Source organism: Balaenoptera ricei, chromosome 11 (assembly GCF_028023285.1).
Source record: "Balaenoptera ricei isolate mBalRic1 chromosome 11, mBalRic1.hap2, whole genome shotgun sequence".
NCBI lineage: Eukaryota > Metazoa > Chordata > Mammalia > Artiodactyla > Balaenopteridae > Balaenoptera > Balaenoptera ricei.
In genome coordinates, this window is record NC_082649.1 from 11,089,129 (window position 1) to 11,665,844 (window position 576,716).

General features: G+C 43.9%; 2 protein-coding genes, 4 long non-coding RNA genes and 1 pseudogene across 13 annotated transcripts; 3 read left to right on the forward strand and 4 right to left on the reverse strand.

Moving 5' to 3' along the window:
* The first annotated feature begins 92,381 nt into the window (after positions 1 to 92,381).
* LOC132375407 (uncharacterized) lies at positions 92,382 to 98,686 on the forward strand. Its single transcript, XR_009506000.1, has 3 exons — positions 92,382 to 92,470; positions 92,708 to 92,767; positions 98,553 to 98,686. It is a non-coding gene; the product is annotated as an uncharacterized LOC132375407 (long non-coding RNA).
* A 347-nt stretch (positions 98,687 to 99,033) lies between these two features.
* Positions 99,034 to 116,958, forward strand: CD83 (CD83 molecule). 2 transcript variants are annotated; one of them, XM_059940673.1, is made up of 5 exons: positions 99,034 to 99,204; positions 99,297 to 99,412; positions 111,583 to 111,793; positions 113,905 to 114,011; positions 115,381 to 116,958. In XM_059940673.1, the coding sequence occupies exons 1-5, from the start codon at positions 99,168 to 99,170 to the stop codon at positions 115,507 to 115,509; spliced, it is 600 nt and encodes a 199-aa protein (XP_059796656.1). In that variant the 5' UTR covers positions 99,034 to 99,167; the 3' UTR covers positions 115,510 to 116,958. The 2 variants fall into 2 exon arrangements, with proteins under 2 accessions (XP_059796656.1, XP_059796657.1); XM_059940674.1 differs by having other exon boundaries at positions 115,384 to 116,958.
* A 4,394-nt stretch (positions 116,959 to 121,352) lies between these two features.
* On the reverse strand, positions 121,353 to 122,077 carry LOC132374269 (RNA-binding protein 7-like; annotated as a pseudogene).
* Positions 122,078 to 183,904: 61,827 nt separating this feature from the next.
* LOC132374357 (uncharacterized) lies at positions 183,905 to 407,262 on the forward strand. 7 transcript variants are annotated; one of them, XR_009505656.1, is made up of 4 exons: positions 183,905 to 184,090; positions 185,145 to 185,335; positions 291,450 to 291,551; positions 405,027 to 407,262. It is a non-coding gene; the product is annotated as an uncharacterized LOC132374357 (long non-coding RNA). The 7 variants fall into 7 exon arrangements; XR_009505654.1 differs by lacking the exon at positions 405,027 to 407,262 and adding an exon at positions 371,541 to 372,126; XR_009505652.1 differs by lacking the exon at positions 405,027 to 407,262 and adding an exon at positions 306,538 to 308,040.
* On the reverse strand, positions 288,436 to 301,847 carry LOC132374360 (uncharacterized). Its single transcript, XR_009505659.1, has 3 exons — positions 301,777 to 301,847; positions 289,077 to 289,172; positions 288,436 to 288,511 (listed from the first exon to the last, which is right to left on the reverse strand). It is a non-coding gene; the product is annotated as an uncharacterized LOC132374360 (long non-coding RNA).
* LOC132375408 (F-actin-capping protein subunit alpha-1-like) lies at positions 358,522 to 359,506 on the reverse strand. The gene has a single exon (XM_059940676.1). The coding sequence runs from the start codon at positions 359,503 to 359,505 to the stop codon at positions 358,621 to 358,623; it is 885 nt and encodes a 294-aa protein (XP_059796659.1). The 5' UTR covers position 359,506; the 3' UTR covers positions 358,522 to 358,620.
* On the reverse strand, positions 392,950 to 419,194 carry LOC132374359 (uncharacterized). Its single transcript, XR_009505658.1, has 3 exons — positions 418,973 to 419,194; positions 393,500 to 393,741; positions 392,950 to 393,120 (listed from the first exon to the last, which is right to left on the reverse strand). It is a non-coding gene; the product is annotated as an uncharacterized LOC132374359 (long non-coding RNA).
* Positions 419,195 to 576,716: the final 157,522 nt, after the last annotated feature.

The window sequence follows — 576,716 nt, forward strand, 5'->3', positions numbered from 1 at the left end:
TCTTTTAAGTTGATGAGTTTCTCCACAGAGGAAATGCTGGCTGCCAGTGTTTTGGAAGCTGAGTGTGGGGAGGAAGGTGTCAGATTCCCTTTTCAATACGTAGCCTGTCATTTAATACCTCTGTTCTCAGTAGGACTCCGGACCTCCACCCCCAGGTGCTCCCTGTGCCTCTGGAGAAAGACTTTCTCTGATGCAACCCCTTTAGAAAGAAAGCCTTCGTCTTCAGCAAGACGGGGAGGAGACAAGAGGACCTGGGAGGCTAATTTCCTCTGTGCCAACTCTCAACAGCTCTGTGACCCCATCTTCAGAGATGGTGCCTCTTTTCTTGAGCTTTTCCAAGGTTCTGGTTCACGCATCAACTTGCTTCTTTTTGACATCCTTCTTCTCCTTTGCTGCCACTCCTGCAGGCTTAGGGGCAGCTTCCAGTAAAATGTATGCTTGCTGTATTTATTAGCTGCAGTGATTCCAAATGAGCTTCCATGGGTTCCAGAAATTTGAGAACTTTTTCTTATAATGTGGTCGAGGTATATATACAACACAATGAAGGTTAAACATTTTCAAAAAGCCCATGCACTGTCGTATACTGATTCCCCCTGAAACATGGATGGAGTCCCCTGGAGTTCAGAATTGCAGGAGACACCCATCCTCGGTAGCAATCTCACCAAAGAGAAAGATTTTTTATCAGTGGGTGTTACTATCATCTCACTATATTAGGGGGTGAAAAATTGGGCAGGGCAGCCTGGTAGATTTTTTAAAAGCTTACTCTTTCCTATATTTAATGGAGAAATGGGAAAAATCATTGCTGGTTTAGAAATTATTTTTAATAGAATTTGAATAGCCATGAGCAGAAACCATTTTCTTTTTTAACTTACGTCTAATAAACATTCCATGGCCCTAAGGGTAGAAAATAACTCTGTAGCAGTAACGAGACATAACACTTGCCATGATTAATGACCGCATAAACTGAAAATCTCAGATCATCAAAGTCAGTATTTTTCTTTTAAAAGGTTTACTACGGCCAAGCTCTTCATCAAAATCTAGTTTGCAAGATGCTGATATTGTTCTAATATGAAATTCAGAAATAATTAAGCATTTGTCAGACATCATTTGTTTTCAGTTACACAGGTAAATGTGAGGCTGGGATCTGTTGCCTGTAAAAGTATTTGACACATTGGTACATCAGCTAATTACTGCTTAGCGCTGGGTTGCAAAATGATAACATGCTATACATTAAGCAGTACTAAAGCGGAAGTGATATCTTCTGTTGAGCAATTAAGTCGTTTCCTGCACTTGTTAAGTTACCTTGTGCTTATGAATCAAGACCCTGAGGAATCTGAGGCCCTGTTCCCTCTTCCTGTAGCATGTGTTTATGGAGGCCTGCAATGACAGTCCTGTCTGGGATTTACTGGACACTTACCATGTGCTACACTTTGGGTGAACCATGTGCCTTAGGTTCCTTATCTCAGTCAATCGTCACAGCAGTTATCTTAATATCTCCATCCAGCAGCTAAATTCAGGATGCTACCAGGTGAAAAGTGAAAGTTTTCTTCTCCCAAATCCACCTGCACTTCCCAGAAGTATTCCTTTTAACCATCAAAATTTTTTTTAAAAACATATCTCCTTTACATAGTACTTCTTGATTCCCCTAAGAGGGCAAATATTTAGCTCACATTAACTGCTACTTTCTCTTCTCTCCAGTTTTGTTAGTTATGCTATTTGTAGTCTTTTTGTTGATTATATTTATAACTTAATATATATACTTCAACTCCCAGGCTTATTTCTCCATGACTGGCTGCATTTCCCTGTTCCCTAAACTCTTAGATCCAAGCTTTTTGTTGATTTGGGATGGAGACTCTGAGGACGGCTTAATGCCAAGCTTCTGAGCAGCATTAAGTAAATATTCCTTAAATAAACTTTTTCTTTTAGAAAAATTTAGACAACTATATAGAGAGTCCCCATATACTCCACTCCTAATTTCCTCTCTTATTAATATCTAATATTATATGGTATGCTTGTTACAATTAATGACCAATATTGATATATTATTATTAACTACAGTCTATACTTTATTTGGATTTCCTTGGTTTTGCCTTAATGTCCTTTTTCTGTTCCAGGCTCCCATCCAGGACACCACATTACATTTAGTTGTAATGTTTGCTTAGGTCCCTGTTGGCTGTGGCAGTTTCTCAGACTCTCCTTGTTTTTGATGACCTTGAAAGCTTTAAGGAGACTGACAAGTAGTTCTAAGGAGTCCTTGTTAGTTTTAAGAGTTTTGGGTGTTGTGTACAATGTCCCTCAAGTAAAATTTGTCTGAAGTTTTTCTTGTGATTAGACTGGGGTTTTGGGTTTGGGGGAGGAAGATTGCAAAGATAAAGTGCTGTTTTCATCACATCATATCATGGTCCATACTGTCAACATGACTTTTTATGGTGGGTATGGGCCTTGATCACATGGCTGAGGTAACATTTGTTAGATTTCTCTGCTTTAAATTTACTCTTTTTTTTTTCACGGATGCTGATTTTGGGGTTGTATCTAAAAATTCCTCACCAAATCCAAGATCACCTAGATTTTCTCCTTTGTTTTATTCAAAAAATTTTATGGGGACTTCCCTGTGGTCCAGTGGTTAAGAATCCGCCTTCCAGTGCAGGGGATACGGGTTTGATCCCTAGTCAGGGAACTAAGATCCCACATGCCGCAGGGCAACTAAGCCCGAGGGCTGCAACTACTGAGCCCTCATGCCACAACGAAAGACCCCGCATGACACAACTAAGACCTGATGCAACCAAAAATAAAAATAAATATTTTTTTAAAAGTTTCATGGTTTTATGTTTTACATTTAGGTCTATGATTCGTTTTCAGTTAATTTTTGTGAAAAGTTTAAGGTCTGTATATAGGTTTTTTTGTGTTTTTTTTTTTTGTATATGGATATCCAATTATTCCAGAATCATTTGTTAAAGACAATCCTTTCTCCACTGAATTGCCTTTGCTCTTTTATCAAAGATCTGTTGACTATATTTGTAGTTCTTCATTTCTGGAGAAAACATGAAAGAATGTTGAAATGTCTTTCAACATTAGGTATGCTGCTATGTAGAGTTTTGTAGATGCTCCATCAAGTTGAAATAATTCCCCTCTCCCAGTTTGCTGAGAGTTTTTATCATGAATGTATGCTGGATTCTGTCAAATGCAATTTCTGAATCAATTGATATAATTGTATGATTTTTCTTCTTTAGCCTGTTGATGTGGTGGATTACATTGATTGATTTTTCAAATGTTGAACCAGCCTTGTATACTTGGAATAAATCCCACTCGGTCATGGTATATAATTTTTAAACATTGTTGGATTTGATTTACTATTTTGTAGAGAGGTTTTGCGTCTATGTTCATGAGAGATATTGGTCTGTAGTTTTTCTTTCTTATAATGTCTTTATCTGGTTTTGGTTTTGGAGTAATGCTGGCCTCGTAAAATAAGTTACAAAGTAGTCCCTCTGCTTCTACTTTCTGGAAGGGATTGTGGAGAATTGGCATAATTTCTTTTTTAAATGTTTGGTAGGCTAACCAGAAAACCATTTGAAGTTGGTGCTTTTTCTTTTTGGAAGGTTATTCATTATTGTTTTGATTTCTTTAATAGATATAGGGTTATTCAAGTTATCTACTTCTTGTCATGTGATTTTTGGTAGTTCTGTTGAAAGCTAGACATTTTGTATTACGTACTAGGAACTGAGGTAAATAGGCAAAACTTCAAGGACTTTATATTATCAATATAACTGTGTTTGAATTTGTTAGCCTGGCAGTGAAACACCTCCGTATTTTGGCTTCAACCTAGCATTTCAGCCTTCTCTTCAAACAATAATGTCATTTGTTGAACACATACTATTTATAAGTGTTTAACACAAAAACACTGGTAGCCATATATAAGTACCTCAATTTTACAGATGTGAACTCTAGATGCAGCCAAGTGGAATAACTTACCATGGTTACGTAGATAGTAAATGACTAAGCCAGGACTGGATGTCCTGTCTCTCTGGTCTCTGAATCTCATACTTTTTCTCACTAGACCTTAATGTTTATTCCCTTGATCAAGTCCTCAAGTCTAACCCAGGAAAATTTGCCTGTTCCTCATCCCCCAAACATGCTGATAGCTCTTGCTGTCCTCCTTGGAATGCCTTGCCCATCTGTATCAGTGATGGAATAGCCAACAAAATAATTAAATAATAAATGCATAGTTATTTCATATTACAGAAAATTTGGAGGTGAGCAGCCCCAGAGTGGAAAGAATGGCTCTGCAATGTCACCAGTGACCCAGACCTGTTCATCCTTGTGTTCTGCTATCTTCATCATCTTGGTGATGCCACCCGTACTGTTCACTAAAAGGATGATTCAGCTTTCAGAATCGTATCTGTAAAGGACAGGAATCCAAGCAGAAAGAAAGGGAATGGGGCAGAAGGGAAGAAAATATTTCCCAGAATATTAGCAAAACAGGACCCTAAACCCATCCCTAGATCCACCAACTGCACAGAGAGCAGGATTGTTGTAAGACATGGTTTATTTTCCAGAATATGCACATGGTTGTCCCAACAAAATCAGGGATCTAGAAGCAATGAGGAAGGGGAGAATGACCTTGGAGCCCAACCTCCGGGTCTGCCAGCCCATCCATCCTTTAAGGTCCAGATCAAGCATCATTCTCTGCCCCATGATCTCCTCCCCACACCACACGGCATGGTCTCTTTTTGCACAGAATGTCTCTAGAGCTTTAAATTATTTACTGTCTTGTATGTTGAGTTATCTTTTCAAGACTATATCTATTCTTCAAAAGTATCTTAACATGTGCCTTGTAAAAAGAAACTATGTCTTATGCATCACTCACACACTAAACATTTGCTTGAGCACCAAATGTGGTCTGCTTAGCAAAATCACCTGATAGGCTACATAAAGTTCTTTTTTTAAAAAAAATTTATTCAAGTATAGTTGATTTACAATGTTGTGTTAATTTCTGCTGTATAGCAAAGTGATTCAGATATATATATATATATATATATATATATATATATATATATACACTCTTTTCATATTCTTTTCCCTTATGGTGTATCACAGGATATTGAATATAGTTCCCTGTGCTATACAGTAGGACCTTATTGTTTATCCATTCTATATATAGTAGTTTGTTACGTATAGTTCCTTATGGCTTGGATATCTAACTCCTTATCTTGTCTCTTCTCACATATGTAAAAGAAAGATTTGAGAAAATACATAGTTTTGAAAATGATGAACATATAAAATTGTTTTTGTAGTACGTGATATACAGAAAGGGTAAGTAGACCTTGAAAATAGAGTCCAATCTTCTGAAGTCAAGAGAAGTCTCATTCAGGAGCAAAGTGGTTTAAAAGGCTGTGGCTTTGTAATAAAGCATCTTTCCCTCTATTGTAAACAACTAAAAAAAAAAGGAAAAAACATTTTTCATTTGACGGTATTATTTGACACATTGAGATAATGATATCAGTTAAGAGGGAACCTTGAGAAATCAACAGACCAAGTTGTTGGCTGAAGGGCTGTGTTTTGGGTGTAAACATGCAATTGTGGCTTTTCAAAATTCCAAGCACTCATTAAAATAAGATAGGCTGAGAGTGCAGCAGGATTATAGGCTGTTGCACAGAGTAGTCAGTGGTTTGGAGGAGAGGAAAGAAGACTGGGGCTGGGGCCGGAGGATGGTGTTAAGATGCCCCTTCCACTCCCAGGATCTGAGCAATCTGCTTGGTGTTCATTTCTTGTAAGATCCTCTGGGGTGGTTATAATTTTTACTTCCATAAAATAGATCAGAATTTTGTTTCTCAATCCTAAGGAGAAAAATCACTTACTACTGCTATAAATCAGTTACTGAATAGGGTAATTTGTACACATCATTCTTATTTAATTCTTCTAGCAATCCAACAGAATAGGTGATATTATCCCCTTTGTACTGATGGAGAAATGGATAGTGCAGTTGCCCAAGGTTACAGAGCAATGGTAGACCTGAGGTTCTTCCCCCCAGATTCTAAAATCTGAGTTTTTTCCCCCATTTTTTTTGAAAGTAGTTATTCTCCACCTTGGCTGCACATTAAAAATCACCTGGAAGCCTTAAAATCCCTTACCTCCCAGGCCACATTCCAGATGAATTTAATCAGACTCTCTGGAGTTGGGACCCAGGGACCTCACCAATTCCAACGTGGAGCCAAGTTTGAGAACCAGTGTCTTCCGAAGCTGGCTTATGCAAAAGAGGTATGGAAATGCTAGAATTAGGATTTACTGATTTTAAATTTATTAACATAAGTGTGGGGAGGTGAATAAAACACTGATCTGGGGTTCATCTTACCATTTGCTCATTATGAGGCCTTGGGAAGTCATAAATGAAAAAAATTTCAGAGAATAGCATAATGAACGTGTGTGAACCCACTTCCCAGCTCTGTCCAATTTCAATTCAATCTAAAGTTCAGCTGTATTCATTTCATTTTTTTTCTTAATAATTAAAATGATACATATGCATTAGAAACCCCCTATGTTCCTGACCCCAATACCCTCTCTCTCCAATTGTGTTTATCATTTCCATGCACCCTTTAGTACTCTTACTGTATACGTACAATGTATGTATGTATGAATTAAAGTGTATGTGTTTTCAAATTGTGTATAAATGGCACATATACCACACAACTTTGTGCAACTTCATTGTTTTTGTTGTTGTTTAGTGTTGTGTTTTTGAGATTTATCCATGTTGACACAAGCGGCTGTGTAGTATTCCATTGCATGTATGGTAAATTACTTACCTACCCTGCTGATGATGGATATTTGAATTGTTTCTAATTATTTGCCATTAAACACAAGCCTGCAAAGATTTTTTTTTTCTTTTTGGCCATACTGCGTGGCTTGTGGGATCTTAGTTCCCTGACCAGAGATTGAACCCAGACCCTCAGCAGTGAGAGCATGGAGTCCTAACAACTGGACCATCAGGGAATTCCCTGAACATTCCTGATTAAACATCTCATTGTGCAAATGTGCAGGAGTTCCTAGGAAATACACTAAAAAGAAGAATTATTATTGGGTTGAAAGGTATGCCTGTTCTCAACCTCACTAGACTTGGCCAAGTTGCTCTTCAAGTGTAGTTTTTCTTTACATCCTTGTCAATCATAGGTATTATCAAATTTTACATTTTTACCAAATTGACCAGTGTGAAATGGCTTAAATTGCTTTAATGGACATTTCTCCAATTACTAAAGGATTTCAACTGTTTTTCTGTATGTTTATTGTCTTTTCACATCTTTTGCCTATTTTTCTTTTGGCTTGTTTGTCTTTTCTCTATTGATCTTTAGGGTTGATACATACATTTTTATGTATGTTCTACACTAATCTTTTGTCGGTTATACACACTGCAAGTATCTTTTCCAGTTTGTGGCTTATCTCTTCAATTTATGGTGTGTATTGGAGAACAGATGACTTTAAGCTGGATGCAGTCAAATACATTGATCTTTTCCGTTATGGTTTATAATTTTTAAAAACCTTCAAAAGAAGTCTCTCCGTACTCTGATGTCAGAGAAATATTTGCCTTTTCAAAACTTTTATAGTTTTCACATCTAGATCTTTAATCACCTGGAGTTTAATTTGGGGTTTATTTTTGTATTAGTTAGGAGGAGGCTAGGTTATACGGAAGAAACCAACAACTCCAAATCTCAGAGGTTTAACCTCCAATTTATGTCTCATGACGCTGGTGTCCACTGTGGGTGTGCTGGGTCTCTGCTCATCACTGCCCCTCAGGGACCCAGGCTGATGGAAGCTTGTCTAGACAGGGGCATCCAGGATCCTGGAAGCAGGGAGCAGAATGTGGCAGGTCACACACTGTGCTTGAAGGTGACACACAGGTCTTCTGGTCACATTTCAGTGGCCACAGCAAGTCACGTGACCACGTATGTCTAACTTCAGAAGGGACGGGAAGTGCAACCCCATCCTGGGTCCAGAAGGAGAGAATTGGAGTATTTGATAAATAAAATTAATTTTTTTATTGGAATAATCAATTCTCTGAACACCATCTGGGAAGAGTCCATGCTTTCCTGATTGATCCGTAAGACCACCTCTGTCACACATCACGTTTTCACATTGGCGTGTTTGTTTCTGGCTTTCTCTTGGACAGCACTGTTCCATGATACCACATCATTTTAATCACAACAGCTCCACACAGCTATTGATCTCATATCTTACAGTGAAAGATCCCTAACCTTGGTCATCGCCTTTAAAATTGGCTCAGCTACTCCCGATCCTTTGCTTTTCCTATGAATTTCTAAATCAGTTTGTCAAATTTTATGAAATTCCTCCAGGATTTTGCCTAGTGTTCCCCAGCAAGCAAATACTGGTGCCAGAGTATGAACTTAGATCTCTCCGATCCCCATGTGAAAAAGACATTGACCTGTCAGCCTAGGAACTGACGCCAGCAGGTGAGGACAGTGTACTTGGCTTGCTTGGGTCTTACAGCACCCAGCATGGGGCTGGCCTGGAGTAAACACCACTCGGTAAATGTTTATGTCTGTGCATTTCACTGAATGTGAATATATGAGTCGAGAGGTCTTGGTGCACCCAGTGGAAAGGGGCTTGGAACATTCTTAATAGGCTTGGAGGGTGAAAATATAGAATTTGCTCCTACAAGAGATGGCTTGATCTCATCACTGGATGTGTTGGAGGAAGGCCACATTTGCAGAGTAGGGACAGAATTTCTCATCAGCATCCAGAGCCAGGCATCTGGAAGTGAAATCTCTTTGCCACCTCTTCCGAAGGCATTGATCTCTGATCATGAGTCACTCAGCCCCCAGGCGCCCCCTTGCAGCTGGCTCAGAAGGATTCGTCAGCTCCATCACTCGGTTGTTTCTCCCTGGGGCAAATGGTCAGTGTATGTAAAACAAATGCTTATTGAATCAGACTGAAGGGAGATGGCAGCAATTGAGCCCTCAATTCGTCCTGAAATATGGCTGGTTGGAAAAAAAAAGAATGCAATGGAACATATCAAAGAAAATGTTTCTTCCATGCCCTTGACTACTCCAGTGGGATTTCTCTATTACCAATGGTCCTCTATGACTCACAGCTCTTTTCCCTTCCCTGCCCTTTTGTAGCAGGAAAGGAAAATTCTGTGCTCTGGCTCACGAATTGTGCTTCTCATGACTCAGTCGGTCAGCCGGTTAACATTGATTTGTTCTTTGGGGCTCTGTAAGTCACAGAGGAGAGAGTGAAGTGTGCTCTTGCTTTTTACTTTGTATTGGCAAGGCCAGAGCTCAGAGGCTGTTTATTTCCATCCGCATACCTAGTACTTTTGCTGCCTCGGAGTGAATGCTGGTGCCTTGGTTATGGGCTAAGCTGTAGATGCCCACATATTTTTCTATGCAGCACCCTTTTATTGAATGTCAAATAGAGCTTTATGTAAAAACAATAGCAAAGCTTAACATTAGCTAGTATTGCTAACAATTATATCGCAAAAGTATGACACCCATACAATGAAATAATTGGAGTTACTCAATAATTGCATGCATTGCCCCAAGAACAGCGGCCCCATCCCTGGAAGTGTTCCATGGAGGCTGGCTGAAGTGAACATCCATCCATATCGGGAAGGAGATGTGCACTAAATAGGAGGTTGGATGAAATTGCTTGTAGGCTTCCTTCTGTTATTAGTTTTCTGGGGCTGCTGAAACAAGGTACCACAAACTGAGTGGCTTAAGCAACAGAAAACTGTTGTCTCACAGTCCTGGAAGCTGGAAGTCCAAGCTCAAGGTGTCAGCAGGGCCCCCCTTTCTCTAAAGCCAGTAGGGAAAGATCTGTTCCAGACCCCTCTCCAAGCTTATAGTAGTTCCTTGGCTTGTGGCAGCCTAAGTGCAGCCTACACATGGAGTTCTCCCTGGATTTCGATCTCGGTGTCCAAATTTCCCTTTTTTCAAGGTCACTGGTCATATTGGTTAGGGGCCCACCCTACTGCAGTATAACCTCAACTTAATAATTACATATGCAACAACACTATTTCCAAATAAAGTGCCATTGTAGTGTGGGAGCTAGGATGTCAATATACGAATTTGGGGGGGGAGCACAGTTCAACTCTGCAATTCAGTCAGATTCAAGAAATATAAAAGTCTAATTAAAATTAATAGCCATTGACACTATTTCTAAACATTTTTTGGTTATTGCTCATCTAACCCTGGTGTCCCCCACGTCTGGGCTTAAAGAGAACATGTCTTTCTTTAAACCCTGAAGTTCTTTTACTTCCCCATATTTCTTTAGCTCCGTGGAAGACTGACTACTGCCTTTGCTTACCTCTAACAAGAGATTCTCGGACCTGATCTAATAAAGCTATTGATAATAGAAGTATAATCTGGGCTTTAGGTCAGCAGTTAATTTGACTTTCCCAATAATCCCTCTGCTGTCTTTTTGTCTCTGCATTTGCCAGCCTGAAATCCTGGCACTGGCTTTTCCAATCTGAAGGGTGGATTCTTCCCCATCAATGTCAGCTCTTCGCCCTTTGAACCTTGGGTATGCAGATGTGGATGGTCACACTCAAGATTTAGAACAAACTCGCACAAAACTCAGTTACATTGGAACATTACTTTACAATCCCTACTTAATCAGAACCTAATGAAACCTTGAAGCAAAAGCATTTAAAATGTGATGAATGATTCTATCACAGGAGGGCAAGAGCAAAACAGCTAATTAGGAAAAAATCTTGTCCGCGGGGTTTCTCTGGTAATGTGGGAATTTTCTTCTTATAATGTTGAAAGAAAAATAATCAGGAAATAAATTTATATTTTCAGTACAATTTCAACTATGGGGAAAAGAAAACAGAAAAAGAGCTGGGGTGGATTGAAGCAACGTGTTAATAGTCATTATTGACAGTTCATAGAGTGCAAGTGATAAAACTTTTTTCTTTATAGTTGCCATTATTTTCAAATGTCTTTAAAATAGCCCATGTTTTATCCTTTATCTTTCTTTTTTTCATCCCACCTTCAACATTCAATAGGCACAAGGATGTAAATTCCTGAACCTCAAAGGCTGTGCTGTGTGTCATACGACCTATTGGACTTAGTTCTTGGCCATGAGATGTTCACTCAATGTTGGCTGAATAACTATAGGAGAGGGATGGTTTGGGCTGTGGAGCTTTGTGTGAGAAATAGTGCAGAGTAGCCATTTTTCTCCTTTTCTTATCCCATTACACTTCCAGTGCATATCACACGCTACAGACATAATGAAGTTACGCTCAGGAGGCCAAGTTTAGATGAAAGTGAGAGTTTAGGTTGAAGGTCAGAAATGATCCCATAAGCTGCTAGTGATAGAGACCAGTTATGCAGGCTGCTATCTTTCAATTATCTTGATAAAGAAACTTATTTTGTTACTGGAAATTGATGAGCTGGAGGAAGATGAATGGAGAGAGATTTAAGATGTAAATGTCTGACTTAGTAGATCTCTTAATTTATATAGAGATGTGTGATAGCTGAGGCCTAGATCAGCATACATATTCTTTTTTTTTTTTTTTAAGTGAGAGCATCTTTATTTATTTATTTATTTATTTTTTTATTTTTGGCTGTGTTGGGTCTTCGTTTTTCTGTGCGAGGGCTTTCTCTAGTTGTGGCAAGCGAGGGCCACTCTTCATCGCGGTGCGCGGACCTCTCACTATCGCGGCCTCTCTTGTTGCGGAGCACAGGCTCCAGACGCGCAGGCTCAGTAGCTGTGGCTCACGGGCCCTGTTGCTCCGCGGCATGTGGGATCTTCCCAGACCAGGGCTCGAACCCGTGTCCTCTGCATTAGCAGGCAGATTCTCGACCACTGCGCCACCAGGGAAGCCCAGCATACATATTCTTATCCAAGTTGCAGGGTGAAAGGAAAAGTCAGCACTTCCTCAACCCACTGCAAATCTCCATAGCAACAGAAATAGATGGGCCTCCCAGGTATGAACGATGAGGAGCCATTGGCAGCTGTACAAAAGATGCTACCCAGCTGCCATGACTTTCCTCAGCATAACCTGATCTTCTTGCTCCCCATGACTAACTCCACGGCAAGCCATTCTGAACACGTAAAATGGAGGAAAATGGAAAATCCTCTTTCTTTTTTTTTTTACAATGTTTGTAGTTTGTTTTTGTTTTGTTTTGTTTTGTTGTTTGGGTGTTTCTGGCCATGCCGCACAGCTTGTGGGAATCTTAGCTCCCCAGCCAGGGATCAAACCCATGCCCCCTGCAGTGGAAGCGCAGAGTCTTAACCACTGGACTGTCAGGGAAGCCCCTGAAAATCCTCTTATTAGGATTCTTATTTTATGACCTAAACAGAGGACTCCATTGGGCTACTTACCAAATGAGTGTAGGTGAGCAGCTCAGAATCCTCTAGTGGTAAATTCTCAGGGCAGTCCTAAGACAATCACTCAGGTGTTTCCATTCACGGCCGTGGGCACACAGCCGTGCTCCCTGCTCTACCTGATGCTTCCTTTTATGCAGCATAAAAATCAGGACCACAGACATCTATGTCCCTAAATTTGAGGGAGGCATTTCCGGTAGAAAGTGCGGTTCTCCTTTTCCATTGCTCCAAGAAGGACTCTTCCTTGGCATCTCAGTGTTCCTTTAACACCGCATCACAGGAGGCGCTCCCTGTTCCAAATCAGAGGTGAATCCCACCACGACTCCACGGGTGGCAAATGAAAGTCCAGAGCAGAGGAAGAAATTTTTGCCTTAGAGTTGGGACTCTTTGTACCTGATGTTCTGTGCTTAGGTTTTAGATTTTACTCTGAAATTCCATTTACTTTTTCAGAAAGAAAAATATCCCTTTTTATCTTCAAACTGACCTGAATTGTAAGACAAGTGGAAGTCACCACCAGCCCTGCACGTGGTTTTAGAAGAGGCCCCCCACCCCGTGCCTGTCCTGTCCCTTGGTAGCCCACCCCTATTTGTCACCTATTGGACTTGTCCTGCCCTCAGCTTGCTGTCAGCAGTTCCACACCCAGATCTGCCTTTTGTGGTCTTTTCAAAGTGAGAAAGTCACATTTTCTAGAGAAAGAGAGCTTAAGACCCACTCCCCGATGATACTTTGTCAGACTTTGTTCTGCTGGTCTTTTGTTTTTCTTATCATATAAAAAGATTTACTGATTTGCTCTTTGGGATTCTTGCATCACATTTTCTCTGTGTTTAAGCCATATAGCAGGCAAAACAGGTGAAGCAGGTGCCTTGGCAGGTGCTTCTAGCTCAGTGTTGGGGGCGTGTCTTTGCAGGTTAGGGTGATTCATTCCCTCCTCTCCCCTCTTTATTCCTCTCTTCCCAGATATAAATGATGAGGATTCCGATGCCCGCCTCCTCCCCGCCCTCCCTAATTCATGCTCTCTCTTCCTTTTTTCCAAGGAATACATGCTTCTTAGATTCATGGCTCCCTTAGGGTGGAGGGAATGAGTTTCTATAAGTACAGTTATTCTTATCTTGTCCTACACCCTCATTTCAAGTTTCCCAGTATATAAATTTCATTTCAAGGACTCTCCCCGTCTCAGCATCCTCTACAAACCCTTGCCGGTCCTGTCACTGCTGAATTTCTCCACTGAATGCTTTGGAGGGAGCAGGAAAGCCAGCGGAGGCCTCTGCAGGGTGGCTGCTTTGATCTTGTCATTGAAGCCAGTGCATTGCTGACTGCCAGCGCCTGCTGTCGTGTGACAGAGACTAAGTGGAGGTTTTTTTTTTTTTCTCTCTTTCTTTCTTTCTGTCTTCTTTTTTCAAGCCCGACAATTTTCTCCAACTCACCTGAGATTTAATTTTAACTTCATGATCCTTTACATGTTTTGACATTTTAGAAATCAAAATGTCAGTGAGATGAACTCTCAGTAGAGTTTGATCAGATATAACACAGACTTTACCAAAACAGCGATTAGTCTCTCCTGGCTCTTTGCTGTTGAAGGGGGACTTAAAAGAGGGGTTCAACTTTGAGTCTCTCCACCTGGGGAGAGGATGGGGGAGGGATCTGAAGGTCTGAGTTCTTGCCCGGCTCTGCCGCTTACTCACTGCTGTTTGCCTTCTCTGCCTCAGTCTCCGTATCTGTAAAACAATCAGAAAGGTCCCTTTCTAAGTGAATGTTTGCTCCGTGCCCATCTTTTACTTAACAGCAAGTCCCTTCTTGCACTTTCAAGCATCTTTCTGAGATAAAGTCTAGGGAGTCAGTAAAGAAAGTGAGGGGCATCGACAAGTTTCTAATCCTTGGGTCAGAGGCCTTAATGTCCTATCATCACCAGGAAACATTTGTTGGGGGCTTCTCTGCAGTGGGCCCTGTGTGACGTGTCTCCCCATTTCCCTGTGCAATGTGCCATATGGCTTTGGGAAAGTCATTTCTGGGTTTCTCTGTTTCCATTTATAAAATGGACACGCTGATTTCCATTTCACCTATCTCATAAAGCTGTTCTTAGGTTACCTGGGAATGAGTTAAAATGCTCTGAGTTCATTAGTAAAGAAGACTTTTTTTTTCTGTTTTCCTGTTGTACAAGCTTTTGTGGGCTTAGTGAAAACCAAATGCGTCCCCTTAAACATCTGTACTCAATAGTAATCTTATAAGCACTGGCATTATCAACATCTTTGAAGCAACTGTCAGCCTCAAATAGCAGAAGATACTCCCGGCTGTGTGGAATATACCACATTGCAAGCTAGAGAGAGAAATGCTGAAATGAAGGTTTTTTTTAAAAAAGTTGTGGGTTTTTTTGGGGAAAAATATCTATCAGTAGTGTGCTGGAAATGAACATGTCATTACAAGTAAGTTTCTTCCATGAAATTACTGTGAAGACCATTACCTTTCTATAATAAGGCACCTGAATTTAAGTAACATGGGAGATAACATAGGCTACTTTTGAGGCTAACAGCCTCAGATCTTTCTCTGTGTCTGCTATCAGAGCTATTTTCATTCCTCCTGGCTGCCTCTGAGAGACACAGCCCCAAGCCAGCAGCACATCCATCCCCCCCCACCCCCCGCCACAAAGGCCACAGCCCCCAGATGGCTCCACCACCGCCGTCCTTGCTGTAATCCCCAGCCCTCCCTCCCACCCCAGTGCTCATGTGAGAGTTTGCTGCGTCCGCTGCGCAGGTGTCATCAGCTGTATTTCCAAAGCCCTCACTGTGCCTGTCTCTGTTAAGCTCATGCTTATGTTTGGAACATGCAGGGAGTCTTCTATTCCAATATAAGCATCGTTGTTGCTCCCTGACAAATGTCATCTGTCTGTCTGTCTATGAATGTCCTCAGAAAATGGGGCTCTCTGGGGTGAGGGGTAAAGCCTCTCTCTAATTTAGGATAGAAAAAGTATCTCATGAGAGTGGGTCCTGTCCAGTATAATCTTCTTCCCTTTTTATCCTGAAGCCTTTTTATTTCTTGTTACAATTCATTTTCGATAGTTAAAATCTCTCCACCTGCTCTTGCAGGGCATTTCACTGTTTGCAGCGTCCAACAGCTACAGCTGTTGTCAGGACTTAGCACATCCTGTATTACAGAACAATCTGACTCTCAACAAGGTGACACATTTCCCAATAAGATCACACTTCGCTACAGCAGTAACCCGTATGCAGAATCAGGATCGTGCTCTTAGGGCTGATGCCTAGCATGTGAAACACTTAAAGGAGCAGAATTAAATGTCCATAAAGACGGTAATAAGTAGGCAGAACATACTAGGGGTGTGTGTCTGTGTTGCATTTATTTTCTTCAGTCTTCCCAGGGAAGAGTGAATTCACTAATAAACCTATTATGCAATCGGTTTGAATTAATACATACTTGTTGATGAAAATCGGCAGTCACATTTTTTTACCTGTGTAGAGCTTTACAGATTGCAAAACACCCCAGTGTGCCTATAAACCAAGCAAGCAGGCAACAGCTGATTATGCACTAATTTTTTAACGAGACCCGCTGTTACTCACTCAGCCTCAGATACTCAAAAAATGCTCTAGGTCTTTATCTCTCTTGACCAACCCTTGCTTCAACCCTTCCAGAAGCAAATTGGGCTGGCTTTCAAAGTTTCCAGTTGTCTTATGGTTGTAGAGCCTGAATTTCTAACAATACTGTGGTGAGTTCAGAACTAACCCCCAGTGGAGGTATTAAACCCATACCCATGTATCTCTCTTCTGATACAGGATGTAGAAAGTCATCTAACCACAGGTAGGAGCCGCCCAACCGTCAGATTTTCCATGGGCTCATTTGATTGGGCCCTGAGTATGCAACGTGTTTTCCAGTTGGGGATGAGGTGCCCATCCCTGGAGGTGCTCAAAGACAGGTGCGCCGTACTCGTATAGGTGATGAAGGGGAGGTATGAAAGATGGTCCTAGGGAACTGTGGTGAAGCTTGGCTGGTTGCCCATCAACGTCCTTTCTCTTCCTCCTGAGCATCTACTAGACGACACTTTCTAAATTTCTTTGCAATTTTAAACTTTTATTTTAAGTCACTAAGATTTCTGTGTTTGTTTTAGCAGCTAGCAGTCACCTTACCTAATATCAATACAACAAACTTCAAATTTCCATCCAATCCTGAGGTGCTAGGATTCTACATCACGAGAGACAAGATTCAGTTGTGATTACTTGTGACTTTCTCACCGCTTATAGTCAATTCTTCTTATGTTTTCTCTCCGTCTGGTTCTCCACAGAATTTCCATTATCCGCCTTTTGATTTTTTTATAGGGCTGCCAGTTTACTCACGGACAAGGAAGTGGCTAATGTGGGTTTAGCCTGTGCAATCACCCAGCTTAAAAGCATGCTTCCTGGGCATGTGTTCAGCCTGCTGTGGTTGAACCCAGGTCAGGGCGGTAGGCTGAGTGCGTGGGACAGCAAGGGTGACACAGCCCCGGGATGTGGTGATGACAGATGGCATCTGACAGAGACTGAAGTGGGGATGGGACTTCAGGGGTGGTGGAATCAGTGGCATCGTGGTTGCTGCTAAGAGTTACCTGCAGGAGACGGCCAGGCTCTGATGTCCCCATGATACCATTAAAGTTCGATTTCCCTGCACATCGACGCACTGCAGAAGCCAAGTAAGCAAGTGCTAAATGACTCTGACATTTCTTCTGGTGTTTCCGCGTGGGTCCCCAACACACACTGCACAATCGTTAGGTAATCAATAGAAGCAGAGGGTTCAGAACTTTGGAGAAGGACTTAATGAAATTTGTTTTTAATGGTAACTACTTACTGATAAACCAAGGGAATCGGCTCTAATTAGCGTAAACCTCTTTCCTGAGAGATAGTGTGTTAGTGTTAGGATAAGTTTGAATCGGGCTGTCCCTCAAAGGGAAAAATCACTTTAAAGCACATCTTTCTGAAAAATCCTGGGTTTTGTTCTGGAAACTTTAAAAAAATCATCATCAAGATCGTCATCATCAGATTTAGAATTTCAGTTAAGTTAGAATTCTGGCTCAAGAGATTGAAACTCTTGACCAATATCCTGATTCTTCCCTTTAATTTTATAATAGAGGGTGTTGAATGAGTCTGCTCAACCTCTTGTCTGGAGTGGGAGTGATAGTGTGTGTGTGTGTGTGTGTGTGTGTGTGTGTGTGTGTGTGTATGTGTGTGTGTGTGTACTGAGGGGTGTGCTTTACCAAAGACTTTAACATGTAATCATTTTTATCACATTATACTTGTCAATTACTCTTGACTCAATTGTGGTGCGATCATATTCTGATAAACAAATGTGAACACTGGAGTGCTTTATTTAATTTAAAAGTGTGCCTTGTTTGAATATGTTTATTTACCTGAAGCCTTTTAATAAAGTGCTTCTTGTGTACACTTACAGGATTGTAATAAGCGCTGAAGGTGAGGCAGTTATTCAGCTGAGGCATGTGGTATTTGGGGTTTTTTTCCCTCTTCTTTTACTCAACACTTTGATGTTGCTAAGATCTTCACTAGTATCTGTTGCTGTTGACATCCAAACCAACAAATATATTTAGCACAACACACCAGAGGCTGGAAAGTAAAGCTTTTAATTAACCTGCAGGGAATTTTCTAAGATCATAGGTTTAAAAAAAAAAAAAATAGAGGCAGGAAGTGCCCTGACAAAGGTAACACAGGCATTTTTTGCTGACTTCTGGATGAGCAGGAGTTACCTCTGACCCACCAGTGTAAAGCAGTAGGTTACCATTAAAAAGTGTACTTACACACTCTGAATGACCCTATACAATGACCCTGCCCTGCAGAAAAGGACAAGGAACATCCAACAAATGTGTTGTTGTGATTAGTTTGAAATTTCAAAAGCCCACCAGCCCCAGGCAAAGTCATGGGAGGGTCTTACCACTCCCTCCTTGCTGATGTCTGCCCATCACTAGGGGCCCCTCATCCCTGCCCAGGGCCTGTGCCCTCCTGCTTCTCCCTCTTTTTCCAGGAGCCAGGAGCCCTGTCTTGAAGCCACCTCCATCCATCTCCCTCCCCTCCCCAACGAGGCCCAAGCCTACCCACGGGGCGCCCATCCATGCTCTCTGCTTTCCCACATAATAAGCATTTCCAAGTTCCAAACACCGTATAAGTGTGTTGCATTGAATCCTTAAGACCATACTCTACGGTAGGTGTTGGTATGTCTACCCTATAAGCAAGGAAGCTGCGGGGAGAGAGCCCAATTCTTTCCTTCCCTCCCCTCGCGTCCTCTTTCTTAAGGGATGTTTCCTGGAAATAACTACTGCTTCCCTCCTCTCTCCTCCCCCAGAATCCTTTCTTGTTTGGACCCAGTCTGCCTGCAGACCCCGTCCATTCTTCATTGGACTCTCCAGTCCCACAGCCAGTCAGCTCAGTTTTGCATTTTTCATTTTCCCCAAGTGGTCACTCTGAGTGAACAAGGGGCTGGGGCTGGGTGACGGGGGTGATGAGTCTGGGTGTACCGCTGAGGCCAGCTGCTGGGAGCCATGCAGGCCAAGGTGGGGAGAAGACAGCATCACCCCAGAGCCAGGAAGAGAAGCCCCTTCCTCCTGCACGCCCCCTACAGAGCTCTTTGCTGACAAAGCTTAATATTGCATTTGCTGCAAAGGAGAAATGCCTAAAGCTCTCTTGTCACAGAGCAGGTGAAGAAGCGTGGGTTTGAGACTGATGGGCAACAGGTGTATAGCTGGACCCTGGCCTGTGACTGCTCCCCCTGTCTGGCTCAAGCTTCTCCTCTGATTCTACTCTGGCCTCTGATCTTCCTGGCCTTAGGAAAAGTGTTCTTCCTTCTCTCTTCTTGGTCAGATTCTACCCATTCTGCCCAAGGCCCTGGCAGGCATCCGTGGATTGCCTCCTTACTATCCTCCCGCTGTGGTTCAGCCAGCTCTGTGACATCCATTCTTGTCATTTCCTGATTGTCTCCCTAATAAGATTGTTAAGTTTTTTGAGAACAAGGTCAGACACTCTTTCTCCATGTTTTACTCTGTTGCCTGGAATGACCCCCAGTCAATATTATGATGTGATTGATGGGAGGCCTCAAAAGTTCTGGGTTGGGGAGCTACTTGGGGAATGTTTAGAAGTCTCTAGAAAAAAAATCCAGCGGCTACTTCTTTTCTCCCCTTATACCCAAGACTCCAGCCTGGGTGTTTGCAAGAGATTGAGAGCCTCCTTAACATGCAGCTCTACGTTCTTCCCTTCCCTAGGAAGTAGAGTTATTGCAATGCACCAATGAATAGCATGTGACTCCCTCCCATAATTCTGTGGACTGGGTGAACGAGATGCAAAAATGTCAGGAATGATAAAAACGATTTTGCCCACTCTGACCTGAGTCTGGTTGGGAAAGAATATCTTCTTCTTTTTATCACTTTTAAAAAACAAGAGTTGCTTTAATAATAGAGACTTATTTCTCAACATGAAATACTAGCGATCATAAGGAAATAGAGAAAGAGAATGACCCGGGTGCTTTATAAGGGACAGTTTATTGGATCAGGGCTGCTTTGACTTATTACTCTGTGTTTTCCCAAATGACCCCTAAGTGATTCTTGAATCACTGTGGTCTCGGCCTCTATGGCCAGGACTAGATTATATTAAAAGCTTTGGACTGTGCCATGAGTCACTTGTTGTTTGTCAAGTAAGGCTCCTCTACCCCCTCCCTGGCATTTCTAGACAGTCCTTTATAAGTTATCAATTTCCTCTTATATTTGACTGAGGTCTTCCCAGGCTACCTTCTCCTACCATTGGACTGAGCTGATGTTCGTCTTTTGTATTTCCTCAGCATTAAAAAATGTGTGTGTGTGTGTGTGTGTGTGTGTGTGTAAATATCTCATATCACTCTGTATTATAATTAGTAGTTAACTTGTAGTCCTTCTGGGATATGCCATCTTTAACTATAGATTCCCCAGGATCTAAATCTGTGACTTGCACGTAGCAAAGGCTTAATAAGTATTATTGGAATGAATGGATGGTTGAATGAAGAAGCAGCCATAGTTCTTTTGGTAACCAACACCAAAAACCCAATTTAATCTCTTTCAAGCATGAGAGAAAATTTATTGGCTCACGTAGTTGGGAAGATCAGTGGGTACCACTTCTGGCTTCAGGCTTGACTGGACCCAAGGATTCAAACTCCATCATCGGGATTCTATCCTTCTCTCTTTCAATACACTATATTTCAGTTCTGCTGTCATCTAGATTTGCTCCATTTTCATAAAAGGTCTCTCTATGTGGCTTAAATAAACAAACAAACAAATAAATAAAGCCACTGAAAGTTCCAGCCCAGGGTTTCTCAATGCAGGCGCCATTGACAATTTGGAATGGATAATTCTTTGTTGTGTGGGGCAACCCCACACGTTGCAAGATGGTTTGCATCCCTGGATTCCAGGCATCAAACGCCAATAGTGCTGCCATCCATCGTGCCTGCTAACTATGCCCCCTACATCTCCAAATGCCCGTTAGGGAGGCAGTGTGGCTTCTGGTCGAGATCCCAGAGAAAATGGCCTAACTCTCTGTCGCTTGGTCTCCATCTCAGTCCTTGTAAGGATACCTACTGGCTCTGCTTAGATTGTGTTTCCACCCCTGGACCAATCATGGTGTTCCATGTGTTCAGGAGTTTGTCTGATTGGCCCACGTATTAGTTATCTATTGCTGTCTAATTGCTCCCAAATTTAGCAGCTTAAAACCTTTATTATCTCAGTTTCTATGGGGCAGGAATCTGCCAACAGCTTTGTGGGGTGGTAGTAACTCAGGGTGTCTCACAAGGTTGCAGTCAGGCTGTTGGCCAGGGCTGCCATCTTGTCAAGGCTCACCTGGGGCTGGACGGTCCACTTCCAAGCTTGCTCACCCATGTGGTCGCTTGTAGGTCTCACCAAATGGCCTCTCCATTGCCCACCTGAGTGTCCTTCCCATGTGGCAGCTGGCTTCCCCCAGAGTGACTGATCCAGGAGGGAAAGAGGAGAGGGGAAAAGGGGGGAGAGAAAAACCCAGTATAGAAGCCATAGTCTTTTACAACCTAATCTCGGAAGTGACATACCGTCATTTCCTCTGTATTCTATCGGTTATACAGACCAACTCTGGTCCCCTGATGGTGGGGCTACACCTTTGTGTGAGCACAAGAAGGCAGGATTGTGGGGGGCCATCTTGGCACCCGTCCCCCTCAGACAACAAGGGCACAGACCATGTTCATTCCTGTGCATGGAAGGCACGATTACAGGAATGACAGCTCCGGGAAATCACAGGGGGTGAGGAGGAACATTTCCCAAGAGGAAGTCATGCAATGGAAACAAAAAGTAGATGTCTGCCACAAATGAATATTTAAATTCGCTTGTTACCAACTCAAAGCAGGGCAGGGGAAGGTCTAGTTGAAAACAGTGCTATGAATTACTTCTTTCTATCTGCAGATCATCATTTGTCCCTTAAGAATCTTTTTCTACTGCGGACTAATGTTCCTGGTCAGCATTTATTTGTGCAAAGGTGTTCCCCAGCAATTCAACGGCTGATTTATAAATAGGTTTTGTAGATCTTGGGAGTAGACCAATATTTGAGTGGATGTCACCTATAAGTTGCTCTGACAGTAGCTTACTTTCTCTCCAGAGCTCTCCTTTCTTTGGTGCTCTTGTCATTTTTTTTGATTTATAGCAGAGAGAAAGCATCAGCTATATCCTAGTATGTTTCCATTAGAAAGAGGTAGGGTGCAGGGCTGGAGCAGCCCCGGGAATAGGGTGCAGCTGAACGCACTACAAGATTAGAGGTAACTGTTCCAAAGTAGGTATTTTGATTCTGTGCAGCAGGATAGATTTTTCTGTGGTTGTGTTCCCCAGAGACTACGTGGGATAAGTAAATGCTGTTTTCTCATTAGGGATTACTGGCATACAGAGGCAAGGTGATTTTTGAGACTTCCGTCTTTTGTTGAAGTACTGCCAGCCACTGAGCCATCCTGACACCCCACTGCTCTCAGAAATGAGAAACCACTATTGGTCTTCCCACTGCCCTGCCAGTGAGAAGGCTGCCAGGTGTCACATAACCAACACCCCAGAGAGCTGATTGAAGATTTGGCATCCTGGGAGTCTTCCTCCAAAGCCTTTAGAAAGTAATCATAACAACGTAGAAAATGAATGACTCAGGACTGAAAAGAAGTCTTGCTAGGGTTTAATCACACAAATGGAGACACTGCATCCCCTCACTCTCTCAGCTAATGAAGACAAAGATGCTACGTGTGGGACCTTGTGTTATTTAAGCTGCATCTTACACAAATCCTGCGTGTCACATTGGGCACCCATCAACAGTGACAGATTTGTGCAAAGTGGGAGAAGTCGTCCGTCTTGGGGCAGCTCAATGGATCGCCAAGCGGAGACCAGGATCTGTCAGGTCTTTGGTAGAATTTCCGGCAACACAGCGACCATGCTTCATGGCAGTGGTGTGCAGATTTATGCACTGGCCTTTGCAGCGGATCTTCAAAAATGATTAAACATTTGAAAATGACATTCCCCCATATTTGTTTTGTCCCTGACAATTCCCACCCCTTTAACTTTCGAGGTAGCTGACAGAGGAGAGTCGAGGTGAAGAAAGGTGAAGAAAGACACCATCATTTGTAAGTATACTCCCTGTTACCCGGCACATCCCAGCGCAGACTGAAAGGGAGGGAAAGGAGGAGGTCACATATAGTAAATTCGTCGTCTTATGCTGCATCTCACGAGGCTTGAAGTTTCTGTTTTACATGGGTAAGACCCAGAATATCTGGGCAAGAAATTATCTATGACTAGTTGGGGTCACAGCATGGGGGTCACGCCCAGGGGCACTGGAGGAAGTGTGGGTTCGGGTTGGCCTCATTGCTGGAGGAATGGATGGGGTATCGTTCGCCCATATCTGTGTCCCTGTTTTTCCCCCTGTACTTAGGCTCTGGCTGTTCTGCTCAACCATGTTCCTCTCCCTGTTCCCTAACCCTGAGAGGCCACTTGACAGGGCTAGATGGGAAGGAGCTGATGACAGCACTCAGGCCAGCCCGTTTGGCAGAGAATTCAAAAAAGGTCAGGGTCTCAGGCTATGGGCTCAGACAGTCCTGAGTTTGAATTCTACTAACTGTGTGAGCTTGGGCAAATTATTTAACCTCTCTGGGCTTCTGTTTTCTATGTGAACAATGGAGATAATCATAGTACCTCCTTAACCCATGGAGCTGGAGTGAGGACTAAGTCAGATAATGCAGTGGGTGGCAGAACTCGGGAAGGATCTACTCTTCTTTGTTTGTTTTTGTGTGTGTATGTGTTTAATATCAGGCTTTATTGTGGGTGGATTGGTGGGTAGCAACCTTACGAATCCTTTGTTACTATAATCTGCACTTAAGCTAGATGTGATATGTTTCTGCTTCTAAGGGCCAGATTATTATTCACATTAAACTTGTGTTCTTCCAGTCTTGTCCATCTCATTGAATGAATACACCCAAAGCATCTCCTCTTCTTGTTTCGGTGCCCAGTGTGGGCCGCCATCCCAGTATCGCTGCCCTTCATGACCCCAGGAGCAACGGGACACAGGGTGGCAGAGCTGGAGGGACCTTACTGCTTACAGGATGCCCTTCCCTCCTTGGTGCTTAAGGGTCGAAATCCAATCTTGTTGTTGTTGAATCAGGCTTCGTGGTTTTTCTCTTGGGGAGAAGGAGTCTGTAATGCTCCACCTGCTTTATCTTAGGGAGTCAGGGGACCCCTGACACAGCCCTTGGAATTACCTGCCACTTGCCGTTGTACTGGAAGAAACAGAACTCCGAGGACCTGCCACATGATCTTTCTTGAGAAGGTTTGCCTCAGTAAAGCTTTATGAGGCTGCAGGTAGACAATTTATCCTATCATTTAACCGGGTTTTTTTGTTAGAGGAAGAAAGGTAATAATTGTGAAATGCAGCCTGTAGGGAATAAACAAAATACTTCTGTGCTTAATAAGCCTTTCATTCATTTTCTTTATCTCCTGCTAAGGACTTTTTTTCTTTTCTTAAATGGAAAAATCATTTTGTCTATTTTTTCCTCACTGAAAGACCTTAGTAGAAGAAATATTCTGGGATATTTGGTCCTCTGCCCTTCTTTCTCTTTCCTAAAGCTCTGATTTAATCACTCCAAAGCATTGCAGCCAAAACCCAGTTAGGAATAAAATAGGATGGGAGTGGTGCCGCCAGCTTGCCCAAGGGGAGCATCTCACCGCCTGGGGGTGCACACAGTGGGGCAGGCCCTGCCCTGCATCTCAGAACATTGGCGTTGAGTGTTTTATGCGCAGAACTTTCCGCCAGCGGACAACACGCTTGAGTGCACGTCCAGCCCTGGCCCAGGAAACTGGACCCCCGCTACCCGGAGTTACTGGGGGCGCACCGGCCGACCAGGCTCATCCCATGGGAGGGACCCAAGAGAATAGGCACGAGCATCTTTCAGCCCCACAGGGGAGGTGCAGGCGTGAAACAGAGGGCCCCAGGCAACGAATTTCCGACAGCCTTCGGGAGTGAGGCATCCGAGGGGCGTGGTGGGGACTCGCTCTTTCCTGGATGCTCATGGTCCAGGGAAATCATTTGAAAAAGATGTTCTGGGGAGGTCTTCCTTCCCAATCATGTTTAAGACTGAACTAAGTGGAAAACAACAGACGGTGGAGGAAGTGGAGGGATTGCAACTGCCAAGCAGCGCCCAGCCTATCTGCACCTATCCAGCCTCCCTGGGTGGGTGCTTCAGGAAGTGAGCCGGGTTCTGCCTCTCCTGGGCAGACCACGGTCATCCTGAGGCTGCGGAAGAGAGGTCATGAAGCCCAGCCCCCCTACCCCAGGCCTCGCTGAGGTGTGGACACCAGCCCCCATCCCCTGAGCCCCACCTTTCCACCCATGTTAGGGATGATCTTGATGACATCGTGCCACGCATCCTTTTGTTTGCTTGCATTTGCAGCCAGGACTAAAGCCCAGCCATTGTTTTCGTCTTTCAGCATCTGGAACATTTTCCTTCACTGCTTTCAGATAGTGTCTAAATGACACCACTAAATGAAATGGAAGCAGTCAGATATCTGGCCCCGGCTAGGGTTTGCAAATGAATGACAGTGAAGGTGGCTTCCCTTGCCCACTGCTGGCACTTAATTCACTCAAGCATCAGTGAGCTCACCTCTCAGGACTGGCACATCAGTGACTTCACTCAAATAACTTTCCAGGCAGAGGCAGAAGTGACAGCCTGTCCTGAACCATTATGTCACTCCCCCAACCCCTGCCCGGTGTAGGCAGTCTCTGATGGTTTACCACCGCATGTGAATACATCCAGCGTGCTGAGCCTGGCATCGCAGGCTGCGAGCATCTGGCCCCTGCCGCCTTTCCAGCCTCCTTCCCCACCTCCATGTGACCTAAGCTCTAAAAGAACTCTATCCACCCTTCCCTGAACATCCTCTGCATCTTCCCACTTCTGGGCTTTTACTGACGACATTGCCTTCACTGAAATGCCCTTCCTCCATCTCTACCTGTTGAAATCCCGTCATCCTGCGGGGCACAATGCAAATGCTATATCCTTGATGAAGGCTTCTGTGATTTCCAGAGCCCGAAGTGATTCTGGGCTCCATTGTGACTTTTTGAATTCCCATCTCCTTGTCCCTCGCAGTCCCTGGTTCTCCTCTCAGCCCTCATCTTTGGTGTGGGCCTTCAGCTTTCTGGACCAATTTCTGTTCCACAAACATCACTGAAGTTCTTCAAGTTCCAACTACTGTGTTAGATACTGGCAATATGAGGATGAATAAGAGACCGAGGGGCTTCCCTGGTGGCGCAGTGGTTAAGAATCCGCCTGCCAATGCAGGGGACACAGGTTCAAGCCCTGGTCCGGGAAGATCCCACATGCCGCGGAGCAACGAAGCCCGTGCACCACAACTACTGAAGCCCACACGCCTAGAGCCCGTGTTCCACAACAAGAGAAGCCACCGCAATGAGAAGCCCATGCACCACAACGAAGAGTAACTCCTGCTCTCCACAACTAGAGAAAGCCTGTGCACAGCAATGAGGACTCAATGCAGCCAAAAATAAATAAATAAATAAGTAAATAAAAGATAAGAGACTGAAGGTGTCTTTGAGGATGTCAAAGCCCAGTGAGCAGACAGGCAGGTAAACACCTAACTGTGATGAAATATATTGAGACACAGGAACAGAATTCTGGGACTGCACGGGGATGGACAAGGGCCCAGAGCTACTGAAGTTCCCTGTGTGCCCAGGGAACTGTCACTGGTCTCTGAGTGGGCCAGAAAAAGGGCTCGTGTAGGAGCATGATGGGAAGAGAAGCTGGAACACCATGTCTGTGATGGTTAATTTTATGTGTCAACTTGGCTCAGCCAAAGTACCCAGATATTTGATCAAACATGATTCTAGATGTTTTTGTGAAGGTTTGTTTTAGAAGAGATTGACATTTAAATTAGTGGACTTTGAGTAAAGCAGATTACCCTCCATAATGTGGGTGGGCCCCATCTAATTAGTTGAAGGTGTTAATAAAAAAGAGACTGACCTTCCCCAAAGAAGAGGGAGCTCTGCTGGCAGATTGCCTTTGGACTTGAGCTACAACATCAGTTCTTCTCTGGATCTCCAGCCTGCTGGCCTCCTCTGCAGATCTTGAACTTGCCAGCCTTCACAATCAATGAGCTAATTCCTTAGAATAAATCTCTCTCTCTGCCCCTCCCTGGCAGCAGTGGCGTCCTGTCATGCAGCCATCAGTAAGGAGTTTTTGTCCCATTACCTGCAATGTTTGGAAAGCCGTCACTTCCTTTCCATTCCCACAGACTCAGATTGGACTTTTGTTCTCAAGAACTGCTGAGACTGTCCTTCCTCATCTCTCTGGCTCTCTCCCATCCAGCAGAAGGCTCTGCTCTGCCCTGCCTGCCTGCCAAGGGAGCTAGCCCCTGCATTGTGGAAGCTAAGTGAAGGAAGTGAGTGTATGGGTTAGGAAAGCACCCAGGTGGAGATGCTGGCCTGGGCAGGTATAATCACAGCCGGGGCTACATAGACAGAGCCTGTTGAGTCCTGTCTACTTGCTGATAGGCATCGAGAAATGAGTGGCCCTCTGCAGGGTGAGGTGGGGAGAGCTAGGATATGGCTTATGAACTGCAGACTTTAGGACTGCCCTGCCCAAGGTGAGTGAGGCATCGGCACACGAGGGAGTAGCCCAGCTCCACGGACCGGACCCAGACTGCAAGGGCAGGGATGCTCAGACTTGAGGCGGCTGGATTGGAGGAGCCCAGAAGCTCAGGGTCACTGGTTCCGCATCTGGGGGTGTCACTTAATCCCATGCCGCCCTGGCTAAGGAGGCTGATTTTTTCCCGTTGCTGTCAGATCATGCTCGGGTTCTGGAGGGGACCAGCAGGGGCTGGGGCTGGGGCTGGCTGGAGGCGGCACAGGCTGGGGAAGTGAGGCAGGGCTGACAGTTGCCCTGGTACCATGTAGCCTTTCTTAAATTAGTGATGGGGAGAGGAGATAGGAAAGGAGAGCCAGAAAGTCAGCAGTCAGACTTTTCCATGCCATCTGTGATGGGAAGCAGAAGGCTGCCGAGAGAAACCACGTGCTGGGGCTAATTGGTAGAACTTGAAAGCAGAAGTGACATGCCATCCTGCTAAATCAAGAGGCTTTCCTTTTCTTTTTTTTTCTTTTCCCCTCCCCTCCCCTCCTCTCCCCTCCCCGCCCCTCCCCTCCCCTCCCCTCCCCTCCCCCCTCCTCTCCCCTCCCCTCCCCTCCCCTCCTCTCCCCTCCTCTCCCCTCCCCTCCTCTCCTCTCCCCTCCCCTCCCCTCCCCTCCTCTCCCCCCTCCTTTTCCTTTTTTTTCTTTCTTTCTTTTTTAAACACAGAGCTCTGCGGAGTCTCGAAGTCATGGTACTACTAAGAAAATACAGATCTAACATTTGGGGAAATAGGAAAGGAAGCATGTAAGCTAACGAGCCAAGATTAAACTGAGCCACAGTGGGTGCTTCAGTGCAAAGCAAGGCTAGCTTTGAGTGTAGGAGTTCGATTTTTTAAAATCTTGCTACAAATGGGATTCCTAATCTGTAACACCATTTAAGGGATGTTATTTTTCAGAGAAGATAATCACCATCGGGTCATTACATGCCTTAATTTCTTACCTTTTTTTTTATTACTCGTGATGAGGAGTAGTTGAACTGGGGGGCCTGTGCTGCCATGTCTGGCCCAACCAGCCTCTGGTTAGTGAGCACTCCACGTCTTGGAGGAATTAAGGAGTCTTTAGATGAGTACTTGACACTTTTAGCCTTATTCAGATACGTTAAGGGCCTCATAAAGTGTGTGCACTTCTCGGGGGTGGAGTACTTCCATCTTTGCTCAAGCAGATGAGGGAACCGGGGCTCTGAGGAGCTGTAGAACCTGAACCCAGTTGACAGCCAATAGTTTGCTGAGCCAGCAGCTAACAAGGCTTGTGTGATTCAGAAACCTGTTCCCTTTCTGCCATATCGTCTTCTTCCTGCTGCCTCCTCACCAGTCCTAAGGGGAGGAGGGGGTGGCCTGGAGGTGGAGAATATCCACCCTGATTTGCCTTTAGCCCATGTTCATTCCTCTAGCCTCCTGCTTCTACACACAGGAATCGCCGCCCTGAGCCGATGCCCCGGTGATGTTACGCACAGGCCCAGCGTCACCTGAACACGGCTGTGTACCTTTAAGCACAGCTCAGCCACGTGTGCCCTTTCTCTCCTGGTGCCTGTGATCTTATCCCACCGTAGCCTGGCAGCCCTGCTGACGCATCCCCACACCACCTTCAGGGATTGCCCTTCACCTTGCTCTTCCAGTGGTGCATGCTTAACCGAGGGACCCGCCCAAGGACACATGAGCCTGTCACTGTGCACTGGCGGAGACACAAGTGTGGTCCCAGCTACCTGGTCCAGGCGTCTTTCCTTCCACCAGCCTGATGCTCAGCGGGGCATCCTCAAAGGGCCTCTCCAGTGTTGGCAGTACACTTTGCTTTTTCCCTCTGGTTGAATTGATCACTTTTCAGCTCTCTGTTGGGTGTTATTAACTATGGCTTACGCGGAATTATTGCCCTGGGAGCAGGTGACAGCTTGTTCTCTCACTCCTGATGCATCACATCAGTAACCGATTGTCCGTTTTGGCAATGTAGACTCTTGAGACTTTGAACATTAACAAGGATCTTTGTTTCCTATGAAACGAAGACACCAACCAATACTGTGTTTTTACTTGTGGTGAAATAGAATAAGTCCTGGACTGAGAGTCAGAAAACCTAGATTTAAGCTCCAGCTGCTTGACCTTGGTTGCTTCGCATCACTTGGTTACCCTTAACATCTTCAAGTGTGAGATGGAGACGCCCAGTGTAAATTCCTTACCGGGAGTCAAAAGGCGGTCAGGACGTGAGAGACCACTACCTTCTACAAAAGTTTAAGCAGCTGCCAGACATGGAAGGTTAAAACCACATTCCTCATTGTTTCTCCTCCGGGGTCCACAGGCTCGCAGCTCTCACTGGGCGGAGAGAACATGTGGGTTATAGACCACACAAGGCCCCAAGGGCAACCTGGAGAGTTTTATACTCTCACTACCCCTCATCTCCATGAGAATCACGAACGAGAGCATAAAGACTGATAGAATTGTGTTTCACTTCAAATGGTATAAAGGAAGGGGAAAGATGATTGCATATCTTAACATTATTTTATCCATGCTCTTCCATCCTCCCTTCCTTCCTCCCTCCCTCCCTGCCTCCCTCCCTCCCTCCCTCCCTTCCTTCCTTCCTTCTTCCTATGCACTCATCCATCCATCCATGCGTCCACGCATCAAACTTTCACCGACCACCTGTTAGACCCTATTATGTGGGGATATACAATTGATTAGGTCACAGCTTTTGCTCTTCAGTTGCTTACTGTAGTGAGAGAGACAAATGAGTAAACAGAGAATTAAAATATTATATGACCAAGTTCTGTAAACTTGATCAAGCAGCCTCCCCTCCCTCCCTTCCTCCCTCCCTGCCTTCCTGCCCTCTTTCCTTCCTCCCTGCTTCCTTCTTTCCATTCCTTCATTCTTGCATACAACAGGGTGCTTAAGGGATGCCTAGACTCTGTTTTCCTTTTTCCTAAGAAACACCAATATAGGAAGAAACTGCTCTTTTTGAAGCTGCCTATAACGTTTCTTTTCCTCTAGAGATAGAGGACAGATTTTTCATTAATTGCATATTAACACTTTAATGGACCTTCTGGTTATGAAACTCATAAATCCCAGATCATCTTCTGCAATGGAGACGTTTAAGACAACAAGAATCTAAATGTTTTACATAATTAAAATGTCTTCACTGAGGGCAGAATTGTAAGTCTCTGATGATTTTTCTTTAGAAACAACATTTTTTTTCTTCTGTGGAAGCCTCAGAAAAGACCTGCCTGCCCTCCAATTTGAAAGACATGGTCCTTTGGAAACCGAGGGCAAAACAGTGAGAGAATAAATTTCTGTTGTTTTAAGCCACCAAATTTGTGGTAATTTGTTACAGCAGTTCTAAGAAACTAATACATCAACACACACACACACACACACACACACACACACACACACAATTCTACACCAAAAAATGCAGAAACAAAACTGTAAATAGGGAGGAATACTGAGGTGTAGCTCTTCACCAGTTCTTGAAATTTAGAATGTGAAAAACTCACATGCACAGAAAGGTAATGTCTCCACTACGTGAGGGAGAGATTGCTGGAAGGGATTTACCTTCTCTCTTTTCTCGCTCACTCTAAAGGGTCAAGGAGAGGCTGGTGGACTCATGCGGCTGCTTTAAGCAGTTGTCCCATCTGTATTCCCTCCAAGCCCGTCGGTCCCTCTCAGCCACAGAAGGGACTTGCTGAGCAAAGCCTGACATTTTCTAGTTCTTCTTGGGTCTGCACCTGCGACTACCCTCACCAGGCAGGCTGACAAATCCCTAAGATGTCAGCGCAGAATTCCTTTGGTGGCCTGGATGTGGCATGTCCTCCCGTCCCCTGAAGAGAGTGTCTCAAGGCTCTGTGTTAACAGATGACTATTCTCCGAGCAGAATCATGAATACCCTAGTGGCTACAGGAGAGTTGAGACCAGGGTGGCCCCCTTAGCTCGGGATGGCCAAACTTAAAGAAAAGTTCGTTAAGGTTATGGAGCAGTTTTGTTTACTGGCCCCAATTTAAGCTTACCTGGAGCCCAAGTGAGTGTCCATCCAACACGTCAGAAAGCTCCCTTATCCACAAAAGGTCCATGGTTTGCATGACTGGGAACATTGCCCCCATGGAACTGGTGTAACCAGTTTACTGAATGGACTAGACTTGATGCAGCGTCAGCAGAAGAAACTTGATGCTTCTTCTCCATCCTTGCCTTTCCTTCCCCAACTTTTTGACCTATCTGTCTGATCCCACAGCTTTCCTGGTCAGTTTCAGATCTTAATGAGCAGTCTCACTTTTAGGTTTTAAAAAAATCAAGTCTAATATCAAAGCTTGAGTGTCTCCAATTTAAGGCTTTTCACCTGGAAGCCTGGAGCGGGTAGAAGAGCCTTGGGGGCTGCTGCTTGCTTCGGATCCTGACTGACCCTCAGCTGGGCAGAGTTGCCCTAGTATGTGGGTCATCTTTGCTCTCTTGCTTTCTTTCACTTTCCTTTTTAGGCAGTGACTCTGCCGCTTGACTACTTGTGATCATGAGGTTGCCATTGTCAGGATGCTCCAGGGGGGGAAATTTAAGGCTGAGTGTGATAAGCTTTGGTGAAAGGTTTGGGGAAGGAAGTGAAATGCCGTTTACATTTAGATGATTTAGGGATTCAAGCCCTGTCTTTATTAGATTATTTGTGGATTTAAATCCTAAAGTTAATTCAGTCTCATGTCTGGTAAAAATATTTTAAAATCAGTTACATTGGTTTGACATCATAGGAATTAAACTATATGAACGTAATTTGAATTTATTTTCTCCTAACAGGTAATCATGCTGCCATTATAGAAATTTTTGCCTTATACAAGTTGGGCAGCTGGAAACATATGCCCTCCAACATATCAAGGACATTTAAACCAGAATCTCTTAAAACCAGCTTCAGTTTTAATATAAAGAAAGTATTATGCATTACATGGAAATAATATACACTTGGTATATTTATACCTCTAAAATATTTGAATAAACAAGTGTCCTTGCAAATAGGAAGTTGACTTTTTGAGATGGTTTTACTATGAAAATGCTTATTACGAAGACATTGCCTTTTTTTTAATTAATTTTTTTTTATTGGAGTTTAGTAGATTTACGATGTTGTGTTAGTTTCTGCTGTACAGCAAAGTGAGTCAGTTACACATATACATATATCCACTCTTTTTTAGATTCTATTCCAATATAGGTCATTACAGAGTATTGAGTTCCCTGTGCTACACAGTAGGTTCTTATTAGTTATCTATTTTATATATAGCAGTGTGTATATGTCAATCCCAACACATTGCCTTTTTTACTACTACTTGAGAAAACTAATATTTGTAATTTTCCGGCTTCATACCCCATGAATTGTATGGCAACAAGAGCACAGGGTCAGGACAAAATAAGAAGCCAAAAAAAGTTGCATTCTGTAGCTGGACCATGAGTATTCGGGGGGTATTTATCCTCTCAAAGAATGATACTCCTGCATGTTCTGTGTGCAACAGTAAATCATATTTCAAATTCTGCACTGAATGAACTTATCAGCAGCCTCTGCCCACGTCATTCATTGCCTCTGACAGATCTATCCCCCAGCTGGTGTTGATTTCTCCCTGCAGTGTGGGGAGACCATTAATCTTGCATGTTTTCTCACTCGGTGGGTTCTTTTTCTTTACTGAGATTTTAAAACAGATTGTGGCTGCTTCCACTGACTTTTGAGAGATTTTTCATGTGTCCTCTTTTAAACAGGTTGTGTAAAAACTAATTCCTTGAGTAGAACTGGGGTCACGGGCAGAAATTCTGTCGCCAGCGGGGAGCTTTGATTTTGTCATCCTTCCCCGTGTCAAAATTGGTGGTGGGGGGACTGCCCATGGAAGCATTTATTATGAAGCATCTGAAGAGATGCTCTGGCACCATCCTGATAAGTGATTCTTCTCCAGGCCTGATGAAGCCACCTCCTGCTGCCTCCTGAGCTGCACTGATAAGGCCGTGGAGACTCACAAAATCAAATGCCAACAGCAAGTGAGGAGGGAATTCCTGAAGGGGCAGCTGTCCTGTGGACCTATGTAGTTGAACTTTGCAGTGGGCAGTTCTCTGGCTACAGAGAGAGAAAGGGTTGTCTCTGCCCAAGCAGCAAGGAGCAGAGTGATATAATTATCTAGTGAAGACAGGTGTTTGGAGACATCAGTTCTTGCTGAACAAAAGAATGGGTGTGCAAAACTGGACAATCCACTTTAGGCTTAGTAAGCCCTTCCTTCTCCTTGGCTGGTTATTTCTTTTTTTCTTTCTGAATGATTTACGACATTATCTGAACTGCCCACTTCCTATAAAGTTTCCATTTTCTCTCATAGAAAGGCTTTTGATTTAGTATAATTATTTAAAAGTGGCAAGGGCACCCCAGTTATTGAATGCTTACATGGCTTCTCACCCCACATTAAAGCTCTTTGTAGGATTCAAAGCAAGTGAGACAAACCTACAGAGAAAAAGGCTGCCTGCTTCTATCAGACTTAATCCCCTATCAAAATGCATCTCTTTCACGTTCCATTGACTGCAGAGCCTGTGAGGTGACCTGCTGGCAGCCTATCTGAAAGCTCCTTTAAAACCCCCATTCTGCCTGCGTTTGGTACAGGCACCAAATGAAGAGATTGCTTTTCCACCTTTACAGGTTCACGCTGAACCCTGCTCCTGTTCTCAGTCATGACACCTTATGGAGACCCTCCCGATCAAGACGCTGCTGCCCATTCTCTGATTTCCATCCTTCCCTCCTCTCCTTCTCCTTCTCCTCCTCCTCCTCCTCCTTCTTCCCCTTCTTCTTCTCCTTCTCCTTCTCCTTTTCCTTCTTCTTCTTCCTGGATTTGATGTGAAGCACTGTGTGATCTCTGGTTACGAACTTGGGTTCTCTTGGTAACAATCTGGGTCTATCCTGGCTGTATCTTCAGGTCGCCTGAGCGTACATCGTTCTGGTTATATTTGACCCCAAGACCTTCCCAATCCAGTTCCATCCCCAGCAACTTTTACCAGGTTCAGCCTAACCCTGGAAAGAGACAAAAGGCCCAATGAATAAGGTGATTAATGATAGAATGTTCATGATTAAAAAAGAGTTGCTAATACATTGGAAAGAATCCAATAATGTATATGGAAGCACTTGTTTACTCTTGATTTCTGTACACTTTCAAAAATATTGTTGTTCCTGACAAAGGCAATACTAAGTAGCTGCAGTGTTTCACTGTATTTGTGTTATTAACTGTAGCGTGGAGTTCTACCTGAATAAGAGACACCAAGGCTAAGAGACAGAGATGGGGTTTTCATCACGACCTCTGAGCTCTGAAGGAGCATTTGGCCTGTGGAGGTGGTGAGCCCTCCTTCAGCATTTACTGAGCTCCTGCTCAGTGCCTGGAGAGGTTTAGGGGCTACGGCTATGACCAGATACACAAAGAGCCTGAGCTCATAGAACATCTATTTTAGTGGGAGAAGAAAAGAATAAAGAAATAGGCAAGTGCGTAAATAAGAAACTCTCAGGTGGTCTACCCAAGGAATCTCCCTGAGCTTTTGAAGGTGAGCGGATCGGACCCCTTTGTCTCTAGCTCTCCCCCTTCTAGAAGCTGTCCGCCTACGGGAGCCCTCTTCCTGGAAGCTCTCCTCACCACTCTTTTTTTTTTTTTTTTAAATTGGGGGTAGGATGCTCAAATTCATAGAAAGGAGATTGTGAGATGTGTTTTGTTTTTTTAATTAATTAATTTATTTTTGGCTGTGTTGGGTCTTCGTTTCTGTGCGAGGGCTTTCTCTAGTTGCGGTGAGCGGGGGCCACTCTTCATCGCGGTGCGCGGGCCTCTCGCTATCGTGGCCTCTCTTGTTGCGGAGCACAGGCTCCAGACGCGCCGGCTCAGTAGTTGTGGCTCACGGGCTTAGTTGCCCCGCGGCATGTGGGATCTTCCCAGACCAGGGCTCGAGCCCGTGTCCCCTGCATTGGCAGGCAGACTCTCAACCACTGCGCCACCAGGGAAGCCCTCTCCTCACCACTCTTATGCCCAACAGAAACAGTCAGGCCCCAGCCCATCAAGTCTTCCTAGTTCTGCTAGCACTTGGGTCTCCTCTTCCTCATCTATAAAATGGATTTTTAGACTCCATCCTGAAGGTCTCTCCTACCTCTACAATTTGAGGCTGAGAAACCGAGGTGGCTGGGACAGGAACAAAGGTGAAAAAAAATTGTTTTCTTCTTCCTATGCCTAGAAAGATGTGTTACAAATGTTCTTCTGGGGCAGATATTTTTAAGTTTTTTCAAGTCAGAGACCATATAACCCCCTCCCCATTAAAAAAGAAAACATTGCCTAATATGGGGCTGAAAGCCCACAATATGCCTACCTGGGACCTGCTTATTATAGTGTTTTCCATCATCCTCACCACCGCCATCACCATGGCTACCATGTCGCAGATCCTACTGTGCACCTGGAACTGCTCTATAGTTGCCTACATCGTCTCACTTAACCCTTACTGTAACCCTGCAAAGGAGACCAAGTTCTTATTTCAGGATAAGAAAGTGGAAACTGAAAGAGTTAAGTAACTCTGCCAAAAAAGTGGCAGAGCTGGAATCATACCCAAGTGCAGATATCCAAGGCACTCTTTTGGTACAGCCTATTGTATTTGTGCAAATCTTTAACAAAAAAGTGTACATAAATCAAACACCAATCAAAATTGAAATTACGGAAGCATCAGGAATACAAATGTGATTTACAGTCCTTAGCTGCTGCCTTGTAAGGAGGGGCCTTTCTTGCTGAGGATGGTGATGGACAATCAACGTCTCTGCTTAGACCTCACCTTGGGGCCCTTGAACTTCTTCCTGCTGTCTCTGGACGTCTGCACAGCTTCCTTCCTCCCTCCCTCCATCGAGACCTTTGTGCAAATATTGAAATACAGTCATCCCTCAGTGTCATGGGGGATTGGTTCTCGCCCCGCAGCCCCATGGCTACCGAATTCCAAGGATGTGCGAGTCCTTATGGCATAGCATTTATATATAACCTATGCACATCTTCCAGTATAATTTCAGTCATCTCTAGATTACTTGTAATACCTAATACAATGTAAATGCTATGTAAATAGTTGCTAAACACATGGCAAATTCAAGTTTTGCTTTTTGGAAATTTCTGGAATATTTTTTCAAATATTTTCTATCCATGGTTGGTTAACTCTGCAGATGCAGAACCCATGGATACAGAGGGCCGACTGTACTGTCTTCTCAGAGTGGACTTCTGGACGCCTGTGACAGTTACCAATTTACTACCTCTCGGCTCCAAATTTACGCTTCAGTACCTGCTCTGCAGTGACAGCGTGGAGTCTGAAAGCGTTTCTCCTTACAGTGGTCTGATGTTAAGCTCTGTCAGTAGAGGGCGCTGGAGGGCTTCTTTTCCCGGTTCCAGGGCCGCTGTGGTTTTGTTTTCTCTTGCTCCTGTCGCACAGTGTATCCAGCAATGCACGTGCAGGGCGTGCAGATCCTTGCGGTGCTCGCAGCCCTGGCCCCGGCCGGACAGCCGCCTCGCACCCACACGCAGACCCTGCACACTCCAGGCCGGGCACCGCCCAGCCGGCCGGCACTGCAATCCTATCTCCTGACCTCCTCTGCACCCACCTGCTGGCCTCACGTCTGGTGGGCTTTCTTCAGCTCCGGGCTCCTGCTGAGCACACGTTCTCCAGTGCTTGACAGGCGCAGTGGCGCCCTGTGCTCTAGCGTGAGGCTCCTGCAGAGTCACTTTCTGTACCATTTGTCTCCTGCAGCACTGCCGCTTTCTCCAGCTCTTTGTTTCCTCAGAGACTCCTTCCCCAGCTCCCTTTCCAGCAGGGCTGGGCCCCCAGCAGCTTCCCTCGGCACCCCAGGGGTCAGATTTCCACATGGTCCAGCCATGACTTCCCTACCAGTCAGTGAACTGAAGCGCCCCGGCCTCTCCAAGGCCGTCGGGATCTCAGCTCCGGGGATGGGCTCATCCTCGGGTGGTCTATCTCAGCCCTGGAGGGAGTGTCTGATCCTTACAGCTGATGCTCCTGTATTCTTCAGAATTCTCTTTAATTCTCCCCAGCCTCCCTGTCAATCCCCTGTTAATAATTCTTTATATTTACCTTTCCCTGTTCAGGATACTGTGTGGCTTTTGTCCGCTTACTGGGAAATGCCCTATCTCAGGGTTTCTCAAATTCAACACTAGTGACGTTGGAGGCTGCATCGTCCTTAGTCGTGTGGGGCTTTCCTGTGAGTTGTGGGATGTTGAACATCATCCGTGGCCTCTCCCCACCAGATGCCAGTAGCACTCTCACAGTTGTAACAATAAAAAGTGTTTCCAGACATTGGGAAATTCCCATGGGAGGCAAAATCTCCCCTGACTGAGACCCACTGCCCTATCTCACACCTCCCCTTCCCACCTTGTCTTATCCTATTTCTGTTTTTTTTTTTTTCTCTTCACAGCACCGTTCACCACTTAGCAGTATATTTATTACATGCAGATTCTTTGCTGCATGTCTTTCTGAGTAGAACGTAAACGACATAAGGGTGCAGGCTTTGTTTTGTTTCCTGCTGTCACTCCAGCACCTAGAACTCTGATACATTGCAGCTACTCAATAGATAGGAATGAATGAATGAATGAGTGAATGGGTGTGAGGAGACAAGTTTGGAGAAGGCAGGAGAAAGTGCAAGGCCCTGAAAAGAAAGGATAAGATGCAAAGAGAGCTGGAGGGAAGGACCCAAGAGTCCAGAGGCCGGGAGACCCTACATGAGGAGGGGTGGTGGGCGTAGAAGCAGCTGGTGGCCCGCAGGGCACATGGGTCAGAAGGTGCCCATTGGGATTTGGGTGAGTTTTGCTGCATGCAGACATCGGAACCCTCTCTTTATCAAATCTTCTGAACTATGTCTCTCCATATACTGTGTAATGAGGTTTTTCTTTCAAGGAATGAAGGCAAATTCCATGTTCTGCCCCACGGCTGGCACTTACTGAAGACAGACCCTCCCAGGAGCGCTCAGTCAAGTCTGAGTGACCCAGATAAACACATTCACCCACCAGGACTTTGAGTCACCCCAATGCCAGTGACACTAATGCCTGTTCTCCAGGTTGGTTTTCTTTAAGGTTCACTTTCTCCCTGAGGAAGCCTGAGGACCCCAAGAGGCTGGTAGCAGAGATGTCGCTAATTACATGGGTGTGATGAACAGTGCAAAGCGCTAATGAACAGAGACTAAACTGGCTTATTTAACAGTTATTTTGAGAAGAGAATTTTTTTGCTTTTGCTGAACTGGTCCGTTTGTTTAAATTAAATGAGATGGTAATGGGCGTGACAGTGTTGGTTAAAGTGCAGGGTTTCATAAGACTGAGAGGCGTGATACTATTACTGTTAAGTGGACACGTCTGCTTTCTGTTAACAAGGCTTTGAACGGGGGGGCACATCAAAAGGTTCGCTGGGGAAGAGATTCTGCGCCACCTGCTAAGGATGCCTTTTAAGGAAGCCAGGGCGGTCAGCCGGTCCTTCTCCTATCCTCCACAGGGGGCGCCACTGAGCCAGATGCGGGTGTACCAGTGTCTCCTGGATACACCCTCCAGTTGAACTGGAGATTTCCCTGGGGGCTGAAGAAGCTTCTGTCTACTGTGACTCTCCCAAAATAGCCTTCTCAAGTGTGTATAGGCAACCGAACAGGGATGCAGGACGTTGGGAAGATAAGATGGGATACCGCTGATGCTGTTTCAGTGCTCTGTGATGTGAATACATACGTCCTAGCTCACTAACTGTGCACATTTTCCAGGGGCTTTTGATGACATTTTTCTGCTCCATCGGAGAAACAGAAGGTCTTGTGAACAAACACAGATCAAAAACAGATGTTTTACGTTCAGAAAGGAAAAGACTGAAATGAAATCCACCACCATGACATGAATTACCAGTTTCTTTTATGAAGTTTGATTTTACTAATGGGTGCCCTACGTAGATGAAATAAAAAGCATGAAAAAGAAAATAAAAGTTTACTTATTTTTTCTCATCTTGTGCAGATTTCTGGGTCAGCCCATTGCTCTGAACCACGAGTCTCTCCAGGTTATAATGTCCCTCATTTTCTACAGAAGCTATGCATCTCAAAAAAATTTTGCCCCCAAAATTCCATTAAACAAGAATTAGATAGTGATTTCAGTTTAGGTTTTAGAGCTGTTTATGGATAGCCTGAAATCCCACCCTTTTCCTGGAGCTTTCTGAGCCTCCATCATAGTAAAATGCGTACCATGTCCACGTCATTACATGGTTGAAGGAGGTGGTAAATAGTGTAATATGTGAACAATAGAGCGTAGTACATAGAAAGTGCTCAATAAATGATAGGGATTATTAAAGTTATTATTGTGCTTCAACGTTTGGATGCATGGTTTTTCTACCTTGCACCTGCAGTCAGGTAAAGCCAGCAGGCAACATAAATGACTCTCTGGGAGGTGACTGTAGAGGCCAAGTCATTGAGCCGTTAATTCAGTCTCCAGGAAAAGGGCATATCAGTTAAGAGAATGTTTATCAGATGCCCACCCCCTGCCTTGCAGTAAAAATATGTTTTGAGTTTTTCCTGTGTGTGCTGCACATCATGGGGGCAGATGGAGGTGTGACACACTTTCACAGGTGGTGATTTTGTGGGTCCTGAATTTTATCGAAATCTTGTTAATGCTTACTGAGTCAGATGAGATTAGGTACCCACTCTGAATTCCAGGATATTTCATCAGCGGGGTCACGCTGTAGGTTGGGGGTACTAAGGAACATAATTTATTGTTTTTCTCTGATTCTTTCCTCTAAAGATCCAGCCATTTTTCCTAGTCCCCTTTCTTTCAATGACTACTATGTTGGGACCTACATTGTGTCAAAACAACTGACTACTTCATGAATCAAATCCTGGTTAATTGAGTGAGGGGGTAGTCAAGCAAACATTGCAGATAAAAGTCTCTTTAGGATGTGAGAAGTAACTGAACTCATTTCTGTGTGTGTAGCTCCTGAACTCAACCTCAGAAAAATCCTGGAAAAAAAATAATTTTTTCTTCCTATTAGGAAGACTACTATTAGGGTGGACTACTGGTTCTGTACAAGTAAGGAAAGAAAATTCTCAATACAGTAGAAGTATTTTTATGGCCTGGAGACAATTTAATAATAAAAAACTATTGAGAAGTTTTTCCTATTGAGCTCAGCTCACAGAAATATGTCTTGCACTCAGCTGCCCTCTATTGGCTGAAACATGGATTATTCTCTCTACCAGTGGCTTCCCTGAGGATAGAAGAGTAATGATAACGTGTTCACAAATACTCATCTGATGCATTTTGTACATGTGGACCAGGATAAAGGTCTATTTGGATTTCAAATTAACACATTTTTATGAAACGTACCCTCCACTCCTTATCTCATCTTCTTGACTTGCCTAATTTCTCTTCTTAGCGCTTATCCCATTTTATGGATATCCACTTATGTATTTGCCCTTTGTCTGTTTCCTTGACTAGAAGGTAAGCTTCATGAGATCAAAGACTTCATTTGGTTTACAGCTGTATCCTTGAGCCTAGAAGAATGCCTGGCACTTAGTAGCTGTTCTATAAACAGTAGTTGAATAAATGAATGAGTATCAAGTATATCTTAGGACTGGGTACTGTGATCAAAGATTAATAACACATGATTCTGGCCTTTTAGGGCCTACAATATAGAAGAATTGTACCAAAAAAATGATGGTTATAGGAAGAGCTGTCAGCACAACTATTGCATTGTAATCTGGGGGAGATAGTCTCCAGGAAGTCACTTGTACTTAGCTTTAGTATTTGAGGAGCTGCCCTGTGGAAGAAAGATTGGACTATTTCAATTTATTTCCAAAGGACATATCAATTGGTAGAAGGTATAGGGAAATAATTTTGACTCAGCAAAAATTTCAGAATTGTCTGAAGTCGTCTTGGATGACTTTTCACCATCATCTGAGGCACTTAATCACGGCCAGGAGGAACTTCTGTCAGGAGATGTCATCAATTGTAATGATTCTCAAACTGGGATGTTTTTAAAGACTCGTTTTCCTGAGACCTTTCCCAGACATACTGAATCAGAATATCCGGGAGGGGGTCCCAGGAACCTCTTTTTTTAGAATAAGCTCCCTGGCGAGTCAGATGCAGCTTCTGCAGACTCTTCGGGCGTCATTAGACTGGCAGACTGAGGCATCAGAGGGGTAATTGGACTGAATGATCTCACATATCTAACCATAAGGTTTCATGGCTCCAGAAGATCAGAGAAGTTACTGCCCTTTTACTAATGGTAATAGTGGTAGGTGTAGTCTATGGAAGGACTATCAACAAGATCAAACACCAAATCGAGAATGCCAGGGTGGGATTCTGGCAGGTATCTTAAGCAAATATGTAGTAAAACTCCATAGATTCTGTCATCCTCAGAGGGTAGAAATGGCTAACCTTTAAAGCCCAGGCTCAAATATCCCACCTTCCAAATTCTGTATTGTGGTCAAGCTTGCGATGAATAATTTCTATATGTCTCATTCCCAATCTTTAGGGTTTGGAGAGGAAACTCAGATCATGGGTGGGCTGATTTTAGGGAGATTTATCACATGAAAGATGTATTTTGAATCCAGTCAAGGAAGAAGAAAGGTTCCTTGCTCACTACACTCTACCCAGAGAAGTTACTGTCTTTGTGTCATGCCCCGGACCTTTGAGTACACTGTCTTGGTCTTGTGGGAGGTTTGGTAATTAACGGGGGGAGTAGAGAAAGGAGTTAAAGGTTAATCACTCATCTTTCTCAGATTTTACTGCAAACAACTTTTATTTAGGAACTTGGACACATTGGACAAGTCCTAGCCTGCACTGGTCCATCCGCTGTAAGTGCCCAATAAATGCCAGTTGTCGTGATGGTTATTTACTGAGTGCCAGGATTCGGGTGTGAACACAAAGATGAACAGTCTGTGGTCACTGCCCTCAAGGAGCTTGGAGGCTGGCTGTGGCGATGGAATCACAACAAATGTGACAAATGTTTTGTACTGGAGTCCTTACCACTTGTGCAAAAGTGTGTGTCTCTGGTGTCCCCAGTTCAGTCTGAGCAGACATCGTGTGAATGAGGCCAGTTACTTGCCCTGCCCACGTTATTAACTTGCACGGGTTCATAAGCCTGGTTACCTTCCTGTTTTGTTTTGTTTTCTTTTCTTTTCTTAAAGGAGGAGGAGGAAAGGTTTATGCTTGGGTCCCAGGATAATCAGGAAAAAGACAGGAACCCGGAAGGGCAGCATGGAGCCCTTCTCCGGCCTGGTCTGAGAGGCTGGATCAACAGAAAGGGGAGAACAACAGAAGGTGAAGGGGGGCTCTTCAGAGTCGGGGTACACACAGAGTGTTTCAAGGCCCAGGTGACGAAATAAGGCACGGAGCTGAAGGAGAGCCATTTCCCCGTGCTGCTCCACAGACCAGAGAAGCCCAGAGAGGCAGAGGGACCAGGAAGGAAAGACCTTCCACCAGGGCGTCTGCTGGGCAGATGGGGGTGTCTTCCTTGAGGGGACTTGGGGTATCGTATCTCTAGGTGAAGACCAAGGCCCAAGTTTACCCATGGAGGGCTTGCTGAGTGCCTTTACTGCAGTCCTTGGAGGCCCACAGGAATAACTGGGGGATACTTTGAGGATGAACTTAAGGCTTGGGTCAGCAGGTTAACAAGCTAGTAAAACTCAGGTATTTTGGGTAATTATTTTGTATCACAGGCCGGGGAAGCCATGACCATTTCTGTTTAGGAACACAGAATGGAGCCAGGAACCTGTGAGAGAGGCCAGGTGGATGGGGGCAGGGAAATCTGTGATAAGGAGGACGTTGTGAACTGAGCTTTGCAGGATGAGTAGGAGTTGGTTAGGCTGACATGGGTCAGCGAGTTTTCTCTTTTGAGCGTCTCCCTTGCACCTTCCCACCCTTTCCCCAACCTCCAGTATCAGCCTAATGCTGTGTGTGCCTTCTGGATAGACAGAGGGGAACAGAGCAGACTTTGGGGTCTCTCTCCAACAAAGTCTTCTCCAAGGCATGCCCAGTGTAGATTGCTGAACCCTGATTCCCCACCTGGCCCTGGTGGGGCTTGGGATTGGCCCCAGTGCTAGACCAGGGAGCAGGAAGCTGTCTCCATCCTTGTCTCTGTTCAGATTACGTATTTACATATGCACATGCAAGGGAGAGTGATTCTTATTAAACTGCAGGACAGGTTCTACTGGAAGACCCCTTGTTCTCCCTCTCTTGCCTGCCGGCATCGTGGCTAGACTGCTGGGCATGGAGAAGGGTGGAGAGACAGCTGGATTCCCAAACAGAAGCAGGCAGGGCGGGTGAATGAGGGGAGCTCAAATGAACCAATCAGAGAAACACTTTAAGGACCTGTTGAGGCCAGGCTGGAGATGGCTTTCCTGGGGAGCCTTCAGATTCAAGGGAGGTCACATTGATCTGTCTGCTGCTAACAGAAGGCAGGTGATTATTTTTGACCAAAGGTGTCAGGAAGCACATGAATCTGATAGACTGTCCAGTGTGAAGCATCAGGCTTGGGAACTTGAGTCCCACCCCCCCCCCAATCCCCTTTATTTTTATTATTATTTTTTAAAAAATATTTATTTATTTGGCTGTGTTGGGTCTTAGTTGTGGCACGCGGAGTATTTGTTGTAGCATGTGGGCTTCTCTCTAGTTGTGGCGTGCGGGCTCCAGAACGCGTGGGCTCAGTGTGGAGTGGGGGCTCAGTAGTTGTGGGGTGTGGGCTCAGTAGTTGCAGCACGCGGGCTTAGTTGCCCTGTGGCATGTGGGATCTTAGTTCCCTGACCAGGGATCAAACCCGAGTCCTCTGCATTGGAAGGCAGAGTCTTAACCACTGGACCACCAGGGAAGTCCCCCAATCCCCTTTAATTCACCCCTACTCCCTTTAAATCACCCTTGCAGGTGGGAACCAATCCATTCCCTATAGCAGGAATGTGGGCACGTCCGCACTTTTGGGGCGGGGAGGGAGGCATCTTTCCTTTTCTACCACAGAATGCAGCCTTCTTTACCTGTATTCCTGGGGGTTTGGCGACCGTCTGAGAAGATATTCTCTTTCCTGTCACCTCTCTGGTCTCCAGAGTTTGGGAGGAAAACAGAGTTCAGGAAGCGAATGTAGACTGTAGCGATCGGGGTGATCTCTCACACAGGCCTACACACAAAGAAACAAATGGCAGGAAGCAAAAAGAGTCCATTTTGCTAAAGCAAAACTACTGTCTCTAGGCAGCTGCACTGCTGGTCCGGCTGGGAAGGGCTCCGCCACACAATTAAAAAGATAGAACCGTTTCCTGTTCAGTTAGCGTCCTTCCTGCTGTCGCCGCACCTGTTCAGGGGACCCCGGGGCTTTCTGTCCTCGTGCTCAGGATCTCACAGACCTGAGCTGTGGACCCTGTGCTTGTTTACCCCACCGCGGCTTCACATACATTTACTTGATGTGTGGAGGGATTGGAGAGGACCATGATGACGTGTAGGGCGAGCGCCAGCTCACCAAGCTTGCCAAGAATCTGATGCTCTGCGAAGATTAATTATGGGCTCAGCCTTTTACGTGCTCTGTCGTTCGGCAGACATCTCTGTTGCTTTCAGAAATTAATACCAATAATTAAAGCCAACCTGTCCTCTGCTTGAGAGCCACTCCAGCAGGGGTCCTGCTCCCCGCCACCTGGACACGCTTCACTGAATGAGCCCGGAAAGCAGCAGAGGACCAAAGGAGAAAGTGAGGTATGGGGACAGGGACTCCACGTGGGGAGAAGGTGCCACTCCCCATGCCAGCTGGGGCACGTGTGACTCTCCTGTACTGCTCCTGCCCCAAACACCAGCAGAGCCCTGAATGTGTTTTTATTAACTGGTGTGGTGAATTCAGTGGGAGAAATAATTCCCACAAATCATGCTGCATTGAATGCAAATTGATATTTTTTTGCTGTGCTGCTATTTAATTAAGTCAATGCAGACTCTACCACATAGAGAAGTGGAAGGTATACATTTTGGGGTAATAGGATTCAAACCACTCAAAGTCAGGTAATAGCAATGATGGCATATTTGGGGCTGGCTCATTGGATGGGGTAGCATGTGTTTTTTTGTTTGTTTTTCTCTTTGTTCATTTTTGTTTTTGTTTTTGTTTTGGTAGAACAGGCAATCTTGCCCACATGGTTTACTTTTTAAATGCCCCAAAAAACTGTTAAAAATGGTAGTTAGATTCCTAGGCTAGCCCACAAAAGCTTGTTTAACCCACACAATGCCGGACTGCAGGGCTGGTTCATTGGTCCATTGGAAACACATCCTATATCCCTTGTTTGGTAGGGACAGCAGCCTCTGAGAAGAACTCTGAGAAGGACGGCACAGCTCATTTGTTTGGTTCTAGGTAGTTTTACTATAAGAATCTTTGCTCCAAGCAGTTTCGCTGCACAATGAATTGTGCGCTGTAAGACTATTTTGCTGTAAAAGATAGAATAACAATAATAAAATAAAAGGACATTTAAAAAGACATAATGAAATATGAAAAATTAATAACAAATTTTTAAAAGATTTTATTGTGAAAAATGAAAATACAAAACATAGTTGCATACATATAATATGTGTGTAGATTCATGGTTGTAGTTTTATTCCTGTATATCTTAGAGAAAACGATGATACCAGCTTTCTCAAAGTCGATCATGAAGGATTCAGGGTCTAATGTCGGATCTAAGTCTTTTATGATATGAAAAAATCTGCAGTGACTCTCTTCAGACTTCCTTGGAAGTAAAACAAACAGACAAGGGATGCTGCTATTTCTTATCAATATATGTAATGTATATAACTGGTAGCTCAGGTCTGGACTACATTTAAATGTTATGTTGCATACCTAGACCTTGTATTTCACCCAATCATCTAAGGCAGATTCTGTGCCAAATACCACAATTCTGTCTACATCCTGTTCTCCACCTTCAAATAGCAAAAAAAAAAAAGTCACCATTTTCAAGAAACTTATACTCATCAGGAATCACATAACCATTTTTGGAGGTGTATAGGAAAAGCTCGATTCTTCTTTTGCCTTCAACCTCTAATATTGCATGATAAATTTGGTAAAGACGTCACGACAGAACCAACTGTTTTATCTAGAACTAGCAAAAGAATCGATCATTGAGGACTGTTGTCAATTACTAGCTTCCCCTTCTATATTTGCCATATAAACTTTTGGTTTTGATGGGTGGGAGGGATGACGGTGCTCACCGAAGGATTTATAAATGCTATGCTGTCATTTTCTAGTGGAGAATGCAATCTGGCTTTACACTCTCTTATCTCACATTTCTGGTAAGTTTTCTTATCACTAAATTTTCTATCGAGTTGATATTCATAGTTGTTCTCATGGTGTTAGCACACAATTCACAAATAATTATAAAATACACAGTACTCTTTATTGTAAATTCCGTACAGCCATTTGATAACTTGCAGAGTGCTTTTGTTGATTTCCGCTGGACTCTTGCATCCATTGTCAGTCTATGGTTGGGATCAGACCATGAATTGACAAAATCAGACTATGAATAAATGTTTGATTACCATCCAGTTCAGCAAAGTCACTCAAAGCATTGACAAATGAGAGTGGCTTAAACATGAATGTTGGTGGATGCTGTTATTTCCTTTGAATAAGACAAGAGAAAAAAATGAAGACATGTAGGCACCCCATTCATTCATCAGTATGTGACATCTTCCCTGAATCAGACCACAGTTTTTGAACACTAGAAGAGCATTTCCTCATTTTTTGGTGTTATTCACAATCGAGCAGCCATAGATATGACATATTGTTATGTTTAATCTGCATCATTAACATTTTCTCTATCATCTTCTTAAGTCTGGACAAGCAACAAAAAAAAGAAACCAAGCCCTGGTTTGTAGTGTTTGCCAATTTCTGTGGTGTAAATACTCCTTCCATTATTTCACGCTACCAACTTGAGATGTGTAGTAGCATACCGTCATGTAGTATTTCCATGATATAAGCACAATAGTAGAAAATAACCTTGAGACCATAGATAATAGCAAAATGTAGTAAAATAATTAGGAAGAGATATAAAATTTGAGTATTTATTACCTTTATTTTAAATATAATTTAAGTGTAAATTTATACAATTTACATTTTTAAAATAATATATTTATTTATTTATTTTTGGCTGCGTTGGGTCTTCGTTGCTGTGCGCAGGCTTTCTCTAGTTGCGGCGAGCAGGGGCTACTCTTCATTGCGGTGCGCGGGCTTCTCATTGCAGTGGCTTCTCTTGTTGCGGAGCACGGGCTCTAGGCGCTCGGGCTTCAGTAGTTGTGGCTCGCGGGCTCTAGAGTGCAGGCTCAGTAGTTGTGGCGCACGGACTTAGTCGCTCTGTGGGATGTGGGATCTTCGCAGACCAGGGCTCGAACCTGTGTCCCCTGCATTGGCAGGCGGATTCTTAACCACTGCACCACCAGGGAAGCCCACAATTTACTTCTAAATCATGGTTGTATTTAACAACTGGCTCGCAAAAATCCTAAAAATTTAACAATGGGCTCTCAAGAGCTGGTACAAACCAGCTTGAGCACACCACCGCCCGTATCACTCCCATGTAGGTGGGAAAGATTAGTTCTTATCGTAAATGCTGTGACACTTGGCTGCTAAAGTGGAACATATAAACAGGTGCTCAGTGCATGTATATTGAATGAATGAAGACTTTCAGTAGATTATCTATTTGCTCTAATCAAAGCACGTTCATACAACCAAAGGCAGAGTAACTACATTCGAACTATACAGTATTAGCAAATACCATACTGACTGCAATCAGTCTGTTTTCTCAGCTGCAGTGTGATTTTCTACCCTTCCTCTGAAGGCACAGCTTGCATTTTAAAACTAGGCCCCTACAATCTGATCCTCTCTTGTTCAGTGTGGAATAATAACCCCTAACAAAGCTAACTGAAAAATACCAGCAGGTTCCTTAGGCCCCGGAATCTAATGTCTTCTCAGACGAGCAGCTGCTAATTGGCTAGCTGGGGTCTGGTCTTCTGGGATTTGTCTCAACGGCTGCTGACAGGCTGTTTACCTGGGAGACACTCACCTTTATCCCTGCAATTAACTAGAGGTGGGGCCCCCGAGTTGTGCTTTTGATTCACAAAAGCCGAACAACTTCCCCTGTGGCGCACCCCTCTGTGACGTTATTCTTTTGTGAGTGATCTGTCGGTGGGTTCAGGGAGCTGCAGCCACAGAATGGGAGCCTAGAGCTGTATTGGCTTCACTTCTTTGCAAGCACAGAAGGCGGCAGCCATCCGTCAGAAGGTCAGGAGATGAGCAGGGACACCCTGCATGGGACTGTGCCTCTGGCCTTCATTCATCTTCATTTCTTCTCACTCCCTCACCCAGCTAATGAGTTAATAAGTACCAAGTGCCTACCTGCAATCTGAGCAGTGTGGATTTTCAAACATTTAAGAACCTTCATGGACTTTTTCTTACAAAGCATATTTATTGTAGAAGACAATTACAAAATATTATACAAATAAGTGAGAACAAAAGGAAAGCAATCATAATCACTCTAAGATATTTATTGTTGTCTTCCAGACTTTCTAGTGCATATATAACACGTGGTTGCAAAATTGGGATCATACTTAATATAATGCTTTTTGACTTAAAATTATACAGTGAAGAAGTTTTAATATTAATAAGGTTTTTGCACTAGTCTTGGGAGGGACAAAATGTCCCTTTAGCCTCATCGTATTGGAGGGAAATAAAGTGATGTTTCTTGTGGAAATGGAGTATTAGAATGGAGGAAACCAAGTGATTCGTAAAGCCCTTCTGTCTAGAATATGCTATTCCTGGGGTCAGGGAATCTGAGGTCTTGGAATCCTGTCATGGTTTTTTGCGATGTCTTCTGAATTAGAATCTTTGATTTTGGAAATTAGACTATTGCTACTAAATGCATGTTTCTTTCTTTTTTTTTTTTAAAGTTCAACCAACCTTTTTGCATTTTTTTTTTAATTTTATTTATTTTATTTTATTTATGGCTGTGTTGGGTCTTGGTTTCTGTGCGAGGGCTCCCTCTAGTTGCAGCAAGCGGGGGGCCACTCTTCATCGCAGTGCGCGGGCCTCTCACCATCGCGGCCTCTCGTTGCGGAGCACAGGCTCCAGACGCGCAGGCTCAGCAACTGTGGCTCACGGGCCTAGTTGCTCCACGGCATGTGGGATCCCCCCAGACCAGGGCTCGAACCCGTGTCCCCTGCATTGGCAGGCAGATTCTCAACCACTGCGCCACCAGGGAAGCCCCCCCTAAATGCATATTTCTGTAATGATTTCCTTTAGCTTACTCAATGCTAAAAATATTAATGCTGCCTGTGCTAAGAGCAAATGCAGAAAAGAGCTTTCGGGTGTACGTTGCCTCTAAAATAGAGGAAGCAGTGGTCTCCTGGGACTCAGACAGGGGTCGCCAAGATCAGACGCTTCCACCTTGTTTCCACCTCCGGTTTCTTGGCAATGGTGTCCCCACCCCTCAAGCCGGTTGGGCCATCTTTTTGCTGTCTCTCTTCTATTATCTCCACTGTCACTGGCTTGGCTCGGGCCCTCACTGTTGCTCTCCCGCATTGCTGGGGTACCCTCCTTCGCGGCCCTCAGCCCTACCCCTTCCAAGCGTCACTGTCACAGTGACCTGTCTATGGCCTTGCTCATGCAAGCATGATTCCTGGGCCAGTAGCAGCAACATCACCTGGGAGCTTGTTAGAAATGCAAGACCCATATTCTCTGTCAGTGAGGATCCAGTATGAAGACAGCTTCATTCATTTGAATAGAGAAATTTTAATATAACAATCGGATGAGTGGATAAATAAATTGCATGCACGTATGCAATGGAAACCTACTCAGGAAACAACATGAGTGAATCTCAGAGGCCTTGTGCTGAGCGAAAGACTCAAGTCTCAAAATATTATGCACAGTGTGATTCCATTTATACAACATTCTGGAAAAGACAAAACTGTAGGGGCAGAGTTCAGTGGTTGATGGGGAGACTTGACTACAAAGGGACAGCATCAGAAAATTCTGGGGGTGCTGGAAGTGCTCTGTGTTCTCATTGTGATGGGAGGTACACTTGTTTAGACATGTGTTAATACTCGTAGAAGGAAAGCCAAGTGGACTGTATGTAAACTTAAACGTGGCAATAACTAAATAAATTAACAATGATAGTGATGAGTTACAAACCATTGAATAAAATCCGAAACCTTGAGTTCATATTGATACAAGTTCTTCCAGACAAACACTTACCAACTACAAGGGGAGGAAGATTAACGTTATGGTGGAGAAGCCTGGCTGACCCCCACTTAATGGACGATCAAACTTAATATCACCAGCAACGGATGAAGCTGAATCGTTTACCACCTGATAATGGTGCAACGTTAAGAACACAGATAAGGTTAGCTTCACAGGCATGAGATGTTTGTAGTTGCGCAGGATCCCATGCTTGGTTTAATGCTCTGCTGTCGCTGTCTTGAAATTCCTAAGAACTTTTAAGTAAGAGGTACAGGATTGTGTAGAGGGTCCTTTGGCTGTAAAGGATGTCGTTGGGACAGTTAGTGACACTTGAATGAGGTCTGAGGACTGGATAGCAATAATGGACCAGTGTTAACTTCCCCATCTGGTTGGCTGGATTATGGTTGTGTGGGAGAATATTCTTGTAGGACTTCCAAACTTAAACATTTGAGGCTGATGGGGCATCTTGTTGGCAACTTACTCGCAAATAGTTCAGGAAAAAAGGCCCTTGTTTTCCTTTTGCAACTTGTCATTAAGTTTGAGATTGTTTCAGACAAGAAAGAGTGATAGGGAGGGGAGAGAGTTGTGGGGCAGGGAGGGCCTCTCTAACAAGGTGACATTTGACCTGGGACCTGAATAAAGTGAGGGAGAAAGTGGGTATCTGGAGGAAGAGCATTCCAGGCAGAGGGAACCGAATGTGCAAAGGTGTTTAAGAACTAGCTAGGGGGCTAGTAAGTTTGCTGCAGAGTGATGGAGCAGGAAAGTGGCAGATGAGGAGGTCAGGGAGGTAATGGGGACCAAATCAAAGCCCCGGTCAGGGTTTTGGGTTGTGTTCTCTGTGCTGGGGACACATTGGACGGCTTGCTCTGCAGAGGGGTGCATGACCCCACTTAGGTGCCACAAGGATTGCCCTTGCTGCCACGTGGAAAGGACACTATGGAGTAGCAAGACTGGAAACAAGGAGGCCAGTTGGGAGACAATGGGGATCATTCACTCTGTGATGGACACTTGAGCTGCAGAAACTTCCGGGGAGGCTTTAAAGAGTTTCTGACCAGCCCCCAAGTGCAGAGCATTGGGATGGCTCAGCCTCAACATCAGTGAAGCCATCTGACTGCTCCCACCCCCTCCTGCCCATCTTCCCCTGGAGACCTGCCAAGATGTGTCCCGCACAGAAGCTGCTCGCCAAGGGGCAGCTCTGATCATGACTTGCCAGGAAGGTTGAGAAGCCAGCTGATTACATTCTTAATCCAATTTTTCTATTATTTGGCACAAGTGCTAAAGTGTCCTTTTAAATTAATTACCATAGAACCAAAGACAGGCTCAGGGAGAAATATTGTAACCGTCAGATCTTGCCTCCTTTCCTGGGGCTGTCTGACAACCACAGCACTTCTGTCCTGTGCAGAAGCCCCCAGATGAAAGGATCTTGGGGTTTTATCTGGTCCCAAATGACAAAGAAATCTGTGCATTGACCCATGAATTTTGGATTCAAAAGGACCTTGGTGAGGAACAATTCCAGTCTCCTCTTTTTCTGGACTCACCAGGTGACTGACAATTTATAGCTTGATTAGTTTTGTTTTGCCCCAAACTTGCTCTCAGTGGTCATACAGTCCCAGTGAGAGAAGGACCTGAACTTAGGTCCAAGGAGTTGTATTCAGCTCTTGGAACACCCAGTGATCTCAAGGACATACCTAAAATTTCATGTCTTTTTTATGTTTGCACAATGATGTTTGAATCTATTGTGTGATTCTTTTCAAACATAAATATACACCTGTTGTGTTATACTTAAAACACACTTTTTAATATCCAGGAACAGGCTCCCACTTGAAGATCAACATGTAAAAACGTTTCTCCCCCACCTTTAATAACTGCATATCTGTCGTAAAGTGCATTTCAAATGTGATCTTAAGCCTCTAAGATAGTTAATCCCCAGTGTACAAAGCAGCGACCCGCACAATTAGATGATGATTTGCTCTAGGAAGGAGACAAAGCCAGTGACCTTGGTAATGAGGCAGCTAGTTAGAGTTGAGTGATTTCCAGGTCAGGACTCAGGATGATGTACGGCCAGACAGAGCTCTTCCCATTAATTTTGTTGGCTTGATCATGACCGAACTGGTTGTTATTCAACCCATGGTGCCTGCTCTTAAATTCAGAGTACAGTGATTTAGTTTCAAATTTTGTTTGAAGAGATTTATACCATTCAAAGGGTAAGATAAAAATATGATCTCCTTCCTTAATAACTTTTAGGATTATAATTCTGAGGCAGATAAAACATTTAATTCTAAAACTGCAATAAAAATAGTTAAGCCTTAAAGTAAAAACACTGTCATGAATTTAACCTTTCAAGCAATTTACAAAACACATCAAGCATGCTGCAATGCTTTGATCTGTCAAATTCGCAGTAGCCCTTTCAAAATCATCTGTGTTTCCCGTGACCACAACTTATCTTTTTGTCTTACTTCCTGACAACCATTCATAGGTCTACTTACTTGGGACATATACTTCCAATACATTTTTTACCACCTTCATAGACTGAACAAGCAAATTCAGAAGATCTAGGTCTTGAATATACTAGCCATGTGATTTTAAGTTCCTATGCACGTTAATGTTCTCACCTGTGGGTTTAATTTTCATCTGTGTTCTACTGCATGCTATGGGCTGTACTGAATTCATATGTTGACGTTCTAACCCCTCTGTCTCTCCGAATGTAAGTGTATATGGAGATACGGTCTTTAAAGAAATAATTAAATTAAAATGAAGTCATTAGGGTTGGCTCTAATCCAATGTAACTGATGTCCTTATAAGAAGAGGAAATTTGAACACAGACACGCACAGAGGGAAGACCATGTGAGGACACAGGGAGAAGGTGGCCGTCTGCAAGCCAAGGAGAGAGGCCTCAGAATGACACCAATCCTGACGACACCTTGATCTCGGAGCTCTGGCCTTCAGAACTCTGAGGAAATAAACGTCTGTTGGTCAAGCCCCCAGTCTGTGGTACTCTGGAGTGGCGGACCCAGCAAACTCATACAGATTTTGGTGTTGGGATCTGGGTGCTGCCATGACAAACGCCCCAAAGAATGTGGAAGTGGCTTTGGAACCGGTAGTGGGCAGAGGCTGGAAGAGTTTCGAGGCACATGTGAGAAAAACCTAGATTGCTTTTGAAGAGACCGTTGATAGAAATGTGGATCTTAACGGCAATCATGGGGGGAGCTCAGATGGGAATGCGGACGTGTTATTGGGCACTGGAAAGTGATCCTCGCTACAAAGTGGCAAAGATCTTGGCTGAATTGTGTCCTAGAGTTTCATGGAAGGTAGAACTCGGATGTAATAAACTTGGATGTTTAGCTGAGGAGATTTCTAAGCAAAGTGTTCAAGGTGGAGCCTCGTTTCTCCTGACTGTTTATATTGTAGTAAAATGTGAGAGGAGAGAAGAACTGAAGAAAGAATTGTTCAGCAGAAAAGAACCCAAACTTGAAGTTTTGGAAACCCCTCAGCCTCTTCATACTGCAACACACGAATGCACTGCCTTTTTTAAAAAAAATTTATTTTATGGAAGTACAGTTGATTTACAATGTTGTGTTAATTTCTACTGTATATCAAAGTGAGTTAGTTATACATATATATATTCTTTTTCATATTCTTTTCCTTATGGTTTATCACAGGATATTGACTATATTTCCCTGTACTATACAGTAGGACCTTATTGTTTATCCATCCTATATGTAATATTTTGATGAATGTGCTGCCTTTTGCCTTATAGGGTGGCTGTGAGGACCACATGCAAGAAGTACTTATAAATCATAAACTGCTGTATAAAGATGAGATGCTATAATGTTATTATTGCCTTATATATTTTTATACCTTCCTCATGGGCTTGAGGGAGAGGAAAACATCAGCATTGTTATTTTTTTCATTTGGAATATTTGAAGTCTGGAGAGATGAAGAGATTTATACGATAACGTCATAGTGTTGCAGACCCTGGATTAGGCTTGGACCTTTAATGTCTCAATCCAGTGTTCTTTCTGATATAACGTTCTCTCCTACGAAAGACTTCTAGACCTTCAGCAAATTAGATCAACAAGCATTTAATTACACACCCTGACCAGCGCCGCACTGGAACCAGTGAGGAATACAAAATAAGCAGAAGGTGTAGTCTTGTCGCCACGTTATCCAGAAAGCAAAAAGTAAACATATGTCTCGGCTAACAAACTACATAGCAATCTTGGGATAATACATTTCTAGCTTTCCACATTAATTAATTAGTTAACTTCTAAAGGCAGGTTAGTGAGCCCCATAACAGTTTTTGGAAAAATAATAAATGCAAATTAGATTTAGAGTTTTAAAACTTTTATTGCTTTGGTGAGATGCCATTTTTTTCTTATAACTTCTGTGATTGTCTTGAAAGGAAAAGGTTTCCCAATCGGAGGTTCACGTCACAGTATGCAGCTCCTGCCAAGCATAAAAAGTTATGATGGGGACTATTTGTGAATTTGGTCACTGATTTAATTAGAAATGGTCCCGACCATTAAAATGTTCCCAGGAAGAGAAAAAGTACCATTTTGCATATCTTGTTTTTTCAGCTGTAAACAATCTGGATGCTCGAGTTGTGATGTCTACCATTATTTGGTACAAACCTCCGGGAAGCTCAGTGTGGGAGTTTCCTGTGAGTGAGAGGCCTTTCCCTTTCAATTCCACATTCAACCTCACAGCCGCTTTTGTAGCATGTCTGCTGGAACATAGGTGTTAAAATTCTGTCTTCTCTTTTTACAACGAGGTAAAAAAAAAAAAAAGCCTTTGCAAAATAATGATAATGAGAGTGACATAATTATTGTATAATATATAAAGCTTTTTGCTTTCTAATGAATCTACTTTAAAGAAGATCTTCAGATTTGATGACCCCATAATACGGTTCTGGGAAGTAGTATGGAAATGTAAGCATAATCCCATCAGTGATTTAAGGGAGTCCAATGGTGAATTATTTTGTAAACTGTAGAGTTTTTCTTCCTATTTGAAGACTTTCCCACTCATTTTTGATCTGTACGTTTGTATTTCCATGTATTTGATTGTCTCAAAGCAGGATACATAAATCAACATAGGGCCAAAAAGCTATGAACTTTCCAAACAAGGCTCTCACAAAGAGCAAATCCATTCTGATCCCACACAACTGGGCTCCACTCATGACGCCCCGCGGCCTGAGACAGGGCTGTGCCTCAGGTCCTAGAAAGACAGGCCATGGTGAGGGCTTTGGACTCTGCCGTCATACAATCCTGCACACATATCCCAGGGGGCTCAGACATTGGAGAAAGAAAAGCTACTTCCTAAAAACAAGGTTTGTTCACATAATCAGCCCATGAACCCTCTCTTCTTTTCCTTCCTTCACTCTGAAAAAAAAGGTTCACTACCTACCCATTCCTAAGGCAAATCAACCAAGACCTTACCACACCTCCTTCAGGTTTTCATTTTTCCCTTTTAAACTCCTTTTGACATTCTTACTTACCTGGTTCCATGTGTGTCTCTATTCTGCAGAGGTTATGTGTGTGTGTGTGTGTGTCTCTGTACTCCGGTGTGTTAGGCAACTCATTGTCTTTATATAGTTAACTGATTTACTCCTCATAACCCTATGAAGTTGAAACTATTAGCCCCATTTTACATATGAGGACACTGACACATAATCTCTTGTACATAAATCCAGGGGAATGATTTAATAAACTGTCCCTCCAATGCACTCTCTCCTTAGGCTCACATGCTTCAGTATGTGTGTATGTGTGTGTATGTATGTGTGTATGTGTGTGTCTCTGTATGTGTGTGTCTGTGTATGTGTGCATATACGTGTCTATGTGTGTGTGTCTGTGTGTATGTGTGTGTCTCTGTATGTGTGCATATACGTGTGTATGTATGTGTCTGTGTGTGTCTCTGTATGTGTGCATATACGTGTGTATGTGTGGGTATATCTGTGTGTGTCTGTGTATGTATGTGTGTGTGTATGTGTATGTATGTGTTTATGTGTGTGTGTGTGTGTGTGTGTGTAGAGAGACTAAATATAGAAGACAATTTGCACAAACACCCATCAAATCATCTTATTCCATTGCATCCTTCATATGAGCCTGTGGCTTTCTTTCCCTCCTTCCTCCACCCCAGTCGACAAGAAGAGACAACGGTGGTGACTGACCGTCAGGTAGGTAGCCTTGGCATCTGGTAATCACGTAAAAATTTCCTTGAGGTTCTCCTCAGCCTTGACTTGAAAGTTTGCAGGCTGTTTCTAAGCGAGTGAACCACAAATCTCCGTGGTCCATTACTGCCACCTAGAGGTGACATGTTGAAACACATTTTCTAGACACGGGAACAGAGCAAAGCAAAACAAAAAGTAACCCCCCGTCCTGTCCTAAAGCAAGTTGTTTTAGTCTGAGCTAAAGGGCTTCACGTAGATGCTTCCCCTCCCTCCAAGTTAAGAGCTTTACTGGTACTTGTTCAGCATAGAGGAGTGTAGGCTTACGTAAAGCTTCCAGTCTAGGGAGGCTTGAGGTTCATTGCAATCCAGTGTACACACTGTGACTTTTCTGGCCTCCCCCTGCCTACTCCACCATCAGGAGGAGGAAGGCAGCCTCCTAGCTGCATCCCAACCCCTGGGCAGCTCTCCCAAGCCAGGCCTGGTTGTGATGGGTGGGGCAGGAGTGAAATCGGGACTGTGGGGGTGCAGGGCAAGCAGCCGGTGGAAGGAAGAAGGAAGGGAAGGGCAGCTCGTGGAATTCATTTGGAGCTTTAAAGAAGTTAGTTATCCCAATGATTCCTTGTGAAAAGGGAAATTCTCAGTATGACTCAGACACACCTACTCATTTCCCTAGTTCCATCTCTGTTACCACAAAAAGCCAAAGGGATTTTTTTAAAGCACATGGGCCACATCCAATGAACAAAGTGGACGTGAGCTCACCTCTTTCCAGCATTCGACTCATGTCAATAGATAAATCACAGAATTCTCCAAAAGAATTAGGAGGACAGCCTGATGGAAAGATCTCTTGGGTTTTTTTTGTTTTTGTTTTTTTAATAAATTTATTTATTTACTTATTTATTTTTGGCTGTGTTGGGTCTTCGTTTCTGTGCGAGGGCTTTCTCCAGTTGCGGCGAGCGGGGGCCACTCTTCGTCGCGGTGCGCGGGCCTCTCACTATCGCGGCCTCTCTTGTTGGGAGCACAGGCTCCAGACGCGCAGGCTCAGTAGTTGTGGCTCACGGGCCTAGTTGCTCCGCAGCATGTGGGATCTTCCCAGACCAGGGCTCGAACCCGTGTCCCCTGCATTGGCAGGCAGATTCTCAACCACTACGCCACCAGGGAAGCCTGATCTCTTGGTTTTTAAGGGTCTTTGTTTTTTGAGATGACAGACACTAAAATGATTTGGACTGAATAAAGGAAGACTAGATCAGAGGATGTAAAATTTTTAATAATTTAAACAGTTTATTTTGGTAAATATCCTTTTAGTTTTTTACTTACATCAACATTTTAATGCAAATCTAAACATAACACACTTTTTATATAATTTGTGTTGTTTAAATATTACATTATGTATATTTTCCCATCATAATGTGTAGCCTTTGTAATTAGCAGCTAGCTGGATATATGGAGATAATGTATTGTAATTTATTAATCATGCTGCTATTATTGGTCATGTATTTCTTTTCCGGTGATGTGTTATTTTGAAATATTTCCTTTAAAGAGCATTTTCTTCATTTGAATTAAGCATACATTTTTAGGACAAATTCTCAAGAATTGTATACCTGGATCATACAATATAAATATTTTATCTAAATCAGTATTATCATTTTGCTTTGCAAAAGAGTTGTGCACATTGACAATATCACCAGCAATGAAGGATGTTCTCATGTCATCAGAAATTCAGCAGCACAAAGTCCTGTCTTAAAAATTTTTTTTGCTAATTTAGAGGGTATGAAATAGTTCTTTTCATTTACATCTGCTTACTGATGAGACTGGACATTCCCTCAAACAACTGTTTTCTACTTGTATTTTCTCTTTGGTGGAATTATCTGTCCGTATCTTTTACAATTTATCTAGTGGGTTCATCATGCTTTCTTACTACATTGGAAGGACTTCTTTATACATATTAACATTTTGCTGTTCATATTGGTGGCAAATAATTTTATTTTTTATTATAAAGAAATATATTTGACATGGTCAAGTGTGTCAATCTTTTTATTTATTGGTGATTTCTCCTAATGTTTCAAATTTTAGAAAAGTATCATCTTCAATGATTTATTTAGTATTTTATTCTCATTCCTCATTTTTAAAAGTAATTTTGAATATTTAAAAATTTTAATCCTTTAATCCTCCTGCAGTTTGTTTTGGTGACTAATAATATTTCTCAAATATTGACCGTTTGCATCAGAACCAGTTGGGGCACATGTTAAAAGTCCAGATTTCCGGAAACCCTAGATTTACTGAGTCAAACCATCGCGGTGGCACCAGTCCAATCACGAGAGAAAACACTGGACAAACCTAAACTGAGGGACATTGTATGACATACCTGACCAGTACTCCTCGAGACATTCAAAGTCATGAAAATGAAGGAAAAGACTGAGAAACTGCCATAGACTAGAGAAGCCTAAGGAGATGTGACCACTAAACAATGTGGGGTCCCGGATTCGATCCAGGAACAGAATAAGGACAATAATGGAAAAAATAATGGTGAGGTTTCAATGAAGTCTGAGTTCACTTAATAGTAACGCACCCATGTTAATTTCTCTGTGTTGACAAAGTCTCGCGGTAATAACCTTAGGTGAATCTGGGTGAGGGGTATACAGGAACTCTCTTGTGCTGTCTTTGCAACTTTTCTGTAAATCTAACATTATTCTCACATGAGTTTATTTTTTAAAAATATATTGAGGGTCTTTATTTTAATAAGCCCATCAAGTGACCCATACTGGCGGAAGGCATGGGTGCACATCTGAGTTACTCACTGATGCTGGGATGGGCAAGTGTCCAGGTGGTTGGTGGTCAGCGCGGGGAAAATCTACCACTTCTCTTTTATTCTGAAAAGCTTACTGTAGTAGGGTTTGTTTCTGAATTCTCTAGTCTGTTGCTCAGGTCTATCATTTGGCTTTTGGAGCATTAAAACTGTCCTAACCCAGAGCTCAGTCATCAAGAGCTGCAGTGTACCAGCTGAGTGAAGGTTAAAAATCAGCCAGGGGCAAGCTGGGGCAAAGGCAATCCCAGTTACCACCTCCAGCCTCCCACCTCCTGGTTAGTGGCCTCTTGTTTTCCACCTCAACCCTCAGAGTCCAGTCTGTGGGCTCAGCGTCTATTGTTCTGATTCCTTGATATTTTTCTTAGCTCAGCTTCAGCCTCGAGCCCTGAGCTCAGATGCAAACGTCCAGGGTGGGAGGAACAGAAAAAAAGGGGAATCGTTGGTCTCTCTGCGCACATTTTAAGAGAAATTTTAAGGTAGTAAATTGTCACAATGTTTGTTTAAACTATGGCAAAACATCCTGAGAAGAAACAAGGAGAAAATAAGGTTGTGAGGCATTTAGAGAAGGTGGGCAAGGAGAGCTGTCTTTGACCCCAGGTTGCGTGATTCCATTACGTGAAAAGTCCAGACAGGACCAACCCCATAGAGGCAGAAAGCAGATTGGTTGCTAGGGGCTGTGAGGAAGGAGGGGTGGCGAGTGACGGTTACCGGGTATAGGTTTCTTTTTAAGGTGAAAAAAGTGGTCTGGAATGAAACAGCAGTGATGATTGCACAACTCTGTGAATATACTAAAAACCCCTGAATTTTACAGGGTGGATTTTATGGCATGTGAATTACCACTAAAAAAGATGGGTGCTGTCTTTTAAAATGGTGTTTACTAATACTGCCCCAACCGAAGGCACAGGCCCTTCCCCTGTCCAGAGGCTGTCTAGCCCATGTTAGCACGAAGCCCTGTCTTGCTCCGTCTCTAGCCTTGTTTAGCCAGGAGCCTGACACCCTAAATGCCTGGCAGGGAAAAACACAGGGAATCTTGGCTCCATCAGTTTCCAGATGAATAATCTTGGGCCAGTTACTTAACCTTTCTGAGCCTCAATGCCCTCATCTGTCAAATAAGGATGAGGATAATATTTATCTCGTAGGTTACTGAGAGGATTAATACGCTCGGAACAGTGCCTGGCATGGCATAGATGCTGTATAGGTGTTAGTGACTGTTCTCATTCATTCATTCAACAACCAGAAAATGCCGTGTCTCTTCCTCTGCACCCTAGTCTGTAGGGATGCAGAAGTGGAGAGGATGTGGCCCTGCCCTCAAGATACGTGCCGTGGGACTGGAGTCAAATGTATCTTCCTGCCTCCGGAGGCTGCTGGGAGGAGGATGTGAGACTCGCTCTCCTCTGAGGAGCTGGGATGGGCCAAAGGGGACCATCGGGGCTTTCTGTGGTATGTCGTGTGCCCAGGAGATTAACCTTCCCCTTGGTACCAGGAAAGGGTTTCAGTAGGATTCTTTGGTTTCTACCCTGCAAATTTCACAAAGAACTATTTTGTATGAGATTATGAGGAGGAGCAACTAAGGCAGACATTTATTTCTTGGAGAGACCGACAGACCTGAAGGCTTGCAGAGACAGCCCCCCAGTATCCAGGATGCCAGCACAGCCGGGAGTCTCTGCGGCCCAGAAGCCGGGTGTCCTGGGACAGCTCCCCTAGGTCTGTGTGGCACTCTGGGGTCTGCTGCCCTGGCCTCCCTGCACGCGATCGTTCTCCCCAGCACTGGCCTCCAGCACCGACGTAAAGTTTGCTGGAGTTTATTTCCCTGTGTAGACAAAGCCTGCAGGCAGGACCACCAGGTAGAGAGTCTGGAGATGTCGCCTCTGGTCCCAGCGCTGCCCTTCCCTTGCTGTCTGGTCCTCACGCAGCCTCGGGACTTCAGGATGGCCACGTGTGCTAGGACTTTAGTCTCCGAGAGCCTAACCTTCCTCCTTTAAAAAACAAGTTGGCATTGGCTGAGGGATCTTCAAACTGGCCTTTCTAAAACCCCTTAGGGGCCCAGGGTGAAAGGCCAGGGGGGACCTCGGCAGGCTGCTGGGCGCCCCACCATCCTAACCTGAGCAACTTCACTTTACCAGGGCTTGTGGGGAAGCTTCCTTTGGAAGAAAGAATCCCAAGCTTTGAAGCTCGATGAGCCACCAGGAGGGACCTCTCTGAGGTCCCTCCTGGTTCTACCTTTCTGTGGCTGTGAGAAGATGGAAGATGACACGTGCTTTCCGTAATAAAGGATGTGTAGAGACATGCGCCTTGTCACCCTTTGTCGCCATCAAACCACCCCGACAGTTCCACGTGCTCCAGTTACCCCCATGGATTCCCTTACGCAGTGGCCTCTCGGGGACCCTGGGCCTGACCCCAAGCCGTGCAAGCCTGCCCAGGTCCCCCCCCCCCCCCGAGGCCGCAGGGGGGACGTTTCCCCGCCAGCCACACAAGGTGGTTTCTGAGGTGGAGCTCCTTTCGGTTCTTTGACATTTTAAAGCCAGGAAGGCCTTATTTAAGCTCGTGGGAGTCTCTCTCTCAGCACAATTTCCTGCAAAGTCCTCCTTCAAGGCCGGAAATCTTCAAACTCCGTCAGCCTGGCTTTGCCGGATTGGTACCACTGTCTCAAGGCCCTGAGTTTGTGGGGTTACAGCAAAGTAGTATTGTGATTTTTATCATGTCCATCTCCCCCTGCAGTTTTAAATAAGATAATTAACTAAATCAGTTCTTAACTCTGCTTAAACATTTAAATCACCTGGGGCAGGGGCCAGAGAAATTCTCATGCTGGGTGCCTCCCCAGGAAGGCTGATTTGGTTTGATTTTCACCGCATCTTGGGGTGCGCCTGAGGATCAGTTTTTAAACTCCCTCTCCCTTGGGACCCTGTGCAGACGAGTGGGGAACCACTGGGCTGATGGAAGTGTCCTGAGGAGACCAGTGAGAAACACACACAGAGACACACACGGACACACACAGACATACACACACACACATACACATATAGACACACATGCCCTTACAGATACAGACACATGCACACGTACATATACATATACATACACACACAGACACAGACACAGACATACACACACATACACATATAGACACACATGCCCTTACAGATACAGACACATACACACGTACATATACATATACATACACACACACATACATACACACACAGACACAGACGCAGACATACACATATAGACACACATGCCCTTACAGATACAGATACATACACACGTACATATACATATACATACACACACACACACATACATACACAGACTCACACAGAGACGCATACATATCTACATGCACATACACACATAGAGACACACACAGACACATACACACACATACATCCACACACAGACACAGACACAGACATACACACACATACACATATAGACACACATACCCTTACAGATACAGACACATATACACATACATATACATACACAGACACACATACATACAGACACACATATACACACATACACACATACACACAGAGACACACATACATATACACACATACACACACATACATGCATACACACACACTGGATATAATATCTTGAAATGTGTCTGTTCAAAAATACCATTGGATAATTTCATCTCTCATTGTATAAAAGGTCACAGGGAGAATATTTGCTTCAAAGGAAAATGACTTCTGAATCGTGAGCATGATCAATTTAAAGGGAGTGGTCAGAAAGAGAAAAGCAAATATCGTATATTAATGCATATATGTGGAATCTAGAAAAATGGTATAGATGCTCTTATTTGCAAAGCAGAAATAGAGACACAGAAGTAGAGAACAAAGGTATGGATACCAAGGCGGAGAGGGGAGGGGTGGGAGGAATCAGAGACTGGGATTGACACACATACATTATTGCTACTGTGTATAAACTAGACAACTGATGGGAACATGCTGTATAGCACCGGGAACTCTACCTAACACACTGTGGTAACCTAAATGTGAGGGAAGTCCAAAAGGGAGGGGCTATCTGTATGCGTATGGCTGATTCATTTTGTTGTGCAGTGGAGGCTAACACAACATTGTAAAGCAACCGTACTCCAATAAAAATTAATAAAAGAAACAAATAAAGGGAATGGCTAAAGTAAAATTCCAGGTCTAATTTATAAGTGAGGTTTCTACTCCTACTTTTCCCCACAGTTCATCTTGCATTTTAAATCACACAATAGACTGTCACAAATGGGATCACATTTTCCTCCAGGGACCCTGCTCTAATTGTTGGCTGACTCTTGATTAAGGACCATGCATCCCATAAATTAATCAGAGTAGCGGTCTATCAGAAAAGCAGCTATTCATTGGTTAAAACATCCTCATTTTATAGACTACAACCACCATTCAAATCCAGTACATGGGCATCATGTGTTGTACACACAGAGTATATCTGAGGTGGCTAAACTTCTACTAAATGAAGATGTGATACATAAAAATACACCCCCACTGTGTTATAAATTGAATCTGAAGCTAAATAATGCCAGCTATGACAATTACCTCAAAAGATTGTTCTGGAAATTAAGCTAGGATGAAGTGTGTGAAAGAGCTTATTGAAAATAACAGTTATAACCACTCCAGTTTAAGTGTCAACTGTCTGCTGGTCTCTGGGCCTGGACACTGAACAGACCTCATCGCATTTCCTTCTCCCATTAATCCTTTGACGAGGAATTAACTCACCCCTCATTCAGGCCACACTGCTAGGAGGAGGTGACATCAGGGCTGAACCCAGCATGGCCTCACCCAGATTTCCTGCCCATAAACCTTGCTATGCTCAAGAGCCATACAGCCGGATGATATTGTTATCAGATAAGGTCCTCTGAGAATTTAGAAAGTTACTCACAGGATTATTTGGGAGACCCAAATAGCTTTAACAAATTGCTTAAGGAAGTATGAGCTGACAGTTTCTTTTTCACTTATGAAAACTTCCGACACCACTAGGGACATTTCATCTTTCTGTTGGCCCTGTAGTTGTCATGATAGGAAAACATTTTTGTGTTGGATGATGAAAAGGTCATTATTTAAAGTAAGATTTCTAATTTCAACTCTTTCTATCTTTATATCTCTAGGATATATTAAGTGAAAAAAAAAAAAAAAAACAAGCTCCTAGAGCAGATAAAATGCTAAACTATATATAATGCTGGGGCCCAGAGCAGGCTGCGCTCAAATATGCCAGAGTGGCATATTGATTATTTTGAGTTAAAGTTACTTAAGAAACATCCAGTGCAAGAAAAAACACTCTGACCACACCCCGCCCCCCTTTCTTCCTGAAATTGGGAAATAAATCTCCGATGTGGAGGTGTCCTCCCTTTTCCAGGAGGATAGAAAGTATCCTTATCACCAGAGTTCCGGAATTCAAGGATAAGAGAGCTTATAAACAAATTTTGTTACTTCTTGGCTAATTTGCTACCCCAAGCACAAGCCCCTTTGTTTTGTTAAATCTTCACAAATAATTGTTTTGTTTTGTTTTGTTTAAAAATGATACATAAACAGCCTGCTTTACTCATTTCAGAGGTCCTATTTCTATGAGATCTCTCTACACACAAATTAAATTTGTTTTTTTTTTTCCTGTAACTTACCTTGTATCAGTTTAATTATTAAGCCAGTAAAAGAACCAAGTGGGCTGGAGGGAAATTGTACCGCTCCCCAACGATAAGAAAGAGGGGAAACACACAAACACAGAGTCCTATTTGCTTAATTTTTTATGTAGTAAGATAAAGCAAAAACTAACAAAAATGGTTACTTATGGGGAGAAGGGATAGGTTGGAGGAGGAATGGAAGCCGGATACTCTGAACTCACCTTGGTTTGTTGATTTGACTATGGACTTATATAAACGTTTTATATAATTACCAAATAAAATTAGGGTGGGTCCTAATCCAGTAGGACTGGTGTCCTTATAAAAAGGGAACATTTGAAGTCAGACATGCACACGGGATGGATGCAGTGTGAAGACGAAAGCAGAGATTGGGGGGATGGTGGTGCTTCCATAACCAAGGAAGGCCAAAGATTGCCACAGACCACGGGAAGCTGGAACAGCTTCTCCCTCCCAGCCCTCAGAACAGACCAACCCTGCCACACCTTGATCTTGGACTTGCAGCCTCCAGAACTGTGAGACATTAACTTTCCGTTGTTTAAACCACCCACTTTGTGGTACTTTTTGTTATGGCAGCCCTAGCGAATTAAAGTAGAAACCTATTGACTAAAAGACACTCCAGAGGCAGGCTGACAAAAAGTTCTGCGTGACTCTTGTTTGGATCCTGATTCAGACCAACCAACTCTATAAAAATACTCAGTTGGATATTCGATGATATTAAGAAATCATAGGGTCTTGGGCTTCCCTGGTGGCACAGTGGTTAAGAATCCGCCTACCAATGCAGGGGACACGAGTTTGATCCCTGGTCCTGGAAGATCCCACATGCTGCAGAGCACCTAAGCCCGTGCGCCACAACTACTGAGCCTCCGCTCTAGAGCCCGAGAGCCACAACTACTGAAGCCCGCGCACCTAGAGCCCGTGCTCCGCAACAAGAGAAGCCACCGCAATGAGAAGCCCAAGCACCGCAACGAAGAGTAGCCCCTGCTCGCCGCAACTAGAGAAAGCCTGCGCGTAGCAACGAAGACCCAACACAGCCAAAAATATGTAAATAAATTAATTTTTTAAAAAAAGAAATCATAGGGTCTCTTAGGGATAACGTATTTTGGATATGTTTGAAAAGATTCATAATTTAAAGACATGTATTGGAGTATCTTTGGATAAATTGATAAAATGCCTGGGATTTGCATCCAAGTAAGCCCTCAGGGACAAGAAAAATCAGTGAGTTTAGGTGTAGATAGAACAAGATAGCCAGCAGGTGATCATTCTGGAAGGTGGATTATAGGGTCAGGCGGTAATATGCTGGTAAACTGGCTGGGGAAACGGGAAGCCCTAATTTGAAGCATTTGCCAATGTCTATGGTGTTCCTACCATGGCCTATTTCAAGCTACCAAGGGTTTAACAGGCAGCTTGCAAAATTCCTAAATAGTTAATATTCAGGTCTTGGGAGCTGGTAGTAGGAACTGGCTCCAGCATGCCACTGTTCCATTTTCTCTATTTTTATAAATAAAATAGTCCATAATTTTTTTAAAAAATAGGAGCACAACCTGGATAACATTTCTACTCTTCATTTTATCCTGGAGTTTGGTGTTGGAAAAGAGAACTTGGCCTTGGAAGTCCCAGCTGAGTCTCAGTTCTACAATTTACTAGCCGTGTGACCTTAGATAGGTCACTTAATTTTCCTGAGCCTGGTTCCTCGGTGAAGAATACTATCTCATAAAGTTGTTGTGAGGATTACTTGAAGTAACATAAATGGCTTTAAAAATGTCAAATATTGTTATCATGGTAATTATCGTTGTTGACCGTCAGGTCGAAGACTCAAAGGAAGTAAATGAGATTAAGACCTGACAGTAGACAGCTATTAGCATTTTCTATAATCCTTTGAAAACCATTAAACCATTCCTGAGTCATCAGCAAGAACTTTTTAAGGGGATGTTTTGTGAAATCGCTAATAGAAGCATTGGCAGCATGGCAAGGACATTCAAGGGACCATGAGGCCCGTGACAGTGGCAGCAGGAATCCTGTCCACTAGGAAGTCTTGATAAATGGAGTGTGAAAGACCTAAAGGCAGAGGCAACCTGGATTGAAAAGTACTCTCCAGGACTGTGGAGTTGGGTGGGAAAAGAGAGGAGTTTGAAGGGTGAATCCTTCATACAGTGCAGAGGACCACACACATTCCAGTGCACGTGGGGGAAGGAGTCACACAGGGGTTGAGTGGAGGCTGGAGGGACAGCAAGGGACATGGAGGTGGGGACAGCAAGCCACCCCTTTGCCTGCGTGCTGGTTGTCTTCATATGAAAGTCCCTTTCCCTCTTTTTCTCGGCTTGGAAATCCGTCTCCTTCTCTGATAAGACTCCCACTCCCCGGCCCTCCAGATGGCTCTGACTAACCCTCCTCATAAGCAAGGGTCTGCTCACTCGATGGTGAGGGCAGAGGACGTGCACACTGAGTGACAAAACTGGGAAAGGTTTGGAAGTGACATTCTTCCCATAAGGGCCCCTAACCCTAGGAAATGCCATTTTCCTCTATGAATAAAAACACGAGTCCCAGATCTCCACAGTGGATGCTGGATGGAGAACTTTCTAGGGTGGAGGGGTCACGAGACCCCCGAGGCCCGGCTTCTACATATTAACCATCTCTGCAGAGAACAATGGGCTGGAAGGGACCTCTGCAGATGGCCCCAGCTGCCACCGTCATGCTGACCTCAGGAGGCGCCGCTCGCCCTCTAACCCTGTGGGGCATGCGGGGCGGGATGTGGGTGAGTAACTCAGCCCTCAGCCTTCCATGGCACTGCAACCCTCCCCTCATTTTCATAAGTGGTTCCTCAAAGCCCCCAGGACAAACATAAACAAAAACAAAACCCCGTAGATAGAACAACACAGTGATAGGAGATGGGCGCTGATGTTCTGGGGCCAGGGCCCCGTTGCCACCCTCTTAAATTGCGATTTTGTGTAAGGCTGGCTAAGGGCCACCCAGAGGCTGCGGATCCCTTAGCAAATGAGGTTCTGTTCATCCATTCCTTCGTTCAAATGAAAACTTGGTACATACCTCCGTGTGTGCACTCCGACACAGATACTGGGGATGCTGAGATAAAAAGAACATGGGTCCAAGTTCTGGGAGGCAACGTGGCACAGTGTTTAAACTTGGGGGCTCTAGAACCAGGCTGCTGTGTGACCTTGGCCATGTAACTTGACATTTCTGTGTGTCGGTTTCCTTATTGATGAAATGAGAGATTTAACAGAATCTCTCTCCCAGAGATGTTGTGAGAAACAAATGAAGAAATAAAATGAAAAAACATTTAGAACAGTTTCAGTCATCTAACAAGCACTCAGTAAATGCTTATGCTATGATGATGATGAAGATGATAATGATTGATAATGATGATTCTTCCAGATTTCTGGGTATCAGAGTAAATTAAAACAAAAAAACAAAAAAACAAAAAACAGAAAAAACCTCCATGCAAGTGGTTCTTTCAAAAATCCACATACTGAGCTTCCTTGGTGGCACAGTGGTTAAGAATCTGCCTGCCAATGCAGAGAACACGGGTTCAAGCCCTGGCCCAGGAAGATCCCACATTCCATGGAGCAACTAAGCCCGTGTGCCACAACTACTGAAGCCTGGGTGCTCAGAGCCTGTGCTCTGCAATAAGAGAAGCCACCGCAATGAGAAGCCCGAGCACCTCAACCAAGAGTAGGCCCCTCTCACTGCAACTAGAGGAAGCCCGCGTGCAGCAACAAAGACCCAACGCAGCCAAAAATAAATAGATAAAATAAATAAATTAAAAAAAAAATCCACATACAGCCCCATTGCAGGTCCTGGCATATGACCCCAGAAGTGACACGAGGAGCTACCTTCTCTGCAGCTGAGAGATAACCTGGTTTCAGGTTGGGCACTTTCCATTCAAGTAGCTCAGTTTCCCAACCAGCACTCACCCCCTCCCCCATTACACTTCCACCGACACACAGAGCGGCCGCCGTGAGGCACCGCTGACCATGCTACTCGATCAATTTCTCTCCAGGCTCAGCACGTCCAGGGGACCCCAGCTTATCTCTCAGCTCAGCACAGAACACACGTGTGTCCTCACTCATCCAGCGGCTGTGCCCTTGTCCTGCTTTCCTGACAATGACACAGAGCAACTCAGCCTGTCTTATTTTCTGTTTCATTAACACGAACAAATTTCTGTGCATCTTAGTTCCGAAAATCCCTAAAGCTCCTACCCGTGAGGATTTCAGCGGACAAGGGGAGAAATCACACGCTGTAATCGTGCACCAGTGCAGTCTCTGGAACCGACGTGTGTACCAAGTTTCCACAAAGAGAACCCCACTGACTGGCGGAGGTGAAGAAGTGCCTCCGAGTTGGGAGTCTTTGGATTTTACCAGATGAATGGGTCCAGGGCCGTGTGAAGGACTGAGCCTGTTCAATATGGAAATTAGACATATTGTCCCTTTAACATCTACTCCTCCCTTTGTGTCCCCTGATTTAATAGAGGATTTTACCTGTTTAAATCACCTCCCACCCTAGGGTTTCGGGGATGGCTGGACATACGACCCCCAGTGCTGGATAGATGAGACGGACAGCACTTTATCAGTCACATGTACTCACAGCCTGGGTGAGGCCACTGAACAGCAGGCAGGGCCACATGGGGGCTGCACTTGGGAACGGAGTGAATAACCAGGGACTGTGGGGACAGACCTTGTAGTAGCAAGAGCGCGGGGTGCCCCCTGCTTCCCTGGGAGAATGTGATTGGCTTTTCTGAATAATTCCACAGGCTGGCAGGGAACTGCAGCCCACTACTCAAAGAAATGCATATATTCCCCTTGAAAAGGAGGGTTGTGGGCTCAGGGAACTGAGCTGCAGGACCAGAGTGTGGAGGGGAACTTACACTGAGACTATTTTAGATCCTCCTAATTTTACCAGATGTCCAGGCAGCACATAATAGTTTTAGGCCTTACATCTGCTAAAAACAAGACAACAGACCCCAAGTGGAGTCACTTATGCTAAGTTCCCTGTCCTCAAACTGAAACTTAATTACTGTTTCATCTCTTCCAGAAATCGAATCTTTTTTCTTTTAACTTTAAAAATTAATTAATTAATTAATTAATTAATTAATTTTGGTGGGGCTGCATTGGGTCTTCGTTGCTGCGTGCGGGCTTTCTCCGGTTGCAGTGAGCGGGGGCTACTCTTCGTTGTGGTGCACAGGCTTCTCATTGCGGTGGCTTCTCTTGTTGTGGAGCATGGGCTCTAGGCGCGCAGGCTTCAGTAGTTGTGGCGCACGGGCTTAGTTGCTCTGCAGCATGTGGGATCTTCCCAGACCAGGGCTCGAACTCGTGTCCCCTGTATTGGCAGGCGGATTCTTAACCACTGCACCACCAGGGAAGTCCCCAGAAATCAAATCTTAAACCAGGCAATCAGGAATCCCCCCGGCTCAGCACTAGTTAGGTCATCTGCATGACAGACCCCTGCCATCCTCTAAAGGAAAGCACCTTGCAGTGACCAACCCACTTTGTTGCCTGGTATAACTTCCTTTTTCCTGCCCCTTTCTGCCTATAAAAATCTTTCATTTTTCTTTTTTTTTTTTTTTTTTTTTAGTTTTTTAGTTATTTATTTTATTTATGGCTGTGTTGGGTCCTCGCCCCTGTGCGAGGGCTTTCCCCAGCCGCGGCAAGCGGGAGCCACTCTTCATCGCGGTGCGCGGGCCTCTCACCATCGCGGCCCCTCCCGTTGCGGAGCACAGGCTCCAGACGCGCAGGCTCAGCAATTGTGGCTCACGGGCCCAGTTGCTCCGCGGCATGTGGGATCCTCCCAGACCCGGGCTCGAACCCGTGTCCCCTGCATTGGCAGGCAGACTCTCAACCACTGCGCCACCAGGGAAGCCCCAAAAATCTTTCATTTTGTACAGCTCTTTGGAGCTCCTTTCCATCTGCTAGATTGGATGCTGCCCGATTCATGAGTCATTGACAAAAGCCAATGTGATCTTTCAAATTTACTCAGTTGAATATTGTTTTTTAACACAACACACTTGTTTGCACAAACCAGAGAGTGGGTCTCCTACTTGACCCTTCCCATTCTCACCCCCCACATCCAACCAGCCATTAAATCCTGTTGCTTCTATCTTTTTTGTACATGAAATGCAGTCACTTCTCACTGTCCCCACAAACACCACCCTAGTTCCAGTCACTTCATCTCTCACATGATTTTGCATAATTATCTTTATATTTTCTTCTAGGACTTCTGCAATCTCATCTTGCATCTAGATCTCATATTCCTGTGGCAATGATTCTTATATAGAGTGCAAGAAATAGATCTAATTTGATTTGGGGTCTCTCCACTACAGCTGCTGGCCCCTGTGGACTTCTTCCTCATTGGAGGACCCAGGGTGGTGAGCACGGCCGTGCTGGGGTCCCCCCCCCACTCACCATCTTGGTCTGGCGCTGTCCTGCAGGGCACAAGCTGTACAGCTGTCTGCAGCTTCTAGTCTTATCTCTAATCCCGTTTCCCCTCTCTAGAGAGCTTTGGAAGAAGAAAATACGACAATATCACTGCCTATTTGCTTCAGGAAAATCCCATCTCATTGCCTCTGGCTTGAGGTTCTTCATAAGCCAGCCCCTTTCTTCCTACTCTGCCTGCCCTTCTCTCTCCTCTTGCACCTTTTACCTGACTCAACCACCATAAACTAGTTCCTAGACATGCACCTCCCACCTTCGGCCTTTGCGCGTGCCGGCCCCTCCTTGCTGAGCTGCACTTCTCATGCAGACTCACCCTCCAAGTCTCTGGGGAGACCTCACTTCTTCCACAAGCTTTCCTGGCCTTGGCCAAGCTTGGTTGAGCACCTCCAAAGCACGCTTCGGTGAATCCTGCAGTAGCGCTTCCATGCTTTAGCATTTGCTCCTCTCCCTACCAGCCTGTGAGATCTTCCAGGACGGACTGGGTCTGCGCAACACGGGGGCAGCACCCAGTAAATTTCTGTCAACTAAGCGGCATCACCCTCAGAGCAAGAGTGTTAGCGCCGTCAGCAACCGAGGGTTTATCATGTGCCAGCTTTTGTCTTTCCTTCAAACAACTCTGTGACGTGACTGCTATTACCATCCTCATTTTACAGAGGGTGGTAAAATGATGGGTCCAAGGTCTCACTGCCAGTAAATAGAGCCAGCTTTTTTTTTTTTTAATTATTAGTACCTTTAATTATTATTTATTTATTTATTTGGCTGTGTTGGGTCTTCGTTTCTGTGCGAGGGCTTTCTCTAGTTGCAGCAAGCGGGGGCCACTCTTCATTGCGGTGCGCGGGGCTCTCACCATCGCGGCCTCTCTTGTTGCGGAGCACAGGCTCCAGACGCGCAGGCTCAGCAGTTGTGGCTCACGGGCCTAGCTGCTCCGTGGCATGTGGGATCCTCCCAGACCAGGGCGCGAACCCGTGTCCCCTGCATTGGCAGGCAGATTCTCAACCACTGCGCCACCAGGGAAGCCCTAGAGGCAGCTTTTAAATCCAGGGCATCCTGATCGCAGACACTTGCTCTGAACCACCACTCCATGTTGACTCTATGCAAACACAGGGCTTAATTTTAAAAGGGTGGGGGGGTAAAACTGACAAGCCATTCGGTGTCTTTCCTGCTTAGGGTGTGTGCCGGAAGGGAGGGGCTGGGCCAGGAAAGGTGGCCCGAAATGTGATTGGCTAGATGGAAACAATGGATGTTGGGGGGGGGGGGAGCTAACAAGCGGTCACATGTGTGCCTTGGAAAGATCAGCGCAGAGAGCGGGGCAGTCCAGGGCTGCCTCCGGAGGGAGGGCAGGATGAAGCTGTTATGGAGAAAGTTCCCCTTGAGGTGGATCTGGTGTCAGAAGGGTCTGAAGCACAGATTCTGGAAGTTTCTAGGGCAGACTTTAGGGTTTACACCTTGGCTAGCTTCAGGCTTTAATTGTAAGTTTTGAAGCACAGCCCCAAGAGAGAAGCTGTTCCTTGAAGCCCATGTGTTAAGAAACACAGATGTAATACTGATGCCCAAAACCACTTAGGGGGTGATTCGGTGCAGGTTTCCCCAGCGATTTATTGGACAGGTCTGGAGATTTGCAAAATGGTTTTCATTCAATTCATATTTTGGTTCTTAATCCCCCTTCCTGCCAAATTCTTCACGTTTCAATTTGGTATTTCAGAACATATTTAAATAAATCATGAGAGCTTAATGGAAAAATCAAAATCAAATTAAATAAATGGGTTAACTGTTCAGCTGCTAGGTTTTACTTCAGCCATTACAGGGTCAGGAAAAACCACAGAGCAATTTAGAACTAACCCGTCTGCTTAGGGAGAGACCTCCATTATCAACCATTCCCTCCAGGGCATACTTAACCGGTCTCAAATGACACATGGAGAAAACATCTGCTCTTTGACAAATACCTACAAAGAACAATTCAAATTGCAAACCCAAATCAATAGCAGACATACATCCTGCTGCATTTTAAATAGATATAGGAACTCTAGTAGAATTCATTGCAAATCATTAAAGTTTATTTACCAAGCTTAATGCTTAGAGGGAGTTAAATTCCTTAAAATGGAGAGAATTAAAGGGGAAGAGAATCTGAGGGTGAAGAAATGTGTTTCCCTGAACTCATCCTTCTCTTTGGGGTCTCAAAGGTTCTCAAAGATTTTTAGGACTCTTTATTTCTCTCCCACCCCACCCGCTGCTTTACTAGCTATGTTGCTATTCCATCTCATATTACTGCTGCTGGACAAGGTTCTCGAAAAGGTAATTTCCGCTCATTTTGTGAGGCTGTTTTCTTGCCCTTGTTTCACCTCCCATCTTCCCTCCCTTTACTTTGATATGCTGAAGAGTTGTCTTAATTGCTGGTGTATTAGATTTTTCTGCAGTAACAACCCCAAATTTTAATGGCTTATGAAAGCAAATATTGATTTCTCCGTCATGGGACTTTAGGTCAGCTGAGGCTCAGCTGTGTCTTGCCTGAACTTGCTGGACTCCACTGAACTTGGCGAGGCTTGGTTTCAAGCTTCGGGTCAGGTTCAAGTCTGCTCCCTGTGTCTTTCATTGGGAGACCCAAGCTGGAGGAGCAATGGCCACCTGGGGCATCATTTTCTCATGGAAGATGGCAGGAATGCAAGACAGGACGCAAGAAGACACAGTGCCTCTTAGAGCCTCTTCTTAGTACTGGCGTGCTACCATGTACGCCGCATCCCGCTGGTCAAAGCGCACCATGCAGCCAAGCCCAAAGTCAAGGAGACGGGAAGGCATATCCCACTGTGGGGTGTGGGCAAGGAGCATGAATACTGACTGAAGAATAATATAATCTACTCTAGGTGGGAGGGTGTGCAGTGCAGGATTCCCTCAATTGTTTTTTCTTGGGAAAAATCAAATAGCTCTTCAACTTTTATCATGCTGTTATGCTCTGCCCTTACCTTCAGTGCTCAAGGTTAGTGCACCCACTTCTCCGGGGAAAGAAGGCAGACTGAAATATAACTAGTCAATAGTAATCATGGAGGCACTTAGAATTTATTGTGTGACTACACATGCACAGGCCCTTTATGTGTAATTCATATAGTGAATGCTCTTTTCAGGCTTTGCAAACAATACAGCTTTTTATGACTGTACTTAATTTCTACTTCAGTTTCTGTTTAGTGCTCCCATTCCAAAGAGCTGCAGAAACTTAGTCATTTTGGGGTTGGGGCTGGTGGAGTGAGGTGCCTTCATTCACACCTGGTCTCTGGACAGGGATGTGTGTGGCACTGTCTCTCCCACCTCATTTTGATGAGGCCCCTTGGGTCTGGCTCCCCCCCTCAGCCACTCCTTCGCCTTTCTCCAGAGATCAGAAAATATCAAGCTGTAGTTTCTTCCTTGATATGCCCCCCTACTAATTTCTGCTCTACTGCTTCCCATCATGCTGGGCTCAAGGGACTTTGAGGTCTTCTGGACTTCGAAGGTTTTACATGTGTTCTCGGATCTTTAAAGCTAGCTGGCTCTCTAGCCATCATCTCCCTTCTCTGGGGTTAGCTCAAGATGGGCTGGGGAGGGGCAAGAAGCAGGGCTCTTTCTGGAACCACACGGTTCAACGACCAACCCTCTTGACGTCTATCAGTTTCTCTCTTCTCTCAACCGATGGGATTTTATCTCAGTTCAGCTGGGCTGACCTGGCTGCAGAGGGTCTTCCCAAATGCACTGTTTAGGGCATAATTTTACACTCTGAGACCTTCACCTTCATCACAGGTAGAGAATTTGATGTTGAGGCAGCTGAAGTCGCCACTGCCCAAGGTTGACTAAGTTTGGAAGCGGGGGAAGGGCAACTTGTTGAATTTTAAAGCTGGCCCCCGCCTCCCCCAGGCTAACCTGGCTCTACAGACAAAGAAATGTTTTCGAGCAAAAAAAGGGCAAAGTGGGGATCTTTTGGCATCTCAACTCTAGTATGAAGATCGCAAGGACTTGTGTAGGACCAAGTCAAAGAGCATTTCTATCTCAGGACTTTCCGTCGGGTGCTGGGAGAAGGTCTCGGATGTTGGGGCAGAGTGGAGATGGAGCATTTTCAGATCTTATCTCTAAGACTACAGAACACAATCCAGATGGAGGGAGTCTGAGGCAAAGTTTCAGCCTTCCTAGAACTGGATCCACAAGGGTCCAAGGGATTGGTGGCTCACACTGGACTCAATGATTGGGTTTGGGGTTTGGAAAACAGGCTTTAGTTTGTGTGCCAGGAAAGCTGCGCTTACATGTGGCAAGGTTCCTCTTTTGGGAAGGACCTGGTAAATGGAGGCTGTTGTTCTGTCTTCTCTGATTTCTGCTGCAAGTAGTATTTCTTCCATTTTAAGAGATTTTACTCCATTGCTAAGCACTAGGAAATAAACTTCTGTGATTTAATTAAAGCCACGTTCTCGCTCCCCCCCGCCCCGCAATACTGTCTACACAAATGGTTGACTTGGGCAGACATCACGTTCTCTTTATTCTCTGTTAAAACCACATCCTTTTCTTCTCTCTCACTCTTGGTTTCTCTCTCACTTGACATGCATCGTGGTGGTGTGCCCAAATATTATTCTTGCAAGATAGTATCACCAAGGAACAGGGAATAGGAAATCAGACATTCTTTTTTGTGTAACTGTTCACCTTTTTTCAGCCTCTACACATTTGGAAAGAAGTTGGAAGTTACAACACTCTCTGAAGTATGACTGTTCACCTATTACTTAGCTTCCCTAAACCTCATGAAATAATGATAGGAATATTGACTGGGGAATAAAAAGTGAGGGGAGGTCCAAGCTGCATATATGGCATATCCCATTTGTGTGAAAATATATACATAAAAAACTTGCTGGAAGAAAACATACCAGCGTGTTGATGGTGGTTGTCCCTGGGTTGTGAGATTATGGGCAAATTTGAATTTCTTCTTTATATTACTCAGCTTGACTGCTCTTCTTTTTCACTAAACTTGCTTCCAAATGACTTTTTCTGTTTCCAGAATTACATTCATTCTCAAAGACAGAGATTTGCTTTTAACAATATTTTTAAAATGTACAGCAGGCCTTGAAGGAAATTACAAAAAAAGATTTTCAGCACAGTTTTGAGCACTGGCAATTCTTGGCATAATTGGATGAGGAGACTGATCTGAAGGAACAGCATTCGTTTTGTTATATAATTTCTGGCAGCATCAGACATGATGCTTTGATAATTATGTCCATAAATTGAAAGAAAAGATAGCTTTTTCTACTGTTCAATTTTTTTTTTAAACTCCAGATCAATGTACCATGTGAATGTAGTAATTTAACCAGTCATCTGGAAAATTCCCGTATATGAAAAGTAAATATGTACCTTAAAAACCCCAGTTCATTGAGTTCTTTAATATAAAGCAAGTCTTTCTGCTAAATAAATAAAAAGAGGAACTACACTGTGTTTGAAACTAAATTGTGAAAAAAAATGTGATTCTGAAGAATTGTCTCTGCTCTCAAAGATAGAATACGAAAATCAAAGATTATTGGCTCTCATACATAAAAGTATGTTTTATTAAGAAAAATGAGACATTTAGAACTGTAACATTGGAGTAAATATGAACTTTTCACAGGTTTTACTTCGTAGATATTTTAACTAGGTAACTTGTCTGGCTCACTTGTATTTTTATTAACATATTTTGGATGGGAAAGGGAAATTCTTACTTTCAATATCTTGTGGAATTGATAATTGAATATTATCTTTATCAGAAGAAGACAAAACATATGAAATTGAATGTTAATAACTCAAAAATATTTATCTGATTGACAAAAACTCAATCACATTTGCCTTCCCAATGAACATTTCATAAATATTTGAAGGCGTCTTGTGGCCACTGTGTGCAAAGCCTTTTGCTGGCCCCTGTATATGCAATAACAGTGTGCTCCTAAGTAAATATGAAGCCCTGTTCTGATAAGAATGGGGGATAGTGGTACAGAATATATGTAATTAAGAGTTTTATTGCCTATACTATATTCATATGGTCCCTGTTCTCAATGACTTCATGGTCTTATTGATAAGGTTTCAAATATGCAATTTTTAAATAATACATCAGGCTGAGTTCTAGAAAGTGTTATACTGAATATAAACAGGTGCCAAAATATAGGACACAAAGAAGAAGGGTTCTGAGTAGTCAAGTTGTAGAGGGTCTGAGATAGCCAGGGAAGTTTTCATGAAAGAGGTGGTCTTGAAAGTTATAGCGTGCAAGGGTCAGGTAGTAATCTGGCTATAGTTTGGATTAGACCTTACAATTTAGATACGGTTGTATAACAAATAACCCCCCAAATCTCAGTGACTTGCATCACAGACATTTATTTTTCTTGCTAACAAATAACCCCCCAAATCTCGGTGACTTGCACCACAGACATTTGTTTTTCTTGCTCACAGATCTACAGGGCAGCTGAGATTCAGCTGATCTTGGTTGGACTCAGCTGGGCATGACTCCACTTTGGGCCTCCTTCCTCTGTCTCTTCCTGGGACTGGCACTTCCTGGGGCATGGTCCTCTCATAATTATGGCAGAAACGCAAGAGGCCAACTCAAATCAGGCAAGCACATTTAAAGCCTCTGCTGCATTATTTTCCTTAACATTCTGTTGTCCAAAGCAAGTCATGTGACCAAGCCAAATATCAATGGGGTGAGGAAATACTCTGCATTGATTCTTATGAGAGATACTCCAAGTCACATGGCAAAGGTCATGGATATATAATCCTATATAACAGGGAAAGAGCGAAGAATGGGAAACCATAATTCAATCTGCCACAGTCACATATTTGAAAAAACAGTGGAAAAATTGCAAACAGCACAGATAAGAACCCCCAGTGAAGAACACAGGTATAGATCATTGTGCTTAGTTGACTTGAAATGAAATGACTGATAGACACATTATCTTTAAGGTTTTGGAGGTTTGTAATAAGACTAATGCTGACTAGTTCGTCTTCCTGGATAAAAAAAATAATAGACCAAAGGTAAATAAGAACTTGAGTTGGAAGAAAATTTTCTCTATTTGATAGCTAAAATGCTGGCAGAAATTATTGGAAGAGGTGGAGTATCCATTTCTGGCTCTTCAGGGAGAGAGCTGTGTCTCGTCTCACAGAGGTGCCTGAACAAGGTGAACCCTTCAAGCCTTTTTCGGTTCTATGTTCCTGTGATGTCAGTGTTACTTCCCCTCCCAAAACCCCCAGCAGTGGCCGAGTGTCGAATGCCGCGTGACAAGACCCATGACGGTCTTTGCGAGTTCTTCTTTTGGTTTCTCTGGCAGGAAGTGATGGAGGAGGAGTGAAAGCCTGGAGATCTGCTTTGGGGTCATGGTCCTGGGATGGCTAATTGAGGCCAAGATACCACCCCAGGAAGCCTGGCGGCCAGCCCCTGGCAGCATCCCTGAGCTGAAGAGCGCTGTGTGGGCAACAACAGATGCCTGATTTGTGTGGCCAGGGCTTCAAACAAACACCAGGGTCTACTTTCAAAGTTTCCATAGAGATCTTAGGCTCCTCAGAAGTCATCTAGGTGGAACTAAATGTTATTGAACCTCAGTGCACAGCGGGAATGGTACCAGCGACCTCCCAGGGCTGCAGTGCAGATTAAATGAAAAATACATGTAAAGATCCCAGCACCGTGTCCAGCACATACTAAGTATTAAGTAATCGGCAGCTTTTTAAAACTACCACACCAAAAGCATCCCATTATTTGGAAACAATCAGATGATATTTTTTTCTTAGTAAAATTCAGTTTGGTGCTACTTAGGCACTGCTAATCTCAGGCAGAATCTCAGACCCGTGGCAGGTCTGAGGCACTGGTAAAAAATTTCTGAGAGGCTCCCAGCAAGGGGAGTCTGGTTAAGAAACTCTTACAAAGGAATGTTTATTGAAAGGCAACATTATCTGGCCTTAGGCCCCCGCTGCAGAGGTGTAGAGGTAATTTGCACAGACCTCCCTGACCCCCATTGGTTTCCAGCTGCCAGACATGCACTTGACCGACTGGCCTGTAATTTGCTCCATGTCTTACCCACCATTGTGGGCTCCCTCGTGTTAAGCATAATGGACCGTGAACTCTAGGTACTCAGTACATGGATGTCTACTGAATGATTGAATATATCCAGAATCACCCTATATCCTCAGTACATCCACGTCAGCTCAGGGCTTCACTGATTTTCAAATCACGGGCTAAAAATGAACATAAAGTTTATCATCATACCTTAGGGTATAGGAGGCATTCTATCTTCTAAGACCTTCACATTAGCTGAGTTTGAGAACCAGGACCCTGTGTTGAATTAGCTCCATAATGAACCACACTGGCTGCCCCTCTGCCAGGGACCTCTGGTTGACATTTGATTAAGCTTTGACAGACCCCTCCCCAGATGTACTGAGAACTTTTATTTCCTCTGCCAAAGCATAAAACTAGATTCAGGGGAACTTCCCCAGAAGAGGCCAAACCTGCCTCTCATGGGTTCCACATGAGAACCCACCAGAATGTCACCAGCCTTTGTAAAGTTCGCCTGGTTTTCTGTTCCCCAGCCAGCTGTACCTGTTCACACCACCAGGAGACCAGGCCCTGCTCTGGACTTAGGCCTTCAGCGTCACTGCTTCCTCTGCGGCTACCCAGAGGCTGGACTTCTTGCCTCTGAACTTGCTTCCCTCTGTCCTTGACCCTGTTCCTACACCGGCACCCCCCAGGCTCACCACTAATCCACATGCCAATCCCCTTATCTGGGAGGATATCCTAGATTTTGTATCTCAACCAACAGAACTTGAACTCGAGTCCTAACTCCCCTTCCCTCTCTTTCATCTATGAACTTTATGTAGCCATTTGCATTTATAGTTGTGCCTGTGGACGCAGACCCCTGCCAGCACCGAGCAGATCGCGTCAGAAGTGGAGCTGGTGGGCGGCATGGGAAGTGGGTGAGGGCGACATGGGCCTCTCTGCTAATCCTCTTCTTCCTGGCTTTGGAGGACACACGGTGCAGAGCAGTAGATCTCGGCCACGAGACAAACAGCAGTGTGAGATGTTGGATGGCCACTGGCACCCACCCCCAGTTCGGCTTCAGTGGGAGGCGGAGTGGGTGATGGGGAACCGTAGGGCAGATTAGCCTCTTATGACTGGACAGAGGGGCACGAACGTCACAGTTCTGGTCAGCGTTCCCAAGAGAACACTGGCTCCTTTATTTTCAAGAGAAAGCAAAAATCTGGATTTTTTTATGTGAAATATCCCAATTTTCAACACCGGCTGGCTTATTTTAAAAACTCTGGCTGATGAAAACCGCCCGTGGGTTGCTGGTGGGAGGACTGGCCCCCCCAGGCCCCTCACGAGAGGCAGCTCCTTGATTCCTTGGGGCGTCGTTCTTATCCGCCCTTGCCGTGCAGAAGGCCCGCGGGTGAGTGGAAGAGCCAGGGTCTGAACCCGTATCTTTCAACTGCAAGTCCACGGTGAGTGGTTTCCCAGCTGTGGAGTGTCCCCCACACGCATCCCGACGTGCTTGTGCCTGGGACACAGAGCCTTCAACCAGCGCTCATCGACACTGCGTCCGCCAGACCCCAAAGGTCTGTCTGGGCTGACGGGTCTTAGCGCTCTGCCACGAAGCTCATCCCAGCACAGCGGGAGCCTTGGGGCCTCCACGGTGGCCCTGGAGCATCTCCTGTGTCCCCGCAGGGGTGGGGTGGGCCTGCCTGGGCGGTCAGAGGCAGCTTGGGGCAACTTAGGCCATGGGAGCGGTATGCCCGGCTCTCCTCCTCCAGCGTCCCTGCTACCTGGGACGCACTCTTCTCTCCTCTTTCTCCCTCACGTGAGCCTGGGGTGAAGGCCACCTACCACACTGATTCTAGCCTGAACTTGGACCCAGACGGTCTGAGTGTTAGTGCCGCCTCTGCTCTCATCTCCCAGCGTGACCCTGGACTCCCTCTTCACCTCATCAGGCCTTAGCGTCCACATCTGCAAAATGAGAGGCTTCTACGAGTGTATCTGTAGAGACCCCGAACGCATGTGACAGAAAACCCACCTCAAGCCGGCAAAGGCAAAGACTTGAAATGATTGTTGATGTCCTTAAGTAAAAATAGTAGGGTTTTGAACACCATTTCTGTTGGTCTCTTAGGCCTCTCAGCTCTGCTCTCCTCCGTTTTGGCTTCCTTTCAAGGTGACTGCTGGTCACTCCAGATCTTCAACTTCCTGGACTCAAGTGCAGTGAAAAAGAGGAAGGTGACCTCTCTCTGAACAGCAGCAGCTGAAGGCTTATGGCGGGTCACTGGCTCAGTTTGCGTTGGGTGCCCGACCCTGGGCCTGTCCCTATGGCCAGAGAAACACAATGCAGAACTGTGGCGCATACCCACCCCCCTGAAACACCCATGGGCTGGGCAATCTGGGAGGAAGTCAGGGTATGGCCAGAGAGGCAGAGGGGTCCTGGGTATTCAACTTCATTATTCATTTCATTTTTTGATATGTAGGACACCGAAATGCTACCAAAAGTCAAAACTATACAGAAAGGAAGGCTCAGAAAAGCATCCCTCCGTGCTATAGTTCACCCCATCCCCCCATGCACCGTGTAGGAAACCAACTACATTACTTTTTGGATTGTTCCTCCTGTGCTTCATTTTGTAAAGAGAAGCAGATATATGCAAATCTTATTATTTCCCTTATGTCTTATATAAAAGATAGCAGATGATATATGCTCTTTTGTACTTGGTATTTTCACTTCACGGTATCTCCTGGAAATCATTCTATTTCCACTCACAGAGCTCTTCCTCATATTTTTTAATACCTCATTACCTCGTTGTTTGTGTGTACCATATTTTATTCAACCAATCTCCTGTGCTTGGGCTTTTAGGGAGTTTCCAATATTTTGAAATTATAAGTAATGCTACAATAAATAATCTTGGGTATCTGTATTTTCTTTTTATTGAAGTATAGTTGATTTACAATATATACATATAAATATATGTATATATATATTCTTTTTCAGATTCTTTTCCATTATAAGTTATTATAAGACATTGAATATAGTTCCCTGTTTTATACAGTAGGTTCTGGGTATCCGTATTTTTATATTGCTAGAGGTATATATTTGGAGTAAATTTCCAGAAGAGGAATCGCTGGGTGGAAGGATAAATGCATGCATAGGTTTGTTAGGTATTGCCAAGTTCCCCTCCATAGAGGTGGTCCCATATCACATTCCCACCAGCAGTGTTCCTGAGTGCCTGTTTCTTTAGTCTCACCAACAGAGGGTATTGTTAAACTTTTGATTTTTTTTTTTTTTTTTTTTGCCAACATCATGGGTAAGAAATGTTATTCAATGTGGGTTTAATTTGCATATTTTATTATGAGTGAAGTTGATCATATTTTCATATGTTTGAATTTTATATTTCTTTTTTTTAAAAATTTATTTATTTATTTATTTTTGGCTGTGTTGGGTCTTCGTTTCGTGCGACGGCTTTCTCTAGTTGCGGCAAGCGGGGGCTTCATCGCAGTGCGGGAGGTCACTCTTCATCGCGCTGTGTGGGCCTTTCACTATCGCGGCCTCTCCCGTTGCAGGGCACAGGCTCCAGACGTGCAGGCTCAGTAGTTGTGGCTCAAAGGCCCAGTTGTCCCGCGGCATGTGGGATCCTCCCAGACCAGGGCTTGAACCCGTGTCCCCTGCATTTAGCAGGCAGATTCTCAACCACTGCGCCACCAGGGAAGCCCTATATTTCTTTTAATGGATTGTCTGTTCATGTCTTTTGCTCACTTTTCTATTGGATTTTTGGTCTTTCTTAATTTTTAAAATATTAGATATTGGTTCTTCATGATCTATGCTACAAATATTTTTGTCAGATTTCATTTGCGTTTTGACTATGCTAAAGCTGTTTTTTGTAGTCAAATTTATCAGTTTCTCCTTTGTAGCATGTAGATTTTTAGTCATATTAAAAAATATATTTTCCTACCCCGGTTATATAAAAGTTCATCCATGTTTTCTTTTAGTACTTGTGCAATTTAATTTTGCATCTAGATCTTTGATTCATTTGGCAATTATTCTTATATATCATGCAAGAAATAGAGCTAAATTTATTTTTTAAATGACTATCCAGTTAGCCCAAAACGAGTCAGCCCCAGTGATTTTGGGATATGTCCTTATCATAACCTAGATTTCTTCAAGTACTTGGGCCTATTTCTTGACTTCTCATTTTATTCCATTGATCTGTCTGTCTTTTTAGGTGTTGATAGCACACTGTTTGGATTATAGAGGCTTCGTAGTGTGTATTAATACCTTACAGGACCATTCCTCTTTCACAGAAGATTGTTTTCAAAAAACAGGAGTTATTATAGAATATTTGTAGGCTGAGGGAAATGACCAAGTAGAGAGATGAGTCAGGAGAGAGAGGGGAAAATTGTGATGTCCTTGAATAAGCACAAGTGGAGAATTCTGGAAGGAGCCAGTGAATACAGATTCAGAAGTCGGTAGACTTGTTGGTGAGAAGAATTCTCTTCTGACTTTGTTTTCCAGTGAAATAAGAACCAAGGTCATCAGCTGAGAGCGGGGAAAGGGGAGAAGAAGGGGAATCACTCAGACGGTGCTGAGGGCCCACTTGAGGTCTGTGGTCATAAATAGAAAGCAAGATCCATCTGCATAGTTATGTGTTTTCCTCTAGCCTCACACAATGGCTGGAGCTTGGGAGCTGAGTAGGCAAGGAGTTGAGTTTAAACAGAGTTGGGATTTAGCCAAACAAGCATGACAAATGGAAACAGGGATTAAATAGTGAAGGCAGCACGGGTGCAAGTGAGCAGAATGATGGGCCAGGGATCCAAGTTGAGTAAGGAGGGAAATAAGGACAGTGGGCGAGGGGGGTGGATGTGAAGAAGATAGTAGTGACGATGGGTTAAAGATCCTGAAAGGGTTTAAGAAATGTTGGAGTCTTTGGAAAGGGAGATGTTGCTCCTGGGGGTGGGTGGATAAAATGGGATAGAAGAAAGATGCCAACAAAGATATAAAAAGACTGAAGGGCCAGAATGTGGGCAGGTTGTCTTTGTGGTTGAGATGGTAGTGACAGAGAAACAGTGAGCCTCATCCTAAAATCTTCATGAGTAAAGGGCAGTGGCTGGGAGGTAGGAGGTGCCTGCAAATGAGAGTGGGGAGAGGGTGGGTTCTCAGTTAATCATTCCTCAAGGACTCACAGAATTTCAGCACAGGAAGTTCAGGTCCCCACCACCCCTAGGAGTCTCCTAATGCTCCTTTTCAGTCTGTTCCCCTGGCAACCTTCCGGGGTTGGATTAAGCTGTGAAGGCTGAATCTAAGAGGCTTTACTAAGAGATTTCTCTTTAAGTTTGTAGAGCTTGGCATTCCTTAAAACTCAAAGACAATTTGAGAGCCTTGAGAGAGATCGTAGAGAGCCAAGAGAGATGGTAGGGACACTTTTTGCAGGGCTGGCTCGAGTGGCACCATAAGAACGATCCTGGGATTCCTCTGCAGTGCAGGCCAGGTGAATGGAGAGGCTACTTGTTGTCATGCAGGAACACAAGGGGGTGAGCTTAAACCCTCCAAGGGTCAGTTACTCTGGACAGCCCACCCTGGCTACAAAACCAAAGCCATAGCTCTTACTAAAAGATCTCCTAAATGTTGAAAACTATCCTCCTACTTCAAGCATCCTGTTCCATCCAGACTTTCTGAGAAGCCCCAAACATCTGAAGTTAGATCCTGGAAAATGATGTGTCCCACCCAGGTGAACTGGACCTGGGTCACCTTCAGAAGACCAAAGCTGTAATGAGCCCTGGTTGACTCAGTGACCCCAGTGTGGCTTTGGCCACACACTTGAGGCTGACTGTGCCTGAGGCCTGTTGACAGGAAGGGCCCTAGGTCTTCATGAGGGAAAAATAGATAATGTGAGACAGTTAAACTTTAGGGGACCAGGAATAATTAATGGACTTAGGATGGGGTCCATGTGTGAGGTGACAAATGGGACATGTGGAATGTCAGACCTGGGTCTTTGTTGAGAATGAAAGATTATGGTCCAGGACCAGTGAAGATGTTAGAAATAAGATTCAGATGTAGGTTATTTTCAGTCATGTATAGTAATTTGTAAGCTGGCGTAAAGGTAGAAGAAAAGTGCATACTGGACTTGGAGCCCACTGGCTTGTGCTCACGAGGACTGGAGAGAACAGGTGAGAAAAACCCCATCTCTGTTTCCTAGCTGTGTCTCAGGAGGTCCTGTGTGGAGGAGGGGCCAGGTCCTATCAGCTCTTACCCTCAGGCTGTAATTTGCCAATGGGATTGGGTTCCAAGATTGACAGGTGGGGCCTGAATTGGGATAGGAGAGGGGGAGGGGGTAGGGTGGGGAGATTGCAGACACCTCCACCCTCACCCATTCCTGCGGCTTCCTTTGCTCAGAAAGAAGTGGTGCTTGGGGGTTCCCAGCCCTGAACTCCCATCCAAAAGAGGCACCTCAATCCTGTAGAAACACACAGACATGCACACATATACCCACTCCCACTTAGGCATATCCTCAAATCCACAAAGCCTAAGTTGTAATTTTTCTCACTCAGTTGCCAGCAGCAGCTGTGGATCCTCTACTCGCTCAGTGACCTGAAGTGAGAGAGAAGAGCCTCATCACCCAGAGAACATGAACCCCAAATGCCAAAGTTTGTTAAGACACGCAGATCAGTGGAGATGCTCTTTGACAAATAAAGGCTCTCCAAATCCCACAACTCGCACAGCTTTTAGAGGGTTATGTTTCTGTCTACAACACCCAGCTCCAGGCTCATGACTCAGGAAGCTCAGGGAACAAGTCTGAAGGCCCCAGATGGGAATCTGTGCTCAGCTGGGGGGTGGGGGGGTCTTGGTCTTGCCTGACTCCCGCCCAGCTGCCCAGAGTCCTCAGGTCAAGAGTCTGGCCTTGTTTCCCAGCCCGACTTTCCTGTCCAAAACCCGGGCAAACATTGTCACATCCCCTGATGCCGATCATCTACCTTCCTGACCCACCAACCCTGAACACACACACACACACACACACACACACACACACACACACACACACTGTCTGCTTCTTCCAACTTGGACCAACTTACTATACTTCAGATGCCATTGAGATGTTGGCTTCTGATCCCCAAACATCTCACCTCTCTTTTTCCTGGTTGGCAAACTCCCTTTTACAGGTATACTTTTTGGACTCAAGTCCCCACACAAGCCTGCCTTTGGAATAGTAGACAGTTGACTGTGCTCTCATGTTTAACCCTTTCGGTAAGGTCTATTCTGTTAGCTGGGAGACATATGAAAGTTAGCCTTTAACTCAGTGACGTCACGGTATTTTGCTCTCGTGTAAGCTACTGTGTATGCGTTTTTAAGGAACTTTCTTCAGCTTGTTTGCCTCTCTGTTATGTAAGTGACCACAAGCAAATTTGAATCCTCTCTTCCCTTTCAGCTTGATGCTCACTTGTGTGGCCTAGAGGGTATTTATGGAATAAGTTTGGTAGGGTACCAAAGTGCGGGGTCACTGGGCTCTTCCTGGTGGAACAACAGAGTGGGCACAGATTCTGAAGCCCCAGCCAGGGACTGTGGAACAGAGCATTCAAAATCTGCAAAGTCCAAGACACATGATTAATTAACACTGGTCTCTTGGGTCAGGCCTATCTGGGCATCAATTCCCTGAGGTAGAGCAATAGAAATCTGAATATCACCCATCGGAATTATCATAAGGATTAAGCAGTGTGATGTACATGTGTGGTGAGTACCGCTCAGTAAATGTTACTTTCTTTTCTCTTTCTGGTCCTAGTGGAATGTGCTTTCCATGGCACTGTTGATATCGGTTCTAGAAAATGAAACCCTTCAAGAAGCTCAGATGTGTTTGTGCATGAAGCACCGTTGCTGCATTTACCATTAGAGACGGACGCTCTGCCATCTCGGCTCTTCCTGCGGCAGCTGCTCACAGATCCGTTCGGGTGGGGGAGACTTTTCCTGGCCTTCCTCAAAACCATCACTAGTGCAGCATCCCCAGGGCTACGAACAGCAAGGAAATGAGGGAAAGCAAGCAACATCTGGTGTTAAACAAACACCGTCATCTTACAAGTGACTCATCTCTGGGATAATGATTCTTGCGTATGTATAGCAGAGGGATGTCAACCCCAGGACCCGATACTAGAGAATAAGCACCTGAAAGGCAGTCCTAGGACTTCCTGACAGCTCTACTGTGTCTCCAGCTGAATTCCATTTTGGAAAAAAGAGAAGGTGCTCATGTTCATAGCTTTTAGTCACACCAGACAGAAAGCTCACCTCCTGTTCTCTGTTCTGAAGAGCAGAATCCTGCAGACATACAGCATGATAGTAGGTCAGTGTTCGGGGTGGTGCCTGGCGTAGGGTGAGCTTGTGAGCATCTCCTGTCTTGCTCCCTCGCCCAAGGCCAAGACCATGTCTGTTTGTGCTGCTGCTGGTGCATTTGGGAGTTCCTGAGATGTTCTCAAGCATCACCCAGAGAGTTATATGTGTAAATGGCTAAGACAGACGTTTTACACCTTGCTTGGTTATTATGGGTGTTATACCCCAAAGAAGAAAAATGTTAATGAATCATTTTGTGACATTTATATGACTCCTTATTAAGCTGTGATGGGAATGGCCTGCAGCCAAGTGGCGATGGAGAACTTTGTCCTTGGCATCCATTTGTTCAATCTTCTCTCCTCTTAGCATGATTTTTTTCTGTCTCAACTGAAATCCATCATCTAGCTTCATGTGAGGCAATCAGTCACCTGGCGCTGACCCAGGCCATCAAGGATCCTGTCTGTAAGGTCCCAGACAAGGCTGCTACCACCAAATGTTGTATCCTATGACATAAATGACACCATGGATGTGTTTGTTTTGTCCTGCATAGTGTTTTGAACAAAAATCAATGGTTTGCAACATTTAAGAGATTTCATATAAATATCTAAATTCTCAGCTTCTCTGGAAAAAAAATCCCAGAAAGATTTGACAATGCTGGGTTAACATTTTCACATTAGCAACTGTTGGCTGGAGCTGAGTAGTGGCTGCTCCTTTTAGGTGGGCTGTTGCTGTTCAGTTTGCCATGGGCCCCACTACTCCCTACTGCCTCCATTCTCACATAGGTCAAATTTAGTGTCAGGCAACTGGCTCTTTTTATGCATTCATGTTACCTTCATGGCCCTGTAAGTACCTGTTTGCAGTCTCTGCTTTAGACCTTCCAAGCCTCCAGTGATGCCAACCATGTAATCAGAAGATTGGAACTTTCAGTCCCATCTACCTTCCCCACTCCCCGAATCTCCAGGAAGGGGAGAGGGGCTGGAAATCGAGTTCAATCACCAATGGCCAATGATTTAATTAATCATGCTTATGTGATGAAGCCTCCATAAAAAAACAAATGGAACCCTGAATAGCCAAAGCAATTCTGAGAAAGAAGAACAAAGCTAGAGGCATCACCCTCCATGGTTTCAAACTGTATTAAAAGCTATGGTAATCAAAACAGTAAGGGGTTGGCATAAAAACAGATACATAATTAGCAGAACTGAGAGCTCAGAAATACACCATCAATTATGACAAAGGAGTCAAAAATATGGTGAAGAAAGGACAGCCTCCTTAATAAATGGTGTTGGGAAAACTGGATAGCCATATGCAAAAGAATGAAAATGCACCCCTATCTTACACCTTACACAAAAATCAATTCAAAATGGATTAAAGACTTGAATGTAAGAACTGAGACCATAAAAATCCTGGAAGAAAGCATACATGCTAAGCTCTTTGGCATTGGTCTCTCTGATGATTTTTTTGTATTTGACACCAAAAGCAGAGGTGACAAAAGCAAAAATAAACAAGTGGGACTACATAAAACTAAAAAGCATCTGCACAGAGAAGGAAACTGTCAAAAAAATGAAAAGGCAACCTACTGAATGGGAGAAAATATTTGCAAATCATATATCTGGTAAGGGGTAAATACCCCAAATATATAAAGAACTCTTACAACTCAATAGCAAAATAAAAATTCAATTAAAAAATGGGCAGAGGATCTGAATAAATATTTTTCCAAAGAAGACATACAGATGGCCAACTGGTACATGAAAAGGTGCTCAACATCACTAATCATCAGGAAAATGTGAATCAAAACCACAATGAGATATCACCTCACACCTGTTAAAATGGCTATTATCAAAAAGACAAGAAATAACAAAAGTTGGCTAGGATGTTGAGAAAAGGGAGCCCTTGTGCACTGTTGGTGGGAATGTAAATTGGTGCAGCCACTATGGAAAACAGTATGGAGGTTCCTCAAAAAATACAAAACCAAAAAAACCTAGAACTACCATATGAGTCAACAATTTCACTTCTGGGTATTTATCCAGAGAAAAGGAAAACACTAACTTGAAAATATATGGGCACCCCCATATTTATTGTGACATTATTTACAATAGCCAAGACATGGAATCAACCTAAGTGACCATCAATGTATGAGTGGATTTTAAAAAGTGATTATATATATATATATATATATATATATATATATATATATATATATACTGGAATGTTATTCAGCCATAAAAAAGAAGGCAATCTTGTTAATTATGACAACATGGATGGACCTTGTTGGTATTATGCTAAGTGAAATAAGTCAAGCAGGGAAAGACAAACACCGTATGAGCTCACTCATATGTGGCGTCTAAAAAACAAACAAAAAACTCATGGATACGGAGGACAGGTTAGTGGTTGCCAGAGGCAGGGAGTGAGGGGTAAACAAAATGGGTAGAGCTGGTCAAAAGGTACCTATTTCCAATTATAATGTAAATAAGTCATGGGGCTGTAATGTACAGCATGGGGACTATAGTTAATTACACCATATTGCATATTTGAAAGTTACTAAGAGATTAGATATCATAAGGACTCATCACAAGAAAAAAATTTTTGAAACTATATATGGTGATAGATGTTAACTAGACTTACTATGGTGATCATTTTGCAACATATACATTATATAACATTTATACTGCAATTTTTAAAAAAGATACAACCTTAAATTCTAGTGGAGGAAACAAAATATAAAAAGCAAACCAATATGTGAGATAATGTCATATCATGAGAAGTACTATGGAGAAAAATAAAACGGGGTAAAGGAGGTGGCAGAGGTTGACTCTTTTATATAAAGTAGTTAAAAGAGACTGTTCTGGAAAGGTGATGTCTGAACAGACTTGAATGAAATGAGGGAGGAAGCCGGGCCGTGATTCAGGGCAAGAAGGTTCTAGAAGGACGGAGAGCAAGTCCAAAGACACAGGAAGGCGCATGTGAACAGGTCACTCCAGCGTAGATGTTACTGTAACACGAGGAATTCATCGGATGGCAGGTCTTCTTCACATGGCCTTGGAGGAGTCTGGTGCCTGGAGGAACCCGGTGTGGGAGGAGGCTTTCCTCCAAAGCACCTCAAATCAAGTCTGAGGCCAATTTCTCTGTGTTTTGTTTTTCTGCAACTTGTACCTGTTGTGAACGACGTCTCTAAATGCTTCTAGTTTCTCAGAGGAGAAAAGCAAGCCAGCCAGAAAAGCACGGAAGCAAGAGGTCTTTCTATTTATTTTGTTCATTAAGTGAACAAATGAGCACATCACTGGAAAGTACAGGGTGACTAAGAAGTAGTCCAAAGGGAAAAACCTAATGGGGGAATTTTAGTAAAAAACATAATTTACATATCCACACTTTGGGTTTCCCTCTCAGCCTCTCTTTGGTTCTCAAAGCCCCTGGGAGAAGCTGGAGTGGTGGAGGGGGTGCCTGAAGTTCCCATCAGCTCCAAGGCAGGGCTGTGGGAGTGAGGCCTCATGACCCCGTGGCCAGTTGATAAGAGCTCTCCACACAGGGCTGTTTGTGGACCAAGAGGCGCTTGGCCACAAACCTTGACTCTTGACGGGGCTCAGCTGTGGTAGATTTGTTGGAAGGATTAGTTCAAGAGCATTCTTTTCGTTCAAAAACCCTTCTCTTGAAAGGAGGTTCAGAAGGCACCCTTGGGGCAAAGGGGAAACCCACCCTTTTCTTTTTATAGGACTTCCTCATCCATCAGGTCAGTCAACACAAGAGGCGAGAGTCTGGGTAGAGAGAAGGGTGCCCAGAGCAGTAACCATGGATTTTGCCCCCTGTCAACTAGCAGCAGTCACCAGGTGAGCTATTCCTAGTCAATCACAAACATCTTTTGTGTATTTGTGATGTGCTCAGCATTTGATAAGTGTCTGACGACTTCAAACACCAAAAATGTGTTCACTGGCCCCTCCTGTAGGACTTTCCCTCAAAGGGCATGCTTTACTCTCATTTCCTTTCTCTCCTGATCCAATCTCCACCTTCCCTGATTCCTATCCTCACTGTCCGTTCCCTCTTTGTAGAACTGCCCTCGAGCTCTGTACTCCACACCCCTCCCCCCCCAGCCTCAGACCTTCAGAGAGAAATTGTGTAGAATTGAGAGACAAAGCAAGTTCCACTTGAAAAAAGAGTGTCCGCCCATGTAAACTTCTTCAGAACAATCTTTGCACAACGTACCTGCTGCTTAGTAAATGTTTAATAATAGTGAACTAAAACGTCCTCCTTTCGATGCCCATCCCCCAGAGCCCCTGCCCTGGGGCGGGGGAGGCGAGGAGAACTAAGATAACGTCGTTCTTCAGCTTTCTCCTCTCCTGGCTTCCAAACTGTGCCCAGGTTCTCCAATGTCCGAATTCCAAATGTGACGACCTGCTCTACTGGCAAGACCTCTGAGAGAAAATAGAATAACAAGCCACAGTCCTGGTGTAAGTAGTCGTGCAAAGGGAGGGTTTGAGGGTCAGCAGAAGAAGTGGCGAGGGCACTGGCTATTTTTGTTTTATTGCCCAAGGTGAATGCATGCCTGCCATTGGCAGTGAGAATGTTTTCTAATGATTTAGGGTTTTTCTTAAAATAACGGAGCAGAAACACGAGAAGGTGACAGCTACTGGTTTCAGAAAGATCATATGCACTTCTTCATGTTCATTTTACTTTTCTCTCTCCAGTGAAAGTGAAGATCAAGCCATCTGTAAACTCCGTTCTCCCGTTCAAGGAAGACCCCCAAGGTAGGACTTGGAGCTGTTCCTTCCCACAATTGCTGCCACTTCCAGTACACTCTGAGATCCTCTAATTTTTTATTGTAATGTGGCCTGTATAACCCGATAATGCTTCATAAGGAGTGGACTTCTCAGAAATATGTTCATACCTCAGTATGAGGGACTCTTTAGAAAGTGAGGAGGAATACATTAAGGATGAAAAATACATGTGGGAATTCTGGAGGTTAAGCGGGAGTTGCTGTGAAGTCACAGTTTTAGGCTGTTAAATAACAGATTGGGGAGTTCTATTTTCAGCAACATGGTTTTCTGTGTAATACAAAAAAAAAAAAACCCACCTTTTGCAAATTTCTAGAAATAATGAATAAATTCTAACCAATATCTAGCTGTACCTGCAAGACAGTAAGGGCAATCTGGAGGGTAATAAATGAAGAAAGAGCTATGAGCCTGCACGAGCTGACGCTGGGCTTCTTGGTAGGGGCAGGGGTGGGGTGGGAGAGCAGAGGGGTGCAGGTGGGGAAAAGCAGTTGTTTGGGCTTCAGAATTGGCTGGGGAATCAAGGGGCTTAGGTTTTAATAACCAGCAGGCATAGAAGAGGAAGCCTGGGCCCCAGGAGAGGAGAAAATGGGAACTGAAGCCCACCCCCACCCCAATGTAAGGATGAACTACAAACAATTGCCTACTCACCCAGCGAGATGACAAAGAAGCTTTTTTTTAAAAAAAAAACAAAAGCCTACCCTTAATTTATTAATTTATAATCATAGAGGTGCCCTCACAAAGATATGGTATTTAAATTTAAATTACCAGAGTGGTCTAGGATACATACCACTAAGAGATTAATATAAAATGCTGTCCCAGGCTGCTAATACCTTTGGGGCACCTGGTTGAAACAAACATAAAATCTCTCTAGGAGGCTACACCCTCCTCCCAGACCCTCTAGGATCCCCCTGTGTGAAGCCCCGATTAAAGATTAACTTACAATGAAAAGTTACAAAATACATGAAAAAAATCCATAAAAAACAAGAGTTAACAAACAAAGCAAAAATCAATAGTAAAACTCCAAGAACTTCAGATAATATAATCATTGGGTAGATTATAAAAGAAACACGTTTAAAATGATAAAAAGTCATCAAAGGATTAATGAAGAACACAATACAAGAACAGGACACTTTTGGTGCAGCCACTCTGGAGAACAGTATGGAGGTTCCTTCAAAAACTAAAAATAGAACTACCATATGACCTAGCAATCCCAATTCTGGGCATATACCCAGAAAAGATGAAAACTCGAATTTGAAAAGATACATGCACCCCAGTGTTCACTGCAGCACTATTTACAATAGCCAAGCCATGGAAGCAACCTATGTGTCCATCAACAGATGAATGGATAAAGAAGATGTGGTGTATATATATATATGTGTGTGTGTATATATATATATATATATATATATATATATATATACACAATGGAATATTACTCAGCTGTAAAAAAGAATGAAAAAATGCCATTTGCAGCATCATGGAGGGACCTAGAGATTATCATACTAAGTGAAGTAAGTCAGAGAAAGACAAGTATCATATGATATTGCTTATATGTGGAATCTAAAAAAATGATACAAATGAACTTATCTACAAAACAGAAAGAGACTCACAGACATAGAAAACAAACTTATGGTTACCAAAGGGGAAAGGGGTGGGGGGAGGGATAAATTAGGAGTTTGGGATTAACAGATACACACTACTATATATAAAATAGATAAAAGACAAGGACCTACAAAAAAAAAAAAAGTATAAGACACCTTCAAAGAAAACCAGACTGAGTTAAATAAGAAATCCAATATAACTTCAGAAATCTTTAAAAAATTATAATTTAAAACTTGATATGTTAAACTGAAGATACATATCAGTGAATAAATAATAGTGACTGGAAAGACAGGTCTGAGGACTACTTGGAAGCCTGCAGAGAGAAATGAAGGGAGACAACCCTTGGAAGAGGGGCTTACTGACATGGAGTGTGGATGGGAGGGTCCAACACACATCTATTAGGTGTTCCAGAAGGAAACAGCAGAGAGAATGGAGGTCAGGCAATATTCCAAGACAATAAAGGAGATTTTCCAGAACTAATGAAAGCTACGAACCTCAGCAGGTTAAATAATACGAAATTCTCTACTAGACACAGCACAGTATAACTGAAACAACACCAAGTAGAAATGCAAGATCTTAGAAGCACTTATAGATAAAAGACAGGTTGCCTACAAAAGAACGATTATCAGTTTGTCCAGAACTTTGCAACAGCAAAAACAGAACAGAACAGAATAATATAGTCAAAGGGCTAAGATAAAACAGCCATCTATTTATAACTAAATTATTATTTAAGAATATGGGCAAAATAAACATTTTCAGGCAAATAAAAATGAAGAGCATTTACTACTAACAGATCTTTGCTGAAAGAATTACTCAGGAATATACTTCAGAAGAAACTGACCCTATAAAGAAGCAGTGAGATGTCTGATATTAGATAGATTTGAACAGATACTTAATACATAAAAAAGACTAATTGGGGAGTAGAAACGCAAGGTGGGGTGAAGGTATAGGTCGCCATAGTATGTAAGATGGGCAGGGGATGTGCAGAGGTCAGGCATTCAGGCATTTTGGGGAGAAGGTTGGCAACATTGATTAACTTTAGACTTTATTAGATCGACTATGCTTATTAAAAGTTATGTAGAGGTAATCACTTAAGATGAGAAATTCTATGTATAACTTTTCAACCGGTAGAGAACACTATTGAATATAAAAGTGTGGTCAATATAAGACAGAAGTAAGAGAGAAAATAAAGAAGCAGAGAAAAGTCCAATTAAGTATGAAGCATGAAACAAGATGACTGAAATAAATTCAAATATAGCAGAATTCAGGAAAAAAGTAAAATTAAACTCTCAAAAGTCAGTTGTATTGGATTAGAAAAATCTAACTGCATGCTTTAAAAAGACATAGAACTTAAGGACAAAGAAATGTTGAATGTAAAAGTATAGAAAGTTACTAGCAAAATATTAACCCAAAGAAAGTGACGTGGTTATAATAAGAGTAGACAAGACTGTCTTTGAAGCAAAAAAGAAATATTCGGGGAAAAATGGTCACTAAATAAAGATAAAAAGGAACAATTCACTGGGAAGAGATAATTATGACTTGCAGGCACCTAAAACATAGCATCAAGTTATATGAGGCAACAAATTGATAAAATTTCAGATACATGAGCAATTTCATAGTCACAGGGGAATTTTGGGACACATCTCTTTCAGTAATTGACAGTTTAAGGTGACAAAAAGTTAGTAGGGCTATAGACTTAAGTAACACAATGAGCAAGGTTGATCAGACACCCCTGTGGCAAACGGACATTCTTTCCAAGAACACATGACACATTTACTAAAAAACCACATATTAGGTCACAAAGCATTTCTTGATAAGCAGCAAAGAATCACACAGACCACATTCTTGACCATACTCAACTGCTAGACCGATTCAAACCAAGCCACATATTTGGAATTTTGGAGGAAAAAACCAATTCAAACCAAACCACATATTTGGAATTTTGGAGGGAAAAAAACCCTTTAAATAATTCACGACTATAAAAGTGTCTTAATGGAGAGTCTAAGAACAAATTGTTAACATTATAAGAAAGTTCGGCAAGATTGCTGGCTATACAAAAGTAAATTTTTATTCACTGGCAACAAGCAACTAGAAAAACTTAGTTTGGAAAACTATACATGTGAAAATAGCAACCCCAGATAGAAAGGTACCTAGGAATACATCTACCATAAAGGTGTAGAAAACTTTTATGTATGAAATTTAAAAAATTCCTTAAGACCTAAGTAAATGGAAAGATACTCAATATCGATGGATTTGTAGAATCGATTTCTAAAGATGTTAATTTTCTGCAATTTATGAATTGAATGTCCTCCTATTAAAATTCAAGCTAGGTGTTTTTGAGGTTCACAAGTTGATTCTAATGTGTATAAGGCAGAGCAAAGAACCAAGAACGCCAGGCCAATTTAGAAGAGGTAGATCAACATATGAGGGTTCACTCACTTCATCACCATAGTAAGACTTAACTCTAGTGTAACTAAGCAATAAGAAAGCGATATTAGCACAGGAAGAGACAGAATAGAGTCCAGAAACAGGCCCACACACATATGGAAGTTTGTATATAACAGAGATGCTATTTCAAATCAGTGGGGAAATAAGGACTTTAAGCAAGCAGCATTGGAACAACTGCTTATCCACATGGAAAAAATAAGTTAGATCCCTATATCAAACCATATTTAAATGGATTAAAGACCTACATATGAGAAAGCACGACTTTAAAAGTTTTGGAAGAAAATGAAAGAGAATGTTTTTATGATCTCAGGGTAGGAAAAGACTTCTTAACCACAACACAAGAAGCAACAAACCATGAATGAAAAAAATCAATAAATTTAGCTACATTAAAATATTTTTAAAAATCCTTTTGTACATTAAAGGGATCATAAAGTGAAAAATACAAAACTGAGACTTGGAGAAGCTCTTTGGCACGCACTTTACCAAGAAAGGCTTTGGCCCAGAATTTATAAACAGCTCCAGTGGAAAAGGCCAAATGATATGAGGACACCCAATGGCCCCAAAACAGAAGAAATGATTTTCCTCCCTCCTAGTGATCAATGTCATGTAAATTAAACAAAAGGGAACTAACATTTCGTATTCATTACATTGGCAAACATGAAAAAGAATCTGATGATGCCAAGCCCTGCCGAGGAGAGTATAAATGGGCACACACATTTTGGAGAACAAGATGTCAATGTTTAATAAAGCGGTGGGATTGCTGGGTCAGAAGATCTGAGCATCCCCAGCTCCGTGCAACATTGTTTATAACACTGAAAAACTGGAAGAAAGCTTAAATGCAGGTATGGGATCTAGCAAGGGACAGATGTTTAATTAAGAATCTATCGCATACAGATATGTTTATTTTCTGTACCTATTTTTGTATCTTTAAAAATTTCTTAATTAAAACATCAGTTTTAGTGGGGGTTATGGGGAAAACGCACTGGCACAGAGCTAGTGTGCCTGTCAATTGGTACAGCCATCTCCCAGGGCAAATGAAAATGTCATGTGATGCAATTCTTTTTAACCCCTTGAATGGACAAAGGTGGAAAAGTTCCGTAACAGCTTGCGTTGCCAAGAGTGTTGGGAGAGAGGCGTGTTCATGCACTGCATGAACTGCATGTGGGAATGTAGTTTGAGGACACCTCTGTGGAGGTAATTTTGCCAACAGTTAATAAAATCGTAAATTCCCTTTGACCTGGTACAATGTCCTCTAGGTATTTATTCTAAGCAAATACGCCATATTAGAGCAAAGCTTTATCTGCACAGAAGTTCATCATAACAATCACAGCGTTGTTTGTAATTTAATAATAGTAAAAGCAATAACTAATACTAACACCATCTGGATTAGTAACCCTAGACTAAACATGTCCAACACTAATAGGTTCTAATTTATGGTACAACTGTAGGATGTAATATTATGTAGCCATCAAAATGGTGCTCTTGAAGCTTTTTAATGATGTGGAAGCTCTTGCAAAATATTAAGCTACTATGAAGTAGATTATAAAACAGCACGTACAGTATCTATGCACTGAAGCAAAGACACCAGAATGTTACCAGAGGTTACTTCGGGATGGTTAGAGGCAATTTTTATTTTCTTCTGGATTTAAAAAAATCTTTCTCATACATTTTGTGTGTGTGTGTGTGTGTGTTACCTTCGTTTTAATAGGAGAGGTTCTTCTTTGTTGAAATAATTTAAACAGGCTGGATGATATGGACGGACAACGCCAGAAGGCCGGGGGCCAAGTATGACGGATTTGACGGGTTCCTTGGGAAACCTAGTCTGATGATCACAGAACCTGGAGAAGGGCGAGTACTTGGGTTCACTGTGATGTCACCACTGGCAGCTGGGCGATCGGGAGAGCTGCTCCTCCTCTCGGAACCTTGTTTCGCTTCCGTGCAAAAGATCTAACAGCCTCGGCTGGCCTGGCTCCCGGCTCTGTTCGGAGGGTCAGCGGGAAGGTGTCCGGCGTGCGCGCGCGGTTTGCCAAGCCGCGGGCGCGGTGCTTTCCTCGGGGATTGCTGTCGCCGCGGCCGGGCGGCGGCAGCAGCTACAGCTGCAGCTGCAGCGACGCGGGCTTGGGGCGCGGGGGCGGGGCCGAGCGCGGGGGCGGGGCCGGGGCAGCGGGGGCGGGGCCGGGGGCGCCCCGGGTGGTGGAGGCGGGGGAGGCGCGCCGCAGCTTCCGCCGCCCGCGGGGATCCCCCGGGACTGGCGCCCGGGCAAGTCCCGGTGCGCGCGGGTACAAGAGGCAGCGCCAGGGCCCCCAGCCGGCAGTCCTCAGCGATGTCGCGCGGCCTCCGGCTCCTGCTCCTGAGCTGCGGTAGGGCCCGCGGACGCCCGGCGCCCCCCGCCCGCCTCCCCGGGACACCCCCTTTTCTCGCTTGCTCACGCCGCTCTCTCTCCCTCTTGCAGCCTGCAGCCTGGTGCCCGCGGCGCGGGAGGTGAAGGTGGCCTGTTCGGAGGATGTGGACTTGCCCTGCACTGCCCCCTGGGATCCGCAGGTCCCCTACGCGGTCTTCTGGGCCAAGGTAAGCGCGGCGAGGCCGGCGAGTTAGGGTTGGGTGGGTTAATTGCAGACCGGGCAGCCACCTTCCTTGGGCTGGGGACCCTCTGTGGCTCGGGTTCGGGGGCATCTCCCATAGCTGAACTCGGTACCCGGTCTTCCCACACGCCTCTCCCATCCCGGCTCCAAGCTCAGCCGCATCCAGGTACAGGCCGACTTAGATTTAGTTCCGCCGGGGACCTCAATCTTCTTGCCTCTGAAGGTGGCCCTGAGATGAATGATCCAAATAAGACGTTGTGGAGGGCAGAGAACCTCTTATTTGGATTAATTCCAGAGGCCACCTGTGGTTATGGACAGCAGGCCAGGGAGAAAGCAGCTAGTGCAGATTTGGCCTTGGACGGGAGGAAGGTCTCCGGATTTCTGACTTCTGGTGTTTTGTGACTGCGGTGCTCATACATTTGGGGAGGCGGGGAGGCGGGGAGGGGGCACCTTGAGAGGAAGGACTGCCAGAGAGAAGTGATAGGCTTGTTTCTTAGGTGGTAGTTAGCTGTCAGTCATCCCCTTTCTGGGGTACCCCTGGCTGCTCTTCCCTCTGGCCGTCCTGAGAGGTCCAGCAAGGAGGGCGTCTGTGATGGTGCACGGAGGCGTCCGCGCGTGTAAGAACAGTGTCACTGTTCCTACTGTAAGAGAATTGAGTCAAACTGAGGCTTTTTTAAGGTTTCCTCTGAACTGGAACCTTTTCAGATTCTAAGATTGTGGTTCTGGTGGCATTGGAAACCCAAGCAGCCACTGTCTGCTGTCACTGGTTTTTTTTTTTTTTTTTTTTTTCTCCCCGTGCTCCCCGCCTTTAATGAGGTCACTGCCACAATGGCACCTCTGGCTGAAGCACATGACTATGATATCCCAGCCTTACTCTGCGGAGCTCGCTGATTTGTCATCTTACCTTGCAGGAAATCTCTGTGCGTTTGTAGCTTTCCACAAAATGCTGGGTTTTCTTCTGCCCATCATAAAAGATGCTGTAAGAACCTGCACAAGTATCTAGCCATTTAACAAGGCAGCATAGGACCGTTAACCTCTTTGTATGTGTGTGTGTGTGTGTGTGTGTGTGTGTGTGTGTGTGTCTCCTAACCAGATTGTCAGTTCCCTGGGGACAGTGCTGCGCCACTGCTTTTGTGTATCCTGCATGGCACCCAGTGTTTGCCCTGCTAATTTTGAAGGTGCTCAGTGAATTCAGGCTGACCTTTTATGATTATGCACAGTGGAAACGGTGCTGGGGCCTCGGGGCGCTGTATTGTGTATGAAAGTAGGTTTGTTATTATTCCTACTTCATTTCCACCTTATTCACTGTGGGAGCAGAGAACACAGCAATTCCAAAATTGTTCCCTTGTAAAAACAATAGTATGTAAATAAAAATATTGTAAAACCAATATTATTTGAGTACTCACCATCTGCCAAGCTCTGAGGTAAATATCTATGTACATCAGCTGTTCCGATCCTTCCAGTGGACTTAAGAGATCAATACTGTTACTGTTCCTGCTTTACAGATGAGGAAACTGAGCCTTAGGAAGTGAAATAATCTGCTCACTGTTACACAGCGGGGCCAATCGCTGGAGGTGGGATTTGAACCAAGCAGTCTGGCTCCACAGCCTAGGTTCTTAGAGGTCTATCTTGTTATTTCTGTTTTCTCCCTTAATTACTTAAAGAAAATGAAAGTGTCTTTGGGCTAGCCAGGCAGGGACTTGGTTATCTAAAAGGAGGGGAAAAACATGAAACCACTATCCCTTTCAGAGAGCAATTAAAAAGGGAAAACAATATTAATATCCCCAGGGGAGTAATTACAAAGTACTCAGGAAAAAAGTAGATGAAATTTCAGACTGTAAAGTTCAAACAGTTGTCAAGTTAAATCTTGCGCGAGGTCATTTGGAATGATGCAGTAAACCAGAGTGATTAACCTTTGACTTTTCCTTGGATGTCAGCTGATGATGTAACTCTATAATGTATGTGCTTGTTTGTTGAACACAGTTCTTGCAAGCTTTAAAGACCCTGAAGGTCTCTCAAACCTCTGTTAAGAAAAAAAGACAATAGTCTCGTGGCATTCTCTTTTTTCTGTTGGTCCAGTGGAATAGGGTCATTGAAAACTCATACCCTAGTTATTTTTTTTTTAAGGAGGAAACTGTGATTGAGTAATGGTGGATAGGAGAGCTATGCTATGCCAGTAAACTAATCAGATACCTTGAAAGTGATATGCTTTATTTTTCAAGTACTTTTGAACAGATCTCAGCGTATTCCGTAGATGTTTGTTATTTTCCAGCCCAGTAATTATACTTTTGCATCGATTGTGCTTGTACAACAAAAATGGTTAGAGTGTTCTGGAAATAAGGCCAGTGGTGAAATGCTGAAATTCTGCATTTTACAGAAGATTATCTTGTCATTTCCTCCCACAACTTTCTTGTAAAGTGTTTCAGTGATGCGGAGAGGTAGCTATGAAGTGAGGAATTTCAGCCTGGTGACCACAGCCAGCCCAGCTGGATCATCGGTAGGGTGGTTTGTAAAACCACTTTGCACACTTGTAGGCTGCATGCTGATCAAGTAAGCAGAGAGTCCCTTGGAGTGTGGGGTTTCACCGTCCGCCAGATTGAATCGCATTCTTGCAGGCCTTCTGCATATCACAATTACGGTTATAACGACTCACAATTTAAAAATCCATTTACCACTCAGTTCTCCGGCACCGCAGAGCATCCTGCCGCTGTCCAGTTGGCACTGATTACTTATGATTAACAAAAGGACCCATGTAAACCATGTGTTTCTTATCATGTGCCTTTTACCAAAAGACTCAGAGCAGACGGAGTCCATTTAGTGTTTGCAACATTAGGGTGAGTTGGGAGGGAACAGTGTCCATTTTATTCTCTCTGTTTCAAAGGTACAATGACAGGGGACTGGGCTGGGGGTGTAAAATAGGCATGCCCAGGGGGTCAAAGGTAGAGCCAAGAATGGGCAGAGATAGCCCAATTCCTGTTAGCCCAACTCTTCTTTCCTGCGGACTGATGTCTTCCCAACTGGGATCCAAGAATGGGGCCTCCTCTCATCCCTTCCCGTATTGTACCTTTTAAGGCAGAGTGAATGATTGGGAAGAAATAGAAAAGTTAATGCGGTATATCCATTCAGTTTAGCTCTTAGGATTGTGAATAGACTGTGGTTGTTGAGGGAGGTAGTTTGAGCTATTCTGAGGCAAAGAGACGTTGGTCCGTCACTCTTCTACCAAAGTAGAAGAACGTGGCTGTGACCTTGGGTTAGATTCTAGCACAAGAGGGTCATAGCCCAGCCCCATGTCTGCCAGGAGTAAGGACATCCGTTAAAGAGCTGCGTCTGTGCTGCTTGCGGAGCGGGTTCACGCTCCCTTTAATGAGGCTGCACTAGGTCTGGAAGGGGAGGATGACACTGGATGAATGGAGCGTTCTGGCGCTGCTCGTAATGAGTGGTTACTTACGAGGGCGACGTAGCACCGTCTCGAATTGTGCTGGGAGCCCCAGCACCCTAGGTTGAGGCATAATGAAAGAGGATATATAGTGTCATCTCTGAGTGACACCACGGGGGTGAGGACAGAGATGCGTCACAAGACAAGTGCCCTTTTTAGATGATTTCCAAAGGAAGGGAGAAAGGGGAAGTGAGACCATGATTTCAGAGAATAGATCAGACTTGAACTTTACAATATTTAGGAGAGATGCAGCTGTGGCAGGTCATGGGCTCTCCTGGGGACTAAAGGAGAGCAGATTCATGGGCTCGCATGAAGCTGCTTGGAAAGTTCCAGGACAGTCGCTACACGGATATTGCTTGTCCTTGATTTGTTATGAGCTGTTATGATGTATGTTACTCGTCTCCTATTCAGTGGAGTCCTGTTTTCTGTCTGTAGCATCTTGTGTGATAATGAGCCCCAAAGCGAGGAAGTCCTATAGGAGCCTTCGGGGGGGCCTAGGGTTGACGAATGGCCCGGGCAGATGGCATCTGTACAGACACCAACCCTGATGGACCCACGAAGGAGACAATGCGTGCCACTCACTGCACTGACCTGATTCTAGAATGACGTCTGTTTTAAGATAGATTTGAGATGTTTTAGGAGAAAAAGGAAACATTTCTACATTAAATACAGAAGCGCCGAAACATTGAAATGTGAAAACAATGCCTGTGTGAGCATCAAAGGAAAATCATACCATCCCCATTGGCACCTGTACTACTTGACCTGATTGAATAACCTTTAGGTCAGACTATGAAAGGCAAAAAGTGAATTTTCAGATGTCTCCCATATTTACATTTTCCTCAGTTCGTAAATATTTCTATGTCCCAAATGTGTGCCAAGCCCTGCGCCTGGCAATAGCCATCCTAAGACCAATATGGACCTTTTGCCAGAGGACTGTCAAAGGCATGGACACAGGAATCCACACGCATCTTTGGGGACTGAGGGGAAACGAATGATGTGGAAGGGAGAATCATACCACAGAGGACTGAGAGGTAATGCCAGCAAGCAGGCTGTGAACACCCCCGAATGCTGAATTATAAGGGCTTGAACTTGGTCCTTTTGGCAGCAAGGAGCCTTTGAAAATTTTTAAGCAAAGGGGATAACATCGTGAAAACTACGTCAGAGGAAAAGCGTATTTCTTGTGGTGAAAGACAGACTATAATTCATCCCAGAAAATGAATCTCAGAGGGAAGCTTTAGTCTTTCACTGCTATGGAACTGCCATCGGGTTAACTCAGTGAGGCTGCAGCACATTCCTGGGGGTTACCTCCCCTTCTCTCTTGGTCACCAGTTCTGTTGTCCACATGGTTCTAGGGAGGAGTGGGCCAGGCTCTAGAAGAAGTCCCAACCAGAGGAGAATGATGGAGCGCTGAGATTTTTGGACAATGATGAGACACAGCAAAGCTGCTAAAAATCTTTCGGCTTGGAAGAGGGTAGGGAGGAGAAAGGCAGCTGAGAGTTAAAGAGAAAAAACTGCAAACACTTGTTTTCCATAAATAAAAGGGGGAACCCGAGTCACATGAGGACTGATTATGTTAGTTCTGTACTTGGTTATGTCACTACACAAAGAAGAGGAAGTTAGAAGAAGGTCTTAGTGACATCAGGGAAGGTTTTATATTGGGCAGGACTAAAAAGAGATACATTACCTAAAAAGAGGGTTCCTCCATCTGAAACTGTTTCCATAAGTCCTTCCTGGCTACTCTTGGGATAACCTCAAATTTTCTACCAACAGTGCTAGCTCAAACCAGAGCTGAACTAAAGTACTTCCCTAAGACTCTTTACACCTGAAGCATATTCTTAATTTTTGTTTTTGCACTGGGGTATACTTGGGTAAAATTTCTGTGTGTGTCATGTAGTTCTGGTATAGGACTAAGAGCCCAAGGCTTGTGAATATCACTTGATATTTTTGTGGAGCACCAGCTAGTCTACTGCACGTTCTTTTCCCAATTGTCCGAGAGACGATAGATTCCAGAAGAACTGGTATTTGTCTAGGATTATTGGTCCAGATGGGGAAAACCTATGGGAAAAGATAGATGCTCATTGCCATAGACAATTCATGTTCACCTAGGACCAGACTCACTGGGTCAGTTCCGGAGAACAAAGGTCCTGAGTCCAGTCAGACCCTGGTGTCTCTTTTCACCGAGCAATGGGAGGCATGTGAGCCTGAGTGACAAAGCAGGACTGGCCTTGAGGTTGGAGCCACGTGGGGATAGCCCCGCATGTGCCACGTTTATTTCTGGAGTGGGTCAAGGTGCTCCTATCAATTAGGAATCTTTCCGTTGTGAAGGCTTGTAATCCAATCAAAACTAGCTTAAAGAAAAGGGAATATATTGGCTTATGTGGTTGAAATAAATAATTTTTAAAAATCAAAATATAGTTCCTACTTCAGTTATGGCTGATGTTGTGGGTTAAATAGTGTCCCACAAAAAAGTTATGTCTCGGTCCTAATCCCTGGTATTTGTGAGTGCGACCTTATTTGGAAATAGGATCTTTGCAGATGTAACCAAGTTAAAGTGAGGTCATACTTGATTAGGGTGGCCCTGAATCCAATGACGGGTGTCCTTATAAGAAAACAGAAACACAGAGACAGATGCACAGGGAGAACACCACGTGAAGGTGAAGGCAGAGACTGTAGTGATGTGTCTACAGGCCAAGGAATGCCAGTTTCCAGCAACACCAGAAGCCAGGAGCGAGGCATGAAACAGATTCTCCCCTAGAGAGAGCACGGCCCTGCCAGCACCTTGATATCGGACCTTTGGCCTCCAGAACTGTAAGAGAATAAATTTCTGTTGTCTTAAGCCACTCAGTTTGTGGTAAGGCTAAATTTGGAGATTCGTGAATATCCTCAGGGCTCGGTGACTTTCTTTCTCTCAACTTTTCCTTCCTTCGTGTTGGTTTTATTAACAGCCTCCACGTGGCAGTGAGATAGTAGCCGGTAACTGCAGACTTGTCTGTCCTCCCGAGATCGAGTGCAAAGCAAAAGACTGTGTCTCTTCTATCTCAACAAATGTCAGATTACACTTAAGTGGCTTTGATTGGGTCATGGATCCATCAGAACCATTCCCTCTGGTCACGGAGGTCAGGCCAGAGTCAAACGTGCCTTTTCTAGAACCAGATGTAGTGCCCTCCGAAGGACATGAACTCAGAGCCCATAAGGATGCCCCTCCCGGTCCAGCAGGACCCACAAGAAACTAATGGAAGAAGGACGATTGGCATGAACAGTGAGGGGCCTAACGTTGCCTTCAAAGCCCCGTTCCAAAGGGTATTTTCCACATTATGATGGTGCCTTAGAAATTCAGAATGCAGTGGCTATTTTGGAGACCTTGTGGGCAGAAAAAATTTCTCCCTAGAGCAGAGATTGGGACTTCTAGAACAGCTTTGCCAGAGGAGACTGAAGTATCAGCTGGAAGAAATGACTGAATGGGTGGGCAGAGTAGAAAGCTATTGGATACAACAACAATTCCTGTTACCAACATTACCGATTATAAAGCACTATTATGTGTTTTCTCATTTGATTCTTAAAATAACCCCATGAGGGAAGTAAGGTAGTTACAGACGAGGAAATCCAAGTCAGAGGTAAAGTGACCCAGCTACCTGATGCTTGACTTCAGGTTTTCTGATTCCAGAGCTAGTGCCCTTGTGTCTTCCTCATTGTTTCTAAGATTCACTCATTCATTAAATAAATACTTTTTGAATATTTCCTATGTGCAGGGAACTGTTTAGAACTTAGCTGTGAAAAAAAAAGAGTGGTAACATTTTTAGCGCTTTCTGTGTGATTGACAATATGCTACAATACCCACCTACCTCATCATAGGTATATTTACACCAACTTTGGGAGGTGTACTTACCCTCCCCCATCTCAGGGGAGCAAACGAAGCCCAAGAGCTTCAGGCCCTTCGCCAAGAGCAGAGCTAGCCATGGCGGGGCTGGGGTTTTGTTTCCACGTCTGTCCAACACCAAAGCCTGTGCTCTTAATTACGTTGCCTCTGCCATACTCATAACTCTGTTAACAGCCATAAATCCAACTCTGTCTGTTAGACCCAGTAAATTTCAAAGTGGAAAATCATTTTTCCAATAAAACTACACTTAGAAAAAGACGATGTTAATGCTTATACATTCTACCCCCATTATGACATCAACCTCTGAGCCAAACTATTTTGCATGTTATAAAGAGCTGTTTTTATGATGAATGGGGATTATATTGGCACTTTAATTGAGTTGGAAACCAAGGTACATGAATGTTAGTGCATGGGAAATGCAATAAAAAAAAAGCTGTTCGATGTGATTGGAATATATCAGATTAATTTAATACCACCTTTAAATACTAACATCCATTCCTTTAAATATGTTTAATTGTTGGATTAAATATTTATATGCATATATATGTGCACACATTTTTCTCCTCAAAAAAATCTCTTCCCTTTTCTTTTACTTTCCTATCACATTCTTAACAGATCTCATGCATGATAAATTTGGATTTCAAGGCTGTGGAATCAAAATTCTTTGCAATAGGAATGGAGCTGTTGTCCTCTTATATCCAAAGATGGTAATCTAGGAAGTTAGCATATATTTGGATAAAATTATGTAAACTTCTAAAAAAATCCCTTTTCACAATAGGGATTTGACTGAAATATTGGTTCAATTTCAGCCATATTTAGATATTTATTGGATTTCTTTCTAGTTCAAATTTATCCACCATTAAAAAAAACAATTCACATGCGTTTAAAATTACTACTTGTATTTGCTTGGTTTAGTATTAGGCAAATTAAAGAGAATTTATTTTAATTTAGGGCTTGTGGTTTCCTTAAGGTCAGATCTCCATCCTAGAGAGGGAATATGGTATTTAAATTATTTAGTCAAATTGGAGGCCTTGAGACAAAAGTTCTTAGGCTTTCTGAAAATGAGATGTCTTATATTTTGCCTTTTCTAATTCAATCAGAAAGATAAAATTTGTCAGCATAAGAGTTAATGCATGGAATGTGGATTTTAAAAACATAATTTGGATGAGTGTTTTGAGGAATTAATTTGCCCACAGCCTGCTGTGTCGTAGCCCTCTGCAATATGAGCGTCGCAAAGTGTGCGTTAAATAGTTCCTGTCAGTTACACTCAGCTGTGAATGAATCTGAGGGTTCCTTTTGTTATAAATGACTATTTCCTAAAATGCTTTTGCAGAGAGGCAATGAAACACTTTTAGATTTGGAATGTTGAGAGTCATTCTTGCCAGTGGTTGATTTTGAGCCAGCTCAAATGTTTATAAGAACTCATAAAACCCAGCGAAGTTGAGGATGGCCCATTTGCTGTTATTCCATGTTCCTCCCCCTGAAATTCCTTTGGTTCTTGAACAGTGCTGCTCGGGCCACGGCTCACTCACCCGATACTGCAGGGTGATGGCTGCTTGGCCACGGTGCTGAAGATGATGATTTGAACTTTTGCATAAAGTCTCTTGGTACTGCTAGCGCTCCACTCGCATCTTGAGCATGTTAACATGAAAACTACAACGATTTTTGCAGCTGTAGGCAGGAGGAAGGGGGAATAGGCTATGTACATACCTGCAGCTTGAAGCTAGAAGGAAGGTTCTGAACTATTTCCACGTGCACTGTGTGAAGTTACAGAAGGTTCCTTTTGTTACGGGTAGTTATCAGGCACAGAGAGCTGTTCATCACTTTGGCCAGAGGTCCCAGGTTAAGCCAGTACTTCTCTCAGTTCTCTGGGTCTTTCAGGAAGACCCAGGGAGGGGCCATTGGAAGATGACCCCGTGAGAGTTGAGGTATCTTGCCACGATCCCACTGATGGCTGTGGTGGTTCAGTAAAGCAGAATTCCGCAAGCTGCTTTGGGGTTCTTCGTTTTGACTTTCCCCTACCTCTTACTTTCATTCTTATGATTTCACCCTGCCTTGGCTTTGCCATTGTAAAATAACCTCTCTGGAGGTTTTGTCAGAGACCCGTGGAAATCTGGCCATCACATAAACTACTTTTTGTTGTTACTGCTGATTTTTAAAATGAATTCTCTTCTGCAAATAGGCAGAAGGCCACTGCCAATCCGTTCTGATCACCACCACGTACTAGCTTCAGCAGTTCCCAGCAGCCAGCGTGATAAAGGGGCCATCTTTATGTAAATAAAGCACAATAGTTTATATTTCCACCAGCTCCAGAGGGGTTCTCAGTTTTTTTTGTATTTTTTTGTTTTTTTTGATCTTGACTTTCAGATAGGTCTTTTTGAGTTGAGGGAGGGGTCACTGGATAGGAGAGAAGACCACCCTAAGGAGAAAATCTGAGGTAGAAAATCTCAAAATGATTGTTGCAGCCAAGTTTCCATCTTTTCGGATGCAGGGATTTCTACAAAACTGAATTCCAGTGAAATCTATTGGAAAGAAATCTGAGTTGAACACATTTGGAGGTTAATTTAGAAAAGAAAAGCAGATTGAGACAGCATCGTGGGGACTGCAGAGATTAAGCTGAGTTAATTAGTTCAAACTGGCCTTGGGGGGTGGGGTGGAGGAGGGAGTCTTGGAAGCGGTTGGCCCCGGGATGGTCCTGGGCACCTGACCCATCAAAAGCTCTGGTGGGAGGGAGCACTTCTGCCAGGCAGCAGAGGAAGGGAGAGGTGCAGGCACATGATAAGGCTGCAGTTTTTGGTTTAATCAGACTTGAAAAGGGGAAAACTGGTCTAACTTAGACGTGTTCCAAAATCAGTTGGATGCCTAAGGTTCCTTGACCACACCTCCTTTTTTTGTTTGCTTGTTTTCTTGCTCTGTTTTTGAACACCTAAATGCCCCAGTCTTGATTATTTTGGAAGGAACCTTTCAGCACAAGGACTGTCAGGAAATGGGATTTCCGTTCGTAGACCTCGCCTGAGAAAAGCTATTAGTCTCAGCCCAGTGCTAGGAGTGAATGAAGCAGGGTTTCTTGCAGGAGTGATAAATCAGCCACCAGATGTCTCTGCAGGCCACTCCACAGGAACGCCAATAGGACCCCGAGCCGTGGAAGCTGGAATCTGAGCTTCCCGTGGACCTCAAGGTGCATTTCCCGACTTAATAAATGAAGCAGAAACCAAGGAGGGTGTGTGTGTGTGTATGTGCATGTGTGTATGTCTTCTGTCCTGGGCTGCCTCTGCCCCACTGGGTGTTCCCCCCATTCCTTGGTTATTTATTTCCCTGTGCTGATTGCCTTTTGAAAAGTAGGAGAGGAGTTGTAGGGTCTTCCCAGTACAGGAGATTAAACAGCGGCAGGTGCAGGCGAAGACAGCAGCAGTGTCTGACTGCGGTGTCTTTTCCTAAGGGAGCCCTTTGGTGCAGCCACTACGCTGGGGACAGGAAAGGAATGCCACTGAATCCCAGGCTCCCTGCTGTTCCCCAGCCGCCCAGCAAAGGGCTCGGGGCTGCCCTTGCACATTGAAAATGGTGCTTGGCTTTACTGTTTATGTAAATGAGTTTTAGAAGCTTTAAAACATTTCAGTGGAGGATCAACGAGCAAGTTAACTAGACAAATTAAAAATGTATCTGGGGAAAAAGGGAATTGATGGTGAACGTGATGTGTGCTTAATCGTGGAAGTAGGAGATGACGGAAAGACCCCGCCAGTTTAATCTTGTTCAGGGAAAGAAAACCAGCCAGGTTAGTTTGGCTAAATTTGACATCTACCCCAGTTGGGCTGGTCCATCCTAGGTACAGTGATTTAAGCCGTAATTGCCCTTCCATGTATATCTTGATATTACCACCAAGTGACCTGACACATAAAATCTCCACGTGGCGCTGTTGTCGGCTGTCTTCCTGCCTTAGCAGAGGCGTGAGCGTGGTACATCCTGCAGCGTCACAGATGACCCCACAGGTACGCAGTCTCTGAAGAACAGGGTGACTTCATGAGAGGCATTGCTCATCTGCATCTCTGTGTTTTTTTGTTGAGTTGTCTGGCAATGACCTTAACAGATTTAGAAACGTTTCCAAATAAAAGGCTGGGCTACAAAAATAAGAATCAGTTAGTGGGTGAGTCGGTATCTGAAGAAAACAAGAGAACATTGAATAGAGAACAACCAGCGAGAGAATGTGATTCAGTGTGATTCATGCGCTTCATCACATAGTCATCAGTGACACATGATTATCATCAGTAGGAACACTCTCTCCTTCATGTAGGGATACAGAGAATCGTCAAATGCAGTCCTGATCTTATTCTAAAAAAGATGGAGCCTTAAAGAATTCTCCTAGATTCTCTCCTCCTCCCCCAGACATCACACACACACACACACACAGTATCTTGTTTTAAAACAATTAGCTGAGGATGGATTTTATGAAAACAAGAGGTAGCACCTTGATGTGGAGGCCCAGTGCTTGTAGGTTCTGGCAGTAGAGCATGATGTGGTTTGATTCTTGTTTTTTAAATTTATTTGATTGAAGTATAGTTGATTTACAATGTTGTGTTAATTTCTACTGTACAGCAAAAGTGATTCAGTTATACATATATATATATTCTTTTTCATATTTTTTCCATTATGGTTTATCACAGGATATTAAATATAGTTCCCTGCTCTATATAGTAGGACCTTGTTGTTTATCCATCCTATATATACTAGTTTGCATCTGCTAATCACAAACTCCCAATCCATCCCTCACCCACCCACCTCCCCCTTGGGAACCACAAGTCTGTTATCTATGTTTCTGAGTCTGTGTATGATTCTTTCTTAACAACAGCTCACAAATGGCAGTGCCGAGAGGATGGAGGTGCCCCAGGAAGACCTGCAGTACTATCAGCAGAGGGCATCTTCAGAGGCCCCCAGGGAAAGGCTGTATTCCCTGAGGATCCAGAACACTACCAGCTGCAACTCGGGGACCTACAGGTGCACTCTGGTGGATCCAGAAGGGCAGAGAAACCTAAGTGGCACCATGATCTTGAAAGTGACAGGTGAGCTGATCTGTGGCACCTGTTTTCTTCTTACGGTATGCGGGGCACTTTCTGTAGGTCCTAAACTTGATCCCCTCAATCCAAGTTTACCTTGTAATTCAGAAGCTTTGGATAATATCTGTGGCTGAAAGCTAAATTCTACTGCAAGGATGTCATAACTTTCTCTACTTTCTTTTTAATAAGGACAGATCTACCCCAGTCTGACTGGGCTGGATGCCAAATGTAGTCAAACAACTAAATCAAACAACTCTTACTCATGTAAGAGTCCTTTGGAGCCAATAGGAAGTTTCCAAGTCTAATTTTTGGAAGACAGAGAAACTGGGTAGTCTGCCGAATATATCAGATAACTGTGTAATATTCTGCTCATTGGGGGCTTTCTAACCTGGCCTAAGGGAGCTGCTTCATGTTTCCACCTTTTTCACATGAGAACAGCATTTCTCTCCCACTTTACAGCAATTGAATGTCCCAATACCTCAACTCAAGCCAAAGAAAAAGGGTACAGCAAGAAAATAGCGTTCCCGTGACAGAAGGCACATTTTTGCTCTATGCAGTAAGACCAGGAATCAAGTGTAAAGACAAGGATTATCTCCTTGGACTTTTTTCCATAACTTTTCTTTATGTAACTTAAAATACGCCTTGCATTTGACTTTGGCCCAACTCTTGTTAGTGGCTGAGGCTTGAAATGACAAACATGTTGTTACAGAGGCCCTGACTTTGTACAATGGCTACTTTCTCCTTCCACGGAGAAGCGGAAAGGAATCTGACTCAAGATAATATTCCCACACTCACAAGAACGCAATCACTGGTTAGGGGTCAGCGTTTGGATTTGGTTCACTGTCTTACACACACACACACACACACACACACACACACAAACACCCTATACCCTTCTCAATCTCTAGCCCTTTACGCTGCTTCGTTTGTCTTCATGGCATTTACCGTACCTGCCGTGATACGCTCCCTCAGTGAGTATTATTCACATGAATGAGAAACGCGAGCTGCCTGGCAGGAAGGGCAGAGAGGGCAGGCGTGTCCTGCGGGGAGCAGAGAGGAAAGGAGTAGAGAAAAGCTGGCTTGCTTTCCTGCCCTCTGCGAAGGCAGCGCTGCCTACAAGTTGAGCGGTCAGACTAGAGCCACTTGGATCTGGTTCAAATATCAGCTCAGCTGCTCATTAGCATCTTACCTTGGGGAAACCCCTGAGCCTTGGTTTTTCTCATCTTTAAAATGGGGATAATATAATATTGCTATTATCTACAAAACAGGCTTGTGGTGAAGGTTGAATGAGATATGGCACTGAAATGCTCGGTCTGGCGCCTGGGGTGGGGGGACTGAATGCTCGATAAATGTTAGAACCATCAGTGGCTCTCAGCCCTTCTCTTCTGGGGTGACAGACCTCTGTGAGAATCCATCCCCAGACCATTGCACAAAATTTTGAATCCAGTTTCAGGGGTCGACAGCTGTCTGGAGGCCCATCCATGGCCCTGAGGGCAGAAACCCCTCCTGTCACCCGCACTCGATCTGCTCCTGCCCCAGTCCTCAAGCCAGCTCCCTGAGCAACCTTGCTGCACATTGGATGTCGTGCTTGAGTGGGGAGAAGCTGTCCCCACCTTGTCCCCTCCTGGGCTGAAGGCCTCCCTCCTCCTGCACTTGCCCCCCTCCCGGGGCTGAGGCCACAGCCTTTAGCAGCCCCCAGGGAGCTGTTCTGTAGCCCCCCTTGGCTGTCAGCCTTGGTGGAGGGGCTTTAACAGGTCTACGAAGACGCATCGACTTGTTCTGTAACAGCAGGGCAGCTCTGCCACCTGCCTTAATCCCTCAGCCTCTCTGAGCCTTGGCTCCTTCTTCTGTAAACTGGGGTACTCAGACCTGCCCCTGAAGGTTCAGTGAGATGCTGGATGTCAGCCCCTTTGCACAGAGCCAGGCACAGGGTGAGTGTGAGCGCCGGCTGCGGCCACCGCCGTCATTACCGATGTCCTTCCCACGGTACAGACGTGAGGGTGAGAAGGGGAGACCAGTAGGACTTTAGAAAGCCAGAACAAAACATTCTTAGCTTTTTCATCCTGGTAGAAGAGTCCTGTTCAACGGCTTCATATTTTACTTATTTCTTTTTGAAGGATGCTCTAAGGGACGCAAAGAAGAGACTTTTAAGAAATACAGAGCTGAGATTGTCCTGCTGTTGGCTCTGGTCATTTTCTACGTAACACTCATCATTTTCACTTGCGTAAGTATCTTTCTTAAACATCTCTCATTATTAAAGGATCACCTGGGTTACCAATCTAATGCGTTTTGTAGACAGTGTGAGTCATTTCATAATGGCAAGAGACCTGTTCTCAGAACCCTGGCCTTACTGAGGCCCCCAGACTGTGAGAATCTCTCTGGGAAGCTCCCAGCTTGTTTTCCATCTGGTGGCTCCACACAGAGCCTTGTGAAGAGAAAATGAAGTAAGACAGTGATGGAAGTTTGTGAAATGCCAAAGGATCCTCCTAAAGCACCAGCAGACCTTGTAGATACGGTGGAAGAAAATTGGACCCTGCCCATCCACCATCCGGGCGAGGTGCTGTTCTTCCTGTAGGCAGGTGAGCAAGCCCGGCCACCCCGGTGATGGATCCATCTCCTTGGTCGGCCCCTGAACTCTTTTAGAGATTCCCTCTTATAATTTTGGTCCTTCCACCACTTTTTTTTTTTTTGGTACTTTTGGTTGCTATTTTAGACATCACTTTTTAAGAATTAATCCTGAGAAGCCAGAGGTACACAGGGTGTGGCCTGGGGTAGAGGACGGCTGGCCAGTACTTGGGCGTCCTTGACATGCCCTTGACCTATTGGTTGCAGACTCCAGCCTAGACTCCTCCCTGCCCCCCAAGCCTCTTTGTGTGTGGCTGGTCACCTGGGTTGACCGTGGTCATAGGGGAGCAGGGCCAGCTCTGGGCCTGACCCACTAGGAAGTGATCTGTCCCATATGTCTCAGCAGGATCAGGAAGTGCTGGCTATTTGGGGACCAGGACATCGGTCACCCAGGAGCTATTCCAACGCTGGTTCTTGTTACTCACTGGCCCCTTCTGTTCACTTGCTTGACTCTGGCCAAACACTCATCTCTCTGGTTGCTATTTTGGACGTCAGGCCATCAGAAGACTCCAGTGATCGCCTACTGTGTATAAGGCATCATGCTAGGCACTGGAGGGCATGTAAAAAGGCATAAGAACTATGTCCTTCCCCCAGGGAACTTACAGCTTGGTCTTTAGAGTTATTTGCATATAAGCAGATAATTAGCATTACCTGGCGGTAAATTTTAAAAATGAGTGACTCTAGTTTTTTGTTGGCAAATGCCTGTTTCTTTGGGCACTGATTTTCCATGCAGGAAATCCTAATGTTAGGGTCTGGAAACGGCCCCAGTCTGTAACTCCTGGTTGAGGTTTGGAGATACCAGCGAAATAGCGCAAGCCCACTGTAGAGTGAGTGACGTAGCCCGCATCACGAGGGCTCCCACATGAGCTGTCCAGTCTCCTAATGAACGGAGTTTAAATCCAGGTGACAGCTGAAGCATTTTTCCAATTATTCACTTCTCAACGTATCTCTTTGATTTTATTTTTCAGAAGTTTGCACAACAGCAGAGTATATTTCCCGACTTTCTTAAACCTGCCATGGAACATGCTTTTCTCCCAGTTACCTCCCCAAATAAGGATTTGGAGCCAGTGACTCTTCACAAGACAGAACTGGTGTGAGCAGGATTTCTGCAGATTGGTTTTCTAAGGTTGAAGGCTCCGTGGTGTGCGTCCACGTCTCACTGGACAGGAGAAGCCTGAGCCCCACACTGAAGACACCATCCTTCCTGTGAAGCCCTTCACTTGACTGAAACATCCAAAAGTGGATCCCACCCCACTGTTTGTGAGCAGGGCCCTGAAAATTGTGACCTGACCACAAAGCATGGGGCCGCCTACAGGGTGCTTTCCAGTGCTGCTTCTTTATGACCTTCTTAGCGTTTCATTCAGCTATCTGGTCAACCTCTCGGACAGGTTTTTTTTCAGTCTTAGAAAAGCTATGGTGAGATGCAGTTGGAAAAGGACCTTGGGAAATATGAATGCCTGGAGTTGGCCCTGTGTAGACTCTTGAGGACAGCTGTCCTCTTCCACATCTGGAAAACATCTCTGAATTTGCTGTGTTTTCTTGTCTAAGCCCAGATGTTTTATGTCTGGGAGAAAGTGACAGGCTAAGCTGAGAGACAGAGGGAAATATTTAGCAAATAGTTTCCCGGCATGAAGGCCCTGCTATTACCAAGGAGTACGATGTGTACGCAGAAACAACAGGTCGATGAACTGTCCCCAACAGGGCCTTTTTATCTGGGAAAGGCATCCATAAAGAAGCAATAGAGAAGAATGTCACAATTATTTTTATATCTGTGTATACTTGTCAAAGAAGGATTTGTGCTTCTTCTCCTTTTGAAATCTGTATCTTCTGTTAGATATCGTTGTTAACTGACAAGCAACCTGCATACGGAGGGTGAGAAGAAGTCGGAAACTGTGACAATAGGAGGGAGAGCTATTTAGGGACCTGATGAAAATGCTGGACCAATTGTGCAAACTGGATGCTGGCCCCAGTTGTCCCACTACTTAGCTGTCTGATCTTGGACAAGATCCTTATGGTTTCTACTTTCTCAGTTGTAAACCAAAAGGTTGATGTATGAGTTGATTGAAAAAAACGTATGTGAAAATTCTTTGAAAGAGTATAAAGCACTATCCAAATTCCAGACTCCTTTGGGTCATTATCCTTATTATTGCAGTGGTGTTCTGGGCATGAGAAAATGCTTTTCATTTTTTATGTTTTCCATCGTTCCAAACAAAGAAGGCTACAAAGGACACTTTCCCATAGTCTTCTGTATGAATTCCTTTGGGGAATTGAGGCCAGTTCAGTGGTCTGTTCTTGAAGCACCGGCCAAAAGTACTCCAAGATACGGACACTCAGGAGCCACCAGGCCTTGGGGAGAAGGGAGTTCTCAAATGTTCCATTGACGTTCTGGCAATTGTTGGGTTTCTCTTATCAAACTTGGCCCTTTCCCTACTTATTTTCCGAAGAGAATATTGCCCATGCTAATATTAGGGAGTAAAAGGGACGCCAAGTTTAGTGTTTTTGCCTCTTTATCATAGCTTTCATGTTATTAAATGTATGCATGTGAAGAGGGAGTGTTTTTCTCTTTTATATTTAAAACTACTCGTAAGACTTTGAGATGAGTGCTGGTATGTCTGTAAACTAGTTTGAGAACCAGACCCAAGATGAAATTCTAGAATTGAAAGCTTGGCTGAGTCCTTCCTCTGAGTGTGTGTGTGTGTGTGGGGGGGGCATTTATGGCAGGTAGACGTCTGTGAACCGGCATCCCCTTCTTCCCAAAGATGCTCCTGAATCCATCCTCGAGTTGTCTTGCCACCAGGCAGTACATGATCAGCTTGACCACGTGCATGACCATAGGTGAGAGGGATGGAAAGGAGGAGGGTTTCTACTTCAGAAGGATGTGTAAAGTCAGGGGCTCTGTACCTGGGATTCACGGGGTTTCACTCAAAATTCTCAAATAGTTCCATTACCCCCCCTCCCCCAATGGTAAGAACAATCTAGTGCAAGTGGTTGGTGGTTGTAATAGTTATAAAAGCATTATAGGTGAATCCACTTTGGAAAATGACTCTTTGTGAAGATGAATGCCCATAATATGTCTGTAAAAGCTATAGATTCCCTTTCAGTGGAATCAACTCCATCCTCAAATACTTTACCAAAAATGCTGGTGAGACCATTGACATGGTAACGAAGAACTCAAGAGTTTTTAGCTGGTTTGACGCCCAGCTTCACCACTTAGAAGTTTTACCACCTTGGGCAGGGGATTCACCTCTCTAAGCCTCAGCTGGCGGTACTTTAGAATAAGAATAAAAATAGTATCTGCTAATTAGGCTTGTGTGAGGATTAAATGAGATAATATATCTAAGAGCCTAGCCCAGTATCTGGCAAATAGTAACATTAGAACAAGATTAACCTGAGAACAAAAAGAGAAAAAGGCAGCAGAGAAAGTGGCAAGGACAGTGAATATTTGACAAAGTGCTTTTGTTAAAAAGAACAGAATTGACTTGGTGGGAGAGTCATGTTGCTTTCAGAGGATTAATACAAGATGAAACTAAATGCTTCATGGTCGTTAGAATTATAGTACCTCAGAGGCCAGGGAAGGGGGTGCCCTTCATCAGTTTGGATTGATTTAAGCTAAAAATAAATGATGGAAATTTGAAATCAGGTATACTCAACATTCATACTTAGTCTTTGGTATAAGAAAAGGTGTGTGTGTGTGTGTGTGTGTGTAAGAGAAACATGAGAGAGAGATGGGTCAGGGTGGGAAGGGCAGAATTTATCAAGGACAGTGGCTGCTTTTCCACTGCCATCATTGAAGCCTCTCAAGGTATTTGAGAGGAGGTAGATGATCATCGACCATATCTATTCTTTGTCTCTGTTGCCAGGGAGAGCTTTGTTTTCAGAGCCCTGCTTTGTCTATGGAATTAGATCTACGGTTATAATAATTTCACCTTGGGATGTCCCAAGACACAAACACAGACATGAATATTAGCTCCACGTTCTCCCAAAAGAAGGCCTGTGGGTTTTGTTTTCATAGTAATTCTTAGCAGATTTCATCACAGAAAATACTGAGCCGCACTCACAGAACCCAACAGAGCCTGATAATTTGCTGGGGTTGCAGGAGGAGAGATCGCACAGCAGCCTGTGGACTCAGAGAGTCCTTGAGACTCGTGTTCAGCCCCACAGCACACTAAGATTGGGAGTCTCAGAATAATTCAGTCTGGTTCCCAGACTCTTTCCTCACTGGCAACTTTATTTGGCTGCATTACCTGGTAAATCGTTTAATACTCCATCTTTCCTATGTAAAATAGCCAAAGGCCTAAAAATCTTAGGATAGGAGCTATTTGCTTAATTCAACAACAATTGTCTCTCATAGTTTTTCAACTGATGTTTGAGACCCAGATTTGATCTAACTGGTGGGGAAGGTACAATTAATCAGTTCTTTGATCAGAGACTATTGTTGCTATTTATTATCGTCTCAAGACCAGATGGGTTTCTTCTCTAATTTTCAACTTTAAATTGCATAAGAAATTAAAATTCTACCACCTGCCTTTTTGTAATATCTCTGTGTGTGGGTTGAATGGATGAAATTAAGCATAAGGTTATCTGCTGAGCATTCACTCTGGCACTCTGTGTAATACTCAAAAAAAGCAAGGTACGGTCCTTCCTTTCAAGGAGCTTATAATCTAGTGGAAGGAGAAATGAGTTCAGAGCCATATGCACAGCTACGTGTTTTACTTAACATTAGGGAATTATTCAAAGATAGTGGGAACACAGAAAAAGGACTGGTAGTGTTCCCATTCATCTAGGAGCACCTTAGAAGGACTTACAGAACTAATTCCATTTGAACTTGGACTTGAGAGATAAGCAGGATTTTGAGTGCTAATAATGGTCAGGGGTGGTGGGAACGGCAGAGGCACAATCTCTAAGGTAAAAAGGTAGAGAGCACACTTGAACGGAGGATTGTATGAGAGTTTCTGTAGGCATAGGGCACCCACAGCCCAGACCAAGCAGGAAGGAGGCGATGATGGAAGACGGACAAGGTACTGTAGAGAATTTGCACAGCGGGGCAGTATGGAAAGATTCTGAGTTGCGGAGCCATAGAATTAGATCCATTTCTAGGACAATAACCAGGGAAATAAAGTGAAGGATGAAATGAAAGAGCTGGAGGAGACAGGAAGCAGGAAGGCCATCCAGGAGGCTGATGGAAACCCAAAGAAGCAGAGCATCAATGGAAGAGAGAAGGAGGGATGGAAACAAGCTGGTTCTTACATGTTGTCTTCTCAGTTTTCAGTCTTGGGTTTTCTTATGATCCTAGCTGATATCTCTCTCCCCTTATCTCCATATCTATCTCTCTATCTACCTATCTATGTATCATCTATGTATCTGATTTTTTTTTTTTTTTTTACTTAGTTCTCCTTTCCTCTCTTTAAATAATGGAATGGAAAGAAAGAAACAACCCCTTCCATCTTGACCTCTACATAACTTACAGAACTTAATCATCTTAGACCACAGAAAAGGTTCCCATGTGTGACAGATGTCCCAATAGCTAAGAGGGCTCTGAATAATTATAAGAGGACAGTCATAGACGTTACATGATTAAACCTGGTTTTATACATCCTTACTCCCAGTCCTGCCTCAACTTCCCTGTCCCAGCAGAATATTCCTTGTTTTCGCTGTAGATAACTTGATATCACATTTGATCAGCGATTGGCTGACTGAGGAAACATCTGTGCTCTTTTGGTTTAGTTTTTCTGTGTTTACAGTGATATAGCAAACGTTTGCATCTTTTTTGTTTGGTTTTGTTTCGTTTTGTTTTGTTTTCAATATATTGAAAAGCAACATAGTACAAATGTTGTAGTTAATATTAAAAAGGATCCAAATTGTTCAAGGAATGAATTTTTATAAACAAGTTCTACAATGAAAGGGAAATGGCATATTGATACATAAAAGTTTTGTTAAACAAGATTTTAAAATTTTTAAATCAAAGTGTTTTAGACTAAATTCTTTCAAATGTTCAAACAAAAACAAAAAAATACCTGTACAATCTCCATAATAAAATGTGTCCTTGCACTTTGAAAATGTTAAAATTTTAGAAATTTGAGTGATAGAGGCAGCACTTAAGGGTTTTGTGAACACTTTTTTCCAAAAAAAGAATACTTTCAGTAAAACATTTTACTATTTTATCTGACTATGCATTTACATTTTTGTTCTTCCAGAAAAAGATTTACATTAACACTGTATTTTTACTGTAAAAAAATACATTTAGAGATATTCAACTTCCTGAGTGACTTCAGTCATACATCGAACATGATTTAATGAGCAAATTCTAAAATTTTATAATGAAATAGCATGTGCAGATGTATACTTGTATGCTCACTTACAGTAAAACTCAAGATCATGTCACAGAACTTACACTTAAGTTCTCTAAGAAGTTAAATAATATGATTAATCCCCAAACTTGACCAAAAGGTTTTCTCAAATGTTAGTAAATTGAATTAGTGAATTTACATTTTCTCATTTATTAACAAAATACTGAGTCATTTCAGACTATCAACTTGAATGTTTTCCATTATATACACCAAAAATCTGATTCCCTAACAAGAAATTTCTTGCAATACAAAAAGATAACAGATAATTAAAATATTTGCTTTATAATACAACTAATCCATAAAATACATCCCTTCCTCAATTGTCTAAAATGATTAGGAATTGGGGCACTTTCTTTATCATAAAACCCTTTCCTCTTCTTAAAACCCTGAGGTGAAAGGTTATTTATGTAATAAAACTAGAACCACAATTCTTCTCATTTCTGTATTGGACTGCAATTACGTTTTAAAAATTTTATAAAGAAATGTGGCAACTTGTAAAGCTGCTCTATAGAGGTTTTTAAAGAAAACATTCCCAGAAACAACTTAACAAAAGAGCCTAGAATGACCCTATGAAAACATCCCTTTAACACTTGTTAGTGTCGAGATGAGTGCCATTTTCCATTGCTACCACTGTCTCTTCTGTTATCATAGTCATGGCTCCAGCCATCGTGATTTCTCTCTTCATAGAAGAAATCATCTCTGCTTCCTCTGTAATGATGGTTGGACCCGTGATCAGTGTAATGCTGTTCATGGCTATAATGTCTATCCACTATGTAGGGATGAGAATTCTGACTTTTCGCTGTGATAATGGTGTATCTTGGCGCCACTGGGAGGTTGAAGACTGGTTAAAAGCATGATTATGTGACTGAACTGATGGGGAAAATCCTGATTGATCCAGATGTGGAGAACCAAATTTCCCTCCATATGACATCTGTCTCAAAGCACTGTTCATCACTGCTCGTCTCGGAAAATTTTCTGAAGAAGAAAAAGATCTTTGAATTATCGGCGTTGATGAAGTCATGTTATCCCCTGTCCTTTCGTACCTGCTAGGAGATGTGGAAGTAGGGCTTGAACTTCCAACATGATGCTGGGGGTATGACAAACTGACCTCCTGTGAGGCATGGCTACTTCCTGATCTAAACTGAATTTTGATGGGCCTTCCAAAAAGTCTGATTCCGTTAAGCAGATTCATGGCATAAGGAACAGATACTTCGCGTTTGAAATTCACAAACGCAAACTGCTTTGGTTTACCATCCTTATCTTTTGGAATTTTCACTTTTATTACTGGCCCAGCCTGTCGAGTGCCGGGACGGACCATCCCGCTTGCACCAGGAAAATGGGGATGGCCACAGGGCTGGGCCGGAAAACGAAAGGGAAAGCACGTTTGCATCTTTCATTGGTCCCGTGCCTTTATACTTTTGTCCAACTGATTACATGTTACCTAATTGCTCCTTAGTGATTTTTAAAAATAAAATCTTCCAGCAGTTGACTAACAGACCCTGCTAACCAAGCGTTAAGATAAAACAAAAGATACCTTGAAGGGATCCTAATGGATTGTGTGTGGGTATCATGGGATGAGTATGAATACGTTTTAGAGAAAAGGAAAATGGTGCCTTATGACATTGTTTGTTGCCCCAGAGCTTGATGAATTACACTCGAGCCCCATTCTCTCCTTCAGAGACAAGGCATTTCACTTGCAGACACATCTTTTTTTCGATTCCACTTCTTTATTTCATTCTCCCCAAGGGATCTCAGGCAAGTGCACAGTTAGGCAACAAAGACTAGCAGGAAAACATCATCTAGGTGGGGTGTATTCGTTTCCATGGTTCCTGAGAAGTTAGAGTGAAGGAAGGAAGTGAAACTTGGGCACTGAAAGCAAATCTTCTATTCTTTCCTCCTTTCAATGCATAAACACGTACAGAATCCCTCTGGGCAAGGGAGACAGAGCTCACTTAGTGATTCATTTAGATTCTGCATGAGAAGGAGATATTGTTTTAGTTTTCATTATAAGAGGGGCCATTTCTTCAAATTGACCATTTTTCCCCCTCACTCTTTTCCAAAGTAGCCTGTTTACAATCTACTCTTGTAGATTACAGTACTCAGTAGAGACAAGTAGGGAGACATTCAGACCTTGAAAAGCTTCAAGACATCCCACAGAGTTGGAATGCTTTTCTCAAAGGGAAAAAAATTCTGCAAATGTGTATGTACTTGCCTATGTGCCCGAAAGAGCCAGCTGGACAGACCATAAACGGCTCCCATTCAGGAACAACAAAAGCCCATGTCAGAAGTCAAGGGACAGGGGGCTGAGAACTAATAATAATTTTGCACTTACACAGCAGTTTTCATCTGAAGACCTCAGAGTGCTTTATAAACATTAATTAAATTGCCCCACAGCCCTGCGAGGTGGCTGTGTATCACTGTTTCCAATTTGCAGGGGGTGGAGGGAGGAGAAATGTGTGCCTGGAGTGAAGTTGGAACCAGGCCATGCTACAGTGCACGAGGATTGTGGACTCAGAAAAAGCAGTGGGACCTTTTCCTCTGTGAATTTAAGGCTATGGTCACGTCTCACGGTACCTGCTGGACCAAGAAGGAGATGGTCCGGCAACAGGGCTGTCCAGGGCGACCCCTCTGCAGGACCCACCTGCTGCATAAGGCAGCCACTTGCACTGGGCTTGAGGGGCTCTGGCACCATCTCCCCAGCATACTCATTGCCGTTATTACAGACGCATCCCTTCAGTGGGACTCATGAGGGCAAGTCAGGCTCACCTGAGGTGCTGGCTCTGATTGCTTGGAGGTGTAGTCAGGACAGCTGCTTGGAGAAGGATCGTGATGGGTACTCAGCAGAAAATCCTGTGATTGATTATTATCTGCCTTGCATTTGGGAAAAAGTAGGTGTGGGTTGAATTGTGTCCCCTGAAAAGATATCTTTTTTTTAACAAAACTGATTTTATTGAAGTATAGTTGATTTACAATGTTGTGTTAATTTCTACTGTACAGCAAAAGTGATTCAGTTATATATATATATGTTCTTTTTCATATTCTTTTCCATTATGGTTTATCACAGGATATTGAATATAGTTCCATGTGCTATACAGTAGGACCTTGTTGTTTATCCATCCTATATATACTAGTTTGCATCTGCTAATCCCAAACTCTCAGTCCTTCCCTCCCCCACCCCACCCCCCTTGGCAACCACAAGTCTGTTCTCTATGTCTGTGAGTCTGTTTCTGTTTCATAGATATGTTCATTTGTGTCATATTTTAGATTCCACGTATAAGTGATATCATACGCTGTTTGTCTTTCTCTTTCTGACTCACTTCACTTAGTATGATCATCTCTAGGTCCATCCCTGTTGCTGCAAATGGCACTTTCATTCTCCCTGAAAAGATGTCTTGAAGTCCTAACCCCGGTACCCATGCATGTGACTTCACTTGGAAATCGGGTCTTTGTAGATGTAACAAGTTAAGATGAGGTCATACTGGATTAGAGTGGGCCCTGACTCTGAAGGCTGTGTCCCTGAGACAAGGGCAATCTGGACTCTGCCATAGAAAAGTGTGGCACATGAGGATGGAGGCGGTGATTGGCATGATGTGCCTACAAGCCAAATGACCAGGATTGCTGGTGACCACCAAAGCTAGAAGAGGCAAGGAAGGAGTCCTTCCTAGAGCCTTGGCAGGGAGCGCAGCCCTGCTGACACCTTGTTTTCGAACTTTGGGCCTCTAGAATTATGAGAGAATAAATTTCTGTTGTTTTAAGCCACCCAGTTTGAGGTGCTTCGTTACAATAGCCTTAGGAAATTAATACAATAGTCTAAATATTGGAAGTTGCAAATGCAGGATCATTAAAATGGTCGTTTATTTAAAGACACATCCCACCATTGTAATAAGCAAAGGAAAGTTTTCTGGAGAGATTGGGCTGTGACGCTGGAGACGAGGAGAGGGTGAGCACATCATAATGATGGTGACAGTGACATCACTGTGGTCCTCTGAACTGGCACGCGCCACTTAGATGTTTTGGCGTGTCAGTCCTGTTGGAACATGTTGAATTATAATTGTGGAAATTCATTTAACGCATCCCATTTCTTCATCCCTATAATGACATAGAAAGAAAAACAAGGAAGGCATCCAGAAGCCAGATCAAGGATAGCAAAAGGCAAAAATAACCTACAAATAAGAAAAAGGAAAAATAAGATCCAAACACCGGGAACATTAACCTGACGTGGGTGAAGTTGCAGACATTTGGGGCAAGAGATCATCCGTTGTCTTCATCTTTAGTCTTGCCCTTTGCAGGTTCCCTTTAAAAATTACAAACAGGGCTTCCCTGGTGGTGCAGTGGTTGGGAGTCTGCCTGCCAATGCAGGGGACACGGGTTCGAGCCCTGGTCTGGGAGGATCCCGCGTGCCGCGGAGCGGCTGGGCCTGTGAGCCACAGTTACTGAGCCTGCGCGTGTGGAGCCTGTGCTCCGCAACGGGAGAGGCCGCGATGGTGAGAGGCCCACGCACAGCGATGAAGAGTGGCCCCCGCTTGCCACAGCTGGAGAAAGCCCTCGCACAGAAACGAAGACCCAACACAGCCATAAATAAATAAATAAACAAATACTTAAAAAAAAAAAAAGTAAAAGTCTATAAAAAAAAAATTAATAAAAAATACAAACAGTCCTGGGATGGGCAACACATATAAAACAATACAATCATGTCAGACTTTGGAGTCAGACAGATGTGAATGGAAATCCAGGCTCTGTCATTTACTATCTCTATGGTATTAGGGAAGTCACTTGACCTCTCAGTGCCTTAATTTACTCATCTGCTAAGTGGGTATAATGATATTCTCATAGGTTTGTTGTCAGAATTAAATGAGTTAATATCTGTTTCAAAGCCTGCTCTATAGTATGTACGGTATTATCAGTAGCATTTGCTTCTGCTCAATAAATAGCTTTCCTTCCCGTGGAGAGTGGATAAGGTGGGAAAGGCAAGCTGGAGAGGGGGCAGAGGGAGAGGCTGGGGGAGATGACCCAGTTGAAAGATCCTGCAAAACGGAGTCTGCCATTGGACTGCGGTTTGAGGAGAAGTTGCTTCCTTCTCCCTGTGGCCTCAGGGTGGCCCTGACCCCAAGATTCTCCTCTCCTCCTTGGCTAGGGTCCCCCAGAGCTGGGGGAGTGACAGAGTGCCCACAGTACACTGCCGTGGGCAATGGGGCTGCTTCCTTGTCTGCCTTTGCTCTCTGAGCAGGGCCCACATCCAGGGAACTGGAGCTGGGGAACCCCTGGAGGCGGCTCCAGCTGTCAGCGGAGTCCTTTCCTCAGGCTGGGAGCCAAGCAGTGCCAAGAAAGGAAGCAGAAGTTGTTCCTATCAGACTGGGCTGAGAAGTCAATAACCTCACCTTCTTTGATAGTGATCTTTGAGCCCCAGTTAAATGGGTCAACTCCTATTTACCCAAAAAGAAACAACCTTGCCAAACGGTTCATCATCATCTTTTTTTTTTTTTTTTAACAATTGTGAACAAGTTTTGAGTGTAACTTCTTATTTCCCCAGGCTCCACGCAACCAAAGGCATGAGTGACAGTCTTAATCAAAATATAAATATTTTAACGTTGAGTTCCCCCACCAAATATGGCTGGTAATAAACACAGACCCAGACCCTGTGGGTCCTGAGAGGCCCACCATTGTGCTTGGCCACCATCATGTTTTCCTCTTGGGATGGCCATGCCGCTCTCACCCTGCCACCTGGTGGACTGGTTCTGCAACTGCATTTCCCATACCTGTGGCTTAGGTCTCAGGAGACTGTTGCTTTGCTGCTGTTCCTGCGGCCATTGGGCCCATGAACATGGGAAAGGCCTCTCTCGTCAATAAAATCTCCCTAAATAAGAAGTTAGCTAATTGCAGTTTCTTTCAGTTCCTAGAACTGGGGCACTTTCTACCTCCCAATGCTGCATTCAGAAATATCTTGCCCCCTTACCATTAGCCAAAACCCCTAGCCGGGCCCAGGCACTTGTCAAAGACTCTCTCCTTTGACCAAACTTTCATCAGCCTCCTGGGAGCCCTCGACTGGATTAGGCATGACCTTGGGCTTCCTTCTCTGTCCTTGTAGAAACCAGTTTGAGCAAGAATCCTATAAAATCAATTTAGTGAAAACTCCCCACCTTTGGTGTCTGACTACCCTTGATCGCATGCTGATATCAGCAAGAATTCTGCCGAGTCAGCCTCACAAGAATTCCCCTACCCACGATGTCTCTCCTTAGAGTTTTCCACGCACTGACCCTCACCTGCTCCTTCACTACAAATCCCCACTGTCCTTGTGAGAGTCAGCGGTAAACCTGGTCTCTACCCCCTACCACAACCCCCTGCTGTAGTAGCCTTACCCGTCGCTAGCAAGTGTCAGAAATCTTTTTTTTTTTAATCTAAAATGTGATAATAAATGTTCTATTACACTAAAAAGCATCAATCACTCTAGCCAACATGAAAAATATGGCAAAGTTCATTGGAAGAAATCATTTTTTCTTTAACACATTTCAGCTGTCACTGCAGGAGGCACCCCTGTTCACCTGGGCATCCCAGGCTGGGGCAGACTTTTTTTTCCTCTTTGAGACTCTTAATCCCAGAAAGGCCCTGACCCATCAGATTTAAAGTCTCCCAATAATCTCTCCCAGGAGGACTACTGAGGTTGGCAGTCATATATCTTAGATTTGGGAGGGCATTCATAATTTCAAATCACCTTTCTCACAGCCAACAAATAAGTCCTGAATTTTTGGTTTAAATAAAATTATTCTGTGTTTTCTGCTTTGGCTCTAGGTCTCCCTCCTGATCACCCCAGCTGGTGTCAGCGTTACATGCCTCGGGCTCATACCGTCCCTTTCAAAGGTCCAGCCGTCTCCTTCAGCCTCAGAGCCTGCATCTCTGTCACAACCTTCCCCGCGACTTAGGATCACAGCCGACTGACTGGCTGTGGCCCTCTAGGCTTGCTTTCTCAGCTCCTCGGGACTAGACAGGAGCCCCGGAGAAGAGGAGAGGAAGAGATGTGCCTTTGTTCTCTCTCTCCTCCCTGCCTCCCTGCCTATAACAACAGGCCGCTGGGCAGGTGATGCGCTGATTTGGCTATTGTTTCCTCCTGAAAATCCAACCCCATTATCCCTGATACCAAATCCTTGGTAAAGAGAGGGCCAGGCTGAGCCTCGAACATGGAGACAGGAAGTGAAGGTAGCCCTGAGATTCTGGGCATAAGAAAGCACCAGTTAAGAGACAGAGAAAAAAGAGATCGTATGTGGCGCATCTCTGCTGGGAACGGGGACCGGACATGCGTGAGGAGCATGAGATCTGCGCCAGGCACTTTCCGTCCATTAGCTTTTCCCACGTTATAGATTAGATAACTGAACCTCACAGAGGTTAAATAATGTCCCCAGATGCCGTAGCTCAGGAGTGGAGCCAGGATTCGGACTTGGGTCTGCAGATTTATTTGACTTCTACACTCCAGCTCTTTCCACCAAACCCTATTCCTCCCATGGGGGGAAATGTGTACGCTCCTGGGGACAGGGATGCAGTCCCCCCACATCTTCTATAGGAGAAGCCTGGCTGCCTTCGGTCAACCACCCCTCTGTGCCTTGGATCTTGTTACCATTCATGCCGTTTCTAATAACATATTCGTAATAATCTCTGAGGTGACAGAAATGGCCCCAGTCCGCCGACATCTGGAAGGGCTCAGGGCTGCCATGACCACTGGCACAAGCTCCAGGCTCAGCCGGTACCTGCTGTGGACCTCGGATGCCTGGAATCAGATCCCCAGGCTGGGCAAGATACGAGCAAAATGGCAACCAGGCCTGGGAGGGCTCCCTGAGATGCAGCCATGAGCTATGGCCCTTTGGTAAGGCCGATCTGTGCAGCAAGCCCCTGGGGAGTAGATAACCCAGCCTGACAAGTGACCTTGACAGAATTACAGCAGAAATATTTTCAGTTGGTTGAGCTAGTCTTGGCCAATTTCTCTAGAGCATTAGGTGCAAACCTACGTCTGCTGCTCTACATTGCACATGCTTGCATCGGCCTCTCCCCCTCTGCCGTTTAAAGTATTTATCCTGTGGCTTGTACAAGCCACGTCTTTCTCTTCCCCAGTGAGAGTGAGAGTCTCCAGGCTTCCTTGCCCGCCGCTGGATGTGCAGCGAAGCAGTGAGGACAAGAATCTAGTTCCAAGCCCATCAAGCCGGGCTAGCATTGGGTGACCTCCTGCACCAGCCAGCCTGTCTTTCGGGGTTTGAAATGGATTTTCCTCCTTTCTGTGTGTGAGCACAACCCGAGGTACAGCTCTGTTACCAACGCCCATCTCAGGTGTGCATTTACAGGTGAGCAGTGATACTCTTAAAAAGATAAATGGGAAAAGTTATTTAAGAATGCCCTCTGTCACCTCTGCAGATGAACAGGATGTCTGCTTACATTTCCAAAGAGTAGCTTTTAATTCCTCCATGCCTTTGTGTGTGTGTGTGTGTGTACAGGGCTGGGGGTGAGAGGTTTCTGAAGCTGTGAGGGAAAGTGTGTAAAACTCCAAATTCTTGTCCACATGGCCAGCCTGAGATCAAGGCATGCAAGATGCTTGCCTCTGGTGCAAGATTTAAGGAGGTGACCAAAAAGTCAGTACTCAAAATGTGTTAATGTCGTACATTTTTAAAAATCAAAATTAATGCAAAAAATCCACTGTGAGCAACATATCAAAATTTTAAATAAACAAATAGTTGACATTACTGGTTTTTCCCTTTGTTTCAGATTCCAATATGACTTGATGTGGCACTTCTTTAAAAACTTTTGATGTAGTGTTCATCATGGATTTTTTAACATTAATTTTAATTTTTTAACTATTGCATGAAGATATTATTTATCTTGATTACTGAGTTTTTCCTGGTGTCCCTTTAAGTTTTGCAAGCCAGGGGAATTGCCTCTCCCTGGTCTCAGCCCCCTTCAGACATGGCCTGAATCAGAGGCAGGGCTGTTTTTGAGAATAGCTGAAGATACTGGCTGGCATTTATATTCAGCCTCCAAATTGAAAATGAGTTGTTGAACTCTTCCTCTAGACGGTAACTGTTTGAGCCCAGAATGGCATTTGGATTTTGTCATTGCCTTGGTCACAGCTAAAGTCATCCTGAGTGCCAAGCAGGAGTAAAGGAGGATTGGCTCTCTTGGGGGTAGTATCAATTCTGTATATACCATGGATGCTCCAAGAACTGTCCAGGCCACAGGAGGATACAACGAGGCTCTTGGTGGAGGCTCAAGTTTAATTTTTATGCCCAGTCCTTGCTGATGATATTTGTAGAGGAACCTCAACCTACTTTCCCAAGCTGCCCAGTTCATTGCTCAGCTGGGCACTCAGAGCCCTTCTCCCCGGCCCCCCGCCCCCGACATCATCATCCCTGGCGTCCCCAGTAGCCACAGGCTGTGTGGGTATCACTTCAGTAGCTGCCTTTTAAAGATACGGCCCGGTGCTTCTGGAAAAGCTCGCTATTTCATAATTGTAAAATTGACCTCTATTCCACAGCTCTACTACACACTGGTGTATTTCCTGGCAAATCCATCTAACCCAAAATTAAATAACATTTCCTGGCAAGAGATGGGCCAGTGGTTGAAAATATCATAGCAACAGCTCTGCTCAACTTGCAATATTCCTTTACATTCAATATCTCAGGTCTTTCCTGGGTCTATTAACTGGCAAGTTTAAGGGGCAACATTGTGGGCTTGGAGTCTTGCCATTTGGAATAAGAGGCCAGCGAGAGGCTGCCTGACTCTGGTTTTCAGTTTTACTTTTTCCAGTGTATTCTTTCCCATCTCAAACCTGCCCCTCCTCCTCCTGTATGCTTTCTTTCAGGAGTCGACGTCAGAGCCTATTCCCAAGCACACAGGCCCAATTTTACCTCCTTAACCATTTAGATCCCATCCTGCTGCCAGAAGGATCCTGTTAGAATGTTGATGTGATCATGTCATTTTACTGTTTAGAACCCTCTGCAACAACTCCTCCTAGTCTGGAAGGTAAGGTTCAAGGTTCCTATTTTGGCTCCGCCCACCTCACTGGGCTCATGGCTCACTGTTCTTCCCACCCGAACACTTGCAACCCGGGCTCAACCCCTGGGCCTTTGCACATATCCTTCCCTCTTGTCACACTCCAGCTTCCTGTCTTAGGGTAACTGTAAGGCTGCCAACCTTCTTGGAATGAGAGGCCAGGTGGTGGTGGGGTCTTAGGGTCCTACATATGGACCTTCACTTATTGCCCTGATGTCAGTAGGGTACCACCCCCCTGTCCTCCGACATACCTGATGGTCTTGATTCTAGAGCCTCTCATGTACATTTCACTCCCACATAAGACCCCTGTACCTCCTAGTGGTTGGGGATGGGGACCAATTGCCTGGCTTGACTAGCTAATGAAATAGCCTGGGACATCTTGCCTCTTTCACTACTGGAAACAATCAGTCCTCTTGTTTTCACTTTCCTGCCTTCCTCCCATCTTCAATGACACTCAGAGCCTCCACTGCCTGAATCTTTCTAGAGTTGTAGAGAGCAGATCATTATTTATCGTTGATATCCCTTTTCGGAGGCACCTAAGATATGGCTTTCTCAGACTGGCTAACATCCTTGGTCTGACTTCATTTTACTTATCTGTAAAATGATAAAAATGTTATCTCACTTTCAATTCCATTAAAGGAGTTGAATGAGCTAATCTCTCAGGTGACTTCTAAGACAGGACTATCTTATGATTAGTCAAGGAATTTAGATTTGTGGGCATGTTGGATTTCTCTTTCTTTCCTAGTTGACTGAGGTTGGAGGGAAATCAGACACATCGGCTCCAGGAGAATCTGGCAAATTAACGTACATTTGTTTTTAAGTTAAAGCTTGTGCAGTATCTTTTTTTTTTTTTTTTTAATGATTCCCCATCTTAGTAGAGTTTTTGATTAACTGACAGACAATGATACTTTGGATAGTACGTTGGATAAGAGAGCTTGTGAAAAGAAACAACCAGGGTTTCATGCTGAGGAGGAGCTGAAGGACCTAGAGAGGCGTGAGTGACATCACCCCAGGCGGAGGGAGTAACCTGTGTCCCCTCTGTGACTTGGCGGGTGACGGTGTAAGGTTCAGGAATAGATGTTACTGGACCAATTAAACAGAGCCCTTAAAAAAGACCCAGTTTTCATTATGCTTTCCAAGAGCGGGCCGTGATTTTGATTTAAGTGCCCACAAGCCGCAGAAGTCTGAGATGCATTGCGACTCAGCGTAGGTAACGGTTGCAGGGTGTACAGGGGGCGGCCCTGGACTGCTGCCCTGGGAGTCACGTGCGGTCACTGCTGGCAACAGCCTGTCACCCGGGCACTGCTTTCCTGGCAAGCGCGGACCAGGGTGGAGGGCCGCGATGACTTTGGAAGGGAGAAGGAGCAGAGGTGCCCCTCCGCTGACTCCTCGGCCTGCCCTGGGACTCCTCTGCACGTTGCATGGGGGCTCTGATACCCCGAGGCGTATGGTTGCCTTTGGTTAATTGTTATGACCACGTGTAGGAAGAATTCTGGGTGCAATTGCCAAGTCTTTCATTAGGGCCAGAAATGGAAAAATCTTTCACACAGAAAATGAAGTTTGGTTTGGCATTCTGATAGATCGTTAGCTAGCCTGAAAATGTACACTTGGCTTTGCTGGTAGGCTGGAGGAAAGGAATAGTAACTTTGCAGGGTTTAGACATGCTGCCCGTGGAGACAAGCCTCCTGTCCCATGGGCCCCACAGAGCCCTGGGTCTGGCTCTGCTTCAGACCAGACGCTCATGCCCTATCTCCTTACCGTTGGGGGGAGGGTGGGTACTCCCCAGAGTCTCATTTACCTGGCGTGGGCCTTTGGCTGTTACACTTGGTCTTTTCCATCTTGGTGCTCCCTGCGGCTGCGCTGGCTCTGTCTAAGTGCTCCCCCCAACATGACTTGGCCTCACTTCTGCCTCCTGCCCCCCCTGCACGGTCTACACCGGGAAGTTCAGAGTGGACACTGCTTTCATTTCTTCTTATGTCTAAGTCCCTTCTTGACAAGCTGGTGACCCTGGAGGATTTTGTCTGGTTTTGTTTTGTTTTTTTGGTTACATGGCTCCCACATGCATAGTTTACCCAACTTCTGACGTGACTAGATTTCATCCCATGTGGAAAGAAATGTAGCAATCTTTGGACTTTCACAGCTGGGTTTGGAAGCAAGTTGATATCACTGATGACGTGTGGTTTACACAGATTTATGTGACAAGCTTGTCTGGCCAGCCATACCATGGAGGCCACAAACCCCGGTCCTTTCCAAACTGTAACCAAAACTTATCTGTATCTCAAAGTGTCATAGACTCGAATGAGGGCTGATGCCAGAATGAGTTACGAGTTGACTCTATGTGAGGGGAGAAGAGGGGCGGAGCAGGGAAGGGCAGAGGGTGAGATATGGGGGCCTGGTGGATAGAGGAGGTGCGGGCTGACAGCTTGAGTGATGAAAAGGGGGGATTCTAAGGAAACAAAATAGGCTATTCAAAAATTGATCTCTGGGACTTCATGTTGGCATAGCTCATAGGGGAAGTGGAAAAGGACAGGGGCTGGATGTGCCTTTAGGGTCCTTCTCTGGAGGCTGAACGCTGACGGTGCTCGTCACCTACTTTAAGACTTGACTCTGAGCCTCAGTTCCTGCTGTTGTTGACACCATGAAGACTAAATGGTCAACCGCCGTGGATGCGCACTGGAACTTTTAAGAGTCTGTTTCAAAGTATGGAGTAGAGCGGAACTGTCCAGGGGTCACTGAGTTCCCCGCAGTAACTGGAGGCCAGATGTTAGAACTGGGCCAGTGCAGGAGGAAGGGGGTCATTTGCCTGTGGACCAGTGTGAATAGAGCCTGGGTGAGTAATATAAGAGAAAATACTTTAGGAAGAAATCCAAATCAAAGCCAAGCAGGCCATCCTCAGGGGGAGGGTATGTTGTATTTACTGTACCTTTCAAACTGTGGCCTCAGAAACCCATGGAAAGTACACCACCAAGAGTAAGCCTTAATTAAACTGCGGACTTTGGGTACTTATGATGTGTCGATGGAGGTTCGTGGGTTGTAACCAATGGACCACTCTGGTGGGCGATGTTGGTAATAGGGGCTGTGTACATGCAGGTTTATGGGAAATATCTGTACCTTCCCTCAATTTTGCTGAGAGCCTTGAAGTGTTCTAAAGAGGTAAAGTCTTAATACAAATTTAAAGTAAAAATGTGTCCTAGGAAGCAGACCCTAGATGTTGATCCCATCTGACCAATAAAGAACAGACCGCCACACTTGGACCTGGGCATTTAAACCTTTATTAATACAAAGCATTTCTTTCTTTCTTTTTTTTCTTTCTTTTAAAAGAATCAATTTATACGGTGGCTCAGATTGGTTTGAGATTATTTGAAGCTGTATGTGAACATGTAGTAAGGCCCCTTCTTCCAGATGTTGTAGCTGTGTGTTTGATTTTAATAATTCTAAATACAATATTTTATGTTCAGTCCTACCATATCGAATTGTCTTTGATTCGGCCTATTTTTCCAGCTTGCCAAGATCTTTTTGAGACTGAGGTCTGTTTTCCAATATGTTATATGTTATCCTCAGCTTTCTGGAATTTGATATTAATGTTTGCTATGCTTTTATTGACAAAAAGTGTTGAAAGATAAGGTGAGGAACAATTTCTGTAGAATTCTGTTAGTGATCTCTTTCCAGCTTAATATATCAATCCATTAATCCAATCTTTCTGGGTAATTTTAATCAGTTGGCTATTGATCATCTAAGTCAATATGCCAGATACAGAGTCTATTCCCCTTTAACGGCTAGTGGTCATGCTGCCCGGACCATGCCCTTAACATCCTTCCCGTCTAGACCACATCCCTTCTGAGGAAAACTCCTTTACTTAACCTCCTACCTAGGCAGCCTTGCTTTCTATCCTGTGGTCATTGCCCCTTGCTGGCTCATCCTGACTCAAGAGCAGCAATCCCGTCACCTTTGGCCTCATGCAAAAAGCTGGACCAATCATATTCTCTAATTGTAAAATCTGAACTAAGGAAAATGAAAGGAATTTTATACTTTCTATAAATCTAGCAGTGAAAAAAAATAGCCTGAGGTTGCGTTGGGGCTGAGGAAAGCCAAAACTTGCCTCTCTCTGGAGAGAGAGGTGATGACAAGCTTTGGAAGCTTCTTTTGTATCTTAGATCATTCTGAGAACTTTAGGAAAGCTATGGACTCTCTCCTCTAAGAAATATATAAATTAACGTATATACAGCATTTTGCTTACAGTTTCAAGATGTTTATAGACCTTTTCAATCTTGGGCTAGTTAATCCTAGAAAAAAAGGTAATAAATCTGGTAGGTATTGAGGCATTGAAGAGGATGTGCAGAAAAAAATCGGGGTGGAGAGAGACAGAGAACCCCAGACCTGCCTCATTTCCTGAGGTCTCCAGGTCTGATTTCCAGTCGACCTGACCTTTCCAATAAACTCCAATTTTCTTGCGATTCATTGAGTGAGTCTCTGTTTCTGCAACTAAAAGTGCTTTACTTAAACAGTCAGGTCATCATCCTCCCAGTCATGCAAGCTATAAACCCTAGAGTCGCATCTCTAACTCCAGACATCCCTTCCCAAGGGCTTCATGCCTCACCTTTCTTACTGTGCTGATACCCCAGCCCCAATCCAGCCCTCCTCTCTCACTTGTTTCCTAATGTTTTCTATGCCTCCAGCCCAGATTGCTCCCCAAACTGTATACTCAGGTATCCGATCACCTACTGGACATCATTACTTGGTTGTCCCATAGATATTGCAAATGCAATAGGTTCAAAACCCAACTCATAGTTTTCCTACCACTGGAAAGACACAGAAAACAAAAATAAAAACAAGGCATACAAAGTTCCTCTTTTTTCTATTTTTGGTCAACAACATCCATTCGAAGAAGCCTGAGAAACATCTCTGATACCCTTCTCTCTCCTGGCCTCAATCGCGTCAACCACTGTATCTTGCTGATTCTGTCCTCTGAAGAGTTCTCACACCTGTGTGTTTCTGTCACCCTACCACCATGATCCTTATCCTGCCATCCTCATCCATCACCTGGAGGGGGTTTGTTGTAAAATAAAACTCTAATCTGTCTCCCAGTTTCTAATCTTTATTATTTATTTATTTATTTATTTATTTATTTTTATTTATTTATGGCTGTGTTGGGTCTTCGTTTCTGTGCGAGGGCTTTCTCTAGTTGCGTCAAGCGGGAGCCACTCCTCACCGCGGTGCGCGGGCCTCTCACCGTCGCGGCCTCTCTTATTGCGGAGCACAGGCTCCAGACGCGCAGGCTCAGTAGTTGTGGCTCATGGGCCCAGTTGCTCCGCGGCATGTGGGATCTTCCCAGACCAGGACTTGAACCTGTTTCCCCTGCATTGGCAGGCAGATTCTCAACCACTGCGCCACCAGGGAAGCCCCCTGTTTCTAATCTTGACCACTCCAACCTGTCTTCCAGCTGCAGCCACGAGATCTAAGATACGATTCTAAGACACTCCCACCTAAAGCTCTTCAATGGTTCTGCATGATCTCCGAGATAAATTTCACATGCCCTACTGGACCGAGGAGCCTCCACGTTGTCTCCTGCTTCTTGTCCTTCTAGCCTCATCTCTTACGCCTCCCTGCACCTCACTTCGTGCTCCAGCCAACTGACCTCCATACACTTCCAGCCCAGACCATCACATTTCCTGTCCCCAGACTCTGCTGGGGATGCCCTTCTCTAGCTAAAGATTTTTCATAGGCTCCTCTTTGGCTAAATTCCTTCTGGAGGTCTGAAAAAATATATATACAAATTACACCAAATTATGAACACTTTCATAAGGAAATTGAAAAGAATTGTACATCATACACTCCATGGCCAAACATCATTAAATTCCACTTAAAGATCTCTAACACACTGAACACAGCCAGTGCTTACTATCTAAGGCCCCCAGTGTTCCTGCTTTGATGGTCTTTTCGCGGCTCCTTTCTGCCACCTGCAGCCTCTCCAGCCACGCTCACTTCAGCTTTCTCTCCTCTTATATTTGTACTCATTCACCCTAGTTCCCTTTTTTCAAAATGGAGACCAACATGGTTCTCATTTAGATTTTCCAAGGAGTGCCCTTCAGCTTAGCACTCCGTCAGCAGATGCGGTATTGTTCTAGGAACTGGCCTTCATTGGAAAGCAGGGTGTCTGAAATATGTGAATTTTAACTAATATGTGAATTTTAAAAGACATATAAGTTTTTGAATAACATTTTTTTTCTGGTTACAAAAGTAATTTCTGCTCATTGAGGAAATATTAGAAATAACAAAGGAATATAAAGAGGCCCATAACAACTATCACACAGCTAACTGCACAGATGTAACATACTTTTTTCTCTCTCTTTCTCCCTGGTTTGGCTAGGACCCCCACCAGAAACCAGAAAGAATCTCTCCTAGGACCTCTTGCAAGGCTGAAATCAAGCCTATGTTGCAAAAAGAAATTCTGAAGAAAGTTGACTTTTTCTTTTCTTTTAATGGAAACAAGCTGCTGTAACCTGGAAACCCATAGGTATTCACTGTCTTTAAAAAAAATGATTGATTGAGTTAATATTTGAATAAGCAGTTCATTCACATGATTCAGAATTCTAGGACTATAAAGACTTAGTGTGGTTTTTAAATATGTCTGCAAATTCTTTGCCATTTCTCCCGTCAAAAGATAGAGTCAAATTCCTCTCCCTTTGAATATAAACTGGCCTTAGTGACCCAACTCCTTGGATATCCATCCAGAGATTTTTGTGTACTTGAAAAAATATATAAATATATATTCTTTCCCCTCATTTTTATACATTGTCTCATACTTTGACTTTTTTCACCTATCAGTACATTTTGGAGATCTTTTATTCTTTTTTACTGTTGAATAATATTGCCTTGTCTGGGTCCCTTTTTAATGGACATTTCAGTAGTTTCCTATCTTTTGCTCTTAACAATGTTGCAACAAATAATCTTGTACGTGTATTACTTTGCATATATGTGGGTATAACTGTAGGATAAAGGCCTGGAAATGGGTCAAAATGTAGGCACAGTTGTAATTTTAATAGATATTGCCATGTTGACCTTCAGAGCCTTCCAATTTATTCCCACTCCAGTGATAAATTTTTTCCCTTTATTTCAAACTTCACCAACCCAGTATGTTATTGGACTTTTGGATCTTTGCCAATCTGAGTGGCAAAAAAAATAGTATCTCAGTGCAGTTTTAATTTATATTTTTAAAATGAGTGATGTTGAACATATTTTGTATTTTTAAGAGCCTTTTTATATTTACTCTTCTATTCTTTATCTACTTTTCTATCCTTTGTCCATTTAAAAACATTTTTTTTCATTTGCCCATTTTTGAATGAATTGATGATCTTTTAAGACATTAATTTGAACATACATATTAGGGAAACTAAGCCTTTGTCCGTAATGGATGAAGTCAATTTTTTCCTGATTTATTGTTTGTCTTATTGACTTTGTTTGTACTATTTATTGCATGGAGAACTTGTATTTTATTTTTCCATGGTAGAATTTATTGTCTTTTTTTTATGGCTTCTGAATCTTATTTCACAGTTGGAAAAGTCTTTCCCATTCTAAAGTTACTAAATAATTTCCTTATGCTTTCTTCTACTACTTTAGGGTTTTAATCTTTTACATTTGAAATTTATCCAGGTGTAGGGCGTAAAGTATGGATCCAACTTTATTTTTTTTTCAAGATGGATCCTGTGTTGATCCAACACCACTGATCAAATGACCCACTTTCTCCTCACGCATTTGAGATGTCATCCTTAGGCGTGTTTCTGTTTATTTCTAGACTCCCTATTTTGTTCCATTGATTTGTCTGTCTATTCTGAGGCAGTATCATATTTTTCAGTTGCTGATGTTTTAGAATATGTTCTAATATCTACTATACATATTCCTTATTCATTGCTCTTTTTATTTATAGGTTTCCAGATAAATCTTGTTTATTTGCCCATATGACATTTTGAATCACTGTGTCTGCATTTTTAGGAGTGTATATCTAAAGTGAATGGCTACCAATACCCTTAAAACTTTGATGATATGGCCACTTTTTCTTAAGGCTCTTATCTCTTTCACACTCAATCTTGACTTGTTCTCTTTTGGTCAGGGACACAATTCTAAGGGACACAACTTCCACTACCTTCTGAAAAATGAAATTATTAGCAAGGTAAGTCAAAGAAGCCATGCATCTGGTGTACTCAGTCTTTAGCACATGTCTGGAGAGGTTAAATCCGTCACTCATAGGGGCATCTTAGGAAATCATCAGTAATATCCTCCATCAGGCAAGGCAGCCTGTAGCATACGCCCAGAGTCTCCACTCACACACTTAATCTTTTCCCTCCATATGCGTGGATTTCTGTACCCATTTATTCATCAGCTATTTTGGGAGAACACACTATGTGCCAGGCACCATTTTAGATAATGGTAACGCGATAGTGTACAAAACATATGAAATGTTTATCGTGCCTCCTTTTGAAGCTCCAGATTTGCCTTCTATGGAAAGAGGCTATACCTGATATATTCAGTGGATTAAACTTTTTCCATTCATTCATTTCAATTTTTGCTTCTTCAGTAATACACCTGGAGTAAGTATTTTGTACTAGACACTGTGCTAGGAGCTGGGGGCATTTCTTCCTCGTGTCATGTGTTTTCCATTCACGAGCTTCTTAACATTCTTTTTGATTCTATCTTCTTAGAGTTATTTTTCCTCCTGATGCTTTCTGCTGTCATTCTGGTCAGTACAGGAACTCTTCAGCCTTTCTAGTTGGAAAGAATTTAGGAGGCTGTTCCCCAAACCCTTTTCTCCCTAGCAAAAAAAAAAGTTTATGTTTATATCATACCCAATCCACAGGAAGACAGCCGTGAGTGAACCTTGCAAGTCCCTAAAAGAGCTCAGTCCTCAAGATATCCTACTCCCTGGGTGGGGGGCTGGGCTGAACCATAACTTCTAGTGGATTCCTTCTGGCCCCTTGCTCTGTGATCCGCTCTAGTATTGGGATTGTTTGCCATATTTGTTCATCAGGTCACGTCTGGTCTTGAGGAATTATTGGAAACCTCTGTTTAGAAGCCGCTATGCATCTGCCTCACACCAAACCCAGTTCCACGGCTAGGTTATTATGTATTTTCTTGATATGCAAATTGTACAAAGTCATTCTTATTTACTTAAAAAAAAAAAATCCCTCACTCTGTTGATGGCAATATGGCCAAGTATTCCACTCGGTTCACAGTGCTGCTTTCTGAGGACGATGACTCTAGGATTGCTGAATTTCTTTAACTGTCAGAATTGATTAAAAGCCTTGTCAGACTAGACTAACAACCATTGTTGGAGAAACTTTAATTTGTCTGATCACGTAGCTCTTGTCTACCTAGTCCCGACTCTTGTTGCACAGGTTCACATCTTAGGTCCTGCAGAAGTTTTGGGGTTGGAGGATGAGTTGGGCTGTTGGCTTTTATGGACAGCAGAGTTAATTTAATTCTACAGTGGGACTCCAGGAATTCTGCCCCTGTGGTTAGGAAGTGTCTCAGCATCCAGGCCCACAGAGACCCAACATCAACAAAAACCAATCTCGTGGTTCAGAAACATAAAACTGAGCAGCGTAGGATACCAGCGTGCACCTTGTCTACTTTCTGGTTTTTTAAAAAAATCTGATCCATCCCAAAAGTGCAGCCCTTGTGAGGGAAGACACAGTTATGAAAGGCACTGGCCAAGGTTTGAACTGCTTCAGTCAAACCTTTGGTGTGCTCATAAAATTGGACGCTGCTCTGAGATAGAAGAATTCCGCTTTCTTCAAAGAGAATGCCCAGTGTTCCTGCTCTATTTGCAGGAGCAGCTTTCTGACTGAGACCCCAGATCTAGACCGGAAATGGTGCTGTTGCTTCTTGCCTGAAGTGTCTACACGTGGAAAGAAGTGACTTCTCAAAGGCAAGTTTAAAACATCAAGCCAGGGTCTCTGGAAGGAATCTGTCTCTCAAGGCCTCCATGGGGAAGGGTGGGTGAATTCATGAAGGAGAGGAAGGAGGTTTCTGGCTGGAGGCGAGAACTAGATGCAAAGACCGCTGTGAGAGGGAGGGAAGGAGAGAGGCCTGAAGCTTGGAAAAAGAAAGATGGAAAATTCTAGAGAGAAGAGGAGAGAGAACTGTTAGGAGCTGTGATCAATCAAGGAAATAGGGAGGCAAAAAACCAAAACCAAAACCAGAACAAAAACACGAAACAGTAAAAAGGAGCAGAAGATGCCTTTTCTGGGGTCCCTTGCAGTGTCAGTCTTTGCTATGAGTAATTATACCGTTGGCAGGGACAAGCTGATTCTAAGGAGTGCCACTATTGATTGATTGACTGATTACTTATATTTTCTTGAACATCTGAATTTTCAAAATTCTCTTCCACTGTGGGCCTAAGTGCCCTGAGATGCAGAAAACAAGGTGGAGGCCTTCTAGTTTCTGATTCATTTTAACGAACTTAAAAGCTTCTAACTCAAGGCCTTGAAAATGCCAGGTGCCTCTTCATTAACTGTATTCCAGATAAATTAACTAAGAACGTGATGTCATTTCTGGTGATGATGAAAATGGAAACAACCTTGCACTTCCTGCAATAATATAGCCTGGTTTAATGTTCTCTGTTGGTGTTTCTCACAGATATTAATTGACTTGGGTAAAATAGACTGTAGTATCTTAAAACAGTTTGTGGACTTGAAAATAATTGTCTTTGGATCTATGCACATAAATGAACATAATTTCAATGGTTGCTATTGGACCTGGGCCCCTGTTGAGCCCCTGAATGAACAGTGGACACTCCCTTCCGGGACAACCTAACAGGAGAGTTGAGTTTGAGTTGAGTTTCTACAGCTTGCAGGGAAAAGCATTTTTACTTGTGTTATGGACTGAGTTGGGTCCCTCCTCAAATTCATGTGTTGAAGCCCTAACCCCCAGTATGGCTATGTTTGGAGATAGGGCCTTTAAGAGGGTAATTAAAGGTAATTAAATGAGGTCATAAGAGTGGCTCCCTGATCCAATACGACTGGTGCCCTTATAAAAAGAGGAAAAAACCCCAGGGATGCTGTGCACAGAAAAAAGACCATGTGAGGACACAGCAAGAAAGTTGTTGTCTATAAGCCAAGGAGACAGGCCTCAGGAGAAACCAACCCTGTCAGCACTTTGGACTTGGACTTCGAGGCTCCAGAACTGTGGGAAAATAAATTCCTATTGTTTAAGGCACCTAGTCTGTGGTATTTTGTTATGGCAGCCCTAGCAAATTAATAAACTGGTAACCTCACCTTCATGGTTTTTCTGCTTTCATTGGAGCCACAAGGGCTTGAGCTCCATTTAGGTTATGGTATTGGAGCTTTAACATATTAATAAACTGAAAAAAATGATGCAGGGAAGAAACCAGAGCTTGATCCCTGGCTAAAGTCCTGACACACAGTAGGTGCTTAATAAATGCTTCTAGAATAAATGGAGAATACGCCAGTAGGAATGGCTTTTCATAAAGTGTGACTCTGAAGTGTCTAAAGGAGTGACCACATGCCTTGACCCAAAGAATAATGACAAGACTCAGAGGGTCCAGCTGAAAAAACATCCATCGAGGGCAAGACTAAGAGGCCACAGCAAGGAAGGATCTGGAGTAGGGAGTGGACCCTAAGGAAGGAGCAGAGTTGTCTCAGAGGTAATGACAAAAATTGGCAGAAAACTTCAGAGGTTCTTTGCCATGAGTGGATGAGCTGGTTAGGGCACAGAAAAAAAAAAAAGAAAGAAAGAAAGGAGCCTGAGGCCAAAGAATCCCAGCGGCTGATCTACACAGGACTCCAGAGTTAAAAATCATTGTCATTGTGAAACTACAGACTTGATGCGAGGGGAGTTGGGTGTGACCTGGGGAAGCAAGAGTTACACCCACCTCAGTCACAGAGACGCTTCAACTTTGTCTGTACAAGACTCTACGAAAAATTGCCACTCTGTGTCCCTTCCCCACGGCCTCCTATTTTCCACGCTCATCTCTGGCAGTGATGTTAATAGACAGCGAGAGGGTCAGCCAAAGGCTGCAAGGGAAACCTGGAGCCTGGATAATCTAGGGTGGGCAAAACACTGGCGAAGACACTGTTTTCTATGGCATCATAGCCATTCCACTCCTGGATCCCAGAGCAGAAAAAAAACCCTTAGCCTCATAAGTAGGGGAAGTCTTTAGTTACCAGTGCTGTCTCTTTTCCTCATGCTTTCTCTGGCCTACCTTAATTTCATGTAAGATGCCAGCCCAGGATACACACTTCATCTTTATATAAAACACAACTTATCTTTATACTTTAAAGAGTTCTCCACCATGCATTCCTACGCCTCCACCTTCTCTTCTCGCTCTTCTCGCTCAAATGCCCCCTTTTCGTCATTAGGTCTGGACCGCCACACACAACCTTCAGGGACAGCCAGTCTCTGCTGCTCAGCTCCTTGGAGAAGTTCCTGAGTAGAAGGCCATCCAGCTGCCTTCCCCACGCCAGGAGATAGGCCAGCTCCCAAGGCATTTTCCTCCCACCAACCAACTCTCTTGGCTGACTTTGCATGGAGATGTCGTGAGCTTCACCTCATACACTTCGAGGTTGGCTTTTGACGTTCTTTCCATTTGACCCATTTTCTGTAGAAACTTTGCACGCCCGTGGCACTGCTGTTTCATGGCTGATGGCAATGTTTTGGCATTCCGGAACATCTCAACACAGAGGAGAATGTCTAACTCCAACATCAGGAGGAAGGACAAAAAAACATAATTTCCTAAAAAGTGGATTTGTAAGAAATAAAAGCCTGTTAGCACAAGACCTACAGTCTCAAAATGGAGAAAGCAGAGAGCCTGAGAAAGCTTGCCAGAACCACAGAATTCACTGTCGTTTTGTAAGATCTGAAAGAACTTTAAAGAGAAAAATTGCCACGCTAGGGGGAAAACTCTATGTAGATAGCAGCTTTAAAATATGCATTCAGGACTTCCCTGGTGGCGCAGTGGTTAAGAATCCGCCTGCCAGTGCAGGAGACACGGGTTCGAACCTGGTCCAGGAAGATCCCACATGCCGTGGAGCAACTAAGCCCGTGCGCCACAACTACTGAGCCCGCGTGCCTAGAGCCCATGCTTTGCAAAAAGAGAAGCCACCACAATGAGAAGCCCGTGCACTGCAACGAAGAGTAGTCCCCACTCGCCACAACTAGAGAAAGCCCGCATGCAAAGACAAAGACCCAATGCAGCCAAAAATAAATAAATAAATAAATAAATTTATATTAAAAAAATATATATGCATTCATTCACACATGCAAGTGCAAAACCTCTTGTGTTCTTCTTCCCACAGTTGCTTTCTATTTCACTGTAACTCAACAGCTGTAAATGGCTTTGGTAAATCATGCTAGTACATTTCCACTAACACAAGCAAATTTATGTCAACTGCATTGACAACAACTGTCAGCCTCGAAAGACCCCACTCTTCTCTTACACAGAGAACACATATCTGTGTCACACCTACAGTTTCTTACACGTCCTGGTACCATTTGTCTATCTTGTTTCCATTTCGTTCTCCTCTGGACCCAGAAGTCTCCCTGCTTGTCAATCAGCTTTAGTGTCAATGAGGTATATTCTGACTCGGTACAAGCTGCCCCTATTACTACTCCCTTCTCTGGCACAGCTGCCTTTTTATACCAGTGAATGAGGTTTTCCTTGCAAAGCAGCTACATTTGTGTGCTGCAAAGATGGGAGATAAATTGGTTTTGAAACTGCACCATTCTGCATCACTTCAGGGTGATGTCCATTATTCCATAAACAGATACTTTTTCTATTGTAACATATATGAGGGCTTATGATTCCCACCCATCAGGAATCATCACCTTAGGCTTATAGAGTTTCTAGAAAGACACGTGATGTGGACAATCCTCAAGTTCACAGTCTGTTCTGCAGACAGACTGAGCCACTCTACGTTTGATCCAGCTAAGAACTCAACTGGGGTTTCTCTCACTATTTGTGGTGAAGGGCCAATGCTTTTTATTTCCAATATATCATGGACTGATACTTTTATAAAATACAAAATCAGGTACTTGGATGCTGTGGCAATGTCAAATTGCAGATAAAAGTTTCTAAGTGCTTGATCTCACCTTCCATACTTATTGCAGATGGGTGACAGTTAGCTCATGGACCAGCCCAGACCTATGGACCACACTGTGGATAGACACTGAGTCTTGGCCTATTGGCCACACCATTCTAAGACTCATCTTGCAAAAACTACCATGTGATGCAGGATGTGCTCTCCTCTGTTTCCTAGGGCAGACAGTTTCAGACCTACGAAGAGAGAAATTTTAAACTGCTTTTAAAAGAACAGGTGCTGAAAACGTCTGTCTCTGTTGGAACCCTGAGTCACTGTGATCAAAGCATGATGATGTGTGACATTCAGATGGGAAAGAGAAAACAAACTAACCTACAAAAGAGCAGACACATTCATTAAATGGCTACTCAAAATTGGAAGAGGGAATCATAACTAAAAATACAACTGAGTTAGTAAAAATGGAAAAATTCATTTTAAAAAAGTTTGTTCATTCACTCAATTCACTCTTCAGCAAACATCTGAGTACCTGCTATATGCCAGTCTGAGTGCTGTACATACAACAAATAAAACAGACAAAGGTGCTGCTCTCATGACACTTGCAGAGAAAGCCCAAAGAAGGTAGACTAGAAGGTCAAAAAAAATGGGAGATGAGGATTTTAAAAGCTGGATTTTTCTCCAGCAAAGCCTCCTATATGGCTCTCCAGCAGAATGAAACCCATGAAAAAATAAAAATATTGCTTAATGAAGGAGATCAAGAAGGTACATAAAACTAAGGTTGTCAGTTACAACTTGGTATTAATTAGTAAAAAAGAATTTAAGGAGACATCACTACAGTGGACTCAAAAGCCAACAGTAGAAGTTTCTACACAAAAAGGAGGAAATCAATGACAGAACTAGGGGGGCCACTTAATAACCATGTAACAAAAGATGACGTGGGACCAGAGAGAAGCATAGAAGCTTGACAAGGTCTTGCTTAGGTTTCCATACTGGAGAAATTCACAATTCCAAATATTCTTTTGAAGAATTGGTCAAACATATTTGAAAAAAAAATAGTTGTAAGATCACAGGCTGTTCTAGAACTAAAAAACTGGGTTTAAAAAGAAATCCTGAGGCCCCCAAGTTATCTATTCAAGAAAGGCAACTGAAGGACAAAATTTTGAAAGTTTTGGCCATCATGTATAATGTGCAGGAATAAATAGCCTGTGGGTGCTGACTGATTAGCAGAGAAGTAGTAGATTGTCAAAGGGACTCCCATCCATAAGAAAATCTCCAAACTATGCCCAGGAACTGCAATGAGACAGTCTTCCTTCCATAACTGGCAAGACAGTGGGGAAAATAACAAAGGGAGAAGCAGAACATTCAAGGAAGCATGCCTTTTAGGGGGAAGGACGTGCCTGACCTGTTTGTTAGAATTCATTAGAGTAGAAGGTTTTAACTCTCCTCTTCAAGATTCAAAGAAGATCTTCCAGCACCTGATGAACACAGTCTTATCCTGGCCAATCTCCTTTTGAGATTGGGTAGTGAGCTCTTTGTTATGCCTGGATCTTAGACATAAACTAGAATATAAGCTCTATGAGAGCAGAGATTTTTTTTCTGACTTGTTGCTCAAGGATATTTCCAGCATCTAGAACAGAGCCTTGTACCTACTAGGTGCTCAACAAGTATTTGTTGAATGAATGAAACAGGCCTAGGGAGAGTCAAGATTCATACTTTAGCCAAGAAAGAGAGAGCCAGCAGAGTCAGGAAGAACAAGAGACAGAGCTTGCACAGGGAAGGGAGGGAGGCAGTAGGCAGGTGCCATGGATGTCTGTTGTCAGGACTCAGAATTCAAGAGGGTAGAGAGTCAGCAAAGATTTCAGCCTTCTGACATTAGCACACACATCTTAAGCCTTATATCACTAGATCCTGTCTGTAGGTGTGAGCAGGTTTGGGCTTGCAGTGATAAACCTTCATGGAGGTGATTGTATGTCTGCCAATGAGGTCTGTCTCTGCAGGAGGCAAGGTCAGAAATGTTTGCCTTGTCTTACACCTATCTCATACCACATATGAAAATTCACTCAGAGTAGATCAAAGACCTAAATATCAGAGTTAAATGTATACATTCCTTAGAAAGAAATGTAGGTGTAAATTTTTGTGACCTGGGATTAAGCAATAGTTTCTTTTCTCTTTTTTTTTTTTGATTATTTATTTATTTATTATTTTTTTGGCTGTGTTGGGTTTTCATTGCTGCATGCGGGCTTTCTCTAGTTGCAGCGAGCAAGGGCTACTTTTTGTTGCAGTGCGTGGGCTTCTCATTGCAGTGGCTTCTCTTGTTGCAGAGCATGGGCTCTAAAACGCAGGCTCAGTAGTTGTGGCTCATGGGCTTAGTTGCTGAGCGGCATGTGGGATCTTCCTGGACCAGGGATCGAACCCGTGTCCCCTGCATTGGCAGGTGGATTCTTAACCACTGCACCACCAGGGAAGTCCCTAGGCAATAGTTTCTTAAAGATGGTATAAAAAACACAAGCAATGAAAGAAGAAAATAAATTGGACTTCATAAAAATTAAAACTTTTGTATATCAAAGACACTATCAAGAGAGTGAAAAGACAACCCAGAGAATGGGAGAAAATATGTCTGATCATATGTCTGATCAGGGTCTAGCATCCAGAATATATAAGAAATTCAAAAACAAAAAGACAAACAACCCAATTCAAAGACTGTCAAAGGACTTGAATAGATATCTTTCTGAAGTGGAAACACCTCACCTGTCCTCCAGTGATGACTGGATCAACCCAATGTGGTATATAGTGAATATTATTCAGCCATCAGCCATAAAAAGGAACGAAGTGCTTATAAATGAACATTGAAAGCATGCTCAATGAACGAAGGCAGAACAAAAGGCCAAGTATTGTATGACTCCATTTATGTCTAGAACAGGTAAATCTATAGAAACAGAAAGTAGCTTAGTGGTCTCTAGGGGGATGAGGAAAGGGAAGAACTCAGAGATACAAAGCTTCTTTTGGGGGTGATGGCAATGTTCTAGAATGGATGGTGGAGATATTTTCACCAGATTGTAATTTCAGTTGACCCTTGAACAATGTGGATTTGAACTGCACTGGTCCACTCATATGTGGCTGTTTTTCAACAGTAAATACTACAGTACTACATGGTCCACGGTTGGTTGAATCGTCAGATGTGGAGGACTGCCCATGAACTTTACATGGATTAACCCCTATGCTGTTCAAGGGTCAACTGCATACTAAAAACCACTAAACTGTATATTTAAAAATGGTAAAATGGTGAATTTTGTTATGCAAATTTCAACTCAATACAATTTTTTGTTTTAAAGTAATGCAAAGCCTTGAAGGGGTGTAAGCAAATTTGAATATTTAGATTGCAGCTGGAGAATGAATTGCCAAGAGTAGCTCTGCAGAGACCAGGTAACCGGCAGTCTGAGTAGCTCAGGTGAAGGGCCAGGGCCATGAGCAGGTCCAACTTAGCCACTGACACAGCAGGCACAGTGCCCAGGGCCCAGAACACGTCTTACTGGTCTGTGAAAATGTTTAATTTCAGTTTATCTTATAATCAGAATTTAAAAATGAATATAATAATGATGAACATATAATAATGAATCCAGCTCGGTTTATATTTGTCTTTGTACCAACGAAGTCATAAAACATAATTTTTAATATTTTTTTAGGCCAAAGGGGCCCATGAAGGTAAAAGTGCCCAGGGCCCACTGAAGTCGTAACGTGGCTCTGGCCATAAGGGCAGAGATAAAGTGACCTGGATGAATTCAAGAGATATTTAGAAGATAAAAACTGAGGGGTTGGTGATTGGCTCTGGGGATCACACAGTGAGGAAGACGGTGGTGTCACCTGCTGAGACGGGAAGCGGTGGGAGAAGAATCAAATTTGGGGGAATGATGAGGAGTTCAGTTTTGGACATGTTTACTCTGAAACGAATGAAATTTCATTTCATTTCGGGGGACCCGGACAGTCTGTGGGTAAATCGTGGTGTGGTCAGATTAGCAAAGTTTCATTTCTTTGGTCCCTGTAACTGGGATAGGGAAATTGCTTTACCAAATAGCTTCTTTTGAAATGTACTCATTATACTTACTTTTGAAATGTACTCATATATATCTTACTTTTTTTGTAGTAATTTGAGGTCTGGGAACTGTTTGGAGAGATTCAAAGAAGTATCGTTCTTTTGCTGAAATGTGTAAATTCTATCAGCACTGATTACATTTTGTAAGGAGCAGAGAACCCACGTTGACTTAAAAGTTTAAAAAAAAAACCACAGTTATCCACCCAGCCCCTCTTTACACATTTAGGCAGATAATACCATGAATGTTGGCTCATAAGCAACACATTGTATTAAACAAGCCATGCCATGTACATCTCCACTGGAAACATTAGGAAATGAAACTCAGCAGCTACCAAATGTACTAAATGATCAAATCAGAAGGAAGTGAATGTCTTTTTGAAGCTCGCCAAGAGAATTTACAACTGAAGTGTTAAAAAAATAGGAAGATAATATGTATTTGATGGTGACCTCAGAAACATCTTAAATATCTTTTGACAACATCTTCCTTTTAGCTTTCACAAAAACCTTTGTTTCTTCAATTACATCCGATAATATGAAGCATTTTGTACATTAGAAACTGATGCATTCTGCTCATATAAAAATGCTCATAATAAAAAAAAGATATGGCATCCAATTTAGTCTTTTCGTAATAAAATAAAAGCTGATCCAACACAATGTAATAAAAGAGAAGTTGAACCAGATCAGATGATCTACCTCTGAGAAATGCACAAGTCATCATTCTGATAATCTCTTCTTCCTGAAACATCAGCAGAAGTGGGTCTTTTGTAAAATTAGCTCTATGCTAAGAATCCTTTATCTTTAAATTTCTTCCTGACAATTATTAATTTTCAAGATCAACCAGAGCCATAAAAGCTATATACACAGAGATCTAACCATCTCTTTTCTTCCTTTTGACTCTGATGCCTGGGGTAATGGTCAGGCCAAAAACAATTAAGCAGAATGTAGGTCATTTTACCAAGTGATAAATTTACCCTTTCCTTTGGGTCCTCACTCTGAAGTTTCTGAGGCTAACCCTACGGCAGGTGCTATTTTGAGCCGAGATGAAAGAAAAGGATCTTCAAAGAATGTGACTGCACAGTCCACGTTATAGAGCACGTGGCAGAAAGGCCTGCAGGAAGGGGCTCTTGGCTTCAAGAGAAGCCTGCTGCCCTAGAAGCAGCCAGAAAACTTAGAGGCTACATCTGGCAACACATGTCTTTTAAAAAGAGGGAGGAGAAAATGTGGAATGGAAGAAACTGGCTAGAAGGGCTCAACTCTTTTGTGGAGTGCACTGAACTGGGAGTCAAATACTGGATTCCAGGCCCCATCAGACCATGAAACAGCTGTGTGTATGTGGTAAGCATTTCCCTTCTCTGGGCCTCTGTTTCCTCTTCTGCAAATGAGGGCATAAGTTGATTTTTCAAGTCCATGAAAAGTCTTGATGGCCCAAGACTCTGCTGTTAATTAATCTATCCCTTTCTGCTAGGTGTTTATTTTTTGTTTCATCATCTTGTCTTCTTTCCTAGTGCAGCAGACAGAATAATGCCGTCCTCCCCCGCCAAAAAATGTCCACATCCTTATCCCTGGAACCTGTGAATATGTCTCCTTCCATGCCAAAAGGACTTCGCAGATGTAATTAAGGATCATACCTTGGGGAGATTACCCTGGGTTATCCTGGTGGGTCCAATGTAATCACAGTGTCCTTATAAGAGGGAGGCATGAGTGTCAGGGTGAGAGAGAGAGAGAAAGAGATATTTGAAGATGCTGTCCTACTTGCTTTGAGGGTGGAGGAAAGCGGCCATGAGCCAAGGAATGCAGGTGGCTTTTGGAAGCTAGAAAAGGCAAAACAGATTTGCCCCTAGAGCCTCCAGAAGGGAGCTCTGCCAACCGCTTTTAGAATTGAGACATATAGAAATATAAAATAATAAATTTATGTTGTTTCAAGCCACTGAGTTTGTGGTAATTTTTTGTCGCAGCCACATGGGAAACTGTCACCCTAGACTGTAAGAACCTTGGGGTCTGGATCCTGCCTCTGGGGGCGTGGTTAAGTAGCACGGTAGCAGCTGGCCAGTTAGGGTCCATCCATCCCTAAAGAAAGATGTTTTATCTACAGGAGAGGTAGGAAACCATCACAGAGGACGAACACTGGGCAATGGAGGAGAGTGAAGCTTACAGGCAGCACTTAGCCAAAGAGGACACGTTTTTGTTCACCTGAAGCCATGGAGGTCTACACACGTCCCTTCTCTACAGAAGCAGTCGATCTTCAGTGGGGGATTAGCATTTGGACACTGACCAAGTGCAGGTAGCACCATCTTCGAATTGAACCTTGCTTGGACGTGCACAGTATCAATCAGAACAGAGACAGCAAGACCAACAGAAATGCGACTGCAAAGGTGCTGTGGCTGAAGCAGGAAATTTACTTTAAGGGATGAATTTCAGAAACCGTAGACAGAGACAGACTCAGTCTGCCAGACAGACAAAGTCTCTATTAATTGCCTGTCGGTTGATAACACTCCTGGGCCACAGAAGGGAAGGGTGGGGTGTGTCTGTATTCATCTGAGTTGGTCTGAGACACCGAGGCAGAGGTCCAAGGAGAGCTCTGGCCAAGATGCCCTTGAGGCCCACGTGACATAATGCGTTCAGTGATTAAATAGTCAGTGCGTCAGCTGTGGCTGTCAAAGGGACATTCAGCGGTGCTACCCAGGAAGTGCCATGGCAATGGCATTCACAGACCTTCCCAACAGAGGATCCCTACAGCTCCAGCTCTAACAGAGAAGCTTCCACACCCACTGTGCCCTGCGTTGCCACAATATCCTAAGGAACATACCCCAGAGAAAGAAGGGCCAACCCAGAGAACTCGGGATGCCCAGAGAGGGAGCTGTCAGATGTTGACGGTGACCCTTGGAAAAGCGTGTTGGAGAGAAGTAAAGATTCCTGGAGAAATCAGTTGCTATTGAGTCAGTGTTTGGAAGCACTTAGTAAAAGGATTTAAACAAAGACTTGGACTTGTTAGTAAAAGACGTGATTAAGGAGACATTCCAGAGCAGAACACCTTACATGAGGCAAGGATTGTGTGTGATGCTTTGGATTATTCACGTGGCCACTCTGGTCATCTACTCCAAATTGTTTACATTCCATCGGATGTAAATTCACACAGTGGATTTCATTGTTCTTTTTAATTGAGCCCTTCTGTTGGCTTCAGGAAATGCTAAGTAAAAGTACTCTTTCTGTACTTTTATTTGAAAAGGACGTTTTACTTATATTAATAAACAGCTGAACGGTGGGTGTTGCTGGCCCTCAGGCGCAGCATCTTACGCTCCAGTGGGTGATGGTATGTGTACAGCGTCCTCGGGGGAGGCGGTACCCGTGGCGATGAAGCACAAAAGCTTGGGACTCTGAGAACTTGGATGCGTACTTGGTTTCTGTCACTTCACAGCTCTGTAATGAGAGCCAGTTACTTTGCCTCTCCAGACTTCAGTTTTCTCATTCTTAAAATGGAGGTTAAAATAGTACCTCCCTCTAGGATGCTGATGAAGAAAAACAAGTACTTAATGCGTACAAAATGTGAAGCAAAGTAAGTGCCCGGCACAGAATCAGCATTGAATATATCCTCGTTATTATTAATAATCAGTTTCTCGACATGGATTATTTCTGCCAATGGGTGCTACACGTGATGATCAGGTAGCCAGAAGTTGTGAGTTCAAAACCATACCCAGGGGACTTCCCTGGTGGTGCAGTGGTTGAGAATCCGCCTGCCAGTGCAGGGGACACGGGTTCAAACCCTGGTCTGGGAAGATCCCACATGCCGCGGAGCAACTAACCCCGTGAGCAACAACTGCTGAGCCGCGTGCCACAACTACTGAAGCCCGCATGCCTAGAGCCTGTGCTCCGCAACAAGAGAAGCCACCGCAATGAGAAGCCCGCACACTGCAACAAAGTGTAGCCCCCGCTCGCCGCAACTAGAGAAAACCCACACGCAGCAATGAAGACCCAATGCAGCCAAAAATAAATAAATAAATAAATAAATTTATTAAAAGAAAAAACCCATACCCAAGAGCAGCTGCCTTGTGGAAGAGTTGGGCATGGGAACGAAGCCCTAACTCCCATGCATTCCGGAAGTCTGGAGCACCTGCTCTTCTGCTTTCATGGTGTGGCAGCTTCCAGCAAGTTCTCTGGCAAGAGCTGCCCCATTTTGCAGTAGGGGATTAAATTACCTTTCCATCCACTGCAGGGCCAGAGCACTCCCTGGAACCTAGGAGGTGATTAAATATCGAAGATCTAAGACTGGAGAGAAATATTTCTCTTTTTCTTTCTCACCCGTGAGAAGGCACAGCAGGTGTCTTCCAAAGGCAAAAGGAAACTCATGGCCACCTTCGTCCCTGCTGACAGTATCAGCGGCCCTCAGGGGCCCTGAGGTACAGTGATCACCTCCCAAGGCAAATGCTGCCCTTTCACAGACCAAAGGAGCCCACAGGATGCTAGCATAGAATGTTCCCTCGGCTTGGAGACAGGGTCCAGCTCCCCAGGGGACAGAACACTCAGCTTTCCATCTCCTGCCACCAGTCTTGGATGGCGCAGACTCGTCCTGGGCTCACTGAAGTGAATGCCAGTGTCCTCGTCAGTGGCATTCCAGGAGTGCTCTCTGGAGGAGGATGCCTGCCCTTTGCTTCCTAGTCCCTCCTGGCAGTGGAACCCCAGTGACCTCACGCCAGACAGAAAAGAGCAACAAGTCTGCAGGGCAAGATGGCTGGCTTCACTTCCTGGAGAAAACGTTGTTTCTTCCTCGCTGACTTCTCTGAAAGATGATGTTCTCCATCTACTAGAAAGCTGTAGAGTTTGGGCAAGGCATGGGAACTTTTAAGTGTATTCTATTTCTGCAGGGCTAATGCGCTTGATGGGGGGATGAGGCAGGTACAGTAGAACTCAGCGGGGTCCTGGCTGCCCCCAGTGTCTGCTCCCTGAATCTCCCCTTGCTCTGCCAGAGTCAGAAGAACTTCTTTTATTTCAGGAACTCCTTAGAACTCACCAAGCAGACTCATAATTCCTACCTTGTTTAGTCCACAAGAAAATGGTCATATGAAGCAGTTTGGGACCATAGACAAGCCCAAGTCCATCTACTGGGGGGGTTTCTAGGAAAGCTTTACAAGAGAAACTGATGCCCTGGCACCACCACTTCCTTACTCTTTCTCTCTTAAACCCAAATGTGATGCCTGGAGTCTCAGCAGCCGTATTGTGACTGTGAGGCTGTAAGTTGGAAATGGCAAAAGGGAACGATAGAAAGAGCATGACTGAGCTGCTACACCAGCTTTGGACTGCCTGTCTCCAGACTTCCTGTGTGAGAAAAACAAGCTCCCCTTGCCCCTTCTTTTTTTAAAAGCAAATACTTGGAGTTTCTGTTACTTTGTGAATGATAGAAGATCTAAACACATAGACTAATTCCAGAAACCCCTCATCCTTATGTCTGTTGGGATAAGCTTAGTTACACACTGTCTCCTGACTTCCTTTTCCCCCTTTCTTCTGCCCAACACAGCTTCATGTTCAGATTAACTCGCCTCTCCTTCATCCCTCAAGGTGTCCAGTGAAAGGAGGATACTTTGTCTCCTGCTGACAATATGGGAAGCATGCTGGAGGGCAGCCTCAACTCTATTTTAGTCTCTGAGCAGGAAAACTCAGGGGTTTTTTTTCTAATTGACGATTTTAACTGAGCATCCTGCTTTAACGCAGCAATATCAAGAAAGTTTATAATTCCATATCTGGGGTTGCGTAGATTCCCCTGGAATTAGCGGGGATTTTCCGCAAGCAAGTCATACATTTATCTGTTCAACATATACCCAGCCAGCTGCTGAGATCGACATATGTTCTATTGTTCATTCCCCCGGCCAAGGCCAAGGATGACCAAGGCCCCCCCGCTCTTTCTTAATGTGGTGGAGCGATTACTTTGATTAGTTAAAAAAATTAGTGGTGTTTTCATGAATTGTATTCTTATTCTACTTGAAACAAATGACTGCAAATTATTCTATTTGAACCACATTTAGTTTATCATTTTTGGCTAGGACTCCTGGACCGCAATATGTAGTAGTTAATTCAAAGAGTTAACTACTTTATGTGAAGTAGTGTAATTCAAAGAGTTTTTGTAACAAATACGCATGCACTCACACATGTGTGTGTGTGAACATACACACACACACTCAGTGCAGGGACGCAGACTGGTTTAAGAAGTGTGCCTGGATTCATGGAGCACATTCCAGCAATATTTGATGCAAGTCTTTAGAAGAGGCCTGTGGGGCAGGAGAGAGGCTGAGCTGGAAGGCAGGCAGCCTGGGTCTGATCCTGGTTCCGCTGCTACCCAACTGGGGGGCCTTACATGCATCACTGAGTCTTTCTCAATTGCAAGTCCCGTCCCCGAAACACTGGCAGTTGAATGAAATATTCTTTCAATTCCGTTTAGCTCTGACATTCTGTGAGTCCAAGCGCCCTCCAAGAATTACGCTTTTCCTTTGATTTTTAAAGACATGGCATCAAGAACACTGGTTTTCCATTTAATGAAAAGTAATCTCCTTACCTCATACCCATTACAAAAATACATTAGGCATAATTTTTAAAATTATAATTTGAAGAAATATAAAAGGCTTTCTTATAACTTTGTGGGTAGGGGAGGCCCCCAGAAAGAGGCATAGAAAACCTAACTACAAAAGTCAACTACAAAAGTCTACAAAAGTCTAACTACAAAAGTCAACATCCACAAAATTAAAACGTCTGTGTTATGGGACATAACATGTACTATATTTGCATATATGGAATAGACAGAAGATTGTATCTGGAGTAAGTGTGTGTGTTATTATCTACAAATCAATTTATATTGTAGGACTTGCCTCACTGATCTGTTCTTTCAGGGATCACAGTTTGGCCTGCCTATTTCTCCGTGTCTGAAAGCGGCTCTAACTCTGTCAAAGCTAGAAGTTGAAGTCTTCTCAAGTTAATAAAACCTGTTTCCTCAACTGTAGAAAAGTGGGTAAAATGTATGTCAGTTCACAAAAGAGGAAATCAACATGGCTAGTAAAGCATATGAAATATGCTCCAGTCATTCCTAATCAGGGACCTTGAGATCAAAACTAAGATCACACGTTTCATAATGTGGTGGTGAATTTAAAGAGAAATGGGAATAAACATCATGCAGGTTGTATGGTTGTAGTGCCATTTTGGAGGGTCATTTGTTAGCATCTAGAAATTAAAATCTTCCCATGTAATTCTTCTGCTTTAGCGCTTTGCTTTTTCTATGGTCTTAATTGCGCTGATTTGGATTAATGATAATCTATGGCTCACTTTCAATATTTGTTCCATGTATGTTCTCATTCATTCCTTCAAGTTTATTTAATAAGCACCTTGAACTCATCACCCAGTGTAAAACTAGGACCTTGACGATGACTTTTATTGTGTCATCATCCCTAGGACAGCCCATCTCCTTCTTCAACCCAAGGAAAGAACATCCATAATCCTGTCTTCCCAATTTTGTTCTTTTAATGTTTATATAGTTTCATCTCATCTATATGAATTTCTAAAAGGTATGTTTTAAAATTTTAGTGTTTTAAAACTTTATGTAAAAAGGCACAAAACATTTTAAAAAGTATAAAAAGAAAAGAAAAGACCTTTTCCTAGAAGCATAAACTCACAACCAAGACCAGGTCAAGCCCAAAGAGAATCTGGTTTCATGGCTACATATTTAAAGACTTGTTTTAATTTAAAAATTGTTTTCCAAATATTTTAGGAGGCCACTGTGGGAGACTTTTAAATTAGTGGAAAGGAAAGGAACTCATGCCTCAGTGAGATTTTTATTAATTGAGAATTACTGTCGAGAATTTGGAAGAGCTTATGTGATACTTCGAATGGAAGGAAATTTTGAAACATTCACAGGAGGGCTCCATTAGAAAGTTTGAAAAAGCTTGAAAAGACGTGTTAAAAATATTCCAAAAAAAAGTGAGGGAAAGAGAGAGAGAATAATTACCAGATAAGGAGGCTTTTTATATGGCATAGTGATAAAACAGGCTGGTGATTAACCTGGCAGGTGGAGAGGAGACCCACGATGGTAACTGGGGAGATGAGTACTCAGGATGGTAATTCTTCCCCTTCCATTCTTCTGAGGAAATAAATGCTTTATTGAAGCGGTTCCATGAGGATCTTTACAATTTCTTGGAAGAACTGGTGATTCAAGAGGCTTTTGTGACTACAAAACGGTGATTTAAATCATTTCCTGAGGAAAGAAGTTTGGAAGAAGATTTAAAAAATTAATGCCAGTTTAGCTCTTCGTGGGGAAAGCGATCAGGACTGAAATAGGTGTTTACCACCCGCACAGTGTTTTCTCCAGCTTTAAAGGCAGTGTCACACCTTGGAGACGTGAGAGCTGAGTTGCACCATCGCAAACAAAGAACCACCTCCCTTCCAGATTGAATATCATGATGCAGCTCTAGGAAGCCTGCAAAAGATATAATATTGTGTGTCAGGGTTTAACGGTAGGGGAATAAACCAAGGAAAGTCGAGCTCAGGGACCTATATTTCCCATACTCGAGGATTTGTATTTGAAGAGAGATAGACTTGTTTTACTAGTGGTTCACTGGAAAATGGTTTAAGTCGAACAACTTTGTCCTTCAGCAACCTACATCAGGAGATAATCGGAACTCGTGTTAATGAGGAACATCAAGTCTTTTTCATACAGGACCTATACAATATGTATAGAATGGACCAAACGGTCCTGGGAAAGAGTAACATAAACCATTGCTGAACTGGATTTATGTGATTCCTTAGATATGTTAAATAAATAATTGTACTTTCACAAGCTCATTGGGTTAAGTCACAGTGTTTTCACTTGGAATACAGAAAGTGGATTATAATGAATTTTTTACAAATGCTACCTGAATCATGGGCATTTGTAATTTGGCTTAGCTTTTAAAGAGCCTATTCCTAATATCCTTTTATAAATAAAACAACTGTATGCATATTCAGCTTTTCTTTTAATATTAAGTGCACATTGCTAGATTCTCTTAGCATTAAGTGCATGTGTAGATGCCGTTCCTTTTTATATCAGCCTTCCCTTGCCTGATTCTTTCAGGGGCCTAATATTCTCATGTGAGCGTATGACATCGTGCCCACTTGGAGAGTGATGAATTGGGTGTCACTTTGAAGCAGTCACAATGTATCATGTTAGTAGTTTGCATTTAGTTGCCAGTTAATTAAATAACCTCTGTCTTTTACTGCAAAAAATCTTGAGCTTTATTAAGTTAGAAAATTTACAACCAATACCATAATCAATAAAACATTAACAAACATGTCACCCTGACAAACCTTTCCTATTGATTTTCACATTCTTATAAAGCCTGTAGTCTGAAATAAAAACACCACCACTATAATGGGTGTAACATTAGCCAGATCTACCACTCCACAGGGCAATTGTGAAGCTTTTCGAATTGCCGTTGGTTCTAATTATTTGGAAGTCTCTACTTACGGATGTATTCGGAATGGCTTCACCGTTGAATGAGTTTAACTCCAGGGTCTACCGTGAAAGATAGAACTTGTAGCAGAGATGACATCTGCATCTTCATTCAAGGTGACTGCAGATTGAAGGAAGAACTCAAGAGATTTTCTTGCTAATACAAATGGTAACTTCAGATTTGGTTTAGTTGCCTGAATTTTTCAGGAGCCTATAATTATTTTCAGCCTGAAATATCCAAAGGACAACTTTCCCTCCCTGTGTGTGCATGTGGAGAGGGCCATTTTATGGGCTAAGTGTCTGGGAGCTGGATCTGAAGAGATATTGGGTGTGGTGCCTGAGCAAGGTGCTTCTCCTGCATGGCCTCCTTGCCAGCCAGCAAGAGCGACAGATGTATTCCCAGATATGAGCAAAGGACAGTCTACATCACACTGTGAAAAGGGAACCTGTAGCCTGGGTTTGCAATTCTGAAAGTTGCCTGAGATGGCTTAGGAAAGGATTCTGTCTTGTGGCTCCCCTCCCCTGTACGGTATTTCAGGTAAACAGGGGGCCACATGGAGGTGATGCAGGCTTCCCTGGAAGGAAGAGGACCCACAGGTGGGGGAAGCGGAGAGTGGGTAGTTAAGTACCCCCCACGTATGCACAAGAAGCTGTAAGATCCTCTCCTTAGTCCTGATTATATAAATGCATCCCACCCTGGCAAGTAGCAGAAATGATGTACCCACCCAGCTGTTTAGTTTCCGATTTGGAGAAAACCCCCTTGGGAGGAAGGGGAAGGACTCATATAGCTGAAGAATGTACACATCTTGTCTGATGAATTTTTTAAAATTAATTAATTAATTTATTTATTTATTTTTGGCTGCGTTGGGTCTTCGTTGCTGCGTGCGGGCTTTCTCTAGTTGCCGTGAGTGGGGCTACTCTTCATTGCGGTGTGAGGGCTTCTCATTGCAGTGGCTTCTCCTGTTGTGGAGCACGGGCTCTAGGGAGCGCGGGCTTCAGTAGTTGTGGTGCGTGGCCTCAGTAGTTGTGGCTCTTGGGCTCTAGAGGGCAGGCTCAGTAGTTGCGGCACACAGGCTTAGTTGCTCCATGGCATGTGGGATCTTCCCAGACCAGGGCTCGAACCCGTGTCCCCTGCACTGGCAGGCCGATTCTTAACCGCCACCAGGGAAGCCCGGTCGCCTCTTTTTAAAGCTCACTACTTGTGGCCCTTAGAGGACTGGTCTGAGAAACCAACTGTCCTGTGCCTCAGGTCAGCAGTCCTTCCTACTCCCTGTGGGGAATAGTTATTTGTTCAATGAATGTAAGGTGACTGTCAGAAGAAAGAAAAAAACAAACAGAACTTTGTAGAGTAAGATGACGCAGGGGGCTCACATTTACATAATCTTTAACACAGAGAGGATTCCTGTTAGAACTTGATGCTGCTTTCCTCAACCTCTCTTCCCATTTTCAGAGGTAACCATGGTGAACAGAAGTGCTGAGCCCCTTAACAGCAATGGTTTTTGAGATAGAGATCTTTAGTAATATTAATAATTCACCTGGGTTGGAAATGAGAAAGCATGGGGTTTCTATCCAAGCAAGAATCTTTAGAGAAAATTCTGGAAAAAAGCTTCCCAGAGAACAGAAATGAGACAAAAACTACATTTGTTATGTGTCGCTTATTATTTTAAGTTGGATTATATTTTCAATTTAAATAGTCTTGGGATGAATGGTGCCCCCCCCCCCCAAAAAGATATCGCTAAGATATTCCATTATCTGTAAATATGACCTTATTTGAAAAAAGAAGCTTTGCAGATGTAACTAAATTAAGGATCTGGACATGGTATCATCCTGGATTACCCAGGCATGCCCTAAATCCAATTACAGGTGTCTTTATAAGAGACAGAAGCGGGGAGAAGACCATGTGAACGCAGAGGCAGCGATTGGAGTGATGCAGCCACAAGCCAAGGAACACGTGGAGTCACCAGAGGCTGGAAGAGGCAAGGATGAAATCTCCCCTAGAGACTTCAGAAGGAGCAGGGGCAGGGCTCCGCTGACACAATGATTTTGGACTTCTGGCCTCCAGAAGTGTGAAAGAATAAATTTCTGTTGTTTTCAACCACCCAGTTTGTGGTAATTTGTTTCAGTAGCCCTGGTAACATAATACATGTGCTAATTCACTTAAGCCTCTGAACCACCCCAGAATTAGGGACTATTATTATCATAACCCATATTATAAATAAGGAGCCTGAGACTCAAGGACATGAAGCCCTTGGCCTTGGACCTGACTGGTTCCATAGTTCATCTACATCATTGCATCAGGGGTCCCCAAACAGACACAGCTTCCTGAGCCTTTGAGACCAAACACCTGCCTTTTGTAGGCTCCTCCAGTTTCGACTTAAATTCATTTTTTTAGAGCTAAATGCAGAACACTTGGACAATTCAGAAAAGAAGAAGAAGAAGAAGAAAAAAAACACTGAAAATGTCCACCGTTTTACCTCCCAAAGGGAACCAGTGTTTACATGTAATTTACACACACACCCAGACCACACACCCACACATAATATTTCTCTTGAAAGCGATGTGTGTTAGCATTCATCATGATTCCCAGATTTCCTAGTAAAATTTCAAAACAACACATAGGATTACCATACCAACTGTTTATTTTGCTAACTAAGGCCACTGAAACCACAGCAAAACAACAAACAAAACCTACCATCCAAAAATCACCACCATAGTACAAAAGAAAGGAAGTTTAACCCCATAAAAGCAAGATTATAATCTCAGAATAAAGACTATTGCTACAAATTAAATATATTTAACTTTGTGAAAAACTCAACACATTGCCCTTATTTTTCTCCCAATGTCACCGACCAGTGGAAACTTTACTGTACACGAACAGCAGTCTGCCATCTAGACCAGTGCTTCTCAAATTTTAACGTGCATTCAGAGCATTTAAGGCTCTCGTCAAAATGCAGATTTTGACTGAATAGGCCTGGATGGGACCTGAGATTCGGCATTTTTACAAACTCCCAGGCGACGCTCATACTGCTGGTCCGGGGACCATCTTTTGATCCAGGGACTGTCAGCTCCTGGATAGTGGTACATCTTTTTGTAGTCTGATTTTTTTCTCAGAAACCTACTGTGAACATTTTCACATATCAAGCAACATGGTTCTACAAGATGATTTTTAATGGTCCTATTTATACCTAGACACTTGAATGTATCTCAGTTTAATCACCTAGTCTCTTACTGTTGATTATCTATGTTGCTTTTTTGCTTTCTTCTCCCTCTCTCTCCCTCCCTCTCTCTCTCTCCTACCGTAAATGGTCTATGATGAACATTCTTGTACCTACGTATCTGTGAACTTGTCTGATTAGTTCTTTAGGAAATATTCTAGAAACGGAGCTGCTAGTTCAAAGGAAAAGCACATTTGACACATACATTTTTAAGGTATTTAGCATGTTTTCCTTTCATCTTAACCCAGCCCTGAAGACCAGAAATTGTTTTTCAAGTCCTGATGTCATGTTGCATTCTCCAAGAAGACTTTTCCTGACACCCCATTCAGGGTGAAGTGCCTCCCTTTTGCCTGCTCAGCCCCTGGTCCTCTCCCATCCTGGCAATTACCCCAAGGTCCTGGGATTGCCCTGGACTATCCAGGAGCACTGAATTTCCTGAGGCCAATGCCTGAGTCTGTTCAGTCCTCAAAAATGCACGTTAAATGAAAGAATAAAAAAGAATTCCTAATAAACTCTATAGCTAAATGGTTGTTGCATGCCTAACTAGCACCAACTTGAATGACCAAGTTACACAAAACAAAACAAGCAAAATAAGAGAATTTCTAATAATTTGTTAGGCCTCTTCATATCTATAGAACTTTAACACTGGCCTAGAAAAAAGCAGAAGAAATTATAGTAGCTGTAGCAATTAATAGCTCAGGTTTTGAGACCATCAAGTTTAGTTCATATTTTCCCTTCCTTAAAGCAAGCATTGGCCTGCTTTACTTACACTAACCTCTAGAAGGTTTGGGAGAAGGATGGAATATTCTAATGTGCATGGTCTTAACTCTCTCTCTCAGCCCAGCTTCAACCTCTGAAGGAACTTCCCTCAAATACTGTAGAGAAGATAGAGGCCTGGAGCCCAAGGGCTCTTCAACTGAAATTCTTTCAGGGATAAACAGACCCTTGTTCTCTCTGGTATGTGACCCTGCCAAAGGCAGCAGAATGACCCACAAAAACCCCTAGAGGTTCCTTCCACTCTAGTATTCAATGAGTGTCAATGGATGCTCCTGTAAGAAGAGCCAAAGGATATCCAAGTGAATAGGTCCTTGGAAGAGGAAGGAAAAAAATGAAATTCAGAAGACAGGGAATTTCAATATGGCCTGGTCTTTGATAAAAATGATGGCAAAACATTCAGGTGCACCAAAATGACTCTCTTCTCTTTCCACTGTATTCAAGGAGTACAGTTCTTTTGTTTTGTCATTACCTTTTGCATTGCTCTGTCCCAACTGTAAACACTTCCATGACACAACACTGGGTTGTTCAGATGAATAAAGCATGTCAGTTGGTAGTATGGAAAGGTGAGTATATTTCTGACGGTTCTTCACCAGGGATGACAAATATTGCAACACACCCCCGCCCTCTCCCCACTGCCGCCCCCCCACGCTGGCCCATTCCCTTTGCGGACATTGCTAACTGGTCACTACGCTCTTTCTAAACCTACCCCAAATCCTCGTCTCGCACTCGGGGCAGCTGGCTTGTACCACTCCAGGGTGCACCTGGTAACGTGCTCTGTGGGAAGTCTCTCCACCCCCTCCTTGCCCCACCCAAGTTTTAAAATGTAGCAGCCCCACATTGAGCATGGGCCATATTAGGCAAAAAATTGTTGACTGAACGTAGATGTAGCAATGTAGATATAACCTCTGAATCCTTCTCAACATAGCACTTCAAACAGCCACTGCATATCGATTGGATTTGGCATGCAAGACGAACCCATTTGCTATTCCTGCTTCAAGGAAACACAGTAAGAGGCTGCCAACACAGAACATATTTAATCATCTTTGCACAAGTGTGTGTTGGGTACATGCATAATGTGTATGCAAATACAGTTTGCTTAGAACATGTAATTCTCTCCCCTCACTCCCTCCCACTCCCTCCCTAAGTATACAAGTTCATGAAAACCACACCTGCGACTGCTTATTGGGATGGGAAGGGGTCCAACTTATGTTCTCAAATTTATAACACTTGCATGTGAATTTCTAAAACGTGGTTCCTGTAATAAACGACAGTGTCTGGCAGAAAGGTACAAAATATTTATATCTGGGCCTCACAACGTTTTCGTTGGCTTCCACAACCTGAGTTGATTATAGCCATGTTTGTGGACATTGGTCTTTTCTTTCTCTGCCCCCAGGTTAGTTTCTTACCTGTCCCCCCATCACAGGGCCCCATCTCATTAGACTGAGAAGAATGAGACGCAACCCATACTAAAGTAGACGCTGGCAAATTCCATGTTCTGTTAACATTTCCAGGAAAATCAGTAGAAAAAGTAGCACAGGAAAGGAAGGCAGAATTTGCACATTTTGTTTTTGTCTTCCAGGGTCCATCACTGTTGCTCAGCTTCATGGCAGGATAGGAGATGTACTATTTACTTGTCATGAAACATTTGGAAAGGATGTTGAAATCCTGGTATAAAGACCATTTCAGGAACTTCTCTGGCAGTCCAGCGCTTAAGACTCCGCGCTTCCACTGCAGGGGGCACGGGTTCAATCCCTGGTCGGGGAACTAAGATCCTGCCTGCCACGTGGTGTGGGCAAAAAATTTTTTAAAAAAAGACCATTTCACAGGAGATCTCCTTTCAATCGTATTTCCCTTTTCTGAAAAATAGTATTAACTTACAAGTGTTCAGTGCCTAATCAATCACGTGGAAAACTATCTTACTTCCACTTTATCCTTTCCTTTACACACAGCTCAGAAACCCTGGGCTCAGTGGAAGAGGTCCTAAAATAAATTCATGCCATTATTTTCAGAAGCTTATATTGAGTTTACAATTTTGACAGTGTAATTGTCTATCCCTGAGCCTGTGGCCTCTTTTGCTAAAGAACAGAAGGTAAACTTCTTCTCTTGGCCAAAAAGTAAACATGGCAGGCAATAGTAGAGGGGAAGAAAATATTTGGGATAGATGAACTATGGTTTGATTCAGTTAGAACCATGACATTGGGCTATCAAAAGAGCCCTGACTGGATAAAATTTGGCCCTAAATTTTGTGGTGAGGTTAAGATTACCCTATGGGAAATGCAAAACACTCTTCATTTATTACAGCTTTGGAAAATATCATAGGAAACAAAATTAAAGTCCTTTAAGCACTAAAGTTTAAAGGAGTTGATAGGATTTCTTCTGGTAAAAGACTGGGTAAGAACAGGAACTTGTAGTTTCCCATCAGTTCAACCTTTGGTAGCAGTTGATAATATGAGTTAAATTAATCAAAATGGGGAAAAAGCTAATGACACACTTGGGAACAAAAATAGCTCCTTAATGAAAGAAATGGAGTTAAGAAATTATAATAGAATATCGGCTGATGTGCCCTTTGGAAATTATAAATTTGCAAAATCCCCTGATGTAGTTATTAGTTGGAGTCAGATTATCGCCCAGTCTGACCCTGGAGATGTGTGATTGCGAAGCGTGTGTTAGAAGAGCCAAGGTCCTGCTCACTCCTCGAAGGGTAGATTTTGTTGCCCCGTGAACAGCACGAGCTGGTGGCTGGATTGCGTCTGAGTCAACTTTGGGGTGGTTTCCTCACAGTTTTCGTCAATGCTTGTTGAGAGTTGACTTCCTTTCTCTCCAGTTTTCAGACATGGGGCTCCTGGGACCAGTCACCCTCAGGTCAGGCTTTTGGAGAAGGTTCACATCCAAGGAAAGCATGAATTTTCTGAGCCAATTTAATAAATGATTGGTCTGGGCAGAGCTCATGTATTACCAATGGCTAGAGATGAAGCTGAGAGGCTCATGGTGCCCAGAGCAGGGAGAGGATTCAAGCCGTCACCAGGAGACTTAGAGGCAGGTTGAATTCGCACAAGCCGAGGACCAGGAGACTGTCTTCAAGGTGGGTGACGGGCAGCTGAGCGTGGTTCTCTCACTGCATCCCTCCAACGACATAGTCACCAGCCATGGAAGGGTTCTGGAGCTATGGCAAGTGGCACGTACAGTCTGCAGGTATCCAGGCCTTATCTGGTCTCGCCTGAATCCCCAGCATCCAGAAAGCACAGTAGGTTCTCCACACTGGGTTTTGTTGTTTGCCAGAAAGAACACAGACTTTGGTGAGCACAGCCCCTGTTTCACCATTTATAAGCGGGCAGTCCCTGGGTCCGTTACTTACATTTGCAAAGCCTCAATGTTTTCCTTCCATAAAATAGAATGAGAATACCTCCCTCCTAGGATTGTTCTGAGGACAAAACGACACCAAGTAAGGAAAATGCCTATCAATAAACGTTCATTATTTTCATTATGCATTGAGTGAATGATTCACAGTAATAAAAATGAATCTGTACTATGTCCTAGGCATTGTCCTAAGTGAGGTAGATATGATGACTCCTCATTTAATAAATAGAGAAATGGAGGCTCAGAGATATAGAGGAATTTAGAGGGGCCATAACAGGGACTGTGGTTGAGAAGAGAAACTACATATTCTGCAGCTGCCTGAGGAGATCAAGTAGAAGACACTGGCCAGGGGCTTTCTTCTTGATGAGACCCAGGTCCTCTTCTCCCCTCAGCCGGCCAGCCAGCTTTCACCTCGGGACTGGGCAGAGGATCTAATGAGCTGCCTGAAGCTGGTGCTAACCAAGGATTTATGGAAGATTTTATTGCTATTTCCAACTGAGAACTTCTCTTCAATCATTTATGGAAAACATAAAAGCCAGTGGGAATCAAATAGGATAAAACAAGGTCGGAAGCACTCTTCCAGATGTTGTGCACAGCTGTTTTCTGCTTAAGCAGTGGGAGGAACAAAGAAGGATCTTCGTTTGCTATTTGGGTAAGAAATGGTACCGTAAAATCTCTCCTCCATAATTCATCTTGTCCCAAATAGAAGGTCAAATATCAGACCCTCAACCCTTTTTGTCAGTCTTCTTCTGTTCTTTTTATCTCGTGGGACTAGTCTGGAAAAATAGTAAGGATTCTATTCCGTAAAGGAAAAAAAAAAAAAAAATCTCTCTGGGGTGGTGGATATCGAAATTCCAGAAACACAATGGAATGCATGGAGGGCTTCTTTACGTGCCAAAATGCAGACGGTTCTTTCTTCCAACTTCATTTCATAGAGCTAGTGAGTCTTAGCCCTGGGAACAAAGAGGAAAGGGGGACCTATCCTGATCTTAATATTCATAACTCATGTGTGGGCTGAAAGGGTTTTCTGAAAAAAATAAGTCGATGGCCCTTTCACCCAAGGGGCTTTGGAGGGGTTGAGAAGATTCAGCCAGCCAGCTTGGTCTTCCCTCCTCATGGCCTATAGATGGAAACCCTCCCGAGGTCTCAGCTCAGAGAAAACATCTGTCCATCCACGTTGGTGTCTCTGAGAGTTCAGAAGAACCTGACTCCCTCTGCCAGCATCAGAACTTTCTTAGGCTGTCTGCAGTCTGTGTGTAAATGCAGAAAGGACCACACGCAGGGGCTGATATCAGATTGGCCCAGCCACAGGTTTTGGTGTTCTTATACGCTGGTCCTAACACGAATCCCATCCCTCCCTTTGGGGATACACACTGGAACGGGACAGGGAGCTGAGGCCAGCTGCCTGAAGCATGGGATGGGGGCGGCAGGGTGAACTGGGGAGGAGTGGCGGGCATTGCCTCCTGGTAGACGGCTCTGCTGGCTGAACCCAGGGACCCAGCCTCCTGAAAGCAGAGGGAGAGCCTGGGTTTGTACTCTGATTGGCATCCTGCTGAAAGGTCTGAAAGAGAGGCCCGTGAGACAGAGGAATGATTATTTAAAGGATGCAAGCATTTCCTCTTAAAGTGAGAAAGGGAGGAACTTAAAATGTCCTCAATTCTGCTCATGGGAAAGCATTTAGGGAGGGAGTGACACTGAGCAGAAAGGAGGCTTTAGGGGAGGACCAAGGGCTATTAGAGGCTTCATCTTGATTGTTTTGGGAATGCTTGTGAGCTATCAAAAAAGAGATGCTCAAGAAGAAAAAGCAAGAGTGGGAGACATAGACAGGTAAATGAGTCCTTTGATTAGTCTAGTGGCTCTCAAACTCCAACAGCATTAGAATCAGGTGGAGGCAGGAAGGTGACTATTCAGTGCATTTTCCCAGGACCTAGTAAGACTGCAATGCAATCGGTCCAGGGCAGGCTCTGGGAATCTTCATTTTAAACATTCACCCTTGTGCTCATGATGTGAATCCTGGGCAGCTCACACCTTGAGAAACACTAGATTAGAGGTGAGGGTAGTTTAGGAGGAAAGGGCGGAGAATCAAGAATCTCTGGAAAATGGCTAGTAGGCGCTCAGAATGCCTGGGGTGGGCTGGGGTTGAAAGAACAGCAGCTGCTGAGAAAGCAGCCCTGTGTCTCGCGAGGCCAGGTTGCAGCGCTCACGAGGGTCTGCAGAGCCCAGGGTGGACGTGAGGACAGTGTGGGACGCGTGGGAGGGCCGGGAGCGGAATGCGTGAGAAGGTTGCTCCGGACGGGCGCGCGCCCTGTGATGTGCTGGATCATTTAATGGTTTGCAAATAATTTAACATCGCACCAGTCAGGGTTCCCAGGGTAACCCGTCTCCATTCCCACCACAGAGGGGCTGTGCTGTCCAATTGCTTACGGGCGGGGAGCCCACTGTACTTGGATACTCTGGCCAGAGCTTTGCTGGAAGTGACACCGAAGCAATTACGGCTTAAGAACTAACTGTAATTATTAATTATAATCCTAACAACAATTAAGACCGTGCATAATTCTTTCTGTGGACTGCCTTTTGCCTGCGGAGCTCATTTCTCAAACATCTCATTAGTCTTATAATCGTCTTTTTTGCTATATATTTTTCTTCCGAAGTCACTTTTCTGTTAAAAAAACAAAAACAAAAACAAAAACTATATAGTAAGAAATATATTTCTTTTTAGCCAAGAGGTGGCAATGCTCAAGTTTTCTTTCTGGATCCAGTGCTTATTTCCCTTTTTCTACTTAAATATTCCAAGCTTTTATTGTGTTGAACTGAGATTTGGCTTCTTTTTTTTTTTTTTTTTTTCAGGTAAAAGTAGCAAAATAAAAACACACTTGGAAACTCATAACATCATATGTTTAAGTGCCAGAATATAAGTTAAAATGGAATTCTTGATTTTTACCACGGATAAAGTTCAGGAATACTATCAAAGTTAAAAAAAAAAAAAAAAAGCCCAACATATTACCTCTGGGAAAAAATGAAACCCTGTGATACAGTAGGTTATGCTTATGATTTTATTTAACAGTTTAATCTTTATACACAAACCCAAGACTACCTGAATGGAAGCTGGTTTCTTAAAAACAAAAGACGTGAATATTATAATAAGTGCCCTTAACACATCCCGGCTCATGGCACGGCATCTTTTCCGATGTTTAATTTAGCCTTCCCTAACATCAAGTAGGGGGCTTGAAGTCACTTTGCAGCTCCCAGCTGCTGTGCTTCAATTGCTTCTGGAAGCACCGAGCCCCTCCGTTGCTGCTGCAGATTTAGCTCTGGGCTGGGGAGAAAGCGGGGAGAAGTCATTTGCATCAAAAAACACTAGCTGTCTCTTCCCATTAGAAGAAACACTTGGTGTTTTAGTGCAAATTATTTTAAAAGGGCGGATAACTTATGGATGCAGAAAGGGTAATCCACAAAGATGTATGCAATTTTGTTCAGTTGGATGTCCTCAGGGCGAAAACATCAAGGATAACAAGTGTTCTAAATACAAACAGACACAATCATGAAATATGACACCTATGATGAAAATACCCTTTTCAAGGGTCTCCTGCACTTAGGAGAGAAGCTGCCTTGTTAATATCAAGGCCCATCATTTCCTAGACTGCGGCAGGTTAAAGCAATGATATCTTTTCTTTCTTGACTGTATTCTGGGAAGGTTGTGAAATTCTGTGGCTTTAATCAGACTAGCCTAGAATCACCAAGCTGTTTAGTGAGGGTTACAGCTCAGGCTTTGTTTGGAGCAGGACAGATCAGGTTTTGAATCCCAGGTCTGATGCTTACACACTATCTTCTTTGAAGTCTAGGAAGCTTCATCTGCAAATGGGAAATTGAGTCATTGTGAGATTTAAACACAACAAAACCAGAAACCCAGAGGTAAAGTGCTTAGTGTAGTGCCTGGCACAGGAAAAAAAAAGTGTATTATGTGTGTTTTCCTTCCCTTAGTGCCTGCTTACAGAAGAGATATAAGAATGGAAAATCACTCGTATATGATGGGAAGAGATTTTTATGGTTTCAAAGAAACTGCACCAAAATATGGGTAGTTTTAGATAGTAAGGAGGAAATGGAATCTCACAACTGTCTAAGTTTGTGGATGGCACTGATATAATAATTGTTCATTGCCAAGGCTTAGGCACACCTCCATTTATGTGAGTATAAGAATTAATAGCTATTGAGCACTTACTTGGTGTCAGGTGTCATGCTAAGTGTTTTACAGGCATTGTTTCATTTAATTCTCACAACATCTTCATGAATATGTACTAATATTACCCCATGCCACAGGTCAGAAAACACAGGAACAGAGAAGTTAAGTAACTTGTCCAAAGTCACACAGTTAGCAAGTAGTAGACCCAGAATTTCAGTTCAGGTACGTATTACAGAGTCTACCCTCTTGGCCACTGTGCTGTGGGTTTTGTTTATTTATTTTTAAATCCCTCACAGCGTCATACACAGTGCTTTGCACCTAGTAGGCACTGAATATTTAAATAAATATATTTATAGAAATAAGGTATAAATATTTATATAAATAATATATAGTATTTATATTTAAATATTTAAATAAGATATTTGCTTTTAAAGTGGGGAGGGGGAATGAAAGGGTTGACTTGTTTTTATTGGCTTTTAGAAAAATAAAGTCCAGGAAACTGCCTAGCCAGATGACAGATGGCATCTTACCAAAGACCAATAGGATAACAATATTTATGCAGCCCTATGGGCAGTGAGCAAGTGACTGCACACTAGGTTTAATTCTTCAATTCAGATGCAGAAAAATATCAGCAGCAAATGCATGCTGATAAAGAATCTCTCTCAACACTACCAGCAGAATGAGCTAGAAGGTTAAGATCAAGGTAATCACTAAAATCTTGTGAAATTATCAAGTTTTTGTGGAAAGATCACAAGGTCTGGTTCTGACTACACCTTAATCAGATACCTAACTCCATCTCCTAACAGCTTCATGACCTTGGCTACATTATATGGCCTCTCTGAGCCTTAGTTTGTCCAATTTGAAAAGGCGGGGGAGGTAACAAAAATGATACTTGCTCCACGCTTTCTCAGTTGAGATAAAATATATGAAGCTGTTGTGTTAATAATAAAACACTGGAGAAATATGCACTATCAAAGTAACACCAGCTACAGAAAAGCCCCACATATCTGTGGTGTAATGCAATGAAAAAAAATTTCCTAATCCTTAGGTAACTCCACTCCATGTGGAAATTTAGAGACCCAAGCTCCATCTTGTGGCTCCTCCATCTCCAGAAGTTTGCTGTGGAAAAAAAAGAGTGTGGGAAACTCCTATAGGAAATTTTTATGGACTAGTCCATGACCACACCCATGTGCAAGGGACCCTGGGAAATGTAGTCTAGCAGTGTGTCCAGGGACCAATGGAAATGGTTCTGGTAATCAGCTAGCAACTCCAGCCCCCAGCTTTTTACAAGGCTGCTGTAAGACTGAATGAGTTAAAGTATAGGACAGGGCTTTGTCAACCATAAAACACCATAGAAATCGTGCTAGAGCTGATGTCTGTACTACAGATGTCTGAACACAGGAAAATTCCAAAGCAAGAAAATTTAGAGCTCTCATCCATTTTTCTTCTGAATACCAAGAACAGTTTGTTTAGGCACATGGTGTGTGGTGATGGTCCCACAAGGTGAGCAACTTCATGGCGATTCAGTGCGGGCAGGTAGCGTGGGTAGTAACGGGCAGATCAAAAATGATTCTACTAGAGGCCATTTAATCTTGTGAGAAGCTCACAGATCTCAGAGAACAATGGTCATTGACTGCTGTGCAGCAGACTCATAGGATAAAGAGGTTGAGAGAGAAATTTGGAAAGAAAAGCATAGCAAGAGTCAACCGATGATACAGATAGTTCTTCGCAAGAGAGCTGTTGCCTCTTCTTTCCCTTCATCTATGATACCATAGTACTGTCTGAAGGAATTTGCCATTCCACCATGTGCAACCAACAAGGATTTCTCACTGCAGAAAAATTTCATATATTTTTCATTGTAACATGATTCTTTTTTATTTGTTTAGGACATTTTTAAGGTAGTGAGTATTCATTAAATATCCTAATTTTCCAGGAAAGGATTAGAAAATGACATATATTCATTTTGTTTCCATCCCTAAATATTTTGGGTTTTTTTAAACATAGTATTTTTGTTTCAAGGTAAACCCAGATATAGTCAATGGAAGCAGAATGATGACAGAGTTTTAATATATTCTTTGGTGGATTCAATTGATATGTGTATATTATATAAAGTGTTTTCTAGGGCATATTCTTTTTAGCCCCTTTTTTTCCTTGCCATGGTTTATGTCTCATATTGTGTGCCATTCTTTACCTAGTAAAACATCTTTTCTCAATTATCGTACTCTTTGGAGCTAATGGGTCTAAATTCTGGAAATAATGGAGAAATGGGTTATCAGAAGGACCTTCTGTGACTACTTGATCTAATATGGTACACCATCCTCACTCTGATTCATTGCTTTATTTGTCTTCTTAGCCTAGTATATATTTATATGTTTATTGCTAGTCTATACAGTAAGTATCCTACATATGAATGAGTTCTGTTCCGAGTGTGCGGTTCGCAAGTCCAATTTGTTCGTAAGTCCAACAAAGTTAGCCTAGGTACCCAACTAACACAATCGGCTATATAGTACTGTCCTGTAATAAGTTGATAATAGTTTTCACATAAATAATACATGAAAAACAAACAAACGCAAAAAATTAAGAAAACATTTTTAATCTTGTAGTACAGTACCTTGAAAAGTACAGTAGTACAGTACAACAGCTGGTACACAGGGGCTGGCACTGAGTGAACAGACAAGAAGAGTTACTGACTGGAGGAGGGAGAAGAGGTGGGAGATTGTAGAGCTGAAGGATCATCAGCAATAGGAGACGGAGGGCAAGCTGCAATTTCACTCACGCCTGACGTTGATGGCACAGGTTCTGGCTCCTTGCTGGAACCACATGCATGTTCGCATCTTTGATAGTTCGCAACTTGAAGGTTTGTACGTAGGGGACTTACTGTGTGTATGTGTATGTGTGTGTGTATATATATATATATATATATATATATATATAAAATCTTCATGAGGGCAGCTTTGGATGTCTTTGTTCCCTGTATCCCTGGACCCTGGTCCCTGGTCCCTGGAATACTGCCTGGTACCTAGTAAATACTCAATAATATTGGCTAAATATGTACACACATGAAAATTAGGTCTTGGGCATTCTGGATCAATGATCTTCTGCTATATACTTTTTTCCTCTTAACACAGGCATTTTTGTGGTTTAAATAAACAAAGGTATTCCTCAGAAAGTCTACACCAAAATATTGGTAATGTTAGGTAGTGAGAGGAAAATGGAATTGTACAACTATCTACGTTTGTGGATGGCACTGATATAATAATTGTTCACAACCAAAGCTTCTGTATACCTGGTTCATTTGTCTAATTGAGCTAATTGAGTTAACAGCTATTGAGCACCAGCTTGGTGACAGGTGCCATTCTAAGTGCTTTATGTGTTGTTTCGTTTAATCCTCACAACATCTTCATGAGAAAGTGTCTGAGAAAAATGACTTGACCCTGCCCAGCCACCTCCGTTTATGTTAGCACTGTTAAAACACAAAATTCAGCTGAGTAAATTTGAAGGTCCAATTGTCTTCATGAGGAGATTCATGACAATGTACTGATCGCCTCCCATGTGCCTGACACTATGCTTTCACGTGGTAAGTCATTCACTTTTCACAATAGTCCTTTGAAGTATTGTTCCCACTTCTCAGATGAAGAAACTGGACCTCAGAATGTGTGATGTTTTCAAGGGAAACTGGCAGAGACTGGAGGAGCTCTGTCTGAAGGCCGTTGAGTGGAACCCTCTCTGTGACCCCCTGCAGCCTCTTCCTGGGGGAGCACTGACCATGGGGTGTGGCTTTTTGGGCGTGGGTGAGGTGGTAGGAGCAACATTCAGGTTGGAATTTTCAAGCATTTGGAAATATTTCAAAGCTATCCCTCAGCCCAGAGCATTTCTCAGTCTTGTTCCTTTGCCCTGTAAGCCCTTACCATCCCGCTCCCCTACGTGCACACACAGACACACAGACTCAGACACACAGACCCAGACACACACACACACAGACATACACACACATAGACACACAGACCTAGACACACACAGAGACACATAGACACAGACACATAGACATAGACACACACACACACACACACACACACACAGACACAGACCCAGACACACACACACATAGACACAGACACAGACACACACAGAGACACATAGACACAGACACATAGACATAGACACACACACACACAGACACACACACACAGACACAGACACACACACACAGACATAGACACACACACATATAGACACACACACATAGACACACAGACACACACAGAGACACAAAGACACAGACACACAGGCACACACAGACACAGACACACAGAGACAGACACACACACACAGACACATAGACAGACACACACACACAGACACAGACACACACACAGACACAGACACACACACACACAGACACATAGACACAGACACACACAGAGACAAGACAGACACACACACAGACCCAGTCACACACACAGATACAGACACACACACACAGACACACACACATAGACACAGACACACACACAGACCCAGTCACACACACAGATACACACATACAAACATACAAACACACGCACACACGTGGCTCTTCCTTGCAAGCTCAGGCACTAGCCTCCTGATTCCTTGCTCGCTCCCACCTCCGGTTTCTTCCCTGTTTTCTCCTTTGCCACTTGGAGAGAACACCTTTTGCAGCTTGTGCCCTGCTCTCCTGTCCCAGAAACAAGCACTTGTCTTTCTGAACGTTTTCCAAGCACTTGGCTGTTAGTGATCCTGAGACACGTTCTGCAAAGTTCCTGTTTCACAGAGATGTCACAGAGAAAGCCAGCGCTTCAAAAGGCCCTCCTGGCTTCGTCCGCATCCCCATTTCTTCCCTGCAGGGGAAAGCTGGCCTCTGAAGTGACCGGGCTCTCAGAGGGAACGCTTTGTACGCAAGGGGCAAGAATCCCCTGGGAATGGGGCTGGTGTAGCCTTCTCTCTCTTCCTTTTTATAGGGTGTCACTCTGAGGATCTTTCCAGGCTCCCACCGGCTCCAGGAGTAAGTGAGGCAGCTCTGACTGATGGAAAGACACCGTGGGTAGAGACACAGTCACGAGAGGCGACAGAGAGAACGTCTGCAGCTGGGCCCGAAGGGGATTCCTCAGGAACCAGTTCTATCCCCCCTCATTTATATTTAAATATAAAGTCTGCTCAGACAGAAAGAACAGTCTCATTTGAGCCTATTTGTCCGTATAGAAAAGCCTGACACACCAATGTGTAACATTTCGGTGCTGGTATAAACCACACCTGGGCTTGCTTCCTGTGTCTCTGGCCCCAGTTTCATGAGACATGGCCTGTCATGGACTGTAGTATAAGAGGAGACCACAGACCCTGGAATCAGAAAAACATGCCGTAGTTTTTAGTTCCCCAGCCTAAGTAAGTCACTTTATCTCCAAAAGCCCCGATTTCCACATTCATAAAATAAGATATCGGTATCTCTCCAGGTTGTTGAAGATTAAAGAGGGTGATATGCATAAAAGTACAAAGAGTGTAAATTCTTGACCCCTTTGCAGTGTCATTATTACAAACACACAGGGTAATATTAAAGTAACCAGCAGTCACAGGCAGAGAGAGGCGGCTAGGAACAATCCTGAAATTCCACATGAACACAAAATTGCTAGTGAACTTTGGGCAATTCCTCTTTTCCACTGAGGACATGGATTTGTGGCATAGACCACAAATGTAGGAAGACCACAAATCCTGGTACTTTTTACGGAGCAGAGACAAAATTGACTCTAACCTTCCTGACTCTGGTACTCAAGTGGGGAGAAAAAGTTCTCTCTCTCTTCCTCCTCTTCATGTTCGAATCAGAGGCAAGTCCTAGAAGGCGAAAGAGAGTCACGGCCAGGCTGGAATAGCAACACGGGGGGGACGACAGAGCCCTGCTGGAGGGCGGCTGGAGGGCACTCTGGCTGTAATGTGAAAATCCCTTCTCTTCCAGGCTAGGAACCCAAGGGAGGGGAGTCATGAACACTAACTGTAGGGAAGGTGAGAACAAGCATTGCCTGTGAATCATCCACTGCAGACTCCCGGGAGCACCCCTTCCCTCCTCCCGAAGGCTCCCCTTTCCCTGTGCCTGGAATCTGGGGCCTCTGATGTTTCCTTTGAAATAATGAATATTTTCTCGGGTCAGCCCTTTTGGTTGTGGTTGCTTCCACTGGTACTGTTCTCTTATATCTCAACATGGGCGTTTCCTAGGGGTTTGGCTTTCTTGTGGGTGCGCATCTTGACCCAGAGCTCCTATCACACCAAAGGGAGGCGTAAGAGCCCTGTGAGTAGCCTCTATTGCCACTGGAATGGAAGATGGGTCTCTTCTCACCGAGGTATCAGTCCTTATTAAACTCCTCACTCTTGCTGCATTTTTTTTTTTTTAACTGTCCCTTCTCTTCACGAAAATATTCCTGATTCAGAGGACAATAAATAGGTCTACTCAATGTCACATCTCATAGCATCCCACTGCGCCGATCTTCAGTGTGTGCTCCAGGAATCCGCCCAGGGAATTTCCCGAGAATTAGGCAGCAGCCTTTGCTGCGGGCTCTTTTTTATGTGCTTGCTTCCAGGGTCCCTGGCTCAGCCTCCAGTTCCCAGAGCCCCCTTTAGCTTTCCTCCCCGTCTATCCAATGTTCTCACGCAGAAGAAACTCCCTGCTTTTGTTCGTGAGGATTGAGCAAAGACATAATTTTAGAGCTGGAAGGAATCTTAGAAAGATATCATCTAATTTTACTTCCTCACTGTACACGGAACTAGAGAGGTGAAGTAATTTGTCTGTAAGTTCACATCTAGTTAGGGGCAGAGCTAGAATCAATTCTCGGTCTCCTAACATGGAAATCAGAGTTCTTTCCGCTGGAATATTCCCTCATTCCTCAAGGGGGATTCCCCAAATGGAAATTATCACCTCAGGGAGCTGGTAGGGGGTTCATATAATTCATATGTGGTCAGCAAAATGTGGGGCAGTTTTCAAGCAACTAAAAATAGATTGGAAAAGAAGTACATCTTTGTCTGCAAAATTGAATTTATTGGAGGAAGTGTAATTTTCATCCTCAATACAGATCAAGATTAATCTAATATAAACAAATAAAGGAGAATTAGCTCTTCCACTGTTATTCTTGAGAATATGCATAGCTGCTTCCTCTTTCTTGATAATGAATGAGATTATTTTTTATTGTTTCTGACAGCCCTAGTATTTCAAGACAAAATGTGCAGTTTCTTGAGGTTGACATTTCTCAACTGATTATTTTCTACTTAATCCATTAAATACATGTTAATAATTTGTGTACTTAAAAAATTATGCTTATCTTTTACGCATGATTTTTTTCTGGTCTTAGGATAACTGGATTAACCCAAGAGGCCCTAAGGGGAAGGGAGCCCTGGTGGACCCCACTAGACAGTGAGTTTTTAAGAGCAGGGACTGTGTCTCATCCATCTCTGGATCATGACGGCCCCTCCTTGTATACATTGCTATTTTTCATTTTCAACATCATGGAGACCCAAACATTCCCCAAGGTCTGTGGAGACTCAATAGGATTGTTTTATTCCAGGGAATCTAAGTCTTTGGTCACGAGGCAGGTGGGGCCCTATTTGTCGTCTGATGGAGCACGTAGATGTTTTGCAGGGTGTCCATGCAGGAGCAGTGACCCCAGGGGTGGGGGAACCAGACACCTAATTGGGCAGCCCCGTCCCCCATTCTGGACACCCCAGCTTCCTGAGAAGGAGGGTTCTGCTGCTATTTCTTAGCTGTTCTATGCTACATACATGGCATCATGTTGGTTGCACAACCACCAGGAGATTTAGATGCCAGGCTTTGCCTAAGGGGGTGTGTGAGGGGAAGTGACAGGAAGGTCTTGGTCAGGCATCACTGAGCTCCCCTTGTCACTCCTGCCTTGGTATTTCTGGGCAGTTGTGGCCTCATGGATTCTGAATGCTGGGGCACGCTCACTAGACAAAAGTTTACTCTCCTCTTCAATCCTCGGAGGGCTGGGTGTGCTGTCCCCCCAGCACCCCCGGCTCCCCAGGTGATGTTTCCACCCTCTTCTGCCCCAGCAACCAATTATGGGTGCTTCTCTAAAGATGAGAGAGTGGTAACCAACGTAGAGGTGATCTCTCTTGGCAGCCCTGAGGAAGTCGAGGTGAAATTCCGACATAAATTAAACATTAGGTGCCCTCTTTCCTGGGTGAACTCTAAGGCAGTTCAGTAATGTGAAACAGTGGATGCAACTTGGCATCTGGGAGAAAAGTAGGTTCAAATGCCGGATTTGTCACTTACTCATAGTGTGACCTTGGACAAGTTTCAAAACCTCTCTCAGCCCAGTTTCCTTATCTGAAAAATGGGGAAAATAATAATACATACATCATAGCGTTGTTACAAGGAATATCTGATAAAGAAGGCAAAGTGCTTGTCTCAGGAAACATTAACAATGATGATAGCTGAGCTCTGTGATATGGAATATGACCCAGTTCAGCCTCCCTCATCTTTTGGATAAACAAACCGGGGCTCAGAGATATGGGCTTATGTTCTGATTGCCACACAGCTAGAGATAGTGAGAGTTAAGATGAGCTCCTTGGCCTTGTGAAACTCAGTTCAGCGCTTTCCTACATTGTACTTTGAGTCAAATTTGTAATACGCCTCCCACAAACATTGAAAAAAAGATCAAGTGAAAAAAATGATGTGTGTTTTTTGAAATATTTCCGGCAGAATCTTGTTTTATTTGTTGCTTACAACTGTGGATGGTCTGCTCTCTGACACCAGATGACTTGAAAGTCTGTGCTTAATAAATAATTGTTGACCAGCTGGAGGAGGCTAAAGTTGGGTGGTTGGAGATAAGGTAACATGAAATGCAACGCACTGTTTCCTCCAGAACAGACAGTTAAGTATAGCAAGTCTCCGAGGCTGATGTTTTTATTTATTTTTACCTTAAATGTTTTGCCATTCCAAGACCAACAAGGAGTTTTTATTTTGTTTGTTTTGTTTTTTTTAAAGCCATTACAGTGAGAGTCAAACTGTACCAATCTGTGTGGACCGTGAGATTAACCTAAAAGAGCTGCCTGTAGACAGGATCATGGGATTAGAGGTCACAAAGAAGGCAGATCATGTGCATCAGTTGGGTACCATATTGTTTACCGCTTGGGACAAAAATCCCCTCTGCTCCCACTTTTAGGCACAGCTTCATACCTATTACTCAGGTCCAAAGTTTACTTCTGATTCCAGCCTTAACAGACCAGTGCTGAGCCCATCAAGTTTTATTGCAGTCAATACACCTCCCTTCTAGAAGCAACTGGTCACAGCCATTTCCGACACAAAGCTGCTTGGGCCGCCCTTTCTTCTTTTTATAGTCTGTTTCCAGACACTCGGTGACCCATAAAGTTAACTTATAACCAAGTCACAGCCCTGACCAGAGCTGTTGTTCTTGTGTCCACCCCTGAGGTTCCCTGGCTTCCCAAGGCAGGGCCTGTTGCCTTTTCCCGGGACATGCATGCTTGGAGGCAATGAATCAGACTGCTTGCCTCTTGTGGGGTCCTTCCTCTTGGTGCAAGCCCAGGTCCTGGATACTTAACCCAGACTGTTTCCTTGAAACATTCCCCAAACCCTGGGATTTTCTGGTTTGCCCTCATGAACGCCCATACTGCATCCAGTGCCTAGCAGGACCCTTATTAACGGAGACGTGGATCCCGCTTGGTGAGTTGAGGTCGAGGCACGTTGTGAGCTCCAACCACCTGGGCGAACACAGCAGTGGTTCAGTGGATATTTCTAGCTCGATGTCCTGATGGTGTCATTTACAACCTAATTTGTCTTCTTTCCCACCCGCCTCCCCTTCCTCTCCAAATAGGGTGAGTATATATACCAAGGAGCGTGTGATGGAGAGACTTGGCCTGTAGGCAGGGTGGAATGTGAACGTTATTGAATTTAGAGAAACTCATTAGGGCATGGAGTCCAGAAATGATCAGGAGCAATCCTATGATTACTAAGTCACCCAGCTTCTTAATTTTATTGATTTGGCTGGGTTAGTAAGTTTCCTTGACTTGACCAAGGGTGGGGAGCTAGTTAAAGGCAAGGCCAGGGTTAGCACACACATCTTGTCACTCCCAGTCTGGGGTTCTTCTCATTACAGGATACGATGTTTCATCAAAATCTAATTTCGTTTTGTGACAGAAAGATTGACTTCACAGATAGGAAGAGAGTAATGAAATGTATTTTGGTTTTAGTAAAGTTGGTGCCTATCTCCCACAACATATTAATTAATGAAGGAAGAAAATGGGGGTTAAATCTTATCATAGAAACGCACGATATTGGAACATTCTGATTTGTAGAATTTTAGGACTGGAAGGTACTTTAAACATAATCATCTAACACAGCAGGTTTCACACTGTGCTCAGTGGAACCCTAGGGTCCCACACAGGTGCCTCAAGGGCCTTCTAAGGATGGGGGAAGAGAGTATGCAGGACTCTGCGCCTTCTCCCTTAGGGCCACGAGAGCAAGCCTGTCTTCATCAGTTTTATATGTTGGGGTTTTAGGTTAGATTTTATCTCAAAAGGGGAATCCACTTCTAAAGAAAGTATGCAAGCTTTAAATCTACGTCAAACCCCTCAATTTACAGATGAGAAAACCGACGCCTCGAATCTTGACCCTGTGGAGTTGGAAAGCAAGAATCATCCCATTCTAGGGATGTGGGAACCAAGATTCAAAGCTTAAGAGATTTGTAGAGACGTATGGATTTCATCAAGTGACAGAACCAGGGCTGGAACCAGGTAGAGTTGTTTTTTATTCCCAGCCCATGACTTTTCCTATTGTGTCACATTGTTTAATAATATTGAACATGTGGGTGACCTAATTACTCCATGATTCAAGAAGTCCCCCCAAAGAATGTGGGGCTGAAACAGAGGAGTTTGAGGGAGCAGAATAAAAGGCAGCAACAGTCAGCTAGCGTGGGGCAGGGGACTGACTCCTGGACCATGGAAACGGGTGCATCCATCCTTACTTCCTTTCCTCATGAGTCTATTTCTTTATGCAAGTTCCTTGCTGCAATGCTGTATCCCCAGTACCTAAACGAAGGCCTGGCACTTAGTTAGAGCTCAATGAATATTCGTTGAATCTTCTTGACATCTTCAAAACCCTTTCCTGGCCAAGGACTTGAGAGTATGATACATTAAAAAACCAAATACTGTATCAAATTTGCATAAATATAACCATCAAGTACAGTAGATTTATTTCCACACACAGTAATGCACAAGGGCTGTTCACTGAGTGAATCAATGAACTCAGCTGGCAGCGTTGGACTGAAAGAAGAAAATATGACTCAGAGTGGATCTCCTTCTCAGAGCTGCCCTGGCAAATCCCCACAGGGCCTGGGCACCAGGCAAGGTTCCCGGTGGCAGCTGGCACCACTGATCTCTGTTCCTGACAGAGGGAAGTGCACACCCTGCCCATAAACTGCTGGGCAGATGTCCGACTGCCCTCTGGGGTAGCCTGACCCTGAATGAGCTTAAATAGAAACAAATAAAACCTGGGATCAGAAAGTTCTTATTATATCTTACCCAAAGTGGTTAGCATTTGTAGTAGGTTATTGAAGAGTACCCTACAACATCTTTCCTTAAGTTACTTTAAGAATAGGAATGGCTAGATCCTGCGGGTTTTGAGATATTTTTGTCTCTACAATAACACTTTACAACAGTATCACAGTTTATAGTCTTTCAAAGTGCCTTGAGGCAGGGCAATGGATTAGATGCCCTTCTGAGGCCATCTACGCCCTGTATTCATTTCAGAGGAAGAAAACACGAGGTGAACTCCCAAACAACAAAAATGAAGTAAAAGAGCTTCCAGGAGAACATTATAAGGCAATAAGAGAGAGACACACACACACAGAGAAAGAGAAATGCCCTGTTACCGAGATCAAGTGTGTGCTTGACCATGAAACCAGAAGAGCGAGAATCTGATGGAAAACATGCTTGTCTCTGTTGGTCCTGGGTTCGCCCATGCTCTGGAATACACCTCTGACATTTTGTGTTATGGTCTTCTCTGCGTTTAGGGGTGGGCTGGTTTATGTCGACATGGTGGGATTACGGTAAAAGTCATTAGATGTACTTTTGGATGTGGCTTTTACATTTATAATAATTAAAACCAACTACTAAGCTGACATTTTCTTTTGACCCCATTCCTGACTTTCTTCTGCTTCGGCCTCTTGGGGCTAAGTCTTCGGTTCCGTGAGGGCTTCAAGACCGTGCGTGTCTTCCCTACCTGTTACAGGCAGGGCGAAGTTGCCAACAGGGGCAGGGCACTGCCAGGAACCTCATTATTCTTTTTGTTTTAATCCCCTTATGTGGATCCAAGTGGCAATTCCAGCCCCAAGGCTTTGGCAAGACAAGTGGCTGATGCAGGGGGTGCACCCGGACCCAGGCTCGGGGCGGGGTTTCTGCTGCTCTTCCTCTGCTTCCCACCCCGCCGCCGCCCACCGCCCTCCAGGGTCACTGCTTTGGGTCCTACGAGTGGGAAAGTCCTATTTTAAAGCTCTCTGCTATTTTCAGTCTCTCGCCCGCCCCTCCACCGCCAGGGGCTCCCCGCCCGAGAGGCGCACCCTTTTAGGAAGCCTTTTCCCGGCCCAACTCAGCCCCGGGCGCACAGAAGCCTCCACTCCCGCCTGGCCTCTCCGGCGGCGGCGAACGCACGCACCACCTGACTCGTGCTCCCATTGGCTGCTGCCTGTTGCTAACCCACGTGACCGACGCCGGCGCGCCCCGCCCCCGGCCCCGCCCCCGCGGGCTCCCGCGGCTCCGGCTCCGCGGCGCGTTCCTGCGGGCGCCGGACGCGCGGGACTCCCAGCCGTCGCCCGCCCGCCCCGCCAACTGCAGCCTGCGCTCGGCGCCCGGCGCCCGGGCGGCCGGCGCCCACAAGGTGGCAGTGCCGCGCTGCTGGTGCCCTGGCCGGGATCCGCGCGGGGCGCGCGGGGAGGCCGGAGCCCGCGCATCCCTCCTGCAAAAGTTTTAATGAACATAGACACACCCGGGCCTGGGGCGCTCCCAGGCCGGCTGGCCGCGCCGCTCCGATTTCGGGATTCCTCTGGGAGAGTTGCACGCCTCGATGGCGTCTCTCTTTGTCCCCCACTCGGAGAATCAGGATTCGGGGCCTGTAACTGAAGCAGGTATATTGATGTTTTCAGCTGTGTTTTGTTGTTGTTGTTTTTTGTTTTGTTTCAGAGCCCTTCTACTGGGAATTGATTCTGAAAGAGGCATATTAACACAAACACATCGACAATTATTCTCTGTCTCTCTTCTTGAGAGCCTCCCCTCTCCAGAGAAGCAATCTGGAAATTACCCCTTTTGGGGGGTAAAAGACCTATACCACCACCGTTTCGGAGGATTCTTCCCTGCACCCGAGTCCTGGGATCCTAACCCGCTTATGTGGAGGAGGACCCGGGGAACCTCCCGGCCCGCAGCTGTCCTGGGATGCCCTTAATTCCAGGCGCGCACAGAGAGCAAAGCTCCTCTGACCTCGTTTGACCCCGCTGCACGCCCGGCGTCCTCATTTAGTGTGTGAGGGTTGGAGGGCCGACTTTTCTCTCTGCTCACTGGAATTTTTTTCTCTGCCTTCACTTCTCTCCTTGGCTCGTGGCTGGTCTCACGTCCCCCACCGCAGTCCAACCCCCCACTACACTCACACACACACAAACACACAAACACGTGCTTGCCACTCCTTTTCGATTTTAAACAAAATGTTCTGAGGGTTCTCTGGGGCCACCTGACTCCGGGAAAGAGAAAGATCAGAGGATGTGAGGGCAAGATGGTGACTTGGGGCACTTTCCTACAAAGGAGAAGGAGAGAGAAACACCCCTAGGCTTCCCATTGTCTACACCACCAAGCCCAAATTCCATTCCCTGGTAGTCAAGCCCTTCCCTTGGGCCCCCTAAGCTGCCCTCCGGGGAATTTCCCACAGTGCTTCTAGGCTGCTCCAACCTAGCATTCATCCACCTGTGACAGGACGGTAGAGGGGGGACTCCTACGCACACGTGCTGGAGTTTCTGCTCAGACTCAAACACGGAACAATCTATGTGCCCGCTAACTGCCGCCCACGTTCTCCAGTGAGGTGCAGGCCAGCTCTGTGGGACTGCTGGAGGGACAGTGCCACCCCTCAACTCCAGGCTGTGCGATGGGAGGCTAAGGACCCAGGTAAGGCCAGCAGGGAACATTTTATTAGAAAAATGTCGACCTGTTGTGCTTCCGCACCTATCTTCAGATAGGTGAGGAGGGCTCCAGAGAACCATCTGGAGACCTTGCAGGTGCCTCCTGGAGTCTGGGGGACACGGGGACCGAGGTGACTTCAGAGTAGACAGAACCATTTGCAGCGGCTAGAGAAGGAGGTATTTGGACCAGACTCTCTTCCAAGAGCTGGCAAGGCACACATCACCAGCTAGTCTTCCTGTTGGCAAAGTGGACCTATTTCCCCAGGCAGGGCCGGGGCCACAGTGAGAAGTAGGAACAAGGACCCGTGCGGGCAGGGTGGCCTGCCAGCCGAGGCTGCCCATGGGAGGGAACCTCCAACTGTGGGAAAAACCCCACAGAATGACCCCACAAGAGAAAGAGCCAACATCTGAATGTCTGCCACCAACCCCTAATTACAACTGAGCCTTCCCTGAAGAACTTTGTTCTTTGGGCCCTGAGAGACCTGAACCACCAGCCAGTGATTGGAGGATCCGAGAGGAAGAAACAAACACTGACTACGTTCCCCGACCCCCAACCACAAGCCCCCAAACCTAAGCCAGCTTCCAGCTGTTGGCAGAAGGAGAGAAGGGCTGATTTAAATGAAAGGGTCAGGTTTTTTATGTTGATTGGACTAAACTTTTTAATATCGGGGACTAATAATACTGACAACAGCACACATTTACGTCATATTTAGTGTTTTACCTGTATTAACTCATTTAATCCTCAACAACAGCCTTGAGAGGTAGTCTTATTATTCCCATTTCATAGATGAGGAGGTTGAGGTCCGGAGAGGTTAAGTAAATAGTGCACAGTCCACAGCTAGTAAATGGCAAAACCAGGATTTGAATGGAGATTTCAGAGTCTAGGTGTAGAATTAAAGTGCTTCTCCATCTCTGAATCTTTATTCCTGTTCTTAATCAAACCTCACCCGAATTCAAGGCCCACCTCTACCCGTTACAGTCTGAGACCCCTCCTTGGTTGGGCCAGCTGAAGAGGCTTCCCTGCTCTGTCATGTTTTCAGGAGTCCGGCCATGGCTGCGGAGATGCCATCACCCTAAGGAAAGAGGGAGGCATCTTCTGAGGAATCGCCTTCAGAACCCGAGGCACGTCTGTTCATACCTTCAATCCTGACAAGCTGTTTTTGAAGGCGAATATGATGTTTGGAACCATCCAGAAGTCATTTGGAGTCCAGTGAAAAAGCCAGCGATCAAGGTAAGAGAAACTGCTTTTGGTAAAAGGAAATAGGATACACTCTAACTGAAAGAGTCTGGTTTTCTTCTGTGGCTTGAAAACTGGATCTAAATGTAATTCCAAAAGAGAAAATTCCCCCAGGAGATGAGTCCTGGCCGCCTTGTTGGAGAGCATGTACTCCCAGGGATGCAGGCAGGGTAAAACTCATTTGGAAGTACACATTGTTTTTCTAAATATATATATTCTAACCATGCTCATCACCTTATCCTCAACTTTCATTTATATTCTTTCTGTACAACCAGATTATGAAATGTGAGGAAAGAGACTGTGTCTTTTACTTCTATATTCCCTTTCACACCAAGTGTGTTACATGCAAAATGATTGTGTTAGGCTGACAAGGAGCCTTGTATGTTGGGGAAACTTTCTGTGTGAGGAGAATTCAGAGGGGAGTCCTGGTCTGCACATGAGCTGGGGGGCAAAGTTGAAGGAAAGGGAAAAGGGTGGAATAACTTGAGAAATACTTGCCTCCATCTCCTGGGGGCAGAGTTTATTTAATAAAATCATGGGAGATATAATTAGAAAGGGATGTTTTATGGGTCGATAGGTCTTTATCTTTTAGGCTTTTATCTTTTTTTATTAGAGATTTTCTCCTGCTCCCTCCTATAAAGGCCCCACAAACAGAAATGCAATACAGGCATAACTCTTTTTTTCCCCCCGCTCTACATTTTATTACCCTTCTCAGGTGTTGTGTTTTTTACAAATTGAAGGTATGTGGCAATCCTACCAGCAAGGCTATCAGTGCCATTTATCCAACAGCATTTGTTCACTCCATGTCTCTGTGTCGTATTTTGGTAATTTTTGCAGTATTTCAAACGTTTTCATAATTATTATATTGGTCATGGCGATCTGTGATCAGTGATCTTTGACACTACTCTTGCAAAGATTACAACTCGCTGAAGGCTCAGATGATGGTTAGTATGTTTTAGCAATAAGGTATTTTAAAATTAAGGTACATATGCTGCGTTTTTAGGCATAATGCTTTTGCACACTTAATAGACTACAGTAGTATAAACATAACTTTTATATGCACTGGAAAACCAAAAAGTTCCTGTGACTTGTTTTATTGCAAGGTTCGCTTTATTGCAGCGGTTTGGAGCTGAACCCGCAATATCTCTGAGGTGTGCCTGTATGTAGAACAGATAAAAGTAAGAGGTCTCTGGCCAGAGTTGTGGAGGCAGGGGCCTGCGGCTGGCTGCCTCACTGTGGTCCCTTGTGTACATGCCCCAGGCACCTCTGAGGAATCCTAGGGCTCTTCCAAAGCAGTTTGAACCACTGGTGTAGACAACGGGGGCGGGGGGGCCTTGAAAGTGTGCACCTGCCCATCTCTGCATCAGTGTAACCTCTAGCTTCCTGACAGTTCCATCCTGCTCCTCACGTCTTCAGATTTGTCCTGTTCCCCAGAGTCTTAGAGGACCACTATCCCTGAGGCATAACTTGCCTAACACCCATTCTCCTTTTTTCCTTGCTAATGGAAGCCAACTTTCATCTGGGTGACCATGTACTCAAGTGACACCCACCAATGAATCATGATTGGTCCAAGGGAGGACTTGTCCAAATCCAGCTGCTGACTCTTTTGATAAAATTTTATTGGAACACAGACACTCATTTGTCTACCTCCTGTCTACAGATGCTTTCATGCTTCAACAGCAGAATTGACTACTTGTGGCAGAGACCATATAGTTTGCAAAGACTAAATTATTTACTATCTGACCCTTTATAGAAAAAGTTTGTATGCAGCCATGGCAATCCCATTCTCCTTTGCCAGACATATGATCACCTTTGACCAAGGATATATAATGTAAAGTCTGCAGGAAGCAACTGAAAAAGGTTTTCCTTCCTGATAAGAGAGAGGAATATGAGGAGAACGTTGTTTTTGTCCTTTTCCTTTCCATTCTATCACATGAAGATGTGATGTCTGGAGCTGTGGCAGCCATAATGAGCCTGATTCCCCGATGGTATCATTAAATCACCAAACCTACCTTAGGACCATCTACTTTCAAACTTCTTGTTGAGCAAAGAATAAAAATCCCTATGGTTTATGTAACTCTTCATTGGGTTTTTGTTACTTGCTACTACATATAGACTAACTAAGGTATTTTGTTTAAAGCCTAACAGCAAAAGGCCAAGTGTTCTTGTGGAAGTTGTGCACTGGAGTGGTATATAGCAAATCTAGTGGATACTAATAATGATAGCTTATAATTATTGAAAACTTCCAGCACGCCAGTCACTCTACCAAGTACTTTACCTTCATTTTCTCATTATCAAAAAACCCTGTGGAGACACTTTTATCATTACCTCCATTTTACAGATAAGGAAAGTGAGGCTTAGAGAAATTTAATGATTTGCCAAAAGTGACACAGTTAAGTGGCAAAGTTCAAATTTGCACCCAGCTCTGCTGACTTCAAAAGCCAAGCTCTTAACCATGAATTTACATGGCCACTTCTATCCACAGACCTGAATTCAAATTCCAGCTCAGCTACTTGGCAGGCAAGTTACTTAATCTTGTTGAGCCTCAGTTTCTCCACAATTAGGGGATAATATGTTCCTTAAAGAGAATGTTCCTGCCACAGTGCCCGAGACACGGTGTTTCACTGTATTTTCTCGCGTGCTCGTTTCTTTAGGGGTAAGTGGATGGCAGTCAGTGAGCTGGGTGAGTAACCAGGAGGCAGAAAAGAGAACAGCCAGGGAAGGGAAAAGACACACCCGTTCCTGGAAAATTAAAGGAGGCTGGCCTCGGGCCTGGAGCGGGTTCTATGAGGAGGGGGGGAGGGGAGGGAGAGAAAGAAAACCTGGAGACTCCCACCTCATGGCCACACCTTGTGTTTGACCAAGGACTTGGCGACCTTATGGTCAGCTGTGACCTGAGAGCAAGTTCTAGCCCATTGTCCTGTCTCAAGGTGCTTTGAAAAATTGTAAGGAACTAAACAAAAAAGAAATTCCTTGAGGTGTAGGTATCATTCCCCTTTGTGTAAAACTGAGCCACTGGGCAGAAGCAAGTGTTCCTCAGAGTGGAGGTCATTGGCGGCTACGGCCATTGGCATGTTTTTAATCTTCCTTACTGTTCTGAGCTGCTTGCCCGTGAGGAACGGACCTCTGAAGACGCTGCGGAAGGATCAGAGGTTCCCTTCTTGGTTCTCAGCTTTATTTTAGAGGTTTCCGCTCGGAGCATTACTGTACGGGTTTTTAATGGAAAAGAATAATCAAGACCAGTCCACTCAAAGAGCTTATGGAAAATATATGAAATTTTGAGTTTAAAAACCAGATTTAATTGTTAGGCCTATTTTTAAAAAGCGAGTAAAGGAAAGCAAGAAAAACGACCCCAGTGGCTTATTATGTAACACCAGATGTTTGGCAAAGAACAGAGCAGATGAGGGGTGATTGTTTTCGCTGTTCATCTGGTTGCTTTGGCCTCACTGTAGAGGCAGTGAGAGAGGCTTATATAAGAAGCTCGCTGGAGCGGCCTCGGCCATGCTCTCCGCTTGCCCTTCAAGAGACCCGTGAGCCTTCAGCTGCACTTTTAAGCTCCAATGGGGCGGATTCTTAATGAACACATTCCTTTGACCCAGCACGGGCTTGAGAAGCTTCTGGAAATCATCTAATGATGACTCCAGGTAGACAAAGCAGTGGGGGGAAGGTATTTTCCCTTCTCATTCAGGTCTCGTAGGCTCGGGGAGACCTAAAGTCGTTTCATCTTAAATGTGCGTATCTAACATAATATTAAAACATGCCCGTGGGCTTTGAAAAAGTGACAGCTGCTCTTCAGTGTGATAGAGAGATGTCCACACTTCGGCTTGCTTTGTTTGTCAGCGTGGATGTTTGTTCTTGCCAGAAATGCCAGCGAAGGGCAGCAAGCACCGTTCTGCTAGAATGCGAAAACCAGGACCTGATTAGTAGACGCATTTGTTGCAAAAGCATTTTCGCTGCACACTAATCTCTACATATCCTGTGGGGAAATCCTCTCAATCCCATACCTGATAAATGAATCTGGGAAGTGAATAAACACTCTGGAAGTCTCTTACTGATACATAATTCCACGTGTTATGTGGGTTCTGCCAGCCTCTGAGCTGGGGCAGCCTGGTGTACCTTTCAGACGGACCTGGAACAAAGCTTGTCGAGGAGAAGATGTCTGTGCTTCCGCCCTGCCCAGCACTGAGCACTTGGCTTCAGCCTTTCACAGGAACCAAGGGGGTGTTCAGGGCTGATGCTGACATCCTGGATTACAGTTTTTATTGTCTGGTGCTTTTGTTGAACTTGAATACTCCACCAGGCGTTGTGTAATACTGCAGATCAGAAACACCACGCTCTGTGTTCTTCTGGTTTTCCACTCAGGGCCAGGGTAAGGGGATCCTGAAGCTGCTACAAAAATCCTTTTCAAAAGTTAGAATTGAGTCTGTGCAAACATTCTCTCTTCTTGAAAGCCCACGCGGTCTCCCTACCCTCCTCCAGGGGTCTTGGAATGCTACTCCAAAATGGTCGTACATGACTATGTAATAGTGATTTTCCTGAAGGTTCTTGAGGGCACAGGCCATGCCTTTTCATCTTTGTAAAGATTGGTGCCTGGTGCGTCCATTAGTAATTAACTAGTTATCAGTAATTAATTAATGCTGAGTGAATGAACTGCAGCCCTTGGTTAAGTTTGTGGGCCCATGTATGTGAGACATTGCCAGAGAATGACAGTTAGGTCTTGTTAAATTAGGGATTTATTTAAAAGTGAATGAGGGAGATTTTCTGAAGTCCTTGATAGGACCTTCAAAGATGAAAAAGTGTCTGCTGGCGAAATGTAGTAACAGGGCTACTACACCAGCACCATCCCAAGGCATGTCTGCGTATCAGAAGGAAGACTGTACAAAGAGAACGTCCTAGATGTACCCCCAGGTCTCTGGGCAGTACACATGCACATGTCGAAAATACCTTTATAAACCCCAAAGGATGCAGGTTCACTGCCTGCTATGTATAATCAGTCATATATGCATGACGTTGAAACATGTTTCAAGATGCTACTGGTGAAAGAATCAGAGTGTTTGTTTGATGTCTTATCAACAAAAGAGCTTTACTGCTTTTTACTGCTGCATAACAAACTACCTCTAAACTTAGGGATTTAAGACAACAAACATTACTCTTAGTTTCTGAGGGTCAGGATTCTGGGCATGGCTTAGCTGAGTGGTCTGGCTCAGAGTCTCTCTTGAGGCTGCAGTCAGGATGCTACAGGGGCTGTATTCATCTGAAGGTTTGCTGGGGCTGGAAGATCTGCGTTCAGGATGGTGCTCTCACACGGCTGTGGGCAGGAGGCCTCAGTTCCTCCCTCTGTGGGTCTCTCCATAGGCTGCTTGAGTGTCCTCACGATGTGGCCATTTATTTCCCCCAGAGTGAGTGACCCAAGAGAAGGAACAGGGAGGACCTTGCACTGCCTTTTATGATGTAGCCTCCAAAGTTACACACCATCACTTCTGCTTTATTCTATTCATTAGAAAATCCCTAAATCCAGCCAGTACCCCAGGGGAAGAGAATTAGCCTTCACTTCTTGAAGGGAGGTGCATCAAAGACTTTCTGAACACATTTAAAATCCATCACAGAGCTGTTGCTTTCATTCGACAGGTATATTTTGAGCACTAGCTTGCCTTTCCATACGTGCGTGTTAAATATGTAAATCCTGCTTGGTCTGGAGGAAGTCCTCATCGAGTTGCCCACTGTGAAAAACAGGTTGTCTGAAAATCAGGACCTGTGGTTCTGAGTGCTTGACCTTGTAACTTCCCTTTGAAACCATTTTTGTTTTCCCTGTCTGCAGCATGGAGAGGCTTTTCACTGAAATCCACTTGCAACCTCTTAAACAAGAATAACAATAGCACTCACTATTAGCCATGCTAAGAGTTCCACAAATACAATTTCATTAAATTCTCTGTGAGCTAGATGTTCTTATCATCATGCCTGTTTTACCGATGGGGCCACAGAGGGCTGGCGTGATTTGTCTGAAGTCACCTAGCCAGTAAATGGTAACACTGGGATTTGAACCCAGGCAATCTGGCTCCAGAGTCTGGGCTCTTACTTTCTCCACTGTGTTAGAGTGTCACCTCCTTCAGCTGGCCTCTCTCTTTCTCCACCCAAGACCCCTAAAGTTAAGTTTATTTGTATGTTGTGTAGCTTCTACTTTAAATGAGCCCATCTCAAAAACACTCTGCAAAGTAGGAAGGGATTGGGTCTGGTATTTATTACCATCACCGGGTCCCCGTTTAGACCTCCCCACCACCATAACTCATTCTGGGTTTGGGAAACCATTCCCTTTTCTTCCCCTTCGGGTCTGGGAGTAATAATAGCTCCTACATTGCAGCAGGCAGAAAAATGAGTCCCTCACCCCACCCCAAGATGTGTGTCCTAATGCCTGGGACCTGTGCATGTGGCAGAAGGAATTATGTGGTTGTAATTAAGTTGAGGATCTTGAGATGGGGAGATGATCCTAGATTATCCAGATGTGACCCATATACCAGGTTCCGTATGCGTGAGAGTCAGAATTGGATGTGGATTTGAGGAAGCTATGCTGCTGGCTTTGAAGATGGAAAAAGGGGCCATGAGCCAAGGAAAGTGGGCAGCGTCCAGCAACTGGAAAGGGCCAGGAAACAGATTCTCCCCTAGAGATTCCAGGAGTGCCAACACCTTGATTTTAGCCCAGTAAGAACCATTTCAGACCTCTGACTTCCAGAACTCTACGGTAATAAATTCATGTTGTTTTACACTCTCCACTGCCCAGAAAAAAAATTCCATGGAGTGGCTGAAAATCCACCCTGCTGTTTTTACATAATACAATAACAGAGGAAGAAATTACAAAACGACATCTTATTAGAGATTATATAATTATATAAACTGAGCACATACTTAAGTTCCAGGCTGTGGGATACAAGAAATTCACTGTGGGAACTTAGAAATTCATTCAGAAGAAAAGGCATACACACATCAAGCAAGCAGCAAATCTTTATTTAAGGGAAAATGTGTGCAGGACCAGTAGTGAGCCCTGGAAAAGTACGGAACCAGGTGGGGTCAAGGACGCTGCTGCAGATAAGCATGTTCTGGAACTCTACCGTTATCTTACCATGTCTAAAAGACCACGTAGGGAGCAAGAAAATAATCTTACTGATAGGCAATCTCAGACACGCAGCGTTCTAGAAGGTGTGAAACAGTTCTCTGCTTTTCCCACTGGTCACCCTCTAATTGACTTAGAGCAGCCTCCGATGAGCCCCCACTTTCTCTGCTCTCCCCACCTCTCTTTTTTATGCCCCCAGTCTCTCCTCAGGGTCTGTGCCATCCTGCCAGTACCTAGAATGGTCCAGAGGTGGAGATGCGCCAAGCTCTATGTGGATGGGCAGCGGGGGTTCTGACACCCACTGGTCCCCCACTGAGCATCTTTGCATTTGACGTAGGTTCACCAGTCTTCAGAGACGAGCATCCACGAGACAACAAAGCTCTCTCTTTTTAATCACAGTCACCTCCCACAACCCAGGGGTGAGAGGGGGTGAGTGGGATGAGGACAGTCAGGCAAGCAGATTCCAGGGTCCGATGGGCTCTGAAGAAGGGCTGGGGTGTGAGTATAGGGGGAGGGGTTAAGAGCATTCCAGGCCTGGAGAAAGCATTTGCAGAGGCCAGGAGGGAGGAAAACACGGGTGGACGTGTGCTATAGAAGTAGGTGCAGATATATGTTCTTGGGGCAGAGTGTCCCTCTAGGGTAGATGGAAGAAAACTGCATGGGGCGAGAGTGACGAGATTGTGGTGTGCTGGGACAACTGTAGAGATGGGTGTATGTTTGGGGAGCCCTTCAAGGGAGTGAGTGAATCATTCCATTTTCAGCCCTGTTTTGGACGTTATTTACCTGTGGCTAAAGAAATGAGGGGTGGCTGCTGGGGGGAACCCTGGGGCCACACGTGGGAAAATTCCCACAGCTCCCCATGCCTCGTCCTGCAGAGCTCAGAGCGCTGCCCTGGATAGTCTGCTACGGAAACCCTAAGAGTTATTGCCAGGCCTTGGAAATAATTAATACACGCACTAGTCAGAGTCACACCTCCGTGTACACAGGTATGTGTACATTTTCCGGGAGGCTGCCAGGAGCCCCGTGCGGGCTGTGATTCTCGCGGCCGATCGCGCAGGTGTCTGACCACGTTAGCGTCGATCCCGGGCCTGGCTGTCGCATCGCACTCCCCCCAAGCAACATGTTTCTGTCTCTCTAGTGTTTAGAGCTGAGTTCTGTGCTCTCCGCTATGTGGATATCAAATATAAATGATTTCAAGCCTGGGCTTTGGGTGTGTGGAGACTGCCTTTTTCTAGGCGAGTATTTCATCAGGTCTTTTCTGACGTGCTGTTTCCACGCTGTTCCCCTCCAATATATCACGGCATTTCTTTGGTTCCCGATACTGATAGGGAGAAGATTCTCTGCCTTGGTGGCAATATCTCATCCAGAATTTCTATCACTTTTGTAAGTGGGAAGAGGGATATTCACACCTACTATAAATATTCTAGGTCCTTACTAAAATGTTTTTTTCATTTAGAGTAGAATTTGGTATTCGAAGTTTCCTTCTTGGATTCCAGCCAGTGAGTTTTAGGGGATTACCCAAAGGATTTCATTATGAGGCTGAGCCACTTACAGATTGCTCCTATGGATAGGGGCTCATGTGACGTAATGTGGCTGCAGAGTAACTAAGAAATGAGAAAAGAACTTTGGGAGCTTGTCCCAGTTTATATTGCAGTGAGAGGGGGAGAGCCTGCTAGGTAGGATTGGGTTTATTAGGTAAAATGGTTTACTGCTTAAATGGTGAATTTTCTGCTCTTTTGCTTTCTGTTCTGCCACGTGGTTTCCATAGCGAGACAACACCGGTGTCTATCTAAGAGCTTGGGCCCTGGAGTCAGGTGACTGGGATTTGAAACTCAAGCACAAGTTATTTAAATCACAAAGCCTTGATTTCATAATCTGGAAAATGATAATAATAATAATAATAACAGCAACAATGACAGCAATCATATCTAACTCAAAGGCCTATTTTAAAAATTATATCATAAAATTCACATGAATCGTTTAGTATCTGGCACATAGCATAACAAGCAGTCAGAATGCTGTCTTTTGTTGTTAGTGATAGTAATATTTTTCTATTGTTTGTAATGAATTGGAAGGTTCAGAGTACATAAAATTGAGATAATGCCGAGGATGGCAAAATTTTAGAAAAGAGTACAAGACATCTCAAGTTTTGGGTAATAATCAGGAATGAAGTATTTGCTTAGTCCCTTACAGGCATTATCACTGTATTTCTCTGTATAGAGGTTTATTGCCAGCTCACAGAAGAAGCCCTTCCATTCTTTGGCTTGCATACACATGGGAGTGTGTGTGTATGTGTGTATGTGTGTGTATGTGTGTATGTGTGAGTACATATGCATATTGCTTCATGGGATACCCCCTTGCAAAATGTAGACAGAAGCATTGTGGGCTGTAAAGGAGACCATCACAGAAAAAAAGAGATTTCTCTTCTGTCCTTTCAAATGGACCACTGCCCACTGAAGCACTTTTTCTTTTCTCTAAAGCCAAGTAAAGGCATTGGGGCCGATCGTCTTTCAACAGCACTCTTTTTTCTTCTTCTGTTTGGATTTCTCTAAGCACAGTTCCCCAGGCGTCTGGAAAATTAAATGAAAGAAATAAAATAGTTCATCTTTTTTTCCCCCTTGGAGTGAGGACCTGCAGAAATAAAGGAAACCAAGATACTTATAATAGGATCCATGTAGGTGTTAGGGAACAAAGAGTGACAACAATCATATGGATGGCTTAAAATAGCTACACTTCAGGGTAGACCTATTATGCAAGAGAAACTATGCTGGTGGTAATTCCAGCCACTTAAAGGAAGATACGATCATCTTACAAAGGAAGATACTCACCACCGTAAAAAGATTTGCTTTTTGGTTACAGATCTCTCATTTTGGTGATATAGACAGTACTAGACAGCAATATGGGGGAAAACTGAATTGGGAAGGGCCAGAAAAGGTGGAAAACAAAGAGGGGTATTAGTGATATTAATCGGAGCTGGCACCTCTGATTCATGAGGTGGTTTGCATCGGCATTGGTCAGGCCTTTTCAGAGCAGGCGTGGTGGTAACCTACAGGCAAGGGTTTGAGAAAACCTGAGCGAGGGTGGAGAGGGCTTCCCCGACCCTCTTCTCTGCTTTACTGTCTATCCCGAGAGCTGATAAGCATGTGAGCTGCTGAGAGCCTGATGTTCAGAATGCCCTTCCTCAGGAGAGCCCCAGCTATTCAGGCAGGGTCTTCTATGCTTTGGAAAATCAAACAAGAGAAGGATCAGGAAAGTTCTAAGAGGAAGAAACAGCAATTGCATAGTCTGTAACATAGGAAAGATTTCCATGTGTTTGGGAAACTGAAAGGAAACCAGTAGGGATGGAGAAGAGAGAACAAAGGAGGAGAAAGGCTGGCCGTGGGGGAGAGAGCCAGGCAGGGGCCAGTTTATGCCGAACCTTGCAGGTTGTGGGAAGGAATTTAGATTGTTATTATCAGTGCATTGGTAAACCACTGGGGACCTTTAAGCTGGGGAATTACAAAGTATGTGATGTGTATTCACCTTTAGGAAGATCTCTAAGTAACTCCAGGACACTCTCTGAAATGATAAGCTATTGAAAGTCCTCATCAGTGTTCAGCCCAGGATCTGGGAGGCAAGCTGGGATACTTGAGATCAGCCCATCTCCCCTAGCGTCACTCAGTCTGCTGGCAGGCACAGCGTTCCAGAAATCTCTCTTCACCACCTTCTTGTGTCAACAGGTTGTTATTCAAAACTGAGCTTACTATTTTCAAGAGGATGGAGAAATAGTCTGTATTCCTGCCCCAGGTTAAGATTTTGAAGAGGAAGGTCACAAATGAGATTTCACCTCGGAGATTTTCTGGATTAGAAAAATCCCCAAAGTGTCACTAAACTGGAGAGAACATAGTGATCGCCTGAGATCTTAAGAAATCTTCAAAATGCCAATAAAGTTTTCTTCAGGTCCTTTATGCAAGTCCAAGTCAGGCTATAGTGATTTGTGAGAAAGAAACGACCCTACTCTAAGGCTCCACCTATTTGAAGTGGGTAAAATACAGGTACATACTTGTAGCAGTCAGCTGAGGTTTAGTTATGCTGCAGTAACAAAGAACTCCAACTCAGCGTCTTCACAAAAACAAGGTCTTTTTCTCCCTAAGTTACAGTTTGCAGGCCACCTGGGCTCTGCTCTGTGCTGTTTTTATTCCAGAACGTAGGCTAAAGGAGCAGCCCCCTCTGGGACACGTCAACCTCACGGCAGAGGGAAAGAGCAGTGGTGAGACCCTGTATTAGCTTTGAAAGCTCCTGGCAGAGATGACACTGGCCACATTCATTCACATTTCATTGGCTAAAGGAAATCAAATGGTCAAGCCCAGCGTTAGCAGGAGGAGAAGAATTATTGTTCTGCAGGAACTGGTCTGCGGAGAGGGGCACTGAATATTATAAACAAATAATACAATGTGTAACAATGCCATATTTTGCTCTCTCCATTTTTTAAAAACCGATTTCAAGGTGAAAATTCAGTAGCAGTCTTTTGTTAATCGAGATGAAAACTTTCAGATACTGTAATTCAGGATATGATCCAATCCCTGAAAATTAGCATCACAAGCATTCTTTTGAAGGCTAACTTGTGAAAGTCTGAAGTATGCAGTTTGGAAGTGATTAAGCCCAATTCTACTAGAAGAAAAGAACATTTAATAAAACAGAGTTCTCAATTCCTCATCTCATCTTGTACCAATTCCCCAAACATTTGAGACCAACTGCTAGGAGGACTTGTATGCAGAGAAAAGAAAAAAAGAATCTTGTATTTCTTCCGTCAAGTTAGGGTGAAAGGGATGAAAAGAATATATTGGTAACATAATTTTAGTTAATGTTAGGTTCCATTTAAGAAAGTCTGTATCATGTGGTTAGCTATGGAGTAAGAAACTTTATTTTCACCAAGGAGGACAAAAATCCCAGTTTATGTAAGCCAAGGAGAATATAAGCCAAACATCAAATATGTTACTTCTGGTAGAGGATCCACCCATTCTCGCCTGGACCATTGCAATGGCCCCAACTGACCTCTGGTTTCTGCCCTGGCCCACACTGACATCTGTTCTCCACGCAGCAGTCAGAGTGGGTCTTCTAGAACTTAGAGTATATCATGTTCTGCTCAGAACCTGCACAGAACCCTCTAAGGAGACTCCCAGCTCACTCTGAACCGTATCCAAAGTTCTATCCATGGTCTGTGGGATCCTGCAGGATGCAGCCTCCGACGGCCTTTCTGACCTCATTTCCCACCACTCACCTCCCCCCTCACTCCACTGCAACCACACTGACCTCCTCGCTCTTCCTCTTCCTCTAACCTGCCAAGCCTCTGCTGTCTTAGAACCTTTGCACTGACTGTTCCTCTACCTGGGACACTCTTGACTTCAAAAATCCACATTCCAAATATGTTTGCTTTATTAGGAGGCCTTCCCTGACCACTTTACCTAAAATAGCACCCAGGCCTTCTCTGCCTACTTCTCCTGCTTTATTTTTCCTTCTTCACATGTGTCACCCCCTGACATCATATCCATGCTCATTCTCCACCTCCTTTTACTAGATTATAATCGCCAAGAGAGTGGGGTCTTCATTTCACTCACTGTTTTATCCCTGGTACTAAGAACAGTGACTGGCACTTAGTAGGTGCTTAATAAAATTTGTTGGATAAATGAAAGAAACTATTGCTATTATTCCTGATTTCATCAGATTAGTGTAAATACTAATGTGCCATTAATACAGAAACTAATAGAAATGTGTTTCCATGCATAGAAGATTCATTCCATAAAACTCTGATGAAAAACCCTACACATTAAATGTTTTAAAACAGAAGACCACAATCCCATAATTTTCTCTGCTTTTTGTCAATTTTCTTCTGCAAAGTCTCAGAGTTTATAGTACCGGGAAGCACAGCAGGCGATCACGGAATCCTGCATAATGGACTAGGTGAAAAAGTCATCAGATACATTTCCACATGAATGATGAACTGTCCTTTGTAAACTGAACATGGTGGATTATAGTTACAGCAGCAGTGATGAGAGTAAAATGAGAGCACATATCGGGGTGATGGGAAAACAAAAGCAAACACGGAGCCTAAATGGGCTGATAAGACAACTATCAGGATGACTAAACAGAAGTATTGGGTTGGCCAAAAAGTTCGTTCGGGTTTTTCCGTAAGATGTTATGGAAAACTCCGAACGGACCGAACTTTTTGGCTAACCCAATAATAAACAAACCACCTGGCTCAGAACAGCCTGGTTTCTAGTCAGCCCACACGCTAGTGATCAGGACTTCTGTAATCTTGGAAAACCATGTCCCAAGTTCCCTTATTCTTTTATTTATTTATTTATTTATTTATTTATTTTTGGCTGGGTTGGGTCTTCGTTTCTGCGTGAGGGCTTTCTCTAGTTGTGGCGAGCGGGGGCCACTCTTCATCGCGGTGCGCGGGCCTCTCACTACCGCGGCCTCTCTTGTTGCGGAGCACAGGCTCCAGACGCGCAGGCTCAGTAGTTGTGGCTCACGGGCCTAGTTGCTCCGCGGCATGTGGGATCTTCCCAGACCAGGGCTCGAACCCGTGTCCCCTGCATTGGCAGGTAGATTCTCAACCACTGTGCCACCAGGGAAGCCCCTCCCTTATTCTTCTGTTTCCATGAAGACAGCTGGGACCACCGTGATGACACACAGTAAGTCCTTATGTACTCTCTGAAAGAATGCATGATGGAAAGAGTGAGTTGGATTTTCTTTGGAGACTGAATGAACCCTCTGTAATGATGATGAGTGATTAAGATGCTTTAATGGTTGAGAGTGGAGATGGCTGATTATGACCCCAGAGCCCGAAGCTTAGTGAAGTACCACCCCAAAAGGGAGGCCTTGCCCAGCAGGATGAGTGTGGATTCTCAAAATTCGGCCTCAAGGAAGAGATCCCAGGTCCCGCAGGCCTTTGTGGCCTTCCTTGCTAAGTTAGAACACACGCCTGCCAGCTTTATCCTTGGCTGGAGATGGTTGCCCAAGTCTGTATCACACCCACGAAGCACCTGCTTCTCCTCTAGCTGTGAGCTGATAAAAACATCTTCTTCCAAGGCCACCCAGGCTGCCAGGTTGGGAAGCTCGGTAGCTCAGGGAACCTGGACCCTGGTGATGGGCTGCAAGTTCATCATGGCCCTCATCCCTTTCAGAAAGCCCAGGGGCAAGGTGTTTGTCGTCAAAGGCAGAGAAAAGGAATTCACACGTGTAAAATTTGTAACTAGCTCCAGGCAAGCAGTAGGTGCCCCATAGACATCATATTTGATTGTTGCCTTGGAAGAACCTTGCCCACTAGTATCATCATCCTCATTTTAGAGGTGAAGGAGTCACCACTCAGACAACTGTCCCATCAGTCAGGACCTGCGTGGGGAACTCAGACCCACTCAAAAGACTTTAACAGAAGAGAATTTAAGGAAGGGTGCTATTTACTGAGGCACGAGCAGGGCTGCAGCAGGGGGCTGGGAACGGCAGCTCTGGGGATGAATGGCCGTGGGAAGCCATGGCTGGTCCTCGGCCTGAAGGGCCAGAGGGGGTTGGTGCTGCCAGAGGCTGTGAGTTTGGGGGCAGTGGATGGGAGCTGGCCCTGTCCGGGTATGCCACGCGGCCCCTCTGACCATGTCCCCACTGCCGAAGCAGGGAGACAGCGAGGGGAGTGAATACTTCTGCTTCTCTGAATTCCTGTCCTCCTGTCACCGCCCTTCATCCTCCTCCCTCCCTCCTTCTCTCTGGTCCTCCTTTCTCCATCCCTCCCCTCCCCCACCCTTCCTTCCCCTTCTCTTCCTCCTCCTTTTCCTCTCCTTCTCCTCTTCTCTTCCTCCTCCTCCTCTTTCGTCTTCCTTTGTCTCTCTCCTTCTCTCCCCTTCTCTCTCTCTCCCTCTCTCTTTTCCCTCCACTCTTCTTTCCTTCCATCCTTCCTCCCTCCCTCCCTCCCTTCCTCTGCCACAGACCCACCAGGCATTAGGACATCACTAAATAAGACCCGAATCCCTCCCCGAGGTACTTACTGCAGCGTCAGGCTATTAGGGAGTTTGTTCCATTAAGGACACTCTGTGTTTTCAAGCCCTAAGCACAATGTACTTTGGAATTTTATTTTTTAAAAAGGCTCCATCTGTGAAGTCCTTGGAGATCCCCCAGGCAGGAGGGCAACCTAAGTTTACAGCCTTTTTCCTAGGGCCCTGCACATCCGAAGCTGCCCCCATTCAGCTGACCAAGCCCCAAGCTTTTGCTGCTGTGCTTGTTCATTTATTTTTAAATATATTTCCCACTATGCCTCAGACCAAAAAGGACCTATGTCTTTCTGCTGTCTCGTTTTGAAGGCTCCTACACCTGTGAATTTTCTTGGGAAACTGGGGTGCCTGGGACCAAGCCCTGTGACCAGTGCCCCCTGTTTGGGCCAGGAAGACCCTCCCGACGTGGGAGCTGGGGGGCGTCAGGCCCCCGTCTGGGCTTCCCTGCCTCCTCGTGCTGTGGACTGGGGCAAAGCACTGGTGCCTTCTCTGCGCCTCTATTTACAAAATGGACATAACGACCCCTTTTCCTTTAAATGGGAGTGCCGAGGGAGGCTTTTGTGCATTTTGAAAGGACTTGGAGCCCCCCATTTGGCGAGCGGAGAGTGCAGGGCGCGCTGTGGTTCTCATTATTCACAGAGAGATGCCTTCACTTCAGCTCGCCCTGCGCTCTCGCTGTCTTCCCTGGTGTTATTGACTAAAGTACTCTTCAAGAAGAATTTCTCCGAGGCTCCCATGTTGACATCCTACTAGTGTTTCAAGAGCCAGGCTTGCTAGCTGTTTAGCTGTTTGTTCCTTTGGATGAAGGCCTGCGATCGCTCTATTAAACACTCTCCATTCAACAGGAAGAAGGAGGAGAGGTGGGGGGCAGGGGAGGGGAGCAGAAATCCAATAACTGCTCACAAAAAATAGGTGCTTCTCAGCGTTCCCCCTGCTATCTCACCACCCTAGACTTCCGCCCTCGTATGCTTTGAGAAAATAAATCTGGAGCATATATATCTGCTGCAAAGGGGATTGGGCTTTTCCACAGGATGGGTTGGTGTGAGAAGTATTCTAGTGCTGGGTGGGGCATGATGCTGGACTAACTCGTTGTCTGGGATGGAGATGCTGGGTTGCAGTGACTCAGTCTCTCTCTCTTTCTCTCATCTTTCCAGCAAAAGCATTTGGCCTTAGGACTTTCCTTCTCTAACTCTCTGCCACTGTTTCCCCACATCAGTTCTTGCCTTGTTGCCAGAGAAACCAGCAAAAGAAGGAAACTCGCAGACCATGAACACACCTTATATGCTCTATAGGGAGGAGGGACCACTGTTTGTATTCAATGGAGCCTAGACTTCTGGGCAAATATCTTTGCCTAGGTATCAGGGCAAAACCAAGCAACAGCACCTTCTTCTGGCAGCTCTGGGGCATCCTTGGCAGGCAGCCCACGGAGGTGGAATGGGCACCCACTCAAGGATCAGAACTCACACTTTCTTTAATCTGGACTTCATCTTGAGCAGCCTCGTGACTTTGGACAAGTCACTAAACATCTCCAGACCCAAATATCAAAGTCATATGATTTTTGTAAATATCCATTCATTGGCTTAGCAAGTATGTGTTGAGTGCCTGTGTGCCAGGCACTGTGCAAATGCTAGGGCTGTCGGTCTTTGCTCTCAATGTTTCTGGTCTATGGGAGAAATGGACCTGAAATAGGCAAAAAACAATAGTGTTTGATGAGTGAGTACAGTGTGCTACTGTAGGGGTGAGAAGAAAGACGAGTCACAGGAGGGACACCCAACCCCATCTTGGGTATTTAGGGAAGGCTGCCTGGAGGAGGCCACAACCAAAGAGAGAACTGACCGGTGGAATAAGTTGGCAGGGAAAGGGGTACAGAGACCCAAGAGGGCATCACCCATCAATTCAGAACGGCTGCAGTGGAGAGAGAGAGGAAGAGCAATCAGGGTAAGCGGTGTGGGCAGTGGTGGGGTTGATGGGCACGTGCCTGGAGATTTAGGCAGGAACAATGCAGAGATGGTGTTAAGAGGTTCAAGCATCATCCTGGGGCAATAAGGAGCTGTTGAATACGTTTAAGTGAAGGGATGACAAAATCAGATTTGTGCTAAAGGAAAGTCGCTTGAGCTGCAGTGTGGAACTGAATCAGAGAGGATGTGCTCGATATTTCCCATTTGCCCCTCCAGACCCGCTTGCTGCCTTTCTCCATCCTGCTCTGTGTCCCAGTAGGCTGACATGTTTTGGACTACAAGAGCAGGTTTCTCTGCCCTCTGACTTCCAGACAGGTTCAGCCCATAGGAGGCCAGGAGCAGGAGATGGGAGGGTGGAAGGAGTTAGAAACTGGGGTGTCTGTTCCCCAGCTCCCTCCCTGCTGTGGTCTCAGATTGGTGGGAGGTGTGTTCCCCTCCTGCAGCCCCAGACCCTGCCTGGTGGACCTTCCCCGCTGTGACTGTCTCTCTAGGTTATGTGTAGTAACAGCTGCCATCAGGTTCAGGCACCTAAGCCTTCCCTTGCTGCTAGCCCCAGGGGGCCTCTCCATCCTTTGTTGGTTTCTGTCAACCCTGCCAAGACCCCTTGTAAATAGGGATTCTTCAAGGACCGCACTGGCAGTGTGCCATCTGCTGGGCCCCGGCCCCAGTACAGGGGATTATGGCTGGAGCAGGGCAGTGTGAGGCCCTTGAGAGTGAGAGTGGGGAATGGCAGGGGGGAGTCAGTGGGTCCCAAAGACACCTGCAAGATAAAAACAACAGGGCTTAGATATAGGGGTGAGGGAGGGAAAGCTGCGGTTGACCTCTAGGTCCTGGCTTCTAACTGGGAGGATGGTGGTGGTATTCACTGAACTACCAGCAGGGTTGGGGTAGATAGGTTTGGGGTAGAAGGAGATACTAAGAGTCTTTGAAATAGAAATTCTCAATAAGCATTTGGATATTAAAATCTATGGTTCAGAAGAGGAATCTGGGCTGGAGATTCATTAGCATAGAGATGGTAAATGCTGTAAAAGAAAGTCTAATGACCCAGGCAGAAAGCATAGAGTGAGAAGAGAAGGAAAACAAGGCAGCCGCCCTGAGGAAGAGACACTTGGAAGGGCTGGTCTGAGGCACTGCAGGCTGAGAATCTACTGTCTGGGGCAACAGAAGCGGAGGTAGAAAGCTACAGAGACCCCGAAACCCTTCATCAGAGGTTCTTCCAAGTGTATGAAAGATGATGTGGTCAGCAGCCTCCTTGTGCAGTCAAAGGTCTCATCTCCGGCCAGAGACCTTTTCCTTTATTGAAGCCCATTTCTTGGAGAGAAGGGGAAGCACAAGATAGTCTTTCGACTCCATATATATCGGTTGACTATTTAGCATACGTGAGTCTCAGAAACTCCTCTAAAACCAAGTGGCCTCTGGGAGCACATGATGTGCAGGGCCCATGTTTCCTATTAAAGTTGCGGTAAAATGAACATAACGTAAAATTTACCACCATCATCATTTTTAAGGGTACAGTTTAGTGGTGTTAAGTATGTTCACATTGTTGTATAACCAATCTCCAGAACCCCTTTCATCTTGCAAAGCAGAAGCCCTGTACCCGTTAAACTATAACTCCCTCTCTCCGCAGCCCCTGGAAAGTACCATTCTACCTTCTGTCTCTATGAATTTGACTACAGGCAGACCTCAGAGATATTGTGGGTTTGGTTCTAGACTCCCACAATAAAGCAAGTCACATGAACTTTTTGCTTTCCTGGTTCATAGAAGAGTTATGTTTACACTATACTGTAGTCTATTATGTATGCAACAGCATTATGTCTAAAAAGCCAAAGTATACACCTTACTTTAAAAATACTTTATTGCTAAAAAATGCTAACCATCACTGAACCTTCAGCGATTTATAGTAGTAGCATCAAAGATCACTGATTACCAGAACAAATATAATAATGATAATGAAAAAGTTTGAAATTTTGTGAGAATTACCAAAATGTGACACAGAGAGCAAATACAGTAGGAAAAATGGCACCAATAGGCTTGCTGGATGCAGGGTTGCCACAGACCTTCAACTTGCAAAAAAACACAATAAAGAGCACTGAAACAAGGTGTGCCTATCTTCTAGGTACCTCCTATAAGTGGAATCGTACAATATTTGTACTTTGTGACTGGCTTATTTCACATAGCATAATGTCCCCAAAGTTCATTCCTGTCGTAGCATGTGTCAAAATTTCCTTTCTTTTTAAAGCTAAACAATGTCCCTTTGTATGGATAGACCACATGTTGGGTTTTTATTCATCTGTTGATGGACACTTGGTTTGCTTCCACGTTTTCGGTTGTTGTGAATAACGCTGCTATGAAAATGGGTGTAAATATCTGTTAGAGTTCCTATTTTTAATTCTTTGGGGTTTATCCCCAGAAATGAAACATCAGAGGATTTTCTGCATTTAACAAAATACTAGGTTATCATAACGAAAGTTTAAATCTCAGTGATTGAAGAATAATAAGGAATGGGGGGAGGTTTATTATGTTTTTAACTTACGCACCACGCGTCACTTCTTTTCCATCCTGTATTACTTGGCATCTCTGAGACCTACAAGAGACTTCCATGAGAGCATTCTGGAATGCTGGGGTATTCCTCTGGAATAATTGTCTCCTCATCCAGCCATGTACTTCCTTATTCATTGCCTGCATCGGTGGCCACAGGGAGCTACTACTGGCGTGACTGGCGTGTTTCGTTAGCGTAGTGTCAGGGTTCACGTGCGTTGTGATGTGAGTCAGGATTTCCTTCCTTTTTAAGGTTGCACGTCCGTCTCCTGTTGTACATCACAGAGTGTTTCTCAGTTCACGAAGGCCTTTCATACCCATTCTCCTTTTCACCCTCATTTCCCCCACATTGCCCCTGGGGAGTGGTTATTACTCCCGGGTTGCAGCTGAGGAAACAAGCTTTGCGGCATCGGGACCACACAGAAAGCCCAGGCTTGGGACCAGCACACAGGCTTTTGGTGTCTGGTCCATGGCGCTTTCCCTGGAGCACAGCTGCATGTGCACAGCCCACTGGGCGTGCGCTGGGCAGAGCAGACTCTGGAGGAAGCAAGGGGGCAGGAGACACCCTGTGAGAGAGAACAGGTCCAGTGACAAGTCAGAAGTGGAGGCAAGGCCTGGCGTGGCGGAGGACCTGGCAACAGGCCTCCTCTCTGTGTGGGTGGAGGCTCACTTTCCCTCTGGGACCCAGGAAAGGGGGTTTTCCAGGCCAGCCCTAACAAGGTGACTCCTCAAAGTTAACATCAGTGATTAGAGTAGCCAGGCAGGAGAGAGGGTGATGAAGTAGGGGTGTGATATATGCAACACCGGCTGTGGGCATGCCGCCTCGTGGTGTTGCCACTGGTGTTAGAACTCCCTTTGATTTCAATAGCCGGGGCTTGGAAGCAACCCACATGTCCATCAGCAGAAGAATGGATAAAGAAGATGTGGTACATATACACAGTGGAATATTACTCAGCCACAAAAAGGAACAAAATTGTGCAATTTGCAGAGACGTGGATGAACCTAGAGACTGTCATACAGAGGGAAGTAAGTCAGAAAGAGAAAAACAAATATCGTATAATATCGCTTATATGTGGAATCTAGAAAAATGATACAGATGAACTTTTTTGCAAGGCAGAAGTAGAGACACAGACGTAGAGAACAGATGTATGGATACCGGGGGAGGGGGAAGGGGTGGTGGGATGAGCTGGGAGATTGGGATTGATGTATATACACTACTATGTATAAAGCAGATAACTAATGAGAACCTACTGTATAGCACAGGGAACTCTACTCAGTGCTCCGTGATGACCTAAATGGGAAGGAAATCCAAAAAAGAGGGGATATATGTATACATATAACTGATATGTATACACATAACTGATTCTGCTGTACAGCAGAAACTAACACAACATTGTAAAGCAGCTACACTCCAATGAAAATTAATTTAAAAAACCGCAAAAAACAAACAAACAAAAAACATGGTCCTATTTGAACTGGAGAAAAGAAAAGCTCCCTAAATAAAACGAGTGCACTGCTGTCCTCTGGGGGAGTTCTCATTGGGGCATCAGGCTGGGGCTGGTGGGGAGAATAATAGTCTCTCCCTTACCGCTCATGTCCAGACCATCAGACAGTCCTGTGTGATTGTGTAAGAACAGACCTTTTGTGCTTGGAGAGCGCACGCATCATGAGCACTAGCCGCTTCTTTGGATACTCCTGGCCTTCAGGCTTATGAGCAGTAGCTCTTCTATCCCTGAAGCAGCTGAAAAAACCCTGTGGCCAACATTTAAATCATAATCTCTGGGACCTGGGCTTGGCCAGTGGAGGAGATGTGCAGGGGGTTGCTGCCTCTGGGTTCCCACTAGGAAACTGCTTCATATACTATGCTGCTTAATTTCCCATTCAGAGACTGTTCCAGAACATTTGCTGTTTGTCATGGTTAGGAGGTGGGTGATCCCGGTTAATCATATATTCTAGTTAAAGGTGAGCTATTAGTTCTCATTCATGGAACATGACTTTTCAAAAGCATTAGAATGCTACAAAATACTCTGAACAGTAAATTACAAAGAGCATAATCCAATCTATCTTTTAAAACACTGACGCTACTTGTATTTCCTCAGGAACATAATTATGAACCCCATGCACCAAAGAATTGGTAAAACAGGCAAGAGAATGCTGGATAAACAGCTTCTAATGAACTTCGCAAGTCTTGATTCTGTCATATGTTAATTTTCTTAAAAGGAACTGAGTATGTTTGAAGGTGATTAAGATTCAATAAGCTAATAGAAGAGAGTGACCTTAGAGGCAACTTAAACCAGCTCTGCATCTAGCACAGGATGCCCCTCTCTAAACTTTCTGACAATTATTTTTTCCCGTTTAAAAAAAAAAAACAAAACCCTGGTACCAAGGAGCTCACAACTGCATTCCATTTATGAGTTTACTATTCAAAAATCCCTTTGATTCTCGCCTCTGAAGCCATGGAGGCTAAGTCCCATCTCTCTGGTTTACAACTCTTCAGATGATTAGGACATTCGTGTACCCCTTTCCCAGTTTCCTTTTAGCTAAGCCTGTCACCTCCATTTCCTGCAAACTTCCTCAATGTTTGCAGATCATCCTTTGAATATTCACTTGTTTCGGGGGCTCCAGAGAGAACTATGAGAGCAGATGTGGTGAGTCCAGCGCCAAATGCCGTGGGACTGTCCCCTCCCTCCTTCTGCGTTTTATACTTCCATGATCGTGCCCAGGAGCTCTGCCTCTCTCCATGGTCATACTCCCTGGGTTCAAATCCTGGCTCTGCCACTTACTACTTTGTGGCCCTGGGCAAGCAGATAACCTCTTTTTTTTTTTTTTTTTTTAAATTGGGGTATAGTTGCTTTACAATGTTGTGTTAGCTTCTGTGTTACAATGTTCTGTTCATGTACAGCAACGTGAATCAGCTATATGTGTACATATATCCCCTCCCTCATGCACCTCCCTCCTACCCCTCATCCCACCCATCTAGGTCGCCACGGAGCACCATATTACTTAGCCATAAAAAGGAACGAAATTGGGTCATTTGTAGAGACATGGATGGACCTAGAGTCTGTCATGCAGAGTGAAGTCAGAAAGAGAAAAACAAATATTGTATATTAACACATATATGTGGAATCTAGAAAAATGGTACAGATGAATCTCCTTGCAGGGCAGGAATAGAGACGCGGGCATAGAGAAAGGACATGTGGACATGGGTTTCGGGGGGAGGAGGGGGTGGGATGAATTGGGAGATTGGGATTGACATATATACACTACCAGGTGTAAAACAGGTAGCTTGTGGGAACCTGCAGATAACCACTTTAATGCTATTAAAGGGGACAAATTATAGTATCAACCTCACAGTCTCACAGGTTTATGGCAGTTGAGATCATGCATACATCATAAATACCTAGACCTGTAGCATAGTAAATACTCAATAAATGCATCTGCTTGGAGAGCAGTGACGGTGAACATAGATGATGAAGTCTGAAGGTCGGGTTCACACGCCAGCTCGGGTTCACATTTTGACCCCATCACCTCTGAACTGAACAGCCTTGGGAAAGTGGCTGTAACTCTCTGTGCCTCAATTTCCTTATATCCTTATTTCCTTATATCTCCTGCAAAAGGAGATTACATGTAAGGTGTTTATTACATGTAAGGTGCTTGCAACAGAGCCTGGAAAGTAAAAAGGGCCATATAAATGAGAGCTGTTATTATTATCACAGCTTGAAAAGACATCTTATCTTTAAAAGGAGTCACATCAGAGGCTGGCCCATGTAGGAGCCATGGGTACCAACATGCTGGGTCCCATAGCCCTCACCATCTGATGGTCTGTGTATCCACAGTTCTCCCTACTTACATTTCTGTATCTCACACTACTCCCTTAGCAGATCATCTTGAAGACGGCAGGTGCTTCAAGAATTCCTGGTCTTTGCAACCACATCTACCTTTCCTCTGAACTATCTGAAATCTGCTTTCTTAGTTTCTGGATAGTTTAACTACATAATTTCTCTCCGAACGTGGCTTGAGGATTGCCTATTCTGAAAACTGCTCGGATTCTTCTAGGTGGGATCAGCCCCGCACCACACTATACATGCAGTGTTGCAGAGGCAGGGCACTGCCCACGTGTGTACAATAGCCTTTACTCCCTGTGAGACTGTAAGGCCTTCAAGACAGGGCTGTGCTAATTGGTTTTTCTATGTTTACTGGGTTCAGGCACATTTAGAGTAAAGCCCAACTTCTTCACGCCCTTGTCCTACTGCCAGTTGGCAAGAAAGCCTTCCCTTTTTAGAAGCACTTAGCAGAGGGTAGGTGCTTAAAAATGTTTCTGGAGTAATGATATGCTTAGCCTGGTCCGGCAGCCCCACCTGTGAGAAAAAGGACAACGTGGAGAAACTTGTTTAAACTGCAATGTATTTCCAAATGCTTATTACCATTACTGCTAAAGCAGCAAAATTACTTTTCCAAGACCTTTTTTTCTATATCCCAATTGGCCTTTCTCTGAGGAAAAATCAGAATTAAGTCTGAAAGAGAAAACATCCTTCTTTATTTTTTCTATCTTTTTACAATTTAGAGATTCAATTATTTATTAAAATAAAATACAAACTTGTACTTTGTTTTTAATAAAATGAGAGTTACACCAGACATACAGATACTTGAGAGATTTCCATTGCTTCTATATATTGCCTTTAGGCCAGTTTTACCACTAAGGAAAAGCACTGAATTATTTCTTCCCATTGTCATACCTTCTGCCAATTCCCAACTCCAGCTTCTCCACATGATTATTTTAGCCTGATTTTACCTGCAGTGGAAATATTAAGCAAAGGCACCACAAACAAAATCAAAAGCAAACAATTGGGAAAAATATCTGCAGGGTGTATTATATAGACAAAACGTTAGTGTCATTAAGTTAGTAAGACAAAGACCAACCCCCAGTATAGAAATGGGCAAAAAATATGAACAGGCAATTCACAGAAAAAGAAATATGAATGTTGAATACATATTTAAAGACTGCTTTACTTCACCAGTAATCAAAGAAGTTAAAATGTAAGATGTATTATATTTTTCACCTATCAGATTGACAAGATTGAAAAGAATGAAAATAACCAGTATTAGCATGGTGTTGTAGTAACAGAACTCTCAAGAAATATTAAAGGGAAGCCTTATGGAGCAATTTAGCAGTGTTCATTGAGAACTTTAAAATACTCGTACTGATCATGATAATCACTTTCGAAATGTATTCCAAAGGAATAAAACTGACAATTGTACAGAGATGTATGTAGAAGGACAGCCATTGTAGTACTTGATAATAACAAAGAAAAATCTGAAGCAACATAGATTTCCATCAAGAAGAGACTAGATAAATGAATGGTGGAACACCCACACAATAGAGTAGTGTGCGCCCATTACAAAGGATGAGGGGGAGGTATGGGTCCCTGATATGCATTTAAGTAAAAATGATATGTGTGGTATGGTATGATATAGTATGATGCATCCTTATTTTATAAGAAGCATAGAAAAGATTAGCTGAAAATACATTTATTTTCTGTTTTGTACATTTCTGTACCTTTTGGATATTTTAACATATGTGTATTTAACAAATAGCTCTCGTACCTGAATCCTTGATGTATACTGGGAATGATCTGGAGATTGGCAGATAGGCAGTAATATCCCCAAGTACTTTAAGTTTCAAAAGCTTTAGGGGAAGCTTAGGCCCACCACAGATGGGCCTAGCCCTTTATTCTTATGGGCACACGTGTCAAGGGGCTAAATCTCAATACAGAACAGTGTCTGGGCATTCACGCAACAAGTGTTTTAGAACATAGTAACGGGGGATTTTTGTTACCTCAAATCTGCCTTGACCAATCAATCTTCTCTACCTCCCCCACCCCAACCATCAATCCTGTGTCTTTAATTTCCTTCCGGCCATCTCTTGGGCATCCCACAAGACATGACATGGCAAAAGCTTATCAAATTCCTCTCCAAACAAGGGATCTTTTCCCACTCATCTCTCCTGACATCCTTCTAATCCTCTTGGGCTTTGCTGGGGGCCACCCGCCACGTGTGGTCACAGAACACTTGGAATGTGTTGCAGTATGCTGTAAGTGGAAAACACACACCAGATATGGAAGATTTAGTATGAAAAAAAAACACCAGTAGGTAAAATATTAACTTTAAACGATGATATTGGGACATATGGGGTTAAATTTAAAAATTCTCAAAATAGTAATATTATTTATTCTTTTTTGCTTTTTTAATACAGCTCCTAGAAAATTTATAATTATATACGTAGATTGCATTACATTTCAATTGTATGAAACTACTCTAGGCTTTGCAACCCCGGAGTTATTCTTTATTTCTTGCTCTGTGGTTCCATACCAAATCTGTCAACAAGCCCTGGTACCCGGTCTCTTGGCCCTTCATCCTTCCCCTTCCTTTCCTGAATCCTGAGTCCAGACAAGCCCTCTCCCTGTAACAGCGCCCCCTGCATCCGCCGGCTTCCAGAGACTCTACTCCAGGCCTAATTCAGCTGCCAGTGAACAAACTTGATAACCTGAATAACTGGAGTTAACCTCTTTAAAATCCCCCTGGGGGATTAAAAAGAAAACAAATAACAGAATAAACTCTGTGAATAACTGCTCTGTCTAAGAAGAACTCTGATGTGCTAGAGACGAAATAACCAGCCACTCAATTTTATATGCTGCCGTCAACATAAGCCAGCGCCTCCTGCCCGCAAATGAAAGGCTCGTTGAGAGTGGAGCAGGAAGCCCTTTTCAAGCTCCAGAGGAAAAAGATGGAGTCCCTGACCTTCTAAACCACAAACAGATACACAGTTTCTTTTCAGTTTGGTTTCAGCTCAGTCTTCCCAGACACAGCCTTGGAGGGCCAGGCTTTCTTTTACGAAGGCGTTACGGGTAACACACACGCGTTTCACACACGCGTTTCTGGTCCCGGACTCTGAGCTTTGGGGATCATGAACTGACAAAAAAATTTCTGGAAAATCCAACCCCTTCTCCACCCAGAGAAAGAATCACTGGTGAGAAAGTAAGAACGGAAATGGCCATTCAGTGTATTAGATCTTGGGGATGACTAGGAATGACTGAGACGAGATTACTCAGCTCTTATTCTCTTCATCCATTTCTTGCCTATCCCAGGGCAGCGGCTGGCAGACGTGAGGGGCGCCCACCAGAAGCAGGCACACCTGGGCTTGGGCAGAGCCTGGAGACCCCAGCCCAGGTCAGAGCACCTGCCCTCCAGCCAGCAGTGCTCCTCTTCTTCTGTCCGATTCTCCTGAGGCCCTTGGCCTGCCCCTCAGTGAAGGCTGAAAGCCACTCAGGACCTGTGCAAACCCCAGACCTACAGCCACTTTAGAAAGAAAGGCAAGCCTCCTAACTGCGGCCACTGTTCTCTGTTGCATCCCCGACTGATGACATAGAGTGACTAGATTTATTCCACAGGTTATGAACCCAAACTGATATTATTTCCGTTTTCAAGCTCACATCTCATAAACGTGTCCTTCTGACTGGTCCAACAGGCTAGGCTTGGAGAGCGAGGCTGTCGCCAGGACAGTAGATCTTCTTTCCGACAGTAAACACCAAATGCAGTAAGGACCTCGTGGGGCTCTAGAGGAGAGAGTGAAGGGATTCCCTTTGCCGCGTCGCAGATGTGGATTTCCTTCCACATACACACTGACGGGGACACTCTAGATTTCCTCAGGCGGGAAGTTAAGCAGAAATGGAGGCACACACCACCACCACCCCGGTTCATCTGTCCCATTTTTCCAGGTTCCACATATATGCGTTAATATAAGATATTGGGATTGACATATATACACTAATATGTATAAAATGGATAACTAATAAGAACCTGCTGTATAAACAAATAAATAAAATTAAATTTAAAAATTTAAAAAAAGAAATGGAGGCACAGGTCAGCCCGAGGGGGTGTGTGGTGATGAGGGAAGGATGTCCAGTGCTGGCCTTGGCGTTGCTAGCAGATTTCCAGGAGGCTTATATTTTGTTCTTTTTCTCTTAAGCACCAGCTGGCAGAGCCAATTCCTCTCTCTCAAGGACTGGCTCTGTGAGTCACTGCCCATCTGCCAGAAGTGAGAAGAAGGAGGGGAGCATCTCACAGAGCCCTGGGTGCCCGCCCCGATTTGCCATGAAGATGGCATGAGGTTTGCAGTGGCCCCCAGTAGGACAAGCAGTCCCAGGCCTGCCTCACACTCGTCCCCTCCTGCTCCCCCTGACAAAGGACAATTCATCCTCTGTGATGGGTCCCTCTTGAGACTGGCTTGAACTCCTCAGGCTGATGCAAATGTATTTCAGATGACATTGGATTTGCACTGATTGTATCACACTGACTATGGACCTGGTAGGCTTTTAGACTGTACTAGAATCAATCAGACCTGGAACTCTGGCTGCTGAAGAATAAACAAATGCTTCTCCTAACAGAGTGGTTTTATATCCATTTCCCAGATGAAGGAACGGCAGCTCAGAGAGAACGTTAACCAGAAGCCAAGTTATGTCGTCATAACAACCTCAAAATCTCAGTGGCTCAAGACACCAGGCTGCAGGTCTGAGTGGTTCTCCTGGGCAGTTGTCCTCCATGTGGTGACTCAGAGACCCAGCTGCTTGGATACTATTGGATCTGTCATCTCAAAATGAGGCTCCTAAATGTGCCCAGCAGGGGCGGTGAGAGCCTGGGGTGTCTCAGAGGGGACTTTCACTGCCCCAGCCTGGGAAGCTACACATGTTACTTCTAGTCAGATGAACCTGCTTAAGTGCTGGGGCTAGAAAATGTCATCTTCTTGTTGTTGGAACAGGAGCAGAGGAGAGACATTGGTGAGCACTGTCATGCCCGCCAGAGCGAGATCAAGGAACTCTCCCTGTCCTCGTTCAGTCTAGTATTTGTGCCCCCTTCTGCCTGCCGGTATAATTCTTCTCTCTCTTGTACACTGGCTTCCTTGAATTTTGTGGTCCATATGTTGAAAATGAGGAGACCAACAGCACTCAATGTTAGCAGTGTGGATTCAGCCACCTGAAGCATATGATCTCTATCTCTCTCTCTAACCTCCCAAATTTCCCAGGGAGAGGACGAGTTGGCCCAGTGTGGGTTACCTGTCTTCTCTAGACACCTATGCCTGGGACAGAGGGGAGGAAGGCCATACGATAAGAATGTGGCAGTTCCTACTGCAACCTTGTAGATGGAACATAGGTAAAGGGTCACTAGAGATTGTTAAGGGACAGAATGAGGATTCTCACCCAAGTCTGTCTCCCTCTGAAGTTCTTTTACATTTACTACACACACAGCTTCCTGGATATATTAAAGGTCAAATAATTGGGAGAGCTAGTCCCTGTATATATAAAACCATGCATACTGCTTGAAAACTCTGTATCTTCAGACTTACTATGGCATGCATACATTAGTCTAAAGCTAAAGGAGATAGTAATAGGTTTAACAGATTCTACAGTTCTCCGAATGTGGTGTAGCCATCCCAGTGCAATATGATAGAAATTATTTCTTTTCTCCTCGGGGGTCTAAGCATCCAGATCTACTCTCCAATACAGTAGCCACTAGCCCCGTGTACTTATTGGACTTTAAATTCATTAAAATTTAAATTTCAGTCCCTTAGTCACGTTAGCCGCATTTCAAGTGCTCAAGAGTCACATGTGGCCCGTGGCCACCGTAGGACAGTTCAGATGTAGAACATTTCCATCACCGCAGCACATCCTGTGGGACAGCAGTGGTCTAGACCTCAAACTCAGGAGTCTCTATACAGAGGAAGCATATTCTGAGATACAGAAAAAAAAAAAAATTAAAACATACTGGAATGAATCAAGAAGTTTCACACTAAAGCAAATAAGCTGTCTTAATAAAAACTCGGCAGTGCTCTTGGTGGTCCCCCGGATCTGTCTCTTGCTTCAACAGTGCTTGGACAGAACAGACCCAGGGACGCCCTTTGCTCCAGACTCTGACGATGAGTGGGGTAAAACCCAGGACGCTATGGAAACCACCATTCTCACGGAGAAGGACCTGAACCAGGCCCTTTTGGATCTGCATGCCCTGGGTTCTGCCTGCACAGACCCCCACCTCTGAGACTTCCTGCAGAGCCACTTCCTAGATGAGGAGGTAAAACTCATCAAGAAGATGGGTCACCACCTGACCAACCTCCGCAGGCTGGCTGGTCCCCAGGCTGGGCTGAGCGAGTAGCTCTTTGAAAGACTCACCCTCAAGCATGACTAGGAGCCTCCAGAGCCCGGCGGCCTTTGAGGAGCCCCTGTGGTCAGGGCTTCTGCCTGAAGCCTTCTCTGCAGCCACTAGGCAGCTTTTTAACCACCCTGGGGCCCTTTCCCAAGCCTTGGACCAAATGGAAACAATAAAGCTTTTGGCAGCAAAAAAATAGATAAATAAATAAATGAAAAATAAAAACTCAACTAAACCAACCTAGGACCCCAAAAGAAGAGATGGCAGGAGAGGCAAAAGAAGAAATAGGATCTCACTGCCCATGATAGGAATGATTTGAACATAACAAAGTGAGGGTTAAACCACATTCATTACCTTCATAAAAACTGGTGGCTTCATCGTAGATAAAGTCCCACCTCATTCCTCAGGAGTGAACCACAAATGTAGGCTGCACAGTCTCCTGCAAAGGCAGTGTACCCTCTCTACAGCTCTTACGTGTATTCACCCTCTTCCCTTTTTTTCCTTTCTCCATCAGTGCTTTCACCCTGACTGTACTTTCTGCTGCAAAACATTTACCCTCCTCCCACCCTCAACTTCCTTCAACTTTTAAGCCAAGTCAGAGATCTAAATGTGATCCTTTTCCAAAGGGTGCCCTACCAGCCAAATAGCTGTGAAGGCAAGGCCAGTTTGAAGGGTCCTGAAGGATGAATGTGATAATCCAGTGTTGAATGTTGCCCTGAGAGATGCTTGTTTCCCTTTCATAGGACGCAGAGTTGAGTGTATATAGGGTGCCAGTGAACATAGAAGGTAGAGTGTCAAAGTGTGGAATGAGAGTTAAAAGGTGTTAGTCAACAAGATCAAACCAAACCAATAGTTTCCATGTTCAAACAAATTGAAAGCCATACTAGGTTAAAGAGTATATATCAAGAGCTGTTGATATACAAATGTGTCTTGTGAATTTCCAGGAGGATGTAATAATATGTCACACTTCCTAAACTTATTTCACATCAGCTAGCTCCCTTTAGTTTGGCACGGTTTTGTCACTAGATGCAACACTCAGGCCTAAAGTAAGAAGGTTGGTTTTCATGAGTGACTTAGCCCTGAAGGTGGTTTCAAAGGAATGCTTGTTCCAGAATATTTTGAGATTTGAGAGTATCATTGTAATAAGAATGTTCCCAGGTTGATCATGAAGACAAAGTCTAGTCTGAGCATCTGTTCTTTTGTAGTCAGCAACAAAAGTTGCTTTCTAGATACTTGGTATGTTTGGTTGACAGAAAAGTTTGGAAGTAAAGAAAACAAGGAAAAGGGAAAGAGAGGTACAAAGTATGAAGCCACAGAGAGAAAAAACTAACTCTTAATCTGGACCAGGCTTGGCTTCAAGCATTTAAATTGTCATGTCTAATGATATGATGGATATCTCCTTTAGAGATTGAGTGACAGTTGTTAAGGGAATAGTATAAGAAGTGTTTAGCAATCCTCGGGGATGAGGTACTTATTTTTCCTAGCCAGATCTAGGCTGGCAAGGTTATAACTTTTTTTTCCAAACTGCTCCCTCATGCATGTGGTTTGGTCAGGTTGATCCATAGATAACATGGTAGTTGGCTGCTGGACGGCACATCTCAGTGCTTCATTTCCTTTCCAATCTTTCTTGGCTGCATTGCTTTTGATACAGTGGGAGGACCTGTAATATTTCCGCATTTCTTTTTCGGATTGTGAATTGATTGTGATCAACAAGCCAAGTTCTGAGGCTTCTGGCTACATTTGTCTCAAGAAATGTGGTAGGTGAAGAAAAACTCTGTAGTAACTATTTCTAATAGTTCAATATGTAATTCTAGAATGATTTGGCTCAAAATTAAAAACACTCTACAATGAACAGCATTTGAGTGAAAACAGAAGCTACCACACAAAGGTACAACAGTTAGGAAATACCAGGTTTCAGTCACGTTGTGTGAAGGCAGCTTCGTGCTGTGTTGGAGTTAGCAAAATTGCCTAGAAGGCCACACAGATCAGAACACAAGGAGATAAACAGCAAATAGCTGGCAGAAGTATTTGAAACCTAAGTTTAAATAAAAATAAAAATAGGTAATGAGATGAAAAAAGGCATTTGACAAAATTCAACAGCCATTTGTAGATAAAAATCTCTTATCAAAACAAAAACAAAAACAAAACACTTCTTAAACCTGGAAAAGGGCAAAGACAAAAATTCTACTGCTAACTTAATACTTAATGAAGAACTATTGAACACATTCTATTTAAGATAAGAAATAGGACAAAAGCACCTGCTTTCATTGCTTGTATTCAACAGTGTTCTGAAGGTCCTAGCCACTGTAATAAGGCAAGAAAAAGAAACAAAAGGCATAAAGATTGGAAAAGAAGAAATGACTGGGCCTTAGATACAAATGACATGATTGTACACATAGAAAATCCTAAAAAATCTACAAAATAATGCTAGAAATACCAACTAAATTTATCAAGTTTGCAAGATATAGGTCAATTATATAAAAATCAATTTTATTTTAAATACTCATAGCAAACAAATTAAAATGAAATTTAAAAAATAATTTACAATAGCACCAACACATAAAATACTTGGGAATAGAGTAAACAAAATTATAAAATAATGTTAAGAGATATTTAAGAAGACTTAAATTATGAAGAGGTATATCATATTCAAAGACTTTATTTCCTGAATCAGGAATTAAATATTCGGGTGGGATAGGGAGGGTGGGAGGGAGACGCAAGAGTGAGGAGATATGGGGATATATGTATATGTATAGCTGATTCACTTTGTTGTAAAGCAGAAACTAACACACCATTGTAAAGCAATTATACTCCAATAAAGATGTTAAAAAAAAAAAAGAATTAAATATTAAGAGGTCAGTTGTCTACACATAGATTCAGTGCATTCCCAGTCAAAATCCCAGAAGACTTTTTGTTTGATAGAAATTGACAAACTGGTTCTAAAATTTATATGTAAATGCAAATGACCTAGAATAGCCAAAAAAAACCAAACACTTTAAAAAAGAACAAAGTTGGAAGACTAATACCATCTGATTTCAAGATACAGTGTAAAGCTACAGTAATTAGGATATCGGCATTATAATAGACAAATAGATCAATGGACTAGAATGGAGTACAGAAAATAGACCCACACATATACTGCAAACTAATCTATGGTGTTAGAAATTAGAATAGGGGTTGCCTGAAGAGTAGGAAAACGGAAATTTCTTAGGTGATAAAAATATTCTGTATCTTGATTGGGTGGTGGTTATACAGGTGTATAGTTTTGCCAAAACTCACTGACGCACACTTATGATCTGTACCTTTTACTATGTATAAAATGTACCTTAAAAAAAAGAATAGCTGTTGACTCTAAACACATACTTTCTACCTCTTGCTTAAATACTTCATATTGGATTTTTGCTATTGGTGCTGGTGGTGGTCTTGTGGCTTGAGAAGGAAACTCTGAGGAACAAACACCAAGTTGTATGTAAAACTGAACATCCCATTATGCAGAGGAATCACTTGTGCAAACCCATCTCGGTTTATTATGGACACATCTCATAATGCATAGAGGGAGCACAGTGACCTGATAATTACACTGCCATCAGAGCTAGTCAAGAACCAAGGCTTTGGGTTCAAGCAGATTTGGGTTTGAACCCTGGCTCCAGTGTTCCCTGGCCATTTGACTTTGGGTAAATTACTGGGCTTCTTGTCCCCTTATTTCCTCACCTGTAGATAAGTGGCATAATGCTTACCTCATAGAGTTATTAGGAGCCCGGATAGGAAAATACATGCAGATTGATAGCACATGTACTGTACACTGCTAACAATATTAAGAATAAAATGAGGGTTGCTTCCGTATTAGATAATACACCAGAGAATTTTGGAATTTTACTTAGAAATTTGTCTGAAAGTTCCCAGAAACATTTCCTTCGATGCTTTTCCCACTAAATAAATAAGTTAGTTTATGATGAAGAAAAAGAAATGGGTCCCCTGGACTCACATCTCTCACCCTTCCAAAAGATTATTTTCACCTCCCACTCCCATCTTTAGCTCCCATTCTCACCTCTATTCTTACCTCCCTAATAGAGGAGAGGTTCTCAGATTCCAATTTCACACAATCGAGATGCAGCACTTTATTTATTTTACATATCACTGAGATCTGGGTTACTTCACGATAGCTTCAGGCCTTAAATGGGAAAGCTTGGAACTTTAGCACCCACTCACCGAGCAGGTGAAATGTGCCCATCTCAAGTGGTTTTGGGTGTCAGAGTCTGTGCCAATCTGATGATACTCAAGGTGCACAAATACAGCCAAAGAAGTTCCTACAAAGGAGATACACTTCCAGAATTTGAGTTGTATCCTGAATGATACTGTGTCCTCCTCTGACCCTCTCCCTGAGACAAGAGTTGGACAGCATTGTTTAATTACCACCTTTCACAGCTAAGGGATCAGTGTGACATTGCAAATGTTGCTTACCGTTTCAGATCTCAGTCGGACAGATCTGGGAATGGAGCTGCCTGGAACTTACAGCTCTCCCACATCACCCAGACCAGAGCCCAGCTGCCAGACTTTTCTCTTTACCTTGGTCCCAATTCAGGCCAGGTTTGGGGCATTGCTGGCACAGTGCGGTGCACCTGTTACCCTGTGGCCTTCTTTAACTGTCTTCTCTGAATGACCACAGCACATCCTCTCATTGATGCATGTGCAGAACTGGTGCGAGCGTGAGAGCTCTGAGGTCAAGCAGACCTGAGTTCAAGTCCTACCTTTCTTACCACATGACCTCGGGCCAGTGCAAACCTCTCAATCTCTGTTTCAATCGAATCGGTCTAATAACAGCACTTGTCTGTCTTCCTAAAGATTCAATGAGATAACATATGTAAAATGTTTATCAAAGGGCCTGGGACTTAATGCATGTCAGCCACTATACTTATTGTATTTACTAATTATAAGAATTCTTTGTGTTGTTCTCCGATTGCTCCCTATAGGTAAAAACTTGGGTGCCCATTTATGTGAGAGTGAAGGCAGTTTGCATATTCTTTTTATTTTCATATACCCCACTGTACCTCAGGTGGTAGGGGTTAGAAGCAGCATCAATAACAGCTGAATGAGTGACTATAGGTGACTTGGTTGGCTTCCTGATATGATACGACTTACTATGCTTTTCTACATACAGTTTATATGTCCACAGTGAACAGGTGATCTGACCTAATTGCTCTTACATTGCAGTGCTCTTCCCCAAAATCCTTACTTTGGAGACACGTTCTCTTCCTGCAGATGAAATACTGATACGTATGGCTGGTTCATACTACACTTTTATTTTCTTTAAAATGTGGCTTTTCAGTAAGCCCAGGTGAAACCCGGTGGGGTATTAGTTGCTTTTCTCCTTTCTGAAAGAGGACAAGGGATCGAGGCATTACTTAGCAGATTACAAAGATTTTTTTAAAAAATCCTCCTAACTAGTTCACTTACAGTGTATTCGTTACAGTGAAAACGATGGCCATCTCCCCCGGAGGGAACACAGAGAACTGGGTGACACAAAGGTGCAGGCCAGCTGGATCAGTGCAAGAAGCGTCCTCAGGTGACCCGGGCTTTTTCATGAGAAAACAAGAGTGTCCTCACTCTTGAAAACAGCAGAAGGTGACATGATTCACGTCAGGTTATGAAATGACTTCAGCGGGTGCCTCAAGGGAGAGTCCCCTGGGCCTGCTGGTCGATAGTGTTGCTTATCCTTTGCAGGACCTCCTGTGAACCTGCTCAGGCACAAGGAGAAGGGCTCCTGTGAGCAGAGGTCGAGGTGGGCCACTGTGCCTGGGCGTTGGCTTCCTGCTTCACCCCTGTCAAGACTAGAACAATGCCAATGACTCGACAGCCTTCAAGACCAGCCAGCGCTGCTTGTAACGCTGAGGAGAGATGCTTGGAACCATTCTTGCGTGCTTTTCAGATCCTTTTTTTTTTTTTTTTTTTTAATTTTTAAATTAATTTATTTTTATATTTCTGGCTATGTTGGGTCTTCGGTTTCTGTGTGAGGGCTCTCTCCAGTTGCGGCAAGCGGGGGCCACTCTTCATCGCGGTGCGCGGGCCTCTCACTATTGCGGCCTCTCTTGTTGTGGACCACAGGCTCCAGACGCGCAGGCTCAGTAGTTGTGGCTCACGGGCCCAGTTGCTCCGCAGCATGTGGGATCTTCCCAGACCAGGGCTCGAACCCGTGTCCCCTGCATTGGCAGGCAGATTCTCAACCACTGCGCCACCAGGGAAGCCCTCAGATCCTTTTGTAAGAGGCTGGCATGAGGGTGAGAGGACGGAGAGTATAGCCACTTCTCTGTGGGTCTCTTCCACATCTCAAGCCCCAAGGACACGCAAGAGACCAGGACAGAGATTCCCAAGATACAAATGGAATGTCAAGGAATTCCCAGAATCTGTTTTCTTCTGTCCGACCATTGCCCACGTCTCGAAGACAGAATGGTTCCCGAGGACCTTTGTCTGTCTGCATCCTCCAGGATTTCAGTTGTTACTTTTCACTTGAGCCTCTTGTTTTAGGTATGAAGCTAAATCAAAGAGTGAGCTATGCAAAAAAATATATCGCTTTTTAATTTCTTTTTTTTGTCTTTGGTAACAATTTAATTTCTATTTTGAGCCCCCATTCAGCCAAGTGGTAAAACCCTACTCTTAGCCAAATCAGGATCCTTCTCCTCAAGGCTACATCCATTCTCTAAGAGGCATACAATGCTGAAATTAGGGGTCTGGGAGCAGGAGGGTCATCTTAGCCTGGGAATTCTCATTTCTGGCCTCTGCTGAGATGCCCTTCTTCCTCATCCGTGTCTCTGCTGGGACTCCTTCGTATCTGATTACAAAACCTCTTAGGGTTCTCTCTCCCTCTGTCTCTCTCTCCCTCTCCCTCCCTCCCCCTCCCCCTCCCCCCTCCCCTAGACCCCCTCCCTCTCCCCTCGCTCCCCCTTCCCCTCCCCCCCTCCTTCTCTGTCTCTGCCACGTCTGCACCACTCTTGAAAGCACAGAAAACACATCACTGGTGCAGTCTACACTGAAGGAGGGCTTCTGAGAGCTGTCTACCCACGTAGACACATTTCACAGACATTTCTTCCGCTCCTCACCTTGCCAGGCATGGCGGAGTCAGGTGGAGGAAGAGGTGGGAATTACTACAGGTCGTGGCTGGGGGCACAATCCTCTCTGGAACGCAGGGGTTCTGTCACTCCTTCCCCTTACTTTCTTACTTGACTGAGGGGAACTCAGGACCCAATCGCATCTCAGCTTTCTTTCCCTCCCTTTCAACTTTTCTCTTCCTCACGCCTCCAGCCCAGAGAATCCTTATCTAGTCCCAGGGTGGGGAATCCTTGCTTTTCTATCATGTATTTTTAATGCCTCGAGTCTCCAAGCTTGTATTGAGTTCTTGACCTCTGTGGTCTGGTGCAGTACTGTCCTTGACTTGGGTAAATGGGACCCCTGCCCCAGGCCCTGTGCCTCAAGGAAACCTGCTCTTTGAAGTGTCTCCTTTGAACCTTTCTAAATCCTCCTCTGGCCCCCAAAAGGTGTATGGGCCCCATTCCCATTTATCTCCTGTGAAACACTGTCTGACCCTTTTCTGCACGTGAGGGTCTACCAGATGCTGAGGGGCCCTAGATCTTGAACCTATAGGATCATCCAAGGGCCCTAGTGCTGCCCTCTTTTCTAGAAGGGTAGCTTGGCGATAAGATCACTTCCACTGGATGGAGCAGTGATTCCTTGTCAGGATTGTATGAGACTGGGCCACCATTCCAGTGCTACTGACAGGATAATTTGGAGTGACTTCAACTGTTTATATGGACAGTTCCCCACCCCTTGCAAAAATATCTGCCTGGCACCCCGAATACCCTAAGGGTGACTTTGTTTTTATATCTGTTTCCTTCACCCAGGCAGTAAGCATAAAATATCAAGTTAATTCTAGAATAAAGGGAATAGACACAGGGTAATAGAAAACATAGGGAAGAAGCACCTCAGCAAATCTACTTAAATATTATGCTGCCATTCTCATGAAAAGTAGCCTAGTAGGTCGTCTGTATTGAGATTCAGGAGATGAGTTCTATTTTTAGTTCTAGTCCTGACTCTGCTACTAACTAGCTGTGTGATCTTGGGCAAGGCACTTCACTTCTCTGGACCTATTTCTTCATCTTTGAAATGAGGTGAATGGGTGAATGGATGAGTGGATGGCTGGGTAGGTGGATGGATGGATAGATGGATGAGTGCATGGATGCATGGATGGATGAATGGGTGGGTGGGTGGGTCCAAGGATGGATGGATGGGTGGATGGATGGATGGATGGATGGATGGATGGATGGATGGATGGGTGGATGGATGGATGGATGGATGGATGGGTGGATGGATGGGTGGATGGATGGATGGGTGGGTGGGTGGATGGATGGATGGGTGGGTGGATGGATGGATGGATGGGTGGGTGGATGGGTGGGTGGATGGATGGATGGATGGGTGGATGGATGGATGGATGGATGGGTGGATGGATGGGTGGATGGATGGATGGATGGGTGGGTGGGTGGATGGATGGATGGATGGATGGATGGATGGGTGGATGGATGGATGGATGGGTGGGTGGATGGATGGATGGATGGGTGGATGGGTGGGTGGATGGATGGATGGATGGGTGGGTGGGTGGATGGATGGATGGGTGGATGGATGGATGGATGGGTGGATGGATGGATGGATGGATGGGTGGATGGATGGGTGGATGGATGGATGGATGGGTGGATGGGTGGATGGATGGATGGATGGATAGGTGGATGGATGGATGGATGGATGGGTGGATGGATGGGTGGATGGATGGATGAATGGGTGGGTGGGTGGGTCCAAGGGTGGATGGATGGATGGATGGATGGATGGATGGATGGATGGATGGATGGATGAGTAGGTGAGGATGCCTGCCAGACAGACGGAAGAGAAGGAGGAAGGAGAGCTGGTGGCTGTCGGCTGTCCAGACACTCTAGCCCTATCTAGCTGCTGCAGATTTACCATTTTCCTGGTCATCTTGCCTGCCCCTGCTTTGTTTCAAGAGCGGTTTGGTGAGGTAGTTGAAAAGATTGCTCCAGGAGTCAGAAAACCTGAATTTTTCTTCTACAGTGTTTGTTGTGCACTGACCCTTGGGCAATTCAGAAACTCTGTCAATTTCCTAATCAGTAAAGTGGAGTTAATGACACCCGTCCTGTCTGTCCTGCGTGGTTGTGTGGGAATCGAATACGATAACGGATGTGGAAGATACTCTGCAGCCAGGAAGCCCTCATGCAAGGTCATGTTTTGTGAGGTATTTACTGGGGCTGCTTTCCCCTCCTTACTCCCCGTGACAGCTGCCCACAGGACTCATACATGGCGTACAGGAAACTGTTCCAGGGGATTTCACAGCTCCTGGAAGAAACACAGTGACAGAAACCACAAGCTAAGGCTGTGGTGCCATGTGCTCATCACATCTCAGGGGAAAGGACTTCTCTTGTTGTTTTTTTATTTTTGTTAAGGCGCTGCAGCCAGAGGCGTACAGGGAGAGTATAAAACCCAGGGGTTATTTGTGTATGTGCGGTTATCCACCTGAACTAAATGAGGCGGTGGAAAATTTCCAGCGATAGGCTGAGCCGACACCTAAGCATTTGTGGGATAAATCAGCTTATCTACGACAGTGCTGAAAGGTGAAGGCTGAAGTCATCCTCCTGTTAAACATCCATATTAAGTTTCTAAGAGAACCACCGTATCTCATCCCTTTACCCAGAGCCAGTCATTCTTGGTCACTTCTTAATAATTCTTATTCTGTAACATCGTAAAATCTTAGCCTCCAAAGAAAGCTTTAAGTGATCTAATCTGGCCTTCCCCTTAGTTTATGGTTCTCAAAGCATGTCCTTGGACATGCAGCTTTCACCTGGGAACTCATTAGAAATGCAATCTCTTGGGCTCCCCCTCAGACTTAATGAATTAGCAGCTCTGGGGGTGGGACCCCAGTGGTCTGCGAACAAGCCTTCCAAGTGATTCCGACGGACCTGAAATTTGAGAACCAAGGTCCTAATTCATTACTTCCCTAAACAGCATACCTGAAGGATGAGCTCTGTGGCCTCTACCTGAATATTTCTGGCTACAGGGAGCTCGCTGATTCACAAAGCATTTGGTGAGAAGCCCTAACAATTAGATATTTTCTCCTTGTAATGAGATAATTCTGACTTTTTGTCCCTTCCACCTGCTGGCCTTGTCTCTGTCTGCTAAATGCAATGCAGAGTTAGAGCTGACTGGAGATCACTGGTAACTGGGCTAATTATTCACGTAGTAGGAGCCTGAGAAAGTGAATACAAGAGGATAAACTGGGAGGGGGGCCAGTGCTTCGAATTTTCAGCCAGATAAAACAGCAAGATTAAGGGCTGTCCCCTGCATTTGTGAGATTATGATAAATATCAGTATTAATAAGAATAGTGACAGTAATAATTGCCCTCGGCTCTATTTGGATGCAGGTCAAGAAACCATCCAAATCAAATTACATGTAAAAAAAATATGTGTGTTCAGTACTGGGAACATTTTCAAAGAGGAAGAAAAATTGTTGCTATGAAAAACATTTCACCTTCTAGTGGGGACAACTGCTCCTTTCCATTCAGAGGAAGCTGTAAAAGAAAGGAATCTCCCAGCAGGATAGAGATATTTTATGGTGAGGTCCCAGCCCCCTCTGACTGAAGGTGTGTACAGTCATTGAGGCTGGAGGGGGAAAACGAGCCTTTGCCTGGTTGCCCCTAAACCTGGAATGCTTTGAGTTAAATACACTTGTTTGACCAGATTTTGTTAGTGATAGTCTTTTCTGTTTGTTTCTGGTGGGCACTTGGCAGAGGGGCCTGGGAGAGAGTGTGATATTCTCATATTGGAATCCTCCGGGAGGCAGGGAGGCTGGGAGGGTGGAGGCTCCTTGCCCAGAGGGTGAGGCCACTCTTCACAGCCTCATCTCCCCTTATCCAGTGTAGGTCTCTTCTTACTCCAGTGCCTCCTGTCTTTGGACTGAAAGCACTACAGCTCTAAGCCCTTCCAGGACACTCTCACAAATGATTTTTCCTCCCCCCAGTTTGAGCCTGGAGACTGTTTACTTCCTGTCAACCCCCAGGGACCTGCTGATTTTTCCCATTACTGCAAATTGCTGCTCTCGGTGCTTTGCATTTGTTATTAAGATGCAATCAGGGTTTCCTAACTGATTAACAGCCTCACCCTACAACCCCCCGACCCTCACACCTGACTTGGAGGCAACGACAGTGGAAAACAGGATCCCTTGGCTGCTGGGTGTCTGTTCTCTCGGGGGGCTCATGGGTTTGGGGTCAGGCAGCTGGCGGGAGCTGGGAAGACACCAGGGAGGGATGAAGAGGCTCCTCCGTGAATCCTGGACGTGCCGGGAAGGAACTTGGTGCCTCTCAAGTCCCTGGGCATTGTGGTGGGTGTCGGGCCGTGTGACAGGCCTCTGGGATGATGACGGCTGATGGCTGCTATGGCCTGCCCAATGAGGCGGAGGCGGCCTGAGCTGGGCCTTCCAGACCGATAAACACAGAGCATCTCTTAAGGCTGAGTGGCAAGATGATGAGCACGCGGGTGATGGCCTGCCCAGAATCATATGCCGGTCAGCCGGCTCCGGAACCGCTCCCAGCGCTGCCACCCAGATGCCCCCCACCTCTGCTTCCCCACCCGAGGACCCCTTTTCCCTCCCCACCCACCGCGTCAAACCCACTCAGCCCCTTCCTTGGTCCTGTCCGTGCTCAGAGCCAATGAAATGCACATAAACTCTTGTCCACACACATGCAGTGGCTTCTGAGCACATGTACAAAACCAACTCATGGTGCAAAGCTCGCTTTCTTAACAACATCTGTGACCCTTTCTCCACCCTCCTTGTACTGGTGTGTTTTTTTTTTAAAGTGTCTCCATTTTCATTAAACAAGTGTCTTAGCCCTTGCCCTCACTGAAGTTTCATCGTTGTCTGAGAAAAAAGAAAAGCCCTCGAAGACCAGAAATCTTATTGAATCCCTGAGAAGTGAAAGGGTGAGAGGACTGGGGGAGAAGCCCTGCGTCGCAGCTGTCACGGAGCCAAGCAAAACCTTCAGAACTTGATTACAGGGTGAGCAGAGCTAGAGTTCTTTATGCGCTGCTCGACGCAAGGCAGAGCTGCGTGGGCAATCTTGGGGCCGATGGGACACTGGTCCTGCACCACCTGGTTTTTCATTAGATCTACTGAATGTGTTTTGGGGAGACACAGAGAGTAGGAGGGTAAGGGAAAAGATAGGGAGGAGGGATTTTTGTCCCACTTCTCGTGCCCAGACTTGAAAAGAGATGGACAATCCCAAGTTCAATCCCTGCTTGTTCCATTTACTGCCTCTGTGATCTGAGCCTGTTTCCCGCTCTAAAGTGAAGATAATAAATCTTCATCGGGTTGTCATGAGTCAAACACAAGGGGTTATATACAAAGTACATGGGATTTACTTTTCTCTTTCTTTTTTCTTTTGTTTGGGGAAGTGGGTAGTTAAGGCAACATTTAAAAACATAAAATTATTATTGGCGTCATTTAAAGACTAAGATGAAATCTTAAGGTTCAGGTATTAAATTCCAGAGTTACATTATCTCATCCTCTCTATTAATTATATTACCTTTTCCTGCATACTGCTTAGACAACCCAAGCTGACAAAGGCGAAGACTTGACCCAGGATCCTCCTTGACTGTTCAGGAAACCCTCCTGGACACAGCTTTCAAAGCAGGTTGTAGGGCCAAGGAAAGAGAGATCAGAATGGGCACTGTCTTCGGCACAAGGAGGCAGCTCCGAATATGTTTAAGGAGAAGGATAGAGGCTGTGAATCCCTTTCATGAATGTAGATGTAAAATTCTTAATTAAAATATTTGCAAGTCAAATCCAGTGATATATAAAAAGTAAAAATCAAAACTGATTTGGGTTAATTTCAGAAATATAGGAATGGTTTAATAATCAAAAGACAGCAATTATAATTTAACACATTAATAGAATAAAGGAGGAATATAAATTGAATGTAGAATAATATACACAATATAGACTAATAAAAATAGAATAAAGGAGATGTGGCCATCTCAATAGATGTAGAAGAAGCATTTGATAAAATTCAATATGCATTCTTGACAAAATTCTTACTCATCAAAACAAACATAGAAGTCATTTCCTTAATCTGATAAAGGACATCTACAAAAAAATCTACTGCAAATGTTCTACAGGTAAAATAGTGAAAGTCATCCCTTGAGATTAAGAATGAGAAAAGATACCTGAATCACCTTTCTTCAGTGTTGTGCTAGAATTACTAGCAAGAAAAAAGAAATAAAAGCAACGAGGTTTCAAAAGGAAGATATAATATTACTGATATTTGTGGATGACATGATTGTACATTTAGAAAAAGGCAAAAGAATTTATAGAAAAACTATTAGAATTATTAAGTAAATGCAGCAATGCCACTGAATACATCAGTATAAAACAATCAATTTATTCCTACATACAGTATTTCCTCCTTATCTGCAGCAGATATGTTCCAAGACCCCCAGTGGATGCCTGAACCTCGGATAGTACCAAACCGTATATAGACCATATTTTTTTCTGATACAGGTACTAATGAGATGGGTAGCATATACAGTGTGGATACACTGGACAAAGGGATGATTCAAGGTCCTGGGCAGGATGGAGAAGGTCCTGGGCAGAATGGAGAGGAACAGTGAGAGATTGCATCATGCTACGCAGAACAGCACACAATTTAAAACTTATGAATTGTTTATTTCTGGAATTTACCATTTAATATTTTCAGAACATGGTTGACTGCAGGTTACTGAAACCACAGAAGTTAAACTTTGGGTAAGGGAAGGACTATTGTACAAGCAACAATTGCAAAGGAAATAAAATCCATACCATTTACAAGAGAATCCCTCAAATTTATTCAACTATCTAGAATAAATACAATGAAATATGTGCCAGAAAACATTATGAGAGAAATTAAATAAGGTTTAAATAAAGGAGGAATAGACTATATTCATGGATTAGAAGATTCCATATTGTAAAGAAGCGAACTGATCTAAATATTCAGGATTTAGGATATTTAGGATGTTTGTTTTGCTTTTTTTCTTTTTGGGTAAAGCAACAGGCTGATTATAAAATTTATATGAAAATGCAAAGGATAATAGCCAAGTACTCCTTGAATAAGGAGAATAAAATTGTAGGGTTTATTATATTAAGAGGTATTATAAAGCTGCAGCCAATTAAGAGAGCTTACTATTCATATAAAATAGAAATATCAAGCAGTGTCAGAAGAAAGTATTAAAAACAGACTCATTCATATAAATTCATACTTGATTTATGACAAAGTTAACACAGCAGTGCATTAGTTAAAAGATTTTCTTTTTCACAATGGTCTGAGTCAATTAGATATCTGTATGTCAAAATCTTGATTCCTCTCTTATACAGTATAAAAGACATCAGGAAAATTACAAATCTAAATGTGGAAGCTAAAATAATTCAGCTTCTAAAAGTGCAGACCAATGCCTGCAGGCAATTTGTAACACTAGTTCATCAGACACCCAGGTTCTAGCTCCTGCTTTAGGCCTCTGGGGACCCCTGCTACATGGTGTGTGAGTTAGAGATGCTTTAGGCTGCAAGTAACAGAAATCCCAAATGGCACCTTAAACCCATAGGCATTTTCTTTTTCTTTTTCTTTTTTTTTTTTAATAAATTTATTTTATTTATTTTTGGCTGTGTTGGGTCTTCGTTTCTGTGCAAGGGCTTTCTCTAGTTGCGGCGAGCGGGGGCCACTCTTCATCGCAGTGTGTGGGGCCTCTCACTATCACAGCCTCTCTTGTTGCAGAGCACAGGCTCCAGACTCGTAGGCTCAGTAACTGTGACTCACGGGCCCAGTTGCTCCGCGGCATGTGGGATCTTCCCAGACCAGGGCGCGAACCCGCGTCCCCTGCATTGGCAGGCGGACTCTCAACCACTGCACCACCAGGGAAGCCCTTGCTTTTTCACTTAAGAAATCTGATGGGAGGTGGAGGCTGTGTTGGTTCAACTGCTCAGGGAGCAATGTGGTTTCTCTCTGTTCACTCTGACATCCTGAGTTGTTGACTTTTGTCCCCTGTCCTTGCCATCTTGAGGCTGTAAAATGGCTTTTGCAGCTCATAGCATCAAAACCATGTACAAGGCAGAAACAAGGGGAAGAGATCGGAGAGCTTACTCTTTTCCCTTACCTGTCTCTTATCAGAGGAGAGGCTTCCCATAACACAACCCTCATCCTCAGCAAACTTCCTTGTGTCTCCTTGGCCAAGACCAAGTCACACTGGCACCCCTAGATACAGAGGACCCTGGAAAGTGAGTAGTATTTGGTTCAGAATAGCTTTTGCATAGCCAACCAACAGTGGCAGAAGACAAGTCATTCAGAATGACAAACAGAAGCAGAGGTGTTGTATAATCCACCTACAACTCTGAATAATCAAGAGTTGGATTTACCTGTTTGTCTTTCTTTGGGGACAGATGTGTACTTGACTAATCTTCTCCATGCAACCTTTGAAATTACTTGCTTGATTTTTCTGTGTTTGCGGTGAAAATGAGGTTTTTCCTTTGGTAAATATAATGGTTTCCTAATAAAAGTGCTAAATTATTTCGTTGAGTGGTGACTCCAGACACCCCTCCCTGCTACTTGTTTGAACATCAGAATCAATTCCCCCAGTGTCATCCTAGACAGTCTGATGGAGGAAAGGAATGGGAAGCCTCTGTTCAATCAAGTATCTGATTAATACAGGTGCGGTATGCAAATTGCTGACTTTCTAAAAATTCGAATAAGATAAAAACATGCTTACAACTGTCCTTACAGTCTCTGTGCTCTTTCTCTAAATCGCTTAACATCTTCTCCCAACACTACCTGCTATGTGTGGTAGGATGCTATATTTTCGAGACTGTTTTTATTTTCCCCTTCTTTTCTTCGCCCTAATTGCTCTCCCCCAGTCTTCTGTGCTTCTGTGCCACTCTTTGCTGACTGTCTAATGTGGGTGAAGCACAGATTCAGCTGAGAAAATGACAGGTTGCAAAATGTGTACACTAGTATTAAATCTAATCACAATATATGCCCTGATCTGGACATGGCACCTCCCCATGAACAACAGATACTTATTTATATATAAGATGTTTTTACGACCTAGTTCTTCTGTCACTGCTGGGTATTTCCAGTCCTCTTTCACAATGCCTTTACAGCAAATGCAGCGTGTCAGGAATTCTAGATTATCCTTCCCAATGTAGTTGGAGGAGATAAATTGACAAGCTGTTTCTGTTTTTGTGTCTACCTGTATTTCATGTGTACAAATATACAGTGTGTATTGTAAATTGTTGCTATTTTAATGATTCCTTCCGTCAAAACAGTCCATGACCCTGCTTGCAGCTCTCGGCATGTTAAAGGTGTGATGTAGTGAAAAGCTAAAGGTTTAAGGGAAAACCAAGGATAGAAGAGATGGTTTAGAAAATGCAGGATGTGCTAAGTAAGAGAAGAAAGGCAAAGAGCCTGCACATGGGGTTTTAGGGCACAGCGAAGAAAGAAAACTTGACTTTTAAGGTCAAGGTCTGAGAGGTGGGCAGCCTGACTGATGAATCAGGTGGCCAGGGAATCAGAACTCCAAAACCATGGGGTTCTGCCTGCAGCCAAGCACCGTCTCCTGCATGGAACAGTCACCCAAAGCTGAGCTCAAATCTCAAAGGTGTAAACCAAGTGCAAAAAGAATCACAGGGCTAAGTGGGAGTCTTTGCTGGTGGTTCATAGGAAAGTGAGGGCAGAGGGAAAGGGCAGGGTGTTTTAGGAGGGAGCATCGAAGGTTCCGGAGGTTCTGATCTCCACTGCTTGGGTGAAGGCTGGTAGAAACCATGAGAGCAGAATAAGGTCTTTGCAACGAAGGGCACATACATCAGGGAAGTCTATGGAACGAACTGTTTTTATTCTTGCTTCTAAATGGATGGGTAGGATTCAGACCTGTACTTAGTACATTTAACCCATAAATGACGGTCCCTGCCCCGATTGGCTTTCCCAAAGTGTGGGAGTTGGATGAAGGATGAGATAAAAAAACCAACATTTATTGAGCACCTAATATGAGCCAGGGACTGTGCCAGGGATGTGTGTGTGTGTGAGTGTGTGTGTGTGTGTGTACATATATCATCTCGTGTCATCCTCACGGTGAGTGTCTGGAGCAGTTGTTGTCACTCATGAGGAAACTGAGCCTCAGAGAGGTTTAGGGATTTGCCCAAGGCCACACAGTCAAAGTCATGGGCCTAGATTCAAACCTGGCCCTGCTTTGCTCGAGGCTCATTCATTCAGCATTTTCTGCAGGTTAACTCTCAGCCTGAGCTGGTTGTCTCCCTCACAGAGGAGGCAGCTGCCCTGCCTTCCTGGACGTTCTTTTCCTTTCCACTCTCCCCCTGGCTGGGTGTGGCCACGTTGACGGGCACCTGGGTTTTTCCCAGACTGCACGCTTGGGAAGATTCCACTCTGGCTTATGGTGACGCCACTGTCTTTCAAGCCTGTCACCTCCTGTGGCTTTGCTCCCTGCCCCTCCCGCCGCGGGCAGCGTGCCTCCTTTGATCAGAGCTCCTGCGGGGATAGCCCCGGGCAGGGTGGTGCGCGCTGATGCTCTCACGCAGGCCCAGCGGAGCGCTGGCCTCTTTGGAGCTCAGGTGCGCAGCACATTCTGCCCACACTCGACTCGGCTCACAGCAGCTTCCTGCAGATCCCGCTCGCCCCGTCCTCAGGGTCTCGTGCAGAAGAAAGGGGAGAAGGAGATCCCCTCTGCAGCCTGGCCTCCCCACCGCTCTCCTTGCCTAGCAAATTTGGAACAAGTTCTTTTGGGACAGTTTATTGGTAATCCTGCCAACCACCCATTCCTGCGATGGGAGCATGGCGTTAGGTCACAGTGTGACAAAACAGACACAGTGATTAGAGTAAGGCCGATACTGGACCAGAGGTGGGGCTAGTAACCAGGTTCTACACGGGACCTGTGGACCTTCTAAACTCTTGGATTTGACATTTACTGAGCTGGTTTAAGAGCTTCACTCCTTCCCATTGGCATAATAGGGTGTTTAGAGTTCAAGGCCCACTGTCTCAGCCACTTTATCACAAGGGGTGTTGGATAATAGGTCAAATTTTCAAATTATTCCGTGCAACCTCAATCATGAAACTAAAGGAAAGCTAGAAACTGGCAATAAACTGGACGTCTAGTTCTTAGACTTTTTTTTTCCCACCCCCCTGCTTAGTAGGTTGTAAGGATCATTCAAAATCTTTGATAGAATTGTCCCCTGTTTAGCCAGAGGGCAGTTGTGATAAAGAGGGTGAGGTGGAAGAATTGAGAATTTTAGTAAGAATTGAGAATTAGGAAGAATTTAGGAAGAATTGAGAATTTTAGTAATTTTAGTAAGATTTGGGTGCTGAAATGTCATGACTGCTCGCGCCTGACCTTGCTCATCTGGACACAGCGGTGACGGCACTTCCTTCTCAAGGAGGTGGTGTCAGGCACAGCACCACCCTCTGGGCTCTGACCTCCTTGAGGATGGGGGCTCCCTTGCTCTCGCTGCATCCTCACCCAGCACCACAGGAGCCTGTCCAGTGGATCCTTCTAGACTACCATCCTTCCTCCCCCTGCATTCCTCCTTCACACCACAGGCGGTGCCCCTTATCTCCTGGATCAGGACGGGGATTTGCTTGGATCCTTCTAATCTCTTCCACGTCTCCCCATGCGGTGGAAATAGCCGTTTCCGAAGAACAATTGACTTTCACACAAAGCCACACCCATGTGGTAAAAAAGTCAGAAACCCAAATGAAAAGGGGAAGAAAATGAAAAGATGAAAAGGGTGGGAGGGGAGAGCCAGGGAATGCAGGACCAGGAAAGAGACCCACCCTCAAAGGGATTAGCACACGTGCAGCCCGATTACTGACCTGCCAAATACCTCTTGCTGTGCCTCTGAATGGAAAATGGGATAGAACAATAGGCGCTGGAATTTACAGCACCTGTGAAAGCAATGCACTCCACTCCGAATATGCCAAGTTTTGCTTTCCGACCAGAGGAGCCTTTTCTGGCCCACATGGCCCCATGACAGCCGGCAGGAGACAGCAAACCCTCCATGGCCGTGACCTCTAGCTTGGCCCCTCTGTTCCTTCTGTGTGTATTCTCTGTGCTTAAAAAGGCCAAGCATGTTTCTACAAGGAAGATGAACACGAGGTGTATAGTTAATGAATTATATATCAATAGGGTCTCACATCCGATGGCCTGATTTAGCAAAAATGTATCTGTAGGTCTCCATCAAATCACTCAGCTAGATGACCGAGACGTTCCTGACTTTACACTGAGGGAGTCAGGCTCTACCACTGCTGAGACTTGAACGAAACACTAGGTGCACTTTCATCTGTTCTTAACACGTTCCTGATTTGGGTTAACGGTGCTGTCCTCCAGTCTCGAGCCAGAGAAACCTGGAACAATCCGTAGTTCTGTCCTCTCTCTCACCCCCCTCACCAATGTGGCCACCCCAGCCTGTCTTCTTTCCTCTGATTCCGGTCACACCTCTCCATCTTCCTCACTGCTCCCCTCACCTTGACGAAGGAAGTAGCCTCTTCTGTCTTCTCATCTTTCCTTGTTTTTGTTCAACTTCCTGGATTCTCCCAGATTTTGCTTCCTTTCTCCAAATCCAATCACATCGCTCCCATTTCTCCACCTCCCCTGGGTTCTGTTTGACACGGGAGAAAACTGCCAAGACCAGGGGGAGTGTGCGGGGTGGAGCCCGTCCTGGGGACGCTCACACTGGGCAAGTGCCCCAGGAGCTGGCTGGGCTATTGCTTTGAGACTTGCTGAGTCACTTTATTCCTTTATTTAAACAACAACTTTGATTAAGCCCCTATTATGTGCAGGCAACATTATAGGCCCTGGAGATACCGTGCTGAACACAAAACCCACCCTGGCCCTCCTGAACTTAGTTTGCTGTGGACCAGCTTCCACGAGAATCAAGCACACGAGCACAGGGATATGGGGCCAGGGTCCTCCCGGGAAAGGCTGACCCCACCAAAGAACCGAGCAGGAACCCCCGATGGGGGAGGCCCACGTGGGTGTCAGTGATGGGGTAAAGAAGGGTTCCCGCTGCTGTGAAACACAGGTGCCTCCTTGTTTGTCGAGGTTGGTTTTAGGGGCTGTCAGAGAACAAGAGTGAGGAATGGGGCACTAAAAATACCCAAGGATGTTCCCAGAAATCTCTGGGTACCTTGGCTCCCACTCTGCATAGCTTGCCAGATGGCGTGGCCCAGATTCCACCTCTGAGCTCTGAACCCCACCTGTGTCAGGCTTGGATCAAAGTTGCTGCTAGGGCAACCGCTCAAGGACCAACCGAACAGCTTGGAAGGTATGACTGCTGGTCCCCTCATGAGAAGGCTGCATTGCCATTAGGTATCCAAATGCGATTGACCTCAGGACCCGACCGCTAAGGGGCACCTCCTTATTTCTGAGGGTCCCCTTTTGTCCCCTTTGGGCTCCTGCTCCCTGTTCTTTCAGGTGCACATGGAGTTCTCAGCCCAAGGATGCTCTTGGGTCTCTGGGAGCTCTGGAAATCTCCAGGCTTGGGCTCTTTCCTTATCCCAGCAGCAGCGAGCCTGGTGAGGCTGGAAGTCTGCAGTGAGGCCCAGCAGTGTCTCCGTCAGCGCCCATGGGCAGCTGGTGTGAAACCGCACGGGCCGCACCGCAATACCAGACAGAGATGAGTGTGAGCCCGGGGGGCGGGGAATGAGGGGAAGATGTCTGCTCCCCCCATAAGCAGGGATGCGGCCGTGTGCCTGGGCTGGGGAGCTGTCTTAGGAGCGCAGTCTGGACTGGAAGGGCCCCCACTGTGGGGGTAGAGTTGGGGACCAAGCAGGGAGAAGCTTCTCTAGGGGAAGCACAAGTCAGAGGTCGGACCGGTCATAGCACCTCGTCCTCAGTCTGAGCGGTGTCTTGGTGTTGGTCCCTCTGGAAGTGGACGCGGAGGCAAGACTTCAGGTGCTTAGTTAGGAGGTGATGCCGGGTAGCACGGCTCGGGGAGTGGGAGGGGGCAGAAGGGAAGGAAGACAAGGAGGGGGCTTTATTAAGCCATTTGCCACCGTGGGCAGCTGGGGCTTGATCTCACCAGGAAACCCTTTAGAACATGCCTCAGACAGACTCCAGCCGAGGGCGAGGGAGATGGGCATTGCTCGTCACTGATGGACAGATGTTTTCTGGGGCCTTGACCTTCTGGCCCTCTGGGTTGCCCTGCACGTGGCACAGAGGGCTCCTGTGGTCAGGAAAAAGCAGAGTCACAGGCTTTGCAGGAAGCAGGCTCCGGGCGTAGAGGGGGATGTGGAGGGGACGTGGGTGGAGTGCCAAGGACATCTGGGCAAAGTAAGAGAACCCAAACAGGGTGCCGCTGGCTAAGGGTGCCGAAGAGGGCGTGAATGGAAGGTGGAGCAAGAGGAATCCCTTGAGGTGAGAGAAGAAGGCAGTTACTCACCTTTGTGACGGGGCACCTGAGCTGTGGGTGGGGCAGGTGCCTGGCTGCCATGTCCAGTCACTCTGGTCTGAAGGGGAGATGCTGGACTATCGCCCTTCCTCCCTGTGTGGACCGAATTGTGTCCCCCAGACTCAGAGATTGAAGCCCTAACCCCCAATGTCACTGTGTTTGGAGACAGGGCCTGTGAGGGGGTGATTATGGTTAAATGAGCTCATAAGGGTGGGGCCCTAATCTGATAGGGCTGGTGTCCTTCTAGGAAGAGGACAAGGCACCAGAGCTTGCTCTCCCTCTGCACAAGCACAGAGAAAAGTCCAGGTGAGGACACAGTGAGAAGGCTGCCGTCTGCAAGCCAAGGAGAGAGCTCTCACCAGAAACTGAATTTGCTGGCAGCTTGATCATGGACTTCCAGCCTCCAGAACTGTGGGAAAATAAATGTCTGCTGTTTAAGTTCTCCCATCTGTGGTGTTTTGTTACGGCAGCCCGAGCAGACTAACACACCCCTTCAATCTTCCTAAGCACCCCTGGGAATATCTGGAATATTGAAGATGTCCTCTTATCCATAGAGTTCTGGGATCGATTTTAATCAACAAGAAATGCTGTGGCGCATAGGATGTATATCAAATGTTAAATCTGTAATTGATTAGAGACATTTTGAGGTTCTGAATGGTCCACGTCTGCAATTCCCTTTCCCCATCCTTGCAGCCACTCGTGGAGTCAGAGGCGAGAGCCAGGAGTGGTCCCGAGGCTGTGGGATCCCCTCTTCTTCCTCCTCCTCTTCCTCCTTCTTCAGGCCGGTTGCCATCTCTAAATTGTAATTTTGTAAATCATAAAATTGTAATTTTCTTAAACAAACCCAACAACAACAAAAACCCATAAATATATTTAAAAGTAAACTAGTTGGGGAATGCAGCTTATTTTGGTTTGTCTTAGGTTCTGGATGCATGAGCCAGTGCTTATTTCCAGATCTGTCCATTCCCCTTTATGTGTCTTGTGATACATGCACTTAACTCACTCTCCTAAACAGATCTCTCCGTGAATAGGGAGGAGCCAGACTATGAAGGAAGTTAAGAGCTTTAGGGCAGCTAAGTGGATACTGTTTTTGGTTTTTTTTTTCCCAGCTTAAAATCTTTAAAACCTGATGTTACATTTTATTTTTATTAGGTGACTGGAAACATCCAGGAGGTGGGCATTCCACACCTGGCATTTCATGGGCACAGCTTCTCAAGCGTTCTCCTTCAAATAATGGACCATTACTCTCCACCTCTGAGCTGTCCTCCTAGTGTAAGCCACCTTCATCTCTCACCCAGTCCATTGTCACAGCCTCCCTGTTCACTCTCCTTCCTTTGGTTTACTCTCAGCCTAGCAGTGGGGGCAAATGGGTAGACCGTGCAAGATCAAGTTCCTCCTCTGCTCAAAATCCTCCATGACTTCGTGTCTCACAGGGGCTGCTTGTGGTATGCCCTTACAGCATCTCTCTGGCCTCCTCTCCTACTAGTTTCACTCACTCACTCACACCCCTCCTGCTGGCCTGGCCCCTTTGCTATGTATCCCAGGGCCTATGCACACACTGTTTCCTCTCTCTAGAATGCTCTTCCCTAGTTATCTACAGGTCTCACTCTCCTACCTCCTCAGGTCCTTCCTAACATGTTGCCTTCTTACTGAAGCTTTCCCCAGTTCCGCTCTTCAAAAGAGGACCCCAAGTCATCCCCCCTGTTGTCCTTATCTTATTTTCTTCTCCTCTACAGCACTTCTAATAGACTACGCATTTTTCTTACTCATTTTGTTTACTGTCTGCCTCTCCTCCGTGAACGTGGCCCATAAAGGGCAGGTATTTGTCTGAGTTCTATCTGCCGTGTGCCCAGCACAGAATGATGCCTGACACGTAGTCGATGTACAAAAATAGGTGTCAGATGAATCTGTGGAAGGCGTCAGGGTGGTAGGCAGGATGGGAACACCCGCTGGGCTTCCCTTAAACCAGAGGTGCAGCCTAGATGCTCATAGAGACATTTTCTTTGGTTTGCACAGTATATTTCAAAAACTTTATTAGTTATCAATTCATAAGAAATTGGTCACTCATATAAAATCCAGATACCTGGCATCATTTGAAAAGTATGGGAAGATCAACCGCGTCCCCCTCCCCATGGCAATGATGAGTGGGGCTGAGCGGTGGCCACGCACCAAGCACACGGTCGGGCATCCTCTCCTGCTGTGCTTGCTTCTCCAGGCCAGGCCGACGGCTGGAGAACAGGGAGGGTGCGGGGTGGGCAAGGTGGGCAGAGGCAGCAGCACACTTCAGTTAAGATCTTGCTTTATCAAGGAGGGAAATGTCCTTGGCGTTTAGCTGCGCACATTCCCATTGGTGGTTGCTCCCAGCTTCCTGGTCCCTGTGATCTCCGAGCCGCAGAGCCTTTGTCACATCCTGGCTCCCTACACATCCTCAGAGGCACGTGGTCAAGAATAGATGGATGAAGATGCAGCTTAAGAGAGAAAAGAAAATGTACCTGTTGGTCACGTGTATGTGGTTCTCCACGCACATGCCGGAAGGTTAAAGTGGCCATAAAGCACCATTTTTGCTAAATAGAGCAATTCTACTGTGTCGTTGGCAAAGTGCGCCTGAGCACATCTTACACGTGTCAGCCGGGTGCTCACTGAACAGAACTAATTAAGGAAAGAGAGAAAGAAAGAAAAATAAGACCTCAGGACACAAGCTTTCAGCATCTAAGGAGTTACTGTAATTAACAAGCAGTAGAGAAAATGATATTACTTATTCCTCATCCTGTGTTCATTTAGCCTCTTATATCACGTTCCTTCTTTTACTCCTGATTCAGTGCACAGTTTTGCCTTTGGAGGAGCTGGGGCAGAAGTCCTCAGTCACAGCTTCTCTCAGTACATTTAGAAATAACAAAAGACCTGTCAATTAGTTGTATTATTTATAAAATATTTCTCGTTCACCTTTTATGCTTACAACATTAAAAAGATCCAGAAATAACATAGTAACACATACAAGTTACTATATCCCTTACCCTTAAGTTTCTTCAGAATTTAAAAAGCACACATCCCTCCCATCTCCCCACCCCACATGCCAAAAAGTTTTGATTTCAAACTTAAACCTTGAGACACAAAGACCTCAAATTATGAATAACATAAGTTTCTGTAATTGATTTCTTCTCTCAGGTTATTCAGTGCCTACACTGGAAATACGATTAATTAGACTTACGTGTATAATGACACATACCCATTTGAAAAAATCTAATACTGTGTTAAGCTACTTGGACCTTTGGTTCAGTTTTGAAAAGAAGTTATTATTTCCCACTGCTCAGCATATCACGTTTCCCACAGTAGAAGCTGAAAATGGATTTACCGACTAATTGTTGGACCACTGTTTATGTGTAGGTGAGAGAGATTTCAGCCAGTCAGTCAGCAAGTTTGCTATCACCTCTTATGTAAGAATCATGGCTCCAGGCTCTCTGAGTCAGTCCAGGCTGCTATAATAAATTATCATAGACTTGATGGCTTAAACAACAAACATTTATTTCTCACAGTTATAGAGGCTGGGAAGTCTGAGATCAGGGTGCCAGCTGATTTGGTTCCTGGTGAGAACCTTCTTCCTGGTTATGGTTTCACGTGGCCTTTCCTTGGTGAGTGTAGGCACAAAGAGAGGGTGAGACCTCCTGTCTCATCCTCTTTTTATAAAGGCACTAATCCTCATCATGGGGCACCCACCCGCAGAACCCTAGATGACTGACCCTAATTATCTCCCAAAGACCTCACCTCCAAATGCTATCACACTGGGGCATTAGGGCTTCAATATGTGAATTTTGCAGGGTTAACTCAGGCCATGGGGAAGCAAAGATAAATGAGGCAGTGAGACCCTCTGGGACTCACAGTTCATAGAGAGATAAACATACAAGCAAACGCAGCATTTAGGAAACAAAAAGAAGTATAAGCAAAGTGCTGTGGAGAATTGGGGAAGGAATAATGGCTCTTTATGAGCAAAGGAGCTAGAAGGACATGTCACATTCAGGGAATGGCACCAGCTGATGATAACAGTGGTGGCCGCTGCTCCTTTGGCTACCTTCTCTAAGGCTGCTGGACAGTTGCTGCTCCCATTTTTTGCTGTCACACTTGGCCTCACTGACCAGTCCTCTTGGGGTGTGGTGCCATCCAGTGAATTCAGCCTCTATAAGCTACACTTTTCCTGTTGCCTTCTTGGAGGAGCCAAAACAAGTTTCCCAGAGACAAGAAAGGAGGCTACATTGAGGTACCCGACCCAGTATGGCAGCCAACTTTGTTCTTCCTGGCTGTATTCCAACTGGTGTCTATGGGGGGTGCTCTCTCTGGCCACCTTCAGGATGCTTGGCAGTCCTTTGGGTGTGCCTGATAGAGACACGCTGGGGTGAAGGGGGAGCAGTGGGGTATGTCAGGGTATGGGGTGGAAGTGGTACTCCCACCTCTACTGGGTGGAAGCCACAGCTCAGTACAGACAAGCCCTAGGGATTCTGGCACTGCTGCAGCCCAAATTCTAGGCATGCATCAGGGGCCAATCTAAAGAGATAAGTCAGTGAATGGATTTGGGAGCATGGCGGAGATGGAATGCTCCATTTCAAGTCATCAAATGGGAACTGTGTCTTTATGTAAAATGCGAAAAGGGACGAGCAGAAATACCCCTCTGAAAATCTATCTTGCTGAAAACTCAAGTTAATGGGATAAAGCAAGGGTGATTACCCACGACTGTCTCTCCTTTCTATACCTGGCAATTCCAGGGCCTGACTATCCATCTCCTTGTCCCCATTTCTTCAGAGAGCCTTGAAATCCTTCATCTAACAGGACACCTGCTGGCACTTCCTGGTGTCCCAGATTTCCCTTGGGCTCACATGAAAATTAGGTCCTCACCACCATCCTTTCTTTACCGTGAGACCATCTCGTTTCTGCTGAGTTTTGGGTCACACCAAACCCTAAGCGCTAAGGACCCTCACCATTCTAATTGACCTGATGACCGTTAATGCTTCCAGAAGTTTCCTGCCACCTTCACTTAAAGAAGCTTTGTCAATAACTATGGCCCTTTGAGCAAATCACTGATTCCCAGTATCCACATCTATAGGACAAGGGGGTAGAATTAGATAATTTCTAGGAGTCCCACCAAGTAAAGAGAAGAATGCTAGCATCGACTCAGACTCCTCCTACACACATCGGATCCCGTGGAAAGTAAATTGAAAGGAAGTGGGAAAGAGAGACAGCACATATTGGATTTCTCATTAGTCCCACTGCCTGGTTCTCATTAGCGAGCCTTCTGGGTTATGGGCACAAGGGCCAGGACTTATTTTCATGGCTGAATAGCACATGTGAAATGTAGACTATTTCTAATCCATATTATATGAGCTCCACACTTTGCTATCTCATAAAGTAATGGGCAGTGCTCAAGGAAAACCCCACCAGAATGACGGGCTAATCCTTGAGGGGGAAAATATTGCTGTTCTGCATAAGCTTTTGCTCTCTGCTTAATTAATCCCTAAAACTTTCAGGCCTTAATGAGAATAATTAGACTTGACAGTACTGAGCTTAATGTACAACCACAGACAACAAAAAGCGCGTTCAGTGTATAAGCTTCCCAGAGCTTTGCTGAAAGACTGGCTAATGTTATTTACAGGGGCCCCAGTTAGGGGCCGGATGAGGGCTCAGACTTGAAATGTGGCTAGAGCTCCCCAGGGACCATTCCTCTGAGGAGCAGGGTACTGGTGCCCCCGCTTTGTGGTTTTCACTCCCTAACAAACCGTGGTCTAGACAGGACCTGGCTGGAAACTCCCTTATTACCTCCCTGGCCAGACCACGTTTATCATCACCTTGAGTGGGATGCTAGCGCAAACCTCCAGGCCTCTCCTGTTCACGTAATGAATCGAGGGAGCCCCACCACTGCACTCCCGTGTCTGCCAGCTTCTGGAAATCCCTCATTTTCCCGAAAACTATTCATTTGTCAACAGAGGGATAATGTTAAAGCCTTAAAGACAAATCAGACGGAAGGCAGGGGTGGGAGAAGCAGGCAGGGGTGGGAGAAGCAGGCAGGGTACGGCCTGGGAGAGACGGCTGCTTCAGTTCAGGGCAGTTTCTCTTATTTGTTAGCCTTGCGCCAGCCTCTCTGGCTTCTTGAAGAAAAGGTTTAGGTCTCCTTTGAAACAGTTCGGGTTCACCCTTCCCAGGTGGGGCGTCTGTAAGCATTCCTCTGGCACCACAGGGGTGACGGGGTTTATTTGTCTGCGTCTGTGCAGGGGCTGCACAGAGAGGGATGGGACGACCAGGCAGGTTCTTGGGGTTTTCGGTGGTGAAGCTGTCCGGGCTTTGGGGCACAGACTCGGAGAAGGGATGGCAGGCACTTCCCGCCTGGTGGGGTGACATCTGGGTCCCCAGGAGCGGGGGCGGATTTCTGCACATTCAGTCAGCGGTAATTAGGCAGGAGGCAGGAGGCAGGAGGGTGGTGAGCGAAGCTTCCTAAACCACTCCCCAGGTTTACACCAAGAGTTGTCACGTCCATTTGGAGAAAGATCTTTCTCTGAATCAAAAAACAACAGCTAAGCAAAATGCCCGGTGCTTCTCAGTTTTAAAATAATATAAACTTCAGGGTTCTTGTAGATCTAAAGAGATTAAAGCAAAGGGATGCAACATGTTATTAGAAAACCAACATGTGACCCTTTTAAAAACAGAAATTAGCACAATACCCACACACGCACACACACCCCAATGTGAAGACAGGAACTTGGACCCTGTAAGTGGCACTAAGCTAGCGGCTTTGTTTTTAATTTTCAATCAAGGATCTAAAACAGACTTCAAAGGGCATTTCAGCTGACAGTTTTATTTTCTCCTTGAGGAAGAGGAAAGATGAATAAGCGTAAAGCCAGATCGTTCTCAAAATAATTGCAGCCCTGACATATCTAAATGAGTTTGTAAAAGAAAATACAGTGGCAATTGATCTTATTAATTAGAGATGTACCAGGATCGTAATACCCACTTATCCACGGACTGCCTGCAGCTACAAAAATAAAATAAAATAAAATAAAATAAAATAAAATAAAATAAAATAAAATAATTGACCACTTTCTCCTGGGGAACACAATTTCTTTCCCTCCCTGCCATAGAAAGTCAGTTGTAAAAAACCCCCTCATTACCGCTTTTTTCCCTCCACAGTGGGTAACAGCCAGAGAGAACAGTTTGGATTGGTTTCCTGTCTGCAGAGCCCAGGGTTTACACTGGATTGCATGATGCCTTGCATAGCGCAGTGGCTTGTTACAATTAATTGAACGTGTAATCTGACAAACAAACAAACAAAATGTGCTACAGGAAAATGGGAGAGTTGTTTTTTCTCAGCCTGTACATGTCATTTACCTGTGAGAGATGGCAGCGGGAGCCCAGGGCAGGCAGGCCCACCTCTATCAATTGCTCATTCTGTCTCTGCACCCACCCGTGATCCTATTTCTACTAACAATCGCTTTACATATGGAACGGACTCAACGGAACGGCCCAGTGATAAAACGCTGAGTGACAGTTACCTCTGAGAGTGGCCCAGCCCTGAACTAGTGGAGGTGAATCATCAGGTTGACTGCATGTAAAACTTATATTGATATAAACGTTCACTGTGTTGTTGCGGAAGAGGAAGGATTGGAAAGAGAGAGGAGGAGAAAGAGGAGAGAAAGGAGAAGAGGGGAGAGAGGAGGGAGGGAAGAGGAGAAGAATAATGAATTGTTTAGCACTGGGAGGAACACCTGGTGCTACCCCAGTGATTTCATCGAGAGTCTGTGTGTGTGTGCGTGTGCGTGTGTGCGTCTGTGTCGTGTGTGCGTGTGCGTGCGTGTGTGTGTGCGCGTGTGCGTGCGTGTGTGTGTGCGTGGGCGTGTGTGTGTGTGTGTGTGTGTGTGTGTGTCTGGGGCAGATGTGGGCAGGGGACTCAAACCAGGAAGGCAGGCACACTGTGCCTACAGTTAGTTGCAAGGTGAGTGGGAGCTAAGACCTAGCGTTGGTGGCTCACCCAGATGGGCACCCCGCAGGGACTTGAATCTGCCCTTTTAAGGGCAGCCTCTCTTTAATTTACACAAAGATGCAGTGGGGGCCAGAGGCAGTCCTGCAGGGAGAAGTGTGGTGTCATTTGAAAACAAAGCGGGGGGCGAGAGTTTTGATACTAAAAGTGACCATGTTACCTTTCATCTTCCCACCCCTCTAGAATAGAAAAATGCGTGGCCCACAGACTCTGTGCCCATATTGGCATCACCTACACAAAGCTAAACCAACCAACCAAACAAATAAAGACAAAAATCTTTCAAAAGCAAAATACCCTCTAATATCACAATGGCTGTGATTTGACTTTATCAGAGTAAAAAGATTAAATTGATTATGGAATACTGAATAATTTAAAGGACGGCCTAGCAGCTTCCACTGGGTCTAGGGATGCCAAAGGCTATTGTCTTATGTCCTGGAAGCTGGGTTCTTATTGAGGTGTGAAGAACACGTGTGGCCACGTGTCCCCTGGTGTAGGGACTCGCCAGCTCTGACCTCCAGATTAACTAGGGTGAGTGCAGGTGCAAGAGATGCTGTTGGGATGCCAGGGATGGCCATGGAAAAGTACAGGCCCTGAGAGCAAGCCTCCAGCTCTGTCTGGAGTAGTCGACAGGCCCCAGTCAGGGAAAGAAAAAGAATGCTCCCAACAGATCAAAGCCCTCAGTCTCTTAAAATGGAAATGAACATTTTACAAAGGCCTTTCTCAAGGGAGAAATATGCAGTAAATCGGAGCTTTTGAAAGACAACTGGGGCCTGTGCTGGTTTTTGAATAACTTGCCATTTAATACATGTTCTATTTTTGACCCTTTAGGGAAATATACAACCCCATCTGAAATTTATGGGCCAAAATAATTTAACTTTTTTAAAAAAACCTCATTTTTATAAGTTTTTGTGTTGGAGACAAATGATCTGAAAGCTTTCTTTTTACGGTACGATGATGAGGCGAGGTCATTTAACAAGAGGAGGGAAATGCTTTTCTCTGCATACCAAGTCAGACTTGGTGAGTTTTTGGCAAGTTAAGTCCAGCGCCCTGGGTCTCAGGATCTGTGAAGAGAAGCCAGTGCATGGAGCACTGAGGATGTGTTCTTGGGTTTCCTTTGTAAGACCCCTAGGATGTACCAATATACCCATTACATATTGTCTCTTCCAAGACGTGTGTGTGTACAGACATAGAGAATTTGAAGCCCAAGACTGTATTTCATGCATCCCCAGTCCTGGTGAAAAGGAAGTACTCAGTGTATGTTTGAATTCAGTGGTTGCGTGTTTTTCTCATCTTTCCTAATCCCTACGGTCCTGGGTACACAGTCTGTCCACAGTACACTCTTGCTGTCTTGTAAAATCTTACCTGTCCTTGACCATCTTTGGGTTGGAGCATAGAGGACCCGGGAAAGCAGCATCTTACTTACCAGAGCCTTGAACTGTTAAAAATCACGCAGGCTTACTTCACCTTTGTTTCGGGGGTAGAGTCTCATTTTCATGAGTGGTGCAGCAATCGTATTTACTCACATCACTCCGTCACCATCCCTTTCTGCTGACTCTTGAGAGCAAATGTCCCCACAGCATCCACCTGGGATTCCCACTAACCCGACTCAGATTCAAGGGTTGAGGGAATTCAGGATCTGAGGAATGACTCAAAGACCACATGGAGTTTGGTTTTGCATGTTTTCTTTGAGTGCTGGCCAGCAAAGACCGTGGCCTCACATAATTTTTCTGCCGGGTGTGGAAGAGTGCCACAGAAAGATGATTCATGAGAAGAAATTGTCGAGTTTCTGCCTGGAGCGGGGTGGAAAAAACTTGGTTGAAAAAAATCCCAGACATGCACACAAAAGACACATAGAACCAAATTTATATCTTTAGCTTTGGGAATCTACATTCATTATTTCTCTCACTTACTTGACTTGAAAAAGGGTGAAAATTGGGCCACAAAGCTCTTGTTGGGTTATAAATAAGATTTTTGATTATATGTAAGTGTCTGGGCCACAATAGTAGCCAATATTTGCTTTGTGTTCCTCAGTTCATAAAGTGCTTTTCCTATATATTTAACCTTCATAGTAGCCCGGAATATGGGCATTGTTCTTTTACCAACATTACCTGATGAGAAAATGGAATCTTTATGAGAGGCTACATGGACAGTAAGAGTACAAGCATTTTAGCCCAGGCCCTCTGCATCCTGGGACCTTTTGTTTCAGCCACAAGGTGACTTACTGCAGTCCAATGCCAATTCTGCAGCATCAACCGGCAGTCCACAACTGAATTCAGTTCTTACGTTTAACTAACCAGAGTTTGCATCAGATCCCACAAGTGAAAGGGCAAGGTGTGTAACAACACTGCCCTCACTTCACACACCAGCCACAGGTGGGGTCCCCAGGCTACCCACACTTCTGCCCTCTGGGGTATAAATTCAGTAGTTTCCATAATTCCTTCTGATTCAAGAAGTCACTAGAATGACTCACCAAACTCAGGAAAGCGCTATACTTACAATTACCATTTGATTACAAAGCAGACAAATGAACATCCAGATGAAGAGACACACAGGGCAGAATCGTGGGGAGTGAGAGGGTGTGACTCAGCTTCCATGCCTTCTCCTCCTGGAATCCAGGTGTGTTGCCCTCCCAGCACATCAGTGTGTTCACCAACCAAGAAGCTCTCTGAGCCTCCTTGCTTTGTTTGTTGTTATTATTATTTTTTAATCAAGTTTTCCTCTTGTGGGCATGGTTGATTAAATCATTGACCAGTGACTGAACTCGATCTCCAGTCCCTCTCCCATTCCCAGAGGTCAGAGGAGGTAGCTGAAATTCCAACCCTCTAATCACATGGTTGGTTCTTCTGGCACCAGTCTGGATGCTGAAGTTATCCCCGGGCCCTATCACGAGTCACCTCATTAGCATAAACTCAGGTATGGTAGAGAGGGGCTCATTATGAATTTAAAAAGACACTCCTAACACTCAGGATATTCCAAGGGCTTCTGAAGCTCTGTGCCAGAACCGGGAACAAAGACCACCTACATTCTTTATTAGATCACAGTGGTCTATAGTAGGTAGGTTCCAACTAGGGCCACCAACAATACCTACCTCCCACCCCCATAGTTGCAAGTGGCCCCCAGCCTTAAAAGGGGGCTATTTTTTCTCTTGTGGAAATTCCCTTTAGAGGTCAGCTGCCATGCTTTTAGAAAGTTCAGTTGTTTGGAAGACCAGAGACTACATTGAAAGGGACCTGGGAGGATGAGAGGCCCTGAAAGCAGAGAAGGCTGGAGGTCCCTGGAGAAAGAGAACCAGTCATGGCTTCCTTGATGGAAGAGAAGCCATTTTTGGCCTAAGCCATTTGGTGATCTAAGCCTGGCCACAATGCTTGCCTTTAAACAGATCTCAGTAATTAATGACCTTAAGGGAACAAAAGAATGCAGAAACAAACAACTGTCGTCAGGTAAGAGAAGTAACAATACCAAAGGTAATATATCAGTTGTAAAGACTCCTAGTTCTGTTTCAATGGTAAAGATTAGCCTGAAGCACTCAAGCACCAGATCAACTGGAACCTAAGGGAGGATGATATTGACCTTTTCTGACCCTCATGACTTCAGTCAACTAAAGCTTGGACTCTCAACTACCCAAACCCCTTCAAAAATATGCATGTACCCTTAGCTTAAAACTTCCCCAATTTTGCTGTTTGGGGAGACACTGCTTTGGGAAAGATCCCCAGTGCCCTCCTTCCTTGCTGCAAGTAATAATAAATCCTTCCTTCTCCTGGTCTTTGGGTTGCTTGTGTCTTTTGGCTCAACATCCATCTAGAGGGGAACCCAGATTGTGGGTAACAGCCCCGCTGAATGCAGCCATGTCAGTGACCCCAGCTATTCCACATGGAGCAGAAGAGCCTCCCAGCTGATCCAAGCCAACTTACGTCACTGGGAGAAATCATACATTTTTGTAGTTTTAAGCCATTACGTTTAGGGTAGTTTGTTACACGGCAGCAGATAACTGAAACATGGGCCTATTGAGATCCTTCTGATAGTTTGGTATTTTGACAACGGAACTTCACAAAATGTCTTTCCCAGAAGCATTTCAGTTATGCAGAACTCTGCTACATAGAGAAGAGTGTTAAAGGGAGCCTCCATAATAAGAAACATTTAGAGGACCATGTCTTGTATTAAAAAGTACAATATTGAGCCTGGTTAATTTTGATTGTCCTTTCTCCAGTGTTTCTTTTATTTGTCTTCCTGTCATCGCTTCTATGCACTTTTCTGTGTCCTTCTGGTTTACTCCCTTGGTGAGCCTAATGCAAGGACTAACTCAAAACTCATGACACTTCTTCCTAAATATCCATGCAAAGACTTACTTATCCAAGTAGGTTTGGTTACTCATTATAGTTACCATTTTCATTGCCTACATTTTGTAGAAGCTATAACCAAAGACCCCAAAATTGGTATTTTAAGAAGAAAAGAAGAAATTTATATTTATCTTAACAAATTCAAGAGGAGGGAACTGGTTGGCAGGGCAGAGCTACACCATGCGGTCATCAGGGAGCCAGGTTCCTTCCACTATGCTGCCCTGCCATCTCCTAGGGCATGGTCAGGGCTGGATTCCTGTGGTTCCTGGAGGGTGGATAAAGTGATGGAGGAACAATGCACAATACTTTAAACTGAGGTCTGGGAATGACCCACAGTACTTCCATTTTCCACTGAGAACATTGTCATGTGGCCACACCTGGTAGTCACTGGCGGGGTACCCATGTGCCCAGGGGCCATTATGATGACAGCCACATACCCACCTTCTGCTTCTACAGGAGAAGAAAAAATGAGTTTTGGTAAATAATTAGAAATATGTACCATAGATGCCTTATAGTCTTTAAAAGCAATCTCAAAAAAGAAAAAGAAAAAGAAAAAAATCGGCATTTTGAAAAAAACATTAAACAGTAGCAGCATCATTTTAATAATTAGATTGGCTACAAATCTAAAAGTATGGCAACTGACTTCCAAAGGGAGTGTTCCAAAGAGAAAAAGTAGAAGCTACCAGTTCTTTTATTTATTTATTTTAAATTTTATTTATTTATTTATTTATTTTTGACTGTGTTGGGTCTTCGTTTCTGTGTGAGGGCTTTCTCTAGTTGCGGCAAGCGGGGGCCACTCTTCATCGTGGTGCGCGGGCTTCTCACTATCGCGGCCTCTCTTGTTGCGGAGCACAGGCTCCAGACGTGCAGGTTCAGTAGTTGTGGCTCACGGGCCCAGTTGCTCTGCGGCATGTGGGATCTTCCCAGACCAGGGCTCGAACCCGTGTCCCCTGCATTGGCAGGCAGATTCTCAACCACTGCACCACCAGGGAAGCCCTACCAGTTCTTTTAAGACCTGGGCTCAGAAGTTTTGGAATGTCATTTTCTTTGCATTCTGTTAGTCAAAGCAAGTCACATGGTCAGCCCACATTCAAGGGAGGGGAAACAGATACACCTCTTAAGGTTGGGGGCCACTTGCAACTATGGGGGTGGGAGGTAGGTATTGTTGGTGGCCCTAGTTGGAACCTACCTACTATAGACCACTGTGATCTAATAAAGAATGTAGGTGGTCTTTGCTCCCGGTTCTGGCACAGAGCTTCAGAAGCCCTTGGAATATCCTGAATGTTAGGAGTGTCTTTTTAAATTCATAATGAGCCCACCTCTACCATACCTGAGTTTATGCTAATGAGGTGACTCATGATAGGGCCCGGGGATAACTTCAGCATCCAGACTGGTGCCAGAAGAATCAACCACGTGATTAAAGGGTTGGAATTTCAGCCCCATCCTCTGACCTCTGGGAATGGGAGAGGGACTGGAGATCGAGTTCAGTCACTGATCAATACTTCAAAGGCAACAATCTTTTTTTTTGTATGTACGAGTCTGAACTATTTGTTTACAAAGCCCATTAAGTTATTTTTAGTCCTACCTGATATTCTCCCCTTTTCAGTACCTCTCTCTTTTCCTGAGAGCCAAACCAACAGTGCCAACAACTCAACAGCATCAGGCCCCAAGGAGCTGTGGAATAATTGGCAGACAGCAGCTCACATTCTGCCCGCTAGGTACCTCAAATGACTCCTCAAATAAGTATGCAGAGCCATTTCCTCATTCTCTTGACTTCTAACGGCCCTTTCTCAACCTTGTATTTTCACCAGTGTTAACTTGTGGGGGAAAGCTTGCACCTCATCTTCTCATTTTGTGTTACTTACGAATTGCCACACATCAAATGGACATATTTGATTCAGTAGCATACATTTAAATGTTTAAAATATGAGGAGTGTTCGAGGGATGCCATTTCACTTAGCAGTCAGTGCTAACATCATTTTTTGAAATGCTCTCCATTTCCGTGATGTAGCCAAAGCTTTATTTATCATCAGATTTGCATTTTGTGATGTATTCTTGAGCCAGCCAAACTCATCTAAAAGCGAGCTCATTTAATGCAAAGTAGATTTAAATGTGACTGCTTTAAAATGGACCACCCTGTTTAAATGCTCCTCCGGATGGAATTAGAACAAACTTGAGTTCCATAGGCAGGAAAAAAAGGCAAGCTAAATGATCTCCTTCCCCCTGAGTAATTTTTGACCATGCACCAATAAAACTGCTTATCAAGAAATGGTTTATTTTTAATGTAACTTTCCCACAAACAGTTTAACAGGAGGTAGTTTAGGAATGACACACCACATTCGAATAGACATCCAAAATGAACAAATCATGATGTTTCCAGCCTTCAGTAGCCCTTGTCTCTTCAGACAAGAGAGAAAAAGAGAAAAGAGATAGAAGGAGATAAAGAGGGAAAGAGAGAAAGAAACAGACAACAAACAAAAAGAAAAAAGGAAAAGAAAAAAATAGTAGCGCTATGAGACAGTCTAAACTCCAATTGTGACTTATATTCAGAAGCATCTTATTATCTCCTGAGTGAACTAAGATTCTGTCACTTAACTCCACTTGCGTCCCAGCCGCCATGACTGATGGAAATGTTATTTGGGAGCTATTCACATAAAACGACACCATCCAAATAGGATCTGGTAGTATGAGCATGCTTGTCAAATCTCCCATCCCCTACACAATGAACCTCAGAACAGAGCTGCTGCTTCCCGAGTCCTGGCGGATCCAAGCTTGGTGCCAGCCATTAAAAATAAAAGCCCGTTAAACTTTCAGGACATACTTGCACATTTTTGGGAGCCGCCAAGTTTTCAAGAGTTGAGCCAGTTCAGTGGTGATATCACCAGACCAGCGTCGCCTAGGCAATGAAAGTAGTTGCCATGGAAACCCCAGTGCTGCGCCCATCAACAGCTTTACAATTTTGACAGTTCAGAAAGTGACTATTTAGGAATTTCAATTAGAGCAGAAATATACACATTTAAGTGAACAAAATGCTTTAAAAGTCTATAGAAAATAATTTAGATTTTTTTTTTCAAATCAGAAGGCAGACCTCGAAATATATTCTATGTGTGGAAATGAATTTTGGGAATAATGTAAAAAGCACTCTGTAAAGAAAAATAGATGTTAAAGTTCTTTTATGCCCTTTCCTTCCTTGGAAAGGAAATAGGCACCAAGAATAAATAAGTTGTGAAAAATGATCAGTGGATTTTTTTTAACAGGGTAGCCACAATATGCCATGCTTGTTAAGTCAGAACTCGTGCATATTATTAAGAAATATTTTAGAATTTTATATCTGCCAATTCCTCGTATTTGTACAGTTCTGGCAGGGTATTCTTTTTCACAACTCTGCTGTGAGAGTTAGAACTCTTCTTTCCCTTTTATGTTAAGGGAAATGGAGGCTCACCAGGGTGGGAGATGGGTAGCAAGTAGGGGAGTGCTTGAGATTCCAAATCAGGATGAGGCTCCAACAATTGCTCTGGGCTCTGGTTGCTCTTTAATTCATGGGCAATGAAAGCTGCCCAAATGAATACAGTGACGTTGAAACATCCTTCAAACAGAAAGCAATTTAAGAATAAAGCTCAAATCTATACAAAAGAAACAGGTCCTGTTATTAGAGATACCCAATGTTAATAACAATAATATTAATTTGCACTGGTTAATACTAATACCAAGATCATTACTAAGAACAGCTGTGCTAGTTATTCTTGGTTCGTCTCCTCCATCAAATGTTCCCCCAGAGGCTGACCCCATGGACAGCATCACCTGGACCTGCCCTCTGCTTCCGGTTGGTTTGGCCGATGGAGACATAGGCAGGAGATCAGAGGTGGGAGGAGCGAAAGGTTGGTGTGTTCAGCCCTTCAATCCCTGCCTCTTTGACAGCTCCGGCCTTAGACTGTGGCCATCCTTAGCCATGTCTCCATCCCTCATTGACTCCTGTAGCCTGCCACCACCTCTGTAAATAGTACCGACATTCAATAACTCTTAGTTAAACCTGCTGTACCATCTGTGTCCTGCCCAGACCGGACTTTTAAAATAGCAAACATTCATATAAACGCTTACTCTGTCTTTGCTGCTATTCTAAATGCTTTATGTACATTGACTCTAATCTTTGCAATAACCCTATAAGGTAGGTGCTATTACTATACCCATTTTACAGATGAAAGGTTATGGGAGGAGCTGTTGAAATGCTTTTCAAATCTATTATGTCCTTGGTCCTCATGAGTCCCCTGTGGGGTGGGAGTGGGGAACCGTGATACGAGAGAGTGAAGTTAGGAGAGAACTCAAGGGCACTCAGCTACTCAAGGGCACTCATGCCTCCTTGCCCAGTGGATTTTCTCTCTTCTCTTCGTTCTGTCATTTATCTCTGGTTTTCTCCAATGGGAGGTGTAGGATTCGGTGATATTATTTTATTCCTCGGCTCTGGCTTTCTGCCAGATGCCCTCACTTCGAGAACAGGGCTTCTGGTGACAAAGAGAGGAAGGGCCTCCTGGCCTCCTTTGGCTGCTGGGTCCTCCCTCAGGGTTGTACTTAGAGTACAATATGTGAGTACAGGGGTGCTCCGTCCTGGTGTAGTGATTGTCAAGTGCCCTGTGATGTTTTTAATCAGGCAGCTAGAACTACTTTGGGGTGAGGGGAATGGGGAAAGGGGCAGGGGAGGTTCTACTTGAAAACCTGTTCAAAGGTTTGAAAAAGTTCCCATACTGAGCACTTTCCCTGCCAGCCCACCAAAAACATGCCCTCAACTCACCCCCACCCCATGTTCCCTCTACCTGCACCTCAGGCTGCAAGTTGCCCTTCTGGGACATTTCCTTCTGTTTCTCTCCCAAAGTTTTCTTGTTGTTCATTTAAATCAGATGTTACCTTTTGGAAGAAGTGAAGGGGGCAGAAAAGCACTCTCATAAGGTGTGATCTGTCCTGGGTCCATTGCTCCATGTGGGTGGCCCTGGCCACTTTCATTAGTAATAAGAGGGACACACTGCACAACCACTCAGGGTCAGGTACCACCCTGGGCACTGAAACAAATAAACAAAATTCCTGGCCTGGAAAGATCTTGAGGGTAAAGAGGCATCTTGTGCACTGTTGGTCTCCCAGAGTGTGGCCAGATACCTGTCATGTAGAACGTGCTTAATAGATATTCGATATATAAATGAGTGAATAAATGGACAAATCTTCTATTTATAAATACATGCCTGTGGACAGATATGAGCCATAAAATATTGAAGAGGAAGAAGTTGAGACAGGGGTCAACTGCCTGCTCCGGAGCAGGTATTCCTGGCTGCCGAGGAAGGGCTGGGACTGGGCTAGGGCTTCCTTCTGTCTCTGCAGGGCTTCCTGGGGCTCAGAGGTGGGGACTTGCAGATCTGGCTGGGAGGTTGTAAAGGTGGGAAAAGGTCATTCACAACCCTCTGCTTCTCTCTCCAAATAACTTGGAGCTGCCAGCCTGGGTGAGGATTCCAGAATCAAGGATATGGGACTGAAAGGGGGATAGGCCACCTCCAAAACAGAGGGATACAGTCTAGGGCATGTGGCAGCTTTGGGCTACAGTCATCAAGATATGTCCAAGGTCAAGCCACAGGTTACAGCTCTGAGCTCAGCCCTCCACTTCTTTTCACACCCTCATTTCTCCAGTGAAGCGGTCACGTTAGCAACCTTACTTCTTGGCCAGCATCACCCCAGATCTGCCTCATTCATTTCGAAGACGGTAACAGGAAGCTAGAGGCTCAGTCTCTCCGAGGCTTGTCTTGCATGGTGATGACTTCAGCAGAACGCTATAGGCCACCTCCAGGCTCACCCATGGCTGATTAATGCCCAGGACGTCTTAGAGCCTCAGGGTGGGCACAGACCAGGGTAACGGCTTCAAAGCTCAGGCCGATCTGAAGGGTTGGAGGGCCTCTTCGTGTCATGGAGAGGGGTTATGTTGACCCAAGGGAATCCTGGTTACGGAATGGGATAGGGGATCAACCCTGACTTATTCTTCTTTCTTCAGCAAGGGCTTTCCCTTAGAATCAGAGAGGAAGTTGGAAAACATATATGTAGTCAGAAAAAGGAGAGAAGAAAGATAGCGTTACTTTTGTAATTCTTGCTGGTCATAGACCTCGAAACTGCCCATATCTCTGTCATTAGACTCTCCGTGCAATCGGAGAGTCTAATTTTCCAATGCAACTTTTGGAGTCTAATTTCTCCAATTCAACTTTCCAATATAGACTCTAACCTTTCTGTTTTAAACTGAGGTGGGAAGAAATTACCAATTAATCTTTACTTTTAAGCAGTTTTGAGGCTTTTGGACTTAAACAGCTATAGGACTTTTGGTTTAAAAAAATACCTTAGGACATTTGCTGCTTTTAAACAAATTGCTTACATTATGTAAAGCATCTGCACCATTCTTATGTTTATCCTCTCCAATGTTTACAATTCCATAATGCATTTAAATGTACCTTTATTCCCATAGCACATTCAGATTCTGGTTCATGGTCACACCAGAGCCCCTGGGATGTAGCTCAGCAGAGGTACCAACCCCATCACTGAGATGCAGAGACGAGATCATAGACCTAGTGCCACCAGCCTCCCTAGTGGTGGAGCCGCATTTGAACATCAGCCTGTATGACTCCAGAGTGTGTGCTCTTTACTCCACACGGGTGCATTGAGAATTTAGTTTCCTTTTGGAACATCTGGTAAAATCGCATTCATTAGTGTCACTGTAACCCAAATCGACCAGCACTCCTTCTGCCACTACCAGGGAGCAGGTCTTTGTTAGGTCAGGGGATATGGAGATGGATAGCTCAAGTCTACTCAAGGAAACAGACACTCAAAGAAGTAGTTAGCAATGAGTCTTCTTCATTCTTCACCCAATTTAGTTTTGCTGAGAACCTTCAGAGCCCATATTAGAAACATCCATGGGAAAACCCACAACACACACACACACACACACACACACACACACACACACACACACAAACTGTTGCCAGTGGGAGAAGGTGAGGTCAAGCAAACTTATATGAAGCAGAAGCAAAGAATTTCCTGGGCCTTGTCTAGTCAATTCCATCAAGGTTTATAGTCCTCCTTCAGATATGATGCAACAAGGATTACAGATCTCTAAGGAAGATGATTACGGATCTCTAAGGAAGAGCTGTGACGTTAGCAAAATCATTATGGGAATTCCAATATTTGGAATTCCCAAAGCAGTTAATGGCCAAAGGATGGACCTTCAGCATCCTCTTTCATGAGTGTCTTCAGGGACTCCAGCCAGATGGATTTCCAGAGCCTTCCACCCTTCTTTCTGCAACCTCTGTCTTAGTTCTAGAGTAAGACCTGCCTCAGGGCTGAAATATTTTTTTAACGTTTTTATCTTGGAAAAGTGTTTAATATACACATAAGTAAACAAAGAGAATAATGACCCCATGTACTCATCATTCATTACCCAGTTTCAATTTGGTACCACTCCTATTTCACTGCTCTCCCCTCCCCCACTTTGGTGTTTTTGTTTGTTTATTTGTTTAACATGATATCATTTTTCTCCTAAATACTTGGAGGAGGTTAACATTTCAGGCAGCGGTTAGACTCGGGGACAGAGGCCCGACCCTGCCTGCACTAGGTTCCCTGAGTCCTGAGTCTCGTTCTGCCTGAGCTTTAGGGGCCCTGGTTTCTAGGGAGTTCTCATAATGGCCCTGCTCGTTTAGTTAAATGACGTCTATTAATCTTGAGTGTTGACTTTCACAATTCCTTCTCAATAGTCCTTATTATGTTTGCTTTGAGGATCTAGTTTTTGCACCTCCGCTTAAGGACAAGCCTGAATAGCTTCATTTGCTTTGAGAGAAAAGCAAGAGAAGCCAGTCAACGTCATGAATGAATGGAAGGAAAAAGCAGTCAGAAACGCGTAACTAAAAGTCATTGAGTAAAGATGGGCACAATTTGAAAAACAGAGGGAACGTTCCCAAACATTGAGATAAACAGATCCTGTTCACTGAACAGCGGGTACAGAGGTGCCTGCCAACCATTGTTAGTGTTGAATCACCAGTTTTTAGTACCAAAAATAACTAGAGAGACTGAACTAACACTCTCACCATTTTCTGCATCCAGAGACATGAAGTAATTTTCTTTTTTTTTTTTTTTTTAAACATCTTTATTGAAGTATAATTGCCTTACAATAGTGTGTTAGCTTCTGCTTTATAACAAAGTGAATCAGTTATACATATACAATATGTTCCCATTTCTCTTCCCTCTTGCATCTCCCTCCCTCCCATCCTCCCCATCCCACCCCTCTAGGTGGTCACAAAGCACCGAGCTGATCTCCCTGTGCTATGCGGCTGCTTCCCACTAGCTATCTATTTTACATTTGATAGTGTATATATGTCCATGACACTCTCTCACCCTGTCACATCTCACCCCACCCCCTCCCCATATCCTCAAGTCCATTCTCTAGTAGGTCTGTGTCTTTATTCCCGTCTTGCCACTAGGTTCTTCATGGCCTTTTTTTTTTTTTTTTTTCCTTAGATTCCGTATATATGTGTTAGCATACTGTATTTGTTTTTCTCTTTCTGACTTACTTCACTCTGTATGACAGACTCTAACTCCATCCACCTCATTACAAATACCTCCATTTCATTTCTTTTTATGGCTGAGTAATATTCCATTGTATATATGTGCCACATCTTCTTTATCCATTCGTCCGTCGATGGACATTTAGGTTGCTTCCAGGTCCTGGCTATTGTAAATAGAGCTGCAATGAACATTGTGGTACATGATACTTTTTGACCTATGGTTTTCTCAGGGTATATGCCCAGTAGTGGGATTGCTGGGTCGTATGGTAGTTCTATTTGTAGTTTTTTAAGGAACCTCCATACTGTTCTCCATAGTGGCTGTATCAATTTACATTCCCACCAACAGTGCAAGAGTGTTCCCTTTCCTCCACACCCTCTCCAGCATTTATTGTTTCTAGATTTTTTGATGATGGCCATTCTGACCGGTGTGAGATGATATCTCATTGTAGTTTTGATTTGCATTTCTCTAATGATTAATGATGTTGAGCATTCTTTCATGTGTCTGTAGGCCATCTGTATATCTTCTTTGGAGAAATGTCTATTTAGGTCTTCTGCCCATTTTTGGATTGGGTTGTTCGTTTTTTTGTTATTGAGCTGCATGAGCTGCTTGTAAATCTTGGAGATTAATCCTTTGTCAGTTGCTTCATTTGCAAATATTTTCTCCCATTCTAAGGGTTGTCTTTTGGTCTTGTTTATGGTTTCCTTTGCTGTGCAAAAGCTTTTAAGTTTCATTAGGTCCCATTTGTTTATTTGTGTTCTTATTTCCATTTCTCTGGGAGCTGGGTCAAAAAGAATCTTGCTGTGATGTATGTCATAGAGTGTCCTGCCTATGTTTTCCTCTAAGAGTTTGATAGTGTCTGGCCTTACACTTAGGTCTTTAATCCATTTGGAGTTTATTTTTGTGCATGGTGTCAGGGATTGTTCTAATTTCATACTTTTACATGTACCTGTCCAATTTTCCCAGCACCACTTATTGAAGAGGCTGTCTTTTCTCCACTGTATATGCTTGCCTCCTTTATCAAAGATAAGGTGACCATATGTGTGTGGGTTTATCTCTGGGCTTTCTATCCTGTTCCATTGATCTATATTTCTGTTTTTGTGCCAGTACCAAACTGTCTTGATTACTGAAGCTTTGTAGTATAGTCTGAAGTCAGGGAGCCTGATTCCCCCAGCTCCATTTTTCGTTCTCAAGATTGCTTTGGCTATTCGGGGTCTTTTGTGTTTCCATACAAATTGTGAAATTTTTTGTTCTAGTTCTGTGAAAAATGCCAGTGGTAGTTTGATAGGGATTGCATTGAATCTGTAGATTGCTTTGGGTAGTAGAGTCATTTTCACAATGTTGATTCTTCCAATCCAGGAACATGGTATATCTCTCCATCTATTTGTATCATCTTTAATTTCTTTCATCAGTGTCTTATAATTTTCTGCATACAGGTCTTTTGTCTCCTTAGGTAGGTTTATTCCTAGATATTTTATTCTTTTTGTTGCAATGGTAAACGGGAGTGTTTTCTTAATTTCACTTTCAGATTTTTCGTCATTAGTGTATAGAAATGCAAGAGATTTCTGTGCATTAATTTTGTATCCTGCTACTTTACCAAATTCATTGATTAGCTCTAGGAGTTTTCTGGTAGCCTCTTTAGGATTCTCTATGTATAGTATCATGTCATCTGCAAATAGTGACAGCTTTACTTCTTCTTTTCCGATTTGGATTCCTTTTATTTCTTTGTCTTCTCTGATTGCTGTGGCTAACACTTCCAAAACTATGTTGAATAATAGTGGTGAGAGTGGGCAACCTTGTCTTGTTCCTGATCTTAGTGGAAATGGTTTCAGTTTTTCACCATTGAGGACAATGTTGGCTGTGGGTTTGTCATATATGGCCTTTATTATGTTGAGGAAAGTTCCCTCTATGCCTACTTTCTGCAGGGCTTTTATCATAAATGGGTGTTGAATTTTGTCGAAAGCTTTCTCTGCATCTATTGAGATGATCATATGGTTTTTCTCCTTCAATTTGTTAATATGGTGTATCACATTGATTGATTTGCGTATATTGAAGAATCCTTGCATTCCTGGGATAAACCCCACTTGATCATGGTGTATGATCCTTTTAATGTGCTGTTGGATTCTGTTTGCGAGTATTTTGTTGAGGATTTTTGCATCTATGTTCATCAGTGATATTGGCCTGTAGTTTTCTTTCTTTGTGACATCTTTGTCTGGTTTTGGTATCAGGGTGATGGTGGCCTCGTAGAATGAGTTTGGGAGTGTTCCTCCCTCTGCAATATTTTGGAAGAGTTTGAGAAGGATAGGTGTTAGCTCTTCTCTAAATGTTTGATAGAATTCACCTGTGAAGCCATCTGGTCCTGGGCTTTTGTTTGTTGGAAGGTTTTTAATCACAGTTTCAATTTCAGTGCTTGTGATTGGTCTGTTCATATTTTCTATTTCTTCCTGGTTCAGTCTCGGCAGTTTGTGCATTTCTAAGAATCTGTCCATTTCTTCCAGGTTGTCCATTTTATTGGCATAGAGTTGCTTATAGTAATCTCTCATGATCTTTTGTATTTCTGCAGTGTCAGTGGTTATTTCTCCTTTTTCATTTCTAATTCTATTGATCTGAGTCTTCTCCCTTTTTCTCTTGATGAGTCTGGCTAATGGTTTATCAATTTTGTTTATCTTCTCAAAGAACCAGCTTTTAGTTTCATTGATTTTTGCTATTGTTTCCTTCATTTCTTTTTCATTTATTTCTGACCTGATCTTTATAATTTCTTTCCTTCTGCTGGCTTTGGGGTTTTTCTGTTCTTCTTTCTCTAATTGCTTTAGGTGCAAGGTTAGGTTGTTTATTCGAGATGTTTCCTGTTTCTTGAGGTAGGCTTGTATTGCTATAAACTTCCCTCTTAGCACTGCTTTTGCTGCGTCCCATAGGTTTTGGGTCGTCGTATCTCCATTGTCATTTATTTCTAGGTATTTTTTGATTTCCCCTTTGATTTCTTCAGTAATCACTTCATTATTAAGTAATGTATTGTGTAGCCTCCATGTGTTTGTATTTTTTACAGATCTTTTCCTGTAATTGATATCTAGTCTCATAGCGTTGTGGTCGGAAAAGATACTTGATACGATTTCAATTTTCTTAAATTTACCAAGGTTTGATTTGTGACCCAAGATATGATCTATCCTGGAGAATGTTCCATGAGCACTTGAGAAAAATGTGTATTCTGTTGTTTTTGGGTGGAATGTCCGATAAATATCAATTAAGTCCATCTTGTTTAATGTATCATTTAAAGCTTGTGTTTCCTTATTTATTTTCATTTTGGATGATCTGTCCATTGGTGAAAGTGGGGTGTTAAAGTCCCCTACTATGATTGTGTTGCTGTCGATTTCCCCTTTTATGGCTGTTAGTACTTGCCTTATGTATTGAGGTGCTCCTATGTTGGGTGCATAAATATTTACAATTGTTATACCTTCCTCTTGGATTGATCCCTTGATCATTATATAGTGTCCTTCTTTGTCTCTTGTAATAGTCTTTATTTTAAAGTCTATTTTGTCTGATATGAGAATTGCTACTCCAGCTTTCTTTTGATTTCCATTTGCATGGAATATCTTTTTCCATCCCCTCACTTTCAGTCTGTATGTGTCTCTAGGTCTGAAGTGGGTCTCTTGTAGACAGCATATATATGGGTCTTGTTTTTGTATCCATTCAGCCAGCCTGTGTCTTTTGGTGGGAGCATTTAATCCATTTACATTCAAGGTAATTATCGATATGTATGTTCCTATTCCCATTTTCTTAAATGTTTTGGGTTTGTTATTGTAGGTGTTTTCCTTCTCTTGTGTTTCTTGCCTAGAGAAGTTCCTTTAGCATTTGTTGTAAAGCTGGTTTGGTAGTGCTGAACTCTCTCAGCTTTTGCTTGTCTGTAAAGGTTTTAATTTCTCCATCACATCTGAATGAGATCCTTGCTGGGTAGAGTAATCTTGGTTGTAGGTTTTTCTCCTTCATCACTTTAAGTATATCCTGCCACTCCCTTCTGGCTTGCAGAGTTTCTGCTGAAAGATCAGCTGTTAACCTGATGGGGATTCCCTTGTGTGTTATTTGTTTTTTTTCTCTTGCTGCCTTTAATATGTTTTCCTTATATTTAATTTTTGACAGTTTGATTAATATGTGTCTTGGCGTGTTTCTCCTTGGGTTTATCCTGTATGGGACTCTCTGTGCTTCCAGGACTTGATTAACTATTTCCTTTCCCATATTAGGGAAGTTTTCAACTATAATCTCTTCAAATATTTTCTCAGTCCCTTTCTTTTTCTCTTCTTCTTCTGGGACCCCTATAATTCGAATGTTGGTGCGTTTAATGCTGTCCCAGAGGTCTCTGAGACTGTCCTCAGTTCTTTTCATTCTTTTTTCTTTATCCTGCTCTGCAGTAGTTATTTCCACCATTTTATCTTCCAGGTCACTTATCCTTTCTTCTGCCTCAGTTATTCTGCTATTGATCCCATCTAGAGTATTTTTAATTTCATTTATTGTGTTTTTCATCATTGCTTGATTCCTCTTTAGTTCTTCTACGTCCTTGTTAAATGCTTCTTGCATTTTGTCTATTCTATTTCCAAGATTTTGGATCATCCTTACTATCATTATTCTGAATTCTTTTTCAGGTAGACTACCTATTTCCTCTTCATTTGTTAAGTCTAGTGTGTTTTGACCCTGCTCCTTCATCTGCTGTGTGTTTTTCTGTCGTCTCATTTTGCTTATCTTACTGTGTTTGGGGTCTCCTTATCACAGGTTGCAGGTTTGTAGTTCCCGTTGTTTTTGGTATCTGTCCCCAGTGGCTAAGGTTGGTTCAGTGGGTTGTGTAGGCTTCCTGGTGGAGGGAACTAGTGCCTGAGCTCTGGTGGATGAGGCTGGATCTTGTCTTTCTGGTGGGCACGTCCACGTCTGGTGGTGTATTTTGGGGTGTCTGTGGCCTTATTATGATTTTAGGCAGCCTCTCTGCTAATGGATGAGGCTGTGTTCCTGTCTTGCTAGTTGTTTGGCATAGGGTGTTCAGCACTGTAGCTTGCTGGTCATTGAGTGATGCTGGGTCTTGATGTTGAGATGGAGATCTCTGAGAGATTTTTGCCGTTTGGTATTACGTGGAGCTGGGAGGTCTCTTGTGGACCAGTGTCCTGAAGTTGGCTCTCCCACCTCCGAGGTACGGCCCTGATGTCTGGCTGAAGCACCAAGAGCCTTTCGTCCACACGGCTCAGAGTAAAAGGGAGAAAAAATAGAAAGAAAGAAAGAAAGAAAGGAAGGAAGGAAGGAAGGAGGAAGGAAGGAAGGAAGGAAGGAAGGAAGGAAAGAAAGAAAGAACGAAAGAAAGGAAAGAAAGAAAGAAGCTATAATATAATGAAGTAAAATAAAGCTATTGTAAAGCAAAGCTATACAGACAAAATCTCCCCCAGAAGCATATACATATACACTCACAAAAAAAAAAGGAAAAGGGGAAAAATTAATATATCCTGCTCCCAAAGTCCACCTCCTGAATTTGGGATGATTCGTTGTCTATTCAGGTATTCAACAGATGCAGGCACATCAAGTTGTTTGTGTAATTTTCTTAAGGTCACACAGCTTGCTTTCAGATGCTAAAAACCTGAGCACTAACCACTGTCCCACACTGCCTCCAAATACCGATGACAATGGCAAGAGATGAAGACCGTTTAGAGAACTTGGCGAGGGGAGAACCGGGCCCTAGCACCTTTAACTGCTGAAGTTTTCTTCAAGGAAAACAGTTGCTTTGTTTGTAACCAATGCATACCAGATCGGTACTAGATCATAGCACAGAACTCCCTGTAATATAAGGAAATTACTATTTTCAGGGAAAAGGCCCTCTCCGCGGCATGGTTAGCTCAGATGTGAGAGTGGAGCCCAGATGACATTGAAAGCCTCTCTCTGCCCCGAAAAGAAGGCAGGCCTGGCAAACTGGCAGCTCCCCTCCCACTGGTGGAGAAATAATTCCAGGCATGTATCTACCTGATGGTAGGTAAATTGTAGCACCTGTAAAGGTGGGGGAAAAAATTAGCTCAGTATAAACAACCTCAAGGATATGGGTGTGTGAAAGCCCTCAGCTGTAAGAAATCATCTCTGCAAGCTACGCAGCCCTGACTCATTTCTTGTGCTTCCATGTTTGAACAGTGCCTGCATTAATGACGGGAACTAGTGGTGTCATCAAGACTTAACTTTTATTTATCCGTAAAGGTGTGGGAGGACCTGGGTGGCCCCTGCAGCAAATGCAAGAAAGGGAACCACCCTCTGCCCCTCCATGCATGGGGTCCTGGATGCCACGACTGGCAAAGAGAGATAAATAGCTCCCTGTAACATGGGTTGTTGAACATTATGGGCTACCTCGGAATGAGTTAAATTTTCTTCTGTGACTGACCATAATTCACTATTGCAACTCTTCTCCAAGGTCTCTATTTTTGAAATGACTAGAAATGCAGAGATGGGCCATCCTGGAGTCTGTCATGGAGTTCCTCCCTGAATTAGCTCAGGTCCCAAAGGGCCAAGGTGCTGTTTGTGACCTGTTCCAGGGAATACTGTTTACCCTAAAAAACAAGCCTCAAATATTCTTGGCTTGCTATCTCCTGGGTAATTAAAGGGAGAGAGTAAATCACACACTGGAAGCCAGCCCTGAGAGCTTAAGTACGTGTCAGTCACCGAGACTGGCATCTGCACGGTGGAAGGGACCTGGGGCTTGCATTACACACAGCACCCCATGAGATCATTAGGACTACTTCAAGTCCATGGCTTTCTGGATAACCACAGCCCCTCCCGTTTGCCCAAGTAAATGCAATCAGATTCAACTGGGAGCAAATTAGGGAGGCAAAATAAAGCGCGTTACTGAAAACCAGCAAGAAACTCTACTGTCTACTATTAGAAAAATTAGAGACCATTTAACAACACGAGACCATTCTGTGTTGGAAATAAAAGAGGCCCTGAATGGAGAAGGCCAGGCCAGAGCTGAGGGCCGGCGTCCAGGTGAGATCAAATGCGGATCAAGGGGCTCGCTCCGGACTAAGCCGGGTTCACGTACGTCCTTATTAGCTTGTGAGCGGAGGGAGACTGCCCAGCAAACCAGCTGTGTGAGAATGGGCCAAGCACCAACTTTCCAAATCCATGACGTATTTTCTTGGTAGACTTACTTGTATAATTTCCCATGTAAGAGGAAAAATAGCCCTGGCAGCATTTTCCAAAAGACCGGCACTATGTTGATTTCAGTCCTTTAAAACTTGGACTTCTAACAGGGCATTCATAACTGCAGTCGTGGCCAGCCTCTTTTTTTTTTTTTTGGTATGTTTTTCTTCCCTACTTCCTTTTAGACCTCATAGTCACACCTCATATGTTAAGATTCTAATTTGTTTAACATCTAGGTGCTGAGCATCAAGGGAGTGGTAAATGGGGCTGGGGGACCGCGCAAAGGGAGAGAAAAGTACACAGATGATTTTCATTTCCTAATAGGCATTCTGCCTGGAAACCTGTACAAAGACCTGAAATAGTATTGCTCTGAAGACTGTGAATGTTTAAAATGTCATCTTCAATTAGTAAATGTCTTTAAATCGTCACTCTTTTGTCACGTTTTAGTAATGTTTATTACACACCATAAATCTTATTCATATCCACATAAATTGAGTCCTCCAGCCACAAGGGAGACAAGCACTTCTACTGGCTGATCTGAAATTCTAGAGCAGTGGATGACATCAAATATTATGACTGAAAAAAAGGAGTTCTCCAGAGCAAACTGGGTTGGGGAGAAGGAATAACCTTCTACCTCCACTGGTGAGGAAAATGGTAATATCTCTAAAATTCTGTTTAGTGATTTTAGGAGTTCAAATAAATGCTCCTGTTTCTGATGCAAGTTTAAATAAGTTGTTTTAAATAAGCCTGCATACAGGTTGATTTCAGGAAGGACAATATAGTGAATTAAAGTTGTTTAAGTTGTTTTAAATAAGCCTGCATACAGGTTGATTTCAGGAAGGACAATACAGTGAATTAAATAAATTGTTTTAAATAAGCCTGCATACAGGTTGATTTCAGGAAGGACAATATAGTGAATTAAAGTTGTTTTAAGTTGTTTTAAATAAGCCTGCATACAGATTGATTTCAGGAAGGACAATACAGTGAATTAAATAAGTTGTTTTAAATAAGCCTGCATACAGGTTGATTTCAGGAAGGACAATATAGTGAATTAAATAAGTTGAATAGAAATAAAAATTTGTTAAGATATTACTCCCCCCACCAAAAGGAGCAAATTTAAAAGGTTCAGGTTTATCTGCGGTGTAATTTGAGTGTATGTAAGGAGAAAGGGTGGAGGGGGAAAAAAAGACCTCTGTTCAGAAGACGAAGAGGGACTGTTCCCAGATTCCTGGGTTTCAGAGACCAATAAAACCTTTTGTAAATTTCAGGGACTGACATGTTTTATTTTTCCAAATAAAGAAATTTAAAATGTTATTATTATTTTGCATACTCTAGATAGTAGAGATCCTCCTACTCAGAGTTTTAAAAATTGAGTTAAGTTTACCTTTAGGGAAAATGCACCTTTATTTTCTCATTTTACCATGAATTAGCAATGAAATGCAAACAATTATTTTGGAATTGCTGCAGGTTCCAGGGAGACCTGTGTCTAATCCCAGTGAGATCTCCAATATTTTAGGGAGCTACTGCCTACCGCTGCACCTTGGTCTCCTGAGCTCTGCCCCAAAAGGCTATAGTCTGCTGACTGCTCAGTTTCCTAATCAAAGGAATGTGTAGCTTGAAGGCTTAGGTGTTGGGTACACTGACCCACCAGCTTTCGTTTCACCAAGGAGGTCAGAGGTGGCCTGGTGGAGATGTTATGGTGGGCCGAGGAACTCTGGACTAAGCTAAGTCGTCCCTGTCTGCCTGGCAAGTCCTCCTTCAGCTTGCCAGTTTCAGTGTAAGAGACAAGGCCTCTTCTAAATCAATCCTGACCAGCCTCTTACCCCCGGGTAGAATAGAACAATGGTTGGCAAACTCGGCTGATCAGCAGAACAATGTAGAAAGCCTTTTAAAAATGCAACTTTGGGTCTCTGGAAATTCCAATTCAGTGGCTCTGGGGTGTGCTCTGGAAGCTGTACTTTTTAAAAATAAGACTCCCTGCATGATTCTGAAGCCCAGGTTGCAGACCACAGGTGGAGTGCTCACTCCTGCCTGTGCCCCTCCTACCCCAGGACAGACTTGGTATCATATCCCTTATAACACAGTGCAAGTACGAGATGGCTTTTCTCCCCTGGTAACTGTCCCTCCCAACCCCCATGCCCACCCCGGCACCAGCCCCAGCACACACACACACACACACACACACACACACACACACACACACACACACACGTATACCGTTCCCTGCCCCACAAATTATGAAAACTTTAGGCAGGGAAAAGACTTACGTTAGCTTCCAGAACATCTAATGTAATGCCTGGCACATAATAGGGGATAGCTAAATAAATATTTATGTGATGTCTATCAGTAAATAAGTCCTTTCCAACTCTAAAATTCTGCATTTCTCTCTTCCCCATTGATAAGCAGTAAGATAAGGTAATAGAAAGTTTAGACTCACAAAGAATGATAAGCAGGGAGCTAGAGGTCCTGGTGTAATGGAAATATCTGGGTGTGTGTACAGGCTGTACCACTGCAGCTACGGGACCATGAGCCACAGAGTTAATTCCTGAGCCCTCAGAAGGCTCAGCTGTCAAGCGTTCTGTCAAGGCCAAGTGATTTCTGTGATCCTTTTTCAGCCCTAAAATTCAACGATAAATAGATGAACATAATTTTCTTTTGAAAATTAGAAACTGGCTTACATGTTTCTCAATACTTTTAAGTATTAAAGACACTTCTTAAGTATCTTATGTATTAAAATACTTCTTAATACGGAAATTATACAGTGTCAAGGAAAGCACGATTTCAGCCTGAAGGGCTGGCGCCTAATTTATCTCCTTATGATTACTGTTTTAAAACAAAAAGGTTTGGGGTTTTTTCCCCCTCTCTTCCCACTAGCACAATCCAGTCCCCCACTGATGAAACAGTTAATGGAGAAATCCTACATAAGACTTTACCTGAGTTCTTACTAAAGTTCTTTCTTTCTTTCTTTTTAAAAAATTATTATTATTTTAAAATTTTTGGCAGCGTCGTAGAGCATGTGGGATCTTAGTTCCCTGACCAGGGATCGAACCCATGTCCCCTGCAGTGGACGTGCAGAGTCTTAACCACTGGACCGCCAAGGAAGTCCCAGTCTTTCTTTAAAAAGTATATGTTGTCACTGGTGTTACCAGCTGTCACTAAATCAGCTGACAATCTAAAAAGAGACAAAGAAAATAGTAAAAACGTTAAGTCAAAAAATTAAAAGCCAAAATGCTCCTCATTTTAAAACGAGGAGACATTTTAAGATTCTCCCTAGCATGCAACATACACCCAGACCATCATCTGAACATTGCCTTCACTTAGTGGTATATTTTCAGCATAAACTGAAGTTAATGTAGATTGGTGTCAACTACTGCCTGTCAGAAGATGCTGGAAAGCCATGTCACCATGAGAAATGGACCAGGAGAAAGAAATAACCTCCAAAGTGGTAGTCTACAAATATTGACACACATGGCCAGGATTCTACATAAATGATAGCTAACACGGCACAGATATAAACTTCAGGGCCCGCACACTTATGTGTCCTGGTTGATCTGCTTTTCATAAATCTGCTTAGCACTAATGACGAGGATGCATTTTTAATAAATGAATTTTGAATAGATGGTGCTCTAGAGGGAAGCTGGGACTCTCCTGCATGTTATTAATAGTTAAGATGGAAGCATCCATTTAGGAGCACATCTGCAGCTGTAGAAATAGAGTCCCACCAAAATGACCCCCCTGACAGATGACCCGATCGCACTGCAGATCTGTGTAGCCCTTCAAACCCGGTGGGTTTTCACAGAAGTTGTCATTTTGGACAAATGACCCGTTGTGTTTCGAGTACACGTTTGGAGCTGTACTATAGTCGTGACAACCACAACGGTCTTATCCACGCACCTTCTTCATGTGTTTACTATTGCGGGTGTGCAAGGCAGCCGGTGGGGCCGGGGCCCAGCACTGTCTGTGAGGACGTGATAGGAGGCTTTAACTGGCACAAAGAGGATCGGGGCCACGTGCCTGCTTTATCCAACTGACCTAAATAGAACCAAGTCTGCCTCAATGCCTGGAGGTTAATCCCTACAATCCCCAACGCTCCAATATAATGTTTACACGAAAGCTGACACTTTTCTAGGTCACCAGTGCCTAAAATTGGGTGACCCAAGAGCCTGAAGTAGTAAAAGACTTGGTGGGTGCCTGCAAGAGCTCCACGACAGCAGGTGCCGCATGGAAGACCTCACGGGGTCTCCTGAGACCTAATTCCCTGTGGCCAAAAGAATGTAAACTCTCAGTGGGCAGGGAAGTTTCTGCTTTCTGGGCTACTGAACACGCAGCGCCGATCAGAGTGGCTGGCACTTAGTAGGTACACACTCGATAACGTTTGTGTTCAAGGAATGATCGAACGAATGGATTCTAGGGTTTCCACCATGAGCAAAATAGCTTCATTCTCTGCATTTTCTTTATCACCCAGCGTCTAACTGTCTGTCCCCTTCTTTGCAGTGACCTATCTTTGCAGTGACTTGGGCTGGTGAGGTAATTATCATTTGCCTTCCATAAATGAGAGAGAATTGTTTTCCCTACATTCACCAAACTCTTAGGGATATCCAGGGAACATTTTCTGCATAAACATGCGAGCCTCGTAATATCACCGTCAGCCTTGTATTGAAAATTAATGACTATTTCATAAAATATTGAGACCTAAGACTGGCACTTAAAACAAGACCATCCTTTTCTCTTCCCTTAAAACCGCTCCCACTTAGATAATTGCCAGACCTCAGCAATGTTGTGAAATAAACCTGCAAACACACTGCGATCAGAGTGACACTGCATGCCTGGCTCTCGGGCTGGCAGGCTGGTGGCTGGGTGGTTACAGCACCCATTAGCATGAGTTAATGAGTGAGCCTTCCCTTCACTGTCACATTCCTCTCCTGTTATTAGCCAAAACCTGAACTTTAGCTTAATTGCAGAAGCCAGCCCGCCCCAGCAGATGAGGGCACGCTCTCCAATGTTGTGATTGCGTTCAAAGTGCTAATTGGGGGGGACCCTGACAGATAACATGCCCGGCACCGGCACGGCAGAGAGCAGTAGGTGGGGTGCTGGGAATACTGATTCTGAGATGAAAAACTACATCTTCAAAAGCCCGGAGGATTTGCTTTTCCTCACACTGGCTCGGCCTTGCACACGGGACCAGATTTCCCAAGTACAAGAGGATCTCACATATCTAGCTTCTTGAATTTTACTTTAGTCTCTCATCAACTTCTCTGATTTTGGAATTGATCATTTCACTGACTCTGAATAACATCCCTTCCCTCTTGAATTCCAAACATCTCTCCTGAAGCTTCTGTTTGTCTCTCCAGAGATTTTACTTTCTTTAGCACCTAAACAACTGGAGAATCAGAATTATGTGACAAGGAAAAGACATAGGTTTTTGTACCTGCGACTCTAGCTTCTGATTTTTGAATTTTGTTAAAACTTTTTTGTATTTGCAAGGCGCTTTGGTTCTGGAATATTTAGGATCTGCTCATTCCTTCTGTAGTTAATTTATACAGCTTCATTACTGACTGGGCATTAGTTTTTTATGTGCGCATTTCTTCATCTTAGAAATGTATATAATCCTACCTGATGTCCACCTGCTACCTGCATCAATTAGGATTACTTTGGCTGCAAGTGATAGTAAACAGCCAACTGGGTTATGCTGAAAACAAATTCTTGACTTGTATAATTGAAAAGTCCAGGGAAAAAGCTGGTTTCAGACATACGACGATTCAAGAGCTTAAACGTCATGGGCACTTGTTTCTCTCCTACTCTCGGTTTTCAGCTGTGTTCTCCTCAGTAGGCTGTTTCATTCTTAGTCAGCATGTTCCTTGGGGTCAGCAGATTGAGACTGTAACCCCACAGTGCGTTTCTCTGTCCCTCATACCCAATGGAGAGAAGAGAAATTGTGCTTCCTACACTTGAGTCTCATTGACCTTCACTGGCCAGAAGTGGGTCATGTGCTCCCCCCTGAACCAATCACTATGGACAGGGTGTGGCCAGAATATGCTGATTGGATGATCCTAGATCATCACGTGCTTCACTCCTGGAGTTCACATTATGAGAACAATGTGAACTAAGAGTCTTGGGGGTCAGGGATTCCCCAAGCAAAATCAGGGTACTATTGCCTCAAGGTGGGAAAGTAAATACTGGTGGCATAAACAAACATCCACTGAACTGTCACCGAAAAAGGACCACTAGTTGAAATTAATATAGCACTTTGAATCACTTGAATTCAAAAAGCAGTATGAATTCACAAGATGCAACAAATTTTCCTTTTTATATCCTGACATAGGGAGATAGAAGTAGCACACTGTATGAAGTAAGTGTTATTTGGCATTTGTCTGAGTGAGAGTATCACGATTCAGTTGATATAATGTGACCTAAACTAAGTTCAAAACTGAGAATATGGTCCTGGCAGATTGAGGTCTTCCTTTGCAATCTCATATTTACCAGCATGGGCTCTTGTAAGAAACAAGTTTGCGGTGATCAACTGATCCACGTTTTCTCGTCTTCTGTTGTTCTTACCTACTGTGGACTTTGAGAAGGAGTCAATTAGAGAAGTCCTTCAGCCAGTATCATAATGAGTAATGGGAGCATTTACATGATTGCTAATGGCAGAGCTCAAAGCATCAGTGGTGATGTTTGGCAGCAGCACATTATGACTGTGATTATCACTATAAATTAAGTTTATGTTGATATAATTAGCAGTTAAAAGCTAAAGTAATATTTATACTGACACAAGTTCTATCAAAGCCATACTAGTGCAAACAGACGGCGAATGTTGATACAGTGGGAATAAGTTGATCTTGGAAGGCGGGGTATTTTTGAAACTGAGACGTCCTGCTGGTACATAGTTGACCAAACTGCTTTGCAGACTTAGGGTCCATGACTCAGTCAAGCGATCCCCGCTGAGGGGTTTCCTTTGGTAGCTCTGGCCTTGAACCACCCGAGAGAGAGGAAAGAGAGAGAGGAAGTGCTGAGATGGAAGGTGACGTCCAGGTGCAAGGTCAGCAGTGATGAGGACAGGGTCTTGCCAGTGTGGATCCTTTGTCCCAAGGGGCACCAGAGAGGAGGATGAACTGTTTCATGACAAGAACGTGATCTTCCTTGAGAAAGTCTGCTTGGGGCCGAGAGTCATGGATGTGTAGGCTTCCGGCTCTGCCTTAGGGGGTCCAAGGTGTGCACTGCCTCAAGGTCAGCAGCATCAAGATGACATTCCTCCCCTCCAGAGCGGGCGCCAGATGCTCCCGCCAGGTCCTCAGGCCCACTACCTAAGGGTGCCAGGCCACTCTGGTTTCTTCTCCGCATGTGACGTGTTTTACATGCACTGTCCCTAATCCATAAGACTCTCCCCAAAGTCGATGGGATTTTCTTTACTTTATAAATAAGGCAACAGAATGGAGAAGGGTAAGTGACTTTCAAGATGCTCAGTGCCAGTAAGTGGTGAGATGGAAAGCAGGTCTGAGGCCGGCTGCCTTTGAAGCCATTCTGCCCCTGAAGTATTCATTCGCTCAGGGACTATATGTTCATTCAGCACGTATTTTTGAGGACTTCCATCTGCCAGGCACTTTTCTGGGAGCTGTATATACATCAGTGACCTGTCCCATGGAAGCCTGTATTTCAGGTCTCTCCTGGGAAGTATGTGATCTAGTGAGGAATAATCCTGGAAAGGCCAGCACATGCTTGCTCAGAACCCTCGCCCGTTGGCCTGCTGGGGGCAACCTACTCTCCCGAGGTGTTCATGGTGGTCTCGCATCTCTCTTTGCCTGAAAAAATTGGATGGAGGTGCTGGTTACTTAGCACTTTGAATACTAAAAGGGAGACCGTTGGTGGCTCTTGCAAGTTGAGGGAAGCAAGAAATGGCAGTGGCAACTGGCTTTCGGTCTCTTCTTGAGACGAGAAAAATTGTTTGTTGTGCCTCTGGTGGAAAGAGAGAGAGGGAGAAAGAGAGATGAGTGGCGTCCTCAACCCTGAATCTGGTCGTGTCCCCTCCCCCTGCTCTAGGTGACCACTAGAACCAACATCTCCTGACAACCTATTAGGTACCAGGCGAGCTTTACAGGCCATCTTATTTAGTCCTCACAGCAGCCCCTGCGCAGTGGACATTATGCTTCTAATCTTATCAACGAGGACGCTGCGGAGCAGCTGGTTAACCCGTCCACGTGGATTCTAGTTGCTGGGCTGGGGTCCAGACCCTGGCCTGTCTCACACCCAGCGGGGATGCCTTCCGACCCTCCTCACCCCAGCAGAGGGCACCCAGAGGAAGAAGGCTGAGCCACTGCCTGGCCTCCTCCTTCTCTGTGCTCCCTCCCCCCCGAGCTCCTCCCCCCCCAGCCGCCACGCTCCCTCAGGATGCAAGAGGGAACTCCTGTGCTATGCGTCTGCTTCCCACTAGCTATCTGTTTTACATCTGGTAGTGTATATATGTCCATGCCACTCTCTCACTTCGTCCCAGCTTACCCTTCCCCCTCCCTGTGGCCTCAAGTCCATTCTCTATGTCTGTGTCTTTATTCCTGTCCTGCCCCTAGATTCTTCAGAAACTTCTAATCTTTTTTTAGATTTCATACGTATGTGTTAGCATACAGTATTTATTTTTCTCTTTCTGACTTACTTCACTGTGTATGACAGGCTCTAAGTCCATCCACCTCACTACAAATAGCTCAATTTCATTTCTTTTTATGGCTGAGTAATATTCCATTGTATATATGTGCCGCATCTTTTTTTTTTTTATAAATTTATTTTATTTATTTACTTTTGGCTGCATTGGGTCTTCGTTGCTGCACGCGGGCTTTCTCTAGTTGTGGCAGGCTACTCTTCGTTGCGGTGCGCGGGCTTCTTCATTGCGGTGGCTTCTCTTGTTGCACAGCACGGGCTCTAGGCACACGGGCTTCAGTAGCTGTGGCACGTGGGCTCAGTAGTTGTGGCTCATGGGTTCTAGAGCGCAGGCTCAGTAGCTGTGGCGCACGGGCTTAGTTGCTCTGCGGCATGTGGGATCCTCCCGGACCAGGGATGGAACCCGTGTCCCCTGCGTTGGCAGGCAGATCCTTAACCACTGCACCACCAGGGAAGCCCCTGTGCCACATCTTCTTTATCCACTCATCTGTCGATGGACACTTAGCTTGCTTCCATGTCCTGGCTATTGTAAATGGAGCTGCAATCATAGGGAGGGTGGGAGGGAGACGCAAGAGGGAGGGGATATGGAGATATATGTATACATATAGCTGATTCACTTTGTTATACAGCAGAAACTAACACACCATTGTAAAGCAATTATACTCCAATGAAGATGTTAAAAAAAAAAAAACCAAAAAAAACAAAGAGGGAACTCCTGCCAGGGAAGCAGTTCCTCTCAAAGGGACACTGGTGACAGACTTTCCATAGGAAACAGAGAATGGAGAGGCAAAACCTGCAAGAAGGAGGTTTCCCTTTTCTGCTTTTAAAAAGCTGTGTGAGGACTAGTGGTCTCTAAAAGGATATGGAAAAGGTCCCCCCACCAAGACAGAGGGGGTTAAAAAGAGGAGTCATGGCTGTTCAAGAATAACTAAGAAAATTAACTGGGGGAAGATGTTTACTCTTTATGTTTTGAGGTTTTATCCAAACCAGCAATATTTGAGGGAGGGCTTCAATGTTGGAGATTTGTGTGCCGAGACTGAGAAGCTTCTCTGCTCCCTCTCCAGGGCAATCCCTGGGGTGGGGTGGCAGAGGGCAGGTCTGTTCCTTCTTGGGCTCCAAGGAGCTGGGAAGGAGGGCGTCTTTCAGGCACCACTGGAGCACTGCCCAGGCAATGTTTGTTGACATCATTTTCTCCTAATTAGACCTTTTTTAAAGACAAGAATGTTTGTAAGTGAAAAACAAGGACCTCTCCAGAAAGGTGGGTGGTCCATCCTAGGGAATGACGGGGGGCTCAAGTCGAGTGAAGCATGACACCCCTTTTATGTTCCTGCAACTGCCAAAAGTAACAAGTGTGTTTCCTACATGAGGGTTAGAATTTGCTGGAAGACTGTGGACACTCCCAACTCCCGAGACTGGCAGCTAACGCTAATTCCCTCCCGGGCTGCTCTCATCTCGCCCTTCTGAACATGTCGACAAACTCTGTCTTCATTGTTCTTCTGTCAAAGCACACCTGTGCTTCTCCTCTGTGGTCAGAAGAGCTTGGGCTGAGGTGGCGAGGTGTGCACCACGTCCTGCTGTGCCGCCAGCAGGCGCCACGAGGCAGGCTGTGGACAGGCCACCTCGCGCTTCTGGACCGGATGCGTTCTCTCCAAAGTCCTTTCTCTGCAGTTCTAACAGCCGCAATGTTAAGCATGAGGTACAGGCAGGCACGTGGGCCCCCACATACTCACACACACCAACACGTATGCACTTCCTTCTAGTGCCCAAGTAGTGACCGTTTTATTTTCAAGGTAAAAAGCAAAGGGTCAGACAATCCCTGCCTTAGAATCTGCTCAGGCTGCCCTTTGTTTTGGGCATCTCTGCGGCAATGAAGGGGAGCGGGCCAGGCTTGCTGGCTTGGAGTGTGGTGCTGGGGCCCACCCCATGCTCTCTGCATCTTTGGGGCCCAGCCACTCCACGTCTCCGGGCCTCAGGCTCCTTTTCAGTGAAAGTGGGGTGGTGGCACCTCCTGACTCACAAAGCTTTGGCTGGGAGTCACTGCATTAATACGTATGAAGCCGCTAGAACAGGGCTTGGCACCTGCTGGTAGAAAGAGCTACTGTTAGCTGTTAGCACCTCACCAAGCCAGGTAAACCTCTGGCTTCATTTCTGTTGGGATTTCTTCCCTTCTCATCTCAGCTCTTGGTCCTGCCAACCTAGGCTAAGAAAGGTACTGACAACCATCTTTGGAAGTTCCTAGCAAATGTCCCTTTCCAGTTCTGCCTTAGTAAAGTCATATTTTTCAGTTTCAACAACAAACAAAAAGCAGCCAGTCCAAACCTCCTGCCACTGAAATCATTTGGAAACACAGTCATTAAAAAGCATGTTCTCTGGTGCTGGGTCTGGGCCCTCTTCCCCAGTAACAATACAGAAGGAAAGGGGTTATGGCTGGCAGGAGTTCCTGAGGAAGAAGTTTCTGCTAGTGGTGGTCTTGCTATTAGGGTGCTGCCCTGTCAGCAGAGCTGGGGGACATTAGGCCCCCCCAGGAGACCTCCCAGAGAAAGTGCCTGGGACAGGAACCATCTGCCTGCAGCTTTGTCATTTAGATAATCAAGTGGTCAATTCATCAGAGCTGAGCCACAGAGAGAGCTTGGCTTTGATATTTGGGAAGAGGAAGGGTGCCCAGTAATGTCTTTCCAGGTTAGATTTGCCCTGCTTGACTGTCATTTGCTATTGTTTCTAGGGGGAAAAATGTATACTGACTGTGAAATCTTCCTTTGACGGTGTTTTCTGTTAGCTTACAAGTAAATCAGGATACATCTGAACCTCGTTTTACATTATACACACCACCCCCTCCAAAATAAAACCCCTCCAACAAATTGCTTACATGCTAAGGTCCTGTATTCCAGTAAGGCTTTAATTTATTTTAATGGACAAATAATAAATCCCTCCAAAGGCGGTGATTGGAATGGAAATGCTGACGGGTCCTTTCACAGTGACATGCTGCCTGGCGCCACTTTGACACGGAGAGATGGGGTGCCTGGGGGAGCGGGTGCCCCGAGTCAGGATGACTGAGTGGGAAGAGGCTGCTGAGCTCAGATGCGGTGCCTGGGCCCACGGGTCTCACATTAGTGCCGGAATCAGCGGCACGAAGCCATGTGTCCCGAGCTCATCAGAAACAACATGTGAAAACGTGAACCATTGTCACGGTGTTTGTGGCGTGATTTCCTGCCTCCCAGATGGGGTCTTACTCTGTTTTACTGTGCAGAGCACAGTGAATATCACTTAGAGTCATAGAGGGTTAGATGTGGGTTAGATGTTAAAGGTCATCTCATTTCTAAGAGCCTGACCACAGCGGGGACCCAGGGTCCGAGGGAACAGTGCAATAGCCCCGATTGCTCTGCCTCTTGTCCCACTCACTCACACTCACCAAGGAGCACTAAGTCTCACTCCCGTCAGATGCGGAAGCCCCCATCCGTCAGCTGCTCCTCAACTAGCACCTGCCGTTTTCTTCCTCGCTGGTGACCCCCATTGGTGACAGCCCCCAAAGTCGCCTGATGATCCCTCCCCACTGCCATTGCCGAGGCTCCCAGGAAATCACCCCCATCGCCCGATGCTCTCAGGGAGCCGGGGCCTGCGTTGGGGAAGTAGAGCCTCCTTCCCCTGCCCCTCTCCTGTCATCTGGGAACGTGTGTGCAGGGCCCGTGCCTTGTGCCTCTTCTGGAGGACGGCCCCCTCTGTTTAGCTCACGGCCACACGGACCCCGTGGGCGGGGCCGGCCAGGGCAGCAGCCACTCCCACTCTCACTCTGCTTCTCTAGCCCTTGGGCCCCTCCTAACCTCCTTCCTCCTCCTTAGTTCAAAACAAAACCTATGCAAGTCAGATTCTGCAAACCAGATCATTTTGGCCATGCCTACAAGTAGTTAGACATGTTACACTTTCCGTTTAGGTTAAAAAGAGTCTTCCTTGAAATACTTTATCAGTATGGAGTCCAAGGTCCAGAGACATTGAACTGTAATCTTAGATATCAGGAAAGGCAGGTTTTTTGGATGGGTCTCTGTATCCTTTTCCCCAAGGGAGGGCGGTGCAGAGGATGAGAATTAGGTACCTGTGCCACCTCCTGGGTCTGCTCTCTCCCCTCTGGATCTCACGTTGACTGAAACGTGGCTTTGAGAACGGACCTTCTCAATCCCCTGCCCAGATGCCTCTTGGTGTACCAGCGCGCACAGGAGCCGTCTCCTAAATTCTCCAACTACTCCATTCCTCCCTGCATGTGGAGGAGTGGGCATCTGACATCTCTGAACTCCCTGAGTATCTATTACTGGATTCTCACCAGGTTCCGATCAACCCATAAATAGGAAAACATGTCACAAGTGATGATGAAGAAGAGAGATTGTCCTAAAGGACACCTGCTGTCTAACAGAAGTTCTGATGCTGGGTGGACACAACACATGGGTTGAACTGAACCAGGGGATGGAGGTGGGGAGGATGGCAGATATGGCTTCACATCTCTGCATCACCACTCACTAGGAGAAGAGTCGTAGGCAGGTCAGTTCTCTGAGCGTCAGTTTTACCACCTGTAAAATGGGGACGATACCTCTGCTCCAGCATCATCATAGGCGTCAGAGGTGAGATAGATGGCGCACACTTGTACATCCACGTTCACAGCAGCGTTATTTGCAACAGTCAAAAGGTGGAGGAACCCAGATGTCCATCACTGGATGAATGGATAACAAAACGTGGTATATATCCATACAACGGAATATTATTCAGCCTTAGAAAAGAATGTCATTCTGACACACAATACAGCATGGATGAACCTTGAGGACATTATACCGAGTGAAATAAGCCGGTTGCCAAAAGACCCATGCTGTATGATTCCACTTACTTGAGGTTCTTAGAGTTGTCAAGTTGATAGAGATAGAAAGTAGAATGGTGGTTGCCAGGGGCTGGGGGAGGAAGACGGGGAGTTATTTAATGAGGATGAAGTTTCAGTTTTGCAAGATGAAAAGAATTCTGGAGATGGATGCTGAGGGATGCACAGTGTGAATATAGTAAATGCCACTGACTTGTACACTGAAAAATATATACAAAAATGAAAATTTTATGGGATGTATATTTGACCACAATAAAAAAAAAAATAGGTAGCACTCTTAGCATGGTGCTTGGCACACGGGCAGATGCCCAGCAGATGTTTGCTAAGATCATCTTCAGGGGAGTGGACTCACGTCTGGCTCCACCGGGAAGCAGCTGGGACAATTTATGTCCCTCTTTGTGTGGCATTTGCTCCATTTGTAAAAGATGACTCACGTGTCTCCCTTCTTTCCTATGTGAGACCCAAAGGCAATTGATGGATATTTAGTGGATATTCAGGAAATATTTAGTGTAAGAGGAACGGGAATGGGAATGGAGCTAAGATACATTAAGCACTTTCTCAACGTGCTCTTTGGAAAGAGAGCTTTGTGTCCCCTCCGGCCCGCCCCCAGCTGGAGATCTTTGCTTTATCCAGACACCAAAAGGAAAAGGTAAAGTTTGGATCACCTGTTCGTTCTTGGCTTGGAATCTGCAGATGCCCCTCTGCTCATTGAGGACTTTTTCTTGCAGAAAGTCCCCTAAAAACAAGAAAACATTTTCTTCTGTCCAAAAAAAATGTCGCCCCAGCCTGATCCTCCCTCCAAATGGTCACTAAGAAAGCGAAATGCCTCGAAGGCTAACAGAGCCTCAATTCATTGCTTCCAGAGCCTGTAGCGTTTTATACTCACTCCTCGAGCATAATCAGGGGAGTGATTCTGAACCTTGTTAATCAGAAAGGGCCCTTTAAAAATGTCATGCTGTCAATATAAAACTTGGCTAAATTGCATTATAAATGCCAGATTCAGTCAACTAACACATTTAACACTGTTTCTTAAGTACAGTTTAGATTTTATCCGTGCCAGGGAGAATGAGAAAAATACCTCAGGAGAGCCAACGCCCGTGGATGCCTTGTGCTAAGCTCACTGCCCCCAGAGAGGGATTATAAATATTTAATTCCAAATCCAAGCCACTCTTCTCCTAGCGCTATTGTCAATAAGGTGTCCCCACCAAAGTTGCTAGCTTTACGATTGGATGATGCTCACGGCTAAGAAGGTTACCAGGGGCGGGTGTCTTAGACCTGTTTTCCAGTCAGCAGAGAATTCCCATAGCTGTTGTTTTATACCAGAGAGGAAAGGTTTCTTGTGAGTCCCGGGCTGAGCATTGTATGCACACCTGCCATGGGAGGAAAAGGCTTCCTTATTGATATCTATAGAGTCCAAGATAGCCCTCCAACTGGAAACCACCTTGTTTTGGGGAAGATTCCTTGTCACATAGAAATGAACAGCGAACTAACCCCTGCATTCTCCTCTCCTCCCACCAAATAAAGCTATTTCTACACCCTTTTGACTAATTTGATGGTAACTTTTCCCTGTGATCCTGTTCAGACTTGGCCTGGTTTAACTGGAAACTTTGAGCTCTCAGTTTGACCAAACAGCAAGAGAAAGCACGTTAAGGATCTGAAAAACGGTCATCAAACATTGTGACTTCTGATTTAAAAAAAAAAAAAGGTTTGTCTCAGGATAATTAGATGACTTTTTCCATGGTCAATACATTGGCTTAATCCAAGATGAAAGGTTCTAAGTATACACGGCAGGATAATACTTTGAAATATTAACCAATTTTCATTTTTCCCCACCTCCTTCCTTTTCCCCATTTCCTTCTTTCAAGCTAGACTGTTCTACGCTCATTATCTCAAGAAGCAATGACATAGGTGAAGCTTGGAGTGTTTTTCAGGCTTCTGAATTTCAAAAGTCTTGTCCTCAGAAAAAAGTTTGAAGACCTTGTATACATTATAAAATAGCTAGCATTTACTGGAAACTTTCTATGTGCTGGGCATGATCTAAAGCATGTTTTTATGTATGTTAATTTTCATTACAACCCAGTAAGATAGGTATGATTATCATCTCTATTTTACAGATGAGAAAACTGAGGTAACAAGAAATGGAGTACTTTGCCCAGAATGGCACCTCTGATGCTATAGGCTGAATGTTTGTGTCCCCCTCAAATTCATATGTTGAAATCCTAACCCCCAAGGTGATGGTATTAGGAGGTGGGCCTTTGGGAGGTCATGAGGGTGGGACCTTCATGAATGGGATTAGTGCCCTTATAAGAAACATCCAAGAGAGAGCTCTCACTCCTTCTGCCATGTGAGGTTACAGCCAAAAGATGACCGTCTGGGAAACAGGCCCTGACCAGACACTGAAATGTACATGCACCATGCATTGGGCTTCCCAGCCTCCAGAACTGTGAGGGAGAAGCGTTTGTTGTTTGTGAGCCACCCGGTCTATTTTGTTAATAGCAGCCCGAACAAACTGAGACATCTGGCAAGTAGCAGAGCCGACTCCCTAATACGGTAGTGTGTTTCCAGAGCACACATTCCGGAGCCCTGCACCCACCCGCTCCTCCCTGTGCCACAGGGTCACTGGAGAACGCGTCCAGCATTACCACCTGGGAAAAGGAAGGGGCGCCAGCAGGACTGGGTAAAAGAGGAAGCTGGGCTGGGAGGCAGATTGTGAAGGCCTCAGCTGACCCCAGGAAGGGCTCTGGAGATGGAGGGGCCCTTCAGCATTGTCCCACGTTGTGGTAAGGCATTTGTGTCTATACGCCAGCATCGGCCAGCCAATGGATGAGGGCTGCCCCGAGAAGGCTTTGGGTTGAGCTCCCATGAGGGCTCCCAGCCAGAGCTGTCGGTGGCAGCACTCCCGGTCACTGGGGGATAAGACCTTCCGTCCTGGAGGGGGTCTGGGCGGCACACCACAGCGTCCACTACAGAAAGGAGGACGGCCAGAAAGAGTGTGATTGCCAGCCTCGGCCTGATCCTGCAGCATAAATTATGCCTCAGAGTTTGTGTCAACTCGAGATAAGAGAGCTGAGCTTTTATATTTCCTCACCCATCAGGCTTTGGCTAAAGACCTCCCTGGGAGGGGGAGGTTTGGATATAAACTCCTAGACCCTTCAGGCTCTCTGCATGTGTATGAGCTTTAGCTCACGGAAAGCAGTTCCAACAGCCCCATGGGGGACTCAGAAGAGAGTCACAGGTGCAGGACATTAAAAGCAAATGCACACAGAGGCAGGAGATGGGCATCAAAGGACAGTTGAAGGATCCCCGTGATCTGGCTGAGGCACCCACGGTGTCTGCTACAGCTTCTGTAGATCTGAAAGGATTTCCCAGTTTGGAGGAAAGCGATGAGCCAGAGGAGAGAGATGGGGTCACTAGGAAAACGCCTTGCATCTGCTAGGAGAGCCCTGGGCCTCAGGGGTATCTGTGGGTCGGGAGATGGAATCTATGTTTCACTCTCAGGGGGAGCCTTGCAGGGAAGGCAGACTCTGGAGTAGAGAGGGCTGTGTAGGGGGATCGAGACGGCGTGGTCTGCAGCCTCTAGAGTGGCAGCAGCCAAAGAACTCCACGGACCTGGGAGAGGCAGGGAGGCAGCTGGAGTTTTCTAGAGTTTTCAGCGTCCCTGCATGAGTAGGAGTAGAACAGCCTGTGAATGAGAAAAGATAGAATAATGGAGTAACATGGAGGCTGCAGCCAACTGTGTGGATGGGTATCTGGGGACCAGGCCAGCAATGGGCATCTCAGTGGATGCCAGTGTGAATACAGAGCAACAGGAACCTATACCCTGCCTGGCATCTTGGTAGAACATTGTCACCCTAGAGTTTACATGGAGAAAGGGGAGGGGCATGAACTGACCATGAATATGTCCCAAGTACCTGGACAGATGGAGACTCAGAATAGATATAGATTTGAAGAAAATGAAAGGAAATTAAATTTCTTATCTATATGCGTTTATGAGCTATTTGTTGCTGCCACATGTAGTAACTATGAACAAGGTCTCTTAGAAACCTCTGAACGATATAGTACATGGATGCTTCGGACGACAGGTGTTTGTAATGCCTGTTTTAGCTCAGCATAATTACTGTTTCGTTGACGGGTTCCTTCCTTACGTGAAGAAGGAATTATGCTGTGATGCAAGGACTGAACCAGCTGATTGAGGGACATAAGATTACACAAGTAAAACCCGGGCCCCTAAGGCAGAGAACATACTTTATGTATATCACTTTGCTTATTTGTCTGCAGTTTTGACATCATAACCCATGTGTCCAACACAGCACCGCGTGGGCACACACACACGTGCATACACCTCTTCTGAGGCTATTTCTTTTTCTTTCTTCCTTCTTCATGCTACAGTGAATTGGAAGAACAAAAAAGCTAAATACGTGCCAGCTTAGAGCCGCGAGGGGGTGTGTGTGTGTGTGTGTGCGCGCGCGCGCGTGTGTGTATGTGCGCTGCTTTTTTCACCCGAGGTCTCAGAGCTGGTTTCCTGCTTGGAGCTTTTCTTGTCTGTTTCAAAGCCCCCTTCACAAGCTTAACACTGACAAGGAGAACAATGGAAAGTGAGCTGGAGCTTGCAAATGAACAGAAAGAAGTGACTGACTTTGGGCTACTCTGGTGGGGTAAATGGACTATAAAATGCAATTTTAAATTAAATAGGTGCTTTATGTGCAACACAATATTGATTTTGTTTCCACAGGCAGAGGCTGAAGAATTGCGTGCGGTCCATTTCTGTGTGTGTGTGAGCGTGTGTGTGTGTCAGACAATTTAGGAAGTATATAAGGGTGAGTTTTAATTTAACTTAACTGCCCAGGAAGGACTTAATGATTAATATCTTTGGTTTTCAACTCTTCTTGGTCTTGAAATAATGACTCTTCCCCCTTCTGACCTGTATGCTTGTAAAGCCTTTGTCAACTCCTTTAAAAAAGTCCCTCCACTCTCCCCATGCTGGTGACGGCGACATCACCCACCAGCCGTACACGTCTGCTGTTTCGCTGTCATGCTTTCACTCTTTTCCTCACAAGGGAGTGACAAGACAGGCCACACCCGACATTCAGAAGCAGAAAGATATTGGTACCCTTCCACCATTTTACCACCCTTTCACATCTCCAGAAAACAAAAATAAGATGTACAAGGTCACATATAGGGGACCCTGGGAGTCTTTCTCCAAAATGCTGTTTGAAAAGTAGCTTTAGTAACATATGAAAGGAGAGTTTGAACTCTGACATCCTGAGCAAGGCTGGGAGAGGGAGGATGTTTGTCTTCACTGCCCTCGGTATTACCACCTGTGAAGACCTGTCTACACCTTTTAAACCCTTTTAGCAAGTCTTGCATAGCTCCAAACCCAGGGTCTAACATTTCCTAGAATGTTCTATGCAGCAGAAGAGTGATCAAATTAACGTATTTTCACTAAGAATTCAATGCATTTGAAGTTAAAAGAAAAGAATAATCCTTGGAAGAGATCTTTTAATCATTGGCGGGAGGGGAGGGGAGACGAGGCATCCTCTTATACCACCTGTGGGGAAGAATTTTGTGTATTAAAGTCTTAATCTCTACACCCCGTGATTTAGTCATTCCTTCTTCTAGGACTTTATCTTAATGAACTAATTGAGGATATGCACAAAAATGTATGCATCTGGAGTCACTGTAGTGTAATTGACAACAGAATGGCCACAAACTGAAAGGAACCTAAATTTGAAAAAAAAAAAATAGAGTGCACTAAGATTCTGTAGAGGCAAGAGGCAGAAGCCAAGACCAGCCAGCCTAAGCAAAGGAGGGGGGTTGGTGATACAAAGACAAACATGTCTCATAGGACTGAGGTTAGGAACACAACTGGGCAGCCCTGCCTTTGACATCTGGAACTTTCGGCAAGAGGACAAATGAAGGTCCCCATTCCAGTTGCCTCAGTATTTAAGGGTTATAACCAAGCTATAAATATAATACTTGAACAGTTAAATATAATGATCTGATTCCCTACCTTGACAAATATACCTTCACAACAATCTGGAGAACTAGACTTCTCAGAGTTTTGTGTCAGAAAATGCAGCACGTGGAAAGCCAGAATCTCATCCCAGGACCCCTGGTCCCCTGGCGCTGACTGGCCCTTTTTCTCTGTTCACCTCCTGGTCAGCTCTACATCTTGAGGGACCTTGCTGACCATCACATGTGTGGACTCACCAGCCCACCCATTCAAGTCCATTCTCACCCCCTGCAAATTACTGCGCTAACCTAGTCTTTGGATCTAGGGGTACATGTACTAGCAAGGTGAAATGCCAAAACCCAGGGAAAGGGTCCCCAGATGGGCTTGGGCCATTTGGGCTGGGAGTTCAGGGATCCTGGTTTTTTGGAGTATGGTTCAAAGAAGAAAGTTTGGGTTTCAGTTGGGCACATCCCTTAGCCCCCATGGGGAGGGCTTGGCTAGAAGGAGGGTGCAGCAGGGATCATAATATGGGGGCTCCAAGGCAAGGGGCTCAAGACAGGGGCCCCCCTCTTGCCTGAGTCAAAGACCGTAATGCAGCTGGTCCTTGGGAAGTGACTGGTATTTGTTTCCTCTGGCTCCCTTAACAAAGTACCACAAACCAGATGGCTTAAAACAACAGAGATTTATTCTCTCACAGTTCTGGAAGCCAGAAGTCTGAAACCAAGGTGTCAGTAGGGCCATGCTCCCTTCAGAGGCTCCAGTGGAGAATCATTCTTGCCCTTCCACCTTCTAGTGGCCCCAAGGTGTAGGTGTCCCTTGGCTTGTGACAGCATAAGTCTAATCTTTTCCTCTGTCCTCACATGGCTTTTTCCTCTGTCCCTGGGCCCCACCTCTTCTTATAAGGACACCACTCATTGGATTGAGGGCCCACCTTAAATCAAAAATAATTTCATCTTGAGATCCTTAATTAATTACAATTGCAAAGACTTTCTTGTAAGGCTATAATCCGAGGTTCCAAGTGGATAGGAATTTTAAAGAGACAACACTATTCAACCTACTATAGGACTAAAACCTGAACATGAAAAATCACAGACAACCCGTGGAGTTACTTCCCTTCCATCTCTTGTCCCTGATTTTTTCATCTGTATCTTAGTCAGCTGTTTATTTCTGCTCTCCTTCCCCATGGGAAGTTATGGCTGCCTCCCAGCTACCAAAAAATGTGCATAACAACACAAAAAACTGGGAGTCTATAGGCCCCAATTCCAAATTCCTGGGAAAGAGAATCTTCCTGGCTGAGGTTGGAAGCCTGGTCCACTCCAGGCTGATAAATGTTGACCAGAGGAAGAGAGTCAAAGCTATATTACAGCTTTGGAGCAAAGGCAATTAATTTCCTGGGTTGGCTTATGGACTGAAGGGACACCGAGTGTCTGATACATAGAGAATTGGTTAAATTACGGCACAGCCATAGGAAGGAAGACCGTGTGACTATTAAAAATTATGTTTTAGAATAAATGTTAATGGCAAGGTAACATGCTGATAATTAAGTGAGAAAAGCAAGTGCTGAAACAATGTATGTATAATATTGTACCCATGTGGTTAATATACACACACACACACAGACACACACACAAAGAACTGAGGACAGAAGAATGGACATCAAATATTTACAACACCGTCACTAGACAATAGATTATACACGGTGGGGGGGGGGGGGAGTTTCCTTTGTATTTCTTTTTTCCAACAATTTACTGTTAAATTGTTTAACATTTTATTAAATATGCCTGAAGAAGGATTTCTAAGAAAAAAATAAAGACTTAATAATAGTGGAATTTAAGACATAAATAAGAGAAAATTTGGGGTAATAAACCTAGGGGATATCTATTGGGATATTTGCCTAATACACAAAGATTCCTCTTTTTTTTGGACTTTCACTGGCACCATCAACTATAAACTCTTGTCTCCAAAGGGGCAGACATATTCTCCCGCTTGGACCAGAGACGCAGAACAAGTCAGTCTGCAGAGAGGAGAGAAGAGAATGGGGCTGATGTCAGAATAGGGGCACAGATGACAGAGCAGCTGGGCACACTTCAGTCCGATTTAAACCCTCGCCAAGATCTGTTGACATTTCTGCTCTTGGGTTTTTTTCTGATGCGTCTTTATATTTATAGTAAATGTCTTTTTGTATTTAAACTAGCTTGAGTTGATTTCTGTTGCTCACAGAGTTTTGACCAATACAAGATCTTTCCCAATTCCTCCAAAACATAACCCACAAGTGACCATGGCCTGGTACACTCAGTTCTAAGAAGAGTTCAGTAAGTAAAAGCTTCAGATCTGAGACCTGATCTTTTGGATAAAGTTAGGCCCTTGGGTGCCTAAGGCACAAGCAGATGAATCAGAAAAAAAGTAATAAAAATAAGAAGTTGATGAGAAACAAGGGACTGAGCAGGGGCCAGATCAAAGAGAAAGGCAGGGGAGGGTGAAAAGGAAGCCATATGATGAGAGTTCTAGAGTCTAGGATGCAGAAGTCACCCCCACCACTGACCTTCATTGATCTTCAATTCACAATCCCATGTGCAATCTGCTTGCCTTTTATGAAGGGCGGATGAATTCCAAAATTAGTTGAGTTGATCTTCATGGCCTTCAAGTTGGCCAGCATAGCATCCAACTCCTGTGTGTCCAAGTTCCTTCCACTGGTCGCAGCAACCATCCAAAGGCCCCAAATATTGGCCCTCTGGGAGGGAGATTATTTCTTAACACCACCCACAATGAATAACTGCAGACTGGGCAGTTGTGTTGGCCCCAGGTCAGTTTTCTTTACTGACCACAATCCAAACCAACAACTCATGAACAGCAAGTTCCATTTCCCAGGACTCTTGAAGAAAATGTATCCCAGGGACCACTGAAAAAGTCAAGCAACACTTCTGTATGGCGCATCAGATCCCAGTGTATCACTGTCACTATTTAAAAATAAATTTCACATTAATAGATGATTATCCGTTAAATAAAGTAAGAATCCATGAGGCTAAACTGATATAAATAAATTTTTTTTTAAAAATAAGGGGGAAAGAGAGGTGGAATGCCAACTAATAAATGTAGAAGGAATGGCGAAATTAGAAAATTATCATTTGGCAAACATCACAATGACAATTGATTCAGGTAAGGAACATCAATGGATGCCACTAAACCTGGCCAGTGAAAGCTTGATGACAAACAGGATATTGACTTAATTGTAAAGTATCTCCCCACAAGATTATTTTTAATTACAAAGAGGAAAACAGTAACTTTTTAGTGGAGAAACCGAGAAGACTGAACTTTAGCTAAGTGATCAAAGTCAGCCTCACTGCTAATGGAACCAATCAAGTTCACTTGCCTCCTGATACAATGGGTGAGGGGGACACATCTCTTCTGTAACATTCCTGCCGAAAGTACATAATCTGAATCTAAACTTGGGAAACGTGAGACAAATCCAAATGGAGGAACATTCTGCAAAAATTTCAAGTTCGTAAAAGACAAAGAAAGACTCTAGAGCGATTCTAGTTTAAAGGAGACTAAAGAGATGAGACAGTTAAATGCAGCACATGATCCTGGACTGAACCCTGAACCAGAAAAAAATTATTTTGCTATGAAGGACATTATTAGGAAAAGGTCTATCAACTAGATAATATTATCTGAATGATTTGGGCGCAAAAGGACATAATAACTGCAACTTAGTTCAGAAAGAAAATTATATCAGAATATCCGTATCTATATCTATACATCTGCGTATCTATCCATCCAGAGAGAATGACAAAGCAAATGCGGTAAAGGCAAATGTTAACATTTGGGGAATCCGGGTGAAGCTATCATGGGAATTTTTTGTTCTATTTCAACTTTTCTCTAAGTCTGGAATTATTTAAAAATAAAAATAAATACCACTCAAATCCCTTAGGACCAAGCACTTGTGGCCCGTTTTCCCAATAGCTGATAAAATGTCATTTTGTGCCAGCAAAGTGTCAGCTTCGACTTTCTCCTGAAGCTTACTCCATTCCTTTCCCAAGTCCCACTTGTTCCTCTTCCAGCTGCTTGGCGTTTGTCAGCCCTGGCCTTGTCCCAGGCTGTGAAGGCCCCCCCGACCAGGCCTTCCCATGGTGCCCACGTGGACAGCCCCCTGGGACGCAGCCTCTGCTGGTCTGTGTGGGGCTGGGGCATCTGCAGTCTAGCTCAGGAAGCCAGGTGTTGTCCTGGCATCTTCTGGCACCATGGCGACAGGGGGCTGCCCTGGGCTGCTGAATGGGAGGAGGAACTCTGCTCCAGTAAGGATCTAAATATAACATTGAGGGAAGGAGGTGAGAGGGAAGTGGGGGGAACATCTTAGCTTTTCCTTCCTTTCCAGGAACAACCTTTAGAAATGTTTTAAAGAGCTTTTCTTCCTCATCATTACTATCAGATGTATGTTCTCCTGGGTTTCTTGGTAGTTCAAAAGAATTAATCTTTCCCTACTAGACTTCACAATATCCCCTGTCCCCTACACACACACACACACACACACACACACACACACACACTCACACACTGAGAATGGCTCCCTACACAAGACTTCCCTGGGAGCCCATCTCAGCCTTATATTACTCAGCACCCAAATTCTTTAGCTTTATTGTTGCTCCCCTGGGGATTTGATCCCAGCAAATCCTTCACCTCCAGAAAGAGAGAAGGAAACTAAACAGCAACGGTTCAGTGTACATCTGGGTACAGTCACCGGTCAGCAGCACTTAGCAGGGCACCAGGTGTGGGCAGAACAATGCGGGTTTTCCGGGAAATTATAAGTGCCCAGGGTAAAGTATCTGTGTCTGATTCTGTCAGACACATCGTAAAGCCTTGGAACTTACGTGCTGATGGTAAATGTCCTTCACAGTTAGTTGTCTCTCCTTAGGGTTTTCAATAGGGCATTCATTGAAGGTAGGAAAAAATATACACTGACGTCCCTGAAGGGAAATAAATGGAACACTTCAGACGTGCTGCCAGACGGTGTGGTCATCATGCCACTGTCCTACATGGATTGATTTGGGCAGTGATGCAGAACCGCCAGGAGCCAGCCCTCGGATACCCATGATGAGAGCTTCAGCGGGTCACCGTCTGGACGAGGTTTGGCTTGACATGGAATTGGGTGGCACCGAAGGGAGTTGGAGGGATGGTCGAGTCTGGGAACCAGCTAAGTCATGAGGTGAAGCCTATGGCTGGGGGCTGCTTGGTCTATAGCAGAGACGAGGGGCTCACACACCACGCACGTGACATGCCATCTACTTTGGAAAGTAGAAGGAAGACACCAAGGGGCCAGAGATGTCACAGGGAATTTATGAGGGCCGTTGTTTTGAAGGGACCTTTCAAGAAAATGCTTTTCCTTGAAATGCTGAGCTCACTTAGAGCTGTGAGTGAGGACTAGCAGGGCCCTCTGCCCCGGAGGATGGCGGGGGATGGTGACGGACACCCCACTTGGAGGTAGCCAGCTGCAGTGGACTTGGGTGAAGAAATGCTGGGAAAGAATTTGGTTCCTCCTAAGGAGCAACAGGGTGGGACTGATGGATGATTAGTACTACATGACTTAGTGTGATGCGTTCTCAGGACGCTGTCCAAATCTCCTCTTGATTTGGGTTTGTGTGGATCTCTAGCCTGACCATTCATTACAGAAAGATGGGTTGTTTCAAAGCCTGACTCAGAAAGCTGCTGGGGTATGCATCTGAACCACTGGACATCATAAAATCCCATCTTGGTGCCAATAGAAGAAGACGCTTTCAGAGACTGGGATGAAGTTTCACTTTGAAACCTTGTTTTGAAATCCCTGGGGAATGATAGATCATCTCAGGGCAAAATGGAAAAACTGCTAGTGTAGCTAGCTAGTAAGCTACATTTTGTTCTCAAAGTTTGGGACCAAGGTTTTCCTGGTAGGCAACTTGGTTATCCCCAAAGAGAGGTCAAGCATTTATCCAAACTGCAAAAATATCAAGAAAGCAGGAAACAAAGTGAGTTTAACTTAAAAATATTTCACAATGTTCAAATAATCTGTCATATGTTTTCTCACGTCACCCTCACAACAGTCTTTAACAAATGTGTACTGTCTTTCAACAAATATTTCTGAATGCCTCATAGGCTTTGTAACTTGGGATAACATGGGGGAACAGACAGACTTGGTCTCTGCTCTCACAAATTTAGCCTGTCCTAAAGAAGGATACAATAATTATAAATGCTACTTAATTCCAAGGTGGAATAGCAATCTCTTTCTTCAATTTTACTGAGGGAAAAACTGAGGCTTACTGAGGTTCAGGGATAATTCTTCATGTCCAGAACTAAAAGAAAAAGCTATTGCCTTTTCTATTCTGTCATTCTGTTTCTTAGGGCATATAGCTTCAATTTGACTATTTTATTAGATAACATTTCTTTGTCACACAAAAGTAAGTTCAGGAGAAAATTTGCAGTGTAAAAATAACTAATATTATAGGAATTTATTAAATCTAGACAATTTTCTCCACCTATTCTATTTCTGGCCTATTTTTGTTGTATTAGTAATTTCTGATAAAATATCAAGAGTTCTCGTTTCCATTACATACAATTGCAGTGGCACTAAAACCTGCAGAAGCCATGGCTAAATATAACTTTGCAAATCTATCCTTTTCTACCACATGTTGCCAGTCCCCAGAGTATCCTTACAGAGAAGATTCACAAAAGTAGATTGTTTTACTCCTTTCTGGCTGCTCAGTGCCTAGAACGATGCCTGACACATAGTCGCTAGATAAATGTTGAATAAATGAATGATTGGTCTCTCTGTTGTTTTAAGAAAAGAAAGCCCTATGTTTTCCTTCTTTCTTCAGACAGAACATGATCTTGAATTTCAGGAACTGCCCTGATTATTCACTTGAACCTACACAACCTATAAAAACCAATGTCAAGGTGAAATTGTCTTAATCCTATACATAAAATTTCAATTAGCCAAGCTAATTAAGGAGGAATGATTTCCAAATAATTCCAGAAGTTAATAGTAACAGAACTGTTATAATAGGATATCCCAAAAGATCTTTCCCAAAAGGGATGGTCTAGTTGAGAATGAGTCCAATTGTATATAAACATACTTGGAATCATCTCAAAGCATGTTTCAACGTGCCTGTTGACTATGTGTTTTTAATATGGATTTTGTTTTCATTCAGAATATAGAGTCGATATTTTCTGTGATGACAAAATTACAATTTTGAACATTTTGTTTCTACTAGGGGAAAATAAAGGTCTGAGTGAAAAGGTAGCAACCAAACAAATAGGAGTGTGGAAGGGGAAGAGTTCCAACAGGAGTCGGACAAGATCACTTCGGGCAGAAGGTAATTGAGTATGTTTTGTGGCCTTTCCAAGGAGTCTGTGCTTCAAAGTTGTTTTGCGTCATTGTGCCATGAATGTTTGAGTATGTACATGGAACCCTAAATTATCACCACCTGGCTTCGGTCCACCAGTGGCACATTCCTCTTGTCCAATGATGCCTTAGCTCATGGTGTACGGTTGAGTCACTAGGAAATCCAGAAAAAGGATGGGATCAAGTCCCATGCATACAGTGATTGGCCAGCCCTTGTAGCATCAAACTCTGGTTAGTTCCACTCCTGGATCCCTTTACTACATGGATGGTGACTTAAGACATTTGATGATGTTGAAGCATCATGTTGTCTGTTCCTTCTAAATCCAAGAATTTGTTCCACCATCAGAAGGGTATGCTTGATGAAAGATGGGTCAGAGTCATCTGAAATGACAGGCTGTATTTAGCAGAATAATCTTGTCTTCTTTTATTTATTGCCCAAAGAACTGAATGTTCATGGGAAAGAATTTTTAGGCATCCTAGTATTTGTTTTTGGAATGTATTTTTCTACATATGGTAGCATGCAGCATCTGCATGATGGATGGTAGACAGAAATTTTTTACTGCAATTCTTCATTACAAATAGGAGAAAACTGGAGGACAGAGAGCCTCAGTAACTTATTCAAGGTAATCAGATTTGTTAGTAGCCAAAGCTAAAACCCAGGACTCAAGATTCCCCGCATTTCACAGATGATTTCATAAGAACATGCAGACATTCCAAATCAGATTCCTCCCTCTCTCCCAAGCTCATTCTTGATTTGAGTATCATTTGTTTTTCTGGAACTAATTACAAATTTACAGTTTAGGCACCAAGCCAAGCCCAACTATTATGGCTTCAGGCTCTGTCAGGGTAAATATAAGCAGAGATGTTCTGACTCTGCTCTGTGAAGCCTCTTCAAGGGTCACAATGCAGATGTGTGCTCATGTGAGCGTGTGGTTGTACGGATAGGGACGGGGCATCCTCTAACTATGACAAGATTACTTCCTTCTTTACCTACTTACCTATTGGTAAGATTTTGTTTAAAAAACAACAAAAAATGCCTGTGGTGTCAGACATTCCTGTCACACACATCAGCATGTCCCGTAGATACTTTCTCCTGAATCCCAGAAGAAAACATTATATTTTAATTGTAAATTATTCTTTATGGTATAGGGTCTATATTACTGAGGCTTCAGTAACTTTGGGCTTTTTAGTCCACAGGCTCCTTACATTACGTAGTGGTGGGTTTTTATTTGTTCACTTACTTGCTTGTGCGTTGAATGATCAACAAGGCTAACAGACACTTTATATACAGATTCATTTTATCGTTTATGTGTTACTGAAAATCCAAACTTTACGACAGAGCGATATGTTAATGCAGAGAATTTATTAGTTGAGGCCACAAGCCTGGATCCTTCCGAAAGAACACATCAGATAAAGCCACATCAGGATATTACTTTTGATAATAAATGTACAGACCGGACCATCGCTATGCCCATCTGTAAAGCTGGGTGGGATATTGTGGGCATCCCCCATCCATCCTTCCACACCCTCAACACACTTTTTGGCCTGAAAGCACGTCCTGACTTGGTGGAATAGAAAATGTGGAAAGTGTTAGGACTGAAGCTGCAAATTCAGATAAAAATGCCTTGGTGTGTGTAGCTTATTCTTAGGTAAGTAATATACCTGAAGGTATCTGAAAATTATCTTTTCTTCATAAACATATGGTTTTGTTGGCTCTGCCTCAAGGCAAACAACCATGCGAGAGATAGTACAGAGTTCTTATTAGATGATTTGCCATAACAAGATAGACTAATTAGCTCTTTCCTAAGAGTTCGGTTTGATGTTGGAGAGCCCGTGAGAGCCGTGGAAGCTGAGGGGAGAGAGGGATGTCACTGAGGACGGATGCCAAACAGAACTGGGTGGTGACACGAAGGGAGAGATGCTGAAGACAAACTAAGCCATGTTCTGCGTTAAAAAGAGGCATAAAGACAGATGGCCATGAGGCGCATGAAGAGCTGCTCAATGTCACTAATTATTAGAGAAATGCAAGTCAAAACTACAATGCGGTATCACCTCATACTGGTTAGAATGGGCATCATCAGAAAATCGACAAACGATAAATGCTGGAGAGGGTGTGGAGAAAAGGGAACCCTCTTGCACTGTTGGTGGGAATGTAAATTGGTACAGCCACTATGGAGAACAGTATGGAAGTTCCTTAAAAAACTAAAAATAGAACTACCATATGACCCAGCAATCCCACTACTGGGCATATACCCTGAGAAAACCATAATTCAAAAAGACACATGCACCCCAGTGTTCATTGCAGCACTATTTACAATAGCCGGGACATGGAAACAACCTAAATGTCCAACGACAGATGAATGGATAAAGAAGACATGGTGCATATATACAATGGAATATTAGCCATAAAAAGGAACGAAATTGGGTCATTTGTAGAGACTGGATGGACCTAGAGACTGTCATACAGAGTGATGTAAGTCAGAAAGCGAAAAACAAATATCGTATATTAACGCATATATGTGGAATCTAGAAAAATGGTACAGATAAACCGGTTTGCAAGGCAGAAATAGATACACAGATGTAGGGAACAAATGTATGGACACCAAGAGGGGAAAGCGGGGTCGGCGAGTGAGATGAATTGGGAGATTGGGATTGACATATATACACTACTATGTATAAAATAGATAACTAATAAGAAAAAAAAAGAGGCATAAAGAGCTAAAATTTGGAATCTGAAACCATTTCGTTCTTGACTTGCTCACTTGCAAATAACCCAATAAAAACGTATAGGCTTCTTAAAGGCAAAGATTGTGTCTTACCAATTTCTGCATGTCTAGTGCTTAATATAGAACCAAGCACATTGTTACCACTCCTTAAATGTTTATTGTTTTTAAGTAAATGAATGAATGCTTAATGTACGTATATATATGTTTCTCTACCAGAGAAAAAGATTTCCTTTTTTTTTTAGGTTGATGCATTCCATGGTATTACATATGAAATGAGATGCCCTTTTAATCTGCTCTGCATGAAACTGACCATTCTGAACAAAGAAATTGGCCTTCTCTGAATTCTGATGCTCTTAGAAATTGAGATAAATATTTAACCATCCCTCCCTGTGCCCTTGTGGATCTGTGTGGAATCCTTGAGCCAGCTAATTGAACATTAAATGTATAAGTTAAACTACTCATCTCTCAGTAACAGAGGAGGATAAAGTTAGTACAAAAAGAACATTCTTCTTCCTCACCTGTAAACATAAAGCAAAACAAAAATCTGCAAGCGTATTTTGAGATACGTTTATGAGGAGCTTTGACATATGCATATGAATTTGATGATGAAGTTCTGACATTTGTACAACTACACACTCATAAAGTTGTATCAGAAACTCTTTAAAAAACCACCACCATACATACATTTTGCTGTTTTTCTGGAAAAAAAAGTAGGTACTCCTAATCCATGGAGTTTCCATTCACAGAAAAAGCTGTCAGGAAAGAAAAAGTCAGCCATAGAAAGGCATTCTATTAGGGAAATGAACCAAATCAGAAAAGGAGAACACTATTTGCAATTTAACCAGCCAAGTTAAACATGACACGATTAGAGCCAATCTTTGGGGACCAAGTTAGTGGTAATTGTGCCTTATTTAACTTGGCCAATTAAAGGCTGAACTCTTTTCTAAATTGGCTATTTTCAAAGCAATCACACCTTTGCACTCAGAATTTTTTTCAGCTTGCCATTTTTAATTTAGTATTTGACTGCTTAATGGATGTATGTGTACATGGACCCATGACTAAATATTTGCACATAATACAAAATTAATATGCATTTGTATTGGGCAGAATGAAGGGTTTCTTATTATAATAGGCTTTTTTACCAGATCAGGGTCATATATGTTTTTACATGTCCAATAATTTACAACATCTGAAAAAAGTATCTAAGCTGTGAAATATATTGCCTAAGGGAAGATTCCTAGAAAATAACTATTATAACTTGGGGAAAAAAAATAACCTAAGGAATGAGGGTTTCAATGTGTAGAAAAAGTAGAGAAGAGGATAAAGTGTTGGTTTTTCTACCAACTATAAGTGCATCTTCGTTTACTTTGTCACCACGAGTCAGTTAATATTTATTGAATGCTCATTCTGTGCAGAGAACTGCTCTTGACCAGATGATTCCAACCAAAGCCCCAGAAATTATCCCTGACTCAAGAAGCATCTACTCTTAAAAAAAAAAAAAAAAAAAAAAAGGAAGAAAAGACCCAAATTGTGTGGAAGCATAAATACAAAGACTGAAAGCTCGAATCAGCTTCTCAGCTTTCTACACTGGGATAAAAGTATTCATAAACGTTAGTGTTAAGACTCAAGACTCAGAAAAGGAGAAAAGAAAACAGTTGAGGGCAGGAGGTCCTCATAGCTCTATGAATTGAGACGACGGAATTAGTCAAAAAAAGTTTTTCTGGGGAAATCCAGTGGAATATGCACTAGAAGAAGAGTGAGAGGCTCTGAAACGAAAGTAAAGTCAGCTTTGTAGAAAAAAACACGGTAGGTGCTCTACACTAAAACAAACCTATCTTCCCCATGCCTTTAGGAATTAACGACATATGTGTTTTTACATAAAGTGTGGATCCAAATACGTAGACTAGAGTAGACTTGACTTTTCAAGATCTAAAACCATTTTCTGCCTAACAGAATGAGTAGTTGCTGAAGAATTTCAATACCATGTTGGATGCATTATGGTTAATTTTACAGCCAGCTTTTCTACACACACTTTCCGTTCTTTGTGGAGATGGAAACCTTAACGCTGTCACCTGTTTTGATCAACAGAAGGAACTGATTACAAAGAGAGGTAATCCGAGTGCTGGGTAAAGTTAGGGCAGAAGTAAAATGAAAACCCGTACCCTGAGGCCACGTGGTGGGGCTTGGTGAGGTGAGCTGGAAGGAGCCCTGGATCCTTGGCTTCTAGAAAAAAGAGCTCAAGGCTCTTTCCTTGCTTCCCTCGGGTTGGGGGTGGGGCGGAGAGAACTTCACCCCCCAAAGGAGGTGTTGCTGTCTTTGGTCACATTTTGTGACACTTGATTGGCTGACATGGTGGTGGGTGTAGTGGCTGGAGGCGTCACGTGTTAAAAGATGGGTCTGTCCCCCGTTCAGCTCCTCTGACATGATCCCTCTCTTACTATCGATTTTAGATGCTCTTTCTTCCCACACGGAGTAGACTCCTGGCTGGCTTAAGAAAGCCTGGGGCCGAAGACCTAGGCCAGCATTGTTCAAGTGTTGGCCAGGGTTCCTGCTTACTCTCTGGCTCTCTCTGGACGTTTGAATTGGCCTTTCTTCTCTTCATAGTGATACAGTCTGAAGGCTTATGTTTGGGGAAAAGAACAAAGGACAGCAGGCCTCTGTCTGGTATGATCCTAGGTAGAGCTCACTGAGACAGGATCTGGTCCAGCCCTTAGAGGTGCACTGTAGTTTAGAGGCTGAAATCCCAGCTAACAACAAAGTGTCAGGGGCTTCCCTGGTGGCGCAGTGGTTGAGAGTCTGCCTGCCGATGCAGGGGACACAGATTCGAGCCCTGGTCTGGGAAGATCCCACATGCCGCAGAGCAACTGGGCCCGTGAGTCACAATTACTGAGCCTGCGCGTCTGGAGCCTGTGCTCCGCAACGGGAGAGGCCACGATGGTGAGAGGCCCGCGCACCGCGATGAAGAGTGGCCCCCGCTTGCCACAACTAGAGAAAGCCCTCGCAGAGAAATGAAGACCCAACACAGCCATAAAATAAAATAAATTAATTAATTAAAAAAAAAAAAAGCTAAGGATGTACCTCATATCTTATTAAAAAAAAAAAACAAAGTGTCGTTTAACTTTGCATATCATTTCTCTATGCACGTATTTATTTTGGGGGCCTTGTGGAGAGGTAAGTCTACTTGAGGACAGAATTTGCATATTCTAAAATGCAAACACTATCAACATACTCCAGTAAACTATCATGATGATCATCTTTAATGTCACTCCAATCTATAATCTCTAACAGGCATGGGCTCTGCAAGTGTCTCCTACACCCTGCTGTGCAATCTTGAGTGAGGTGTTTTTCCAAAAGATTTTATTTTCAAAGTTAAAGCTCAATGGTTGGTTAAAAAAGAACCTTGGCCTGATACCATATGACATAGCACTTAACATTTATTTTTGGAGACATAGATTGAGCCCTGACTGCACGTAAGGTATTGTGAAGAGTGTTGAGTTACCAAAATTAACAAGTCATGGCTTCAGTCCTCAACCTGGGGAGAGGCAGATCAGTTTAAAAATGGTCCCTGGGACTTCCCTGATGGTCCAGTGGTTAAGACTTTGCCTTCCAGTGCAGGGGGTGCGGGTTCAATCCCCGGTCGGGGAGCTAAGGTCCCACATGCCTCGTGGCCAAAAACCCAAAACATAAAACAGAGACGATATTGTAACAAATTCAATAAAGACTTTAAAAATGGTCCAAAACAAAAAATGGTCCCTAAAAACAATCGTAAACAGATATACATGAGATAGTCAATACAAGAGACAGCATAGAGACGGAGATCATGAGTTGGTTGAAAAGAGATTCTCTATAAGAGAATGAACTTTGTGACCAGTAAAGGGAAACATTGAAGAAAGGAAAAAACAGTGGAGAAAAGAAAAGATAATGGCACATAAAGGGAAATGATGTCAAGTAAACAAAAGTATTGCCCTTTAAATCTGTCCATTCCGTTAAGAATTTGAGTGGAGTAATCATAAGAAGAGTACAGTAATTTTGTCTTTTTATTCTGATGCATTGACATCTTGCGCCATGCTGATCCTGGAGAGCCTGCCTCTCCCAGGACTAGCTAATTCCTAGAGATAGTAAAGGACTTTCCTGCCAGCTCACCTTTCATATGCAAACCAGCCACACCCCACACCCCCAGCCATCTCCTTTATGGGGCTCTCACACTCTGGGGCGCTATCCCCTGCCTTAATCACCCCATGGCCAGTGCAATGGATGAAATGTTTGCGTCCCCCCAAAATTTATGTGTTGAAATTCTAATCCCAGTGTGATGGTATTTGGAGGGGCTTTTGCGAGGTAATTAGGTCCTGTGTGTAGAGCTCTCATGAATGGCATGAGTGCCCTCATAAAAAGAGGCCACAGAGCTAGCTTCTTCTCTTCCTGTCAGGTGAGGACACAGTGAGAAGTTGCAGTCTGCTCTCACCAGCACCTGGCTGTGCTGGCATCCCTCATCTTAGACCTCCAGTGTCCAGAGCTGTGAGAAAGAAATGTTTGTTGTTTAAGCCACCCAGTCTACGGAATTCTTTTATAGCAGCCTGAACTAAGACAGCCAGGTACTAGGCAACTAGGGACAGCCCCTATGCCTCAGAGCCCGCTGAAATCATGCAAACTAGACAATCCAAAGATTGTTTACCCTGCCTCATGCATTCCTTCCCACAAAAACCACCATAAAGGCTTTGCCCACATTTCCCCTTGCTCTCTCTGCCTCCTGGCAGACCCTGGTGCTTCCCCATGTGCCCCCTCCTGCCCCACCCTGTTTCTTGGGAACTGTGACTAACAAGCTGTCTTTTCAATGGCAGTTATCTCCTGATCTGTTGCCCTCAGCATACCTCAATAATAATAAAACCAACTTTTTAAAGCAGTGAGTTCTATGTCAATGGAAGATTGTAAAAGGCCACCAGGAAAAGAAAACACAAAAAACTAAAATCTCAGCAGAGAAGAAAGAGTTTAAAAGTGCAGCTGGAGAAAGTGTGGGACAGAGGCCAGGTGGGAGATGCCTGAACAACACGGCCCCGTGTCAGCCACGGTGAGTGGAGGGAAAGACATTTGAAAAATGCATCTTAGGCTTCAGAGGCAAATTCAGCTTGTATACTTCTTTTCCTGCCTTTGTTATACGCGATTTCATGTTAAGCACATTTCTATCCCTAACCTTGCAGTCAGAATGCTGGCAAGAGAGCTGGCAGGCATATTTGCACTGTATTTCAGATATCCCTGAGATTGCTAGGATAAAGAGAGGGTGGTGGTGGGCTGGAGAAGAGGACCCCAGCTGAGGGGAGAAGAATCTGCTGACAATGGAAACTTCCTGCTACCTGTCCCTCCACTACACTAATGCTGTCTTCATCTACTGAAAAATTAAATCTAAGCATGCTACTCTCCTATTTTAAACACTCAGATGTCCACTGCTACAATGTTTGGCATATAAATGTGTCCACGATTGAGTTGGATCGTACCTTTCCAGTACTTTCACCCAGTGAACCTTATTGAATGTTCAGTGTCATGGAATTTCTCACCACTTCTTGAACAGACCATGCTTTTGTAACCAGTGGAGCGCTAACTCAAGACCAACAGAGAAATGGGAAAGTAATCCGTTATTAAGAGATGGACAAACCCCTGCTTATGAAAAAGGCAGGGCCGTCTGATAACAGCATGATTGGAAAACATGGTTTCCTTTCAGGGCTGAATCTGTCCTCCCTTTCATCACAAATAGCTGACTTATGGCTTAAATACTCAGGGGCACTTGAGAGAGAGAAGGATGTGGCCGGACCTGCAGAGCAGATGACAGATCCCCTTAAGTAGCCAGCTGCCTGGGCACAGCTAGTGGCCTTCTCTACCTACTCACTGGCAGAAAGGGGAAGAGAGAACTAGCAAGACGGCCAGCCTGCCTAAACTGTTGATATTTGCAACAAGGAGGCTGGACATGCAGGAGTCAGGACTTTCCTACATGCCTCTTCTAGCGCAGTCACCCTGCCCAGGGCTAAGGCACGGCTCAGGGAATGTCAAGTTCTGATTCATCGCGATGCAGGAGGCATTTGTATGTATAGTTCTCTTCCTCCAGTCCAAGTCTGGGAAGGATGGAAGTACTTCCTTTGAAACATGAGAAGAAAGAATCCAGAGTTTCTCTATTATCTTTAGTAAGTGGACTCTTCATTTTTTTAAATCTACTTTCCCCACTGATCTCCTTCAGGACGGGAACCACATTATCCATCAATGCTTAACACAGCAGGTGGTTAGCAATAATAAATTTCCCTTTAGTGAGCAATAAACAAATGAATAAATGAGTGATGAACAAATCCCAGGCAGCGGGGAGAGAATGTACCTATATAAACTTTTATATTTTTATTATAAAGTCCAAAAAAATAAGACGTAACAATAAAGATTGCACATATATAATGTTGTTAAATCCTCAAAACAATCCTGGGAAGGGAGATTATTCTCATTTTTTCCTATGAGAAAACTGAGGGTCAGAGAGACCATATTAACTACCTAAATGCACACAACTAGTAAGTGACAGCACTGGGACTGAGACCTCAAACCTTCTGGTTCCAAGTAGACAATACCAGAGCTGTCCGGCAAGTCTCATGGAGAAACTCATCACAGGAAGATAAGAAGAGAGCTAGAGGGGGAAGAACAGGAGTGTGGTTTTCAGATTTCACTGTACTTAAGAATGAATGGAGGTTCAATATTCAAAGATACAAGTAATGCCTACGAGTCACTAAGAAAGTGACACAGAATTCAAAAGAATGAGGGGAGAAGATATGAAGATGTAGTAATAGAGAAAGATTCTCAACCTTTCTAGGAATCAGGGAAATGAAAATTAGATGGCTGAGATGTTCTTACACGCAATATTGGTAAAAATTAAGAAGTTTGATAATTTTAAGTGTTGGTGAGACTACGAGGAAATGAAATGGGTACCATTGTACACTCCTGATGGGAGTATAACATTGTGTAGCCACTTAGGAAGACCATTGGCAGTTTCTATGAAAATTTAAAATGCATATTCTTTATGACCCAGCCGTGGTCTAGAAGGTGGATTCTGTGTATCTCAGGGGATATGCCAGACTCATTCAGTATCAGGGAGAATACGGTAACTTCTATTTGTGTTCAACTGTACACCATCCTTTTAAATTTCGTGTTGAGAATCTATTTTGGCGGAGGGTGCCGTGGAGCACCGCCTCGATGCCCTTTCTAGCTGGTTCCCCAGCTGGCAGGAAGGGTGACTGCCAAAGGCTTATGGCTGAGCAACTCCTAGGGAATTGCCCTTGGCTCAGGGGAGCTGCTTTGCCCAACCTGGTCAGCCTGTGTCCGATGACTGGTCAAGTTGGGGGTAGAAAGACTAGCCCCTTACCTCAGTTCTAAATAGCACTAAGGGGCCATCCAGCCCTGAACTCCAGGGACCAGCTGAGTGCTCGCTGGCAACTGCATTGAGCTCACCTTCTCTCCCCGGTAATGTCCCAGCATGCACAGCTCAGAGCCTTGGTGTCTGTTTCCTGGGGAGCTGACCTAAGGAGGTTGTATAATGCACAAATGAGTACAAAAGCACACACATATAATTTACAAATATTTAAATGCACATATATTTTGGTGAATGCTCAAAGATGTGCTTTACTGATAGGGTTGCCCTGTCTACCTAATATTCGTATGTTGAAGTCCTACCCACCCCTGCCCAGTCCCTCAGAATATAGTCTTGTTTAAAAATAGGGTAATTGTGGGGCTTCCCTGGTGGCGCAGTGGTTGAGAATCCACCTGCCAATGCAGGGGACACGGGTTCGAGCCCTGGTCTGGGAAGATCCCACATGCCGCGGAGCAACTAGGCCCGTGAGCCACAATTACTGAGCCTGCGCATCTGGAGCCTGTGCTCCGCAACAAGAGAGGCCACGATAGTGAGAGGCCCGTGCACCGCGATGAAGAGTGGCCCCCGCTTGCCACAACTAGAGAAAGCCCTCGCACAGAAACGAAGACCCAACACAGCCATAAATAAATAAATAAATAAATAAATAAATAAATAAATATTTTAAAAAAAATAAAAATAAATAAAAATAAAAATAGGGTAATTGTGGATATGATTAGTTAAGATGAGGTCATACTGGAGTAGGGTGGACCCCCTAAGCCAATATGACTGGTGTCCTTATAAAAGAGAAATGTAGCCACTGAGACACACACACAGGCAGAAGGCCATGTGGAGGTTGAACTTGTGCAGTCACATGCTGAGGAGCTACCGGAGTCTAGGAGAGAGGCCTGGAAAAGGTCCTGCCCTGGCACCATCAGCAAGAGCACGGTCCTGCTGAGACCTAGATCTTGGACTTCTAGCCTCCAGAGACAATAGGTTCAGTTTTTTTAAGCCACTCGGTTTTTTTGTTGTTGTTGTTTTTGTTTTTTGTTACGGCAGCCCCCGTGAATGAATACAGTGTCTGAGAGAAATAGTCACAAATATGCACAGGGATATATTCTTTGCAAATTCATAATAGTGAAGCAGAAAAAAAATAGTATAAACAATGTAAATGTTTATCAGTTAACTGATCACAAATAAAATATAGCGTATTCATGCTATGGATATTTAACCTCAGTTTAAAAGCATGTGTTAGGCTTCATTATATTGACATAAAACCTTCAGCAGTCACTATTACTGAGTAAAAAAAGGGAGAAGTTGAATGACCTGTGCAGAACAAAACCATTTAATTTATGTTTAAGAAATGCAAAAGAATACTCTATCCTTTGATACATCTGTCTATGGATATGAATACACAGAACAATGACCAGAAGGATACGGTCTAAACTTTTGACACTGTTTGCCTCTGGGGGAAGGGTAAAGAACCGGGGGGTTGCTAAAGGGATTTTTCATCAGTAATATTTAACTTTTAATAAGAGAATATATTCACAAATTTTCTTTGTAATTAAAAATTAATAAAAACAAGCAAAAAATCATCAAAGGGAACGTAATGTGGCATCCTAGAACAGAAAAAGGACAATAGGTAGAAACTAAGGAAATCTGAATAAACTCTGAGCTTTAGTTAATAACAATGTCTCTATACTGGTTCATTAATTATAATAAATGCACCATAGTAATGTAAGATATTAATACTAGTGGAAGCCGTGTGCAGAGGGTTATATGGAAACTTAGTACTATCTGTTCAGTTTTTCTGTAAAATCTAAAATATAAGGTCAATTCTAAAAAAACTCATCTAGGGCCCTTGAGTTAGAAGAATGTAGATTCCCAGGCCCCGCCTCCAGAGATTCTAATTCAGTAGGTCTAGGGGGAAGCCCAGTAATTTTTGTTCTTATTAAGCACCCCGAGGGGATTCTGGTACTTTGAGTTACTACGGGCTAGAAGAAAAAAAATCAAAGAAAATCCAACCATACCCATTGGGTTAACAAAGCTGGTGCTTGAAGTCTTTTCACAGGTTGGACTGGGAGTTAGGAAGGGAGAGAGGTGATATGGAGCGTGTTTCTACTCTGGGGTGGCTGGTCCAGGAGAGCGGAACTCCCTGTCGTGAGGTCGGCCCCCGAGGGCCCCCGAGCACCTGACAGCCGATGGGCAGCCAGCCAGCCGCACAAGGAGCAGCCTCTGCCTTCCCATCACCACACTTTGGCATATGGTTAGTTCCCCGGCTTTTAACTGTATTTTGAGAATAGTGTTATAAATAATTGATCCTCCCAATTAAAATGTTTTTCTTCCAGTTAAAATTTTTATGAGTGACCTGAAAACATGGCATATTTAGCCACCCTCCCACCTCCCCAACTCAGGCACTCAGTTTATTGTTCCGAGTTCTTGTTCCCTTAAGATAGTACACAAACACGATCGTAACGGTTATTACAACAGATGGTAGGTGTGCGTTAACGTGGCCTCCACCACTGGCTTGAGAGGACGCCGAGCCTCCTCATCTTGGTAAGCAAGGGTGTTTGGCCCCATATTGAGCATGTTATTCACTCATTCATTCATTCATTCATTCACTTATCCTCCCAGCGTTTGTGGAGAGGCTATCGTGTGCTCAGTATCCTGCTAGGTGCTGGTTAGCCAGCTGTGAAGAAGATGACAGATTTGTCCTTAATAAAACTGGTTATTGTTAGTTGGACTGAATTGTCCCTCCCAGTCTCTACAATCTGATGAATGAAGTCACAGTAAAGCTGATAAATTGTTTCAACTGGAAAATAAGACACTTCTATGACAACGTTTAACACAACGGACTCAATTACAAGAGTAGGCTTTTAGATATTCCTCAAAACATACTATCTTGAAGATAAAGATTTCGACTGTTCCTAATACCAGCATTAACCCTCCTGTTTCCAAGTCGGGTTAGTGCTATCAGAACCTCACCACCAGCCTCCAGAATGGCACAGCCGGATTTGGGGCCCTCATGGCCAGAAAGTGCCTGGGGGCACCGTTACCGACATCATCGTACACGTGGCTTTGGAGACCTCCAGCCTCATTTTGGGAGAATACACTGAATACACAAGAACCTTTGCCTTTAAAACACTTAGAATAAAATCATCATCTGTACTTTCACTCATCATGCCCTTAAAACTGGAGGAAGTTGGTAACCAAAAATAAAGCCAGAAAACTAAGGGAGGAGGAAGCATGTTAGAATATTGACGTGAGGATCATTACAGATGCAGGGCACAGCTGGAGTCTATGTGAACTCTTCAGAAGCCTGGGTGTGGGAAGGAGAGAAGAGGAGGAAGAACAGAAGGAGGAAGGCAGAACAGGGGCAACAGGGCTGGAGTGGAAAGGGTTAAAGATGAACAAGGCGTAGCGGGGGGAAGGGAGTGATGGTTAGCACTTTTTGAGCACTGCAGTCACGTGGCAGGTAATGCACACACATCTCTCGTTTAATCTATACAACAGGCTTTGAGAAGAGAACACCAGAGTGCCCTGGGATGCACACTCAGGTGGCTTCCCTACCTGAGGCCACGGCCTTAACCACTGCAGGCCCTGCCCTACCGAGAGGCAAAGAGGACAGCAGCTCAGCCCTCCTTCCATGGGGGCTGGGGCACCTGCGGGCAGGAGAACTCTGCAGTCCAAAGGGTCAGCTCCAGCCAGGTGTCTGCCAGGGACTTGTGGTCGTGCCCCCTGGAGTCTGTGCAGGGACACTGCCTGGCCGTGTATTTTCCCAAAGCCTTTCACTTAGGAGAAGGGCCTCAGCTAGTCTGTGCAGCGAACCTTGTGCAAATTTGAAAAAGTCACCCCACTGGGTGGACCAGTTAGAAAAAGATGTCCCTTCCCTGGGGTCTGTGACTTCAGCCCCAGGCAGGACACAGGGTTTGGGGTACCCAGGGCTGGGCTCTGATGTTTATGCACAAACTGTGCAGCCGTCTTTGGGGCTGGTAGGGCTCTGAACGAGGGAGCAAGCAGGGCCCAGGCGTCCATCTGGGTGGAAGGGCAGCTCGTGTTTTCCCCCCAATGTAGAAAGTAAACTGTGTCAGGCAGCAGCCGTCCTCTTTTAATATCAGGCATTGAATTACTCAAAAGAGCTTTGATTGGGAAGCTGGTTTGCCCCACTCCTATTAATCGAATAGCCAAAGCATAAATTGGCTTTCAAAAGGTAGTTAGAAATGAATTTTATCCTTTAAAAGGAAGGAAAAAAAGATGAAGTGCCAACCACAAATCTTCACAATGGAATACCCAGGAAAGATAGACAGTAGCAATAAATAGTAAAACCTTTGTATTGATAATATGCTTCTCTGTGAGGGTTTCAAAGCCTCTTTCTGTATTTTTAAATATACTCACGCCTCTCAACCTGCCTGTGACATAGGGTGGGCAGGTATTATTATTCCCATTATTACAAGAACTGACGCAGAAAAACGGAATGCCTGGCATAAGCTCATATAACACATCAGCATCTGAGAGAGATTAGAAGGCAGCCGCCCAATGGCCATTCCAGACAAGACGGTATTGCCGGAGAATGACACAAAGTGGCAGAGTAGCAATCAGGGTTTAAGACCCACGTTGCTCACGAGTCTGTTTTGGACGACAATGCTTAGCAGCTGAAATGAACAATGCTCCATTTATTATTATTAATATACATCCCTGTGCCCACATCACGGAGACATACTTCACTGCCTAGCCCTGCACAGGACTGATCGGCTTCCAGCAGAAGCAGGCAGGGCAGGGCTCAGAACCTCCAGGGTAAGCACACGACAAACGCCTGAATGACTGATTGGGTGTTTGCCCGTTAATAACAATAATCATTTCTTTAGGAGCTGACTGTTTGCGGGGAACTGCGCTAAGATTTCATCTTTCAAAACTCTCATGACAACCTTGTGAGGAAAGTGTCATTGCCCCCATTGCACACAGATGTCAGAGGACCCGTCCAAGTCCGTGCAGCTGGTTAAAGGGCAGAGCTGAGACTTGCACCCAAAGGCCCCGCTGCGCTCTAAAGACAGGGGTCTAAACTACTCTGCGATGCTCCCTCTGACCAAAGTGTGTCTCTACAATTTCAACACTGATCCTTCTCCGCATCCTGGCACATGCTAACAAAGTCTGCTGTGAATGAAATCAACTGGATCAGTCAGGGTCCTCTGGAGAAACAGAACCAACAGGATATATGTAGACACACAGAAGAGTGTTGCCAAACCAGACCCGGGTCTGCCTGCCCCCTCGTGCCGTAAAGCCAATCTCCTGACACCAGATTGTGGTGAAGGAAAGCACAGCCTTTACTGCAAGGTGCTCCCCATGGGACCAAGGAAGAAAACAGGCAGCTCATGCTCAAAAGACCCAAACGCCCCAGTGGCTTTCAGGGAAGGGGTTTTAAAGGCAAGCTTAGGGGTGTGTGTGGCAGGGAGCCTGGTCTGCTCGGCGCAGCTCTCTGTTCGGTTGATGGTGAGGTAACGGGGTGATGTTTTGGGAATCTCAGTTATGAGCTTTCTGGCTCCAATCATTCTGGGGGTCTACGTGCTGGTGGGCAGCATGCAGTTAACTTCTTCCACCTGGTGGGGGGTTCAGTATCTACAAAACAGCTCAAGGACGTGGCTCAGAATATTATCTACAGCCCTCGAGGAGGAACTAAATGTCCTTGACTTTGTTTTATGGCCAAACTATTATTATTTTGTCTTGCTTAACTGTTTTACTTTGTTTCTGCATTTTCTCACTTCTCTGATTAAATGTGCACTTTGGAACTTGGGGAAGGCCTAGAAGGCTAAAGCTTTTCTACAGACAAGAGGCAGGGGACACGGGGGTCTGTCCCTAGGGAGGTCCTGCAGGGTCCTGCTTGGTTACAAGAGTTGATTTATCCAGGAATTGGCTCATGTGGTTATGGAGGCCAAGAAGTCCCACAGTCTGCCATCTACGAGCTGGAGAACCAAGAAAGCGGTCCTGTAATTCTGTCTGAGTCCAGAGGCATGAGAAACAGGAGAGCCAATGGTGTAAGTTCCAGGCTGAGTCCAAGAAACCCCCAAACCAAGAGCATTGATGTCCAAAGGCAGGAGAAGGTTGACGTCTCAGCTCAAGCAGAGAGAAGGAATTTGCCCATCCTCCACCTTTTGTTCTGAGCCCTCAGCAGGTGGGATGATGCCCACGCAAACTGGTGAGGCAACCTGCTGTACCCAGTCTACCCATTCAAATGCGAGATACCCTCATAGACGCACGCAGAAATAATGTTTACCAGCTCTCTGGGCATCCCTTAGCCCAGTCAAATTGATACAGAATATTAACCATCACATCAATTTAATTCCTAGCCAAGATTTTTGGTGAAATAGACTAGACTAGACTAGATAATATCAGAGTGCATCTCAGGCAATAAAGGTAGTTATTGTTTTGTGAAACAGTTGTTTCAAATGTGTGTGTGTGCACCTGCGTACTACTGGGTGGTGACATAAAGACTATTTATTGTGGGTCATTAAAGAAAAGCCCGAGAAGCACAGATTCAGGGTCCCCTCTGCCCCTCAGCTGCCTTGAGCTTCCCTTCTCCCCACTCACGGCCACTTCGAAAAGACCCCTGCATCTTGGAACGCACCTCGGTGGTATCGGTGATGTGTTTGCTAAAGATGGACAGCAAAACCCAGAAATCTTCCTTTCAGCTCCACTCGCCTCCTGGGTTTTTGTTTATTTCATCTTTTGAATTACACGTGGGCCTCACGTTGCAGGAGCTGGTGGTAGGGTCTCTGTGATCTGACGTTGATGAGGCAAACGTGGAGTCCACCAGCAGGTCCTGTAGAGTCAAGGAGGAGGAAGACAGGCTAAATAATTAACAATTCAATAACGGAGGCTTGGAGCAAGCTTGGAACTTGCAAGAGTGGAAGGAGAACTTTTAAACCTCTCAACCAAGGCCATCAGGGGCACAGGCTTTGTTGAGTGAATTTATATCTGAGTTAAGCCAGCTGAGGGCATGAAACACGCTGTGAGTTTGATTCAGAGGTGTGTAGAGTGTGCCCCAAGGCTCTCTCCCCCGCTGTAGGCAAGTTTAGTGGTACATGGGGACCATCTGGCCCCTGGGCTGCAACAGAGAAAGAAGCAGAAGGTCCCACTGGGAGGAGGGTCTGTAAGAGGACACTCCTACCCCCCAATCCCATTTTCAGAGTCCCCGTGGTGGCAGTAGGGAAAGAAATGTGAATATACCGATAATGCACAGAGGCTGGGATGGGAAAACAGCTAGCTGAGCGCAGTATTTTCCCGCCCTCTGTCTTCGTCTGCTTGGGCTGCCATAATGAAACACCATGGACTGTGTAGCTTAAACAACAGACATTGACTTTCTCACAGTTCTGGAGGCTGGGAGTCCGAGGTCAGGGAGCCAGTGTGGTCAGGTTCTGGTGAGAGCGCGCTTCCTGGCTTGCAGATGGCCCACGTGGTGGAGAGAGAGTGAGCTCGCTCTGGTGTCTCTTCTTCTAAGGACACCAATCCTGTCAGATCAAAGCCCCACCCTTATGACCTCCTGCAGCCTTAATTCCTTCTATAAAGGCCATATCTCCAAACATAGTCACATCAGTGTTAGGGCTTCAACATATGAATCTGGGGGTGGGGCAGTTCTGTCCATAGCACCCCCATTTCAGCACATACCCTGACACTACACTGACCATCTGTCCTTCCTTCCCACTAGCCAAGACTCAAGGAGCCCTGCCATCGAAAGCAGGTGTGATCTAGGTGGAGAAAGTAGTTACGGAAGTCAGAACCATCCCCATTTGCAGGGAAAGAGGCTCAGCCTGGTGTGCTAAGGAGAATTACCTGATTCTGTTGTGAGTCTCCTGCCGATTTCCCATCCAACCAGCCATCCTTTTGTTTGCCCCGTAACTACTAACTACGATGGGAAATTAAAGTAAACCCCTCCCATCATACAGATCTCCAGAGGATAGGATTATAGGGGTCTTTCAGTCTCTAATTCACACGTTTCCTGAATACTTGCATTTTTAACCAATGTCATGAATGACTTTGTAATTAAAAAAGTAACACTTTATAAAAACAGCACAAAAACACTTTATAAAAACACACAGTAAAAGCGCAAGCCACTCACTGAGTAAATATACAAGGGTGATGAAAGCTCTTGGCTCACATCCTATAAAGTGCTGTGAAAGGGTGGGATGTGGAGAAAGGGACACCTCGGAGGGGGGTCTTTTCCAGTCTTCTACGTTCAGAGGGGAGAGTGAAAAGATTGTTTCTCTACACAAACAGAAAGCCTGAGAAACAAGTTAGCTGTGTGTTTAAAGGTAGTGATGCAGCCCACCTGCATCTAGAGTGGAGGCACTCTAGAAACTTCTAGAAGCTTCATGATTCCTGGGAAGTCCTGTCACCTGGTTAGGTCAGGAGCTACCGGCACCCAACTCCCTTTCCCACCCCACGCAGGGTGGCTGAAACCCGCGACTGCTCACAACCTCGTCCTAAGTACACATAAAGCATCCTTTCCGTTTCCAACGCCGGGGTGGGAACTGCAGCCCTGGAACGCTGAAAGGGCTTGATTAGAGCCCTAAGTGTGGGTGGAGGGAGGCCGCTGGGCCTGGGCTTTATTAAACCGTAGCTCTTCCCCGTTGGCACCTCGTTATTGCCAGGGCTGTTGTGAGGCTGAATGAGCAGCACATGAGGCTGAGGGGAGAGATTTCAGAAGGAAGGATGAGTCCAAGTACAGGAGGAGGAGCTTCTGCTCGTCACCACACAGAAAAGCTTAGGGCTAAGAGTCGCATAAAGTGCACACGGCACAGAGAGACTCGGGGATCGAGCCGGGGTCCCTGGGGATCTGGGCCACGCTCGGCTGCAGCCAGCACTGGAACCCCATGTCTGGAAACAGGGCTCCCTTGTGGGTTTTGAGAAATGATGAAGCCCTGGCTTTAAGGGGCCTCCTTCCCACAGGGGTTTCCGGTGCTTCTCTGCCAGGAGCTGCGGATGCTTCCAGCAGGGATGCCACCAGCAACCCAGGCAGCCCCCTAGTTCCTGAGACGTTCTCCTGCAGGAGGCAAATCTTCACTTTGCTGCTGGGAACGCCCCACCAAGCAACAGAGGGGAATTCCACTTCATACTTTCTTAAGGTGTGAATGAGCCTAGGTCTGTGGAAGTGCTTTGTAAACTGTGAAAGGCCCAGCAGAGGAGGGAACACAGAGGCATTATGGTTTCTCGAATAAGGTGTGTGGATTTCCCAGCCCTGTGTGTGTCTGAACATGCATGAACCCTTCTGACCTGCTCTCAGTGTGGGCTCACTCATTGCTACAAAGTGCTCCCTCTGCTTTGGTTTTAAATTGCTTTTTCAAACCCAAGTTCCCAAACAGGGACATGATTTAAGCAGTTGCAGAAGGTGGCAGCTTGGGGAGGTGGGAGGGACGGGTTGTGGTGGGGTTGGTGGCTCGGGCATTACTCTAGTCTCACTGGGAAAGGGTACCGAGCCCCTCGGGGTTTGCCCCAGGGGGCCTGCCCTCTGAGCAGGGCCCTGCACTACAGCCTTTGCCCTGAGCCTCTTCTGGCTTGGGTCCCTAGTGGAGACAAGTGGCTGTGAGAGCCTTGGGGAAGAGTCTCTCCTCTATCAATACCGGACAGAGCCGTGACTGTCCCCCCAGGACTGGGACAGCCCTGGACCCCAGGGCCTTATCTCAGTTCCCTTGAGATGGGTGGTGAGTAAGGTGTATGTTAGGAGACCCAAGCAGATGGAGCCCTTAAAACCACAAACGAAATCATGATGAAAGTGAGAAGAGAAAGGAAAAGGAAGTGAGGGATGGCCAAGATCAGAAGCTGGGAGGAGTGGGGCGCTTCATATTAAGCCTGAGGACAGATGTGCAGGGTTTGCTCTGATGTGGAGTTGCATCCCCTCTTTGTCAGAATGTGATGCTGTAAGACAGGGCAACCTCTACGAACACCATTCTTTTAAACCCAACAGGACACCTTTTGCCACAATATCTTCTTCTCTCCTTGTCTCATTGATTATTTATGGAGCTCCTAGTCTGTGCCAGATACAGTGCCAAGCAGTTAATAAATATTATCATGTACAACCTTCATAAAACCTTGTGAAATAGACATTTTAATCCCATTTTATAGTTGAGAAAAACTAAGTTCAGGAAAGGTCATTGTCTTGGGCAGGTAGGTGGAAGAAGGCCAGGATTGGAACTGGCCTTTTCCTGAGTCCTGGAACTCCTTTTCCTGAGTCCCTGATCTTTCTACTTATGTATATTGTCCCTCCTTCTTTGTTCTCTTTCGTTGCTAATTGGCAAAAGGTCATGATGATCATCATTATCTTTTTTTTTTCTTGGCCATGCCACGTGGCTTGTGGGATCTTAGTTCCCTGACCAGGGATTGAACCCGGGGCCCCAGCAGTGAAAGCACCAAGTCCTAACCACTGAACCACCAGGGAATTCGCCATCATTGTCTTTCTTAAACTAATACGATTTGAAAGTGCACACTCAAACTGTGTTCACTCAGTAAGGGCTTATTGAATTCCTACTGTGAGCCAGGCATCATACTGGCACGGAGACACGTGAGCCAGGAACCCAGAGGGAAAGCCCATCTCCCGGTAATGTCTTCTCCTGATATATTGCATCATCACCACGCCTGTTAGGGTTATAGGGTATAATCTGAACAAGTGCGGGCCAGGAAGACTTAGAGCTGAAATGCCTCTCCTGTACCATCAGAATCATGTGGATTTCTTAGGAAAATACCTGTAGATAAAATAGAGATTTCTGTAGTGGCCAGAAACCTGGGTTGTGGCACTAGCATTGCCACGTAAGTAAGCTGTGTGACTCACTGGGCCTCAGTTTCCCCATCTGTCCAACCAGGGGGTCAGGCCACGTGATCACTATGTCCTTCTCAGCTCTAATATTTCACCAATTTAACCGAGTTTTCCACTTCCATCCACTGTCTAGGTGAATGAATCCTGAGGCCCATTTTGAAAATGTGAGCTGTTGGCATGTTTTTCTCATCCCTAAGCCTTAGGTTCTCCTGGTGACATATGGCTTAATCAGTTGTTTTTGTTTCTGCGCCTGAGTCATTTGTCATTTGCAGATGCTTTATCTTTGTCATGGTTAGTAATGTTCACTTCTGTAAGAGATAGGCACACACCCAAAATCCAGAGGTATACTTAATTATGAGCTATATATTTCCTTTGAAAAGCAACCAACAAATCAAGAAACTGCAAATTGAATCCTTCTTTCAATGTAGCAGAACTGCTTGCATTATTAAGAGAGAATAAAAAGTAGATGCAACATATTTTTGTTTGCTAACTATGCATTTTTGTATAACCAGATTATTTTCACGTGAGATGAAAGAACAGTATTTGAAAATCTACTCAAGTTGGTACAGTTTATTTAAGATAGGGGCCAGGCACAAAAAAATTTTTTTTCCTAGAAACTTCAAGAAAGTCATTTTTCTCTTCCTGGTGATTTGTTGATTGTCAATAGCTATACTCATTCTGTGCCAACTCTACATATTAAACAGTATCTAATCCTTAAACAATCCTTCAAGAACAGCTATTGCTGTGTCCATTTTGTGGATGGGGACAATGGAGTTCAGGGAAGGTACGTCATCTATGCAGGTTCATTTGGATGGAAGGTGGCAGATGTGGGGTTCAAGTTCTGTTCAGTGTAAACCCAAATGGTTACACTTTCTCTGCCTGGAAGGGAGAAAAATGGACGCATATCCAGATGGTTTCAAACATGCCCAGAAATAAGCAAGGAGAAAGTGGCTTCTGTAAGGCTTTCTCCACAAAATCAGGAGGAAGAGTGGGCTAATCTCAGCACAGTATGCCTTTATGTGAATTAGTAAAAGGTACCCCTTCCTGGAGGGTGCACCCTCACATGCCAGTGGCTTGTTGTGTGCAGGAGGGCTGACCTCCGACCCCTCGTATAGGGAACCTTGGCCTAAGGAACACCTTGCACATCACTACCCTATGGACGGAGAAGGGGAGGTATCAGTAAGACGGGGAGGGGGGAACCAGGAGGGTCTTGGAATGTTGGAACGGCTGGAAACCAGAAAAGGATGGCAGTATTTATTTTATGATCTTCAAATATTTATACTTCTCACTCTTTCTTTCTTTTGCAAATAGTTTAGCGGGCAGAGGGAAACTCTTCTTATGGTTGAAGAGGTTTAGCTTGATTTCCAGATGCCAAGTCAGTTAGAGTGTGACCACACTTCCCAGAGCTGGTCTGGCTGAAAGCCAGGGAAGAAGTAATGCAGGGTTCTTATCGTTACTAGATTGTCCCAAAGAAAGTTCAAGGAGTCTTACCTCAGAGGTATTTGCTTCTAATAACTAGGCTGCCAGTCTGGTAACGTGTTCCTTGGACTGTCTGCTGTCTCTCCATTTCTCCATCTCCTCCGCTTTCTTTAGCTCTTCTGGGTCTCTGCACAATCAATCTGTGATGTTCGGGCTTTGATTAATCATAGTAATAATACTGTAATAATAATCCAAAGATAGAGATGAAGGAGATGAAGGAGGAGGGAGAGGAGGAAAGGAACTCAATCACATGGACTAAACCTAGGTCTGTTGCAAATGGGGAGGATGAAGGAAGAAGGGGATGGGACTAAAGAGGAGAAAGAGTTACTTTCACAAATAGGAGGCCACTTTGAATGTCAAGGGACTGACCAGAAAACTCAAACCGTGAAGTGTTTCCTCTGGAAATTATCTTAATGATTCAATAATAGTACCTAACATTCGTAAAGATGTTGCATTTCTCACATGCCATCGCATTTACTAGTAAGAGCAACACATACTAGTCAGATCTGTCAGATGCGTGATAACAGATGCCCATTTTACAGGTGAGCAGACTGAGGTTAGAGAAGTTTAGTAACCTGGACTTGGCTAGGGACAACTCCGTCTTACCACTCGTAGAGTTTTAGCAACTTGGGGGCAGGGCCCAGCCTAGGATTTGACACTGATAGGTGTTTCATAAGTGTTTGCTTTAGGAATAGGTGAATTAAGTTATACATTGGAAAAATAAATGAATCTTGTTGCAAACATAAGGGAAAAGTGTGTGTGTGTTTGTGTGCGCGTGCGCTCACACTGTGACAAGGTAGTGGGGAGGGGAGCAGGAGGTGAGAGTTATGGAATCTGGGGAAGTGGGCCCATCTGTTTGCTGCTTGGAGCACCTCTTTTTTTTTTTTTTTTTTTTTTTTTTAAAGATTTATTGATTGATTGATTGATTGATTGATTGATTGCTATGTTGAGTCTTCGTTTCTGTGCGAGGGCTTTCTCTAGTTGCGGCAAGCGGGGGCCACTCCTCATCGCGGTGCGCGGGCCTCTCACTAGCGTGGCCTCTCTTGTTGCGGAGCACAGGCTCCAGACGCGCAGGCTCAGTAGTTGTGGCTCACGGGCTTAGTTGCTCCGCGGCATGTGGGATCTTCCCAGACCAGGGCTCGAACCCTTGTCCCCTGCATTGGCAGGCAGATTCTCAACCACTGCACCACCAGGGAAGCCCTGGAGCACCTCTTATAGATCAGAGAGAGGAAATCACTGGTGACTTTTGGCATCAAAATGGGATGTGTGGAAAACTTCTCAAAGCCATTCAGGCTGAGATGGCGGCATAGCCCTGTCCACTGTAAGAAAAACTGCCCCCCAAAATTTGGAGGGAGCACGTCAATTTACTCCTTCTCTCCCCTTCCCCTCTATGAAGCCTCTTGCCTCCTTCTGTGGGTCCAGATCGCCAGACAAATAAACTGGGGGTGGGGGGGGGGCAGTGGTCAGTGGAGCGGGGATGTGAAAGCCCTCTTTCTCCATCTTCCAGCTTTCCTTACCATTAAGTTGTGGGTTGAGACCGGTTTAAAAAAATTCACATAACAATTAAAATAAGATACTTTAAAAAACAAATTCCAGCATATGGAGTATTGGCTCTCTCTCTCTCTCATTCTCCCTCTCTCTTTCTCTCCCCACTTCCTTTCTCTCCTTCTCTCCCCTCCCTGTACCCCACCTCGTGTATTCCTTTTATTCCGATTTATCTGTGTTCCCAATGAGCCGTTCCCACCGAAGCTGGAGCCCTTCCTCCTGAAGGTACACCTCAGGTGCTCCAGGGCACGCCCACTGTGCGGATTAATCAGCCCACAGCACCATCTGTCATGATTTAGGCTTAATTGGAAGATGGACCTCACAAAAGGAGACTTCAGATGGAAGGAGGGGGTGGGAGGAGCAGCTGAGGAACCAGCACCCTGACAGCAAAGGCAGGAGCTGCGGGCCCCTCCCTTCAGGAAGGAAGCGAGCAGGCCCTCAGGTGCGAGCCCGGCTCCAGGTCAAAGGGGAAAAGAGGCCTGCACCTGGGTGTAAGGGGCAGGGCGGCTCTGAGGAGCACCGCGCCTGGCCACGCTGGTGGCAGGGAGAGGGTGAGCCATCCGCAGGAGGGCTCTGAGAGGGACAGATTAAATGGGAGTAAAGTCAGCATGACCGTGTGAATTTCAGCTGACTTCCAGATTACTCTCCAGGACACTCTTCAATAGCTCGGGGGGGGGGGTGGGGGGGAAAAGGAACAGAGAACTAGGTCCTGCCCGCCCCCCCTCATTATACCCACAGCCCCTCCCGTCACCTTTAGAAAAACAAGCAAACTAGGTTGGCCAGCAAATTCAGTTAAATTAGGCACATTTCATTCTTGCAAAATTGAAAATTCAAAAAATTGGCTTTGGATCCACAGACCCTGCAAACCAAGGGCAAGGTCATCTGGTTACGAAAGCCTGATTTTCCCATCCTTGGTGTTTCTCCTCTAAATTGGGTGCTGGAGAGATGCTGTGACAGCTCTAAGCCACTCTGTTACCTTTCTTCCCGTAGAAAGTTTATCCGCCTACCAACGTACTCAACTTGCTCTCCAGGGGTGGATGGTAATTGTGAGTGCATGTTGGATTTATCACACACACACACATTATTTATTGGTGTGAGAGCCATGTCATACCCTCCAGCACGTGTGCACCTTAGTGACTGGGTCATGCTCATATTTATGGGGACCTGGTCACATGGTAGGCACTCAGTGACCAGTATATAAAAAGCTAAGTAGTTGCAGGGCAATTACAGGGCTTCTGACACAATACAAGATATACATGCTAAATCTCTCCCTCTGTTTTGAGTGGCTTCGAACATTTTTTTAATACTACTACTCAGAGCTCTTTCTTAATATAAGTACAGAATTACAACAACCCGCCTCATGATTTGCCATACAGTAAAATTTCCTTAATTGGGCCCAGCATTTTGGAATTTATATTAGTTAAGACACGATCTTATTGGGTAAGAAGTTTGAATGAAAGGTTGTAATTTCGAAATCTGTAAGTTTATGAGATCTACACTTATTAAACAATGTTTGTATAAATGTAATCCTAGATTCATTTAGCTAATTTTCCTTATTAGTACCCCATTCATTTCTGAAGTTATAGCAAAAAAGAAAAAAAAAAGAAAGAAATACTGTAACATAATTATCAGTATTTCTTTAAACAAATCCTCGAGTAAGAATGTTTTTTTAAAGATTAATTCAAATGAGCCTCACAATCTCCCATTTCTCAAAATAATAAGATTTTACTCTATTTAATTCCAGTTCCTTAGCAGCCTTCTTTATCCAGGGGAGAAATAAGTTAGCGGAAGCCTTGGGAAGGAGACGTGGTGGTTCAAAGTAACAAAGCTGAAGTTACGTGTTTCTAGATGCCGCTTGGTAGATGCCATTTCTTCTTTCAGACCTACTGTGGCCAGGAATCACTTCACCTTTTCTACTGACTACAGCTGCCCCTTGATTATTGCATGTGTTCCCTTCCCGGTCCGGTTATTACTTTTCCTACAGCAACCAAAAAAATGTGGGATTGTCACCTTCCTTTCCCCACAGCTCAGGAGTCTGGGCACATTTTGATGAGGCTTTGTCTAAGGAGGTGGGTAGAAGGAGGTGTCATAAAGGAAAACTTCTCCCTCCTCTGGGGAGGGAGAATCTCCCCTCCTGCTCACCTCTTCTGGGAAGCCTTCCTGGAACCCTCACTAGGTCTGGGTGAGTTGTCTTTGATCTCTTAGTGCACTTAGGGGCAACATGCAAAGAATGGGAGTTTTAGAGCCTCATACCCCAAGTCTGGATCCCAGTGCTAATATTTATAGCAATGTAACCTTAGGCAAGGCTCTGAGCCTCTTTCAGTCTATTTCCTTAAACAAACGGGAAAATAAAACTTATTGGAGGGTAATGGGAGGATTAGAGATAATATGCTTCAAAATAAGTAGTACCAGAATAGTAAATACTCAAAAAATGGTAGCTCTTTTTATTATGAGAGCACTTCCCACACTGTTCTGTGATCATGTTTACCTGTCTGGCATCTCCTCAGGACTGTGAGGTTTTTTAGAGGATATTTCTCTATCCCTGGACCTTGGAACAGAATCTGGCACAGAGGGGACATTATGTGAATGTTTTTTTTTGGAAGAGTGCATCAATGAGTCCACGAGAATGCCTGGATTCATCTTTAAGCAGGCTGACTTGGTTCGTGCATCATGCAGCAAATTTATTTCTGCAGACATATTTGAGATTAGAGAGACTATTCTAAACAATGAGGAAATCAGAAAAAAGGAAAAGAACAAAGAAATTGGATTCAATATTTTGGTCCTTAAAATGTAGCATACCCATGAATCAGGATAAGACTCACTATATGAAAACAAGAGGTAACTGGCTATATCACAGGCCAGATCATGCACATTTTGTGCATTCAAATGATGGGTGCGAAATGAAAAACTGAAACACAGAAGGCTTTTTCTCTCCCTCAGCCCCCGGCATTTCTCATTTATTGGCAGGACAATCACTATTTTCCTTCTAGGTACCGTTCATGGGAAGCACTGAGATCTTACAGAAACTTGCAGAATGAACGGTTGTTGGCATCTCCTTGGGAAGAACAGAAAAAACCCAAAGCTTTGATAGATTTTAAACTGCAACCCTCCTGGGATGCTCTAAATGGCTCATAAGTACAGCTGATGGAATATTGCCTACGTGTATTTTCTACTTACACTCACCTTTGAGTTCTTTTCTGGCCCCTTGAGAATCAATACACACAATAACAGAATTGCTGATGTATTAATCTTTTCTGCTGATCTAAGCATTGTTTTTCCTACCAAAGTGGGAATAGGGCTGGAGGAGGAAGTGAAATCTAGACCACTCTGAAAAAAATGGGGGGAAAATTTAATTTCCAGACTTCAGGAAATACACTAAATATTTCTCTTTTTTCTAACCTCACTAAGGCATCCTGATGGAGTGCCCCGGCTGGCCCAGAGCCATGGATTTCAGATTATCACCAGCATCCCCTATCTTGGTTTTGTGACCTTCTTAAGACAAAGTTTTAACTCCAGGTAAAGCCTGGGCCAGAAGTTCCATTAGAACAATAAGCCTCGTTCTCTAGAGCCATGGCTCCTGCCCAAAGGTTTGCATTACCATTCTGCAGCCTAGAATGGCAGAGGGACAGTTTTTAGGTTTTGAGAACTTTCGCCTGTGAGTATATTTTATTGGGGAAACTGATGGTGAACATCCACAGGTGGGGAAGGAAGGAAGAAGATCTCCACTGGAGATGAGTCCGAGAAGGAGAGCCCCATTACCTAAATTCTCAGCGTGAAATTAGCAATGCCATATTGTGCTAAGAGGCGGTCAGGGGAAGAAGCAAAGGAAGAGGTGGTGAACAGGTTCTGTTGTACCTTTGATTCTCTACTCCAGCTTCTCTTAGAGATGAAGAGATTGATAGCAAATGGAGGGGGAGAAAATCAACTCCTTTATTTTTGTTTTGTTTTGGTTTGGTTTCTCTTCCTGCTCCTGCTTAGAAAACTAGTCAGATTCTGATCCAAAAGATACACAGCTGAATGGCATGTGACTTCCTCCACCTCAGGGTGAGGCATGAAGTCAAAGGGCAGGGGACAGGGCGCATGGTTTCGGGGTAAGAGGGTGCTGGGCTTAAGTGGCAGGACCTTGGCTTCTTGGGTAAATTGCTTCACCTCTAGGACTCAAGATCCTCCTCCTGAAAATGGCAGCAGTCACATCAGCTTCTGCCATGGAGGGACACCTGCAGCATTAACAGGAGAAAAGCAGCCATGTTTAATACAAGTTTTACACCACGTGGGGTCCTTCATAAGGAAATGAAGCCTGGAAGAAACGGTTGAATCTGGGTGCTTTTATCCTAAGTTTGATGAAAAGTGGACAGTCGTGATAGGACAAAGAGTACAAGGTAAGTCTAACAGACTGGGGGAAACTTAGCAAAGCCTGTGTGTCCCTCTCTGTGTCCCTTCGTCTTAGGAGACAAGGATGCTCCTCTCCTCCGGGTTTAGGGAGGGCACTTCTCACATGAGAGTTTTATGACCTACTTCAGGGGAAAGTCAGAAAGTCCCTCCTGCACGTGCCATTTCCCAAATCCTTCAGCTTAAAGTGTTCAGTATGCCAAGGTGCCATATTTGGGGGTAGCGTGTCCTGAACCCCATCACCAATTTGTTGTGAGGATTAAACAAGATAATGAAAAGCAGCGGACTCTGTTTTGTTTTGTGACGACCCTGGGGGAATCCCTCATTGTGTGAGTCCTGATGGGGAGGCAGGATTCTGGCCCCATGGGCAAACTGAACCTTTCAATATTCTGGGGACAGTGGCAAAGTCACTCCTGGTGGCTGCATCATGGGTCCAGAGTTTGACAGCGGCAAGGTCCCAGCCAGAGGGATCCCGTGGCAAGAGCCACTCTGTGTCCCCACTGCTCAGCCTTCCTTGATTTCTGCCCATTTTCAGAGTTTTCGGAGCTCAGTTCTCTAGCCTTCTATTCAGTGAACTTCTGACACGGTTTCCGTACTTTCCTTTTCTGCTCACAGTTAATAAGCTGGTATCTTCTGTTTGAATCTAGGAACGCTGACCACTGCAAACGTGAAGTGTATGATACCGCCAGAGCACACAGCGGGGTGTTCACCCAAGCAGACACTCAATACCTGGTACCTATTGCAATTATTAGCCTAATGGCATATGACTACCTTGGCATTCCAGGAATTCATATTTGATGCTTCAACTATTCAGATGTCCATGGTGTGTCATATTTTGCTGGGATACCAATTTAAATTGCCTTTGGAATACGCATTAGATTATTTCTTAATTGTTTGATTTTTTTACAGGGAACATATATCATCTGTAATCCTCAAAAATAATAAATATATTTCCATTAAAAAACACACGACTTTGATTTGAATTATATAGACTCATAAGCAACAAAGTTTTGGTGATTTACTGACCTCAAATTAATGACTAGCTGGCCTAGGTTATAAGAGAGAGAAATGTATTCTGTAATTATATTCTAGAATGGTACCCCATGGATGATCAGGATCTTCTGGTAGGACTGACCAACTCTAAAGAAACTTCAGTGGCTAAAGAAAGAAAGTCTAAGAAAATAAAGTGTAATATTCTGAATGAAGTCCTGGGTTATAATCTATATTCAACGAATAATCTACTAATACAGACACTTGGTCCATTATCAAGCTTGAGCATGTATGGACCAGCACCAGAGCATCTTGTCAGTCAGCCAAGTCCTTGCTCCTCAAAGAGTGGTCCCCAGGACAGTAGCACCAGCATCGCCAGGGAGTTTATTAGAAATGCAGACTCTCAGGCCCCATCCACACCTACTGCATCAGAATCTGTATTTTACAAGATGCCCTGGTGATTCATAAGCATATTAAAGTTTGAGAAGTATTGATAAGTAACTTAGTCATTAACAGCTGGGAGAAATGTCAGGGCTAGTTTCCCCAAACTAGATGGCGATCAAATTTACAACCCGTTTCCAGGCATCAGTGATTTACTCTGGGGTTGCTAACCTAAGTGAGTACTATACTCTTTAAGGAGGTAACTCAAGGAAATTTCCGTCTTACCTCCTATAAAATCATCATTTTTCCATATTTTTTTCCCTTCAGATTGACAGGTTGAGGGGAGTAGAAACCTCTTTTCTGCTTTATCTGCCTCTGGCTTGAAGTGAGAATGTAAAGGGCAACAGAGAAAATCATCTTAAATTGTCTACATCGCTGAAAAGTAGTGATTTCATCTTTTGGGGTGGGACTGGGTCAGCTCGAATCTTGCTTATGCCATTTGTTCAGGATGAGAGGTTTCTGCACAAGAAATAGCTGAGTATAATGGGGAGAATGGATTAGATCCTGAGGAAGCCATTATCATGGAGTGTCAGTGAATAAAATTAATGTGTATTTTTAATAAGTCTGTAATTACTAATTCTACAATAGACCATATGGTCTGTTCACTTTCGTGGACTCAAACACTTAAGCCCTCAAATGCCGTTTAGTTTTAAACACACACACACATCCACACACCTCTTCCCCTCAAAGAAAACAAAAGAATTGCATTTCTAGCACCATGACATTTCCTTAAGGAATAAAAATTCAAATTACTATCGAAGCCATGACTTTTACACTCGTGTCTAGAAAGCACAGTGACGCGTTTTTGCCGTGCCTTGTACCCTGGGCCTTCTCTCTTTGTGACTTGTTGACTCAATAGTGTGGGCTGAAGGCAGCCTCACTGTGCTAAGTTTTCAGCTATAAGCGCTGATTTCCTTGTTTTTGTGAATTTTTGAGTCAGACCTGGCATTGTTATTTAAATGGATCATTGGATGTTTTTCATATTAGAATTCCATTAAATTGAGAAACAAAGAACCCTCTGCTGCTTTCAAGGAGAAAATGCCTTCATTTTCCCACTTCTAGACTGTAAGTATTTTTTAGTCAGGTCTTTTTATAATAGTCTCATGAACATATTTTCAGAGACATGCCTGCATTTTATGACTTCATTTGGGTTTTTTAAAACTTCCGATTAAGCAATGCCCCTAAAAATTTTTTCTCTACTCTAAAAGGCTGCAGGAAGTCTCATGTTGCTATCATTGCCTTAGAAGGGTTCCACAAAAAATTGGTATCTTGCAACACATTCTTAAGAATGGGGTAATAAATGCCAGCATGAGGGGGACAAATCAGTCAATTTAAGATGACGGTGTACTTTGTAAATTCATTAACTGAATTTTTAAAAGTCAATCTGATCACTATGGACAATTTCACCTTTTAAATAAGCAAGAGATGTAGCGTTGATGAATGGGACGTGGATCACCCAGGCTCACAGCTTGTTCATGTCAGTCCTTGAGTTGGAAATTTAGAAGAATTCTCTGCGATTTGGAAAGACCCATTCCAGAGAAGACCTGGTAGACAAGGCCTCCATTTACCTTTCTTAAGTTTCTAACCCAATGCTTTCAGCAATCAAGAAGAAAGGGCGATCAGACTTAGGACTTAGGCTGTCCTGTTATAATCTTTTCCTTTGCATGGGATTGCACACAATCACAGGGTAGGAAGAGGTGCTAAAGATACCTGTGCCAAGCCCTGTATGGGGAGCCCCTGGGGACCCCGATTCTTGGGTTTCGTCTCTTTGTCCCCAGCACATGGGCAAGTCCAGGACTCAATGTATCTCTTATCTATGGAGCAGCTAGAGAGTCAAACCTGCAACTTTACATTAGCGCCTCCCTCTTAGGACCACCTCTCTCTAACTGGAGCTTCTAACTAGACATCTGATTCTTCCTTCATACTTGAGAGAGGAGCTTCAATAAACCACTAGAGAGCTGGACACATATCCTCTGCAACTAGGAACTCATGGAGGATTTATACCAGATTCATCCCTGGGAAGAGCTTCAGTGACTTGTGGTCACCAGAAGGAGGGCTGTGTCATGGCGCTCCTCGCAATGGCACCTGAATCCTAGGGACCCGAGATGCAGCCCAGTTTGGTACTGTTGGTCTGGGGCTGTTGTAGATGGCATCCTGCAAGCATTTAAGAGTCGAGAAGAGAGAACACATAAGAGTGCCCACAAGAAAAAGTCAACTTGAAACGTCTGTACGGTCCAGAGATCACGATGCCATCGTACGACAGTGTCATTCAGTTAAGAACTTTACTATCTCTGTTTCCTTTCCTTTCTACCCCAAAAGGGTAGAAATTGTAGCCAGTGGATGGTGGGAAGGTTGACCAGAAAAGGTGAGAGTCATACCCTCTCCCCAAAGAAAGGCAGTACAGTTGCTGGAGAAGGAGGTGTAGTATCTCAATGGGGTTCAGGATGCACTAACCCCAAATATGGCACCTTGGCATAGTGAATATTTCCAGCTGAAGGAGTTTGAGAAACCAGCAGTAGTGGGAAGGTCACTCTGACCTTTCCCCACCCTTCTCCCATGAAATAGGTCATAAAGCTCTCAGGTGAGAGGAGCCCTCCCCGTACCTGGAGGAGAGGAGCATCCTTATCTCCGAAGACAAAGGGACGCCGAGAAAAGTCTGAACCCCTAGGCCTGGCCAAGTCTCCCCCAGTTCACTACCCTTACCTCATACTCTTTAACCTATCTTATTCCTCCACAACTGTCTACTCTTCATCAAAACTAGAACAATACTCAGGGCTGTTTCTTCAGGGCTTCATTTCCTCATGAAGGCTCTGTGTCATGTAAAACTTATAGTAAATAAATTTGCTCACTTTTCTGCTGTTAACCTGTCAGTTTCATGTTCAGACTCAGACAGGGACTCTAAGAGGACCCTGCAATCTTCTCCTCTCCTGCAATCTTCTCCTCTCCTGCAATCTTCTCCTCTCCTGCAATCTTACCGTGAATACTGAAGTTGCTCGGTGTACTGGGCTGCACACCATTTGTTACTAAATTAACGGAGAGACATGGCTGAGATTTCAAAGGAACGTGTGATTTTTTTTCCATTGCCTGAGAGTAAACAGAAAAGCCATGGGCCGTGGAATGTCCTCACTTTTATTCCCAGACAAGGTGAAGTTTCCCTGCTGGGTGGTTTAAAAGAATAAAGGTGTCAAAAATATTACACCCCTTGAGAACTGGGTGATTGGTAAAGTGGTTGCATGCTCTGTTTCCACTAAACAGAAACCCTTGGGCTGAGAGCAGATATTCATGGAATCCTTTAACAAGTAGTTGTTGGCACGTGGCACTTGGATAGCACCGAAGAGTAAAGATCGACAAACCCTACTCTTTGCCCTCAAGGAGCTGATGATCTACTGGGGAATGAGGAAAACTGAAAATGAAGATGACTTTTCCATGTGCTAAGTGCTGCTACAGGGTACCCAGAAGCACCTGACCTCTCTCAGAGGATGACAGACAGCCTTCCACTGGAAGTTAAGCTGAATTTGAGACTCGAGGGACCAGCAGGTATTAACTGGCAACAAAGAAGAAGAAAAGAAAGAAGGTACAGGGAGGATAATCAGGTTCTGGGCAGAAACAACAGCAGAGGGTGAAGCCCACAGGTAGATGAGCAGGAGCGAGAAACTTGGGAGTTGTTTATTTGCTTGGAGTGTGGAATTCAAGGTGAGGAATAGCAAGAAATGAGGATTGCGAGACAGGCAGCATCACAACCGGAAGAGCCTCATAAACCACACTCAGCTGGGATTTTCATCTTGGGTCCATGTCAGTTTTTAGCAAGGGAAGGATCAGACTTGCACTTTTGAGTAATTTCTCCAAAGCAGAATAAGAAGAAGAAAATATTAGATCCTTTAATCACATTGTTTAAAATTGCGCCCTTTAAATTTTTCTCGTTCTGTATGCTGTTTACACATGCGCTTCATATGGTAGCAATAGTACGTGCCTGTCATTTATAAATATATGCACATTTGAGGATGCAGGGACAATTGCTTTAGAAAGGTCTCCCCTGCTGCAGTAGATGACAGTGTGGAACGTGGGTTGGAGGGCAGCAAGGGTGGAGGCAAGGAGACTAGTTAGGAAGCTGTCGTGCTGATTGAAGTAGGAATGACAATGGCATTGAGGATGCAAGGAAGTGGCTAAGTATGAAGCCGGCTCTAACGTCACTTCAGGCTTGCACGGGTGACTGTTCCATCAGAAACCTCGGCACCCACAAGTGAGCTGACAGATGAGGCGTATAAAGAGCACAGGATGTCAGAAGATCCAGGTGTCAAGTCCTGGTTTCCTCACTTAAGATGTGATTTGGGCAAATCATTTACTTTCTCAGCCTTTGTTTCCCCAACCATAAAAATCGGGCTGTTGAAACATGGCCTCACTACTTCCTGGAGCGATTGTGTTGACTCACTGGAATAACGAATAAGAGGTGATTCTGAAATCGGTGAAGCACTAGACACACAACAGATGTTATTCCATATCTATCATTCTTCCATCGTAGAAAGATTCCACAGGTTCTGTATTTCCGCGTGTGCGGTGTCAGGCTCCACCTCTAATTCTAACAAGGGAAACAATTACCCTGGTACTTAGTAAAAGCCAGCATCGTGTGTCAAAAATAGAAATAAATGGGTCCAGAGACCTAGTTATGCCCTTTCCTCCCTGGGAAGGGCTGAGACTCAGTTTCCTTATCTGTGAATGGGGGAGAATGGCAATCTCTCCTGCCTACCTCTCCGTTGAACTCAGAGGGAGTTGTGAACACACACTGAGCTGAGGCCAGGAACTCTCTTCGGCTCTGCCTTTCCCACAACTTCCCTGGGTGACCTCTAACAAGTTACTTTCCTCATCTGCAAAATGGGCAGACGATTTGTATGACCTTTCAGTTATGAGATATCATTATTCTATTAAAGATGAATGATGAGATGAGATGAAATACAGAGCACGTTCATGACAATTGTGCATTAATTTTTCTCTGTTTTGCCTGGTTCGGTGGGGAGGAAAGGACGAATATGTTGAAAGGGGAATAAAAAGTTTACCACTAGAATTATCTGCACATTAACCAAGGCATGGAAAATGGAAGAAGCTGTGAAGATCTTCTCAATATGCAGAGCCACCAGGCAATCAGTGACAATAAAATTGTGAATTCAGCAATTCCATGCTGGGTTTTAATTTTCTGGCACTGGCGTGCCCATTATTTAAGCATGCATTTGGGTTGGTGCCAGCCTGCCCCTCTTCCCCACGGCGAGGGAGGGGTGCTGAGAAGCTTCCCCCATCACACACCAGCGGGCTCGGGACTCCCACAAACCCGCTACTCTTGAAAGGTCAGGAAAGGGAGGTGGCACAGCAGACTTTATAAATGACAAAGAGAAGCTGGGGGAGAATTGGTGAAAAATGAAGAGTGTGGAAAAGGAGGGAAGAACTAGAAGAAACAGAGGAATAGAATTAAGGGGAGGAAGAAGACAAGACCATGATGGTCAATGCTGTTTCACGGACAACAAGAAAGGGAGAAATTAGGTGTCAGCATAAGGTATGAGAAGAGGATGGAAGATGGGGATGTACAAGGACTGCATGGTCCAGATCCCTTTCTCTTCCCTGGTCAAGGATGCAGTCAGGTGACACCTCCAGCTGCAGAAACTTTGCACCTGCCCGTGTCAGCGCTGAGCCTCTTCCTGGGCACCTTCCAGCCAGTGGTGAGGGTCTAGGGCTTTTGCCTAATGTGAACCCTGCCCTAGAGCTCCCCGCTGGGCTAGCTGAGGCTTTCTCAGAGCTGCCTTTACACGGAGACTCTTCCTACCCAATCTGCCTTCCTTCTCCCCGATGGTGGTTTGTTTTATATGTCAACCTGGCCGGTTGACATATAAATAGTCCCCAGTTATATAATTACACTAATCTAGGTGGTCCTGTGAAGGTACTTGGTACATGTGGCTAACAATCTCTAATGAGATGATTTTAAGTAAAGGAGATGAACTTCCACAACGTGGTTTGGGTCTCATCCAATCAGTTGAGTGCCTTCAGAGAAAAAACTGAGGTTTCCTGGAAAAGAAGGAATTCTGCCTCAAGGCTGCAGCATTGACTCCTCCTAGAGTTTCCAGCTTGCCGGCCTGTCCTACAGATTTCAGACTTGTCAACCCCCCCCCAAATCACATGAATCAATGCCTTAAAAATAAATCTCTTTGTATATAAATATAAATATATATAAATATATAAATAAATATATATATATATATATATGGAGATATATATAATATATAGCTCTCCTATTTGTTCTGTTCCTCTGGAGAACCCTGACTCTCTTCTTTTACAAGCATCAGACCTGTAGTCTGAAGGCTCTCCCTACTTGCTCCTGCGCCCCTCCTCTTTACCTTCCATGTTGTTACCCCAATAAATCTCTTGCACTCTAACTCCATCGGGCCCTCTACTTGCTGAAGAAGCCAAATGCTGAAGAAGCCAAATGCAGCCAAATGCAGTCTGGACTTTCCAGACTATGTCCTCATTTTTATTTTAGAAAATCTGGGCATAATTAGCCACAGGATCTTATAACACTTGAGTGGGAGGAAAAGAAATGGAAGAAATATAGTGTAAAAAGAGAAATGAAAGGAAAGTCGAAGGCTAAGAGAAACATGGGGTCGCAGCTAGGAGATGCATAAAGGAAATTGCCTTTCCCCCAAAAAATGCGGCAATGTCAGATTTGGAAGTTGTTTTTAAAGCCCAGGGGCTTTTTGCAAACAGTGGATTGGGAAGACACCAGGCAGGAAAGGAGAGGAACAAACACACACTGGTGTTTGTCTCTTGTTTGCTTTTGCTTATTGGAGAATCCATTGAAAATGTATATTTCCCCTTTGCCAATTGCCATCTCTTAAATTACCTTACTTAAGAACACACACAAAAACAGTATTCATCGCATCTGCTTCAATTTTCTCCTCAACGTTTATGGATTCCTCTGCGTGGCTTCTTAACAAAATGAGACTGAATCGTAGAACCGTCTGCTATTGCACAGATCATCTTTTCCCTTAGTTGCTTTACTTGTGGTTTATATAGAGAGTAACCTGGATGGGTTGATTCCAGGGACCATCTGTGATACAGTGATGAGGTGAAGACAATATGACCGGAGCAGTCCGCCGTACAAGGCTGGGAAGGAAACGGCAAGTGCTAATTAAAGCCGCTGGACCTGTATCCTGGCACAGCATTACCTGACAGCCTCTGAAGCTGGATTTTCATTTCTGAACTTGTGCTGACTTCCCTTAAATCTGAAGAGCTCCCATTCATTCATTCTTTCATCCATTTATTTGACAATAGTTAACTCAGGGCCCAGCAGGTGCTGGGCACGGTGCTGGATGCTGGGCAAGAAAAAGAGCCTCCTTGCCTGCTCACAAGGCTTCCGGTTCTATTGGTTGGTGAATGCTTACGAGGCCGACCGTGTTTCTGGGTTGCTTCTTTCACAAAGGTGTAGCTAAAGCCAACTTTAAAACCTTCCGTGTCCTTCCCCCAAGGGTTGTTGTGTGGCAGCCATGCAAAGAAGGCATATCGAGGATGTCCCTCGGTCCACATGGTCAGGGAAGAAACCACAGGCCTTACTGGCACCACAGTCTTTTTTGTTGAAAGCCAGTTGGCATTAGCTTCTGGTCTCTCCTCAAATGGATGGAGCACTTGTGGGTGGAGCAGGGTGTACTGCTCTCCTACCAGCCATCGCAACTCCTGCCATATCTCAGTCACCAAGATGCTGTCCCGAGGGCACCCGAATTTCTTATGCAAATGACCTTTGCATTACCCTGGTATATTAGAGAAACAGGACCAGTAGGGTGTGGGACTGGCAAGTCCAAAATCTATAGGGCAGGCTGGCAGACTGGAAATTTTGGCAAGAGTAGAAGGTGCAGTCTTGATTCCAAAGGCAGTCTGGAGGCAGAATCCTGTCCTTCTCGGGGGACCTGAGTTTTTTCTCTTAGGGCCTTCAATTGATTGGATGATTCCCATTTAGGAAAAGGATACTCTGCTTTACTCAAAGGCTACTGATTTAAATGTTAATCGTATCTTTAAAACACCTTTACAGCTGCACATGGACTGGCATTTCACCAAACAACTGGGCTCCACAGTCTAGCCATGTTGACACATAAAACTAGCCATCACTCCAGGGAACTCCGGTTGTAATATTTACCAGCCCCCTTCTTGGATAGAGTGGGGGTAGGTTTCAATTTTTATTTCGTTGATTGTTTCTTTTGCTTTTTAATTTGATGAAGTCCCGCTTGTTGATTTTTGCTTTTGTTGCTTGTGCTTTTGGTGTCATATCCAAAGAATCATTACCAAGACCAATATCAAGGAGCTGTCTCTTTATGTTTCCTTCTAGGACTTTTATGGTTTCAGGTCTTACATGTAAGTCCTTAATCCATTTTGAGTTAATTTTGTGAATGGTATAATTTAGTGATTCAAATTCATTCTTTTGTTTGTGACTATTCAGTTTTCCCAGCACCATTTATTGAAGAGACTATTCTTTCCCCTTAGTATTCTTGGCTCTCTTGTCAAATATTACTTGGCCATATGTGCACTCTCGATTCTGTTGCATTGGTCTACATGCCTGTTTTTATGCCAGTACTACACTGTTTTGATTTCTATAGCTTTGTAATATAGTTTGAAATCAGGAAGGGTGATGTCTCCAGCTTTGTTCTTTCTCAAGATTGCTTTGGCTATTCAGGATCTTTTGTGGTTCCATATGAATTTTAGGATTGTTTGTCCTATTTTTGTGAAAAGTACCATTGGAATTTTGACAGGGATTGCACTGAATCTATAAATGGCTTTGGGAAGTATGGACTCTTTAACAATATTAACTCTTCTGATCTATGAACATGAGATATCTTTCCACCTATTTGTGTCTTTTTCAATTTCTTCTGTCAATGTCTTAGTTTTCAGTGTATAGGTCTTTTACTTCCTTGGTTAAATTTATTCCTGAGTATTTTATTGTTTTCAATGCTATTGTAAATGAGATTGTTTTATTTCTTTTTCAAATAGTTTATTGTTAGTATATAAAAAGCAACTGATTTTGTATGCTGATTTTGTATCCGGCAACTTTACTGAAGGAAAATATTAGTTCTAACAGGTTTTTTTGGTGGAGTCTTTAGAAATTTCTAGGTATAAGATTATGTCATCTGCAAACAGAGATAACTGTACTTCTTCCTTTCTGACGTGAATATCTTTTATTTCTTTCTCTTGCCTCATTGCTTGGCTAGGACTTGCAGTGCCATGTTGAATAGTAGTGGTGAGAGTGGGTACCTTTTTCTTGTCTCTGACCTTAGAGGGAAAGCTTTCAACATTTGACCATTGAATATGATGTTAGCTGGGGCCTGTCATATATGGCCTTTATTATGTTGAGGTATGTTCCTTCAATCCTCAATTTATGGAGAGCTTTTATCATGAAAATATGTTGAATTTTGTCAAATTCTTTTTCTGCATCTATTGAGATGATCATATGATTTTTATCTTTCATTCTATTAATGCGGTGGGTCACATATATTGATTTGTATATGTTGAATCATCCTTGCATCCCAGGGATAAATTCCATTTGCTCATAAGGTATGATCCTTTTAATATGCTGTTGAAGTTGGTTTGCTAGTATTTTGTTGAGAATTTTTGCATGTATATTAATCAGAGATATTGACCTGTAATTTTCTTTTTTGTAATATTCTTATCTGGCTTTGGTATCAGAGTAATGCTGACCTTGTAAATGAGTTTGGGAGTGTCCCTTTCTCTAATTTTTTGGAAGAGTGAAAAGTATTGGTATTAACTCTTCTTTAAATATTTGGTAGAATTCACTGGTGAAGGTATCTGGTCCTGGGCTTTTCTTTTCTTTACTGGAAATTTTTTTGATTCTTGAATAGAAGATTGAATCAGTAGATTTTCTATTTCTTCATGATTCAATCTTGGTAGGGTGTATGTTTCTAGGAATTTATCTATTTCCTTAAGATTGTCCAATTTGTTGGCATAAAACTGTTCTTAGTAGTTTCTTATAATTCTTTCTATTTCTGTGGTGTCAGTTGTAATGTTTCCTCTTTGATTTATAATTTTATTTACTTGAGTCCTCACTCTTTTTTCTTAAGTCTAGCTAAAGATTTGTCCATTTTATCTTTTCAAGAAATAAACTCTTAGATTTGTTGATCTTTTCTATTGTTTTCTATTCCTTATTTCATTTATTTCTTCTCTGATCTTTATTATGCCCTTCCTTCTGATAACTTTGGGCTTAGTTTGTTCTTCTTTTTCTAGTTTCTTGAGGTCTGAAGTTAGGTTGTTTGTTTGAGAGCTCTCTTTTTTCTTAATGTAAGTGTTAATCACTATAAACTTCCTTCTTAGGACCGCTTTTGCTGTATCCATACATTTTGGCATGTTATGTTTTCACTTTTATTTGTTTCAAGATTTTTAAAAATTTCTTCTTTGACTCACTGATTGTTCAGGAGTATTGCTGCTAACTTTTTACGAGCAAATTTCCAATGTTTTCCTACAACAATAGAGCCATAGTGTAGATAATATTTTGTTAACTTGATATTTGTACTTGGTCACATACTGTGTGAATTATTCCAAGATAATATGTATATATTTCTCTATAACAGCATTCTTAACTATCATAACATATTGTATTGCATGAATATACCATTGTTTATCCAACCAATCCTCTATTGATGGACATTAAAAGAGTTTCCTAATGTGCCCCTATTTATAAATAAGTATACACTGATTGTTTTCAGTCATACATCTTTGTCCATTTGTCCAAACATTTCCCTCTGATAAATTCCTAAGAAGGGAATTACTAGGTCAATAGGTGTGCACTGTTTAAAAGGCCTTTGGTGCCTATTGATAAACTGCTTTTCAGGAAAATACACCAATTAATACAAGGGCTATTATTTTAATAACATACGTTTATCAGCTTATATTGGTTCCATATGTTACTGAATACCTCTGAATCCTCTATTTCCAAAATTAAATTTGGAAGAAAAATGTTTTTAATCCTGGGATAATAAGAATAATTTGAAAAAAAAAAGCTTAATCCTACCGCTTTGGCTCTGAAGAAAATTCTCTTTATGGACTTTTTAAAAAATTAAGTATATTTCTTTTCATTGATGCACCAGTCTACTATAAAATGGAGACTGCATTACCTAAGTGTAAAGAGATTTGAGAAGCAGATACTTTCTTAAAGAATATATGTATGTTGATGGCGTTCAGAGCACACCACCCCAAAATATGGCAACTTGCCATATTGAGCATTTTAAGCTGAAGGGCATAGACACGGCAAACGCTGGAAGGATTCTCTGACCTCCCCCTTCTTCCCTGATGCAGGTCATAAGACCCTCCCATGGCAGGTGGCCTGTCTATACCTGGAGGAAAAGAGCATCCTTATCTCCAAAGATGGAGGGACCCCCAGGGGAATCCAAATGAAAAGGCCTTGCTAAGTTTCCCCCAGTTTTCTACGTGTATCTCATACTCTTTTCTCCTATTATGTTTTCCCACAGCTATCCACTCTTCATCACACCTGGTATAAAACCCTCTGGTTTAATCATTTTTTTCAGGTCTTCATCCCTTTCTAAAGGCTCCTGTGTCATCTAAAACTTATATGGAGTACATCTGTATGTTCTTCTCTTACTAATCCTTCTTTTGGTAGTCTAATTTACAAATCCCCAGCTGGAGAATCTAGGAGGGAAGGAGAAAAAGATTTTTTTCCTCCGTTACATGTACATGAACGGAGCTGATGATGTTGTTTCACGTATGAGGACTGGAAGGCTCAGACTGGAAGGTGAAGAAAGTACAGACATGGAATAACCAGACACCCGATTCTGGACTCCACACGTTCAATACTTTTTTAGTAGAGACAGATTCTCTACAGTCATCAGTATTACAGCACTGCGTCAATTCAGATCGTAGGAACTCCACGGCCAGACTTAAAGCAAGTCCAGGACAGCAGGCTAGCACTCACCTGAGTTGACATGCAGTTCTCACAGCTAGACATTGTCAACACCGAACTTCCCAGCCTCCTCTGGCCGCCAAACACACACCCACGTGGCTAACCGCAAGAATCACCTTGACTTTGTCTCGAAAGTCACAAAAGTGATTTTGTTAATGACTCAGCACTTTCGATCAATTATAGTTAGAGGCTCAATACACGTTTGTTGCATTGAATTGCTCAGTGTTAATTGTCTCATCCTTAGGTGTTCACTTTGTAAGCATGAATGGGATTGACAAACTGACATTTTTATTCATGGGTCCCTAACAAGACGGAGGCCAAAGGAAGCAGAATGAGAAGTGTGGTTAGGTGCCAGCTTTGTTGATGTCCATCAGGGGGTCAGAGGGGTGGAGGGAATAAAAGAGATCGATGCATCTTAGCATAAGGTTAGTGTAGCCTCTGAACGGCGGTCCTGTGATCTAAGAGCAGCCCTGCCTGCCTTCCACTGATAGCAACCACACGCATTTCCTGGGAGTCGAGAACAGTCACGGCACACACACACACACAAACTTCAAGGCAGGATTAACCTGGAGGTGAAGTCACGTCTGCCCCCGTGATGCCTCACTTCTAAGCTGTCATCGCACACCTTTTAAAATCCTAACGCCAACGTGCCAATTAAAAGCCTAGTTTGCAGTGGGACGATAGAAGGCAATGTGGGTTTCATTCTTTTCCAGCTGAACAAAAGCAATGGCTTTGCTCCTCGAGCTCCAGGAACAATGAGCCTTTTTTGAACGGTCCCTGCCACCACACACTTCCCAGCTACAGTCACTGGCTAGGTAGGTAACAAAAGGGGAGCAAATGGTAATGAATCAGAATTTGCAGAGTTGAGCGGCTACGGGGCGAGGGAGGGCTCCAAAGACCAGCAGAGTGACCTGTTCCATTTGTATCACTTGTTAACCACAATTGTCAGTGACTTTTGGAAAAGTTACCTCCTCCCTGACACCAGAACCCTACACAGCACAATAACTCTTGAGCCTCCCCGCACCACGTTATCAATCACGTTCACAGTGACTTCCTTAGCAGGTTACAGCGTCAGCTGACTCCCAGACACTCCGAAGCGAACCAATTACAGAGGCTCGCTCCGCTCCATGTCTATTCATCCAGCCTAGTCGTCTTCCCTAAATGCTTCTCCACTTCCCATTGGCATTCCAGCCAGGTTGCATATATTTCTTAAAAGCCATCTTACAGGTCAATAATGTTAAACTCTTACCCATGACAATAATTTCCTCTTGTCCAATGTGTACAGACATAGGGAAGGTGCACACACGGAGCGTGCGTGTGAGCACAGGCACAGAGCCCTTTGGTCTCTCTCTGCATTGTGCGGCCTCTCTTCCTATTGTGTTTCAGCCTTTTACTGGCAGTCTCTTTCTCCTGCAAAGAGAGATGACAAATACAATCCTAGAATTGCAAATAGAACAGTGGATGCTTTTTGTTCAAATTCCTGTCCAAGTTGTTACCACCTTTGTCATGATAATGAGCCATCAGAATTTCATAGCCTGAATATTCTCTCCACTCCTCCCGTGCATTGAGGACCTACATTTGGATGAGTTTATGGGCTCCTTGCTTGCTGCCCCTGGATAAAGATGGCTGGAAAAGTTGACCGGCTTTAAGATAACCAAGGGTTCTAAGTGGAAGGAAACAGTTCACTGACGTTTTTGAAGGGTTCACACCACGACCTGTATCAACTCATGAAAGCCTTATCTGGAAATCTGAAGAGTAAAATACGCACCTGCCAAGTTTTTCCGTTGGGTCTTGAAAAAGGTGGATGGATCTTCCACCCTAGATGAATTTTCCCCAATCGTGACAGAGCAATTTTCATCATTCATTCAGGGGATGTGTATTGAGTCCCTGAGTGTGTTGAGCGCCTGCTCTGGCATAGATGTGCTGGGGGGGACAGACGTGGCAGGCCAGAAGAACAAAGGCACACATGAATTCGTATTTATGCCTGCACACAGCGCAAAGAAACAAAAAACTGAGTTCATCTCTACATGTCACTGTTATGTGACTCTCAGATCAAACTTCACCAGTGAGAGCCCATTTATAACAGCCTGTATGCTAATTAACAAGCCACAAATTCACCAGTGGAGACCCATTTCTGACCTTGGCCATGCTCTTTCAAAAACTGTCCAATATTGATCAAGATAAGATAACAGAAGTACATTTGTAGTAGCTGGACTTCCCAGTGAGAACTCTGACTGCTCACCCTTAATAAGTAAATTTCTGTTAGAGCACCTCCTACACTTAGGTTGTGAATTAAGCTAAGACATACATGATATCCCATTATCTATGCTAAAGCACTTTATAGCAAATTACAGACATCGGAACAGTTTACAAGATGATCCGATCTATACTTGATTCTGACATGTATGAATAATTTATTTCACCAGTATTTCATCAAAATTGTGCGCTGCTAATTAGATGGAGGGTTTTTGTGACAAAGCACAAACTGTTGGGGTGGGTGGTCTGTGAGGCTGTAGAACATAAAAGGGCTTTTTATCCCCCCAGCAGATGGGGTCCCCCAAGGATAAAAGAGACTCGAGAGCGACTTAAATGGGCCTCAGGGCTGTTTGTGATTGAAGCTAAGTGCTAGCTGTGATTAAATTTATGTAAAGTACCTAGCACAGTGCCTGGCACTGAGTAGCTGCTGGATATCTGTAAGACGTTTTTTCCCTAGAGTTGGGTGTGCGTGGTTAGAAAATCACTACACTGAGATACCTGGTACCATCTCCAAGTAGGTGTGACTTTTAGTTCAGTGACTCACCCTGAGTTTGTATTGAGAAATCATTGATGAAGCCAAAAACAGAACTCAGAATCTGTGTTCAATTTCTAGTCAATACTTCCTCTTGCTGGGATGCCAGCCCTCCGCAAGCACCTTTGCCAAGAGAGAACAAGATTCTCAGAGAAACCCAAGTGCTCTGGTAGTTTTTAAACAGCCAGTTCTTGCTTCCTCTCCAAATATACTTTGCTCTCATATTTGCAATTTCAAAGTAGCTAAACACAGAGGCCTCCCTCCCTCCCTCCCTCCCTCCCTTCCTTCCTTCCTTCCTTCCTTCCTTCCTTCCTTCTTTCTTTTTAATCCAGTCGCCTCCAGTATCAGGCTGGGGATTGGGCAAGGGGGGAAGGAAAGAAAAAATAATTTTCCCTCTGCCCTTCTGAGCTCTTAGCTGGGGCCTCTGTAATAAAAGACAGATTAACAAGAGAAAAACAAACAGAAATTTATTAACTTGGGTACCTCATGTATACATGGGAGATACCAGGGGAAAATGAGTAACTCAAAGGGGTGGCTTAGAATTCAGGCTTAAATATCATCTTAATAGGGAAAGGGGAGGGCAGATGCAGGTCTCCTAGGGGAGAGTAAATGATGTTTAGGAGAGATGAATGGGTTCTTAGAAGAATAAGTGAGAGGAATGACCATTTGTGACAAAGTTTGTCTGGGTGTGGTGTCAACTTCTAGTCTTCCCTCCTGGGATAAGGGTCAATTTTTCCTGGCTGATCAAACTCCCAGGGAAGGGAAGGGAGGGGAGGGGAGGGGAGGGGAGGGGAGGGGACTTAAGTGATGGAGTTCCTTTTGGAGGATCTGTCTTTAGGCAAATAAGGGGAGTTGAGAGAAAGCCTCTCCCAGAATTTGCTGTTTTTCAAGTGCCGACATCTCGAAATAGTCAATGTGCCAAAGTGGCATATTTAGGGGTGGCATGCCCTGAACTCCTGCAGTCATATTTTGGGGTGGCATATTCTGCTACCGTTCAAAAGAAAAGAAAACAAATGTGCTGACTTCTTTATCTCATGTGTGTGTGCTGGGGGCATGAAAATGGCAGGAGGTGGGGGTAGAGAAGAAGGAGCACAGACGCATCTGGTGCTAAAATAATTCTAATTTGAGAAAAGTCTGAAATATGGCTGGCACAGCCTTGTTTTTGTTTCCTTAAGAAGACACCAAAGAGGAGGAAAAAGTTTTTCTGGAGCCTCTTAGGGTGCCTGATTGGGTGTGAACCTTAAATCAACAAAGACAGATGAACCGGAGATATGTATACACACGTACTGAGTATAAGGTTTATACGACACAGGAGCTTCATAAGGAAATGAAGACCTGAAGAACGTGAGATCTGGGTGTTTCGATGCCAGGTTTGATGAAGAGCACAGACGTGGAAGAATACCTAGGACAACAGGTATGAGGTCAGAGTAGTAAACTGGGGGACGCTTAGCCAGGCCTGTTCACCCCAATTCTTCTTGGCATCCCTTTTTCTTTGGAGATAAGGATGTTCCTCTCCTCCTGGTCTAGGGAGGGCACCCCTCACAGGAGGGCACCTCTCACAGGAGGGCTTTATGACCTGTTTCAGGAAAGAAAATCAGCAGAAAGGTCAGTGTGACCTTCCTGCAACTGCCGTTTTCTCAAACTCCTTTAGCTTAAAATATTTAACGTGCCAGGTGTTATATTTTGAGATAGCGCGTCCTGAACTCCATCCACACCCTTACTCAACCGATGATTAAGACACCTCAAGACTCTGCTTTCTCTGACCACAGTCTCCTGAATTATCAAGGCGAGAACCATCGCGGGGATCGACTTTACATCTGCAAATACTGTTATTCCACAAGGTCAAGGCCAACACTGCTTTCTAACAGCTGTTAGGCCCACAGCTACATTTCCTCACGCTTTGCCTTGGCCCGTAGCCTAAAAGTGTTAGGAGTAGCATCGCCCTTTCTCCCCATCCCGTCCCCTCCTTCTCTCCACAGTTCCCCTCCCTGCAGAAAGGAAACTCCTCTGTTTTGCTCAGAAGTTTCTCAAAAGCTACAATGCAAATCACCCTAACCGTTTGCTAGATGAGCAATGATCAGTCTAACCTCCTAATTAACATTGTTAAAATCTGCTAACAAAGGACATTTAACAATATCTTAATTAGGAAGGATTTCCAATTTGTGATATGGAGCATGTTAAACAAACAGGGCACAATTCTCTTTTTGTTCCTGGGCTCGGCAGCCAGAGAGGTTACATGATATGACACAACATGTTCTGCGTTTGCCATTTATCATTCTATATCCTTTACACATTTGCGCTATATAATTAGTGTCGTGGCTAATTTTACCTGTGTTATTGTTTGCACTGTAATTTGGAGAGAATAGAGTGGGTGATGCCGGGTGATGAAAATTGGGGCAGGTGTCTGGTTCTCCCTTGGAATGACTGCGGCTTCAAACGCCTGCTGGAAAAGACCTCGGCTAACAAACAGAGCAAACCTGGGGGGGAAAAAAAAAAAAAACCTGGGGGGACTCCAGGCGCGGATAATGGTGTACAAGGTGAAGAACCTTTTTGAGTCATTCCAAATAAATATGTGGATGGCTAACCATCTTAGTCTCCCCTCCTTTTCCAAGCTCTTACAGCTTACTTTAAAAGCTCCTATTATCTATCACTTAATTATTAAAAAGTGTCTACTCTGTTTTCATAAATTATCTATGTGTTAGAGATGCTGGTGTATGAGAGAGTCATGGAGATAAGGGAGGTTCCAAAGCCAATTATCCCAGGTGGGAAGATTTTAGAATACAATGGGACCCTTGAATTATTCTGTACTAGACCTTTAAATGTGTGTGTGTGTGTGTGTGGGGTTAGAGTGGATGGGGGCTGGGGGTGGGGAGGAGGAAGGGTTAATAATTCCTCTAATAAGTCCTATTTTATTATGCTCATCTATTTGCAAGGACATCCTTACTGTTGGATCCTTTTCCGGGTGTCTTAACTTCTTTATCTTGAAGACAGGAGAAATGCTTGGAAGATATTACCAACACCAAATGTTATCTGGAATTACCGTTTATATAAACTACATCATCTAAAGTAAATGAGAAAACATAAGAAAAAGGCTTAATAGCATGTCTGGCACATAGTTAATATTCAATAAATTGTAGCTGCAATAAAATATGTCATATTTTAAAGCTGTATATACTATACGATGACATCTTGGGTGCATTACACAGTCGATGGTGCTATATGTAATACATACTATATTTCATATAGTATGTAATCTAATCAAATGTTCAGAGGCTATATCTAGACTCTGGTCTAAGTCCCTGAATGGTCTCTTCTATGAAGACATCAGGCAATAGACCAGAGGTGCAACTTCCTACTCCCAACTTGCCAGGAACAACCTCCAAGGATTATCCAATAAGATAGAAAACAAAATAAAATGGAGGGAAAAAAAACTTTACAATTAAATAACTGTGGTCCGAGCCCATATTGAAAAGTTGCTGACCTTGAATTGGCATCTGTTCCTTCTCTCCCCTCCTTACATTCCCCCCTCCCAGAAAAAAACCAAACCAAACCAAACCAAAACAAAACAAAATCCCCAAAAGCCCCTAGTGCATGCCATGCTTACACCCTTACCTAGGGAAGGGAGGGCTGTACTGACAAGGGTGCTGTAGAGCGGTTCCTGGTAGAGCTAAGAAGCATGGTGAATGTGCCTTCTCTCACAAAGCTTCCTCCTAAAAATTTTTGTTTAAAGAAAAATACTACTCCTAGCGTCATCCTCTCCATCCCCATCTCTGTAACTTCTACACACACACACACAAATGTAAGGGAGAAAAAAAAATCCTTTTCTCTACCCTTTAGGTTCTGTGATTAGGGGCCTGCAAATTAACTTGACAAAAGACAGATTAGCAAGGGAAAAGACAGATTTTGATTCACATACATACATGAGAGTTCACAGAAAACATGTGATTCAAAGGAGGTGGTTAGAATTTGGGGCTTAAATGCCATTTTTATAGGGGAAGGAGAAGGGAAAAGGGCACTTATGAGAAAACAAATAACTTTTAGGAGAAATAAGCAGCCCCTTAGGAGAATAGGTGGGAGATATGATAGTTTTATGACAATGCCTGTCTGGGTGTGGTGCTGACCAGAAGGTCTCTGAGAAGAGGAGGTAAGAGTGGCTCCCAGGGAGGGAATATAACAATTCAGTTATCTGCAGAGGCTCTGTGTTTTGGCAGAGAAGGGATTTCAAATGCCTTTAGCTCAAAATAATTCTTATGCCAAAGTGGCATATTTGGGGTGACATGTACTCTTCAACGACACACACCGAAGTGGCCTAATATACTACTATTGGGACATATATAGGTAATGGTAACACTTAAGAGTTGGAAGACACCTTAGAAATCACCCCCTGCCTTGTTTTATAAATTAAGAGAAGGGAGGCTCCCAGAGGGAAAGAAACTGCCTCAGATTTCCTCATGTTCAAGGGGAGACAAGGATGAAACCCTTGGAGCCCGAAGATCCCCAGGGTCTGCTGTCCCTGAAGGCAACAGCTAAACACAGTTCTCATGTCAAAGAGAGACTAGAAAAAAAAAGACATAGGAAGAAGGAGAAAGAGCTCTTGTTCATCAAGCTTCGCTGGTTTCTGCTCATTTCTGAAAGGGTGGAAAAACTAAGATGAAAGCAGTTCTCCTGTAGAGGGTGAGGGAGAAAAGGGGTGAGAAGAAAAAAAAAGAGATAATTTAAATTGATGGGCTTCCCTGGTGGCGCAGTGGTTGAGAATCTGCCTGCCAATGCAGGGGACACGGGTTCGAGCCCTGGTCCAGGAGGATCCCACATGCCGCGGAGCAACTAAGCCCGTGAGCCACAACTACTGAGCCTGCGCGTCTGGAGCCTGTGCTCCACAACAAGAGAGGCGGCGATAGTGAGAGGCCCACGCACCGCGATGAAGAGTGGCCCCCGCTCGCGGCAACTGGAGAAAGCCCTCGCACAGAAACAAAGACCCAACACAGCCAAAAATAAATATAAATAAATAAATAAATTTATTTTAAAAAATAAAATAAAATAAATTGACATGCTCTCTCGTGATTGCTTGCAAAAACAATCACTTTTTGATGATACAGCAGCATTATCGGGAGAAGTAATTTATAGACACCATTTCAAAGGCGGGGTGGGGCTGGGGAGTGGAAATCCTACAAAACCTAACAGCACAGAAATGCACGAGGCAGTATTGCTTAGGAGAAAAAAAAAAATAAAACTGTAAACTTCTCCTGCACTTCCTATGTTGAAAAGGTTTGACTGTAAATCCTGATTTTGACATTCATCCCAGATCCATTTTAGAGGCAGCCCACAGACTCAACAGGGCGAGAGAAAACACTAAATCATAATTACCTCATAAAGGCCAAGGCTGTTTCTCTGAATGCTTGAGAACTGCTGTAGCTTCTCAAAATATCATAAATCTATTATGTTCTCTCCTGTTTTACTTAACAGCCAATTAATGTTACTGTTTAAAAGAATTAAAGCCATGGCTTGGAAGAGGGCGTGTGTTGGGGGAAAACAGAGGTCTTTAAACTTTGACTAGCACCCAGATACTGTTTGCAAATGGGCCCTCATTACGGAACAACTCATTAAAAGACTCGGCCGCGGAGAAATCCTGCCACGATGCACGTCCACTGATATGATCTTGTTCTTATTAGCATACTGGAAAGGAAAACATTTTTCAACACAATCTTGAGTCGGTTTTAATATCCTACAGGGTGACATCGGACGTGATGGCAGGAGGCCTTGCTCCTCTCTTGCAAGTCCTCCTGCGAGAGAAGCTTTGGGCCACCCACACGGCCAGCGTAATTAGTGGGAGCGGTGGGATGGATCAGAACAAGGCAGACGCACAGCCCAAAAGGGTCCTGATGCCATCGGTAACTCTGGACCCCAACACAGTCCATGACTACGCCACACGTTTCTAGATAAAGACAATAAAATCCTTGTTTGTTCTCCGAAGTCTCACTAGGTCATTCCATCAGTTGTCACCCTAAATTCTCAGCAAATACTGAGACAGCTGGCTGCGGACACTCCTGGGCACTGCACGAAAACCAGCATGAACAGATGCTGAGTCGGGAGCATTCAGATCCCAAACTTATCTCCCACTCTTTACCTTAGTTCCTTATCGGGAAAATGAAGATGCCAGTAACTGCCTACGACCTGTGTGTGGCAAAAATATTCTAAAATGACTTAGACTATTACTTTTGTCAAAATAGTCCTGAACTGAAGCAAGGGAAAAGCGAGATGACACGGACACCCAGGAGATGGCCAAGAAGCAGGTGACCGTTTGGAACTGGGATGCAAGGAGAGAGTGCAGCTGGATTTAAGCAGAGTTGGAAGAGCATATGCTTAGGAGCCAGACTGCCTTGGCTTAGATCGCATCTCGGCCCCATATAGATGGCAGGAAGCAAGTTACTTAACTTCCCTGAGCCTCAATTTTCCCATCTGTAAAATGGAGATAAAGTGGAGTCTCACATGTGAGATAAGACTGAACAACTGAAGTAAAATATCACATATATCAAAATTTATTCTTGACAATGCTCCAAAATGCATCTATATGGTTTCTCTTCCAAAGTCATCTCCCAAATCATCTCTCACTGGGTCTCACACAGCTAAATTTTCCTCCAACAGTGGAACAGATAAAATCCTGGCCTCAGTTTATGAGCCATTTTGGAAGAAAAAAACTGTATTGCAAATTTAGGCACTAAAATCAGTCTTGATGCTCCAAGATGCTAAACACCACTGGAGGCACCCTGGTAACAGAGAGAGTTTGAGGAAACACACATCTTCTGTGCACCCTGGTGCCTGAGTTCACGGAGTGAAAGTGGGAGCAAAATCACTTGCACCAATTATATTAAATGCAATCTCTTCCCACTCTCTTCCCACTCCACCACCACCTTCTTCTCTGGGAAGTATACACAGTTTAATTTCTCTAGGTTGAATAAGTCAAATGCATGCATCATATAACTCCACTGTAATTACAGACACACCTCACATGATTGTTGTGAAAGAAAACAAAACAAAAAAGGGAGAGGGTTAGTGCTTGTCAAGGGTACAGCATGAGACTTGGTATGTGTTCAGTCAATACTGAGTACTGCTTTCCTCCCTCACATTTGTAGAAGCCCCATTTATGACTATTTTCAAAGAGAATCAGACAAGTCACATTGCATGGAAACCCTACCCTCATCAGTATCTTTATCCTTGAATGACCTTGAAGGTGACTGCTATAGACTGAACGTTTGTGTCCCCCTAAAATTCATATGTTGAAATCCTAACCCCCCCCCCCCCCCCCCCGCAGTGTGTTGGTATTAGGAGGTGGAATCTTTGGGAGATGATTAGGTTATGAGTGTGGAGCCCACATGAATGGGATTAATGCCCTTATAAAAGAGACCCCAGAGAGCAACCTCACCTCTTCCGTCATGTGAGGACACAGAGAAAAGACAGCTGTCTGTGAACTGGGAAGTGGGTTCTCATCAGACAGCAAATCTGCTGGCACCATGATCTTGGACTTCCCAATCTCCAGAACTGTGAGAAATAAACGTCTGTTGTTTATAAGCCCTTCAGTCATGGTAGTTTGTTACAGCAGTCTGAATGGGTTAAGACACTGACAAGAAGATAAAAAGGAGGGAGGAAAGGAAGGAAGAAGGGAGACAATGAAGAATATCTATGTCAGTGGGAAGAGTTTCAGTAATGATGATATTGAAGGCTGGTGTAGCTGGGGAGATGTTACAGCTTGATTCTATGTGTATTATCAGTTAATCTTTTTTCCAAAATTACATTTCTTACATATCTACCTCCCCAAGCAACCACCATTATCATTTGAATATATATTTCTTTCCATGCTGTATTCTGGGCATAGTTTTGTCACAGTTTCTCACCTTATATATATATAACTTCTATTAAGAATAAGGCCATGTCGGGACTTCCCTCATGGCACAGTGGTTAAGAATCTGCCTGCCAGTGCAGGGGACACGGGTTCAAGCCCCAGTCCGGGAAGATCCCACATGCCGCGGAGCAACTAAGCCCGTGCACCACAACTACTGAGCCTGCGCTCTAGAGCCCATGAGCCACAACTACTGAAGCCCACGGGCCTAGAGCCCGTGCTCCGCAACAAGAGAAGCCACCGCAACGAGAAGCCCACGCACCGCAACAAAGAGTAGCCCGTGCTCGCCACAACTAGAGAAAGCCCACGTGCAGCAACGAAGACCCAACTCAGCCAAAAATAAATAAATAGATTTATTAAAAAAAAAAAAAAAGAAGAAGAAGGCCACGTCTAGATTGCTGTGATCAGAGTTAGAACTTTAAATTTGGGACTTCAAACAAAATTTTGCAAAGGAACTGCTGTTTTCCCTTTTCCCCTTTCTTTCCTTCTTCCTTCCTTCCTTCCTTTTCTTTCCTTCTTTTCTTTCTTTCTTTCACTTTTTAACCTCACTCTATTTCCTCCAGCTAATTATAGTTAATATTAGTGAATTACTTATTGATCATTTCTCTTGCTCTGGCCTTACACTAGGCCTTTGCGTGTGTAATTTTAAAAATCAAGGATTATTCAGAGCCTCTTCCCCTTTCCACCTGTACAAAAGGCTTCTGTGCTGTTTTCTAGTCCTTTGTTTGCAGAATCAGGTTGTAGGGCAGAACTGAAAGTAACCAAGATTGGCTGGAGTGATGTATGTCGGAAATGACAGTGTTTCTAGTGGAACAGAATTCAGTAAGGAGGTGAGAAGAGGAGTCAGGTGGAGTGGGGGCCCTGGGCTGAGCAGTAATGTGGACTTGAGATATTCGAGGAGTTTGGAAGAAGAGAGAAGAGATATGGAGTGGGAGTGGGTGACAATTACTGGGACAGCATGGGAGAGTAAGGTTCTAAGGACATTTGCAGCGTACTAGAGATGAAATCCCATTTGAAGGGAGTAAAGTTTCAATCAGCCTCTACATAAATTTTAGTCACCACCATTCTTCCTTATTTTAGTAGCTTACTTTAAAAAAAACTCTTGTAACTATTATAATTGTTTCGTTCAAGCGGCATGATTTCCACGCCATCTTGATCTTTTCTCTCTCTTCCATTTCACATTAATGACCAGTGAAATAATTGCTCAGGTCAGTCCTTGAAATATCAGTTTTTAAAAATCCATAGAAAATTGCTGTAATTAACCAGACCCTCCAAATTGAGCAGTATACAAAATGACTCTCATGCCCTATCCATAGGCCAAAGTTGGAGAACATCTAGATGCTTTCCAAAGACTTCCCCAAGTAAATCGGTAAAAGCTGTCGTCTTCTTAGCCTGAGTGATAACTGGGGCACAGCTGCTCTCAACAGCAGACTCGTGACAGAAAATCAGTCAAAGTAGGCTGATTCAACAACTTACACTCAAAGGGGCCTGCACTGCCTCCTGGGTGTCTCATACTTCTAGAGGCGTGAAGACAGAGGCATGTCTACAGCCTCAAAGACTCATGTGAAATACGGAATCCTGGAAGGGACATGTGGGACCAGGGCCACAGTCAGAGAAATGGGGCTTGGCTGCAAATTAAACAGCCAGTCTGCGGAGACCTGAGTCACCACCAGACATTGCAAATTATTAATACCCACTCCCGCTAAATCCTTGCAATTTGCAAGAGAGTGCCTCACCATCTGAAGCTGAGTTTTCCAGCTTACAACTTTGCCCAGACTGAGAAAGGCAGGAACAACAAGAGAATTAGTCAGGGTCTGTCCTTGGAAGACAGAGTCTCAGCTGCTCCTTTCCTTCTTCCTGAAAGTGAAACGGGCACTTGACACCAAATCATCCAAGAATCTCAGGGCATCAGGCAAACTAGTGAGTTGGAGGTTTATTGTTGAGTTGGATTGTTTGGTTGCTTTTATAATTAACAACTTGCAAATACACCTTTCTGAAATCTTGGATTTCACTTTCTAATGATGCTGATGACTTGGGGTTAATTGAACAAAAATCTTTCGTCAGTCACAAATAATCCTTTCATTCCATAGGATTCCAATACATCTTCTGGGTCCATTAAAATTGAAGTGAACAATCACTGTTTATTTCTGAATCTTTTTTTTTTTTTTTTTTCCATTACAAATATCTACCATCACTGGGCCCTGGGGCTGCAAGGTTAGATATAGATACAATAGAGCAACATGACCCCTGGAGTCTGAAAACAAGGGAACTTGAAAGATGCACAATCGGGACAGTCCATAGCGTCCTGTTCTCTGGAAGCGGGCACTGCCGAGGTACTAAGGGTTAGGCTAGCAATTCCTGTAAGTACCATCTCTGTCACTTTTCATGTGAGCATATGTTTTATGACAACCCCCTCTGGGAAGATGTGCCTGCATCCAGTTCCCAGCTGTTTAAATGTCCCATTCTACCAGCTTCAAACGCCTTCTCTGATAAGAAAGGGAAAATGGTAACACAGGGAGGGATGTGTGATAGTCATTTGTGTCCAGAACTCGATCATGTTTCAGAAGTTTATGACAGCATATTAAGAAATGAGGACATTAGATGCAACCTAAGTTTCTAAGAAAGTGTTTTGCCTTATTTCCAACGCTCATCTGTAGACTTCAGCCACGGCACCAGCAGGCAGCTGGGAATCTCTAATTGACAGCAGGAGGGGCAGGGCAGGGTACAAAGGGCACTCAGAGCTGGTTACGGAGGCAGCGTGCAGAGTGGGTGGGCACTCCAAGTAACCGTCTTAGTGTACAGATGGAAAGTGGTGCCTCAACTTCCTGCTTCCTACCCCTACACCTCCTGGATGAATTACCTCTAGCCTCCACCATATGGTGACACTTGATATTTTCTGAAATAATAAGAGACCATGAGTCATCCAGCTATCATTTCTTGCCTGGAATGATCACTAAACGTGCACTACCTCTGATCTTTATAGCTCTGCATGGCCTGGAGAACCTCAAAGCTACTCTACAGACTCTATACCACCTTGAAGCTCCCACGGTCTTTCTAAAGGTCCACTCTTACTCTGTCCTCCTTGTGGATGAGAAAAGGAGCGCACTTCAGTTAAGAGATCCTTTATGCCCCAGGAAATGGTTAGCTTCTTTTGCCTTTTCTTCTCCAGAGTGAATAATTCTATTCTCTTTACATTTACTCATGAACATCTTCGCCAACTTTCTTGCCATCTTTTTTGTCTCCTTCTGTGCTTAGAAAATTGGGCCATTGTTCTTCAAGGCCCTTTCTAAAACACAATGATCTCATTTTGTTATATATTTCTGATTAGTACAACATGTCTAAGTAGACTTTAATGCAACTTTAGAGTTGAATTGAAGATTGTAATAACTGTGGTCATTTGATACATAACTGTATTAATTTAATCTACATTTTTGCCCCCATAGCTAATATTTTTCTTGCTATAAAATCATAGCTAGAAAAATTAAAAGATCTAATAAGCCAGTTCTCAAACCTCTGACCACTAAAACTACGAAACACATGAAGTTCTGTAAAATATCCAGACTTCATTGTTTTAGTGTATATTCCTTCTTTCTCTGCAAGGTGTAATAGGAAAACAAAACAAAACAAAAACATTGGACTCGAGCCCTTAATCCAATACTTTTGTCTTCATGAACTCAGATGAGTCATTTAACCCCTCTGTGTCCCCATTTCCTCATTTATAAAATAAGAGTGTTGGATTATATCAATTGGGTTTTTCACAGCTCTTTGTTTGTTTTGCCACGAAAACCTTTCTTAAAAGAAATCTTTAGGTAGAAGCACAGTGCATATAACAGAAAAAAGCAGAGCTCTCTGGATGAAGCAGGGATGGCGAGACCCCCAACCCCAAGACTCATCCACTTAAACCCTCCACCTAACTCTCACCCATTCCCACCTCATTTTAACGATGTATGGCTTCATATACAAGCACAGCTTGGGTACCTGTGAGCTTTACATTCATAGCACATGTCTTGATAGGAATACATGCAAGTGTGTGAGATTATGTGTGTTTCTGTTAGTGGATAGAAGAAATCCAAATTTCCCCCATGCACCTTCTGAGACTAGAAGTGAGATCAAAGGTCGCAAGCTCACTGGTCATGAGCCTGACACAGAATGGCAGCCCCATGCCCACTAGCCCCAAGGATTCCTGGTACCCGCCCTCCTGGGAGGGAGAGTAGATAGTCTCGTTTGTGCTCTAGGAGATGCAGCTGCCCTTCTGCTGCTAATCCTCTGGAAGAGCAGAGGCTTCTTCTGCCACTGGACACCAGAACACCTGCCAGGGGCCATCATATCCACTGCTCTAGGCAAGGTTGTCTCTTGCTGGTTGGTGGTTCCACACCATCTATCACTGTTCTGAGGAGCAGGTGGGGCTCTGCGGCTTCTCCAGTGCCCACAGCGCCCCCAGGAGGCTGTGCTACCACTTGGCCCTCTCTCCTGGGCAGCGGCACCCCCAATGCCATGAGCACTTACCAGACCAACGCCTCGCGGCATGGCGGGAAGCATGCCTTCTTCAGTTTCGAAACAGTGTCACTCAGGCCTCAAGATTTTAAGAATGTCAAGAAACACCTCTTTCAGTTTTTATTTACACCCTTTCCCCATTGCCACCTCTTCACAGGACTCAAGCAGGCGGGTATCAAAGCAGGGGATGCACCTATGTGACAGAGATCACATGATCCTCAGAACTGCCCTCCCCTAGAAGGGTGAAGATTTTTTACTGAGTCAAAGTCATTATGCCTGGCTTATTTCTCCCTTAATGCTCTCCCTGGAGGCTTCTCAGCCCCTGTGCAGATAACCTTCAGTTCTCCAGATGTGTCCCAGAGTGTTGGGGCCCCAGCTGACCCATCCTGGGCTCTTCCTGAGACCCTTATGCACACATATGTGGATGAATCAGTGTGTGGTTACAGAATAAATCAAGAGCAGCTTGTCGGCAAGATAACCGACAGCTAGGGGATTGGGATCTTCCCCACAAGTTTTCATTTCAGGACGCATATGGAAACTCTAAGTGTGATAGGTAGAGATTAATCCTTTAGCTGGACTCAAACTGGGAGGCTTCAGAACAATCAGGCTATGCGTAAGAGGAAGGGGCTTCAGATCTGGGTAGGAAAGTCTTACTTCTCCAGCAATGACACTGCTTTGGTTTTTGGCGACTGGTTTCAGAAATAACACAAATAAAGCCTATGAGTAAGAACTCTGTTTAGATAAGTATTTCCCAAAGAGTGCTGTGCACAACCGCCTGCATTATGAGATTCTCTGGAAGTAAACAACTGTATGAACAGGTTTCGAGACCTCCACATCCTGTGTCTTAGAGGGTGTACTTCGGCACACTCCAGATTAGAGAAAATGTTGAGTAGAGAAACTTTTAATATACTGACAATGGAAATCTTTTTTTAAAAAAATCTAACACATTAATATCCTCAGAAGTAGTGTTTTATGGAGTGCATTTTGAGAAAGTTAGCTTAGAACAGGGGTCAGAAAACTTTTTCTATAAAAAATCAAATAGTAAAACCTTTCAGCTTTGTGGCCATACGCTCTGTGGCAATGACTCTGCTGTAGCACGAACGCAGCCGTAGACAGCACATAAACCAGCCAGCGTGGCCGCGTTCCAAGAAAACTTTGGTTATGGACACTGAAATTTAAATTTCATGTCATTTTCATGTGTCACAAAATATTATTTTTCTTTTGGCTTTTTCCAACCACTTAAAAAAGGAAAAAAAAATTCTTAGCTTGAGAGGGCTGTACAAAAACAAGTGGTGAGCTGAATTTGACCTCCAGGTTGTAGTTTCCTGACCCAGGGCCTGGAAGCAGCATCAGCTAGGAAAGGAACTGAACATCTGTGCAGATACCAGACCCAGAGTCCACGGAGAAGAAACCCTGGCTATTTACCCGCCCCGTTCACTCTCCAGTGCTCAGTTTGCCGCCTAGGACTTTGCCGAACCATACGGTACAGGCTCGTAAATGTTTTTTGAATGAAGGGATAACCATTGATTCAATTTATCTGTTAGTAGCATGGGCAGAAGTTAGTTTGTACTGGTCCTGATTGCTGGATGTCATCATAAGTGGCAAACAGGAACCCATGACTCTGAGGCATTCAATGCCAGCAAGAATTTCACACTTTGTTGAATAGCCTTTGATGGTAGGTACAGACTGTTGCAGCCGCCTGGGGCATCAGCAGGCTGACTGACAAAAGTAAAAATAAATGCATCATAAAAGTTGCCTTGTCTTTGCAAGATAGGAATTGAGAGTCGGTGGCAACATCTGGGTCAGAACATATATCTGTTTCTAGATACTTCTTTTACTTACAGCTGACTTTTTACTTGCTTCCTGGAAAGGCTCTGTTTTGGTGTCCCCATGACATCCATTTGTCTCCATCAGTCTCCCCAGAGCTCACTGCCACAAGCCTGCTTTCTGGGCTTACTCTCAAGTCAGCCTCTTTCTGGGACTGTCTTGTCCTTTGGAAGTTTCCACTGGTAACGTGGAGCCACTGGATGACAAACCTTCTGCCTGGCTGCAGACGCACCTCCTCATTGACGCCCTCCCTGATACTCCAGGTCTGTGCAGTACTCCTCCCTCTGAACATACGGATTCCTCCCTCCCTCCCTCCCTTCCTTCCTCCATTCATTCAAAACATGCTTACTGAACAAATGCTTACCCACACACTGCTATGGCCTGGGGGAAAGAAAAACCACCTCCTTTCAAAGCGTTCACAATTTAATGGAAGAGCCGGAGATAACAGACCATGAGAACAACTTCCCTAAGCCCGAGAACCTCTCCACCAGCTCTTGACAGCACGCAGCCTGGTATTTTCAGTTCCCTTTTCTGGGGCTGATGCTAGAAAGCTCCAGCTGGTTATGGATTCTTGACGGCAGACACCACGCCCTTTGTCTTTCTCACCTCTGAAGTGCCTACGCAGTGACCGCTTACAGAGTAGACTCTCATCACGTGTCTGCAGACTTTATTTTAAGGTTCCGACACGGGATGCTTGGTTTCCTCATGACCGAGATTCACCCAGACGTGTGTGTGATTGGCGACCAGTGGACCCGATGGTAGAGGGGAGGGGCGGGACGCTGCGGTGGGACGGGCACCTGTTCTTGGTGGTGCAGGAAAGGCAGCAGGCCTGCAGCAAACAGGAGGGCACAGGAAGGGGTTAGCCCGCCCCCCCCCCCCCCCCCAGGACCCAGGACAGTGTGTTTGGTGGACCCTTGGCTACTGCGGACCTCGAAGAACTCACTTTCTAGGTCTAACCCCCATTCCAGGAGGAGGGTCCCCCCAGACCAGATGCTATTGAAGGGGAGGTGGGGACACTTCCGTTTCTATAGGAATTTTCAAAACAACAGGGTAGCTTCAGCAAAATGGACGAGCCACGCAGTAGGGCCGGACGTCAGACAGCAGCGGCCCTGCTCAGCTCCCGCTCTCAACCCCACCAGCCATACCACGGCCCGGCCACATAGTCAACGTAGCTACAGCTGGGACCCCTGCCTCAGTTTCACAAGGAGAGGTGGGGTTCTGATGGTAAGGCTTTGGAATGAAGCCTCCATTGGTTTAGAATCTTTTTCTCTGTTGTCTGGGACAAATGATTTTATCCTTCTGAGCTTTAATGTTTGCATCTACAAAATGGGGACACCAGTACGTTTTGCTATTGTGAGGACTGCAGGAGAGAATGTAAAGAGCCAGGCACCAATAAGCACATCACAAATGGTAGCTGGTATTATTACCTTCCTCCCACAGGGACTGTCTGCAGGGCCATGCTCACTCCTGGCCACTGCCGTCCGTGGGCCTGGGAAGTCCCGTGTTCTGCAGAGTGAATCAGCTTGATTTGCAATGGTGACCCCGCTGGGCGTTCAGGTTTAACTTTCCGTACATCTATCTACGAAGCACCTTACCATTCCTCCATCTGTTTCTCATCTCCATATATTGTGGTTCCAGATTACAGATGTCTCCTGCCCTTAACGAATATGGGGCTCGTGTTTCTGTTTCTTGTTCTCTGTGCTGTTTCGGAGCAATTCTTGAAAAAAAGAAGGAGGGCGGAAACATCTTTGCTCTGTCATCTAAAACCCTGGTTATCTTTTCAGATACATCGAAAAGCACAACACGTAACAGAATATCTTAGAAATCAAAAGTAGAAGCAGATCTTTCCCTCCCACCTCCTCCTTCCCTACTCCCTCAAATGTAATAAAGACACAATAGCTCGCTTATTCCGTCTCCCCGCCTGTGCCGCCATCAGCACATTCCTCATGCATGTCCCACAGGCCCCGCTCACAGATGAAGCAGTCAAGGCTGGAGCCTGACTGACTTGTAGGGAGGGGGGATGTAATCGGAGGGAGGAGAACATTACAACAACCCAGCTGCTCTTCCGAGGTTGATTTCCATTTTGGAAAATAGCAGAAGCAATTACCGTGGCTCATTAGAAGGCCTAACACACTGGCTGCAAAACTATATTTGGAAAACCGTATTCACTTAGCTCCAGAGTGGTGAGAGGGTGTGAGAGGGTGGCAGGAAGTGGAAAAGACAGACCAGGGCCGGCCACTGTGGAGACTCGAATCTGCAAACAGGTGGTTTGATTGAATTCTGCGAGGAACGAGGCACTGATGGAGCCGGGACACAGGGCCCACCTGGACCTGCGTCTCAATGCTCTGAACCTTGGGAAGCTCCAGCCCTTTAGAAAATTGAGGTTGTTCATGGAGAGGCCCTTCTGCCGAGTGGGAAGTGGGGTGAGATAGAGTCTCTTTCGTGTGTCCCTCTGAGAAAGCCCAGCTACCACCTCGGATGTCCAGGGAGCAGCGGTGGGCTTCTGTGGCCTCCCTTGAATTTGCCGTTCAATTACATCAGGGCCCGTGGGCCTTTGGAACAAGTTTTCATTCTTATCTATCTGCTGCTTTCTGACTAGGAAGTGTCGACAACACAGGCTGTTAGCTCCTGTCTTGTATTTGCTCATAACTAAAAGGAAGGTTCTGGGATGGGAAGGACATACTTTGGGCAAGAAAGGCATGGTTCAGGAAGTTTGTGGGGTAGGACTACCCCAGACAGAACTTGAAAAAAATCACCTCTGCTCTCAACTGTTGGATGAGGGCATCTGGAGCCCTTCATCCCAGTAATACTTCTTATATAAGTTATGTGATGGAGCTATTTAATTTGTACTTAAATAATCCTCAATGTTAGTATGGTTCTTTATATTTTACAAGGTACTTTCTTTATATTTTACCAGGGCTGTCAAGAGCTGCTTCCTACTAAAAAAATAGGGGGAAGTCCCCGCCAGCAAGCATGGGGGGGGGGGGGGGAAATGGTCTCCATATAGCGTTTGTATTGATAGGCAACAAACAGGATCCAGGCACCTTGGGAGATTCCACAGTCTAGGTGATTTGTATTAGCTTCCCCTGCCCTGTTGATGACCCCTGGCTTTCTCATAAAATATCTCATTTAAAACCCAGGTACATATTATTGTTTCTATTTTACAAAGGAATAAAATGAAGTTCAAGAAGTTTTTACAACTTGCCCAGGGCCACCCATCTACATAACAACATGGCTGAGACGTCAACTCAAGTTACTCTTATGTCGGTTCCTCTTGACCATAGTGCCTTAGTCAGAAATGTACCTCCCTTAATGGAAATCCTGAGTGACAACTGAATCATCTAGGATTTATTTATCTCAAGTCTGGGGAACTTGCCCCAAGGTGGCAGGTTTACTGTCTTTCTGGTCTACCAGCCTTATTTAGCATATGGCTTCTGTCCTTATGCTCATAAGATGTCTGCTGTTCCTCAAGGAATCATATCCTCTTTCTAGGAAGAAGAAAGAAGTTTTCTAGAGCCAACGTAACAAAGTACCACAAACTGGGTGGCTTAAAACAATAGACATTTATTCTCTCACAGTTCTGGAGGCTGGAAGTCCAAAATTAAGGTGTGGGCAGGGCCGTCCGCCCCCTGAAGGCTCTAGGGAAGAATCCTTCCTTGCTTCTTCCAGCTTCTGGGGTTGCCAGCAATCCTTGGTTTTCCTTGGCTTGTAGATACATCACTCCAAGCTCTGCCTCCATCTTCAAATGGCCTTCTCCCCTGTGTGTCTGCAACTGTGTGTCCAAATTTCCATCTTCTTATAAGGACATCAGTCATATTAGATTTAGGACCTATCCTAAATCAGTAAGCCCTCATCTTAACTTGATTACATCTGCAAAGACCCATTTTCCAAATAAGGTTGTAGTTATGGTAGACATGGATTATTTGGGGACACCATTCAACCCAGTACAAAAGGGTAGAGGCAATGCCAGCAGATTTCTCCTGTGTCATATGGTCACCTTAGCTGCAAGGGAGCTTGGAAAATCAAGCAGAGGCAGGCAAGGGAGGAGGAAATTGGAAGGGAAGTTAGGTAAGTCTGATACACACAGCTATTGTTTAACCAGCTTCTTTGTTTCAGATGAAAGGGAACTAGCATCTTTTGAGATCATACAGTAGTCTTAGGTTCTTTATATACATTACCCTATTTAATATTGTAGCTCCTTTCCATGTGTCTCTCTTATTGGGTTGTCAGCTCAGTGAAGGCAGGGCAGTATCTTCTATTTCTTTTACACACGATACAAATTGGAGCTCAGTACACATTATATTGACTAAATTATTGCCGAGTCTTCCTCACTTTTTGCTAGCCCATTCTTTCCCAAGGGCCTCCTGATGTCAGCCATGGAAATTGGTCCATGCTTGATGTTGTTTTCCTTCTCCTCCTCCTTCTTCACCTCTGTTTGTTGTCATTGTTGTTATAAAGGAAATAAGCAGCAGTTATATTTCATAAGTAATTCAGTGGGCTGCCCTCATGTGACCCAGAAGAATAAATTCCTTTCCAGGTATCCCCACCTTGGAAGGACTGTGAATGAGAAAGACTATGGAATAAAGGATTATTATTTTAAGAAGCTAAATTCTAATTCTGAAATGGAATCTAGAGTTATGGGCTCTGTTCTCTATAATCACAACTGTTCTGTTTCCAGTTTTCAGAACTGCTCTAACTTGTCTTCTTGATCAATCCTTATAAGTGTTTCTGAAGGAAAAGGAGAAGGATATTAGAATCAAGATCCAATATCTAAGAATCATACCTAGGAAGATAAATATATAGGTAGACAGGAGGAAAGATGGACAGATAAATGGAAAGGTAGACGGGGTATGTGAAAGGATACTAGGGACTTCGGAGTGTGTGCCATGCTCACTCCCTGCCCTTTGTACCAGGAATTCCACCTCCCTGGGCATAGTTGACTGGACTAAAGATGAGCCCCTGGCCCAAAGGCAATCATCAATGGCACTGGCTGTGGTCCAGAGAGGCACAACAGGATTACCTGGAGAGACTTTTCAAAATATCAGATGTCCAGTTCAATATCAGATGGAGATTTTAATTTATTACATATCAGCGGGTCCCCTGGAAGTGTATTTTGAAAAAGCTGTACAGTTGCTTCTGATGTGCTCCCCTGGTAAGGAACCTCTGAGTGCTGGTTTCAAGGCAGTTTTTCCCCAAAGGGGTTCCTTATACTGTGTAGTGATTAGGCAAATCATTCAAACCCTTTCTGGAGGAGTTTGACTTCAGAACTCACAGAGAGTTGATGATGCTGGAGAGTCCAGACCAGTGGGACCGGGGAGCCAGTGCAGCTGTTTCACCGACATGGCAGAGCCCTGGAGCGGAGACGGAGGGCTGCCTCATCTGAGCAGAAGTGAGCAGACAGATGCTGTGTCCTCAGAGGGGCTCTCGGGTTATAAAGCTCCAAATGGATCCTAAATAGTGAGATCCACGCTCCATTTCCCAGTGGAGTTTCCAGGAGAGTTTCCTGAGCCCTCGCTTGCTTGTGTGGCCCTTATAAACACCCACTCACTGAGGTAACCCCAGTAGATCTCTACTGTTTGCAAACTGAAAGAACTCAACATAGAAAAATATCTGTATAGATTCACTGAATACTCCTCAAGCATTTATTTTATAATGAGAATACAAATAAGATAAAGAACATACATATTCTTCACTAAAGAAGAAGTGGTGAATAAGACAGTGTCCCTATTTGCATGGAGCTTGCATCCTAGTTGGTTAATTAAACAACTGCGAAGAAATCAGTAAGATAGTTTCAGGTGATAGTAAGTGTTGTGTTGGAGAATGATGGGGGAGGGCCACACTTTGGATTGGCTGGTCAGGGCAGACGTCAATAATTCTTGGCAGCCCTTCATTCTTTTCATCACTTGGGGCCAGGTTCTTTCCTAGCTGAAGGGGTAGCAGGACTGCAGCAAAGGGTGGAAGGCCAGGCAAGTTTTGCAAATTACAAGGGATTCCTTGAGACAGAAGCATCCGTTGTTACCGTCTGACAAATATCTATCTTCCCCAGAGACTGGAGGGGAGAGGAGTGAAAGAAGAGGGAGGGGGCATGGAGGAAGGGAAGGTGATCCTCTCCAAATCGATTAGGAATGAATGTAAGACTTGCTCCCAAATTAAAATAACCATCTACTCAAGGCAGGTTTCCTTAGAGTCACCCTTAGATGCTCATGATCTTCAGCTGTTTAAAACTCCTTTCCCCTTCTCCCTCTCTGTCCGCCTGGGTCTCTCTCCTCCCTCTACCTCACCTCCTCCCCCTGTTCCTCCTCCTTTCTTTCCTCTCTCCCTCACACCATGTTACCATTATTGTCAGTAGAACGAGCCGCATGCATGCCAAATCAGGTCATTCACAAATATAGAACAAACGTCTGTCACTACAGATTTACCACGATGACTAAAGCATGGCCCTTCTGTCTGTGAAAAGTGTGCCCATTAGTTACGTGGTGTCATAACCTGCATAGCCTTTTAACCCTCTACCTTAGCTTCACGGAGGTGAGCATTCCTCCAATACACATCCGTTTGAGTGTCTTTGAATGATTTATTGTGGTGGCTTGTCTAAAGAGAAGACAAAGTCAGCCTTTGCATTTAACCCTCCCCCCCAGCACACATGCAAAGCCATTTTCTGGAGTTGAGGGCTTAACTGTAAATATTTGTTCTGGCTGAAACCTGCTAGAGAATATTTACCTAAAATGAGATAACAACACTCCATTAAAGAAAATGAGCATGAACTGACACAACTTTTCAAGAAAAATTGCTAACTAAACATTAAACTCAATTTACATTATTTAGAATTCTCTTTTAGTTTTATTTTTTATTATTTCTTTTAAAGAACAGAACAGGTATATTTCTATTGGTCTACCTGATACGGAGGATAGTGTGGTACGGATGGATAGTATGAATGACAAATTATACAAATATATTTTATTTGAAATAAACAAAAATGCTTACACAGCTCAACGGGTCACTTGGAAATAAACTCTTGTTTGACTGTATTACCGAGCAAAAACAAAGCTGAAACACAAACTCTTCTTTTGACATGTATTTGGAGGAAGACACTACTTGGTTTTTAAAAAACTGACCTTCTCTTAAGGCCTGGTCATCGAAGTGTAAACAATGTAAATGAATCCTCCATTACCAACTGTCATATCATATCTATGTTACCTGTGCATTCTGAGATCACACCTGTACCTGCCAATAAACCTGGGAAGGGTTGCTATATCACAGTTAACATTTGAGTTGGCAGGCAGGAGTGAGGAAGAGTAATTTGGAAAAAGTTTTACAACCTATTTAGAACAAATCACTAGTATTCGCTTAAATAACAGGTTGTAATAGAAAGATACTGTCTGAATGTTGTCCTTTTCACTTCGGTTCATTTTTAGTTTTTGTTTGTGATTAACATAGTTGTTTGATTCATTCGCTTATAGTACAATCCTGCCACAAAGTATTAAAGCACAGGATAACTATTATTCCTTCAACATCTGCATTTTTTCAAGTTTTATACTCTATCTCTAGTATGTCAGCAGTTTTTGAATATTAAAAAAATAATAATAAATGGGTAAAACTCTTCTAAAAATGCACATGTCTATAACTATAATGGTACTAGATGGGAAGGAGACAATGAGGGAAGGGAAAAAAGCAAACACATTCATTTGTAGGGAATGTGGTTCAAGTCTTTGGATTTAAAAACAACTTCCCCAGAGAAGCTGGCTACACTGGAATTTCCAGAAAACTTCCTTTGCCTCCAAAAAGGACCTGAAAAGCCCCAATCCAAACGTTTGAGACTATAGTTATGAGATGTTATAAATGATGATCAAAGCAATCGGAGGGAGAAGAATGAATGTGTCTTCCATTCAGCTATAGTTTGTAGCATAGCCTCTTTAGCTGTTGGTTGATCAGTAAAAACCAGTGAAGTACCAGAAGTGCTTTGAAGGATGGGGTAGAAAAGTACTGAACATATTACCTGTTTATGTCAGTAACAGGGCTTCATGGCTAGGAAAATTTTCTAAATAGTAAAATGACTCCAGGATAGATATCTCTCTCCATCATTAAATGTGGCAGAATTTAAAAAAAAAAAAAAAAAAAAAAAAAAAAAAGATTTACAAGTAGATATAGTGAAAACAGAAAATTACAAGGCAGAAAACACAAAAGAATCAAGACAATGCTATAAGTTCAACAGTATTCCATGAGGCTAGAAAACCTGTTAACTTTGAAAGCCCTAGAAAAATATCACTCTTGTTTATAAATCACTTATTTATCATATGACCACACATTGAATCCTTTCTTTCCATGTACTGAAGAATCCTACATTCAGCCTTTAAGCATTCTGCATTTCTTTGCCAATCTTGTAGCTGAGTATCTTGTTCCAGTCGATTTTGGTGCAGGTAACTGGAAGTTGCTGGCACAAGGCCTTGAACGTGGTGTCTGACATTGTTTGATAGTTTTCACTAATTGCTGTCTGATACTCATTTTCTGCATGCTCTATGATTTTAATAAACTCCTTGGCAGTTTGGACTTCATTCAAAACAGTTACTGAATCCTGTACATCTTTATGACTAACCAACTGAACATTGCCATCTTCATGACAGTGAGCCTGAATCTTAAGTACTCCAACCACTTGGGCTGTAGAGGGTGTGATGGTGAACTTCCATTCTGATCTCCAACGACCATTCCAGAAGTTTTTAGGCTGAAACTGGTGGCTTTCAATACATATGGCATACATGGATGCCATTTCTTCAATAACAGTCTGTTGCCCATCTATAGTTTTAGCATGAACAGTACAGAAGCTGTTGGAATAATGATCTTTCACACAGGCCCTTAAAGCACTGTCACAGGATTCTCTCCAAGACTTCAGACCTCCATCTACTTCCTCTGGCTGAGGGTCACTTGCTTCTTTCCGTAAGTGATCAAACTTAAAGGAAATTTTGTTTCTTGGATCTAAAAATCTGCTATTACCCAGGTCACCGTGTTCTGTAATTAAGACCTGATCTTCATATCCTTCTATCTTCACAGGCATGAATTGACCCATGTTATACTGGGCAAGTACATGTGCTGCCCCTTCCCTGAGGAGACCGTCATTATTAAGTAGTAGCCGGACATCGTTGAACACTTCATTAAATTCCCCTGGGGGTGTGTGAGTGATGAATTTAGCAGCTATGCGTACCTTCTCCTCATCCGACACCCAATCCTCGAAGTTGGCCATCTTGGGCTGCTCTCTAGATGTTTTAAATTCATCATGTACTTTTACCTTGTAAAAACCAGATCAATTCTCCTTTCAATCTGATATTAAAATATATCTGATGATAACTAAGAGAAAGAAAAAGTGAGAAGAAAATAATAGTGATTTCTAAAGGAGGATAAAATGAATTTTTGAAATACCTATTTATCTTTAAAATAGTCTTGTTTTCAAATGGTTTAGTCCATGTTAAAGTACAAGTCCATCATGAGTTTTATAGATAACTAAAGCAAAACCCAAAGATACATATGTATGAAGGAGAAAATTGGTAATGAAGAATATAATTCAATACTGAACACAAAAATTCCAAAAAGCTAGAGTCTTTTTCTGTTTTAATTTCTGCAGAACAGTCCATGGAAATTTTAAAAGACCTCTAAAACCTAATAAGAAGAACATAAATAAAAGCACAAACTACTATCCATACAACTTGTTTCCATTTTGATCGTTAGGCTGGGTCTATTTTCATTGAGAATTTTTATTTTTTAAAAATGTAAAGGCAGCAGAAACCACAAATGTTAAAATGAGAAAATCAGATCTGTTCTCACTGCCCCCAAATAACTATATTACCCTATTGACCCCAGTTGTAAATGCCTTTCCAGTTAAGTATTACACCATCATTACTGTTATCACCATTGTTATTATTTTGTTCATTTCTTTGCTCATTAGTTTTCTGGTTCAACCATCATACATGGCTGTAATAGAAATTCATTACCATGTGATGGCTGTTGGGAAATGACTTGATAGTCTTGCAAACACTGAATCATGCAGGAAATTAACACTCATTTTCATGCATGTTTGCTTGCATGTTGATGACCTGGAAACACATGCTTACACTCCATATTTTTCCTTGTTGCTCTTGATTTGTTTTTTCTCTGGTAGGAACAGAACAATATGGGCTTCCTCCAGGGGACAAAACAGCAGCTAACTACCGCAGCACGCAAGGGCGAGAAGAGCAGATAGGTGCAAACTACCCTGAGAGGAGGCCAGCAGAGCGCACACAGAGGGGAAGTGCAGCCACCTGGCGTCACACCTGGGCACTGCCAACCATCGTGGCAACTGGGCTGCCTGGAGAAGGGGGAGGCCAGGAGGAGAGTAGAATCCGACAGTGGATCCTAGAACACTCCCTTGAGGGTGTTATAGGGAGCTTTTGCTCCTGGGGCCACGGAGTTTAGAAGCTCAGTTCCCGTCTCGCCCTTCCCACACCGAAGAAGGGGAATGAACATACACGGATGCCATTTCTTCATTTCATCAAATACCTCCTTGCCTGTTACAGTATTTTCTCCTTCAGTGGGCAAGAAGACCAACTAAAATCGTCCTTTATTCACTAAACATTGTCTTTCCTGGCCTCTAGAGTGAGGCCATGACAACTACTTTGTACTATGAGTGGGCTTTTGGCAAGCTATCAACACTTCCTCAGCAGTGCTGTCCCATAGAACTTTCTGCAGTGGTGGAAATGTTCCACATCTATGCTGTCCCATCTAACAGCTACTAGTTACACGTGGTTACTGAACACCTGAAATGGGCTAAATAATTCATTTAAAATTAAATGTAAATTCAATTCAATTTATATTTTCCATAATAAAAATTGTCGTTGTTGTTTAATGACCCTGAGTACTCAGAAATGTGTCTTAAAAGTCCATCAACTCTTGCTTCTCTAATTCTGGTTGAATCACGTGTGGCTAGAGGCCACCTAGGGACAGCACGGATCTGAAGAGCAGCTCTCGGAGGTGGCGTCAGAACTTTCTGGCTATTCCTGTGTCAATTCAGGAATGTGCACATAATGCCTCAACTGATCTGTAAAAGACCTTGCTGCCTCATTCTTCTTGTTATAAATGAGGATTCAGGCCAATGCTATCACACCCAAGTATACGATTACTGTCTATAATCTGATAACACTCAAATCGACTTTCAACCCCCGAGCTGACTTCTTTGGCTCATGTAACACTTTATCTACCTTGACAGTGGGCCAAAACCTCACCCCAGACATATAGAATCAGAATCTCTGAAGGGTTAGCTTAACTTAGAAATTTACAATTTTAATAAGTTTCTCAGGAGATTGTTGTGCGAACAGTCCAATGTTGATTATGACCAGCTCTGCATTACATTTCAGACTAGATGTATCACCAGCAATTCAGGTGGCGTACGAAAAAGATCAAACTCTTCATCTCCTTCTCCTGACTTCTGCCCTTTGTAATCTGTCCAAACCCAGGAGGTAAGGCCATAATTTCCATAAATCGGAGAGTCATCATCACTCTTTGATTAAATGTACCAGTTGGAGAATGGCTGGCACATAGGAAGCATTCAACCAATATTTAATCATTGTGCTTCCCTTGTGTCTTTCGTTTCTCATATCTGATTAGTTATGAAGCAAGGCCTTTTCCCTACATCCTGTCTCTTGTGTCCATTTCATTCTTTCTTTCTCTAACTGCCACTAAGTTAGTTGATAATTTAATGCTCTTCATCCTGTGATACTGCATCTGTCATCATCACCATTATCATCATCCAGTCCCTTTGTATTCAATCCACAAATGAACCTCGTGATATGGAAATTATAATTCCCATTTTACAGAGTATTAGGTTTAAGGAATTTTACCCAGTGTCATTCAGCTAACAATTGTCAGAGAAATGTGCATTTATATCAAAGGTTATGGTCTCTCCTACTAAGTGGGACTAATGACCTGCTATGAAGCCCCCATTATACTCTATGGCAATTTCTCCCTGGACCAGTTATCTTCTCTGTTCATCTGGTTGACTGTGCCATGCCCACTGTGGAATAAGAATAAGAGAATCATCAGTGGATGCTAAAATCACTGGGTGAGAAACTGTCCAGAGACTAGGACGTTCACAGTCTCAAATATGACACCACAGATGACTTATTAATACCAAGGGGAAGGTGGCAGGCACCACCTTAACCAAATGGGAATAATGGGATAAACTGACATCAAGCGCCTCCTGATGTGATGTAGTGAGAAAACCACATCACCTGTGTAGTACTTCTGTCAGAAATGTTAAACTTGAATCTAATCATGAGGAAAGAATCAGACAAATCCAAATTGAGATACAATAGACAAAAAAATGGCCTAGATTCCTCAGAAATGCCAATGCCATAAAAGACAAAAAAAGTTCAGTGAATGGTTCTAGGTTAAAGAGGCTGAAGAGATATAACAGTTAAGTGTGACATCTGATCCTTGATTGGATTATGATTTTTTCAAAAGCTATGAAGGACATATGGGGACAACTGAGGAAAACTGAACATGGACTACATATTAGAAAGTAGGATTGTATCAATAATATTTTGTATGATTAGACTGTGGTTATGTGGGAGAATGCCCTCATTCCCACATATATAGACATATGTAGGGTTGAAGTGTCCTGACAGTTAAACTAGTACTCAAATGTTCCAGTAACAAACAAACAAACAAACCACACCAGAGAGTTAAAGCAAATAAGGTAAATGTTAACAACTGGGGGATTTAGATAAAGAGTATATAGATATTTTTGCAACTTTTCTATAGGTTTGAAATTTATTCAAAATAAAAAGTTGGTTTAAAAAAAAGAAATAATATTAGCAATACTTATGTAGCCCTTACTTTGTGCTATAGGTACTCTTCCAAGCACTTTACACAGAGTAATTCATTTAATCTTCACAACACCCTGCATGGTATATTATATTAGCTGCATTTTACACATGAAACAATAGAGGTTCATAGAGGTTAAGTGATTTGACCGAAGTCAACAGTCAGCAAGGAGTAGAGTTGGGATTCCAACTAGAGCCTGTGCAACTTAACCTCTCTGCTCAGCTTTTATTGGGCATATCCTAGTTTTCATCACCTTCTGAGGGCGTGCAAGAGGTTGTCCATCACACCTCAATAACTCAAACACTTTAAAGTTCTTCTTTATATTAACTTGAAATTTATTTCCTGATGGATTTTATCCTTTTGTTCTATTTCTACAGTGGGTCCATCCAGAGCAAATCACTCTTTCCTCCACTAGAATGTAAGCTCCACAAGAATTAAGAATCGGTCATGTTCACTACTGTGCTCCCATGTTGGAAAAATACCTCCTGGCACACGGCAGGAACTCACTAAATATTTATCGAATGAATGAATTAATGAATGAATGAATGAACAACAGCCTTTCAAATATTTGAGGTCAACTGCTGGAGATTTCCACTCTCTGTTGAAAACCTTCCTAGTCCCTTCAGTTGTTCCATTAATATTCTAGTCATGGTCCTCTAAATAATTCCAGTTTTTCTAGTGTTAAGGGTTGTTCCCAGAACTGAAAACAGTACTCCAGAGTTCACTGACCACCACCACTTTCCTTGTTTCAGATGATTTCCCTCTTTTAATTGAGCCTAAGAAATCACAACAGTTTTTTAAGTGGCATTGTAAACACTACAGAAAAGTTTTACCGGCAAAGACAGTGGACTGAACATACATGTTCAGATGAACTACCATCCATCTCCATACTGCTCTGTCCTAGGCTCCATTAAAACAACAGTAAAGGATTTTTTTTTTCCTTGCATAAGCCCCTGAGAATAAAGGTAATGAGAGAGAAGGAAAGAGTAATAACGTTTTAGAAGCTGGAAAGCAGATGAACAAATGGTAACTGACTTATCCGACCTAAGAAAGATGAATCTTAAGCCAGTAGGGGGATCAGGTGACACTAAAGAATCCCAAAAGTTTCAGAAATTGGTGACATCAGTTACCTCTAGAAGGAGGGTTTAAGGTGCAGAGTGAAAACAGGAGGATTGGTCACAAATCTGTTTAAGACTTGAAATGTCTTTGTAGCCCTCCTTTACGCAGCAGAAACCTAAGGGTCTATTCTCCAGAGGAGCAACAGAGAAGGTCTCCAGACAGGGGTTACACCAGACACAGTTTGGGGCAGGGGTACCTTAATGAAAGGAGGACTAAATCGGATTGGAGGAAGATTAAATAAACGTTTCCATACTGACTGCCAAGACCTATGCCCTCTTCCCCCACTCTGCTTATCTCTGTCCTTCAGGTAAGAGTTTGGAAAGTCTTTCTCTGGAGAATCCAACTCGTCCAAGAGGAAAGACTTAGGAAACTGACAATGAGGGGTCCCCAAAGAAATGGCTGACGCCATAGCATGTAAGCCCCGCCCCTGAGCTCAGAGCCTCCAATGAGCTGTAAAATTAAAAAAAAAAATTTATCATTCATTGTAGCTAAATATACGTAAGATAAAATTTTATCATATTAACTATTTTCAAGTGTATAGTTCAGTGGCGTTCAGTACATTCACAATGTTAACGCAATCATTACTACCATCCATCTCCAGAACTTTTTCATCACCCCAAAAGGAAATGTACTCATTAAACAATAACTCCTCGTAACCCCCTCCCCTTAGTCCCTGTAAACTCTGTTCTACTTTCTGTCTCTATGAATTTGACTATTCAGAGTTTCCTTCCTTTCTAGGACTGAATAATATTCCACTGATAGAGCAACACCAGACAAGAAACTATAGAGTTAAGGGAAAGCCTTATGTTAACTCATAGCCTAGAGAGATTCCTCTACCTTCCCAAAGCCAGGATGATTTCTAAAACCTACTTGCACAGCAGCACAGAGAAGCCACCCCAGGTTCTAATCTCTGCAGCAGCAGATGGTTTTGCAACACCCGACAGTAAAGGAGAGTAACCTTTGTAAACTGCATTCTATATGGTATATAGATCTGCGCAGAAGCACATTGAGACAGCTAGCTAGGGCGACACAAAGACGGCTGATGCAGGTCCTGGACCCTGAAGTCTGAGTTGTGAACAAACACATTAGCAAAGAGAGAGAGAATTCCTTGCTCCTGGGAGCACAGCCTTGATCTGGAACAACCACCCTGGCGTGAACCACCACAGAGCACGAACTGGTGTTCAATACAGGAAATGACCACAGTTAGGTCGGCCATGGTCTGAGGACCCAGACCAAAGTGGAGATGTTTACACTAGTCCCCCTTTATAAAGGGTTTCTCCTGATCCCTATCAAAAGCAATGAGGTTCACATGAAAAATCTATAACGGCTGCATCTTTATATTAATTGATGTTCTTTTTCGCAGGCTCAGTATTTGTGGCTCACGGGCTTAGTTGCTCCACAGCATGTGGGATCCTCCCAGACCAGGGCTCGAACCCGTGTCCCCTGCGTTGGCAGGCGGATCCTTAACCACTGCGCCACCAGGGAAGCCCCTTCGGCAAGCACTTTAAACTCAGTCGCACTTGAGACCTGCTCTCCCCACCCTGGACTGTGCCCTGTGTCTGCAGCTACGCAGGGCTGGGGTGTGGGTGGGGATGGAAGTGAGGCATTATAAAACAGACTTGAAGAAATAAATCATGTAAAGTAGATAACCAACAAGGACCTACTTTATAGCATAGGGAACTATACTCAATATTCTGTAATAACCTATAATGCAAAAGAATCTGAAAAAGAGTGTGTGTATATATATATATATATATATATATATATATATATATAACTGAATCACTTTGCTGTACACCTGAAACTACAATAACACAACATTGTAAATCAATTATACTTCAATAAAAGAAGAAAAAAGAAATAATCATGGCATAAACTGTTTATCTTGAACCGTTTAAATATAATTTAAACATTAGCAATTTAGTTTAATAATTTCCCTGCAACATAGTTCTGGGAGGATCCTAGAACCAAATTCTTGAAATCTTCTCAGAATCAGAGAACTTAAGTTATGCCAGCAGCAACTCATCTTCCAGAAATATGCCACAATGTTGTTTCTCAAACTCCAGCTGTGCATAAAGATCACTCTGAGAGCTAAGTAAACAGACTTCTGGCCCCTCACCCCAAAAGATTGTGATTCAGTAGATCTGGAGCTGGCACAAAGATCTTCATTTCTAGCAAGTTCCAAGGTGACATTTATGCCGCTAGTCTGAGGATCACGCTTTAAATAGTACTGTTCTACAGCATTAGAAAATATTGTCCAACAAGTTCTCTTCGAGATGTCTTCATACTTTGCATGATTTTCTATTCCCCCTTTTCCTCTTTTACTTCTTTGCAACCTTCTTGTCTTCTTCCTTTTCCTCTCCCTGCCCTCTAAATATGGATATGCTCCAAGATTAAAACTTTGCTTCTTATCTCCTTGCCTTTCCTTCCATTATAAGTTCAGTAACTACTCATTGAGAATCTACTAATTGTTAAGCTGGCTCTAGGTACCATGTAAGGCAAAACCAGTAAGATCCATGCCCTTTGCTCCCATATTATCTTCTCTGTGAAAATTTTCTCAGAACTTTCTCACAAACGTAACCATCTTTTCCTTTGCTTTCCCATAGCTCTTTATTTGTTTCACTCATCTGGCTTTTATTTCATACTTTCTTGGTTGGGAATTCCCTGAAACAGTATCCCAAATCTTGATTGCAAACAGGATCTGCACTGGGCAAAACTCTCTCAACCTCCAATTTTGATTGCGTCACCAATCTGTATTTAATCTTCCATTCAAAAGTAAGGTTTAATAACTATATGAGCCTTGTAATTGATCAGAAAATTGTGCCAATCTTTTCAATACAACACCGTCTTATACCAATACAAATATACATTGGAGTTACGCAAAATTTCGATTAATATTTGGAGATGTTGCAAGATGACAGGGAAAGTGAAACAAAATTCCACTTCTAAGCATGTTAGCGCAAGGCAAATATTTGCTGCGTTCACTTTTACCTAATTCAGTTCAATCAACATGTATGGACAAATCACAATATACAAAATGCCGTTCTACTGTACCTGCATGCATTTTCTTTTCCCCTCTAGCCTGTGTCACGCCTCTTCGATGGGGGTGGGGGTGGGTACATGTAAATTGGCCTTGCTGCCTCCACCCTGTATTGTGGCCACAGTCAATGACAACAGTGCTCATCTCTGTGGATGTGTGTGGTTAAAGAGGATAGAAGTGGGAGCTGGGGAGAATATTTTCACATAATGCTTCGGTAAATATCAGTGGAAACCTCTCTGAGCTATCTCTGTCCTGTCCTCCAGACTTCCTTCTCTGTGATATAAAGTGCTCACATAAGCAGTCAGAGCTGTGACGGAAATCCAAGGCTGACCTGATTTACTAAGTCCTCAAATGTTGACCTCTCCAGGGCAAATAAGTAGAGCAGGAGGGCATTTGGATAAGAAAAATAAAGAGGAGCCATGAGCAAACCAGTAGATCTTTGGAATCAAACAATTTAACATAGAATGAATACCAAGGATTTCCTGGGGAAGGAAGGAAGTGTAATTCTGCCTATCCACTAACCTTAGGACCATATCAAATTTAGACTATCCTCATCCCTTTCTCTTTGTAGTGGAGACATATCACACTCACATTCAACTTACACACACTCAACCACATGTTTGCAGAAAACAACAGCCACAGCAACCATAGTTCTCACACAACATGGCCCCAGATGCAGGCCAACTACTTCATCTGCTGCTCAAGAAACAGAGATGTGTTTTAATAATGGAAAAAAACCACCTGGCTATATTGGCTCCATTGAAAGATGGTATATGATATATGCCAAGCATGCATACTGTTCTTCATGGGTGATTTAGGGGACCTTCTTTTGTGGAAAAACAGCTGATGTCTCAGTGCCCCTGGGGCTTCCATAGGCAGCTGTGGAATTAGGCCAGTGGCTTCAGAGACTGCTCTTCTAGACCACTGGCTGACGAGAGCATGAGGAAGGCTAGGTCTCTATGGAAACCACCTTCCCCTCCCTTTCTATCCTGCACACTCCTCCCTCTTCCCTCCTTTCCATTTCTCCTATCAGAGAACTTTCCTCACTTCACAAGATGGGACAGTGGAGGTGATGCAGTGAAGGCTTCATTGACAGGGGAAGTTGGTACTGTGCACTTCTGGTGGGAGCTCTCACCCCAGATAAACTGTGTGGACCCCTCAGGGCTCATAAGTCCCAGTGTAATACAATAGCTACTTCTGGCTAAGCATCATCACAGCTTGGTGGTTTCCTAAACATGAGAGACCTTGGGTTGTCCTCACTGTAAATTCAAGCTTGGGACTATTTCTAGGCAGGACACTATTGGAGACTATTTTTATCTATGCCAAACAGTAGCCCTTCTTCTAGCTGAATGATTACCAGGTTTTAAGAGGACAGAAGTTATATTTATTTTTACTGTTGTGCAGAATTATGGAGAAAATGTGTAATTAGAAGAAAAATCCAGATCTCCTGAAAGAAAATGGGCGGCAAGGGGAAAGTGGGAACTCACGGTACCAGGGCAAGCTGCTAATCCATCAGGGGAGCGTTGTGATTGCTCCAGAGGGACGAGGTCACCAGGAAAACCTTTGCTTAGAAACTAAATTAAGAATAAGGTCCCCATTGTTTGTCTTACAGTGGCCAGAGTTCATGAGTGTCTTGCTTTGTCCCCAGGGGCTCTGTTTCTCCACTCTAGGCCAGCTCTGATGAAGAGGAAGCCATATATCTTCTAAGAATATTTCTGTCTTGTGCTTAACTCAGTAACATTAACAGAGGGAAATGAGGTTATGTGAACTTCCCATGGATATTTGGATGGGAGTGACTCAGTTGATACAAAGGATTCCCTGTGAAACACATCCAAATAGAGTCGAGTTGATTCTTGTGATTCCCTTAGGTTTCTCCAGCTCAGGAAAGAGGAAAGAATATCCTAAGAGATAGTGACTCCATAACTATATGCAGATGGCCAAAACACATGGTAGGAGATGCTCCCACAAAAATAAAACAGTGTAAAGATCTTCAACTGCAAATGGATTAGATGTGGAATATTTTAATGATAGAGTCATTTCTGATGCAAATAGCTTCCTCATTGTTCCATTTTCCAAATAAAAGGTTATTCTTGTTGGTAGTTAGTGTGTGCTAGTTTCAAAACCTACCTTATCTTTAAAATCTTCCAGAGCAGAAGATTGATAGTAATGAGGAAAATCAACTCTGAGGCAAAATAGTTTAGATTCACTCAGAATTTAGCAAATGTGAAAATTAGTACATTTAAAAAAGAAATCTAGCCATTTAATCCTAGAAACAAACTTCTTACAATCCCCCCCCCTCCCCCGCCCCCCACACACACTCTTATTAGATTTCTACTTTTCAGGAAGCGTTCATTATAGCCCATAGAAAATATTCAACCTTAACACAGGGAAAAGCAAGTCACTTCCCTCAGCAAGGGATTAGAATAGGATACATGTTCCCATTTTTGGACCTAGGGAAGAATCAGTTTTGGTCTCCTCTCTGAAATATGAGTGAAATTCGAGTCTCTAAGGGGCAAGGTAGAGCCACAGGGGGCACTAAATTGGAGAGAAGACAAATATCTTTGACATTGCTAGGTACGTTCTATCTGCCTTTGGAATCACCTGAGACACAGAATCCTTGACTACCCTTCTTCAGGTCTTATCCAATCTGTTACCATATTTTTTGTATTTATCTCTTTCCTTTAATTTTTTTTTTAAATTTTATTTATTCATTTATTTTTGGCTGTGTTGGGTCTTCGTTTCTGTGCGAGGGCTTTCTCTAGTTGCGGCGAGCGGGGGCCACCCTTCATCGCAGTGCACGGGCCTCTCACTATCGCGGCCTCTCTTGTTGCGGAGCACAGGCTCCAGACGCGCAGGCTCAGTAGTTGTGGCTCACGGGCCCAGTCGCTCCGCGGCACGCGGGATCCTGCCAGACCAGGGCTCGAACCCGTGTCCCCTGCATTGGCAGGCAGACTCTCAACCACTGCGCCACCAGGGAAGCCCTCCTTTAATTTTTTATTCATCCCTCAGAGTGATGAGCCAATGCCTTTAAAATAGTAGCTATTCAATAAATATTCCACAGACGAATGGATTTTTCTCATTCACTTCTAGGCTTCCAGTGCTTGTTCAGCTCTATCTCTCAACAGGTATCGGTGTGCAGGACGTTTAGAAATACCACTACGGCAATTACTACAGGAATTACTTCTCCTGCTTCTTTAACAGCTGGGGCATTATATGCTAGAGTGGGTTACTCAAACCTGAAATTACTTACCATAAAAAAATGTGACTTGGGATCAAATACACATGGGAAGAAAGGAAGACTTTGATTTCTAGATTCATCTCAATATCACAGAAACCATATAGGCATCTTCCTCTTCTTTCACTCTTTCTTTCATGATCAGTGGCCAGTAAATGTGAAAGTAACTAAGGCGCAAAAGGAAGGACAATTCACAAAAAGGCAATTAGAAGTTTTAGACAGAGAAGCATAGCTCTGACACATCTTTCTCGAGAGCGTCTGCTCCCTCCTTTCAGAATGCCACCAGCTTTTGTTTTCATCCATAACTTCTATCACCAGGTCCCGGGTTACTAAAATAAATTATGGATAAAGAATTGGTAACAGAAGTTCCATAGCTTCTCTGGATCTGGTAAAATGAAAGGGAACTGTCTTCCTTGATAGAAATGTTCCCACTAACACAAGTAAAGGAACAAAGAAAAAAATTGCCTTGATGCTTGTCCCTCCTTGTACTTCCTACTTCCTCACCTTGAAAACAAACTATTGAGAATGTTCACAGAAGGAAGGTTCTGCTCAGCCTCTGGGAGAATGCAGTACCTAATCTATATTCTGCAATGACTTGAGTTGACAATATCAGCAAATATATTGCACTCAAACAAAATTGTTTCACGATAGAATAGAAGTGATATCAAGAGATGAGGCTAGGGCACCACACAGTATTCATCTGAGTCCCCATACCTGAAAGTACCAGAGAGCAGAGCGTATTCCAGGCCTGGAAGAAACTAGACTCACTTGATCTACATGTGGTTTTCTACTAGACCAAAATGAGACAGTAGCAAATGTCCAATTACACATTGAATAGACTCCAGAGCATTTCAGAGAAGCTCAAGTATAGTGATGTTGAGGCACCATTATATCAGCTTTGCAAAGTCAGATCCTTTGGATAAGTCAGATCCTGTGTGATATTTACATAGCACACACGTGTTCAAAAGCAACTCTGGGGACTTGTCCACAATCTTCTCAAATGTTCCCAATTCTCTGTTTTGTCTCCTAGAACCACTTCGTCCCGTTCAACACATGACAACCCACCAAAGAAGAATCTCATAGCCTTCTTAAGTCTTTCCCTTTTTTCTTGATGAAAGAGTCATTGTCATCATTGAGTCTTCTCTTCTTCCACACAAGATGGTACACAGTATTCGTCGTTCTGGACAAATCATTTTGTAAAGCACTTCACAAGTGTATTCAGATGATGGCTAATATGGGGGTTTTTGAACCATTGGTGAGAGATGAGTTAGGTCTGGTTATCCAGAGACTGCAAGGCTTGTGCCTTTGGCCTTTGCTGTGTGAAGCAGCTGTGCAGCCAGAATGCAGAATGAATCTTTTGGGACCATTGGACCCAGATGTGCTCATGAAACTCATCTAAAAAAATCCTTATAAGGTACAAAAGTGGAGGAAGGAGGCTTGATGGACCCAGCCAAGACCTTAACCCTCAGTGTCGATTGCAAAGACAGTTGCATTAACAGGGGGCAGATGCCTTCTGTTCTATTCTTAGTCTTTCGGGTCAAGCTAAGGTATAGTTCAGGGGTCAACAAGCCAGGGCCCCTCGAGCCAAATATGGCCCGTTTGTCTGTTTTTATATGCCTGAGTCAAGAATGATTTTTACATTTTTAAATTGTCGGGGAAAAAAATCACAAGAAGAATCATATTTTGTAACACATGAAAATGATATCAAATTCACATTTTAGTGTCCATAAGTAGTTTTATTGGAGCAAGATTATACCATACTGACGAAGGCTGCTTTTTCTCTACACAAACAGAGCCGGGTAGTTGCAAGAAACCATATGACCAGCAAAGAAAAAAAAAAAAAATCCCTTACGAAAAAGTTTACTGACCCCTGATAAAGTTCATTCTTAAATTCAACCTCGTTCCTTAAATAGATGTGTGAGGACTTGCTCAAACGCATGGATTCTTTTTAGAGGATCGTTATGTCACCTATTGGGGAATGAGCCACTAGTTTTTATCAAATAGAAACTGACATGGGACAAGTGACTTGACCAACCTTGACTATTAGTCAGTGAAACACAAATTAAAACCACGAAAAGATACTGTTTCACACCTACCACTTTGTAAAGAAATTTTAAGTCTAATAACATACTGTGTTGTAAAGGGGCAGCGCAATATGTATGGGTACTGCTGGTGGAAATGAAAACTGTCACAACCGTGTTGGAGAGAGCAGCTTGGCAATTCCTAGTAAAATGGAAGATATATTCATAAGACGACCTATGATTCCACTCCCAGGTTTATCCTCTATTCTGAAGAAATTCTAGCACATTCACAAAAGGAAACACATAGAAGGATGTTCTGTGTTGCCTGGTTTATGTGGTTAATGGTTTTCCCCATCCCTTCCAGGAACATGGTAGGTTGTGCTTTCAGCTCCCTTGTGGCTGGGTGGAGCCCTATGGCTAGTTTTGGACATTGGGTTGTGAGCAGAAGTGACACATGTCATGGCTGGAGTGTATATAAGGCCAATGTGAGATGCTTCCAAGTTATAACAATCCATAGAATCAAAGAAGAAATTATAGTGGAAAATAGATAATACTTCAAGTTAAATAATAGTATTCCATATCAGAACTTATCATTATACTATCAAATACTACATATCAAACCTATAGCCATGCTTAAAATGTAATTTATAGCTTCAAGAGCATATTAGGAAAGAAGAAAATCTGAAAAAAATCAATAAAATTTGAATCTTAGTTTGGACTCTACTCCTCAGAAGCAGATTGCAAGCCAATGATTCAAGGGCACACAGTTTACTGGGAATAAATTAGTTTGCCAGGGCTGCCATAACAAAGTACCCCAGACTAGATGCGTTAAACAAGAGAAATTGACTTCTTCACTGTCCTGTAAAATGGAAGTCTGAGATCAAGCTGTTGGTGCAACTGATTTCTTCTGAGGCCTCTCTCCTTGGCTTGTAAACAGCCACCTTCTTCCTGTGTCCTCACATGGCCCTCTCTCTGTGGCTGTCTGTGCCCTGACCGCCTCTTCTTATAAGGACAGCAGTCAGATTGAATTAAGGCCCATCCCAATGACCTCACTTTAACTTAATCACTCATTTAAAGGTCCTATCTCCAAATACAGTCACATCCTGAGGTACTGGGGGTTAAGATTCCAACATGAATTTTGAGGGGAACACAATTCAGCCATAACAGGGAGGGCTGGGAAGGTAGAAACACAACTAGAAAGTGAGACAGAGAAGGGAAGGCAGCCAATAAAGGGTGTATTATTAAGGCAGCCATCACAACAGGTGACTGGAGCTTGATTACCAAGGAATACTCTAAAAAACTATGTAAAATATGCATCAGAATTATCCTGGCCAAAGGACAAGAAGATTGGTCTATTTACAGCCTGACAGCGTTCGGCCTTTGGTTAAAGGTTTCTCCCACGGATGTTAGTTCCCAGGCACTTCTAGCCGCTATTCCACAAAGAGGGTTCAGGCAGCTCAGTGGCAGCCCTCTGACAAAGAATCAGATGTTGGCCCTTGGAACTCAGGCTGGTGTGCATGAGAATGGCAAGGGGGCATATGGGCAGAGCCCCAACAGTGTCTGCTTAGCAGCCCTCTCCAGAAGTTACAAAAAGAGGAGTAAATGAACCCAAAGAGAATGCAATAATTAAAACAAATTCAAATGTATAAATAGATAAATCTACAAAACTATGGATTGGTTCATTAAAATACTAATAAAATTTTAAAATTACTGTTAAGACTTCCAAAATAAACAATGTGAGGAATTTTAAAACAGGACATCATTACAGTTCCCACAGACATGAGCTCATTAAGAGAAGAAATAGAAATAAAAGAGAGAGCAAGTAGCAATTCCACACCTCAAAAGAATTGGAAACAGGTACTCAAACCTAATACATGTACATGCATGTTCATAGCAGCAATATTCACAAAAGCCAAAAGGTGGAAACAACCCAAATTTCCATCAATGGTTGAATGGACAAGTTGTGATATATCCACACAACAGAATATTATTCAACCATAAAAAGGAATGAAGTACTGATATACACTACAACATGGATGAACCTTGAAAACATTATGCTAAGGGAAAGAAGCCAGACACAAGAGACCATATACTGTATGATTTCATTTATATGAAATATTCAGAAGAGGTAAATCCGTGGAGACAGAAAGTAAATTGTTGCTTGCAAGGGCCCAGGGGGAGAAGGGAAAGGGGAGTGACTGCTTAATGGGTTGAAGGTTTCCTTTTGGGGTGATAAAAGTATTTTGGAACTTGATAGAAATGTGATTGTACAACCTGTGAAAGTACAAAATAACACTGAATTGATCACTCTGAAATGGTTAAGTTGATATGTGAATTTTACTTCAATAAAAAAATTAAGTGAGGGGTAAGGGGGACAGGGATAAATTGGAATATTGGGACTGACACATACACACTACTATATATAAAACAGATAGCTAATAAGGACCTACTGTATAGCACAGGGAAGTCTACTCAATACTCTGTAATGACCTATATGGGAAAAGGATCTAAAAAAGAGTGGATATATGTATATGTATAACAGATTCACTTTGCTGTACACCTGAAACTAACACAACATTGTAAATCAACTATACCCCAATAAAAAATTTTTTTTAATTTTTTTTTTTTTTTTTTGCGTTTTAATTTTTATTTATTTATTTATGGCTGTGTTGGATCTTCGTTTCCGTGTGAGGGCTTTCTCTAGTTGCGGCAAGTGGGGGCCACTCTTCATCACGGTGTGCTGGCCTCTCACTATCGCGGCCTCTCTTGTTGCGGAGCACAGGCTCCAGACGCGCAGGCTCAGTAGTTGTGGCTCACGGGCCTAGTTGCTCCGCGGCATGTGGGATCTTCCCAGACCAGGGCTCGAACCCGTGTCCCCTGCATTGGCAGGCAGATTCTCAACCACTGTGCCACCAGGGAAGCCCTTTTTTTTAATTTTTAAAAATTAAGAGAGAGTATGAAAAAAGGAGTAGAACTATCTGGTGGTATTTAAGTATGGAGCGCAGACCACATGCCAGATCTACAGTTGCCAAACCCTGACAATTTTTAATATTTTGATGATCTCAGCAAGTATTCCCAGTTGTCCTGTAAGGTGAGGATTACTAACAATATTCATTTTTACAGAGGAGAAAGGAGTTCATGGGAAAGACCTGATCATTTCCCTGTCTTCGTGTCACTTTGTATTTTGCAGAGTTGATCCAGAGTATCTCTCTTGAGAAGCAGAACCCAGAAACATAGATAAGCTTACTTTAAGGCTTGGAGATGTCTCAGCTAAAGGAAGTGGGCCAGGGCAGAGTGAGGTGCTCTGACATTCCAAATATAGCCCGTGCTTGGTCACTTAGTTAGATAGATTTGTTGCTAGCAACAAGTACTTAGAATGTGTGTCATTTGGCACATCTTGAGCTGTGAAGTAGATGCAATGCAGGCAAAAAATTGATGATGTTACCGGGAGGGGCTGTGTCGGGTGCTAACTGCCAGCTGCAATGCCTGGAGGAGGGGTGGAGAGGAGTGAAGAATCTCTTTCTTTTTAATAGATTTTCAAGATGGGAAAATCATACTGCAATCCCTGAGCATTTGGGAACAATTGTACTTAAGGTAGAAAGTACACCTAACATGAAGCTGGGAAAACTGGACACTCTCTACAAACTCACTTGGCAGATTCCTCGGTGTCAGAAGAAAAGGTCAGAGCATTTCAATTGCCTTACTCCCTCCAGCCACTTATGTGGAGCCCCAAAGAGACAGCAAAAAGCAGAATAGCAAGTACCGATGGCTGTGGGATTTCTAATCACCACACAGGATGACATCTATGATCTCTGGAAAAGTATGCAAAAGATGTTAGATGAGATGGTAGCAGAGAAGTGATTGAAGCCTAAACCACAACGCTATAGGCATGTGGTGAAGCTAATTCTTTGGCTCGGGTTAGAATTTATATTAGAAGGTACATTAGCAAAATCTCTGAGAACGGTATGTTATTCCCTACAATTATACCTGGAGAAGTAGGTTAATATTTAATCTTTATTTTAACTTTACGAAGGAGAAAATTTTATATTACAAATGTTAAAGTGCAAATTAGCATACAATCATAGGTCCAAAAGCTGAAAAGAATTTTGACTAAGTCCTAGAAGAAATCAAACTATTGAAAAAGAAGGGAGAAGAGGAAGAAGGATTAAAGTAAAGTTAAAAGCAGAAAACCTTAGACTGAGAGACTGGTTCAAGATGGCGGAAGAGAAGAACGTGCACTCACTCCCTCTTGCGAGAGCACTGGAATCACAACTAACTGCTTAACAATCATCCACAGGAAGACACTGGAAGTCACCAGAAAAGATACCCCACATCCAAAAACAAAGGAGAAGCCACAATGAGATGGTAGGAGGGGTGCAATAACAATAAAATCAAATCCCATAACTGCTGGGTGGGTGACTCACAGACTGGAGAACACTTATACCACAGAAGTCCACCCACTGGAGTGAAGGTTCTGAGCCCCACGTCAGGCTTCCCAACCTGGGGGTCTGGCAACGGGAGAGGGAATTCCCAGAGAATCAGACTTTGAAGGCTACTGGGATTTGACTGCAGGACTTCGACAGGACTGGGGGAAACAGAGACCCCACTATTGGAGGGCACACACAAAATAGTGTGTGCATCGGGACCCAGGGGAAGGAGCAGTGACCCCATAGGAGACTGAACCAGACCTACCTGCTAGTGTTGGAGGGTCTCCTGCAGAGGCAGGGGGTGGCTGTGGCTCTCCCCAGGGACAAGGACACTGGCAGCAGAAATTCTGTGAAGTACTCCTTGGCGTGAACCCTCCCAGAGTCCACGATTAGACCCACCAAAGAGCCTGTAGCCTCCAGTGCTGGGTTGCCTCAGGCCAAACGACCAACAGGGAGGGAACTCAGCCCCACCCATCAGCAGACAAGCAGATTAAAGATTTACTGAGCTCTGCCCACCAGAGCAACACCCAGCTCTACCCACCACCAGTCCATCCCATCAGGAAACTTGCACAAGCCTCTTAGATAGCCTAATCCACCAGAGGGTAGACAGCAGAAGCAAGAAGAACTACAACCCTGCAGCCCATGGAACGAAAACCACATGCATAGAAAGATAGACAAAATGAAAAGGCAGAGGGCTATGTACTAGATGAAGGAACAAGATAAAACCCCAGAAAAACAATTAAATGAAGTGGAGATAGGCAACCTTCCAGACAAAGAATTCAGAATAATGATAGTGAAGATGATCCAGGACCTCGGAAAAAGCATGGAAGCAAAGATCGAGAAGATGCAAGAAATGTTTAACAAAGATCTAGAAGAATTAAAGAACAAACAACTAGAAGCATTAAAGAACGAACAAACAGAGATGAACAATACAATAACTGAAATGAAAAATACACTAGAAGGAATCAATAGCAGAATAACTAAGGCAGAAGAACGGATAAGTGACCTGGAAGACAAAATGGTGGAATTCACTGCCGCAGAACAGAATAAAGAAAAAAGAGTGAAAAGAAATGAAGACAGACTAAGAGACCTCTGGGACAACATTAAATGCACCAACATTCACATTATAGGGGTCCCAGAAGGAGAAGAGGGAGAGAAAGGACCTGAGAAAATATTTGAAGAGATTATAGTCAAAAATTTCCCTCACATGGGAAAGGAAATAGCCACCGAAGTCCAGGAAGTGCAGAGAGTCCCAGACAGGATGAACCCAAGGAGGAACACACTGAGACACATAGTAATCAAATTGACAAACATTAAAGAAAAAGAAAAATTATTTAAAGCAACAAGGGGAAAATGACAAATAACATACAAGGGAACTCCCATAAGGTTAAACAGCTGATTTCTCAGCAGAAACTCTACAAGCCAGAAGGGAGTGGCACAATATATTTAAAGTGATGAAAGGGAAGAGCCTACAACAAAGATTACTCTATCCAGCAAGGATCTCATTCAAATTCGACAGAGAAATCAAAAGTTTTACAGACAAGCAAAAGCTAAGAGAATTCAGCACCACCAAACTAGCTCTACAGCAAATGCTAAAGGAACTTCTCTAAGTGGGAAACACAAGAGAAGAAAAGGACATACAAAAACAAACCCAAAACAATTAAGAAAATGGTCATAGGAACATACATGTTGATAATTACCTTAAATGTGAATGGATTAAATGCTCCAACCAAAAGACACAGGCTCACTGAATGGATACAAAAACAAGACCCATACATATGATGTCTACAAGAGACCCACTTCAGACCTAGGGACAAATACAGACTGAAAGTGAGGGGATGGAAAAAAGATATTTCATGCAAATGGAAATCAAAAGAAAGCTGGAGCAGCAATACTCGTATCAGATAAAATAGACTTTAAAATAAAGGATGTTACAAGAGACAAGGAAGGACACTACATAATGATCAAGGGATCAATCCAAGAAGAAAATATAACAATTATAAATATATATGCACCCAACATAGGAGCACCTCAATACATAAGGCAACTGCTAACAGCTATAAAAGAGGAAATTGACAGTAACAAAATAAGAGTGGGGGACTTTAACACCTCACTTACACCAATGGACAGATCATCCAGACAGAAAATTAATATGGAAACAAAAGCTTTAAATGACACAATAGACCAGGTAGATTTAATTGATATTTATAGGACATTCCATCTGGAAACAGCAGTTTACACTTTCTTCTCAAGTGCACATGGAACATGCTCCAGGATAGATCATATCTTGGGTCACAGACCAAATTTAAGAAAATTGAAATCATATCAAGCATCTTTTCTGACCCCAATGCTATGAGATTAGAAATCAATTACAGGGAAAAAAACATAAAAAACACAAATACATGGAGGCTAAACAATACATTACTAAATAACCAAGAGATCACTGAAGAAATCAAAGAGGAAATCAAAAAATACCAAGAGACAAATGACAATGAAAACACGATGATCCAAAGCCTACTGGATGCAGCAAAAGCAGTTCTAAGAGGGAAGTTTATAGCAATACAATCCTACCTCAAGAAGCAAGAGTAATCTCAAATAAACAATCTAATCTTACACCTAAAAGGACTAGAGAAAGAAGAACAAACAAAACCCAAAGTTGGTAGGAGGAAGGAATCATAAAGATCAGAGCACAGATAATGAAATAGAAACAAAGAAAACAATAGCAAAGATCAATAAAACTAAAAGCTGGTTCTTTGAGAAGATAAATAAAATTGATAAACCTTTAGCCAGACTCATCAAGAAAAAGAGGGAGAGGACTCAAATCAATAAAATTAGAAATGAAAATGGAGAAGTTACAATGGACACCACAGAAATGCAAAGCATCATAAGAGTCTACTACAAGCAACTCTATGCCAATAAAATGGACAACTTGGAAGAAAAGGACAAATTCTTAGAAAGGTATAACCTTCCAAGACTGAACCAGGAAGAAATAGAAAACATGAACAGACCAATCACAAGTAATGGAATTGAAACTGTGATTAAAAATCTTCCAACAAACAAAAGTCCAGGATCAGATGGCTTCACAGGTGAATTCTATCAAACATTTAGAGAGGAGGTAACACCCATCCTTCTCAAACGCTTCCAAAAAATTGCAGAGGAAGGAACACTCCCAAACTCATTCTATGAGGCCACCATCACCCTGATACCAAAACCACATAAAAGATACTACAAAAAAAGAAAATTACAAACCAATATCACTGATGAATATAGATGCAAAAATCCTCAACAAAATACTAGCAAACAGAATCCAACAACACATTAAAAGGATCATACACCACGATCAAGTGTGATTTATCTCAGGGATGCAAGGATTCTTCAATATATGCAAATCAATCAATGTGATACACCATATTAACAAATTGAAGAATAAAAACCATATGATCATCTCAATAGATGCAGAAGAAGCTTTTGACAAAATTCAATACCCATTTATGATATAAAGTCTCCAGAAAGTGGGCATCGACGGAACCTACCTCAACATAATAAAGGCCATATATATACGACAAACCCACAGCAAATATCATTCTCAATAGTGAAAAATTGAAAGCATCTTCTCTAAGATCAGGAACAAGACAAGGATGTCCACTCTTGCCACTATTAGTAAACATAGTTTTGGAAGTCCTAGCCACGGCAATCAGAGAAGAAAAAGAAATAAAAGGAATACAAGTTGGAAAAGAAGAGTAAAACTGTCACTGTTTGCAGATGACATGATACTATACATAGATAATCCTAAAGATGCCACCAGAAAACTACTAGAGTTAATCAGTGAATTTGGTAAAGTTGCAAGATACAAAATTAATGCACAGAAATCTCTTGCATTCCTATACACTGCAATGAAAGATCAGAAAGAGAAATTAAGGAAACAATCCCATTCACCATTGCAACAAAAAGAATAAAATACCTAGGAATAAACCTACCTAAGGAGGTAAAAGACCTGTACTCAGAAAACTATATGACACTGATGAAAGAAATCAAAGATGACACAAACAGATGGAGAGATATACCATGTTCTTGGATTGGATTCAATGCAATCACCATCAAATTACCAATGGCATTTTTCACAGAACTAGAACAAAAAAATCTTAAAATTTGTATGGAGACATAAAAGACCCCGAATTGCCAAAGCAATCTTGAGGGAAAAAAGCGGAGCTGCAGGAATCAGACTCCCTGACTTCAGACTATACTACAGAGCTACAGTAATCAAGACAATATGGTACTGGCACAAAAACAGAAATATAGATTAATGGAACAGGATAGATAGCCCAGAGATAAACCCACGCACCTATGGTCAACTAATCTATGACAAAGGAGGCAAGGATATACAATGGAGGAAAGACAGTCTCTTCAATAAGTGGTGCTGGGAAAACTGGACAGCCACATGTAAAAGAATAAAATTAAAACACTCCCTAACACCATACACAAAAATAAACTCAAAAAGCACTAAAGACCTAAATGTAAGGCCGGACACTATAAAACTCTTAGAGGAAAACATAAGAAGAACACTCTTTGACATATATCACAGCAAGATTTTTTTGACCCACCTCTTAGAGTAATGGAGATAAAAACAAAAATAAACAAATGGGACCTAATAAAACTTAAAAGCTTTTGCACAGCAAAGGAAACCATAAACAAGACAAAAAGACAACACTCAGAATGGGAGAAAATATTTGCAAATGAATCAACTGGCAAAGGATTAATCTCCAAAATATATAAACAGCTCATGCAGCTCAATATTAAAAAGCCAAATAACCCAATCAAAAAATGGGCAGAAGACCTAAATAAACATTTCTCCAAAGAACACATACAGATGGCCAAGAGGCCCATGAAAAGCTGCTCAACATCACGAATTATTAGAGAAATGCAAATCAAAACTACAGTGAGGTATCACCTCACATTGGTTAGAATGAGCATCAGCAGAAAATCTACAAACAACAAATGCTGGAGAGGGTATGGAGAAAAGGGAACCCTCTTGCACTGTTGGTGGGAATGTAAATTGATACAGCCACTATGGAGAACAGTATGCAGGTTCCTTAAAAAATTAAAAATAGAACTACCATACGACCCAGCAATGCCACTACTGGGCATAGACCCAGAGAAAACCATAATTCAAAAAGACACATGCACCCCAATGTTCATTGCAGCACTTTGCCAGGTCATGGAATAGCCAGGTCATGGAAGCAACCTAAATGGTCATCGACAGATGAATGAATAAAGATGTGGTACATATATACAACGGAATATTACTCAGTGATAAAAAGGAACGAAATTGGGTCATTTGCAGAGACGTGGGTGGACCTAGAGACTGTCCTACAGAGCGAAGTAAGTCAGAAAGAGAAAAACAAATATTGCATATTAATTCATATATGTGGACTCTAGAAAAATGGTACAGAAGAAGCAGTTTGCAAGGCAGAAACAGAGACACAGATGTAGAGAACAAACGTATGGACACCGAGGGGGGGTAAGCGGGGCGGGGCAGCGGCGGTGGTGGGATGAATTGGGAGATTGGGATTGACATACATACACTAATATGTATAAAATAAAAAACTAATAACCTGCTGTATAAAAAAAAAAAGATAACAGACTTACACTTTATTTCTTAAACCCTAAAACTCTGTGTTCATCTGGTCATCAAATTGATCAGTGCTTGATCCGTTGATTTAAACTCTGAATTCAAGTCCTTCCTGCCACTTTCCTGCCTTAATTCAATCCTGGGTTATTTCTTTTCTTTTTTGTAAGTATATTTTTTTATTGTGGTAAAATACACATAACATAAAATTTACCATTTTACCTATCTTCAAGTGTACATCTAAGTGGCATTAAGTGTATTAACAATGTTGTATACAACCATCACCACTACTGAGAGTGGAACAGAACTTTAAGGATGAGTTTTCTGAATTGGTTCTGGGAATTGACTCTCTAATCTGATTAGATTTAAAAATGCTAATGATTCTATTTTCAATAATAAAGGCACAAGTAAGTTACATGAAGAAGTGCTCAAAATGCCTATGGTTGCCACTTCTGCTCTACTGCCTTCTCTCTCCTACAAGAAGAGGCTAGGGTCTGGTTTATACATGGTTCTGCACAGTATACAGGCACCACCCCAAAGTGGACAGCTGCAGAACTATAGCCCTTCTTTCTGGAACATCCCTGAAGGACAGCGTGAAGGGAAATCCTCTCAGTGGGCAGAAATTTGAGCAGTGCTCCTGGTTGTTTACTTTTCTTAGAAGGAGAAAAGTCCAGATGTGTGATTATATGATTATATACTGACTCATGGGCTGTGGCCAATAGTTTAACTGGATGGTCAGGGACTTGGAAGGAATATGAAGGGAAAATTAGTGATGAGATTCCAGGAAGAGCTGTGAGGATAGGTGTCTCTGAATGGGCAAAAAAACGCAAAGATATTTGTGTCCCATGTAAATGCTCACCTAAGGGTGACCTCAGCAGAGGAGGATTTTAACAATAGGATATCCTGTTTTATAGACTCCAGTTGGCCTTTTTCTCCAATTACCACTGTCATCACCACAGTGGACTCATGAACAAAGTGGTCATGGTGGTAGGGATTGAGGTCATGCCTGGGCTCGACAGCAAGGACTTGCACTCACTAAGGCTTACCTGGCTACCGCCATTGCAGAGCATCCAATCTGCCTAAGGCAGAGATCAACATGGAATCTTCCATATGGCACCACTATCTGTGATCAGCCAGCTACCTGGTGGCAGGTACATTGATTTCATTGGATCACTTTCATCATGAAAGGAGCAGCATTTTGTTCTTAATATAGTAGAAATTCAGGATACAGACTTGCCTTCCCTACATGCAATATTTCTGCCAAAACTACCATATGTGGACTTACAGAACGCCTTATCCACTGTCGTGGTATTCCACATGGCAGTGGTTCTAATCAGGAAGATCACTGCACAGTAAATGAAGTGCACAGTGGGCTCATGCTCAAGGAATTCATTCGTCTGACCATGTTCTGCACTACCCTGAAGCAGCTGGCTTGATAGAGTGGTGTCATGGCCTTTGAAAACTCAGTTACAGCACCATATAAGTGGCAATACCTTGCAGGGCTGGGACAAGGTTCTCCAGAACACCGTGTATGCTTTGAATCAGTGTCTAATATTTGATACTGTTTCTCCCACAGCCAGGACTCATGGGTACAGGAATCAAGGAGTGGTATTGGAAGTGGCACCACTCACCATTACCCCTAGTGCCCAACTAGCAAAATTTTTGCCTCTTATTTCCTCAACCGTACACCCTGTTGGCCTAGAGGTCTTAGTTCCAAAGGGAGGAATGCTTCTACCAGGAGATACACAAGGATTCTGTTGAACTGAAAGTGAAGTCTGTTGCCTGGCCCCTCTGGACTCTTCACGCCTCTGAATCAACAGGCAAAGAAAGGAGTCTTTTAGTATTACCAGGCCCTTGGATTAGGGTCAATGAAAAACTACAACAACCCAACCCAAGAAGGATTACTAATGGCCCAGATTCTGGCATGATGGTTTGGGTCACTCTACCAGGTAAAGAACCACAACAAGCTGAGGTACTTACTGAAGGCCAAAAAAATACAGAATGGGTAGTGGAAGAAGGTAGTTTTAAATACCAGCTACGACCACATGACCAGTTACATAAACTAGGGGTAACAGACCCAAGAGACTGAAACCTGGATCCCGAAGGACGGTTTTGAGCGGCTGAATCAACCAGCTCTGCTGTCTGCCCTACCTCCGGACTTCTTATTAAGTGAAAGAAATAACCTTATTGCTTAGGTCAAGGTTTACTTATACTTTAAGCCAAAATTATCCCAACTGATACAGTCTGGGGGAGTTAGCAATACTGTTTCTGTTATGAGGGCCCCAAAGTCCAGGCCATGGGCTGATTTCCGAAGTAGGAGTGAAAGACATCCTTACACTATCGCAACCCCACGAATACCTCTCTTCCCTTCCAGACTCCTGAAATTCCTTTACTAGATGACAAAAATTATTTTTCCATAATTGACTATCAACCAGCTGACAAAGGAAAATAGTAGTAGAAAAAAATGCCTGGGAAAATGGTCAGTCTAAAAACTAATAAAGCATGCAGATTTAAACAAGACACACTTTACACTATCAAATCGATTTTAAAAGATCCTCACATTCAAATTGCTGGCCAGGTTGTGCTAATGTTTTTGAAAACAAGAAAAATGAATCAACTTCTCTGGTAAGTATCAGTCTGCTTGGGTTGCTGTAAAAAAATGCCATAGACTGCATGGCTTGGACAACAGACATTTATTTCTCACAGTTCTGGAGGCTGGAAAATCCAAAATAAAGGTGCTGACAGATTTGGTTCCTGGTGAAAGCTCTCTTCCTGGCTTATAGATGGCCGCCTTCTTGCTGTGTCCTCACATGGCCTTTCCTGGATACATGCACATGGAGGGAGTGAGCTCTCTCTATCTTCCTCTCCTTATAGGGGTATGAATCCCACCGTAAGGGTCCCACCCTCATGACCTCATCTAAACCTAATTACTTCTCAAAGGCCCCACCTCCAATTAGCATCATATTGGGGATGAGGGCTTCAAAATATGAATTTTGGGGGGACACAAATATTCAGGTCATAACAATAAGCAATGTTAAGTCCTTATTAAAAACCATAAAAAGGCTCACACCTTGGTCAATGCCCTCCAGCCAATGACCACAAGGAACACACAGCACACCTGTATTTGACCAAGTTGGGTTTAATGCTTGTGGGGAACCACGGGGAAGCTTGGTGAGAGTCTCAGACAGGACTTATGCTAGGATTTTGGCTAATGTTAGATGTTTTGGGGGTGGATTTAAGGAAGTGGAGGTTTTCTCTGGATTGTTTGCTGTCAGGAAGTAAAGGTAATTCTATGAATAAACCTCATCTAGAAAGAGGAAAGAATAGGGTGAGGCTAAAGCTAAAACTGGTAAAGAAGCAGAAATCACTCATATTATCCAGGATAGGAAGATGTTGGGTTATTTTTGTGGTTTGGACAATGTTCATGATTTTTCTGAGCTCAGACATGATTATGGAGCGGCCTGGTCTAACGTTCGTGTTCTGTGAAATTATTTGTGTTCAAACAGGAGAACTATAAGTTCCAGGCCAGCTCCTAGATGCCAAAGGCTGCTTTTCTCTTTACCTTTCAACTCAAACACAGTGTGTATAAGTCAGCTGGGCCTGCCTTAACAAAATGCCCCAGACTGGGTAACTGAACAGAATTTTCTCACAGTTTTGGAGGTTAGAAGTCCAAGATCAAGGTGCTGACAGGGTTGGTTTCCGCTGAGGCCTCTCTCCTTGGTTTGCAGATGGCCAGCTTCTTGCTGTGTCCTCAAATGGCCTTTCTTTTCTGCATGGAGAGAAAGATCTCTGGCATCCCTTCCTCTTCTTACAAGGACCCCGGTCTTATCGGATTAAGACCCCACATTTATGACTTCATTTAACCTTAATTACCTCCTTAAAGGCCCAATCTCCAATACAGTCATTGGGGGTTAGGGCTTCAACATATGAATTTGGGGGGATGTAATTCAGTCCATAACACTGTGCATCAGGGCCCAAGATTTCTAGAGAGATCTTTCACAGAAGGTAAAAGTACTGCACATGTTGATCTACATTAATAGTAGAACTTAGAAATAACCAAGTATCAAAAGCAGTGTAGAAAAGGCAGGTGATAGCTCAGAGGACAAATAGGCCCAGGGCTGGCTCAGATACTATTAGGGTAGTGGGTTAATTGGTAACTGTTTTAATTATTAATTTTTGCATGTTTCTGTGATATTGCTTTTGCGGCAATTAAGATACAAATACCTATGGGAAAGTTGATAAATAGACTTAAGCTTTTTTGCCCCACGGGGTAAGTGAAAGCTTAGCAAGTGCCCTGTCAGCATGTTTTAGTGTGTTTATGGGTGAGACAATCCAAAGAGGGGACCCACGTGGCACTGAGGTGGAGAGGAGACCCATGTAAGCAGCGGGCTTCGCAAAAGACCAGAAAGGGCAGCTAGGGAAAACCCCGGAAATCTCCCGCCTTCTGATATGCCTGTTGTCAGTCCTGCTGTATCATCAGCCCGCGATGACCCAAATCACTTCCAGGCTCTGCCTTCAGAACTGAGCCAAGCTCCCGTGTGTCAGCCGCAACCCCCAACCCCAGCTGAACTCTCACTCGGGTCAAGAAACGTTCCCTTAGGTAGGAGATGCTGAATGAGATTCCTTCAGGTCTGTTTTTGTTGTTGTTCTCACAACTGTTCTTTCAGGTTTTTTTTACCTGAAAGAACTGCCCCCATTATAAAGACTAGGTGGGGTAGAGACCTTTATTTAAGTTGTAGATCTTGAAAAAGTGCTCCAGATCCCTAAGCGTGTGGACGGTACTGAGTTTTGGGACAAATCATTACTGAAGAGAACATACTGTAACCTTCATTCTCAAAGTAGAGTCCAATGCTACCATCTGGGCCAAATCTATTTTTAGGATAAAGGCTGCAATCTCTGGTAACAACAGATTCCCACTGAACAGTACGCTGTGCCCTGCCAGGCACGGCCTCGGAACACCGGACCACGCACGCCTCCCCACTAACGCGGCGCAGCCCACCCGCTCTTTCACACAGGGGCCCCTGGAGGTTCAAAGAGTTTATTCTGAAATGAAACGGCCACTGCAAAAAGCTTTTATTTTCATATGGGACAAACCTCATAAAGCATTTATTTCTCTTGATTAGTGTTCACAACGGCAGCCCAGAATGCTTTCTCCGGCCAATTTGTCGTTGATCTTATAAAACAGATCTCTCTTCCTGATCTGATTTTCCCCCCTCCCCCGTGCATTTGTTCTGCTTAAACCTTTCAGCACATTTGTTAACTTGAGTGACACTGAAAAAAATCGCCACCCCGTTAATGTGGAGTCATGCAACCCATGGGATGTGCATAGTTCATTTAATCGGGACAGCTTGGTTCCTTCCCAGATGTTCCCTTTCAGCAGATACCATTGTGTTTTAAAACTTTGGATAATTATAGCTCTGTAAACCTAGAGGACAAGATTGGTTGGCTCCAGCCAGCTCCTTGCTCCTTATGTAATAGCTTCATTGTTTAGTAATCGCCCTATTCACAGAGCAAAGGGATCCATGTCAGCCAAGGCATCTATTCAAAGCACTTCCCCTGTGCTGGATAAACAGGAGCAGAAGCTGTCTTACCCAGAGAACCAGAACGCTCACAGGAGACGTGCTACAGGTTTGACCAGGGCTGCTTTTCCCTTCTCAAATGGAACCCTCCTTCAGAAATGGCTTCACCTTTTCTTTAGTAACAAATCAGCCTGCAGACAGAGTCTTTCCCTTTGCTGGTGAAATCCCCGCTAAATGCAGGGAGCCCCGAATGGGTGGGGCAGGCCAATGTGGGTGGTGGGCGAAATGCTGGGCCACTGAGAAACGAGATGAAGCGTGTGGGATGAGACACAAAGCACTGGGGGATGGTCCACACCTGTTGTCTCTGTCAACAGGGAAGAAGAAATTTTCCTCTATCCTTCTAGGTTATCCTTCTGGTCTAAGAATTAAATTGACATGAGACAGATTAACAGGAGAAAATCAAACAAAAATTTGGTAACAGGTACACATGGGAGAGACCCAGGAGAACTGAGCTACTCACCAAAATGGCCAAAGCCCTCACCTTAAGTACCATCTTCAGCTAAAGACAAAAAGGGATGTTGGATGTAGTGGTTTGGGACATCAAAGGGGAGGAAGGCAACTGACATGGAGGTGGATGAGCAAATGTTTGGTAAATAAGTGTGTGCTGGACCCTGCAGAGACAATGGGACATGGAGTGGACGCTGATCTTTAGCCCCTTCTTAGAGTTCCCCCCACCAGACCTAGCCTGTATTCTTTGAGGATATCTCTGGTGATAGCTCTATTCTGGGTATGTGCCCTCTATCTAAATTCTTTTAGGTAGTTAAGGGCAAGGTCAAAGTTCCTTTCTGAGTCTTTGGGGCCTTGATTATTTTCAGCTTGAAATAATCTGCATGACAAAGAGACATTTTGGGGCGATGAGTTTTACTCCCCTACATTCCCCAGGATGAGAGAAAGGAGAGATAAACTTCCCTAAGCTATTTCCTGGAAGAATCCAGAATGACCTCTGGGAGCTCTATGGGGGAGTGAGGGGGAGCTGTGCAATGCAGAAAGAGGTAGAGAGTTCTTAGATTTTGTGGAGGATCTTCACCAGGGAGTCCATGCCCATGTTTCCCAGCCTGTAGGATCCCAGCGAATATTGGAGCCCAGTTTCCTCTGGCCAAGAGCCTGAGGCCGCCCCATCAGAAAACAGAAGGCCCTCAGCAAAGCACCCCAACACACAAGCTGCCCTTCTGCCTCCTCAGCTCTCTCCCTGTCCTGATCCTGCAGCTCCAGGAGAGCAAACAGTGGAGAATGAGAGAAAAAACAGGAGATTTAAAGCATAACAATAAATAGTGATATAGAACACCCACTGAAGCTGATTCAATAGGGACCGGGAAGGTGCAGAAATGCTATGACCCATCCTTGAGAATCAATGTGCTCAAGACTGATTATTAGAAACATTTTGTTCTTTTTCTCTTTTCTTTTCTCTTCTTTCTTTTTTTCTACATACGTATATATATATTCTTTTAATAATATATTTATATATTTTGTATGAATCTATGTGTGTGTGTGTGTGTGTGTGTGTATATATATATATGTATAGCATCATGGTTTTGGCATAAAAATTATTTTAGAGTGAAAATATTTGAAATCTTACCTGAACTTCCCTTATCTGACTAAAGCAGAGCCTTCCGAAAATTACAGCTGCCACCAACCCCCCTCCAAAGGGATTCCCTGCAAATTCCAGGAAGGAGACAGACTGCCCATTCCCATCAGCATCAAGAAAAACCCAACAGAACCTGGTATACTTTCCCACTGAAGCCCCCCACCCGTTTTGTTACGTTGATATAGAAACCTTTAACCTCTGAGTATTCAGCAAGTACTCATTATTGAGAATTCCCACAGGCACGTGTAAATAAACCTTGTCTTTTCTCCTGTTAATCTGTCTATTGTTAGTTAATTTGCAGGCCCTGACCATTCAACCTAAGTGGATGGAAGAAGAGCTTTCTCCCGAGAGTTTATATGTGCAAATACACACACACACACACACACACACACACACACTTTCTGCTAACTGACTGAACCTGCAGGCCCTTTCAGATCTGAAAATATTCCGACTCCCTGTCCCGCAATGCCCCATTGTCACCCCCACCCTGACACACACATCGCACACATGCCACTAGAAGTGGCTCTCCTCCCATCGGGCTCTGCTTCTGTTGGGCGCATCAGCTGTGTCCTGCCTGGTCTGCCGGGCTCTCACACCTCCAACCACAGCTGAGGCCCTTGGCCGTCCGGACACCAGACTCGTCACTGGGCCTTCTATTGTTGACAAGAACTGCGGCCGGGGGTGGAGGGGGTGTCCTCTATTCCCCGTGTGATTTTTCTATCAGAGATCTTACTTTTAAGCACGCTGTTTCTATTGTTTTGTTTTGTTTTCTTCCCTTTAAAATCCTGCCTTCTCCCCATGGGGCTTATATCTGTATCTGATGTGGCCCAGAGAGGGACCCGTCCCCATTTGGAACCCCCAGCTCCTGCAGGCACCTGGTCTGCGGTCCTCAATGCACTTCGAACACCGCCTGGCACCCGGCCCAAGTCCACAGTCCTGTATCCATAAATCTAAAATCCAGAAGTCTCTGAAAACAGAAAGATTTTTATAACTGCTTTGGTGTGAAGTGATATAAGGCTCCATTTATCCCACTTAGTGTGAATATTCATGTATTTTGCTGGTACAGGACTGTGGAAATATTGATGTGTTTGATTCCCAGGGTGTTGCCTCAGAGTCCTCTGGGATGTTATCAAACATTTGGTTTATGCACCATAGTGCCTTGCTAAAATCTGAAACATTCTGAATTCTGAAACCTATCTGGCCTCCAGGGCTTCAGATAAGTGACTGTGGACTTTGCATGTTCCAGTAAATACGTGCTGATTGAACGTCTGACCCGCTCCTTCCTTCCTACACCCGGGTTTCCTTGCAGGTCAAGTTCTCGGTGATGTCTCCTTCCTCTGCGGTAGCAGCTGTCTCCAGGCTTCACGCGGACAGGCGCAGTAGGACCAGCGGGGACAATCCACACGTGGTCAAAAGCTGGGCCCTGACTGCCTGTGGGAGTGTTATGACACGAAGTTCATCCTTAGTATCACTTAAAGAAAAAAAATAGATAGACAAAATATTTTCATATCTGAGCAGGCACTTGGGGCCAGCTAGTTAACGGAAAAAGAAAACAGAACAACAATGAAAAAAAAAGAATTTGATCTTGCTAGTAGTCAGTTACAAACACCTGAATGGATAAACACTGACGCTCCAGCCATACTGAATCAGCGTTAGATGGGTGTTCTAGAATCCTTTTTGTTATTTTACTCTCCCTCCTTTTTCCCTTCTCTCTCTGCACTGCCCAAGGTCTGGGCTCTACTCCCGGTGTCCCAAATGGACATGGTTGGATTCATCAAGCCTCTTTCAAGGCCCTGTTTCTACCTTTGTATTTGTATATAGGATTTCTACTCCCTCAAAACGCCTCCCCCCCGCCAAACTGACTAAGCTCTGGGCCCTACAACACATGGATGCTCTCTAGGGAGCTGACAGGCATCCCCGGCCCCAACCTGGGGACCTGTGGGGGCTCCCTGCCGTCTTAAGTTTTTCACATTCTTCCTGGTGGAGCAACTATATGGCAGACCTTCCTCATGCTGACAACAATGGCTTCTCACTTCATGACTTGAGTTTTTTATGCTAAAATACTCTCTCCCTTCCAGGAGTCAGAGGCCCGAGAAAATAAGTGACTTAAAGGAAAGTCTGTCTCTTGAGTTAGGCATTTTTCTCTTTTTAATGGTTTTTTGTTTGTTTGTTTTTTGTTTTTACTTAACCATATTTGCTTATTTATTTATTTTTATTTTATGGCTGTGTTGGGTCTTCGTTTCTGTGTGAGGGCTTTCTCTAGTTGTGGCAAGTGGGGGCCACTCTTCATCACGGTGCACGGACCTCTCACTATCGTGGCCTCTCTTGCGGAGCACACGCTCCAGACACACAGGCTCAGTAATTGTGGCTCACGGGCCTAGTTGCTCCGCGGCATGTGGGATCTTCCCAGACCAGGGCTCGAACTTGTGTCCCCTGCATTGGCAGGGAGATTCTCAACCACTGCACCACCAGGGAAGCCCTTGAGTTAGGCATTTTTGCTTTCACTTATGGATGAGAAAGAAGTTGCTCAAGCGCTGAATGAGTCATTTATCTAAGATCACAGAGCTGGTTAGAAACCCAGTCAGAATTTGAACCCAGGTCCTCAACTCCTAAACTGCTGTTTCTTATTCTATTCCATATTTCTAATCCAGCAGAGGCATTCATTTGAAGAAAGAAATAAATCAGGTTTTTCTGGTCAGAGCTAGTTAAGAAGCACGTGGGTCTTTTTGAGTAACCGAGACCTCATGTTCCCAGCATTTTCAGTAAAGACATAACTTTTGAGGCTGTGTTCTCTCCTTTCATTTTTTTTTACACTAATGGGTGTTTCAGTAGGAACGGGATTCCCACATTTCAGATTCTAATGTGCTTACTCCACTTCACGATGTTTGGCTTAATTATTAAGAGTGCTGTGAGGCGTGACGCCAGAGCAGTCCCAACGTGTCTACGTCCTGTGCGTGTGGATATTTGTGCTCGTGGCAGGATGGAGAGGCCAGGGAGGCCAAGAGGCAGGGGGTTGAGAGGCAGGACCTCCTTGTCCCCCATCTGTGACATGGTGGGCTTCCAGGTGAGGATCCAGTGGGGTGTGCAGTGCAGAGGTGACAAGGAAGGGACACTATTAGTTTGGTAGGGTTGCTGTAACAAAGTACTACAAACAAATGACGTAAAACAACAGAAATTTACTGTCTCACAGTTCTGGAAATTAGAATTCTGACACTGAGGTGTTGGGGGAGCCAAGCTCCCTCTGAAGGCCCTGGGGAAGAATCGGTCCCATGACTCTCTGTTAGCTTCAAGTAGTTCCTTGGATTGTGACAGCGTAGCTCCAGTCTTCACATGATGTTCTCTGGTACGTGTGTGTCTGTGTCCAGGTCACCCCTTTTAATCAGGACAGAAGTCATATTGGATTAGGGGGTCACTCTACTTCAGTATGACCTCATCTTAACTAGTTGTATCTGCAATGACCCTATTTCCAAATACAGCCACATTGTGAGATTAGGGCTTTAACACATGAATTCTGGGGGACACATTTTAACCCATAATGGCCCACCCTCTGGTCCCCCCAAATTTACGTCCTTCTCACATGCAAAATACATTCATCTTATCCCAATAGCCCTGAAATTCTTAACTTATTCCAGCAACAACTCTAAGTCCTAAATCTCATCTAAATAAGGTATGGGTGAAAGTCGGAGTATGATTCACTCTGGGGCAAAATTCCTCTCTGTATGAGAACCTATGAAACCAGACCACAAGTTACCTGCTTCCAAAACATGATGGTGGGGTAGTCGAAGGACAGACCTTCCCATTCCAAAAGGGAGAAATCAGAAGGAAAAAGGGTCATGTGTCCCAAGAAAGCTTGAAACCTAACAGTAAATTCCATTAGATTTTAAGGCTTGAGAATGATCCTCTTTGGCTCAATGCTTTGTCCTTTGAGTCCACCCACATCATGAAGGGTGATCTGCTTTTCTCAAAGTCCACTGATTTAAATGTTAATCACATCTAAAAAAAAAAAAAAAAAAAAGCTTTCACAGCAACATCTAGACTGGAGTTTAACCAAACAACGGGGCAACATAACCGAGACAAGTTAACACATAAAATTAGCCATCACTGATATTTTTTGAAAAAAGTACTATAATGTGTCCAAGATGGGGGAAAAGTCAGGAAGAGACATTTAGAAGAGTAGGTGCTGAAGACTTTCAGGCAGTCTGACCTGGGCGATGTACCCGTGGGGCAGGACTCAGAGGGGTCAGCTGAAGAGTAGTTTTAATCTGTCCCAGTGGTTTGGATCAGAGAAATGGACAGAAATGGTGGTGTGGAGGGTGGGAAACACAGATGACTAGAAAGTCAGGGCTGTGGCCCAAGGAGAAGCCCTAAAAGAGAACTGGCTGCTCTGGAGCTAGGTACACTGGCAGGGAGTGACGGGCTGAATGTTTGTGTCCCCCCATGTTCATATGCTGGAGCCCTAACCCCCAACGTGATGGTATTTGGAGGTGGACCTTTGGGAGGTGATTAGGTTTAGATGAGGTCATGAAGATGGAGCTCCCATGATGGGATTAGTGCCTTTATAAAAAGAGGAAGAGACACCAGAGTTTCCTTTCTCTGTCACGTGAGTGGGAAGAATCTAGGAGCTGGATGTCACTGAGAACTGAATCTGCCCGGCCCTTTCTCTTGGATTTGCATCCTTTAGAACTCTGAGAAATAAATGTCTGTTGTTTAAGCCACTCAGTCTTTGGTGTTTTGTCACAGCCACATGAGCTAAGACACAGAGGAAGCCACTCATGGCCTCCTGCACGTGCCTCACTAGGGCAATATTCTATTGTATTATGCTTGTCTGCATGTCTATCTCCCCACGAGACCTCAGCTTCCATGGGTTGGTCTTATGAGAGGATGTCTCCTCAGCAACCAGCACAGGACCTGGTGTCCAGAAGGTGCTCAAGTAAGGGTTGTTGAATGAAAATGTGAGTGGACTCTACCCAACTTCCTAAAACTCAGCGGTGGCAAGAAAATTTTATAATGGTGGACGGGGATGGATGTGGTTTAGCTTGTGGGGTGTAGCAAACCTATCTTGAAGCTGTGTTGACCAGGCAAACACACTGCTTCTCCCTGGAACGTGTGGTTGTCTGAGTTGGCTTGGGGAAGGGTGACGGCTGAAAAGAGAGAGGTGTTAAAACCCTCCCAGTCACCCCTTGGCGTCTACAAAAGCCTGGAGGTTGTGTGAGCCTGCATTAAGGTGAGGTGACCTTTTAAGAAGACCAGCCTGTGAGTGCCTTTCTGTTCTTAGTCTGTAACCAGAGATCTTAATCTCTACACAGAGTAGAGGTTCACACCTAGACATTCTTCAGTCTAAAGGGCACGGAGGGAGAAGGAAGGAAGAAGCGCATTTGAGAGGCAGAGAGAAGGTAGGTGAAGCTCATGGTCCCGAGGAGAAATGCCTTCCCACTGGGTGGGACAGTGACAGTCAACCACTTAAACCCTTCGTGGGACCTTCAGACTGTCAGTCTGTCGTGGGTCCACCCAGTTTCTGCAAAGGAGGGAGGGCGTGGAAGTGGGCAGCTGGGTTTATGGTGATATTTCCATGTCAGCCCACTCAGTGCCCACACGCTACACAACCCACGTGACATGCGGCATTTGATTCCCTCGTATTGCTAATGTCACTCAGGGGCTTCCTCCCTTTGCACAAGACTTGGAAGAGGATCTTCCCACTGACAACGAAGCAGCTCCAAACTGGGATCGCTGATTTCCATTTCAAAACTGCCTTCAATTTAGTTGATTTAAACGACTTGACTTTGCTCTGTGAAATGACTGTGGCCTACAAGCTCAGCTCGTTGCTCTTTGAACGGCAGAAACACGCTCCCTGCAGGGACCGATGGAGCTCCGCCACCCATTGTTTATCTAAAAACAGCGTTTTATTATTGTCGCTCAATTAGTCCAGACAGCAGACACAAATGACTCTCAACAGCTACATCCTTACCCTGCGCGTCACACATAAATGCCAAAGACGGCTCTAATAGCTGGCTAATACAATCAAAATGTGCCTGCATTGACTCTGTGATTACTCAAATCGTCACCCTTTCTTCTGAAATCTCTTCTTAATCTAATTACATACAATATTTTCACTTTAGTAAAAGAACATTAACCTCAGTAATCAACAATTCTGTTCGCAATTTATTTATGAGCAGCCAACCAAGGTTCTTTTGAACGTAAACTTTGGAGGGGAGTTTATTTTCTATAAACAAACGAGCATATTTTTTCCCCTCAAGGTCAAAATATTATTGCCTGTGTAGGTTTTTTTCCCTATAAACTTTTTTTTTCTAAAAATTGCACAATCTGTCATTTCACAGACACCCACGAAAAGCCACTCCTAATCACGTGCAGAAGATAAGTTTCTCCCGGTTTATACTCACTGCTGTGAAAATGCTATTATACGCAAATGTTTCATCCGTTTTGCAAACATATGCTTTCACACACACATACTCACCACACAGGCAGTGTCTGAAATAGGAAAGGTCTTTTGAAAAAGACAGAAAATGAAATGCATTGAGCCACTTAACATTTCCCATTTTTCAAATCCATCTTGGAAGCACAGGAGGCTGATACTTAAAAATCACGTGCCACTCACTGTGCCCGAACCGCACTCTCTGAATGGAGAGATGCCTGCTGCCTGCTTCAGACCTCTAGTTGATGACTGAAGAAGCTGAGGGTCAGAGAGGTGAGGAGATTTAAGGGAGGTAAGCAACCATGTTAGTGTCAAGTGGACGACTGGGACCCAGATGTACCAGTCACATCCCTGGACCGATGTATGATTGAAACACAAAATCCGAGAATTGGGGTAGTAAGGCTCTGTCCTCTTGGTGGGGGTCATAAGGGTCTGAATGCTGCAGGTGAGGTTTAGGTGTTGAGTTGAGCTGCACTGTGGGCTACCTTCCTTCCCCTCGAATCCCTCTACCCCCATCTTTACCCCCCCAAACATACACACATGCACACTTTGGTAATATAACATTTCTAAAGTTTTCATTTGAGTTTAAGGTTGGAACTCCTCCAGGCCAAACATAAAGAAAATCTCCAAGCTGGCCCTCTTCTCCCTCAGGGCCCCTGCCAGGCTCCCTCTGGTTCCTGCCATGGATGGGGAACCAACATTACCTCACGTCTCAAAACTCTGTCCCTGGGCAGGCTCACTTTTGTCCCCTCTCTGCTCTCTCCTCGGGGTGAGAAGAAAGGGGGTGATGTCGGCACCATGAGCGGAATTCCTCTTTCCACCCAGAGAAATTACACTGTCCGGGGCTGAAGGCCAAAGTGAAGGAGACTCCCAAACCATTCCAATGGCAGAGGTGGGAGGCTGTGAATGGACTTGGGGTTGGAGTTCAGGCTCTGCTCTCCTGAGGGGGCTTCGTGCTTATTCCATTGGACTAGCTTCCACCATTTCACCAGAACAGGAAGCATTAGGTCATCACCAAAGCAGCACCTAAGAGTCAAACGACCTTAACTTTGGTGCCCAGCAAATGCCTCTGTCACTTACCCAGCCACTGACCTTGGGCACATATCGCTGCTTCTTTGTCCACAAATTTTCCCAATGATTCCTATCTTTGCTTCCTGGGGGTGTGGACCACACTGAAAAGCATACAATGTCCCCTCAATGCAATTCCTATTTGACCCCATCTCCTCCTTTCATGGAATGATGGTGAGTGCCAAGGAGCGGGAAGAGGTGTCCGATGTCTGATTAGTGAGCTAGAAAAAGACTACCCTGGCAGGAACACAGTGTTATTTTATTGGATATAAGCTGTGACTTAGGGCTCATCTGCCGAGTACACACCTTTAAAAGAAAATACAGTTTTTATAATGTCACATTCTTCCAGGTCGGTGTCAGCTGGCCAGTTTCTCTTTGCTCTCCACCTGCCCTGAGGGCTAAAACACCACCCCATCTGGAAGCAGCCACCAGTGAGCTGCCCGGCTGAGGGACGGGCTTCCTGTGTTTCCACAGCCCAACATTTCAACGGTATCGTGCTCTCGCTGAGAAAACTTTCCTCAGGAAGCCACACGAATGACCCTCAAGACGAGTGGCTCTTCCTGGGGCGATTCACCCTGAATTTTTAGGCTCTCACCACTCTCTTAGGTTCTGGCCCCCCTTGCCTTCTGAAACCACAAAGCAGTTAGAGATTCTAATCTCTCAACCCAAAGTCACTTTGGCAATGCAGTCAGATGTCACCTGGGGTCACCATCACCCGTCTGTGGTGGAAAGTTCCAAGCGGTTGCAGTTGCTTTTGTGATCTGCCAGTTGACGTGGCGAGAGTGCCCTGAAACCCAACAGGAAGGTGGTTTTCTGAGGCAGGTTAAAAATACATTTACGTTTGTTTATATACGAGCGATTATTTTTAGTCTGAGGCAGAGGCTCGACAAGGATCTGGAGGCCGGCGGTGGTGTGGCTTAACCAGCGGGATTTGCGCCTGCACAAAACCAGGAGTCTGGGTTTTTCTGCTTCGGGTCATTGCCTCAGCTCCCTGACTCCATTCTGGTCTCCCAAGGCTTCAGGACGAGGTAAAACTGATCCCAGGGCTGCCTTTGTATCTGATTTCTGTTTCTCTGCAGGCCGGCAGGCCACCGCGAGGCAGGCCACACTTGAGAGGCCAACGGCTGAGCTTCAGGCTTTGAGAAGCTCTGTCTTGCGGGTAAGAGGTGAGGGCCATGCCTTCGGAAGTCTCTGTGCGGTGCTGGGCTCCGCTGCTAATGATGGCGAGCTCAAGTCACACCTCTGGGTGGTGTGAGCAGGTGGTCCCTACTTCGCTGTAGGAGCTCCAGGCTGAGGGATGGCCAGGAAATTTAGAAAGATATGCTGGTTCTTTAGCATCTGCCTGATGCATTCTTTGCCGACGTGGGTAACAGAGGAGAAAACAGAGATGCACATGGCTGTCCTCCAGCTAATGCACCATCACCCCCATGACCCCCAGCTCCATGCAGTCAAGCAGGGGCATGGGAACCAGAACAAGCTGAGACAAATGGCACGCCCCCAAGGGACCACAGGTTGACAGTAACCCTGGGATCAGTGGCAGGGTCTGGGGCACTCATGAATCACCAGTGACCACCTAGGTCCTTCCGTCCTTGCTCCCCCATGGATTGCTCCAGCAGAGCTTCTCTTACAGATGATTGTACCTACTCTGTGATGACCTGCCAGCCTAAGGCTATTGGGTCCAGACGAGATATAGCTGATGTGGTCAGTGCTTGCCCACATTCCCCGGGAAACTTTTCTCATTTGCCTGCACACCAGCTCCAGGTGTGTCAAGCAGCACCTATGTCTCTTTGTCAGAGGGCTAACCTCAGGGTTCTGGAACTACTTTGCCAGCTTAAAAAAAGTAATAATGGGAATCTGCATCCTTCCAGGGATGACAGCCCTTAACCAGTGGATGACGGATGGGAGGAGGCTATAAATACTTCCCCGGGCCCTAATCAGGAGCACAGTGGAGGCCACAGGGAGACGCTGGAGAGAGTCTCTGTCACACCTCACCACTTCCCTCCCTGGGGCTTTGCGCCATGTTGCACACTTACCCAGCATCCTTCCTTTCTGGGGCTGACTTCCCAAACCTTCTACCAGATTTTCCTGGGGACATTCCTTAAACAAATCACTCAGTGTTCGCTTCTGGGGAATCTAACCTAAGTAAGACACAAGACAAGGCATGGGAGGCAATGTTTGTTCTGAGGCCCAGAATCAACCCAGTTTCCCCTCAGCTCAGATGGTTTCTCATCTCTTTTAAGTTCAGGTTTCCTAGATCATCGCATAAAGATTCTTAGAGTGAAAGAGTCCATCGTTCTGTTGCACAAGCATAATAGGCAACTGTTTTCCCACTCTACAGAGTCTTCTGTGAAATCTTAACTCAAAGTCAGCCCCAGGGCCCTGGGGGAAATTCTGCTTCCTATGTCTTAATTCAGAGTAACGTAGGCCTTGGCCAAAGCTTCCAACCATATAATCACCTCGTGTTTCCCCCGTCCCTTTAGCCCAGCAAAAATGAAAGCCAATGGGGGCCTTATACGGCGTTCACAGACTTCGGAAAACTTTTCAAAAATAGTTTCAGTTCCTTTCTTATTGTCTCCCCAGAGTCTGATAATTCCTGGAAGGAGGACTGTAGGTTCATTGATACCTGGGGACTCCAGCAGAAAATCAATCCTGTAGCTCAGGAAAGCTGTACAAAACCCCCACGCGCTCCCCTGCTGAGGCTGTCAACTCTCTCCTCCCTCCTGGCCCTTTGAGCCTTGAGAGTAACTCCTGCTTCTCCGCAGATCAGACAGCCATGGACGCCACGCAAACAGGGAAGAAAATGGTGCAAACTGGGAGAACGCCAGTTCCTCAAGCTTGTCCTTCCTCCCCTTTGTGTAATCTCCAAGAGCATCTAGTTGAGGAGAAACATCAACATTGGTTTCAACGTGACACATCCCCCAGGAAAGTTCCCGCACATCACGAAGCAGAGTTTGGGCTTGTTGTGACCACTGTCGGTCTTGGCCCAAGCCTGGAAACATGTGAAAACACAAGACTGGACCAGAAGAACTGCAGGCAAATGCTCCGAAGTCCTGTGGCTGATCCCATCTTGGCACACACCACTCATATCAGGGCTTGGGGGGGGGGTGGGGTTGGGAGAGGGGAGGGAGAAACAGGAAGAGAGGCGTAGGGCAAGCTCTCCAGATCCCAGATCTTATGGTTCCTTTCACCTGTCAAGGCCTAATGGCCTCTTCCCAGTGGACTGGGACCTGGGTATTCATTCAAGTTCTAATCCTAGACAGGATGCTTCTTAGGTTTGTCAAGAGAAGGAGAACCTGCCTGGGAGGGAGACAGGTGGCATGAGGGAGAAGGGGGCCGTGGGCAGCAACAGGGTGCGCCTTGTGTATGCAGTCAGTTACTCAAGCTGTGCTCAGGAAGCCCTTCAGGGCCTGGCCTTTCCCCACAACCCGCAGACCCGAGGGAGGCCCGGTGAGGCATGGCCACCCTCAGCAGGAGTGTTTGCAATGGAGGAGGGATTGTCTTGAATTCCAGCCTCAGCCAAACTCTTGAGGACTCGGCCACCCCAGGTGTGGCAAACAGTGAAATGTGTTTTTATCTTTTCTTCTCCTTTCTCTTTCCTTTCTTGCCAGGGTGAGTGAATTCTGCGCTTGCCATGGTGTTTTAGTTAATTTTTGATGGGGGGGGGGGGGGGAAGGGAAGGGAGTTAAAATGAAAAGCTGCTATATAAAAGCAAAGCAATTTCTGGAAGGCCGTGAGCTCCTGCTGGCAAGTGCGTCTAGGGGTAGAAACAGTGTGCTTGCTGTTTCGAGAGCAAACCAGCAAAGCCGATCCAGGCTGGAGAAGGAAGGCTCTCTTGGCGTAAGTCGGCGCTGGGTTCAGTCAGGGATTCACACAGACCTCTCTGGAAGTGGACTGAGGAGGCAGAGCTGCATGAGCGATGGCCCATCTATAGTCTGAGGGCTTATTCTCTGGTCTTTGCTCCTCTGAGCTTCCATGGGGAGGAGGAGGAGGGATAAGGAGGAAGAGCGTGACTCACCCCTCTGTTTCCCCATCACCCAGCACAGTGCTTGGCATGCCATAGGCGCTCAGTGTGTGCTCGTGGATGACAGGGGAGCTTACCAAAGCAGTCCTATTCTCTAAAACTTTTCACTGAAGAGGTGAAAACAAGATCCAGGGGGAAAACACAAAGGGATGTCCTTAATTTCTCTCTTTCTAACCGTAAAAATTAGATATGCCATTAAGATTTGTGAGAAAGGGGAGAAGAGAAGAGTTTCTTTAAGCAAGTAATCCATATTTTATTGGTCCACTTTAGGGGCAAGAAACCGGTTTGGTGTTGTGGAAAAGAGCAAACATGGGCCCTGTGCCTGGCTGCCTCGGTCGGCGTCCTTGCTCTGCCATTTGGGGCAAGTTATACACTTCCCTGCGCTTTGGCTCCTTTATAAATTCGTAATATTAACAGGACCTATCTCATAGGATTGTTGTGACAATTAAATGAGTCAACATACACACAGCACTTACAACAATGCCTGGTACATAACAAGTGCTAGTTAAGTGTTATTATCAATCATTATTATTGCTTTCGGTCAGTCATTGTACTAGGAACTTTACATAGCTTGTTTTATGTTTCACATACAGCATCTCTTTAAAATAAACACTATTTTATAATCGAAGAAACTGAATCTAAGTGAAATTAAGTAATTTGGTCATGGTCAAGCCTCTGGTGATTTTTGGACATTGTATTTGAACCTAGATCTGTCTGACTCCAAAGCCTGTGCTTTTTCTAAGTTACGCTCAAGGTGATATGTTTGGAACTTCCCCTGCTTGCCCTCCCGTCAGCATTCTCTCGACCGCCAAAGCTAATGAAAACATGGCACTGAGGTTAGCTTCCGCTGGACTCTGACAGAGGAGCAGTTGTATCTCCATCAGAGAAAATTCTCAGCACCAATAATCGTTCTAGCTGCTGTGGAATACTTAGAGGAAATGAATTTAGGAAGTCTCAGTTAGAGACCTCCTAAGATTTCAGGGATTCGACGAGAAAAATATGAAGGAGATGGAATAATTATTCTTCTACTCTGATTGGGGAGGTCCAATTCCCTTTATGTTATGAAGATTGAAGTTCCAGGGCTCTGGAATAGAGTTCTCAGCTACTGCATATTATAAAAACAATAGAGTTCCAAATATATCCAATCAATCCATCCCACCTCTAGGGAAACCTAAGTTTGAGCCACCCGGTATGGAAAGCCACATGTCCTGTGAGTAAAACCACTTCCCATGAGACTTAACCGTGGAGACTGGCAGGAAAGAGGGAGACCAAGGTGGGACCGTTGCTAGAAGAACAGAATTGCATTACGGTTCTTCTGACTTCGTGACCTCATTCTGTTCTCCCAACCCGATAATTCTGAGATGAACCCCTCTGGATGTATTCAGAAACTATTCCTTCTGTGCATTGGATCACTAGCCTAGATGACCTTTTGCGTTTAATATGTTGGAACCATCTGGGTCTTTGAATGTGTGGGCGTTTCCAAGTCCTGTTTCTTTGTCCAGCTGCTTTGTAATCTCACCTAAGCATCTATACAGCTACTGTGTCTTGCCCTACTTTGGGGGTTGAAACAGGTAGTTGGAAGAAGAGCAGTGTTTTTTTTCTTTTCTTCCGATAGACTTTGAAAACCTTTCAAATGAAGTATTGCATACATACAGAAAAGCACATAGATCATAAGTTTACAGCTCAATGAGCTTTCACAAAATGAACACACCTGTGTAAGTACCACCCAGGTCAATGAACAGAACAATATCCGCACCCGAGAAATCCCCGGCAGGTTCCCATCAATTACCACCACTCCTCTTCTCTCCAAAGGTAACCACTCTTGACTTATAACACCATAGGTTCATTTTATTTGCATTTGGGCCACATATGAATAGAATTATACATTATATATTCTTTCAGGTCTGGCTACTTGACATTATATTTGAAAGTTTTTCATGTATGTGTGTATAACAGGAGTTCATTTCTTTTCATTGCTATATAGTATTCCGTTCTACAAATATATCGCAATATATTTATTCATTCTACTGTCCATTTAATGGACATTTAGGTTGTTTACAGTTTGAGGCTATTATGAATAGTTTTCCTCTGACTTATGAGTGAGGAAGAGAAACCCTTTGGCGACCGGTAGTACAGGCACATTAAGGGATGTCCTTGGTATGTTTGAGGTCTCTGACTGTCAAGAGTTTCTTAAAGAAAAGTTATCTCCCCATTGGTTTGTCAATTCTTGGAATGCCTTTGATAGAGACAAAGCTTTTCAAAGAAATATCTCTCAGAGAGGAGACCCCTGGGGTAAAAACAAGCAAAGGCATAAAGAATGTAAGAAGAAACCAGTGGGGCTGGGCGCTGGTACCTGAAAGGAAGTGGATTCCAAACAGAGGTGGAGGCGGATCAGGGGAAAGCCTGAAGGCAGATGTGTAGTGAGGCTGGTAGTGCTTGTGTGGGATCTTCCCTCAGAATCATGCATTTCACAGAGGAGATGAACTAGGGCTCTGCTTTGAAGGACTTTAGAGTTACACTCAATGGACAAGGAAGTGCTGCCATTTTTCTTAGAGGCCAAGAGTGATGAAGATAAGTGGGCAGAACAGCAATGGCTGTTTGTCAAAATTCATGCTCCTCCTTCCCTAGTAAAATGCTGCTGCTGGGCAAAAACTATCCCATCAGAGACTATTTCCAGCACCCTCTTGCATCTGGGCTGGGCCAATAGAATATAGGTAGAATTAGTATTTGTCACTCTGAGCCACAGCAATCAAGAAGAAGGTGTAGCTTCTCCACCCTCATTTTTTCTTTCCATGGCTGTATACTAAGTTCCTATGAGACAGCAAAGCCACAAAGATGTCAGGCTCCTTAATTCTTGAGTTATCTCATTGCGAAAGTTGTGTGCCCACCAGACACACCTGCATTGGACTGTTCTGTAAATGAGAAATAGACTCCTGTTGTGTTAAGTCACTAACATTTGGGTTTATTTGTTACAGCTGCTAGTGTTACCCTCACGAATATAGTTGGCTTCTGAAATAATTCACAGTATAGACAGAAAGGAAAAAAAGCACAATGTCCGTATACTACTGCCATTTGATTTGATAAAAGGTAAAAAATGAGAAGGGAGGCTAACTCAGAAGAACGTTCCTCAAACTTTCTTAAGTCATTGGAGAATATTCACAATTAGCATAAAAATAGGACAATAATAATGTCAACACATAATATCTGTGCCTAATAGATTTACACTCTCCCAAATTGCATTATAACTTCCTGGAATTGGCTCACAACATATTCTTATGTGGGATTCAACATTTAGCAACAAATAAGACTCCTTTCTCTCTTGGCACTTCTTACTCCTCCCTCTCCCCAACCCCCATCCATATCCCTGCTGCCTTCTTCTTCCCACAAAGCTCATTTTTGGCAAAACAATTTTCATAAACCACACATTTTAATGAATTAAGCGTAGCCCCACAATCACACTTGCATTCTCCCACAGTCCCCTGACTTACACATGCCTCCAGCTATGGGAATTCTCCCTTACACCTCCAGAAAAGAAAAAAAAATGCATTAAAAATTCTATCTATAAGTAGAAAAGTTATGCACAGAATGTGATGGCTCTTCCACTTTTCTTTTTCTTTTTGGAAAATACAAGAAGGAAGATGACTTTCAAACATTGCATGTCCTCTGAGAAACTAAAAAATTCAGTGCTGTTTTTCTTTTGGCAGTAGCAAAACTGGTTATGATCATAACTCCGCCAATTTCTCCCTTTATCTTTTTCAGTGGGAGCTTCGTGGAACGGCTTCTGCCTTGCCAAAGAAGACAGTTGAGGTGTTTGACAGCAGGGAAGTTTAAAAGAATTTCAAAGAAGAAAAGGACCTTATAGGTCATAGTTTCCAGTCTTCTTATTTTAATACCGAAGTTCATATAGGTGGTTTAACTTGTCCGAAGTCATACTACTAGCTGACGGCTTTTGGACAATTTAGCTATATCTGACCTTTACAGTTCATGTCACATGGAGTTCCAAGCACATGATCTTCCTGGATCATCACATCAGCCAGGTGACAGTGATAGAACCACTTCTGTTAGACAGGCGAGGGGACAGATGAGTGCTAAGAAGAATGCCAGGTCTTAGGATCTAGCCCCTTAACACTAAATCCACGTCCTCAGATCCAATAAACTTTCCTCATTCTTTTGGGGGGGCTGGGGGCGCCGACTACGCATTAGATGCTTGACTAGACAAAGACGTGACCTCTGCCCCCAAAGAGCACACAGTTCCCGGAGGGCAGATAAATAAACAGATGATGCCAATCGGGTCTAATGAACGCTCCGGTCTTCTGCTCCTGGCATGCAATCACTTCCACAGTAATGCTGGCTTTTCCTGGGAAAAACACAGCAGCAGCCCGTCGCTGAATCATCCAGAGAGGAGGCACCAACAGCTTTGCCTCCCAACTCGGAAATATCTTACTCAACCTCCTCCCACCCACCATCACCACCTGTAGGTTTGGAACCAAAAAAGGCTTTGGAAACTAAAGATCATGTGCTAATAGGATGTTAAAGCGAAGCCACCTCACCACCAACCACCAGAGGTAGTTTGTGTAACTGTGTTATTCCCGAGCCCCGTGATTCGTTTCATGACTTCAGCTCCTGGCACTTTGTTAGGTTTGAAAGTGTTGCTTATCCAGAGAGCTCAGAGATTGCTTTTGGCAAAGGGCTCAAAGCAGGCGGATCCAACCCTTCTCGCTGTCTCTCTCTTGTTGCCAAAATATAAGACTCTTGGATTTATGGGAAACTCGTGTGAATTCTCCTTCCGATGAATAACCTGAGACTGCAGTTAAAATTAAGTAGGAGAGGGGCTTCCCTGGTGGCACAGTGGTTAAGAATCCACCTGCCAATGCAGGGGACACGGGTTCGAGCCCTGGTCCAGGAAGATCCCACATGCCGCGGAGCAACTAAGCCCATGCGCCACAACTACTGAGCCTGCGCTCTAGAGCCCACGAGTCACAACTACTGAGCCCACGTGCCGCATCTACTGAAGCCCACGCGCTCTAGAGCCTGTGCTCCGCAACAAGAGAAGCCACCGCAGTGAGAAGCCCGCGCACTGCAATGAAGAGTAGCCCCTGCTCACCGCAACTAGAGAAAGCCCACGTGCAGCAATGAAGACCCTACACAGCCAAAAATAATAAATAAATAAAAATAAATAAATTAAAAAAAAAATAAGTAGGAGAGGAAGACTGGGAATCAGGAGGACTAGGATCTGGCTCTGAATTTGCTTCTTATTAAAATTATCTCTAAGGTTTCTAACAATTCTGGCCCGGTATACACTCAAAATATTACTTCATTTCGGAGAATACTTACTGAGTACATATTACAGGCTGGTCATTACGGTAGGCATTGGGATAAAAAGATGAAAGTCCCGCCCCCCTAACAAGTAGCAGACAGATTCCCTAGAGAGTTAAGCAGCTAACTGGAACTCAGCCAGAGGCATGGGCTCCCAGAGGTGTGCATGGGAAGCTGTGGGGCACAGAAGCAAGGCACTGTGTACCTTCCGATCCACCGAAGAAGACCAGAACATGCCACCGCAAAATATGTCACTTTGGCATTTTGTTTTGAACTGAAAGCACTTGGGAAACAGCAGATGCAGGAAGGGCTCTCCTACCTCCCCCTCTTCTGCTTGAAAGCAGGACACAAATTTTCCATGGGAAGGGTACCCTCCCTGTACCAGAAAGAGGTGACTATTCCTACAGCCAAGATGGGGAGTTGACCCTGAGATGAATCTGTAAAACAAACTTCCTAAAATAGCCTTTATCTTCCATTAGTTTCCCCCATATGTTTCCTAGGCACTTTCCCGTAATTTACCGCTCCTAGCCCAAACCCCTTTCTCCTTTGTCTTGTCACATCTCTACAATTTATCGTTCTTTGTGGAAATGGTATGTAAGCTCTCAGGCCTGTCTACTTCTTTGGATCTTCTTTTCTATGAAGGCTTCTGTGTCATGTAACCATATTAACATCAAATAAAATGTGTTGCTTTTCTCCTCTTAATCTGTCTTTCGTCGGTTTAATTCTCAGACCCAGTCACAGAACTTAAGAGGGTAGAAGAAAAGTCTTTCTTCCTCTCTACCACCTTTGTTCTCTTCCCTGAGAGGCTGGCCCACATGGACCACAGCAACAAGGCTCTCATTGGCTTCCATCAATGGTGGAGCACTCCAGGAGATCAGACGGAGAGGAAGGGAGTTCAGGGGCATTTATTTCCCTCCCAGGGAGGATAGCTGAATAGAAAGTCACTGCTCATCCTCCACTGACCTACTCTCTACCTCATCTTCTCCCTGGTGACAGCTCTGCTGCTGCTAGCCCCAGATTTCTACACCAGTTCCTGTGGTTCCACTGAACTCCACCCACAAGTTCATAATTAGTCCCTTGTAAATAAACTCTCCTTTAGTGTAGACCGACCAGAGGGTGCCATCTGTTTCCTGCTGGGACACTGGCTGATACAGACACGAAGCCCACTTTTGAGATGTGTGTACATCCGAGGTAGTCAGGGGAATAGAGAGATGACAAGAAGGAAGGGGCAGGACAGGAGAACAGTAAAGTGTCCCAGAGGTAAACAAAGCTAAGGCTTGAAAGATATCTTGCAGGTAAGGAACTTCCAACTAAGGCAATGATGAGAAGGGAGTGATCATTTCAGAGAGCAAATGTGGGTGTTCAGAGACATGAGAGCGTCCTGTGGAAGGTATAATGTTCGAGATGACCGTAGGGAAGAACTGGTAAGGAGAGGAGATAGTAAATGATGAGGCTGGGGGGGGAGGGATGGGCGAGATCATGAAGGACTCTGTATGTTCAGTTAATGAGTTTGGAATCTATCCTGGAGACAACGGGAAATCACTGAAAGATTTTTAAGCAGACGATAACATGATCAGGTTCGTATCTCAGAAGATTACTCTGGTGAGCAGTGTGGAAGAAAGCAGGAAGATTGGTTGGCAGTTTCATTCAACGACTAAGGCAAGAATTAATGACAATTTGGAATTTGTCCTTGGTGGTGAGGCAGGAAGGGGCATATATGAGAACTGTTGAGGAACAGAGAGAATTTGGTGAGGAATTGTGTATGGTGGTAAGTCTAGAATGATGCCCAGGGTTTTGGGTTTGGCGAGTTGGTAGATGACGGAATCATTTGTCAATAAAGGAAATCCTCAAGGAGGATCCAAATTCAATTCACTCTTCATTTTTTTTCAATGCTCTAATGAATTCCCTCTGATTATTAGCTTTTATCAAACATTCAGCTTGAATATCGCTCTTCCATCAGTGGCTTCTGGTTTTATTACCCAGCTGATGGGGATAATACCAGTTCCTTCCTCATATTTAACAATTAATGAATGGATGCATGTACTATTCCAGGCACAGGATAAATATTTAGCAAAGGTAATTATCAAAACCAATGTGTAAACTCAATGGAAAATAGTCATAAAGCTTATTTGCTCATTCAACAAATACTTTTTGAGTGCCTGTGTCGTGCCTACTATTTTTTATTCCTTACGTGGACAGCGGTCAAGAAGCTGTGAGGGCTTAAACTATTAAAATAATTTATGTTTTCCTCTTTTTTTTCTTTGTATTCGTCTTCATCATCTTTCTTGCTCTTCTTCCCTTCCTCTAGCTTTCTTTTCCCAATATGTACACAGCTTCCATTTCCAGGAGGAAAAACATCCAGAAAGCCAGATTTTAAAGAGAGGATAAAAAAAACTTGGCTGAATTATTGATTCATAGCTTTATAATGCACCCAGGATAGTAAGGACATTTATAGATTTCATGAGCTGTTTAATATCTATTTGTGGAGCACCGCCATGTGCAATCATCTTGGACTCATTATGTTTCTTTGGCTGCCCAATGAGTCATAATGAGCCTCTGAAAATGTAAAATAATGGGTTAGAACTAGAGGGAATGAAGTAACAGCCAAAGTCAGATATAAAATTATTATTACACACAGTCTGTAAGAGCGATCAAGACAAGGAAGGGATAGAGGGCCTATTATTACACGCACACATGCACGCACAAACTTTAAGGAGAGTTTGCAGTAAAGGAGGAGGTAGGTGAGGAGCCCTATGAACAAGATCCTTAAAAGAGTGATGGGCTGCCGATCTATTTTCCATTAAGATTCAAGCAAGAGGGGGTGGGGAGCTCAAATTATGGCGAAGAAATAGAAAAGCCAGTGGAGACCCTTTTGAGAAGAGGGAGCCCTGTACTGAGAGGATAAAAGAGACTTTATACTCCAGCACTTAAAATGAAGAGGAAGAGATCATTTCTAAACAGGGTACAAAAAATAGCTTCATTTCTCCCTATTAACCTCTGTTCCCCTAAAGAAAGCCAGTTGAAGAAAAGCAGGACAAAAGAATTCTATTCAAACACAATGAAGAGTATCTTCTATAATGAGAGCCATATTTTGAAAAAGTATTAATGTAATTTTCTCTTTGGGCTTGCAAGTATAGGTCCTTCCTCCTAATTGGTTCCAGGGTCATCTGCCCAGAGGTCTGTGGGTGTTACATAGAGTATGCAAAGAGAAAGAAAGAGTTGATATTCAGCTTTTGATATTCAAAAAAAAAAAAACTTTTTTGAAGTAAGACAATAGTCTTGCAAAAAGACTATTTTTTCTGAGACCCATCGGAATTCCTTTATCTCCTCCTTTGACCTGCTAAGCACCAACCAGAAGCACCCAGAATCTTGGTGTTCTCCTGCAGGTAGAAAAGTTATTCCCCTGGAGATACAACTTGCTTGCTGCTCCTGGAGAGGAGGGGATGCCACAGGCAAGGCAGATCAGCCCTGCCCTTCCTGTCCCAGGAGATGATGAGAGGATGAAGAGTTGGGGGAGGGATTGATTTAGGAATATCCAAAAGGAGTTGATGCAAACACTCAGGAGGCACTGAGACATCACAGAGGAGCCCAGCATGGTTAGGAGGATAGCGTGGAGTTGGAGACAGAGTCTAATTTGCACTTCTAGGAGATTAGGTCAGACCCTATATGGTAGTGAGAGATGGAATATACAAACAGGAAATAGCTAGGCCATGTTTAAAAATAGAGCCCTGACCTACAATCTGTAACAATCTGCCCAGAAAGCCAACTCCTTATCTACAGTAATCAGTCTAGGCAGGCAGCCCACTCTAAGTCAGTTTTGTAAGAAGCCAGATTGCTATCCCTAGTGAGAATCCAGGAAGCTAAACAATAACTTCTGTAATAATCAGCCCCAAATGGCCAGGACTTGATTAATAACTGTCATCTTTCCTAATCTTTGTCCCCACTTCCATCTTAGGACCAATCAGAAAAAGTCAAATGCACCCACACCCCAATCAATCACATAGGATACCCTGCCTCTAGTTAGCCTGTCTACAGCTTCCCCAGGCCAACAGCCTCCAATCAGGGCACACCTTCCCTGCCTTCCCTTTTTCCCACTCTAAAGTTTTCTCCCTCCTCTGCCTGCCTTTGGGTCTGCCAAAATGCAAGTGACGGTGGCTGACTCCCTTTGCTACAGCAAGCTCAAAATAAATAGGCTTTGCTTTTCTCATTAGGTTGGTCTTCGTTTATTTCCACAGTAGAGAAGCTTAGACTGAAGCCAGTGGGCCTAATCGGGGGGCCCTATGGCAGGGTACTTTGGTCTGAATGTTTGTGTCTCCCTAAAATTCATATGTTGAAATCCCAATGCCCAATGTGATGGGTCTTTGGGAGGTGCTTAGGTCATGATGGTGGAACCACCATAAATGGGGTTAGTTCCTTATACAAGAGACCCTGCAGAGACCCCTCACCTCTTCCACCTTGTGAAGACACAGCAAGAAGTAGGCAGTCTGCAACCCGGAAGAGGACCTTCACCAGAACCCAACCATCCTGGCATGCTGATCTTAGACTTCTGGCCTCCAGAACGGTGAGGAATAAACTTCTGCTGTTTATAGGCCACCCAGCCTGTGGTATTTTGTAATAGCAGCTGGAACGGACTAACACACAGGGTATAGACCACCTACCCTGGGGAACAGCACGAGCAATCAGGGTTACAAGTGTTGCAAGTGGGTAATGCTGAGAGGAGATCAAGTCACCCAGAGAGACCCACCAGGCCTGAACCAAGTGAGGGGACCAGATAAGTGCCATCCTGCACATCAGCCTCAGTCCTAAGAGCCAACATGGCAGACAGCAAGCAGGTGGCCAAAGGCCATTGTTCTAGAGACCCCAGGAGCCAGAAGACCCTGAAGGGCCCCTTTTCCCTCCACTGAGAAGACACACAAGTCACATCCCTTCCTTTATACACCCAGGCACAATCTTAGAGAGGAGCTGGGGAGAAGAGTGGAAGTGTGAAAAACTGGGGAGAAAATGGGCATTTTTACCAAGACTCTGAGTATTAACTAAGGGGCATTAAACAACTGAGTGTTAAATGACTACATCACTGACTTTGTTGTTATTTCCCCAATTAGTTGGCTCACCCAGAAGAGCAGATCAGTTAGAGGCAAAATATTGAAACTGTATTTTCTCTGCATGTTTAAATTGTAATATAAGCAAAATTTGCAAACCCAACAGAACCAAAACTAACATATTCTTCCATGACTGTGCTAAACAATTCTGGGATAAAGCATCATTTCCTGGTTTTGAGCTGAACAATGCTGGGACCAGGCAAAAATAATTAAACTACCAATAAATACTTGCTCCTGGAAAATTAGACTGTGGAACTACTAAAATAGCTAACTCATATTAATCCTGTATCCTGAAACTTTACTGAATTCATTGATTAGCTCTAGTAGTTATTTTGGTGGAGATTTAAGGGTTTTCTTTTTTTTTAAATAAATGTATTTATTTATTTATTTTTGGCTGCGTTGGGTCTTTTTTGCTGCGCGCAGGCTTTCTCTAGCTACAGGGAGCAGGGGCTACTCTTCCTTATGGTGCACGGGCTTCTCATTGCAATGCCTTCTCTTTGCTGCCGAGCACGGGCTGTAGGCGCACGGGCTTCAGTAGTTGTGGCGCACGGGCTCCAGAGCACAGGCTCAGTAGTTGTGGCGCACGGGCTTAGTTGCTCTGCAGCATCTGGCATCTTCCCAGACCAGGGCTCGAACCCGTGTCCCCTGCATTGGCAGGCGGATTCTTAACCACTGTGCCGCCAGGGATGTCCCAAGGATTTTCTATACATAGTATCATGTCATCTATAAATAGTGACAGTTTTACTTCCTCCCTTCCCATTTGGATGCAGTTTATTTCTTTTACTTGTATGGTTGCTGTGGCTAGGACTTCCAATACTATATGAAATAGAAATGGGGAGAGCGTGCATCCCCATTTGTCTTGTTCTTGATTTTAAAGGAAAAGCTTTCAGCTTTTCACCATTGTGTATGATGTTAGCTGTGGTTTGTCATAAATGGCCTTTATTATGTTGAGATATGTTCCCTCTATACCAACTTTGTTGAGAGTTTTCATTATGAATGGGTGTTGAATTTTGTCAGACGCTCTCTCTGCATCTATATGGAGATGATCATGTACAGGGAATATAGCCAACATTTTATAATAACTTTAAATGGAGTATAATCTATAAAAAACATGTGAAACTAATATAATATTGTAAATGAACTATACTTTAAATAAATAAATAAAATTAAAATAAAATAGCTAACTTACCAAGACTAACAGTTTCCTCATCAAAGTGCACTTTTAGACTCTCACATCTCTGTGCCTACCAATCGACAGCTATTGTGCATTAAAATTCTGCCTAATCCCAACTAGTTCCCTGCCTTGCAAAACCCGCCTTAAAGCCACTCAGTGCAAGCCCTAAACCCTAAGTAATCTTCCCCTGACTTCTCCCTTCTGAGACGCTTCTAGATTCTGTCAAGGTAAAACTCCCCCTTATTGCAGTAAGTTGAAAAAACCTAGCTTTTCTTAACCAGCAATTTTTTTTCCTGGCAGTCTTTTAGGATAAGCCATAGCCAATATGTTTTGGTATCGTATGGTCTGGCTATGGAATCCCAGGGAAAGACAGCCACGCAACAAGCATGTGGCAACCGGAAATGGATGAGCTCCTTCTGAGCAAAAGTGGCTACAACTCAGGAGGCCAAAGGCCAGAAGTCTACTACACACAGGAGAAGCTTTAAACACTTACCCTCGTGGCAAACACAGGGGCAGTTTCTGTACGTGGCAGAGACTAATCACACCACTTTTATATTCCGTCATTCTCTGCACACAGAAAGAGCAAGAGTGAAATTTAAGAAGAAGGGTATAAAAAGGAACAGAGCGGACTTCCCTGGTGGCGCAGTGGTTGAGAATCTGCCTGCCAATGCAGGGGACACGGGTTCGAGCCCTGGTCTGGGAAGATCCCACATGCCGCGGAGCAACTGGGCCCGTGAGCCACAATTGCTGAGCCTGCGTGTCTGGAGCCTGTGCTCCGCAACAAGAGAGGCCGCGATAGTGAGAGGTCCGCGCACCGCGATGAAGAGTGGCCCCCACTTGCCGCAACTAGAGAAAGCCCTCGCACAGAAACGAAGACCCAATACAGCCATAAATAAAATAATTAATTAATTAATTAAAAAAAAAAAAAAAAGGAACAGAGCAAATACCTACATAAATGTAAGCTTAGATACAATGGGTAATTGGGACCACACAAGTTAGAGGGCTCATTTTTCACCTTTCCCATTCTTTTTATTAAATTGACTCAGTATTTTTTAAAAAATAAAGGAGGAGGAGGAGGAACAAGAGAAAAAGAAGGTGGCCCCGACTTTCCTAAGGCTCTTGTGGCTGACAGAACTTCATGCTCTCCTTTCCAAGCCCACACAAAGAGAGGCTGAAAGGATGGGCCTGTGGACAATGGCAGAAACTGGAAAAGCACACGTACCCAGGGCTCCCACGCGTCACAGCTTTCCTTTGCACACGCACACGGCCCGGTCCCTTCTCGTGGCCCCAGGGTCGGACTGAGGGGCCCCAGTTGTTGAAGGAGGGCTCAGAGTCTGGCTTCCTGTTTTCCGGAGAAGCGTTTAGACTGTATCTTGACACTGAGAATTAATTCCTCGCTTACTTCAGTCTGCAAACCTCTTCAGTGTCACCCCCCTCAACCCCGAATGCTTTATTCCCTCTGCTGGGCTGTACGGTGAGAATCTGGAGTGAGCTTCCTTCTGTATTTAGCTCCCAGATGAGTGGCTGCCGAGTCTTGGAAGCAGCCAGAACTCTCTCTCAGCTCCACCTCAGTTGAGCTGTCGTCTCCCCGCCGTCGGTTCCGATGACACCTCCCTGGTTTCTTGGGCTGCAGCTGCCTTGTGTCTCCAGAAACACTGGCTTGCACAGCAGCTGGTTCATCTCGCTTGCTCTCCACCCCACGCCCACCCACTTGGGAGCCCCAGAGCCACCAAACTTCCCCGTGTGACCAGGCAGAAAGCCACTCTATTCCTTGTGCTGGCAGACACAGCCCTGCTTCTGTTTTCCTCCTTATATTGACACTGTCTAGACCAGATAGTCACTTCCAGTCCCCAAACATGTGTTCTCCAAACATCTCTTTGCCTAAATGAGGGAGTCCTTCAACACTGTTTATCTCCTTACATCATCACTGCAGTACCATCTTGTTACAGCAAAATTAGTTGAAAGAAGTAAGACTGTATAACTTGGGGGGGTGGTGGGGACAGGGGAAGAAGTTTTATGGAAAGACAAATATTTAACTTTAAATGCTTAATGGTAAGAAAACATTGCACTTCTTTTGTATAACTCTGCAGAGCTGAAACTATTGGTGGAAATTACAGGAAGGGAGCTCTTGGCTAAAATAAAGGAGACTTTCCTAACAGTGATATTAAAATTAACAAGCCTGCTTGTAAAGTTTTTAAATTTGGATTATTCAGATGTATTCTTTTTGTGGAAGTTTATCGAGCTATGCACTGAGGACTTGAGCACTTTTCTGTATGTATGGTATATTTCAGGTAAAAGTTACTAAAAATGAACAGGCCCATGCCGTCATTGTTTGCGGTTGTGGAGCCCTTGAAGCAGAGCCCAGATGACACCTTACTGGGGCCATCATGGGAGATCCACACCCAGAACGGAAAGCCGGACAGCATCTCAGTTTCCTTGGACTTTATGATTCTATTTTCTGGTTCTTCCTAAGATACGGAACTAGCATAGTGTGCAGGTTCCTGCCACCAAAATCAGCCCTTGAGAAACCATAGAAGTGAGAGGAAGAGATGGATTCTAGGCAGTGAGAATGAGAATGGCTGCACAAAGCCTCGGGTCATCCCTGGGGTGGCGGAAGCTTGCCTTCCCTCAGTGTGAATGTGGGAGGAGGTAGGTGGCTGGAGGAGAGGTTGGAGGAAAGCTCTGGAAATTCTGCTCTGGTCTCCCTGCCCCGACCCCCATCTCCCAGGAGCCTGAGGGCAATCCTTGACTGTTCCTCCTCCACAGAAATTGGCTGCAAGGGCTCAGCGCGGATGTCTGTTGTCTGAGATCTCGGGGGTGTGCGGACAGCGCAAATATCTGGGCAGGAGAGACCCTGGAGGGCGGTGGCATTAAGTCTGTGCAGCTGCCCTCAGGCTCTCTCTCCCCAACGCCCCCAGGCCCCTAGGCTGGTGGGAAACCACCTTGGGGACGGCCCCCTCCCAATGCAGAGTCACTCGAAGGGTTTAACGTTCAACCGAGCCAGAGAGGTTTCCGGTGGAATGATGGACGGTGGTCCTGGGGTGACCGGGGCTCCCCCCAGGAGCTCATGACCTCCCCCCTTAAACTCACCCGGGCCGGCGTCTGACCCTTCCCCAGAGCGCAGCACTGGATACAGCACAGTAGCTGCTATTCCCGGGGGCTCTGTGAGCTCCTCCGTCCACAACTAGACCCCTGAGGAGTTCTGATGCCGAAAACCGGTATTTGCACAACAAATACCACCTGACACAGAAGTATTAGGAGGGATAGGATTTAAACGATCATGAAAAATATAAGCGGAGAAATAAAGGAAGGGATTATCAATATGAAATACTGTGAAAAAATTGTGAAGAAAAATAAGGAAGTTTTAGCACTACATATAAAAACTCTATGGGTTGTTATCCTGTTGTGCTAAGTGTTCTACACACGTTACATAATTACTTCTTATAACAACGTGAGCTGGGTACTATCACCAAGCCCACTTTACAGATGAGGAAGTGGAGGCACAGACTAGTTAAGTAACTGGCCTACAATTACCTGCAGAGCTGGGATTTGAACCCAAGCAGTCCAGCCCTTGACACTGAACCCGCTCTCAGGCTGGGTTAAGGAGTACAATGGAAGGGGAAATTGTGGAACAAGGAATGAACCCACGAGCTAGAATATTAGACTAAGGAGCTCTCCCTGAAATATAAAGAGGAATATATAAACGGATAGAAGATACCACAGGAGGGCCAAGAAATACAAAAGATGAAGTCAGAATGTCAACATTCAGATTATAAGAGACCTGGAAACAAGAGAAGAGGTGGAAAATAGGAGAATTCTATAATTTCTAAACCAAACTGCTTAGGGAAGGTCCTAACACCGCTCCTGGCTGAGTTTCACGCCTACAATTGCTACCTGTCCTGTGCCTGCACAGAGTGGGGAATTTATCAACAGAATCCTGAACCCTGAGGTCACCAGCCCTCTGGCTTTCATTTAGGAGGTCCCCCTGTCCAAGCTCAGCACCCAGGGTTGGTAAGAAACAGGGTGGAGAAAGCAGAACCACATAACAGAGGCAGACTGGCCTCCCTTCCCGGATGTAGCTGGCTAAACAGGAACATGGGAAGGGTCTTCTTCCAGACCAAGGGTCAGAAGACTGTATAGCCCACGGGCCAATCTCGCCTGCCGCCTCTTGTTGTGAACCATCTTTTATTGGGGCCACAGACACGCCCATTAGTTTACCAATTGTCTGTGGCTGGTTTTGCCCTACAACCTCAGAATGGTTGCAACAGAGACCGGATGGCCCACAAAGAGAACAAATTATTTACTATCTGGCCCTTTACAGAAAAAGTCTGCTGACCCCTGACCTAGGTTAGTGCTTCTCAGTCAAAATGTGGCAGGACATTTTACGCCTTGCTTGTCCCCCTCCGTCCATCCGCCCTCATATGACTCTTCCACTCACTCTTCCTTTCCCATCCCCAAGTACCACCCACCAAGGGGCTCGCTAGCTGGGATTCACCCCTCACTTGTGGGCTCCCGGGGGGAAGGTTAGCTCTTTTGTTGGCACCTGAGCAATGAGAAGGGCGGTTTCTATTCCTCTGTGAGGTGCTGCCCACCTATAAATTCAGCCTCCTTGATAGTAGGTGAAGGGAAGGAGGGAAAAGCCGTAAACAACCGGGGGGCAGTTCCCTCAGTCAAAAGTTTGCTCAGTTTACACAAAGAAGAGAGAGAACCTGACCTACTGCTCAAGGGGGAAAACATACAGCTGGAGCTGGAGCTGGGAGGGAAAGAAGGGGCTCCCTGGCCGGTCTGTTGGCCTTGCCTGGACTCCGTCCCTCCTGCTGAGATAACGTTTCACAGCGAGAGAGGAGGAGGCGGCTCCCTCCTGCAGGGGCTCATGACTTGGCTGCGGTGCTCGGTTTGCTGACACACGGTCTCTCCAGTTAGCTGAGCACACAAATCACCCACGCTTATTTGCAAAGTCCATATGTGAGATAAAGGCGAGACAGTCTGACTGAGCGCGGGAGAAGGGGGTGAAGAGAAAGAAGAGATACAGGGGCTGTGAGGCCTGGCCAGACAGAGCCTTCCTCAAATTAGGTCACTGTTTACAGGAAGAGTTAAAATTCCACCGAGGAGGCTTTCCCCAGCTCTCTAACACTGGACACGGCTCCCCCCGCCACCCCTGGAATGCAGTGCAATAAACATCTCAGACCACGTGACATGACGCCCAGAGAAGCACGGATCATGAAATCACACCGAGGGAGGGGCGAAACTGTGCTGGCGATGGACGCACACGTGTTCTCTCTGCCTCTGAGTCTTCCCGCTGGCTTTGCCTGTCTTTCTAGTTCCCACATTTTTATCCACGGGCAACCATATCCCCCGAGAGCTACCACACACAGGGGTCTACGCCCCAGTTGGCCGACAGCACAAAGCTCCAAGCCCTTCCTCCCCTCTCCAGGGCCTTGTTACCACCTAACACTGCCTCAGTGACTCTTCAGCATGACCCCAGAAGGTACCACCAATGGACGAGAAAGGGAGAGTTTCAGAGGTTTGCCTAAGGTCCTGGAGCAAGCAAGCCGAGAGGCCAGGTTTTCTCTGAGCTTCCCGCTGTATCACAGCTACTTTGTGACCTCCCCTGCCCCTCCATGCACCTGGCATGTTAAATGGCAATTAGAATGGATGTCCCCCAAGAGCAGGGAATCTGTCGGTCATGCTCCTCGGTGCATCTCTGGGCTCCAGCACAGTGCCTCTGCCTTGTCACAGGCGCTCGATACATCTGTGTTCAGTGAAGGTCCTTACATCTGCCTATTTGCTGTCTATTTGACTTGTTTCCCTAGTCGTCTTTAAAGGCCTGGACTGTGGTTTTTCTTTAACATGGGGTCAAGCCAGTAACGTCCACCTCTGCCTCCCAGAGATTTAAATGGAAATAAAATCCTAAGCGTAAGGTGAACCCACCCAGTCTACCAAGCATTGCTACTTCAATGGCCCCCCTGCTGTCAAAATGTCTCCTTTCCTGCTTGGACACCACTGATTCCACTGTTGACGTCCTGCCTCACTCAGCAGCTGCATCTGGTAGTCAGATCCCTCCTCCCTGTTTGAATTCTATATCTATGTGTTTAAATAAGCCAAAAAACACTCACTTTGCCAGCTCCAGATTAGTTCTTCCTTTCATGCCTTTTCTGTTTCCTGGCTCCATGCCAGACTCTCCCTCCGTTAGAATTAGGAAGTGGTGCTCAGAGTCGTATGTCTTCACCTAGCTAGCACCTCTCTTCTGGGACAGTTCTTCTTGGGTGGGTCCTGCACATGCCAGGCTCTTCTCCTAGTTAATTCCCAAGTTATTAGTGTCACGGGCAGGGGCCGGGCTGTGTGAGTCTGAGCTCTGACTTTCGGCACATGGGGGTAGGGTGCATTGTGTTATCACACACGACATTCTGTCTCAGTGACGGAAGGAAACTGTTTCTTGGCCACGCATCCAGGTTGTGCTTTAAGGAAGCCAGGAAGGATTGCTCATATCTCGAGAAGAGCTGTATTTGAAACCTTTACATGAATAACAAAAGCTCGTCTCTCCATCTTAACCACCTCTCCAGTTGTTGTTGTTTTATTTTGATTTTTTATCCTGAGTTTCATAAAGATACCTGGAATTCAATCACCCCAAGTCAGGGTCCCGTAGAAGTTATGAGCCAGCACCAGCTCTCCTTCTGGGAGCACCTGTCTTGGGAAGTCGCCTCAGCTTCATTCTTCCTCTCCATCCTCCCCGACGCTCCCCTGTACCATCCTGCATGGCTCTTACCACCCTGCACTGGGATTATTGGCTTCCTTGTCTCTCCCTCCCTCCCTGTCTCTTCTCTTCACATGGAGCCTAGTTTGTAATAGAAGGTCAGCAAAAGACAGTTGAGTGGATAAACAAATGAATGAAATTGTCATGACATCCAGATTCTTTCTCAGATTTCAACAAAGGACAACTCTACAAGTATCACAAAAGCCGAACTGATCCAAGGGAAATCACATACATGATTATTGAATTATTTTTTAGATTTTAAAATACTTTGCTTTCGCAGTCCTCCTGCTTCAACTACCTATTACTTGGTACCAACCACTTCCCATCATGCCTTGTAAGTCTGCAGTCGATCGGGATCGGTGAGTGGTTCTTCAGCACCAAGTGCAGTAGCTGAGGTTACTCACGAGGCTGCGTTCACCTGGGAGTGGGGCTGGGACATCCGAGATGTCCCCTGTCCTCTGAGGTCTTTCTCCATGGGGTCACTTATCATTCAGTGATTCTGCCCAAGCTTCTTTACAGCCCGGCAGATGGTGTGGAAGAGGAAGCATTTCATGAGGACAAGCCCCAATGTACCAGTGCTGATCAAGTCTCTGCTTCATCATATTAGTTGCTGTTCCATTGGCCAAAGCAACTCACATAGCCAAGTCCAGAGTCAATGTGGAAGGGACCACACAAGGGCATGGCAGTCTACCACACCTCCCATCCTTCCTAAATATGTTCTTGTCTCATACTCTGGTGGTTCTTGTAGACTGGTTGACCTTGAGTTGATCAACAACATGTATTGAACACTGACTAGAAGCCAAGTGCCCTGGAGTGACAGGAAATAAGACCCTGGCCTCAAGGACTAAATATTTTACCTGGGAACCTAAAAGATACATCTTTGGAAAGATTTTAAGCTTTCCATCTGTGTAATTTATGCACATTGTAAATACATTAGTCACTAGAGCCACTGAAGTAAGCACAGTGAAAAATTTAATTATCAGAGTTACTATATGATCCAGATTGACACCTCTGTTTCCGTGCGAGAAGTCTGTTGTCTGTTGATGCCAATTCTAAGTACAAAGACTCCAATAATTCTCTTAGGGAAAAAATGCCCCATGAATAAAACAGTTGTAGCTCTTTGTCATGATTATCACAATCTATATAGTTGTTTTGTTTAGCATTTAGCTTCCTTGCTCTTAATCACTCACCTAAATGATCATCCAAAGCTATCCGGAGGGAGGTGAGTGAGAGGCAACATCACTGAAGGCAGGGTTTTTCACAGTCAGGTTCTTAACCAGCAGTACCTTGGAAGTGATTAGAAATGCAGATTCTCAGGCCCCATCCAGACCTACTGAATTGGAAATTCTGGAGGTGGAGCCTAGCAATCTGTGTTTTAACATCCCTTGGTGATTCTGATGCACACCAAGGTCTGAGAATCACTGCTGTAAGGACCACGATGTTAGGCTATGGTTTTTAATGTGGCGATGCTATACTGAATGTGTTTCCCCAGAATTCATATGCTGAAACCTAATTCCCGGCATGATGGTCTTTGGAGGTGGGGCCTTTGGGAGGTGATTAGGTCAGGAGGGTGGAACCTTCATAAATGGGATTAGTGCCCTTGTAAAAGAGACCCCAGGGACCTCCCCTGTCCTTTCCACCATGTGAGGTTACAGTGATAAGACAGCCATCCATGAACACAGAAGCAGGTTCTCACCAGACACCAAATCCACCAGTGCCTTAATCTTAGATATCCCAGCTTCTAGAACTGTAGAAGTCTATGGTACTGTTATAGCAGCTCATACAGACTAGGACAGGTGACTTAGCTGGAGCGGGTAATTCTAATTATAGGATGACTGCTCACCTAACTGCCCTGGTCATTGTTGCAGCATCTACCCTAACAAGCAATGAGGGATGAAATGTAATGCTTTTGGTAAAATCATCCAATTTTTCAGAGGTAAGAAAATCCTCCAGAGAATTTCTATGGCGTAGATTTAGCAGGTTATGTGTACTAATTTAGACATACCAATCAAAAACTTCTTTTTATTCCTCTTCTATAGAAATTTCATACAGATGCTCAGAATTTCAAGTTTAAGTAACTGCTAGAGGAACACTTTGGTGGAGTGTCTACTTTAACTCTATTTTTTTTCCTACTACACCCCAGGCAAGAATGGTAGATGAGAAATCTGAAAATCGGATCAGAAAGAAAGTAATCATACTTCTTTGAAAAAAGTTTATTCCCAGACCCAAGATGAATATTGTAAAGAATTTCATCCTTCCAGAATTGTCAAGCCATCTGGCAAAAGAGCTGACTGATACAACTTCTATTTCATTGACCAGATCCTCATATCCACTTCCTCTTTTCCTCATAAGTGTAAATATTTTCCAATTAAATCTTTGGGGTTGGCAGTGGTGGTGTGGGTGGTTCTTCACTGAAAACGCTGTTGGTTTTTTCCTTTTAAAACTAAGTGGAGGCAATTTAGAATTGTGACTCAAGTGCCTTACACATTCATATCTTCGATTCAACAATAGCATATCTAGGAATTTATACCAATGAAATAATTAAGAATGTGTGCAAAAAATTAGCCATGAAGTATTCATTTCGTCATCATTTATAGTAGGAAAAAACTGAGAACAACCTAAATATTCAACAATGGCGGATTGCTTAAAAATGTATAAATGTGATTACATAGAACTGAAAAACTACAGCCATTAAAATGGCAACTGATATGGATGTAGAAGAATATTAACTGACATGGAAACATGTTCTGGATATATTATATGACAGGAAATAACAATATTGGTGAGGATGTGGAAAAACTAAAACCCTTATGCATCACTAGTGGGAATATACAATGATGCAGCCACTGTAGAAAACAGTTTGGCAGTTCCTTAAAAACTTGAACATAATTATCATGTGGTCCAGCAATTCCACACCTAGGTATTCAATTCAAAGAATTGAAAACAGGATTCAAATTGATACTATATACCAATGTTCATAGCAGCATTGTTCACAATAGACCAAAGGTGGAAACAACCCAAGTGTCCATCACCAGACAAACTCAATGTGGTATATTATTCAGCCATAAAAATAAATGGAATTCTGATACATGCTACAACATGGATGAACCTCAAAAATATTATGCTAGATGAAATGTCAGACACAAAAGGACAAATATTGTATGCTTCCACTCATATGATGAGTAAGCAAATTCATAGACACAGAAGGTAGAATAGTGGTTATCCAGGGCTGGGAGGAGGGGGAATGGGGAGTTATTGATTAATGAGTAGAGAGTTTCTGTTGGGGATGATGAAAAAGTTCAGAAAAAAGGTAGTGGTGATAGTTACATATTGTGAATATTGTTAATGACATTTAATTGTAATCTTAAAAATGATTAAAACGATCGATTTTATGTTACGTATACTTTAATACAGTAAAAAAGAAAAAAGAGGGGGGTAGAGTGCATGACATGGGTGAAAAGGTCAAAAGTACAAATTTCCAGTTATAAAATGAATGTCATGGATATGTAACACAGCACGGTGACTATAGTTAATAATACTGTATTGCATATTTGAAAGTAGCTAGGAGAGTGGGTCTTGAAATTTCTCATCACAAGGAAAAAATATTTTGTAATTATGTGTGGTGAATAACTGGACTTATTGTGGGGATCATTTTGCAATGTATACCAGTGTTGAATCAATACATTGTACACCTGACACTAATATAATGTTATGTCAATTATACCTCAATAAAAAAAAGAAAAAATAGTATGTATGATATAATATTTTCTACAAATATATGATATCCACATATATCTTTGGATTTAAGACGTCACCATTTGTAGGAAACAACTGTAACTTAGTAACAGCCTTTCAGGACAAAAGGAAATGCTGCCATGGTATATGTACCCATAGATTCAATCTGATTCCAGAAATACCAAACTTTGAAAAACTTGCATCTTAGAAATGTATACATAAGCATGGAAAACAGTCTGGAAGATGCTCACAGCTAGTATTTTGGGTGATGAAATTATGGCTAGTCTTTATTATTCTAATTTTCCTATGTATGTATTTTTAAATTTTTCTGTACACAGTACTATTTTCGTAATAGTAATTTTTAAAAACTATTTAAAAATGCTTTTTCTAGAATTTTTTTTGGAATCCAAGAACTTATAATTTAGCCTACAACACACACTCCCACTCTGAAAATAATGCCAGAGAATTAAAATCAACGTGAGGAGACCTTTCTGCGTTCAGTCAGGGTATGGAAACTTGCCTTCACTAGCTCTTATTTTGCTTCATCCAAACTCCCTGCGCCCAGTGTCCACATCAATATTTACACACTCCATCATTCCTCAGGTTATTTATTTTCCTTGGTCCATTTTGCACAGTGGCTAAGTTTTGCAGCATGGAAGTTGACAGAATTTGTCGCTGATATCAATCTTTATTAAGTTTACTGCTGAGAGCTCAGAAAATGGCGGCTCTGGAGGAAGGCACAGGGTGGGAGAAGGAGGAATACTGGGTGATAATAAAAGCTGTGTTTATTTTATTAAAAAAGTGTTTGTCATTGTTGCTCAGAACCTTGATTTACCTAGGTTTACATTTCTCTGTGATGCTTTTAATTTTTTACACAAACCAACAAAATCTCCCACCCTGCTCACCAGCCACTGTCACCACGAGATAAAGAAGGGACAATCCTCATGGCCCCTCATCGTCCCCGGGCCTGAATCCCAGGGGCGGCCTTCTGTTGAACAGCCAGCCCCTCACAGAGAGCTGAGGCTCTGTTGAGAAATCTTCTCGCTATGGGTCTCCTTCTGAAACTGAAGACACAAAGACTGTGTAGCAGCAAGTTGATTGTGTCTTGTATTGTGTGTGTGTGTGTAAAGAGCAAGGGCTCTAGAAAGAACCTTAGTACCTGGCTTCCCTGCTTGCCAGCTGTGTTCTCTGACAGATTACCCAACTGCTCTCTGCTTCTGTTTCCTCACCGGTAACATAGGACAGATAATATTTCCTACCTGTCGTATCAGTTCCGGCTGTTAAAATACCATAGAGTAGGTGGCTTAAACAACAGACAGTTATTTCTCATAGTTCTGGACGCTGGAATTCTGAGATCAGGGTGCCAACATAGTCGGGTTCTGGGGAGGGCCTCTTCCTGGTTTGCAGACTTCTAGCTGTGTCTTCACATGGTGGAGAGCAGAGAGAGAGAGAAGAAGCAAGCTCTCTTAAGGGCACTAATCCCATCATGAGGGCTCCACCCTTAGGACTTAATTACTTCCAAAGCATCACCTCCTCATACTATTCCATTAGGGGTTAGGGTTTCAAAATATGAATTTTGGAGAGACACAAATATTCATAACTCTACCTCATGCAGTTGTTATGTAATCAAATAAGTTACTACATTTCAAGCACTTAGAACAGAACCTAGGCACACACAACAAAGATTAGTTTTAGTATTATAACTTGGAACAGGCTCCCATGAAAGCTGCAAATTCTCCTGGTGACTTCTGTTTCACCTTCAACCAGGAAGATCTGTGATGAAGGAGGTAGCTCTTTCTCCCTGCAGATTTGTACAAGAAAGAAGTAGCATTTTTAACCTGGTCTTCATGCTGTACTTTATTAGTGTGGGTTGACAGCCTCAAGCAATGAGGCTAGGCAAAAGGATGCTAGGGGCCAAAATTAATGCAAAAACTTGTCTAGTGTGCAGCCAAGAGAGATGGAATAGGGCAGTTTAAACAGAGCTGCAAACAGCAATAGGGTTTAAAGTTCTCAGCCACTGTCTCAGATGAGCTTCATCTTACATGCAGAAGAACATGTAATAAATAGTTGGGTCATATCAACCTTTTTAGCCATTCCGCCAAGCATGAAAATTAGTTCCATAAGCAAAATACCTGAATTAGCTTTTGAACTGTTTTTTAATTGAATGAATTTTTACAAAGTAAACACAGCCATGGACTCACTACCTAGATAAAAATATAGAGCATTAGTAGCATCTCAAAACCTTCTAATAACTCCTGGTTATTAATCACCTCCCTCCTAAGGTGACCATTCTGACTTGAATCATAATAGATCAGTTTTTCTTATTTTGGACTTTATATATATGGTATCATATATAAGCACTTTTTTGTGTCTCGTTTCTTTTGCTCAGTATTATGTCTGTAAGATTCATCCATGGTATTGCATGGAAGAGTTTGCCATTGCTGTATAATATGAATATTTTGTTATAGTAGTCTGCCATATAAATATGTCCATTCTACTTTTGATAGGCATTTAGTTTGTCTTAAGTTTGGGATTATTACAAATAGTGTTGCCATGAGCATTTTTGTACATACAGTTTGGTGCACAGATTTCTGTTGGGTATGTACCTGTAAATGAAATTGCTGAATTACAGGGTTGATGTATGTTCATCTTTAGCCAATAACGCTAGTTTTCCAAAGAGTTCGGATCAATTTAAACTCCCATTAGTTATATATGAAGTACCCATTTCTCCATGTTCTCCCAAATACTTATTTCTGGTCGTTTTATTTCATTTTTAAAGTTGTAGCCTTTCTGGTTGGTATGTAGTAGTATCCCACTGTGGTTTTTATTTTTATTTCTCAGATAACTAATGATTTTGAGCAATTTCTCATATATATGAATCACCCATTTGGATATCACTTTTGTAAAGTACTTGCTCAAGTCTTTCACCCATTTACTATTAGGTTACTCTCTCTTTTTTCAAAAAAGACAAATTTTGAGTTCTTTATATATTCTGGATATAAGCCCTTTGTCTGATTTATGTATTGTAAATATCCTCTTCCAGACCATAGCTTGCTTTTTTCATTATCTTAAAAGTGTCTTGATGAACAGAAAATTTCAGACTTTATGAAGACTAATTTAACAACTCTTTCCTTTGTGCACTTCCTGTCCTGTTTATGAAATCTCTGCCTAGCCCAAAATAATGAAAATATTCTCTTATTTTATCTCCTAGAATATTTATTATTTTACCTTTAACATGTAAGTCTACAGTCCATATAAAAGTGATTTGTATATTGTGAAATATATGGGTTAAAATTCATTCCTTTTTTATCCATATCGATCCAGTGCCATTTATCAAAAAAAAAAAAAAGAATATCTTTTCTGCTCTGCATTGCAGTGTCAGCTTTGTTGTAAATCAGATGACTTAAATGCATAAGTCTACCTCTGGACTCGTTATTCTGTTCCAATGGCCATCAATGATATCACACTGTTTTAATTACTGTGGTTTTATAATACTTCCTAATACCTGGTACTTTATTCTAACTATATTTCTTCAAGATCATCTTAGCCATTTTTTGCCATTTCCATGTCTATATAACTCTTATAACTAGATTGTAAATACCTACATACATTAGAAAAAAAAAAAACCTACTGGGATTTTGATCAGGATTACATTGACTATATATAGAAAATGGCACCTTTGCCAGCACTAAGTCTTCTCATCAATGATCATGGTATATCCCTCCATTTTTAAAAGATCTTCTTTAATTTCCATTGGTAAAGTTTTGTAGTTTTCTGGGTAGTGGTCTTGAAAAACTATTTCTAGGTAAAGGATAACATTTCATAATTTTGTTTTCTAATTATTTTACTAAATCAAGAATATAAATGATTTTTGTATCCTGACCTAATATCCAATGGCCTTGGTAAACTCTCATTAAATATCATAGTTTATCAGTATATTCTTTTTTACTTTTATATATGTATGTTTCCTGTATACAATAATAAATTTTTGAAGATTCTTTTCCAATCCTGGTAACTCTAATGCTTTTTCAGTCCTTATTGTAGCAGGCTCTCCAGTAAAATGTTTAGTAGAAATTCTTGTCTTATTCCTAAAATCAGAGGGTAAGATTTCAATTACTCTACCATTAAGTATGATATTCACCATGGGTATTTTGTGTATATCCTGTATCAGCATAAAGATGTTTTTTTAAGTTCCAAATTTACTGAGAGTTTTTTTTCAAATCATAAATGAGTGCTGAATTTTATCAAATGATTTTAATGCATCTATGGAAAAGATAATATAATCTTTTGTCTTACTCTATTAACATGGTGAATTTCACTAACTGATTTTGGAACATTAAGCCAACCTTGTAATTTTGAATAAAGCCAATTTAGTCATGATGTATTATCTCTCAAGTGTTCAATTTGTTCCTATTTTGTTTAAGATTCTTGTGCCTATGTTTATGAGAGGGATTACCTCGTAATTTTTTTTCTAGTATCCTTGTCAAGTTTTAATATCAAGATTATGATAGTCTCATGAAATGAGATAGAAAATATGTCCTCTACATCTATACTCTGGAAGAATCAGTGTTATTTCTTTCTTAAAAGTATGAATTTATGTTGAAGCCACCTGGACCTGGAATTATCTTTGAGGGAAGTCGTTTCATTTTGAACTTTGTTCCTCTAATAGACATAGGATTGTTTTTCTATTTTTTCCAGTGTCCATTCTGTAAATTGTATTTTTCAAGGAATTTTTCTACTTCTATACTTTCAAATTTATTGGCATAAATTTCTTCACAATTTATTTTAAAAATCTGTTAAACTTTAGCAACTTCCCATTTTTCTTCATATTGAGAATTTGTGGTTTTGTTTTTGTTTTTTTTTCTTGATCAGGTTTGTTAGGGCTTGTCAACTTTATCAATCTTTTGAGAAAAACAACTTTGGTTTTATTGGTTTTCTCTACTTTTTGTCTGTTTTCTATTTCATTGATTTCTGCTTTTAACTTTGTTACATTTCTTCAATTTTCTTTTAATTTTTTCTAGCTTCTTGAAATGGAGGCTTAAATACTTAATCTCAGATTCTTTTCTTTTCCCACATATTTATTTAAAGCTATGCATTTCCATCTTGGCACTATTTTAGCCATATACCATAGATTTGATGTATAGTATTTTCCATCTTTGTTTTATTAAAAATACTTTCTAATTTCCAATATGATTTCTTTTTTGACTCTGATTATGTAGAAGTTCACTGCTTGGTTTTCAAATATTCAAAAATACCCTAGATATGATTTTGTTACTGTTTCCTAGCTTACTTCTACTGTGCTATGAGAATATACTTTGTCTGATTTCCATCCTTTGAAATTTGTCGAAACTTGCTTCATGGCCCAGTGTTTATTTAGTTTTGGTAAAATATTTCTTGATCACTTAAAAAGCCTCTATATTCTGCAGTGTGAAGGTGCAATTTTCAATACATGTCAATTAGATCAAGTTTGTTAAAAGTATTATTCAAATATTTTATAGATCTAGTTGTTTTATCAATTACTGGAAGAGAAGTAGTAAAGTCTTCCTCTATATTTTAAAATTTGCTTAATTCTCCTTTTGGTTCTGTCAACTTTTGATTTATATATTTTAAAGTTATGTGATAAGTGCATGCAAATTTAGGATTGTTATATCTTCACGTTGAATTGACTCTGTTTTCATCAACTGAATTTGTTTGCTTCATCAACAAAAATTTCATCTTTATCTCTAGTAGTATTTCTTGCCTTAACAAGTCTCCTTTTTCTGCTAATAGTAGAGCTTTATCAGCTTTCACTCAGTTGGTGGTTGAATGGTATATACTTTCAAATTTTCCATTTTCTTACATCTAAGTTCTGTCTTTGTAAGAAGCACATAGTTGTTTTTATTCTTAAATACAGTCTGACAATGTTGTGTTTTAAGTGGAATATTTTGTCTATTTACAGTTAACATAATTATTGATAAATGTAGGTTTATAGCTACCTGAAACTGTTTACTGTTTGTCCCATCTGTTCTTTGTTCCCTTTTTCTCTGCTTTCTAGCTCCTTTTTAGTGTTTATTGAGTATTTAGTCCATTTTCTGTTTATCAGATTTTAGTTATAACTTTTTATATTATTACTTTGGTGGTTGCCCTACAGATTACAATATGCAAGCTTAATATATTAGAGTCAATCTCAACTTAGTATTTTTACAACTTCCTGGATTTAAAATACTCACTACATTTACTCCCCTCTAGCCTTTTGTGCTATTGTTTTCATGTTTTCTAATTGCACATATGTTTTAAACACCACAAGACATTATTATTTTTGTAATGAAACATTGATGTCGATTTACCCACACATTTATCCTTCCCAGTGCTCTTCATCCCTTATCTGCTTTATTGTAGTTCCTTCTAGAATTAGTTTCCTTCTATCTGAAAATCTCTATTCAGCATTTTATTTGCATAGTGCTGCCAACTATGAATTTTCTGAGTTTTTGTTTATCTGGAAACATTTTTATTATCCCTTCATTTTGAAGGTTATTGTCCTTGGGTATAAAATTCTGGGGGGAGTTATTGACTTGTTTGACGGTTTCATGATGTCATTTTTCTGGCTTCTCAATTCCCATTGTCAGTGTTATTATTGTTCTCATAAATGTAATGTGTGTTTTCTTCTGGCTGCTTTTAAGATTTTCTCTTTGTCTTAGATTTTCAGCAGTTTCTATTATTCTAATATAGTGATATTCTGATATTCTAGTATAGCGAGGTTTTGTTCTGGGGAGGGAGTTGTTTTATCCTGTTTTGAAAAATCATTTTGAAAAATTCTCAGAAAGAATATTCTTTAAATATCTTTATAATTACACATATGTTAGGCTATATGAAATTGTTTCACTGCTCACTGATGCTTTTATCATTTATTTGGTTTTTTTTTTTTTTGAGCTTCATTTTGGATATTTTTTGCTGCTATGTCTTTAGGTTCACTAATCTTTTCTTCAGCCATGTCTAATCTGCTGCTAATCCCATCTAATGTATTATTTCATCTCAGACATTGTAGTTTTCATCTCCAGAAGTTTGAATTGGGTCTTTTAAAATTCTCCTCCATGTCTCTACTTCACCATTTGAACATATAGAATACAGTTCTAACAACTGTTTTAATGTTCTTGTCTACTAATTCTAACATTTGCATCCATTCTGGATTGGTTTCAATTGATTATTCTCTTCACTATGGGTCATGTTTACTGTTCTTTGAATGCCTGGTAACCTTTGTTTGGATGCTAGACATTGTGAATTTTACCTTGTTGGGGACTGAATATTTTTGTCTTTATGTAAATAATCTTTATCTTTTTTCTGGGATGCAGTTATTTAGAAATAATTTGATCCTTTCATATGTGATTTTTACGATTCATTAGGCAGGTCCATAACCATGCTCTATCTAAGATTAATTATTCCTTATTGCAGATGCACAATATTCCTGAGTATTCTACCCATATGTCTCATGAATTATGAGTTTTTCCAGTCTGGTTGATGGGGTCACTATTCCCAGCTTTGTGTGAGTGCCAGCTATTGTTCTCTTATTCTTTTGGATGTCTTCCCCCCACACTTGGGTAGTTTCCTCACATGCATGTGTTGATCTATACTCTGCTGTATACTCATGGGGCACCTTTGCAGATCTCCAGAGTTTTCTCTCTGTGCAGCTCTCTCCTCTCTAGTATGCTGTTCTATAAACTCAGGCCATCATGACTTCTCAAAGCATCAGGTCCACCTCCTCAACTCTACCTGGTTGCCCCTCCCTGCACTGCAGCCTGGAAGGTCTCTTGAGACAGTAAACTAGGGCATAAATTAGTTTTCTCTCTCTTAGGGATCACTGTCCTTTATTGCTTGATGAGCAGTCTTGAAAGTTGTTGTTCTGTATATTTTGTATGTTTTGTTGTTGTTACTTCAGGAAGAGGGTAAACCCAGGCCCCTTTACTCCACCTTGAGCAAAAGCAGAAATTAGTACGTTGTGTTTTAAAATTTTATTTGACTACGGAATTTTTTTTATGGTGCATACTTTGGGAAATTCTAGGTTGTAACATTCAATCCACAGAAATAACAGAATCTGACAGACACTAGATACTCTATTTTTTGAACTAAGAAATGAAATTTACCTTTTAAAATTTAAATCCCTTTGAGAGGTAAAACTCCTTAAATCATTAACATTTATTAGCACTGATTAGTTCATCTGAAGACTGGTTTTCCAATTATCTCCCTGTCTAACAGGGAACCAAAAAATGGAAGAACTGAAATTATAGAGTCAGAAAATTAGGTTGTGAGGAGAGAATAAAGATTAGGACCAGAGCTTGATAGCTTCAAAAGAATCAGTTTTTAGAGCCTCTTTTTACAAGTGAGGGGAATCCTTCAGAGGTTAAATGATTTGCCTAAGGTCATACAGCTTGTAATGGAAGAGCTGGGATTATAGCCCAATTCTAAATTAGAAGACACACTTAGATGTGGCCTGTAAGTATAGGAAATCATCAATAGATGCTAGTTTTTCTTTTCTTCTACATCTAATGCTGGGGCAGGGGTACTGAATGAAGAAGTGGGGTCTTGTGATATTCTTTGAGGGGCCCACAGTGAGCAGTCTAGCTACTCTAATTGACCTGAGACACTGGGACAAGCAGGTCAGGGATAATGGATTAAAAAGAAGGAACCATACTGGCCACTAGAGGACAATAATCCTAGAATAGGATGGAAACAAGTGACATATATGGCAAATTTAAAAAAAAAAAAAAAAGCCACTGCCAACAACTGGAAATACCTCCAAATATGCCTTCCTTCCTTCCTTCTTTCCTTCCTCTTAGAATCCCCTCATACACTGTTCCCCAACACCCATGAATCCACTGACTTCCTATCTTGTTTCAGCTGCTCTGGATTTAATAGACCAGCTTTGGTCTGGATATTCAGTTCTGACCCACCAACTCCTTAAGTGTCCACCTCAGGCATCTGTCCAAAGTCCTCAGTACCTCAACTCAGACAAAAGGTACCCCTCCTTCAGGTCATCTCCACTGCTGGCTCAGACTCTAAAGGAGTGAAAGTGCCAAACCCACACTGTCCAAAACTTGCCTTCAAGCCAGTGTGAAGTCTGAATGAGAAATTAGCTGTGTCTTGATTTCTGCTATAGGCTCAACACAATCACAAAGGAGGAAAAGGTACTTATCCATTGCCCCAATCCCACCCTCATATACCACAACACACCTTTCAGAGAGTAGTGAGGTGAGGAAGTTTTCCATTCTACCGGTGGAACATCTTTTGCTCCAGGGGAGAATTAACAGACTTTTATTTAAAGACTGTGGTCCTAAAGCTACAGAAGTGGATTGACCAGGAGGCCATGGGCCCACTGATAGAGAGACAGGGACAGAGAGACAGGGAAAGAGACTCTGAAACTGAGTAGTTGGACAGGTAGAAAAGACACTGTCCTCATTCTGCTATGGGAAGGCAGCTAGTCCTCTGGTGGGCCGGCCTGTGGATCTCAGAGAACTGGATTCTTGGTGCACAGCTCCAGGTGAGGGTCCACCAGTACTGAGTTTGGCTTAGGTGACTACTCTGTAGTCTGCCCAGAGCACACGCAGGTGCCCAACAGGTGGTAGAGGACCAGCACTGGATAACGCATCAAGGAGCACAAGGAGGGAACTGATAAGGGATGGTCACTGTTATAGACTAAGGATCATACCACTGTCCTATTTTGCTGGCATCACATAAGTTTCTCAAATCATAACAATAATCATCAAAGTTATGATCAAACTGACACCTTCTGAACACCTGATATGAAACAGGTATTGCTCTAAGAACTTATACATATGGTTTCTTTTAATCTTCCACAACAACTTTCCATAAACAAGAGAGGTACTAATAGCCCCATTTTACTAATGAGGAGACTGAGGCACCGAATGGTTAGTAACTTGCCAAGATCAGGCAGTGACTGAGCGATGGAACCAGAGCCCAGCAGGCCGGTATTAGCTGGTCCTGGACTTCCCTCTAATCGATGGTGGGGAGCTTGAAGTCCCATGTAATTTGATTAAAAAAAATAAAGAACTGCTATGTTTCCCATTCCCAAGTATTAGATGGAAGATTTTAGCTTCTGTACCAGCCAGCCCTGATGAGAGTTTGGGGCTTTATCTGTAGAAGTGGAGTGAGTTTGAGTGTGGCTATCATGACAATAGGACTGTTCATACTCAGAAGTGTCTATGAAAAAAAATCTCCAAATTCCCCTTCCCTGTAAGGGATGGAGAAAGGAGGAGGCAGCTCTCCCCCAGGGGCAGAAGAAATATTTTCATTAGTCTGAAGGGTCTTGAAGAGAATTCCATGGGGAAAAAATAAAACTAAAACAACAAAGACAACATCAAAAACCCCTGATTTTTTTTTTTTCAATTTGAATTTCTCCTTATGGATGGACACAAATTCAACTAGTTTGCTACTCAATTTAAAATTTAAGCAAGAACCTTAATATAACTGGAAGATTTTCAAGTGAATATCTATTATTTCTATAATTTATGCTATCCAAGGCAAATTTCCCCAAATATTTTGATCAGCATTTTTAAGAGGCAGAGAAGCAGGCGGACAATAGTTCAAACTAAATGCAATTAGCAATTACGAAATGAATGGAAAACTTGGGCTCTTAACTTTGAGAAGTTTAATCTAAGCGGAGGTACCAGAGAAACACACATCTAAGGGCTTAACAGAATGTCCCAAAACAAACCATTGCTGTGCAAAACTATGTACCCTAGTATGAATGACAGCTACTATTGTCATAATTTATTGACTTCTATGTGTCGGCACCTAGGTACTTTATACATGTTATGGCATTTAATCTTCACTTTCAGATGAAGAAATCAAGACCAGGGAGGTTAAGTGACTTGCCTACAACCACACAGCTAGCAACTGACAGAACCAGGTGTCAAGGCCAAGTCCGTCTGACCCCGTCACCCTTGCTCCTACCACTGCCCTTCTAAAGACACACAGAGCAGTGGATTCTTAGACACCAGGTGGAACTGGTAACATACAAATCTTCGACAGAGATCAATTTAACATCAGCTTAGCTGGGTGGACCCTGCATAGATTGGCAAGGTAAAGGGGCACATGTGAAAACTTAAAAATGAAATGCTGTCACGTGGCAGTAGAGTCAAGAAAAAAAAAACACCTTAAACTTTAAAAATAACAATAATAAAGAAAAACAGACAGGGAAGGTTGAGGGCATGTTGACCCCTATTTCAACTTCCCTGGTTTCTTCCTCTCCAAATCATGTAGGAAATAGACAGATAATAACGGGAGGGTACAGGCACTTAATCAGAGATTTTACAAACCACTAAATCAAAAGAGACTGTGAAATTCCTGCCCAGGGAAGCTAACAGTGAGATTAAGTGGATTAGTCTACTGTACAGGAATCCAGGGAATGCGGCTGCATGTGCTTTTGTTGTGGATTACTCAGCAGTAACATTACGGTTTTACATCTCCCAGAAACATCTGGGCATGTGCCCTTCTGCAAACCAGCAAGGAAGAGCAGTGCCTGGCCTGCTGCCGTCCCCGCCCCACGCTGGCTGATTTCAGGAGGGGAAGATACTGACATTTTATGGATGGTTTGTGCAGGGACCATGTTGGAAATGAGAAGGCAGCCAGGCTAATCACACCCAAAATTTCTACCATCAGAGCCTGGTTCCTGATGGCCGAGGGAGGAAAAAAAGAAAAGAAAAAAAAGCAGCTGGAATTAGGAGTTCTGGCATCATCTTTGCAGAGAAAAAAAGAGAAGGCCTTTTGACAGCACAGCTCCCAAACTTCGGAGGAAATTGCTACCTGATGGTGGCAGAGAAGCTTCCTTTCTAAGCTGCTTTCCTTTTGGTGTTAACTGCCCCAGTAGCAGCATGTGGAATTAACTGGAAAACCACACAAATTGCTCATTTTTCAGACATCCACACCTAAACTCCAAAAAGCTAGAGCACTGGATAGATACGTGTACAAACTATGACCTGCCAGAGTTAACAGTTTACATCAGCAGTCTATAATAAATAATTAATATAGCCCTAGGAGGTATAAAGCTAGTGACATGGTATCTCTCCCTCGGCTCTAAATGGAACTCCAGATAACCTACTTTGAACAGTAATGTGTTCACAGTATGTGGGAATTAACTGCTCAATATAATAAGTACTATTGAATTTCCCATCTCCGTGAAGATAAAGGGCAACTGCCACCAAAAACATAGTAATAATAGTAACTGAGTGATGAGGGGGGGAAAAAAGAAGAACCCTCTTTTTTATTACCACCTTAAAATGTTATAGGTTAAAATAATCTTAAAGGGTTTAAAAAACAGCAATTAAATCTTTCCATGTCTGTTTTCCAAGACTGCAGCTGAGAAAACGAGGGCCTAAGAGCCATCCGGTGCTAGCCTTGTTAATAACGCTCTGTGAAAAATCTCATTAATTCAGTCTGGCTCTTCAGATCAGCCGCTAAATCCTTGTATTGTCACTCATCCTCTGGCCTTTTCAGGATTTCCATAGCCTAACTAGCAGTATCTCCATGGAAACCAAGCAGTCCTGCTTTGCACATCCCGGAACTTTTTGTTCCTGACAAAGCTTGACAAATCACATGCAGCATGGAGAGTTTAACATAGCGAACTAAACCCTGACCCACACTTAGAAATGATAAACCCAAGCATACCAGCTTTATTATAAATGATTTCCTTACAAGATACTTAACCAAGCCGGTGAAATGTTGAACCAGACAAGTTTCAAGAACAAGGTGCGGGGGGTGGGGGGGAGAAGGGAAAAAAAAAAAAAAAAGACAAATAAATAAATAAATAGATAAATAAGAACCCCAGGCATGTTCAGCTGTAGGTTTTGCGATCTCGTTTTCTGTCTAATTGACTTAAATTGAAAGCAACCAAAGGAGAAAAAGAGTGAGAGGGATGCTATTTCTGGGTCATTTCTGAGCCTGAGAAATGGCCTTCCTTTCCCACTCTGAGTCAGAAAGGGACATCCTAAAGCCATGCCGTGTTTTTCCCTAACTCCTGCCGAGGATGGCCTTGGGAATCTAACCGGTCTGTAAGCTTGGCGACCACCTTCTGGCTGTTCAGTCTGACCAGCTCTGGGAACCGTGAAGACATTGCCGGTCCTAGAAAGTGGGGCTGGCTTCGCTGGGGAGGGAGGCTGAATTCTCTCACCAGGGCGACAAAAGGACAGGTAGAGATAGCATTCTCCAGGGTCCGATCTCCATGTGAAGCGCCAGCATCCCTACTCGTTCCCACTGTTTACCCGGCGAGCCTCCCCTTCTGTCCCCTCTCCCTTGGGCAACTGTCCAGGTGATGGAGCCAGGTTGGAGGTGCTCCCCACGGGGAGCGCTGCCCCCACAGACAGGAGAAGAAGGAAGGTGTGTCTGTGGGGCGGGGCAGCCAGAAGCAGACGAGGACCCTGCAGAGAGTCCACACACATGTCCTTGACTTCAGCTTTCACTTCTTCACAGAGTGGGTGTCCTGACTCACAAACCGCCTTCTCAGCCTTAGCCAGGCTCGAGGGTGGAAAAGTGAGGTACCTTCTGAAGCAGGAAGAGCCCTTCATAACCTCCCTGGTCTCATCACTGCTTTACTGGCCACTGATGCTTCCTGAGGGTAGATGGAGACGAGGGCATCCAGTGACCCTTAGTTACTGGTGACCAGGAAGGTAAGGGCCACCAGCACCATTAGCCCCCTCTGTCTCCTGCCTTCCTTCTGTCCTTCCTGCAATACAGCAGGCCAGCAAGGGTGAAGCGTGTGACAGGAAAAGGCACGGGGTGGGGTGGGGTGGAGAGGGGCCTGGGAAACACCCCAAGGTCTAGACTTGATTCTGTCTCCTTGGTCTGGGCCCTGACTACACTTGGAATCACACTAAGGATGTATAAGGGTCTGAGACAAGGTGTTCCTTCTTTGGTTCCTCTTGGTTTTGAGACTGGCAATGTTTTAGAGACGCCATGATACTGGCAGCCTTGGGAATGTTTTGCCTGAACAAACCAGACAGGACCAGAGTGACCTCTGTGCTGGCAGCAACGCCTAAGCCCTCATCACCCAGGAACTCGCCCCGCACAAATGCTATTGGATGTTTACAACAATGACCAGTTCTGGACACATTGTACATGTTCTACAAACATTTGCTGATTAACTGAAATGGTGCCTGTAAGATCTCACTCTGATCCTTCAGAGCAAGAGTAAATGAGGCCTAGTCTCATTTCAGCCTTCAGTGAACTTTACTGCATTCCTTGCCTTTGAAAGTTGAGAAGCCCTACAACGATAATAATAGTGATAGCAATAACAATAACAGTAATAATGATAATAATAGCAGCTAGCTCTTCTCATGTTCTTACTCTGTAACACCAGGTATTCTTCTGAGTGTTTCCCATATAATAGCTCCTTTAATCCTCACAACGATCATCTGGAGAAGATGCTATTAATATATCCATATTATTGACTTCATTTTACCCATGAAAATTCTGAGACACAAAGAGCTTAACTAACTTGCTCAAGTTCACAGAGCTGGTCAGTGGTAGAACTGGGCTTTGAGACCAGGCAGACACATTTTACCTTTTGCTGTCTTATTATTCTATCAATGCTAACTGCCCCAAACCCAAACCTCAGCTAATTATAACAGCTAACAACTACTAAATGTTTGCTATATGCCAGGCACCATTCTAACTTGACATGCATCCCCTCATTTACCCTTCACAGCACTCTTTGAGGGTTGTATTACGAGGCAGATGCTATTATTAGCATCATTTTACAGATGAGGAAACTGAAACACAAAGAGGTTAAGTAACTCACCCTAAGTCATGTAACTACGAAATGACAGAACCAGATTCAAACCCAAGCAGCATGGTTCTAGAAGCTTCTGTCAGCCAGCCCCCATTTCTGTGATCATTCCTGGCAAGATGGAGAATAATATTCCATGGAACTATTATTCCAGGCAAATAGTTTACTCCTGTATGCCCCCGACTCAGCCCACCAGATGACTCTGTATGAGTATATTTTTTCTTTCCAAGACTCCCTTTCAAACTGCTTTTATTCAGAGGTTCCCCAAACAAGTTGAGGCCCAGGAGTGAACCTGTGAGAAGGGCCTCCCCATCCCCAGGTCCTAACGGGTCACGCCTGAGCAGGCACAGCCTCTCGTCCCTTCCTGGGGAGCCCAGGCCCAGAAGGGTGCCGCCCACCTCTCCACTTGCACACAGGACTGTCACGGAGCTCAGCGGAGTCCAGCTCTTGGCACAGACGCTGGGAGATCAGACAGCGCTCACTGCATAGAGGGACACTGCCAACGCTTAGGGACCTAAAATTAGACCTACCAGCTGTGTTTTGGTTTTGCAGGCACGTGCATGTCTGCTCCATTCTTGAGCACGCCGGGTGTTGAAATATATATGAAACCTGCTCTCTGAAGTACAGGGAAAGCACGAAATTCTTGCACCTTTTCTGTAATTTATTGTTGCTCTTCTGAGGCCCTCTAACTCCTTTACTGCCCAGGGAATGACACTTGTTCCTCGTCCGTTTTCTCTGATGAGCCGATGCCTCCAAAGAACGTATCAAGGCTCACCCTTAAGAAACGCAGCCAGTCTCTCTGGAGACCGAGCACGGAGCATGTGATTCCTACTCTCAGTCCAGGCTCTCTGCTTCCTGGATCACAGCCTCTTCTGGAATATACAGCCTGCTGAACTTAGCAAAAGGGGCCCATGGCTGAGCCTCAGGTGGTCCAAGGGCTGGGACTAGGCCTGGGAGTGAATAGGGTTGGTGTGTGGCTGTGAGACATGGGGTAGAGAGGACCGGGGTCCACATCCCATGAGGATGACCCCAGGTGAGGGCAAGCCAAGCACCAGGGAAGGTCGCAGGTGGGTCTGAGAGAGCAGGCAGGACACCCTGGGTCCATTCAGGCTGCTATAACAAAATACCATAGGTTGGGTAGCTTAGAAACAACAGAAATTTATTTCTCACAGTTCTGGATGGTGGGAAGTCCAAGATCAAGGTGCTGGCAGATGTGGTGCCTGGGGAGAGCCTACTTCCTGGTTCATAGACGGCCAACTTTTTGCTGTCTCCTTACATGGTGGAAGGGGCAAGGCTGCTCTCTGGGATCTCTTTTATAAGGGCACTAATCCCATGCAAGAGGGTTCCACCCTCATGACATAATCAGTTCCTAAAGCCCCTACCTCTTAATACCATCACCTTAGGGGTTAGGATTTCAACATATGAATCTGGGAGGGACGCAAACATTCAGACCATAACAGCACCCAAAACGAAAGAGTCAGCAACAGAGATCTAGCAAGATGGAACTGGTATTAGCAGATAATGCCTAGAAACATTCCCAGAGGAATTTGATCCAGGAGAGTGAGATCGTTCCATAGCATGAGGGTCCAATAGAATTTTCTGTGACGCAGAAATGTTCTACAGCTATGCTAACCAGTGAGGGAGCCAATAGCCACATGTGGCAATCAAGGATGTGAAACGTGGCTCGTGTGACTGAAGAACCAAATTTTAAATTTAATTTAATAAATTTAAATATAAATGGCCCCCAGTGGCTAGTGGCTGCCATATGGGACAACTCATTGGGAAGAGGAGGAAGTTTGGCCAGGTGCACATGAAACACCACAGACTGGAACCAATGCCGGGGACAACTTCAGGTTTTCTATTCCGGATCCTGTCTCCACGCAGGTAGGGCCTCAGTCCGCACAGGGCTGGCTTTTAGCCCTCTTCCTGGTGCCCTCGTGGGAAGATGTACCCATTTTCCCTCTAGAGCCCTTTTCAGAACGTAACAGCCCTGGCTGTGAGGAGGTCCCTCACAGCCTGAACTGATGTCAAGCAGTCCTTCCTGCCTTGGGCGATGTTCTCGTCTCACACCCAGTTTCCTCTCTCGGCTATCCCCTCCTCAAACCCACCACCTCCACCACTCTATTCCTGACGTCATCACCTCTCACCTGGGCCGCGGCGGCCTCCTCGCTCGGTCCTCTGCTCAGCACTGACCTGTGCGCACGGCAGTCCAGATGACCTTTTTAGAATGAGAATTGAGACCTCTCACTCCCATGTTTCTCTGGGGACTTCCCCTGCACGGTTCAGGCTCTGCTCACCTCTCCATCACTTCTCACACTGCTCTCCCCGTCGTCTCCCCTCAGCTCCTCCCTATTATGTCACCCTGACACTTAACACTCTATAAATCCCCGAGGGGAGGGGCCTGTCTCTTGTGTTCATAGCTGAGGACGCAGGACTCAGCATATAAAAGGTACTTAATAAAAATTTATTGAATGAATGAGTGATGAGTGAATACTGGATTGGTATACCAGGGCCATGATAAGTGCATTTATTACGAATGTTTCACTACTGCTAATAGTAATAATGTAGTATATCCCTTCAAAGTACTAAATGTGCTTGAAAGACATTTCTACATTGATCCTGAAATTAAAATGAAATATGTATATCTTAAAGGCTGAGCCATAAACCAGGAAAGAGACCATATATCTCAGTCCTGTGACTCCCTCTCTCCTAAAACAGTATCTTGGGCTTAGATCTCAAAATGTGCCACAGAGCCCTTTCCTAGCCATGGTTACACATGAGCATGTGCCATTTTGGAACTAAAGTCTTCACGAGGAGAATAGAATTTAGAGTTTGGGCACCGAGATCTCAAGTGAATCTATTAAAACCTTATACAATTTTTTTAGTAAAATAAAACAGTAAAGAAGCACAACAGGGGCTTCCCTGGTGACACAGTGGTTGAGAATCTGCCTGCCAATGCAGGGGACACGGGTTCGAGCCCTGGTCTGGGAAGATCCCACATGCCGTGGAGCAACTAGGCCCGTGAGCCACAACTACTGAGCCTGCGCGTCTGGAGCCTGTGCTCCGCAACAGGAGAGGCCGTGACAGTGAGAGGCCCGTGCACCGCGATGAAGAGTGGCCCCCGCTTGCCACAACTAGAGAAAGCCCTCGCACAGAAACGAAGACCCAACACAGCCATAAATAAATAAATAAATAAATAAAAACACACATTTAAAAAAAAAAAAAAGAAGCACAACAAATTGATAGGTTATAGTTGGTATTTTCAGTCCTTAAATGAGAATATGGCCCAGGTACAATTTTCAAATTTTCATTTACACTTCCTCACTCACTCCAAACTTTTCAAAATCTTCATGTCACACCGTTTCAATGAAAGGTGTTTTTGTTCTGGATCTTTCTTTCTGTCCAAACACTTTGTCCTTCTGATCTTGAGTCTCGAGGTTGTGGATGTCCACCAGCCAGTTCCTGGCCCTCAGGGCTCACTGTGGTCACAGAGAGAGTCATCTGTTTGATCAAAGTGGAGAGATCTTTGGGACGCCTTTAACTAATAAAAGCTCATGATTCCACAGAGGGTTTTCCAAACCCCACCTTGGAACATGCAGTTATACACCTTTCGTTCTGCCCATGATGACCTGGCGCTAGCAACGGTGGAGGATGGCAGACACTTCACCAAGCTCTGCCAGCGAGGACCCCTCAGCCCAGTAGACCTCGGGGTCTCACCCAAAGGCCCTGCTTCACTGCCCTCACCTTCTGTTGACTCCCCCAATGCCAGTGTTATGGACTAAATTGTGTCCCCTTCAAATTCGTATGTTCAAGTCCTATGCCCAGTACCTCAGAATGTAACTATATTTGGAAACACAGCCTTTAAAGAAGTAAGGTAAAATAAGGTCACTTGGGTGGGCCTTAATCCTATGTGACTGGTGTCCTTATAGTAAGAGATTAGGATACAGACATGCACAGAGGGAAGACCATGTGAGGCTACAGGGAGAAGATGGGCATCTACAAGCCAAGGAGACAGGCCTCAGGAGAAAACAACCTTGATCCCAGACTTCTGGCCTCCAGAGATGTGAGGAAATAAATTTCTGTTGCTTAAGTCCCCAAGTCTGTGATATTTTGTTATGAGAGCTTCAGCAGACAAATACAACCAGGTCACAAAATCTTCTCCCCTCCCCCCTACTCTTTATTCACCTGCCTTTGCCCTTCCCTGCCCCCAGCTCCTCCTTCTGATTGATTCTGTCAAGAACAACCAGACATTTGAGGATAATCAAATTAAAATCCTGAGACATGAAAAGGTGTACTGGAAAAATATCTGCACCCGCTAGAATTTCCCATAAAGGGGATTTGCTGCTGGAGCAGGGAATGGCCAACTTAAAAGGCCCTATAGGCATATCCAAAGCACTTTCTCTATGAATTTAGCAGTGGTTTCCAGATAAACCTGGAATGCGATCCTAGGCATCCTGTGGGATGTCCCCATGGGCCAGGAGACTGTGGAGTCTATTTGAGTGTTAGATTCTCTTGAGGGAAGGGAAAGTCACGAGTAGGAGGTTTTGTACATGGGTATCTGTGGGAAGAGAGAGGAAGCACCGGAGCAGATGGGGTCTGACATCAGACTCATGTGAACGTCTGAAGAAGGAGGGGCTGGGGGCAGGGGGATGTCTCCCTGAGGGACTCTGCTTCAGAGCCCAGGCTATTGGAGGGCAGAAAGGAACACTATGTCCCCTTGGCGTCACACGGGTGTACGGCGGTGAGGATTCCGGGAGACATTCCCCTGGGCAAGGACTCTGGAAGAACTGTTCACAGGTCCGTAGGAGAGGCTGTAAGGGCCATGCAGGGGTAGCCGGGGAGGCTGGAGGTCTTGGGGGCATCACACAGGCAGTTGTAGTGCACCCGCAAAATCCCAGGTGCTACTGATGGGACCACATCCTCGCACAGGTATGGGTGAAACCAGAGGAAACTAGGCCCTAAGTTTCGGTTCATCCTGAGCATCCAGATGACACTAGTTTATGAGTTAGGACATTCCTATGTCACCCTCCCAGTGACCTCTTCCAAAGGCTTGCAGTAATAGAAATATGAAGTTATTCATGCCTTGGATTAAGGAGATTGTGTTTTTGACTACTGAAAAAGGCAGAGAAAAATCAGAGAACCACACCCCATTTGGGAAATGGACTTTTCCGTTTTGCTCAGATTGGTTCTAATGAACCTCAACAGGTGTGAGTGAACTTTAAGTGTCCCTCAGGTTTGATTTAAGTGCATCTGACCATGGACAGGCTTCTACATATGGGCCTTAAAATAGAGGTTTTCACTGAGGCCATAATGTTCTCTTCATAGCTTCACTCACGTTGCTGCCTGATCTAGGATCTAACTAAGATCTACGGCTCCAGCTGCCTCTCCCGTCCTTCAGTGTCCTTCCTCCCCTGCCTTTCCATGAGTCCTGCTCAGCAGACACAACCCTTAGGCCAACGTAACCACCCGTCAGTTCTGTGGTAAGAAAATCAGTCTATACTTCATCTCCGCATCTTTGGCCACGGCATCGCGCTGTCCTGAGCCATCCCCAACACTCCATGGACTCTGCCTTGCTCAGACAAAGGTATCAGTGATAAGCTTTATCTCATAAAGCCATGGAATTTTTTTCAGGGCACATTATACTTTCTCTTCCTGAAATATTTGGCTCTGTTAACTATCCACGCCCTCCCCACCCTCCACAGAACTATTTTTTAAGAAATGAAATTCCCCCTTTCTTTATATTCTTTTTACAATTTGCCTTCCACAGCACTGCTCTCTCCTTCATTGTCCTTTAGACTGTTGTTTCCAGGCAAACCCTGCCTTATCTTTCCACACTCAATTCAAGTATCATATCCTAATGAATTCCTTCTCGATCCACCCAGATAAAAATGGCCACTTCCTCCTTCCCATCACTCAGCATAGACTTTCTTACAGTTCCCACAATATAATATTGACTGTATCTGTAAGCTTCTTAATGGAAATGACTGGAGAATTCTTGCACAATCTAGATGCTCTCAAATGAACAGAAACTAAAACAAGTGTGGACAAACATGTTAAGGAAAATGTGTTGATATGGCTCCAGCTTGACCTGGTTCCATGCGTGCATGTGGGTGCACACGTGTGTGTATGTGTGTGTGTTGTGTGTGTGTGGAGTTTGTTTATTGAGTGGGGGAAAGATATTTTATAATTCAATCAAAATTAATGGATATCGAGGATAATAATTTGAGCATATTAAATCCATGCATTTTCATCTTCAGTAGCCTAGTTCCTCCCTGTGTTGCAGCTCCCAAATCCAGAGCACAGTCTGGCAGGCGCACCAGGTTTCTTCCACAGGATGGAGAAGCTATTCCTGCCTATGACTGCCAGGCTGGGAGGTTTATTGCCCCAGGGAAGGAGGCGGATGCGGCAGAAAAGGAGCTCCAGACAGAAGTGGAAGCCCTGTCCGACCCCCTTGCGGAGTGCAGGAAGAGGACGGCAGAGGTCCCAGAGCAAATGATCAGGGACACGTGTCTGGACCCGCCAGCCAGCCAGAGCCTGTGGGGAAGCCTGAACCACAGGGTCTAGCTCCCTGCTCTGTCTTTGGAACTCCGCAAGGGACTGTCCCATGGAATGAGCCTGTGGCAACATGAGCGTGCTGAACGAAAGTGACAAAGATGGTGCGGTGCTGTTAGGGGGAAAGCCTGAGGTAGCACTCCTGACCCTCCCTCTGTGCTCATGGGTCCTGGAAGGATCCAGAACAAGAAAGGTAGCCAAAGGAGCTCTGCCTGACAATCTGCCGGGAAGGTTGTTGTCGCCACAGCAAGGTGGCCAGTAGTCCCTAGCGCTACAGGGCAGGATTTCCAGGCCAGAGATCGACAAGGAAGGACAAGCTGACCCCAGGGAGGGGTCTGCAGTGCTGGCAGGAACTAAACAGGTTGAACAAATCACGGAGCACCACTGACCCTGCCTGAGCCAGGAGGACAGACCACAAACATCACTTACAGAGTCTTTGTCACCAGAGACCAGATCCAACCAGTACCGCCTCCCTACCTGGATCATCAAAGAGACCTGGAGGATGCCAAGGGTACCACACAGACCCCAGACCCTCTCCTTCACCACCAAGGTCACACTAGCTCCTGGTCTTAAACACCAGACACCAGGGAAAGAAGAAGAGAATTAGGAAAAGCCCAGATGATGTATTAGTTGCCTATTATAACGAATAACTCCAAAATTTAGAGACTTAAAAAACAATACATTTTTATTATTTCAAGGCTTTAAAAACTATAAAATTTTACTATCTCTCACAGTTTCTGTGAGTCAGGAATTGGAGCATGGTTTTAGCTGGATGTTTTGGGCTTGGGGTCTCTCATGTGACTGCAGTCAAGATGTTGGCCAGAGTGACTGTTATCTGGGGGCTTGACTGGTTGGAGGACCCACTTGCAAGATGGCTCATTCACTTGTCTGGAAAGTTGGTGCTGGTTGTTGACAGGAAGCCGCAGTTTCTTGGGCTGCTTGGGTATCTTCATGATGTGGCAGCTGGCTGCCCTCCAGAGAAAGCGATCCAAAACAGCAAGGTGGAAGGGGCCATGTTTTAAGTGGCTTTGTCTCAGAAGTCACACACCAGGACTTCTGCCATATTCCACTGGCCACAGAGAACAACCCTGGTGCAGTGTGGAAGGGGGCTACACCAGGGTGTGAACACCAGGAAGTGAGGGTCCTTGGGGGCCATAAACTCCATAGTAAGGAGTTTATTTTTGAACTGACTAAATAACCACCAGAAAAGTGATTGATTTATCCAGAAGAGACTGCAAAGTTCCTGGATGGGTCTGAAGTTCATACGAAGAGACTACTATACTTTTAAAAAGGAAACTTTCCATTTTTCCTGGTCTACCCATAATGATGGGGCTTGAGAAGCAAAGCTGATATCAGTTATTTGGAAAATCAAAGAAAACAAAAAACAAAAAACTTTATGTTTGCCCAGCGCTGAGTTGTGACTAATTAAGTAAATCTCCTGTAGGTTTTTACTCAAGTTCAGTCTCATGTTTGACAAATGAGTGTTTTTTTCTAGTTCGTTGTCTCTTTCAATTCATATCTCTTACGCTTAGTTCTTGATTATTCATCTTAAAAATGGATAAAGTATTTGATCTTTCCCTTAAGGAATTTATACTATGGATAAGAAGCAAAAAAAAGGAAACGTCTTCTTTCCTCAAGACACGTCTCCCAGGCAGCACACCTATGATGGGAACTGACTCGTGTCAGGGGACAGCCCCTGAAGCAGGGCCCCTTCAAGTCCGTGTTCAGGGCTTCAAGCACCGAGAGGAAACATCAAGTTCCCCGCACTTCCTAACCAGCAGGCAGCCCGGACCCATCACGCTGGGATCCTGCTGCCCCCTGGGCAAGCCGGCCATGAAAGGGGAGAAACAAACCACCTCCAGAGGGGTTCCTCAGCTCACAGCCTTACCCCAGCGGCTTCTGGAGAATGGAAAAACCTGCCAGGACACTGGGGCTGGGGAACGTGTTTTCCCGAAACAGGATTCTCCTAACATACCAGAGCCCAGGTTTCCAGGGTAATTGAAACCTTTGGTATTAACTGGAGCAGGGGATGGGTTTGGGGAGGTGGGGAGGGGGAAACCTTTTCCTGCCATTGCTGAAACAGCTCACACTGTGGTTTTGGAGAAACAAGTAGTCCAGTGTTTGGCCTTGGACCTGAACGGGGGAGGGGAGCGCTTGCCTGGGGAGGGGAAAGGGGGAAATGCTCTGTTCCTTCCACCTTTGGGGTTGGCAAGGGACAGACGGCTCAGCTTGGTGCATCAGGAAAGGAATTCCTAAATACTTGTTATTTGAAAACGTGTGGCTTTGCACTCAGGCACCCAGAGGCCCTGGTCTCAAGCGCGGGTTGTGAATTCGTCCATCAGCAAATATCATGACTGTCCAAGGCAACTGGCACATCCACTGAGATATGCAATAAATAGTGTTCAGTGACGATGGAAAGAAATTATGCAGTTTTTTTATATTATCATTGCAACACCACAGGGAGAGCAGAGCAGCCCAGTAGACAGAAGTGAGAACTGAAAGTAAAATTCCTCATTTAGCATCATTTGCCTCCCAGTTGTATCTACCTAATAAGCACTGTGTGTCTGGGTTATGGTGAATTTAATCCTCCTGCCCCTCTTACTCTCCTTCTTTCCAAATAACCCCCCATAGGCCTGAGGGCTCACACTGAAAGACACTGAGACTATTGATTCAGAGAAACTTCCAGAAGAATACCCAGGGGGAGAGTGGACAATCCAGGGTACCTCAGCCTAGAGCTGACTTCCCAAGGGGCTGGGGTTGTAGCCTTGGTCTGCAAACACAGTATTTAGGAGCCCTTCCTCCTTGTGTTCACCAACTTGCCAGCAGGAAGCTTTGTGCAGGACTGCTGCCTTAGTTGTCTCATCTGTAAGGTGGGTATAAAACTTGACATATGTTACAGGGCTGTAAAACTTTAGTGAAAAGATATCTGAAGTACCCAGCACAGCACCTAGAGTGAAAACCGTACCTTCTCTCCCTAGTCTCATCTGCAATACTAGGGAGATCTTTGCCTCACAAAGCTATGGGGGTTCAATGAAAAACATATAAAAGCATCAAGTATTATATCTGATATAAGGAAGACTTAACGGGCTGAAATTGAAAAATAATAATATTTGCATAATAATAATTATTATTGTTGGTCTCCACCTTTGTAATTTCAGAGAGGAATTTGAAGATTTTTGCTCTGATTTCTACACTCTGACCTCCCCAACCCCTGCCCTCACTTACATATCTTTTTTGTAAATTTTTTTGAGTCTTTGAAAGCTTGAGTTATGGACTTCCTTGCCCCAAGGGGAGTCAATAGATTCTCATGTGCTTCAGGGGCTGCATTTAAAGATAACTGGCAGCCAAACTTTCACTTAGCAAGTCAGGCTCAGCTAGGGGAATTAGTCTTCACGTTGAACAGGCAGGCAGGACTGACCCTAAAGATGAATATTCAGAGTCTGGGAAGAGAATGGAGAGCAGAGGGGGAGAGGCAAAGTCACCAACAGTGGCAGACCAGGGCTGGCTCCAGGCAGCACCTGGAAGGGGACAAGCCTTTACACAGCTCCAGCCGGGTGTCTCCCCAGGAGAACCATCCTTCATCTTCAAGGCGCGGGGTGTCTCAGTGGGCGTCTCTATGGTATCTGGGCTTTGCCCGATGAATACAAAGCAGCAACATTGCACAGTAGACCAACGGCAATGCAGACAGTGACCCCCATCGACAAAGACACAGGACTCCCTGTTCCCTGCCTCCCCTTCGGTCCATTTCTACCCCATCTTGGAACCCTGAGACCATAAGAATGATCCAGGAGTCTGAAAATTTCCTTAATAAAGCGAGTCTTTCATAATGGAAGAGCTTTGGTATTTCTGGTGGGCACAGAGGTGTGCGGTGGACAGCGTGATTGCTCGCTCACTAATGTCTCATTAGACAGACAACAGTCTCCCCAACTCATCCGCCATTGGTTCTGTTCCCAGGGTGTCTCAGGTAAGCAAGACACACAGCATGTTCCCTGAGGCCTAATTTCACATCACCTCTGTGATGGTTAATTTTAAATTTTAACTTGACCCGGCCCCTGAGTGCTCAGATATTTGGCCAAGCATTTTTCTGGGTGTTTCTATGAGAATGATTTGGGGATGAGAATAGCTTTTGAACTGCTACACTGGGTAAAGCAGATTGCCCTCCCTGATGTGGGTGGGCCTCATCCAATCAGTTGAAGGCCTGACTAGAACAAAAAGGTGGGCCCTCCCCTGAGTAGGAGAGAATTCTTTCCTGCCTGATTACCTTCAAACATCGGCTTTTTTTCAGCCTTCAGACTCAAATCGAAACATTATGTCTTCCCGCATCTTCAGTCTACCAGCCTTCAGAATGGAACTACACCGTCAGTTCTCCTGGGTCTCAGGCCTTTGCACTCAAGTTGGAACTCCACCATCATCTGCTCTGGGACTGCAGCTTGCCAACTCCTCCTGCAGATCTTGGGACTTGCCTGCCTCCATAATTACATGAGCCATTTTTAAAATAATAAATCTCTCTCCCTATATGGATGTGTATATCTACATACAGATACAGATAAAGATAAAGAGAGAGAGGTAGATATAGGTGTAGATACATCCTGCTGTTTCTGTTTCTCTGGAGAACGCTGAGTTAACACGTCTCCTTTCACTCACTTCCCAAGTCCAGCTCCCTCTTGGTCAAACGTTCTCCTTCCTTCCACGGACTGCACATATTTCAGTAATGCAACACTGGGAAACCCTTCAGAGAGCAGCCTGAACTTTAGATCAACTGCTTGAAATTACAACTCCAGTTCCAGGCCTGGGGTTTTTGTGCCAAATTCTAAGAAAAAGATAAATGAGAGCAAGAGGGGGGAAGAAAACAGTATGTGATGTGAGGCCTTGATTGATGTGGAACACCTGAAGGCACTGCTGGGTGGGTCATCTTTTGTCCAGAAACTGATAGTCCCTGTTTGTTTCTGCAATTACGAACTGCTTCTATTTATATAGGTTACATTTTCAAGAATCAAAGGGGAGATCCATTGTGAGGAACACAAAAATCCCCTCTGAGCCGGACAGGTCATCAAGTGAGCAAGACAAAGTTTCCATCACTACACATGCAACAAAGTCCTTGGAGCAGAAAAGGGGGCTGATTTCCACAGAAAGCTACATCTACCTTGGAGCTCTCGGGGTTGGGGAACCATTTAGAGTTTCCTTTGAAGCCTCGGTGGCCCTGTTATTAGGTTTGTCTCGAGCTTGTTGAAAAGTATTTATCAGAGGCCTTCTTGATCCTTCTTCTGTCTGACATGCCATAACTTTTATGACATAGAAATAACCAAAATGAAGAAGCCAAGACGACTCAGAGATTATTTGCCAGTTCTCCCAAGACTGCTGGTCATTTACCCGGAGAGCACGCAGGATAATTTATGGAAGCACGACTCATCTGTAGGAGTGAAATAAGGCCCCGCGCTCTGCGGCAGTCATAATGAACAAAATAAATCCCATCGTTATGCAGATGTTCCACGAGGGTTGTCAGCGTATCGGGGAAAATTTACTCCCTGTCTCTGATGCTTGAGACAAATAATTCCACGAGATGAAAAACAGCACAAGAGGAGAAAGCAGAACCTGGCTCTCTGTCTTCTCTCGGAAGTTTTGCTCTGTGTGTTTCTCATCCTAGTATTTTGACCTGGAAACATTTACAGGACCCTGGAAAACAAGAAAACTCTCCACTTGGGTTGTTTTTTTTTTAAATGACAGTTTCTATGTGGCTACAAGAGAAGCTAAAATAAAATACTGGTTGCTTTGTAGAAACCAGAGATGATTTCCATTCCCTTCAGCCTATATAACTTGCTTCCTCCTTTAAAGAAATCCAGAAAAGATTCTCCCCAGTGTCTACCGGTCGTATGCGCCATCTACACTTTTGCCAGTTACAGCAAACTCTGCCAGAAGTGTTGGATTCCTAACGGCATCCCCAAGGAGCCATCTCCCCTCACCTCTCTGTCTGGTTTTGTTACAACTTAGAAATGGCTGTGGTTCTTTGGATGGTGCCAAGGAGTTACATATTCAAGTCTCCAAGCCACCTACAGTTACTTTTCTTGGCTCTGATCTGTACTGTTCTCAGTCCCGATGGTAATTTCACCATAAACCATGTCTCTCTCCTTTTATTGTATTTTATTTGGAGGGAGGGGCTCCTCACCAGGAAGTAGTTTCTCATTAGATGGCTTTGTCAGAAGCACCAGCTTGCTTTGCGAGAGAAACCTTCTACAGATCAGAAGTGGTTATGCTCTGGCTACTCAGCCCCACGGATCTCCCCTGGCAAGTCCATTAGCCAGGTTCCCTGCCATCTGGAATGCACCTGACTTGTCCCCCAAATTGTACGTATTGGCACTTCTTCTAGGCCTCTTTTTAAAAAAAATAACCTCCACAGAAAAGCAGAAGTGAACATTAATTTGTCTGGGAAACATTCCAGAGGAGAAGGTAAAGGAGAAGATAGCATGCTTTTCCTTTCCTCGATTTTCAGGAAATCATACCAAAAAGTAAATATCTATCACCAATCGTTCATTGCTTAGAAACATGTAATTTACACCACAACCCTCACTGCCAGATTATCCAACTTACATTGCTAAGAGGGTAGATAAAAGAATTCTCTTCTCACATTTCGTAAAAGAATCACACTAGGCAAGGAGTGCGCAGTGGGCCCAGGCTGGTGACCTTTTTCTTAGAAGCTGAATAACTCCAACCCAAAGGGCCCTTTAACCTGGGTCTCTCTCACACTTTTGGCATAAATTTACTGTAAAATCATAAAGCAAAACATAAAAAGAGAATGGCAATAGTAAAGTAGCTATGCCGCAAACTCGACAACGATTATATATTCTATCTAGGGCACACTTAACTCTCTAATTGCTAACTGTTATTTAAATGAAAACATGTGTTTTTTGTTAAATTCATCAACTACATTTTTAAGTGCTGCCAAGGAGAGCTGTGATTAAGGCTGACTGCACCTCAGGGTTTTGCCAGCCTGGGGCTCAGGTAGTTATTGGGATGTCATCTGAAGTTGGAGGTTTTCAATGCACATGTTGCTTTCCAAACCAGACAGCTCAGCAGAATGGAGAGGGGAGCGTCTAGGAGACACCGCTCGGGTGGGATTCTTCTGCACGTCGTGTGCTGCTGTCTCCTATGAGTCTAATTGTTAAGACTCTGAGAAATTCATCGGGATCTAGCCCTGTTTGGAATCCAGCTTTTTGCCAGCTAAAGATACTCAGTGAAGTTATAAAATTCTGACCAACTGGAGCAACCTCCTGCCAAAGCAGCCGGTTCTCTCTGTAACCCTCCTGCTCCCACGGATGCCATCCACCCCCCACGGGTACAAGAAAGAGGGTCAGTAAAGTGATGTTTGTGAAGACCCCGCGTGACAGATACCACGTAAGGACAGACCGTCTGGCACCAAGTAGTTGCTCAGCAAACATCATTCTCATCCTCTTACCAGATAAGCACAAATTTGATATGAAGAATTAAAAGGAAAAGGAAAAAGCTCATTTGCTCAGCTGTGCTTAGGGAAAAGCCAGTCTTAAATCATCAAAGTCTGGAATAGAGAATAGGTTTTAAGTACACCATTGTTATGTTCAATGAGAGATAGTAATTAGAAATGGTTAATTAAATGACATTTTGTTTATTTTCTACTGAGCTCACAAGAACAATTTGTTAATAGCTTATCAATCTTTGTGGAAAAGCATTTGTAGAGCATTTGGGAGTCTGTATTTGTCCAGGTTCTCCACAGAGACAAAACCAATAGGAGATATATACATAAATATATATATATATATATATATATATATATATATATATATACACACATACATATATATGTATACATATATAAAACTTCTTTTAAGGAATTGGCTCATGTGACAGGGAGGCTGTTGTCTGGTAAGCTGGAGACCAAGGAAAACCTATGGTGTAAGTTCCAGTCTGAGTCTGAGTCCCGAAGCAGGAGAAGTCTTGCAGGCCAGCTCAAAGAGGGAGAGAATCCTCCCGTCCTCAGCTTTTTTGTTCCATTCAGTCCTGCAGTGGGTTGGATGGGGCTCAGCCACATTAGGGAGGACAATCTGCTTTACTCGGTCTACTGATTCAAATGTTAACCTCATCCAGAAACACCGTCACAGATGCACAGAATAACATTTGATCAATTATTCGGGCACCCCGTGGCCCCGCTGACACACAAACTTCACTGTCACAGGGTCTAAGGTTGTCTTATGAGGTACGTAAAGCACTGCCTCTGTGGCACGTCACGGAACGTGGGTGGATTTGCAGCCAGGCATATCTACACTAAATCCTGGTTCCTCTGCGAATTTGGTCTGGGTTCCTGGAGAGCCATATGACCTCACGAAGACTCAGTCCTATTATGGCCACTGTAGACAATAGTAAGTATCTGCTCATTGTGTTTGTCACGTGTGTGGTTCTAGGTGCAGCCAGCGTGCCCCAGTCCATGGAAGAGCCTAGTGCTGGAGCCCCCAGCCCCCGGCCACGTGGGCTTGGGGAACTAGGGTCTGTTTTCTGCTACTGTGACTATGACAGGCGCGTTGGTAGCAAAGCACTAGTGACCTGGAGGCCTGGTCCGGTTGGCTGGTCCTCCATCAGCCACTCTCACTCACGTATTCACTTGCTCTTGTTCACCTGTTGGGTTGCTCGCTGACCCTGGAGGACTTGGTCAGAACTGCCCAGCAAACTCACAGACTCAGGACACCCCAACTCTTCTCTCCCAGTCTCCTCCTGGGGTCTGGGAGAGTCTCCTTTGGATCTGTTTTGATGGAATAGTGTTATGGTTGAATAGTGTCTCTCCAGAATTTGTATGTTGAAATCCTAACTCCCAATACCTCAGAATGTGACTGTTTTTGGAGATAGGGCCTGTTAAAAGACGATTAGATTAAAACGAGGCCATCAGGGTGGTGTCCTTATATGAAGAGGAAACTTGGACACACAGACAGGCAGCCGTCTACAAGGCAAGGAGAGAGGGCTCAGGAGAAACCAAGCCTGCCCACACCTTGAATTCCAGCCTCCAGAACTGTGAGAAAATAAGTATGTGTTGTTTAAATCACTCAGTCAGTGGTACTTGGTTATGACAGCCCTAGAAAATTAATACAGGACCCTTAAAAAACACAAAAGATCTTTCCAGAGCAGTAACAGTTGTGGGCTCCCCCCAGGCAGCTTGATTGCCCAGAAGTCCTTGCGTCAGGGGAACTGGACAGCGTGGAAAGGATAATGTCCTTCCTTTCAGTGGGGCAGGATTAATGACATGGGTTCTGATGACAAAAGCCCTCCTCACAGACAGGCAGAAGTGCCTGCCCAGGAATCCTCATAGGTATGTCCTGGTCAACGATTAAAAAATTCTTAAAACAGAATTTGGTCAAGCTGATCAGAAACAGACATAATTCTTATTGATAAACTTTTGGATAAGTAGAATTTCAGATGGTGCATTAGTTTCCTAGGGCTGCCGTAATGAAGTACCATAAATTTGGTGGCTTGAACAACAGAAATGTATCGTCTCACTGTTCTGGAGGCAAGAAGTCTGTGACCAAGGTGTCAGCAGGAAGACTGGAGGAAAGTCTTACAGCATCCAGGTTGGCTGCACTGCCCCACTCTTGCAGGAGAAAAGAGGTCTAGTTTCTGGAGAGATTTATCAAAGGAGCCTTGGGCTTGGGGACAGCAGACACAAAGGAAGGTAGGATGAGATGCACAGAAACAGGGAAATCAGAAAATCCTGAAGGCCTCAAATGCTTTCAGAAGCAAGTCACCTACAAAGGATCAGGAATCGAGATCACTTGTGAACTTCTCAACAGCAATGCTGGAAGCTAGAAGACCAGGCAGCAATCAATGCCTTTGAAATTCTGAGAGGAAACTTTTCCAACCGAAAATTCTGTTCCAGTTAAACGATCAAACAAGTGTGAGGGTTAAATAGAGACAATTCAAATGTGCAATGTCTGAAACTTTACCTTTAATGCCTTGACACACATGCTCCACCAAAACAAAAGGATAAACTCAAAAAGGAAGACATGGGGCCCAGACATCCCCAAAAGGATATGAGCAAATGGAATTCTCTAGAAGGTGATGAAGACATAGGATGATAGTCATGCATCAAGTCTATAGAGGGTAGAGGACTCCAGGGGGGATATTTCCAAGAAAATCAAAGGATCTCTTTTCTTGAGAAAACTGGTAGAAGTATTAGTTATAGGAACATTGAAAATTAAATAAAGAAACCAGACAATTATTTACGCCAGGAAAAACAAAGAGTTGTAGAAGAGAGAAAATATAATCGTAATATGCTATGATTATGTATTTCCATTGTGAACAAAACTGACCATGAACTATAGTCATAATAATGTAAACATCTAATGGTAACGTAAACATCTAATAACTATGTTGGGATGATGTGGGGAGAGAACATGTACAGGTGTGTGTAGCTGCGGGTATCTATGAGACTTTCCAGGAAAGATTTCCCGAGTATCATTTACGTAAGAAGTCAATAGATCATATCTAAATTGGAAAAATAAACAAATAATAAGTATGATAGTTAGAAAAGTGGAGGTAAATACCAGAAATAACACTAAAAGAATTAAAATTGGTTGCCTTGGGGGTTTGGGGTTCAGAGGTGTGGAGGGCAGGGGAAAGGGATACTTTTTTCTTTAAATGACCTGTAGTATTCTTTGACCTTGTAAATTAGGTACATATATTACTTTGATAAAAGTTTAAATTATGATAAAATATTTTAAAGAGAAGTTTTGAGTATTCTCTTTTAATTTATGAACTATCTCAGCTCTGCTCCCCAGCTGGCTCTGCTAACCCACGCCCTGAGGTGTTGAGAACTACCTAAGCACACGGAATTGACATTTCTTCCACCTGTGATCAGGGATGAGACAGTGATGCTATTGATGGATAAAAGGTTTTAATTAAGCTTCCAAGCGAGCGTCATTAAACAGTGAACAAGAACAGTTCACAGCTCTTTCAATGTGTCCTGTTTCACATCGGCCTGATTGAATAGTAGGGCGTTTATAGCTAAGGATATCTTTGTAGACCAAAAACTGAGAGATTTGGGGATTGTTTGTTTTTCATCTCAGTTTAGAAATCTAAAAGACTTTAAAGCAAATCCAATTAAATAGTCTAAATTGTCCAGATAAGTGGAAATGATCTACTTTCTCCTTCAACCCGCGTGACCACAGCGATGGGCTGTGGCCAGAGAGGAAGTGAAATCAGAGCAGACACCAGCTGTCTGCCCCGGCAGTGGCAGCCGCCTGCCTCCCTGCCTATTGATCTGCAGGTTTGGGCTGCTGCCTGGCCTTATCAGCTGGTGACATCAGTGCTGCCCTCTCCTCCTGTGAACCCAGAAAGTGCTTCTGAGGGCAATGAACACCAGTTAGAAAAGACTCCGTACCTCCAGATAAAGAGCATGCTTGCAAGGAAGCACAGGCCTTGCTCCTTTGAAGAAAGATAACTTTTCCACTTAAAGAAAATAAAGGAGAAAATGAAAAGCCTCCCCCTATACGTGATATTTCCCCTACGGAGCATCTTGGTGCTATTTTGACAGCCATGGATTGTACTGCCCCCTCTTAGAGAAGTTTCCAGCTCTAAACAACATGGTATATACATGTTTGTGTGAGCACATTTTATCTGCATTTATACCAAATCTTGAACAGGATGGAAAGCAGAAATCATCACTGGGAGAATTGGATATTGTCCCTGAAATACACCCAACTTTGGCCTGTCTTTGAGTTTTTTTCAATTGACATATTAAAAATAGAAATGTCAATTTTAAAGATAGATCAAAGGTAGTAAGTAAGTATTAGACATTTTAGTCAAATTCTAAGTACTTATGTGACATTGCATCCACTTTGAAATGCGGAGTAATTTTTTCGAAGCTAAAGACGGTCCATTTTTAGCCTTGAAAAATATTTTGGTCAGTGTCCTAGGAAAAAGATCATTTACTAAGCTTCCACATCTCCAAAGTGGGTCAGCTGTGGCTTTTATGTTTGTTTGTTTCTGCTCAGATTCACAAAGTTCTCGGGATCCACAATATTGGGTAATTGAAGATGAGGCAAGAGAAATCAGATCTGAGATCCTGTCCGAATTATCCGACATTCTTCCAGGATTGAAAGAGCATCTATCATCCTGAAACTGCCTCCATCCCTTCAAAGCCTGGCTTGAATTTTACCTCCCTGGAAGCCAGTTCTGAATATATATCCTACACCTTTGGAATGAAATCTTCACCATGTCCATTCTTTCCTCTTACATTCTCAGACAAGATTATATTTGTTTGTCCTTAATCGTTCTTTTGTTTATACAAATCTTTGCATTTTTCTCCCAGTATACACGTTATTCACCTATGCTGGAATGCAGTCTCTGAGACCAGCGTGGGTCTCCCCAGAGCATCTAGGACAGGACATTGTCCCCACGTGGCCCACACTGTTCCTGTCATCTGCCTCTCTCACTCTGAATGTTTGCACTAATGACCAAAATAAATTGATCTGCTCCAGGGAAACCATGATTTAAAATCACGTGAAAATTTTATGCTTGGAGAAATAAATTATGTAAGGATTTGTTTTCATAATACCTGAAATCTCATGTAAAAAGGGCATGTTTATTCTATAAAATATATTAGATTTTATAAGTCCCAGCGGTTGTTAAATAAGCAAAACTAAAATTAAGATAACAGCTGTGATAAATGGACAATAAAATTCTTAGAAGTTTAAAAGAAACATGATAAATGGAAAGAGTACAAGATTAGGAATCAGAACACTGGCGTTCTTGATTGGAACATCAGTTTCCTTGTCTTAAATAAAGGGAGTGGATATGATATTTATGAACTCTGTAAACATTCCTTGTTTACCTTTTTCTGTAAAAGTTGTTTCTAAGCTTACAAAGGTATCCTAAGGCCCTTATAAAAATGACCCCTCCTTATTACTCCTCCCTGCCAGCCCCCTTCTGCATTTCTATACACCACATATATGTTCATGTACACATGTCAAAATGCAGGGATTTTTTTGTACATAAATGACATCAAAATACACATATTGTTCAGAGCATTACTCTCTTCACTTACTAAGTGACATCTTTTCTTTATCAGTACATTCAGATCTGTTTCATCCTACTAATGGGCTACATATATATTCTATATAATCATTATATCATAGTTATTCCTCTATTGAAAGCCACTCAAGTTTCATCTTATTTTTTCGATATTACATGTAGTGCTTCCATGAACATCCTAGTACATATACCTTTGAGTGTGTTGATAAATATATCTGCAGGATAGTTTCTAGAAGAAGAATTTCTGGGTCAAAGAGTTTGTGTACTTTTAATTTTGATGGGGTTTTCCAAATTCACTTCCTAAAGGGTTTTGTCCTCTCACTGATGGTCCATGAGAGTGTCCATTTCTTCAGAGCTTTACCAACACTGAATGTTATCATTCTTTTTATTATTTGTTTATTTATTTCTTGGCCTCTCTAACAGGTAAACATGAGATGTTTTAATTTGCATTTTCCTGTGTTTTAATTTGCATTCACCTGATTATTATTAAGATGACAAACTTTTTATTAGTATTGATTTTTGTGTCTCTTTGTCTCTTTTGCACATACCTGTATTGATTTTATCAAATGTCTCATGATCCTGTTGATCATTCTTGTTATGAACAAATTAATAGATGCAGCAGGATCAGAAGTTGGATTGCATTTCTTCTTCAATTATTTAACCACCTTCCCTTCCTCAATGAGCCTTTCCCCTGAACTGGGGGGTTTTGGTGAAATATGCACGAGAGGGAACTGGTACAAAATCTAGAGGCTTCATCATTTCCAAAGAGAGACGGCTTTGTGCTCCTTTCTGTTCTTCCCTTTCCATGCTGTTGTAGATATTTGAATCTCTGCCTCTCTCTCCAGCCTCAGTATCTAAACTGGATGGTCTCCCTCCCAGATCCTCCAATTTATTTAAATAGTAGCTCCAGGAGCTTTGGTTTGGGAGCAAATTCCTTGAAGCTAGCCAGTCTCTGTGGGCCAGGAGGGAGACGGCTGGGACGGTCCCAGCTATTCTGCGGACAGGCCTTCTTCACTATTCACCTCGCGTGTCACCTGCACAGCCCACTCCTGCTCTCGCTGTAGCTGACTGGCAAGTTCCTGAAGGGCTCTTACCTCTGAAGCAGCCTCTTCTTGCATGTGTTTTGGGCTCCAATTCACTCAGTCCACCTAATCAAATGGCTCTCAGCTCAGGACAGTTTGCCCCCCCGCCCCTCTCAAGGGGCATTTGGCAACGTTTGGAGATACTTGGTTGTCATGAGTTAGCGGCAGTGTCTCTAGTAACTAGTTGGTAAAGGTCAGGGGTGCTGGTAAACATCCTACAATGCATAGGACAGTCCCCATAACAAAGAATTATCCAGTCCAAAGTGTCAAGAATGCTGAGTTTGAGGAACCCTCATCTAATCCCATTTACTTTCTATTTGAATGAACCTTTTCCTATTTCCCAATGCTTATAAGGCTTTATTCTTTTAAAACACATTTTTTGTCATTTCAATGAGATTTGGTGATGGAGAACAAGTATATGCATGAGTTCAGTCTGCTATCATGAATGAGAATACAGATTCTATGATTTTGTTGATACGCTTTGGGTCAGATTGATGTGAAAACCTTTCCTAAACACTCAGGTTCAAATATCGTTCTTTAACTCCTCTTCCTGCTACACTTTTGCACAACTGCCCTCTAAGTAAAATGAATGCGTAGTGCAATCTTAAGGGGTGAAAAATTTGAAATTAAAAAAAAAAAGTAATCAAGATCAGTGATTGACTCTTGCAAAGTCTTTTCAGCCATTTATACTACAATGTAATTATAGCAAACTGATGTACAATCCTGAAAGAGCTGTAACCTTGTCATATTGATACATAGGCACTAGTGATGAATAAGTGAAAAGAGAAAAAAAATATGCTAAACAAATAGATAAATAAATAAATAAGATTTTTAAAGTGCCAATATATATGAAAGGGCTGCGTGTCACAGGGGGAAATATCATGCCTATTTTGTCCTCTTGGTGATACTAGGATTTGTAGGCTGTTTGTGTTCCAGGGGTATGTTTCTAAACTTGATATTAAAAAATGAGAGCATGGGACTTCCCTGGAGTGCAGTGGTTAAGAATCGCCTGCCAATGCAGGGGACACAGGTTCGAGCCCTGGTCCAGGAAGATCTCACATGCCACAGAGCAACTAAGCCTGTGCGCCGCAACTGCACTCTAGAGCCCGTGAGCCACAACTACTGAGCCCACGTGCCACAACTACTGAGCCCACGTGCCACAACTACTGAAGCCCGCATGCCTAGAGCCAGTGCTCTGCAACAAGAGAAGCCACCGCAATGAGAAGCCCACACACCTCAACGAAGATTAGGCCCCGCTCGCTGCAACTAGAGAAAGCCCGCGTGCAGCAACGAAGACCCAATGCAGCCAAAAATAAATTTAACAAATAAAAATAAATAAATTTATTTAAAAAAAAAATGAGAGCACATAGATCGCTGGAGTTGAAAGGACCTTAGGGATCATGTGGTCTGTGGTGGATTGTGACATTACGGCCTCCATGACGCACACCCTGTGGAGTTGCCTCCCATGTTGATTCGGGGCTCGGCCATGGCTCTTGCTTTGGTCAGTGGGACATCAGCAAACATAATGCAAGATAAAGTTTGATAAGTGCTTATGCAATGGGGCATTCTCCTTTCAGAACACTGCTGCGCCATGTTAGAAACCCAGGATATCCTGCTGGAAAGACAACATGAGAGAAAACTGAGGCATCCTGGCTGACAGCCCTGGCTAAACACCAGGCGTGTGATGAGGCCATCTTGGACAGCCCCACCTCAGCCAAGCTGCCAAAAGACTGCGTCCACATGAGTGAACACCAGCGAGACCAGCAGAAGAACCACCCAGCTAATCCCAGCTTGATTGCAGGACGGTGAACAAATAAATGTTGTTGGTATAAGCCATTGACTTTTGAGGTGGTTGGTAACACAGCAGCAGGATAACTGAAACACAGTATAGCTTCTTCCTTTAGAGACGAGGCAACTGAGAAAATCATATTCTACAAACTGGCAAAATTTCCAGGCCAGCTCCTTAAGAGCCCAGAGTATTCCTGAAGGTGGTACAAACGACCCTCCTTCAACTACTCCCAACAACCACAGCACATCTAAAGAATGCATTCTTGGTCTCGGTATTGCAGGACAGGTTTGTACTTTCTACCTTCCTCCCGAACACTCCTACCACCACCACAGGTGGGTTAAGAGGGAGTAGAATGTGTGATAGTAACTTCTAGGCAGTAACAAATTACCTTTCTACCTGAGTTTTTTTTTTTTTAAGTATTCACAAGTCCTAATCTGCATTAAAGAAGCATCCTTCCAGATGTTCTGAAATGAGGAGCAAGTTAGGTGGTGGGTCCTACAAGGACCCAGATCTCAAAGAGAATAAGAAATTAATTCTTACTGATGTTGGGTATGGGAAGGGTCTATCTTAAATTCCAGTTTTCTAAGCCAGGTACTGCCCATCTCTGAGCACCAAGGGTTTTTCCCAACCTGGCATCTCCTGAATCACATGGCACAGAAATACTATTCTTACTCTAAGGATGACTGTGGGCTGGATCTCATGAGATAACAAGTAGTTTAAAGCATAATTTTAGACCCCAAGGAATTTCCAATCCAAATGGGAAGAAAGATCACATAGTCATAAGAAAATGACATCAATAGAATGTATGTTTGTTTAAAGAGTTATAGTCACACTGGTTGTTAAATTATTGAAGTACTTCCCTATGAATTACTTCTAGTCTCCTGAGAGCTCCTCCCCTTGCTCCAGTATTCCTGGTTCCTCCTCTGGGCTCCAGGTCTCTCCCAGACTCTGGCGATCAGCCACAGAAGCAGTAATGCTCTGTACTGCAGGTTCCTCCAGGACTCTGCCCATCACTGCCCTGTCCACTGTGATAAGTCAGTGACCATGAAGTACAGGTTGTCAAATGTTTTTACTATCACCCTGGAGGCATAGCAATAAACTTGAGTTTCCTAATGAGCAATGGAGATGCCAGATGTTGAATAGGTTCAAAGGGTGAGGGCAGAAGCACCATGACACGGGGGTGATGAGGGGAGGTGAATTTTGAGCAATCTGGAGAGATGGGTGGTAGCAAATAATGAGGGAAGGGGCAAGATCCTCAATATGTCCAGTTCACGAAGTAGAATTAGGGCAGTACAAGCACCAGCCAAAGGTTACCCAGTTAAATGGCTGAACTAGGATAAATTATTTTCTAAAATAAGGATATGGAGGTGGATGAACAAGGTGTGTTCAAAGACGAGGATGCTTCCTGCAAGTGAGATTTTTATGAAGAAGGCTAGCAGGTGATATTCTTGAAAAGGAAGAAAAGAGTGATAGGCCAAAAAACGCACACATTCTGGTAGTCCCTGGCTTCCCATGGATGCAGATCCATGGGAATAGAAGACAATAGATTTTGTAGTTTTTGCAATTCAGTATACCCTGCTGTAGAATCATACTATTAAAATGTTACCAGAAGACTTTCTTTGTATGACCTGTGTTCTTCAATATAATTAATAGCAATACTAAGTATACTGAACACTCATAAAAGTCAAAATAAAAATACTATATTCTCACACGATCATACCAACAGACAATATTATTTTTCACTGTTTCATTCATCTCTATAATTTCATATGTGTAGCTAACTATACAAGTTATTTCATACATGTAATTACAATGTACACTATGCTTTCTCTTTATATTATCTCATGTTCTGCTGTAATTTCAGACAAGACTTTTAAAAAATTTTCATTTTAAAGCCATCAAAACTTTCACTTGAAAAGTGATCTCCAATTTGAGAAAGGTGGTTAGGGAATGAAATCCTAATAGATTTCCAACTACATTTTGGTTCTGCACATGTCCGTGAATGATTTAGCAGACCTCTGAGGAACTGTCTGCCCAGCACCTTTTTTTCTTAAAACACTGTCTCCCTCATCCCTGTGGTTGCCATGGGACCTGCTGTGTGAGAGCAATGGGACAGAGCCCATGCCATGGTTGACTGGGCCAGTGGTGGGTGCTAGAATCAAGAAAGGTCAATGAGCCCCTTCCCCAGCAATTTTGAAATTGAGGCTATACAATTTAAAACTTGGGAGCCATTTGTTTCCGTGTTTTCCACTTACAAAAACAGAAGAACTAGATTGTCAAAATCAAGAGGAATAGTGATGTGAAGTAAGAGTCTTGTGGTATCAGAACTCTTCATTCTAGTTGTTTCTAAGACCCAGCAATGTCCCATTGTTAGGTCAGAGAAGTGGATTCGGATGGTGCTAATGCATTCTCCTTACAGCAATCTATTATGAACTGGTTCCTGCACTTTTGTCTATTTGTTCTCTCCGGGCAAATCATCACAACCTTGTAATTTTAAGAAAAATTTATTGGGGTTGAAGAAAAACAAGTTTGGATGCAATTGACTGGGTAGTTCCATTCCTGGGAATTAATCCTAAGGAAATATTCCAACTCATGTGCAAAGATAGATAGATAGATAGATAGATAGATAGATAGATAGATAGATACAGAGAGAGACAGAGCCAGAGAGACAGGTCAAAAGAGCATTATTTATGATAGTGAAAAACAATAGACAACCTACATGTTCACTGAAAAGACACTGGTTAAATAAATACGGATAGGATACATCTATATTATACAATCATGAAAAACGATGTTACATGTCTTTACCCGTTGAGATGGAAAGATAGCCACACTATACTGTTAAAAGAAAAAAAGAAAGTCCTGTTTAAGAAAAGGGAAAAAAAGGTGAAGAAAACAAACCAAAAAGAAATATACAACACGTGTACGTACAGGAAAACATCTGGAAAGATATAACCAAAATGTTAGCACTGCTTCCCGTGGGGTGTGATTATGAACATTCTATATTACTTTTTGTGATTTTTCTGAATCTTAGTTTTTTACAATCATCATGCATTATGCTTGCAAGTATATAAAGCCATAAAGCTACAAAAATTGTACAAATTAAAAATTCAACTTGTGGTCTTGGTGCAGTACTTCTGCAGATCACGGTCTGCTGATCTGCTTTCCCAGGAGACCTACTGACGAGGGAGTGGAGAACACGGTGAGAGCGGTGTCAGGTTTGATCAGCTCGCAGAAGACAAGCAAGATAGCAGGAGGCAAATCAGATAGCGGCAGTAGAGCTTGGGTTAGTTGGAGCTAACCACCCACCCAGCCCACCTACTCCTTATCTCTGCAGCCAAGTGCTTGGCTTCTTTCTGCTTCAGGAAGAAGAACACTCATACCTGCGCTGAGACTTGAACTCAAAGTGAATGTTCTTAGCCCGTGAGCCACCCCCTCTTAGAGGCAACTGTTAGAGTAATGATTTAACTAGAAGAGAACTTGCCAAAGACTCAGTTTGGGCTTATAGCTTCAAGAATAGCAAAGAATCTGAGATTTCACTCTACCTGCAAGCTCACCAAGTAGCCTGCCCTGCAACAGTTTTCTGGATGCTGGCTAAGACACAAGACCCCTGAGTCAAATGAAGAAGAGTTTATTTCTCCAGTATGCAGTATCCAGTGGATCATCATTTTCCTGGCCGGTTCCCTGAGCCCCAGTTCCCACAGGATGCTGTGCAGAGGGCCGGGTGATGCCTACACATGGGGGGGGGGGGGCTGCTCTGCAGGACAGGAACCCCAACTTAGGAAACCCAAATCTTTTCCAGTAGGCTGCAAACAACCTGCTCTCGGCCCTGGAGGCGGACGTTATCTTTACTGTACTGGATACATCTGCACTGTGCTTTGGAATAAGACATGACCTCTGTCTTCTGAGGCTGTCCGCTAAGCAAATACCTTTGAGAGGATGGTCTGGAACAAAATCTGTGGATGCCTCTGTTTACAAGACATGTAGAAATGTGAGAACCCTGTGGAGAACTGGCCCCAATGGTAGCCGCTGTTGGCTACTATTGATATTTTACTGTTTTCACATATTCTGTGAAAACAACCTCCATTCACCAATTTTACTCTTATTCAGTGTTACTCATAGTCTGGCCAAGGGGCAGAATTCAGCAGTGACCATGTGTGTTTATTCCTTTATGAGCTGATAGGGTTATCCAGACCAGCTGAGGGGTTATTGCTGAATGGACCCAAGAGGAGAAAGATGGTTTCCCCCTAAGTCCCCAGTAGATCAATGTTATGAATATCCTCCCTGAGAAGAAGTGTCTGGCAGCACTTAGTGAAGCTCTCATTCAGAAAGTCCAAAGTAGGTGCTGAGCAAGCCATCTAAATACAACCAACCAAACAAAAACACACAACCTTAGGGTCGCTTCATAAGTGTCCAGGAAATTTCTTGATTTAAATATAAGGATATTTTAGAAATCTTAAAAATAAACACTCACAGGGTGAGTGTTGATTGAGAAGGGTCACTGGGAAACTTTCTGGGGTGACGGAAGTGTTCTGTTCCTTGATAGGGGTGTGGGTTACCTGTCTGTGTCATTTGTCAAAACTCATGTCATTCTGCTCAAGACCTGTACCATTCACTAGCTGTACATTATGCATCAATTAAAAAAAACACAGGCAGCTCTCATGCTCACAATTCTCATGTACTCAGGGCCCATGAACTTACCATGGGATATCAAATTTCTTGTTTTACATGCTTATTTTTTTCCTCCATGTTTTACAAACTTAACGTCTCCTTCTTCGTCATGTCACGTGTATTAATGCCTCTGCTGGACTGAATGCATTGGCAGGTAGCGGTAGAGAAACTCAACTTAGTTACATAAATACCTTGTTTAAAAAAACCCAGTTCAGCACAGTTCCTGGCATCCAGCAAGTGCTCACTGGGTGTTTCCTGAAATGAATGACTTGAAATTAGTTAAGAGTAAAATTGGTGAATGGAGGTTGAACACAAGATGACAAAACCATGGGTCCAGAGTGTTTTGGATTTATTAGTATACTTTCTTTACCTACTGCATTTTAAAGCCATTGTGTAGATAACCCAAAACACTGGAGGTAAATAAATAGGAGCTCTGTGTCTCATTTTCCATCAGGTAAAATGTTGGTCCTGAATGGCAGTGAGGGTCCCTCCTCCTTACGTTGATTATGTCCTTTGTTCTTATTATAGAGGGAGGAGGAGGCAAGATTAGCGAAGAACAGAGCAATGGACACTGAAGGTCAGGGTCACAGATTACAGACAAAGAAGCATTTGCGAACCCCATTCTTGGGGTAATGGAGTAAGCAGCTAGCATGCTTTTCCTCTTTTCTGCTTATTCTAAACTCCCGGTCATAACAGGCAGTCTGTCCTGGACATGTCTCTAATGAGAGGGATGGGGCAGGGGGGAGATTGTCTCACCAGAAATACATGTCACTCAAGTGTCCTAGGATTCCAGAGCTTCTAGGTTCAAAATACAGCATGTGGGACTTCCCTGGTGGTCCAGTGGTAAAGAATCCGCCTTCCAATGCAGGGGATGCAGGTTCAATCCCTGGTCAGGGAACTAAGATCCCACATGCTGCGGGGCAACTAAGCACGTGCGTCACTACTGAGCTCATGCGCCTCAACGAGAGAGCCCGAGTGCCACAAACTACAGAGCCCACACGCCCTGGAACCCAGGTGCCAAAACTAGAGAGAGGAAACCCGCACACCACGACTAGAGAGAGAAAACCCGCACGCCACAACTAGAGAGAAGTCCGCATGCTGCAATGGAGAACCCGTCCCGCAAGGAAAGATCCTGCATGCCGCAACTAGGACCTGATGCAGCCAAAGGAAGACAAAGAAAATAAATAAATATTAAAAAAAAAATACAGCGTGTTAGGTTTTGCTAACCCCAAAACCGACTGCTTAGACAGGAATGCCAGACCTGACAGGGCTTTTATCCAATATGCCCTCTGGCTCACTGCATACCCCTGGGGGGGGTCCCTTACAAACATGCCTGTCTGCCCCAGGCTCTGCGAAATTTGGCCTCACCAAGTGTCTCGAGGGATCATCCCCACCCTCACCAAGCTAGGCCATCAGCAGGTGACTGATGTCCTTGTCAAGGCTTCCATCTCCTCACACTCCCAAAGCTGGTTGTCTTTGAGCAGCCATTGCAATACGGGCATCTCTGCAAATGTGGCCAGAAGACCTTCCTTCCCAACTTCTGGCTGTTTCCAGGCCCAGAGCATAAAGTCTCGCATAGAAACAGCTCCGTCAGCTTCTATGTCCTCTCCTCATCAAGTCCCCAAACTAGTCCACACGTCGGGGTGAGGGACAGATGCCCTGCTTCTCCCCAGTTGTCCTTCTCTCATACAACTCACACAAACACACGACTCTTCCCTCCTCACTCCCTCCCTCCTCCCCCACCAAAAACCACGCAGAACATCAGTCATGCAAACACATTCCCCAAAGATCCCTGACTGACCAAGTCAGCAAATAACCCAACTAAATCCCAGGCAAGCACAATCAGGACTCCTGCTACACCTGGGGCACCTGGGCTTCTCCTAAAAGGAGGGCAAGGGAAGGCTGTGTACTCTGATTGGAGAAAAGGTTATCCTGGTTTGCTTTGCTGGAAGGCAAATGAATCGACAGGACCTCAGAGGGCTTTGAAAGCTGCTTCTTTCTGGATGCCACCCCTACACATTCCGGATTATGATCTGCTGAAGTTCAAAAGGCCTTGAAGTCATCTGAGACCTAGGAGTCTCACCAGAACTCACAGAACACGTGCTTGATTCCAGTCGCTATGCTAGGTCCTTACAGGAAGTAGGTTCTCATCACCTCCATTTTATAGATGAGCAACTAAGGTTAAATGAAAGAATAAGGCTCATACGATTAAAAACATATGGAATCAGATTTAAACCCATGTGATCTGAAAGAGAGCTTGAGTTTTTAGCCATCCTACTGCCCTGTCTCATGGGAGGAGCCGGAGGCCCAGGGTGTAGGAAGAGGAGAGTAAGTAAGATGCTGAAGTTCAAGGTCATCAGAGGCCTGTCTGCAATCCCCCCACCACCACCACCAAAAGAGAGACGATAGCATGGGGAAGGATGGACAAGGCATTCCCTGGGACACTGTGACATCCACACTCTCAGAAGAATGAAAGGGTTTAATTTTGCCCAGTTCAACATCTAATTGAAAGTATAGCACGTGACCGGACAAGTGTGTTTAATTTGATTTAAGGCTTCTGTGGTTTGGGCTCCTAAAAGAAGCTGGACGCAAAAGAGCTTTCCTGAGACGCCCGAGAAGAGCTCTGCTTGGAGACAGTGACTAGAACCCATCCATGTGTCTACAGCATGGGATGCACCCTCCGTGCTCCCCGCACCGAGTGCGTCATCCATGACTGGGGGGCAGGGAAGAGGGAACAGGGAAGGGCCTGGTCCAGCAGCATCAATGGTTTGTATCTGTATGAGCATCGTCTCCCCCAGGAGAGAAGTCAAACAACGTTGTTACAACTACTTGTTTTCTTTTCCTTCTGCGATACTCCGCAGATGAAGAAGGCAAAGAGTGTTTCAAGAAGAGGGAAGAAGGGCTTCCCAGGTAGCGCAGTGGTTAAGAATCCGCCTGCCAATGCAGGGGACACAGGTTCGAGCCCTGGTCCGGGAAGATCCCAATGCCATGGAGCAACTAAGCCCGTGTGCCACAACTACTGAGCCTGAGCTCTAGAGCCTGTGAGCCACAACTACTGAGCCAGCGTGCCATAACTACTGAAGCCCGTGCGCCTAGAGCCCGTGCTCTGCAACAAGAGAAGACACCGCAATGAGAAACCCGCGCACCGCAACGAAAGAGTAGCCCCTGCTTGCCGCAACTAGAGAAAGCCCGTGCATAGCAACAAAGACCCAACACAGCCAAAAATAAATAAATAAAATAAATAAATTTATTAAAAAAAAAAAAAGAAGAGGGAACAACGCATGCAGGTTTGGAGAGAGGAATGTGGAGCGAGGCCATGTGTGAAAAATGATGGGGGTCTGGTGAGGTTGGTGGGGCCTGGCTGGTAGGAACCGGGACAGGGAGGTGAGGGCGCTTGATGTATGTGTGTGTGTGTGTGTGTGTGTGTGTGTGTGTGTGTGAGAGAGAGACGCGTTAACTACTCAGGGTGAGAAACAGGTTTTCCAGACTTGGTCTCGATCAAATTAATGGTGTCTGTGTGATAGAATCTCTCCGATTCAGTTCTGCATAATAGTTCTAAGTAGTGTCCCCAACTCTATTTTACACTTAATAAAATAGGAGCACGCTAATACCAGCTAGTGGAGGCCTGTCCTGAGAAGGTCTGGTCCTTTGTAAAGTTGATGTCTCCTCAAAGTCCTACAAGTCCTGAGGTGAACCAATTAAAGTGGCCAATAACACGTCCATTTTTAGGCAGAACTACCAAGACATCTGTTATGGGCTGAATTGTGTTTCCCTAAATTCTTGTGTTGAAAATCTAACCCCCAGTACCTCAGAATGTGACCATATTTAGAGAGGTGATTAAGTTAAAATAAAGTCGGTAGGGTGGACCTTAATTCCACACGACTGGCATCAAGTCAGGAAGGGATTAAGACACAGAAACGCACAGGGGAAGGACCATGCGAGGACACAGGGAGAAAACGGCATCTTCAAGCCAAGGATAGAGGCCTCAGGATAAAACCAACCCTGCCCACAGCTTGATCCCAGGTCAAGCCTTCCAGAACTGTGAGAAAATGCCTTTCTGTGGTCTCAGCCCCCAGTCCCTGCGGCCCTAGCAGACTAATACAGATACCATCTCCCAGCCACATATCAGGACCCCAAGCGTCCTGCCTCGTGTCGGACCTGCATTAATAAGTCACCTCTCTCCCGCACCAAAACAATCCTTCTGTCACCTGAGGAGACAGAGGGGAACAGTGAGCCACCCTTGGCCCTCTTCTCCAAGTCCTCTAATCAAAAATAATCACAAGGGAGCGGATGGAGGCAGGAAAAGAGGCCCAATGAGACCCCCAGGTAAAGGACGGGTCCTTTGAAGGAACAGAGGACACTACTGGTACAGGGTTGAGAGGCCTTTGTGGGGTCTGTGCTCAGACGTGCCCCAAGACACTGTCAAAAGCACGGCTTACTTTGAAGGGAACGTGGGGAGAAGGAAAAGGCTCTCGGTCCCTGGAAGGACCACGCTTCCTGTTCAGACAGCCTCAGCGAACTCTGGCAGAACAGCACACAGCCAGGGGGTGCTGGGTTTCTCCAGCCCCTACAGCCTGGCCCACTCCCGTTTCCCCCAAACAGACGCAGATGCAGGGAGGTGGGCCCAGGTGCAAGAAGGCTCCGGAGGGTCAAGGCTCATTCTGGAGGTCACTCCATTTAACCCTTCCCTTCTGCCTTTCCCTTGGCTTCTCACTGAAGCCCAGGAAGTTGGCCCGGTTGTGATTTTTGTTTATTTATTTATCGTAATCGCATCCTGCCTTTCCGCTTGGAGCGGCCTGCGGATGCACACAGGGCAGCACCGGCCACTAAGCCAGCTGATGAGGTAGGATTAATTGGGGCGCGAGGCTTCTGATCCCCAACCTCTGTGGGCTTTTCTGTGGGTTTCCTCTCTCTCTCCCTGCGAGCCCCGTGTCTGTGGGATGCACCGAGTCTTTGCATTTGAAAGGAGCAGATGAAAGCCGCTTCTCTGAGCTGCCTAATTGGAGAGAATTGCAGTTTAGTGGTGAGGGGTGAGAGGGAGAGGGGGGCAGAGGGGAGGGGGCGGATACAAGGACACGGGCTCTTTTTGATGAAAATGTGGGCCTCCCCGCAGTCATTCCTCTTCAGCTGCTGCCTCGCAGATGGACCCTTTAATTGAATTTTCCTTCTGGCCTGGGGGAGGGAGCCATTTCAGGCCAGAAGAGCAACTGAAGTGAATCCGATGGCTTTGGTTTCTCTTCATCGGGAGCTGAAGGGGCAGGTAGAGCGGCTGTCAGTCTTGGTGTCTTCATCCTAGCCCTGCCATCCTCTTCTCCTTTTCAGTTCACCTGATTTTTTTTTTTTTTTTTTTCTTTTTCGAAAATCCCCGCTCTGGGTTATTTTGCTACACTCTGGCCTTTGTCATCGGGATAAGCTTGGAGGAAGATGAATTAGAAAGGGAGGGTTTGCCTGAGTCCATTGGATTCAGCAACAATTGGTGGAGTATCTGCTGTGTGCCTGGGCCTGGGATCTGCTTGGAAGAAGATGGTGGCGAGGTCAGTGCCTGCCTTCTGAGAATTCATCCTCGATCAGGAAGAATCCTCTTTAAAAACAGCAAAAAGGAAAATGCAACAAACAACAAATAAGCAGGACCAGTTGAAAGCATCGTAGAAGCCAGTGTGAAGTTCTCTGTTGAGTAAGTGAGGGACTAAATGGAGGGTGGGGCAACCAAGAACAAGACTCTGGAGGTTGGAGGCATTGGGGGACATTGAATTTGGACCACAGCCTGTAGATTGGCTTGTGGAAAAAGTACATGTCTCAAAGGCAGAGCACCCCTCGACCCAGAGAATATTCAGGAGAAGAGAAGAACAACGAGGCCTAGTTCTCTGCCCTTGTGAAAACAGTGATGTGTACCCGTGACCAGGATTCAGCTGAGCGGACTGCAGAGGTCAGAGATTCCAGGAGTGCCATGAGGAAGACTGAATGTCTGCCTTTCCACAGCTTCAGTCATCTTCCCAGACCTTCACGAGACAAGCAATTGGGTGGCAGAGAGGGGAGGCAAAAAACCATTGGTTCCAAAGGGGAAAAACAAAAAAGCAACAAAAAAATTGGTTCATTTGTTCATCATTGTTCGCTAAGCTTGTCCACCCTGTTTCTTACTCATTGTTAAAATCTGGAGACACAAAGTTGAATATCACATGGCCCCTGAGGCTTAGAGGAGGAAAGAGCTATGGAAGCACACTTAGTTCTATAAGTAGTGTTTTACAGCAAGAAAATATATTAGTTGAAATTTGGGCAAATGTAGTGACAAGATGTGGCAGGTGAAGGAAAAGCACGAACTGCCTCTGTTTAAGAGCTCTCCCCGGAAACAGACGCTCTGAGCAAAGCGTAAGTCCACAAACTCTTCACCTCGGCCCTTCGTGAGGCCACGGTGCTTCCAAGCACAGTGGCCATCCTCTGGTGCTCAGGGCATAGTGGCCAAAGCACTCAGGGAAGATGGGTGACCAGGAGAGATGGGCCCAGAGCTGTGCTTCAAGAGAGGAAGAGGATTTGCATGGAAAGAAAAAGAAGGCTGCTCTGAGTAGCTCACTGGTGGCCAAGATGTAGAGGTGGCCTTGAGAAGGGATGTAGGGAGAGAAAGGGAGGTGTCAAGCGCACATGGGTGGGAGGATTGTGCTGTGTGTGATGGGGGATGTTTAGGCAGGTGAAGTAGAGTCATCGAGGCAGATCCTTACCTGCGTGAGGAATTTATCTATTCTTTAAGAAGACAATAAAATCAAAACAAACAAGTTAACTCTTTCAAGTTCCCACTCTGGCCAGTTGCTCTCCTGCTGATTACTTATCATCGTCATCATCTCCTTCATCATCGTCACTGAATCCTCACGCAACTACCGCGAAGTAGCTAATATTACCCATTTTAGAGGGCAGGAAACTGGGGTTCAAACAGTACAAGTCACACAGCCGGGGTCGCACTGGTGACTGATGTGGGTGGGACTCTCATTCACACACCACCTTCTACAGCAGGGTCATGACCAACATCCTCTCACCCACTCCCTCAGGCATGGAGGTATTTTCCAATCTTCAAGACATGTCTCAGCAAAGGCTGGCTCGAGTCCTCTCCTGAGAACCCCCAGGCGGCCCGGGAGAGGACATCCCAACCCACGGTACCAAACGAACCACACAGGCAAGTGCCTGCGGGTATGGTGACCAGTGGAGAGGCGGGCAAAGCCCTCCAAGGAGCACACAGGCCACTATTTTAACAAACAGGCGGCACCCAGGCAACCCTCCAAGGCCTGCCTGTCCTAATCTTTTCCTAATCACAGGACCATTTAAGTGTCTATTATGCCACCTGCTGTGTTAGGCACTTTGCATTCATTATTCCAATTAATTCTCACACCAACCCAGGAAAGTAAGAATTATGACTCTTGTTTTACACATTAGGAAATGGCGGCTCCAAGAAGGGGTTGGGCTGCGAGTCAAAAGCCAGTTCTGACCCCAATGACTGTGTTCTTTCCCCAGGCAACCCTGCACTTAGAGCACCCCACCCCCATGTCCGCCAAAGTCTTGAGTTCAGACTCAATAAACTTCTTTCCAGAGATCAGTTCCTGCCACCCACTGCTATCACTTAGCCTGCCTTGCCTCTTTAAAATACAAGAACAAAACCCTTCAATGAAGGTACGGGTTCGTAAGGAGTTATACACACTGAGGGGACAGCTAGTGTCAGGGGGGCACCGGATGGCCAGATTCTGGTTCGGCCTGGCTCTAGTGACCTGTGCAGTCACCGGGAGGAGGGAAGATCCAGTTCCTCCCCGCCCCCCAGGATCAGCTACCAAGGATCGTGGACTCAGCCATCATGCGGTAACGCTTGGAAATGGATGACTGCTGATCGAGAGTTGTTGACTGCTGTGTGCCAGCCACTGTGCTAAGAACCTCCCATGTATGGGAGACTCAAACCAGATTTCAGAGCAGTTTCTCAGCCTTGGCACTACTGACATTTTGTGCCAGATGATTCTTTCCTGTGGGGCAGTCGGGTGTGTTGCAAGACGCTCAGTGGCACCCCTGGCCTCTCCCCACTAGATGCCAGTAGCACACCCCCTCCCAGGTATGACAACCAAAAATGTCTCCAGACATTGCCAGATGCCTCCTAGGTAACGACACTGCCTGCAGTTGAGGACCACTGTTTTAAAGTATAAACTGATGAGCCTCTAAATGGACACAGTGAGACCAGGCACAAAGTCTGAAGGCAAAGTCAGCTTTGACTTAGGTCATCCCAGGCATTCTGCCCGGAGAACATCCACCCGGAGATCTGAGAAAAGGGTCATGCCTGCAAGTTGACCTTCCACAGAGCCAACGTGTAGCAATACGAGTCTCACTAATGAAAGACCCAAAACAGAATGAATGGGCCCCAAACCCCTGGACCTTGGGTTTCCTGAGTTGATTTGCTTGGGAACAGCAGGTAGTGGTCATAAAACCCTGGGGGAACCCTCTTCAAATCCTGCTTGGCTGCTAATTAGACGCGCAGTCTTGCAAAGTGACAACCTCTCCAAGCTCAGTTTTCTTGTCTGTGAAATCAGGATAACGGAAGCAGCACTTCTGTCACGTGGGTTCTTGGGAGGATTAAACAGGATGTTAAATATAAAGTTCTCACTCCTGTGCAGGCACATAAGTAGGCCTAATAAATCAAAATTGCCTTTGCCCTCACCATTCTCTCACCAAGACAGAAATAGGATCTTATCTGGAACAAACCCAGTGGGGTGCGTAACGAATTCCTTCGAACAGAGCCTGTGTTATGAATGCGGGGTGGTATTTCCTTCCAAGCATGACGCTCAGGCTTGGCATAATCCGGCCCCTCTGTGAATCTCCAAGTCATCTCTCTTTGACCGGGTGCCCGGGCCTGTTGGATCGGGGCTGCGGTCGGAGGCCTCATGAAAAAGGGTGTGGGCCCCTCTGCAGGTGTCTGCTGTCCGATAAGCTTGTCAGCAGAGGCTCTTCTGCGCCTGGCTCATCTGTCAGATGTACAGGTGTGCCTGGGCTCTGCTTACACTCTTGAGTCAGGGTCATGGTTGCCAGGACGGAGGAGTTTTTCCCCGGGGATGGAAGCTTTTATCAACCTGAATAACAGCCTGCTGCAGCCTGGAGCCCATGGAGGTCGATGAATAGGCTTCTCTGTGCCCTGCATCTGAAAACCAAGATCCCAAGTGCTTGCGTGGATCATATTGCTGTGTTCTCTGGGGAATCGGGTCGGGGAGGCTCTTGGTAAAGCTGCAGGTCACAGGGTTAACAACAAAAAAAACCCCAAGGAAGTAAATGGGAGCTACCCGGTAAGTTTTGTGCGTCTTAGAAGTTATGACTCATTAAATGAAGCCTCGGCTATGCCACGGCTGGGAGTCCACTCTTGGATTGCCTCTCATTTCCTTTCTCAGGTAGGCATTTCCTTGAATATCAACAGACAGAGACAGAGAAAATGGAATAAATGAAGATGATGCTCAAATCTGAAAATCTTTCTAGTATTTGCAAATTAGAAAAGTCATTTTAATGGAAGAGGAAGGTAAAGCTTTGGGCAAAATGGAATTTGGGGAGTAATTCAGGTTTCATTTATTCACTTCCTTGTTTCTCTCTTCAAGTCAGCAAGACCCCCTAAGATGCTGTGCATCTAGCAGCTTGCTTCTGCTGTCATCTGGAGGGTGTTAGCTGCTTGAGTGGTCTCCCCAGGAGCCACAGAGGAAGAACCTCAGTACCAGCCTGTCAGGCGCAACCGGGTAGGGGGACCTTGCTATGTGACACTTGTGAAAATTGCATGATTGGAACACAGACTCAGCTGGGCTAAACTTCTGACAACCATGTGACAAAAATCACTGATACCACAGAATAATGCCTTTTGGGACTTCCCTGGTAGCGCAGTGGTTAAGAATCCGCCTGCCAATGCAGGGGACACGGGTTTGAGCCCTGGTCCGGGAAGATCCCACATGCCACGGAGCAACTAAGCCCATGCACCACAACTACTGAGCCTGTGCTCTAGAGCCCGTGAGCCACAACTACTGAGCCGCGTGCCACAACTACTGAAGCCCGTGTGCCCTAGAGCCCGTGCTCCACAAGAGAAGCCACCGCAATGAGAAGCCCGTGCACTGCAATGAAGAGTAGCCCCCGCTCGCCGCAACTAGAGGAAGCCCGCGTGCAGCAACGAAGACCCAACGCAGCCAAAAAAAAAAAAAAAAAAAAAGAATAATGCCTTTTGGTGAAACCTATCAAAGTGTAAAAGTTGAAAGTAACTTTTGTGTACCCCAAGTAAACAATGAGGCTACCTAGGATCCAACTGAATATCATCTAATAATGAACAGCACAGACTCCAGAGTCAGCCCTGGCTTCCAATGCCAGCTAGCCCACTAGCTGTGTGAGAGCTGTCAGGCTTCTTACCTATTCTGTGCCTCAGTTTCTACGTCTGTCACAGTGGTCCCTGTGCTAGTTTCCTAGGGATGCTGTAACAAGTTATCACACATTTGCTGACTTAAAACAACAGAAACTTATTCTCTCACAGTTCTGGAGGAGAGAAGTACAAGGGCAATCTGTCAGCAAGGCCATGCTCCCTCTGAAGGCTCTAAGGGAAGGTCCTTCCTTGTCTGTTCCAGCTCCTGGTGTTTGCCAGCAATCCTTGTTGTTTCTTGGCTACAGGTTCATCACTGAGTCTCCGCCTCTGTCATCACGTGGCATTCTCCCTGTGTCTGCATCCTAATCTCTTTTTATAAGGACCGCCTTACAAGGCCCACCCTAATCCAGAATGACCTTGTCTTACCCAACTGCATCTGAAAAGACCTTATTTCTAAATAAAGTCACATTCACAGGTATCTGAGGGTAGAAATTCAATGTATCTTTTTGGGAGACACAATTCAACCGGCAACGGTACCTCATGGGGTTGTTTTGAGGATTAAATAAGATAATGTGAAAAGAGCACAGACCAGTGCCTGGCACATAGTAACACAAACTATTAATTAGCGTTATTTCTAAATTTACAACAAGCTTATAAGAGTGGGTATTACTGTCCTTCTTTGACAGGAGAGGAAGCCCTGGCTGGAGGTTAGGGAAATGGGCCTAAGCCCACCCAGACAGTGAGTGGAAGAGCCAGAACCCATGAACGTCTTTCAGGCCATTATTCCACACTCCTACAATGACATGATTTTCCATCATAATCTAGTTTCTTCTTACATTACCTGTAAGACTTGCTTTCCAACCCTTGGGTTCTTCTCTCAAGCTTTATTCACTAATTTAGAACCCAGCTAGAATAGTACTATTCTTACATTTAATACACGTGTCATTAGTCCTTCATTGTGCTAAGTACCATGCTAGGTTTGAGCACCAGGTACCATGCTTAGGTTTAGGACACCAAAGTAGACCGTGACATTCCTTCACTTCAAGAGTTTGCAGATGAGATACTTCCAGAACTAGCCATTTATAAATAAATTTACAATGTGGTAGATACTGTTATAAGTGCTTTAACAAATGTTTTAAAAAACATTTAACAAATGTTTAATAAAACACATTTAATTCCTTTAACAACTCTGTGAAGGAGCTACTAGTTCATTCCCATTTTATAGATTAGAATACGTAGGCACAGAAAGGCTAAGATCCCAAAGCTGGAATGTGCCAGAATGATCCAGAATTGGGACTTGACCTGGGTCACCTGACTTTAGGTTCCAGAGTCTGTGCTTTTATGTGCTGTGTCCCATGTGAAATGGATGTATTTAAACCTTCCTTGGATATTAAGTTATTTTTAACTTTTTAACATTAGAGACAATGCTTCACTAAACATTCTTTAGCTAAATCTTTGTGCACATCCTGAGTTATTTTTCTTGTAGAATGGCTGTGTCAAAGAGTAGGCATGCTATTAAGGCTTTGTTACCTAACGTCAACTTGCAAGAATGAGGGAAGGAGTTCTCATGAAGAGAAAATGTGATCAGCAAAAGCATGAAATGGAAAAGCATCGCGTATATCTGGAAAATGGCAAACTCTCCAATCTGAATGGAACGTAGAGTGCTTGAAGATGAGAGATTGAAGGGCTGCCTCTAAAGCGGTCTGGAGCCAGCCTGTGGAGAGGTTTGAATGCCACACTGTGGAATGTAGATTTTTTGTCAAGCGGCACTCTAAAACCAGCATCCGTTTCTAAACTGGGGAGTGAAATGATCAGGTTCTGTCTAAAATAATTTAAAAAATAACTTCCTCTCTGTGAATTTATCACAATTCAGTGCAGATGGATTGAGGGAGGAGGTGAGGAGGTAGTAAATATTTTACTTATTCTTTAACATGGTGCATTCTTGAAATCATCTATTTTGACATATAGAAAATATAGGGAATAATACAAAGAATAATATAATATATTAATAATATATAATAATTCTGTATTATATATTTTATATTATATATTTATGTGTAGTCTATGATATAAACTATTGACTATATTTAATATATAATTATATATTCTGATTTTTTTATTTGAATTTTATTTTATTTTTATACAGCAGGTTCTTATTAGTTATCTATTTTATACATATTAGTGTATACATGTCAATTCGAATCTCCCAATTCAACCCACCACCACCCACCCCCGCTTTCCCCCCTTGGTGTCCATACATTTGTTCTCTACATCTGTGTCTCTATTTCTACCCTGCAAACCGGTTCATCTTTACCATATTTCTAGACTCCACATATATGCATTAATATACAATATTTGTTTTTTTCTTTCTGACTTACTTCACTCTGTATGACAGTCTCTAAGTCCATCCACATCTCTACAAATAACTCAATTTCGTTCCTTTTAATGGCTGAGTAATATTCCATTGTATATATGTATCACATCTTCTTTATCCACTCGTCTGTCGATGGGCATTTAGGTTGCTTCCATGACCTGGCTATTGTAAATAGTGCTGCAATGAACATTGGGGTGCATGTGTCCTTTTGAATTATGGTTTTCTCTGGGTATATGCCTAGTAGTGGGATTGCTGGGTCATATGGTAATTCTATTTTTAGTTTTTTAAGGAACCGCCATACCGTTCTCCATAGTGGCTGTATCAATTTACATTCCCACCAACAGTGAAAGAGGGTTCCCTTTTCTCCACACCCTCTCCAGCATTTGTTGTTTGTAGAGTTTCTGATGATGACCATCCTAACCAGTGTGAGGTGATACCTCATTGTAGTTTTGATTTGCATTTCTCTAATAATTCGTGATGTTGAGCAGCTTTTCATGGGCCCCTTGGCTATCTGTATGTGTTCTTTGGAGAAATGTCTATTTAGGTCTTCTGCCCATTTTTTGATTGGGTTTTTTGTTTTTTTAATATTGAGCTGCATGAGCTGTTTATATATTTTGGAGATTAATCCTTTGCCCGTTGATTCATTTGCAAATATTTTCTCCTATTCTGAGGGTTATCTTTTTGTCTTGTTTATAGTTTCCTTTGCTGTGCAGAAGCTTTGAAGTTTCATTAGGTCCCATTTGTTTATTTTTGTTTTTATTTCCATTACTCTAGGAGGTGGGTCAAAAAAGATCTTGCTGTGATTTATGTCAAAGAGTGTTCTTCCTATGTTTTCCTCTAAGAGTTTTTTAATGTCCAGTCTTACATTTAGGTCTTTAATCCATTTTGAGTTTATTTTTGTGTATGGTGTTAAGGAGTATTTTAATTTCATTCTTTTACATGTGGCTGTCCAGTTTTCCCAGCACCACTTATTGAAGAGACTGTCTTTTCTCCATTGTATATTCTTGCCTCCTTTGTCATAGATTAGTTGACCATAGGTGCGTGGGTTTATCTCTGGGTTATCTATCCTGTTCCATTAATCTATATTTCTGTTTTTGTGCCAGTACCATATTGTCTTGATTACTGTAGCTTTGTCTGAAGTCAGGGAGTCTGATTCCTGCAGCTCTGCTTTTTTCCATCAAGACTGCTTTGGCAATTCGGGGTCTTTTGTGTCTCCATACAAATTTTAAGATTGTTTGTTCTAGTTCTGTGAAAAATGCCATTGGTAATTTGATGGTGATTGCATTGAATCTGTAGATTGCTTTAGGTAGCATAGCCATTTTCACAATATTGATTCTTCCAATCCAAGAACATGGTATAGCTCTCCATCTGTTTGTGTCATCTTTTTTATTTATTTATTTATTTATTTATTTATTTATTTATTTATTTATTTTTGGCTGTGTTGGGTCTTCGTTTCTGTGCGAGGGCTTTCTCCAGCTGTGGCGAGCGGGGGCCACTCTTCATCGCGGTGCGCGGGCCTCTCACTGTCACGGCCTCTCCCGTTGCAGAGCACAGGCTCAGTAGTTGTGGCTCATGGGCTTAGTTGCTCCATGGCATGTGGGATCTTCCCACACCAGGGCTTGAACCCGTGTCCCCTGCATTGGCAGGCAGATTCTCAACCACTGCGCCACCAGGGAAGCCCTTGTGTCATCTTTGATTTCTTTCATCAGTGTCATATAGTTTTCTGAGTACGGGTCTTTTACCTCCTTAGGTAGGTTTATTCCTAGGTATTTTATTCTTCTTGTTGCAATGGTGAATGGGATTGTTTCCTTAATTTCTCTTTGTGATCTTTCGTTGTTAGTGTATAGGAATGCAAGAGATTTCTGTGCATTAATTTTGTATGCTGCAACTTTACCAAATCCATTGATTAGCTCTAGTAGTTTTCTGGTGGTATCTTTAGGATTATCTATGTATAGTATCATGTCATCTGCAAACAGTGACAGTTTTACTTCTTTTTTTCCAACTTGTATTCCTTTTATTTCTTTTTCTTCTCTGATTGCCGTGGTTAGGAGGACTTCCAAAACTATGTTGACTAATAGTGGCGAGAGTGGACATCCTTGTCTTGTTCCTGTTCTTAGAGGAAATGCTGTCAGTTTTTCACCATTGAGAATGATGTTTGCTGTGGCTTTGTCATATAGGGCCTTTATTATGTTGAGGTAGGTTCACTCTATGCCCACTTTCTGAGAGTTTTTATCATAAATGGGTATTGCCTTTTGTCAAAAGCTTTTTCTGCATCTATTGAGATGATCATATGGTTTTTATTCTTCACTTTGTTAATATAGTGTATCACATTGATTGATTTGTCATTGATATCTCATCCCTGAGATAAATCCCATTTGATCATGGTGTATGATCCTTTTAATGTGTTGTTGGATTCTGTTTGCTAATGTTTTTTTGAGGATTTTTGCATCTATATTCATCAGTGATATTGGTTTGTAATTTTCTTTTTTTGTAGTATCTTTGTGTGGCTTTGGTATCAGGGTGCTGGTGGCCTCATAGAATGAGTTTGGGAGTGTTTCTTCCTCTGCAATTTTTTGAAAGAGTTTGAGAAGGATGGGTGTTAGCTCTTCTCTAAATGTTTGATAGAATTCGCCTGTGAACCCATCTGGTCCTGGGCTTTTGTTTGTTGGAAGATTTTTAATCACAGTTTCAATTTCATTACTTGTGATTGGTCTGTTCATATTTTCTATTTCTTCCTGGTTCAGTCTTAGAAGGTTATACCTTTCTAAGAATTTGTCCATTTCTTCCAAGTTGTCCATTTTATTGGCATAGAGTTGCTTGCAGTAATCTCTTATGATGCTTTGTTATTTCTGTGGTGTCCATTGTAACTTCTCCTTTTTCATTTCTAATTTTATTAATTTGAGTCCTCTCCCTCTTCTTCTTGACGAGTCCGGCTAAAGGTTCATCAATTTTATTTATCTTCTCAAAGAACCAGCTTTTAGTTTTATTGATCTTTGCTATTGTTTTCTTTGTTTTTATTTCATTTATTTCTGCTCTGATTTTTATGATTTCTTTCCTTCCACTAACTTTGGGTTTTGTTTGTTCTTCTTTCTCTAGTCCATTTAGGTGTAAGGTTAGATTGTTTATTTGAGATTTTTCTTGTTTCTTGAGGTAGGATTGTATTGCTATAAACTTCCCTCTTAGAACTGCTTTTGCTGCATCCCATAGGTTTTGGATTGTTGTGTTTTCATTGTCATTTGTCTCTAGGTATTTTTTGATTTCCTCTTTGATTTCTTCAGTGATCTCTTGGTTATTTAGTAACGTATTGTTTTAGCCTACGTGTGTTTGTATTTTTTATGTCTTTTTTCCTTGTGATTGATTTCTAATCTCATAGCGTTGTGGTTGGAAAAGATGCTTCATATGATTTCAATTTTCTTAAATTTACCGAGGCTTGATCTGTGACCCAAGATGTGATCTATCCTGGAGAATGTTCTGTGTGCACTTGAGAAGAAAGTGTAATCTGCTGTATTCGGATGGAATGTCCTATAAATATCAATTAAATCTATCTGGTCTATTGTATCATTTAAAGCTTGTGTTTCCTTATTAATTTTCTGTCTGGAGGATCTGTCCATTGGTGTAAGTGAGGTGTTAAAGTCCCCCACTATTATTGTGTTATTGTTGATTTCCTCTTTTATAGCTGTTAGCATTTGCCTTATGTATTGAGGTGCTCCTATGTTGGGTGCATATATATTTATAATTGTTTTATTTTCTTCTTGGATTGATCCTTTGATCAATGAAATGATCAGATTCTGTCTAAAATAATGTCAAAAATAACTTCTTCTCTCTTCTGAAAGGAGGGTCATTTATCACAATTCAGTGCAGATGGATTGAGGGAGGAGGTTAAGAGGTAGTAAATATTTTACTTATTTTTTTAACATGGTGCATTCTTGAAATCATCTATTTTGATATATAGAAAATATAGGGACTAATACAAAGAATAATGTAATATATTAATAATATATAATAATTCTGTATTATATATTTATATTATATATTCATGTGTAGTCTATGATATAAAATATTGAATATATTTAATATATAATTATATATTCTGACATATTAATAATATGTTTTAAAGAATAATATAAAGGATAACCACTCTTCTGACTCTGGATTTTTTTCATCCTCATGCACTTTTTTTATACCTTCACTATGTACGTAAGTCTATATGAGCAGTAGATATGGTTTGTTGCCTATTTTTAAATTTCATATAAATAGAAACATACTCTGTGTATCTTACTGCAATTTGAGTCTTCATTCACCATGAAGTTGTTTATATTTGCCCTTATTAGTTAATACATGTGATTCTACATCGTCTTTTTTTAACTGTGGTATAGTATTCCATTACAGGAGTATGCCAGGATTCATGTTTTTCTCTTCTTGATGGACATTTGGGTTGTTTGAGAATTTTTTGTTTTACAAACAGTGCTTGCTGTCTTCTTGTTTACTCTGAACTGCAAAACAGAGAAGGGAATCAGAGTAACTCTTAAGTTCCCACGGAAGGCATATAACTAGCCCCATTCTAGATTCATAAATGAGAAGTTAATTCATTTCATACACTGATGCCTGAGAACATAAGGGGCTTAATTCTCTGCATAAATGTTTGAGAAAGACTGCTGGGATATATCTTAGGAGAGGAACTGCTGTTGGGTTTGAACAATTTCAATTTTACTTGATGGTGCCAAATTGCTCTTCGAAGTGGTTGTACCAGTTTATACTCACACCAACAATGGAAGAGATCCACTGCTCCACAGCACTGCCAACAAATAGTACAGTCAGATTTTTCAAATGCTTGTTGCTGTAAACGGGGTAAAATAGTATCTCAGTGTTTTAACTTGCATTCCATGATTACTTGTAAGGAAAAGTTTTCTTTTTTTATTTTCATGGACCATTTGGGTTTTCCCACTTCGTGAATTTCCTGTTCAAATGTTGGTCCATCCATCTATTTCTCAGTTGGATTGTCTTTCTTCTATCATTTTGTAGACCTTGTTTACATATTCTGATAATAATCCTTTACTGGTGACATGCATCATGGTATTAAATAAAGTGATCTTTGATGATGAATTTTAGGAGGTTCTGAGTCCTGCTGCAAGGCTAATGCATGGCAAAAAGAGAGGCTTCCCAGAGGGACAGTCAACATGTGGATTACAATTACTCAGTAGACAAATATTGCATATTTTCGATGGATTAGAGTCTGTGGCGGAAGGTCTGGGGATATGGAAATAAACAAGACAGAATCTCTGCCTTTAAGGGATTTGCAGTCTAAAGCAGCACACAGACAAATAACCATCTAAATTCTATTACAACCCCATCAGCACCATCATGGTTAGCAAAACAGTATATTACATGTCTTACCACAGTGATGCCACTTGAGGCTAAAAAGGATAAAATGTTTCTGCTGGTCATTATCCCATGACTGAAGGAAGAAGAACACTGGAGAAAGCGTCTCTCCTGGGTGTCAGGTCCCATTTCCCAGTGGGGTGGCCAGTTCAAGGGTGTGGCCGTACCTGGCATCCTCTAGTGTTAACACACCTGGCAGGGCCAAAGGCCTTCTGAAACTTACATTCTCTTAAGTATATATGTGTTCTTTGTTCCCTCACACCTCTGTAAACAAGGCGTTTTGCCTCTGTTCCTATCAAGCTGCTCCCTGCAACTGTGTCTGCGGAAAGACTGTCACAACAGCACTTGTCAGGAACTGCAACAGAGCAAGCCATGACAGCTGGTGGCACGAGGAGGCCAGGCATCTGCTTTTCTCTCTCTGCCAGGCCTCCCTGAATAATGTGAGGTCTTGTGTACACAAGAATGATGCTATTGATCTGCCAACAGTGGGCCCCAAGCTCTGTCTTGTTGTTATTTTTTAATTTTTTTAAATAGCTGGGGGTTGCATTTACTCTGGTCCGCTCACACACTGTCATCTCATTCTCCCTGGGACCCAGGGGACACATTTGCAGTTGGTTACAAGTGCAAAGATCCCTGGAGTCCTTATGGGGAGAATGGGGGTTTTGGTCGTGGCCTTGTCACATACTAGCTGGGTGGCCCTGGGGAAGTCATTTGGCCTTTCTAAATCTCTTTCCTCACATGTAAAACAGGACAGTAATACCTGCCCTGTCTCTCTCGGTATACACATATAAAATTACTTCTTAATTGCTTTGTGTGCTTTAGAGTGTGAAGCAAATATGAGGGATTTAAAATTATTTGCAAAGATAGAGCAACTCTGCACTTGACTGTGGAAGGCACAGTTCTAAGGGGTCCATTAATTGCATCTTGTGGTTTCTGAGCCGACATATCTGTGGACCGACACAAGTGGGCACAAACCTTTCTCCTTGGACAGCTGATGCACTCAGCCCTAGTGGGGGAATCTAAGGAAGACAACTGAGAATGCTCCTCAAATACATAGAGTCATGGACCATTAAATCCAAAGGGGCCCTCCCATCACCAGTGGAATGACCAAGATGGGTTAAATTTGTTGCTCCCAAACTTTTTGTTCAGTAAAGCATTTTTCAGCACACCCTTTCAGTACATGAGTATTTATTCATTTATAAATGATAGACATGTACTAATGCTGGTATATAATGTACATTGTAAAAACATATACACAATTAGAAATTTTGAAAGTTCAAAGGAAGTTCTAGTATGTTCTTCCTGCTGCAGAAAGTGGATCCATTTTGCTCACGCCATGAGAGCGCATGCCCGTAACTTAGGAGTCCACTAGACAAAAGAGGAAACAGAGGCCCAGAGAGATGAAGCGATTTGCTCAAAGCCACACAGCTAGCTGGTGACACAGCTGACACACTGGTCTGAGTGAGACTGCTGCTTCCTGACAACGCGTGGGATCCTGGAGTTGACCCTACATTGCAAATCACTTGGGTGGAATTGTAGCACTTATCACAATTTTTTCTTAGTTTATTCCTGATGCATTGAGGGTTTTGTTTTTTTTTTCCTATCTTAAAGCTCTTTTTGTTTTTCTTTTAATTTCTGGGAACAGACCTGAAAGAGCGGGTATAGATTTCTTTCACATAACAATGTGAGAAATAATAGAGCACGAGTGTATGTCACAGATGAAAATGCTATATTTATGCCTCATTGTAATCCATTCATTGCTTTATGGATCCGAAGTCCCCTTGGGAATGTCACAAATCCACATAATGTTCCTGAGTGCCGGATTTGGCATTTGGATCTCTGATTTAGCTGTCAGATATGTAAAATCACATGTAGCCAGACAACTCCCTGGGGACTCCATAGCTGCGAACACTGGAGAGCCGGAGTTATCCCAACAAGGTCAGCTTTCAGTTACGCCCGGATCGCGCGCCCCTTGAGCTGCCCTCTTGCTGCCCCGTCTAATTTTAAGTGTGGCTCAGAAGGCTCAGTGGGGCGAATCCAGGAGGACTTTCTTCTCAAGCTCAAAGGAGGTAACTTTCAAAGGAGTCACATGCCCTTAAGAGAGACAACAGTCATCCCAAGACAGCTGAGGCTGTCACACAGCTCCGCTCACTACGACGCCCTCCCTCACCTGCCTTTCAGCTTCTCAGGCTCCTTCACACAGTGGCCTTGCTCTTAGGACCCCACGCAGGCCGTGTAAACAGCTGGGTGGATGGTTCTCCCCCTGGACCGGGTAACAGTCACCTCAATACCCTCTCCTATGTCCAGACTGGTTCTAATCGGTGACTGATGAAAAATGTAAATGGACACAAAATACATTTTAAAAGAAAAATAAACTGGCAGGTAAGTTATCATTCCCTTCACCACCAGGAGTGCACCAAGAGAAATTATTTTATTGGGTAAATGCTTGAAGTGAGTGGTCTCTTAATATTCCCTTCCACATCTATAGAAAACCAGAATGTAGAATCAGAAGGCCTGGATTTAAAATCTCCCTGTGCCTGTTAATAACAGAAGGACCTAGCACGTAAAGGGTCAAGAAATATTTGTTACACTGTGCAAGTGATTTCACTTTTCTGTGCTCAGGTCTTCTCTGTAAAATGGAAAGACAATAACTGTCCTTCCAGGATTGTTACAACGATCAACACTTAACAAATATTTATGTAAATGAACAATGCAATAGAATTGAAAAAGAAACAAGAAATGTCTACATATTTTAATCAACTAGTGCTTTGCGACCCTTAAAAGAGATTTCCATGAGGCCTCGCAGCTTGGCACCATTTCCGGATGTGACAAGCCTGGAAGCCATTGCTGTCGTCTTAGGTCCCCTCCTGAGAATGATGAACTAAAAGTAAAGTACTGACCGGACTCAGGATGAGTGAATGGTCACTGAGTCACGCCTTGCTTATCCACTGCTCCAGATCCTTCTGGCCTCATCTCATAACGCCAGTCACTTCCTCAATGACCCACCTCTGCAGGTTTCCTGCCAGGACAACCTCATTGAGCCTCACCTTAGGCGTGTAGCGCGTGCTCCTCACATCCACCCTTGGACACCTCTTACTCTAGGAAGTCTGCAGAGCCCACCCTGTACCCACACGTACAAGCCAGAAGCGCAGGAGAGCTGAGAACTTATGGGACAAACCTTGGCCAATGGGGGATGGGAGCGGTCTGATGAACGGACGTCCCTTGAGCGAGCAGATCTGAGACACGTTCCATCAGGCTCCACAGAGAGTCCTGGGAAGTAAGCCTCCAGGTGTGACCACATAATGACGCATCTCTGTATGGACTCTCCCTCCCTCCCTGTTTAGTGTCCGTCTCAGCTCCGTTTCCTGGGATCCATTGCTGAATGAACCGCTCACCAGGCCTGTCTCCCGCCCTTCTTTTGGGGAGCTTGGGTGAAGACACAGCCATGTGCCAGGCACTGTCACAAGCTATCTCATTTTACCCTCTAGAGGGGCCAGCAAAGTACAACCCAGGTGCCATGCCTTGCCCACCTGCCTCCTATGGTGTAAATAAAGTGTTATTGGAACACAGACAGGCCCACTCATTACGTACTGTCCGTGGCGGCTCTCAAACTACGACAGCAGGGCTGAGGAGTTGTGACAGAGAGTGTACGGGCCACAGAGCCTCAAATATTTACTATCTGGCCCTTTACAGAAAGAGTTCGCCAGGCCCTGCTCCAAGCGTGCTACCTGGGCCACCTGCAGAAGGATCACCGTGTTAAAATGCAGCTTCACATCCCCAGCTTCGATGGGTCACAGACTGAGCGCCCACAGAAGCCAGGCAGGGGGCAAGGTGAAGAGCGGGACCGGTCTGCTGTCTCGGCACGTGCACAATTCTGTAATACTAAAAATGAGCAGGAAGAGTGTTCTGTTCTCTGAGGAAATGTGCTCTCGCTCCTATTTCCTCAAACAGTCCGCTCTTGTCCCTCTTTTGATTTCCACTGTGATACAGACATAGAAACTGACAATGAGACCACAGTGCAGGCTGAATGGCCACCCGCACTTGGCCTCAGAGCTGGGCAGACGGGTCACCCTGAAGAAACTACCCTGTATGCAAGGGGCAGCCTCTACTCAGCTCTAGGCAACTATCGCCAGGAGGAAACTGTGGGCCTTGGGGGCCCTGGATGCCAGGCCGTGTGATCTGTTTTTAAAAGAAAACATACTTTTGAATCTCCCCATTTTGAAGGTTGATCCATATTTCTTTTCATTACCCTATGAGTTAAACAAGATGAGACTTCAGGCCAGGTTCTGTGCAAAAGACACTGATACATTTTTTTGGTTTTCATTTTTATATTCTTTACCCCTGGCTAAGCTGCAATTAAAATAGTAATAATAATAAAAAAGTACTAGCCAGGGCTGTTATTCAGTAGGTGGGCCTGCGTACAGTTGTGACGATGTTGAAATATACCTGTGCCATTTGGTAAGCAGACACTGTCCCTTGCCCCATCCCCACCCCCAGTTTCCCCCATCCCCGCTGCCCATCTCCTTCTGGGAACCAGAGGACCCCCTCCTCCACTGATTCAGAGACTTAAGGCCTCCTGGGGCAGTAGGCGCCTTCTCTGGCTCTGGACCCGCCACCCAGAATAGCGGGTGAGTATATTTACTCTCCCCCTATAACAGTCATGGCAGGGTTCTACCTATGGCCAGAGCTTCAGCTGTTCTGTTTGCCCTCAGACAGATGGTCGGGTAGGGCAGGGCTGACCCGGCTGCGCTAACCATGGTTGACTTTAAATTGACCAGAGTCCTGATTCTGCATCCTTCCTCTTCCCCTCCCTTTTTTGGGAACTCTGTCCTCTTCTCCCACCCCCAGGCTTCCAAGCCCTCCCTAAAGCTCCAAAAGAAAAATGCCACCCCACGCCCCCATGCCTCTTGTTCACTAGGCAATAAACGAATCCCACCTGCTCTAATGCACTGGGCTCAAACTTGAGCGCTGCTACCCGTGAGGCACGTGGCCGTGGGTAAGTCATGTCTCCTTTCTGAACTCGAGTTTCCATTTTCCCATCAGGAATAACTGGCCCAAGCTTACAGGGCTTTCCGAGATTCTGGTGGACAAGGTGCGTGAAGTGGCTGGCACAGAGTGAGACTGTAACAAATATAAATTGATCTCTGCCCCTGGCTCCTGGCACAGAGCTCCTAAACCCCTTGTCATTTCCTAAGTGATAAGAACACTGGGAGCATTTCTTGTTCTAATGAGACAATGCTGGGTGGCTCCTGGATGGAGCTAGTCACAGAATGACCAAGCCATGATTAGAAGCTGGGGATTTTCACCTCCACCCACAACCCTTTGTCCAGAGAGGAAAGAGGGGCTAGAAATGGAGTTAATAACTGATCATGCCTACATGAGGAAGCCTCCATAAAATTCCAATAGTTTGGGGTTCAGAGAGCTTCCAGGTGGGTGAGCACACCCACAGCAGGAGCGTGACACACCCCAACTCCATGGGGACAGAAGCTCCTGCACTCAGGACCCTCCCAGGGATTGCCCTGGGTATCTCTTCTACTGGATGTTCATCTGTGTCCTTTATCATATCCTTTAATAAACTAGTAGATGTAAGTAAGCAATCCCCTGAGTTCTATGAGATGCTCTAGCGAATTAATCAAACCCAAGGAGGGGATCATGGGAACCTCACCTTTACAGCCGGTTGATCTAAAGCACAGGGGTAACCTGGCCTTGAGACTGGCATCTGAAGTGGGGTGGGAGCAGTCCTGTGGGGCTGAGCCCTAACCTGTGGGATCTGACACTACCTCCAAGTAGACAGTGTTAGAATCGGGTTAAATTGTAGGACACCCAGCTGGTGTCGCATGGAATTGCTTGGTGTAGGGGGAAGATTTCCACATATTTGGTGACCAGAAGTGTCAGAAGCGTGAGTGTTTTGTGTGAGTTGTAAAGAAGACGCAGGAGAAAGACTCATAGGAAGAAAGAACTAGGTGTTTCTAATACAGCACCCAACAAATCACAGACCTGTCTCCCTCATTCCTGAGTGTCACCTGAGCCAGGTCCTGTCAGTTTTAACTGGAGTCAGTTCCTTGAACTAAAGGGAGCAAGCATTAATGATCAGTCCTTCCCTGGATCTCCACGGGGGTGGGCCAATACCCTTATTTTATAACCCAAGGCACTATGTACCTCTCCACCGTGCACTTACAGAATTTTTAAATTATGTGTTTATTGCTATAATCCTTCAGTTAATATTTGCTTCTTCACTAGCCTGTACATGTTTCATGAGGGCTGGGATCAGGTCTGTTTCTATCACATCCCCAGTTATGTAATGCAGGAAGGAAGGGAAGGGAAGGGAAGGGAAGGGAAGGGAAGGGAAGGGAAGGGAAGAAGATGCCAAGTGTTAACAACCAGGTATGGGCAGGAGATGTTTTTTGATATGGTCTTTCTCAGGACTCTGGCTCTTGTAATGCTGGAACTTGCAGAAAGAAGGGGGAAAGGATCTTTAATTCCCTTCTCCTCCCTCCTCCATCCCATTCAGCTCCTAGCCTCATCACACCTCCATCTCTACTGGTTAAAGATAATCTGTGGGGACATTTGTGAAAATAATGGTATGCATTTCCAAAGCCGAGGCATAGGAAGAGTAGGGGCAAAGAAGGTACAAAACTGGCTGAGGCCCTACCCTACCTGTGCTTTAGCTGTTCTTGGGAGTGGGAGAAGAAATAGACTTTGGTCTTCAAGGGTCTAGACAAACAGAGGACTTTCCAGATTTTTTTCAGACTCTGGATATTGCACGTAGACAGGCCCAACTCACAGCCCCCTCCAGAACACAGATAGCATATTCCATCTGGATTTCTCTCACTCCTCCGGGAGCTGGACCTGATATTCGGGTCCTAACCCAACCCAGACTGTCAAGCTCGCGCCCCTCGCCCCATCTCAAGCTCGGAGATGACCAGTCAGCTTCTCAGAACATTAGCCTTAGCAGAGGTCTTTGCCAATTACCATCCTGAGCTCTCTTTAGCCTTAAGCTTCCCAAGGCCAAGCCCAGGCAGAAGAAGGGACATTATCAGTGGAGCCCAGCACCTGTACCAGCCGGTCTAGAACAGCTTATTCCATTGTAAATGCTTTATGGAGATAAGTTTTTTAAAAGGGCAGGAGAATGAAAAGCTTGCCCCAATAAATGATTCACCAGGGTCACACAAGCAAAAAAAGAATTGCTTGTATCTCCAAGCCAAGGTTTACGGAAGCCTAAGAACTGCCCCATCACGCCCTCCTCCCCACAGTACAGCACAATTTTCTAGCATCAGAATCAGAACAGTTACCAGAGTCTGAGTAGTCACACCAACTCCTAGAAGTCAGCTTCCCAATGGACCACACTGCCTAGAGACAACATGCTGACTTCTATTTTACATTCACAATTTGGGACAGGATTTTCGTTTGGGGTTATCGATTACACAGGCCAGTGTTCTGTCTATTGCTGTTGCCGTGCACGAGCATTGACGTATTGATGAAGACACAGAGATACAAGAGCAAGGCCTGGTCCTCTTTCAGCACACATTATAGTCAGGGGGATACAGAATCAACCCAGAGGTGAATAGCAACCTGGGGGCAGGGGGTGAGTTCCAAACGGGTGGAAGAAGCAGACCACTGAGGGAGTTCATAGGTGGGAGTGACCACTGTTAGGGAAAAAACTTCACTCCTGTCATCATTAGTTACTGGACTGAGGCCAAAAGCTACAAATGCAAAGACAGCACTCCCTCAAATCTTCTCAGTGTCCCCACACCAAGCACAAAGCCAAAGCTGAGTATAATCTGTGGTTGAGTGAGCGCTGATGGGCATAATCCAGGGTCCCTTTCAATGTGTCCCTCTGTAGTACTACGCAAACATTTAAATTTATTTATTTATTTATTTATTTTTAGCTGTGTTGGGTCTTCGTTTCTGTGCGAGGGCTTTCTCCAGTTGCGGCAAGCGGGTGCCATTCTTCATCGCGGTGCGCGGGCCTCTCACTATCGCGGCCTCTCTTGTTGCGGAGCACGGGCTCCAGACGCGCAGGCTCAGTAGTTGTGGCTCACGGGCCTAGTCGCTCCATGGCATGTGGGATCTTCCCAGACCAGGGCTCGAACCCGTGTCCCCTGCATTGACAGGCAGATTCTCAACCACTGCGCCACCAGGGAAGCCATACGCAAACATTTAAACAGTAATTCGAATGTCTTACAGAAGTTTTATAAAAACCTTGGGATCACCTCTCTGAACCACAATTTCCTTGCCTAGAAAATCAGGAGACTGAACTGGATAAACCCAACAATGTCTCAGAGGCATGAATAAGGTTTTCTTTTTGTTTCTGACAATAAAAGTCATGTAGATTCTCACTGTAAAATAATTAAGACAATACAGAAAAGTATAAGGAAAAAGGGAGAAAAAATTCTTCCAAGATCCCGTTACCTAGAAATAGCCGCTATTCTAAGACAGAGAATGAAAGAGTGGATGAGTGAATCAGTAAGATAAGCCTGACAGTGGGCTCTGGTGATGGTGGTGCAACAATGCCATCATGTCCTGGAACTCCATCACCTTCTTCAATAACATGAACATAGCATCACTCCTTGGACCTCTCTTTCTCATAGGAAAATCATAAGTGTAGAGAGGGTTTTGTGGGCACTTCAAAGGTCCTTTCCCAGATGTTTGGCACACAAGGAGACTTACATGCATGGAGTCCAGATGGTACTGGGAGAAACAGTTAAAGAGTCCTAGGCATGGTTGGATAGAAGTGGGGGGCAGCTATGGGACACTAGAAGGGGGTACTACAGAGCAAAACTGTGGACACGGAAAGAAGTGTCCCAGTAGGTACGAAACTATAATATCTGGGTTCTAAGGGCACTAAGCTAAAGAGAACACTTTTTGGTGAAACTAAGGTGCGTGTCCATTAAATGTCTCCATGCCAACCCAGGGAAACTTGATCCAGATGAATTATTAATAAATGGACTCAGTAGAGTGTCAGTGAAGTACAGCTCTCCCCATCTCTGAAAGTATCTGAATATCCTATAGACTCGGCAGGATAATAAAGAATCTGTCAGGATTCCTATAGAAGAGCTTCCTGCGTTACGGAACTAGGTGCCAAAGGTACTTTTCATTACCACAGACACTGTTGCTATTTCATCAGTCAATTCAGTTCAACAATTAAGTGGGAAGAAAAAGACTCAAATTGATTGTTTTACTTTTTTGTAAGAATTGATTGTTCAACTCGGACAAAAATGTTGATCCCATTTTGTATGTGGAGATAGTCAATTTAGAAGAATTGTTCTTGCTGGCCTAAGCCAGGGGGGACAGAAATTAAATCTGACACTGCAACAGAGGCTGGCATGTGGGAGAAGGTGAATGAATCACTAAAATCCTTAGAGTTTCTCCCTCTGGTTCCTTGGTGTTTTACAATCTGGTGGCTGTGGCCAAGTGGTGTTAATTGTTGACAATTCAATAAACATTATGCCAACATTTGTAATTGGTGGTATTTTGATGGGGCAAAATCACCAAGTGATTCTCTCTGACCAGATGATGGCGTGGATAATGGGGTGGCTATAAAAAGTAGCCCTGAGAGAAAGCTATACCAGAGTCTGGGATGGGTATTCTTCCCTTTGGACTCTCAGCCCTAACCGGGAAGTGTGGAAGCCAGCAGGAATTAGCTCTGTGACCTGCACTGCATTGGTGGGAGATGTTTGCAAGTGGAAGCATTCGTTGTAAGTGCAAACCACTGTTCATAACTGAGAGCTAGGTGAAGTGCACAAGAACTACCTCTATGGATGTTATATATTAGGGGGTAATCTTGGAGAAAATGCAAAGGATAATGCAAAAAGAAAACCAGGAGGTTCAAAATGTGTGTGTTTGGAGGGGAGTCGGGGGGATTAAAATTGGAGCCAAGAAAAAGAGATTAAGAAAATGTGACATAGAAAAAGCCAAGGGGAAGAAATTCTTCATTCTCAGAGCTTTGCAGGTGATATGAGACTTGTCCTGTGAAGGTGAAGACCAAATTTCCAGAGAAAAAAGTCGAACGATGAGGAGTGTGACCAATCCTTAGTGAATGCAAGGGAATTCCCTAGGAGCTTAAGACAAGAGGCGCGTGCTATGATGTTGGGACTCTCTGTTGAGGAGTGAAGGGAAGTCCTTGTAGAATAGCCATGACTGAATTTCTTGGATCAAGTATTTGGGATGTAACAGGAAGTCCTCCAGATTTTTTAAATTCACAAACCACATCCATTGTTACTACTCTTAGGGGCATAAATAATGTCATTTGAAGTGACCAGAAATATATTTTTAAGGATTATAAAATTTTAAGCAAGAAACTGAAGGATTTGGAAGCCCAGGTGGTGTTTTCATTGATCCTTCAGATCAATATCTGGGATTTAGGAAGACAGAAGTCAAGAAGGTGAGCAGTTGACTCTGCAGGTGGTACTGTGGGAAGTACCTAGATTGCTGGACCATGGTTTAAGATGCCAAAATGATGGAATCTTGGCTGAGAACAGAATGCATTTCATGAGGACAGGAAAGAATTGGCCCGGAAAGTCACTGATCCAATCAAGAGTGTTTTAATAATTCAAGACTGGCAAAATGTTGATAATCTTTTTAGAGTAGACACAGAGATATGCTGATTGACTCTAAGAAAGGATGCTTGGCCCAGCTGCAGAGAGGGTGGTTAGAGACACCCTCCTCTTGTTAACTCCTTCAGGTCAACCTTAGCTTTTGAGTCAAGGCCACATTCTTCTCAGGGTAGCCCCAGCCAGTGACTGAGCAAAACTGTGGTCCAAGGGCTTAGCCATTTAAACTCAACATGGGACTCCTTTAATGGGTAATTTTTGCTCCAGACCTCTCCACTGGGCTGGCAGAAGGGAACACCTGTGGACCCAGGAGATCCACTTGGGTGCCTCTTGGGCCAACCTTGCTCAATTGTAATTATGAATGGAAAAGTGCAGCAAGCTTGGAGGTGTGTGTTCAGCTGACATCTTTTAGCTGTTAATTGCTTCAAGGATACTAGAGGTCACAGTCTTCTCAGGGTGGCCCCAGCCAATAACCACCAAGGCCAAGGGCCTTGGTCCAAGGGCCCAGCCATTTCTGTCAAAACAGGACTCCTCTAAAGACAATCTTGGCCCTGGGCCTCCTTGTTAAACTGTGACAAACTCTGTCAGATCTGCATCACCATCTGACAGCTCCCCCTGCCCAGTCTTGCTTCCTCCCATTTCCTTCCGTGGGTGTCACTCCCCAGTAAGACTTTTGCTCTCCTAACTCCATCTCAGCATCTGCTTTCTGAAGGTTCAACGGACATACAGATGAAGCCAAGAGATGTACATTAAACTTCATTGTATTAGTCTCTCTACTTTGAAGTGTTTTTTTGTAGTATTTTCACAATAAAATGTCTTTTAAAAGGAAATAAAACTGAAAAGGGGAAAAAGAATGCCTTAAACATAAAGTATAGATGAGGAGAAATAAAATGTCCAAATAAATCCATAAAATTAATTGCTGTGAAAATCAGAAGATATTACATAGAAAAAATAAATGAGTAAAGTGTCAGTGATATTTTTTTAACCAGAAAGCAATTGAGCAGGGGGGACAGAAAAAAATTGTTCTAATCTTAGAAGTCTTTTTTATGTCAGTCAGCAGAGCATGAGTAACAAAATGAATTGGGGATAATTTGAAAGAAATTCTTACAAGATAGGGCAATAAATATGAACTTGTTTCACCAAGCCTGGGAAAGAAGAGATACAGAATTGAAATATGCTGATGGAAGCATATGCTCTATTCAAGACAGACAGGCCTGTTAGAGGAAGAGACTGACTAGAGTCTATGCCAAGAAGCAGACATCTTTGTGGAAATCCATGGACCTGTGGATGGATGTGAGCTGAAGAGCCAAGAGATAAGGGTACGAAACTAAAAGGGATATTGTTGTGGTACAGGTAGGTCAGTGCTTCTTAAACCTGGCCAATCATCAACATTGTTTAGGGGACCTTCAAAATGCAATTTCTTCTTATGATTTCTATTAAGTCATAAATTCGGGGGTTGGATCCTAAAATTTGTATTTTTACCACTCTCCAAGCAGTTCTGAGGATCAGTTAGGTTTGTGAATTTCTAATATACAGACTGGGCCAGTGGGCCAAATAAATAAAAAGTGTAATATGTTCCCAACACATTTTTTTTAAATGACTGCGAGCATGATTTGGTAATGAAGAGGGATTTCAACTCTGTAAACATCCACTAAAAGCCTCATCTGGCCCAAAGCAGAGGAGCCTAAAACTTGCCTTGCTGTTTCCAAAAAGATCAAGCACACAAATGGAGAAATTACTGTCCTAGGTTGAATTCTGACCTACTAGGATAAAGTAGTGTTTATCAAGGAGGATGAAAAAGGAGTCTTAGGGCAAAGGTCACTGAGTTCACAGACAGTGAACCAACAGACATGAAGACAGCATGATTCCCAGATAAGATTCATAGGTAAAGAAAAGCAAACTTCCGAAGCATGAGGAAGGAAGGTCCATTGCACTCAAAATGTTTCAGAAATTTCTCAAACATTCAAATCTCACAACGCAGATACAGGTAAGGCCAATGATAAAGAGAAAAAGAAAATCTAAAACAAATAACAAAAACCAGCACACAAAACCAGAAACAAACAAAACTAATATGCCACTCCATTATACTTCCAACTTTGGCTGTCCACTGGGGGACTTCAAAAAAAAAAACCAAAAAAACAAATGCTTCCATCACTCCCTGAAGTTTTGATTCCATTTGTGTAGGGTGAGAAATCCGCATAAGTCATTTTTTTAATCTCCCCAAGTGACCCCAATATTCACTTACAGTTGCAAAACACTGCTCTGGAAGCTCAGATTTTAAAGGACAGGATGGGAAGAAGGACACAAACTTAAGAAGCATGTCAGAAAGTGACACAGACAGCATTTTACCATAATGAACTCAGGCTGACAAACAAGCAAAAAGGCAAAAGCAAAAACGAAATACCTTTCAGCTCTATTTGGGACTAGTTGGAGATCAGGGACAGGATAGGCATGCTGTTTGGGAAGAAGTCAAAAGATCTTAGAAGGCTGGAAATGAGTAAATATCCTTCCAATTTTCTAAAATGGGTAGAAAATGGATTCTGTAAACTATGGATGATTGAGCTTGATATGGATCTCAGACAAGATTCCAGAATGTATTACTAAAGCGATGTTATAATAGGCACCCAAATGACAAAGAAGTGATTATAGGACCCAGCATGGGTTCACAAGAACACATCCTGTTAGTCCGGCCCATTTCCATCCCTCAGTAGGGGGGTTGCCAGATAAAGGCAATGTTCACACATTTCCATTCAGGCATCGGGACTATAGCAAAACACTTGGTGATGTCTCTAATGATATACTTGTGCTTAACACAGAGAAATGGGTCGGATGCTAGAACATTTTAGTGGGTTATTAACTGTTCAGAAATCGTATCCAAAGAATACTCATTAATGGATTGATGTCAAACCTAGTGAGGGCTTCCTAGTGTCCTGGTGATCTGTCAGAGAAATAGTTCACAGTCCTGTGTATGTCTCAATATTTTTGATGGGTCAGAGTAATAAGCAAAATCTAAAGATAATTAGATTTAATAAGGTTAATAGTCTGGGACTTGAGTCCTAAAATCTTACAGTCCATGTAGAGGAGAAGTTCAATATAAAGTCAGCTGACATTTTTTAAGAGCCTTGAGAGCTTTAGTCAACAATTAATCCAATACCAGTTAAAAGCAATGTGGCTGCTATTATAGTGAAAGTGACCAACTCTGACTCTAATAAAAGTAAAGAATCTATAATAAAGGGCAGCACTTTCATCCTGTACTGCGTGCTGCTCAGATCATGCTTGGAATTTTGCATTCATTTCTGGGTTCCACATTTTAAAAGTGAAGTATACAATCTGAAATATGTTTCAGGGAGAACCCCAGCAAGGTGAAGGAACGTAAAACCAAGCTATACAAAGAACAAATGACGGAACCGTCTTGCTTATTAAGAGAAGACATAAGGGGATAAGATACTTGTCTTCAAATAATTCAAAGACTGTCTTAGGGAAAAGAAATTAAACTTATCTTGTGTGTTCCAAAGTGCTTAAACTAGAACAAGTACCTAGAAGCTTTGGAAAGGCGGAAAGACTTTCCATATGTAGAACCAAACATGAGCAATAAGCTATCTGAGAATAAAAACAGTGCCCTCAGGAAGCTGAGTTCTCCATCACTGATCATGTTAGGGCAGAAGCTGGGTGCTCACTACAAGGGATGTTGCACAGGAAAATCAGGCATCAGATAAAACTGGATGACCTTGTAGGACATTTAGATCCTGGTATGTCATGGCACTAAGAATATAGAATAGACTTGCACAGCACATTAGCACACTCTGTCCCTGGGGGAAGATGGGAGGTGTTTCTAGCTACAGTGAGGGGGAGGGCAGAGTCTTACCATCTCCTTGGATAGGGAACTGATCATCCATTGATTGGTACCCTCTCTACCCAGCAATCCAAAATGGGACAGTCCATTGCTCACCAGGCGATTTTGGAGTAGGAGCAACCCCTTTCCCAATTCCACCATGCCAGTGTGGCCCAAACCAAATACATATTGAAAACCAATGGAGATTTAAGTTGATCTTTTACCAAAGGGTTCAAGTGAGTATCCCAGAGTTGGGGCAGGGCGGTGATGGGGACCTGCACCTTGACTGAGCTACTCTCGCTCTTACACCAAACGGTGGAACAAACGCTCACTCTCTCGGCCTTCTCAGAGAGCCTATGTGGACATCGTCTCCTCCCCAACATCTCCTGTCTTCTCTGGTCTTCCTCAGGTTCTCCCACTGTGTGCTCTTGAAGCCCTTCTCCCCAGATTAACTGCAGATTAAGCCACTGCACCCTCAGATTAACAGAGCCCTGTCTCTTCTTGCAGATTGAAGATTCTGCTGCCTCAGGCTTTGGGTGGGTGTCAGTAGAATCTTCCTTTGAGAGCTCAGGTGTCTGCTGGCTCACTGGTGAAAAGAAGCATGAAAGAAGTGGAAGCAGGAGCTCTTAAGGGGACACAAGGTAGGGGATGAAGAGTTGACTTTACCTATACCTTGATTTCTCTCCGCCAGCTGAACTCTGGCCATTATCCCCGGAAGGTCCATGAAGAAAATACATCTTCCACTGCAATAATCAAATTATCTCCTAAAGCCCACGAATTCCAATGTAGGAGTGCATACATCTACAGACATGCCTCTGACTCATTCCTTGATAAATAATGGCTCTCGCCGTATTATTTTTCGTTATTATTCATTTGCCTCTCTTCTGGCAGGGTCTTTAAAAACCATAATCTCCCACTGTATTCACCATGTCTTTTATTTTCTGTATTCTGATGCTATAATACTGGGGGACTTGCTGACCATGGAGGCTCTGCTCCTTTCAGAATTAGCCAGTTCCTAGAGATAGTAAACAACTCAGGGCAAGCACACTTTTCAAATGCAAACCAACCAATCCAGAGCCCAGACCCCCGACCACATCCTTTATTGGGCTCTCACACTCTGGTCCACTATTCATCTACCCTAATTATCCCAGCGCCAGGTCCCAGACAACTAGGGACAGCCCTTATGCCCCAGGACCCATTTGCTTACCTACTTTGCTCACTCTTCCCTGCGAAAACCACTATAAAGTCTATGCCTACATTTCTTCCCATTCCTTCGGCTTCCTGACTGACCCTGGTGGTTTCCCACATGGCCCTGCAGGCACACTGTGCCTCTCGTTTCTAAGGAACTGTGAATATAAACTTTTTCCTTCAAGACAGTTATTTCCATATCTCTGTGTCTTACTAAATCTGGTTAAAACGAATCCTGGATACCCTTAAAACAACCAACTTAGCTCCCTGATTCCTCTTTACCCTTCTCTAGTCTTAGTCTCTGTACAGCAGCCAGAGGGAATTTCCTAAAATATGTACCAGAGCTCATCACTCCCCAAACCCCTCAGTCACAGCTGGAATAAAATCCAAACTCCTTCCATGCCCACCCACACTACAAGTTCTGGACCCTGCCTGCAGCTCCAGGTCCTCTGACTGAAGCCCCTCGTGGTCTCTGCTCACTCACTCAGCTCCAGCCATGCTGGCCTTCAGCGTATCAGGCCCTCAGGGCCTTTGCACTTGCTAATCTCTCTCACCCAGATCATCGCGTGACTTGCTTCCTCACTCTCAACTGGATCTGTCCAGGTTTCAGACCTCCCACACCCACCGCATCTAAACAGTTTCCTGTATCTATTTTTCTCTACCATTTATTGTGCTTTCTTTTTCTTCACTGATCCAGCATCTGAAACCATATATATTTATCTGTTACTTGTTTCTGGTCTCCCCCTCTAGAATGTAACCTCCATCAGGGCAGGCATCTTGTCTGTCTTGTTCATTCTCAGTGCCTGGAACTGTGTCTGGCTCTACAAACATTCTGTTGAACAAATGAGCCCAAGTTGAACCCTGATTGCAGGGCCTTTGAGGCAGAGCAGGGAGGTTACTTTTCCTACCCACCCCACGCCAAGCTATCCCACCCCTCCCAGCTTGTGAAAATGTAAGAGATTGATTAGCTGTGTTTGGCGTCATCAAATCCAGGAAAACGGCACTTGCTTTTCCTGATATTCCCAGGCCTCTGGGTGTCATGGGCAGAACACCTTGGCTAATTTAAACAGGGTCCAGCTGTAGGTTTTATTTGAGGGAGAGTGTTCTCCAGGTATCTTGGTAATGAAACTGGGCTTTCTTCAGAGGTAAGTTAACCTTTGACTGCCCACTGGTTCTTTGTTCCAGGTGGGGAATTCCTCTCCAGGCTGCCTGCTGCTTGTTAGAACAGCCCCAGAACACACAGCGGTGGGGTGAGTGGGGTGAGTCATTAAACCATCTGTCCGGAGTTCTAGATTAGGAAAAATCATAAAGCCTAGAAGGAGAATGACAGTGAAGTAATGGCCGAGTAAAGCCTGCGGATTCTTGGTATATTTAATTTATCCAGATTATCCCCTAGCCCCCCACTACCACAGAAGTGGGCATGGCTGCACATTTATTAAATGACGCTGAACTTCATGTTCTGTGCTAAAACATTACTCCCCCATTCGCCACTCAAACGTTCATATCGAATGGTTAGAGCATCCAGCCTATAATGGCCAAGTCTGAGCCCCAGGAAGGAGAAGTTATAGTTAAGAAATATTCATCCTGAGAAGTTATTATAAACCTGGGGTAATTCTTTAAGGCATGCAGACATGAAAATAAATTGTAACTGTGCATTATAATTATACTACTAATTATAGCTTCTATTTGTATTGAAAGGAGAAAACCAGCAAATGAGAGTAATGATTACAGATGATGACAATGATGATGACAGACCCTCATCTGACACTCTCTGTGTTGCTGGCACTGTTCCAAGGGCTTTACATATAACAGCTTAACCCTCACAACAGCCCTGTGAAGTAAGTACAGTACCCCCATTTTACAAATGAGGAAACTGAGGCAGAGAGTGGTTAAGTCACTTGCTTGTGGTCACACAGCTAATTAGTGGTAGACTTTGTACTTAGATCCAGGCAGTCTCTTGACCACTATGGTACACACTGCCTCTCCCAAGCTTCTGGGGACACACCCCTAACCTCGGGAAGGGAACACCAGACTTGGCTCAACTACACATTGCGGGAGAAGTTGATCCTCAGAGGCAGGGTCACTGGTTCATTCTTTCATTCATTTCAACTAGTATTTCTTGAGCAACGCGTGCAGGCTCTAGGAGAAGGGCCTTGGAGTAGTCCAGAGTGGGCAGATCTCTTACACCTTTGCTCTTTTCTGCAGTCTATATCTTCTCTCCTTTTATACCCCCAGCAAATCCTTCCACAAAAGAAAAGAGGCCCCGCCGGTCAGATAAGAAGATACCGGAGTGAAAAGCAATGCATTGGATTCCCCACTCTTCTGGCCTCTCCCCGCAGATACAACTCCACTCCGATGACAAATACCAGGGCTGTGCTGAGGCATGACCGCTCACTTCTCTTCCCAACTCTGTGTTCAGTGACATCACAGCAGTGCCTTGAAATCAGCCACTGGGGGAGTATTTGCACCATGAAATCAGCAGATTCTACAAATCAAGGTGTGTGTGTGTGTGTGTGTGTGTGTGTGTGTGTAGCGGCTTACCAGCCCACCACTCCACACACCACCAGCTGCCTCTCCAAGAGACAGAATGACGAGCCTCAAGCCCTTCCCCTCTTTCCAGTAACTGCATTCAGGAGAAGGCACTTGTCTTCCCCCGTGATTCCCTCCAGAGCCATTATCATCTGTCCAGCAGAACTTTCATTATGAACATTTTCACTCCGAAGAGGCACCAAACCGCCAGAGTCATCCCACTCACAACTTCCTCTGGTCACGTCATGCACAGACCCAGCATTTCTTTACATCTGCTGGCTCCTTCCCCAAATTCCCAGCTCCCAGCTCCCAGGCCCTTTCATCCCTCTCAGCCCTGTTGGATTCTCTACTCCTGGTGTCAGAGTTAGAGTTAGACCTGCATTCGAATCTCAGCTTCATCACTGTAGATCCATTTTGGCCTCAGTTTCATCATCTGTAAAATGGGGATCATGGTAAGGCTCAAGCTCATAGACTTGGTTTCAGGAATAAACTTGTAAAGGTGCACAGAGCACCCAGCAGTCCCCAGCATGAAAGCAGAGGCAGCTGTTGTTACACACTCTCTCACAGGCAACTCTGGACACTAACTCTCATGGGCTGCTGCCCCGCCCAGGGGTCGTACAGACCGGGCACGTGTGCCACCCACTTCCCCACTCCCTGGATGTGCTCACGTCGCTCCCTTATTCTGGAAGGCCTTTCCCTATCTGTTGAAGTCCTACACGTCCTTCAAAACCCTACCCAATGCCTCTGCTGTAGGAAATCTTTGCTGCTCCTCCTACTTGCATTAAACTTTGACTTCTTGGCTCTACAGGAGGCCACTGGCTGACTCAGATGGCAGCCTCACCTTTCCCCACCCAGTCTTCTTCACTTTGCCTGAAAGGCTGATGGAACTCCACTCCTTTGGGCTAAGGGGCACAAAAGCATTGTTCAAAATGTAACTGTGTTCTGGGAGGGAGCCGCATTTTCCCACGCTTGTGCATTGTCTGGTATTCCTCAGCACCGACTAATTTCCTAGCCTCAGGGGATCATAGTGCTGGAAGGGCTCCTAGAGGTCTCGGGCTGACCTGCATGTTTCACAGATGAAGAAACTTTGAGGCTTAGCAAGCCACTTAGCCCACGTCACACAGCTGGACTTAGAACCAGGACGCCGTGACTGCCCGCCTGATGTTCTGGCCATCCCGCCAGGCTCCTGGAAGATCAGGACAAAGCCCAACGGAGGTAGGTTGAGGGACAACGGTCTGAGCATGGAGGGTTTCCAAAGAAGGCTTGTGGGGCCTCCAGGAGGGCAGGACAGCCAGGGCAACATGAGGCCATGGGTCTAAGGGAGGGGAGAGAATCAGGCAAAGGGCTCGAAAGAGTTTCTGAAGCCAAAGTCCTGGAGAGCAATTATCTACCTGCCTCAAACTGTGGTCCATATTTTTGCAAGCTCCCTACCCACAACCTTGGCCAGGCCACAAATGGTCACGTGCAGAAGGCATCAGAGCCCGTCAACACTCTTATTATTTAGGATGTGGGCTTTTTCCATTTCTTAATGGCTGCATGGGTTCCTGTCCTTGGAAGAATCCTGAAGTCTAAAATAGCCACCACCAACTCGCCACCTCTCCTGGGTCTCTGTTCCTTTACTCTGCTGCATGTTCCTCAGCTTCAATGTGCTTCTCACTACTTGTAATTTTTATTCATTCATTCATTCATTTTCTTATGTACCAGCTGCTCCTCCATTAGAAGAAAAGCTTGAGGATTAGGACTTCGTCTTTTCCTAGTATGTACTAAGTGCTCAGTAAACACTGGTTGAATGAATGAATAAGAGTCCTAGCCATACCATATTGTTAGATATTGCTTCTTTGTACTTGCTTGGGAGCTTCATTCTGCTGTTCTTTTTCTTTCTTCTTAAGAGTGATGCTTGGCTCAATCATTTTGATCCTGCTTTTCTAATGCAAGCATTAACTTAAGTACTGGTTTAGCTGCATTCCCAAGTTTTGATTTATAATATGCTAATTATTCAGTCCCAAGTATTTTCAAATTTTCATTAGGATTTCTTTTTTGAACTATAAGTTATTTGGAAGCCTGTGTACGTTATGTGTACGTGTTTACTATCCATATGAATGGGGTTTTTCTACATTTTATTTAACATATTATTTCTAACTTAATTTATTTGTGGCTTGAGACTGCAACATGGGTGAGCACAATCTTCTGAAATCCAGTTTTATGGCCCAGAACTTGAGCAATCTGCATTACTATTTCATATGTTTTGGAAAAAAATGAATTTTCTCCTGCAGTTGCCATGCTCTATGTAGGTCCATTTGATCAAGGTCGCTAATTGTGGTGATCAAATCTTCTGCATACATCCCTTCTTCTGGATGGGTTATTATTTATTTCCTTTTCTATTCTACTTTTAGTCTCTAGCTGTTTGAAAGCTAAAGGCTTTGGTCTATTCTTTAGTATTTACTTTTCCTTTTACATAAGATAAAGGACCTCATATCTCTTTAACTGTGGTCAAGGCTCTCCCATCTTACATGCTGTTGTTCTGTAAATATTAGCTTCCCTAGCCTAGATTTCCTCACAAACTAGACATTATTTTATAGTTTTAAACAGTCTTTATTTAAACGCACCTGCATCTTTGCTCATCATTCTTACTTGTATCTCAGAACTTTCACCTTGAATGATTTTCCTTCTTCCTAAAATAATCTTTCAGAATTTTCTTTGGTGGCAGTCTTTCCATGGTAAACTCCATCAGATGTGGTTTGTCTGTAAATGTCTTTATTTTAGCCTCATTCTTAAAAGGTAGTTTTGCGGTGAAGTATTATAAATTGACTAGTTTACTCTAAGCACATTGAAGATACAGATCCTTTGTCCAGCAATTTCCACCAACGCTGATGAGAATCAGCTATCAGTCTAATGCCAATCCTTTGTAGACGATCTGGCTTTTCTCACTGGCTGCTTTGTAAAAACCTTCTTTTTTCCCTTTGGTATTCTGCAGTTTGCCTATGGGGGGTCATGGTATATATTTCTTTTGATTTATCTTGCTTAGATTTAGGGGCTTCCTAGAATAAATATTGGAGTCTTTCAATAATTCTGGAAAACTCTCAGCCATGATCTCTTTGGATATTGTCTCTTCCCCATTTTAATTATCTCCTCTGGAACACTGATTACGCAGAGGTTAAACCTATGATGTCCAAAATAATAGTCACTAATCACAGGTGGCTATTTAGGACATTTCCATCAACGGAGAAAATTCTACTGGACAGCATGGCAGAGAACATCATTCTATTCTTGTTTTCTCTTAACCTTCCCTTCATATTTTCCAAATCTTTGTCTCACAGGACCACAGACTGAATGATTTGTTTAGATTAATCTCCTGGTTCACAATTTCTCCATTTCTTGAGTCTGCTTTATCATTTTTTAAATTCCAACTATTATATACATATATTTGTATCTAGACTATAATATATATCATAAATACTATATAAATGCTAAAATAATAATAAACATACCTAGTGGTGATTCTAACACAAGATTTCTTCAAGTTACATTTGGGTGTGTGTAAAATTTTTTTCAGCCCACAAATGTAGTGTGAGCTCAGACTGAAAACTCACATGAGGGATGGCTTCTGGTTACAGGTTCTCATGGGGAACCTGGGACCTAGGTCCTCTAACCCAGCGCCTAGGGTTGTGACAGACAAGTTTTCTAGCTGTCCATTTCTGTGTGGTAGAGTTTATTTCCCATTAATCTAACAGTGACTGTAAAATCTTGCTCCCAGCTTACCACGGAGGCAGAAGACTTGGCGGGTTGACAGTGTTTTTCTATGATATTCCTCACTTTGAGAAAGCCCTAGATTTTACGTCCTTCCCCCACCCTGTGAGGCCATCAAAGCTAACCCTCAGACCTCAGGGCATCAAGTTTGGCAGTTAGTCCTGTAGAGATTTGGTACTCATCTATTTTCTAATGTCATTTCTTTTACTTTGTTTAAAACTCTATAACCTGAGGAAAATCATCAGACAAACCCAAGTTGAAGGGCATTCTACAATATACCTGACCAGCACTCTTCAAAATGGTCAAGGTCATGATAGACAAGGGAAGACCAAGAAACTTTCCGGACCAGAGGAGACGAATATGATGTGACAACCCACGCACTGTGGTACCTGGGCTGGATTCTGGAATGGAAAAAAACTGGCGAACTTTGTATAAAGTCTGGAGTTTACTAACATACAAATGTTATTAACTTAGTTTTGACAAATGCAGCATAATGTAAGAGGATAACCTCAGGGAAAACTGACACTGCAACTCTGTATTATCTTTCCAACTTTTCTATAAATCTAAAATTATTCCAAAATAAAAAGTTTATTTAAAAAGAAAACTGACGATTTCTTACCATCATTCCAGCTAAGTAGTGCCCTTTAAAAGTGTGTCTTTTTTAAATCAATGTTTTAGTTGTTTCATTTGGGAGCGAAGGGCATCTGCCATACCTACCACACTACGGGAAACAAAGCCCCTCGGGGAAGACTAGATCAGAATCACAATAACCAAATGAGGCTGTTTTAATAAATGACATGTTATGGAAGTGGGGGCAGGGTGTGCTGAAGTAACCAGGACCCAGAGGGGAAGAGATATTTGAGAGAACACAAATGGTAGCAATTATAGAAAAGTAAGATCCGCTCACATTTATCCCTCAACAAAAACAGTTACTCACCAAACCTGCTCCATGTACATAAAAATGACATGAGGCAAAACATATCAATACTTTTCTTGAATAGAGTTTGTTAAGGATTGAATTGTGTCCCCCCCCAAAAAAATTTATATGCTGAATTCCTCACCCCCAGTACCTCAGAATGTGACCGTATTTGGAGACAAGGTCTTTACAGACCCTGTCAAGTTAAAGGTAAGGTCATTAGGCTGGGTCCTAATCCAATATGACTGGTATCCTTATAAAAGGGAAAATTTGGACACGAACACATGCACATCATGTAAAGATGAAGGTAGAAATCAGGGCGATGCATTTACAAGCCAAGGAACGCCAACCCGCCGGACGCTAGAAGAGAGGCGTGGAGTGGATCCTTCCTCACAGTCCTCAGAAGGAACCAGCCCTTTCCACATCTTGACTTCAGACGTCCAGCCTATAGAAGTGCAAGACTGTAAGTTTCTGTTGTTTAAGCCACCCAACCTGCGGTTCTTTGTCATGTCAGCCCTAACAAACTAAAACTCTGTGTAACGTCTTCTAGGAGAGACAGCCCACCGGGGTCTGCTCTGTGGAGCTAGCTCAGACCACATGTTCTTTAACAGTCTGGAGGAACCTCGAGGGGGTAAGAGGGTTCACTGGCATCTTCTGCAAAATTCCCAGAATTGGGCAATGTCCTCTTCTATTAATATTTCAGTTTCACAGAGGGGTCCTAGAATACCATCAATTCTTCTCCTTCAAAGTGCTCTCCTGAAAAAGCATGATGCTCTTATTGACACTGCGCTTAAAAAATGTTCTGAAATAAATCTACAGAGCACTCTGGCTATTCACATCCGGAAACTGGTTAACCAATAAGGATATAAAGACACAGAGAGATGCTTTGGCAAGGTGGCAGAACCATTTGTGCCAGAGATTAGAATAGAATCAATGCTCCATTGCAGAGCATGGTCAAGGGCCTGGATAACCTCCAACAACTGACTCTGTCAGTCCCTGGGGTAACGGGCCGGTGGGCGGGGTCTTCAGACCAGGAAGCCCCTATCGTCCCTTCCAGTCCAACAAAGCCCAGTTTGAGTCTGTCAAAGTCAAAAAGAAAAACAAGATATGGGTTACCCCAAAATTCACCTAGCAAGGACCCAAAATCATGCAGAGTAATAGAGACTTGCTAACAGAGAGCAAATGGAATATGTCCAGAACCAGACTCAACTTTCCTAAAGAAATAAGATAGATCTTTTCTCTATTGTCAGGTATGTGTGTTCCTTCCACTTCTTTTAGCAACTCTCCTCCCTCCTACCCCACCCCATCCATGCTATAATATTCGATGCAAAAGGGATGCAGATGCTCCAGAGAGCCCTGAACTAAAAAGCTTCAGGTGGGGGAAGGGTATAATTAAAGCATTATCACACACCGTTCACCAAGAATTCATGTCAACACCATATGTCATAGGGCTGCCCAGCACACACGCGCCCTCCTCTGGACTCTGAGCTCTGGCACCACCTCTCCTCCAGCTGAGCTTTCCCCAGGCCACACACGAGACCCTTTCAGCACAGAATGAATGTAAAGGAAAGCACATTGGTTGTGGCCCTTCCAACACCCCTTGACCCCATTCCTTCTTCCTCTTCCACAGTGCTGATGTCAGAGCAGCCTCCAAACCAGCGCTGTCCAAGAGGGAGACAACACAAGCTACAAGGATAGACAGCAAAGAGAATTTTAAACTTAGTAGCCCCTTTAAAAAGGTGAAAAGAAATAGGTGAAGTCAATTGTAATGATGTGTTCTTTTTAATTCAATATATCAAAAATATCATTTCAACATGTAACCAATATAAAAAGTTATTAATGGGATATTTACCTTTTTTGGTAAAGTCTTCAAATTTTGCTGTGTATTTTACACTTAGAGCACATTCTATTTGGACTACCCAGATTTCAAGAACGGAATGTGTTCTTATGTCTAGTGGCTACCATATTGGACAGCACTGGTCTAAGAGTTTCAAGTGATCTGTTATAGCTTCAAGTCTTGAGAAGGTGTGTGATTTTAGAGGACAGATGTTTCCTCTTATATTTTTTCAGTGGGGTCCATGAAAGTGCCAATAAATTCTTTTTTCCAATAAATTCTTACTGAGCCCAATTCCCTGTCTCTATATACCCAGTTGTCTGCCTGAAAGGACCCCCTTCCCCTTTCCCTTTCCCTATATGCCTCAAGGACACCTGTTTTTTTCTTCTTTGGTTCAAAAGTTTCTTCAGTGAACCAAAGTTGAAACAAATGTGGCCTATTTGAATGTTCATGGAAGGTTTGCTTTTCTCACTGTTATCGTATATAGTACAGTGCACTGCATCTGCTTGAGAACATTTATCTCCCTTAAGAGACAGAATTACTTTAAAAAGAGGGGACGTGCCTTATTTCTGTGTACCCCATACTTAACACAGGACCCCTCACAAGGTTGCTCTTAACATGGTAGCCTGCTTCCCCAGGAGTGGATGGTCTGAGAAAGAAAGAAAATGAGGGCAAGCATCCAAGACAAGAGCCATGGTGTCTTTCAGAACCTGACCTTGGAAGTGACACACCATCATGTCTGCCATATTCTCTTGGTCACACAGATCACCCCTGGCCCAGTGTGGGAGGAGACTACACAAGGTGTGAGCACCCGGAGGTGGGGATCCTTGAGGGCCATCGTGAAGGATGGCGAGCAATGCAAGGTACCACCGCTGGACAGCGGAAACCCTGAATTCAGGCCTCGATGGCACGGAAGTCGCTGACCTCAAGAACCGCTGCGACTCGCGAAGTCCAGCCCTTCCCATTCTCTCTACACGTGCTCTCCTGTCACGCTGACTCTGCAGCTCAGTGTCTGTGCTGTTCAATCATTTCTTGCCTGCTTCAGCATGACCTCACACGAGTCCATCTCAGTAAGCCAGCCCCAAAGTCTGGTGAGTCAGCAACCTCAACCAACGGTGTGTGAGTGGACCTTGCTATGGAGAAATACAGTTCCATGTACTGTGATGAATGGATTCCTTTGTCAGGGTTTTCTCAAATTTTTGAAGATTTGGAAGAAATTTTGAAAGTGGAACCTATAACATCAAGGCTTTCTGCAGTTGAAAGCAATTAACCACACAGCAGTTGTAAACAAACGTAAAGAAAACAGCTGTTTCACAAGTTGAAAAAATACTGTAATTTATCTCAATGAAGGCAACAAGATTAGGTAATAACAGTATTAATAACATAAGTTCAAATGTTATCTGTTTTAAATTTTAATATGTTTGTATGGACCTAACAGACTTGGGAGGCAAACGTTGTGTGAATTTCCTGAAAGTTGAAAGCAAAACAGTTTTGCCACCCTATTGATAAATAAAAAAGAGTAAACAGGCATAATATCCACACAAAAGTGTACCACAGTGAACCTTCAAATGTAAATGATTAAATACACTAAAATAATGAGGTGTCTGGGGCCTCTGGGTCCCACAGGTACATACTGTGGACACTACTGGTTTGCCCTCCCTATTTAAAAAAAATGTTTGACCATGGGTTGTAATATTTATGTATGTATGTGAAACATGCATGCCAAAAAAAAATGTTAAGCATGAGATTAAAGAATAGATAGAAAATCCATTTTTTAAATTTCCATACCACTGTGTGAAGCTCACATTGCCTTAGATAAAATTATCCTGCACACAGGCAAGTTGGACTTGCCCCCCATATCTAATCTAACCGTAGACATCTATGCAGGAACTCAGTGGAGGAAAAAGTGGATTGAACTCTAATATCCCCTGGGTTTCTAGAATATAGAAGCATGTCTGGTGAACAGTAGCAGTCCCGGATGGAGGCCAGGTGGAAAGAGAGAGCAGTGGGTCTTGGAGAGGGTACTCACACTAAAGGGCTAGAATGTTAGACAGGAGGCTGGGTGCTGGGGTAGAGGTGGAAGTGTGAGTTGATGGAGACAATTACATCAGCTCCAGGCAAATTTACTGTGAACCTCCTGCTGATACAATGTAGAGCTGGGGGAGGGAGGATTCTCTCTCTTACCATGGAGACATCGTCTGGCCGGATTGACAAAGGTCTCCTGAGAGCGGGTGGAGGTCTCTGCTTGATGGGCCCCCCATCCCCACAGGTCTGTGAGGGCTTGAGTGGGAAAGTCAAAGCTAAGCCACACCAAGTTAAGAGGTAAGTCGTAACACAGAAAGGTCTGAGACCCTTCAGTCCCAAGTGTCCCAACATTGGAACTTGTCTCTCACCTCCCAAGGGTGGTGATGTTGTGGCTAAGGGATGTGCCCAAGTTTCTCTGCCTTTGGGAGCAGGGGGGCCTGTTTTCACCACCAATGGTACCTCTAGCCGCACCAGCAGTGGGAGAAATATTCTAACTTCAGAGTGACCAACTAATGGAGACTTCCAGCTCAAGACTCTTGTGTGGGCCTGGTTTGGTCAGTAACGGATTCATAAATGACCAGAACTGATTTCTGGACACATGTGAACACCCCCTAGGGATTCTTAGAAAAACACTGAGAAAAGAATCCTGGAAGCAATTCATTTTTCTGCAGCCAGGAAGGGTATATTTATAACCCTGGTTTCACTTATATGAGCAGGTGAGTAAGACTGAGAGGTTCCTGTTAAGCACCAAGACTGTCCTGCTAGAGCCACCAGATGAAGTTTGCGGACAGTGCTGTGAAAATGAAGCAACCAATTCTGCCCACCTCACCAGATACACCCCGCCACCTGCTAGAATAAATAACGTAATGGCAGCTAGTACAGTAGCTTTCATTTTAGAACAGTACAAAAACATCTGCAGGGAAAATAAACAATCCCGTGCCTTTGGCGAAACAGTTGGACCAAGTAAGTATGGAAACCAAGTAATCAAGCTGCCTGCTTGGAGGCGCCGACACACCCATTCTTCCCCTCTCCCTGCCAGAACCTCACTAAAAGGCAGGCAAGAAATAAAAGTGGCTCACACCCACATGGCCAAAGAGACCTGGAGAGGAGATGACGGTGCAAAATTGATGTCAACAAAAACTGAGAGCTGAAAGGTAGATTGCAGCTGACTTTGAAGCCCAGGAAGAGCCGAAACTTAAACCTGCAGCAGAGAGAGCCACAAAAACTGTTTTCCCCTAAAGAATCTTGGAAAAACGTAGCTGTTTGAGTTACAGGCCCCTCAGAAGGCAAGGAAAATAGGAGGACTAGTTGGAAGACATTGTGAGTGGCGCCAAGATCCCCAGATTCTGTCTGTGACTTCATGCAGTCAGATGACTGTCCCCCTCCCCACCCTCCCACTGCCTCCAAAGACTGCAAGTTTAGAGAGGTTCAGAGAGACAGACTTTGGACTCTGAACAGGTGAGGGCAGACGGAGAGCCTTACTGCAAAAAGGAAATGTAGGTGAACGTTTACACCTTGAACAGTGAGGTCCCCAACTTTTTCTCCACCTTGGTGGGTAGAAGATTGGCAGCCAAGGCAGAAGATTAGAGTTGAGCTGTCCAATATGGTAGCCACTAGTCAAAATAAGTGGTAGCTACCTAAGTTTAAATTAAGTCAAATTAAACAAAATTAAAAATTCACTTTTTCAGCCATACTAGCCACACTGCTAGTACTGAATAGCCGCATGTGACTAAAGGCTACCATATTGGACAGTGCTGATACTGAACGTTTCCACCACCACACAAGCTGGACAGCACTGGATTAGAAGATCCCTCTCTGTGGAAACTGACCAGGCTGAGAGAAAAGACCTACAGAGACTGACATTCGTTGATCACCCAGAGAGAAACACAACAGTTAACAAGCTCCACTCATGTAAACAGAGCTTTCTATCAGAAACTTGGTGACTCATCCTTAAACATAGATGGCAAATATGAATGACCAAAAATTTGAGGAAAGTCCTAACCATGAGAGACAAAAGGAGATTAATATAGTATGTTGCATCCCTGAAAGAAAAATAGAAAAGTATAAAAATATGATAGGCAAATAAAAAATGAAATGGGTTTGATGGTAAAGTCTCTTAGAGTGCCAAACAAAAAAGAGTTAAAAAACAAGAGGGAAAACTTGGGATAATTAACATATCTGTCCATGAGATTCATCTTTCAATTGGAAGGATTTCCAGCAAAAGAGAACTGGGAAAAAAGGGGGAGGAAGAAAATTACCAAAGAAATAATAAAATGAAATTCTTAGAACTTTCCAGATTGAAAGGGGCCGCTGAGTGTCTAGCACTATGGATAAGACAAAATAAACATATACCAAAGCACATCATGACATTCTGAAAACTGGAGATAAAGAGAAGTCTTCCAAGTCTTCCCGAGAGCAAAAGCAAGTCCCATACAAAGGATCAGGTATCAGGATCACACTAGTGTCATCAAAAGTGACACTGAGAGCTGGAAGACAGAACGACACCTCTAAAGTGCTAAGAAAAAATGACTTTCAACCTCAAATTCTATACCCAAGGGTGAGAGTAGAATAAAGACATTTTCAAACTTGCAGTGCATCAAAAATTTACTTCTTATGTCGGTCAGTGCGGAAAACAGAGGGCTCACTCAGACTGGGGAGAATTCACTGTTTACAAATATACGGTCGGGGTTAAAGGAATCCAGCCAGGAACGGTGAGGTACCCTGAGGCCAGCCAGAGCAGGGAGCTGTTACAAACAGCTGACTGCCACCTGACTGAAGCCGTGGCCACCACCAACTCACAGCTCAAAAAGAAGTGAGCTGGAGAACAAACACCCCTACTTCCTTTTCCTCGCACTCAACTTCTGTATCTCCCATTGACCAAAATCAACTGGAAGCCGGAAGGCAAAGAGACTACTGAGGCAGTCTCCATAAATGCCAGCCTCCCAGGGCACAGAGAAGTGGGAGAGTGCTCTGGAGTGACAATTGGAGAACTTCCCTCTATGTACTCTTGCTCAAGAGGCCACTGAAAGATGTGATTCAGTAACACAGGAGAGTAAATCAGAGAAGAAAAAGACACAGGATCCTAGAAACAGAGACTCTAAAACCAAAAAGGGGTGGAGGGGGGTCCCAGGACAATAGCGAAGAAAGTCTCAGAAAACATCTATGCAGCATCCCCAAAGAGCAAAATTCCAAACTGGAGAAGACAGAGTGCTCTTGAGGAGTGGTGCTAAGAAAAGAAAGATGAAGACTAGTTTGCACATTTAGGGCTTAGGAGAAGATCATCAGCTTTATCAGACAGTTAGGAATGAACTAATGACAGATACTTTTAAAAAAATAAGCGAGTGGGGAAAAAAGGCAATTATTAGCTCCAAAGAAAATTTAAAAGTTGTATAGAAAGGAAATGTAATTATGATTCACTACAACATACATTATAGTACAATGTAGTGAGCAATATTTACATAGCTGTGGTAGGCAGAGTAATGGCCACCAAAGATGTTTACATCCTAATCCTTAGAACCTGTGAATGAAAGGGACTTGCAGGCGTGATCAAGTTAACCTTGAGATGTGTAGATTATCTTGAAGGATCCAGCTGGGCCCAATGTAATCACACATGGGAGAGGGAGGCAGAAGGGTCAGAGTCAGAGGAGATATGATGATGAAAGTAGAGGTCAGAGTGATACCATATGAGAAAAACTCAATCTGCCATTGCTGGCTTTGAAGATGGAAAAGGGCTCCAAGCTGAGGACTGCGGGCAGCTTACAAAGCTGAAAGAGGTGAGAAACATATTCTTCCCTATAGCCTCCAGAAGGAATGCCACCCTGCCAGCACCTTCAATTTAGCCCAGGAGGACCCATTCCAGACTTCTGACCTCCTGAACTGCAAGATAATATATTTCTGCTGTGGTAAGCCACTAGGTTTGTGATAATTTGTTACAGCAGCAATACACAACTACTACAGTAGCCATAGAAATTTAATCAAATATTATTTAGTTAAAAAATTGTGAAGAATCTGTAGTAGTTTTAAAATATGTCCACAAATTCTTGGACAGCCCTCTTCTCAGAAAGGCCCAATTGTCTTCCTTTTGTGATTCACTTCTAATGAACAGAAGGTACTAGAAGCGATGGTATGTGACTTCTGAGGCGAGGTCACAAAAGACATTGGAGTTTCTGCTTACACTTTCTTGGATCACTCACGCTTGGGGAAGCCACTTGTCGTGTCCTGAGGACCTTCAAAGAACCTGTAGAAAGGTCCAGGTGGGGAAGAACTGAGGCCTCTGTCCAACAACCAACATTAACTGGCAATCCATGAGAGGGAACTTGAAATCAGATCCTTCAGCTCCAGTGAAACCTTCAGCTTACTACAACTTTATGAGGGACCTTGGGTCAGAACCCCCAAGTTCCTGACCCACAAAAACTGTGAGATAATAAATGTTTATCATATTATGGCACTAACTTCTACAGTAATTTGTCATACAGTAGTAGATATCAGATACATAATTCAATTAGGAGGATAAGAGGAGGGAAAGAGTGTGTGTGTGTGTGTCCATGTGTGTGTGTGTGTGTTGATGTATGGTGAATGCAGAGCGAGAAGCTATACAATTAACTTTTAAAGAAGAGACTCACTAGTAGCATAGAAAACTGAAAATCAGAAAATAGAGGCATACACATATTACTTAAAATACAGAAGAAACATCTGAAAGAGTGGAATGTGTTTGCCTCAAGGCATCAGGAGTTGAGAGTGCAGGGTGGGGTTGAGTCTAATCACAACAGTAAGTGTTATATTTGAATTTTAACCTATATACATACCATACTTTTATAAAATAAAAATTTTTTAAAGCAACTTCCACGGACCTCCCCGCAGGATCTGGTGTCACCTTGCTCGGAGAGAAGTATGCTCCCAGCTCTTTGATTCAGTAAGAAGAGTATTAAGAGGGAGTATTCTGAGATGAGGGTCCCAGGATCCTAGGTGGAAAGACTCCAGGAGAAGACAATCAGAGCTGGATGACCCAACCAAAACAGGTCATAAGGTTCATGAGATCCACAGCAGCATGGAGACTAATCTGGAGCTAGAAATAAAGACTAGGGCCCTCATGTGGAAAAGAAGGCCAGGAGATGTCAGATCAAGCATCAGAATCCTTCCAGGACCCTGGGTAAGATGTTGATACTAATGAAGCCAAACTAGACCAATTTAAAAGATGGGCTATCTTAAGGAGAAGGGCATTGGAGAAATGCTTAACTGGTTTTACATATGCTTATTGGACATCTTATGTAACTAGTGACAAATCCACAAAGTGGCTCTTGTAGTATTGCATTAATACATTATCATCTGTGCAGCAGAGGATATTAATGCACTTCCTGCACTGAAGACTCTGTGCTGAGTGGATTACTTTAAGCAATTCACCTTCAAATTATAATAGTTGCCATCAACATCATCATCATCATTATTATTATTCCATTTACTATTGTCTTGATATCATTTTATAGGGGACATGTATTTTAAATTGTTGAAATAAGTCTTGGAATTCATTGCTAAAGGCCCAGAAGCACTGTCTTCTGAATCAATGCCAGATTCCCATAAAATGAATCACCAGCACCGTTAAGATTTTTAGTGTCTTATATGTGCGATCCTCCATGATTGCCAAAATGATGATCATCATTATCATAATGTGCTCTAAATCGTGTATCTTTCCAGAGCAGCTTCTGCCATGAGAAGTTCATGGTGGTCTGCTGGGAAGAGTTCCTATAACCCTCTGCCCCATATCATGAAGGAATTGCTTAGCTGGAAAAAGAGTGTAACAATACTGAGGTTTTGGAGACATTGCTTCCGTTGGGTGGCCTCATCATTCACAACTGCCTGAGGAAGTGCAGACAAGAGAACGGGGAAAAGGCCACCCATACTGAAGGGAAAGTGAATCTTGGGGTTGATATTCCTTATTTGCTTCACACGGCTCTTGGCTTTCACTTGACATGCTTTTAGTCTCTGGTCATACTTTAGTCATTTTCCCCTCTCTCTTGCCTCATTAAATGCTGCTTTTCCCAACCCATGTGTGATGCTTTGGTCTCTAACCTTGCCTCTCAGATCTGGCTGCCCCTTTCCCCACTCCCCTGACCCTACTTTCTTCTTTCTTGCCTCTTCCCAGCTGTGCCTCTCTGCTTTTCTGGCACCAAATCATCACAGTACATGGAACTATGTAAATACAATAGCATTTGGAGGTCCTCTTCCTGCACCTCCACCTCCATCTCCATGTCTCCTTCAACCCCAGGAATTCTTTATTTCATTACTCAAGCCAGCATAACCTAGTATGCCATTTCCAAGCAGACATTCGTCCCAGCCAGGCTGGCTCAACCCACTAGCCTACTCCTGTATCTGCTAACATCTACTAGATGATTTTTAAATACAAAAATACATCTCCCTAAAGGCCCTTGGTTCATAATAAGGATAAAAGTGTTAATTTATTACCAGAGAATTAGGCACCTTTCAATAGTAAAGCCCCAAGTCAAACCAGAAACTATTTCTACATTGCTGTGTAGGCAACAAGGTCTGGGCAATAAATCCATCAACAATCAGGGAGACAGAAGAGCAGGAGGACGGTTCCCGCCCTTGACGGGCCCTTATGTGAGTTTAGGAAAAGACCCAGAGAGGCAACAGTCAATTACACCAGGCATCGTAACTCACTCTAAAGGTCTTCAGAAAAGTCATACACCTACTGGAAACCAAGAGACAGGCTGCATATTCAGGATGGGAACGAATCATGGGAAGGAAATAATCCCTGTAATGTGGCTAAAGGAGGGATCAGAAGACAGAAGGAAGATTCGGTGAGTCCACCTTCAGAAGAGGACAAAACACCTCTGAGGCTTCCACCCGTGATCCCAGAGGGAGTTTAAAATTATATACAAGGGGGGCTTCCCTGGTGGCACAGTGGTTGAGAGTCTGCCTGCCAATGCAGGGGACACGGGTTCGAGCCCTGGTCTGGGAAGATCCCACATGCCGCGGAGCAGCTGGGCCCATGAGCCACAACTACTGAGCCTGCGCGTCTGGAGCCTGTGCTCCGCAACACGAGAGGCCGCAATAATGAGAGGCCCGCGCACCGCGATGAAGAGTGGCCCCCGCTTGCCGCGACTAAAGAAAGCCCTCGCACAGAAACGAAGACCCAACACAGCCAAAAATAAATAAATAAATAAATAAATAATTTAAAAAAATTATATACAAGGGATCAAGACAATAAGAACTTCGAAAGATGCTGAACTATTTACTGCTTCTCCATCTTTGTCATTTTTCGGACGCTGTTTTCCCTTTGTGATCAGTAGTAAAAAGCCTTAAAAACAAAAAGCCCCTTTGTGTTTGTCTTTGGAAGGTATTAAGGAAACAGACTCCAAAGGACAGTGGCAGCTTCTGAGGGAGAAGGAAGTGGCTTGATTTCCTGGAGCCTCAGCAGAGGGGGGAAAAGGAGACCATGGGGAGCTGGGTGGGATCTTAGGAGAAACCCCAGAGCTGCAGTAGAAAATACACTGTGGAGCTCCACCAAAACTGGCAACACAATGTGTGGTTCTACAACATCCCTTACGCCACAGCACGAATGACACCACTTCCCACTTGGGTCTTACTGCTCCTCTGATGAGCACTGCTTTTGGCTGGGAGATTGTCTGAAGCCAGCTGGTGGCATAAAAATGCTGCAAGGCCCACAGTCCCCCACCCCCTCCCAGCTGTTGACTGTATTCCTCCAGGACTGTTATAAAACCATCAAAATGCACCTTGAACCTAAGGCTGGGAGTGGTCTGTCCAGGGCCAGGACGCAATCCTCATCTTCACGGAAAACTCACTGAGTTCATTAAGTGTCTCGCTTCACAACAGGCTCTAAAACTACAAAGGGGCCTTAGAGATTTTTTTTTTTTTAATTTATTTATTATTTATTTTTGACTGTGTTGGGTCTTCGTTTCTGTGCGAGGGCTTTCTCCAGTTGCGGCGAGCGGGGGCCACTCTTCATCGCGGAGTGCGGGCCTCTCACTGTCGCGGCCTCTCTTGTTGCGGAGCACGGGCTCCAGGCGCACAGGCTTCAATAGTTGTGGCTCGCGGGCTCTAGAGCGCAGGCTCAGTAGTTGTGGCTCACAGGCCCAGCTGCTCCGCGGCATGTGGGATCTTCCCAGACCAGGGCTCGAACCCGTGTCCCCTGCATCAGCAGGCAGATTCTCAACCACTGCGCCACCAGGGAAGCCCTAGAGATTTTTGTAATATAAAAGAGAGACTATTCTAATGGGACAGCTGCATGGTGTAAGCGTTAGGAGCACTGGTTTGGGAGCCAGTCGGCCAGTGTTCAAATCACAGCTCTGTCACTTACTGACAATGATTTTTGATTAATCAGCTAACATCTCTGTGACCCAACTGCTCATCCATATAATGGAGACAGGACGAGTACCTCCCTCATGGGGTAGTTTTCTCAGGAAAAGGTGCACCTTGATCTGAGCCTAGAGGAAACGCAGACCACGTATAAGTGAAGAGACACACAGGAGCACGCCAGGCAAAGGGGTCGGGCAAAGGCACAGTCGAGCCTGAGGCAGCAGACTGACAGACCCCATGTGGCCTCTTGTGACTTTTGTGACCCTCCATGCTTCCACAGGAAGCACAGGTTGTGGAAATTATATACATGCCTCTAAGGCTGGGCTGGTCCTTCTCCCAGGACACAGTGTGGCTCACCAACAAAAGAGGGAAACTCTCGTACAGAAGAATGATGAACAGGTGGCCATCTTTGTCCTTGGGTCCCATCTTCTTTCACAGAGTGCTCACTGAATACCCTTGGGAGATGGCAGAGCACAGGACCACTCAAGGAGATGGTCCTCGTTCAAAGCCTGCTGTGTCACAGATTTAACTTCACGCCCTGAGTGTCAGTTTCCTGAGAGGCCAACATGATTCGGCTACAAAACCATGCAGACCCAAGCCAGCTGTTTGCAGCTCCTCAAACAAGCTCCACCGTCTCCCGCCACTTTGCCTTGGGGAATGCTGTAGTGGAGGTGGAATTTGGGGATCCAGGTCCAAGGATATCACTGTGTGAGATTTACTACGTTACAGTGCTGAGCATGTCACAGATGGCCAACACATACATAACGACGCATCAGAGCTATGTCTCTGAAACCTGGGCACGAGACTCATACATGCACAAAACTCAAATCTGCACCAGCAAACTGCTGGCCAGTTTTCCAAAGGACCAGAAACTGCACCCAACATCTCAAGGAGAAGCTGATAATTGTACACAGAAGCTCCTGCTCTCACACGCACAATTACCAGGTTTTCACATGCAAATATCCATCTGCACATGGTTTCTTTGGTAAATGCCAACTTCAGAGGTGCAATCCAGGTGCCCAAATTTGAGAACTTGGCATAGAGAGGAGCACACAAGCTTCGAGTCAGTGATGGCCTGGGATCATCATTATAATTAGTTCCAACGGATGCGTCTGTCGTTCAGTAACAATGGTGGATGATTCGGTCTCGCTGCCTCATCTTGTTGCCCCCTTCCCCCCCTCACCCCTTTTATAAGAAAAGCCAGCCACGTCTTGCTTAACTGTCCTCCCACCCCCATCCACACTCCCGCCTTTTAAAATGAAAAGCCCAGATGTGGGTGACCCATCTGTAGTGTGTGTCACGTTTTTAGCATCTTCTTTATTTAGAGCTGGGAGAAAGAGACTCATTAGAGAGGAAGTCCACAATGAAATTAGGAAACATTTGATCAGACCATTGTCCCAACACAATACGTGCAATGAGGGAAATGCTGGAGTTGGCTGCGAACCCTAAATGTGTTTCAGTCTCAGTGGCATTCTCATCCTGTGCTGACCAGAATGGGGAGCTCGACAGCTCCCTGGGCAGAATCCAAGCTTCTGGAAGTGGGGAGCACCATTAGGGCAGGCAAATTCTCTCTCTCCTTAAGAGACTTTGCATTTTTATTTATTTTTTTATTTTTGGCTGTGTTGGGTCTTCGTTTCTGTGTGAGGGCTCTCTCCAGTTGCAGCGAGCGGGGGCCACTCTTCATCGGGGTGCGCGGGCCTTTCACTGTTGTGGCCTCTCTTGTTGTGGAGCACAGGCTCCAGACGCGCAGGCTCAGTAGTTGTGGCTCACGGGCTTAGTTGCTCCGCGGCATGTGGGATCTTCCCAGACCAGGGCTCGAACCCGCGTGCCCTGCATTGGCAGGCAGATTCTTTAACCACTGTGCCACCAGGGAAGCCCCCAGACTTTGCATTTTTAGAAGAGCTTTAGATTCACAGGAAAAGGGAGAGGCAGGTACACAGGTTTCCCATCTATTCTCTGCCCCACACATGCATAGCTCCCTCCCCATTACCAACATTCCCCACCAGGGTGGGACATGTGTTACAGCTGATGAACCTGCACTGACACATCACTATCACCATGGTTTACACTACAGTTCACTCATGGTGTTGTCCAGTCCCTGGATTTGGACAAAGTATGATGATGTGTATCCACCACTATAGTATGATACAAAGTATTTTCACTGCCCTAAAAATCCTCTGTGCTCTGCCTATTCATGTCTTCTTCCCCCAACCCCTGGCGACCACTGATCTTTTTACAGTCTCCATAGCTATGCCTTTTCCAGAATGTCATATAGTTGGAATCATACAGTATGGTACCTTCTCAGATTGGCTTCTTTCGCTCAGTAATGTGTATAAAGTTTCCTTCATGTCTTTTCGTGGCTTGATAGCTCATTTCTTTTTAGCACTGGATAATTCCATTGTCTGGATGGACTACAGTTTATTTAGCAAATTCTTTTTTCCCTGTGGCCTCACTCTGCCGTGGAAGTTGGGGCATCTACTGCTATGGCAGTTAGGACACCCTTGGCCTTCACCAGTCTCAGTCCTTCCCTGTGGCCTCAGCAGAGGCATCTACAGGGACCCAGTGGTGAGGACTAACTCATCCCAAAGCATCTAGCCTTTCCCTCAGCTTCTTGGCATTTAAAGGGCAGAGGTTTGCTGCTGGGGACCTTACGTCAAGGGCTCAATACATGAAAACCGCTCTCGAACTCCAATTCCATTTCTGGTATCTCAACTCACTTATTAAGCAAAGCAGAAGGTCAGAAATATACAGACTCCAAAACAGATGCATTGATGACACCTTTCAAGCTCTGGGTAAACCACTTTTCTACAAGGATGTCCAGTCACATCCCCAAATACTTAATCTGCACTGCATCAAACTCAGACTAATTCTACATAAGGAGGAATTAAACCACAAAGAAATGGACCCTAGAGCCCTGAGTTAAGACTGAAAAGACTTGATTTCAGAAAATGAAAATGGGCTCTAGCCCTGACTCAGTCACTAGCTATGGATAATTAGGACCTTTAACCTCACGTTTGACAGAGTTCAGACTAGTTGTCTTAACTTAGAAGATTGTTGTGAAAGTACAATATAAAGACAGTTATTAAAGCAATCAGGAGGATTAAAACATCATATTCAAGTGTTTGGTTTTATACTAACAGACCACACAGTAAATTCTCTGCCATTTGTGGGATTAGAATTCATCTCCTACCTGCTAAATCCATTGCTTCTTCATCTAAGTGACATACGAGATTTGCCATTCTGAGAAGACATGGAAAATCCATTTCTTGGTCCAAGTTACAGAGCACAACATTTAGCACTGAATATAGGAACTTGAACAGAAACAATTGACTAAATAACTCAATCCATGCCAGCATTGAATGATACAAGCTTAGCATCTGGCACATAGTAGGCACTCAATATATACACTTGCTGAATCAATTAATTAATGAAAAATACGTAGAGAAAAATCCTACTGAAAACAAAGGCAAATTTATTCAACAAATACTTGTATCAGTGAATACCTAATGTGTACATGCCTTTGTTGTTTAGCTAATGTGTAAGTTGAATCAGAACTCCTTTATCCATAAGTCAGTTCTCCATCAACTTTCTCTGTGTCGAACTTTGGCGAGCACCACCAACCATCACTTGGAAGAGAAGGGATTAAACAGAGAAGCATATAGAAAACAGTGAGAAGTGACAATGGACAATATAGCAACCAAAATGAGGTGGCAGGAAATTTGGAAACAAACTTACAAAAATTATGAGTTTGGGGTAAATATTCCCATACATCTCCATAAACCTTGGAGGCATCATCGTATTGATTTCTTTGAAGACATTGTAGTGTACAAGTCCAAGTTTCTTTCATTATTGCATTAATCAAGATAATGCTGAAACTAACTTCACCCTTTCTTAATAACTCACCATGTGTTATTTAAAAGGTGGAAATATCTGTGGTATATTTTAATGGAGCCTTATCTTAAACACAGAGGATGCATGAGGGGTGGTTAATCATAAAAGCTTCTTTATTTTTATTTTCCACTATTCCTTTAAACCGGTTCTATGGGATAATGATTTCACTGTTCCTGGATGAAACTTCAGGAAATCTCCATGACTTTTCTGGTTTTCTTAGGCAAAGTCTTATAGTCAGGAGACAGGTACCAGTTTCTTAGGGAAAGTCTTATGGTCAGGAGACAGGTACCAGTTTCTTAGGCAAAGTCTTATAGTCAGGAGACAGGTACCAGTTCCTTGTGCTTTCTGCCTGCAGAGGATGCTTATCAACCCTAAGCAGTCCCACGGAAGCTCTTCCATGGTTTGCGCACACTGGTTGCCTTATTCTAAAATCCCCCTTATAAGATCAGTAGGAACTTAACCACAGCCTGGGTGAGGGGATTCTGGAAGACAGGCATAAAAGTTGTGAATAAGTTTCCAGACATTTTCTTTCCACATTTTTATCTCAGTGCTCTGTCACACACCTCGCTTTGCTATCCGATATCTATGATATCTTTTGCCTCAGTCCAAACTTCCAAATTAACATTGGATTACATTAGAAACTTTTCACATTGAATAATATACATTGGGGAAGGGAGTTAAATCTTTAATAAGATAGCCACTTGACACACAGAATTACTCATTCACCAAGGGGTGTAGGTAGTTTTTGTTTTTTGGGGTTTTTTTTGCTATATTTGGAAACATCTGGATTTTTAATGAAATGTTTCCAATTTAAATCCAGATGTTTGAGATCATGTAAGTAGCCAAAAGTTGGAAAAGTAAATTACAGGATAGCAAAAGAGCCCTGTTTTTGCTATCATTATTTAGATGTGATCTGACCGCATATGGAATTATATATCTGAAAATCTGGATCCAAATCTAGATTTGGACACTGAACTTTTCTATACCTGGAAGAAGCTACTTATGCCTCTGAACTCAATTTCTCCATAACCAATAAAGAGATTTATGTACTGTGTTCTGAGAAGCCAATAATGTAAGTAGCTAACCCTATTGTGAAAAACTTATATTTTGTTTGGAATACGAACAATAAAAATGCAGTTTATGCCAAAGAATTTGTGTTGGTTTTACAACATGTCCACAAATTTCTTTCATATGCCTCACTTCAAAAAGTGGAGTGTAATTCTCCTTCCCTTAAGTGTAAGCTGTAATTAACAACTGACTTTTCATCAGTAGAATGTGGAAGAAGTGACAGTGTATGGCCTCCAAGATTAGGACATGAAAGGCAGTGTGGCTTTTTCCTTTCTCTCTGATCACTCCCCCTGGGAGAAACCAGCTGCCATGTCACGAGGACACGGAAGCAGTCCATGGAGAGGTCCACATGGTGAGAAACTGCAGCCTCCTGCTAACAGCCATTAGGAGAGTCAGTGGACACTCCAGCCCCAGTCAAGCCTTCAGATGATAGAAACCCTGGCTGGCAGTGTGACAGCAACCCTATAAGAGACTCCAAGCCAGAACCACCAGCTTATCCACTCTCATATACCTGACCTGCAAAAACTGTAGCTTTAACCCACTAAGTTTTAGAGGAATTTATTGTGCAAAAATAGAGAAATAATACAAAATTGATCAGATTTTCTATTCTGTCTATTATGAGAATCAACAATACTCAAGAAACCAGTGATTTAAAAACAAACACAAATCTCACTTTGAATAGAAAAAAATATCATTTCCAGATTTTTATCATTGAAGTTCTACTTAAGAAACAGTTCTTGAATCTGGTCCATTTAAACCACTAGCTCACTGAAGGTACTGTGTATATGCAACAAATTCACATGATAACTAAAATTATTTTAAAATTCATGGTAAAAAGCACAGATATTCACTACTCTAAACTGTGCTATGTACAAGGCTGACACTAAAAAACTTCTTAACAATGCACCAAAGGCTACTTCTAGATGTTCTAGATGTTTCTTGTATTGGCTGCTTTTAAAAGGGCATCAATTTGCTTTTTATTTGTTTAGGAACTTGTTTTTTAAAAGGAAAGCATAAACATGTTTATTATAAAGATAAACCTCACCTTTTGTGAGAATAAGATCAAAGAAGTTACATTTAGGATACTAAATATGCTTATGCATCATAGATGATCAGGATGCCACATACCTGCAGGGAGTTTATAGTTGCATGTACTTATCTCATTTAATCTTCTCAACAACCCAGGAGAGCAGGCATTATTTTCTCATTTTGCACACGTGATGGTGCAAAAACTATTAATGTGAGAATCCTCTAGGACGTACCTCCTCTTCCAGACCACCAAAGGTAATCCTCTATGTCTAAGCCCAATTTCTCCTTTCCTTTCCCCTCCTAAAGATGTAGCATCCTTTCTGGAAAGAGGCAGATGTTGCAGTGCTGGGGATAGGCACGTGGGGGTGAAAGAAAGCCTCAGCAGCTACAATTAGGAGGATGGAAGAGAGAGGTTCCTGGAGAGGAAGATGTTAAGGAGAGAGAGAGAGACACTGGAGCAGCTGTGGGGTGTGAGGGGAGAGGGATATTTTAATGTATTTTATGGACAGTGTATTTGGAGCTCCTTTAACTTCATCTGAGAAATGTGAGAAATTAATAGAATTTGTTTTAATTGCGTTTGCCTGTTGAACTGTGCTTTTTCAATACATCACTTTAAAACTCCTGGGTTTTAAGGTGGCACACTGGAGAAAGTTCAGGTGCAGAGAGTATAAATGACCTTCTCAAGAATCCAGATCTTCTAATTAAATCAAGTGTTTTTCCCACTTTATCACTTGGCCTCCTCATTCATTCATTCATGCGACAAATAGTAACTGCTCACATAATAAACTCCAGGCGCTATCTTAGGCCTTCAGGAAATAACTTGGCTTGAAGCTGCAAAAACTGTCATTTTGAAAGTCAGCAAAAGAGTTAGAGACCTAAATTCAGTCACCTTTGGGTCTGATTGTTCCCATGTTTGGAATAAACAACCTGTGTGGACTCCTTAATTACCCAAATGCAAAGCAAACACCCATCATTATTCAGCACTAAAGCTGTGAAATGACAGTAATACCATGTTTTAGAATGAGAACAAAAGCCTTCTCTAATTGTAAATTTTTACCTCTGGTTGAGTCAAAGCTTTTGTTGATTTTTTTCTTTTGTGGTCGTTCTTTTCATTTTTTCTTTTAGAGATTGAATGGCAAGAATATGCCTTTTCTGTATATGGAGCTGGTGTACCCTGTGCCAGTGAATCTTTGTTTCTCTTGAGGAGAGAAGGATGTTTAGGCATGATCCTAACTTTAGGATAAAAGAAGGAGGACTGTGAAAAGGGCTCTTTGTGGTTCAGGCTGTACTGGGATGTGAGTGTCCTGCACACTGTGTTATTTAAGACCAGATAAAACACCTTGGGAAATCCATCAGGGTTAGAATACACTGTTCCAATGTGTCAGCCCTATTGGGTGTATTCCAACTGCCTTAGAATATATAACAGCAGCTTGGGAAGGAGCCCCAAGCCAGGCTGAAGAGGAAAACAATGTACAGTTCTCTGTCTTCTTATTCAAGTTCCCCACATTCCACTTGAGGACTTCCTCTCTCTTGACGCTCTCTCCTCTCTTGGCTTCTAAAATACCACTCTTTTTTGGTTCTCCTCCCACGTCACTGGACGGTCTTCTGCAAACTTCTTTTCTGGCCCTCATCCTCCACCCAAGTTCAAATACATCAGGACTTGGTTGCAGATCTTTCTTTTTTCCATAGCTGCACTCTCTCCCTCTGCAAACTCATCCAGTATTGGGGCTTTAACTACTGTCTATATTTTGATGTCTCCTAAATTTATATCTCTAACCCTTACCTTTTCCTTAGACTCAAAACTTACATATCCACTGCCTTCCCAACATGGTCACTTGGATACCTAATAGGCATCTCAAATTGGAGGTCTAAAAAAAACCCTTGATTTGGCCCCAAACCTATTCCTTCACCAATATCCCCCTTCTAAGGAAATGATGCCTTTACCCACTCATTAGCTCAATTAAAACTGGGAGTCAAATTGAATTCTTCTCTTTTCTCCTGCATCCATAACTGATCAGGAAGTTGCATCAGGTTTTATCTCCAGTACACACATACCCCTCTCCATCTGTACTTCCACCGCCACGGTACCAGTCTATTGCAATAGTCCCCTACCAGTGTCTCCACTTGACACATTGCTGAACTATTCCACTAGTCTTTTCAGCAGTCAGAGTAATCTTTTAAATAAAATGTATCAGGTTATGACCCTCTTTTAGTAACATCTCCCTCTGCATTTGCTCTAAAAAGCAAACTCCTTGCCATGTCTACAAGCCTCTCCATGATCTAGTCCCACCTGACTCTCCAAATTAATTTCCATTTCATACCACTCTCCCACTCATGTCTGCCATAATATCCTCCATTTAGGGGAAGGAAAGCCTCGCCGCCGCACCGCCCCCCAAGCTAGAACAGTGGTAACAGCACTGTCCCAAGGGGAATGAATGGTCCTGGCCTGTCGGGAGACGACAGCCAGAACTCAGTGAAGATCTTGATGAAGGGGAGACAGAGGCAGCACCACAGCCTCATCTCAACTGAGTGCCATGAGCGTGGGACACCATGAGATGCTCTGAAAACACTGGAGAGACCAGGAACATGAGAAGGTGGGGCAAGGCTGCCACCAATCAGACAGGACTCTGACTCACTGTAATCTACAGGATTAACAGAAAGGTGACCCCACCACTTGGTGACAAGCACTTAAGACATTCAGTTTTTGCACCAATGAATCAGATAGAGCCTCTGCCCTCCAGGACTCTTCAGCCTAGTAGGAAAGACAAGACAGGTAAACAAATAATTGCAATACAGTGTGAGAAGTGCTCTCACAGGAAGAGATGCTAGTAAGAAGGATGGCACAAAGGCAGCAGTGGGTAATACTCGCTCCAGTGTGGCACTAAGCAGACATAGCGATCAGAGGATTATTCTCCTGTGGCTTGAGTTATGGCCCCTTTGGGCTTTTCCAGAGAAAATTTCCAAATGATCAGATTTTAGATTTCAATATTTTCAGGAAAAAAAAGATCAGTACTATGTTTACAGAAACAAAGGAGACCATCTTTATTAGATGATGCTCTTGATTTAAAAGTGCCACTGAAAAATAGGAGTTTGCAATTTTTACAGAGGAGAATAAAACCCATGTAAGTTGAGCTATGGTTTTTGTGTACATTTTTAGTGCCATGCCAACTTTATTAATATTATTTCCTTTTGGGAGAAGTATGTTTTTCATTACAATCCCTGAAAACTAGGGATCCAGCAAAGGGAGCAGTGGAGGTACCTTAATAACTGTAGTACAAACGCTGTCATTTCGAGAGTGGCGGGAAGGCAGGCACAGATCAACAGACAACTGTTCCACAAACGAAGAGATGCCCGCAAAGTCTTTGCTTTTCCTCCACCCCTCTGTGGTCCAAACGACACATTTGATTCTTATGCCAGTTTTCCCCTTTTGGAAAAGTTAAAAAGGAAATCTCATCCTGAGTATCTATGGCTTTTCCCCCTCTTGGGATCAAAACACTATCAGAGAGATAAACCATGATGTTTTTCCTAACACCATCGGACAGCAGTTTCTAGACTCGCCTCCATTTCCCCACCTGCCCCATCCCAAAGCTGTCATAGTGGAGTAGCCTTCCCAATATACAGTATCATTTCAATACACCAACCATTCACTAATGATAAGGAGCACGATTAGATTAGTTTTCTGGAGGCAGGAATCAATATCCTGGCATATGTGAACCCAATTAGCCATTGCTAATTAGAGCTCTCAGACATTAATCAAATACCACGTATGGGGCTAATCAACAAATGTGAGAAGCAAAAAAAAAAAAAAAAAGAAAAAAAAAATCTATCGTCTCCCCTTGAATTCTCCAACCTGTTCACCTTGAAATCAGACCCAGAGACAGAAAGCCTTGCAGAAGGTCTGCATGAACTAGGCTGGGAGGCTGTGCTATTTCACGGGTTCCTGAGTCTCCTGGAGAGTGAGGTGGATGTGACGTCATCAGGATCCTTCTCACACAGACACAGGCTCCATCCTGCAGCCTGGACACACTTCTCATTGACTCCACGGCAGTTAAGGATGTGTGCCAGGTGCAGGCTAGACCCAGAGAGGCAGACCAATACTCCTAGGCCTGAATGATAAATAAAACTAAATGCTTGCTAACTAATAGATTATTCATGAAATAGCCCAATTGCCATCATGCTACGTACTTGTACTCATACAATAATTCCTGTGTGTTTAAATAATGAATGTTAGGTTTGTGTTTAGTAACACAAATTGCTGATTAATCCGTATTCAAATCAAACAGTGCTTTATATGAACTCTTTGAAATACTGTACTAGATCAGCTTGTCTACCTCAATTTAGGAATAGTTTCTATAATGCTAATTCTAAGGCATGCGATTGAGCCCTTTAATTTGACAAAATCTTACTGGATACACCAGGCTTGAATAAAGATTCTGCTGACAATGCTGGGCAAATCCAGATGTGATTTAAGATTTGTGGAAAATATTAAAAATATTTCCAGCAACTATGCCCTTAATTCCTGACTCTTTAATGCTTCCAAATGTTACCTTGCAAAAAGCTACTTATTGCCCAACAAGCTCTTTCAATCTCATCACAATCTCCTTTAAAAAGACATTTTGCTAAAAAGCCACAACATGTGTGCATGCTATCATTATATTATTATTATTATTTTTTTAGAAATAGAAAGTCAGTTTTAAATAAACTCACATCCCAAAAGGTTTACTTGAGATTTGAAATTCACAACCTATAAGAATTGAACAGTTTTTAGGCTCTAAGAAAGCATGTTTTTCCAACCATTCTTAACATTGTCAGTTTTAGACTTAAGTAGTGAGATGGAAATGAAATTCCTAGAACGTAATTATAGGGCAAACTGAACAGCACTGGAGGAAGAAACAGTATAAAATAGTAAAAATAAGCATGGAATCAAATCTTGCTTGAATCCTAATTCACAACACATTAGTTGTGTGGCCTGGACAATTATTTAATGTCCCTGAGCTTCCCGAGGACAGTAAGGTCCAAGGTTATAGTGTGGTTCTGAAGGTTATCTGAAGTGATACACGTGAGGGCTTGAGACAAGTCTTGCTGGAGTTAGACTCTCCATAAGTGCTAGTTCCCATGGCCTCTTCCCTTAATTCTGGTTCTATGGGACATAATGTTCTGGAAAGTAAGAACTGCATCTGTATCTTCAGTGCCTGGCACTATAGTGGCACATATTTGACTTAATAAATCATTACTGAGCCAAAATTAACTGCCAGAAAAGCCACCAAAAGATATTTGGGGGACAATGTAAATGTTTCTTTACCCTCCTTCCCAAAAGTCAATATTGGACAGAATCTCTAAGGCAGTAATTTCCAGAAATCAGGGGAAACCTTCCAGAAGAGCCAAAGCAAATCCCTCCTGCAATTTCCAGTAGTGAAAAGTGTGGTTATTAAAAAACAAAACAAAACCAAAAAACTCTCCCTTTTACTTCTCTGGCCCCTTTCTCTTGTAATTTTGGGGATATTCATGCATGGAAAATGTCAGGCAGGGCATGCAATGCAATTATGATGGGTATCCAAAATATTGATTTTATGAGCTATAAAATATGAGTCTAGGTAGATGGTTAGTGAAAACACAAAAATAGAGTATGGTGCATAGATATCGGAGAAAGGGCAAAGCTTAAACGAGGGACATTATTAATATCTGATGTGATTCTTAAGATAAATACATCAAGTGGGAAATGCCACAATTCGATTCCTTGAGTTTGGATCAGGGATACACCATGGGCTTCCAATGAATTCAAGTGTTGAGAGGATAAATAAAATTTGGGGGGTACCTACAATGTGCCTTAGCCATCAAGGGAAAGGCGGTGCACTCATAAGCAGGGCCAGTAGTAAAATGTCAGACACTTACTGAAGGGACCGGCCTTAGGACAGGGGCATGGAATATAACCAAGAGCATGTCTTTCTAATTAAAAATCATATTTTCATTTCTTAAAGTAAGCAAATTCAGTGTGATGTAATTTTTTAAGTTGACTCCTAACATTTATATCGTCCACATGTTGTGATGGTGGCGATTAAAATTTGAAAAACTTTACAGAAGTTAGGAATGTGTTACTTTATCACATGTTGACTATTTAACATATTATTTAGCATTTTCTCATATCCCACCAAATCTCACTGTGACACTTTTTTGCAGGAAAACTGGGAAGAAAGATGGCCCACCAAAGAGATCTCTCCTGCCAAGTTCTACATTACTGTTGGTCTCAGATGAACTGTCACTGTTTTTTTTTAAAAATGATTCTTAATTTAGTCAATCATAAGTCTTTATTTATAACCAAAGAATATCTAAATTGAGTAGCTGGCATCATCTCTTTCTCTGTGTTTAGGAATTAAATCTCTACCATTTGGAATCAAATTCTTAATTCCAAAAATATGGGGAGTCTCCAGATGAGCGAAGGCCTCGCCCAGGGACCGTAGAGGGGGATAGAAATTCAACCGAGTCACACGCAGAGCATCTGGCAGCTAAGCCTTTGCTGCAGTGGTTGTTCAGTCTTTATTCAAATGGATATGGGCTCTGCAAGCCACTTTGTGTTCTAGAAGAAAAACAGCAGATGCTGATGCACAAGGAGAAAGGGCTGAATTTTTCCTTAAAATTCTGAGCCTCTGAATTCATGGTTTCATCCCCAAACCCCTTCTCCAGGGCCACCCCTGCCAGAACGCTATTCATTAGACTCCATCACTCCAAATCAGTTCAAATACACAACCCAAATTTCCTGTAATGAGGGGCTTCTGAGACACAAACACTGCACAGCTGCGCTGAGTCTCAGGTTATCATATTATGTTGGCATAACTTTAAATATTAAACAATCTTCCCAGCCTCTGGTTATTGTCACTCACTATGGTAGACGTATGTCATATTATCTGCCCCACATTGTTTCTCGTTTCTGACAAGAGCACCCCCTTTTCCTGTAGGTAATTATTCTTTCGCCACTCCATATAGTGCCGGGGTATCTGGGAGATAATGGCTTCGCCAGCACAACCAGCAGAGACCTTCCCTAGATTTTATAAGTGGACCCTGAGAGAAGAAAATCTTGTTCTTTGAGTGCCATTCATTGTGGCTTCGAAAGCCCGGAGCTCTCTCTGCAGACTTACCCACCCCACAACCAACCCTTGGCCATTTGAAGGTCAACCCAAAAGATAAGTAGAGAGATAGGATGAGAACATCTAAATCCTTGGAGCCAGGCGGGCCGGAGGCCAGCTCAACCTCTAAACTTCCAAGTTACACCAGCCGTTATAAGACCTTTGGTAACAGCGTCCTTTCTACAACACGTACATTTTTTAGTCCACAGATCCCACTTTTAGGATCCTCAGTTGTTACTCAACACTTCTCCAACCCACCAGGCTGGGTTGAAAACTTTCTTCCCATGCACCTAAATACAGAACATTGGTCTTTTCTTCTTTTGGTTACATATCCAGCCCATTTTATTTCATGATGGAGTGTTTCTCACCAATTTAGCCGCTATCCTTGGGGATCTGTCCCCCTGGAAAGTTTTAGTGAAACTTTCTTCCCATTAAGGCATTGGGTTCTCGCTTCACTTCCCTGATATAACTGTCTCTAATTATACTCTCTAGATTCTCCCTTCCACTACTTACTCTGCTGTTCTTATTTTCTTTCTTCCTTTGCTGTCTTTTCTTTAATGTCTCCCTAAAGCAGGGGTTCTTAACAAGGTCCATACACTATCCATCAATGGGCTTCCAGGGATTTCTCAAAGTCTCTTGAAATTATATGCAAGTTTTACATGAATATGCACATATACACGTGTTATCAATTGCCGTGTAACAAATTACCCCATAATTTAACAGCTTAAAACAACAAGCACTTATTACCTCACAGTTTCTGTGGGTCAGAAATCCAGATGTAGCTTAGCTGGGTCCCTCTGCCCCTCGCAACGCAGCAGTCAAGGTGTCAGTCTGGGATCTGAAGACCCTGAAAAAGGAAAATACACTTCTAAGCTCACTCATGATTGCTGACAGGATTGAGTTTCTCATGGTTTGTAAGCTGGGGACCTACCAATTCCTTCCCACAGGGGCAGCTCACAACGTGGCAGCTGGCTTCCCTCAGAACCAGATGAAGAGAATAACAGAGGGCGAGCAAGACAGATGTCACAGTCTTTTGTGATCTAATCTCACTAGTGACATCCCATGTCTTGTGCTGTATTCTATTGATTAGAGGCAAGTTGCTAGGTAAAGCTCATCCTCAAGAGGAGGAGGTTACACAATGATGTGAAAGTCAGGAGGTGGGGATCACTGGAGGCCATCTTAGAGACTCCTGCCGTAATATACTGTGGCAAGGAAGATAATCCATATCTTTCAACATATTTTTTACTTCTGAATCAACATTTGTATTCTCTCTTTATTTCTGTCTCAACCATCAGTTTTACCCAAAGTCTTCTACATTTTCACAGAGTCACTAGAAATCATCTCTCTGAAACATGCTGGACTTAGTCCCCCTTTCACAACAGTCGTTATACCCCCTTTCCTTAAATTTTTATGATGCAAATAATCTATGTTGTCACCCATCCCCATCACACACACGCGCACACACACACACTGTAGTCCAAGGTCACTTGATGAGCAGTGGAGTGTTTTGATCACACAGGACAAGAACCCTATCTTGTAGAACACTGGTTCTTATACTCAGACTCTTTTACACTCTTAAAAATTACACTCTTAAAAATTATCAGGGCCCCAAAGAGCTTTTGTTTATTTAGGTTATATCTATTCATAATGTACTGTGTTAGAAATGAAAACTGAGAATTTTAAAATATATATGTTTGTTCTTTTAAAAATAAGCCCATTATATGCTAATAAATATTTTTATGAAAAGTAAAAATACTCTGTTTTTCTAAAACAAAAAAATATAAAGAAGAGTGACAATGTTTTACATTTTTAGAAATCTCTTTTATGTCTGGCTTAGTAGAAGACAGTTGGATTCTCTTATCTGCCTCTGTACTCATACTTTACAAATATGTTGTTTTGGTGTAAGTATATGAAGAAAATCTGGCCTCATATAGTCATATAGACATGTCAGTGTGAAAAGGAGTATTTATGTAATTGTAGATTTTTTTTTTAATACTAAACCAAAACTTGTCAATGATAGTTTCTTAAAGATTATAGAATGTGAAATCTGAAACTCTATCAATGACTTCTTTTCACGTTCTGCTACATTGATATCCATTAAAATCTTACACTTAAAATGGATTTTTTATCAATACATGATTTATCGTGCACTGGCCATTTGAAAAAAATAAATTGTATTCACCGAGCTACACAGATCTCCCAAGTGTTGGCACATTTTGTTACAAAATATCAAAAAATCACAATTGTAAATATCACGACCAATCTCATCATGAGTCTTCAGGTATTGGAAAGCAGACAAGTTGCTTCATGGTAAAGAATGTGAGTTTTCCAGAATTCTAAATTTCACCAAATTTTATAATTGGCTATAAACACTGTCAGATATTTTCCTTTAAGTAACAGGCCCATTTCATTCACTTTTGAGAAAATATCTGCCTAATACCTAAGTCTAAATAGTCATAGTTTGTCTGTCAGTTGTTCTTTCAAATCAAAATCGTGTTCCATGAAAAAAATTGGCTAGTTCAACTGAAAATGAGTGCTTTTCCTTGAGACAACCATTGTACTTGATACACAGCAGAATGCTTGATTCATACATTCTCTTTTGTCACATAGAATAGTACAAAGATGTAAAGTGGTGAGATTTAATACAAGTAATAAGTTTTACTGCTTTATTAAGGTTACTTTTGAGCGACACTGGCTTTTCTTTCTTCGGCCAGTGTGGGGAAGTATACAACCACCACCAGGGCAGTCTGGCGCCACTGCCTGGAACTGTCTGAAGACACCAGCATTTTACCTACCATTGCTTTTGCATCAACAGTGCAAATGTCAATATATTGAAAAGAGCAAATAACATCTTAGTATTATTATGAAAATAGTTCTGACGTCATGAACACATTCAAAGTGACTTGGAAACCCCCAGGGATGCATGGACTATACCTTGAAAATCATCGTTACAGACTGTTTTATATTGTTTTTTAATCCTAACACTCATTATTACGGTGAAGGAGCCAGATTTGATATACTGTGTACTCACTTCTGCTTATCTAGATCTGATGGGAGAAGGGAGTCCTCTAATAAAATTACTCTTTTGATTTATTGAGCATGACCCATCCAATATTTCCCAAATGTCACTAATTCACAAGTTTTGTCAGAGAAACATAGTCATTTTTTAAACTTAAATATTTAAAAGGACCTTTTATCCAGCTGAAAACAAGTATGCTATCTTACCACAAATAGAAGAAAGATATTAATACCCTTAAAGTAAATATATAAGGACTCAAATTTTTGAAGAACCTTTCATCGAGAGTATTACCTAAAATCATTCCAGGTACCAGCATTGAGAGCACACTTTTGGAAAGATGGCAATAATCCCTTCCGACTTTTGAGCTCCTTCACTTTGCCAAATTCCATTATATGCAAATTTATTTCCATATTTCTTTTAGATTTTTATATCTACAGATTGCAAATTCCCCCTGTTGGGGATAAGTTTTAAAAAGGAAACTGGGGATTGGGAAAAAAGAAAAGCGAGGTAAAACAGATGGCAGCAAAGAAATAGAAGTTTGGGCACGAAGCTCTGGGTGAGATAAAGGGAGAGGAGGAGGAGGAGGAGGAGGAGGAGGAGGAGGAGGAGGACGGAGCCTCTGCATTGCCCTCTCGGGTCTGGCGAGGCATGCAGATGAGGTGGATGTAAACGGGACTGCTAAAATGTTCTTCCGTGTGATGAGTGCTGGGCTCTGGCACTGGAAACCAAAAATGCCTACCCAGCTGTGTTAAATAAAACTTGCTGCAAAATTTTTCCATCTGAAAAATCCAAGTACTTTTGTGTCTACGAGACCAAGGCAGGATTCGGGACATGGGAATAACCAAATCTAAGTTATAAAATCAGAAGGGCATTGAGTATTTGGAAGAAAGGAAAGTGTAGGTACCCATGTGTGCACACACATACACATCACACGTTGTCTCTTGGTGTGCACATGTTCGGCAGTGAATCAAAATAAAATTGAAAGCATCTTGTAACTGTGGGGGGAAGAGACCATGCAAAGTCACCATTGAGCAAGAGAGTGTAAATGGAAATTAATAGTATAATGTCCATCATAACCCATTCAAGTTGTGAAAATGCCTTTCATATTCTTATTTCTCCTGCTATCTTTATCGTTTAGTGTCAACAAATATTTCATAAAGTATTTATGAGGACTTTTATTGGCTCACTTGTTATCTTGGTTCTTAAAAACTGTCTTTGCCATAAGGCAGTGTTTTCAGGTTCACTGTAATATATTAGGGGTGATGGTTGGGAAAGGTTCTGAGCTCCATTGCCTTTCTTCTATGAGAATGTCTCTGCTTTGACCTAGTTTGCATGTTAGTCCTCTCCCTAAGATTTCATCTAAAGAAAGAGCTCTGGTGCTATAAAAGACACATTTTTAAGCAAGAAAAGGCAATGTCATAATGTCTAAAGTCTCTTTAAAATGAAGAAACACTACATGCCAAAAATATATACGAAATAACATACAGAGACATGAACAGGAACATAATAAAGAGGTCACCCAAAGAGCCAATAGGCATATAAAAAGTGTTCAATTCCATTAGACATCAGGAAAGTACAAATCAAAACCACAAAAACGATGCCATTGCACACCCACCTGCTAAATTAAAAAGATGACAACACTAAATTGTTGGCAAGAGAATGGGAAAATGGGAACTTTCACTGAATGCTGGTGGGTGTGCAAATAGGACAACAAATCAGAAAAGAGCAGTATCTACCAAAGCTGAGAATGCACATACCCAGCAATCCGGCATTTGTATTCCTACAAGTATATACCCAATACAAGGCATCAGAGGCCATTCAAGAAAGTGCATAATAGCACTATTGTTAATTGGCAAAAAATGGAAAGAAACAATAAGGCAGACAGTTAAATACTGGCATATTCATACAATGGAAAACTATACAGCAATGAAAAGGAATGAACTGCTGCCATATATAATAGCAGCGAAGAAAAGAAGCTAAGCATAAAAGAGAACGTGTTGTATGATTCCATTTATATAATGTTCAAAAGCAGGCAAAACTATAGGAATGGACATCAGGATAAGAGTTATCCTTGCAGGGAAGGGTCTGGGGTGCACATGGGGGGGTTTGGTGTACTGGCAGTGTTGTTTCTTCATCTGGGGGTTGTCACCCAAGTTTGTTCCCTTTGTGAAAATACATCAAGATGTACATACTCTAGACATCTTTGTGGTTTGTGCCCTCGATTTGTTGTATTTTAATAAGAAATTTACTTGAGAGAAAAATATGAAATGTAATTTTCAATTATGTAGAATTTTAGCATCCTTTCCTGTCTCAGTGTTTCTGTGAACCCTCCCACCACCCACCTCCTCATCCCACACTTTTTTTTTTAGTTTTCTTTTCTAGATTCTGGACCAATTGAAAATTAGCTATTTTTCAACAAGGTATATTATAATGGATTGTTACTCTAAAAGCAGAAGAGCATACTCTCCTCATCCGTGTACACCTGCCCTGAAAAGGTGGATTAATACACTAATTCAGTACATGTGTTCTGAGCACCTACCTGGGCCAGGCACTGAGCTTGGCTCTGGAAAGGCACGGGTGAACGGGGCAGACACAGTGCTGGCCTGGGGGACTTTACTGTCTAACAGGGGAAATCTGTGGTTAAAAGCAGTTGTCAGAGAGTGTGTTAAATGCTGTGGTGAGTGAAGGTCAGATGCTAGGGGGCCACACAGCAGGGCGGATGTCTCTTCTCACGTCTCTGGGACCACATTTCTCTCCTCTAATTTGAAGGCCAGTTGTACTTACCGCTAGTACCCCAGAGTGTGGTGACTCATGATTGTTCTCTGCTTCCTGTTGTTAACCTGTCACCTTGAATTAAGCATGGGGAATTGGTTTGATTGGGTATCTCCTGTTGGATTTAATTCTGGGCAAGAATTAGGCCCTTTAAAATACCTGATGAGGGGAGGAAGGAGGAATTTGGAAGGAACATCCATAAAGAAAGAGACTTTTCAGCAGAAAAGACGGGGGGCATTGCTGAGACACAAACAGAAGCAAGAAGCATCTCTGCTGCAGAAAGTCAGAGGGCAGCAGCCTGAGGATGGTGGCCAATGGTCGTCTCCCAGAGCTCGGGTCTGCAGGCACTCAGGACCTGTAGAAGGAAGGTTCTAGAACCACCTGCCTAAATTCAAATAAGAAAAAAATTACTCTGACTTAACTTTTCTACTAGGGAAACCAGGATATGTTTGGGGAGAGAAGAGGATCGATCACTCCAGAAACATGTCTACAGCATTAGAAACCTCCTGACACCTCATCGGCTGTAGCTAACGTCTTGACATCTTCCTACCATAGGGATTTAAGAGACGGCGCAGGGCTCACCTGATAAGATACGTGTAAAGACCTTGCACAATGCCAGGATTCCCAGCAGCAAAACATTAACAGCTTAAGCTCCAGGAGAGACAAAAATGGGGATGTAGGAGGAGGGGGGAGAGGGAGGAAGGGGAGAGGGAGATTGCTTGCCACAGCAAGAAGGCATCAGGATGCTGAGAAATAAAGGGAAGGGAAAGGTGATGGGAGGCGAAAAGTGATGCTGCCTTCATTTCTTAAATTACCAGGGAATGAGCCTAATTACAGTTCTCCATCTGGTAACCTAGCTAGAACATTCTCTAACCAGCAGGGGCCCCATCAAGCTGGGATTATTGTGGTTATTATTATTATTTATTGAGTGGTAATACTCAAATACCTAAATTACACAACTAATCCCCTTAACTGCCACATTCTAAATAAATGCTTTCCAGAATACCACCTCTCGTTATCAGAGTTTACAACTAATTATATAGTACCCCAGGTCCACCTACCTCTTTATCATAATATTCAAAGCAATTACATTTTTTAAAAAACCAAAACTCTAGGCATCATGTCTTCCCATGTAATAGAAATGTAAGTTCCTCCAAAGATTCTCTGAGTTGTGGCTCCTGCCTTTGCATTGATCCTCTGTCACGAGCAGCATGAATGCTGGTCCCCTAATGAGCAGCACCACACCTTGGAATGCAGGTGCCTGTGTGACACATTAACCCCACTTTGCAGTTCCGGAGGCTGCAGCCTCGAGACCCGTTCTCCAGGGCAGGCGCCCATGCTTCCATCAGCTTCCTATGGCAGGATCTGTATTTATAATTCATGCTTCTCCTTTGGTTTCCTTTCCAGGTCTCTCTGGGCTGGTGCTTAAGCAAAATCTCTACCCACACCAGGCACGTGCTAGTCCTTCCTCAGTTAATAATTAATAGCAATGAGGATAATCAGGAGCACATTTTTAAAGAGTGGTTATCTTCTGTCTTTCATCTAAGGGTCACTTCTTTCTTTGCTTCAAGGGGTACTACTGAGGCACAGACGCGACTCAGACATCCCCAGACATCACTGGCTGAATTTTATGTTGCAGTTAACAAAAAAACCCAGAGAGCCTATAGTGGAAATGTGTTATTTTGCCATCAGAATCTGATCTGTCCTTCATGCAGCAACAATGTTACATTTTGCTTTGAGGGAATGCTCTTCCCTATTCCCTACCCGACTCTCAGCTCTTGTCCTCAGTTGAACCCGAGTCTATCCTCAGGCTGCATGAATGGAAACCACCACCTAGATTACGCCAACAAGCCTAGTCTGTATCCTTGCTACTCCAAGTATGGTCCTTGGGTCAGCGGCTTCAGTGTCACCTGGGAGCTTATTAAACATGCAGAATCTCAGGGTCTCACCTGAGACCTTCTGAGTCAGCATCTGCCTTTTAACAGAATTCCCAGATGGTTCATATGCACATTAAAGTTTGAGGGGCTGGGGTCAATGCCCCCTTCACAGTAATTGTTTCAGGGATGACACATTAGGCCAATTAGGACCAAGGGGATCCAATTCCCAAACTTTTATGTTATTAGTCAGGAAAGTAGCTTCTCACGGTGACTGTATGTGAACCTACAAGTGTGTATCTTCCAGTTGCTGGCAGCGCTCTTGCAAGCAGTAAGGGAGAGAATGCATGAAAATCAAGCCCACCCAAAGGAAGAGAGAGTGACCAGCTAGACCCTCAATGACATGATGGAGCCTGTCTTGACCTGTGCTAAAGGGCACATCTGTAACAAGACTGTTTGGATACCTGAGACACACACCTTTTTTTTTTTTTTTGGTAATAAAGGAAATACAAATTTGGCTTTCTGTCACTTGCAACCAAAAGAATCCTAAATGATTCAGGGCCCAGCTCCCAAAAGAATTTATCCTCTGCCCAACCACCAGGGCAGGCAGTTTCTGACATTCTAAAGGCAAGTCTAAGCTTGTTTTTTTTTAACCTGGCCTTTCAAAACATCTCCTAAGTTAGGCCTTTAAAATACGCACCACCTCAGTGGAGGGAAAAATCCACAGGCCAAAGGGTACCAAATTGCTTAAAGGTTTCCTTTCTGCTTTTAATATATTAGATGTGACCCTTGCTTCCCCTTCTTCTCTTAGAGATGAAAGACTTCTTGGAAATGCAGGCACGCAGCTGTCATTTGGAAATGACAGCCAGGCCGGAGAAGGTTAATGCTGTCATCAAAGATGTCCATCTTCTAAGTTGGTTAAATGGACTTTTCTGGCTCGCCTGACTGCTCGTTCTTTTCCCAGATTGCCCAGCAACTCAGTGAAGTGTTGTTGCAACTTAGGTGCCTTTGCCCAAGTACTTTGGGCGTCCAGGTTTCCCATGTGTCCCAGGTTTAGCAAAACCCAACCACAGATGTGCCCAGCACAAGCCAGAGGAGGCAGATCAGGACAGGTACTTCCTCCGCAGGAACAAAGAGAAAGGGACACTAGAGTGTCTGTCACAGAAAACTTGTTCCAAAAACGAAGGTCCCAACTGCTTGCTTCCACTCACTCCATCAACTTCCCAATCCTGCCAACGCTTTGCCAACAGTAGCCCACATGCCGCGTGTCTCAGCATGGCCTGGGGTGTGCATTACCGCTGTGGGCCCCCTGGGCCTCATGACTCCTTCTCCAGACTGTTCGAGCCCTGAGTTAATTATTTCACTGGAGCTGGAATTGATGTGCTTAAATAAAGGTCCTTTCTGACTCTGAAATTCAATGACCCTGTCAAGACAAAAGGATAACACCGTCGCTGAGAGGCGGGTGTTAAAAGCGCACGGTCAACCTGATGAGAAAGACTCGCCGGGATGGGAAGAGGGAACGCCGGGATGGGAAGAGGGAAAAGTAGTCTTGAGTCAAGTACACAGATTAGTTGATTAGGTCAGCTAATCACACAGCCTTGCAGTGAATGAAACACAGAACCAGGAGGTTTTATGGGATACTGAGGTGTGAGTGTGGAACTGGAGAAAAAGCAAAAAGTGACTGAAAGAAAAAAAAAAGAGAGGCTCCACCCAACTCCCAGGGCAGCTCCTTACCTCACCAAAGCTCAGAGCCTCCCAGGAAAATCAAGTACCTCCCTAGACAAGTTAGCAGGGTTTATGAAACATCTTCGAATGCAGGAGACTCTAAAACCTACTGGCAGACTGTCCAAAACATTTGGGGGCATTTTGCTTTGTATTTTGGAAGAATTCCCAGATAATACTAGTTTTAAAATTAGATTTGTTTCTAAGATATGCTTAAACAACTTAACCTTTTACCTGGGCCAGCATGAGGAGATCAGAGCGCGGACACTCATTTATTCTGTTGGAAGAGCCATCCTCCGCTCAGTTATGCTGTTCCTCTCAACACAGCTCCGCTCTGAGAAATGGCCCGAATGTACACATTGGGAACACGTGGGTTTATCTCCCTAAGATCACGCTGCCAGTGTTCTACATGACGCAGGCAGCTCTTTGTGTGCCAAGAGCAGCCAGATGAGACCCAGAAAGCCGTGTTCCCTCACTCTTCAGCAGATGTGACAAGAACAGTATATTAGTGTCCTATTACTGCTGTAACAAACTACCACAAACTTAATGACTTAAAACAACAGAAATTCATTCTCTTATAGTTCTGGGGGCCAGAGCCTGAAAGGAATCTTGTGGGGCTAAAATCAAGGTATGGTCAGGGCTAGATCCTTCTGGAGGCTCCAGGGAAGACTCTGTTCCTGTCTCTTCCAGCTTCCATTGGCTGCCAGCATTCCTTTGCTTGTGGCCACATCACCCCAATCCCTGACACCATCTTCACATTGACTTCTCCTCTCCTGCAGTCAAATGTCTCTGCCTCCCTCTTATAAGGACACTTGCGATTTCAGTTGACCCTTGAACAACACAGACTTGAACTGGGTGGGTCCACTTATACACACATTTTTTTCCCATAAATACTACAGTACTACACGATAAGAGGTTGGCTGAAGCCACGATGTGGAACCACAGATACAGAGGGCCAACTATGGGACTTGAGCACCTGTGGATTTGGGTATCCAAGATGGGTCCTAGAACCAGTCCCTTAGGGATACCGAAAGATGACTGTACTTTTGGGGCCAACTCAAGACAATCCAGGGTAATCTCCCCATCTCAAGGTCCTAAATGGAATCACATCTTCAAAATTTCTTTTTCCACGTAAGATAATATTCACAGGTTCTGGGGGTTAGAATGTAGCTATCTTTGGGGGCCATTATTCAGTCTACCACAACCAGATTTGATAACTGAAGAATGAGCTTGCTGGGGCTGGGGAAAATACAGTGTTGGCACTTTGTGAGAAGCAACCAGAAATCCAAGAGCTTGCCCCTCTATGACCTAGAAGAGCACATTCAGGCAGCTACACTGGCTCCATCTCATCTCACAGAGTTGGAACATTTTAACTCTCAGAGTCACATACATGAAGGTGACAATGGTTGTAACTTGGAAAGAATTCCCCCCCTCCACCTCGCCATTCACTGGTACTGGCCATGTTACACTTTTAGTTTCTTCTGGACACACCTGACCTGGGTGAAAGAAGAAAAGAGTTTATGAGCTTACTTTACACATCAGTTGAAGACACTTCCAAATCAAAACAAGTTGACTCGAAATGTCTTCCACTGCTGCTTATTTTCTGAGATGGAGCCTGGTTTGACAGGAGTTCCAACAAGGGATAAAGGGGAAAAAAATCTACTTCACAAGTTTTCAGTGGATGCTGAGAGATGCGTCTTTTTATGTGCATGAAAGGGATGGCTTAAGACAGTCTGACTTTGTGGCCAGAGCAGGCATTTAATTATGGGGTTTTATGTCTTTTTATGTTTGCCTGGGAGAAGAATTCTTTGTAAATCAATGACATTAGCCATATGAAAAAATTACTGATTCTTTGAACTGAATTCCCACGAAGTAAAACAGAATCTAGTCTAAACACATTTTCTGACATCTTGACATCATTTTATGACTACACCATGTTGAAAACTTCAGCTGGTATTCAGGCGGTCTATTCCTCGCTGCCTCGTGATCTCAAAACCACAGGTCAATGTAGGAGCTGAAACCATTTAAGTCTTATAGGATGAAGTTCCCTAAGCCCCAACATTTCCCATTTCTCACGTCACTGCTGCCACTCCCTCTGGCTCTGGAATGCATTGGTTCCCAAATACTTTACCCCAGAGGATCTTCCTGCTAAATACTGTAGATTACCCTGAGCACCGACAGCCAATAGGTATCCCTTCCTTCCCTCCTCCATCGAACCTAGACTTCCCCGCAGGCACTTTTTAAAGTCTCAATATATTCTCTGCTTCTTTTCCTCTGTCTCTCAGAAAGCTAGACCTTGCTTCAACCTCTCTTCTATTCTAGATCTTTCTCCCTCAGCAAAAACTTCTAGGCCCGGGATATTTATTTACACAATCAAATAGCTTTACATCGTGCCAGAATCCCACCCTGTAGAGTTGTTTTTTTTTTTTTTTAACAGCAGCTTTTGGACATTCAAACATTTGGAGAAAGTTAGAATAGAAAAAGCCCAGAGGTAGCATAATCCCTTTGAGGTACTGACAACTAAAAAGTGGATATATTTGGTTGAAGAGGAGCAATGGATTTCTAGAAAGACAAGTTTCAGCTAGAGGCTAATAAACAATCCTGCAATTTAACAATCCTGCAATTTATACTACTACATAGAAGGGCAATGTGACGAGAGCGAATTGGAGAAACAAAATCCATCCCTCACAATTCCATGACCTTAAGCACAAAGTTGCTCCAGAATGGCCCCAGTAGTCTGAAAGGCAAACAACATGGTTATTTTTTTTAAGTCTATAAATGTGCTTTACCTGCCAGCAGAGCTGTTAGAATTTAATAGGCTCATACTGACGCTCAAGTGTTTTGAAACACCTATTACAAGGGTTGTTTTCAAAACGGACTTTTGCCCAATCAAAGGCAAGGGAAATTAACCCTGTAAGAGAAACAGGAAATTGACTGCATGGATTTGACTTTAGTGACATAGGCTAGAAGGCTCTGAGTTGATGTACACCATCCTTTAATGGAACTCGATCTCTGTAGGTCTGTTGGCTGTGCACAGAGAAATACCTTGTTCAGACCTCCATACGACACCACTAAGTGGAGACCCAGATCATGAGGGACACCAGAGGAGACCCATCACCTGGTCCCCCTTTCATAGTCACACCTGGTCTGTGAGTGCAGTGGTCACTATATGGAGGCACATATGGTGGCCTTGAGGCCAACAATGAATGTTCACAACAACCCTGTGGGTTGGTACTATTATAATTATTCCTATTTACAGACAAGGAAGTTGAGGCTTAGAGAAGCCAACCTCTTGCCCAGTCACAGTCAGAAAGTAACAGAGTTGGGGTTTGAGCCCAGGGCTGTCTGCCTCGGGAGACATAACCTCCGAGCACCATTCCCTGGAAAATGTCTAAGGATGGCTGGACCGTGGGATTGCTGAGGTACCTGCTGGCCATTTCTCCCTGATTCTTCTAATTTGTTAACAATTTCTCCCTCCAAAATGTTGCGTTTTCTGTGCCATTTCTGTACTGCAAAGCACAATCTCTCCCCCTGGCCCTGCTCTTCCTCACTGGATATTACCCTCTGACCTTAAGGTGAAGCATCGATGCAGAAATAAGCCCAGTGCTCAAAGCATGGACTATAATAAAGGCCCCAATGACTGTTGTGCTCTTTTTTGCCTTCTTATCTGATTTCTTTTCATCCAATACCTCTTTTCAGCCTCCCAATAACCCATTAAGGTAGGACTATTATTACCTCATTTTACAAGTGAGGAAACTGAAGATGCAAGACGTGAAGTCATTTGTCCAAGGTTGCATGAAGAGTTCACGGCAGAGGCAGGATTTGAACCCCGTTCAGTGTGACTTCACCACCTACATTCTTTTGCCTCCACTGCTCTGCCTTTCTAGCTCCTAGAGCAGGAGAGCGAGGTGTGCACCCTACCGGACCCAGCAGCCCAGCTCCTCCCAGCCAGCTGCTGGGTGTCATGAGGTGTTAGCTCACTCGCCCATCTCCGAGGGGAGGTTCCAGCACACACGGGCAGCCTCTGTCTGGCAAGCTTGGTGGTTCAGAAACACAGCTCTCCCTGTCTGCAGTGACTCAGCCCTCCAGTTAATTTACAATAGACATCGTGAAGCTTTGGGGGCACATGCTGGTCAGGGACTCGGGTGTCCATTCGTGGCACATGTCCTGCCCTCCAGGGCTCAGGTGCCCCAGGACTAAGGAAGGACCCTTGCCCCACAGATGGATGAGCTTCCTAACGCAGGGCAGGCAAACTAAGATGCCAAATCCTTGCACAGAGGATACCTGGGTGCTTCTCCGCTCCAGTTCAAATGAAGCCCAGAACATGTTACCCTGGACCAGAGGTCATGAGGGCCACATGGCCAAGCCTCAGGGTCGCAAAGGCCTCCAAGGTTCACTTTTGGCCTTATGTCCAAACGAATATAATGAGGTTAACCAACATGACTGCAATAAGCAGCAGTGGTCCCACAACCTGGAATTTAGATCTCATGACAAGGCCACACTACTTTTAATGTACCATAAATGAATAGTTTTAATAAATCCTATGATTATCTTGTTTTTAATGCACGTGCACATCATTGGCTTTTGGGGCTAAGAGCATTCTTTTTTTTTTTTTTTTTTTTAAAGATAGCATTCCTTTTTTTTTTTTTAATTTTATTTATTTATTTATTCATTTATTTATGGCTGTGTTGGGTCTTCGTTTCTGTGCGAGGGCTTTCTCTAGTTGCGGCAAGCGGGGGCCACTCTTCATCGCGGTGCGCGGGCCTCTCACTATCGCGGCCTCTCTTGTTGCGGAGCACAGGCTCCAGACGCGCAGGCTCAGTAGTTGTGGCTCACGGGCCTAGTTGCTCCGCGGCATGTGGGATCTTCCCAGACCAGGGTTCGAACCCGTGTCCCCTGCATTAGCAGGCAGGTTCTCAACTACTGCACCACCAGGGAAGCCCTTAATGACCCTTTTAAAATGTAAAATCCATTCTTAGCTCACAGGCTGTTCAAAAACAGGCTACAGGCCAGACCTGGCCTGCAAGCCATAGTTTGCCATCCCCAAAATTCAAACATATGAACTATATTATGACCATTTTATTCTACCTTCATTTTTTTTTTTTTACTGGATGCCTCAAAAAGTTATATAAGTGGATGGAGTTGAGGCTCACCAGACCCCAGCTAAACCTCATGGAAAAACTCTATGGTCTATTCTTAACATCCTAGTCAATGCTTCTTGCACAGTCCATGGAAATATGAAGTAATCAGCAGGAGGAAGATTTAGGAATAAGCGTAACAAATATTAAACTGTGACTTTTATTATTGCCTTTGGATGAATCTTTGGAAGTCATCCATCTTTCCACTTAGGTTTCCCCATCTGTACAAGGAGTGTAATAACATTGGCATGGATCCTGGGCAGTAACCAATAGGTTACTTGTGTTCCTGTGGTCTGGCACATTTCTGCTCAGAAACTACAAGTTTTTAGGTCAGTTCCTACTCTGTGGCTTTTCAGTGGAAGCATTTACTATTTCCTTTGGCAAGAGTAGGAAATTGTTGATGGGAAGGTGAATAATCCTGGGTCAGCAAAATACTTCAGAGTCTGAGGAATGGCATCAGCTCTGTAACTCCCGTTCCAGGAGTGCTTTTTTCATTGTGCAGTGACCTGGGGTTACCCTAGATGACCCTTAACCACACCAGGCTTCCCTCTGCACTGACTCTGCTCCTCTAAACAGACCAAGGACATTGGAACCAACCTCGTCACCCAATTGGTCAGGAATTCCAGAAGGTCTCTCCCAAGTCTGCCATAGCAACTCCATCCTCCCAGGTGGATGCAGAACAGCGATGCATCCTCAGGGATGCAGGCAGCATCCTGCAGAGCAGTGGTCCCTGACCTGGGAGCCAGCAGACCTGGATTCGAGTCTCAGCTCCATCCCTAATCAACATATTACCTTAGGAAATTTCTCAATCCTTCTGAACCTCATTGGATAAAATGAGGGCTTTGAACTAAATGGTCTCTAAGAAATGTCTGCCTCTAACTGTCTAAGTCCCATTAAGTTAACTGCTCCCACCCCACCCCAGTAGATGCCATTAATTCCTACTTCCCAAAAAAGTTCCTGAGATTTGAGATTTGTTCTCCTGTCTTCTCCTTGGCTGCCTTGTGAATAAGTCCGGTCTTTGCTGCAAACCTCGGATGTCTCGGTGTTTTGGCTTGCTGTGTTTCTGACAAAGGAAACCTGGCTCTGATAAATCGCCCAGCAAAGAAAAATCCAAGACACCAGTCAGATTTTTACCACAGGTGTTTATGCCATGTGGCTGACAGGGTCTTGGTGCTCCGGCCAGGTGTCAGGCCTGAGCCTCTGAGGTGGGAGAGCTGAGTTCAGGACACTGGACCACCAGAGACCTCCTGGCTCCACATAATATCAATCGGGGAGAGCAATCCCAGAGATCTCCGTCTCAACGCTAAGACCCAGCTCCACTCAAAGACCAGCAAGATCCAGTGCTGGAGAGCCCATGCCAAACAACTAGCAAGACAGGAACACAACCCCACCCATTAGCAGAGAGGCTGCCTAAGACATAATAAGTTCACAGACACCCCAAAACACACCACCAGACGTGGTCCTGCCCACCAAAAAGACAAGATCCAGCCTCATCCACCAGAACACAAGCACCAGTCCCCTCCACCAGGAAGCCTATACAAGCCACTGAACCACCCTACCCAATGGGGGCAGGCACCAAAAACAAGGGGAACTATGAACCTGCAGCCAGAGGAAAGGAGACCCCAAACACAGTAAGTTAAGCAAAATGGGAAGACTGAGAAATGTGCAGCAGATGAAGGAGCGAGGTAAAAGCCCACCAGACCAAACAAATGAAGGGGAAATAGGCAGTCTACCTGAAAAAGAATTCAGAGTAATGATAGTAAAGATGATCCAAAATCTTGGAAACAGAATGGAGAAAATACAAGAAATGCTTAACAAGGACCTAGAAGAACTAAAGAGCAAACAAACAGTGATGAACAATACAACAAATGAAATTAAAAATTCTCTAGAAGGAATCAATAGCGGAATAACTGAGGCAGAATAACGGATAAGTGACGTGGAAGATAAAATAGTGGAAATAACTACTGCAGAGCAGAATAAAGAAAAAAGAATGAAAAGAATTGAGGACAGTCTCAGAGACCTCTGGGACAACATTAAACGCACCAACATTCGAATTATAGGGGTCCCAGAAGAAGAAGAGAAAAAGAAAGGGACTGAGAAAATATTTGAAGAGATTATAGTTGAAAATTTCCCTAATATGGGAAAGGAAATAGTCAACCACGTCCAGGAAGTGCAGAGAGTCCCATACAGGATAAATCCAAGGAGAAACATGCCAAGACACATATTAATCAAACTATCAAAAATTAAATACAAAGAAAAAATATTAAAAGCAGCAAGGGAAAAGCAACAAATAACATACAAGGGAATCCCCATAAGGTTAACAGCTGATCTTTCAGCAGAAACTCTGCAAGCCAGAAGGGAGTAGCAGGACATATTTAAAGTGATGAAAAGGAAAAACCTACAAGCAAGATTAGTCTACCCAGAAAGGATCTCATTCAGATTCAACGGAGAAACTAAAACCTTTACAGACAAGCAAAAGCTAAGAGAATTCAACAACATGAAACCAGCTTTACAACAAATGCTAAAGGAACTTCTCTAGACAGGAAACACAAGAGAAGGAACAGACCTACAATAACAAATCCAAAACAATCAAGAAAGTAGTAATAGGAACATACATATCAATAACTACCTTGAATGTAAATGGATTAAATGCTCCAACCAAAAGACACAGACTGGCTGAATGGATACAAAAACAAGACCCGCATATATGCTGTCTACAAGAGACTCACTTCAGACCTAGGAACATACAGACTGAAAGTGAGGGGATGGAAAAAGATATTCCATGCAAATGGAAATCAAAAGAAAGCTGGAGTAGCAATTCTCATATCAGACAAAATAGACTTTAAAATAAAGACTATCACAAGAGACAAAGAAGGACACTACATAATGATCAAGGGATCAATCCAAGAAGAAGGTATAACAACTGGAAATATTTACGCACCCAACATAGGAGCATCTCAATACATAAGGCAAATACTAACAGCCATAAAAGGGGAAATTGACAGTAACACAATCATAGTAGGGGACTTTAACACCCCACTTTCACTAGTGGACAGATCAACCAAAATGAAAATAAATAAGGAAACACAAGCTTTAAGTGATACATTAAACAAGATGGACTTAATTGATATGTATACGACGTTCCATCCAAAAACAACAGAATACACTTTCTCCTCAAGTGCTCATGGAACATTCTCCAAGATAGATCATATCTTGGGTCACAAATCAAGCCTTGGTAAATTTAAGAAAATTGAAATCATATCAAGTATCTTTTCTGACCACAGCGCTATGAGACTAGATATGAATTACAGGAAAAAAATGTAAAAAATACAAACACATGGAGGCTAAACAATATGCTACTAAATAACCAAGAGATCACTGAAGAAATCAAAGAGGAAATCAGAAAATACCTAGAAACAAATGACAATGAAAACACGATGACGCAAAACCTATGGGATGTAGCAAAAGCAGTTCTAAGAGGGAAGTTTATAGCAATACAATCCTACCTCAAGAAACAAGAAAAATCTCAAATAAACAACCTAATCTTACACCTAAAGCGATTAAAGAAAGAAGAAGAAAAAACCCCCAAAGTTAGCAGAAGGAAAAAAATCATAAAGATCAGATCAGAAATAAATGAAAAAGAAATGAAGGAAATGATAGCAAAGATCAATAAAACTAAAAGCTTACTCTTTAAGAAGACAAACAAAATTGATAAACCTTTAGCCAGACTCATCAAGAAAAAAAGGGGGAAGACTCAAATCAACAGAATTAGAAATGAAAAAGGAGAAGTAACAACTGACACTGCAGAAATACAAAGGATCGTAAGAGATTACTACAAGCAACTATATGCCAATAAAATGGACAACCTGCAAGAAATGGACAAATTCTTAGAAAAGCACAACCTTCTGAGACTGAACCAGGAAGAAATAGAAAATATAAACAGACCAGTCACAATCACTGAAATTGAAACTGTGATTAAAAATCTTCCAACAAACAAAAGCCCAGGACCAGATGGATTCACAGGCGAATTCTATCAAACATTTAGAGAAGAGCTAACACCTATCTTCTCAAACTCTTCCAAAATATAGCAGAGGGAGGAACACTCCCAAACTCATTCTACGAGGCCACCATCGCCCTGATACCAAAACCAGACAAAGATGTCACAAAAAAAGAAAACTACAGACCAATATCACTGATGAACACAGATGCAAAAATCTTCAACAAAATACTAGCAAACAGAATCCATCAGCACATTAAAAGGATCATACACCATGATCAAGTGGGGTTTAACCCAGGAATGCAAGGATTCTTCAATATACACAAATCAATCAATGTAATAAACAATATTAACAAATTGAAGGATAAAAACCATATGATCATCTCAATAGATGCAGAAAAAGCTTTCGACAAAATTCAACACTCATTTATGATAAAAACTCTCCAGAGAGTAGGCACAGAGGGAACTTACCTCAACATAATAAAGGCCATATATGACAAACCCACAGTCAACATCGTTCTCAATGGTGAAAAACTGAAACCATTTCCACTAAGATCAGGAACAAGACAAGGTTGCCCACTCTCACCACTATTATTCACCATAGTTTTGGAAGTTTTAGTCACAGCAATCAGAGAAGAAAAAGAAATAAAAGGAATCCAAATCAGAAAAGAAGAAGTAAAACTGTCACTGCTTGCAGATGACATGACACTATACATAGAAAATCCTAAAGATACTACCAGAAAACTACTAGAGCTAATCAATGAATTTGGTAAAGTAGCAGGATACAAAATTAATGCACAGAAATCTCTAGCATTCCTATACACTAACGATGAAAAATCTGAAAGAGAAATTAAGGAAACACTCCCATTTACCACTGCAACAAAAAGAATAAAATATCTAGGAATAAACCTACCTAAGGAGACAAAAGACCTGTATGCAGAAAACTATAAGACACTGATGAAACAAATTAAAGATGATACAAACAGATGGAGAGATATACCATGTTCTTGGATTGGAAGAATCAACATTGTGAAAATGACTATACTACCCAAAGCAATCTACAGATTCAGTGCAAGCCCTACCAAACTACCAATGGTATTTTTCACAGAACTAGAACAAAAAACTTCACAATTTGTATGGAAACACAAAAGACCCCGAATAGCCAAAGCAATCTTGAGAAAGAAAAACAGAGCTGGAGGATTCAGGCTCTCTGACTTCAGACTATACTACAAAGCTACAGTAATCAAGACAGTATAGTACTGGCACAAAAACAGAAATATAGATCAATGGAAGAGGATAGAAAGCCCAGAGGTAAACCCACGCACCTCTGGTCAGCTAATCTATGACAAAGGAGGCAAGAATATACGATGGAGAAAAGACAGCCTCTTCAATAAGTGGTGCTGGGAAAACAGGATAACTGCACGTAAAAGTTATCACACCATACACTAAACCTAACACCATAACACCACACAAAAATAAACTCAAAATGGATTAAAGACCTAAATGTAAGGCCACTCTAAAACTCTTAGAGGAAAACATAGGCAGAACATTCTATGACATAAATCAGAGCAAGATCCTTTTTGACCCACCTCGTAGAGTGATACAAATAAAATAAAAAATAAACAAATGGGACCTAATGAAACTTAAAAGCTTTTGCACAGCAAAGGAAAACATAAACAAGACAAAAAGACAACCCTCAGAATGGGAGAAAATATTTGGAAATGAAGCAACTGATAAAGGATTAATCTCCAAGATTTACAAGCAGCGCATGCAGCTCAATAACAAAAAAACAAACAACCCAATCCATAAATGGGCAGAAGACCTAAATAGACATTTCTCCAAAGAAGACATACAGATGGCCAACAAACACATGAAAGGATGCTCAGCATCACTAATCATTAGAGAAACGCAAATCAAAACTACAATGAGGTGTCACCTCACATGGGTCAGAATGGCCATCATCAAAAAATCTACAAACAATAAATGCTGGAGAGGGTGTGGAGAAAAGGGAACCCTCTTGCACTGTTGGTGGGAATGTAAATTGACACAGCCACAATGGAGAACAGTATGGAGGTTCCTTAATAAACTAAAAATAGAACTACCATATGACCCAGCAATCCCACTACTGGGCATATACCCTGAGAAAACCATAATTCAAAAAGAGCCATGTACCATAATGTTCATTGCAGCACTATTTACAATAGCCAGGACGTGGAAGCAACCTAAGTGTCCACTGACAGATGAATGGATAAAGAAGATGTGGCACATGTATACAATGGAATATTACTCAGCCATAAAAAGGAACGAAATTGAGTTATTTGTAGTGAGGTGGATGAACCCAGAGTCTGTCATACAGAGTGAAGTAAGTCAGAAAGAGAAAAACAAATACCGTATGCTAATACATATATATGGAATTAAAAAAAAAAATGGTTCTGAAGAACGTGGGGCAGGACAGGAATAAAGACGCAGATGTAGAGAATGGACTTGAGGACATGGGGAGGGGGAAGGGTAAGCTGGGACGAAGTGAGAGAGTGGCATGGACATATATATACTACCAAATGTAAAATAGATGGCTAGTGGGAAGCAGCTGCATAGCACAGGAGAGCAGCTCCGTGCTTTGTGTCCACCTAGAGGGGTGGGATAGGGAGGGTGGGAGGGAGAGGCAAGAGGGAGGGGATATGGGGATATATGTATATGTATAGCTGATTCATTTTGTTATAAAGCAGAAACTAACACAACACCGTAAAGCAATTATACCTCAATAAAGATGTTAAAAAAAAAAAAGTTCCTACTTCCCAACGAAATAAAGGGCAGCAAAGCTAAACTTGCCCACACCCTCTTCTCTTCCCACCCTCTAAACGACTGACTCCTCTCTCGTTTCCTCCCCAATTTCATAAGGAGGAAGTGAGTGTCTCTTCCTCTGTGGCTAAGTGTCCCCTTCGACCCCAATTCCACTCTGTCCCCCCAACCTCAGTATGACATTCCTCCCGCCTGCATCTGCACTCTGCCTCTCTACCTGTCTCCTTCGCTTGTGTGGAAAAGCATCCCAGTAGCCCTGTTCCTAAACCACCACCATGAACCCCCCATGGACCTGCCTCCCCTCAAGCTGATGGTTGAGAGCCACTTCCAGCAGCTCTGGCAGGGGCTCCTGAAGCAGGGGAACTTCCCCTCTATGGCACAGAGCCCTTTAAGGAAGGGTCCCTGAAAAGTCTGCTTCTCAACCCAGCTCACCCCAGCCCTGCTGAGAAACATGGCTGGGGGTATCTTATGTTCCTCGTTTCTGAATCTCAGAACCTGCCCCGGTGCTTGGCATAGACTCCTTGGCACGTGTTTCAAGTTACAGAGAAATGACAGCACTGAGGAAGGAAGAAGGAATAACCACTTCTGGAAAACCACACCTCACCTCTGCTTGGGAAAGCTGGCCCCTGCAAAAAGGTCCTGCTTTATTTCCCCACAGCGAGCTGGGCTCCTTAGTTTTAATCTATTGGGAATCCTTATTACCAGCCTAGAATGCAGGGCTGGATAGAAAGGAAGGCTTAAATGGTTCTTTTATTTTCTGGCCATTTTCCTCTTTTGCCTCCCTCTTAAAAAAAAAAAAAAATAATAATGGGAGGGAGGGGGCAATTAAGGAGCTGAGGTTTTAAACCTCCCCAGAGGTCAAACAAATTGCATTTTTGCTACAAAGAGGGGGAGGGGGAGGGGAGGGGCAGATGGTAAATCGGCCCTGGAGACCCTTCCGTGATGTCTTTCACTGGGCCCCCAGCTGGCGAGACTGCAGCAGCGCCAGGGGAAGCCCCTCCAGTGGGCAGATCCGATCGCAAATAGAGAAACAAGGCGTGCCAGCGGGAGCCTCACCGGCTGGGAAATTATTTCCTAATAAAACTACAAAGGGAAGGACGCGATAACCGGGCACTGCTGACAAGTATTGTTGTCTTGTATCAAAATCTCTTTATAAACCTGTTTGAAGAACAGAGCTGGCTTCTCTTTGAAGTCCCATTTCAAAGCCTCAAAGCCGTTGACTTGCAGGGTTCCCAGCTCCGGAGGGGGCGGCCAGGGAAAGAGAAGTCAGAGGAACCTGGCAAACTCTCGGCACAAATCGGTACTCGGTGCTCTGGGACGAGTTTTTAGTTAGACTTCCCGTTGAGCTCCTAATTATTAGTAACACCCGCCACAGCGACCAGGCGCGTTCTGCAGATATCTCATTTAACACCGACGGCCCTGGGAGGTCGGCACTGTCACCCCCAACCGACAGACGAGGAAACGGGGGCCGAGCCCCCAGCTCTCAGGCTGACTCCAAACCAGGCTCAACCTCCAGCCCATGAAAGCCCGGCATTTCCTCACCATACGTGGGCCAAGTTGCCACCCGGACCCTGATGGCTGGGCGCGTTGTATCAGCAGCACCAAGCGAAGGTCAGGGTAGAAAGAAAAAGTAACAGCACAGGTTCTGTCTCCCAGCAAGCTCTCAAGTTTAGACGACACAGGCCTTCTACACAGGCCCTATGGACACAGAGAGGATCCCTGCCTCAGTGTTCCCACACCCAGGTGGGAATCAGGCCACTAAGGGGCCCAGACCAAAGCCCTTCCTGGAAGAAAGGAAAACCTCCTGTTGCCGGTTGAACTGTGTGCCCCCCGCCCCAAGGGTTGAAGCCTAACCCCCGTCCCCCAACCCGTACCTATGAATGTGGCTTAATTTGGAAATAGGACCTCTGCAGATGATCAAGTTAAGATGAGGTCAGCAGGGTGGGCCCTAATCCAGTATGACTGCTGCTCTTATACAAAGGGGAAACTGGGACACAGAGACAGACAGGCACAGAGGGAAGATGAAGTGAAGACACAAGCAGAAAGCCACCTACAAATGCCTGCAGCCACCAGAAGCTGGGAGAGAGGCCTGGACACACTGCCCCTCACAGCCACAGAAGGAAACAACCCTACCGACCCCTTGATTTCAGACTTCCAGCCTCCAGACCGGGAGACAGTAAATTCGTGTTGTTTAAGCCACCCTGATTGTGGTACCTGGTGACGGCAGCCCTAGCAAACGAATGCACCTACCAACCTTGGACACACCTGCAAAGGTCAGCAGAAGAGAAAACCTGTGCTGTTCCTGGACTGGAGCCTGGAGAGAGGAGAGCATATCCCTGCAGGCAATGCTCCTTCCTAGAGGGTGGGAAACAGGGTAGTAGGGGAGACCTACCCACACCTGGAACGGGAGAAGAGGTATGTTCCCGGCCTGGGGTGACCGCCACTTCCCCGCCTCCAGTCCTGCCTGTGTCCTCACCAGCCTGCTGTGTCCATCAAGTCCCTCTTCATCCGGAGCCCCCTCTCATCACCTGCCCCCGATTTCTATCTCCTTTTATCTTTCTGCACCACCTTCTCCCGCAGTACCTCTCTCCAAAAGCAGGTCCATTAGTTCTCCAAATCAGTGGTTTCAAAGGCTGGGCCCTCAACCAGCAGCATTAGCGACAGCTGGGTAGAAATGCAACTTCCTGGGTCCCACCTGGAACCTGCAGAATCTGCAACTCTGGGGATGGAACCCAGCAAGCTGCTGTCAGGACACCCCCACGACATCCTGATGTTTGAGAATCACTGTTTGGAAAAGCGGCCGGCAGCTAGATGCTGTTTTTCCTAAGATCACAGTCACGATACGCTGGAGTCAGGAATCAATGTCTTGTACAGACATGGGCATTTCATCACAACCACAATATTCCAACAGTTCATCCAGCTGAGGTTTCAGGCAAAATGATGACATTTTCTTTGAGGAGGCAGGCCACCTTCCCCACCTCCCCTCTTTACGCGTCTCCTTGAGGAGGTACTAGGCCCGGTAAAAAGCTGTGCCCTTCTGATTTACCGGCAAGGTCATGGATCCTAAAACCCCCGCCCTGTCAACGCTTAGCTCAGGAGTGAGCTCGGGGGTCTCTCACAAGGTATGCATGAGACAAACAAGGGGAGTCCTCTTGTCTCGAGGAGATAAAGGAAGTTTTCATTGTTAGTTCTTCTATTTTTCTAGTATAAATTGGTGTGAAATTCTGTCCAGACTCGCTAGCCGCTTTGGTGCTCCCTCCCATGCACATAACCCCAAGAACGCTCGCCCGGGGTTGGGACGCTGTTCCTCTCTCTTCCACTTCGGTAGGAAGGGGGATTTGTCGGCAAGACTATTTCCCTAACACAGGGCCATGGTTGCTAAATACTTTGCAGTTCTTTTGCTTCGTCATCCAAGCCTGGGAGGGGGGTTGGGGGATCGGTAGAAGACAACTGTCTTCAAACATCTTTTCTCCCGGATTTATACCTCGGGGACCTCACGCCCATCATGCAGCCTTGCCCAGCATGGGTCTCCTATGGACCCTTTCACTCTCTGCCTGGCTCTACTACAATTTTCTTCTTTGCCTTTACTGCCACCAGACACATTCCACCTATAAATGGGGAGTTGTTTGTGGTTTCTGGCGTCTCCCTCACTTAGAAGGTCAGCTCCATGAGCTAGTGATGTGGATTGTTTGTGGCCGTTTCCCCCAAACCTGAGCAGACACGTGTAAGCGCCACATCTTCCCAGGAGGCCCTGTTCTCCCTCCCCTAAGAGTCCCTGCCCATCCCGCTCTTGAAGAGCAGACCCAAACCAACACCCTGTTAGTAATCTCCCCTGAAACAAAACAACCGGCAAAATGGAAAGCTGCTGGGAGGACCGTCCCTCAGGCCTGCACCACCAGCGGGCTCCCTGCCATAAAAGTAACCCAGCCATCAGTTTAGCACAGATGCCACGTTGAGACTCATAAACACATCACCTCAGCCAGCTTCTCGGGAATCCGCTGCCAAGGGAGCAGAGGCCAGGACCCCGGGCCGACAGAAAGACGTGGAAGAAGGAGGCAGGGTGTTGGGACGGGCATCTGTCGTCTCGGCAGGTCTCGCCTTGGCAGAGAATCCTTGAATCCCTCGTGCCATGCAAATGCGGTGCCGAGGAGGGTCACTGCCTTCTGCCGGATTATTATCTCTGACATTTGATTCATAATAATTACAGAGCCTTTCCACCTTCAAAGTGCTTTGCAAACAATAATTAATTAATTAACACTCGTAACACCCTGGTGAGGTAGCTTGGTGTTATTAATTTATCTCTACAGTATATTACTATCCACTGTTTCCTCCCTCCCCACCAAAGCCGGTGAGCTACTGTGCTGTGTTTCTCGGCCATTCCTCCCAGTTTCCTACTTCCGTCTTCCACTCTGCTCAGCAACGATACGCCTTGGAGTTTGCCAGCCGCGCACACCCCTCTTCAGATTGGAGACTCGGTTCCCTACAAAGCACCACCCCACTTGTCTGAGTCAGAGCTAAGGCCGTGGACTGTATTTGTTTCCCCCCACGCCCGGGACTCCCACTCCCAACACCTTTTATTAACTCAATTCTCACCTCTCTCTCCCCGACCCCCTTTCATTCTCTCCTGGTCCTGCCGCATTTTCCCCGCCTCCAACTTTGTCTTCTTTTATGATTCCAGCACAAACAGAGCTCTAATCCCCATCCCAGCTTGTCTTCGCCTCTGTGCTTCCTTCCGTCTCTACAATGCTATCTACCATTTGGCTCACCATTCATTCTCCTAGTTATTTGGATTTTAATTATGTAAATTAGACTTCTCTGAGGGGTGCTTAAAGGAAGGCTAACATTCAACTCTCTCTGCTCCAACTCCTCATTTTTTAAATCTCATTTTCTTCCTGGTGCGTATTGCCCTCTCCCTGTCTAATCCTGTCACCCCGCAGCCCATCCCTTTATCCTGTGCTTATTCCACACCAGCCCTTGAGTGCCTACTACAGGCTAGGTTCTGTGCTAGAGTGCGGGCAGAGGGAGAAGGCAACAAAGATAAATTAGAACCCAGGCTTCATCCTCAAAGAGGATGAGATAAGCACTGCAATAGAAGGCTCTGAGAAGCTCTATGGGAATTCAGAGGTGGTGATTAATCGTAATTCTGCCTAGGAGTAGGAAGAGGGGAGGGGTCACAGAGATCTTCACAGAAGTGAGGACACTTGAAAGATGAGTGGGTTGGAACTTAACTGGCAGCAAAAGAGGGAAAGGGTGTCGCAGGCGTTGGGAACAGCGTGAACAGTGGGATGTAGGCACGGCCTTGGATTACTCAGCTTCTGAGTAATATGGCTTGGATAACCCAGCCTTTGATCTCACCTTGGGCCATCTGTAGGCAGGTCCTCCACCGCCACCCACTGAAAGAAGAAGAGGGGAGGGGAGGGGAAAAGATGAATGTCACAAGCATGGAGGGGGCAAGGATTTTACCAAAGATTTTATAGGGAGAGAGAGCAGGGACGATTCACATCACATAGCAGGCAGCATTCCTCTCCAAAAATCTCCCCTCCACATTTTGTCTTCCCCATCCAAAGTCCCTTGGAAACCAACCCAGATTATTCTTTCCCTGGATCACACAGCCTCCAGGGCCCAAATCGCCAGTCCTGCAAATTTTCCCAAGCCTGTCACACACTCCCTTTCACAACTGGAGATATTTTACTTTCTCACTCTTCGTCTCTTGCATCCTCTCACTCCCTCACCTCAACTGTCTTCTTGGGGATAGATACCCTACAAACAACAAGGAGCTCTAGGTATTAGGATCTTGGCAGATTGGGAAGAATAATTATAAATACCAGATAATTTCTTCCTGTGACAAGTAATTTAGTCATTTTTATTTGTTGAATTACAAATAGTCTGGTAGCATAGTATGTGGCTAAAGCATTGTGTGTGTGTGTGTGTGTGTGTGTGTGTTTGGCAAGGAGAGTGGACCTCAAACACCAGGCTAACAAGCTTGATTGGTTTCTGCAGGCACTGAGGATTGTATTCGTTTCCTACGGCTGCAATAACAAAGTACCACAAACAGTGTGGCTTAAAACAAAAATTTATTGTCTCTTAGTCCTGGAGGCTGCAAGTCCAAAATCAAGGTGTCAGCAGGATGAGTTCCTTCTGAGGGCTGCAAGGGAGAATCCGTTCCATGACTCTCTCCTAGTTTCTGGTAACAGCTGGCAATCCTTGGTGCTCCTTGGCTTGTAGATAGGTCACTCCAATCTCTGCCTCCATCCTCACCTGGCCTTCTCCCTGGGTCTCTGTCTTCATGCATCCGTCCTCTTATTAGGACACCAGTCATGTTGCAAACTCCAATATGACCTCATCTTAACTAGTTACATCTGCGATGACCCTATTTCCAAATAAGGTCACACTCTGAGGTTCTAGGAGCTAAGACTTCAGCACATCTTTTCGGGGGACACAATTCAACTTATAACAAGGCTCAATAGCAGGTTTTTAAGTAAATCAGGTAGTCACCTGAATAGATCCACAGGTAGTCACCTGAACAGATCCACATCTAGTCAGAAAGGCAATGGGGCTGCAGCAATGTGGAGGACAGATAAGGTGTCAGAGAGACTGGAGGGGGAGGCCACCAGAGGATGGCGGGACCGTCAGGCCCACCGCTTCCGTGTTCCTCTCCGTGCACCGGCACACACACAACCCTCCAAGCAATCCCCAATCTCACCCCCTCCATCCAGCTCTCAGCGAGTCTCCAGCGTTATGAACGGCACTATCGAGTACAGTCATCGTGGGGTGCATTGCTTCTCTACACTTATCCATCCTGCGGAACTGCCACTTTGCATCCTTTGACCACCATCCCCCCATCTCCCTCACCTCTCTGCTCCTGGTAACCACCCTTCTACTTTCTGCCTCTATGAGTTTGACTTTTTTAGGTGCCACATATGAGATTGTGCAGTTTTCTCCTGTGTCTGGTTTACTGCACTGAGCGTAATGTCCTCCAGGTTCATCCATGTTGCAAATGGCAGGACCTCCCCCTTTTAAGGCTGAATTATATATATAATATAATAATATTTATATGTATATAAAATCATGTATCTCACATCTTCTTTATCCATTAGATCTGTTGATGGACACTTATGTTGTTTCCATGTCTTAGCTACTGTGAATAATGATGCAATGAACATGCGAACACAAGGTACTGATTTCACATCCTTTGGGGTATGAACCCAGAAGAGAGGTTGCTAGATCATATGGCAGTTCTAGTTTTAGTTTTTAAGGAAACGTCATGCTGTTTTCCATAATGGCTCTACCAATTTACATCCCACCAACACTGTATAAGGGTTCTCTTTTCTCCACATCCTCGTCAACACTTGTTATCTTTTTTCTTTTGATAACAGCCATCCTAACAGGTGTGAGGTAGTATCTCCATCTTAACCATATTTAAGTGTACATTTCAACAGTGTTAAGTACATTCAGGCTGTTGTGCAACTTATCTCTGGAACTCTGCATCTTGCAAAACAGGAACTCTGTACCTGTTAACAACTACCCAATCCCCCCTATGACCCAATGTCTGGCAACCACCATTCTACTTTCTGTCTCTATGAATTTGACTGCTCTATGTATCCCCAACCCCTGCCTTTTTTACTGTGTCATGATTGTGTCATGAGTTTAGTACCAGAGTCTACCCCTCCAGTGTGCAGAACATTTTTATTTTAAACCATCTTAGTCCCACTCTGAGCTCCCATCCTGGGGCAGTGGCAGAGTCATTACTACATTATAGTCATGACTACAATGACTATAGTCATTATAGTCAATGACTACATTATAGTCATTACTGGGCCCACCTGCTCAGGGCGGGTGTGCAGTGACCAGGCCTCCTCCATCACCAAAGCACTAGGGAGTCCCCTCCCCTCACTGGTCAGCTCTTCTTGGTCCCCAAATTCCCCCATTGCCCCAACCCACCTGGGCCTCCAGGGCTAGCGGCTCCCGTGCCTCAGGGTCTCATCTGGGGAGTTTGGGGTGAGGCTGGGATCCCCTGTGCCTTGCCAGCCCCTCTAGGTCTGCTACACCCGCACCTCTGTGATCTTTCCACATTTCCTCACCTCTCTGCCTTCCTCCCTCTCCTTCATCACCCTCAAAGCCCTCTCTCATTCAGCCTCTTGCCCGCAGAATCATGTCCCTTTTCTCCCGATGCCCTCGAAGGCGTCCTCTCTCTCCCCTGTACCCCTGGGATCCCTAGCACCCTTTCTTCAAAGAGCCTGGGAATTTTACAAAAGCCTTTGACTTCAAGCAGCTTCTGTTTTCTGCCCTGAAAATATCCTGAGGCAAGGACAGCAAAGCACGCATCTACGTGTTGCTCTGAGGGAGGGAACATAAAAATAGAGCAAAATACAAAACAATCACTCCAAGTCTCTTTTGCCATATTTATATGTTTTCATACTTTTCTCCCTGCTAGACTGGACATACCTTTAGCACTGGGTGTCATCTCCTCTTTGTATCTCTAATATCTCTGCAACCAGAGTAGCTCTCAATAAACAGTGCGGATACAGAGGAACGAGGGTAACGCAGGATTTGTCAGCCCCAGCTTTCTCTCCCTTCAATAGGCACAGAGATGCACAAAAGACCCACTCGTGGGCTCAGGCAGGGGATATGTAAGTGTAATCCTACTACCTACAATACTTATTTTATCCTTGGGTTTCCTCAACTAAAAAAGTGTACACAATTCAAGATTTTTTAAAAATAGAAAAATATATTTTATTTTAAAATCTGGGTCATTGGGAGAGAGGGCGGGCAGAGAAACAATGATCTCCTCACCCTACAAGACAGCGTGAACGCCCTGCTCTCACAGTACAGCGTGGAATTCCTTGTCTCCACCCCCAACCCCCCGCCCCCATGCCCAGTACTAACCCCAGAATGGGAGAAGAACGCGCCATGTTCATTTTTCTTATGGGGTCCTGCTCTGGGAAAGAGTAACAAGAGGGAGAGGAGGGAATGGATTAACAGATAAAGGGTTTCATGTTAAAACTGGGAGCAAACGCTGGACGCACAAGGGCATTAGGTTACCCCTTAGCAATTGAAGACCTGCTCTTTGTCATGCCCAGCTGAGAGTCCGGGAAGCCACAGTCTTCTGCAAGCTTGGCCAGCTCAGATGGAAAGAAAGCTATATGTTGCGCGGATCTCGTAGGAAATCTCGGCTCCTGCAGTGGGGCAGCGTCCAGACGGGGCTCTCTGGTCTGGCCATCTGGAATGGCCAGCTCTGTTTACTGACCCCAATTCATCCTCTCCTATTCACTTCAGAGGATGCCCCATGAGGGAAAGAGACAAAAAGCCATCAGGGGGATCTGGGGGAAGGGAGGGAACTGGCTAAATAATTAGCCCTCCAACCTTCAAAGTACTCTATAATCATTAATTAATCCACCCAACTGGGATCTATGGGCAGATGGACGCTTACCGACTGCCCTGACACACCCATTGCTAAATACAGCCTGGGGGCTGAGCAAACGCCCACAGGAGCCAGTGGTGCACCTGACGGGGTGTGGGGATCGAGACCACAGTGCTTTGGCTCCAGATTGGCTGTTAATAATAATCTTTGGGTAACCTGAATGAGGCGACAAAAGGGGGCCCAGAAGGCTTTTGAGAAAGAATTCACCCTAAGGCTGGGGGAAATAGAATCAGTGGGTGGGCTTCCACTCCAAAGGCCAGGCGTCAAGGGTGTGATGGCTCTGAGTCTGCAAGGAGGCTGCCCCCACGAGAGTGTATCTGAGTCCTCACTGGGCATCTCCCTGAGGAAGGAGACTTCTCCTGAAACCAAGAGGACCACTGATGGGTCCCACCAGCAGCCTTAACAGCAGCCGGCACCGCCTTGATCAGAACCAAGGAAGACACCCAGGGAAGATGTCCCAGACAGACACGTGTTTGAACTGCAGGCGCCAACCCGCTCCGTCCCTCTACGGTGGAGCCTGCCACAGGGAAATCTGTCTCTCTGGGGGTGATTCTAGATTGTTCTGTCTACACCTTTTTACCAGGTCTCCCATCTACCACTGTGCAGTCCTCGCAATAAAATAAGGTTTCAGCCTAATATTTTTTCACCACATATGAGCTCACACTTCCAAATTCTCTATTTTCACCAATGCCTAGAAAGGACAGTGAGTATGGAGACTGAAACGTTGACAAGGAGAGAAACTGCTAATTTCTCAAGATTCACGAGGAATTATTCATCCCAGCAAATTCACGGAAATGCCCGGCCCCCAGGCAGGCATACCCCCCAACTCAAGTTCAATGTCTTAAAGTTTTCTGGACTTAAGGAGAATGAGTCATACTAACAAAACCTACAAGAAACTGAGATGTAGCATCAAAGTGAATTATATTGCGATCACTATCGTTACCGGACCCTTACTGTGGAGGAGGCATTCAGCAGAGCTCTCGTCTATATTACGTCTTATTCTCCTTATTCCTCACGCTCACCCTGTGACATAGGACTCTTCCCATCCCCATCTTTCTCAAGTGGATACTGAACTTCCCGGAGTACAAGACCCTGCTCCAGTCCTCACCTATTGTAAATGGAAGAGCTGGTCTTCAAGCTCACGAATGACTCCTACGTCCAAGTTTTGACCACTCCTCTCTGTTGCCAAGACAAGTGTTAAGTGCCAAGCCCAAGAGATGCCCAGGCCACCGCGTCCCATGTCTTCCGCCTGCAGGCAGGCTCTGTGGAGAGTCAGATTTTCAGAAGGTTGCTCACCGTCGACGAAATATAAAAAGGGGAAGCACTGTGATTTGAGAATTTCAAGGCTTCCTCCATTTTTACAGCCCTCTTCACACTGGGGGTACCCGCCAGGCCATCGCTAACAGAGCAGCCTCCCTCTTGAGCTCAGGGGGGTCCTGTCCAGGCTGCCTTGTGAGGCTCTCTTTTCTGTTTTTCCATTGAGGGTCACCACAAGCTTCTGAGGAACTGGCCGACAACACAGGCACATTCAGGCTTTACTCCTGTTGTTTGCTGCTCATCTGTCTCTTTAAGGAGTCTTTGCAAATCTATGTTTAAAATAATCTGTGCCAAGAATGGGGGAGATACTGCATGATTCCACTCATATGAGGTACCACAATGGGCAAATTCAGAGTGGTCACCAGGGGCGGGGAGCAGGGGGAGTTAGTATTAAACGGGCACAGAGATTAGGTTGAGGATGAGGAGAAGTTTGGGTACAGATAGTGGTGATGGTTACACAATGTTGGCAATGTATTTAATATCACTGAATTGTATGCTTGTGAATGGTTAAAATGATCAATATTATGTTATGTATATTTCACCACGATAAAAAAGAAATGAAATTCTAATACATGGTACACATGGATGAACCTTGAAGATATTATGTCAAGTGAAATAAGCCAGACACAAAAGAACAAATACTGTATGATTCCTTTGCATGAGGTGCCTAGAGTGGTCAAACGTCACAGAGGCAGAAAGTAGAATGGTGGTTGCCAGGGGCTGGGAGGAGGGGGCAATGGGGAGTTATTGTTAATGGGGACCGAGTTCCAGATGGGGAAGATGAAGAAGGTTTGGAGATGGATGGTGATGACGGAAGCACAGCAACGTGCATGGACTTGATGCCACTGAACTGTACACTTTAAAATGGTTAAAATGGTAAACTTTATGTTACATATATTTTATCACAATAAAAATTTTTGTCTTAAATGAGGGGGAGGCTGCTTTGTCCAGCACATCCTCGAAAGGCGTCTCCCCAGAACTGAGAGACCCAGGAGTCCCCCCAGAACTGAGAGACCCAGGAGCCCCAGTGCTGCAACACAGGTGATCCCCCTCCACTCGCCTCCAACTTCTGGGAGGGGCTCCCGATTCCCGAGGGATGGAAGGGCGTAGCCGGGCAGGACCCAAGGCCGAGAGCGCGCAGCTCTCACGGGCTCCAGGAGCCCCAGCATCACTGCAGGGACTGGCTGTGCGTGGCGCCCCTCTTCCAGGGCCGCGAGCCCCCGTCTCCCCGGCTCAGTGTCTGGCTAAGGAGCTGTGTTCTTGGAGGTTGTCAGGGAACTGCTCTTGGCGACTTTACAGCTCCAGAAATCTTTGTAATCTTGTTTCCATTACCACTATCCCTGCTCTCAGAAAACTCAATATTCCCAGCTCTCAATTTACAAACAGATAAACCCTGATTGCAATTCTTCAGGGTTCTTTCCCTGAAAATGAGCCTATCGTCTATTTAAGCTACAACAATAAATTCTTTAGAATACCCAGACTCCATTCTCAAGAGCACGCACTTCTCGTAAAGTAAGACACGCTGACAACTCTCCCGGAGCTCCAAGGACGACGGTCACCATCACCTGTCCCAGCCCAGAGAAGGCGGCAGCCACCTCCGCATCCCTCCCACTGCCGGGCGCCGACCCCAGCAAGCACCCAACTCGCAGCCTGCAGGCTCTAGCCCGCCTCAGAGACATGCAGAGCCGCTGAGCGTCCCCTTCTGGAAGAGCTCTGAAAGCCCTGGTGAGAAAGGCACCCCGCCCACACCCGGGGGCTCACAGTCGCCCAGCAGGGGAACGAGGGCCACAGCAGGTGGCATGTGACACCAGGAGCCATCAGGGCCAGGAGGCCCGCGCAGAAATTTACCCAGTGATGCCAGGCCTCTTGGAAACCTCCCGGAGCTGGCAGGGAGGAGAAGCCATCCCAAGACACCACGTTCAGACTCCGCCTGACCACGGCTTCCTGACAGCAGCGGCCCCGAACCGCCCCCCCTCCACCCCCGGCCGCTCCCCCCGCTTGGGCTCTCCCGCAGCAGGTGGAGAGCTTCAGAGTGTTGGTTTTATGACTGGAGCTGTCGGCTGGAGAGACACATTTTAAAATTCATGACCTTTCCCATCCCAGGGTTCGGAAATGGATCAGACTCCAAGACGAAAGCTGAGTTTATTCTTTTACTGGTCCTGGTGGTCCCCTCCCATCTCCCACTTCACCCCCCCTCTCTGCTTCTTCCTCCTGGAGTTTGCATTGTCCTCCAGGATCTTTTGCACTGATCCCAGTTTTAATCCCACCTCCCCCCCTACCCCCAGAAGCCAAAGCAAAATGAAACTTCTCCTGTTTCCAAACAGAGCGTGTGCCGCCTGACTATAAAAGGTATCTCCCTTCGCCAGGTGGGTCAGGGCCATGGAAGGTGCGGCTGTGCAGCCAAGATAGAGCAGGGCTTTGAACAGAATGAGAGTCGGCTGGGGCTATGGCGATTTCCTTTTCCCAGGAAAGGCATGGGATGGGGGCCCACCTGAGGCTGGCGGAGGTGGGGCACGGCTCGGGCCCAGCAGACGGCCTGGCAGCCACCGGGCGCCGCAGACCCTGCCAAGGAAAATCAAAGAGCAGCGTGTTTGCTTCTTGCCATGAGGATAAACAACAACAAAGATTCTCTGGGTGGAATTCGTGCCTTGCGATTTCAGTCAGCTGTCCTCAGCTGCCCCCTCGCGTGGTTGCTCCTCTTCTGGGGCCTCCACTGACAGCGCCCACACCCAGCATCCTAGTTTATCCTGGGGGTCAGGAAGGATCAACCTCCTCCCAGACTCGGCGGCCACAGAGAAGGCCCACGGACTTTACTGCAGCCCCAGGAGAAGTAAATGGAAGAGAAGCAAAAGCCGCAGCTGTAGGAGCCCTGGCCTAGGGACAGAAATGACATGTCCCAGCCAAAATGAGAGCGAGCATTTCCATTTCTGGGGAGGAATGACAGGTAATACTTTACCAGGGTGCACCTGTGCCGGGCAAGTTCTAAGCTCTGGATCTACATCAACTCATCGCTCCTCACGTCCACCTTACGAGGCAGATCTCAATAGCCACGTGTGATGGTTAATTTCAGGAGTCAACTCAGCTGGACCAGCGTTTCCAGGTATCTGGTCAGACAACCAGACTAGATATTGCTGGGAAGGTAATTTTTTTTTAATAAATTTATTTATTTTTATTTATTTTTGGCAGTGTTGGGTCTTCGTTGCTGCGCACGGGCTTTCTCTAGTTGCAGTGAGTGGGGGCTACTCTTCGTTGCAGTGCGCAGGCTTCTCATTGCAGTGGCTTCTCTTGTTGCTGAGCACGGGCTCTAGGCACGCGGGCTTCAGTAGCTGTGGCACGTGGGCTCAGTAGTTGTGGCTCGCAGGCTCTAGAGTGCAGGCTCAGTAGTTGTGGCGCATGGGCTTAGTTGCTCCACGGCATGTGGGATCTTCCCAGACCAGGGCTCGAACCCGTGTCCCCTGCATTGGCAGGCGGATTCTTAACCACTGTGCCACCAGGGAAGCCCTGGGAAGGTAATTTTTTTACCGATGAGGTTAACATTTAAGTCAGTGGACTTAGAGTAAAGCAGGTTACACTCCATCATGTGGGTGGGCCTCGTTCAATCGGTGGAAGGTCCTAAGAGAGAAAAGACTGAGGACCTCCTGGGAAAAGAGAATTCTGCCTCCAGACGGCCTTAGGCCTCAAACTGCAACATCAGCTCTTCCCTGGGTCTCCAGCCTGGCTAGCCTGCTCTGCAGATTTCAGACGTGTCAGCCTCCACAAACACTTGAGCCAATTACGTAATTAATTCCCCTCTCTCTCTTTCTCTCTCTCTCTCCACACACACACACACACACACACACACACACACACACACACACACATCCTATTGGTTCTGTTTCTCTGTAGAACGCTAATACACCCCACTTTACAGATGAGGAAACTGAGGCACAGAGAAGTTAGCTGCCTTGCCCAAGGTCTCAAGGCCAGTAAATGGTGGAGACAGGATAGGAATGCATCCTTCCTGGCTCCAGAACCTGCTCACTTCCCCCAAAACTGCTGCTTCTCTCAGCCACATCTCCAACAGCAAACTAAAGTGGGGAGGGAAATGCAGTGGAAAATGCATTCAAGTAAAATGGAGCTGGGTCAGTGGACATGGACAGGACAGACTTTGAAATCAATGAGATTTGTTTTCAATCTAGGCTTCATGTTGATGTCTGTGACTTTGAGCGTAGGATGGAAATCTCTCTGGGCCTCCATTTTACTAATCTGCAAAGTGCCATAAAAACTTTACAAGGTTACTGAGGGATTAAATGGGATAATTTTGTAGGCATGCCATATTTCTATTATGTGAGTGAAATCACATGGATTGTCTGATTAGACGGCTCCAGACTCAACTGTTTTAAGCCCTCCCTTGCTTGACTTATGCGAGATGCCATCTTCTATAACTAACTCTCTCCCAAGTATGTTTCAGTTCCTCAGGGGCCCTGACCTGAGTCCATCTCAGGGGCAGGGTTCCCACAGGTGGAGGTCACACCCACCTTGAGTTACTACCTCTGAGCTAAGCAGCTGCCACCCAGAGCACAGCTGCACCTACCGCAGGTCCGGGCTGTGTTCCAATGTGGGGTCATCAGCCCCAGACTCTCACTGGCCTTCCTCCTTGGGCTTCCCGCTGGGCCTGCTAAACATCTCAGACTCCTCTTGCTCGTGGGGACTGCTCACCCAGGGCCCTCCCCTCCTCGTCTCCTATCCTACCCACCAGTCTATACCGTCTGTCTCTGCATGCCCACAGCCTAAAGGTGAACAGGGCTCATGCATTTCTCTCTCAGGGGAAACACACATGCACAAAAGGATGTACAGGTAGAGGAAACTTCACCGGCAACATTTCTGTGACAGATCAAACCAGGCCAAAAGAACAAGGAGCCTAGTCTGGGCTGGGGTAGTTGTTTTGTTGTGTTTGTTTGCTTTTCAGCTTTGTTCCCCCTTGTTGCTTCCCTTATATGTTGGAGACATTCCATGGCAAAATTCTTGACCTGCGTTTTCTCATTTAATCCTCCCAACACCTCTGTTGTGCCATTATTGTTCCCGCTTTATGGATGAAAAAAATGAGGATCAAAGGAGAGAATCAACATGCCATTGCTTCACAAATAGTGCCAGAGCCTAGGCTTGTGTGGCTCCAGAGCCCTCATCCTTAACCACTATGCTGCCCCTTTATAATGGGTATGTTTATCTATCACCGACAAATATTAGTTACTTTCTTGGGAGGCAAGAGACATTACTTCTATCCCAGCTCTGTCTCTTAGAAGTCATATGACTTTGAACAAGTCACTCAGTCCTTCAGGCTCAGTTTCCTCATCAATAAATGGAGAGAAATGGCATAGAAGAAGCAAATGGTCTCTTGAAGCTCTCAACATTTACAATTCTAAGAATTAATGGCCAGAGAGCCTAAACTGATACATTTACACCATGTCCTCTTCAACTGGTACTCAGCATTAGGGAAAATTCTTAGAAACAGAAATAAACGAAAACATTAGGCATAAGCCATCTATTAGATTTACAAATTATGTTGCAAAATTTATTGTGCTCTTTTTTCTTTGAATGGGAACATCTAGATCTAGGATATACAGTCATAATACTGCTGAGATAGGAGTTATTACTGACTGGCCAAACACATGCCCAATTCCAAGAATCTGCTCCGAAATCACATGCTTGATAACGCTAATATTTAAATCCCCCTTTCACCCAATAAGCAATATGGAAAAACATTTGTCTTTTTTATTTCAAGATAAACACTGAGAATCTCTCTTTTTAAAATGGTGAAAATAATCACGGAGATAAGTATAACAACAATAACAACAAAGTCTTGGAGACGAAATAAAAGAGAACGGGAGAAAAACCTGATGTGACACTGTCTCTTTGTACTCACCCTGTTCCTTTTGGCTTAATGCCACCTCCTACAGCACAGAATTGGAACCCAGGGCAGATGAAGTCTTAGCCCCCTGGATGGGTACAGGCACTTCCCGACATTATCAGGGAGGAAACGTTGGGGGTGCCTGTCAGCCCACTGAAATCAATTCACCTCAACACACACATTGCTCCTTTTCATTCCCTACACCTGGGCCTTGGACGCTTTCGCCCTAACTCGATAAGGAGTTTATAATTTTGATTAGGAACGCCAGTGCATCAATCAGAAGGCACTCCAAAACCCACTCCAGTGCACACACTCCAGAAATCTCTCTTCTCGTTAATTTTTCATTTTCAGCCATCTTTCATTCATTCATGTATTTATTTATGTATCGCAAATGCACAACAGAAGTGTTCCCATAGGGGCAGTCAAATTCCAAAAGAGAGTAAACCTTCATTTGTTCTCTCTACAAATATTTACCATGGGCCTACTATGTCAGGAGGTGTCTGTACAGAAACAAAAAAGACAGTCGCTGCCTTAAGGAACCACCTGAAGGGGTCAACCTGGCGATCACCTCCTCCAGGATGCCTTCCCCAGCATCCGGGTCAAGACAGAGGAGAAGCACCCCCTCAGGGTCCCATGGCATTGGGTGCTTCACGTCCATGACCTGCATCCCCTGGAGCGTAAGGCAGGCTTTCCTTGCTTCAGATCCAGTGGGAGAGTTTTAAATAGGACGCATCTCACCGCATCCTTGGACAAAGCATTGCAATAATGATGATGACGATAATGAAGATGTTGATGATGACATAATGAAAAAAAAATGTAATCCCCTTTTCTAGAAGTACTGCTTGCCTATCTCCTTCTGCCCCAAATCCTGGGATGTGCCTACTTGCACACTGAGACGGGCATCTGAGAGGATGCCAAGACAGCAGTGTGATGCCAGTTTCTTGTGGGGCACTGCTCTCTGATGTGTACCATCCTGACTAATGTACTTCAGCTGTATCGGAATGAAAAATGAATAGGAAGTAGATCTTGCTGCTGAAACATATGTGTCAGAAAATCATTATGAGTATTAAATTACAGCAATAAAATGAACCAGAACTAATTTTGCAAATTAAGATCCAATAAATTTTTTTCATAGCCACACCTTTTCTTTAAAAAAAAAAATATAGGGCTTCCCTGGTGGCGCGATGGTTAAGAGTCCGCCTGCCAATGCAGGGGACACGGGTTTGAGCCCTGGTCCGGGAGGATCCCACATGCCACGGAGTAACTAAGCCCGTGTGCCACAACTACTGAGCCCACACGCTACAATTACTGAAGTCCGCGTGCCTAGAGCCCGTGCTCTGCAACCAGAGAGGCCACCGCAATGAGAAGCCCGCGCATCGCAACGAAGAGTAGTCCCCGCTCGCCGCAACTAGAGAAAGCCCACGCGCAGTAACAAAGACCCAACACAGCCAAAAATAAATAAATTAATTAATTTAAAAAAATATATATATATATATAGCAAAGTAAGATTGAGCCTAACAGTATTAAACCTGAGTGTAAGGGGGGTGGGGTGGTGTGAGAATATGGATAGAACCGGAAATTTCAATATGCCAAACAGATTAGCATTTTGGAGGGTTGGGGGTGGAGGTTGTCTGGCACGTGTGCCGAACAGCGTAATGACCAGGCTTAGAATTGACATACCCGTGTATTTTACATGTAAAATTCATGTATACATATTCCCCTTCCTCTCTCCCGCTCCCCCCACTCACCTGCCCACTCCCAAGACCAGGTTCTGCTGACGCAGAAATTTCCAAATTTCTGACAACCGCCTATTTTTAGAAGAGACTATCACTGCCGGTCAAATTAACTCTGAAGCTATAAACAAAACTTTAGAGCTGTGCCTGATCTGGAGAATAACAGGATATCTCCCTCCACCCTCCAGCCTGAGAAAGAGGCTGTAATTAGATCATTGTCCGGAATCGCCAGGAAGGGGGGGGGGGGGCAGCAGACATGCGCCCTTTCAACCTTTCCAGGGAGATCTCGGGGCAGATGTTAATTAATTCACTTCTACCATCTCCTGGGAACAGGGTTGAGCACAACACCTCGTTCCAAAAGGGACACTGAGGAAAAAGTTGAAATGCCCTGGCCAAGGACTCACAGACGGGGTCCACCAAGAAGAGGGAAAAACAGGATTCACCCCCTGCTGTCACATTCCTCCAGGCTCAGGCTCTGGCAGAACTGCGGGAAGCGGCTCTGCTCTACTCCACCCGTGGAACCAAACTATTTATAGCCACACAATCATTATAAATTAAGCTGTTTATAACATCGAACCTTGGCCCTGCATTAATTAAAACTGTAAACTGGCGGCTATAAATAACTCTGTTATGTGCTCAAGTGTGGCTACTGACTGATACTTCCTCAAATTGTGACAAATAATGACAAGTTTGTTTAACAAACATCCCACTGACATTTATCTGATTTTGAGTAAGCGGTGCTGCTTTTTTAATTTGGTCCCTAAGGGCCGGGGTCTGGGGAACTTCCTTTATTCTTTCCCTCCCTCACCTCCTGCACCAGGAAGACTGTCCTGTGTGTAGCTGTTTCCCCCCCTAATCACTGGAAGGGATTTGGGGCCATTTAAGTGGAAGCTTATTAAATCCACTGCCTCTCTCACGGGATGGCTCTGCTGTAGGGGCTTTGCAAGGGTCTGGGGAGTTTTGTTAATGACACAACAGCAACAGAGAAGGGTAGGGGAATGTGGGCCAGACCCGGTGTTGGATAAAGGTGGGGAGGGATTCGGAAGGGAAAGGCAGGTGTGAACGTCGGATTGTTGGAATCTGCCTGCAAGGGGGACCTGAAAACCTAGAAATGCTGGAAGTGAATCGATAGAAGACAAGACTCTGGACAGAGGGATTTACCTCCCAAGGCCCTTGACCTGAGAGACCTTGAATAGTCCTAGACTGGGATCCCCAAGGCTTGGGTGCCCTCTCTAGGTGAACCGACAGGGATGTATGTCAGGAGTCACATGGGATTTCAGAGCTCTGGGGGAACTTTGGGATTGTCTGATGTAACCCAGTCATTTTACAGGTCGGAAGAGTTGAGCCAAAGAAGCTCCCACAACTAGTTAGTGCAGAACTAGACGAGAACTCAGCTCTCCGGGCTCCGGGCCGGGGGCTTCTCCCATCGTCATTAAATTAATTAATATATGTAAAGTGTCTGGAACGGTTCCCGGCCCTCCGTGAGCACTTCCTGAGTGCTAGCGATCGTGGCAGTGGTGAGCGTCAGCCAGTTCTCCTGACTGCCAGACTCCATGGATTAACTCCTTAACAGGAACTTTCCAAGCCTCCCCACCTTCCGTGTTCCATGTCTTCTCTGTCTGATTTAACCCCTAATTATAACATGTACACAAGCTCACCTCCCCAGCCCCACTTCTCCCAGTCTATCCGAAACAGAGCTTTCAGGTCACTCTCTGGTCCCAAGCGCAGGGCCCACACCTGAGTGAGCAGCTCCATAAATGTCTAACCTCAGGTGCTTCACTTCCTTCACCCTAGCCTTGACCCGGCCTCTTCCTCCTCCAGAATAAACCCACCCCCCAACCTGTTCCATTGGTTCGGTGTCTGCCAAGTGTGCTACGACTTCTCAGGCTGGCTAACAACATTACAGGTCCCACCTACTTCTCCAGTCCAAATCTATGCTTTAGCCCAAAGTGGACTCCTTGCTCCTCCCAAAACATACACCCTGAGTTAATTTCCCCGTTGCCTTTGACAAGGGAGCCCTCCCTTTACATTTCAAAACCCTGACCTTCTTTCAAGACTTGTTGTAAATGCCTAAGGTAGTCTTTGCTGATGGATCAGGCAGCTGTGACATCCTTCCCTTGGAAGTCCCATTACCCTTATTTGTGTGTCTCTTTCAACACCAGCCTGTCTTAATCCTGCCTTACAATTACTGTGCACGTGCTTATGTTTAATCCTCTTTCCTACTGGTAAGGGGAACTCTTTCTTAATCATTTTGGTATCTAGCATAGTGTATATTTAGAAAAGGGTAAAACATTTAAAAACTCCACTTTCTAAAAGTGCAAGCAGAAACAAAAAAGACTTTGAAAGTGATAAATAACATATCAGCTAGTGAATATTTGCTGAGATGTGTAAATAAACAGCAAAACTTATAATGGGTCCAGGCGTTTCGCAGCAGCCCAGCCTCGTGCAGTTCCAGGAAAGCTACATAAGGGATGTCCACTTGCAAATGGGCACGTCCTCTGTGTTGATGACAGATGCAAATGCTTGCAAGGTACCAAGAGAACTGGAAATGAAAAAGGCCAAACAACTGGGCAACCCGGCAGTTAAACAAGCTGCGGGAGAAAAGGGGTAAGTATCTAATCAACCCATCAGTCAGCCGCCCTCAAACATTTATTTAGAGCCTGCCTGCAACGTACCTGACATAGAACTACCAGTAAAGAATAGATGTTTTCAAACAAACAGACTCATAGAAAAGGAAATCAGATCTGTGGTCCCCAGAGGCTGGGGTGGAGAGAGGGGGAATTGGATGAAGGTGGTCAAAAGATAACAAATTTCCTGATGTATGTAAGTCAAATCATCATGCTGTACACCTTAAACTTATACAGTTCTGTATGTCAATTATACCTCAATAAAACAGGATTAAAAAAAGAACAGATGTTTTCCCCACTTTCTAGAATTGTCAGCTCCACTTGCTACATTTTTCCCCACTCCTTAAGCTTTTATAACACTAAGATCCATGGAACCCCAAGTCTCTTGTCAGCCCCCCCCCAAATTCTTATCTTTACGATGAGAGAATTTGCCAAGCTTTGCCCGGCCTCCCAGTGGGTTCCACATCCACGTGCATGTCAGCCCTGGCCCATCGGCCCCCTGCAGCCTGCCAGGGCCCTGGGTTCTTTAAGGTCCCCTTAACACTCCACGGACACAGGACAGAACTCACCATGTCAGGACTAACCCATCCCTGGAGGAGAAGCAGATAAGAAAACTTTCAGCTGACAAGCTAACAACCAAAGAGGAAAAGCACAAACTGAACATTCCAACGAGTCTTCTTTCTTCCTCAGAAGTGACACAAGAAGGAAGGCGCCAGGCAGGACAGAGGCTTTGGGTCCCTTTGTGCGATTCTGTATTAACACAGTCACACTTTGCTATGCAGATGTCACTTCCAATAAACACCAGGGCTTTGCCGGGCTGGGACTCTAATGGAAGGGATTGTTACTGTTACTGAATGGCTGGGGAATTAATTAATGCCGAGCCAACCACTTCATAAATGCCTGCTTTGTGAGCGGTCCCAGCATCCTGGGGACCGCAACTCCTGTGGTCAGCGCAGCCCCAGGCCTCTGTGTCAGCAAATGATATTTATTATTGCCGTCAGCCGCTTTCTAAAACCACCAGGAGAAGGAGGCCTCACCTGGAGCCTGGTGGGCACAGCCAACCATCCTCCCATTTCTCTAGGGCTGAGCACGCAGTGTTGGAAAAAGTGCCCCCAGTCTTCCGGACTTTTCGTGCAAGACCTGACTTAGTTTTTGAAGAAAGGCTTCGTTTGCAAGTCGTAAAGACGGGAACAGGCATGCAATCAGATAAAAAGCTTTTCTCAATCCACTCTATTCCTCATTTGGTTACTTGAGGTCTACACAGATACAAAAACATAGGCACACACTCGAGCTGGAAACACACACACACACACACACACACACACACACACACACGGAGAGTCTCTGATCTGCATTACTCCCAGTCTCCACCTAATTTAAAAATCAGCTCCAACTTGAATGCGGCAAATGGACTCTTCAGGTTAACTTACTTCCTAGGAATATAGAAGGGAAAAAGGAAGTGGTGATTCAACATGCAAGCTCTCTGCCTGATACATACACACCTCACTGAATACACATGGGGCGGGCGGTTTTATTTTTCCCCCAGAAAATCAGTCCCCGCTTCTGCTGACATCGCATGTCCAAGCCCCATGTCTGTTTTTGCTGTGGTGGCTTTGTAGTCTCCTCAGTCTAAACTGCCGTGGACGCAGTCCTGAAAACTCCCTTTAAGATTTAAAAAAAAAAAAAAAAAAAAAGTGCCACAATGCTAACAGTGGAGGAACTGAGGACGTTTTTTTTCTTTGTACTTTGTTGTGATATCTAAATGATCTATGATCTATGGTGAGGGTATATGTTTCATACTCAAGAAAAAAATGCATGATGTAAAAGAATTATTTTAGGTTCATAAAATCTCTCAAGATCCTTAGGTTTTCTTTGGCGGCTTTATCCGATTTTTGTGGAAGTAGTGTTCAGGTCTTAAAAATTAGCCTGGGTCATAAAACAAGGAGACTATGACAGTCTCCGAAACTGGATCCCTACACCACCGGTTTCTGTCTAAACTTAGTGGAAAAGAAGTAATGGAGAATTTATCTTTGGAAACTTCATTCTCCCTTTTCCACGTTCTTATCCCTCTTCCCATGCCTTTACCACACCTGCAGTTCCCATCACTTTGCCTCTTTTCCTTTGGGTTTTTCCTTACTATTACCTTAAACACACTCTGCGGAGGATAGGGTCCAGTATCAGTTATTTATACCTTAATATGAATTAAAATAATCAGCATTTATTTAGTTCCCATGTTAAAAGTGCGCATTTGCATTTTAATTCTAACTTCAGTTGTATAATGAAAGGTGTCGGCTAGTAAATGAAAGAGCTCAGCACCACCCTGAATCTCTGAAATCAGACATCTAGGCTCCTGGCTCCCCTGTGAGAAAGGCAGTCCCTGGGACCAATCACAGAGCTGGCTGCAATTAATGCTTCCACTTCGGCTATAGAATATCACCATTTAATATCCCTATCCCTTTTGAAGTAGCACACACTCCAGGGATACTGCTAAATGTGGGAATGGCTGAAATAATGTGCAGTCTGGAAAATATTCACAGGCCCCAGGCTTTTGAAAAACTATATTCTTTATTCTTACTTAGAAAATTATATTTACCAAACTTATATGCTGAGTATGCATATTGAATGTCTGATCAAGGAAAATGAGCAATGTTTTTGAGTGCTAGATTTCAGAAACAGATGAGGAAACTGTATCCCAAAGAAGTTCAATAACTTGCTCAAGGTCATTCACTGGTCAAGGTTGGGCTAGAACAAGAAAAGAAGGTTTCTGATTCCCAGCCTGGGCTCCTCTTGTTTCAACACATCATCTTTCAACCCACCAAATTCAAGTCCCAGACAAATCTGACTACTTCATGCTGATGGATGACCCTCCTAATGTTCTCCCCCTCCCTTCTGGGGAATTCTTGGCAAGTAGGCTAAGAAATGAGGCTGAATGAGCAAACACCACGTTTCTGACCCTCCTGAGCGTTCTCTACTGATCAGATCATGCTCTGCA

What these genes read in the sequence shown, in the direction of transcription:
- CD83 (XM_059940673.1), top strand. Translation starts at nt 99,168, where the DNA reads ATGTCGCGCGGCCTCCGGCTCCTGCTCCTGAGCTGCG. An exon ending in GCTCCTGCTCCTGAGCTGCG is followed by an intron (nt 99,205 to 99,296) that starts GTAGGGCCCGCG and finishes TCCCTCTTGCAG; the next exon opens with CCTGCAGCCTGGTGCCCGCG. An exon ending in CATGATCTTGAAAGTGACAG is followed by an intron (nt 111,794 to 113,904) that starts GTGAGCTGATCT and finishes TTCTTTTTGAAG; the next exon opens with GATGCTCTAAGGGACGCAAA.
- LOC132375408 (XM_059940676.1), bottom strand. Translation starts at nt 359,505, where the DNA reads ATGGCCAACTTCGAGGATTGGGTGTCGGATGAGGAGAAGGTACGCATA.